The sequence below is a fragment of the Spermophilus citellus genome (genome assembly GCF_964194105.1).
Source record: "Spermophilus citellus genome assembly, chromosome: 6".
Taxonomy (NCBI): Eukaryota; Metazoa; Chordata; class Mammalia; order Rodentia; family Sciuridae; genus Spermophilus; species Spermophilus citellus.
Genome location: NC_138187.1, coordinates 95299942 through 95876657, shown reverse-complemented (window position 1 = coordinate 95876657; position 576716 = coordinate 95299942). Strand labels below are relative to the sequence as shown.

The 576716-nt window shown below is 40.3% G+C and overlaps 1 protein-coding gene across 1 annotated transcript; it reads left to right on the top strand.

The window, feature by feature from the left end:
• The first annotated feature begins 139851 nt into the window (after positions 1–139851).
• CHRM3 (cholinergic receptor muscarinic 3) lies at positions 139852–555540 on the top strand. Its single transcript, XM_081299117.1, has 5 exons — positions 139852–140416; positions 266727–266834; positions 336559–336621; positions 363325–363421; positions 551554–555540. The coding sequence occupies exon 5, from the start codon at positions 551573–551575 to the stop codon at positions 553343–553345; it is 1773 nt and encodes a 590-aa protein (XP_081155243.1). The 5' UTR covers positions 139852–140416; positions 266727–266834; positions 336559–336621; positions 363325–363421; positions 551554–551572; the 3' UTR covers positions 553346–555540.
• Positions 555541–576716: the final 21176 nt, after the last annotated feature.

Sequence of the window (576716 nt, the reverse complement as noted above, 5' to 3'; positions counted from 1 at the left end):
GCACATGGGGCTTGGTGGGTCCAGATGTGTGTCTCAAGGGACAGAAAGCAAAAGAGTGACTCCTGTGAGATAGGAAGATCAGGATGCAGAGCAGAGTTCTGACTTAGACACCATAAACTTGATACTCACATTAAGTATAAAGGTTGTCCAGGCAACTGGATAATAATCTTCAGGTCAAGTCTAAGTCAGGGCTAAAGATATCAGCTCAGAAGTTTCGGTTTACTGAAACTATAAACAAGGCAACTAATTTATATTGACTCTAACAGATGATGGTTAATTTATTAGTGTGCCTCCTGACCTGCAGAGCACAAAGACCAACTTCATTAATAACCTGAGATTTTTATGAGAGTCGATATGTTTGTTTCAACCACAACATTTCAATCATGTCTTGCAAGTATATCAAATGCCGCAAGGTGACCAGTTTAAGCAGTGCAACAAAGGATCGTGTCAAACTCTCTAAGTACATATTATTGAACAACAAATTAATGATATTCCTCTCCAAGATTAAGTATTTCTGGGTGTTTTCTGCCCAAAGCATTTTCCTTCTGGGCAGGAATGGGGTGGCTGGAGACTTGCTTACACAGAGATAGAAAATAAGCAAAGAATCACTCAATGGCCACTCCTTGCCCCCTCAGGGAGACCCTCTGCTCTTCCTTTCTTTTTAGCCAAAGCTAAAGAAATGGTGCAAAACAGACTAAATTTAAACCACATCATCTCAAGTTGGCTAAGAGTATCTTTCTGCCCCACTGCCTCAAAATGATACGGGAAGCTGCCCCTGCCACAAGCCAATCTGCTACTAGCATCTGGTGGTAAAATTGCCACAAACCTAAAGATGGGCATATACCTCCCAGAATCATAGCTCCACACATTTTGAATATTCAGTATGTTCTTTCCTGAATTTCTGATTATCTGCCTGCATTAATTTCTTTAGGAACTTCAGGGATGTTGGGAAGTAGAATTACAGGGAACAGAAGCCTGGTTCTTTATCAGACTCAATTTAGCCACGTTGGACTAACCTTTCTCCCAACAAGAGGGACCCAGAGACTGAGGACCTTGGCTGAGCCAGGCTTTGTGCTGGACATCAAGTCTCCAGTCCTCTGCTTAGTTACCTTTATGGCAAGACACATCACCTTGTTGCCAGAAGGACCTCTCTCCTCCTTTCATAAGCCAGTTTACTGACACTCAACACAATGAATGTTCACTGATGTTAAGATTTTAAAGTAGCTTTTCACTCTATAAATTGACCACATAAACATTTTTAACATATAATTTTTCTGTGGGCCAGGACCAATGACAGGACCACAAAGAAGAAAATGAATTTGGGTAGTTATTTAAGCCCAATCTAGAAGTTGAGTGACTGATGTCAAAGAATCTGAATCAGGCCTCAGTAGGAGTTTCTTGGCTACATACCTATACATGCCTTATCCATGTTATTTTTACAAACATGATGATCCTCAAATTATACATGGTGTTGAAATCCACATGCAAATTCAGAAATGATAGTTTAAGATAGGAAAATGACCCAGATGCCCACTAGAACCTTCACCAGAGTCCAACCTTGTCCGTTTAGTGTGTCCAACACATTCTGGAATCCTGATTTCTGCTAGTCCAAGATTGATGCAGATCATGAAAATCAAATCTATACACAGTCCACAAAGCACCCTATTCATCCAGATTTTTCTTAAGAAAAAATAAATAGAATAGAACAGAATAATAAATATTGTTCTTAGAACCAGAACCAAATATAAAGGTCAAAAGACATGTGTATACTAATACTTCCTAGTATTTACAAATGCTCTTAAATATAACACATCATCTATTCCCTTCAGCAGACTTTTGAGCACGGTATAATTTTATCACTTTTAAAGACAAGATTAAAACACATTATAAATGACAAGAAAGACAGACTTAAATCCAGATCTTGTGATAGTGCTCTGGTTCACCATCCTTCAAATATAAATTTTGAATTGCTTCAGTTAATGTGAACGGATGGACCACCTCTACTGTTTCGTCCAGTTGAATAACATGTACATAACATAGTTTTTTTTGCAAGTAAAGAAAAAGAGGCAAATAATGCTCTTTTTGATGCAAACTGTAGTCTTATAATTTAAAAATCCAACTGATTATCATGACAAATGAAGAATTTATAATAAAAGTGCCTTCATTCACACACATAAGCTAATTTGGGGCCAAGGTTTGTTATATGAAGCTAATATTTTGATAATTCCCCAAGGATAAAAGACTGAATATAAGGGAAACTTGCACCCAGCAAATGTGTACATCAGATTGAAACTGAAGTTGAAACAGATCCACATGTAACTGCAAATACAGAATCTTCACCGCACAGTGCTGGGTCTAGTGGGTCCTCCGACATATTAAAGACTGACTTGGTTGGATCAGCTGAAGAACTTTTTTAAAACTATTAACTATAAAAATAGAAACACAGAACCAGCTTTTCAATGAGTCCCACTTGGTCACCGTGCTCCTTCAGCTTTAGTAAGGTCTGAAAACTTCTTACTGATCACCCTTTTCCCCTTTTTACTCATCACTCTGCTGATTTCATCAGTGATTAAACACATGAAGACAACAGGACCTTGACCATGGTTATTCCACCCTGCAGGGATCAAGTGAGTCTAGCTTCCGGAGACAGGTTTTAAAATTCTGGACGGGAAGGTCTCACCTATGAACTAGGAGTACAGAGAGCAGTATAAATAGCCATGGAGAAACAAAGGCCATATTAGTTGCTATATTTGGAAAATCTATTTTAAGTTCTAATTTCTGCACATTTGAGTATGTTAATATGAAAGATAATAGTGCTAGTGAAATGCAGAAGGAGAGGACACTATATTCTTTGATACAGAAAAACAGACATCAGACTCCAGCCAGGAATGATAAGTGAGCAGAATTTGACCACTTATGATAAACACACTTGGGACAGAATTTAGAGACTACTCCTTTAAACCTCTGACATTATCACTGGCTATGTGATAAAACTTCTTAGGAAATCTTGGAATCACACATTTTCTCATCTCATAGTCCCCTTTATGTCTCTAGTAGATAATCCAGTATCTGAAATGATACTTAAAAATACCATCTCGATGTTACTGAGTTTTATAACATACGAATAATATCCATCACAAGCCAAGCTGTCAGATATAAGAAGGAGCGTATGGTCCAACTGTAAAATGTCCCCAACGAGCACATTGCTGTTCTTGTAAAATTCTCCCAAGAAGGATGAGATATCCATATGCCTGTAATCCACTGGTTGAAAATACTGCTGTGTGCTGTGTGCTTTGTCACTACAGGGCTGTTCTGCCATAGAGACTTATGAACACTGGCTCATGTCCAGTTTGTATGAGAGATTAACTTTATCAAAGTCTCTGAAGATAAAGGCTCAGGCTGGTTCATGTGACTGCGGTCGCGATACTGTAGCCAATACAAAGAAGCTCAAAAAAGGAAAAAAGACAACCTCATTCCTGGCAAGAGATGTGTGCATAAATACTGCAAGCTTTGGTAACAATACAAAAAAACTGGCAGAGTTACTTGAGTGTGGTCACCAAAATCAATTCCATTTCTCCTGGAGCTGGCACTGGGAATGCCGATTAAAGGGTGGGGGTTGGCGGGGATGAGGGGAACACTGCCGGGTCTCAGAGGGAAACGATTTCCCCTCAGTGGGTGATGAAGCACTGCTGGAACGTAAAATATCCTTCACTATAAGCTGATGATTTACAGTGAAGCAGGGTCTCTGTCTTCCCACGATTCCTTTCTCTGGCTTTCCCCTGGAGCTTCTTCTAAAACAGGAGTTTGGCCACTGGGTATGAAGACCATTGAGCAGGTGACAAGGCCACATTTGGCAGAGGCTGTGAAGGTACTGGCAGTCGTAAGTTTAGCCACACAAATCTTCAAACTCAAGTCGGCCTTGAGTTAAGTTATAAGTCAGCCTTGAATTTGAAGGTTTGTGTGGCTAAACCTAAACCTGTACTGTCCTGTTCTGTAGGAAAGGCCTCTCAGTCCCCAGAGGTAGAATTTGGGGGGGGGGGGCATGGAGGTGCCAGGGATTGAACTCGGGAGCACTTGACCACTGAGCCACATCCCCAGCCCTGTTTTGTATTTTATTTAGAGATAGGGTCTCACTGAGTTGCTTAGCGCCTTGCTCAATTGCTGAGATTGGCTTTGAATGAATTTTAAGAAGCTACAGAGGCAGAGGGGTAGCTGATCTTTTGGAGGGGAGGGAAGGAAGGAAAGGAGTCCTTGGTGTTTTTAGATAAATAAATGGTTAAGACTCATCTTTTTTTTTTCTCTTTGCAGTGATTCCTAATTCGTATATTTAAAAATATAGACTGTTTAGACTCAGAAATTTCTAGGGGAAAAAAGCTCACTTTTGAGTATATATTAAAATATGTAAGGCAAAATTTTCATTGTTTCCTGGATCCTCTACTTTAATGATTAAGAATGAGGTCCTCCTTTATTCCTTTTTATGTTTTTTTTCCTTGCTCATTTATTGTCACATTGCTGTGTGGCAGAGCTCATCTATTATAGCTGTTATTATGACCTTTTTGTCTTAAATTCAGAAGAGGACCCTAAAAATGTATTTTCTTATAACAGTCTACTGTAGTAATTCACATTAGGATGCCAAAAGATTTTACCTTTTCATTTAACCCTCAAATTTCTTCCCTTTATCAAGTATCATCACAATGCAAAAGCACACTGAGTTATAAACTGACAGCCCCACTTGACAGAGACAGGCCAACGCACATGGCACCAGCTTAGCTACCGAAGAAAGGCTGAGCCTGGTGACCTACCCTAAGCACTGGGCCCTGGCCTGCTTCTTACACTTCTGAGGTTTTCCTATAACTTATCTGGTGTTTTACTTTTGCAAATTAAATCAACAAAGATGGATGCATCAATAAATACCTCTGAACCTGGTAAGTTCAGAAGTAAGTAAGTCTGACTTGTGCCACAAAGCTCATAATATTGTTTCAGAATGCAGTCCTTGCACAGGTATCCTTTAAGGTTAAGATCAAGTAGCTCTGTGAAAGAAGTTTTTATTCTCATGAAAATTGTTCACCTGAAAATTCACAGGAAAACCCCTTCAGAGGAAGTGGAGAAACTAACCTCCTTCCTTGCTTTGACTCATATTGTGGTGGCATCTGAAAAGTGAGGCCCTAGTAAGTGCTGGCAAACCTCTGTTCACTAAGTGATTTTATGAACTAGCTTGGTTACCCATAGAGTGAAGAGGTCATTAATATTATTTTACAAAAAGGAAAAGGATGTCCCAAAATTCTCAATAACTTACTGGAATTTGCACAATAGATTCTGGATCTAAGTCCCTTGGATGCATGTTTGGAGCGATATTAACCTGGTCGCATGGCTGGCTTGCTTGATGTCTTAGTGACATAGAGAGCTCCATGATTATCTGCTAAAGTGTTTATCAATTTTATGAGCCTGAGAGTAGTCTTCTTCTGTTGTAGCTGTTTAGATGCTGGTCTTCATACTCTTGAGGATTTTGAGCTTATTTGAGGTGTGTGTCTTGTCACATGTACGTAATTTTAGGGCATACATGGTGCTTTACACATCATGGGTATTTAACAGTGAGTATAAAAGTGCTTTTCAGGAACTCATTATCTTCTGTAAAACAGCATAAAGCTTTATATTTTAATGCCTTCTTTATATTACAGTCAACTCTTCAAGCAAAGGCTCTATCCACAACACCCAGGAGTCTGTCTAGCATCTTCATTAGCTCATCCTTGCTCTTCCTATCAGATTAAGACTTCTTTTTAAAAAACAAACAAAAATCTCCATTGAAATTTTATTTATTTATGTTTATGTGATGCTGAGGATTTAACCCAGTGCCATGCACATGTTAGGACAGCATTCTACTGCTGAGCCACAACCCCCAGTCCCAGACTTCTAAACCTTATCTCCTGGCTATACTCGTTTGTAGACTTTTAATAATTTTTTTAAAATTGTATTCATGTATTCTTTTATTCGTTTTGCAATGATGATGTACAATCTCATTTATGTCCTATTGGCAAATCAATTCCACCTTTAGGAAGATGGTCTTCCTTTCATCTTTTCCATCTATTCCTTCAATTCTTCAAAACCCAATTGTAGGTTTTCTAGCCCCATTTCATTTATTAGTGGGGCTTCTCTTCAAAAACCATCTTACAGCTTCTGAAATTGACAACCCAGAAAAGCACTCATCTATATTTTTGTTTGCGTTTCCCATGCAAGTTTGCTCAATTCTTAGTATGTCTAGCTCTTGTCTGAATAAGATTCTAAAATTTCTGGAAGAGAGGTTCTATAACTTACACGTGTCCTTAAAAATGGTATGAACTCTAAGCATGGATTAAACAGCTCTCAGTAAGCATGAAGCAAATATTAACAAGATACAGAAGTAGAAAATACTAGAGTGGCTAATTGCCGCTTTTGGATAAATAAGTGTCCCTTGACTAGGGCTTCAGGGTTACATCTCCTGCTCACAGTGCCTGAGTGAGCCATTCATTCTGAGCATGTTCCATTAACACATTACACCATTGGCAGATGTTCACTTACACCGAGTTGACAACAGATTTATTCATGTCAAGGTTTATTTGTGTAACCATCTTGTCCAACCATATGCATAAACATTTGATCTGTGGGAGTTATTAGTTCATTTACATTATTCTCAGGATGGTAAAAAGCCAGGAGAGAAAATGAACTTTTATGAAAGTACCCCAGATGTTCAGCACCAGAAGTTCAGAACTTAAAATTCAAATGGAACGCTGTATCTTGTTAGATCTGTTAGGCTTTGCTTTCAGGGACTATTAAGCGCCTGTGTTTTTCTTTGTGTCTTCCCTGTGCACCATATTTCTTTCCCCCAAATGGAAATACTTCAGACTTTTGCAGCACATCACTGTCACTAGTCATTATCTGAGAATATGTAATGACCACAATCCTTTCACAAAGCGTGAAACAGATCATAAACTTCTGTTGACTATTATTCACTTAGATGAGCCAGTGGACAAGAGTGGAGGATTTAGAACAAGTGGTGTTGTGAGCAGGCACATTCCTCTACCAGGATGCAGAGAAGTGAGCTTTCTCACTGCTGGGGTTGGAATATGGTTCATTAGCACCAAACCTCATGCTGAGGCCAGATTCCTAAAAGTGATGGTGTTGGGAAGTGGAGCCCACTGGGAGGTACTTGGGTCCTGGAGGCAAAGCCCTCTGGAATAGATGCAGGCCATCTCTCAGGAGTGAGTGAATCTCTAGTTATTCTGAAAGCAAACTATCATGAAGCAAGGTGACTCTGATGATTTCTCTCCCTCACATGCCTACTTGTCCTTCTACTTTCTGCTATAAATTGAAGTACTAGGTGGCCCTCACCAGATGTGGCTGCCTGATCTTGGACTTTCCAACTTTCAGAACCGTGGACCAACATAAACCTCCTTCATAAATTCCTCAGTCTTAAGGGTTCTGTTATAGCAACAGTAAGTGAACTAAGATACCTACTATTAGAGATTTTTTTAATTATAAAATATTTTTACTGTAGTCAAAATTTTTTCCTTGATTTTGTTAATAAAACTATGTTATGCTATAACTAGAAACAGCTGGGCATAACCGAGCAGATTATGGGTCTTGACATAAAGACAGAACCTTCCTCATGTCACTTTATATATTTAGAAAGAAGCTGAAGGAAGAGAGAGTCCACCAGACCAGGTAATAAATTTTGAAGAAGGAGATGGAGGAGGAGGAAAAAGAGGAGGAGGAAGAAGAATGCTTGTTGAAAAGGGAATTACCTTGAAACCAGTGCAATTACTAGTAAAAAGAAAGCCTTCCAAGCCAGCTTAATCCTGTAGATATAGTGCATTGCTAGGCCTCTGAAGGAGGGGGAGCTGAAGAACAGGGAGAACACGGTGGACCGTCCAGCCCCTGTCTCTGCTCGCCTAGTGAAGGTTGCTAAGAAGGCACAGAAGGAGCAGAGTACAGAATAATACAGTGGGAGGGCCATGCTTTCTTTGCCTTATGTTGCCTTCATCATTTGATCACTTCTTTACCCCCAATTGCTGTTTGCTTCCACATACTGTTCACCCCACCAGTGGACCCAGCTATCTTCTCCACACGCAGGCCAGCCACACACGATACTTCCCCGTCTGATGGTGGGGAAGCACCCCAGCGCCTGTGCAGCTGCTTCTGGTACTGAGGTCTCCCTCCAGGTGTTGAGGTCTCCCTCCAGGTGCTGAGTGCTGCTGCCTCTGCTTGGCCTCTTCAAACTCCTCTGCATGCTCTCATGGAACTTTAGCCCAAACCTTTAGAAACTGATGACCGAACTTGATTATTACATGAGTCGCAGATACTCATTTTGAAACCCATAGCATTGGCTGAACCTTAAGGAAAGCACCCCACCTGAGGTCAGTGGGGGAGCCTCATGCTCGAAGCTGCTAGCAGCCGACAGACCAAGAGGGGAAAGCCGCAAAGCCAGGGTGGACTGCACACAAGTTCTCACTGAGTTAGCAGATGGCTGCTGGTTTAAAGCACGGTGTGCTGCTTTGGAGATGCTGATGTTAAGCCACCTTTTATGTGTACTTGACACTTAGACAACACATTCGAAATTGGTGCTTTACACCTAGGTCCAAAGGACTTTCAACTGCAGTAAGAATGGAGAGTCATCTTTCTTTTTAATGGTCTTTTCATTTTAATGGTAAAGATTTATTCAGGAAAGATAACAGATCTGGCTTAGCATAATTTGTCAGGAGGGCTGCTGTTACAAGCCCATCATGTCCTCCCACCCCTAAAGTTTACAGGTTAAAACTCTAACCCCCAGTTCCTCAAAGGGTACCTATGTTTGGAGATAGGATCTTTAAATCAATAATTAAATACAAATGAGGTCATCTGGGTGGGTCCTAGTCCAATCTGATTGATGTTCATGTAAGAAGAGGAGATTAGGACACAGACACACACAGAGGGACAACCACAGGGAGAAGATGCATCTCCAAGCCAATCAGAGAGGCCTCTGGAGAAAACAACCCTGCAAACACCATCCTCTCAGACTTCCATTCTCCAGAACTGTGAGAAAATCAACGTCTGCTTTCTGAAGCCGCTGCTCCATGGTATGTTGGTATTGCAGCGCAAGCTGCACCACCACTCCAGGTACTACCACCTCAGGTCCTGCCATCTGTAGGCCACAGGTGCCCTCTGTTCAGATGACGCAGCTGCCTTCCTGGGTCAGGCCAGTTCCCTTAGGTGCTGAATTGGTGCCTGTGAATCATCTGTGCCACCAGCCAAAAAAGAAGGAGCCAGGGTTGCTGTGCAAGGTTACTGGTCTGAGGGAGCTGAGCCACCTCCACCTAGGACTGCAGCCAGGTTTCTGCCTGGGGCAGATATGGCCTACTGGAACTCTGCATGGATTTGGGCCTTGTTAATAGGTTAGTGCCTTTGCCTCTCTATTGATGACAGGGAAACAATGAAAAGGAGGATATCATTACTGCCTAGTAGCCCAGTCACAGGGATCTGAATGGCTCCTGACCCCACTGATTAGACCAAACTTTCAGCCCATCAGGGAGCTACTGATCCAGGCTGAGATGTTAAACTTGGCAGAGGAAATGTGTTTGCAAACTCCAATCAACTCTGAAAGTAGAAATCCACTGCAACAACTCTTTATAGGAAGAACTCCTCCGATTACTTGAGTATGTACCAGGGAACCCCATCAACCTAGCCAAGGGGACCTTCCTGGGCAGTCTACCACAGGGTCACAGGAAATAACACTGCTAAGCAGATTCCAAGTAGCCAAGGACCCCTTATCTATCAGGGAAGGAACATTTAGGATCCAGAAAGCAAGGTATGGATTTTCTGAACTATTTGGTACCACAGACTTCCTAGTTCACTTCTAGGATATTTGGAAAGTAAACAAATAATACATGAAAATCACAGAAAGACCAGAGAAGGAGCCAGAGAGTTGACTTGGTTTTAAGTCATTTGCAATTGTATTAATCAAGCCAGGAATACAGAACTGCAAAACACTATGCTTGGCTAATCACAGGATTTGACTCTAGTGGAGAGAACAATAGCAATTCCTGGCATAAGCAGCTCATGGAAGTCCTCAACATGGCATAAGCATTTCGCATGATGAAGGGAAGTGGTCACTGCTAAGTAGGGACAGAGGCAATACTAGAGGCACAGCCACCAAAGCTAACAGAAAAGCAAGTCCAATAGCACCTTCAAGGTAAGTTACTGAGTGTGGTTTGGATCGGTGCCCCCTAGTGGAATCTCTGGGGTAGGACAGCGACCCCATAGTTGCTGCCCTTCTCTGGGTCCAGTAAGGAGCGCTATGGTGCCGCACCCCATAGCAGCAGAATAATCAGCCAGTCCTCATGAGCTGGACAAGAATGGAGAGCTGTCCTCCATAAAATTAAGGGTGTAGCTCAGCCTTCTGCCATGTCATGGGCAGACCAGAGAATCTAGGATGTAGTTAAAGTTTAATGCCAATTGTAATTCTGAAAGACATGATACCAAATGCCATAATCCAAAATGTTGACATTCTGAAAGCCCAGATCCTTAGTAATGCAGTTCCCATTTAGCAAGAAGACTATAGAGAGGCAAGGAAGCTAGGTTCTGGGGAAGGGTTACTGCCCTTTCATGCAGTATGCCGCCCAACTGGATCCTGCTAGGCAGAGGATTGAGCAGGTTTGTGGGTTCATATATCAAGTGTGTCTCTGAAGTGCTTCCACAGAAGATGAGTTTGTGGAACCATCCATTCAGCCAGGGGACTAGAGAGAGCAACACAGAAGGTGAACTGGTCTCCCTGAGAGCTGAGATTGTTTCTCTGTGCCACCATAGACATGAGAACAGCAGACTCCAAGCCTTTGGACTCCAGGATGTACATTAGTTGCTCCCAGGTCCTCAGGCTTTCAGCTTCATACCAAGAATTACACCATCAGTTCTGAAGCCTTCAGACGTGGACTGAGCCATGTGCCCAAGCACCTGGAATCCCCACCTTAGAGTGGACACAAAAGGGAACTTCTCAGCCACAATATTCATGTAAGCAAATTCCCTTAATAAATTTCATCTCATCCATGTATATACTATTATCCTTGTTATGGTTTGGATGTGAGGTGTCCCCTCACGTGTGAGACAACTCAAGAAGGTCAGAGGAGATATGATTGGGTTATAGGAGTCTTAACCTAATTAGTGAATTAATCCCTTATGGGATTAATTGAGTGGTAACTGGAAGTGGGGTGTGGTTGGAATAAGTGGTTAATTTGGAGTGTGGCTATGGAGAACATATTTTGTATGTGGAAAGTAGAGTCTCTCTCTGCTTCTTGATCACCATGATGTGAGCTGCTTCTCTCTGCCACGCACTTCGCCATGATGTTCAGCCTCACCTCAAGCCCTGAGAAATGGAGCCAGCCTTCTATGGACTAAGACCCCTGAAACTCTGAACCTTCAAATAAACTCTTCCTCCTCTATAATTGTGCTGGTTAGGACCTTTAGTCACACCAGTGAAAAAAAATGACTAAAAGAATCTTCTTGGTTCTGTCTTTCCAGAGAGCCCTAATATAGGTTTGATACTGAGGAAGTCAAACAGTGTTCCTTCTTAGAGTATTCCTTAAAAAAATACTAGAAGAGATCCATAAAATTGTTCTCTTGCCAAAAGCTGTGATAAATATACATGACGACTTTATGGTGAAAGATAAAATTTTAAAACCTAATTAATATTGATGCTGCCAAAACAGAGATTCAATTAGTTAAAAATAGCTAAACAGTAATAAGACTTTCAAATGTACAGCATATATTTATGAAAATTATAGAACACAACACAACTACACAATTACTTTTTTTCTTTTTTCCTTCTTTCTTTTTTATTTATTTCTTACATACATGACAATAGTGAGAGCATTACATTCATAATTGTCCATTCACAGCACAATTTTTTGTAACTCTGTATATAAAGTATGTTCACACCAAATTATGCCATTATACATGAGCTCTCTCTCTCTCTCTCTCTCTCTTTTTTTTTTTTTGCATACATCTCAACAATACACAACTACTTTCTACAGATAAATGCGATGAAGAATTCAAAGATCATAGGAGTAAATGTGCAGGGAAAAAATGCAAGGACTTTCCCATGCCAATTTATTCAATCTCGTGCTACTTCTGCCCTTCATACATAGCTCAAAATGTGACTCATCAGAGAACAATGACGCTCATCAGAAAATAAGAAGAAAAGCTCAGAGACCTTCTGAACTGAAGACACTAGGTGACAAGAAGGTCCATGTAGCATCACCAAACACATTAAGTGGTGAATTAGTATTGGTTAGGGATTTGACTATCAAAGAAGATAGAGTTCTTGTATTTACCACAGGATCTCACATAGAAAAACTAAAACATGTTTCACTTTGGCTAGTAGATGACACTTTCAAAACTGCCTCCACATCTTTGTATCAAGTATATATAATTCATACCTGTGTTGGACCTGAACATTCTAGAACTTACTTGCTTGTTTATAGAACAGTGCCTGCAGAAAGCAAAGTGCTTCATAAACTATTATGGGAGGATTTGGTAGACTTTGAAGAATAAAATCAATTTCAACTGATCATCCAAAACATAATGACAGATTTGTAATTAGGTGTGGTTGAGGGTTTAAAAGTTAATTTTGAGGTGTTATGAAGGAACATTGCTTGTCCATTCATCCCAGCACATTTAGCCAAAAATTCACATGAATGAATTGGCTACAAGCTATGATCTGATAAAAGCTTTCATTTAGTGTAATTTTGTCTGCACTGGCATTCTTTGTGGGTGATGAAATTTCAGAAACTTTTAATGAATTGGAGCCATATTTTCCTGAAAAAGCCAGCAAAGTTAGTGACTGCTTTGAAAATAATTATGTGCACAATAGGATACAATCAATGAATGCAACAATGTGTCTGTTCCATCACCAGTGTGGCTTCTACCAAATCTGTGGCCCACATGAGGGCACACAGAACAAATTTTCATGTACCCAAATAGCATAACATAAAAGCATGGCACAGACAGGGTATTCCACTACAAAGTGCATTTTCACTGTTGATTGTGTGTGCAAGCATCAAGCATTGTATAAAACAATGATGCTTTCTCACAGGAGAGAATCCTTGTTGAACAACCACAGTGGTGAAAGATCTTGATTGCCCATGATCTGCATTCTTTGGGCCACTGCATGCATGATGGTAGGTGACATGTGGGTTTTGATTAATTCTGTCAAAAGACTTAGGTGCCAGCCCAGTACTTCAGATAGCTGCCCTTGTAGGACTGAGTGCACACAATTACCAAACATGGAGATATCCATTGACACATTTACGAATAATCTGTTTACTCATAACTGTTATACCAGTGCAACTGTCATTAGTATCCCTGCGTGTTTATGCTTGCAAAAATATGTATGCTATTATTGCCTATTTAATTGCAAATAAAATTGTAATGTGGCCCATGAAGTGATCTTCTGGGGTTTTATGTTTCTCAAATGAATCCCCCTTTGCAATGTAAAAAATGTCTTTCTAAAATTTTTAAATATTTTTCTAGAATTATATTTTTTTCAAGATTTAGATTTTTTTGGATGTTAGGCTTTGGATACTTTTATTTTTTGAAACTTCAATATTCAGGATTATAGCATTAAAAATTGTATCTTTCAGGATTATGGCCCAAATCCATAAAAATATGGCTATCATCCTGTTAAAGTTGGCCTTGATTGAGTTCATGAAACAAAGCCTTGTTTTCTGAAAGTGTCTTAGTCTCTATTTGTTTTCAATATTTTTCTTATTTTTTCCCAACTAAACAAAATCCATTTTTTTACTAACCTTTACTTAAAAATGTATTCCAGTACATTTTATTTGTGAACAAGAAAACAATTTGGGGAATGTTTTGGAAACAAATATAAGAAATAAAGTCAAATTAGAATGCTACTAATAATCATTGAAATGCTACTAATAAACTGAAATTGACTCATATTCACTAATCCATATTAAAGACAATCCATATGCATTTGTTATATTAACGTCAGACAATTTCCATTTCACAGACTAAATAAGAATTGGGAAAATAAGTGAATCAATTTTATTTGATCTGAAACAAAAGACATAATCATTTATCCACAAGATAACTTCTCTCAGTCACTTTAAACTCAGAAACTGCAAATGCAAAAGGATTTTATTTGGATCCTGGGGATTTGCAATTTGGAGTCACAGGCTTTTCGTCACTTTTCCAAGGAGGGAAGGAAAAATGGGAGCATACGAGTTGAGGAGGAACAGGAGCTACATGACTGAGAGAAGAAAAAGAATAAAAGGTACAGAGCAAATGGAAAAGTCCCTAGACACAAATTCAGTGACTCTAGATGTGCACCTCGAGTCTCTGCAATGGGTCATGCCAGGGCCTGTAGTCAAAGCTCCATTCCAGGCCCAGCAGGACTACTGAATATGTCCTACCTTCAATGGCCTGTGGACAGCATTTTTGAGAATATTTCAATATTGTATCCATCAAAGAGTTTATCATACATCAAAATGTATTTTCACACTTCCCTTTTGGACTAAGCTATTTCGACCAGAAGCATCAATGATCAATCTTTAGATCATGGGTTGATTTTTATAGGTCTGAGAATCTCATACCCAGGAAGCCTACCTCAAGGAGGTGAGAAGAAGGTGAATAAGGGAGAGCTTAGGGCCACATCTGAGTAACAAGGAGATAGGGGGCCGGGCAAAGGGATGCTTTAGAGTTTTTACTGGAAGGTGCCCAGTAAGCACGACTTATTGCTTTCACCATTTAATCAGGAAAAATTGCTAAACATTGAGTTCCCATGTATCAGGTCCCTACGGAAGATACCTACAACAGAAAGAACAGTAAGCAACAGCAATGGCATTACTGATAAGAGCATGACTCAAGCTAACTTTTAATACATCTCTTATCCTACATGAGTCGCTTGAGGTATTAACTCGTTTTTTTTCTATGACTGACCAGGTGAGTGATGATGGCTGATTTGTCAGGGATGGGGACATGATATTCTGTCTGAAGGCTGGCAAGAGTGCTCCCAGGGCTTGGGATGTGGCTCAAGCGGTAGCACGCTCGCCTGGCATGCGTGCGGCCTGGGTTCGATCCTCAGCACCACATACCAACAAAGATGTTGTGTCTGCCGAAAACTAAAAAATAAACATTAAAAATTCTTTCTCTCTCTCTCTCTCCTCTCTCACTCTCTCTTAAAAAAAAAAAAAAAAAAAAGAGTGCTCCCAGGAGGTGGTGCTGATATCAAGTGCCCTGTGGTCTTGTAAGTCCACTTGTCCCCCATAACATGAAAGAGCACATCAGTATCTGCCAAGCTTGGTCATGCCGCCTTCCAGGAGGGCCTTTTGGGTAGAACTAATGCACTTACCTGACCTAATGCACTTACGTCTTCCAGCCCTGAAGAAGCATGGGACACTGAAAGTAAAAGCCACAATAATCCACCCCACAGCTGGGGAGTCGCTACTCCTAAGAGGTAGGCAAAAGCATCCTGGGTTTCTGCCCTTCCTAAAGATGACCTGGCACAAGGCTCGCAGGAAGGAGTTTTTAAAATGATTTCACATAAACAACCTTTAGACGAGGTTCTTTAGAATCAGTTTTACTGATCATACACTTGACCTCAACAAGGATTAAAGATCAGAATCAAGATTGCCCAGCTGATAAATAGTAGAGATAAATTTGAACAACAGATTTTTTTAAAAAAAGTCAATGTCATCAAAATCTATGCTATTAACTTGCTTCTAGGCCTGGAATTTCTAGCCATAATTATTACGGCAATCAAAATTAAATAAAGTTTGTCATTCTTTACTAAGAGAATATGAATGAGAAAGATCTGTGCCTGGTCTCAGCAGCCATGAAAATAAACTTTTGCAATTTCCTTAAAAGCTTTTGGTATTCTGAAGAGACTGATCAGCATTAACAGAGGTCTTACCCTGTAGGTGACATTCAGTTGTCCTCTCTGTATATTGAGAAATCTGAATTCCAGCTTCTTTCCTTCTTAAATGAGGTTCATCTTTGTCCATACATTATTGACTTTAGCTCACACTGTTGTCCCCCTCCACCACCCCAGAGCAGACTACTGTGATCTGTTGTTAAGTGGAAGAGGAGACTAAAAGAATTCTTAGTGGTGCAGGCAAATATAATGTTCTATTGGTCATCCCTCTGAAATGCTACCAAGAGGTCTAGCAAGACATCCACACAAGAAACATGGTTTTGACAGTTCTGACACTGACAACTGCAAACGGATCCACTTAGTCTATTCCTAAAGGCCAACCTTACACAAGTTGAAGTATATGAATTCTCTAAATCATAACCAGATCTGTAAAAGCAGCAAATGAAACCAAACTTTCACAAGTGAATTTTTTTTTAACTTTGAAGCAAACAGCACAAGCAACTATTCTCTTAGTGGAAAATTTAGTGAAAATAGAAGCCTAGACTGTGAAGAGAAAATGTAATGAAGATGAGCCAGGAAATTCTCATTAAATATAGAAAAAATCCTTTCAAAAATTCTTTTCAAAAGTTCTTTATCCTCAATTACTTATTTTCTAATAAGTGAAGAATTATTTAATTTATTCTAAGTTGGTTTATATTTTATGATGCATTAAAAATGCTTTTTAAAAAATATTTTGAATATCAAGATCTGATTTTTAACAAGAAAGTGATTTAATGAGAGACATTGGCCCACCAACTCATTTTATATTGTGTGGGGGTAACTTCATTCTGGAAATTATCTTGTGTTCAAGATTGTGGATGAATTTGGAGAAGTGATTGGGGAAAGTAACTATCTTTAGCCTAAAAGCAGAACTTTAAATATTCAGTGTTTTCTTATGAAAAAAAAAAACTTCTTTTCAGCATCAGAATACAAATCTCAGGCAAAAGAATAATTAAACAATACTGGAGATAAATTACAATAATCCCAAATAATATGCTCCTTTAGCAAACTTTTTTATTTTTTACTCACAGTTGGGTAGGGAGAGGGGAGCATGGGAGAAATTGACAAACTCTAGATAGGGCAGAGGGGTGGGAAGGGAAGGGAGGGGCAGGGGGTTAGCAATGATGGAGGAATGTGATGAACATCATTATCCAAAGTACATGTATGAAGACATGAATTGGTGTGAACATACTTTATATACAGAGACATGAAAAATTGTTCTATATGTGTAATAAAAATTACACATTCCGATGTCATACATTTAAAAAATAAAACCAATAAAAACAATAGCAAACTGTCTTAAGAAAGTAAGTTACAAACAAACATTAAGATGTTGGGTGGCAGGTCACAAACTGACCCCTTGGGGGAGCTCATTTCATTCCTTGTTCAGAAGAAATGCCATCTGTTGATCCAAGGAAACTGAAGTTCTGAAAGATAAAGGGTGCAATCAGTGTACCTGTGGGTGGAGCTTTGGGGTGAAGATCAGATCAGAACCCAGTTCACCCTCCCTGGGCCTTTTGACCCTTCCCTTTCCTACCATAGTCATAATAAAGTAGCACAGAGATGACTTCTGCCTGTGGGTGTTTTCAAACTTGAAAGATAAATCAATGAGCACATAGCAAAAGCCCAATGAGTTCAGTCAGGCTGCAAGATATAGGTTCGAAATACCCAAAACTACTGCATTTCTAGTCACTAGCAATCAAGTCAGAAATTAAAATTTTGAAAAGTATCATTGAAGATACCCAGACTTAAATCTATCAAAAGAGGTATAAAATCTATACTGTAGAAACTACCCAACAGTGCTGATGTGAATTAAAGTCCTAAATAAAAGGAAAGATGTATTTGTGGTCAAAATATTCAATAATTTTAATGATAGTTCTACCTCCAAAAAGCCAATCAAGTAAAGGACTTAACAAAACCCTAGCAGGCTTTATTGAAGAAACTGATAAATTCACTCTAATATTCCTGTGGACTTACTGTACCAAAAAAATCTACATTAATCAAGGCAATGGGGCATTTGTATCAAAACAGAAAAGAAGATCAATAAGTAATAGAGTCCAGAAATGAACCCTCACATATATATCAAATGACTTCTTTTTTTTTTTCAAGATTCAATGATAATTGCAGTAGAGTTAGGATAATCTTTTTTCAGAAATGCTTTTGGCAAACTTGGATCCATGCATTCATCCCCCTAAATTTTAAGAACTTTCACTTATACCTTGCACATAGACAAAAACTAACTTAAAATAGAACCTAGAGTAAAACTTCTAAAAGAAAACAGATAAATCTATAAAATCTTGAATTAGGCAAAAATTCTTAGATATGACACCAAAAACACAATCCATAAAAGATAAAATTTGTAAGCTGGACTAAAGAAAATTTTGCATGTTTGTTCTTTCAATGACACTGTTGAGACAATGAGAAGCAATGTCACAAATTATGAGGAAATTTCTGGAACTTATGTATCTGATCAAAAACTTGTATTTAGAAGACTTAGAAGTCTCAAAGTTCAAAAGGAGAAAAACAATTCTTTTAAAAATATTTGAATGGATACTTTACCCAACAATAATAGCAATGGCAAGTAAGCATATGAAACCTTCTTTATCATTAGAAAAATTAAAGTTAGAACCTCCATGAGATATCACTGCACAGCTATTTGAATGGCTACATTTAAGAATACTGGCCACACCTGTGTTCAGGAGGATGTGTGGGCTAGAAATCTCACAGTGAGGATGAGACTAAAAAAAGTGCAACCATTCTCAAAAACAGTTTGCAAGTTTTTTAAAAGATAAAACATAGCCATTATATGGTATAATTATTCCTAGGCAAACAACTGAAAGTCTATGCCCACTTACAAGTATGTTCATAAGTGTTCAAGTACATTTTTAAATAATAACCCCAAATTGGAAACAACGCAAGTTATCTGCCAATGAGTAAATGGGTAGCAAATTGTAGCCTGAATATAAAAGGAATAGAAAAGTGAGCTAACATTGACACCGTGGCACAGCAGATGAATTTCAAAACAATATGCTGAAAGGAGGATACACTAAAAAATAATATACCATGATCCCATGTGTGTAACAGTGCAAAAAAGTGTAGCAGAAAGCACATCAGCGATTGCCTGAGGTTGGGGCAGTGAGGAAGGATTACACAGCGACAAGGGGAAACTTATGGGTGATAATTATGTTCATTTTATTGATGATTATGATAGTATTAGTGGTGCATTAATGCCGCAGTCTGGCTGGGCACAATTCAGGAGCCACTTGTCAAAAGAAACTAACTTTATTTTTAGAACTACAAATGCCAAACAAAACAGCTCCTCAGGAAAAAACCCTCAGAGCCCAACTGCCACCACCGGTTTCCCCCAAGCCTCTCACCCCCACACCAGCCTCTCCACCTCCCACAATCCTCCTGCTCTTGAGGGTGATTGGCTGGGTTGCGTGGGCGGAGCCAAAGAAGTCCCCTAATGAGCAGTTCCGTGGAGGAGCCAATCAGCTAGATGTTGCTGGGGCCGCTGTGAGCCAATCATCAGCTGGCAGTCTGAAGGGCAGGGAAACAGCCAAATGAACATCACCGCAGAGGAGCCAATCAGCTAGATGTTGCTGGGGCCGCTGTGAGCCAATCATCAGCCAGCAGCTGGAAGTTTGCTGGCAGCTGGAAGTTTGCTGGAGCCCCTTTGGCTGTGGCTCTCAACACATTCATGTGTCAACACTTGCCGAATTGACCATTTTAAATATGTGCAGCTAGCTATGGATGATTGGGTAGGTGTTTAGAATAGGTGACCTACAATCTCAGAATTTGAAGATGTGATACTTGAATTTTCTCTACATCATCAAGGTCTGAGGTAGATTAAGTCAGACTTGGGGGCCCTACTACCTTCCAAGACAACTCCTAACATCTTTGTGAGATGCTATAATTTAAAATTAAAGGTTGATTAGAAGAAGCACCAGTATTTCTCTGTGGCATTCACCCCATGGATTCTGCATTGCAAGACATTTTATAAAACGTGTGAAATATTTTAAACTTAATTCTTTCAAATATCTTGGGGGAAAATCATGGTGTCATGAATTCTTAACATTTGATAAATAGCTTCAGGCATTCACTTCTTAAGTATTGATTGATCACCAATATGCTCTGCTCATGGCACAGAGGATGGAGAGGTAAAAGGAGAATATGACATCTCTGACTTCATGGAAGGGAAGAGAAATGTTATGCAATTTATAACAAAAATGGATGGCGTTTATTATGGTATATGGAACAAGGCACAATCCATGAGAAAATATTGGCATGGTTATGATCTAGTCTAGGGCTCAGGGGAGGGCTCCAAGTAGATGGTAGGTTTAAACCGAAACTTGAGAGATGGGAAAATGGTTTTTATGCAAATAAGAGTTTTCCATATGCCCCAGCCAGACTAGCCACTGTCCAGTGTGCTTATATAAATGAGCCAACAATGGCCCGGGGCTGTTATTTCTTCCCTGCAGGCTGCAGTTAGCTGAGAATCCTACCAGCACCAAACTCATTTTTCAAACCCAATTGTTTCAAAATATTCCCAAATAAACAGACTTTTAGCCACTTACAGCCTGCCTATTTTGCCTGTTCCCTGAAACTATACCAACATCTTGAGATGTGGACAAGATCAACCCTGGAGCCATAAAAGACCCCAAAGTGCATCCACCCTTCTGAGATGTCTGACCAGAGACTTGGGTCATGCTGCCAGGAGGCATCACCAGACACCCAACCCCCTTCACCTATCCCCCATCACCCAAGCCCCGGGACATCCTTGCCCAGTTTCTCTTCTGAGTGGTGGTGTCCCCAGTCCCACTGTATCTCATACATGGTCTCATGCTGTGAGGAGCTTTTCCTGTTCTCCAATCTGTCAAAGCATCATCCACATAAATTCACTGTGTGTTACTGTCATCTCCTGGTCACCCATAATCAGTCCCCAATCCCTTTAGCTGACAGTCTCAAAGTGCAGAAAGGTGAGAGAAAAGTGAAGAACTTGTAAGAACTAAAATGAATTTTATATATATATATATATATATATATATATATATATATATATATATATATATGAAACAGCTTTTAGATTTCATTTTAACATATGTCGTTATTTTCTCCATTAGTTTAAAGGTGAGATTTCTTTCACTGTTGACTGTGTACGCTTCCAGGTAAACAGGATTGATACTTTCCATTCTTCAGGTACCTTGGTGACTGATTGACACAAACTGATCACCAGCATCTGATTCCAGACCCGGTTCTAGACAGCCATTGGATTTGCTGTTATCTAAAACCCAGTTTAGTCACTCGAGTTAAGTCACATTTTACCATTCAATACTTGTATGATTTTTATTAAAGAGAAGTATGGAAATTCACATTCTCTTTCAGTCTCTGTCTGAGTGCGTGTGCACACACACACACACACACACACACACACACACACACACCTGTAAATATGCCTAGAAGCACTTAGCTCAAACTTTATGCAGTCATGCAGTACATATGAGGTTTTGGTCAACAATGGACCTTAGAACCGTGGCCCTTAAGATTATATCGGCTACCAACACTGTAACTATCTTGGCTTGTGTAAGTCCTCAGTGGCGTTTGCACAAGTAGACAATTGCCTAAAATGATGTATTGCTTAGATCTCATCCCATCATTAAGTGATTCGTGATTGTATCTATACGAATATATTCATATATTTATGTATTATTGACGTGGTCCATTTATCACATTTTTATTGTAAAATTGGCTAGGTCAATTCCAACTGTAACACTTTATGATTTAATAATTGGAATTTATTACTCTTTTCTACATGTTTAAAAATTCAATAGCCTGTATATAAAAACAATACTCACATACATACATATATATAAACATTATTCAAAAATTTTAAAAAACTTAAAAAATGTTTTCTTTTGTGTTAGCTCCTTAAAAAGACAAAGTTCTTATGAAGGTACAATGTAGAAAGTTAATGAATATCAAAACAAATCTCATAACTTACTTTAAGCAACACATTTAGCAGTTCAAAACAAAGTATCATGAATAGGACTTCTCTTCAAAGCCTCTCATAAACGTGTGGTGGGTACAAACATAGACACTCTCCCACTGCAAGTTCTTCCCATTTATAAATAAATACCATCACCATTTCACTTCTTAGTGAAGTGTTGAAGTTCAATGCATTCGTTTCTAAAATAATCACCTGAAATTAGTAATCATTGACTATATTATCTGAAGATTTGATTAATTCATTTATGAAATCATCATGTGGTTCATTAAATCAGAATTGTGACAGAATTAAATAAAGCAGCTCTGTGTGAAAAGGTTTAAACACCAAAAACATTTCCTCAGTTGCCTTTCATCAGGATTGTCTGTCAGACCAATGTAGGAAGGTGGAGTCGGTGGCACTTTGATATGTAAAAGAGTGTTCCCTTTGAACAGCAGACCACCCACCAGAATACCACCCATCAGAACACGGAAGTGCTCATTAAATGACTGGGGAGGGAAAAAACAGTGGCAACAGAGTAACAGTTATGAGAAAATGAAAGGTATTATAAAAATGAAGAACAACAATAGGAGATATTATTGAGGGCTCATCATGCACCCAGCATGTATATTTTATGAGCATTAACTAATTTAATTTTCATTACATGTAAAGAAAGAAATAGCCATTATTATCACTATCTTCAGATGAGGACAAAAAGGGATCACAAGTGTGATCCAATTTTAATTTAAAATATTTTATTTTTTGAATAATGTTTATATGTGCATGTAAATATAAATAATGTTACAATAAGGTAAGTTTCATTGTATAACATATAATAAGTTATAATAAATTACATAAGTTATAATAAGTTATATAAGCTATGTTATTATATAATGTTACTTTGACTCAAACTCGCTTCTCAACACTGTAGCCCATTCTACTCTTAGTCAGTGAATGTTTGGAGTGGCTACCATGTCATAACAAGGAAGCCTTCAAAATGGGGAAATTAATGGGGCAAAAATCTCTGTAAGTGGAACCTTAAATATTGCAAAAAATCCTAAGCTACACATGGAAGGTTTTAATAAAAGTAAGTTTTATGTTTTCAGGAAAGATTAATAAGATTTTCACTTCCAAAAATATTCTTTAAAAGATAACAGAAAAATAAATCTTTAGGAAATCAGATGCTAAGAGACTTTGTTGGTTCCCAAACCATCAAAAATATATGTTAAAATTCTTCAGATCAATAAAATGATGCAAGAGTATCCTTAAAAAAAAAAAAAAACACTTAAAAGGTCAGGAGATAGGAGATTGATTTTAAAATTTAGTTTTATTTCTATAAAAAAGCAACAGATATTCAGAAAATAAAATTTTTAAATTAAAAAAATTTTAAAAAGGATCATATAGTACCAATAGTGTAAAACACTTAGATTAAATTTACTGAAAGATTATGTAAGAGCTCTGTAGGGAAATATAAATAACAATGTTGCGAGATTAAAGATGACTTAAATAAAGGAAGAGATATGCCACATTCTTGGCATGTCGTAAATATTGTAAAATTGCTAGTTCTCAAATTAAACTATCATTTTGTTGCTATCTAGATTGAAACCCCTGAAGGGTGTTTTGTTTTGTTTTAGAAACTGACAAGGTGCTTCTAAAATGTATATAAAACTGAAAAGATCTGGCATAGCCAAATAATTCAGAAGAAGAAAAACAAATTTTGAGGGATTTTGCTGTTGGTTTCAAGATAACATACACTTATTTCTTAATTGCAACATTGCAATAAAGATTAATTCTGAAAGCATGGTATTCAGAAAAAGGCACATAGATCAAACGAACAGAAGAAAGTCATGGGAGTAAAGCAATTTGATGAGGAAAAAAAGTCTTTGCAATAAATGGTGTTGGGACAAGTAAGACAATGAATCTTGACCCCACTTCCCACGATCCAAAACATTAATTTCAAGTGGATCATAGACTTCAACATACAAATGATACTAGAAAGCTACTAAAAGCAGAGGTAGGAAAATGCATTTCAACCTGAGTGAGACAAACACTTCTTGGAATTGAAATGGAAAGTACTAAATATTAAGAGAAAGAATAAATTGAAAAAAGTCATCAAAATACACCAATTAAGAAAAGAAAGAAAAAGCCACAGGTTGGAAAGAAATACTCATAACACATCTATCTAACAAAAACATATCCAAGTTATTTAAAGAACTCCTACAACTAAATAGAATAAATAATCCAGTGAAAATTGTCAGATGACATGACTGAACAATTTCCAAAAGACATGTGGACGGCTACTCGGTACATGAAACCATGCTCAATGTCATCAGACATCAGGGAAACTCAGATCCCTGCCACTTAACGCCAACTAGAATGAAAACTAAGAAAAAGCCAGATAATATCAACTGTCAGCACAGGAACCCTGGGAAGCACTCACATATGTCTGGAGCAAATGCAGAGTCGTACAAGGGCTTTGGAAAACTTGTGGACAATTCCAAACACAGTTAGTTAATCTAGTATATTCAACATATGTTAGATTCCACTACTTCTTCTAGTTAAAACACAAAAAAAATTAAAGCATGTGACTGCAAGCCAAAAACAGGTCTAAAAATGTTCACAGCAGGAATATCTGTCAACCAAAGAATGCATAAGCAAGTAAGTAGAATTTTCTACTTAACAATAAAAAGAATAAACTATTTTTATATACAAAGTGTGAATAAATCTTGAAAACATTCTATGTAATAAAATAATGCAGATACAAAACACACTGCATGATTAAACTATCCTGATAGAAACCAAAGTTTGATTTTCCCCAGAGGAGTTTGAGGATTGATTATAAAGAGGCAGGAACATGATTTCTGGGGTGAAGGAATCTTCCTGTTTCTTGATTGTAGTTTGAGTTATCTGGTATTTATATTTACTAATAGTCATCAAATTGTGCTCTTAAAATATGTGCATTATACTACAAATAAGTTATGCTTTAATTTTAAAACACCAAAAAGAATTTAGATGAAGAAAGAATGAAATACATCCAGATCCCAAAAAGCAAGAGTACCTCCTTAGGAAATCAGTCAAATCTTGTTCTTTATTATATCTATTCCCAATCTTCACATTTAAAACCAATTTGGGAAAAATAAACAGCAGTTAACAGATAATGGAAAACCACTATTTTTCAAATGACAAGAATACAAAGGTATTCTTATATTTTGCCTTCCAGCAGCAGCTTCTGTACTACATATTTGAGATGCATAAGCTTTCTCTGCAGGTCTAGGGCCCATTAGAGCTCTGGAGTAGTAGAATTTTTTTTTTTTTTTGAAGAATGTAGTGTCAACATTTTTCCAATCTCTGATGCTAGTTTTCACTAATAGAATGTGTTTCATCCCTTATCTCTCATCTGATCCTAAGAACTGTCTTTAAGAATGATCAAATAGCATATCTAAAAAAAAGTCATCAGAAGAGATTCCATTAGAGGAGCAATAATTCCTTCCCAAGAACGCATTTAAACTCATTTTCCTGTACTGGAATTTGCATTCTCTCTTAAACTTTTAATCATTTTCAGCACATCTGAGTAGACTCTTCCTCCATGTTGAAGTTCTTGAACCAAGTCTTCCTGCCAGGGCTGCTTTCTCCCATTCATGGGAGGTGTTTTCCCTTGAGGAAGGCCTTCCACACACTCTGTCAAGTCACAATCCAATTGCTGTCATTTTCTATTCTTCTCCCTTTCTCTGGCACCTGAAATTTCCTCTGCTCATGTTCATTTTTTGGCTATAGTTTACCCTGTAATTTTAGATGTCTTAAAGTAGGAGTTTCAGCTAAGTTCACAGATTTGCATCCACCACAACTTTCCCTTATACCATTTTTAAAGTGATTATTCTATGTGGAAATGATTTAGAACAGAATAACAATTAATTTGGGGGAGATAATTATTATTCCTCAATGTGAACGAATGGTTAAATAATTTCTCAAAGTTCCACCTTTGCATGCTGCTTACATTCAAAGCAATGAGCTTCTTGTTTTCTGAGTCCTCTAGCACTTAATACAGAAGTAAAGGTGTATGTTCCCAGGTTTTAGCCAAATTTCCTAATGGCCAATTTAATTACATTGTATCTGTCCTTTTTATTTCCTGGACTTGAAATAATGTTCTGCCTTGCTGGCAGCATGACAGGTGACCAGATTGACTGCTGGAGCAGCGACCCATTATTAAATTAACTCCCCTCAGCAACTGACTTCTTAAAACCTTTCTGAGAGAATGCAAGTTGTGAAAGTTAATATGTATTCCAATTTAAAAGCAGTAATATAAAGACATTTTTAAAAAATCGTGACTGTGGCCAGTGATTTAATGGGATTGTTAGAGAGGGTGTTGTCTTCGTGTTCTGGGAGCTGATAGGCATCAAAGGCATCATCTTTGAATGTCCTTTCATCTTCTCTCTATTCTGTTATTTCAAAGAACCACATGGTTCATTCACCTGTCTCTTCACCATCTTTTTTCCAGCAGGGACTATCCTTTAGGAATAATATGAGCTCCCTCTTCAAGAGATGGGAATTATAGAGTGTGTATTCTATTTTTTGGTAACCTGGAGAAAGAACTCAGATGGTTTTAGGTACACATAGTGACAAAATTTTTTGTTGTTTAAGATGACTTTTTTCTTTTATTTTTTAATTAATTTATTTATTTTAATTATCCTTGCTATATTAGCCACAGCAGGAAATTACAAATGAGGGGTAGTTGCAGATCTATGAAAAAGTGATATAGCTAGACCATTCACTTGTAACTACAGTTTTAACAGTATAATTGCAAATACACACTACTAATAATGATTTTATGAAGTTAACATAGTAAAGATAAAATTGTTATAGATGAGCACCATTCCTGGTTGATAGTAACTGAATAAAAATTAAGAGTTGCATTAGCAAAAATGGTGGGTAAATAATGAAAACAATTCCTGAATTTATAGGACCCAGATGATGATACTATTGAAGTTCTATTGCTCAGAATAGGGGCCCAATAAATGTTTGTTGATTAACTTTACGCTCCTATGAGGTGCAATATTGGCTATCTCTGTATCTGCATTTACCAATAAAATGCTGCAACTACAACAAAATCTTAACCAAGCACTATGCACAGAGAAAAATAGAATTCCTAAACTTATGACTTCAGTGGCTACATCGCAAGTTGGTCTCACTACTGGTCCCATTCTATTATTGTCTGAGTAACTTGCCACATTGCCCTTGTGACCAATGTCCTTCCAGTATTCTATGGTTCCTTTAAACTTGCAAATCAACAGAGAGACTAGTTGTCAGCATTATTTCTTTAATGCTCATTATTTCTTCTCCAACTCTGAAACCAAAATATTTATAATAATTTCTATGCACTCCCTACCATCATCACTTAGGCAAACACTAAATATGACTTAATATCTGCTACCATGTTACAAATCTTCAAAGATACACTTTTTCAACTGAATAAAAATTTAAGATATCTGACTTGGCTTATCAGTGATTCACAGCAGGTCCAAACAAGAATTGGAAACAGGTGCAACATATGTTTCCCTTGTTTCCAAGAACTGATTCTAAAGCATAAAGGTGAGAGCAACAGGCACCAAACACATCCATTTCCAATTTTCTGAGTCAACATTTTCAAGAACCATCAACTACTTTACACACAAACCCACCTACCCAAGTGATGTAAGAAAATAACAGAATTGTGACAGGTAATTGAACTTTCCATGCTGTTCATGGAGAGTTTTCAGTAGGTATAAAGGACAGAAATCCCAGCTGAGTCATTCTTGGATATGGGGTATGTCTAAAATGGAATTTCCTTGACCAGCCTGGGTTTGGATAATCTGAGGACTTCCTGATATAAAAACATCTGCATTTTTTCAAGAATTGCTGTAGCCTCAGCAAGGTGGGAGATAATTTTTAAAAAGTGCATTTATCAAAGAGATACTACTTGGATATATAGCTTGGGGGGTTCAGAGAAGGAGGTAACTAAACACAGCAAGAGTGCAAAGTATATGCAGAATCTCCCTTTAACCAACATGTTATTGAGAAAGCTTGTACTCAACAAGAAATGGAGTTCAATGTGAGATAGTGGAGGAGCAGTGATTACAATAAATAAATTCATTTCTTGTTTATGTTTCAAAATCCTCCAAATAAAATGAGTGTAAAATTTAAAGTGTATTCTTACACTAAAAAGTGTTGGTGTTAGGATTTGGAAGTCTTAATGGTTTATGTAATGTACTTCATGTTTGCAGTTAGTTGTCATCAAGAAAACAGGAAGAATAACATCATTTTATTTCTTTAAGTAGATATTTTTGCAAACAAATATAGTTCCGTCTGTTGTAAATGTGTCATTTAATTTACCGGATACTCTCCTCTATTTCATCAACCAAAGACATATTTCATAATTCGTTCTTTCTCCATTTCCTTTCCAAAATACTTGATAGGACTATAACACAATAAAGCAAAAAAAAACTTCTCAGGTGATTTATGGGAAAGAATTTCAGTAGTTTACTTTCATTTCTTATTGTATTTTTCACCTTGGATTGAAGTGATTATTTTAATGAAATTTTTTTTAGTATGAATCATAGGAAAGACTTAGCTAGAAGGACCTTATATTCCATTGTAATATATCCAAAATCTAGTTTAAAAAAACAGAGTTGGACACTTACTTAGGCACTGAATGAACACTTATTCACAATGTACTTATGGTATACTTGACCCTATGTGACCTTCAAAGAATGAAAAAAATGCCACACCCTTATGATGCATAACACATTACCAAAAATTAGCAGCTCAAAACAACACAAATCTATTATTTCACATTTTCACGCAGGTGTGAGTTGGCTGATTCCTCTGTTCAGGGTCTCACCTGACTGGAAGCAAGGGGGGGTTGGGGCTCCTTCTCATCTGGGATCACCAGTCTCTTCCACACTGACAGTTCCCTAGAATTCAGTTCCAGAGTTGAAGGACTGAATTTCCTGTTTTCTTGCTGGCCTTTGGTAGGGGTCATTCTCAGCTCCCAGACACCAACCTTGGAGTTGGCCATGAGGTCTCCACCTGTTACAATATCATAGCCTTTTTTTTTTTTTTTTTTTTTTTGAGGCCAGTAGGATAATTTTTTTCATCTGGAAGTTCTCCCTCCAGTCTGCTAAGTTAGTTTGACATCACTTACCTTCAGGAGGAAGTGACAGCCCCACCATGCTCTAAGGTCTGTCTGTGTGTCAGGGCAAGGAAATTAGAGTGGGTATCCCAGGAGCAGGAATCTTAGTGTCGGCCTCTTGGGTCTCTGACTCTTATGCCTGCTTCCAAAATCCTTTCTAGCAAGAAGAGACTTTCCCAAACAGCTATGATATAAATCCAATTTTTCCTTTGGTATATTCTTAAATTTTCAAATGCAACATCTGAATATTAGGATTAAATCTTTGAACTATATTAGTATGTGTTGTAAGACAATATATAATTCTGTTTAAAGTTGAGGCTCACATATATAGTCTATTTCTTCAACCAAAAATTAAAAATCACCTGCACATTTTTACACAGTTGAGGATATGAGTGTGTGAATTTTGGTGAATTCCTTTTCTCCTTTGACTCTATGAACACCTTCCATATATGTTACTGCATTCATTACTGTACTTTTAATTCTGCATAGGAATGCTTTAGGTGGGTTTGTCATGTTTATTTTTCTGATGTTAAACTGAAATTTCCCCCCATATTTTATCATTATCCATAGTACAGTGAATGATTTTTGTATACATATGCAATGTACATATATATGTATAATGTGTATTACATATGTGTATATGATACAGCTTTATCTTATAATTTAAATATTTGCTTAGATAAATTATCATCACAAATTGAAGGGCATGAGTAGTTTATGACTCTACACATTGCTGAATAAAGAGCTTCACCAAAGAATCGTACCAACTAAAGTAACATTTTTTTTATGCACAATTGAGAGAAAAGATGAATTTTTGCTGTTAAGTTTGAAAAATATATTCTATGCTGAAACTTAAGTTTTTAAAAACTACTAAATGCTTATGAACTACACCGCATGGGAACTCTGAAAGAGACCTAGGATGAAGCTGTGTTTGTGTTTTAGTTCCACATTTGAAGAACCCGAGTCTTCAAAAGATTTCATGTCACAGATCTAATACTTGTCAGACAGAGTGAAAACACAGCTCTAGCATTCATTCTCCCTATTTTGCATTGCTCCTCATATATAGGTGGCCTGGGAAAATTTCAACAGGGGAGCTTGTTAAAAATACAAAAGTCAGAGCCCCACTCTAGGGCATCTCCCTTTATTCTGTGGAAGCACATATTTGATCTAGATGCAAATATTTGGAGGACCACTGCCCTCAGTAATCTGCTAATAAATTTATTATGCATATTGAGAAATACCAAAGAAACAGGTCAAGGAGAAAAAGAAATCTACACTAATCCTGCCCTCAGCTTAATCACATGATTAATTATAATCTTTTATTTTAATTATTATTTAATTTTTATTTTAATTATAATTTAATTAATTATAATCTTTTATTTTCTTACTCTTAGAGCTTGAGACAGACATAATTTATATATTGGATGTTCTTGTTTTTAAAGATAAGAAGATTTCTAGTTTTATTATAAAAGTAACACTTTAATTATACAAAATTTCAACACCACACAAAGAGATAAAATGGAAAAAAAAAAAAAAAACTTCTTTTCCTACCCATCCAGGGACACTCCATAGAGGTAACATTTATTGAATGGCCACTTTTCTTCTAGGAATTCTATTCCAGAAATTAATCAAAGATCTATGGGTGGTTTTTTAAACATAAATGTTAATATAATCAATGAACTATTTTCAACTTGCCATCCCAACTTAATATACAAATCTCATTCCAGTATCTATACCTAAACCTATGTTTTCCAAAGGCCATATAAAGATTCATTGTATATTTACACCAAAATTTTTAAATCAGAACATATTCAAATTTTCCCCTTTTAAACATATACTCACATTTTTCCTTTTTTTTTCTTTTCCTACTACAAACAGTGCTTTAGTGCAAATCTCCTTGGATATTAACTGCTTTGTCTTTTTACTAATGTACATATATGATCATTCTTTTAAAGATGAAGACCTGAAGGTGAAAATGCTAATTCATTCAAAGTTGCTATTCACAAAAAGGAAATGCTCCCATTTCTAACATAGCACATGAGCTTATGAGCAGATGTGAGCGCTATTTCCGGTCACCTCTTCCAACAGAGCATGACCAACCTATTCAGTATTTCCCATCATGGTAGAGGAGGTGTGAGGTGTAGGAATGAACATGTTTGCAAGCCTGCTCAGGACTGCTCATGAAGCTTGACTTACTCCTCCCAATGAATCTTTCTCTCCATTTTCCAGACCAGGAAAAGACATGGAGGCACAGAGAGATGAAGTACTGCCCCAAACCACAAGACCAGGCAGCTTCTGAGTTCAGATTTGCACAGAGGTTGTCTATCTGACTCCAGTTCTTACTTTTAAAAACAACTCCATAATTAATTTGAGTTTCTTACATTTCAGAATATTATTCAATATTTTATAAATTTATAAATGCTCAATAAATGTGAATTTATTTATCACATTTCAAATTTACTTCTCTCTTTGAAATTCCTGTTTCTGTTCTTAGCCAGCTTTCTCTTGCTGTTTGTTACTGAGGATATTAGAAAATGTTTCATCATATGATATTTCTTTTCAATTTTTTATAAGCTAATTTTCTACAGCATAGTCATTTTATTCTTATTTATTAGCATTTTTTCTCTGGGCATTTAGTGATGGTTTCATATTATGAAAATACTCATTTATATTTTACCTTAGTATTTTTTTTAATTCTAATTTGGTTATTTCATAGACATTAAGACAGCTTTGTGTATTAATTTCTGTTATAATTTTTGCAAACAATTATCTTAAAATATGCTATAAGAATGTTATTATGGCTACGTATTGGGGCTATTACAATCCAAAAGAGAATGTGATACAAATTATTATTATTCCAATTCTAAATTCAATATAAATTTGGTCTAATTTAATAATATAAATTATATTATTAAGAAGAAATATTGAAATAAAAGACCCAAAAATCATCATAGTATTTTAGAATGACAAAATTATGCATTATTCTTATTTTTTCTTCTTTACAAACTACCTCTAATATTTTAAAATTTCTTAGACTTTTAAGTTAATTTAGAATTTCTACATACATACACAAAAAGCATTTTTCCTTAGCTTGTATGAAATATCATAAAAATATCTGTACTTATTTTCTCCTACATGAGTGTGAAGTTGCTGGATGCTTCATAAAGTGTCTAAAAACATGAGGATATTGTCATGTCATTTGCTCCTTTTTGCTGTATTCCATGAAATCAAAAGTTTGATTATAATATTTTTTAAAAATAACATGTCATTTCCTGATAAAGAAAACATAACTAGTTGGGAAATTGCCACATAAGGTCACATAAGTGTTGGGTGGCAGAAGAACACTCCACCAGGGCTGGATTCCAAGGGGGGACCCAGGCATGTGGCCCTGGGAACATGACATGCTGTATAAGAAAAATACCTGGAATATAGAAAGCAAATCCCTAGGTTTTAAACTAATACCATGTCACCAGCCCTTGGTGGAGGCTGGTCAGGGGTGACTTCACACACCCTGCAGGCAAGCCTCCATCAAAGGCTTTTGTGGAGCAGGAGACACATTGGTTCTCAAAAGCAGCAGCTCTCCTGAAAGTGAGGGCAAGGTGTCTGTTGCTCTGAAAGAACATTCTAAAAGAATGCAAGGATCTTCAAATATAGGGAGGACCCTGTCATTTAAAATCCTTTACACATATGGGGTGCCTGGATACAGTTTTGAAGAAGTACATACATGATGAATGCCTTTGCTTATATTCTTAGCCCCCTTTATGTTATAACTCAATTTCTATATGTTAATTTTATATTATGTTATAACTTAACTTTATATGTTCAAATGACTCTCTGCATCTATAAATCTCTCTCTCTCTCTCTATCTGTGTGTATGTATGCATGCGTGCGTGTGTGTGTGTGTGTGTGTGTGTCTTGAATATTAGGATACTTTCTCTTTATTTTTTTATTTGTTCTAATTAGTTATATATAGGATATTTTCTCTTATGTCACCTTATTTTATTTCTTTTTTGTTTCTTTGAGTCATTGGGTCTTAGTATCAAATAGGTTACCTAGATCTGTGCTGATGTGACAGCACAGGTCAGAAAATTTAGTGATCATAAATAAAGTGAATGTTGGTAAAAATCACTTCTATTTCACTTTTTTCACACCCTCCCATCATCTCAACAGGCAGTTAGAGATAGAAGTTCTTTCACAATAAGTATAAATTTCCTCTATCCCGGGAAAGAACAATGAAACTTTGGATTTACCTGCTTTATAAGAAAAATGCTGGGAATATAGAAAGCAAATCCCTAGGCTTTAAACTAATACTATGTCACCAGGATGACAAATGTGCTTGGAGAGCAGAACAGCAACAGTTTATTTGTCCAAGGCAGTGAGAAATGCTGCAGATTACAAATCCCCATGTATGTCTTCCTTCATTAAAATTTAGCTATTTTATGTTTTAAGTCCTTTTGGTGCTGTCTGACACATTTAAGTCAACTTGACATCAGCTCAGAATTAGTTACCAGGCCCACTAACCTGAACTGGATGCAGTTCAGTGGAAAGCAAGCAACCTTCTGAGATCCAGGGAGATCCTGTGGTCTTCTGCTACCCCACCAACAGGGGAGGATTGTCTCTCAATAGCAGAATATACCTTTCCAAAGGCTGCCATGTTGGAAGTGTGCAAGTCTACAAGCTAGCTGAGTAAATTCAGTTTTACATTCTGAAACCATATAAGGACAACCCAAATTCAGTGAAAATGATGACATATGGGGTAATGGGAGGGATCAGGAATAAGCATGAGTGAAATATCCAACAGTTTCCATAGAGTCTCAGCTGAACTAATTAACAGTAGTCTCACAGGCTAGTTAAATAAATGGAGGTACTCTCTGATTATTCACCAGTCTGAAACTTTGCGGTGATGGAGGAACACATTCCAAAATGTTCAGCTACACACTTTGGCTTAAACATGTCCTTATCTACCATAATTATCTCCACTGTTTGCCATCAATATTATTGCTTAATTTCTTTGGAGTTTGGACGTTGCCAGTTCTTAAGAATTCTTTGCTGAAGAAACACAGTGATAATGCATCCCAGGATGCAAACTTATATGAAAATAACAGGCCATTAGGGTAGAACTACAAGTTTTTAAAAATGGTTACCAGCTCCATAGTAAACTGAACCTACTACATAATTGACCTTGATGAGTATCTACCATCTGTCACTAAAACAGTTAACCACTGTGATTTGCTAAATAACACATCTCCCCCCATGGATTGTAAGGTGTTCATTTTAGCCAATTGAGATCTGGCAAAGTTTTGGAAATCTTGATTGATGTATATATTGTGATACTTAGTGCTATACTCTTGGTGTCCTCAAAGAATAGAACTTTGGTGTAGAATTTAGAATAACCCTGAGTCTGCAAAGTGTCCCTGAAAACATCTGGAGTCATGGAGCTCCTTCAGAGAAGCAGCAATGTTAGCAGCTTTGATGGAAGTCTATGTGTGCTAGCATGTTAGAATACTAGACCAGAGGCTTCTCAACTGTTCTTATACTCTAGGGATAGGAGAAAGCTGTGAGAGAAGGCTGCATTTTAACTTCTGTCTGTTCTAAAGCATTTTTTTTTTCAGTAACAGAACCAATCAAAGCTCTCAATGTAATCTTATGTGGCACATTCCCATGGAGAAATTAAGAACTAGTAAAAGGAAAGAGAGGTGAGAAGCATCCTAGCAAGACATCCAGTAACAGGTCTGTACATGGTGTCACAGAAAACTGCAGTCTCTTAGTAGAAATCTTGCTGGCGTCAAAGCCATTAGGATTACTGAATTCAATTTGTGGAAGACTTAAAGAGTATTTGTCCTTGTTAATTTGAAAAAAAAAATTAAGGAGCCTTTTATAGAGATTCTACTGTTCTTATGTTCTTAAACATTTTAAGCCTTTACCCATACGAATTCCTTTAACTTCTTTGCAAAAAAACTTACTGAGACCAGAAATTTAACATTAGGCTTGAATTGTATTTATGGGAACATCTATGAGAGAAAATGAAGGGTTGGGGAGCACGTGAGTAGAATATTTCAGAGTACAGCTTCTGGGACTCCTATCAATTATGTTCCTGTAATTGGAGATCTTGGAGGCACATTCCAGAATGGCCATAAATATATGCCTTCATGCCATTATTCCTCTTTTACAAATTTGAAAAGTGGGCATGAAGTGATTTAGCCACATGCCTGGTCTCAGAGCTGGCAAACAGAGGACCTGTGGGATACTCAGGCAGTTTTACTTCAGCATATGTGATCTTAACCCCCTTTTCTAGGCCCCATCGTAACAATGGAGTAAAGTATGGAAAGCAAGGGATACATCTCACAAAGATTGTCCAAAATATCCTGGTTATGGACTAAACTACAATCCCCCATCCATCTCACATGTTAAAGCCCAAACTCCTAATGTGACTGCGTTTGGAAATAGGAGCTTTTAGGAAGTAACTGAGGTTGACTTAGGTCATGAGGATGGAGCCCTAATTAGTAGGATTGGTGTCCTTGTAGGAAGAGAATGATGCCAGAATGCTCGCTCTCAGATGCATTGAGGAAAGGCCATCGGAGGACACAGCAAGAAGGCAGTCATCTCAAAGCCAAAAAGGAGGGCCTCGTCAGAGATCCACACTGCGCCCACCTGGACCCAGCCCTCCAGCCCTCAGAACTATGAGAAAACAAACATCTGTTATTTAAGCCGCCCCGCTCTGGAGCACTTTGTTATGGCAGCGCATGCGGATTGATACAGGCCAATCACAAAAATAAAAACAACAAAATTGAGAGCCTGGAATAGAAAGGGGCTGATTACAAGTAATTTATCTGATCATCTTTGTTTTCAAAACAGAAGACAAGCTCACTTTTGAGTACCACCTGACTGCAGCAGAGGAAGTCTGCAGAAGGCAGAGTGCTCATTAGAGGCAGCCCTCGTGTCCTCGTTTGAACTCCGTGTTCTTCCTTCCAGGATGACACACACAACAATTCACCACGTGTTCTAGGCTTGCAAAAAGGCCCCTGAAAAGTCTGAAATTGGCCAAACCCTGCTCTTGGGCTAACTGGGACCCAATTTCAGCAATACTCCTAGTTGCACACTGATGATCTGTCTTCTGTGTTTCCATATTCCCCCTATCAACAGAAGACAAAAGAGAGCCTCAGCAAATATGCCACCCAGTGCATAATATAGACGTGAATTATTGTCTGGATAGCAGATGTCTTCTCTGTAGTGAGATTCGTCAGTGCGCTTTGTAGGTCCGCCCACTCTGACAGAATGACTCTCAGGAAGCAAAGGTGGAGGAACAGAGGGTGTTAGTCTTCTTTCCAGTACTGTAATAAAGATTCCACATAATCACCCAATAAATAGGAAAGGCTTGTTTAGGCTCACAGTTTGGCAGGTGACAGTCCTTGATGCATTGAGCCCGTCCCCTGGGTGAGGTGGTACACCTTGGTGAGGGAGCTCAGCAGAGCAAACCTGCTCACCTAATGGCTGGGGAGAGAAAGAGAGTGAGGAGGGGGCTGCATCAGTCCCACATTCCTCCTGGGGGACATACCGGGTGGACTAAAGACCTCCCACAAAGCCTCCACCTCCTCTCATGTCCACAGGGGAACAAGCTTTACACATGGCCTCTGGGACCCTGGAGTCTCAAGCTATAGGGAGAGAGAAGCCCTCTGACTCTAGGCCAGTCCTCAGAGGTTGTGGCCAATAGTGCATGACTACACTCAGGGCCCAGAAGACTGGCTCAGAGGCCATGGGCATCAGTCTTTGAAGAAAGACGGATGGAGCTGCATGATGTTGGGATCATTCAGCAGGAAAGGATGTCACAGGATGCTACAGAGCTCCCACTCAGAAGCCAACTACGCACATCAGTGTTTCTCAAAGTGACTGGACCATCATTTTCAGTATCTGTCAGTCTGCTGATTAAAAATGATTGCAACTTAGATATGTCACATATCAGAATCTGGGAAGAGGAGGGAAGGTACCCATTTTAAAAACCAAACATTCCTTCCACCCATGCCCTCATTCTCTGTTATAAACAATAAAGCATGAGAATAATCGGTTCACAAAAGTGCAAAGGGGATGGAAAGGGGTACAATTGGTGAATGACTCCAAGAAGCTGGGTCCCCAGGATCCCCCATAATGGTACTAGGTAGTTTGTTCAGGTTTGGACAAAAGGCAACCAGAGGTCACCCACCTGGAGAACAGGGCTTGAAAGAATCAGTTGGTTAGCTGGCTCTTGTTCACACAAGTGAGTTTCAAGCAAGATCTCATATTCTCAGGAAGATTGAGTGAAAACCAGAAAACAAAGGCTGAGGCAAGACTGAATCAATTTGAAAGAAATTAGAAACTTGCTGGGCATTTTGCTGTGCAAACATCAAGCCTGACCACTGGTTACTATGTTTCAGACCATAAGACTAACTTCATGTACCTTTTGTTGCTAATGTAAAACTCTGTGGTTACCCCCTATCTTTATGAGAACTCTTTAAATGAATAGTTAGGGAGGAACTAGAAGGTTTTCTTGAAATTCATTGTAATCAAATTAACTTCTTCACTATAATTAAATTTAGAAATCAGTAACTAAAGAATATCTGAAAATAAAATCACATATATTATTTTATAACATATTGCTAATTAACAATTTTGCTAAATAGGGCATCTTATAAATAGAAGTGAAATACTGCAGACTATTTGTGAGAAAGTTCTAAAGAAATACATAGACTGATACATAGCTCTAAATGTCTTCACTAGATAATAAAATATATTGAAATATATGTAACTCACATCAAAAACCCAGGGAAGAAAAGAAAGACACATAGCAATACTTTTAGTAATAAAGTTCAAGGAAACAATGACTATAAGATCAAAATATATATATTAGAGAACCAAAATGAATACAATAACATTTTGAAAACTCAAGCCTTTGAAAAGATGGATAAGATGAGCAAATCTCTAGCCATAGGAAATGAGAAAAAAACTGCAAAATGTATTTAAGAGGAGGAGGATGATCATAAACTCAGTGGAGATTAATACAGTTATAAAGCAAAATATTGCTAGTCAATAACCTGAACTAAACATATTTCTGTAAAATGTACTGAACATCAAAGTTGTGCAAGTGCAAATGGAAACTTCGAAGGGACAAATAGCATTGAAATGTTGAGTAATAAAAATAATTTTAAAAATTATCTTCCATTCTGCCCTGGAAGGTACCTGACTCAGATCACGTCTACCATAATTTCTGTCCATTTTCTTTGTGCATAAGCTTGATGTCCAAGTCCTAATTAGTGGACTACAAGAAAGAAACTTCAAGTCTCTTTCTACTTTCAACTAGAGTTTTACAAATATTAAATAAGTCAGGTGATCTCCAGGTGTCATCCACGTCATCGAAATTCTGGCCACAGAATATGGAGCACCAAATATGGAGCACCAATGTTTCCCTGATACCCTCTGCTCTTAGTTAGTCTTTCCAAACCCACTCTCTTGAGCCAGATGACAGTTTAATTAACCTTCCTCTAAGGCCACCCTGTGTCCCTCTTTCTACATCAGTCACTGGAAATTTCAATCATTCCTTTTGATAGAGAAGCAAATGGATCATTTTATCACATGCGCTGAAACAAAATATTTTAAGTGCACATTTATTTCTGAATATACATATTTATTATCTTTTCCTCTACATAGGATTTAAGACATAGGTTAGACTTAGATGTCAATTACAATAGCAACATCCTCTCTCACAGAATAATCTAGTGTGTGTACATAAACAATCTAGTGTTCAAGCAATGGCAGCTCTTACAATTAACTTCTGCACAAGGAATTAAAGGTCATGATCACACCTGATCATCTTTTCTTTGTGATCTACAAACCAGAGTCCCAAGATGGACAGAGAAGCCTTCACTTTATATTCCCTCAAATTATTTCCCTGCCCATGCCTTCACGGGACCTTATTTAGGGCAGTTTTTTTTTCCCCTGTAAGTGTCTTGGTCTTAAAATATTAAAACAAAGATACTATTGATTTCTTCCCCAGAAGGCTCATCCAATTTGGTACTTGATATCATGAAATCGTCCATGTATACATACAAAATAAGCCATTCTAATCTCCATAAAATATATTTCTGTATATTCTTTTCAAATATTTTAAGCTGATGTAGCTGGAGAGGTCAATTTATGTTGGATTACATTCCATGTAGCCAGTGCCTCATATTTGGGAAGCATTTCTTTCAAATCCCAACTGAGTACTACCTAAATGGCAAGGAAATACAGCAATAAAATTCAGGAGCTGGAGATGAACCAAGGTGGAAGCACACCTAGAGCCATGTCCCATGCTAGAGAATTGCCATTCAGACACCATTAGCTGGAGGAATAGAGACAACCAAGAAGCAGAAACTGGGCCTCACTTACGCAGGGGGACTCGTGCCTTTTCAAAGTCCCTGTTCCTCTTCCATAGCCTCCAAGGTTTGAGGGACTGGAGTCTGAGAGATAAGAGGGCTTGCTGAGAGCATGCCAAGCCCCTCCGCTGCAAACACTTCCCACTAGTTTCAGTAATAAAAAATGACAGAAGAGTTATACAGTCAGTACTGATGGCAGCAAGGTGGTTGGGATCCAGCGAAGAAAGGGATTTCACATAGTAGACTTGAAAGCAATGATTAAGACTAAAATTAAAAGTTTAATGTTTATATCCCCAAAGTAATTCAGATGTCACCATAAGCCAGTTGATGCTATAATCACTATTACTATTCTAATAAATTCTGTGTTCTGATATGGGTAATGCTTGCATGCAGGATCCAGAAATGTTTACCAACTGTAAAATAAAATTCCACGAAAGAAGCAGAAGTTGGAGTAGATGGAAATATGTCAATATTCTTCAAGAAGTTACATTTGGATAGTAGAAATTTTATGTGATTTTTTTCTCTTTTTCTCCACTGACCATATATTTGAAGAAGTGGTTTTATTGATTTATAAGTTAAAATAAAAATTAGGTAAGCCACACAAATGATTTTATATTATTTAATCCTGTCCCTTGCCTGGTTTCATGTAACTGTCATAAACCTTTAATCCTCATGTTTTACTCAATTTCCATAACTTTACTCTATTTTCTACTTCTGGTATCCTATTCTGATTTCAACCTTAGAGTTTTTCTTGGAGATTATATAGAACCTATTCTTACAAAAGTAAACATTGCAAACTCCTCAAATTCATCCCACACACATCAAAATAAAAATAATTTAAGACCCAAATTTGAGCTTTCAGTCATGACCATGCTCCCTCTCAAAAATCTGTCAATAGCACGAATTTGATTGACAGTTCTCTTCAAACATTATCAAGCTCTTTCTCTATATACCTACCATGCCGACAAAACACAAACCCTCTTTCTGGGAATACCCTTAGCCTTCTCTTCCTTCTAACAAAATCTCTTCATTTAAAAATATTTTTTTAATTGAAAACGATTTCACATACCTACAGGATACAATGTGAATTTTTGATACATGTTTACATTATGGAATGATTAAATCCAATCATACTTATCAATTGTTTTGTGTTGAGAACATTGAAAACTTAATCTTGAAGATACCTTTAAATATCCAGAGCATTCTATAGTGATAAGATGTTTTTGCTGGTGTTCTGTATTGTCCCTCCTGCCTAGCTGAAGCCATGTGCCCTCTGATCAAACCTCCCCAGAAGAATGGTCACCAGGGGACACTTGTGTGTTCTCCTGAGGACTGAGCTCATCCAGGAAGCCTATTCAAGTCTCCAACGATTGTTTAAGTGCTCATTCTTTGTGCTCCCATTTCCTCATTAAAATTTCATAGAATTATAATTTTCTGTTTATTTCTTCTTCCACTTGATGATGACCAATTTGAGAGCAGAAACCATGTCTTACTCCTCTCTATCTCTCTACTGTTTAGACCACTGCCTGGTGTATAATGACTTTGGTTTTTAAGATGAATGAGTTAAATGATTAAATATCTAAATACCATTTGGAAGGTACATTCATTCCAACTGCTATACATTTAGTTGAGTGCTCTCTCGTAAAGCTCGTGTATTGATTTGTTATCCACCAAAGATCTCATAATAAATTTGGTTATAAATGCACTGTTAAACAAAGAGAAAAACACACATGACAGCAAAGTCCCCTCTATGCCAGGTGGGGACACTGGAGATGATTCAAATCTGTGATGGTCCCTTAGGTTACCTACGATGGGGACACTCATCACTCACAGGTTCCTTCTAAACCCTGGACACCTGATGTATTGATCTGAACCAAGGGAAGATAAATGATCTTCTCCCACCCTCTCTCACCATTGCTGCCTCTTTGCTTCTGCTCTGGCTAGTTTTACTCCTCCCAGGCTGAAGACCATCCTGCCCTTCTAGTGGGTGTGACTTAATCACAAAAGAAATGCTATCCCAGGGGCTTTTCTTATCATCCTCTGGGCTGCACCTCCTGTGCCTGGCCCTGATGCTGCCCTCTGTGTCTGACTTCTCTTCTTTCCTCTTCCTTACCAAAACAGATGGGCCTACTTACTAATATGTGTGAATCCACAGTTCTTCCCAAGCAGTCACTGTCGACCAGGCCTTATTGCATGGTTTCCGATGGCAATTTTTCCTAAACCATTCATTTTCCCATGTAATTCTTTCTTGATCCTTGGTGTGCATCATCTATTTCCAAATACAGTATAATGTAAGTGAGGGCAGAGATTGTAGCCCACGAATGTCCCCCCACCATAGTGTATTCATTCAACAAGTGTCTTTCTATTTTTAAGAAAACATGTTTTGTGTATCCATCATAGGATAGATTTCTGGGTACAGAGATAATCATTTAGTGGGGAGGAAACTTGTAAACAAATGTACAATGTTTTAGTGTGGGTTCCCCCAAATACCAAATGATGAGACAAGAGCTTATTTGGGGAAGTGATTTCAAGGCAGAAAAGCGGGGACTGTGAAGCAGGAAACAGCAGAGGCCAATTCCTGGACATGTTCCTGAAATGGTTACTGTGGGGTCATTTCCAATGGGAACCCTCTGAAAAGCTATGGCCAGAGGGTCTAGAATCGTTTACATCAGCCACTGAGTCAGGGTGCACGAGTCCTTCAATTCCCTGTCCTCAGTGAGACCTGGCTCCCTCACACCTCCCTCTCTGTCTTATTTCAGGACAGCTGAGTAGGTCCCTGCAGAGAGCTGCCAGTGAGGAAGTAAGAAATGATGGACACATCTGAGGTGCAGCTATAGTAAGTCAGGTCACATTTGCCTCTTGGTGGCCACACAAAGCAGAGTAGTGGGAGAGAGAAAGAGACCCTGGGTATGACAGGTGGGGAGCTCCAGCTCTCACAGCAGCGTCCCTGGTTTTCAGGGGATGGGCAAATGAGCTGCTCAGCCTCCTCAGAAGGAGGAGAGGCAGGAGCAGCACTGGAGACAAGTGATATTGAGTTGCACAAAATACTGGCTTCAACCTCAATGAATTACTACAGCACAGAATGAAAAGCTCTGGCAAAGTCAATGAATAAAAAGGAGAGATTTTCCTATTTCCCTTCTTCAGCATCTCACTTACAGGAATAATTTCATTCCGACTCTGCTTAATGAGTTTTATGACCCTGGACAAGTGAATAACTTGGCGGGGCTCCAATTCCTTCATTTATAAAATGAGATGATCACTGAGCTCCTCTCCAGCTCCCGCATTACAGTCCACGAATCTACATGCGCACAACGTGCCCGGGACCCTCCTGCATCTCCAGAAATATGCAGCTCTTCTTTACCACACATGGCTGTCCTGTGAGATCCTATCCTAGAATTTTTTCCAGTGGTGAAGAAACCCACTAAGCTTTATTTTCATTTATTGAGTTCTAAATGCCGAGTATAATGACATATAAATGGCTTTGGATTTCTGGATTATAGAAAAAAATATATACAAAGAATACCCTGAAAATCATTTACAAGGATTACATGAAAATCTCGGCATGTGTGCCTTGGGAAATATTGACCTATAGCTGCATAATAGGAAATTTCCAGAGCTTCCCGTCAGGATTACAGACACCCTGAGCTCCTTTCACAGCCTCCAAGCTTTGAAATACCAGCTCTGCTTGACCCCCTCCTACTCGCTCCATCCTTCCCAGTTCTGCAGCTCTGGCTTTTCCCAGCTCCTTGGGTTTGCTTAGGGCAGTGTCTTCACATCCATGCTCCTCCTGCATGGAAAGACTCACCTGCTCCTCCATGTGGTCCCTTCTCTGCACTCACACCTCAGAGCAAACCTCACATCCTTGTAGAAAGAGCCCCAAACCCCCAGGTTACATTTGCTGCATCCACTCTCTGTTTCTTTCTACTGTTTGCATCCCAGAACTATCACCACTACAATTTTCTTCAGTTTATGTAGTGTGTGTTTAGGTACATATTTACATATTGTCTGTCCCTAGTAGAAGGTTAAATTGATTCTTCCTTGAATCTCCAGTTCCGAAGAGAATAATTGCACCATAATAAATGCAGGATAAATATTTGTTGGCCAAATAAGTGATTACTGAATGGCACCTGGTCAACATTCAGAAAGAGAGAACAAACACTGACTCTAAACTGGAATTCTTAAACAGTTTCTCATGCGAGATTATTTAACCTGAATAATAATATCTGTCAACTTTACAAGTTGTTGCTTTATGTTTGATTCCATGCCTAACTGACTGAGACCTTTTCTTTCAAGGATATTCTAGAAGAGCACATTCATTCTTTCATGTTTTATGTTTGGAGCTGGAAGCCAGCTTCATCCATCATGCACTGTTAACATTTGTCCAAACACCTTCACTTCCCTGTGCCTCGCTTTCCTCACCTGTAAAACATGGGCAGCACTCTAAGGCACATAGGAAGTAGGCACACAGTGACTGCTGAGCCAGTCCGAGGTGGTCTGTTCACTGGGGATTCTTTGTTCTCTCCTAAGAACTCAGGGTATTCCTAACTATCCTCAGAGGTGGCAAACGCCAGCTCTTCTCCGAAGTCTTCACTTGTGTCCCCATTTCCTTCTCCTTTCCCAATCACATCACCTGTGACATGAGTATTTCTCCTGTTGTCTGCTTACCAAACACCCCAGCACCTGCTTTTATGTTTGGTTGGTTTGGTAACACACAGTACAGAATCATGACTTTTACTTAGACTTACTTTTGCCTAATTTATAAATAAACTTATTTTTTTTTCAAAATAAATAGAATTAATTTACACCGTTATATTTGAAATAGCAACTTAAAATATTTGAATAAAACAATCCACTTTTAAAATCATCAGTGGACTCCATGAATACAAAGGAAAATATCATGTCTATTTTTTCATGTCAATTGTCTTTTGATTTTATAATTCTTCTAAAACTCTCATTCTTATTTGACTATCATTTATTTATTAGAATTCAAAAAGATTTTTGAAAGAAAAGTGATTAAAGTTAATGAAAAAGCCTGTATACCCAATCTTAAATAAGTGTACATATGCCATATCTTAGAAGACTTATAACTTTGGAGGTACAGTAAATTCAATATCTTCCAGGATATTTCTTGGTAAATTTGAAAGAGTTTATATAAAAAATAAAGCATGGAGCCAAATATTATATATAAGTCATAATTCAAATAGATTTTCTATTTGGAGTCAGTAATTTCTTACTAAGAATTTTTATGCTTCATTTTCTAATAATGGAAATATGTACATTTTGCAGAAACTCCCAATACATTTAGAAGCTGAACAGAAGTAACATCTGTATTTCCTGTAAGTCATCTTTTCTGTTTCCTATAGTAACAGATCTAACTTTAGCCTTGTCCCAAGCCCCTGGGGTATACAACTCCAAGATAAATATATATATATTAGTTTCTATTTTCCTATTTTCAATATCAACTCCTCCCAGGGCTTGGCTTAGTGGAGTAAGGAGTGTAAGGTATATTTGATTAAATATATTTCCCCCGAGTCCCACTCCTCTCACTTAGTAGCCAGGGCCACCAGGACTGACTGACCATGTACACATACAGGCCCTCAGTAGGTTGATTGACATCTTCTGATTTTTTCTCTCTAAATGTAAAAATTGGAACAAATCATATTGCATGTAATTATGACTAGGTCAAAATGAATCCTAATGTTATGTGTAGCTGATATGAATCAATTGTTTTTTTAAAAAGCCCCCAGACCTCAACTGGCTCTTCATAGCTGCTCAACAAGGGGCCTCTCCTTTCCCTTTTGTTATTCCCTAACATCTCCAACCTGTTTTTTTTTTTTTTATTTTTATCCTGTTCATGTCCAGTTGTACTTCTACCTATCCCCCCACACACACAAAGAAAGCTATATCAAATTTTTAAGTCAATGATAAAAAGAAAATCTTGCACAGACCAAAAAAAAAAAAAAAAAACAAAGAAACCATTGTGTGTGTGTGCTGCGTGTGTGTAACACACACACACACACACACACACACACACACACACAAAGATATCAACAATAGCAGATTTCTTAGTGGAAACCAGGAAAACAGAAAAAAGGAAGCAAAATCTTAAAAGTCTCCCCAGAGAACCCCGACTGATAAAGACAGGAAAGGAGACTCAAAAGCTTGTGAGGTTCTTTCACTATAGGGACGTTGTAGTATCACAATGGAAGAAGGTAGCAAGTTGAATTCGTGCACTATGAACACTAAAGCAAGCATGAATATAATAACAAAGAGCTGGAGTTCCAAAGCCAACAGAGTACATAAATAGAATCATAAAAAATACTCTATGAATCCAAGGATGAAAATAAAAAAGCAAAAACTGAATAAAAAAACCCTTCAGACAAGATAGGAAACAAGTATAGGAGAGTATAATTAAGCTCTGCCATATCAATATTCATGTGAAATATAAATGGTATACACACTCCAATTAAAAGACAGCATGATTGGGTAAAGAAGCGAGACCCAACTTTATGCTGCCAACAGAAAGCTGTTGTTGTTTTTTAAATATAAAATGTCTCATAAAGGGGTAAAAGTAAAAGATGGAAAACAGATACAGCCTGTTAACATGAACCCTGTGCTATGACCGAGAATGGTTATAGTAATATCTGGTAAAATGCATATCTGAGGGAAAAAATACAATGAAGACAAAGAAAGTCATTCTGAATTGTTAAAGGGATCAATACACCAAAAGGACATTAAAAAAACTCAATGTTTATACACCTAATAATAGAGTTTCAGAGTTCATGAAGCAAACATTGATAGGTCTGGAAGGAGAAATAGAAAAATGCAGAATTATAGTTGGAGGCTTCCACAACTCTTTCTCAATAATTACAGAACAAATCAACACAGACATAGAAACACTGACCTCCTTATCAACCAGCCTGATGCCTTCACTAGCAACGCAGAACACGGACCTTTTGCAATACGTTCAGAGAATACAGAGAGGGCTCCATAAAAACAGCGTCTAAGGGAAAGGAACATCTTTCATATGAAGGTTCAGTAGAAAAACCTCCTCCAGTGAACTGAAGCACTGCTTCTTGGCCACTTACTGCTTAATATTTTCAAATATTTACCTTAGCTCTTAACAGTCTTTATCAATGCTGATGTGATCACACCGTATTCCCTGCCATCTATGCCACTGCCCCCAGTAGGAATCGTCACCCACACCCTTTGTGCTTCTCTGACGCTTTTTTTATTACCATGGTATAAAACTTGGGCTGGTGGAGTCTTCTAGACTGAACTATCCCAGAGAAGACCCTGCCCCATCTCCTTCCTACATCAAAGCCAGTGGTGACCTCTCAGTCCTCATCTTTCTTGCACTCCTAGCAGCGATGACTGACATAGTGATTCTCCTTCTCCCTTGAGACACTTTCTGTTCGCCTGGCTGTGGGGACAAGATACTCCTGCACTCCTACCACAGCATTGACCCCTGCTTCTCACTTTTCAAGTAGAGATACAAGACTCCAGGAGTGACAAGCTTCTATGTATGACAGCCCTATTTCTCAGCTCAATTCTTTGAGCATCTTTAATTCTATTTTTTTTCATCCCTTTCACCATCTCTTCCAGCTTTGTACATGTGGCATGTGTGTGTGTGTGTGTGTGTGTGTGCGCACGCACGTGCGTGTGTGTATGCTGACAACTCCACATCTCTATCTGCAGCACAGACCTCCCCTGAACCACACCTGCCACTTGCATGTCTAAGGGCCTGGTCTGGTCTAAAAGCCCCGAGTCTTTCTCCCAACCTTCTTCTGACACAGATATTCACATTCCAGTAAAGGTGACGCCATCCCTCCAGTGGCTCAACTGAAACCCCTGGAGTAATTTCTGACTGTGATCCTTTGTCTCTATCACGCAGTCCATCAGCAGACCCGGTCCAAACCCGCACAGTTCACACCTCTGCCATTCCTAGGACCCTGGCCTGATCTCCATCGCTTTCTCACCCCCACTAGTCCATGATCTGCCTTCTCAAGATGGGGCTACAGTGCCCCCGGTGTTCAAAACCTGCCCCTAGCTTCACATCTCACTCAGGCAAGTGCACCCCCAAGGCCAACAGGGTCTTCCATGATTCACTGACCCTGTGCAAACCCCCTGCCGGTACTCATCCTTCCTTGCTCACTCTGATCTGCCACGATGTCCTCACTACTGCTCAAACATTTCCCACCAAATCCTTTCTACTTACGATGCCCTCCTCCTGAAATGTTCCTCTCCCAGTTATCCACACGGCTCGCTCTCTGACTCCTGCCAGGTCTTGATTCTTGGTATCTTCCCAGGTAGCGCTCCTGGTACTCTCAGAAAGAGAGTCTTCCCTGGTCATTTAATGTCCCTTCTGACTTTATTTTTTCCCATAAAACTTACCACCTCATAGCCTATCACATATTTGAATCATTCAATTAATTTGTTGAGCCTCTCTATTCCCTAGAATGTAAATTCCAGATGGTGGGGATTTCTGTGTTTTTCTCACCAAACAGTGCACAGAAACAGACAAGGTCCTCAAAAATGTTTGTAGGAATCACAAAATTGGAAACAAGTGAATGAGAGCCTATTTCCCAGTATCTCACCCCATTCCTCAATAGATAACTAACACAGCAAATGTTTATCCACATGAAAAGAAGTTCAGGAGATTAGGGTTAAGTCACAATGAGAAAAGGGACAGTTAAGATGAAAGGAGAAGGACAAAAGCAATATACAATTATTCTCTTTTCTGGTCTTCACGTCTGATTTAGGAAAAGGAGAATTGCTCTGGACAGCTCCATGCTATTCTTTATTTTAGCACAAGGGTCGAATTTTCGTTTTCATTTTTCAAGCTCCCTGACACCTACTTTCTTGGTTTGTAAATAACAATGATCCACCCATTATTTGGCTTCTGTCAGCCACCCTGACCTTTGTTCCAATCTTATTTTGCTGTTGACCTAGCTACCAGGCTGAGAAGACATTCACATTTAAATCTCTGTTAAACAAGTCAAAAAAGAATATGCCAGTTTCTTTCAGAAGAGATTGTATTTTGTTCTTTGGAATAAAACTGAAAAGTGCTTAGATGATATTGGAGACATAACTATTGTTTCTTTTTAGTTTTATATAATTCTACTTCAGCTGAATTATGTCAGAAACATTTTCAAATTTTTTTCTCATTTCACAAAAGTCAGGATTTTTAATAGAATAAAATTTTCAGGATTTTAATAACATAAAACTGATGGGAGTTCAGCTGTGCTCATTCTCTAGGGTTTGCAGACTATCATGTTATTAACACAAGGGTTCCTCCTCTTTTTAGAGGCATATTGTATGCAGACCTCTTGCTTCATCTATAACTAGACAGACACTGGAACTTCTGTATTTAGCATCTCTTCACTTGGCAGGAGTTTGAGGACACTGTCTAAGCATTAACGAAAGTTATTAGTCAGTTGACAGTCATTTCTTCAACAGAGTTTGTGCCCTTAAGGTGCTAATGATCCAAAGCACATCTGGAGGAACCGATGAGGAGTGTTAAACTGTTAAACTGAGGAGTGATACTGTGACCCACATACAAGGGGTCCCGAAACTGCTCCCCTTTCCACCTCCATTGAGACATGTAGTTTCTTTCTGCTGAGGCTGGAGTCAGAGACCACACTGATCAAGTTAAGAAACAGTGAAAAGGCAAACAGCTATTTGAGTGTATTTTCTGATAACCTAAGGAATCAAACAACAATTTATGCTCACTGAACGCCAGAAGAGTAAGTCAACCACCCTTGGCACCCACCATGCAATCATGCTGAGGCTGCAAAGCCAACCTTCCAAATTCAAACAAGGTTTAACAGAGCTGAAGACAGCTTTGAGTCTGAGTTTAATAAGTTCCCTAAAGGGGACAGATAGAGACAGTCGGTAGTGAGCAATAAGCAGGTTGCAGGGAGGATCCTGCTGTTGCAGAGGTCCTGCTGGCTGTCTTCTCTGAGAGTCTAACTCCTGACATTGTCAAGCTGAGGTCTTCAGCTTAGAAGGCTCAAGCTTCGGAGATTCTGCAGGTCATGAAGCTGTCTGCTTTCTACTGTTTTGAGTTTTCGACCATCAACTTGAGAAGAGCAGGTAGGTGACTGATGTGGCCACCCCAGAAAGGAGAACCTCTGGCGCTATTTACAAAGAGACTTCCAATCTTGCAGTCACTGTGAATTCTCTGTGTCTGAATGGCAGGGTGTGTCTGGGTTGCCCTGGGGTGTTCCCTGCCATGCTCCAGTCTCTCCTGAACCAAGCTCCCTTACTGGCACTTCTAGGTAGTTTCAGTCCATGGAAAATCTTGATGGAGGAGCGGCGGAGCTCCCATGTCCAGTGTCACTCCCACCCCTCTGCCAGCCTTCCTGACCTCCACCACACACTGGCTGGGAACTCCCTTCAAGCGCTACTCCCAGGAACCAACTCTGTGTCTCTGCTCTAGCCAGTCTGCCCCAACTTCTATGCTCTGATGCTACCTTTTCTTGTTCCTCCATTTCTTGACCATCTGGGTCAGCCTACTTGGCTTCTTTGGACTTCCCAGGTCTTTTGTCACGAGTGTAACCCATTTCTTGTATGAATTTCTTTAACTTGAAAAAAGATGATATCATTTCTGTTTTGTTATGGGTCCTGATGGACTCACAGTGAGGTTGTCCGTAAGTTGTATCTCTTCAACCTCCTTTTGATTGTTTTTGTTAGGCTACAGAGTACTAAATAGACCCTACTGGTTTTCTCAATCTGGGGAGCTAGAATCTTTGCTTTCTATAGGTTTTCTTTGCTTGTTTTGGTTTGTTTTGTTTTGTTTTCTCTTTAACTCCCTCAGATTTTTTAAAATATCTTCTTAGGTATTTTCTAAGATATTTGAGAGTAATTGAAAGGGAGTGTTAGCCTGAGGCTCCATTTACCTGGACAAAGAACAAAGTCTTGGAAACATTAATCAGACTTACCCACTTTCCATAAGGACCATTCTTCATTTTAATCAATCATACGAGGACTTCTATCCTAAAATAACCATTTCCATGTTTAACATAATTTCTTTCTTTCCTATCTTATAAAGTAAGAAATCCATGTAGGTGAACTTTGTCAGTTTCCTTCTCCTCCTCTACAAGGGGCTCCTGCCCAGCCCTAGCTCAGGCACTCCACCCCTCCCTGCCCAGGCTGATGGCTCTGGTCATGGAATTCCTCTGTTCCCAGCCTCCATGCACCCCTCTCCCTCTTCTTTTTTTTAATTCTTCCCTTCAGCATAAGAAAAGTCCACTCTTTCCATCTTTATGTAAATTGCTTACCTTCTGTTATGGATCCCCTTTGTTCTCTTTCCTTTCATATCCACACTTTATAAAAGATTATTTAAAGTTGTACTTTCTAATCTGTTGCCTCTTGTTTATTGTAATCTAGTTTATGGTTCCTCTTTCCACTAAATTTCATCTTTCTTGGTTTTTTAGTTAGCTGCTCATTAACGTCTTTGTAAATGTTTTTCTGCCTGAACAATATTGAATGAATATACCTTAGATGATTCCACTATTTCCTTTCTTTAATCTGTATGACAGCATCCTTTCTTGATTCTCAGACTCCTTTCTAACTTCTTCATATCTTCTCTGTTTGCCCTCTGAGTATCATAGGTGCTGGTTTCTTCCTGTATCATTGTCAAATATTTGTTCACCTACTTTCCCAGGCAAAATGATGCACTTGAAATTGCCATCTTTAGAGTTATACCATCGGGTCAATCCTGCATTGTCCAGTGGATATATCAAGAAAACTGCATACCAATAAATAAAATATCAACATTTTTAGAAATGCTCTAAAGAATGTTTCTCTAGTCAGGAAATGTGGAGCAGCAATGACAAAGAGGGTGTTATAAAGGGAGAAATGACTGCCATGCACCATTTCTAAAACTGTGTTAATGTCACTTTTTTTTTTAATGAGGCAGGCATTCACATCTTTTGCCAGTATTGTTGGACAGATGCCAGGCTGACAAATTGCAGATGATGGCACTGTCTCAGGAGGCTCATGTATAAATTTTCACTAAGGAACATTCATATAGGAGGACTGTCTAGTAACCTGTGTGGGCAGGAGTAACAGTCTGCTGTGTTGGAACTCAGATAAGCCAGTTTAAGTTAAAAGGAAAAGACAGGCCTGGGGCAAGGTAGTGCTATGAAAAGCCCCAAGCTGGGCTCACTGAGCCTCAGAACTTGAGGGCAACATGCCTGTAGTGGGGTAGTAAACACCCCACGAGGAGACACCAAATAGGATTATTGTTCCAGGCCACTGGTTGAGATGAAAAGAAGAAAATATTTTTAAAGTTTTGTAAAATAATAATGGAAATTCTTTAAAATATGCACATCTTCTTCCCACCAATTTCATTAAGAGGAAGGGATAAACCATTAAAAAATTTAGAATATTCATTTGCCTTATAAACAATTTTGTTACCATTCACAAATAATAAGGCTATAACTAATCCAATTTTCAAAAAGAAACTCCTATTTTCAAAAGATAATTGAATTTGTGCTATTATATCCACAGAACTAGCGTTTGTTTTTTTAAAGGTGCAATTAGTGATAGGAAAATGAGGAAACAGTTGAATTTTAGCCAAGATACTTAAGAAAAGTTTAGTCACAAAATATCCAGTGCCATCCAGCTTCCAGCTTTAGAGAAGAGAATATCTTGCTTTTATTTCTTTAAGAGTTTTACAGTCATACAAAGGAGTTGCGTTCATCCTGACAAAACCATACATTTATGGAAGTTGATTTCAGTTCATGTTCCCCCCTTTTCCTCCTGCCCTTCTTCCCCTCTCTCATTCTCCTTCCTTTACTCTTCTAGACTTCCTTTACCTCATCTTTTTATTTATATTTGATTGGTTCATCTTACTTATACATAAAGGTGAAATTCCCTGTTGTGTATTTATATATTCACATAATTAGAATAAATGTACTCTGTGTTTGTATAAATAAGTCAAATTATATTCTACTGTCAGTATAATAAAAATGAATAACTAATTAATTGAATTTTTCAAAAAGTGTTCGTTCTGCATTTCCTCCCTGTTCCCACCCCTCCCCTCTGCCTCTTGTTCACTGACGCTGTTCATCTTCCCTATATCTTTATGTTATCCTATTCTTCTCTCCTCCCTTCCTTTATTTTACTCTAGCTTCTGCAGATGAGAGAAGTTTGACCTTTAAGTTTCTGAGTCTGCTTACTTTACTTAGCATGATGTTCTCCATTTCTATCCATTTACCAGAAAATACCATAATTTAATTCCCTTTTATTGTCTTTAAATACCACAAGTTCTTAATCTATTTATCTGTTGAGGGGTACCTGGGCTGATTCCATAATTTAGCTATTGTGAATTGTGCTGTTATACCCATTGAGGCGACTGTGTTGCTGTAGTATGCTGATTTTAGATCTTTGAGAAAAATACCTGGGGTATTTCTAAACAAGATTTCTGGTCTAATTCTAAAAGGTTCCAGCTCTAGTTTTTGGAGGAATCTCCAGACTGCTTTCCAGAGGGTTTTACTAGTCTGCAAAGATACAGTGTACGATTTCTTCACAGTCTTACCAGCATTTATTGTTGTTTGTGCTCTTGATCATTGCCATTGTTACCAGAGTGAGAAGAAATCTTAGTGTAGTTTAGGTTTGCATTTCCCTGATTGTTAGAGATGTTGAAAACTTTTTTCATATGTTCATTGGCCATTTGTGTTTCCTCTTTTGAGAAGTTGTTGCTTAGTTCTTTTGCCTATTTATCAATTGGGCTATTTGTTTTTATAGTGCTAAGTATTTTGAATTCTTTATATATTCTGGATATTAATCCCCTATCAGAGTAGCTGGCAACTGGCCAAGATTTTTCTCCCATTCTGCAGACTTTCTCTATGTGTTCTTAATCACTTCCTTTGCTCTGCAGAAACTTCTCAATTTGATGGTATTCCACTTATTTGGATTCTTATTAAGGAAGTCACTGCCAGCACCAATGTAATGGAGTGTTGACCCTGTGTTTTCTTCTAGCAGTTGCAAGATTTCTGGCCTAATTCCTATAACTTTTTAAGTCATGAAAAGTTACTCTGGAAGGATATCATGGGTAAAATTCAAGCAGAGATACAAATTTTTTGAACATTATTTTTTCAAAGCTGGAGCAAACTTATCAAAACATTTTATTTTGTTTACACTGATGAGGAAATGCTCCACTTTCAAATGGCATAATCTCTCCACTCCAGACAGACACAAAGTTAGGATAGACCTGAAAATAATAAATTACCCACTTGAATTATGATATTAAAAAAGGAGAATATGGTATTTTGTAATGCAAATCTTCACACAGTAAAGCATATCACAGATATCTCAAGACCGTATCTACATGAAATTAGTTTACTTCTCATGGCATACACATAAGATTTTTAAATGTGTATTACTGATAATGGGATTTAAAAATTACATACATGGACAAATACAAGTCTCACAATATTTTACCTGCACCTATTAAAAGTTTAAATTACACCCTGATGTCTAAAGGCATAATATTCTCTTGCCCAAGCAGGACATAAGAACAGTACACTAAAATACGGGCATTTCAATTTAAAAGTCCTGTGTGAAAGATGATTTGCTGTCCTCTCCAAATCTGATGGTACTGCTGTCAAGTGCGGTGTTTCTCCCTGGTCCCTTTGGGAGCACCTCTCCACGCAGAAGGTGTCCTTGCTCGCAGCTTTGCTCCTCAGTGTCACAGCTCTTGTTAAAGTGTACCACCTTCTCTGCCACTTAGCAAGCTACTCCGCCTCACAAGCACAGAACTCGCGTCCCAGGCCTCTCCTCAACTTAAGATGGACATCTCTGAGTCTGTAGGACTTTCCAGCTAACCCTTCCCATGTCACATCCCAACATGAACAAAGGCACAGAGGACACTGTGAAAAGCCCTGCTTGTCAGGAGACCTGTGACAAGGGAAGCAGAGGAGGCATGGAGGACTGTGGGGATTGGAGTCAGCCTGCCCCATAGGCTGTTAGTTCAGGAAAGAGCATGCTCACAAGCAGTGCCCAAGGATGGACTGCCTCGCCATTGCAGAGAACTGGCGCTGGCTGGTGGCACTTACAAGAAGACTTTGAGGGGCTTCTGGGAAATTGCTCTCAAAAGGAGGAACATCAGTGTAGGATGCCCTCTGCTTCCTTATTGCTCCTGTCTGAAACTCAGTGCAGCGCTGGGGGTGACTCAGAGGTGACAGGCACAAGGACAAACACCATAGTTGGAGGATGCTGAATGAACACCAAACCCAAAAAAGGTCATGGGGCTATGGCAGCAGTGCTAGCTGGCCTCCCACTGGAGGACTGGCCATGTGAGACAGACAGACAGACAGATCACTCTTCCTGCAAGTGATAGTTCAGTGAGTTTTTTAGTACTGGGGGCTGGACTAATATTCACAGTGATGACAGTCTGTCCTAGCCAGTTTCATAATGCCACCACACTTCTGAAGCCAAGAGAGCCTGACTTTTTTTTTTCAATTTAAAATAAGATGAATTTAATCACTATTTTACTTCTACTTTATGAATAAAATTGTAAGCTGCATAGTCATAAGGGGTAAAGCCATAAGCAGTCAGAAAAAAGAATCAGATAAAATTGGAAAATATATTTTTATTGGATGTTGTTTAGTGCTTTAAATCTTAGTGGTTAGTAAATGTACATACACATTTTTCAAAATAAATTAACTCTAAAATATTTAAAGATGTGACATCTGAGCCATCCAAAATAAATACAATTTAAATAAGCACTGGAAATAAAGTAATATGGTAACTTAAAACATGAGGAAGCTAGTAATTATATAGACATGACTTGAATGTGAAATTTGTGGAGGAAAATTATTGAAGATTAGTACATGGTTTTATAAAAGCAAACTGGTCATCTAGTATCCAGTACTCTCAAACCTGTATCTATTCTCATCACAATAAATAGGTAGGTAGATGATAAGTAGATGTTAGGTAGGTAGGTAGGTAAGTAGAAAGAGAGAAAGATAGATACACAGAAAGAAAGAAGGAAACAGAAAGATATAAAGGCAAAAATACAATAGTTTCACCCTGGTGCAAACTCTTAATCCAGCTTGGTGATTCTCAGTGAAGTTTCTCTAGCATCATTTCCCAGTGTTATCTCTTACCTCCCAGCCTTCTCCAAAATCTATAATCACAGGAGCAATGGAGAGTAGCAAAAATAGGCTACAGACATGAGAATCATCCTCAGTTACTGCAGTCTACCAGGAAAGCAGAAATGGATTGGTAGATTGTGCTTGCACTGTGCACACTGAGGACAGTGACTATGGAAGTGGGGAAAAAAACCCAGAAAATTTAGTGTTTGTGCATGAAATAAGGTCATCTACCCTCCAGTCCATACAAAGTGCTAACAAATTGCCTCACTGTGATAAACATGCATTTGCAAGTTAGTAAGGTGTCTAATACTAGAGAAGCATTCCAGTTTATATGCAGCTATGTGATGCTTAGAACCACCTGGGATTCTCCACTAGCTCTGAAAAATGCTGACATAGGTCTAGCCACAGGATTCCATGTATGTCTGATTGTCTCTGTTTATACATTCATGACGTTCGTTATGTACTTTAACTAGAGAGCAGAAAACCAAATAAAACACAGGCATATATAAAAGAAAGTAAGTTAAAAGCTTACAAATTCAATAAAGACAAGTACTTATTGTTGTTTTTTTCTCTGCCTCCCCCTAACCATTTGTGAAATTAGGTATGGGACAAATAACTGTAAATTATTAATTTAAAAATGCAAACTACAGATGGGTATGGTGGCACACAACTATAATCCCAAGTTCAAGGCCTGCCTGGGCAACATAGTGACACCCCCTCAAAATAAAAAATGAAAAAAACTGGGTATGTGGCTCAGTAGTCAAATAACCCTAAGTTAAATTCCTAGTATTAGAAGAGGAGGAGGAGGAGGAGGAGAAGGAGGAGGAGGAGGATGAAGAATAGGAGGAGGAAGAGGAGGAGGAGGAGGAAGAGGAGGAGGAGGAGGAGGAGGAGGAGGAGGAAGAGGAGGAGGAGGAAAATATTGATGTATTCTTCATTTGCTTCACAAATGTTATGAACTATCATTTGACATTAAAAATTAAAACTGCAAATTTGAGGGAATGCATTATAAATCTCTCTCACCATGCACAAAACTCAAAGTGGATCAAGGACCTAGGAATTAAAGCAGAGACCCTGCACTTAACAGAAGAAAAAGTAAGCCCAAATCTCCATTATGTTGGATTAGGCCCCAACTTCCTTAATAAGAATTAAAATCAAGAATCAATAAATGGAAAGGATTCAAATTAAAAAGCTTCTCAACAAAAGAAACAATCAGTGAGGTGAATACAAAGCCTACAATTTGGGAACAAATTTTTACCACACCCACATCAGAGTGCTAATCTCTAGGATGTATAAAGAACTAAAAAATCTTAACACCAAAAACCAAAAAAATAAATAAATAATTAAACAAATAACCCAATCAATAAATGGGCCAAGGATCTGAACAGACCCTTCTTAGAAGATGATATACAGTTAATCAACAAATATATGAAAAAGATGCTCATCATCTCTAGCAATCTGAGAAATGCAAATCAAACGTACTCTAATATATCATCTCACTCAAGTCAGAATGACAGCTATTATGAAGACAAATAACAATAAGTGTTGGAGAAGATGTGGGAGAAAAGGTACGCTCATACATTGCTGGTGGGACTGCAAAATGTTGCAGCCAGTATGGAAAGCAGTATGAAGATTCCTTGGAAAACTGAGAATAGACCCACCATTTGACCCAGCAATCCTTCTCCTTGGTCTATACCCAAAGGACTTAAAAACAGTACACTACAGAGACACAACCACATCAATGTTTATAGCAACACAATTCACAATAGCTTAACTGTGGAACCAACCTAGATGCCCTTCAGTAGATGAACTGATAAAGAAAATGTGAGATACACACACACACACACACAAACACACACACACACACACACACATACACACACAAACACAGTGGAATATTACTCAGAATTAAAAGAGAATAAAATCATTGCATTTGCAGATAAATGGATGGAGTTGGAGAACACAATGCTAAGTGAATAAGCCAATCCCAGAAAACCAAATGCTAAATGTTTTCTCTGATATAAGGATGCTGATTCATAATAGGGATGGTAGGGGAGCATGGGAGAAATGGAGGAGCTTTATATAGGGCAAAGGGGAGGGAGGTGAAGGGGGGACATGGGGGTAGGAAAGATGGTGGAATGAGATGGACATCATTACCGTAAGTAAATGTATGAAGACACAAATGGTATGGCTCTACTTTGTGTGCAATCAGAGGCATGAAAAATTGTGCTCTATATGTGTAATGTAAATTGAATCACATTTTGCTGTCATATAAAACAAATTAGAATAAATAAAAATTTTAAAAAATTTGAAGGAAGAAATGTACACTAACTAATTGGCTTTCAATTACAAAGACATCAGGTTCATCTCATCACCTGATGACGGTTTTATAGGAAAGACTCAGAAAGGAAGAAACTTGACCAAGAACTGATAAAGTTAGGAACACAGTTCAGATTCAAAGAAAATTGTTTGAATCATTAACTATGATGGGCTAACATTGAATTTCTACCTCAAATAGCAAAGTTATAATAAATTAATATCCCCAAGTGATGAAATTGGAAATACATATGTAGAAGACCTTACATAGTCCCTCAAACAGCATATCAATTTTATATTTTCTTTGCCATGAATCAAAGAGAAAAAAAATATTTTAGGATTAATGTTTTTATCAGAAAAATTATAATGATTTCTATTGAAATTGGGATACATTTATTTGGATCCTGGACAAGATATTTACTAAATTTATATAGTTGCTAAGAAACAGATGAAATGCAACCCTCCTCAGTGATTCCAAACAATGAATAAATGCCACCAGTCTCTAAATGGAAAGTGTTTTAATAGTGGGTCCTCATCTTTTGGTTCTTGAACTGCATTATTATTGGAAACATTAACTTTTAAGCTATGAGATTATCCTCCTCCCCCCATCATTTTTACTCCATACAACGTTTTATTTTTCTTAGTCTCTTATACATTTTGAAAACTCATGAATTTACACAGAAAAAAAATGAATATGAAGACTTTTGCTCATAGAAATTTTAGCTTAATCCTGGAAAGATTTTAAGACCAAATAGTGAAATATCATTTAATCATCTTCTTTGTGATAACCACCTACTTATCTTTTATACAAATTATTTTCTTTGTAGCATTCAAAAATATTTTAAAATATTATATTAGATTTTAAAAAATAGTCTTTTCTATATTCATGCTGTAGATTTTTTTCTTATTTCTATTATATGTATAATCTTAGGGTTTCTATTATAAGTACAATCTCTTATATGTATAATTTTACGAAGATTCAGGTAAATTGTTTAACTTTAGAACAGTCCCAATACTTTAGTTAGAACAAGGCTTCTTTGAATCAATAGTTTCTTTGCCAAAGTCTTTATCCGCTGGGGAGGTATATTCATGCTGCTTCCGTGAAAAGTCATAAATCTCACAAAGGCATGACTTAATTTAGAAAAATTTATTTTGAAAAACCACCACTTAAGGAAATGTGTCCACAACTCTTGCACAGGCCAAGCAGTCTCTGTAGCTCCTGACACATCAGCAGTGCCACATACCTTTACCAGCTATCGGCCCTGCAGACCTTAGTTAAACAGATGAACAATTCGGGTATTTACAGTAGGGAACAAAGAGCTCAGCATTAGAGGAGGTCAGCTGCTTTTACCTTGTGTGTTCGGCTTTTAAAGAATGCTTATTCCAGATAAGACTTCATCTCAGAGGAAATGCACCTAGGCTTTATGTTTCTTAAGTTTTATTTTTAAAGAAAACTCTTCATATTCCCTCACGTGTTAATCTTTCACTTCATGCTAGGTTAGACTATTTAGTTTGTGCATTATATATTTTTTTATCTAGGGTAAAACATATGTTTGCCAAACACATTTTTTTGCATTTTATTTTTAATTGTTGATGGACACAATACCTTTATTTATTTATTTTTATGAGGTGCTGAAGATTGAATCCAGCGCCTCATACCTGCTAGGCAAGCACTTTACCACTGAACTACAACCCCAGCCCCACATTTTTATTTTCATAATAAAACTCAGAAAGAACTTAAAGGTTTGATGGCTTTAAAAAGTCAAATTAACATTTAGTTTTACTAAACATGTTTTTTCTCCCTGCATTTGTGACAGATGCCTTAACTTTGTATTTAGTCAGGTTTTCATTGCTGTGACAAAGTACTTGAGAAAAATAGCTTGAAGGAGGAAAGATCTATTTTGGCTCCTGGTTTCAAAGGTTTCAGTCTAGGTATCTGAGTCCATTGCTATGGACCTGTAGTGAGGTAGAGCATCATAGCAGAGGAGAGTGGTAGAGCAGTGTTGCTTAACTCATGGTGGCTGGGAAGCAAAGAGGGTTGTTGGAAGGAGCCAAGGACAAGCTATAGTCCCCAAGGGTATTCCCTTGAAGACCTACTCCCTTTAACTAAGTCCCATCTCCTATAGTTTTCATCATGTACCAATAAAGCCATCAGCTGTAAACCCATCGTTGGATAAATTCATAATGAGTCAGAGACTTCATGATCCCTTCCCAAAGTTCCACCTCTGCACACCACTGCAGTAGGGACCAAGCCTTGAACACATGAGCCCTTGGGCACATTCCAGATCATAACCATAGCACTTAGCAACTTAGAAGTTATTTTCTTCCCAAGCCCTGAAGAGCCTAAGTTGACTGTCACTCTCACTGTCTTGACTTAGCTTGTGCAGATTTTGATCATGGTGGTGTGTTGGAGGTGGCTACTTCCAGACACAAAGAGGAAGAGTTTTTCACAGCGTGGAGCTCATTCTACAATGAATCATGCGCTTTCAACAAGTACTTTATCTCTTGTTTGCCCCTGGGGAAACTTTAGGAAATAACTGTTTCATTTAAATAGATACATATTGACTGTTTCTGCTTTAGTCCGCTGAATTGCTAGCTCAAAGATCAGGAGTAACTTCCTAACCCAGTTCCTCTGGTCTACAGCTTTTAGGTCTGTGCCCTTCTCACTTTTTTGCATCATCTGCCCCTGTTGATTACCCTGTCACTGACATACCACAGCTGCTCTATAGAATTCCTTCTCTGTCCTATCAATCATTCTTGCTCCTTCTTACATCCTGGCAACACAGCCCCTTGGGGTTCTTTCTACCACCTCCAATCTTAAACTTCATCTCTGAGCTCATGCTTTCCCAGCAGCTCCAACTGCCTCCTATGTATGCTGACTTTGGCCTGAGCAAGCCCAGCCTCATGCTCCCAGTCCTGGTAGCCCACCCCTTACTTGAGCTTTTGGTTGTTTCATTTAACCAGAGGAAACACCTTTCAATGTCATTCCATGCCTCAGCCAGAACCAACCTTTGGTCATTTCCTAAACACACTTCATTCATTCCTTTGACCTTTTTGTCCATTTTGTTCTCTCTGGCTGGAACACTTGATGATTTCTTTTAAAAACAAAAATTCTACAAATATTTTACAAAAAAAAATGTTTCTAACCAATGCTCTATAATTTTGTAGAGTTTCATTTTTCACTCTTTCAGGCCCTCATAGATCTTTGTTTTTATTACAGATGCACTTTCTGATTGAGAGCCTATGTTTTCTGTGGTGGGAAACTTCATATCCTCCCTATGTTTTCTGTAAGGAGCTCGGCAGGTTATTATCCAAAGACTCCATAGCTGCCATTTCACACAGAGCCAGGAGCACCCGGTGGTTGGAGCAGATGGGTGCCTTCTTGCTTTGGAAAACTGAGTTCTACACCAAACTGTTTCAAAGGAAGAAATCTAATGGCAACCTCAAGGGGCAAATTTGTTTCTAAAAGTCTCCAATAATTCCCAAGAAAAGATAATCTGACTTTTAACCTGAAAACCTTTTGTTTGCCTGTTTGCTTTTAAAAGTTTAATTAAATTATTGTACAACTGTGTGATGTATGTATAAATAACTGATTTTTTAAAACTCAAACCTAAGAACATCTAAAAGTATGCTACCCTTACAGAATAATTAGTTTCAACCAGCATAGATCTGTCTAAGGCAATGTAATACTTTCCCCAAATACCTGAACAAATTGTTTATTTTTTGTGTATTATAGAAATATAGAGAGCAACAATTTCCCTTCTATCTTTCTAAGGGTGTGTTTCATTCAAATTGTTATGAAATATCAGGGTACTGAGGGTAATATTTACATCACCTGACTATGTCACATATAAAATACACACTTTTTTTTTACTTTCAGAATTTCTTCTGTCAGTTTATTTTATATACATCATTATAACTTCATTACTAATATAGAAGAGAAATTAAGCACTTGAAGTATTGGAGAGTAGGAAAAAATAAATTACATCATATCACATGAATATAATACCAAGTTCATAATCTAGAGAATATTTGAAATTCTTATTTTTAAAAACACATTTTAATATAATACTATTATTTTAAACCAGTAAGCAGAAAGACAAAAAAATGATAAATAGAGATAAAGAAGTTCTTTTTATTTCAATATTCTTAATAGATACTCAAAATAATAAAGAATAATAAGTGGTAAGTGCATTGTTAAACGTGAATTCAACATGTTTGAGTACTTGTGACTTGAAAGAAGGAGCAAGAAATGTAAACTATAGGAAGATAATGCAGAAAATAAATAAAAGAGATTGATGACAGCATAATACCACAGAAAATTATCTTCTATAAAATTTAGAATTAGCCATTTACCGTATTTAATAGGAAAAAAACAAGGGAGAGAAATGAATTACAGTAGATGGGGTAGAGAGAGAAGATGGGAGGGGAGGGGAGAGGACGGGGGATAGTAGAGGATAGGAAAGGCAACAGAATACAACAGACACTAGTATGGCAGTATGTAAAAACATGGATGTGTAACCGATATGATTCTGCAATCTGTATACGGGGTAAAAATGGGGGTTCATAACCCACTTGAATCAAATGTATGAAATGTGATATGTCAAGAGCTATGAAGGGTCCCAGAGAGTTTGTCTGTACTTTTAGTCACCATCAGTTCTCATCTCCTCTTCCTTCAAAAATATTTGTTTGACACTGTGAAGGTATTTGGATAATGATTTATGTTCGGTGATCAGATTTATTCCCACAGAGAGTGATTTTTTCCTAAAATACACACCTTTGCAATGATGTTTCTCATCATTTTTGTTTTAAAGAACAAGTTTCAGGAAAAATGTAACATCTGAAAAATTACATTAGTGGTACCGATGTAAAAGAAAGGCACTCAATGGTTATTTTTATTACTATAAAATTATTTCATATAATGTACTTGGTTACTCACTAGGTCCTAATAGCACATTACATAATATGATGTTAATCAGAGTTCTGGTTTGTGACTCATTGTTTTATTTTGATATTTCAGGTGTCCTGTTTTTTCTATAAACTAATATTTTCCAAAAATTACTCATGATTTATTTTCATGTTTTTAAGGTTTTTTTTTCTTTTTTCTTTAAAACAGGGGCCTACTTGAAATTTTATGGGAGAATTTAGAGAAACTGGTGAATTTTTTAAAATCTCTGCTCTCTCCTGATTTGGGGGTCGGGGAGAGAAAAGAAAAACACACCCTGAACAAGAAAATAAATCCCCTCATCTTGAGAAAAGGCAAAATAAAGAATAAGTTACTTATTTTTACTGTCACTCAGGATGAGGGCACCTGCCTTGAAAGAGAAAGCTAGAAGCCACCCCCAGCTCTAGGGGGCGCTCAAGAGTTTCCATTGTCCTTCACACCCTCTCTCAGTGCACAGGATACTGACTGCTGAGTTAGACCAAGAACAAAGCACCATTTGAGCTAGGGACACATCCTGTGAGTGATTACTCCCTCATGGATGTCTTTTGGGGGATGATCCTTTTACTATTACCACTTTGAGGATCTCCCTCTTTGGGGTCTACCTCTTTCATAATTCTTCCTTCCTTTGAGTTGGTTCTTTCAGATTGCTATGCAGGACCTCTTTCTTGTAGTCACAATGTAGGACACATATTTATAGAACACTAAATGGAGGCTGGTGTGAGGGCTAGGGAAAGAAATGTGAGACAGGAAGCAAAGTCTGTCTTTAGGGTCATGCGTAATCTCTTCCATGCCATGAAGTAGATTTTACAAAAACTGCAGGGAAGAGCCCCCCAGATAGGGATGTAAGAATAATTTTAACTGAAGTTTTCTCCTCTGTCAAACTCATTCAAAAACTAAAGAAGAAATCAGTTGAGTAGTGTGGACACTCGGGATCCTAGCCTACCTTTAGGGACCACCAAGGAGAAAGATGAACACTGAAGATCCAGGTCTTGTGTATGGAAGGCAAGAATAAAGAAAGGAAAATGGAATGGAAGATCTGGATCCTAAAGGACAATTGTGCCTTATTAACTATATCATGCTCACTGAAGAGATAGCAGACGTGGATGAGACCCTTATTCATGCCACTCTTAGGCAGCACCACTCTCTCCAGGGTCCATGAATTTTGTTTATAAGGACAAAAGTCCCATCCAAAACCAGATAATTGTCCAAAATCCTGTACTTACTGGGGTACAGTCCTGCCACATTCTGGGGTTTCACAGCCTTGACCTTGGCAGCCAGCACAGCAGTATCTCAGCGTCCCTCTTGGAGCAGAGCTGAGCTCAGTAGCACCCACTCCAGAGTGTCATTTCGTCATAGGCCAGGTGCAGGAAGGTCCTGAGTGGCTTGGGTTGGGAAAGGGAGTGTTTGGAGCAAGGGCCTGTAGGAAGTCCCAGAAGGTTTCAGCCCTTCCCTTAATATTTTTGAAGTCCAGCTCCCATCAGCTTCCACAAGAAATACACGATCTAAAAAGTAACCAGTAAACTCAAGTGCTACAGATTACAAGCAGCCTCAAGACAAGTCCCAAGCCCTTCCCACTTAAGCAGGTTACGATTGTTAAGTCTTCCTGTTGTGGAAATTCTAGAGTCACTACTGTTAACAGGATTGAAATAAATGTCTATCCTAGGAGTGAGATGCTACACGAATCTTGGCCCCATGTCCAGGAATTCTTACCATAAGAAAAGTTGCCCAAAACCAAGTCTAAAGAAGCATGATGCACTCCCATACTCTAAATAGAGCACCCTCCCAGGGCGGAGGCAGAGGTATTAAGAGCTCATGTACAGATGAAAGAGAAAACCTCCTAGAACTCAGCATCACCTCCACTTAGTGACTTACAGTGAGGCTGAGACTTGGAGAGAAGGGAAAGGGTACCAGGACTTAGAGAGGGAACATGGTCTCAGCCTGCAAGCTAGGGAGGAAAGGAAAGGTGCTCTGCTGCTCCCTGAGGCCTCCAAGAGAACCTCCCAAGGCTGACAGGTGCCCTCAGGAGAGAGTCCTGGCACCTCAGCCAACAGACTTGCTATTGTGATGCTGGAGGGAGAGAGTAGACAGGGCAAGGTGCAAGGGCAAGGTCCTGGTAATTGGGTGGGTAAAGATGTATTCATGCCTCTGAAGTCAAGGCTGATGGTAGAAACAGTCCTGATCCATCTTGCATTCCCTGAGAGCTAAGAGGTGTGGATGGGGAAAGAATGCAGGACAGAAGTAAAGGTAGGGCTTGACCCCACAGCAAGACATGTGTACTATCATGGGTGGGGGGGGTGGAGTGGCAGGAAGAGCAGGTGCTGAAGCGCTCCAGGGGTGAGCAGGCATTGTATGTTTCCATAAACGACTGATAGCCAGTTCAGTATGAGCTAGACTGGAGCAGTTTGCAGTCATCAAGGTGGGAACTTCTGACAGTGGCCATTTCAATGGTGATGCTGACCTCTTCCTTCTTGTCCTAGATCAAATGTATTGGATAAGTATGTCTGGAAGAGGGAAGGTAGAGAGGTGAAATACAGAGCATGACCCCACACATCTACTCCAAGTGGATGCTGTCCTCCGGGGTGAGGATTCTAGAAGCAAGTTTGTCACACTCCATGTAGTGCTGTCCCTAAATCCAGTGAAAAGAGGGTGGTTTCCAGAACATTGCACAAAAGCAGTTAATGAATATCAAATAAACATCACCATGAAATCACTACAGCGATGGAGTCCATTTAAAGCAAAGGTGAGGTTTAAAAAGCCTGCATTGGACTTTTTTGAGCTCAGTTTATAAATATATTCTTTGAAATTCTCATGTACAGAGAACTCAAGGACCAGGAAAGTAAAGGAGAAATTGAAATAATTGCTAGACTTGCTTATCCTTTCCTTTATTTCACCCTGCTTTCATTATTTGTCTCAATTTGTCACGAATTACATAGATTAAGTCTTAATGGTGTTACTATGTATATGACGAGTGTTCTGATCTGATTACTTTTTGTTATATAGTTATTATTTGTATAAAATTCTATAAAAAATTCAATATCTACATTAGGTTTCTTTTCTTAGGCATGTTTCCAGAGTCATAATTCAGTATTTTATTCACTGTGAAAAGTCAATAAATATTTTCTGAGTATTTCAAAATAGGAAGCATTCCTGGTGGTGCACATGGATTCCAACATGCTTAAGGCCTAGCAGACACTTTTTGGCTAGGAGATCTCCACTCTGTCAAGGAATGAGAAGAGACTCCAAAGCCATTGTGGGTTTCTGTTTCTGATGCTGCATTGCTACGAATGCTTCACTGGGTTTAACTAAGAGGTCCTACACTTCTCCAGCTTGAGCAGTGTCATGCATGAATTTCTAGTTAATTGTCATAGCTTTTTCTCCTACTGGTAAAGTGGATACAATTTAGACTCCAGTCAAACACCTGGAGATCAGCTTCCCCTTGGGCTGGTATGGCTCTCCCCTTGGCCGTCTGCCAGGACCTATTCTGCTCACCTGTCTCCATGAGGCTTTCAGAGCAGGAAAGTCCAGAGACCACTGCAAGGGTGGTCATCAATGGAGACTCAGTATCAGGGAGCAGCTATTGAGGAACTACCTATGCTGGTGTGGACTTGAGTGTACTGGGAGCCTAGCGAACACGAATTGGAAATGCTCAAAGCGGAACAGGCATTCTCTGTGGGTATGTTAAAATGCTTGCTTGGATGGCTTTTGTTTCTACCTCCAAATAAATGTTTGCTCATTTTGTGAATTTATTTTCAGAAGAAAAAAAAAGAGTTTTTATGGATAATTCTGCCTTTGGACAGTTGGTAATTCACACTGCAAAGAAAAACAAATCATCTTCCTCTGATCATTTTAAATATTGCAAGGTCTCATCTTATTTTACAAATAAGTTTCATTATTTTTAGTCATGCTTTTGCAGAGGAAAAAGCAGGCTAAAATCTATAACTACAATTATAGTGTCCCCTCCAAAACTCAGGTTGAAATATATCATATGGTAACAGTGTCAAGAGCTGGGATCTTTAAAAGATGCTTGGGTCATCAGAGCACCACCCTTGTGAATAAATTAAGTCTGTTATCACAGGAGTAGGTTAGTTATTAAGCTCCTGATGAAAGGAAGGATTGGCCAGATTTTTCCATCTGTGTCTTGGGCATGCATCCTCTCCATGTGGCGTCTTCCACTAATTGTGACACTATAGGAAGACCCTTGGCTGATACCAGCACCATGTTCTTGGACTTTGAAGCCTCCAAAACTATGAGAATAAACCTCTGCCCAGTCTCAGGGAGCCCATCTAGCAGCAGAAAAGAGACTAAGACTGTAGCCATCATTGTGCTTTGCTTGACAGAAGAAATCATCTGACTTCCGTTCCTGTTGCTGTGTGTTTGCTTGATGGCCATTCAATAAATTATTCCCAAATTAACCTTGACTGCTTAAATTTTCTTTTGACTTTTCAGGTTAAAACTGGCAAACGTTTGTTTAAAAATAACAAAACTCATTTAAGTGAGTTTTTTGCTCATTAGCCAACATAGACATCTTATTTGTTTTCCTAAATCTCTCTCCCTGTAGAAAACTCACTCTTTGACAAGATTAAAGAACCACAGACATTGTAATGGAATAGCAAATTCTCTTCTTTAAATTAGTCCCTTAGAGATAAATGAAAAATCTTAGCCATAAAATGTAGTGGAGAGTTTTGATTGTGAATCATGTTTGAAGTTCCAACCCTATTTTCTAAGACCACTACTATTATCCTCATAAGAAAAAATGTATTCTCTTCACACTTAAATTTATGCATTTGAACTTTCCCCATAAAATGTCATTTGTTTAATGCTGAGAATAATGATAGTGCGGAATTAGTTTCACTTCAAATAGCTGTCCCGCAAGGCTCTGACCCAATAACTAGGTTACTGAAAACCATGGGTCTGGGCTATTAACAATTAACTAAAGCAAGTGGCCTTTGAGACATGTGATAAGAATGACCTCGTTAATAATAGAGTTCACAGATGAACAGTGAAGTCTAAGTAGCCGTGGGCCTCAAAAATGTCTACATAAGTGCTAATACACATGTGCACACAAAAATTACAGTATTCACCAACTTTATTCTAATATTTACAGGAAATTGTCTTATTCTCTGGCAGAATCAGTCATAAGGAAGTTTGTTTTGCATGCTTGGATTCCATAAAATAATATTGTCCAGTGTACTTCCTTATAGAGACTAAAATAAGCCTTTGTGATTTCAGAAACACTGACATAAATTTCAAATCACATCTGAAACATATGGTCTTGAAAAGATTTTACAACCTAAAAATCAATTTTTTAAATTCTACAATAAATATTCAATTAAGCATTTCAAACCTCCTCAATATCTCTTTTTACTACTATTGAAATACAATGGAAAATCATAAATATTGCAGCAGTTTTTCAATATGCAAACTGAATTTCCCACTCTGTCGCTTCTTATCCTCTCCTCTCCCTCCTCCCCTCTTTTTCTCTTTCATTTTCTTACTGGTCTTACTTAAGCAATAATTCAGACTTTGTTCAATTAGACATCTGAACATATAGTCATATGTTTTGCAGCAGAAAATATAAATGGGAGAAAATCATTTTCAGCTTGAGAAATGAAAAGATGATTATGTCTTCTTGCACCAGAGACAAGTAGGCATGCTGGGACCTAATTCAAGAAGCCGCATCAAAGCCCTGGGAGCTGTATACACCACACTTATTAAGGATTTATGGGGTTCAAGAGAACATGCAAAGACAACTGCTGGTACCCCAGTGACTCCTTAGCACTTTATAGCAAGCAGCTTTCTGTATTAAAAGATTTTTAACCTACTTAATGTAGTTTGAGTGTTTTGTTTACCTCTGAGTGGGACACTGAGTGAAGAGAATCCTAAAATTACTTCCAGTGGAACTACTTTTAGATTGAGCTACTATTAATATCTTGAGGAACACCAGCACCCCACACACATAGTTTGGAGAAGGATGGACTATAAATCTACTTTGAGAGTAATCAGTATTTATGTAGGAATGAAATCCTTCAGACTTCAAGGGAGTGCTCTTGTGAAAAAAGAGACAAAGAGGATCGTGCAAACCAGTGCTACATGTGGCAAGACAGAGGGTCATATTTAGATTACAGGGAATGTCACAGATGCAGAGAATCTTTAAACTAAAAGCAAGACTAGAGATCATATAGATCAACTCACTCCACAGCTGGAGCAATTAGGAATCAGACGACTTATTTACAGTGACAGCTTATTTCCTGGTAGCTCGTCAAAATCAAGAGGGAAAACTGTGAATCTAAGAAACCTGCCTTGAACAAAAGCAGTGATTTCTGGTCACAAGACATTAAAGAACATTAAAAATAATTTCTTAATATAGATGATGAAGGAATTCATGGGGGCCCCTTTCCTTCCTTCATGTGACTTTTCTTAATGAGGAAGGAACTTTCTGGATTGACAAGTAGACTAAATCCTTATTGGGAGCCACCACACAATGTGCTCAGTGCCATGAACAGGAGAGAAAGGAAAAGGAAAAATCTCTGGGGTTTATAGTCCTATGGGCCCTTTTGTTGTTTCACTTGGGAATGTTTTATATGGAGGAGGACAGAGTCATTCATTTTTATTTTCCGTGACTGCTTAGAGATCCTGGCCACCTTATACAGAAGAGATGGTTTTCTTCTCTCTCTAGAAGCAGGTCTGTGTTTTGACATAAAATAACTTGAAATGGTAAAATCAATCCCACCTGTAGCAGCATTTCACTTTCATTTTATATTTAAAAATAACAACTGAAACGGCAACATAATTAGCATGCACCCCCCAAAACAACTACAACCAGGGTGTAGGGAGCTGCTGAAAATCTCGCTTCTCATGCTCAGTTATCAGTGTTTGCTCACATAAAAGAGGCCACTGCACCTCTAACTGCTTCACGACTGCACCTTTGGTCTGTTCTCATTTTCTATCTAATTAAATGTAAATATTATTTCAAATCACAAGGCAATGGGACGAGGTGTCACTCTCCCCCTCTCTATGTCTTTATTTCCTTGAGCAGATGCCATAATAGCTTTTATAAAACAGGCAGAATCATAATATTTCCCTCCTGGTCTTATCAAGAGGCTTGAGTGAGATAAAATGTGAACTTTTTTTTTTTTTGGGGGGGGGGGGGCAAACAGTGAAACTACTTAAACATTGTGGATTAGTATTATGCTACCATGGATGATGGTAGTGTTACCATTATTTAGGAGACATTTCTCTAAACATTATGACAGATATTGAGAAGAATTCCAATTTTTTAAAGCAAGAGTGTAATAATTCTTACTATATAATAATTCTTCAAAAATATTTATTGAATCAAGTATAAAACCAACATGATACCAAAGGAATATAGTGGAATATGAGTACAGAATGAAGGGTGGTGAGAGTCTGTTAACACGAGAAGCAAGTATTAATTTAGTTTTAAAGAAACTGAGAAAGAGAATCATAATATGGTAGAGAATACACTATAAGAAAGATAATACTGGCAGTCACGATGAGCATAGAATTAGAAATGTAATATGAGAAAAGAATTCAGAAGTGTCAAGATCTGGTTGGGTGTTGGAGAGCATAAAGCCAGAAATTTTTCCGCATGCAAATGAAAAATGGAGTAAAGCAATGAAAGAACTGAAAACAGTTTCCCAACCCCTTCCTGGCTGCCGTGAGCTGAGCAGCTTCCTCCACCATTCTATGAGATTCTGCCTCACCCAAAGACCCAACACAATGTGGGCAGCCCACCATGGACTGAAACCTCTGAAACTGTCAGCCAAAATAAACCTTTTCTCCTCCACATCATTTTTATCAGGGACTTGTCACAGGGACCACAAGCTAACTAATACTCCCATGGCCTGAGACCCACATGAACCTGACCCTGGCCCTGACTCTGATCACTCATCCCTGGGATCCCTGACCTCCAGCCACATTGGGCTTCCCAACATTCCTGCAGGACACCAGGCAGCTAGTTCCTACCTCAAGAGTTTCGCTCTGGCTTTTCCTTCTGCCTAGCACTCCTTCCCTGAACCACCAAATGCTTCCATCACATCTCTGCTCAAGTGACACCCCTTTCACAAGGTCTTCTGATGGAACTAGTGCCCTTTAGTATTTTCTGGCCTTTTCCAGCTTCACTGTGCTTCAAGCCATAAGACCAGAAGACCTTCAGCCATGAGATCTCGTCCTGCATGGAATGTGCGTGTTTGCTCATAGCACATTTCCCCTGCATTAGACCAGCTCCATGGGGTTGTCATCTGTTACCCTCACTGCCAGCTTCCCACCCCCAGTGCCTGGGAAATAAGGAGCTGTCTATGGATATTTGCATTTAACATTTATTAGTTCTCAGAACCCAACCTTTATTCAAGATAGCATTTGATATTTGCAATTTTTATATATTACTATCAGTTGAAGAAGAAAAAAAATCTAATTGAACTCTGCAACATTTCAGCAATACTTCCAAGGTGTCCATTTAGCTGCTTTTATAGGGCTCTGTATTTTACAAGTGGCTCATCACCTGTGCCCTTCAATACAGTCTTTTAAGAGAACCCAGTCTCTTCACCACTGCAGGTGAGTGTGTAGAAGATGCATTATCATCCCTAGGTTTCTTTGCACTCAACTGAGTGTGATCACAGAAAATCAGTGGTTGAGTTTTAATGATCATCTATGGAGTTCATGCAACTTCATGTCTATCTACAGTCATTCAAGCCACTTTCCTTACCGGCTTTCTGTTCTTGAACGTACAAACTATATTCACTTTATATAAATATAATGAAATCTGCTATTAAAAGTCCCAGAAATGAATGTTTGTGTTAGGATTTCTCAGGCTACCCAAAGGTTAGTTTCCTGTCAGCAAAGTAAAAAAAAAAAAAAAAAAAAATATATATATATATATATATATATATATATATATATATATATATATATATTTGAATTAATTGCCCAGACAAGTCAAGCAAAAGCCTGGCCTTGACTTGAATTGCCTAAAGAAGTGCGAGTTACTGAGCTTTCTCTATTGACCTTGGAGCAAGTGAATTATCCAGGTAATAGAGACAAAGCTCACTGGTGAATGAAATGGTGCAGATAAAGGTATGTTTGCTCTATTCCACACTGTCACCAAGACCACCAGGTCTTCAGTGAATCAATGGCACATAACTAAATCCAGCTCTGTCCATGGGCGGTGGAACAGGCACAGGGAAAAGCCATGAAGGCCTGTTAGGGAGCTTGAACTGTGTGCTTCATCAGATGCTCCTCTAGCAAGCAGGCCCACCTGACTGCAAGGGATGAGGGGGGATAAGGAGGGTGCTCTGCAGATGAGACATTCTTGGTCAGGAGAGAGGCTGAGGGACAAGATGGCCTCCAAACCCAAAGAGTCAGTACACAATGGATTTAGCTGCTGATTAAGTGATACAACCAAAGTATTTAGGGGGAACTTAAGGTCCAAACTGATATGTCTGATGCCTAACACATTGAGTAATTTAAACCATTTGGGCTAGGGATGTGGCTCGGTGGTAGCGCACTTGCTAGCATGCACGAGTCCCTGGGTTCATCCCTAACACAGAAAAAATACATAAAATAAAATATACTGTTAGTAATATTATATTCAAAAAACTAAAAACACTAAGAAATACACTCCACTAATGTTTTTTAAAAATATATATGTATGTGTGTGTGTGTGTGTGTGTGTGTGTGTGTATAAAAGTATGTTTCTCTCTAATATTAGATATGGGGAGGGAACTGAAAAGGTGGTCTTTTAAATATAAATAATCAGAGCCATGCTAAATCAAAATCAATAGTGAGAGCTGATGTTGTATCTCAGCAGTAGAATGGTTCCCTCACAAGTGTGAGGCACTGGGTTCAATCCTCAGCACCACATTAAAAATAAATAAATAAAGATATTGTGTCCATGTGCAACTTAAAAGAAAACATTTTTAAAAAATCAACAGTGAATACATTTCTAGAACTGGGGACATTCATGAAATACTGACTCTTCAAATCAAGCTGTCAGAATAATTCCAGACAAAAAGCTGTCCTGTGAGATATTTGGAATTTACATTATGAAGATTATCATCAGATTATAGCTTAAGATTTATTCATTTATCGTATTAATTCAACAAACTCTTACTACATGTGAACAATCTGAGAGTGACTGTGCTCTCCTGTGATCCTCTCATGACCTTCTTTACTCTGTGGAGCAAGCCTACAGCATTGCTGCCTCTCCCCATAGGCTACCCTACTTGTCATTCACAGAGCCTTAGTTTTTGTCTTAAAATTTTTTAAAAAAATCACAACAACAAGAGGCCTAGCCATAAGATTTTATTTCACTCTTTGCTAATATCTGTTTTCTATGCAATTAGCATATTGATGTATAAGGTTAAAGTTTCCATCCTACTAAAAGTTCTGACTCTCTTTATCATAACTAAATCAGTAGTACCCTTTGTGTCCTGTCAGTAGTAGTAATTATTATTCATAATCTTACCCAAATCTCTTCCTAACTTTTTTTTGGGGGGTGGGGATACTGGGGATTGTTCTAGGGGCACTTTATCATTCAGCCACATCCCCAACTTTTTATTTTATTTTATTTTTTATTTTGAGACAGGGACTCACTATATTTCTTAAGGCCTCACTAATTTGCTGAGGCTGACCTCAAATTTGTGATCCTCCTGCCTCAGCCTCTCAAGTCACTGGGATTAGAGGTGTGTGCCACCACACCCTGCTTTTCCTAACATTTAATAAGTAAAGTGAATCTAACCATACTGGCAATGGATCTGCTTTTGTGAAAGAAACTCTGAAATATGTAGTGAGGGGAGTTGTTAGGAATTATCTAAGTTTTTAAGGGATACTGTAAATTGTAGTATGAATGGAAATATGCCAAATTATTAATTATTCTAAATAATGTTGAATTGATCAGTCTGAATTATCAGTGTTCCTTAAGTTCTATTCTAGAGCACATATATTCATGCTTGAAGACTTGATTTGATAATTGAATGTCCCAGCTAACACCCACCAAGTCAGATATTGATACCTGGTGTGCAAATTTCCCAAGGTCATGCAAACAGCTGCTAAAGTCAAGCCACAGACCTTATCAAACTCAGGAAGGCATGTCCTGACTTTGAATTATGTAAGAGGAGGCAGAGGGTATAGAGTGGAAATGCCAAGTCAGGTAAGGAACCCGCAGTGGAAACCACCTGCCCTATACCAACATCACATATTTGTTCAGATATCTGCCTTGATCATTTTCCTCCTTTTTTTTTTCATTTTAGAGATGCAAAACCTTCAGGCTGATTGATCCCAGAGAAGGAGTCAAACGACTGTATGAACTGCTTTGTGGCTCAGTTATCAGAGCACACAAGCAATTGCATTCAATCAGATGCCATTGAACAGGCTGGTTTTACTGGCTCCCTTAAAATCCACCCCTCTCCCTCTCTCAGCAGTTGACACCATAAATCCTCACATTGCTGGTACACTGAAGGCTGTATAAACATTTTATTTTGAGGCCATTCCAGTTTATTAGGAAGGCACCCGATTTGCATTTAGTCCAATTTGGCTTCATCTAGAAACACATTTGTTCTGAGACTTTTTTTTAACTGCTGTGCATGTAGAAGGGGAAGTTGGATGACATTTTATTTATTTTAAGTTGTCTTTTTGTTTTTCCAAGAGTGACAAAAGAAAGACCGTTTTTGAGAATAATCTTTTTTTAGATACTTACTTCTACAAGCAAAGCCTTTTTCATATTTCTGAATAATCCCCTTTGTAAGATAGATTATTTTACTTTGAAATACAGCTGCTATAGACACTTATTGACTACTGCCATAGCAATTATCTACTCTATAGGATATCCCAGTGATCTATATTATCTTCTAAATAGCCCAGTGCTTCTCAAAAGCCCATTGATAATTTAATGAGCTCTTGCAATCATTAATGAAAATAATTCTTCCCTTTGTTAATTTTTCTATTGAAAACGATGTGTGACAATCTGACAAAAGTAAATTGGATGCTGAATTGTGTATGTGGAATTGGCAGACCTCTGGGTGCTGTGTAAATTGTAAGGAGTCACCGAGAAAGGCAGTTGATAAGTCAGGAGGTCACTTCTGTATTCCAGGAAAAGCATTGATTGCATCTTGGTCTACAGTGTAAAGGAAGGGTGGGAAGTCATGGTATTGAGAGTGTACTCTCAATTGGAGCTGAAAGGTGTGACCATGAGAAGGTTCTAGGGTACGGGGAAAAGGCTAGGATAAAAGAGAATGCCTCACTTTCATGTCACCAGGTGAATGGTGACATCATTCCCCAACACAGGAAAACCGGGAACTCTTAGGAGGAATATGAATTGTGGAAAAAACAAGGGTTTAATTTTGGAGACCTTAAGTTTCAAATACCGGTGGACATTTTGGTAAACACAGACAGGGGACATTGAGAGTCTAAAGGGAATTAGAATCTGGAGTTCAGAGAGAGGTGAGGGCTGAGATGGGCTGTGACAAAGAGATCAGGAGTATGGAGTCACCTTTTCAAAGCTCCTACCATCCTGTTTATCCTGTTTGTGCCAGCTGAGGTCAGCCAATCACAGGAAAGGTCATATATGATGAATATGTTTCCCCTCCCAGTACTGGATTTCCCACCTGGAAACAATGGGTGACTGCAGCGTCCTCTGCCACACTGCTGACCTTTGTCTAACCATGTTCTGCTGCAACTTTGTGAAAATAACTGGCTCAATTCTGTTTCACTTCCAGTCTGGATGAATTTTGTGCCCTTACTGAAGATCGATGCTGTGACAATTAGGTTAGAGAGTTCTGTCGCTTGCCAAGAATATCTGACCCCCAGGACTCCCAAGAACTAGTCTCTGGTGATGAGCAGGCTCATGAATCACAAAGTGAAGTGCAGGGAGGCACAACAGATGCAGAAACATCTGCATGGCACTTCATGCAGCCTGCTGCTCCCACCCTCCTCAATAGGCCTGAAACAGATGTCCATGGGCATGGGCTTCAGGAGCAGCCAGACACCACAAGTTCCCTGGCATTGATCAATAGCAAAACGAATGCTAAAACAATAATTGCCTGGAAGAAATCTCTAAGATCTTATGACAGTTCAGTACTTAGTCCAGGCAAGTAAAACCCATACTGGATCCAAAGTAATAGAGATCCAAAGTAGGAGTCTCCACTCCTCGGGCAATCCCCAGACACAAAGAAGACCAGGTCCACTGGAGGTGACCTGTTGAGGAATGTTGGTCTCGGGGCTAGCAATAAAGCACTGAGCAGGATCACAGAGTGTCTCAATAAGCAAAACACTTGTCTAGTCACTTGGTATTCAACAATCAATTGCTCAATCCAACAAGTAGCTATTGAACACCTATTATGTATTCGGCACTGTCCAAGGCACTGAAGATGAATCAGTCAACATAAAAGATGAAAAATCCTTGCATTTGCAGACCCTCCTGCCTAGTGAGAGGAGACAAGCAATAAGCAGAGCAGATAAGTAAATTATATGTGAGAAGATGAAGTGCTGTAGAGGAAAGAGAGCAGGTGAGATTGATAAAGCTCATGGAGCACCCAGGGCCAGAAGAGGAGCTGTGCTTGGAAATGGAGAGTGAGTGCAGCCTTGCTGAGCAGAGGTGTGTCATCAGGCCTGCAGCAAGTAGCACAAGGCCTGCTCTGCACTGAGTAACAGGGCTCTGCTGGGGCTTTGGTTGCCCCATTATTTTCAGTTCATATTTATCCAGGTGAATTATGCATCAAGTAGTAAACTTTGTCATTTTGTTCATAAGAGGTGGCATTAAATGAGAGCATTCAGAGGTCACATGCCCGGGCCCATGGCCGTCATGTAGAGTTTGGACTATTCAGAGTGACCCTAGGGTGTAGACCCTTGAATGTATAAGCTGAACTCCATTTGGAAATCCTCAGATGAGTGGGAGAGGTGAGCACGTGACATTCATGGGCTGCTCAGATAACTGAGTACTAAGTATAGAAGAGCACTATTGCATTCAGAGAGAGAGACAGAGGGAAGAAATGAGCAAAGTGACAACCTAAACGCCTTTGGATCTGAGAGACAGAATAGTCCTGTCTCTCTGAGAATTATTCCAGTTCTCAGGAAGGGTCCCTTGGTCCACTTGAGTGACAGTCTTACTAGTTATAGCTGAGTAAATAGGCATATTAATCTCACCTGAACTGAGCTTCTCAGGATCTTTCTCCAGAAATTTTGATCTGGAACATCTCTGCAGGTAGCTCTAAGTAAGGACTTAGTTTAGAATCTGAGCTGTGGGACAAGCATGAGCTTATAGAAGGAGCCACAGTCCACAAATAGAAAGCATAAGGCTGATATGCAGGGAGAAAGAAGTCCACATGTCTTCAAGAAGGAGGAGCCCATGGGAGCCTTCATCCCCCATAGCATTTCCACTCAGTTCCAGCCCCTCCTAGAGCAGCACCATCCACCCTATGGAAGTCTGGGATGTTTCTGTGCAGGTAGCAGCAGCAAATAGAGATAGGACACGTGTACCAAGGGATTCCATGACAGGGATGGGATGGCTTGGAAAGCTACAGAGGAAAGGAGGCTAAGAATGACCCAAAGGAAATTGAATTACCTAACTAGTGAAGGAAAAGTCATTCGTCACATTCTATATTACTCAGACTTCCATATGCATGGATCAAAGTTGTCAGCTATGGAATTTTAGCATAAGAAAAATTTAATCATAACCTCCTAAAGTTGATATCTAGGATTCTTTTAATGTTCTTATGTTAGTCAACTTTCCATCATGGTTTATTTCTGAGATAATTTACTTACAAAGATAAAAGGTTTATCTCAGCTCACAGTTTTAGAAGTTCCAGGCCTTGATGGGCAGACCTCTTGATTTGCCTCCAGGGGAGGTGCGGGCTGTTGATGGTGGGGAGTGCAAGGCAGAGAAAACTGGTGTCCTCAAGACCTGAGAGCAAAAATGGAAGACAAAGGGTCAGGGACACAATACCCTTCAAAGACACACACTGAATGACCTAAGGACATCACACAAGGCCCCTTCTCCCAAATGTTCCAACATCTCCCAGCACCAGAGCCAAATCTTTAAGAATGGGACTTTGCTGGGCTGGGGTTGTAGCTCAGCGGTAGAGCACTTGCCTAGCACATGGGAGATGCTGTGTTTGAGCTTCAGCACCACATAATTAATTAATTAATTAATTAATTAATTAAATTAATGTATTGTGTCCATCTACGACTAAAGATTTATTTTTTCTAAAGGAATGGGTCTTTGGGAGTCCTAAAAAAGTCAGAAAGAAACTTATATACTTCCAAGTTACATTGGTGGGACAGTCACATGGCAAACATTCCTGTTCCAAAAGGGTGGAATGGAAAAATAGCAAAGATTGGCCTGTGACAAGACTAAAACCCAACAGGGCAAACCTGAGATCCTAATCTCCATGCCCAGCATCAGGGTATCTGTGGCAGGATATGGGCTCCTAAGAGTTTGAGCACCCCCTCCCCTATTGGTGTATGGTTTGGGGTCACAAGGCCTCTCTTGGGCAGGCTCTGCCTGCTGCCTGCGCCCTCCTTGGCAGTTGTTGTGTGTCACCAGTAATTTTTGTCACCAGCAATTTGACATTCCTGGTGTTTCCACTGCAGCTGCAGCATCACTCTCCCAGGTTCACACATTGTCCTCTCCAGCGCTATTTGCGGGGACTCTGACCCTGCCACCTTCTGCCTGCCCTTTAAGGCCTTTCTCTGAAATCTCTTTGGAAGGTCCCATGGCCCCATAACTCTGGCATTCTGCATTGATGCAAAACAGCTCTGCGTAGACAATGCCACGGTCTGAACCAGTGCAGGCTGCTTGAAGCAGTTACAGCAGACTCTGGGCACCTTCCTGGCTGAACACAGGGAAATGAATCCCAAGGCAGAGCTGGGTGCACAGCGCACCTCTGGGCTTGTTTCTGAAAGGATTCTCCCATGCAACGTCCTTGAAACAAACTTGCATTTCTACACCTCTGAGCCTCTGATGCTGCAAAGTGATGTAGATATCTAATATCAAAACATGGTTGAGGTAAAAATAAAAGGTTTTCAAGTGCATTTTTAATAAGCAAAGGCCAAAAACAAGATTTGCTACCTTTTAAGCTGTATTTACAAATCAACACCAAGGCCAAGCCCCGGTGGTACAGTATCAGAGAGGAGATGAGATCCACAGGAGTGCTCTATGTAAGTGAGCACTAACCTGAAAGCATGGTGAGGATGTGTTTTCCTAAGCTTCAGTTCCATGTCTTCTGATTCTGTAGATCAGGATGAAGCTAAAAGTTTCATTTTTAACAAACATTCCAAGTGCTCTGATGCAGGGGGTTCCCAGAGCCATGTCTTGGGAATTGTACTTTGGGGTAATTTTCTTTATTGGGCAGCACAAAGCAGCAGAATAATCTCTGGCCTGGGTGTCAAGAGTCACAGCATTTCTGAAGACGTTTATTTACATGTTAAATGTTAAAGCCATTCTGGACCACTCAGTTTTGGCTAGGTTAACATGACCTAATAAATTATAATATTTATAGATCACTGTTCGCTTTGTTACCCAGTCATAAGAATGAAGCTTGCCGATTCCGTGGGAAAGTGCTCTGAATATTAACGTGCTGCTTAGCTGCAAGTGTTACCAGGTAGGAACTGGGTAGCGAAATTAAATGTTTGCAGGAAGGAAAAAGAAAAACCTCCCTGTTTTGATGTGAGTCTGGTTTCCTATCTCAAGCCCCCATTCCTTCTCAGTGGCCAGGGGTTAACAACATCATGACATTTCCAGGTATTCTTTTCACTTTTAGTTTAAGTTTAGCTTCCTTTGGGTAAATATGTGGTCGAGTGCTAGTATTATTGTTTCCATCACTGTGCACAGCGCCTCCCTTCCTCCCCTTCTTTAGGTCCTCACCTCCTGCTCTCCCTTGTCCTTCTACGGGCACCTCACGTCCTGCCCACTTTGGCTACAGGTAGAGAAGAGGATACGAGCATTCCTGATTGTCCTCTTTTGAGGAGAGATGCCAGGCTACTCTGAGTTTTATTACAATGCTGGATACACATCATTATACAGCTGTCAAAATTCATCGAATGTGCACCACCAAGGGTGAATCCAGTCATAACAAGTGTTGATGTAGGCTCATTAACCATGACAAACTTGGGAGCCAGTGCATGTGTGGAGACAGGGGCATGTGGGGAATTTCCAACCTTTACTGTTTTGTTTGTATGTTTGTTTTAGAGGAGAATTTTTTTTTTTTTTTGGCTGTGAACTTAAAACATTCTTTTTAAAAAGAGTTGGTTTTTAAAATTTATTACTAAAAAAATAAAACTATTCAGAATTTAAGTGGACTGTCCAAAAGACAGGAATTGGTTAATATTAGATGCACTTATTAATGCTTACATTCCGACTTCCCCAATGCCACACAATTGTGAAGGATAAAAACCTTGAAGCCACCAAATAGCTCACTCTAAACCTCAAGCAACTGAGGACGAATCCTGAAAACACATTTAAGAATCGGTCTCTTGGTTGGGGATGTGGCTCAAGTGGTAGCATGCTCGCCTGGCATACGTGAGGGACTGGATTCCAACCTCAGCACCACATAAAAATATATTGTGTCCACCTTAAAAAAAAGTTGGTCTCACCTTCAAATCTGCATATGATCTAGTTATTTTTGTTAAGTATTTATTGTGCAATTTGTGTTGTTTGTGTTTGTGTTTCTTTTCATACACAAGCAGTACACAAAAAAAGAGCAGTTTGTAAAGGTATATGGCATAATGAGTGATCACTAATGGGAGTCAAAACAATTCACTGGACCAAAACACCAAGGTTTACTGCAGTACATTCAAATAATTTTTTGCTATATTTCTCCTAAGAGATTTATTACTTCAAGATGGATTTTGTGTTCTGAGCACTAAAATATATGATAAAACAAATGAAAATCATGATTTTCCCAGTGACTTTCAATGCCCATGTTGATGATTCATACGGTTTTGGTATTGCAAAATGACATAATCCATTTTATTGATGAGACTTGACCTCTTTCTTTTATTTAGACCCAAATCAGCACAGCCTCACACTAGACCATGGTGTTACAGACGCTTCTGTCCTCTAACTTCTTGTCCTTCCCTTGGAACAACCTCTATTTATATTGTATTGTCTTACATTCTTGCAATACACCCAAAACTGGATCCTTCTAGTTCCAAATCACTGCTAGAGACTCCAGTTATTTAACCCTTACTAGAGTCAGTGCTTTCTGCTCATAGTAAACACTGCCAGCTGTTTTAGAATATGCAGTCAGCTATTTAAAAAATTATAGCACAATTCTGTACTTGTGGCCCTAATCTGTGTAATTCCTTTTAGGATTGTGCTGCCACTGGTTTACTGACTTCACCTGGTCCTTCCTACAGCACTGCTCTTATTTTACAAGTCACGGAATAATGAGATGACTGTCAGATGCCAATCATCTTACCTCCTCAACTATACGGTCAGTGCCAGGTCAAGAGGGTATATTCATAGACCCCATGAATGAGTATATGTCGGATGTGGCCAACATTCTATTTATCACCTAGTCTCAAAAAGGAGGAGTATGACAACACATTTTGTATCCTGGCATATATCTAAGCTCAGATTTGAATGTGATGGTTCTTTAAAAACTTTTATATTTTCTTCTCTCCAGTGCATTTCTGTCCTAGCAAATAGTCTTAATTCCCTCTGGAGAAAATAAGAAATATTTATCAAATATATGTGCAGTAGTTTTTCTACATCTTTTCCTGGTGAAACTTTCCCTGCTCACCTCATCTTCTTTCAATCATTGGCCTGCACACTTGCTTGCGAACTGACTTAGATCTGGAAACTCAGTAAAGCACAGCAATATTCTGTCAGATAGTTGGTGAGACTTTAGACTTTGTTGGTCACCATGGCCATGAATCAGTGCTGAGACCTACCCAGAAAGACAGGGCCAAGTGGACCCTGGGTGGCTCACACTGAACTCTGACAAATCAGCAATTCTCTAGCCATGTGAATTCTTTACTTTGGGGACTCCCCTCTCCAATTTTTTTTTTTCTCCATGACATTTATTTCTAGATCATTCATGGTAGAAGACACAGATGAAGCCTGTGTCTCTCCTGTGCATGGGTGCAGACTCCTTTCACTTGCAGGCTCTGAAGTGCTGAGTCATCTCCTGTCTGCTCTCTCCTCTGTCCTGTCCTCCACCTTCAACACACCGTGTCATTCTTTTCCAGTTTATCATTCTTGGGTGTCCACTCTCCTTATGTGCTGTAACCTTCTACGCCTGTGTGACTTCTTCTGCCTGTGACATGTCTATCGGATCATGTGTTCCTGGAACCTCTTCTTATCAGGCACTATAACTTGTTCCAGGGAAAATGAACATAAGAGAAACTCCCAGGCCTGCCCTCAACTCTGTGTGAATCATTAAGATTTTTTGTTTTCATTTCAAACAGGCTTAACAGATGTACAGTGAGCTTATTGCATTTAACCAACTATCTCTACAAATAACCCTTGGGCTTCATAATCATGTGGTAGATTCCTGTGTTTTATTGCTGCCCTGGTGCTCTGGCTTGACAGTGCACAGGATGGCCAAGATCTCAGCCTACTCAGACTGCCTCACTTCTTTCTTGCTAACCTAACCATTTTATTTGAATAATGGCCAGAAATAACTTGAATTTTGTATAAAAATGTCTATAGTCCACTTCTGAGTAACTGAGAAAGAAGAGACAGTTCTCTGGGGATGAGGGATGCAAAGACTTGAATAAATGGCAATGTCGTGAGGAAATGTGCTCTCTTCTTTCCAGCTTTTGTTTTTGTCCTATGAAGATATGGTTACTGGACTCTACAGGAGAAGCCAGAGAAAGGCACAGAAGCTAACCCAGCACTAAGGTAGGGCTGAATAGCTGAAAAAGCTAATTGCCTACCTGCACTTATTGTAAGGGGAAGCAGTGAAAAGTCTTAAGACATGGTTAGCCATTCTATTGTTTTTGTCCCAATGAATTTCTAACTAATGTATTCTCATTAGCCTCTTTAATTTTCTTCTCCATACATCAGCTTTGTGTATGTGTGTTAGTCAGCTTTTCATTGAACTGTGACCAAATTACCTAACAAGAATGACTTAGTGGAGAAAAGATTTATTTTGGGCCATAGTTTCGGGGGTCTTAGCAAATGGTAGGCCAACTCCATTGCAGAAACATCATGGTGGAAGGGTGTAGGAAGCAGAGAGAGAGAGGGAGGGAGGAAGGGTCCAGGGACAAATGTAGTCCCCAAGGCTACACCCCCAGTGACCTACTTCTAGCCATGCCCCTTCTGCCTATAGTTTTCACCACCTCCCAGTAAGTCCATTCAAATTATTAATCCACCAAATGGATCAATCCACTCATGAGGTCAGAGCCCTTCTGGTCCAATTACTGCCTAAAAACCACACTTCTCAACCTTACTGCCTTGGGAACTATGCATTCAACTCATGATCTTGTTCAGAGGACATTCAAAGTCTAAATTATAACAGTAAGTGAGTTTGACTTTTATTATACTCAAAACCCAGAAACCAATAAATAAATGTTTTATATACACGTTTACATTTATATTTTTTGTTTAGCCCTTGTATCATGTAGCTGCACCTCTCCTGGCATCCCTCCCTCTGGTCTGGATGTAAATCACCCACACTTGGCCAAAGCGAACTTGTGCACTGAAGCCCTTCCTTCCTACCTGTGGGAGCAACATTCTCACAGCTCTCCATGTTTGGCCTATGCAGATTCTCTCACCGAGTTCCTTTTTCTCAGTCTGCAAATCTAAGATTATTTTCTTTTGAAAATAAATTAATTAATAAATATTACTGACCATCTTTCACATCTCTTTAAAAGTACTTTATTTCTTGTTCTCTCAGAATCTCAATCTGGTGTCTCTTCCCGCCACTAACTGACCTTTAACTTTCTAATTCATTTTCTATCACTGAATTCGATGGCTTCTACTTGTCATCCTTCTCCCTGAGCTCTGGCAGGTGAGCACCACCGTCTCCACAGATGGTTTCCTCCCTAAGCTTCCGTGAATGTAAGTATCCAGGTCCCACCAGGTCCCACCTCTCCTCTCTGGATCCTTCTCACACTTTTCACCCACTCCCTTTTTTCTCTGAACATCCACACTCAAGCCTCCTGCCCTCTCCTGTGAACGGCTTTTCCTCTGAGTTCATTCATTTTCTCTGCTAGGATGCCCTTTGATGAAAATGGGGAGTTGGGAGAGACTCCTGAACCCAGTTTCCAGACTGGCTTTTAGATTCCCAGGAACTCCATTCTTTTATGCAACCATGGTGAGCAGCTATTTCTAAGGTGACAGTTAGCCCTAACTATTAACACTGAAGTTGGCAGCTGTGATCTTTCCTACTGGGGGCTTTCGCTTACGTGTTTCACTGCTTTTTCGAATCAATATGAAAAAATCAAGTCCTCCTTTTTAATCATCCAATGCTTCTCCCTCCAGTGAATCCATCATTTTCTTTTTCCACTTCAGGGTCTCTTTCCAGGACCACATTGACTCTCCCGTCTTAATTCATGGTTCTTGCCTCCTCCAAAAAGTTGTTTAACTTCATACGGTTTTTCAGACATTGGAGTTAACTGTTATTTTCTCACTTGCAACACCTTTTAATCTGGCTTCAGCATACTTATCTAGGGCATTCTCTACAACTCCCATTCAAATCTCAGCACTTCTATAGCCACACCTTAAATAATCTGTTCCTGGTCTCATGTTTGCCCTTCATCTTTTACTGTGCCCATCTTGTTCTGTGTGAAATTCTTTCCAAGTTCCCCTAATATCTAAGTGCTGCCTATTTAAAAGCACCTCCTCCACAAAGCCTTCTCAAACTGATGTTTGATGGTTTTATGCTTTCCTGAATGCTCAAAATATCAGAGCACTATAGTTGATAAGAGGTTAAAGGTCACATTTCAGAATTCTTCCACATTTTCTCCCATATGACTTTCTAATCACTTCATATGGGTTAGTAAATATTTAGTGTTGAGTGTGTGAGAGCCCAGACCTGAGCCCAGAGTGGGTTTGGAGAGCCCAAGCTTAGCTTGTGCTGAGGATAGTAAAGAACCTCAGCAAACATTCACTGACTCAAATTATCACTGGCTCTGTGACCTCAGAAGAAGCAGGGAAGATAGATCATTCAACTTGGATATTTGAACTTCTTTTTTCTTATACACCAAGCTTAAACCTGGCATCACAATGAAAAGAGCAATAGAGAGTTCCTCAAATATTGGGAGATGGAAAATTCAACATTTTACAGATCAACTCTATGTCAGCCTGAATTATGATATTGTAGTGCTTTGGTTTCATCAGACATCTCACACTAGACCATTGACTCTATACAGTGAACACACAATGGGGAATAAAATAAAATTCCAGACCTTGAAATGCTTAAGTACACAAATAAGATAATTTTATTTTGGAGGAAAGAAATCCTGATAAACCTGGAGTTAAAACATTTGGAAAAATTCTAATCATATGATTAAAAACCACACGTGTATGTTTACATGTACAAGCCCATAAGCACATGTAAATCAAGACCTGACATATTACATTTGTTTAGGGGTTCTTTTTGTCATCCATGAACATTTATTTCTTGATCTACCTAGCTCAGAATTTCTTACAACAAGACTGGGAGCCTACCTTTCAGATATCTCACCCATGAATATGCTGGGTTTTAAAATGAAAGACAAAACACCTTTTGTATTTACCAGTAATGAGAACAAAACCCAAGTGAAAAGTTAGTGTTGGATTGTTTAGCACCTATTGACCTCTGGGAGGTGAAAAAGAGGAATACTATGAAACAGACCCACTCACTGCTTCTGCTTGAAGCTGGGTTCTGCAAAAGTTCCGAAGTGGCACAGCCCAGAAGTGGCACAGCCTAAGGTACCTCAGCAGTTCGCCCTCAATTTCTTCTTCTTTCAAAGTTCTTGTCTTTGGAATTTGAAGAATGAAATCCACAGGCCAGGACCAGTAAGTGTAAGAATAGAATCTGTTGAAGTACAAGAACACAAGATTTCCACCTCAACACAACGCTTGGTCATAGGTTTTCTTCCTCAGAACTGGTGGCACTAGGGGTATATATAGCACATGAGTTACTGTGATTGGTCCAAAGTTATGCTAATTAGGGTTTGAAAAATCTACCAGTGCTATTGGTCCAAGGTTTTGAAACACACTGACACTACTGGTCAATTGTTCTTGGAAGGGAGTGGTATACACCAGGGATTGAACTCTTGGGCACTTGACCACTGAGCCACATCCCCAGCCCTATTTTGTATTTTATTTAGAAACAGGGTCTCACTGAATAGTTTAACACCTCATTTTGCTGAGGTTGTCTTTGAACTCATGATAAAAAAAAAAAAAAACAAGGGGAGGAGCTTCTAAATGCACCCAGGGTCTGAGCTGAGCACTGACTCAAGAGTAAAGATGCTAACAGGAGCTTACTAAATGTTTGTGTTCAGGTATATACATTGCAGAAGAGTTTCTAATATAATTACTGTCACCTCTGCACCAAGCTTCGCGTTTTATGCCCAAAGGTGTTTAGTGTAGTTTTCTGAAAAAATGAGAAACCCCTTTTTTAGAACTTCAGGAAAGTATAAGGTCTTAATGCTACTGAGACACTGTGCAGGTACAATAGAGTAGGAAAGGTAAGCAATTTTGATAATATATTTGTAGAGCCTATTATGGCTTTTGAAATAGTTTAACAAAATTCCCACAAAAATGGTGTATGTGCAATTAGCAAGAGAAAGACAAAAGTGTTCTGAGATTCTTAGCAATTATAATGTAGCATAGAAATAAAAGTGATTATCAGAAGATTGAATTGAAATACCAATTCTATCACAAATCAGATCTAAGAACGTGAGGATAGCACTCCACCTTTATGAGAATAAAGTCTTCTTTATTCTCATTAATAAAGTCTTCTCATTTTTTAAAACTGTAGAATAAGCCAGGTTCACGGCACAGGCCTGTAATCCCAGCTGCTCAGGAGGCTGAGGCAGGAAGATCATGAGTCAAATCCAGCCTCTGCTAGGAGCCACAAGCAAATAATATGATGCATGGCACTTTCGGTTGTAAGGTGACGCCAGCTAGCCATTGAGATGATATGATTATGTTAAGATTTACATTCATATGGAAATTGGACTCCTGCTGTTCACCTTGGCCTGCTACCGGGACTCATGTTACGGGACTCCTGGAGAGTTCCCATTGGTTGGGGAAGGATAGTAGGAGGGAATTCCGGGGGAGGTCCGCCCCCCGTTCGCGTGGGTGGACCGGTTTTGGCTTGGCGTAGGGAGTATTGGCGGCTTTTTCAAAAATAAAGTTTTGTTCCTGCTTGAGTGGCTCGTGATTCTGTGCCCAGCCAGACTGAGGCAAGCCTTAGCAAAAGTGAGGTGTTAAGCAACTCAGTGAGACCCTATCTCTAAATAAAATACAAAATAGGGCTGGGGATGGGATGTGGCTCAATGGCCAAGTGCCCCTGAGTTCAATCCCCGGTACACACCACCACCACCACCACCCCCCCAAAAAAATCTGTAGAATACCTTCACTGCAGGGTAATTTTGAAAAGAGAGAGAGAGATGGATGGGGAAGACAGGGAAAGACAACATATTTTTTCAAATCTTGGCAGAATTAAAAATGTTATTGCTTTTCACATAGTATTTTTAGAAACAAATTACTTTGCAAGCTATAATGATACAGTTTTCTTCATTTAGTAAAATATCACACTCTAGTAGGCATTTTTGCCAAATATTTGAAATACAACTTGTTTAAAATTGAAGATGTGAAATCAGTGTCTAGCTGAGTGGACCATAATTACTTATAAACAGAGATTAAAACACTCTGGACTCATTTACCCAGTGCTCTATAATTATTGATACTGTCCACCTTTGAGCTGAGCAGAGGTCCTTGATCATATCCCATCTGTGAAGTTTATGCAAAATGTGGAGAAATGGCCAAGACACAGAACAACACTGCTGGGAGCAACACTTTAGTCTGAAGCCTAGATTTAAGACTTGAGAGTAGGTGAACCATACTCACCAATCTCTATGAAGTAAAAAAAAAAAAAAAAAAAAAAACAGAATTCTACTGTCAAATTTAGGAACAGAACACAGGATGTGTAATCCTGGCATTCCGCAACCTGAAGCCCACATTCTGCAGATGCTGGCTCAGAACTCCGCATCCCAGACGCACTTGCAGGGCATAGTGAGATCCCACTGCCTGCGCGGGGGAGGAGGCACGCAGCGTTTAAGCACACTCCATGGGGCTGGATAGACACTGGTGTGACGTGGTCCAAAGCCATGGAGACTGTCGCCAGGACTAGTTGATATTAGAAGTATATGCTGTGGAAACACAGCCATCAGGACTCTGAGGATCCTCTGTTGCTGTGATTCATCTCAAAATAGAAACGATGGACTTAATTTTTTTTCTGAATAAATATTGTCATAAAATAATTTCCTCAACTGGGCAAACAAGTTGTGCTTGATGAAAGTGGTAAAATCATAGAGAAAGAAAAAAAGGAAGGAAGGAAATTTAAATTACTAAAATTAGAAACTTTAATCTATTCTCATCCTATATATTATCTAAAGATATTTTTACTCCAATCTCCCAGTTTCAAATAGTGGAGATAGAAAAAGTTATATAAGCCTTATGAATTTGAAGGTTGAGTTTGACCATAATGCATTCATACTAAGAAAAAGATTAGTAATGCCCTAAGACAGTACTAATAAGAAAGAGGTTTTTTTAATTTCATTGAACAACTATATAATAGGGCATCCTGAGTGTTTTAAGACATTATATTTTTCAATCTTCACATATACCTTTTAAAAAACACTTTTAATTTCCAATAATACAGTGAAGAAATGAACTCAAAAGGTCATGTAGTTTGTTTAATGCAATATAACTGGAAAGGAGAGAGCCAAAATTTGAAACCTGGTCCTGTTTTTGTTTGTTTGTTTGTTTGTTTGTCGCTGAACAACAAATACTATCAGACTTAAGGAGAGGTGGGTTGGTTCAGCCAGAGCTGAACCCTTACAAACTGGGGATACATGTAGAAGACATCTAGAAGGGGTGATCCTGGGCAAGCACAGGAAGCCCTCTGTGAGTTCACTTGTATGTCTTGTGGTAACTCAGCACACAGTTGGAGGACCTCAGGATTAGCAGTCAGAGATCAGCCCAAGAGCCTTAGTCCTGACCATGGAAATAGACCAAATTCAAAAAGGCACACCGACAAGTTCCAGTGGCAAGAGATGCAGTGATGAAATACTTTGCAGACCTTGTTGGTTGAGTCAACAAAAAGAATAGAAAATAGAATCTGCCCTGGCACTTCCCTCTGCTGTGCATTTATTGTTCTGGTTTTGTCCTCAGAAATGTACGGCTCTGGAAGAGTCACTTCATGGCACTTGCCTTGGGAATATTTACCTAAACGGTGAAGAGTTTCGACTAACAGTTCTCTAAGACTACTTCCAGATGTGCATTTAAATGAGGTCTTTTTTAGATGATGTCTAAACAATTTCAGAACAATGATTGGTAATTAATTCTTAAATAAATGGGCCCCTGTGTCCCATATTCATTATAACCTAATCAGAAACATAGGATGCAGAAGCAAGTTTCAAAGCACTGGAATCATTTTACTTTTCAATGAGCAAAATAAATGAGTGAAAGAGAAAGGTAAATTATAGGATACGTTAAATTTCATATTTGATATGGGCACATGAGCAATTAAAACAGCACTCATTTCAGAATAGGCATTTTTCTTTTTGCAGATTCAGTGGGTTTTCTGGGAAAATCTGCTCCTATCAGCAGTGAATGCTAAAAAAAAAAGAAAGAAAAAGAAAAAAAAATTGTATGATTGACAACACAGGAAAAAAGCTAATGAATTATTCACCAAAACACATCTATTATAAAATAATTTACAATTTTAAAAAATCATCAGAGGCATAGGCTTCTTCCCAAAGTGTAAATCCATCTCTGTAGCTAAGTAAAACTCAAAGGAAAAACTGAAATAAAATGAAAAAGAATTATGATAATTCTGTGACTTTTACCCTCTGAGAACAGAGTTCACACCTCCAGGACTCAGGATTTTTTTCCGAAGTGAATGCTGTAGGTGTTTCTTTTTTTTTTTTCTTTTTTTTTATTGATTATTTAAAGCATTACATAGCTCATGATATATCATCTTTCATACATTTGACTCAAATTGTGTTTTGAACTCCCATTTTCACCCCAAATACAGATTGCAGAATCACATCTGTTACATATTCACATTTTTACATAATGCCATATTAGTGACTGTTGTATTCTGCTACCTTTCCTATCCCCTACTATCCCCCCTCCCCTCCCCTCCCCTCCCATCTTCCCTCTCTACCTCCCCTGCTGTTGTTCAATTCTCTCTCTTTTTTTCCCTCCCCCTTGCCCCTCATAACCTCTTATAATTTTCTTAAGTGGACTCAAAGAGAGATGTCTGTGCTCTTTGAGGGTGGTTTCAAGAGATTTTTAGAGAAAGGTAATAGGTAAAATATTCAATGAAAAGAAAAAACTTTGGTTATATAATAATCATATCAAAAAATAACAATAAAATGTAGCAATTGAAATGCAAGACTGGAGTCAGTGGGAAGATAGAGCACTGTCTTTTCTGATTGTGCTGAAGCAGTGGGGAGTCACTCCGGCACTAAACTTGGCCAGCAAAGCCTCCTTTAGCGACTTCTCAGATCCATTAGGTACTTGGATATGTTTACCACTAGTTCAGAGGAGCGCTGGAGAGCAGGGCACATTTGCACAGACTCAAATCCATTTCTGATGCTTGAATGCCCACCCAAACGTCATTTCCTACAAATGACACACTCAATTCTGACTGGGGTTCACATTCCTACAATCATCATCAATAACAGTCATGTAAATCCTCGAAGGCTAAGGAAACCTACTAGCTACACCTCACATGTAGAGCAAGTATACAGGTTCAGGTGTTGGAGCGAAAACCCCAAGAGTCAGGTAAAATGTATTCAGATCTCTGCATAAGTATTGGTGTTTCAGTTGATGTGTGTTTCAATGAGAACTTTGGCTTGGCCTTTTCTGTCTTACAAACTTGCATAATATCTCTTTAATTACATAAGGGAAGGAAGTTAAAGGAGAAACCTCCTTTGCCCATACTTAACCTACAGCTTGATGAATTCATTAGCCTTTGATGTGGAGGTACAGAGCAGAGCAGGAGACATAATTGAACCTATACTCGTCTTCCATCTGAATGGCAAGGAGTAAAACCCATCCATGCCTCCTTCGCAGGTTTTAGTTTATAGACATTGGCTTCCCTCTGAACTTTGTGTAACTCTTCCTGCAGCCTTCAACCTTTCTGGGATCCTACAAGGAAAGACCATTTTTCGATTCTTGTTTCAGCCTTTCTGACACCTGGAAACCCACACGGGTTCTATTAGCAATCCTGTCCTCTACTTCCATGTTCCTTCCTGGAGAAATAAGAATGTTAGCTCAAAGTTGTTGATAAGACATGGTTTCTCGTTGGCCAATTACAAGTGGGTCTCGACTCACAAGGGAAAAGGTCTTCATGGTAGCAGTATACTGTGTGACAGAGTGCCTTCCACATCATATGCTTCAGTGTGGATACATTAGGTACTTGGTGCTCATCAAAGAGTTAGAGACTCAGGAGGACAGGAGTGTCCCACAACTGCATGGTGCATCTGGGAGGTAACCCAGGCACTCAGACTCGAGTTCTAGAATAGTGCTGCATAGGCTACAGCTACTGCTTCAGCCAGTTGTCAGTGTTCCAAGCCCAAAGTGCTCCTCACCTTCCTGCCCTCCTAGCTAATTCTCCAGTTGGCCTTCTAATGCTGAGAGAAAATAAACATGAGACCAATAAGTACATTTACTCTTCATTATTTTTGAGAATTATTTTATTTTCTTCTTTTGGGAAGAAGCATTCATGAGTGTTTTATAACATTATGAGGAATGTAAGTTTTTTTTATTTTTATACATATCTCAAAACCAGAAAATTAATTTAAAAATAATTCCAAAATATATCATCGTTAGAACTTTCCGAAACACTTAACTGGGTGAGCTTTCTTTCTGTGGATTTTCTAATATTGTCAACAGGATAGTTACTTTGTAACTTGGAAATGATACAATTTAAACTACTTTTACACCTGTTTGTATTTTTAGTAGAATGCTTGACATCAGGTTTTTCATCTAGGTTCACTTCAGATTAAATATGGAGAATTCATTTCCATCATCATGAAGGCGAGGGTTCACTTTAGACTTCTCCTTCCCTGGTTTGTGTTTTTGGCCTAAGCTCTTTCAAATCTAAAGAGAGAAAAAAAAATTATACAAGAGGCCAATGTAAGCTCCGTTTTTCATGTTGCTTCCAGCTGCTTTATTGAAACTGGGCAAAGAAAAAACAAGTAGACAAAGTAAAAATAGCTACAAAACACAATCCTGGAGAAATAAAATTATTTACACAAGGCCTACAGTGAAGAAAAAAGCAGCCCTACCCAGAAATCATTTCGGTGAAAATAGGAATCACCATCACAGTCAGAACTGATGGGGACTCTGCTCTGTGGACTCTGCTCCTTAATGTTTTTAGAAGTTGTTTTTGTTGGGGCAAAGTGGGATGGGGATGGGAAACAAAAGCATTCCAAGGTTAAATTTCAGGGGCCCCAGAAGCAAGCACAGCCCCATTCGAGTACTTCTGAGTAGGTGAGATAAGTCGTATTTTAGGCTATGCAGCCTTTGCATGCCCACAGTGAGTCTGTCCAGCTCTTCTTCCTAAGAGCTTCATGTGCAGATCATGAGAAAGTCCCATTGGCCCCTGCCCCAAATACTCACTCCCAAATATGTCACAAAAACTCATAGGAAATTAAATAAACTTCCCAAAGACATTTACAAAATGTGGATTTACTATTCCTTTGCAAAATGAGCTAACATCTGTTGTTGTCCTGAATGTAAGCAGATATTAAAGGACACCTAAATGGTTAAATCATTATTGGAGGATGTCTAAATGGGTAATGACCTTTTACTAATCTACTCATGTTCTTATAATCTATAATTTCATAAATATTTATTGTGGTGTGCTTATAGGGGGGCACAACTAAAAAAAACTCTGTCATTTAAGAACTAGAGAAAACACTGAAGGTGTGGGCATTATTTAAATAACTAAAGGAAGCAATAAAGACGTGGGTGCCCTCTCCACCCTTAGTACTTTCATGATGCTCATGAAATATGTTCATGTGATCCTTCCATATCTTAAACTGAACAAAAAATAAAGTAAGAAGGAAATATAACTGATGCAGCCTACAGAAAGAACTCACCCTTACAAAGGAGTCTAACTTTATCTGAAATGATACACAGGCAGATACTATGGTTTGGGTAATGTCCCACAAAGTGTCATGCATTGAAGTGTGGTTCCAGGGGTGGCATCAATGGCAAGAGATGTGATTTTTCAGCAGGTGGGCCTGGTAAGTGTCCTTAGGTTATGGGGAAGTGACCTTGAAGGGAATTGTGAGGCCCTGGACCCTTCCCATCTTGGTCTTTGTTTCTTGGCTTGTGACATAAATGGTTTTGATCTACCACATGCCCTTGCACTGATAAGCCACCCTTTCCAGAGGCCAAAAGCAATGGGCCAACTGGTCTTTAACTGGAATCTCTAAACCCATGAGCCAAAGTAAACTTTTTTTAGTTAATTATCTCAGGTATTTGGTTATAGTAACAGGAAGCTGACTAATACAGCAGGTCTCTACCTGCAAGAATATTATTTAATTTTGTCATTTGATTTTACTAGAGTCAGAAATGTGAGCCAGACTGCAGAAAATGGCAGAATAGAGGAGACTGCTCTCCTGGATGCTCTGTGGTATAAAACCAAGAAAGCCGACAGGCAGCTTCTCAGCAAGTGAGGAACTAGAAACCTTCAGGGACACTATAAGTACACAGGGTAGAAACTCTACTGCCTCAGGTGCATACTGTTAGATGGTAGACACACAAACAACATGAAAAAGCAAGGGACTCATCTCATAGGCAAAGACATCCACAGACTGAAGACAAAAGGATGGCAAAAACACATATCTTTCACAAGAACCTCATAAACAAGCAGAGGTTTCTATCCTCCTACCAGATAAAGTGGACTTCAAGCAAAAGTGAATCAGAAGGGACAAAGAAGGACACTACATACTGCTTGAGGGAATTATACATCAACAAGACATAACAACATCTATGTATGTCAAACAAACCCTTCTCAATTTTGAGAAACAAATAGACCATAACACAATAATACGGGGTGGCTTTAACACACCTCTCTCATCACTGCATAGGTCCTCCAAACAAAAACTAAACAAAGAACCCATCAAACTAAAAAATATAATTAATAATTTAGACTTAACATATATATATATAATATTTCATCCATCAATGACTGAATACACTTTCTTTTCAGCAGCACATGGATTCTTCTCTAAAATAGACCATATTTTGGGCCACAGAGCAACTCTAAGCAAATATAAAAAAAATAAAGATTATACCTTGCATCCTATCGGATCATAATGGAATGAAATTAGAAATTAATGATAAAATAAAAAACAGAAGCTACTCCAACACCTGGCGTCTAAATAATATGCTATTGAAGGACAAATGAAGAGCAGAAGAAATCAGGGATGAATTTTTTAAAAAATCCTTATATGTAAATGAGAATAGTGATACAACCTATCAAAATATATGGGACAAATGAAGGCAGTGCTTAGAGGAAAGCTCATTTCATTAAGCTCATTCATTAAAAGAATAGAAAGTCCACAAATAAATCAACTAGCATTACAGCTCAAAACCTTAGAAAAAGAAGAAAAAAATCGACACCCAGAGCAATAAAAGACAGGTAATAACTAAAATCAGAGATGAAATCAATGAAATTGAAACAAAAGAAACAATCCAAAAAAATCAACAAAACAAAAAGTTTAAAAACCTTTAGCCAAGCTAACAAGAGAAAGAAAAAGAAAACTCAAATTACTAAAATTCACAATGATAAAGGAAATATCACAATAAACACTACTGAAATACAGACAATAATCAGAACCTATTTTGAAAATTTATATTCTAATTAAATAGAAAATCATGAAGACATCAACAAATTTCTAGAGACATATTACCTACCCCATCTGAATCAGGTGGACATACACAATTTAATCAGATCAATTTCAAGCAATGAAATTGAAGACACCATCAAAAGCCTACCAAGAAAGAAAAGCCCAGGACCAGACAGATTCTCAGGTGAGTTCTACCAGAAAGTCAAAGAAGAATTAATGCTAATACACTTCAAATTATTTCATGAAATAGAAAAGGAGGGGACCCTTTCAAATTCATTCTATGAAGCTGGTATCACCTGATACCAAAACCAGACAAAGATACATCAAGGAAAGAAAATTTCAGACCAATACCTGTGACGAACATAGATGCAAAAGTTCTTAGTAAAATACTGGCAAACCACATACAAAAACATATTTAAAAGATCATTCACCTTGATCAAGTGGGGTCATCCCAGGGATGCAAGGTTGGCTCAACATATGGAAATCAATAAACATAATTCATCACATCGACAGACTTAAATAAAAGAACCACATGATTATCTCAATAGATTCAGAAAAAGCATTTGACAAAATACGGCATCCATTCATGAAAAATTATCAAACATACCTCAACATTGTACAAGCCATATATGTTAAACCCAAGGCCAACAGCATTCTTTTTTTTTTTTTTTAAGAGAGAGAGAGAGAGAGAATTTTTAATATTTATTTTTAGTTATCGGCGGACACAACATCTTTGTGTGTATGTGGTGCTGAGGATCGAACCCGGGCCGCACGCATGCCAGGTGAGCGCGCTACCGCTTGAGCCACATCCCCAGCCCGCCAACAGCATTCTTAATGGAGAAAAATTGAAAGCATTCCCTCTAAAAGCTGAAACAAGATAGGAATGCTCTTTTCACCAGTTCTATTCAACACAGTATAGTGTGAGTTATCACACGAGAGAAAGAATTAAAGGGATACAAATAGGAAAAGAAAAACTCAAACAATCGATATTTGCTGATGACACAATTCTCTATTTAGAAGACCCAAAAACTCCACCAAGAAACTTCTAGAACTCATAAATAAATTCAGCAAAGTAGCAGGATATAAAATTAACACCTATTAATCAATTGCATTCCTTTATATCTGTGATGAATCAACTGAAAGAGAAATTAGGAAAATTATCCCATGCACAATAGCCTTGAAGATAATAAAATATTTAGGAATCAATCTAACAAAATAGGTAAAAGACCTCCAGAATGAAAAATACAGAACACTAAAGAAAGAAGTTGAAGAAGATCTTAGAAGATGGAATGATCTACCATGTTCTTGGACAGACAGAATTAATATTGTAGAAATGGCCATACTACCAAAGTGATATATAGATTAAATGCAATTCCCATTAAGGTTCCAATGATGTTCTTCATAGAACTAGAAAAAGCAGTCATGAAATTCATTTGGAAAAATAAGAGGCCCAGAATGGCCAAAGCAATCCTTAGAACAGTGAAGCAGGAGGCATCACAATACCAGACCTTAAACTACACTACAGAGTCACAGTGACAAAAAAGCATCATATTGGCACCAAAACAGACATGTGGACCAATGGTACAAAATAGAAGACACAGAGACAAACCCACATAAATATGATCATCTCATGCTAGACATGTTGAAGAGGCTTCTTCAACAAATGGTGCTAGAAAAACTGAAAATCCACATCAATGTTCATAGCAGCTCAATCCACAATAGCTAGGCTATGGAACCAACCTAGATACCCTTTAACAGATGAATGGATAAAGAAAATGTGGTACATAAACACAAAGGAATAGTACTCAGTCATAAAGAAGAATGAAATTATGCCATTTTCGGATAAATGGTTGGAACTGGAAACTATCATGCTAAGTGAAATAAGCCAATCCCCAAAATCTAAAGGCCAGATGTTCTCACTGATATGCAGATGCTGACTTACAATTGGCAGGGGTGAGGGGAAGGAGGAGTGAAGGTTCACTGGATTGGACCAGGGATTTGGAAAATTAGTGAATGATTCAGACCTAAGTTTCCTATATTCGTGTATGAATACACAACCAGTGAAACTTCACATCATGTACAACCACAAGAATGGTAAGTTATACTCCATGGATGTATGACATGTCAAATACAGTCTACTCTCATGTACAACCAAATCACAACAATAGCAACAACAACAAAAGAAGTGTGAACCAGTATTTTCTTCAGAATTAAATGTTCTTCTGGTTAATTAAATATCCTGTTGGTCAAGTGTATGTCTGCAACAAAGCACAATTTAGTATACACAGCTTTGATTTTTGCTATCGCAATTAAATAACCATAAAATTGTACGTGGTCATTAAATGTGCCTAGATAGTGACTCGCTGTGGCTGTATAAATAACCCTTGATTGTGCACACGGTGTAAGTACATTTGCCATTTTAGTAGCAACAAATGGTGCAAAATAAGTGTGAAAAAATAAAAAAACCAAGTGATTCACCTTTTTCTCTGGACACACTACAGTGTCTACAATGCACACAGATAGACGTTCAAATCTTTTTGATTTCTGACACTAGTGAAGATTAGGATCACTAGGAAAGGCTAAGGTTCACACACAGCTGCAGACAATGACAACCACCTTCTGATCAGGAGATGAGGACACAAAGAGGCATAGTTTTCTTACGATCTGAAGGGCATTGATCACTCATGTCCCCACAGCCATTCACGTTCCTGTGGTCCTATGCTTTGGTACTCAGCACAGGTGTTCTCTGGAGTCCCCGGCCTCCTCTGTCCCTTGTGCTCCCCTGAACTCTGTGATACTAGCTGGGCTCTTTGTGTCGTGGTGCTTTATGTTTAATGTGGCAACAGAGAGCAGCAGAATATCCACTGGCTGCATATGTAGGAACCCTCCACTGTCCCAGCCCAGAGGGAACCAAGGAGAGAATCACACCAACGCCAGAGCCCAGAGAAGCGAGAGCCGCTGGCACCATTTTGGGGACAATCTGCCCTAAATGACACAGACTACATTGTCATAGGCTGGGGAGAGAAAACTTAAATAGCCAGAGAAGCACTCTCTGGAGCTGGTTCTTAGAAACAAGTTCTAAGAGTCAGAAGGAAACCAGATGAAATGGAGAGGATGGAGGGACACTGGGCTCATTTCCTAGTATGCTCTCCTCTTGTTAGGAACCTGGCCTAGAAGAAAGAAGAGAGAGGGAGCAGTGTCAGACGAGGCAGCCACAAGAGAGGGAGGTTTGCAGCTTGTTTCATCGGTTTCACTTGTGTTTTAGGTGAAAGTGATGCCAGCAGCTTTGTTGTCTGAGAAGAGTCAGTGGAGAGGAAGATACCGAGGTTCTGAGAGACCAAGCACAGCTATTCCCTGGGGGAAGATTGGTAAATGGAGACAAAGCTGGCTCCTGGCTCCTTCTCCAGCTGGTGATTGAGGCGTGAAGAATGGGACAGTTTATACCTCTGTGTTAATGATTAGACGGGCAATAATGTGGGAAGGTGTTCATTTGCACAGCGATACAGCCGGCAGGCACTCAAGTTGACTTCCTTGGAAGGCTCTCTTGCCCCATGTCTCCCGGTAGCTGCAGAGCACTCAGAAGCTCTGGGAAAATTCGCCACCTGCCGTAATCAGATTATCAAGAACAGTGACGCTATGGGGACCTGGCCCTCAAAGCAGGATTCCTAAATGATTTTCAATTTACTGTCTTCCTGATTGAGAGAAAAGAGAACATTTTCTATAACGTTTAATTTTTGAGAACTTAAAGGTCCTATGTCTCAAGAAAAGGGAAACAGAATCATGTAGTATTTTTGCAGTTGGCGTAGAGTAATCTAAAACATCACGTGAAGCATTGTTAGAAACAAAAAGGGCTTAAGGTTTTATGCAATATAAATTACTTCCTGGACTTTTCCAGAAGGACATGCAGTCTATCCCCTCAGAGGCTACACTCAACATCAATAAAATAGTACAGGACCACCATCATGCCACATTCAAAGATAATGCCAATAAGATCCCCTTCCTGTCCTTTGATGACTCCGAATGTTCAAAACGAGGTGTTGGTCTCTCTCCTGAGAGTGTTCACTTGACCATTTCCCACAATTCCCACTAGTTAGAGAGAGGAATAGTTTTGGTGGGGGATCCCAGGATTTAAATCCTAGCCAAAGGATTTTGCAAAATCAACAAAATATTATAAGCATTTGTTTTGCTTTGAAATGAGAGTAAGAATAAAGAAATGTTCTCATCACTAGGACTTCAGGAATCCCTTCCCTATACTTCAGTTTTCAAAATCAAAGATGCCAAGGGAAGACCTCACATCCAGTGGCAGAAAAAGAAAACCCCATAAAAGTAAAGCAGCAGGAAGTAGCAGGTCAAAGTTATAAAAACCCAACCACCTGGAGGAAAGTATTTTCCCACAAATATTTAAGGTGATCTGAGATGCCTTTTGTGTTTTATAGAAAAAAGACCAAGTGAGAGTTAGACAGGAATGCTTTTCAGACTTATACAGACAGGCACAATGATTATCTGGGGTCCACGTTCATTTCTGATCCCTTTATCCTCTTTCCCAAAGTCTCTTGATTTTTCAGAACACCTTGAGTGATTATAATGAACACTTTTCTAGGGTAGAATTTTAAGAAATCCCGAAACAGAGACAGAGACTGAGTCTTGAGCATATATATTAGCATGCATCATATTCTTTCCGGGTCTGCAGCCTGCACAATTCCAGGTCCTGGTGGCTCACACAGAGCATCTGCCTGTCTCCCCACAGCTAGGTTTGCAGTGTCCAGTATTGACACTCACGCATAATGCTACCAATTAGGTAGTACCAGTCAATCATGTTTTGCAATGCTCTTGGCTTTTGGCCTGATCTTTAGCCATTTTTTTTCCTCCTGTATCTAAATGCCCTTGCAAAGGGGAGGGGAGAGGATTAGAGGGAAATAGAGAGGGAAGGAGAGGGGAATAGGGTAGGGGAGAGGAGCGAAGAAAGGTTTCTGGCACTCCTACCACCTGCACATAGGTAAGGAAAAAGGAAGATTGTTGGAAGAGGGTTGGCTTCAGCCACACGGGAGCACTTCCCACAGCCCACCACTAGGGGCACCAAAGGAAGGATGAATCTTAATAGACCATATGGTCACCATTCTAGAGTGGCCCAGAACTCTTTCTGGGAAGCAGAAGGACTCCCTGGGGAAAAAGTGGGGGCAAGAGGAATTAAGATAGAAATGTTTTAACTTTGACCATTCAGGGATGAAGTAAACAGCCAAACATCACATAAGGCCCAGATCTGGGTTTTTTAATTACTATCTCCTATAAAAGGAACCAGGGCTGTCTGGAGATGTGGGGAGAAGTAGCTGCATGACCCTGGAGCACCGGGTGCTGAAAGAAAGGTTTTTAAAAAAAATGATTGCTTCGAATTTTTAAGCAGGTTGAAATAATCTTAACATGCAACAGAAGAACAAGATATTATGGAAGTCTAAGCCAACTCCACAAAACTAAAAACAAATCCTCAAAACCAAAAGAAATCTTAAACATGTTACAATACTTTAGAATAGCTGAAAAAATAATAATACATATAATATCATTTAAATGAACATATCTGCATACCTTTTAATATTACAGCTTTCTGGATATGCTAATCCTTCTTCATTTGTGTGTGTGTGTGTGTGTGTGTGTGTGTGCATGTGTGTGTTAATGGTAAAAGCCACATGTCTGAGCCAGGTGTGGTGGCATGCATCTGTGGTCCCAGCTATTCAAGAATCTGAGTCAAGAGTGTTGGTTGAGTACAGAAGTTTGAGGTCATCCTGGGCAACACAGTGACACCTCATCTTTAAGAAGAGTGATATTTTCAATGAGCATGGTAATGACAGGCTACTTAATAAATTCCACAGAGAAACTAGTCTTTTATTTGGTAAAAAGATCTCCACCTCACATGAGATTTTATGCAATCCCTAATAGATTAAGGTTCTAAATATGGGACAATATATTTATAATCTTGGAATGGATAAATGTGAATGAAAAGTTTGCAAATAAATGCAAAATTAAAGTAGTTCAGCAGGAAAAAATGAAAAAAAGAAAAATTCAATGATGAGAGAACAACACATATTTTGCAATGAACAATGAATTTCTGGATGGTTGATATCTCTAACATGCATACAGTTCCTTCTTAGGCGGCATTCATGTATTCAACAAATATTTACTGAGATGTAAGAACCAACAAAGATTGTAGTGATACATCCAGGAAGACTGTAGACATGACCCTTATCCTCATGAAACTTAGACTTTAGTGAATTTAAAAAAAAAAAAAACATGATTTACGAAGAAAAAAGTCAACCAATAAATAAAATAATCACAGGCTAAGAATTATGAATGGATGGAAGTGAATGAGGAGAAAACTGCACAGGAGGACGTATTAGGTAGGTTCTCTTAATGAATGACACTGGGTTAAGGACAGAATAAAATGAACCAACCACCTGAAAAGTGACCAAGGCACCTGAAACAGCATGTGCAAAGTCCCTGAGGCAGTCAAGCTGTGTTTTCTTTTAGAAACTCAAAGAATTCCAAAATGACCACAATGGATTAGAAAAATCAATTGAATAATTAAACTCCAAAGTATGAAGAAAGGCTTATCTTGTCTCCAGACCCTTTTTCTCCCTCTCTTCTGCCTCCTGAATTCTCTCTCTTTCTCTCTCTCTGCTTACCAGCTGTCATGAGCTGAGCAGCTCTCCTCTACCACATCCTTCTGCCATGATATTCTGCCTCATCTCAGGCCCAGAGTAATGGAGTCAGCCAATCATGAACTGAAACCACGAGCCAATATAAATCTCTCCTTCTTTAAATTGTTTGTGTCAGACATTTGGTCCCAGTGAGGAAAAGCTGACTAACACAGTGGAGAAATATTTATCACTCTGGATTTTGGTCAAACAAATGCCACAGCAAATAATGGGATATTAGCCAATTATTTGGAGTTGATGCGGTAGGGGATTATTTCTCTTTGTCTTGATATTCTTAAGTCTTTCCACCTAGGTCTAGAAGTATGTATTCAATAAATATATAATAACATTCAGATAAATTTAATTTGGGGGTACCTGAAAAAGTCTTCTGGAAGAAAAACACTATAGTTTACATTTTCTTCTCTGACAAAGTATTGAAATTTGAATGTCTTTTTTTTTTGCTACTTCTATGTAAAAATCCTGAAGTCAGCTTTATTTGGTTCTAACTTCATCCATTCTTTTCCTACAATTAAGAAATTTTGTACTTGCTGCTAAAACTCTACATGGACATTTGGTCTATAGCAAAGTAGAAAAAAAATTACATTTTCTGCATTAAAAATGCTTTTAAAATATATCTGCTAAGGCAGGTTAAAATGTTTCTTGGACAGGAAATGGCATAAAAAGGGCTTCTCCCCCTTTAAGTTAATGCAATATTACATTTTAATAAATATAAAATGAAATAATTGCAAATTTGATATATTTAATGTGAATTCTTGGTTGAAGGGGGTAAATTTATGGCCACCAATTGTTTTTTTAAACACAGACATTACTTTTTTCCCTACTCAGACCATTCAGGTATGTAATATTGACTAGCCCACATTCTAACACCTTTTATTTCTCTGTGAAATGGAAAAAAGAAAACAGTTTTCGTGCTGCAACAAATGTTGCAGATGCTGTTTGCATGCCTTTGGTTGGCTTGCTCAGGCCTTGGAATCTGTCCACATAAACCTGTATTCCCCAGCTAATTCTCTTTTCCTGGTGGTAGATTTATTTACTTTTTAACAAGAGTGTGTGCTGTTTCTGTCATTACATCATCCACAAGGATGCAGATGATTAAAGCAACAATACAGAAGAGGCCCGGATGAAGGCCTTCACTGTCTTTGTACAGTGAGGACTGAGCCGACAGGCTGGAGCAGTCTCTTCCTGTGCATTTATCAGCTCTTTGGGGAGTGGAAAATTCTCTCCTTTATTTGTGGTCGGATGACAGTTTCAGGGTTAGTGAGGATGTGGTCAAGCAATGGTAATCTCCAACCCACACACAAAACACAGCACTAAAATCTTTATTATTAAGTGCATATGATTTAGCAGGGTCATTTAGAAAGATGATTCATCCTCAGTAGGTGTAAACCAGTTCACTAAACCTAAAGATTTGAGGGAAGAGAAAGATGGAAAGATTTCTTGATTCCACTTCAGGCTAATAGCCAGGTGATTCAGAGTCCTTAAGAGCCCTGATTCAGGCCTCATTTCTCACTGTTGATAGGTTTCTGGAGTTTCATGCCAAACAATTAATTCATCTTTCCACTCCTCAAGCTATGTAAATCTCCAAAATGAGCCTCTAACAGGGATCTAGGGATTGCTACTTCTTAGTATGTGCTTCCAAGTTCTAGAATTTTTCTTCATTCTTTTTTGAACTTGACTCTGTATCTGTGTATGCCTCCTGCCAAGTCATCATATATTTTCACCAAATTGTGCAGAGGGTGCTGGTTTCCTTCAGTGCCTCTCCATCCCCTTGCAGACAGGCCATGCCCATCTTTTTATTCTGTCATGGACCTGGCATCTCAGAGAATTCCATGGTAGAATCTCTCTTCAGGTAGCTCTTGTCCTCTACCAACATTTTGCCCTTACCTATTTAAACTCTGCTTTAGCAAGCTGCCAGTTAGAAAAGCTCTGAAAATCTCATCCTCTGAATTGTTCGTAGCTCATAGCTGTTTGCTTTATTTCCCTCGGGAGAACTTGTATTGTAAAAGGACCTGGGTCCTTGGCTTTAACCAGTCAACCATAGTTAAGGGCAGCAGAATATCCTGGAATGAATGTTTAGAAATGTTGCATTCCAGGATATAGTGCCATAAAATTATGCTTTCCAAAACTTTCCAAGACCAAAAGTGGGAAATTCAAACTATTTGAAGAAATCAAACACCTGAGACATCACCATGCTGTGCTGCCATTAGGGTGAAGGCAAAGGGCTCCTTGTGCCTTTCAAATATTTTCACCTTGCCTCCTGGTGATATTTTTTCACAAAGTATGTAATGAATGAGAGCTTATAATTTGGCTTCAGGTTAAACATCAAGGAAAAGAGTTATATAATAAACAGCATCTATGTCTTGCAACCTTGGTCATCGCAGGATCTAAGTGTTGCAACCTATGCTGCAAAACAGCTGCACCTCTGATTAACAGGGAATTGCATCTCTTCACCAGCAAGGTGATACTCTCTTGTTTCACTGGTTGTCCACATAATCCAGCATCCAGGAGCTTCACAATATTTTTTGTTAGTTTATTACAAAATTTTTTATTATTATTTGTTTAATGTCGAAAGTAATGTGTTTGATACAGCAAACTTAGAAAATGCAATGGAAGAAGTTACCCTCTTTCTACTGTTAACATCTTTATGACTATCCCTTCATTCACTTATTCTCTCATCCATTCATTCAGAAAATATGCCAGGGACTGTTCTAAGCTCCACGAACAAATTACGTAAAACTCCTATTCTCAAGATAGCATTGTAGGGCTGGGGCTGTGGCTCAGTGATAGAGCGCTTGCCTACCACATGTAAGGCACTGGGTTCAATCCTCAGCACCACATTACAATAAATTAATTAAAGGTATTGTGTCCATCTACAACTAAAGAAAAATGGAAAAAAATGATAGCATTGCAGTGGTGCAGGAAAGCCTATAAAAATAAAACAAATAAATTCTATAAAAATATCAAACATGACTAATGGGACTAAGATGTCCTGGGGAACAAGTGCTACTTCTGATTGGTGGTAAGAGAAGACCTTTCCAAGAAGGCAATGGATGGGCTGATTATCTGATGATAAAAAGAAACCTATTCTGTGACACCCTGGAGAACCCAAATCCAGACAGAGTGACAGGCTGTGCAAATAGCTGTGGTGGGAATAAGCTTGGTGTATCTGAGGAACAGCAAGCAGGTCAGCTGACTGGAGCATGACCACACATGTGAAAACTATGGCTACATGGGAGAAATAAGCAGGGCTAGGCCATGTAGAACTGCACTCTGCAGTACGGAGCTACTAGCCACATGTAGCCACGGAGCACAAAAAAGGAGATGTGTTGTAGATGTAAAGACAAGTACAGACTGAATTTTGAAGATAAGATTTTATTTTTTTTAAAAAAAAGGAATCATCTTTTTGATAATTTTTATATCCTTTGTATACTGAAATGATATTTTTTCAACATTAGATCAGGTTAAAAGTATTTTTTTTTTTTTGCTACTAACTCACTTGTTTTACTTTATCTAAAGTAGTTACTAGAACATTTTAAATTGACTATGTGACCCACATGGTTTTATGGATGGCATCAATAAAGAGTCTTGTACGTCATGATTGAAAGTCCAATTTTATTTTAAATAGAATGAGAAATATTTAAAAGATCCTAAAGATGGTTATAATGTGTTTACTTTAATGATATTATATTGTTTCTGTGTAGAGAAAGGTCAAGAATAAGAAGCCCCAGGCATAAGATCAGTGATGGTAGCTCAATCAGGGTAGGGTCAAGATAAGGAAGGTATAGTTTCGGAACTTATTTTGAAATTGAACCATAAAAGTAGGTGAGGGGATGATGTCCAAGTAGCACCATGAGCACTGGATGTCCCTGGTGCCATTGGAGGGGAAGGGGAAGGCTAAGGAGCAGCGGCTAGAGAGCAGGAGCAGCACAAGCTCTGTCCTGGACATGCCTCGAGGTGTCCATTAGACATCCCAGTCCACTCTTCAGTATGGAAGTCACACAGATCAGGAAGAGTGGAGCAGAATAGGGGGAAAGACCCCGTGGGCTGCAAGAAACTAAGCACATGGCAATCACCCCAAGTGAGTCACTCATTTCGAAGAACACAGAGTGTTTCCCCATGTCGAACCACAGGAAGCTGTGGACGGAGAAGCACTTCCTCTGGAGGCAGGGAGACAGTCAATAAGCCCCATGAGGGCAGTCGGCCTTGGTAACTGTGCAAGTCCCACTAAGGTATACGGAAGAATTGAAGTTAGAAAAAGGGAAAATGCGAATCCAGCAAATCTTTTTAGAAGACTTATTGTGAAGAAGAAATAGCAAATAAATTCTTGATTTTACTTCTTGAGCTTTAGCAGTCTAACTGTTAAGGAAGTCAGATCCTAGGCTGACGTGGTGAAGATTTGGGCCTATGTTTTCTTCTATTAGGCACAGGGTCTCCGTTCTAGTGCCTAAATCTGTGATCCACTTTCAGTTGATTTTTGTGCAGGGTGAGAGATAGTGGGTTTTTTTTTGACAGTTTAATGTTTTTTTATTAAGCCAAAGAATAAACAGTAGGTCAATGACAAAGTTGTGAATCTGCTTCATGTGAGGCCATCCTTATATGTAACTCTTATTTGATTGAAATAAAATCTAAAGCAAACATAAAATTAAAAATCATATTTACATCAGGAAGTGATAAAATCTTTTGGAAAGAAGAAATACACATAGGTTTAATACACATAGGTTTACACATGAACACACAATCACATAGTTTACATGACTCAAAAACACTATATTATCAACCAATTATGGAAATAATATTCCGTATGCTATTCAGCCATTGGTATCCATGTTTGAAAATTGTTAAAAAATTTATTTTGAAAGTTACTTTAGGCTTCTCTTCAGTGAATAAAACACAAAAGTACTGCTCTTTGCAGAGGAAAACATTCTGTATTCAAAACAATTATACCTGGTTGATCAAGTTTTCAATTTTTTTTTAATATTTACTTTTTAAGTGGACACAATATCTTTATTTTAATTTAATGTGGTGCTGAGGATTGAACCCAGTGCCTCATACATGCCAGGCTAGCACACTAACACTTGAGCCACATCCCCAACCCTCAAGTTTTCAAATATTAATATTGATTTAAAATCAAGGCAAAAGACCAAAAAACAACTCAATATATTTAAATATTTGCATCACATTTATGCCTAAGAATATCTGACACATAAGAGTCACAAGTATGTACTTAAGGAGAGAATTCTCTGTTAATAAGAATATTGAATGAAAGAAATCTTTGAATAACACAAGGTTTCCTTCAATAGTTGAATACAGTGGAACACACCTGTTATCCCAGAAACTCAGGAGACTGAGGCAGGTGGATCACAAGTTCAAGGACAGCCTCAGCAACTTAGCGAGGCCCTGTCTCAAAATAATAAAATAAAATATAAACAAAAGGTTCTGGGAATCTAATTTACTGGTGAGGTGCCCCTGGGTTAAATCCCCAATACCAACGAAAAACATGTTATCTCAAAAATGTACTTTTTCTTACCTATCAGATTAGCAAAGATTAAAAAGATTAACAAAACTTGGTATGAGCAAGGGTTTTGAAAATAAGATTCTCATGGTCATTGAAGGGGATAGTTTTTACAGATAACAGCTTAGCCATAGTTATCAATATTTAAAACATATATAATGTTTGACCTGGCAGTTATACCTCTAAGAAGATAAATGAATAAGTATACTATCATCAACATACAATTATTCACAAGAAAGAAAAACAAGTAACAATGTAAATGGTTATCAAAGGAGTAGATAGATAAAGTATGATGCCTCTAAATGACGGAAAACTAGGCAGCGAGGGCTGGGGTTGTAGCTCAGTGGTAGAGCACTGGCCTGGCACCTGTGAAGAACAGGGTTTGATTCTCAGCACTGCATATATAAATAAAGATCTACTGACAAATAAAAAAAATAATTAAAAAAAATAAAACTAGGCAGCCAGTTAATTGATCACCCATGATTATGCACATCAGTTTCAACTCACAAATAGAGATATATAAAACATATCAAAAATGAAAACATAGCTTCATATACAGAGAAACTGCTATTTATTTAAAGTCTTCTATATACTTTCATATCCATCAATAAGTTTCCAAACGTGAGTTAATTGTGGCCATTTCTTTTTTTTATTTTTATTGTTAATTGTTCAAAACATTACATAGTTCTTGATATATCATATTTCACACTTTGATTCAAGTGGGTTATGAACTCCCATTTTTACCCCATATACAGATTGCAGAATCACATCAGTTACACTTCCACTGATTTACATATTGACATACTCATGTCTGTTGTATTCTGCTGCCTTTCCTATCCTCTACTATCCTCCCTCCCCTCCACTCCCCTCCCTTCTTCTCTCTCTACCCCCTCTACTGTAATTCATTTCTCCCCCTTGTATTATTTTTCCCTTACCCCTCACGTCCTCTTGTATGTAATTTTGTATAACCCTGAGGGTCTCCTTCCATTTCCATGCAATTTCCCTTCTCTCTCCCTTTCCCTCCCACCTCTCATCCCTGTTTAATGTTAATCTTCTTCTCATGCTCTTCCTCCCCACTCTGGTCTTAGTTATTCTCCTTATATCAAAGAAGACATTTGGCATTTGTTTTTTAGGGATTGGCTAGCTTCACTTAGGATAATCTGCTCTAATGCCATCCATTTTCCTCCAAATTCTATGATTTTGTCATTTTTTAATGCAGAGTAAAACTCCATTGTGTATAAATGCCACATTTTTTTTATCCATTCGTCTATTGAAGGGCATCTAGGTTGGTTCCACAGTCTTGCGATTGTGAATTGTGCTGCTATGAACATCGATGTAGCAGTGTCCCTGTAGCATGCTCTTTTTAGGTCTTTAGGGAATAGACCGAGAAGGGAAATAGCTGGGTCAAATGGTGGTTCCATTCCCAGCTTTCCAAGAAATCTCCATACTGCTTTCCAAATTGGCTGCACCAATTTGCAGTCCCACCAACAATGAACAAGTGTACACTTTTCCCCACATCCTCGCCAGCACTTGTTGTTGTTTGACTTCATAGTGGCTGCCAATCTTACTGGAGTGAGATGGTATCTTAGGGTGGTTTTCATTTACATTTCTCTGACTGCTAGCAATGGTGAGCATTTTTTCATGTACTTGTTGATTGATTGTATGTCCTCCTCTGAGAAGTGTCTGTTCAGGTCCTTGGCCCATTTGTTGATTGGGTTATTTGTTATCTTATTGTCTAATTTTTTGAGTTCTTTGTATACTCTGGATATTAGGGCTCTATCTGAAGTGTGAGGAGTAAAGATTTGTTCCCAGGATGTAGGCTCCCTATTTACCTCTCTTACTGTTTCTTTTGCTGAGAAAAACTGTTTAGTTTGAGTAAGTCCCATTTGTTGATTCTAGTTATTAACTCTTGTGCTATGGGTGTCCTATTGAGGAATTTGGAGCCCGACCCCACAGTATGTAGATCGTAGCCAACTTTTTCTTCTATCAAACGCTGTGTCTTTGATTTGATATCAAGCTCCTTGATCCATTTTGAGTTAACTTTTGTGCATGCCAAGAGAAAGGGATTCAGTTTCATTTTGTTGCATATGGATTTCCAGTTTTCCCAGCACCATTTGTTGAAGATGCTATCCTTCCTCCATTGCATGCTTTTAGCCCCTTTATCAAATATAAGATAGTTGTAGTTTTGTGGATTGGTTTCTGGTCCTCTATTCTGTACCATTGGTCCACCCGCCTGCTTTGGTACCAGTACCATGCTGTTTTTGTTACTATTGCTCTGTAGTATAGTTTGAAGTCTGATATCGCTATACCACCTAATTCACACTTCCTGCTTAGCATTGTTTTTGCTATTCTGGGTCTTTTATTTTTCCATATGAATTTCATGATTGCTTTCTCTATTTCTACAAGAAATGCCGTTGGGATTTTGATTGGCATTGCATTAAACCTATAGAGAACTTTTGGTAATATTGCCATTTTGATGATGTTAGTTCTGCCTATCCATGAACAGGGTATATTTTTCCATCTTCTAAGATCTTCTTCTATTTCTCTCTTTAGGGATCTGTAGTTTTCATTGTATAAGTCTTTCACCTCTTTTGTTAGGTTGATTCCCAAGTATTTTATTTTTTTTGAGGATATTGTGAATGGAGTGGTTGTCCTCATTTCCATTTCAGAGGATTTGTTGCTGATATACAGGAATGCCTTTGATTTATGCATGTTGATTTTATATCCTGCAACTTTGCTGAATTCATTTATTAGCTCTAATAGTTTCTTTGTAGACCCTTTTAGGTCTGCTAGGTATAGAATCATGTCATCTGCAAATAGTGATAATTTAAGTTCTTCTTTTCCTATTTTTATGCCTTTAATTTCTTTCGTCTGTCTAATTGCTCTGGCCAGTGTTTCGAGAACTATGTTGAACAGAAGTGGTGAGAGAGGGCATCCCTGTCTTGTTCCAGATTTTAGAAGGAATGCTTTCAATTTTACTCCATTCAGAATGATGCTAGCCTGAGGCTTAGCATAGATAGCTTTTACAATATTGAGGTAAGTTCCTATTATCCCTAGTTCTTCTAGAGTTTTGAACATAAAGCGATGCTGTACTTTGTCGAATGCTTTTTCCACATTTATCGAGATGATCATATGGTTCTTATTTTTAAGTCTATTGATGTGGTGAATAACATTTATTGATTTCCGTATATTGAACCAGCCTTGCATCCCAGGGATGAATCCTACTTGATCATGGTGCACAATTTTTTTGATATGTTTTTGAATCCAATTTGCCAGAATTTTATTGAGGATTTTTGCGTCTATGTTCATTAGAGATATTGGTCTGTAGTTTTCTTTCTTTGAAGTGTCTTTGTCTGGTTTAGGAATCAGGGTGATGTTGGCCTCCTAGAATGAATTTGGAAGTTCTCCCTCTTTTTCTATTTCCTGAAATAGCTTGAAAAGTATTGGTATTATTTCCTCTTTAAAGGTTTTGTAAAACTCTGCGGTATACCCATCCGGTCCTGTGCTTTTCTTAGTTGGTAGTCTTTTGATGGTTTCTTCTATTTCCTCAGTTGATATTGGTCTGTTTAGGTTGTCTATATCCTCTTGACTCAATCTGGCAGATCATATGACTTAAGAAATTTATCGATGCCTTCACTATCTGCTATTTTATTGGAGTATAAGGATTCAAAATAATTATCCTCTGTATTTCTGAAGTGTCTGTTGTGATATTGCCTTTTTCATCCCGTATGCTAGTAATTTGAGTTCTCTCTCTTCTTCTCTTCATTAGCATGGCTAAGGGTCTGTCGATTTTATTTATTTTTTCAAAGAACCAACTTTTAGTTTTGTCAATTTTTTCAATTGTTAGGACGCCAAATGTGCAAAATCATAAGAGATCCACACCTAGACACATTATAATGAAGATGCTCAACATACAGAATAAGGAGAGAATTATAAAAGCTTCAAGAGAAAGGAAGCAGATTACATTTATGGGTAAACCAATCAGGATAACAGCTGATCTTTCAACACAGACTCTGAAAGCTAGAAGATCCTGGAATAACATATTTCAAACACTGAAAGAAAATGGGTTCCAACCAAGAATCGTGTATCCAGCGAAATAAAGCTTCAGGATGGAAGATGAAATTAAAACCTTCCACGATAAACAAAAGTTAAAAGAATTTGCAGCTAGAAAACCATCTCTTCAAAACATCCTTGGCAAAACATTACAGGAAGAGGAAATGGAAAATAACAATGAAAACCAACAGTGGGAGGTAGGACAGTAAAGGGAGGGGGAAATAATCAAAGAGGAAAACAAACCATGTTTAGTAACATAAATAAACAAATATGGCTGGAAGAACAAACCATATTTCAATAATAACCCTAAATGTTAATGGCTTAAACTCACCAATTAAGAGACACAGGCTAGTAGAATGGATCACAAAACAAGACCCAACAATATGCTGCCTACAGGAGACGCATTTGATAGGAAAAGACATACATAGACTGAAGGTGAAAGGTTGGGAAAAATCATATCACTCATATGGACTTCGGAAACAAGCAGGAGTGTCCATACTCATATCAAATAAAGTAGATTTCAAGCCAAAGTTAATCAAAAGGGATAAAGAGGGGCACTATATACTGCTCAAGGGAACCATACACCAATAAGACATAACAATCATAAATATATATGCCACAAACAATGGTGCAGCTATGTTCATCAAGCAAACTCTTCTCAAGTTTAAGAGTCTAATAGACCACCATACAATAATCATGGGAGACTTCAACACACCTCTCTCACCACTGGACAGATCTTCCAAACAAAAGTTGAATAAGGAAACTATAGAACTCAGTAACACAATTAATAACCTAGACTTAATTGACATATATAGAATATACCACCCAACATCAAGCAGTTACACTTTTTTCTCAGCAGCACATGGATCCTTCTCAAAAATAGATCATATATTATATCACAGGGCAACTCTTAGACAATATAAAGGAGTAGAGATAATACCATGCATCTTATCTGATCATAATGGAATGAAACTGAAAATCAATGATAAAAGAAGGAAGGAAAAATCATGCATCACTTGGAGAATGAACAATAGGTTACTGAATGATCAATGGGTTATAGAAGACATCAAGGAGGAAATTAAAAAATTCTTAGAGATAAATGAAAACACAGACACAACATATCGGAATCTATGGGACACATTGAAAGCAGTTCTAAGAGGAAAATTCATTTCTTGGAGTTCATTCCTTAAAAAAAGAAAAAAACCAACAAATAAATGATCTCATACTTCATCTCAAAATCTTAGAAAAAGAGGAGCAAAACAACAGCAAAAGAAGTAGAAGGCAAGAAATAATTAAAATCAGAGCTGAAATTAATGGTGGCCATTTCTTTGTGCAGGAATTGAGGGCTTACTATTGTTTTTTTGTTTGTTTGTTTGTTTTTGTTTTTTTATTGGTTGTTCACAACATTACAAAGCTCTTGACATATCATATTTCATACATTAGATTCAAGTGGGTTATGAACCCCCAATTTTACCCCAAATGCAGACTGCAGAATCACGTCAGTTACACATCCACAATTTTACATAATGCCCTATTAGTAACTGTTGTATTCTGATACCTTTCCTATCCTCTACTATCCCCCCTCCCCTTCCCTCACATCTTCACTTTCTACCGCATCTACTGTAATTCATTTCTCTCCTTGTTTATTTTCCCATTCCCCTCACAACCTCTTATATGTAATTTTGTATAGCAATGAGGGTCTCCCTTCATTTCCATCAATTTCCTTTTTCTCTCCCTTTCCCTCCCATCTCATGTCTCTGTTTAATGTTAATCTTTTCTTCCTGCTCTTCCTCCCTGCTCTGTTCATAGTTGCTCTCATTATATCAAAGAAGACATTTGGTATTTGTTTTTTAGGAATTGGCTAGCTTCACTAAGCATAATCTGCTCTAGTGCCATCCATTTCCCTGCAAATTCCATGATTTTGTCATTTTTTAGTGCTGCGTAATACTCCATGGTGTATAAATGCCACATTTTTTTATCCATTCATCTATTGAAGGGCATCTGGGTTGGTTCCACAGTCTAGCTATTGTGAATTGTGCTGCTATGAACATCGATGTGGCAGTATCCCTGTAGTACGCTCTTTTAAGGTCTTCAGGGAATAGTCTGAGAAGGGCAATAGCTGGGTCAAATGGTGGTTCCATTCCCAGCTTTCCCAGGAATCTCCATACTGCTTTCCAAATTGGCTGCACCAATTTGCTGTCCCACCAGCAATGTACAAGTGTACCCTTTTCTCCATATCCTCACCGGCACTTGTTGTTGTTTGACTTCATAGTGGCTGCTAATCTTACTGGAGTGAGATGGTATCTTAGGGTGGTTTTGATTTGCATTTCTCTGACTGCTAGAGATGGTGGCATTTTTTCATGTACTTGTTGATTGATTGTATATCCTCCTCTGAGAAGTGTCTGTTCAGGTCCTTGGCCCATTTGTTGATTGGGTTATTTGTTATCTTATTGTCTAATTTTTTGAGTTCTTTGTATACTCTGGATATTAGGGCTTTATCTGAAGTGTGAGGAGTAAAAATTTGTTCCCATGATGTAGGCTCCCTATTTACCTCTCTTATTGTTTCTCTTGCTGAGAAAAAACTTTTTAGTTTAAGTAAGTCCCATTTGTTGATTCTAGTTATTAACTCTTGTGCTATGGGTCTCCTGATTCACTTTTCTTGCTTTAGCTATTCTGGTCTCTTATTTTTCCAGATAAATTTCATGATTGCTTTTTCTAGTTCTATGAAGAATGCCATTGGGATTTTAATAGGAATGGCATTAGATCTGTATAACACTTTTGGTAGTATGGCCATTTTGACAATATTAATTCTGCCTATGCAGGAGCATAGGAGATCTTCCCATCTTCTGAGGTTTTCTTCAACTTCTTTCTTTAGTATGCTGTAGTTTTCATTGTAGAGGTCTTTTACCTCTTTTGTTAGATTGATTCCCAGTTTTTGTTTTTGAGGCTATTGTAAATGGAGTAGTTTTCCTAATTTCTCTTTTAATGGATTCTTTGCTGATGTATAGGAATGTGTTTGATTTATGGGTGTTGATTTTATACCCAAAGGACTTAAAAGCAGCATACCATAGAGACACAGCCACATCAATGTTTGTAGCAGCTCAATTCATAATAGCTACACTATGGAACCAACCTAGGTGTCCCTCAATAGACAAATGGATAAAGAAAATGTTGTAAATATACTCATTGGAATATTACTCAGCTTTAAAGAATAGTAAAATTATGGCATTTAAAGTAAATGATTGGAGTTGGAGAATATCATGCTAAATGAAATAAGCCAATCCCACATAACCAAAGGCTGAATGTTTTTTCTAATATGCAGATGCTAACTCACAATAAGTCAGAGGGCACTAGGGAAGAATAGTGTTACCTTAGATTAGGTAGAGGGAAGTGAAGGGGGGGATGTGGGGATAGGAAAGATACAAGAATGAAATGGACATTATTACTGTATGCATATATGTGACTGCATGACCAATATAATTTTTGCAACATGTACACTCAGAAAAATGAGAAATTATATCCCATCTATGCATGATATATCAAAGTGCATAAATGCATTCTATCATCATGTATAAATAAGGAAAACCAATTTTAAAAATTAAAGAAAAAGAAACAGTAAGTAAAAGGAGTAGGAGCTAGGAAGAAAATGAAAGGTGTAATTCTTTTAGCATTCACATTTATCAGAGTTTCTCTCTGTGTTAAAGAGGATTATCCAATAATGTGGAGAAAACTGATGCAGGAGACAGCTATTCATAGACCTGGGTTCTAGAGGACACTAATGGGAACAGGCAGGACTGACCTTTGACAAAACTCAGAGGATTCTCATCTGAAAATAGGATAGAGTAGAGAAATACAAGATGATGTGGGTCTTGGTTTTCTCTCTTCTCTCTGTGTGTGTGTGTGTGTGTGTGTGTGTGTGTTTACAAACCTCGTATTCTACTGAGTTACAACATTTGGAGACACAGGTTTACTTAGTAGAACCATTGTGTTCTAATTTCAGAGAACTCTTTATGACCTTTTGAGCAGATTTCTTGTATAAGACCTGTCATTTCACCAAGGGGCCATTGATGCTTTAGCTATTTAAAACCCCATGCAAGATGACTTGGCTAATATTTTTTTAATCCGAAATCCAGAACAGTCACGTATTCTCTTCAATCTGGAGTCTCACATCCTCTATCTTGGTGAATTTTCTGTATTATTTCTCTTGCCTCTTCTCCTTTCCTGTCACTCTGGAATTTCTATCATTTTGACATCACCTGAATTGTCCCTGAAATGATTACACCTTTCTTTTTTCTTATCCATTTGTCTGTCTGTAGGTTCTTTCCCTCAGTTTTCCTTAACTTTAGCACTATGAACTTTTTGCTTTTATTTAAAGTTTTAGAGCTATGGCATTTTCAACTTATCAGAGATCTCTCTTTGATTTCTACCCTTCTTCATAATTTTTGCTCTTATTGTGTGCATCCAATATCCACTCTAAGCCTCTGAGTCTATTAATCATGATTTATTTGAGGTCTCCTTTCAATATTCCCTCTGAACCTTCTTGGTTCCCTGTCTATAGTCATTGGCTTCTCTTTCATGTTAGAGGCTTTTTTAAACATTCTGAGATGCTTAGCTATCCATTCCTACTTACACTTTTCTCTCAAGCTCTCAGTGAGAGGCAGATCATTCCTTCTGGTAGACTTTACTCTGAGATGACTATGTGTCCTTGGAAGACCTCTAATGGGCCAGACCCAAGTGCATCGGTCCTGTTCTTGAACCAGTGTATTGGACTGACTGCTGGAGGGGCGGGGTCAGACCTGAGTCTCCAATTGTTCTTATCTGGGCTTCTGGATTGCCCCATGCTGAAAGCCAATCTGGAAGCACATTCCTTCCTTCAGACCTGAGGCTAGCTCCAGGTCTGTCCAGTTTCTAAGGGACACATGAACTCCCTTCTCACTGAAGAGAGCAAGAAACTTATTCCAAAGAACCAAGTGTGCTTCTATAGGAGTACCTTTGTTGTACATGTGATCTTTCTCTACCTTGTCAAGCCACTTATTATTTTGCATCTTCATGCTTGGTGTTGAGAATTAGAGATGCCTCCTAATTTCCTAACAGATGAAATGGATGCCTTGCTTCCTGGAAGAGCAGGAATATTGCCACACTGCCATCCTACACCAAAAACTGTTACAATGCAATTTTAACAATGAAGTCCATTTTAACCATCCCGATTCTTGAAAATATGGCCTTTGAGAAACTCCAAATTGTTAACTTTTCATAAGTGTTCTACATTACCATATCCATGCTGGATATTAACTTTTATTCTAAGTATGAATCAATGTCATAGGTAATAAATAGTATCTTGTTTGAATTTGCACATTAAAGATCTAGAAGTGCTCGTGTCTCCTTGAAACAAAAGCTTCAGAATCAAGATTATAACCAGAGTGATAAACAGCTAAGTCTGCCTTCCAAGTAAAATAGGGGAGACTTTGTAAAGAAACTGATATTTCACCTATATCTTCCAAATACTCCTCTAGTTTCCAAAGAGGCATTTATAGGAATAATTATATACCCTGAGAGAATGGAAGCGAAAGAGAGACCCGCACATTCAGAGACTAGGGAAATATTTGGGAGAACCAAAAGAGATAATGCATAAGAAAGGATTAAGGGACAAGTAAAAAGTATGCATAAATTCAAAGAAGCATTATTTTTATTGATATTGATTCCATCTTCTTCCTGGAGTTTTGCATCTTCTCAATGAATAATATATATGCTTAATGGTTTAGTTTACAAGGAACCCACAAATCTGCTTCAAATGAGCACTAGAAACCACTCAATTCCAATTTCATAAGAATTATTACTTGATAAAAACTCAAAAAACTGCCCTCTGACTTTTTCATAGTTGAGAATTAGGCTCCAGCCAATAGTGGCAATCCATTGTGCAAAGTCCCCTGAGGCCAGCTGGTCTTGGCTCAGAGGTGTGGAGAAATGTCCTACTCACAACAAGAGCCCAATGCCGTGAGTCCCTCTGTGCTGCTGTTTTGGGACATTGTTCTTAGCCACAGGAGGTCTGGGAATGGCAAGCTACCTCCACCTACACAGGTAAGAGACTAAAGCTCCAGCAGCAACCCTCTGCTGAGGAGAGACAGAAGTCTAGGTAATTGCCCCAGCCATCCTGCCCTCTAAGAGCACGGTGGTAAGGAATGTTCTCCACAGCTCCGCAGAGGTCCAGGTGGGCTGAACCTCTCTTGCTCACAGAGGTGTTTGCAGCATCAAACACACACCTGGCTCCTCTTCCTTCTTTTTCTCATTTTCCTCTTTTTCTGTGTCACGTCTGCTTCTTGGAATTTCCTCTGGAATAAACTGCTTATTTTCTTTTCCTCAGGTTCTGGCTTTGGGAGAATCAGAGAGGACATATGTTGAAACTGTGCCTCTACTATTCACGTCATTTACGAGAACCTGGCTATCTCCATGACTTTATCTTAAAGAATAAAAATTATTTTAAATTATGGCCACTATTTTTCTTGTTGACATTGATTATATTTTCGAAGAAAGACTGATCAGTTCTAATGCCATCCATTTTCCTGCAAATTCTGATTTTGTCAGTTTTTAGTGCTGCGTAATACTCCATTGTGTATAGATGCCACATTTTTTTTATCCATTCATCTATTGAAGGGCATCTAGGTTGGTTCCACAATCTAGCTATTGTGAATTGTGCCGCTATGATCATTGATGTTGCAGTATCCCTATAGTACGCTCTTTTAAGATCCTCAGGGAATAGTCTGAGAAGGGCGATAGCTGGGTCAAATGGTGGATCCATTCCCAGCTTTCCCAGGAATCTCCATACTGCTTTCCAAATTGGCCTCACCAATTTGCAGTCCCACCAGCAGTGTATAAGTGTACCCTTTTCCCCACATCCTCGCCAACACTTATTGTTGTTTGACTTCATAATGGCTGCCACTCTTACTGGAGTGAGATGGTATCTTATGCTAAGCGAAGCTAGCCAATCCTTAAAAAACAAATGCCAAATGTCTTCTTCGATATAAAGAGAGCAACTAAGAACAGAACAGGGAGGAAGAGCATGATGAAAAGATTAACATTAAACAGAGACGAGTGGGGGGAGAGAAAGGGAGAGAGAAGGGAAAGCATATGGAAATGGTAGGAGACCCTCAATGTAATACAAAATTACATATAAGAGGTTGTGAGGGGAAGGGGGGTGGACAAGGGAGAGAATTGAACAACAGCAGATGAGGTAGAGAGGGAAGATGGGAGGGGAGGGGAGGGGGAATAGTAGGGGATAGGAAAGGCAGCAGAATACAACAATCACTAATATGGCATTATGTAAAAATTGTGAATGTGTAACTGATGTGATTCTGCAATTTGTATTTGGGGTAAAAATGGGAGTTCATAACTCACCTGAATCAAATGGATGAAAGATGATATGTCATGAGCTTTGTAATGTTTTGAACAACCAATGAAAAAAAAAAACTTACCAAACACCCCCCCCCCAAAAAAAAAGAAAGACTGATCAGTGATATATATAGGAAAAAACACTAAAATAAGAGCCACAGTCCAGGCAGGGTGGCATACACCTGTAAACCCAGTGGCTGGGGAGTCCGGGACAGGAGAATCGTAAGTTCAAAGCCAACCTCAGTAACTTAGTAAGGCACTAAACAACTCAGTGTGACCCTGTCTTTAAATAAAATACAAAACAGGACTTGGGATGCGGCTCAGTGGCCAGTGCCCCTGAGGGCAATCCCCAGTACCAAAAAAGAAAAAAAAAAAACAGAAAATCCATTTATTTAGTCCTATATTCTGTGCTACTTGGCAGTGAAACCACAGAAAAGTCATTTTATCTTTGTAAACATTCACTTTCCTAAATTATTAAAATAAAAGCATTGGATATCAAAGGTTTTCTTGAGGCATTGATTTTACAATTTCACGAAATCATAAAGAGGCATTTTTGACAAAACTGTCCAATGGCCCTGTTTCCAGGTGTTCAATTGGACATGGTTTGGAGTGTCACCTTTACCTGTCTCTGAACTTGATTTTCCACATCTGGAGTAACTTCCCACCTGCTGAATCCAAATCTGTCCCTGGCTTAAATAGTTCCTAAGGCTTATGGAGTTCATGATTTTAAATATATATTCTATTTAATTTATGTGAATAGCATATTCTTTCTGCTTCTAAAGAACCTAACAAACCTGCTAACAGGAAATTTACTAAGAAAAACAAGCCCACAAATCCCATGCTAGCCCCACATTTTTACCCCTTTCCTATACAAGACCTTCAAGTAATTCATGGATGAATTGGTCACCCAAGATGTGACCTTCTCATACCATCCCTCAACTTTGCATTGTCCCCTGATGGTGATGAAGTTTCAAGAGGAAAGCAAGGGCAGACCCAGAAGCGGGGGCAGGGTAGAACTCTGAGGTTGGAATGACTTCTCTGCACTTTCCAAATGCCCCCATAGTGGGTGGCCAATTTACCAAGTCTGGGGACAGTGTCGACAGAGGCATATAAGAGAAAAAGTAAAATAGTTCCTTTGTCCTAATTGTAGAAATTGCTAAAAGGAAATTCCTGCTCCCTTCAGGTGACTAAACAAGCTCTATTAGAGGCCCTTGTGTGGAAGGAGTTAGTTATGCAACTTTGCTGCAATAAAATGACCCTTTCTCCCTTTTTCTTATAATTTACCTTTCACATAGTGTTAACTAGGTTAACAATCTGACAACTCCAAACTTCCTGTGAGAGTCCTAGAAGGACACTTTCACAACCTTTTATATTCATAAAGTTCAAATGCATCAGTCAAACTCTCCTAAGAGCGAGGAGCCTTAGCTCGTGTTTGCAGGTTGGGGAACTGTGTGTCACATGGCTCAAAGTATCCAACCCCAAGCAGAAAATTTATCCAGTGCCTTCTTTTTCAACTTAAAAACTCAAATGAATTTACTTTGTACTCAGTAATAAAATTCAATTGATAATAATTTCTGCCTAGTATATGAAATTATGTACTAATTACCCCACCATTGTTTAAGGAAGAATAATATAATTTTACATTTTAGTCTTATGCTTTTCATCTATTTGAAGAATACAATAGAAATGTCTGTCTTTCTTCTTGTGACACCTATTTCTGTACAATATAGTCAACCTTCGAGGTAGACTTCCCCCTTAGTTATGAGCATATTTTTTATGTATCTGAATTCCTATATCATGTAGATATGAATTTCAAATGAGAAATCCATTATCTTTGCCACAGAAATATAAGAATCAAAATTGTCATGTGAAAAGAGGAGAAAAGAGGATTATACGGACTTTCAGACTTCATGTGGTCAGTGGTCAGCATTGTAGCTGGACTGACTCAGGAGGGGTTTTGCTGTTAGCGTCTGATCTGCCACAATATGCCAGGTTAGATTCAAAGCCAGCACAGTGCAGGGACTCAACCATCCTGCTTCTATTCTCCTTTACTTCCTCTTACTTCACAAACTCATCCTTCAACATTCTTTTCTTTTTTCTTTGCCAAACCCTTCACTGCCCGCTTCAGAGCACATATTTGCAGTGTTTCTGCCCCATATTTTCCTCCGTGGAAGACACCATTACTTCCTCTGTGGCCGACACCATTATTTTATAGAATTAAGGAAGAACAGAGGTCTTCTTCCTCCTTCCCCATTAGCTACTCTCCGACTTTGGTGTTTAAGAATCCTTACCTTTCTTTGCTCAATTCTTACTCTGCTATCCACAAATTCCATGAGACTGATGGCAAAACTGCCAGGAGCTTTGAATATCACAGAAAAGAACTTGGTGAAGGTGTTTGCTGGGATTTCTCAAGGCATGAAGACACTTTGAGGTATGTTTATAGGTCCATTATTAAGTGACTGGAGTGTAGGGTGTCTGGCTAGAAGCTCTGTTTCTCATTGGCACAAAAGATGTGGGTTAATGGAGCAATTAAACATACTTTCGTATCCCAGGGCTGTAATAATGTTGGGAAAAGTTAACTACTAAAAAGGAGAGAGAGCCGTGCCTACCGCGAAAGAAGAGAAGATTAATTTCTGAAAAATGAGTAGGAAATAAATGACAGGATGGCAAACTGCTGCCACTTCGCAGGGCATCCAAACTGACACTTTAAATCTTCTCTGCAAAATCTTGTTTTATTGAGGTGTAGGAAATATAAAGAAGAGAAATTGTCCTCCCTAGGAGCAGATAATAGGGTAGTATTAGATGGCCTGGGGAAAGCATTTGACAGAAATGTGGGAGTTATCTAATTATGGAATGTCAATGTGAGATGACTATCTTGAAGATGTAAAAGGCTTTAGAAATTTGCACGATGAAGTTCTGCACCAGAAGTTACCTGAGGCAGCCAGGGCATGATGAGCAGAGGTGAGGATACTCAGGTGCTCCATCCCAGCTTCAGGTGAGTCTGCTCAACTGCTGAAGCTTGCACCCTGTGCTCACCTTGCTCTCCTGCAGTAGTGGAAGATGATTATGCCAGCTCACTTCAACAAGCCCCACTGCATCCCAAGTTTCTCCAGTTCCTCTGGTGGCTGGGGCCTGCCTGAGCTGCCTCTGTGGTGGAGAAGCACTCAGCTAGCTCCTAATGGCAGGCCATGCCACAGATTTTTTCTTTCTGGGCTCTTCTAATGAATTCCAAGGATTTCCAAGGGTGAGTAAGTGAAAAGCAGGGCTCATTCAAGTGTGAATAAAAACAGAACTCCTAAAGGTGAAGGTGAAGAGAAAACTCAACAGGGGTTGTCACTGGAGCGTGCTAGTCTATGGGTTTATCTAGCTCTTGGGTCAACATTATTGGTCCAAATTCATGGTAATCAGGGTTTGGAAAAGTACTGATGCTATTGCCTTGAGTCTAAACTTACATTCTTGTCTACCCCACTTCCCTTTTCTCCCCGCTGGTGGAGAAGCAGGAGATTGAAGTTGGCGGATCATGCAGGCTTGGGGCTGGGGGAAGCTATTACACTGTGTGGCGAGGTCACTATAGAGTGATGGGTTGGTAAACCCTGGCTCAATCTGCCTCAGGCCCGTGCTTTAGCCAGTCGGATCCACCACTCCACAGCCACTTAGCAAGGATTATGGGCCACTGTGTGGCTCAGCAGTAGGGGAGCGAAATCACCACCATCAATTCCTGCTGAGGGCCATTGCCAAGTAGAAATGACGCATCGAAATTTCCTTGCTAGTGTACCCCATGTTAAATGGATTTCGCTGTTGACATTGCATGTAAGGTGACCTTGCTCAAGGAAGGCGGATCCGGGTTTAGAGCTGATCAGGTTTGAGGAAGTATCCCGGTCCTTGGGTTTAGGGCGTTCCTGGTTTAAGACAATAGGGGTTTTAGGGAAGTTGGAGGTTGAAGATTATTGCTGCCGGGATTAGGGTGTTCCTGCTGCTTGTTCCCTTGAGTTCTCCTGAGATTCAAAGGAGACTGGAAAAAAGCCTCTTGGAGTAGGTGGAGTAGGTGAATTGGGTGGAGGAGAACTGGGATTGCCCCAGAGCGTGTGTGGAGGCCCGTGTGAGTTCGGGAATAAAGAATTGCTGTTTGAATCTACAAAGCTGTGAGTGGCTCGTGATTCTGTGCCCAGCCAAGACATTGGCAAATTCCCTTGCCCACATGCATTTCCCTCTCCAAGATATTAGCCACCAGGATTCCTTTCTTCCATTCCAGAATATTCTGGATACAGGCTAGATGAGAGAAATTCTGATACATGCATAACTCTATAAATACTATAAATTCTTTAGTGATAAACACACACACACACACACACACACACACACATATATATATATATCAATATGTGTGTCTATACTATTTATATATGATAAGAAATAGACTTAAAATGAGCCAAAGAATTGAATTGACATTTCACCAAAGATAATCTGGTAACAAATAATACATTGAAAATATGTCCAACATCAATAATTATTATGTACATGCAAATGCAAACACCACCCATATCACTCTACACCTGTCAGGATGCCTACAAGCTGAAGGGACTGACCATGCAGAGTGCTGGTGGGGACATGGACAGATGGCCGTTCTTACCCACTGCTGCTGAGAACATAGATTAGTAAAGTTTGGCAGTTTATTAAAATGTAAAGCATTCAATTTCTGTATGAACAAATCAATCTACCCCTGAGTATTTAGACTAAAGTAACACAAATATGTTCCTGTAAGCTCTGTTCATGAATGTTCTTAGAATCTTTATGTAAAATATCCCAAAACCAAATGCCCATTAGCAGGTAAATGGGTAGACAAACTCTGATATTCAGTATTTTTAAGAAAGAGAATTAACCACAGATAAATGCTACAGTATGGATAAATCCCAAGATATCATTTATTTTTTTATTTAGACAAACTGCTATTCAGAATTTTTATAACTTAACTATCGATAAATGCCATAGTATTAATAAATCCCCAAATATCATGCCAAATGAAAGAAGCCAAGAGAAAAAGAAGGCTGCATAATTACATTCATATAGATTTCTAAAAAAAAATACAGACTATAGTGGCAGAAAGCAGATTAATGGTTACAAGGGGAAGAAAATAAGAAGGATCAGGAAGAAGCGTGACAAAGACTGGGATGGAGGTTGTGAGATGGATGATCCCACTGTCTTGATCACAGGCCTAGTATTGTGGACACACACACACACACACACACACACACACACACACACACCTATGTCAGAACTTCTTAAACTGTGCACTGTAAATATGTACTCTTGGTTTTTTGTCAATTATGCCTCAATTAATCTCTTAAAATGTTTGTGCACTGGCTTTGCTGCTTAACTCTTGACCAGTTATAATTTGGTTTCTAATCCTGTCATTTAGAGAAACAGCTTCAATAAGATCTTCATTAATATTTGAATTGCCAAATGCAAAAATAAAACAGCTTTCATCATTATTTTTACCGGAGCTCTCGGGTGTGTTTGATCCTTGGGATAGCTCCTGTTTCCGGAATGTCTTCACGGAGCTGTTTCTGTGACAGTTCCATCCCCCAGTTCTAATCACTACACTCCCAGAACTCCTTTCTTTCCTCCATGTGGACTCCCCTCCTTCCCATTTCTGAGCCATGCATTTTCCCCAGAACTCCATGGGCACATCACCATGATTTAAAAAACATCCCTGAACATTCTCCTTGCTGCTCACAAACTGGATTGTGTCCTACACCCTGGGAACCCCAGCCTGCATGGCAATCAGGAGAACCATTGGCACCTCGGAATTCTACTACCAAATACTCAATGCATGTCTCCATTCACATCTTCCAAAGAAAATTCATTGAGTTTACTTGAACACTACAAATTAAAAACTGAACTCACCATCTTCATTCTTTTTTATCAACATAAATATAAGTATTTACTAACCAGAGGGATGACCCTATTAAACCAACACTTTGAAACAGTTGTCTATAAAACATGTGTGATGAAGATAATGCAAGGAAGTCATTTTGAAAAAGGAAGAAGCAGCCCAGAGACTTGCTCCTTGAAGGGAGTATGTTTATTTTCATAGCTAGTTTCTGTCCTAAGCAATGACACAGATCTGCATTGGGGGGATGTGGTTCATGATGTGATCTCCCACTAACGTCCAGTCTCCCAGCTTGCTACTGGGTTTTCCTTCCAAGCCCTCCAGATGCTGAACAAATGCACCATCTGTGGAGTCACAGACAGCCAGAGCTTTCCTGCCATCAGCTGTGGTTTCTTCAACCTTCTCTCCTGGAGTACAAGAAGCCTGGTGTTCTCAAATGCTCTCACCTCTATGGTGAGGTTTTTCCCATCACACACAATGGCACAAGGTGGTCTGCCCCCTGCACCCCACTTGTCCACAGTCCCACTCCCATGCCCTTCACGAGCTTTTCCAAGCCTGTGCTGCCCACATGGCTCTGCCCTCCTCCCAGCTGCTGACCACTGGGTAGTGCACAGCGGGCAGAGTAGGATTAGGCTGGGGGACATGCTGTCCATCTTTACTCTTAAGCCACCACCCAGAGCCAGCAGCCACACTTTAAAATCTCATCATCCCTTGTCACCCAGCTGTCATCCTTCAGTTGTCACCTTGCATCAGTTCCTCATCATTTCTTGTTTTTTTTTTTTGTTTGTTTGTTTGTTTTTTTACTGAAGCAATCTTCTAAGTAAGGTACCCCTCAGCTGGTCATCTGCTCCCCCAGCCACTTCACACAATGGCTGCCCATTTTACCTTCCACTGCAGGGTGGCACTCTGTCAATGACACAGTGAAATGCAAAAGTCTTACAATGGCTACCAGGGCACAATATCTTCAGAAGCACGGCATGAGATCTCCTTCCACACTGACTATCTGTGATGGAAGGAAAACCAGGAAAATCATTGGTGCTAGGATCAGTTTTTGGTTCTCCCCGGGCACACCATCCCACCGTGAGTATCCCACTGTCTCTCCTTCTGTGATGCTCTCTCTTCTCCTGTTTTTCTGAATACTTTTATATGTCAATTCAGACTCAGATTAAGAGTCAACCACTCCTTCAAGACTTGCTTTATGACTCACCACCTCAACCAGACCACACTTACAACTGAGTCCAAAAGCCATTTACAGTAGGTCCCCCTATATCACTGCTTGACCTATAACACACTCCTAATCATTGATACTAGGATCAATTTTTACCAAAACATATATTCTATTTTTTCCTGATATCCAATGTGTCTCGGGTACTGTGAAAATAACTTTGTATTCAATGATCCCTCAAAACATCTTTCTGAACTAAGTGTTCTCACTTTTAGGAGATAATTTAAGAATTTGAGACTTAAAGAGGTTATTTAAATAACTGGTTGTTAATTGGGAGACACGGGATTTGAAGTCATCTGTGTAACTGCAGAGCCTGAGCTCTTAATCACTACTCGGTGGTGAGTCTTATGCTCTCCCCACTCCCGCCCTCCCCCAGGAGAAATTCTGTGCTCATCCTAGTGTGTCTAGGAATTGGGCCTGGCTCCACTGACATTCAGCAGGTACTCCTCTAGCGAATGAATGAATTCTGACATCTACTTCAATTTCTTTGCACTCTTACATTTACTGACCATTAAAGTAAAATTGAAAACCCAAATAACTTTTTTAGTAGGAACAGTTCTAAAAATGTATCTGCTCCAATTTGGTCAAGTTTTGTATCATGGAATCAATTTGTCTGGTGAATTTTATTCTCTAGGGACTTCATTCATTCCCCAACTTTATAACTGGGGACACTATGGCATCCAGTAATAGGAAGAAACCCCAAATAAAACACATTCTGATCACTGGGATGAAACAGATGGTATAATGAGTTTATGGCAGAGAGGATTACAAGGGGAAGACTGGATTGGTTATAGAAGTTTAGAATGGATACATAAAAGGTAGGGGCTGAAAAATGAACATTTGGTTGAAATGTGGGTAAAAACTCAATGCCTAAATCTTCTTAGGGACAACATTAAAGTATATGAAACTTGAAGTTAAAGACAAAAGTTAAGTTAATGTGAACAAATGATGTGGGGTGACTTATAATGCCAATATGCACATGAACCCTGACACTGTGTGCCTTAACTAAGCCCAGAGAGTTGAGAGATAAGGGATTGGTTTCATGTGGTTGTGTACTTTGTTTTATCTTTGGTTTGAAGGAAGTAAGATTTTGGCATGTATTGAAAGCAAAATATCTGTACCTATAGAGTCTAACTGAAAGGTCCATCTATTAACAAGCAGCTTGGGTTGCTTTGTATAATGCACACATTGGGTTAAAACTCAGCTAATAATGTTTTAAAAGTCAGGTTGCACACTTTTTGACTTTTTTTGGCCATTTGTATTTCTTCTTTTGAGAAACATCTGTTTAGTTCACTTGTCCATTTATTAGGTGTGTGTGTGTGTGTGTGTGTGTGTGTGTGTTAAGCTTTTTAAGTTCTTTATATATTCTGGATATTAAACCTGTGTCAGAGGAACAGGTGACAAAAGATCTTCTCCCATTCAGTAGCCTTTTCCCTTTGCTGTGTAGATGTTTTTAGTTTGATTCCAGTCCACTTATTGATTCTTGGTTTTATTTCTTGAGCTTTAAGAGTTGTGTTAAAGACATCGGTGCCTGTGCTGATAATGTGAGAGTGTTGGGCCTATGTTTTCTTCTAGCAGTTGCAAAGTTTCTGATCTAATTCCTAGGTCTTTGATCCACTTTGAGCTGCCTTTTGTGCAGGATAAAAGACAGGGATCTAGTTTCATTCTTTTACATATGGATAACCAGTTTCCCAATGTCCTTTTTTTAACAGGCTGCCTTTTCTCCAATGTATGTTTCTAGCGCCTTTGTTGAATGTCAGATGACTGTAACTCTGTGGATTTGTCTTTCTGTCTTCTATTCTATTCCATTTGTCTTTGCCTGTTGGCATGTCAATATCACGCATTTTTGTTGCTATAGCTCTGTAGTATAAACTGAGATCCGATATTGTGATGCCTCCAGCAACACCTTTCTGGCTCAGGATGGCTTTGGTTATTCTGTATCTCTTATACTTCCAAATAAGTTTTAGAACTGTTTTTTCCCTAGATTTTTGAATAAGGTTTTTGATATTTTGATGAGGATTGCATTGAATCTGTATACATTTTTTGGTAGTATGGTCATTTTGATACTATTAATTCTGCTCATCCAAGAACATTGGAGGTCTTTCCATCTTCTGAGGTCTTCTTCAATTTCTTTCTCCAGTGTTCTATAGTTTTTATTATAGAGGTCCTTTACCTCCTCACTTAGATTTATTCCCAAGTGTTTTATTTTATTAGGTCATTGCAAATGGGATAGTTTCAATGATTTCTTTCCTAGCAGATTCATTATTGCACTATAGGAAAGCTATTGATATTTGTATGTTGATCTTATATCCTGCTACTTTGATGAATTTTTTTATTAGCTCTAGAAGTCTTCTAGTGAAGTGTTTGGATCTTCTAAATATAAAATCATGTCATCAGCAAACAGATAATTTTACCTGAAAAAAAATTTCAACATCCCTAGCAATTGGCTAAATGCAAATCAAAATTATCCTGAAATTTCATCTTATTCCAGTAAGAATGGCAGTCTTTAAGAATACAAACAATAATACATGCTGACAGAGATGTTTGAGAAAAGGTATATTTATACATAGTTGGTGGAACTGCAAACTAGTACAACCAGTTGGGAAAGCAGAGTGAAGATTCCTCCAAAGACCAATAATGGAACCAGATGACCTATCTATCCCACTCCTTGGTACTTATCTAAAACATCTAAAATCAGAATAATAGAATGATACAGGTGCATCAATGTTCATAGCAATACAATTCACAATAGCCAAGATAAGGAAGTAGCCCAGAGGCTTGTCAGCAGGTGAACAGATAAAGAAAATACACGGAAACTACAGAAATGGAGTTTTATTCAGACATAAAAAAAAGTAAAAAATTATGACATTTTCTGGCAAATGGAAGGAACTGGAGAACATTATGGTAAGCAATATAAGCCAGACTCCAAATGTCATGTTTTCTTTCATATGTGGATGTCAAAGTAAAATAAGTGGAAAAAGGCACAGAAGAGAGATCAGTGGTGTAGAGGAAGGGGGTTGAGAAGGAGGGAAATGGGACAGGAAAAAAGAAGAACTGAAGAATAAGATTAACCAAATTATGCTATGTACATATATGAATATACCACAATGAATCCCACCTTTATGTACATCTAGAAAGTAGCAATTTAAAAAAACAGTAAATAAATAAGAGACCAATAGAATAAAGGAAGTTGAAAAGAGGGAGGGAGGGGGAGGGGAGATGAAAAAAGAAACAGTAGGAACTGAAATGGAGAAAATTATATTCCATGCATGTGTGATTACGTCAAAATGAACCCCACAATTATGTATAACTATAATGCACTAATAAAGACATTTAAAAAGTAAGATACAATCAGCAGGAGAATATAAAGACTAATAAAAAAAGAGACACAAATGTTGCTAGTGTCAGTGAAAACTCCACATCTCTGAAAGTCTTAAAAAAGTTTTGCTCTTTCTCCATTAATTTTCATTCTAATTTATTCCTTACGACTACTTCTATTGCTTCCACATTTCATTAAAAGGTTTTGACAAAGTTTGTAAATGAGTAAAATTTATTTTGCACCTTTAGGGCACTTCTACTTTAATAAGAGGAAAACAACCATTGGAATTTGCTATTCTCAGAGACTCCTCGGCTAAATTTAATCTTAGACCTGACTTGGGTAAGACAATAAAATGTGTGTGTACAGTGATGTGAGACAGGTTAATCTACCTCATACACAGTTTGGTGGGGCAGGGATGCAGATGAAATAGAATCACAAAGGAGGGCGTAAAATTATTTGTTTCCAAGAATATGTTGTAATTAGAAGTATGGAATGCTTCAAAGTGCATTAATTAATTAGCATTAATTCTAATAGCAAAGAGAAATTGGAGAAGAGATGGTTAGTGTTTTTACCTGACATCCATTTTCCCTGTCTTTCTTATTTACAGACTCTGCTTATATAATAAGCAAGAGACCATCCTTCACAGCTTCCACTGCAAAAGGAACTGTGAGTGAAATGTAAGGGGCAGTTCCTGATTGTATCTTTTGACCTTTTAGTGAACATCCCAGTTTATAGAAAAGCCCCTTTACTTTCTCTCTCCTCCCTCCCTTCCTTCTTTCCTTCCTTCCTTCCTTCTTTCCTTCTTTTTGTTTTTTTTTTTTTTTGTGTGTGTGTTTTGTTTTGGACACAGAACTTATTACAAGAATCCAGCAGCCACCACAGACTAAGAGGAAAACCATAAATTTATGATGGTGAAGCAGAAAGCTGGATGAAATGTGTTTTTCTGTTCACAGGGGTTACAATACTTCTAAAATATTTTTATGGGATAGATAGATATAGATATAGATATATATTCCATATATATAATGTATATATACATCACAAAAGCTTTTATGTGTATTATTTTATCCTGAAAACACACATACAGCAAGAGGACAGAGAGGACAGGAAACAAAGGAAAGAATCAGGTAAAACATCACCATTGTCAGTGACAGGTATTGTTACAACCATGTTTTCAGCCTTTCCTAAGCAATTGTAACGATTTTGAGTGGTTTTGGATCTGTTGAATTCATGGCCTTGAAATATAACCTTCCATTATCAACTTTTATAACAGAATCAAATCAACTTCTCAGGGGAGAATGGCTAAAAACTATAGATTGTTTGAAAACTAAAGGTGTGAACTTCTGCAAGTGCAACTTTATATTAAGGGACCACACACAAGGAAGGGAAAGGGACATTGGGGTGAGCTTGGCCCGATGTACTACTTTTCCTTGGAGACCTTTGTCTCCAGAGCCTTAATGGCTGAAGAGCTGTGCAGAAGAGGTCACAGGGCAGTCTGTTTTGTGGGGAAGCAATTGAAGTTCAGGACTCGTCAAGTCAGAGGTCCCTCAGAACCACATGGGGGGGGGGCTGGGGATGTTGCTCAAGAGGTAGCGCGCTTGCCTGGCATGTATGTGGCCCGGGTTCGATCCTCAGCACCACATACAAACCAAGATGTTGTGTCCGCTGAGAACTAAACAATAAATATTTTTAAAAAAATCTCTCTCTCTCCCTCTCTCTCTCTCTCTCTCTCTCTCTCTCTCTCTTAAAAAAAAACCACCTCGGGCATCCATCTAGAGTCCTGTAAGACAAAATCCTGGAAGTAGTGGCGTCTAGAAATAGTGCAACTCTCTGTAATGGAAGAAATCAAGTTTCAAGTACACTCAAGCTGGACTACAGTTATTTATGTCTGGGTGAACTCGCTGCCATTTTGATAAACTAAAGAATACTTTAGTTAATAATTGGATATACAATATTTATGGATTGCAAGACCCATTATTATAAAGATGTCCATTATCCTCCAATATTGATGTAGAGATTGAATGTTATTCTAATTAAAATCTCAAGGGAATTTTAGTGTAAAGTGACAACTGATTGTCACTTTTATATGGAAATATATTTTGGGGAAATGTAAGGAATTAAGAATAGTCAAAGCTTAATTATTGTGAATTGCAATGCTATAAACATTGATGCTTGTATAATTATGTCAATATGGATTGTACTGTCATTTATAACAAAAATAAGCCCCTCTTTCCCAAAAAAGACCATCTTAACAAAGAACAGAGTCAATGTACTAGAGAGATGGCAATACAAAAAGCAGGGAGATCCGTGGCATAGTAGGGCACATGGTCATCTGGCAGCATTAGAATTTTAATTAAGTTTTTTGGGGTTTTGTTTTCAAAAGGAAGAGTACAGGGTATATAGGAAACCCACCCTAGATTGTAGCCTCCCTGAGAAAGTGACTTTAACCTGAGAGCTCAAGGGTGTTAGTTAGGTGTGTGGGAGAAGGAAGAGTATCCCAGGGGAGGAGAGAGTTGGTGAGAGTTTGCAGACTTGCAAAGTGCAATGGTGGACAGTGGAATTTGGGATGGGGGTTGAAATAGGATAAATATGGATACATAAGAAGGGCTGAAACTCAGAAGGCCCTGGAGGTCACATAGGGAGTGTGCTTAAAAGAGTCCTGCCCTGGCAAAGAGAATAAAGACAAGATGTCAATTACAAAAGACTTTAAGGTATTCTATCTGCATTTGGGAGGATCAAGTCTTGAAGTGGAGAGAGTAGTTGGGAGAGAGAAACCACTTGTTCAGAGAAATGTCCTAGCATTAGAGAACAATGGTGAGATACACAAAATGACCTCCTGAGGAGGCACTTTACTGGAAAAACAAAATCTATGGTGTCACACACAGTGCTAACAAATGGTCGTGAGTGGTTATGAAGTGTTGAGGGAGAGGACTATAGATTGATAGATCTAGAAATTCTGGAGAAGAAGGAAAGAGGGAGAGAAGAAGGGAAAACATGGAAACAAGGGAAGTAAGCAGGGAAATGGGCAAGAGGGATGAATGAAAAGAGATAACTCAAAACCCCACAGTGTCTTTAGGCACCAAGAAGGGAAGGAGAAGGAAAGAAAACTTCAGGATTCAAAACCATATGAAACTCTATAGGTATAGCCTGAAACAGTAATAGAAGTTTGTAAGCCAAAATGTTTTCTAGCAAAGCCTACAGGACATTTTAGCACAATGCACATAGTTAATAGCTCTGGATGTATTAGCCAATGTATTTGATGAAATGTAATTAAGCCTTATCAATAGGCTTTAATAATTCAACAGATGACTAAGAATCACATAAATGTGCATATGCATGCATTTTTAATTCATTATGGGATATTTTACAAGTATATCCAATTTCTAAATTATGTATTTCTTACTTAGGCAAATGGCATAACCGATTTTTGTTCCTGGTCACATGTGTTCTCAAGCATGGAAACTCAAATCTGGCAGAACAATAGGGAAATCCTCAAATTAAAAATCACACTATAGATGAGCCACAGTAAATAAGACACATGCTTTTAAAAATTAAATATATATATTATAAAACAATTATAAGGGACAGTTGATTGGATTCATAGTAGAGACAATAGGTTTTTTATATGTTTTATTTTATTATTATTTAAGAACAGCTCTTCCCATCCCTGGGTCACTTATATTCCTAAGCAGAAATCTCCACCTTTTGATTTTGAGGGTGACAGAAAACTAAGTATCAATCCAACTTCCAAGGTCTCTTCACTTCTGCCACATTGAACAAGTCATCTGTGCTTATTTTAGCCTATTTTATCCACTAAAAATGAGTTAATGACATCAGAGATAAATATAATACAAATAAAAGTGTTCAAGGTACTAAAACATTATATATAAATTGTGTCTATGTGAACACTTACATAAATATAAATATAAGTGGTTTCTAGAAATCATATTGCCTCTACTGGCAAATTAGTCATTTTTCTGCTCTATTTTTCCCCAGTCTTAGTATTTTACATAATTTTTCTCAGATTTAACCCACATCCATTTACAATTTTGAGAAAGTTTTAGAGGACGAATTCTTTGGTAACTGGAGGTTTTTTGAAGGTTGAGGGAGAAGAATCAAAGGAATCAGTATAGCTGTGTGATGGACTGGAGAGAGGGTGGTCTGCAAGGTGACATAGGACATTTGGAAACAGATATGGAAAGATAGTCTTTTCTGGGTAGTGATGAATCTGAATCCAAGTAGTTGGGGAGGCCTCAGCCATTGTTGGGTTTGCAGAACTCAGAGCATGGGAAGACAGCTGAAGTCTGAGTGAACCCCAGAGCACCAAGAGTTGGGGAGACACGAGAAGAGATCCAGCTACTCTCTGCCCAACCAACACATAACAGATGGGCAGGCAAAAGTACACTCAAGAGACAAGGGTAACCTGCTTGATTACTCTCACTTTTACCACCAATTGCACCCCTTTTTCTCCCACTGTACTTTATTAGCTCATGCACAACTCTATTGACTGGTCTCTCTGATATCTCCTGACCATCTTGGGGCAAGGGCAACTGTCTCCATTCCCACACTCTGATGGAGGAGCTGTCATTAGCTATCCTTATCAAAGTAATTTAAGACCAACAGGCAGGAATTGATTAACTGGGAAAAGAAAAAACTTCCCCTTCAGAGGCTCTTGCTTGTATCAAGACCCTCCTAAGGGCTTGTACTTAATTTAGAATTCATAAATGCATTATATTTTCCTCCAAAGAAAATTCATCCAATTGTTTAAGCTACAAACTTCACAAAACCAAAGTCCACCCATATAGATGTATAGACAGGATAAATTCGCAACATCTTTGAGTTGGAAATCATCTTATAAGTTGTATGTGTCTTCCAGTATCGCAAGACTTCCTTTGGCAATGTTCTTTAACAATTGTGATTTGAGCCAGGTGCAGTGGCACATGCTTGTAATCCCAGCAGCTCTGGAGGCTGAGGCAGGAGAATCATGAGTTCAAAGCCAGCCTCAGCAAAAGTGAAGCACTAAGTAACTCTAAATTTTATTTATCTCTAAATGAAATGCAAATAGGGCTGGGGATATGGCTCAGCAGCCAAGTGCCCCTGAGTTCAATCCCCAGTAAACATCCCCTCCCCAAAAAAACCTGTCATCTGAAAATGGGAATTGCCAGTTACATTTGGATTTTGCTGTATCGCTTTTCCAGTTTTACCATTCATAAAAGGGTAATAATATGAATTTCCTGATAAGATACTAGTTAAAATAAACAGAAAGTGTATAGCCTCTTGCTGGGCAGAAACGTGGACTCACAATTGAATGTTATTATTATTGTTCTATATTGAAATGTCTCCAGAGATAAAAATCTCAACTCTTCTTTAGATCAGATGGACACTTCATAAGCATTAGACTAAGTCTTCCTCATCAGCAGCTGATGCCTATGTGCCCATAACTTCCTATAGCATTACATAATATGTTTACTCTTTCTTTCAAAGTTCCAGAGTCATTCATGATCTCCAACTATCCCAAGAAGAGCTACACACTCTAAGTACATACTGATGTCTCAGTCTCCCTAGAGCACTGTTCAGTACCCAGCATTTAGCAAAGTCAAATCCATGCTTTAAAATGAGTAGTTAAGGCTGGTTGTAGTGGTACACTCCTGTAATCCCAGCAACTCCAGAGGCTGAGGCAGAAGGATTCCAAATTCAAGGCCAGCCTCAGCAATTTAGCAAGATCCTGTCAGAAAATAAAAAGGGATGGGGAATGAGTTCAGTGGTAAAGCACACCTGAGCTTTATCCCCAATATCAGAAAAACAAATCAATTAAAATAAACATAAATAAAAAAGTGGATAAATAAAAAAGCACACACAAAAATATATGAATCTCAATTATTCTATGTTTGGTTCTCATCTTTTAAAATATGTTGAATTGACTCAATCACTAGAATCAAGACAGTCCTGCTGAGGCAGAGTGCTAAGAAATAATTATCCTAAATTTCCTACTTGTTTTCCCTTAAGCAGAAAAACGTTGCATATGTTTTTGTTTTTTTTTACCAATGAACCCCAAGTTCTTGTTACATGAGCTTTAAACAAGTCAGACATCTTCATCCTTGAGAGTGGGAGTTAGATGGTGCTTGAGTTTGTATTCTCCATTTGTCTGAGATAGTGCTTTATGTCTAGCAGATACTCTATGTATCGTTTTTAAAATGTGAAGTATAATATAACAGTAATTTGTATACATTTTAAGTGGTCCATCTGATGAAATTTAGGGATCCACAGTCAGTTTAAGCATGTTGCTTAACAACAGAAGGCGTTGTTAGGTGGTTTTTCCATTGTGTAAACACAATAGAATGTACTCATGCAAACTAAGAAGACAGCAGTATCACCAGGCAATAAAATCTTGGGGGAACCACAGTTTTACATGTGGCTGTCATCAAAACATCCTTATGTGGCACATGACTGTATGTTTCCTTGATGACTGCCATTCAGATTACTCACATATCATCACTCATATATCTTGGATTTTGACTAGAAATGCATTATAACTATAGGACAGTTTGAGGAAAATCAGTATCTTGATATGTTTAGTATGCCTGGTAGAACTTTTCCATTCATATGTTCTCAATCTTTCTATATTTTTATATTTAAACTGTGTTCCCTCTGAAGGAATAGTAAGATCTTGTTCTTACATTATGAAAACATTTGTCTTTTAAATGGGCACTTATATTTGATGTAATTAATAATACAGCTGGGTCTTAAATTTAGCATCTCATGATTGTTTTCTATGTGGCTCATTTGTTCACGAATCTCTGCCTTCTTATCTTTTTTTCTCAAACATAGTTTATAGTTCAATTGTATTTTCTCTAATACTTTTTTGTTATATCTTTGATATCATTTTTTTCATTGATTCCACTAGAAAGAAATCATCCTAAATAGAGTGTATCTTAGACTATTACCAAAGGTCAGGATCTTATACTTACCTTTCCCACCATTTGGATATTGTCATTATATATTTGACCTCAACATATGGTATAAGTGCCACAAGATATTCCCATCCTTTATGTCTTAAATAGTTACTCTTTGACGTATTCTCCCTTAGGTAACTTTTCTGCAGCTGTCCTCTCCTGTTTACACTTCTGTGGTTCAATCCCAGATCATCTTCCTTTGCATGGAAAACAGCCTTCAGTGGCTCTTATAGTTCATGGTCCCCTGTCAATGAATTCTCTCCATTTTCGATTGTTTGTTTCCTCCTTCACTTTTAGACTGTTTTCAATGGGAATAGAATTCAAGTTTAAGAACTTTTGTTTGCTTGTGTGTGCATGCTTCTGTACTCTGTGTCTTCCTATTATCCTCTACCTTCTCTGATTTCTCCGCTGAAGTCAGGGCTCATTCACATTGCTCCCCCAAGTTCATGACTCCACTACTTCTGGCCATTTTTACATTTTTCTCTTTATCTTTGGTTTTCAGCAAGTTGCCTCTTGTGAACTTAGTCATGCACTGCGGAGGGTTCATTGAGCTTCTTGAATTTCTTGGCTGATATTTTTCATCTGATAGGAAACACTCCTGACCGTTACTTCTTCTAATACTACATCTGATCCTGTCTTGCTCCTCTTTCAGCTCTTTTAGTATATTTTATGTTGTGTTTCATTTGAGACTACCACTGTTATCTTCTGCTGTACCAATGTGTCTTTTCAACTCATCTAATTATATCTTGATTTAGCAGCCAATAAAATTTGATTCTCTGTCTCCGCCAGTGCTAGGGATTGAACCCCAAATCTGGTATATGCTAGGTAAGTGTTCTACCACTAAGCTACACCCTAGTTTCTTTTTTTTTTAAGAGAGAGAGAGAGAGAGAGAGAGAGAGAGAGAGAGAGAGAGAGAGAGAATTTTTTAATATTTATTTTTCAGTTTTCGGTGGACACAACATCCTTATTTTATTTTTTTTTAATGTGGTGCTGAGGATCTAACCCAGTGCCCCATGCATGCCAGGTGAGCAGGCTACCGCTTGAGCCACATCCCCAGCCCCCCAGTTTCTTTTTTATATTCCTATATTATGCTGAGATGTTCCATCTTTTCTGTCAGTTTTGGCCACTTTCAGGGTAGTTTTGATAACTTTTTTATCACATTTATGTAAATATCCTTGTCTATTAATTCTGAAATTAAGATCATTTTTGACTAGTTTTTCTTGGTTATTGCTTTGTCATCGGTTACTCGTCTCTTTTCTTCCATGTCTGGTAAGTTTGGACTGCTGTATTTGTATAGACTCTAGCTTATGTTCCCTTTCTCCCATGAACTTTGAATTGTGTGCTAGCAGGTGGTTAAATCATGGGTAGATCACATTAAGCAAGCAAAGCCCTGGATTCAGCTTTGTTAGAACACATCCATTTTGGATTCTTTCTCTTAGGGCATCATCCTCACACCAAGGGAGTGTGTGCAGGGAGGTCTCAACTGAATGTCCAAGGTGTTCATCAAGTTCTTTCCACTCTGGCTAGACTCAAACTCCAGAATTGTGTGACCTCTACTCTAATTTCAGCCTCTCAACCACTGGGTTCTGTTGAGCTTCCAGAGCTCAACACAGGTACAGGCAACCTCGTTCAACCGAGGAACACAAGGAACTGCCACACCAATTTCTGGGGCTTCCTCTCTGTGTTCTTCTCTCTGTCACTGTGTCTGTCTTGAAATCTCAGTTACCTTTAGAGCTCCAAGCTCTTGAGCTATGTGTCCTCTGTCTAGTGAGACTGCAGATCTCTGATTGGGGTCAACCTCCCAGTATTTCTGTTGGAAAAGAAAATGTCCTGTAGGAGGAAAGATCCATGGAACTGGCCCAGTCTAAGTGCCTCCTATTACCAAAAACTGCAGCCTTATGTTGATTGCCCTTTATTAAAAAATGTACTCTTATGGTTTTTGTCAAGGTTTTATAGAGATTTTACAGTAGAAGAGTAAGGGCTATATTAGCTATCTGTCTTATCTATGATCAGAATGCCATTTAATAATTGAATAAATCCTATTATTATCCCGTATATTTCTTTAAACAAACCCAAAATGTATTCCAGCTCTGGTTTATCTTCATTGTTTTAGCTCAGCATCCAAAGGTAAATTTCTGATTTCTGATATCTTACAAAGTAGCACTGCCTTAGGTACTTAGGTCCATTCTTAAATCAGTAAGTATATTTATATTTTCATCTGAAAAATAATTTGATAAAGCTGCTGAAAAATAGGACACCAAACTTAGAACCAACATACTGTCTAGTATTCTGCATGCAGTTCACCTGAACCTGGATATGGGAATTATTTTAAGTAGCCACATACTTTTTCACTAGTTTCCCTGCCCCCACCCCAGGAAATTAGGACCTCAATTCTCTCTAAGCACTATTTATTCCCTGGTCTCCTAAAAATCGTTCTACCTAGAGGAGAATATAAAATCAGAAAGTATTTTTTAGACTTCCATTTCTCTAATCTCTTTTTTTTTAAGAGAGAGAGAGAGAGAGAGAGAGAGAGAATTTTAATATTTATTTTTTAGTTTTCAGCGGACACAACATCTTTGTTTGTATGTGGTGCTGAGGATCCAACCTGGGCCCGCATGCCACGCAAGCACGCTACCGCTTGAGCCACATCCCAGCCCTCTCTAATCTCTTAACATTATTTAAAAAAAAAAAAAAAAAAAAGAGTGCTCTATCTTTTCCTATTTACCTTCTTACTCTAAATAGAATTAGGATCATCTTGTTGCCTTTAGCGTTACTAAAAGTTTCATTTCATGAGTTGCTCTTCCTTCCTTCCTCTTTCTAGAGTAGACAGTTATGCTTGTCCTTTCTTATGGGATTCTCCTATTATCTTTCCTTAAGTGCTTTTAAGGAAAACTAGAGTGCTGTGGAGCAATCTCATTGGCATCTTTGAAACTTTGTTATCTCTAGATTTTTTTTCCTTATTTAACTAGCTGGTAGTATATGGTAAGTCTCAGTCTCTCTGTCTCTCTTTCTCTCTGTCTCTGTCTCTCTCTAATTCTCTCTCTCTCTCTTTCTCTCTCTCTCTCTCTCTCTCTCTCTCTCTCTCTCTCTCTCACACACACACACACACACACACACACACACACACACACTCCTCTTGAGTTGAGAGCTTTAAATGCCTGGCTAGCAAGATTACTTTTTTCCCCCCTAGTTAGAAAAAAAAAAAGTGAATTGTGTGTCTGTGTGTGCGCACACACACGTGCACGCCTGTGTTTTTCATGGGTTCTCCTCTAATTTTTCCTAAAGTGTAAACTTCTACAGGAGGAAAAGCCAAGATGTCCTCTATTAACATTCCTCCGCATAAACACTCTCACTAAACGTCAAAAAGTAGATGCATCAGACCGTCCCCAGAGACGGGTTTCCAGCGGAGTTGTATATTTTAACCGAGCTGAGGTTCATTCATCGATAAATTGAGCCCAAGGAATCGACTTCCTTCCAAGCCTTCCAAGCAGTCCAAGGAAACCAATTTAAAAAGGAACAGGAAACTAACTGACCAACAGCATCTGTCCTTGAAGCACTGGCGGCACAATCTGGGAACGTGTGAGGCACCCTGGAGGCGTGAGGCTCTCCTCGATTAAGGCTCACTGACCTCGAGCCCACCCTAAAGGACCCCGGGATCCCCCAGCCGGCTTTCCTCGCCCCCTGCCAGGCGGAAAACCCCAGCCAAGCCGGCACGCGGGAGGCGGGCGAGGAGGCGCCAGCAGGGCAACTGGGCATGCTCAGAAGCTGGGCAGGTTTGGGTCTCAACCAGGCAGCTTGTGCATTACACCAGCGCTAGCAGCGCGAGGAGGAGGAGGAGGAGGAGGAACGCGAGCAGGAGGAGGAGGAGGAGGAACGCTAGGAGGAAGGGGAGGAGGAGAGGGCCAGCAGTAGCCGCGACCGCCACCACCAGGCAAGGAAGAGTTCGTGGGGAGGGACAGACCCTCCTCCCACTAGGAGCGTCTTCTGTCTGCTTTTGGAAAAGGGCAATACAAAATAAAGGAGATAGAAAGGAGAAGGGGAAAAAAGTGAGAGGGCAGACGGGGGAAAGGGCGTGAACAGAAAGGGCCAGAGCGTGCAAGAGAACTCAAGGCGCGGGGGCGGCTCTCCCCAGTCCCGGGCGCTGCCTTTGGGGCAGGTACTGCTGCTGCTGCCCAGTGGCGGCATGTGATGAGCGGCCGCAGCTGCCCGCGGGCGGAGTGCTCTCGGACCCGGGAGCGCACACCGCGGGGCAAGTCGGTGCCATCCCGGATCCCCGTGCTCTTCGTTGGTCCGCCAAGGCAGCAGCAGCGCTTCTGGGAAGACCGGTCATGAATCGAAGGGCGGCTCCGGCCAGGGACACGAGAGACTAAGGACAGCAGCTCCCTGAACGTCCACCGGCAGAAGACCAAGAGATCGTGGACCAGACGACCCAGTGCTCTGGGCAGGCGCGGAGGACCGGCGTGGGACGGCCACCTGGAGCGCAGCTGCCAGGTAAGGGCTGCGCTCGCCACCCGGCGCTTAGCAAAGAGGGTGTTGGTAGCCGATGACCTGGTTTCTTGCTTTATCTCGTTGCTAAAGGAGGAAAAAGTTTTTCGCGCTAGTAAGAAATGTTTTTTTGCTGGAGGAGTTTAAAGAAGGAACTGAGGAGGGGACGAAAGGGGTTGTTCTGTCGATTTGGGGACTCGGGGTGGGGCTTGAACCTTGAGATCGCGGTCTGCTGCGGAGTTGGAGCTCCGGGGACTGAGGGTGGGAAATGCCGAGACGCCCACCCAAGTGCCTGTAATGGGACGGGAATAAGGCGAGCAGTGGCCAGAAGAGAGCTGGGGTCGCCCCACCCAGCTTTCTTTCGCTTCGATTTTCTCTCCCTTGGATGCCAAATCCGAGGCACCAAGCGTCTGGGCTGGGGTAGCTGCTAGGCTGTGTGTGTGTGTGTGTGTGTGTGTGTGTGTGTGTGTGTGTGTGTGTGTACGAGCGCGCTCACGCTTGTGTGCCGAGTGCCTGGTGGGGCCCTCGTTTGATTGCCTTTGGTTTTTAGGAGAGCACCCGCGCCAACCTTGTAGCGAAGCCCCTTGCTGGAATTACGTTTCAGGGAGCAAAGAGGCAAATGTTGCACTTAGAGTAACGCGAGCGAAGGTACGTAGCCAGGGTGCGCTTCTTTTACCGACCCAGGCAGTCTATACTCGCGCAGAGGCTGGGGCTGAATTGCACCGGATCTCCTTTCTGGAACCCTCCCCGGGCACACAGCCTCCTTACAGCAGGGCTAATTTCTGCTTGTTTTTAAAGGGCGGAGGCGGTGAGGGGGACAACTGACTATAGCAGTAGATTTCGCTTGTCTACTTGGCTGAGTGCATGTTAGAATTGTGATCCTGATATGCGTGCTCTTGCGTGTGTGCGACTCTTCTTGCACGCAGGTTGGAAGTGAAGAGAAAGCAGAGGTTTGGGTATTGCATCCATATGGTCAGATTTCGAGCGTGCAAACCTTCATTTGCGTACAAGTCTTACAGGAACCTATTCGAAATCTGTGAGGATAGGTGCCCCCTACCCCATGCCGCGGATCCTGTTTGCAGGGTGAACACAGCTCTCCTTGAGAAAGAAATGTATTCATCAGAGCAATTGTGTTGTTAAGGACACTGGCTATTTCACTGTATGCTTTGCACAGATCTTTCCTTTTTCTTTTGGCTTCTGAGTTCCAACCAGACAAATAATCTATGCCCCGCCCCGTTTTAGCCTTTCTTCTGGGTTACTATTTGAAAAAAAAAAAGTTTAATAATTATGTAGTCCAAATAATTATATGAGATCATTATATTGCATGAACCATTCATCACTATTTCCTGTGTTTGAAACATTGCCTGTGTATTTGTTTAAGAGAAAGATCATGCATGAGAATGTACATTTCAGAAGGGGAAATGAGGAATCTAGAACAGATACATACATGTGGACAGGACTGTGGTGGCCACATATTAAAAAAAAAAAAGAATTCTTTCGGTTTCAAATACCGTGGATAGACGAGTATTGGGTGCACCCCCTTGTTATGAAGCTGGTATTGCCAGGAGCACATGGACGTGGAACATGCCTCCCCCTTGAACGTGTTCCAGTACATGTGGTTCCCATCCTATGCTTCCAATACTAAATAGCCTTTCCTTAGATTTTTCTTTACATGTTTGTCTCAATTAACTGAATATATAATTAGTGATTGCTGAGCTACAGGGCATACTATTTTTGAAGGGGTTTCCATATGGAAATATAACTTTAAGTTAAATTACTAATTGAAAAATAATTATGTTGTAGGTCTGATTTAGACGGTTTCTGTAGGCTGGGAACCTGTGAGATTGAACATAACTTGAAAATGGTGATGATGAAATTCTGTTGTTTCTTTTCAGTAATGCTGGATAATAATTCAAATGGGCTTGATAGTTGGAAGGGAATCTGAGATGTAAAGTAGACTTAAAAAACCTCTGGCATGGAAAATTTCAATGAGGCAAAATTGTAGTATGGGAAAAGGGACATGTGGAATTGGTCAAGATTTAGAGAAAGAACAAGTGCTATACTAAGAAGGGTTTTGTATTAAGCCCATATTAAAATTTATTTAGAGAACTTTGCTTTAAAGTATAGAGAAATCTATAAATATTCATTACCCTCTTTTTCTTCTTGGGGAGGGATAATACTAAAATATTGCTTTATTTCTTAAGATTATTTAAGGCTGCATAAACACTGTTTAGAGTGTGACCTTCCTATTTATTTCATAGAAAAAACAATGGTTATTTTCTTACAGAAAACTTTTTTTATTATTTCAAGCTAGAGTGAGCAAAAATGGAATTTCTTTTAATCATATTTTAGCTTTTAATTGCAGGTAACCTGTTGACAGTGAGCCTACGGGGAAAAAATGTGAAATTGGCAGAACTCGAATTTCTTGGATCCATTCTAATAAATCGAATAGGAAGAAAGTTAAAGGATATGATTAAAAGTAAATTGCATTCTGCATTTGTAAATTACAATGTAATTAATTTTTTCACATTTTTACCTAAAATATCTTGTCATTTCTTGATCCAACATGGTGTTCTTTCCAAATAATGTCGTTGACATTGGTGGATTTACTTGCTCATTCCTAAATGGCCTGGACATCTTCAGTGTAACTATTAAGAGGCCGTGTCTTGTTTGCAGTGCAGGAAGTTTATGTGGAAAGCAGCTGTGGAGTAGTGGCACTTCAGATAAGCTATGAATGAATTGTGAATCATAGGAAGAGGGGACTCCGCTGGGTATGCGGAGTGTGTAGAGCTGCATCTATCCCTCACTTATGTAGCCTGATTTTATATCATCATATATTATGACTAATAGCATTATCCTCCAAGCGTGGTTTTTAAAGGATGGGTGAGTAATTGGAAATGTTTTCTTTTGTATAGTGCTCTGTGAATTTAAATTATACTTTCCTTACAGAAGATATTTAATAAGGTATATATGGCTCCAATAAAAAATAATCAAATTCCTCTCCCAGGTTTATTTTAAATATAAATCAGCATAGTTAAGTAGCCTGATACTTAATTGTTGACTTGAAACAAGGTGTGCAATGTTTTCCTAGATATGGTATCTGTGACATGATCCACGGAACTTGTCATCTTTAAAGTTCTTTTGGTCTGGTGAAAAGAACTTTTTTTGGTCCTAATTCTTAGCTTTATGGAACTTTGCGATAGAATTTCAACCTCAGAGGAAAGTTTTGATTTTATAAGGAGATCATCTAAGGAATTTGACACAAGACAAAGCTTGTCAAGTGGGAAGTTAGTTTCTGGTGTACTCTACTTTGTCTTTCATTGCTCAGATCAAATGCAAAGTTGATTCCTTATCACAAATCTGTTGTCAGTGTGCAACTACCTCCACCAGGCCCCCTAGAGAGGCTGGGAGGTGCAAAGGTGTCCCCTTCCTCGGGGAACTCCACCCTGGAGGGCTCTGTTCGACTGTTACATTCATCTTTAAACCAAAAATAAACATAGTTTGGTTGCAGTGAATCTGTTGGAAATGTTGAACCATGACATGCCTTATATAAAGATTGCCTCCAGCATTTCTTTCTGCAGTGTGAACGTGAAGATGGTGGTGGTTGCCTTTTCCACACCTTGTGGTGGTTTTGAGAATCAAATGCATATGCAAGTGCGTTTTGAACAGACTCAGAAACTCAGTGGTTGACTAGGACTCAGACCCTCTCAGTACTGCTCAGTGGGAGCACGGAGCCCCAACATGGAGGTGCCCTCTGGCTCGGGGCTTGGAAGCTGGATGTTCCTTTCTGTCCAAAAGTCTTGGCAGCGTGTCGATTCTTTAGCTGCTGGCAGGCTGTCCCTTGGGCTGGAGATTTGTGTTCTTCCACCTGTTGGAACTTCCTGCCCCTACCCTCCAGAAGCCTGAGCTCTGTCTGGCTTGCACCTTCCTCTCCCTCCTCTGCTGGGGCTTCAGCTGCAGCCTGGGCCTGGGCCTGTTGATGATGACAGGAGGCCACACAGGGAATATTCTGGGCCACTGCCATCTCCTCACCAATTGCACTTGCTCCTCTGAAGCCAACATGAATATGAACACTAAGAAAACCAGTGGTGGAAAAAAAGGAGTTAGACAAACAGAAGGTGGCAGATGCAGTGTGGGCTCTGAACCTTGCCTTCCCACCTCACTCTGCATGGGATCGGAGGCCCAGCCAGCCTGAGTTGGGTTTGCCTGCCTAACCCTAGTGAGTTCTAATAATTTCCTGGTCTTCTTTTCATATTTGCCACTTCATAGGACTAGGCTTATCTTATGTTTTCAATTCACATTTTCAGTCCTGGACTTAATGTTTTGCCTAGAAAAACTTTAGCAGTGACCTTGACAGTCAGCCTTGCTCTTGCCAAGAACTCTCCAGGAGCAAAACTCCATTCTCTTATTCTCAGTGTCTGCTTCAACCCAGTGTGGACAAACCTCGGGACCTAAGGCACTGCCACACTGTGTATCGTTTCAGCCTGGAGATGTGTCCTGCCAAGTTCCACTTGACAAATAAAATCTCCTTGTCTGTCCTTGTTGGCAGGATCAAATCTCCGTCCTCCACACCCCTCCTGGCCACTGTAACATGAGTTGCTGACTATCCACTAGTGAATTAATCCCTCCTTCGTTAGGTCATTTGTTTTAGCCCAGCCCTAGTCTATTTCCTGTGCCCGCTGTTCCCTTGAAGTCTGGCACACAGCTGAGCCATGACATATTTTACCTTCAGTCACCAATATGCCACAGGAAGTGGCGCTAGCATAGGCATCCTGGCCCATCTGGATGTCCTCCAACTTCTGCTGTTTTGGTAAAATTCAGGTGAGTTGAACACAAGTTAAACACATTCATCGTGTTTCAGGGAGGGTCTCCAGAAGGAGCGGCTCCTAAGACTTTACATCTGGGACCCTGCATTTCTGCTGGTGAGATGTCCTAACGCTCTTCTGCTGAGCCTCATTTATCACATGAAGCTTCGGCCCTGGAACCCATTCACTTGTCACTTGTCACTTGTCACTCTGCAGTATATCCCTCCCACTGAAATTACTCATGGAATCCAGACTAGAGAGAAAACTGGTTACTGCTTACATGGGTCATTTGAAGTTCCATTGAGCCAGCACTGACTGCTAGGAGAACCTCGTCCAGTGGTAACTCACAGATTCAGAATTCATGTAAATTTCAAATGTCATTACGTTCTTTGATTCATGTCAATGGTAGTGTTGATTTCCACATGTGCCCTAAAGCAGGCCATACATGGGGTCTTCTGTGAAGAGAGCCAGTGGGAAATTGGCATGGCTGTGGTGCTTCCTTGCATGGAACCCTAGCTCTTCTCACCCTATCCCCAAGTCCACCCATCTTGCAAGGACCCACCACCCTTTTCCAGCCTTCCCTAGTGCAGCCACCTTTTTGCTTTCTATGAAATGAGTCAGTTTCAATCGCTTGATTCATTCGACCCATAGAAACGGATGAGCCACCTGAGTTGGCATCTAGGAGCCAACTTCATCTCCTCTGAAGGCTGATGGTGCCTCCTCTCTTTAAAATTAAATGTGACACTCAAGGTAATATTTATGTTGATTTTCTCCAAAGTTAACTTTTATGGGACAATATGGTATGTTTTTTGGGGTATCAGGGATTGAACTCAGGGGCTCTCAACCACTGCGCTACATCATAACTACATCATTGGTACACTTGAATGAATACTTCTTAGAGTAGAATATATAAGTCCATCCATCTGACCCCTCTGCACTCATCATGTAGACGCCCTGCCTGGATATCTTTGTCACAAGGCTTTCTTGCCACCGCTTCTGTGTGCCAGACACTGTGGATGCTGTTTGGATGCATAGGAAAAGGAAGTCCAGGGCTCTGCCTTCCAAGAGCGTACGATCAGTGTGAGATGAGAACAGCTCAACACATCTCAGGGTTGAAAGGGGATGATAAATACCCTATAATACTCTAGGGCTTAAAACAACAGGAATTTAGCCAGGCATGATGGTGCATGCCTGTAATCCTAGCAGTTTGGGAGGCTGAGGCTGAGGCAGGAGGATCTTGGGTTCAAAGCCGGCCTCAGAAAAAGTGAGGCGCTAAACAACTGGATGAGACCCTGTATCTAAATAAAAACAAAATAGGGCTGGGGATGTAGCTCAATGGTCAAGAGCCCCTGCGTTCAATCCCTGGTATCCTCCCCACCCAAAAAAAAAAAAAAAAAAAAACCCAGGAATTCATTCTAATTCTAGAGCCAGAGGTCTGAGATCCAGGTGGTGCCAGTGGATCTCATCCTTCCAAGACTCTTGCAGGGGAGGGAGGAGGAGGAAAAACCCCTCTGCATTGCTTCTATCAGCTTTTGGTGGCCCTCTGCATTTCCTTATTTTTGAGGCAGGGTCTTGTCTGTTGCCCAGGCAGACCTTGGACTTGGGATCCTCCTTCTTCAGCCTCCTGAGTAGATGTCAGCATTCCTTCTTTGTGACCACCTTCCTCTTCTTTCTGCCTGTGTGGTCACACTGCCTCCTCGTTGTAAGACGTGTGTGTGTGTGTGTGTGTGTGTGTGTGTGTGTGTGTGTGTACTCTAAGTCCCACCCAGAAAATCCAGGACATAATTTTTTTCCCAAAGAACTCACTTTGATCATATCCATTTCCACCTAAGGCAGCCATGAACTCTCGGCTTTGGGAGGTGGGCATATCCTTTGTGACACCTCCATTCAGACACTTGCAGATGTCATTGATGAACAACTTATACTGTGCAAGTTTATTAGTGTCCTTCAAAATGCATGGTCTGTATGTTTTGAGGAGTTAATACTTTTCGCCCGGCAGCTCATTCCATTTTTGGAGAGCAGTGAAGAGCAGATCTTCGCTGTACTGAGCCAAAAATCTAATTCTTACTCTCTCTACTCCTTTGCCTTTCTTATGATTCTGGGAATCAGGATGAGAAAACTTCTCAACTTTAGTCCACAAGAAAACCTTTACATTTGGATAGTGTAAAGTTGACTCAGCTGGGTTGTATGTGTGCTTCCAGATTTTCACATTCATTCTTCACATTTTTGGTTACATTCAGAGAAGAACATTGCTGTCTCCTTAATCCCACTGTTCTCCGCTGCTAAGCCCTTGACTTCTGGCTTCCAGAGGGGGCTCCCAGCAACTACTCTTGAAAGTCACTTGTCACTTGAGTCCTAGAACCAGTAGCCCTTCTTTGGCTGCTCCTCTAATCTCCCAGGGAACATCTCTGCACTCCCTTCATTTCCAGAACATTCTACCTCCAGGCTCTCCACTCTCCTTGTTTCTCCTCCCCAGCTTCCCATTACCATCTCCTGTCAGGTGTGGTGCTGGCCAGTGCTTCCTTCTTGGTTGACCTCCATGCCCTTTCCCTGCCTTGCCTTTTATAATGTTATCCATTTTCATGGTTTCAAACTCTCTTGCGGTGTGACTCACACACATTTCCTCTTCTTTAGGTTCCACTTGGCTTCAGGAGGAACACTGCTTTCTGCTCACTGGAGAGAGTAGCTTCCCTTGCTCTTTCCTCATCCTGCTCCTCTCCTGGGGTTCCCATTTCTATGAATAGCAGGACCTTCCTACATTTTCTGAGTAAATTTGATTTACTTCCTTCCTTGGCCTCCCACATTTCTCCAGACACCAGATTCTAATACTTAACCAAATAATATCTCGACCTCTTGGTTATTTTTCTTTCATGCTATCAATGCCTTAATGCATCGCTTCTCCGACATCAGTGTGCATTCAAATACATAAGAACCCTAGTAAGATGCAGACTCTGATTCATGAGGTCTGGGTGGAGCCTGAGAATCAGCATTTCTAAAAAGCTTCCAGGGCATGCAGATGCTTCCTGTGTGCTTAGAGCACATTATGAAGGAAGGTCTCAAGTTAGACCTTTATATCTTCCTCTGCCTCTTGCAGCTTCCCAGGTGATCTCTCTGAGTATACTCTTGCCTGGCTCTCATTGAAGTCAAAATCTGACTATTTTGTCCTATTCTCAAATGCCTTCTTTGATATCCCCTTCCAGTATCTATTGAATAACAACTAAATGGCTTGCATCAGCTTCAACCTGTTCCCTGGCTTGATTTACATTTTAAGTTCACGATGAATCTCAAGGTCGCCCTTCACGTAATTCTCCGTACTTGCCGAACTTGCCGTACCTTCTGCCCTGTTGTTGTGCTGCTGGGGATGCCCTTTCCGCCACACCTTCAGGGAGCCACAGTTTAGCAGTTTTCCAAGGACTGCTCGAAATGACATTTCTCCCTAAGGATTCATCTTCCAGGATTTTATCAGAATCTCAGCCTTATCAGTGATTGCATCCATTCTTGTTTTGTGTGTGTGTACATGAATAAATTATTTCAGCTCTGAAGCTGGGAAGTTCTTGAGGGAAGATGCCATATTGCATTTGTCATTGGTTGCTCTCAAGTTAAAGCATAGTCTTTCCCTGAAATGACCCATCTGCACATTGATATATAAAATATGTAAATGTAGCATTTTTGCTGCTTATCACATTATAAAAGTTAATGTATCTTCTAAAAAAATCCAAACATTATGTAAGTGTATAGTATCAAAAGTAAAAAGTCCATCACTCGAGGCCCCAACCAGGGTTAGCAATCTGATGTGTAGTCCTCAGCTACTTTCCTGAACTTCCAGATGGATCTGGAGTGTTGCCAAAAGCCTGTGTTTTAAAGGCTTGATCCCCAGCATGGTGCTCTTGGGAGTGGTGGAAACATTAGGAGGTGGGGCCTAGTGGGAGGTCTTTAGGTCATTGGGGTAGTGACTTCAAAAGGGATTGTAGGAACAAAGTCTCTTCCTTTCTTTCTTTGCTCTCTGGTCATGAGATGATGATTTTCCTCTACCTTGTGCTTCTACCATGATGTTCTGCCTCATTCCAGGCCCGAAGCAACAGATGAACATCAATCATGGGCTGAACCATACAAAACTGTGAGCCAAAACATACCTTTTCTCTTTGTAAGTTGATTTATCTCAGGTGTTTGTCATAGTGACAGAAAGCTGACTAACACATATGTACATTCTAACATTTACTATCTACAAACCTGGGATAATAATAGACTTCTGAATCTTGACTTGAAATATAAATCTACCTCCCTATTTTTAAATCTACGACTCATTCCAAAACACTGACTGATTTAACTGCATAAAAATCAATTCACTTAAAATGGTCTAGCAGTATAGAAATATGTTTGCTTTGAATTTCTTATCAGTTAAGCATATCTTTATTCAGCAGTTTCTCTGCTCCTAGCATTGTATGAGACATTGTCAATTTGTAACAGTAAGACACAGATACTGGCTAGAAGATCCAAGTTAGTCTTATGCTTTCAGGGTAATGCTGGGTGATGGATTGATGGAGAAGTAGTGATCATGTATCTTTGGTGCCAGATTAAACCTATCATGTTTAATGACATGCATTTTCAGATTGCTGGATTTTATGGTGAAATGTAAGCTTTCACATTCCTTCGATCTGTAAAGAACAAATGACACATTTTGGATTCTGGATATGTATGTATTCATCTGTTTATCGAAGACATGTATATGTATATTACTTTTTGTTTCATTAATGAGCATAAACAGAATAAAAAATGGAATTATTTAACAATTTAATTATTTGGCCAAATACACTCAACAAAACTACAATTTAGGGAGGAGTATGAAAAATAAGATTAAAACACCATGTGAGCTTTGGGTTAGACTGCTGCATGAGTTCTGGTGTAAAGCACAGGTGGGAAGGAAATCTTCATACAACTCAAAAATCAGTATTTCTTCAATCACCTGAGAAGGAAAACTCTTAATAATGATAAATGGGTTTTGTTGCTTTTTAAAAAACAACATCGAAACTGGGCATAGAAACCTGCACCTGTCATTTCAGCTACTTGGGATGCTGAGACAGGAGGATCTCTTGAGCCCAGGATTTCAAGATCAGCCCAGACAACAAGGTGTGAACCCATATAAAAAAACAGTTTTTTGATAAAATTATGGGGGATCATATTCTGGTTAGAATTGAGGCGGGAGTATGCTTGAGGAACCGAGAGTTTTCAGCAAAATGGGTTGTGTCTGGCAGAGAAGAACCTGAATATGAGGCAATAAGAAGCCACAACTTTGAAATGGCATGAAACTGCTGCAGTCTGCATTTGTGAACACATAAAGAATATTTCTGCATCTTCTTTCCAACTCCTGAAAACTTTGTTCACGGGTTTATTTACTGTATCTTCCTTGTAATATCATGTGTTACATATTATATATTATTTAATACCAGCAAAAAGTGAACCTCTTCTGGAATAATAGAAGCAATTATCTGGTAATTTAATTAAACCATCTTTGTATTTTTGCACTGGGTGCTGGGAAACTCGAACCTAAAAATAATAGTCACAGTAGCCAGTTTTTCTGTATACTATTTCCCCTTTTTTCTCTAGTCTTTTTAATTTTTTTTAACTTTTCAATAAGCATTCTTGGATTCTCTTTAGAAGATAGGAGACTAGAATTTAGAAATATATAGCCTAAAATGATGCCTATAGATATATGCCTAGATATGGAGGTAAGAAAAAAGGGTAAAGGAATACTTTTAAAACAGTCAAAAAAAAAAAAAAAAAAGACAAAGCAATGTGTTGGCACCAAGACCTGAAAACACAGTAACTACTGTGGGCAAAGGAAGTAATTTCTAGGTCAAGAAGGATATCCTGAGAAAAGAACAGGTGTTGGGGATGACAGCCCTGATGATGATGTATATGAATTCTTTATTTTCAGACAATATCTAATTGAATCCACAACTGTCTTTTTAAATGTGCAGTTGACAGTTAAAATTCTATGTGCTCGTGGTGTGCAATGTGTTGCTTTGATATATGTGTGCATTATGAACCCGTTAAGTCAAGCTAATTAACATATTCATCACTTCATTTCCATGACATTCTGTTGTGAGAATACTTACTTAAGATTCTTACTTTCAGCAATTTTCTGGTGTACAGTACATTATTATTAACCCCAATTGTCATGCTATGCAACAGGTCTCCATTGCGTTCATTCTGTCTAATGGAAATTTTGTACTTTTGGCCAAGATCTCCTCCCCTGCAGCCCCTGGCTCCCCCCAGTGCACTCTGTCTGTCTCCCTTTTTAGATTCCACATATAAATAAAATCACATGGTGTTTGTCTTTCTGTTCCTGGCATATTTCAGTTTATGGAATGTTTTCCAGGTCCATCCATGTAGTTGCAGATGTAGGGTTTTCGTTTTTAGGGCAGAATGGTATTCCATTGTTTATATGTACCATGTTTTCTTTATCCATTCATCCATCTGTGGAGGTTTAGTTTATTTCTATATCTTGACTATTATGAATGATGCTGTGAGGAACACAGGAGTGCAGAGGTCTCTTTGACATACTGATTTAATTTTCTTTTGACACATACCCAATAGTGGGATTGCTGTTAGTTCCATCTTTAATTCTTGAGAAACTTCCATCTTGTTTTCCATGATGACTGTACTAATTTACACTACCACCAATAGGGTACAAAGGTTCTTTTTTCCCCCATATCATTACCAGCACCAGTTTATGACTGGATAGTGATGAGGGAGTATCTCATCACTGACAGGGATGAGTGGATATCTCCTTATGGTTTTAATTTGCATTTCCCTGGCAATTAGTAACATGGAGCATTTTTTATATACCTGTCAGCCATTTGTATGTCTTGTAAGGTCCTTTGTAAATTTTTAGATTGTGTTATTTTTTTTTTCTTGCTCTTGAGCTGATTGTACTCCTTACAATAATGTTTTGGACATTAACTCAAACCAGGTACATGATTTTCAGATATTTTCTCTGGATGCATAGCTTATCCCTGTTGATTGTTTCTTAGGCTGTGAAGAAGACTTTTTGGTTTGATGCTATCCCACCTGTCTGTCTTTGCTTTTGTGGCTTTGGGGGTCATATCCAAAAAGAAAAATTGCCTGAAATAATGTCACAAGGCCCTTCTTCTACTAATTTAATATTTCAGGTCTAGTGTGTAAACTATTATCCATTTTGAGTTGATTTCTGTGTTTGGTATGAGTTAAGTTCTGATTTCATTCTTTTGCATGTGAATATCCAGTTTTCCTAGCACCATTTATTGAAGAGGCTGGTCCTCTCTCCCTTGTGTGTTCTTGGCACCTTTGTGGAAAACCAATTGGCCATAAATGTGTGGGTTTATTTCTGGGCTCTCTATTCAGTTCTGTTGGTCTTCGTGTTTGTTTTTATGCCAGAAACATGCTGTCCACAATGCTCTTTGTGTAGAGACTGTTTTACACTTTTAAATCTATATATGCAGAAAAATCTAATAAAACATGACTAAGATTAAGGAAAATTTCCCTAGCTGAAACAACTAATAACGTCAGAGAAGATCAATAAAACCAGGTCTCACTCTCTTGCTTTTCACATCTTCAGTGTGATACACATACATGTGTTCCTCACCAGGAGCAAGGAATGAGACCCCCCCCCCCAAAAAAAAAAAAAAAAACAAAAAAAAAAAACGAGGACAGACCACTCAGACACCAAGGCTTGAAGAGGAGATCAAGAAGTCAGTTCTGGAAATTCAAAAAGCCCACAGTCACAGGGACTGTCCTGCCCCTGCTTGAGCCAAGATGAGATTCTGATTAGCCTGAGATGGCCACAAAGTCAGGTCAGGCTAAGTCAAGAAACTGGAGCCCGAGTCAGAAGCCTGCACCAGGCCAGGCAGTCCATGGCTGCTGTCCAGCTTCAACTCGAGCAGAACCTGTGCCCAGCCTTGCCCCTCTGCCCTCGGCTCTGCCTCCCGCTTGTGTTTTCCACACTCTCCTCTCTGCAGGACCTTGCCTCTGCGTGCGTGTGGCAGGCTGGACTGACTCCTCTTCTGGTCCTTTCCTTGGCCCTAAGACTCCTCAAGTTACCGTTCTTGCCTCTGTCTTCTGAGGCCTGAGTTCTCTGGCTCTCAGCCCTCTGGCTGCTCCTCCTCGCTCTCCTTCCTCAGACCCTTTTCCTTTATCCTAAAGACCCTGCAGAACATTACCAGACTTGAACTTCAAAGGGACTTTTGAGGTCTTCTAGTTTGGGCCTCTTATTTGATATTTGAGCAAAATGAGACTCTGAGATGTTGAATGCTGCACTCAAGGCCCGAAAATTACTAAGCCTCGATCTCTTGGCTGCACGTCTAGGTTTCTGCATCGGTTCCTGCTAAGTCACTTCCAGAGGACCAGCTGCTTGGTTTTTTTCTCCCCGCATTGCTTCTCTTGATTACCTCAGGTGACTTTAGGGCATCAGGGATCAGCAGGCCCAGATTTCTCATCTCATACTATTGCTCAAGTGTTACACATGAGCCGCTTATGGCCCTTCGACATTTCTACAAAGAGTACTCAGCAGACAACTTAGTGTGCTGTTTGTATGTTGGAGTCCTCAACTTCCTCCAAACCAGTCCTGTGTCCCTTTTGCATCACAATCTTCCTAGGAACTCATATGTGACTTTTTTTTTTTTTTTTTTTTGGTGGTGCTGAGGATTAGGGGATTGAACCCAGGGCCTTGTGCATGTTAGGCAAGCACTCTTCCAACTGAGCTATATCCCCAACATATTTGACTCCTCACACTTGCCATGGAGTACCTAAATCCTATGAGATTTTCCTGCCACTTATTAATTCCTTCCTACTGTTCCCTCTACTCCCTTCTGTTGCCCAGGTCTTTGCCATCTCCCTGTTGCCTAGTGGCTCCAGGGGCCTTTCACTTGTCTCCCTGTTTCCAATCTCTTGTGGATTTTACCTATTCTATAGTGAGACCAAAGTCATCTACGATTTCCCCTTTACATAACCGTCAGTGCCAGCTCCTGTGCCCCCTCTGCCGGGGCCCTGAAGTCAGATCAGTGGGCTTGATTTTCTTTGGATGTGCCTCCTTGTCTCATGGCTTCTGCAGAGGCCTGCACTCTTCCTGAAGTTCACAGTCCCCTCTTGGCCATAGTGGCACTGCATGTATTAGGAGTCCTGAATTCCCAAGAATACACATCTTCTCGCTGCCCGTACTCCTTATGCTCATCTCTGTTGTCAAGCTTCCATGTGTGTTATGCTACCATGAATTCCTTGGCTACCAATCTTTCCCTTTATATTTCAAGCTTCTTATCAGGAACCACCCATTGTTCTCTACTCTGTCTTGTAGAAATTCACTGGATTGGATGACACCTTAGATCCCTGGGAGGGTAGAGCTTTTATGTTTTAGTATATCACAAGGACTCAGTACAGTGTGTGGCACACAGCAGACTCAGACCAAGTATCTTGTTCCTGAGTGAGGCCCTGTTACCCTTCCCCCTGGGAGAAAAAGATATCTGAGGGTTAGAAGTGTCCCAAAAATCTTGATATTGAAAATAGTTTATTATTAGCAAACAGGAATCAGTCTTCGACAACTATTATGCAGAACATGACAGAATTCCCCCAGTAGAAGCTGATTCTCACCTGACTGAAGTGTTACCTGCACAGATATCATGGCTCCCCTGGGGACTCTCACATTTTGAGACTCATCCCCCAAGAAATGACCCCTATCACCTGCTAATTCTAATAGCCTGCATTTCCAGGTCATCATTTCTGGTTGATCATCAGCTGTCACATTCAGCTCTCCTAAATGTTCTTAGTAACCCCGGAAAAGTTTCAATCAGAGGGATTTGGGGTGATGTTTCTAAAACCGTGGCCTAGGATCATATGCGCCAGCAGCTTCTAGGATAGCTGCTAAAAATGCAGACTTGGGGATTGAAACCAGACCAGCTGAATCAGAATGGGGGCAGGGCCTGTCAATCTGTGTTCTAAATAAATATCTTGCATGGCACTTGTGTTTGCTAAATTTTAAGGCCTACAAGTTGAAGAGAGAAAAAGAGATTTTTAAATTTTCTTTTTATGAGTAGATTAATAGCCTGGATTGGCAAAGGGTACAGTATCTTATCATAGGCTGCTGTCTCTGGTAAAATCAGTCATATTCAGTTTAGGATGCTTCTGAGGCTTTGCAAAGGCAAGGGTACTTTTTCCCACAAGAATTTAAACAGAATTGGGTAACAGCTGATTGCAGGTGTAGAATAAGGACAGAACTGCTTGTATCCAATGTACCCTACTGTATCTACATATATATTTTTAACTGAGGTTATCAATGTTTACAAAGTGTTATAAAACAGAAACTGTATCTCAAATAGAAGAAGTTCTTAACATTTTTGTTTGTTTCTTGGCACTCTCATTAAACAGACCATATTTTTGCATGTCCATGATGCTCTACTTAGGGGTTATATTTATGAGCAAGTACACAACATATATTATTGATACAAATAGGTAGGGGTCAAAAAACATTGAAAAATAGTCTATTACTGCCACTTGTGTGCATAATCATTCGATTATCATGAACATTCTGAAATGTGGTTATAGATTGGTTTTTCCTGTCCTTTACAGGTCTTTATATAGGTCTTCTAAAAATGCATGAATTTTAATAGTCATATGTAATACAATTACTACTTTTCCACAAATTTTAAGTCATATACTAACTTTTTGAAAAATGAAATTAGCAATCCTTCTGTTCCTTAGATGTTTAGAAATTCCTGTCGTAGCATAGACTCCCGGAGCCAGGAGAGCCACAGTCTGGGTAACCTCCAACTTTTCTCCTGGCCATTAATTTGTTTGTTAAATTTATCCTGTTCCTGAGTTAGGCGGTGTTCTAAGTGCTAAAGATGAAGGGAAAAGTAAGCCGGACAAGGTGCTGTCTTCATGAAATTTATACCCTTAGAAAAAATCCATAGAACCTCCACTAGTATTCAAAAGGGGGTCTCTAGATAAGCCTGCTCCACTCAGCATCAAGGCCAGAGGAGAGATGGGCATATTAGGACAATGTGACCAATTAGATGTGTGACCTTTTTGAGTAGGGCTTAAATTAAAATTTTCTCAAAAAAATACTTACGGCTTTCTAAAAAAATTAGGCTGCCAACAATGATTTGTGCCACTAGATGGCAGACATCTGTATTTATGTGTCCAATGAGCAGGTGGTTCTGAAAGGTTCAAAATGAGCCACTTGATATGAAAAAAAGTTAGTACCACATGAGTGACAGATAGTTGTGGCTGTTCTTTTCCATGGATTTCATGTTTCAAATACCACCCTATTGTTACTCCCTGGTGTTTGTTTTTCAGTTTAGCATTCTGCTCTGCTCCTTTCGCATGGAGGAAAATATGAAGCTCCTTTTGAAAACCACATTTGTTTCTGAAACCACAAGAGACTCCCAATGTATTTTCACCAATGTTTTGTTTATCTGAAGAAGTTAAAGTAGTCTTTGCAAGCGGAAATATATATATATATATTTATTTATTTATTTATTTATTTATTCATACCCTGGTGGCTCTGGGGACTGGGCTACCTTTTCAGATGCATGGGAAACAGATATTCCATTTTCCTGTGATAAGAGAATAAACAAAGAAACTAGTTACTCTGAACTTGGCCCCTTCACTTAATCTACCATTAGCTTCGGGAATCCAAAGAAAATGAAGTATGAACCAAAACTCTATCAGACAAGGCACATGTATTGACCAGGATGGCATTCCCCACTGCAGAACTGAGAGCTGGCCCCAATCCCACTCAGGAGGACTCCCCGCGCCTCCCCCTTCCTATCCTCTCCTCAACACAGAAACCAAACTCACCCTGTCTTTTGTAATACTGAGGGCACCACATCATATGTTTTCCAAGTCCAACCCAGGGCAAGCTGTGAAGAAGTAGTGTCCCTGACTTAGATTTCTCGAACACCCATGCTAATTAAAGGCTGCCACTGGTTTCCTAGGCAGCTTGAACAAGGTTGTTATAAGGCAACTGGGTTCAGGAGGGGCTATAAAAATTTGTGGCAAAGTCTTGACCTTAGATATGTGTTTATAATCTACAAATATGTTAACTTGTAAAATAGAATCAGCTGAGCCAAGTTGTTCTTCAGATTCAGGGGGTGGAGAAGCCAAATCTTTTTGGCGGGATACCAGAAATTTCTTCCTTTAAGAGATTTCATTTGAGATGTTTTAAAGGACCAGCAAGATTTAAATAGATGGAGGGAGATACAGAGTGGATGATTCAGGCAGCCCTTCCTTATAAGTGAAAACTCCTTGCTGGTTTTTGTCTGTGCCAAGAACACACTACCTCAGAGCATCTGCACTTGCTATCATATTTATTTGGAACACTCTTTCCTCCCAAACTTACACATCTTGCTTTTTAACTTAAATCTTTAGAGCTTTCCTCAAATATCACCTGATCAGGCCACATTTTATAATCACTTTGTCTATATTCTTCATAGTCTCCTCACATAATGCCTATCCCCCCCCCCCATTTATTTTGTTAATAGCCACTGCATATGAGCTGCATGAGTCTGGGGCTTCATCTTTCTGTATTTAATTGCTAACTCTCCAGTTCTAGAACACTGGCCAGCCTAGAATAGGCCCTCGACTATGCTCACTGAACCAATGAAGGAAGAAGGAAGGAATACTCAGAGTCACTTTAGTTTTCCTTGTTGCAGAAAAGGAAACTGACAAATCCACCTCCATGGGAGCCTAATGCATGACGTAGTGCTCTCGTGCAGAGAGCATCTCAGGGCCTTTCTTTTTTTGTGAGAGGGTGAAATCCAATACAAAATTATCACTAATGTCCTTATATAGAATGAATTCTAGGATCGTAGATGTGAAGAGTAATGAAATAGATTAGCACAATCAATCAAATGTACTTTAGTATGCCTGGTACTTTTTCCAATAATGCTAATTTTCCATTAGAAGTAAATACAAGAGAACCAAACTCATACTTTCTAAGGGAACCGAGGTAGCTTCCCAGCTGGCAGGAATCTGGTCTTTCAAACTATATTCATTGCTACTCAATTTTTAAGAATTCTGTTTCCTTACTTGCTTATTTACATAATTATGAGTGTATGCATTAAAAAGGAAGTAAAGGAAGAAGACGAAGCAGGGTTTTCTGATTTGGAATACTACGTCACGCATTAGTAAATCTACAGGCGAGCACCCACAGCGGGTGGCTCTAGAGCGGGTTGGTCCAGGATGCGCGCCCCCCTCCCCCCCCTCCCCCTCCGCTCTACAGATGTGCCACCAGATGCAGAATCGCCTCAGTGAGTGTAATGGCTAATCTTGATCCTCAGCCTGACTGGACTGGGAGACACCAAGAACACTGGCAAAGCACGCTGGGGGGTGCGGCTGGGAGGGTCTTTCCAGAGATGAGTGGCAAGTAGGTCCGAGCTTGCAGAAGCCCCGCCCTGAAGGTGGGAGGGGCTGTCTGCTGTCCAATGGGCTGGGGCCGCGAGGACTAGAGAGAGAGCCTGGGCGAGCAGAGCGCTGCGCTCTACTTTCTTAGGGGTCTTTGGTTTGGGTTTTGTTAATTAACTCATTTGTTGCTGCTGCCATTGCCCTGGAGGGCAGACTCCATTCTTCAGCCTCTTTTTTTTTCCCCCTTTGGCACTGGAGATTGACCAGAGGTGCTCTACCACTGACCACACACCCCAGCCCTTCTTATTTTCTGTTCTGAGGCAGGGCCTTGAGGGGACTGTCCTGCCTCTGCCTCCCTAGTGGCAGAGACCCAGCGAGCCCTGCCTTGCGCTCAGCCTCTTCCTCAGCCTCTGCATGCAGACTCTTCCCAGCGACTCAGACCTTCACCTGGACCAGGCCGGGCCGCCTCACTGGCCGCTTTTCCTCTGAGGCCCTCCTTCCTGGTCTGAGCAACTGATGGTTTTGCGGCTCTCCAACCTGCAGACGGCCGTGGTTGGGACCAGCCAGCCCTGATCCCGTAAGCCAATCCGTAAATCCCCTCAGCATTCTCCTTCATCTGTGCATCTTGGTTGTGTCCTCGGGAGAACACTAATGGAGTTGGCATATAGGATTTCTGGTAATTCAGTTATTCGGAGATGCTTTATAGTAACTAAATATTATACTCTTATCAGATTTTTCACATTAAAATTTTGAGCTTTGAGGTAGTTCTAAACATACTTGGAAATAATGCATTTTATTTGTGCATTCGTCAGATACTTACAGAGGAGCCGCCCATGCCAGGATACCCCCTCCCCCCTAGAGAGAAAGCTGGGGAAGAAGCAGGACCTTGCCCTCAGAGAGCCTGACGGTTAGTGGGATTGACAGAACCAACTAATTTTTTCTTGCTGTTGAGAAATAGCTTTTAAAAAATCGTAATGTAATAAGTCATCTGGTTTGAAGGATATTGACGTGGCCATCTCCAGTATTACAGGCCTTTTGCAGTTGGCTGGGTAGAAGATAGCCACTGGAGCCATTGTTTCTTTGGAGATTAGGGGCCACCGAATTCCAAACACACAATTTCCAACACTCTGTGAACCGTTTTCATGAAACACACTCTGAACTTTTTCCCACAAGGCATGAGATCTCGCTCTGTTAGGCACAAATTTTTCCCATCTCACATGAGTATGGGAAAACATTTGTCTGGGTTCTGAATCAAAATAGAAAACTGTACTTCTATAGGTGTGGCTCCAAAGTCAGTGTGTAGAAAGTAGGCAGATATTCTACTGGGGTCATATAGAAGTTCAAGGTCAAATAGATAGAATAATCATGAGCTGCATTTCCTAATATTTGGGGTTGGTCTGGAGGAATTTGCTGAACAGAGGAAATTTTTTGCTGAAACAAAATGTGATCTAGACACTAGAGCAGTTTGATTTGTGGATATCTAGTGCTCTTTCCTATCAGTTCAAAGAACCTTTTGGTGCTGAGTATTGAAATGTCTGACTTTAATTTTAAAATTGGTTTTCAGGGACAAAATGCTCTATGCTTCTAGGGTCGTGAGGTCCTTCTCCATTTTTATCCATTTACGTTGCATCTTTCTACAACCATAGTTTTCCTTTTGCATTTTCCTTGAGTCCAGTGTTTCTCAACTGAAATTTTCTCAGTATTGCCCACAAGGAAGGATTTTTTTACTTTGTTCTCCTAATGACCTCTGCATTTCATAAAATTTTAACAATGTATATACTGGACCCACTTGGTCAGAAGCCATTGCATTTTCTAAGATGCTTTTTTCCCTCTTCAAAGCCACTTTCAGCCTCCACAGGTGATGCTATCCACATAAGAAGAGCGCTGCCATCTTGTCTACTGTGGTAGAAGATGATCTGCTTGCTGGGGTGTGCTGGCCACCTTGGGGAGAGCAGCATTCCCTGGACCCTCACCCCTCACACAGTACCCAGTCCCCACAGGCTTTCCTTCCCTGGAAATTTCTCTACCTTCCCTAAGAAGCAGTGTCCTTTCTCCACCTCCTTCCTCCCTCACTGTCCTCTGTGGAGATCCTGATCCTCCTGGACCTGACTGCTGAGTTGACTCACCTGCTGTTCCCAAAAGATTCCCACTTAAGCATTTACCAGGTTGCCCTCTAACACTTGATTCTGGAACAGTCAGAAAGACTGGAATATTTTTCTGAGGCAAACATAAGAAGTTCCAAGCACAATCATATTCATCTCGAGTTCCCTCCCACTTTTATCAGCCTCACTGCTGTGGGCGTCCTTCAACTTGCTCAGACTGGGAAACCTGCCTGTTTCTGCACTAAGGTATGGTCCAGATAAAACACTGCCCAGAAATGTCCACTCTGCTTTGTTTTTAAGTATGATTTTTTTACACAGTTTTTTATATTCCTTTATCTCCAGTGAGTCTTTAAGCTGGTATAATACCTGAGTGTTGGCTCATACAATGGTTAGGCTTCGAGAAGCAAGGAGGGGAAAGGAAATCAACCATATCACCTCAGCCATGGGTTAGGCACAGTGCTGGGTGGCCTTCGTTTCAGAGCCTCAGGAAAGAGTGTCGAGGCTGGCTCTGTGGCAGGCTTGCCCTTGGCCCACTGTGTGGGACGGCCTGGACTCGAGGGTGCTACATGTTTACTTCCATCATATTCTGTTTTACTTAACAGGTAACTTATCTAAACAGCAAACACAAGTCACTTAGACACAGTTTCTAACTGGTAGACCTCCATGAAAGAAAAAAACAGTGAAAATAAATTGTTATTTGACCTTATTATTATTATTATTTAGTGTTCATTATTTATTTATTTATCTTTTTCACATAAAAAGAACTGTTGGTTTGTTTACTATTGTCTTGTATTACCTTTGCTGAAAAAAAAAACATATTGACATCAGAATAACATCAACTCTTGGGTAAATTCTTGTTGAAGAAGAAGTCAGGCTTCCTGGTGAATGAATGAATGTGAGTTTTTTGTTGGGCCCTTGTCATTGGTGACGCTCCCGGGGTTGTGGTCAGTGGTCTGGATGCACCCTTTGGAGCAGCGTCTCCACAGCCAGCCTTCCAAAGGTGCTGGGTGGGGGCCACTGGCATCCTCTTCGCTGGACACTCTTTCATCTACTCCTTTGCTTTCTTTCTGCTCACAGTTACTTTAGTATTAAACACATACTTTTGATGAGACTTAAATGCTCATCTCTGACATTAGTGAAAAGAGTAATTCTACACTGAATCACACAAGTGGCCTGCATCTTGGAAAAGCCTCTAATCCCTTCCTCAGTCTGCTTTCAGCAAACCCCAGTCATCTTGACTATCCACTCGGGTTGTACATTCCTAGGGCAAGTGTTCACAGCAGCTGGATGTGATTTGGAGCAAACCATCCTGCAACCTTTCCAATCCGTCTGTGCCAGGTGACATTAAATAAACATGAACCTCTCCCTTATTTTGTCCCAAAGCAGATAGTAGGAAATCTGGAAGAGAACTAAATTTTTTAGCTCAGATAACATACATTTTTGAAAAGCAGGTCTAGCACAGATAGTATGCCTAATTTCACATGTTGCCTTAAATTAAGTCCATTTGATATTAAGGATTAATTCAGCTTACAGAGTAGAAATTGAATATGTGTTTTATACAAAGCATGTTGATTAGTTTTTTGGAATCTTTTTGCCCTCAAAGAACATATGGCTTGTAGTAAAAATATTACTGATTGGTAGTAAAAACACAGTTTGACCCTTTATTCCAGAAAAATTCTTTGGTAAAAATATTAGTACTAATATATGCAAAACTTATTGTGCTTTCTGTGTGTCCAAACACCCCTACTTCCCATGTTATATCTCATTTAATCCTTAAAACAATACCACAGGTTGCATTTAGTAGATGAGTGTAAAGGATGAGCATAATAAAGATAAGTGATATAATGTATCAAGCCAGATTTCAAACTCGCAAGAATCTGACTGATCTGGGTTCTCAGACTCTGGGCCAACAAACAGATCTATAGGCTGTTACATAGGAAAGCAATTCAAGTGTTTATACATAATGTTTTTTTTTTTTTTGAAGTCCTATTTCTTAGGTCACAATAATAACTTGTTACATTAAGAAAAATTAAGGTCAGAAATAAAAAATACAAATAGTTAAAAAATAAAAAGAATGGGAAGAAATATAAAGTTATAAACACCTAAGAGACCCACATTTTGTCAGGGTCAAATTGCTATATCTACATGTATAATTTTTTATCTGTGTTGTTATGGCCAACCCAAGATATCATCGCTGTAGCAATGGAAATTGGCGCATACTTGACAATGTCATCAGTGGTCACAGGCAGGGTTTTGCTCAATGACGACTGAGTTGTATGGGCTGATTTTTTTTTTCATTAAGTGTGATTAGATTTCCCCCTTGGACTTAAATTCAAACAAACAGAAGACAAAAGTGATATCAATACAGTAATGGAACATGAGCAAATGTAGAAGATAGCTTTCCCCTTGGTAAAACAGAGAGGGATTTCTCTGTAAAGGAGATCCATGTTCCTGGAGCTCCTCACAGCATTTCCCTTGCTTTCTGTGGACAGATTGTAGTAATGTGAACCGGACTGAAATTCACTGCATCTTCTTCCCAAGAAATCTATAACCTGTCTGCACTAGTGACTAACAGTCGGGTGGGGAGATCTTTTTCTTCCTTTTGTTGCCAGTGATATTTTCCCTTTTCTCCAGAAATTGGCTTAGGAATTGCTCATTTGTAAGTTAAGAGGAAAGGGTTTAAAGACGTTTACGATCTATCAAGGTATATGCTCAGATTTTACTCATTCCATGATGGGAGGCAAGCCGACCTTCTGGAAGGGTTTACACTTGACCCTCCTCCTTTCCAAATTGAATGGTACAAAAGCCTGGCTTTCATCAGCTCACAAGCTACCTCAGCTCTCTGGAAAGACAAGAGGACAAACAGAATGGAGAATGAGCGTCTGGTCACTTTGTCGTTGATGAAGTTAAAGCAGGAGAAGGAGTAGGGAGGTGCCTGCAGAGTCTCTTGGCAGCCATGGGTCAAGAGTGTTGACCTAAGTTCTGAGAACTGGGATCCATTGGGGTAGCACCCCTGGTATCAAAGGCTACCCAACAACAGACTAGCAAAGGATATTGCAACCAGCTGTTGGGGAAGGAAGATGCATGTGAGCTGTTCATCAATCTTCTAAGACGTGAAGAAAACAGTTTCATCTGTGACTGTGTGTTGTTCACACATGCTGTTGTCAAAAGGAGAAAATATGTGAATGGAGAAAGAGTTTATGAAATGAATTCATAGAATACATGTGTGTAAAGCACATGCTACCGTGTATTTAATGGTCTGTGCTTCTGGGTGAACTTGGAGCCTGATCCACTGGTTCCTTCAGCAGTTTTCCTGTGGTCCCCTCCGAGTTGCCATGTCTCACAGGCAGGCAGGACCCCTCTGTGTCAGCAGATCACCATGTGCAGGGCTGATTTGACAGGAGTGAAGACCAAAAGTGTGTTAGAAAGCCAAACCCAAGACACACACACACAAATTCTGTTTTTAAGCCAATATGTGATATTGAGAAATTAAGATGAATTTCTTTCAATATTGTTTTTTAAAAAATAATTTTACACCCACATATGTGTACATCATTAGAATGGGATTTCATATTATAAATAATTGTTGAGTGTTTAAGTTTATCTAATTTGGATATTCCTAATTTAAATTTTTAGACATCAACCAGGAATTGATCTATTAATTCTAAGTTCCATAGTTTTCGCTCTTAACAAAACAGAATTTGAAAAATAGAGCAAATTTCAGATGCTAGACAAATGAACACAATGAAGATAAAAACAGCAGAGGCCACAAATTTTGCTAGAACTATTTGACAGTGGATAACCAATTCTTACAGCTTTTCCTTTTTGATGGAGTTTTAATTTGCCATCATCAAAAATTCACTTCTGAGTTAAAAACTGTACAAGATTGGATGCCATTGCATCGTGATTTGAAATAAAGCTAAGTGACAGATTTGCTACACTATAATGTCTGCTCCATTAGCTAAATGTTTCCTAAAGGTTTGCTAAAATGTCACTACATTTAGGGGCTGTGGTATCAGGATAGCAGGCCACTAATAGGCAAACGCCCTCCTGGGAGAGGACTCTGTCCAGGCAGGGAATATATGCCCTTTTGAAAGCCATACATTGCCAAATCTGAGTCTGTTCCTTTATTTATTTTCAGGTGACAATTGTGCCTCTCTATGGGATACAGTGTGATGTTTTGTACATTTTATACTGCATCATGATCGACTCAGGATATTTAGTGAAATGTTCATTTCAAACATGTTTCATTTCTCTGTGATGAAACCACTCAAAACCCTCTCTTCTGGAAAGTTTGAATTGTACCATACAGTATTAGGCACACCGGTCACCCTTCAGTGTATGAGAACACCAGGCCTTGTTCCACCTATCTGGCTGGGGCTTCATATCCACTGGCCAACTGCTCTCCATCCCTTTTTCTCCCCTCCCTTCCTGGTCCTGGACTGTGGTAACACTATTCTTGAGCCTGTTTTAAAATCCAAGAAAGAATGCAGACTCTCTGTGGCTAGAGCTTTTGTGTTTTTAAGAGAAGCTTAAGATTTGACTTTTTAGCATGACTTTGACAGGTATTTAAATATCACTTTATAGATAGGTATGTGCATGATATATTAATTTAAAAAATATTGAATGGGAAACAAGATTCCCAAGTTTTAGACCTTGCTGGTGGACAACCACTTTTCAGTCTCTACATTAAGGAACCAACATCTGTGTGCAGAACCCAGAATATTGTGCATATTTTTTATGTCTTCCTTGAACTACACTTTTTAGAAGCAATTTGTGATTTTTGAGTGAACCAGTTTTTCTTATTTTCATGAGAAATATGTGATCTTTCTTTAGGGTTCTCTTCTTAATTCCTTTTAAACTTTGAAATTTTTCAGTTCAAAAAACACATTTGCTTCTTGGAAAAATGAGGGAACTGACCTTTTTCCATGGATGGTTCTTCACCCTCGGCGTTTCTCAGGGGAAGTTTCTATTGCTGTTGTTGTTGCAGTGGACTAAGTGTCAATCCTGAGAAGGAACATACTGCCAGCGATTGTCAGTCATTTGGGTGGTTGATTTCCTCGCTGCTACTTTGACATTAAGCCTCATTCATTCACAGGACAGGGACTCATTGGAAGGAAGAGAAAATCCAGTATGTACTAAGCACAGGTGTCCACTATCACAGTCCCGAGGGAGACGTCGGGTATTAGAAGCACAGATACCGTATGGAGAGGGACATGCTGAGGTTCCCTGATAGGCACACTTGGGGGCCCTGAGAGGGCAGGGCCCACTTTGTCTGAAACACAGGGCTGGAGTAGGAGGGAAGGAAGGGAAAGGGAAGAAGGAGAGCCACACTGCAGTCAGAGGGTCCTGTGTTGCTTAGCTCTGGGTGACATGTGGCTCTGTGAACACGGAGACACCTCTTCCTACTGTCCATTGTCCACCATCTGCCTCAATGGAGGTGTTGATTTGAGTTGATCTGACTTTGTCAGCTGTACAGCTCTCAAGAGGATTCTTGTGAGTCAGTACCAAGAGTGCCCACCCAGCCTTTCATGTAGACCAATGTTTTCCAAAGAGTGAAAGTGGACGCATTATGCTTCCCATAGCTGTGATCATTTGGAAACACGACTTGTCCTAACATTTGGATTTTGTTTTCAGTTAGTGAAGTAAGTGCTGTGCGATCTGAAGTTTGCCTTCAGAAAATCACAGGGGAAAAAAAAAATATATATATATATATATTATATATATTATATATAATATATATATATTATATATATATATAATATATATATATATATATATATATAGAGAGAGAGAGAGAGAGAGAGTGAGAGAGTGTGTGTTCATCTTCCTATCATTTTGAAATATAGTTATAAAAAGAGGGATACAAATATACATGATTAAAACTTGCAGACTCAGGGATGCTCTGGTCTGGTTTGTTCATATATTCCAGCATTCAAAAAAAAAAAAATGTTAACAGTATCCCCATTACCCATCACAGTATGAAAGGGGAGCAGTTTCTTATACACACAAAGATCGAAATTCAAATGCCTTCAACTATTTCCCTCCGCAGGGCATCACTCATCATGGTCTTACTTTATAACAGCTTATCCAGGGAACCATCAAACTGAACAAGCACATCTTGTGTGGTGCCTCCATAAAGCAATTTTATTTATATCTTTTTCCCATTGCCCCTGTATATCATCTCAATGAGACAGTGTTTCCTTGCTGTGTGTGCAAATTCATCAGTCCAGGGACTTTCTGGTCCTCCTGTCACACATCCGGACAGGACACAATTCAGTACTTAAAGTTCGAATGTGGCCTGAGGCCTGGTCTTCCCTGACTCAGGCTCACTGGGGAGCAGGACTATCATCAGAGGAGCAGGCAGCTCCTCCCTTTGAAGACCCACCTCTCTTCCCAAGTCCATCTGGTGTAGCACCCTATCTGTCACTTCAGAGCACCCTGATTACCTGCCTCTGCCTTCACACTTACATGCTTTATTGTCTCCAACGGTTTTCTGTCCTTAGAGGATAAGGCCTTAAAGCTCTTGCATCTTTGCTTTCTCCACGCCTTACCAGTGGAGAATGCGGGAGGCACCAGGAAGTGTGCGCTGAACAGGGAGACTCCTCACTGGAGCCTTCGGACATCCGTGGAGCCCCCAGGAGACTTAAATGCCTGACTTCACCAGGGAGGTTCTGAATTCATAAAAGTGGAAAGTTCTACAGGGGATCCTGTGCAGGCCTGACAGTCACTGAGCCACATATTTGTTAAGTTTTTGTAAATCTCATAGTATTAGCACACTTAAGGAAAATTTCAGTTTTGCCTAAAAATGAAATTATGAAAACTGGAGGTTTTCCCAGTTTTTCCACATTCTGAGTAAGATTATTAAGAACATCCTCTGTCTTCAAACTCTGATGGGTACTATTGACTTCAGTAGAAGTCTTTTGAGACATCTATGCCATTTTTTCACACTTATTCTTACTAGTTTTATGCTGATAGTCAAAACTTTAATTGTATCTTTTACTTGAATAGATCCTTATTTTTAAGAAAAGAAAAGATTATGGTACTTTTATAAACATACCATAATATTAAAACGGTGAAATGCTGGGGACCATGATGTAAGATGTTCACCCTTAAATCTGAGGTGTAGGCCCAGGGGTTGTTTCATAACTTTAATCACTTTCATGTTATTCTGCTTTATTTAAGAATTTTTGTTTTTAACAGAGAAAAAGATAAAACAAGGATATAAGGAGTACTTAAAGCTTCTGAAATAGATGCTGTTCTAGGTAGGTAGGTAGGATTTTTTTTAAAAGGAAATTAATAATAGATTCCAGTTTATCAATTTTTAAAGACTGAAACAATCTTTAATTATTCAACAAACATTTGTTGTGTATTGGCAAGAATTGTTTATCAGATAGTCATAAAAAAAAGACAAGTCTATTTGGTATATTCAAGAATCCTTTTTGACTTCAGTACTTTTTATTTCCAAACTTGGTAAGTGGTTATCTTGGGATAATCAGGTAGTCACCTCACATGCTATTCTGTTTTCTGAGTCTTGGGTATGAAATGCCCCAATGTTTTGAATTCTTTATTTAGGGATTTTTTTTATTAGTGCATTATAGTTATGCATAGTTTTGAAGTTCATTTTGATGTAATCATACAAGCATGGAACATATTGACCTTTTTGTTAGAGTAAAATGACTTGGCGTAAGTTTGCATTTGGTTTTATGAGCTTAACCCAGAGGATGGCTTCAAAGATCAGAGGTCTGGCCTCGTGTTGTTTGAGGTTGTCTAAGTTTCATGAAACTTATTTTTTATTAGCAAAAATTATCGTTTTTGCTAATAAATGTTTATCATTTATTTCAACTAAATATTAAATTCTCCTTTAAACTATTTTATAAGCTATATCCATTTTTAAAAGCTATGTACTATTTTAATATGTGTTCTGTATGTGTGACTTGCTATTTATAAATTCAGTTTCCCTGCTCTCTAAAGATGCTAGCTGATCTTTCATGATTTGACCTCCATAACATGGTTTAGAAAATATTTAGAGTTCTTAACCTATTATTCAGAAATTGCAGCAGCTCGTGGTGTGGAACTTTCCCTTGGAATGTGTCATCTCTGTTCATGATCCCTCTGTGTCTCTGTTTTGGACTAGCTCTTCAGTCTCCGGTCTTCATTGCCAGACCATCCTATGGATGTCAGGTTTTTCAGTGGGCTAAAAAGTTTATTTAAGTCTTTTTTTTAACTTGTTGAGAATGCAGGTTATAATTTATGTTTCACAGTGGAATGTGCAAAATTCAATAGTTGAAAGGCACTCAGATGCAATTCTTCTCTTTAGATGCTGTCACCTTTAAGTTATAACACAGATAAGATTACACAAAAAATGAGGTATAGGGGATGCCTTAGCTGAGAAATAAAAATGCAAGAAACAACCTACCTGTTGTGGCAATAAAGGGGAAAGTTAATCTCTGCTTACATCTTATGAAATGCTATTTTTGGTGCATTATAATTATACATAATAGTAATAGTCATTATGCCATATTTGTCCATGCACATAACATAATTTAGCCAATCTCATTATGTAATACTCTTCTTTACTGCAAGAATACTTACTAATCTCACCAATAATACCATGAGGAATCTTGGAAATGACTATATGTGTGGTTCTCTACAGTATTTTTTTTTCCTATTGAAGACTTCAGTTAACATTTCCAAGTTTTATTTTGTGTAGTAACACAATGTTTAGAACCTTAAATCCTGAGGAAGTGGTTTACCCAAGTCATGTATTTAGGGAGTTTCTGGGGCATCAATGAATAGTCTTTCATTTTCTTTTTCCTATTTTTCTTTGGTTTTTCAGAATAAGTGTTGGAAATCTGTGGACAGAATTTTGCTGTCAGGCCTCACAATTTTATTTTAGTCATGCAATTACGAAGGTGAAGTCTTTATAAAGATCACAACTTGTTTCTTAAGCTCTTTGATAGAATAAAACCCACCTGGCAAATGAAAGTAGTGGTCATATAGAACAAGTCACTGTAGCAAAGAACACATAGAACGTATGACGTGGTATAAAGTTTCTCAGTTACCGAAAGACAAGATGCAGGAGAGGGTGGGCTTCAAAGATCAGAGGTGTGAACTAGTGTTGTGTGAGGTTGTCTAAGTTTCGTAAAATTTATTTGATCCTTGGTTTCTTCTCTGCAATTTAGAAATAGCAATGTCGAGATAATAGTGCTATACCTATAACAAAATGAAGTGAAGCATGTTTAATATTTTATGAAAAGCTTTTATTTAAAGCAAGAATAAGCAATAATCTTAAGAATACAACTGTGTGGAAGCTTCAGGATGGCGAGATTTGAGCTTATATGCTAGAGGCACCTGCATCGCCCTGTACCTAGGAAATTCGCAGGAAACAAATTAAAATTTCAAAAAAAGTCACATTTTCTCATTTTTCTGGCCTTTTTGGGTTTTTTTTAGGGCAGGCATTGAAAAATACGTACAGCAGGTGTGCAATGTTGATCCTCGTGTTTTAACTTTTAAAAGGAAATCATACGTAATTAAGAAGTTAAAATTTTCATGATGAGGATAACTTATTTATGGAGTACCTCGACGGGAATAGAAACTCCACCACGTGTCCTCAAAGGCCACCTGGATGCCATTGATCCAGGGTGTCTATTAACCACTTTGCCTGTGTCTGGTACAGCACTGTGGAGTGGGATGGAGGACAGGAATGGAGAGAACACCCCATGTTGGTTTGTGGCTTCTGAATAAGTGAGACAATTTAAATAATGACACACATGACATACTTGAATGGAATTTCATTACAAAAGCATGTCATTAAAATTTAGAGTAAGAAACACTATGAGGTAAGTAAGGTTAAAGTAGGAATGTATGGAAAACCCTCATCAGAGTGACCAGTACTGGGTAGAAGCCCAACAAGGAAGAAGGTTTTAAAATATCTATTAGAATGACTTTTGCTTAAAAATAGGGAAATATTAAAGAAGAAAGACTCAAAAACATTGGTCAAGTATTCCTTCCATTGTGAAGCTGTCAAGGAAGCAGAGACACTAATTGATCTCTCCAGGGTGCAGCTGTGGATTTCGGGCATTCCTGCATCTGTACCCCTCCCCCAGGTAGCAGCACATGGCCTCTTCTGCACTCTTCATTGAGCCACTGAGGCCTTAAGCTGCCAGGAAGTCCTCATCCATCAGACAGGATCTGGAACTTGGTTTCATTCATGACTATTTATTAAATTAAATTGGCTTCCAATCTGTGCATGGAAAGAAATGTTAGATTTGTGTTGGGGCAGGGCAGAAGGTGGGGAGACGAGGTCCCTTTAGGAAGTAGTGCCATCTCTAAAAATGCAGAGATTGAAGTGAACATAGCCTGTGGTGCATTCATTCAACAACCACGTATGAAGCCATGAATAAATGGAGATGACCCTCTCCCTCTGGGGCTTAGAGATCTGCATTAACCAGCCCATCCTGAGAGCAGGCACACAGTTATCGCTGAAATAGGTCTACAGTAGAGAGACTGCTGGTTCCCTGGGGCAGTCTCACCTCCTCTCAGAAATGTGAAATTCATAGAGGTAGCATCTGAACTTAGGGAAGAACATTCCCACCAGAAGAAGCAGTGTGTGAGACCCCCCTGGGTGGTCTAAAAGGCCCTGGGGCCAGAGGGGAGGGCAGCCAGTGAGGACCTCCTTGGGCTTTGGAAGCCACACTCATGAGTTTTGACCTTCTTATCCCAGCAGCTGGGACTGTGGAGATCCCTGCCCAGGAGCGAGTGGTGCAGGGTGGTGCAGTTGCCAGATGTTCTTGCTGCTGTTTGGAAATGCTCACTCTGGCCGCAGCAGGGGCAAAGCATTGGAGAGGGCAGGTGGAGTCTTGTGAAGGGCTGAGGGGTGTGGCAGCCCCCCAGCTGAGAGAGGTGGAATGTTGGGCACCTGTGTTACTGGTGGAGGCAGAATCAATGGACATGGGAACATGAAGAAGAAATGGTAACTCCATTGTGAGTGATTTAGGAACATTAAGAGTTAAGGTTGAGTGATAACTTTGGGACCAGGAGGCACAGAACTGTTGATCCTGACAGATCAACTCAGTAAAACTTCTCTTTCATATGTCCACCCTTACCTGTGTTTTCTTTTTCATTCATCTTCTCAGTCATGTATTCATTCCTTCACTCAACTATCTTTTTACTCAAATGAGTCACAACCTAATTGGTGCTAGACATGACAGGGACTCTGTACCTGGGATCACTCTGAAGATTGGGCCATGCTGATGGAGAGGCAGTAATGCATTTCCCTGCATCTAAAGCAGGGAAAACCAAGAAGACTCAATGACAGGCTTAGGGGGTGGGGGGTGGTAATTGGCAATCTTCTAGATGGTGCAGGTGGGTGGATGGTTGTTCTTTAAATACAGACTGAGAAATGGGTGGAAGGGAAGTGGGGGTGAGGCAAGAAGAGGTGAATGAAGGAGGGGGGCCCAATTTGGGGCATGCTAATTTTAAGTTATTTTAGGAAATATAGAAGGCAGTTGGAAATGCATGTTTGAACATTGGAAAGAGATCTGTAGATAGTGATTTAAAGTCATTATCATGTGGTGGTAGTTAAAACTCAGTGAGAATAAGATGGAACATTAGTCAGGACCCCCGCAGGAAGCAGATGTCACCCCTAAATGGAATAAGGAAGGAAAATTTGATGGCCAGACGATTCATTGTGAGCAGGATTAAGAAAACCAACTGTGATGAGAAAACACACTGGATGAGCAACAGTAGAGGCATCGCCAGTCCTGGGCCTGGACATGGGGCTTCCACTTGGAGAGGAAGAAGCTGGAACTTCAAGGTGTGGCTGAAGGAGAGAGTGTCCGTGGCACCTATAGCTGCAGGAGAGAAGCTTAGCCCCTGCCAGCACTTGACCTGGTGGGCAAGAAGCCTGGGGAATACCTGCCTTGACTACCTCTCTTCCCGCCCTCTGACTCCTGGCGTCCACCGGCCATGCACACCTTGAAGCTAGAAGGCACTGAAATCCCTGGACACCCCTGGAGGGCATCTTCCTGTGGCACAGGGCAGGGCACAGAAAGGTAAGCGGTGGGGTGGTGGCCTTGAAATGGCAGGTGGTAAACAACCATGATCTGAACGAACCAAGGCAAGAAAGATCTTTGAGAAACACCAACACTCATGGGACAGGTAGAGGAGGAACCTGTGGAATGGAATCCAGAAAAACTAGATCACACCAGGAAGGAGTGGTACTGCTGAAAGGAAAGAAAATGATCTAAGAAAAAGGAAATAATCAACATTTTTATGTGCAGGATAAATAATATAATAAGGAGGGTCTGGGAAATGGCTTAGTGGTGGAGCTGATGCCTAGGCATGTACAAGTCCCTGGGTTTGATCCCCATCACTGCAAAAAGTGAAATGACAATAACAGCAAAAATCTAAAAGGTGTCTGACAAATTAGACATTTTAGGTGCTTGGTGACTAACTAGCCTTGTCTCATTTTGAGATTTGCACATACAAGGTAAAAGCTATAGGAACAGGTTTGTGAAACTCATTGTTCTTGCTTCTCACATGAAGAGGGGGTGGGAAGTGTGCCATCCTGAACAATGCATCCTCCTCACTTGCTGTGTCTCCTCTTCACTCCCCAAGCATGTACTCTGACGTCATCCAGGGGAGGAAGGTGGTGGCCATCATTCAGGGGGTATCCCCCGCTTTTCTGTTGCCTCTTGGGGTCTGACCATTGCAGACACAAGAGCACAAGTCCAGTATTTTCCATTTCAAAAGTCAAGGTGGATTATTTTACTAAAGGATTAGCAGCCACAGTGTTGGTATGGAGTAGGTCTTTCAGACACACATCCTGGCCTGGCTGTGAATTGACGAGGAGACAGAACCACTTCATAGCAGATACTTTAAAGGAAGATATTGTCTTTGTATTTACTAGGAAACGTCAGGAGAACAGCACTTTGGAGTATGAGTAAAGTGTACACAGGGCAGGAACAGTGCATAGCTCACATTCCATAAGTGTCTGTTGAATTAAAACGAAATAGAACATGGATGCCCCAGAATTTAGTCATAAGGACACTTGAGAGCAAAATGCTTTCATCTTACACTGACATCTTACCAAAGGGCTAGTAAAAGTAACAGTCCCTAATTGTTTCAGTTTGTTTTTTCCATGATAAAATGGAACTTTGTTAATCAAACTACCACAAAAAATTTAACATGCCAACAGAATAATTTTTATCACTTTGACGAATTTCTTTCTTTCTTTTTCTTTATACCTGTGAGCACTCTTTCTGCAGGGTGTATATATAGCTGTGTGTAGTGTTTCCTTGTTGGCTTTATATGAAGAACATTCGGTTACTTTACAATCAATGTTTTACTGGTCACCTGTCCAGAAGACAGGCAACAGCCCTAGCAGTTGCTCTTACCCAATAAGTATGCTTTTCGTGTTTTCCAATTTTAGAATACACATATGGAGTCTCCTAGAATTTTCACATGGAATTTTAAGTTATTTCCCTTAGAATTTTTGAATTTCCTGAAATCACATTTCTGGGGTTTAAGAGCACAAGCATTGTGATGGAACTGGATGCCAATCATGGTGCATTTGACATGACTGATTTCCAAACTTACCTTGCGATAAACGTAATTCTAATGTCTTCAGCTTTCTGCAAGTTTAGCAAATCTTTTACCTAAGCAGACCTCATTCTTTTTAATGTAAACACTACTTTTTGGAAAAATGAAATAATCAGCTAATTTGTATTTTGTATATGACTCCCAAATGAAGTTAGTTTTTTAAAATTTGTTCTTTCTACATATACATACCAGTAGAGTGTATTTTGACATATTATACATACACAGAATATGTATAACTTGTTCCAGTTAGAATCCCATTACTGTGGTTGTATATAATGTGGAGTTACACTGGTCGTATATTCATATACAAGGATAGGAAAAATGTATCAGATTCTTTCTACTGTCTTTTCTATTCCCATCTTCCCTTCCTTTCCTTCATTCTCTTTTGTCTAGTACAATGACCTTCTAATCTTTCCCTCCCTTGTTGTGGTCAGCATCCACATATCAGAGAGAGCATTAGCCTTTGATTTTTTGGGACTGGCTTTATTTAACTTAGTATGATAGTCTCCAGTTCCATCCATTTAATGGAAAATGCCATAATTTCATTCTTATTTATAGCTGATTAATATTCCATGTGTGTGTGTGTGCGTGTGTGTGCATCTCACATTTTCTTTATCCATTCATCTATTGAAGGGCACCTAGGTTGGTTCCATAGCTTGGATATTGTGAATTGAGCTGCTATTAACATTGAAGTGTTTGCATCACTATAGTGTGCTGATTTAAAGTCCTTTGGGTATAAACCAAGTGATGAGATAACTTCGTCAAATGGTGGTTCCATTCCAAGTTTTCTGAGGAATCTCCATACAACTTTCTAGAGTGGCCACACCAGTTTTCAGTAGCACCAGCAATGTTTGAGTGTACCTTTCCCCCCACATCCTTGCTAACATTTATGGTTACTTGTATTCTTGATAATTGTTATTCTAACTGAGGGGGGAAGGTTTTTATTTTTAAGCCCACCCAACACAAACAGTGGTAGTTATGGATAAAAGAGAAATTAACAATGCGATTTAAAACCCATTATCCCTGAGTACAAAGTTTAAAATGGCAAATACTTAGTGAACTGAATCTGATCTCATAAGTAAGGTCATAATGCACAATTATTCAGTCATCGTCCGTGGTATATTTCACTCTAATTGTTGATTTACTGTAGAACTTCACATGGGTCAGAAAACCTGGCTGTGATCTAGCAGTCATACCCAGTGTAACCTAGGCTGGGAATCAGGGAAGTGAGGGTCCTGACCAGGGCATATTGAAGGTGCTTCCCTCTTGCCCAGCATGTTCACTGCAGAAGTCATGTGTGAGGCATAAGTTTTCTGTGCTTTGCTCATTTACAGTGGTGTCGGTGTATTGATTTTTCATATCTGGTATGTTTATTTCGTGAATCTGATGCATTTTTCTTCTCTGTACACTCTTTTTCTCTCTTCTTTCTGTCGTTTCTGCCCATCCTCACTGCTGGGAACTTTCTCTCCTCCTATGTCTCAGTGTAATTCACTTAAGTTTTCCCAAAATTTCTATATGTGGGTTCTGCTATCTCTTTACTTTTTAAACTTGTTGAACATTGGATTAAAATTAAATGATGTAAATGCTCAAACTGTATAAACCTATCTAAGTAAATAAACACCCAGATGCTTCTTTAAATATTTTGCACTGTATAAAAATAGTTAAAATTGCTAACATTACAAAGTTTTTGAAATTTTCACATTTAATTCCAGAGTAAGTAAATAGATGCTACAAAGGCATATGATTGTATAAGCTCTCGCAAGCTACTTATGCATCTATCCAAGAGAAGTTCAAGGTGAATAGGTTGATTTTCACGTGACCACTACTTTGTCACTCATTGGCCAAAGTGACAATAGGCATACCGTGTTCAGCTGAATTTTTGGAAAACATTGATTAAATGTTAAACTTGGTAGACACAATGCAAAGGAGTAGTTTTCATGCCTGAAATCATAAGTTCCCCCCAATGTGTATGTGTGGTCCATATACATATATATGTATGTATATTTCACCTGTGTATGTATACACATATAGACCCTTATGTATGTGTACATATGTATATGTATGGCTATATGTGTGTGTGTGTATGTGTATATATATATATGTATATGTGTGTGTGTATGTAAGTATGTATAGCTACCTGATTTGAGTATAGTTTTTTTTCATCTTTTTCTTTTTTCTTCTTTTTCCTTTTTTTTCATTTTGCATTGGAATGTTGCCTAGTACTTTTTTTATAATAGGTAAATTTGTTGGAAGATATGAGTTTTCACAGCAGAACAGAATAATAGCTGGGGAGATCTTAGTTACTTTTAATATTAAATGAATAATATAAAAATATTTCAACATACTGAAGTTATATTGAAAATCATACCATCTATTTATTACTTTTAACCACAAATTGAGTTCCTTTCAAACAAGTTTCTGCCTCTGATCTGCACAAAATTCTACTGTGGAGCCAGACCTCTCACCATGGATGAGAGAACATGACCTTCCTAACCCTTACATATCGAAAAGTCTAATGAAATTCATTCAGTTATTGAATTACTTGTTCCTGAAATATCTGTAGGCACCTGTTATGCCTGTAAAATGCTCTGGTGTACTTATAATTGAAGTTAATTTGCATTATAAATCTATGCAACATAGTTTATTTCCCCCTAAAATAAATACATAAAGTTCATAAAAGTCACCTTAGAGTTGTTTGTTCTGCCAATTCTCCTCAAATGATCAAGTCTGCTTGATTGATTTTCATTCTCCAGAAAAAAGTTTAATGCCCATCAAATAGCAATTAAGATGCTTGTAGCTCTCAGCAGGTCCATCACATAACACAGTTAGCCAGGTTTTGTACAGCTCTGTGACACTATGTCCTCTTTCCCAACAAAGAAGTAATTCTTTCCCTTCGAACAATTATGTGTGGACTTGGATTGGAGCAAAGCAAACCCACCATTCAAGGTCAATGACTTGTGAAGAGAAAGACTAACTGCAGTGTAAGTTTCACTTTTTCTTCATTCCCCCCTTACAGTGAGAGAGTTCCAGACTTCACTGTGTGGGCTGTGACTCACCCCTAATTCATTCAGAGCTTGTTAAGCATTGATACAAAGAAGGAAAGAACATCATCTAGTACCCTTTGGAAAAATTAAGCTGACCAAGATACCTTTGCCCATTTTAGGGATTTTCAAATGTTAATTAACTAGTGACATGTCTGGGCTCTAATCCTTAACTAATTTCACTTTCCTCTTTTTGGATCCAGGTGTGTCCCTCCCCCCCTCCCCCCCACACACACACTCAGACCCCTAAGGCTTGTGGAATCTGCCTCTTAGGGTAAATCTGGGGGAGTGCTGGAAACCGTAGCTGTGGCTGGTTATAAAACCCAGCAAGCCCCTGGAGGTTAGAGTGCAGAGCCCTCCCCAGGTGCCCATCACTCCACATGCCACCATCTCCATCCTGGAAGGATGTGGAGAGCAGAGTGGTCAGGAAGGGTACCATGTCACTCTAACATGCTATGTTGATGGTGACTGTCAAGGAGACGCTGGAGGGGAGAAGAGGTAAAAGGCTCAGATGCAAAATCCCCTCTGAAGTAGCAATGACCTGCTCAGTCATGCTTTAGCCATTTTCTTATCTCCTAATAAAGACCTGGAGCATCTTGTGATTTGTTGATAACTTCTGTGGGACACCTAGTCAGCCATCCTGTGCTCTTGCTGATCTGACATGATAGATCTGAAACTCATTCATATTTGCATTTGTATTGAAATATATCGATCTCTGCCTTTAGCCATCCAGCTTCATGTATGACTGATCTTTCCTAATTAGATGCTAGTGAGCTGTTCCTGTGTGTCATATGACGAGTGAATGGGGATGCTCTGTGTGTGGCTGTACGCACAGTGGCTTTGGTGAAGGTGAGCTACTTTGAGCTTACAGTGGCCCTGAGACCTGTCATTTATAAGTTGCATGCCAGCACATCTCTTTCATTAATATTGAAAAATAAGTTTTGCTATTCATTTTATAAAAATGTGGTGCAAAACAAACCCAGGAGGATAAAGGAATTTATGTAAATCAGTTATGGTATCATTTAATAATATAAAGATATGATTGAGTTTTCTTGGAGACTTTAAAACTGAAAGAGAAATAAATTCAGCCTAATGCATTTTATATCTAAAGATCATAAGATGCCAATATTGCTTTCACAGGCACTTTTATTTTTTAGTATCCGTGCTTTCTAGGGTGAGTTCTTGGTCCTTTCATTAATCCAACAGTCTTTTATTGAGCTCTGTTCTCTTCTATATTCATATATTCTCTCTTTCTCTCTCTCTCTCGCTCTCAGATTCCCAGGAATGACACATTCATTTCAATTCAGTAAATATTTATTGAGAACATGCTACATGCTAGATACTAAGGATGTACAGCACATCCATGGGTGAAAGACAAAAATCCCTGCCTTTGTGAATTTATATTTATAATATTTTTATTTAAAAATATTTACTTTATGTTGAAAGAGAAAGAGAGAGGAGAAGACACAAAGAGAAAAAGAAGGGCTGGGGATATAGCTCAGTTGGTAGAGTGCTTGCCTTGCATGCACAGGGCTCTGGGTTCAATCCCCAATACCAAAAAAAAAAAAAAAAAAAAAGAGAGAGAGAGAGAGAGAGAGAGAGAAAGCAAGAAAGAGAGAAAAAGGGAAGGAATTGAGATTAAATTGTGAGATCCAAATTTTTTTGAAAAGAAACAATATTGGGAATTCTGGCTGGGAATTTGAGATTTCCAAATCATGGAGTCACAGAAAGGGAAGTAGACATCCTTGGGTCTCTGCCTAGCGAGGTCTTTTCTTCTCTGACTTCCTGTTGCTTTCTGACTTCATTACAGGACTCCAGGGCCTGTGGATGTCAGTACTCTCCCCCTTCCCTTCCTGTTCATAAATGTTCAGTAAAACTTGACATAAAGAATGTTAAATGCAGTTACATAATTTTCCTGTAATTATAAAGCATCCAAAAAACTAGTTAGTAATAGTAATGCCCAGTGCTTGAAAGAGTGTGATAAAATGTTTTTCCCGATGCTGCAGGGAGGATGGTCACTTGATGTGATCTCCAGGAAACACTGAATAAAGATGTGAACAAATGCCTGGGTTTGCAGCTTCTCCTTGAAATTAATAGCTGATAACTGATAGACGAGGCATTCAGGGATTTCCTGTCTTTTCCTGGTAAGCTCCTGTACGTTTAAAATTGTTCTCAGTTGTTTTCTGTGCTTCGCAGAGTATCTCTTGGGCAGCAAATTCCCAAATTGATTCTTATCAATTTAAATTATAAAATTATAGATTTTGAATTATAGATTTTATTTCAGACTCATATCTTAACCTTTGAATTTCTTGAAAATCATTTTGTGACATTTTGTTTTCTTTATAACACATCCATAGTCTGATATTTTGTACTATCAGGACCATAAATAAACACTGTTAGGGGATCACATTTCTCTTTGAAGAAACAAAGGTGTGGCATTTGGGAAATATAGTTTTGGAAGAGACTGTACATAATGGTCATATTAAAACTGAACTTGTCCGTGAATGTGTGAACATGTAAGCTCATGGCCATGGAAAAGGGAAAGGGAGAGAAAATTTGACTCTTAAGCTTCATACTTTAAAAGGCAATAAGATTTGTTTTGGAGATTTTTGTTTTTTCCTGATGTCATCCAGAACTTTGTAAACACATTAATTTTAAAGATACCTCTTTGACTTGTCAATTGTTTGACCTGATGAGTCCAAGAGACACCAGCAACTTGGAATTTTATGGTTCCAGTAAACAGTTAGTTCAAAGTATTAGGGAACAGAACAGCAGGGCAGAAACTTGCTTTTCCTACAGGAGACAGAGCCACAGAGTCATATGTCCTGTGTTGCTCTCACTAGACCATTACCAACACGCCCCAGCATGGAGTGTACAGTCTGTAAAAGACAGTTTGTTGTTGTTTCTTTTTTTCTTTGTTTGATGCTGAGGATTGAACTCCAGGGTGCTCTATCACTGAGTTTATCCCCTGCCCATTTTTATCCTCCTGCCTCAGCCTCCCAAGTCCCTGGCATTACAGGTGGGTGCCATAGACCTTCCAGTTTTATTTGTTCTTTGGTATCTACTGCTCCACTTGTTCATGGATCTCATCAACCTTCCAGAAATTGCCAGAGGATAGCCACATGCCCTTATTTTGATTGGAGGTAGGAAGGTTTTTATGAATTTCCTTCATATTCATTAATTGTGCTCAGATGATTTCTCTGTATAGTGTTCTTGTTTTGAATTATACCTAGAAATTTCTAAGTCCTTATTATGTTCCCACTGCCTTTCAATGCTTAATATTCCAAACCCTCAAAGTAATTAATAGCTACTTTTTCTAGGGTAGACATTCCTTTTGATAGCACTTTGAGCTTATATCTTTGTGCCTTGTTCTTCTCCCCAGCAAATGAAATTTCCCCAAATAAAAGCCTGATGAGTGTTTCTGTTATTCTATCTTTATCAGAACTCTTTTCATACCCTTTAAAAAAAAACTTTATCATTAACGTTGCTTTCAAGGAAGTGATCTCTCATGGAATTTCCAATTGTAGGCCAACCCATGAATGGCTCACTGGGCACGTTGTTTCTGACCATTGCTCATTTTGGAACTCTAAATGAATGACCGCATCCTGTTTGTAATCTAGCAGGTAATGAAAAATTTAAAAATTCTTCCCAGTTAAATATTTCTGAATGTGATGGTTGTGTTTCTTCCAGAGCTTGGTGTCCCCCACAGTCTCTGCTCCCCTGGTGTGGGGGTCGGGATTTGTGGTTGCATAGAGCTTTCTCATAGGGCCTTGGCCCACCACTGAAGTGAGGGGAGAAAGCTGCAGAATGGAAGTGAGGGGCCAAAGCAGTCAGCAAGACAACCCAGGGAATCCAAGTCTGAGTTCTGGAACCAGAGGCTGTGGATGGGATCTGATAGATGGTACTAATCCAGAAATTTAAGATAAAAAACAGAGCAATTTTGAATTATACCTAGAAATTTCTAAGGCCTTATTATATTCCCAGTGCCTTTCCTAATGGGTAACTTTGATCTTTACTGGTATTAGAGCTACAGGGAGTAAAGGGATCACATCACAAAGATCATATACCCCTTAAAGCTCATTAATGACTTCCTGTTCACTGACTTTCTCTTTCAGCCATAATCACATTAAATTTTTAAAATGTCATAAACATGCTAATGTTCTCACCTAAGTGATCTTTAATTGTGTTATATTATAAGTGCTTTTACATTTATTTCCCCCTATGATGTTTTCTTAATGGTTAAGATTTACTCTCTGAAATCCTAAGATCCTAATATCCTGGGAGGTAGCCTTATACTTTATCTAAAATAGTGATAGTTCCTTGACACACAGAGGCATATTCAAGTAAAGCTAGTTCCGTGTGTGATTTCACACACATATGCAACTAAAAAAGGAGTTACACTTTAGCAACTAACTCATAAAGAATAAAATTCTGCTTCAAATCGGCAAAGCTATATAGGGCATGGGCATTATCCACTTGACATCTCTCTGCTTTGTCATGGTGGGTAGACAATGGTGAAGTTCCTATATTTGACTTTGATCGTGGCAGCAAATATAACCTTGTGATACAACATCACAGTGAATGCCAAGGTTACTACAAACTTGATAGGTCCATCACATCAGCATTTATGCATTTATGAGATCTGGAAATCTTTCAGAGACTACACATCTTTAAAAGATCAATCTGTTAAAAGATATCATGTTTACTCATATGAAGACAGGAATCCACTGTAAAGAACACCAAGGTTTTCTTATCAGTGTGCAACCTAAGAAAAATAGAATTATTTCTCAGTGTGCTATTTCTCCATATTGGTGTGCTTCTGAAACTCACTTCAGAATTCCACATATTATGTCAGTAAAAGGTTTCTCAAATGTGGATCACACATCAAAGAATAGAAAACCAAATTAAGACATCTTAGGGACTCCTGAACAAAGCATCTTTCATGAGGAACTGAGGTGCACTCCCAGCTATAATGTCCTTCATAGTCACACCACAGGCAGCCTCTCCTCAAGAGCCATCTAAGCTGGGCCTGGCTTTGTGGCTGATTTCTGTAATAGTGGTAGCAGTGTCTCCAACATCCAGACTGTAAATATCTGCAGGCTCAGCTGAGGCATGGCAAAAAAAAAGCACCCTGTGCTTTGGGTTGGCCTGAGACTGCACTGTTCCTCTAGATCATGGTCACAAAAAAGTGCAGTTTTGAAACATGGTCCTGAGGTGTGCATTAGACTGACTCCTGGATTACCCAACAAGGTCAGGTCCATACGGTAGGTAGCTCTCTCCTCACACCTGCATCCGAATAGCTCTGCTGACAATCCTGATAACAACACACTTCATCACTCATGGGAAACTGGAGTTGAAGAAAGAAAAGTAATGTGAGAATTTGTGGTACTTCTGAAGACAGTAGTAATGGCAGTGGCGGGGCGGGGGGGTGCAGGTTGCAGTCATTGCTTTGGACAACTGGAGCATAGTCCTGGACCTTGGATGCTGGGGACTGCTTTGGCAATGAAGGCCAGAATTGAAATAGGGTCAAAGAAGAAGAAAGCATGGCTTACTAACAAATTACTAGTTAGTTTTTGCATAATAATGGGGAATGCAACCAATCAATAGACTACCAAAAATTGATCTTAAAAAAGATATAGATTAATAAAGCTCCTTTGAATTCAGGTCTCACTGGCTTATTAGGATCTATGATAGTTATTGCCTGTTATTATTGACTGCGACCTTGCACCTCAGTGGTCTGGACTGGCCATGTCTAGGACTCAGGGTTGGGCCGTTGGTACCAGGAAGTTTCAGCAGTCAACTTGACTTTCATCAGGGCATAGAATCAGGTTGGTGGATTTTAGGAAATAGTGTGTAAATATCAGGAAGCTTAACAACTTCTCTGTGGGGACAGGAATTTAGAGGCATTGCCTGATATGTTTAGACATAAGAAAATGTGTAGAAGGTTGTTGTTGGAAATGAATCACACAGAAAAGAGAAATAGGAACAAAAGACCAGAAGAAGCAAGAAGGAAACCAACCGAGCTATCAGTCTTGGACAACATGTGTATTCCCTGTACTAGAATTAAGGACAGGGCTGATTTTATATTCAGGTGTTAAAATGCTCCAATTTGGAAGTCAGAGGAGTACAAAGCACATTTATTATTAAAATGATGTTTACTCTGATCTCTTTAGTGAAGGTATTCTTGTCTCATAGTACTTACTCAGGATTTATTGAATGAATTATTTTTTATCAGGAAGCAAATCTCAATTGTATGTAGCTCTTCAGCGAACTAACAAATGCGTCTTTTATAATAGAACAAAAATAGTTTACAACTCTCAACTCTACCTACTTAATTTGTTTTTTAAATTCTTATCTGGAAACCTGTGATATCAGCTGAAATATATTACAATTAAACTCATTGAGGTGAGGGGCTTTACTCTTACTCTTTGTTAGGAGACAAGGTTTTGACTGGTGTTTTGCTTTGACCATGATTTTATGGCTGGGCACCCTTAATGTTGACACTTATATTCATAAACCAGCAGATTGTGGGCAGAAGTGGAAAAGTAAGCAAAAGTCTGATTCCCTGATAGAGATTATCAACTGCTGGAAGGGTCTGAATGGGTGACATTCTCATTCTAAGTATGCATCATCAATAGCTGATATATAGATCTGAAATGAGAAAAATGATGAAGAAACGTTTGCAATTGGATAATTATTAGAGCTGTTGGTTCATACCAGTTAAGTAAAAATAAGACAAAACAAAACATCAAACCCTAACACAGTCACTATGTAAAGAAACTAATTTTAGCTAGTTTTCATGCTTTTCTGTGCCATTCCAAGAGTGGTTTTAGAAAATTATAACTTTCATCAATGTGTCTACCAAGATGTGTTTTTTTTTTTTTTGGAGGGGGGGAGGGAGTGCAGGGGTGGGGACCAAGGATTGAACTCAAGGGCACCCAGCCTCTGAGCCACATTCCCTAGCCCTATTTTGTATTTTATTTAGAGACAAGGTCTCAATGAGTTGCTTAGCACCTGGCTTTTAAGTGACGTTGGCTGTGAATTCATGATCCTCCTGCCTTAGGCTCCCAAGCCACTGGGGTTACAGGCGTACACTACCACACCCAGCTTCTACCAAGATGTTTTAAAATCTCTTGTCCCTAAAAAAAATTCAGAGAGCAAGATGACATTCACATTGTTTCATTTCTCATTCAGAGCTTCCAGGATTTCTCTACATTTGAGCAGAAATAAATCTATAAATGAAGAGTGTAGGAGTTAGCAGGTTTATCCTCAGCACATCTGTCTGTGAACCAATAGACTAGGTTTGTTCAAATATGGGGAAGAGATGGACCTAAAGAGGGGCCTTCAAAACCAACTACCTGAACATTTTCACAAAGTATCTAGACTATGTAAATGTTTTTTTTTTTTTCTGATCCTTGATAAAATAAAGAAGTGAAGATTCTTTTAAAACAGCCCCTGGGGAGACTGGCAAAGATTTCTAGATTGTTAATCCTTTTACTTATTTTTTATAGTTGTAGTTATACTGTTAAACAAAATAAAATTATTTGTCCAATCCTGCCTTGACTGGTTTATTCATAAAGCTCTTTGTATGTCTAAGAATCCAGACTTCTCAAAAAGCTGAGCTGTTGCTTCACTTTGAAGCATAGGAAGGTTCCAAACATCTTTGATAGTAAATTAATGTAAAGAGAAATTGAGATAAATTAAAATAAAACTCAAATACATCATTTATCTTTTTGGCACTCAGTACTATTTTGTACCCAGAATTAGAAGCAGCTCATGTGTTAATTTTAAAATGGATATAATCTGCATGTTTTCTCAAATGCTTCAGTTTCAATATATCAAGGTTAATATCATCCTCTAAGATCATTGTTTGGCTTTTAAAAGACTCTGGAAATATGTGTTGGCTTTCAATTGCATGTATAGGTAAAGACAGCCTTTTTTTCTGTTTGTACTGAAGAATTTCCTAGGTTGAGAGATCTGGACCATCTCTGTAAACAAATGTGTCTGAACTGGAGCTAGTTTCACGTTTTACCTTGTCGGTGGTAATTTAAGGCATAAGTTAGGAATTTGGATTGCAGTCTTTGAGTCTGCTCTGAGGGAGCATCTTCTCACTATTTTGTTCTGATAGGTAAGGGGGAAAGAGAAAAATAGAAGCAGAGAGTCTTTAAATTAGACTAAACTAATTAGCCAAGTTTCATTTTTGAGTTTAAATGGCTTGAGAAGTGGCAGCTATTTAACATTCTCACAGAGTCAACAGACATGGAAGGAGAGACCAAATGCTCATTAATATTTAGGGTCTGTGTCTCATTAATATTTAGATCTTTCTGGAGAGTTCTCTGTACTGAGTCTCTCTCCTCAGTGGTGGACACGTGGTCCTTAGACTGTGACATGGGAGGAATATTGGCTTCAGTTGAGCCAAGTCAGAGGTTTTAACAAATGTATTTACAATTAAAGATGAAATACCAACCATAGTAGGTCCCCCTGTCATGAACGTTTTTTATGTGGTTGTGCGAGATCTTACTGCTTGAAGCTTTTATACATTTAACTTACGATGAGATAACAAAGCTTATTTTATTCTATTTCATAGTGAGTTGCTAAAGTCTGAGGTAATCTCAATAAAATATTGGAAGTGATTTCACAATATTTTTTTCATGAGTGCTTACAGTGTTTGGTGTTTATAAGGATGAAAGCCATGTACTGGATGCTCTTGTCGGGAGGAATCATCTAATGACTGCGTAATTTATCATATTATCTCCTGATATGGTATTAAAACTGAGTATTTCTTCTTCGAGTCTTCCACAGCTTGCTAAGGAAGGTTTCCCTTTGTAGTATTATGAATATGCAACGGGCATTGATTTCTATAAACAAATAATTATGAGAACAAATCTGGGAAGCACTGCCAATAGCCTGCAGTCATAGAAGCCCAGCTGGGACGGCCACTGTGGTCACCTGCGGGGTGTGCACAGGAGAAGCTGCTGGGGTAGGACTCGTGCAGCCACATAAGGTGACTGTGGCGAGGAAAGATGTGTATAATAAATCCAGGGTATTTTGTCAGAAAGTGCTTATTTTAATGCAGAAACTGAAGAAACACTTAGGAAATGAAAATGTTAAGGAAAATACTTTTCTTTATTTTAGCATTAGTCGGTATTCTATTTTAACTCCTCAGAGGCCAGATAGACCCAAAATTTTTGAGTGAGACCTCAGTCATCAGGGACCCTTTCAGAATTCAACACCCCATCACAGAGATCTTCTTTCTCCAAATTATATGACTTTGGCTCTGTAGTGAAAGAGGTGTTTCATATTGAACAGTTTTCGGGGTCCTTCTACATTTATCTAATGTTACCCACAAAAATAGCTTATGAAGTATTTGCTTTTAACAACTGCAGTCTTGACCTTTGAATGCTAAGAACCAAGCACCAGGCCAAGCCTGTCAGATGTCGCCTCTGGTTCCTTCCAGAACTGCACAGCTGAGACCCCGGAAGCCTGCTGTACTAAGCTGTAAAGGCCCCAGGATGGTGTGGGTCTTTCCTGAGGATCACACAACTGTTCCAGAGAAAGTATGAAAAGAAAGCCTGCTATATTTTACCTCTCTCATTCATTCATATATATATATATATATATATATATATATATATATATATATATATATATATATATAATTTGTGTTGGCTTTCAATTGCATGCATAGGTAAAGATATATATATATATATATATATATATTTGCTTTCCTTTAAAAAAATGAAGAACATGAGATCTAAAACAGCTCAGTGACACACACCATATTCTGCTAGATACAATGGGTCACACAAAGATAAACAAGACATTAGCAGAGACAGACATTTCATACACAACTGTAATAAAAGAATGTTTTGAATAAATCGAAGAGTATATAAAATACTGGGGATTTACAAAAGAGGAAGCAATTAATTTGTGCTAGAGGGAATGGGAAAGACCATTTGGAGCCCTGCTGGAGGAGCTGGGATCTGAAGATTGGGTAGGATTTTGTCAAAGAAAAAAAAAATCAAGTCAGATGAACAGAAAGAAATAGAGGGATATATGATTGAAAAGGGAATTGGGGAGAAAAATGGCTGGATAATATAATCAGAATTATAACTCTATATAAAGAATATAAAACATGTACGATAAGGAAAAAACAAAAAGACTATGAGTTTTAGTACAGAACAGAAGTAGATGGGTTGGATTTGATGATTATTTGCTTATATGGAAGATAGCAAAAGAAATAACAAAAGTGGCATTGAGATCTCTGGCTGCAGTGACAGGGTAGATAGAAGGATTAACAGGTGTGTGGTGATCGATGATGACACCCTTCTGTGCAATAGACCCACGGATTTGCTAAGAGGAGATCATTGACTTTGGAGGGATTATCTTAATGAATGATAATCCACCATAATGTTGGGTATGTGAAAGATGAGAAAATTAAGCCATGCGCATTTGAAATAATTTTTCCAGGGATGTGTCTAGCTCTAAAGAGGAGAAATAATAAATATATGGGCAGTGCCAGCTGATCTGATAATAATTATGCTGGTAATGATGCCTGAGAGTTCCTCTTGCCAAGTGTCAAGCTTTATCCTAAATGCTATCCTACTTGCCTTTCATAGCACCACTATGAGGTAGATTATATTATTTTTCCTTCTTCCCAATGAAAGGAAAAACACACTGGGCCGTGATAAGCATAAGGCAGGCATGTTTCAGGACTCAGGGCTGCAGTAGGTGGTTGGATTCACGAGAGCAGCTGAGGTGGGTAGGGATCCCTGGTGTTTCACTGCAGTCTGTAGACAACTCTGCTTTACAGCTGCTGGGGGACAGTACTAACATCATCTAATATGTGGGGTGGAGGGCTGGGGGTACAGCTCAGTTGATAGGGTGCTTGTCTCGAATGCATAGGCCCTGAGTTCAATCCCCAGCACACACAAAGATTTGGGGTGAGGTGGAAGTTTGACTCTATCCTCTAATGCCCATTAGAGGAAAAGAAGATTTTAAAAGGTGGATTTCTGACTCTTTCCAAGAATTTTCTATAAATGTAGCTAACGATAGAAGCTTTAATATACCAATGAGTCAATATTTCTAAAATTAACTAAAATAATGCTTAGTAAGAAGTCAAATAATGTTATCCATTATTTTTACCATCTATCTATTCTTTCATATGCCAGTAAATATGGAGTGCTATTTAGCAGGCACTGGGAAATTCAGAGATAAAAGCCAGAGAGTCTGCCATTAAGGATACAGTCCAGTGGGAGAAGAGGACCCATGTCCTGGGTAGTGCTACTACGCAGGACATGGGTCCATTTTTAAGAGGAAAAGACTGGGTGAATTACCAACCATCTGAAATGATGTGCACTAAGAAGTCTTCCTGAAGTCAGAAGAAATGACAAAGACAAATCAAATCAAATTAAATCTACAACTTCTAAAGTGAATAAGAAATCAAACTGGACACTGAAGAAGCTGGGAGTATAATTTGTAGTGAAGTAAATGGAACCACAAGCATCTCATAGGTTAATGGTTAGTACATGACCAATCATGTACTAAGTAATGATGAAAATGTCCAAAGAAAAACAAAAGCACTACAACTTAAACCATCATAAAGTAACTTTTCATTTGGTAAATAAGGCACAGATTTTCAAGATCCTCAGTGATCATCAATGTGCAGTGACATGACCTAGTGTAGGCACTAAACAACAGCATAAATGCAATCCTTTGGAAAAACAACTTGGCGATGTGTGAGACTACCTTGGAGGGACCATTCTAACTGAAATAATATTAAGTATGATGAAAGCCTCGTGCATTTTTCATTTCAGTACTATTTTGAGTAGGGGAAATTGCAGCAATCAAAATATCCATTTAGAAATGGGGAGCAGTTAGGTAAACAGTAGTTCTAAGGCAACATTTAGAAGGATGTTTACTTAGTAGCTGGGAAATTGCTCACATAATAGTGAAGAGATACAGCAGGATGTTAAAAATTATGTATGTAAAACTAGCTAAAAATATAGATGTGCAGAGAGAGAGGATTTTTTGTTATTGTTATTGGTCATCTTTGGATAGCAAGTCTTGAAGTGACTTTTTTCCTTTGAGTTTTTTCCATTTTTTACAAATTTTATTTAATTGGGATCTAATCCATAAGCATGTATGCATGCAATCAATTTCATCACAAACTTAAGTTTGATTAGCATTTCAAAATATTCACTAAATTATTTCAGTTTGATTTTTTTTCAGAATAATTTGTAAGTTAGATAGGAATAGCACTGTGTTTTTCTTTTAGACATAAAGGAACAGGGGCTTATAATGGCCTGATATTAAGATTTTTTCTTGAAAAAGTCTAAAGAATCTTTATAGACACAGAAAGAAAAGATTAAGTGCCAGTAGCTTTTCCCAGTTATTTTTCTATGTACAATGTCTCAATTTCTTCCCTGAGAATTTGGGGGCAGGGGGAAAACAGAAAAAAAATGGCAGAAGGAAAAGTTCTAGAATAAAATATAATTGCATGCATTCTTAATTTTTTCTCAGAAGTATTTGGATCATAGGTTAAAAAGATTGCATATCCCAAATATTTTTTTTTTTTTTACAGAAGCTTTTGATCCAGACAGGAAAGGCAAGCCTTACAATTGGAGTGCATTTATTGGGAAGGCAGCGTTGGAGTCGGCAGTTTGAATTCGTGTGTTCTTGGCATCCACATCCCTTTTAATGTTTTCTTGGTTTTGGCTGGGTTTGGTATGTCATCATTCAATGCTAGATCCATCCCAGCCACATTGCTAACCTCACTCAGCGCTTTGTCCTTGACAAAATGCACACTTCGGGTAGGCAGATGTGGATTCCAGGCTGGGTTCTACAATGTCACTGGCACATGGTCGGGAGGATTATTCAAACCCTCTAAACCTCATGGTTCTCAATTCTAAACTGAAAACACTACTTTATAAGGTGATTTTGAGGAATTAAATACGATGACAAGGGAGAGGATTTATCAGAGTGCCTTATACGGAGTGAATGTTTAAGAAAAGGTTCTTCTAAAGCCACTGTCTAGATGTCATCTATACCAATCCTGGTTCTGAAAGGTGGCTGTAATGTTCCTATATAATTTACTTTCTAGATTGGAGACTTTAAGAAGTTTAGTCACTGATGAAGTTAATTCTCTTTAAAGAATCACATAGAGAGTAATATGGTTTTAAATTAATTTATTACATGGGAGTCTACAATACGTTTCATTAAAGAATTTCTTAAATGTAATGATTTTCTCAAATTTAATGAATTATTATGCCAAGGCATTGAGCAATGACATAACATTTGTTGTGAAATTTGGATAAATATGATGGTTTTGTAAAGGAGGAACATTTCTCGAGTTTGTAACAGACATTGAATCTAATCTTACCTCACAGGAGGAAAGGTTACCTAAGTTGTCCAAAATTTGATGTAAATAGTTCATTATGGACACTGAAAATAATGAATCAGACTTCTCCCTTCACCACTAACTATTATTACTAGATAATTTTTAAAGGAGAAAAATGTATTGGTAATGATCATTACTACAAAGTACCCAAGTAATTTTATTACAAGCAAATAACCACCCCACCCCACCCCCAAATCTGGTTTTAAATCAGCTAAATCAAGAAAGCATTCACTAGATGAGCTAAATGTAAAAAGTTTAGGTCAGAACTCTGGTAGGTCAATACTGGGAATAGAGGATCTTTCTTATTTTGAAACACTGTGGTCTAAGAGTCTTTAGTCCTACAAAATACAAAGTTAAGGAATATCGGATTCTTTTCAACTAGGGGACGAATACCTAGCTTTCTATTTGATTTTAACACCATGGCTCTGTTTATTATAACCGTTTGTTACCATAAAAGTATAAACTGAAAGGTAGCAATGATGGGTGAGTGTAATATATTACATTAAATAAACTTGTCCTACGTGCAGTACATGGAAAGCTGTGTTTACATTACAGTAAGCTGTTTTCTGCTGCATTTACAATTCTGCTGTGCAAATAAATTAAGAGAACTTATGACAGCTCAACTTAGTTTACCTGGTCAAACCTCAAAGACATTATTACTTTAATTTTAGCACACTGAACTCTATTTAGGTATTTAGTAATGCTTTAATCAACCAAGTCTTTGTATGAGGAAAGTGTGTTTTATCTGAACATTTAGAAAAAGAACAAAAGAAAATTACGAGAAAAAAAATGAGAACAATATGACCCAACGAAGATTAAGCTTGCAAAGGAAGTAAAGGTCATTTTACAAACTGGAAGAGGACATTAAAAATGGAAGGATGTGTACTATAATAAATTATTTTTCATACTTCATCTTACAGATTGATCTAGGCAGTGACATTTGGTTTGGACCAAAAGTAAGTGTGGTGGAGATGTGGAATTTGCAGATTGTTCCAAATTCTTTTCTGTATTCAGCAGAATGTATGCTTGTAAGATATTTTGATAATGACATTATTTATTAAATCAGACTTAATTTTCTCAGCTTTCTATTAATTAAAAATTGTCAGTTTCTGATGTGTGTGTGTGTGTGTGTGTGTGTGTGTGTGTGTATAAAATTGCAACAGAAAGAACCAAGATAGCAAAGTAGAGAGGAAAGAGAGAGAGATGGGTTTAGAATAAGAAGACCTAAATTTGGGTCCCTGATTAGCCATGTTAAGTAGGTGGCTACCTCAGCAATCAGAATTTTTTTTATTAGTTGCATATAACAATTCAATGATCTTGACATATCATACATTTGAATCAAATGGGGTATAATTTCTCATTTTTCCAAGTGTACAGGTTGCATAATCACATTGGTCATATAGACACGTATATAGATACATCAATACTAGTGTCTATTTTATTCTGCTGCCCTTCCTATCCCCTTCCCTTCCCCTCCCCTCCCATCACTTTTCTCTACCCAACCTAATGTGACACATTTCTTATTTTTTTCCCCTCACATCATCATACATGTATTTTGTATAATGATGAGGGTCTCCTTCCATCTTCCGTGCAATTCCCCTTCTCCCTCCCATTCCCTCCCGCCTCTCTTCCCTATTTAGTGGTAATCTTCTTCTCATGCTCTTCCTCCCTACCCCATTTTGAGTCACCTCCCTTATATTAGAGAAGACATTCAGCATTTGTTTTTTAGGGATTGGCTAACTTCACTTAGCATAATCTGCTCTAATGCCATCCATTTCCCTGCAAATGCCATGATCTTGTTATTTTTTAGTGCTGCGTAATAGCAATCAGAATTTGGGGGTTTAGTCCAGGCTGGTCTCCTACGGTAAATAAAGATATGCTGGGCTGGTCAGCAACATGGAAACTTTCAAGCTGTACCCTTTGAGCCCATTCAAACCAATATTCTGCAGCCAAATGAGTCTCTCCTATCTTGAGTGTCTCATGCCTCTCTGCTTTGGCACCTGCCATTCCAAGATTACCTTTACTCCTTCCTCCCAGAGCTTATTATCCTGTGGCCATCGCAAACACTCCCTCTATTCTAAAAATTATCTGCAGAACATTTTTAGTTATTTCTCTTTTAAGAACAGTTATCTACTGATGGGAAAAATACCATAGGTACAGTGTAAAAAATACACACATACAAAGGTGAAAATAAATATCAATGTAACTTCATGATAATTATTATTAGTATTTTAGTATATTTCCTTCTAATTTTAATTTTTGCAAACCCAAATAACCCCTCCAAAAATACAAGCAATAACTACAAGAAGAAAACCAATTTAGAAAGTGTCTTGTATGCATTTATATTGTCTTGTCCACTCAATCATATGAACGTTCCCATATCATTAAATATTCTTAGAAAACATGGTTTTCAGATTTCATGGTAGCCCGTCACTAATACGGAGTATGAACAACATACTCGTTCCTCTCTTCTTGGTCATAACTGCTGCTTGAAATATTTTGCTTTTATAGGCAAAGCATTAAGACATCCTTATGAATAATTCTTGAGCACATCTAATACTAATTCAGTAGGACAGATTCCTAGAAGAATTCCTGGGTATGTGCACTTTTAATACATCTGAAATATACTGCCTACTGGTCCCTTGGGCAGATGGCGTCATTTTGTACCTTTGCCAGCTCAGTGCAGAAATGCCTGGTTCCAAGGGTAGCTTTCCCTGCAAGGGAAGGACGCTTCATGCTGTGTTTTCATGATTTATTTAATTGTCTTTCTCCCTCCACTAGACTGCAAACTCCTAGGTGGCAGGAGCTGTATCTTAATCTTTTGATTCCTAGGGCCTAGTATAAGTCCATGAAAAATAAGTACATAAAATTTGTAGAATGAATTCTGGTTTCTAATTTGTTTCTATTTCCTTATTTTTAATAAGTTGACTCTTTATTGGTGATGATTTTAAAATATGCAATTCTATCATTTTTTGCTGCTTCATTAACAATCCCCATGATTCCAATATGTTATTTTAGGATTGGCTTTGATTTGACCTAGGTCAAATTTCATCCTCTGCAACTATGTTAGCTATATAGAGAATAAATATGGTTATAAAAAGTGAGTTTTTATTAATCCTACTTTTATTTATGAGTATTTCAGAAAAAATTTAGAAAAAATTGATGAAGCTAAATATAAAGAAAACTTTATTTAAAAAGATATATATTTCTTGGAATTGCATGAGGATCCCATGCTGTCTAGTGTATGTACATGTCCCAGGTAACTTGGACTTGTCTCAAAAATGCCCACAAGGATTGTATATTCAGTTTTCATCATGTTTAACTATAGATGTTGATAACTGATTATGAGCTATATGTCTCTTTAGATTTTTGAATCATTCTTCTCAAATCAGCATTGAGGTACTATTTATGAAATAGAATATTTATGGATCTGATTCTAAAAAATTACAGTGATGAACAAATAGACAAAATCAGTGTCCAAGAAGCAATATCAATTTTAAATTTGAGCATTGCATATTATAGTCCCAATAAATGCTCAGTGAATTGAAGCAGCACAGCATAGGAGTCTGAATTTTAAGTAAAATGAAACAGCCTATTGTTCTCTAGTTCAGCAGAATTAAATTCATAAATGATGTCAGACAAATACCAAGATTATTGCCAGTAAAGAGTATTTAGGCAAGAAGGGATGGATCAGGTCAAGAATGCAGAGAGCTGGTACCTTGGGGAGGAGAGAGCCAGGCCCAGGAGCCGACACCCAGGTTCAGAACCCTGCTGTCATATGGTAGCACCACTGTGGCCCTGTGCCTCAGAGTCCTTGCTGGCGTAGTAGAGAAATAACAGTGATGACTTCACAGTTTTGTGCAGATTAAACAGTAAACATATCAAACCCTCAAAACAATCAGGAACATCCTTGTTCAAAACTCAAATTTTTCTACTGAGTAGGGATGTCAGACTTCAGTATTACCTTAATAAGCTTAACCTGGTTAGCAGAAAAAAAAATTCATCCAAGGATAAGAAAAAAATAAAGAAAGAAAATACCCCATTTTCCAGCAGAGTGTTATTGAATGCAAAATACATACATGTATGTATACATCAAATATTTCTCATTCACCTTAATGTGTTGCCTTTTCAAATTGAATACTCTTATTATTGTTTTTCACAAAGGTTACTATTTAATTTTGGTTAAAATGAAATATACTTAGAAATAAAAGAAAATGTTCAATTTAGACTGTGCTGTTTCTACATTTGTTCTCAACTTATGCAACATTGTTGATTAAATATACTGTCCAAAAATATTTTATGCATCCTTTAAAAAATGATTTTGACACATTGCTCATAAGAAAACATTATAAACAGATGCTCAATTGCTATATTTCATATCCTCTTTCTACCCTCAATTAGACCACATAAAGGAAAGAAAATCTATGTTAAAATAATTGTGAATACATATGTTTAAATTATTTTTAACTTTGGTTCAGATTCCCAGTAATGAAGCAGAAATTGCTTGTCACAATTACATGAAGCTAAACATAATTTGTTTCTTTTAAAAGTTTATATTGTTTATCATTAAACAATTAACAATTACTCTTATTACCCAGCCTTGAATAGTTTTGGTGATAAGTAGCTGAGAAAAGTCCCAGGAGTTGAGACTGCAGTGAGAAAAAGACCTCAGGAATTTTAGAAATTAATGACTTCATTAAGCCCAGATTTGAAAGGTGGTTTCCTATTTTAAAAAATCTCTCCCTGAAGAACCATGAAGCTACTAAATATGTTCCTAAATTTCCAATATCATTTTCACTGTAACCGGTAGATTTCCCCAAGACGTGAGTGGAGCACAATAACGTAGCATCGATCAGAGTCTATCGCTTGATGTCTGCAAACAGAGAATGAATGGAGGTGTCAAATCCATTACCCAAAGGGAGTATAAATTGGAGCAGAATGCTAGATTAATAGATGACAATTATATTTAAAATGGAAGTCATTCCTATTCCAGAAAGCAGTGAAAGTTAAAAAGATGATACATATTCTTTGCATATTAATACTTGCTTCTAATTAAATTCTGGAGATAAGAGACAAGGCAGACAGAGAATCCACCCAGAAGCCCTTAGAACCTCAAGCTTAGTCTCCTGTCACAAAGATAACTTAACCTATGCAATATGTTTCAGCTTTATTTCTGAGAAATAAGAAAGGGAAACTTATCCTAGTCACCTTTTACTTCTAATTATAGCTAATTCAGATTGATAAATGAAAATAATTTTGTTGCTATCCCATGTGTTATGGTAGCAAAAGCTAAACTTAAATGCTTATTTTCAGACATAGATCTAACTTTTTAAATATAATTTCTTCTAAATATATACCAGCATCCATGATAATATCCATGCTCTTATTTTAAATGACATGGTTACATTCTCATGCAGTTGTGCACAAAACTGTGCACGCACATTTATTGCATGTTGTAAACAAGATGTACCTACTTCTATTTCCACACAATGAACATGAATCTATTCCAAAATGAATGAATTAAGAACAGAAAGATGCACGTAGATATAAATTATACATCCTCCCAGATAAGACATTAATTATGCATTCTATTAGACAATCTTCTGCAGAGATTATCCAAGTGTTATTCCCATGAGCAATCTGACTGGCAGTTGAGAAGCACACCCAGGGTGGATTCAGAAGTGCTAGAGACGGGGAGTGGGGATGCCTTTACAGGATAAAGGGGAGAGGGTGGGAGCAGGCAGGAGGGTCTTGAGCCCAGGATGCAGATCTCACCTGTGTGGAGGGAGAGGGGAAGGGTGATAAGGACAGAGAGCCTCAAGTGGGAGCACAACTCAGGAAGGTCTTAGCCAGGTTCATGGACAGTGTGTATTGAAACAGTAGGAAAAATAATCCCATAGATTGCTTCCTCTCACTGGATTCTTAGCTCTCAACATGGTTTTGGTCACCAATGTGTTCATAGAGTCTCACCACCATTCAGCTCTAGACACACACCATCAAACCTCACAGGTTCAGAGCCCAACTAGCCCCACTTCAGAAGCTAATCATCGGTTCAAACCTCTGGAACTTCTGATAGTTATAAGTCAGGTGTTCACACAACCCCCTTTTTGAAATTGCTTGTTTGCTAGAATGGCTCCAAGAACTTAGAGAAAAGCTTTGCTATGTTTACCCATTTGTCTTAAGAGGATACCCGTGAACACTCAGATGGGAGAGGGCCCCTGGGACAGTTATGTGGGAAAGGAGGTGGTATCCGTGTCCAATCTAGGCAAGCTTCCTGTCAGGTTCCGGAAGGTTTCCTGACTCCTGTCCTTTGGGGATGTTACATGAACTGTGTTACTGGGCATGATTGTTACATCAGTGGCCTTTGATGATTAAGGTTGCTCAAGCCCCTTCTCCTAACTGCAGGTTGGGGGATGAGGCTGGCTCCCTTGGGAGGAAATTCAGCTATCTTGTTAGTGCTCAGACTCTGCATTTTGGACATGCCAAGGGTTTTAAGAGCTGTGTGTCATAAGAGTGGGGCAGAGACCAAATATTTGTTCCTTATTGTGTCACAAGCCGTCTCCAAGCCAAAGAGTTGTACCGGAATAAACTGATTAGGGAACCCTGCCATGCCTGGTCACTGGCTGGGAATAGCTGGGTGGAGCCACCAGAGACAGAGTAGCCAGACCTGAGCACCATAGGGGACAGTGGAAGGCCCAGCACCAAAACAAAAACAAAACACAGTAGCTAGAGGAGGGCCACTGTCCTTCCAGCAGGTTCTAGACACAAGAGCTCTGAGCAGAGCCCACTGTGGTGCCTTACAGACCAATCTGTAATAAGTAAAAATGCCCCTTTCCCATGTGAGAGCACTCGAAGCTCATCCCCTCCAAGTCTGTACCTCTCTGCTCCACTTTGGTGTCTGGGTCTCGTGGCCCTCTTTCTAATGGCTAGCAGTCAATCAACCTATAGCTGTCACTCTCCAAAAATCCCCATCCAGAGGCATCTTTGACTTTCCTGTCATTCTCAGGACAATCCAGCGAAGTCATTGGGATCCAGACTCTGCTCCCGGCTTTGGTTCCTCTTCATGATCCCAGGAAGGTCCCTGGACTCTTTCACCTCAAGTTCTCAACTGTCAACTGTGAATAATGAGAGAATCCGAAAATACGTACCTCTCAACATGATGGCTGCCATTGGTGAAGCTCCTGAAAATATTAGCAATTTGTGCTGCGATGATCACTTTTGAGCAGCTGTATTTCCTGTGTATTTTATGCTCTCACCCAGAAATAGTTACATTTGAGCTGGCAACTTTGTTTGGAGCCCTGTGTGTCCTTCAACTTAACAAGAAGAATAGGAAAAACTGGTGTCATAGATCTATGAAGTACCAGATTGGGCCCTTGTCCAGTGCTGTAGATTTTTAACTTAAAAATTTTTTTGAGGGCTGGGGATATGGCTCAAGCGGTAGCATGCTCGCCTGGCATGCATGCGGCCCGGGTTCGATCCTCAGCACCACATACAAACAAAGATGTTGTGTCTGCTGAAAACTAAAAAATAAAATATTAAAAATTCTCTCTCTCTCTCTCTCTCTCTCTCTCTCTCTCTCTTCTCTCTTTCTCTCTCTCTCTCTCTCTCTCTTAAAAAAAATTTTTTTTCAGACAGTGTCTTAATAAGTTGCCTAGGCTGACCTAGATCTTGTGATTCCTGCCTCAGCCTCATGAATAGGTGGGTGTGTGCCAACATATCTAACTAAGCTTTCATTGTTCTGAAGTACCAATATAAACATTGAAACTACAAAGAGGAAGAAAGGAAGTCAAATACCTGTCTTGACAGAGCTCAAGACACTATGCCCCAAGCCAAGCACAGTAGCCCACACCTGTAATCCCACAGACTCAGGAGGCTAACGCAGGAGGTTCGAAAGTTCAAAGCCAGCCTCAGCAATTTAGTGAGGCCCTAAGCCATTCAGTGAGATCCTGGCTGTGGATATGTCTCTGTGGTTAAGCACCCCTGGGTTCAATCCCTAGTACCGAGGAGGTGGGGAGAAAAAGACACCTTGTGTGTGTCAGAGGTACTCTATTTACTAATCAAGAAGTGACAGTGTTTGTTCATGACTGTTGTTTCCCTGTAAAAAATGCTCACCATAACATTATCAGCTGCTTGACAGTGCTGTTGATGGGTCTGAGCAAAAGTAGAGAAATCTGAGAAGGAGATTTTCAACTAAATTTAAAGACAGTTGGCACAGGGCTTATGTGGGGATGCAAACCAGTGTCACGCTTGCCCCTCTCCATGACACCAGCTGTTGGTGAGAGCATCAGTTTGTGGGCCTCAGTTAAATGTCAGTTGCCTTTGTGTTGTCCAGGAAGGTACATGTCTCGGCAGTGGTGGAAGATGTGGAGGCCAAAAGTAAACCTTATTCTCACCAAGTTTACACTGCAGTTAAGGGAAGAAGGAAAGAAATAGAATATACAGTGGTCCCTTGGTATCCATGTGGATTGGTTCCAGGAACCCTGGGAATACCAAACCTCACAGATGCCCAAGTCCCTCTATAAAAGAGCATGCTATTTACATATAACCCACCACATCTTCCCACACACTTTAAATCATCTCTAGATTACTTATGGTAATTTCAATGCAATTTTATTTTCAAATATTTTCAAATCGTGGTTGGTCGAATGCATAGATGCAGAACCCAGGGATACAGAGGGCCAGTTGCATAATAAAATAAACTGTAAAAGAGCAGCTATATAGTATGTTATGTGGTGGTACATAATATGGAAAAAAATTAAACTAAGAATGAGAAATAGTTTGAAGATGACAGAATTTGCAAAAGTTGAGTATTTGTTGATTTTAAAAATATTTAAACAGAATCATATTGGGGAGAAGTGGCTTGTTCTCCATGCTTGTGATCTGTATTTTCTTCTGTTTCTGTATGTTTGATACAGATTCTGTAAGAGGAACCCTTAGAGATTGTGCTCATCTTTACACACAAAATAACTCTCTTGATAGGATGAGGTCTTCGGTGGCTTTTCTGGTTGATTTTCAATGTCATTTCACCCAGCATTTGCAAATGCATGCCCTTTCCCCACAGAGTCACCTTCTTCTCCTTTGTCCACCTGTTCTCCACCATGGCCAGGGCGCCTGCGTAGCCCACTTCCCCCTGCGTCCTGAAGGGAAGTTCTCTGCCTTAATTTTCTTTACCTCCTCCCTTACTAAAGCTCTTCCCCTTCAGAATTTGCAATTCTTTCCCATTTTCTTTTTCTTCTTCTTCTCTTTCCTCCACCAATTGAACTTAGGGCCTTGCACATACTAAGCACTTGCTCTACACTGAGCTGAGACCCTCATTTTCAAAAGTAAATAAGTGTCAAGAAAACAATGTCCCTCCAGTAAAACCTGTCCTCTCGTGCCTCCCTCTTAAGGTAATATCACTCTTATTCTAGCTGAGTAAAAATATTGATTTTTGAAAATATGTTTAACATTCATGAAGGTTGAGTAACAGAAACTCATTTAACGGATAAATAATCATGAATATTTTTTTACTCTCTCTCTCGGAAACATAACATGTTAGTACTAAGTTCATTTAAGTTGAGAGTTGTGATTTGGGGATGTTTACTAAAATTGAAAACTAAGATTGTTTTGTTTTATTTTCCACAAGCCATTTTTATCTCAGCAGAAGTGTTACCTTTTTGCTACATAAATAGGTAAATAGAAAACGTATGCAAGGTTACACAAGTTATACATGAATCAGTTTTTGTTACTCAGAGTTGATTTGTTTCAGAAGCTGTGATTATGAACCTTTGCATTCATCAAAAGAAAAACTTTTCTGTACCTATGTTCTTATGACAGACCACATAGACTTTCTTTTGTTTTGTTTTTATTATAATATAATGCATCCCAGAAATATATACCAACAGTCTGCATCTCATTTTTTATGTTCACAGTTTCACAGCTGCTTGCAGGGTCTGTGTAAAAGTAATTTGACTAGAAGTTTAGTTTTCTGGCAGATTAGGAGATCAGAATTAATGGTTGGTATTAAACTACTCAGAAATGGCCTGAAAGAGGGAGCTTTAGAATATAGAAGAGAAAGTCAGATTAAATTCTTGTATAGTGTTTGGAACAACCAGTGCTTTTCGAGATTTTGGTTTCACATCTCAAGTTTACTTAACAACTGGTTCTGCAGCGTTTTTGACACTTGGGTTTAGAACAAGGCTTTAAAATTCCATAGCATAGAATAAACTTGCTCTGTTCAGACATTTTAGGGAATCAATTTTGTACATTTGTTGTTACATTTCTCTTAATTGAGTCTGACAAAATTGATTTTCTGATGACAAATTAGCTGATGTACAATAGGAGAAAATTTGAGTCCTAATTCCTTTTAAAAGGCAGTTTTCCTTATGTAGCCAAAGTAAATGTCTCACCGGGTATGGTGGCTCATGCCTGCAGAGGCTCAGGCAGGGTGATTGCTTGAGCATAGGATTTTGAGACCCTCCTGGGCAACACAGTGAGATCCTCATCTCAAGAAAAGAAATTAATAAATGATTAAATAAATGATTACACTTTGATATTACATCTGCCTATAATTAATTGGACAACATAATTACAGAATAAGGAATATTTATATCCTCCTTTTTAATAGTTTTGAAGATGAGATGAAATACCACTAAACACCTACCATATCTAAATAGTGACTAAATTAATAAATTATGCCTGATTTTATTAGTGTAGCAATTATTTTTTTTTAATTTTTTTATTGGTTGTTCAAAACATTACATAGTTCTTGATATATCATATTTCACACTTTGATTCAAGTGGGTTATGAACTCCCATTTTTACCCCGTATACAGATTGCAGAGTCACATCAGTTACACTTCCACTGATTTACATATTGCCATACTAGTGTCTGTTGTATTCTGCTGCCTTTCCTATCCTCTACTATCCCCCCTCCCCTCCCCTCCCCTCCACTCTTCTCTCTCTACCCCCTCTACTGTAATGCATTTCTCCCCCTTGTATTATTTTTCCCTTTCCCCTCAATTCCTCTTGTATATAATTTTGTATAACCCTGAAGGTCTCCTTCCATTTCCAAGCAATTTCCCTTCTCTCTCCCTGTCCCTCCCACCTCTCACCCCTGTTTAATATTAGTCATCTTCTCATGCTCTTCTTCCCTACTCTGTTCTTAGTTACTCTCCTTGTATCAAAGAGGACATTTGGCATTTGCTTTTTAGGGATTGGCTAGCTTCACTTAGCATAATCTGCTCTAATGCCATCCATTTCCCTCCAAATTCTATAATTTTGTCATTTTTTAATGCAGAGTAATACTCCATTGTGTATAAATGCCACATTTTTTTTATCCATTCATCTATTGAAGGGCATCTAGGTTGGTTCCACAGTCTTGCTATTGTGAATTGTACTGCTATGAACATCGATGTAGCAGTGTCCCTGTAGCATGCTGTTTTTAGGTCTTTAGGGAATAGACCCAGAAGGGGAATAGCTGGATCAAATGGTGGTTCCATTCCCAGCTTTCCAAGAAATCTCCATACTGCTTTCCAAATTGGTTAGTGTAGCAATTATATAAGGTGTTATTTTCAAACCAATGTCCAGTTTCTTTTTCTACATATAATCCAATATTTGTTTCTTTTTCTGGGGAGGTCTGAAGGACCCACTAAAGGGCTTTTGTGGAAGTGTTGCATGACACCCACCTGAGCACCCCCTGAAGGTTCTTCGGTCCCTTTCCCATGTGAACTGTCTGCTGGCTCCATGCTGCAGCCACATCCTCCTGGTGGAGATTTTAGAGTCTAGGCCTCTCCAGTTCTAGCCTCTCAATGCTGCTTTCATTTTTCCCCCTTGCTAATGACATTTACTTTTGCTAAATATTCAAGTAAGACATTTGGAAAAGAAATTTTGAAAATATAAAACTATGTAAAGAAAAGAGAGAGAGCTCACAGCCCATCCTTAGGCAGTAATTAGTAACCACTGACATTTAGGTTTGTTTCTTCTCTTGCACAAATGCATTATGGCTGTGCTAGGTCCAGTGGGGGAGAGCAGCTCTCCAGCATACTGCATCCTACTTATTAGGCCCTCTGCATTACCCCTGCCCCAGCCCCTGGCAACCCCCATTCTACTGTCAACCCAGCAACTTGGCTGTCCGAGCTCCTGTGTGAGTGTCATCAAGCAGCCTTCACTTTCTTAGGTATGACTCCCACGATGACTTTTCTTAGCCATGACTTCTCTGCCCTAAATCAGAATCTAAAAATCAATGCATCTTCTTTTCCCACTTCTTAGCCTGTGGTCTCTCTTATCTGACTTTTCTTCTTCCAGTGGTGGAGTTTACCTCTCATTAACTGTGAACAGTTCCATGTCCATTTCCAATGTTAAAAATCCATGGGAATATTTCTCCTGTTTTCACCCCAAAGCCATATCCTGCTTTACTGCAATGGAGTCTAGGCAGATGTGCAATTTCTGGATGTGGTGGGCTAAAGACTCCCACATACTACTTGATCTTCTTTCAAACAAGAGGTGATGTCTGTGTCCCCTGTCCCTACAGACAGGAAGGCTCCGGGATGCTCTGACCAACAGATTCTGGCAGCAGGGACACTGGGCCAGTTTCCAGTTCTGGACATGAAGAGATAGATGACTTCTGTTTGCTTTCTCTCCAAGCTCTCATTTTTGATGCTTGGAGCCACCTGGTAACAAGCCTGAGCACCCTGAGATAACCCTGTTTCCTTTCATTAAAGAAAGGACTTAACTGGTTCCTGACTCTTGACTTCTGTTTTCATATGAGACTTTGTCTAAAGTAGTGATCTCCAAGGTAAATTGTAAAAGACAGTCAACTTGGAAGCAAATATTATAATTTGAAATGCTATCTATTTTGTTATAAAATTTTAAATTGCTTTCAGGTGTATCGTTGTATTTTAGCAATGCATCTTATATAATATTGCTTGACATTATGTATAAATAATTTTAATGATAGAGTCACAATGTTAAAAATCCAGGGACTTAACTCATCCTGTATTTGTGTGTCTACATACATACCCGTGCTTCGTAAAAGGGTTGTATTAAGGTCTAGTGCAGCATTGGAAGTGCTTGAAATGTGGCAAATGCACATTTAAAGGGATGAGCCACTCTTTCCTTGTAGAATTTCAAATCTGTGTCTCTGAATTGATTTATTCTCCTAAAATCTAATTCATTTTCTTTAGATGCTTACAAAAGTCTCTGTACAAATGTTTTGTAATAATATCAAATATAAAATAGAGATTTGATGTTTTCTAAATTTTATTTATTCATCCTGTGAGCAAATCAGTATTCAATGCCCATGCTAGGCCAGTCCAGACTGATAGTGCAAAGATGTCTAAGGTCCTTGTCTTGCTCTTTGCTCTTTTTTTAGGTAAGTGAGGTAACAAAGAGAACTCTCCAGGTTATGGGATAGAAAGAAAGGCAAAAATCTGGAAATGACAATTTTAAGCTGATGAGCTTTGCTCATTCTGGCTAAAGCCTGGGATATGTGTAGAGAAAAATTCAAACTGAAGCTGTAGGGTGCACGGGGGTCTTAGGTGACCCAGAGTTCAGCTGTACACCACAGGCAAGGTGGGCTTGACACAGCCAGGCCAGCCTGGGGGAGGAGGAGGGCACAGTTCTGAGGGCTGGTGGTTCATCCCTTCTTCTGAGCAGTGATCTCACTTTGGCCTGCAGTGACATCATGCCTCTGCTGGGCAGGTGACTTAGGTGAAGGTAAAGAAAGCCTCAGCCCACTGGGCAATGCCAAACCTTGAAATTCAAGTGCTAAAATATACTTCTGAAAAGATCTTAATTTTCAACTAATTATTATCTGCATTAAAATGTTTAAGTTTCAAATTATACTTCTATTGAACCTATTTAAGTTCATACAAATCCCATAACACAGAGAGGGGATGGTACTACCTAGAGTGTAGCCCACGAGGAAGCAGGACTAAGAGGTTTGAATCTGTCTCCTATTACCAGTCGCCTGCTCCAGTGTAGAACCCAGAGAAAGTCCAGATCTCTGGACTTCTGTCCTGCTGCCCTTTCTTGGTCACTTCCAAAGGAATTTTAATCCTGGATAAAAAGGAATTGTTTTAGTCAGCTTTTTGTTGCTGTGATCAAAAGACCCAACAAGAACTATTTAAAGGAGGAGAAGTTTGTTTTGGTTCATGGTTTCAGGGGTCCAGTTCATGGACTCCACAATTCTAGACCCAAGTCCAGGCAGAGCATCATGGCAGAAAGGTATGGCTGTGGAAGGAAGCTCAGAGCATGCAGCTAGGAAGCAGAGAGCTCCTCTCACCATGGACAAAATATAAACCCCAAAGACATACCCTCAGTAACCTCCTTCCTCCAGCCACACCCTTCTGCCCACAGTTACTACCCAGTTCATGCCTATCAGTGGATGAATCCACTGAGTTACAACTCTCATCATCTAATCATTTCACTTCTGAATATTCTCCCATTGTTTCACATGAGTTTTGGGAGTTACTTCATATCTAACCCATAACAGGAATGCATTTTTAAAATAATAAGAAAGTATTTTCTCATTGCCCTGTTAAACAGGTGATTAAATACCCTGAAGTTTTCTCTGGTTTCTTTGGATCTTTTCTTCAACATGGGACACTTAGCAATTAAGAAATTGACGCTGTCACTTTAAGAACTTTTCCTCTGGGAACTTCAAAGGCAGACACACACCTTGAGAACCAGGCTTGTCTTTTTATTTTTTTCCTTTTTTAAAATTATATTTGTTTTAAACTCTGTGGTGAACAGCTCCAGTCATAAATGAATGAGTACAGGCTGTTCTGTTTAAATGCCTTTGCTTCTTTAGTAACAGATACACAGACATTTAAAAAATGGGGTACATTATTGCTGCGGTGTTGGACACATTCTGTAAGCTTTACTTATTGTCTTTATTTTAAAGTACACAGCCATAGTGCCAATACAGAATCTCACATACATTTTTGATGAGATAATTTGAATCTTGGGTTAAAGGGAGTCGTGATTAATGCCACACTCTTCTCTGGCGTTGGGGTTTGGATCACTTTTATTTTCTGTATTTCCCAGAATGTCATCCTTAAAATAAAACTCATCATTTTCTCCAAGAATTTTCCCTACCCCCTCCCAACTTTATTCCAAGAGGAAAAGATAACAAAATGTGATCATTTGTCTCTTCAGAGTCTGCGGGTGTTAAAGAGTTCTGAGTGGTGAAACAGATGGAATTGAGCTCAAAGCACATGCCCCTGTATAGTGCTGTCTTTAAAAAGCTCTAAACAGCCTCAGTGATGGAGGAGGCTCTGATATTCTTGGGAAAAGAATAAAGAAATCTTTGCTTCTCTCTCCTCTAACTCACTGCTCTTGTCCTGGGGTAAAAAAGAAAAAAATTAAATTCAGCTGGGCTCAGTACTGACAGATGCTCAGTAGATTCACAGGGCTACTTCTGAGAAGAGTAGCCATCATTCCTAGTTTTATTGATAAGGGAAGTAAACTATATCAATTATAAGATTATTAAAATGGCTTCTCAGAAATTTCTGACTATTTAGTTAAAAAAATATATAGTGAAATCTTTATCTGCTTTCATTCCTTGGAGTGTATTTCCACCATTACTATGTTAAATCTGTATTTTTCTATAAATAATGACTCAGTAGACACATATTTTAAAGTATAATTTTCTTCCTTTGGAAAATTATATTTGCTGAAGTTAATGTTTGGCATTATGCTTCTGGCAAAATGAGGGTGCAGTTTGCCAAACCTATATGAATGAAATTTGCTATTTTAGGAAGAACTTTTGTGGGCTCCTAGAAACTGCAGTTAAGGTTTAAATGCTTTGGAGGGTGCATTCAAGTTTTTGGAACATTACCATTTTACTTTTTCACGTTTGACATCTTGAAATTAAAAACAGTGAAAATTGGACGTCATTCCATGGTTTTCTCTTTGAATTTAGTGTCCTAGGCTGCTTTAAGTAGTTAAGTTGTAATGGCTTTTTATATTCTTATGGACCAAGCCCCTTGCAAGGCATTGGCTTGACCCTGTCACTTTGAGAATCCTAGCTCTGGTGTCTTCAAACACAGACAGCAACCTGCAGAACTCAAGTGTCTATTCTGAATCTATGGATCCACTCCCTTAGCTACACTAAGAGAGGTATAACTAAGAGCCGACTCTGCAGGAGGCCAGCAAATCCATTATTAGATGCCTGTGAGAAGATAACACTGACATACTAGCAGTGTGTTCCTACAGAAAGAGAAATTGTGCTGGAGACATAACAACCAAAATTCATAAGGGGATACCAGAGCACATTAATTGATGGAAAGGCAAGTGGCAAAGAGGAATGTAATTTATTTTAGGAGTCAGTTCATGTCTCTATGGTGAGAAAATCTGAACTATTTATTCAATATGGATGTGAGTCTGTGTTCCTAAAACCAATCTGTTTTGTAGGGTAGAGGATCGAAGGAGGCAGTGTATGTTGAAGCACCTTACACTGTCCCGACTGTTCCTGCCTGAGAATGATCACACGTGTGTATCTGCCCTCCCTCCTCCACACCTTGGGCAGGCAGTTCTGGGCCTGTTTACCCTTTGTCTTCCTCTGCCCATCATATCTCAAGCTCCTTAGGCCTCATTCAGCCACCTTGGTGCCCTCAGCATGGTGAATACTCTTAACAAGTGCAATCCTGAAGGTAGGAGCACTCTTCCCATAATCAGGACTACTGTGTGAACATCTTCAACCGGGACATGAACTGACTTTTGGGTACAAACCTCATACTTTGCAGCTTTCTCTCATGGCCTCTTTCTTCCCAGAAGCACCACTGTTTCCTTGGCTATATTCAACCCTGTCCTTACCATGGTTCCTGAACTGGCTGGAGTCTTGGGTGAAGACTCTTGCTTGTGTGGCCCCTGCACCCTATCTGCATTCACCCTGAAGCATGCATGTGGAGTATATATTTTTGCTAGTTTGATTTGTATACTTTTATGTCACTGTATCACCAGCATGTGGAACAATGACTCGTGTCCAGCGCAAAATAATCATAGAATGATATGAAAATGTGATAAGAAGCAAATCATTTAAAAAATAAAGACAAGTTAAGAATTAACATGATCATTGGCAAAGAAATTAAACAACATAATGTAATGAAATGAAACAATGACATCTATCACTTTGATAGGTGGATTTTGTTGCAGAGAGTGGGATATTACATGCAAAGAACCTAATTAACAATACTAATAAAAGATATCTGTCTGGAAAATTATCTAAAATCCCATTTTGATATAATAGTAAACAATTTTTTGAAAACCATAAGCTGACACAATTTTATAATATCAGAGCTTATGTACATCAACAAAATAAATAAATAAATGCCAGTCTAGATAAGCTTGTAGCACACACACTGTGCTATTTTAGGCCATGGGCAGAGCCACTAATGCTGTCTACTCAGAAGAATGAGGTTACGCTACATTTTTATGTCTGTATTTGTTTGGGGGCACCAATGTCCCAGACAGATATATACAATTAAGAGGAAGTTCTGTGAAGAACAACAAAACAATTAAGAAAATGAGATGATTTAATTCCTAAGTAAAATTAAGTTGACAAAATCGTGTGTAGTCTGGCTAAGGGGTAATCACGTAAGAACGAGCCATCCATGTTGTGCCTGTGAAGGGCAAGTACAAGTAGAATGCAACCTGAAGAAAATAAGAGGTGTGTTAGTAAAACAAGTTTTTAAAATTAGTAGTTACATCTGCATTATAGATTGTGTTCATAGAAAGTATCCCTGGTATGGTGTGTTGAAAATTTTACCTCTGTGGTCTTCCTCCTCAGAATCCATAACTCTAGTCTAATCATGAGAAAAACATTAGGCAAATTCCAGTCTTGGGTGGTGGGGTCCTGGGGACCTATCACTCACTTAGCTAGTCATGCTGAAGCCTTCAAGGTTATCCCAGACAAGCCACAAGGAGCCACTACTACAAGGTGGTATCCTGGAGGAGATGCTGCACAGAAAGTGACATCATTGAAGAGTTAGAGAAGTCTGAATAACAAAGAGTCCCCATTAATTCATGGATTACAATAACAAAGAGTCCCCATTAATTCATGGATTACAGCAATGTAAAATGCCATACTAAAGTGAACCTGATACTAGGGAAAGTGAGTGGAGGTGTATGATAACTCTTTTTTTAATTTTTTTATTCTACTTTGTTACATATAACAGCAGAATGCATTACAATTCATATTACACATATAGCACACATTTTTTCATATATGATAACTTTTCTTTATCTTCTCAATTTTTCTGTAAATCTAAGATTTCAAAAATACTTATAACCTTTTAGTATGTACAATTTTTATTTTGTAATGTAGCAGTTAAAAAATAAAAAGGCACAAGACACACAAAAATAATAAAAACTTCTAAAAATACTTCTAAAAAGTAATGTTTATAATATTAGTATCTAGTTGTCAGTATTTAGTTTATTCCTGGGTTTATTTAGTGGTGAAAGGTCATTAGCTTCAATGTTGAAGGTTATAAATAATGCCCTGAAGGAGTATGAAATTCTGTGGCTCAGTTCCTGGGGAAATCATCCTTTTGACCTTTCCTAGTTGTTACCCATTTTTTTCCTTGTGCACACCTTCCAGTGAATGGCACATCATGGAAGTAGAGAGAAAGCAATAGAAGTTATTCCTTTGGGATCTGAAAGGACAGTAGCTGTTGAGGAGTTTTTATTTTATTTACCTTTTACTTGATCTAATCAACCCTCAGTGGAAATCAGTTGGCTCCAGTTACCATTGTGCTATGGCATGGGCCTGCAGGGCAAGTGGGCAGAATCTGGAGTGTCTCCCACGCTCCAGTGCCTTCTGAGCAATGAAATGAATGTCTTGATGCTTTTCAAATCTGTTTTCACATTGTAGAAATCCATGCAAGAAATCCCTTAAATAAGATCTTCCTTCTTGAAATGTGTCAATGAAGCCGTAAATACTGATACACACGTAGAGATGAATAAAAATTGCCACATGTAGGTTTCTGTAATGTTGGGAAACAGGATAAACTTACATTTTAAAATTATGTGGATGGAATTCTCAAACAACGTGTTTGGTGGTTCTCACGTCTTTTGGGGAGAAGTATTCTAAACTGAAATCAAATGGTCCTGTCATTATCTGACAAAATATTGAAGGTACAGTGCAGAATGATCCAGAAGTCTGGAAACACATGGGAAAGAAAAGGGAAATATAAGTCTAGTGGGAGTCCAGTGGGAGTTAAACCAGAGAGTGTCCAGGGGTGCCTCCTCACACTGTGATTAGAGTAGCAGACTAGTAATGCAGGTGGGTGCTCTGAGATCAGCTCTCAGCTGATCTCCATTCTATCATTATCATTATTATGATTATTATTTTAATTACTGTAATATAATTACATATAAGCAGCAGGATTCGTTGTGGTATATTTGAACATGGGCATAGCATAATTTGTTAGATTTCTGGATTAGGGGAGGAAGGAGGATAGGGAAAGGAAAGCTTCTGGGCAAGAAGATTGACCAAATCATGTTGTATGCATGTATGATTATGGCATAATAAATCTCACTATTGTGTACTAGTAAAAGGCAACAATAAAAATAAACAAATATTTTAATAGACAGTGAAGGAATCTATTACCTACAACCATATATGGAATTGGACTTATTTTAAAGATTAAAAAGTATTTATCAATGTGAAGCTTTAGTAGAGATTAAATATTTTATAATGATAGGAAACGAAGAATAAGCTTTTTAAAATATTTATTTTCTGTTATATTTGGACACAATACCTGTATTATTTATTTTTATGTGGTGCTGAGGATCGAACCCAGGGCCTCGAACATGCTAGGCAAGCACTCCACCGTTGAGCCACAACCCCAACCCAAGAATAAGCTTTAAAATGTAGTTTTATCATTTTTTAGTGATTCAACTACAAAATATATTTTGGAAATAATTATGTCTGAATAACTAAGAAGAACAATAAAATGTATGAGCAAGTCTAAAAAAATAAATAAAAACCCACTCAACCACTTATTAGCTTTATGAATCTAGCAAGTGCTTTAATCTCTTTGTTCCTCAGTTTCCACCTCTACAATTGTGGTAAGGGCTGGCAATCTTCCTGGAAGTCCTACTGATTCAAAAGCAAAGGAAAAGAGAGCCCTCAGGCAAGTGCCTAGGAAGCTCAGTTCAGACTAAGGTTGAGGAAACCCTAAGAGTTTTGCAATGGGAACAATCTAGCTATGCTGCAACCCTTGGGGCTTTTATCCACCCTAGACCTGATAGACAAATAATGCAAATAAACTTAAAATCCAGAAAGTGAAGAATAGCCCATTCTCAGAGAAACAGTAAGAGAAAGGAGCATTCACGCTGAGGGAGGAAGAAAAAACCAACTAAGTTTTAGTAAACTCTAACCTCTGCATGAGAGAGCATGTGCTGGTCTAGAATCCCGAGGATCCCCAGCTCATTATATGCCCACTCATTCCCTTGCTGGTTCCTAGGCACCTTCGCTCTGTGTGCAAAACCTTGTGGAGTCCAGGGCTGAGGGCATGACTGGAGGGATGAGAGATGCCAAGAAAACTGAGAAAAACCTCTTTATAGAATTTAGACTTTCACTGAGAGTGAGGCTGTGGATGCCAAGGCCAGGAGAGGACCATGCAAAAGGGTTGACAGGAACCCTTCAAAAGCAGAGTGGACTTTGTCAATCACACACAGTGATTGCTTCAGCATTTGAGAGGAGCAGGGGTGTTGAAAGTCATCCCCCAGGCTCTGCAGCCTCCACTGTGTATACATGGATGCTGAGGGTAGCTGGGGCAGAAGTAGGGCTAGGAGAAAGCAAATTCCCTAGTGATATCAGGAGCTGACAGCAAGATTGCAAAGATGCAAAGATCGATTGGCCACAGCATGGAGAACAGGTGACTGTATTACAAAGAAATACCTGGAGTCCTGCTGGGGCTGACTTCCCAAGTCTTGATGGAAGGAAAGTCCTGACCCATCCCCCATGGTTAACTGAATCATCAAATTCAGATAAGATTACTTCATACCTCCCCCCAACATTTCTTGAAGGATATGTGGCTATTTTCAGTTTCAACTCATTTTTGCACAATGTTCAGCTTAAAATAGACAATAACAAAAAGTAGAAGAAGCAAGGAAAGGTGAGAGACTCAAAAGAAGAGAAAGTAAATAGACAGAAATCTAGAAATGGCACAGATGTCAGCATTATTTGATGAAGAGTTTAAAATACCAATAATAAATATGCTGAAAGATATAGTTGAAAAGGTAGACAACTGTGAATCAGCACATTGGAATTTCAGCAGAGCAGCAAAAACTATTTTTAAAAACGTAAAATGAAATGCTCTACTTAGAAAATATGATATAAGATAGGACGAATTCTTCCAATTATTTTAATAGTAGAATAGATGCAGCATCTAGGAACAAAATCTTAAAGACAACCAGAAAAGAAAAGAACTAATAAATTTGATGATAAGTAAGTAAAAATTTCCTAAAATGAAAGATAAATGAGAAACAAAGTGAAGAAAATAGAACATTTGAAGGCTGTGGGACAATATCAGGCATCTGATAACTGGTGCAACTAGAATCCCTAAAGGAGGCCAGAGATAAAATGAAGCAGAAGAAATATTTGATCAAATAAAGACCTAATTTTTCACCAAATTAAACAAAAACAAAAATCTACAAATCCAAAAAGCTTAATAAACTCCAACAAGCTAAATATGAAGAAAATTACACTTATGTACATCATGTTCAAATGTCTGTATGCAAGTACAGGAACAAAATCTTAAAGACAACTAGAAAAGGAAAGACACATGATCTGAACTTCACATTAGACACAGCAGCGCCGAAAGACAATGGAACTACATTTTCAAAGTGCTGAATGTAAACATCAACCTAGAGTTCTACATATAGGAAGAGATATTCCTTTTTTTTTTTCTTGTAATTTCCAAGTTACTTTTATTTTTTTATTGGTACATGTTAATTAAACATAATAAATGGTAGATTTCTTTGTGGCATATTCATACATCCATAAAAACATGGTGTGCTCAATTTCACTTGCTCAGTTTCACTCCCTCATCTTCCTCTCATCTCCTTCCTCTACCTTAATGATCTTCCTTCTACTTTCATGGAATCCCTTTCCCCCTGTTTTTTTTCTCTCTAGCTTCCACAAGTGACAGAAAACATCTAATACTTTTCTGAGTCTGACTTGTTTTGCTCAACATGAAGAACTCTAGTTCCCTCCATTTTCCTGTAAATAACATAATTTTATTGTTCTTTGTGGATAAGTCATTGTGTGTATATATCACCTTTTCTCTCTCTCTCTCTCTCTCTCTCTCTGTTTTTAGTAGAAAGCTCTTTGATTCATTGTGCAAAAATGGAGCAGAATTTTTTCACTTCTGTGGTTGTACGTGAAGTAGTATAAAACACTTTCAGGCAAGCAAAAGACAAAATTAGTTTTGAGAACCAACTGGTACTAAATGAAGTACTGAAGGAAATGATTTAGGCTAAAGGGAAATGATGGAATCTTAGCTCTATAGAATTGAGGAACAAAAAGGAAACATATCTAGGTAAAAGGAAAGGACTGTTTCGGTTTAGGAACATATATTTATGTAATTTTTTTATCTTTAAACTTACTGTTCAAAGTGTCTGACATAATACTTGCTACTATCATAGAAAAATAAGAGATATAATTTATTGAGCACCATCTGTGTTTCAGGTACTGTACTTTACCCATTATAACTTCAGTAATACTACAATAGTCCTTATCTTACAGAATAAGAAATCTCATGAGTGAGTGAAGTAACTAAATTGCAAATCAAGAATTTCAGCCCTTGTTCTCATATATCACAAAATTCATGAAGAAGGTGTTAATATTTCTCATATGATCAGAAGATTTAATAAATTATGCTTGCCATTCAGAAGAGTAATGTATACCTCCTAAGTAGAAATGGGTAGATCTAAGTGTGGTGACTTGGAACAGTATCCATGATGTATAATTTTGAGTGGAAAAAGTCAGATTGAGTATATTGAGAATCGTGTGCCTAGCTGTATATGTGTGTAGTATGATGATTTTATGCACATATGTGTGCCCATGCACATACACACACAATATTTCTCAGCAATACATAATAACTGATATTAGGTCTTGAATTTAGAGAGAAATACTTTAGAACTATGCAATCAAGACTTCTTCACTTCCTGTTGATACTGCTTACATTTTTAACACATAGTGACTCTTTTTTTTTTCTTTTTTCTGTTTTAAAAAGCCTAGTTCTTAAATGAGACCTTTGCTCATTCATTGCACCAAGATGGAGAACTCACAGCAGAAGCTGGTTGGGAAGGGGCCATATGTATGTTTTTCTTTCCTTGTATCTGACACCATTGCCTGAGCATGTAGGTACTAAGTTAGTTGAGCTTTCGATGACAAGGATGTTGATGATGCTGAAGAATGAAATTTCATTGAAATATTGGTACGGGAGACGAACAGGTGAGCAGTATGCAGTGTGGGAAGTAATATTTGAACAGATACTGGATGGGTATTCACTGGGGGGCTGAGAAACAGACGTACTACATACAATAAGCAGCAAGAGCGGTAGCCACTTAGACAAGGAAGGAGAAGAGTATACACAGATTCTCTGTGTGGGGAAGGATGGGCTGGCAAGGCACATTGGTGCCATATTGGGGACTGGAGGGGACTGATGGGTTCTGAACAAGAAGCACCTCAATTGTCAGATGAAGTCCAGTCTGGCCCAGAGCTCTTCCCTTGGAGCAAGTGCTTATGTATGTCTCCTTTCCATTGTCAAAACCCTGTTTTCTCTTCTTTCCTACTCTGCCAGCCAGCCTCAGCAAGGTCCTTGATGAGTTTTCTCCTCTCCCTTCTCACACTTCTGTCCCTGCCTGGGAAAGGCAGTAACAGCCCAGTGACACCCACACGCTTTGCTGAGCCCCTCTCTTACTCATAGAAGAAGCATTTTCTCACCCTACTGTTGAATAGATCATCTCTCTTTCTTGCATGATTTCTTTTTAAAACTGCTGTCCACGCAGACATGCAAGTGATGGGAAATACTGTGGGCCTGTGGGGGAGAAAAGTGCCCGTGGGATTAGAAGCCAAAAAAATGAACATTTTTCAGTTTCTCCTCCACAGAGTGCAGAGCTGCACTTGGCAGTCATGTCCTTGACAGCCACAAAAACCAAGATAACCTCATTATTCAGACCACCCTTCTCCTCCCCACCTGCCCCCAACTGCAGCCCTCCTGGGTACCACATCTTTCAGGGAGGCCTCTCTGCCGCCCCTCCTGGGTCGTTCCTGTGTAACTGTGAACTGTACCATTCTCCTATCATACAGAGTTGCAGTGGCCCTGTCTGTCTGCTTTTGATTTCCTTCAGCTTTGTGTCACATGGCTTCGTATCACATGGCACCTAACTCAGCGGCTAGAAATCAGTAGACACTCTAACATGGATCCAATGGTGGAATGAGTAACATGGTATAAAAATGTGGGGAGGTATTTTATTTTTGATTCCATGAAACTGAATTCCTCAGAACGGTTTTCATATTTAACAGTTTTGTATTCCTGGGATTCTAAAGGTTGGCTTACCCTCTGCCCCCAAGGAAAGGAAATCACTGGGCCGTCTGTGCGGACTTTGTAATTGTGTAAATGGCACTGTTTGAACAAATGCCTCTTTTGGGGGTCACTCTTTTTTTGGGTTCATTGCCCCGTGAAAGTCAATTTCAAGAGGAAATTGGGAGTGTTTTGAGGACAGTAGTGCTAATGTAGCATAATTAACAGATTTGTTGAAGTATTTGAAAAGAATTACTTCGAAGTAAGTCCGTGCTACTTTGTTTTCTATGTTCTCTGCATTTTAATGACCCTCATCTTCATCATATGGGACGGTTTTAAAGATTTACTAGCTACAATGATGCTCAGGAATGTTGTTCCTGTAGAAGGACCCAGGAGCCAGGAGCCGCTGAGCTCCCTTAGTAATTCTGAATTCTCTTCTGCTGCTTCTATACCATTAACCAGCCCTGCCCTGCTTGGTTTTTGGAGTGGGTTCTCCGTGTCCCACGAATGGGCATGGAAGAAACTGTTCACAGGTGGAAGTCCAGGGCAGAGAGAGGCCAGGGAGCTCAGGTGGCCATCCCTTAGAGGAGCAGGTTGGCAGGCACTGCAGAGAGTGGATCCCCTTCTCCTGCAAAGCTTCTTCAGCTGTGAAATCATTTTGACAAGATGCTTTGTCATATGCTTGACATCTTTTTTCTTTTTTTAATGAGGAAGTGACTGGAAGATAATTTAATCTGAAATGCTGCCACCTACGTAGCTAGAGATTAATTGGATACTGTCTGAAAAATTATTTGAGTACCTCCGAGACAGAGTCCAAGTAGGCAGAAGGTGGTATTAATAAAGCAGAGGCAAATCATAACCCACCCGTGTCTACTTAACTTACCAGGTTGTGGTAAACCATTATGGTTGCTTTTTGATATTCCTAAATTGGCACACATGATGATTTGCTGTAACAAACATGGCTTGTACACAACCGGGGTATTGTTCTATCACAGTTACTAATTCAACTACCTTTATCTTGGATGCTTGTTTTATACAGGAAGGAAAACTATAATTTAACCATAATGGACTTTTAAAAAAATATATAATGCTATTAAAAATATATATGTGTTGTCTTCTCAGTGATGAAACATCCTCTGGAGAACTCTGAGAGGTCGTTGTTTTTAAATGTTTGTAGAAGGTAGCTCCAACCTGTAGATCATGGCTTTTAGAATGGAGAAAGCCAGGAGTGGTGATGGGGTGGGTGAACACTGCACAGGGTCTGGCTTCCTGCCCTGCTGGAGGGGCTGGAGGGAATCTCGTATCTTCAGGCTGCTATCTTCAAAGCAAGCAGAGGTGAAATCAAAAGGGACCTGATACTAAAGGTGTCTGTGAAATGAAACCTCCTCATGTAAGAGGACCTGTTACACATCAGCCCTACTGCAGACATTGCCAAGAGCCGTACCTCCACCTGTTCAGCTTTGCTGAGTGGGGCACACAGTGCATACCTGTGTTTGTGGTGATCTTGAAGTCAAGCTGATTTCTGCTGAGCAGTTCTCCCGTTTGCCATGAACTTCACCTTTATCAGCAGGCTCGATGTTGTATTAATCTCCTGGATGATGTCATTATTGATTTTGATCTGTCACATTTATCTGCTCTATCAAGCTATGAAAACTTGACTTTCTGAGCTCCTTTTGCTATCTTAGAGTTCTGGGGCACCCACAGTTGCCTGCTTCTTTGCTGTGTCTTACATCCATGGGGTTAGGATGTAAAAACTTAGCTGCCAAGGGAGTCACATGGTAGCTTTGCTATGACAGAGGCAAGGCTTTTCTTTGTAATCTCAGAGCATAAGTCATCTTTTTTCTTTGTGTGTGTGTGTGTGTGTGTGTGTGTGTGTGTGTGTGAAGGATGCAGTAGTCTGCCTTTTAGCTTCTCTCTTTTATTAAGAGTTGTGGAAATACAAAAACATTTATCTACCAAGGAAAATCAATCCCTGCAAATCACTCTCTTCTTCAGGGTTGGGATGGCATCGGGGGCGGTGGGGACTATGGCACACTGGAGACTGTGGCACACTGGGGACCTGACCTATGCTGAGAGGCAGCCTCTACTCAGCTCCCACTTGTCCTCCTCTGTGTGAACAGGTGCAGTCATGTCTCCTGGTGATTTCAAGAGAAAGTAGGGATCAGGATTGGAATCTCCCGACTTTAGAAGCTTGCCCCTGAATTCTTGTAGTGTCAGCTGAAGTTTCCCTGTTTAGCTTTCTGGCCTTGGATTCTCTCCAGCCCTGTGTTGGCTGCTGTGTGATGGACACTTTCACTGAGTCAGTTTTGCTCTTGGGACCAGCACTTCACCAGCGCTTGACTGACAGCCTCCCAACATGCTGTTACTCTTGTGCCTAATGTTTTCTTTCAGGTCGTGTCCAACAGTACTCCTTGTAACGTTAGTTTCCAGTTTTTCCATATTGTTAGGCAGGGCCTATTTTTTTTTTCTTTGTGATCTTCTCAAAACTTTTACTTCTACCCAGGGCTACCATCACTGACTTGCTTCTGAAGTAATGGAATAGCATTGCTCTATGTGTTCACTAAAGGAGAGACATTGGTGTGCTTGGTATATGCTGGACACCTGTGAAGTGCCTGGGACACACAGCTGAATAATCCACTCTCCCAAACTTGTTACCCTTCAGCTGTCTCTTTTTGCAAATACTCCTACTTGAAATTACGTCTCTTGTTCTCATTTTCTGTATCGATCATGACCCACCATGTCCTAACACCTCTTAATCTCTCCTGTACCCTGGTGCTCCATGCGTTTCTGTCTGGCCGTGTCTCCATTGATTGTCAAGCCCATGGTAGGTGAGCAGAATTCTCCCTGAGCTCCCAATGGCACCTCCACAGACCCCTTGTCCTCTGTTAGTCCCTTTAACTTCCAACCATCATCCCTTTCCCCTATACAGGAGAATCATAGAGAATATCTTGTTATTTTCTGCCCATGAGAACTTGAACATGACATGATTTAAAAGTGGGATTGGCAAAAATTTCCATGAAGGATAAATCAGTAAATGCTTTAGGTTTTGCCAGCCATATGATCTCTGCTGCAGCTGCTCACCCCTGCAGTTGTTGCCTGAAAGAGCGTGACCACATCCCCTAAATGACTCCCAGAACAGGTGGCTCCTGGTGGTCATTGCCCACCTGCCTTAGAACACCCTCCTGCCCTCTGCTTCTCAGCTTTCTGATCTCTGCTCTCATCACCTCCACCACAGAATAATTCTTGTTTCTGATTACTGTGGCTCTCTCCTCTACTGCTGCCTATTGTAGCCCCGGATGGCTTGCCTGCTGGATGAGGTGACAGAACCAGATGTCATTCTTCTTCCCATCCCTGCATACAGTAATGTTGACTGAATGAAAGTGTGAAGAACCATTTGTTCTCTGTCACAGAAACTTCTGGGCTTTGACATTTATTGCACTCCCCATTGCTAATGGAACTTACTGAGATAAGCAATAAAAGTTGACAGTCAACAGACTAAATTCTTGTTATATTTATGCTTCTCAAATAGAGAAGTTGATAGGGAAAAGTAGAATGTTACAGAATCAGTCGACTCAAAGTAGATATGAGGAAAAGGCCCTTGGTTACGAAGACAAAATATGAAAGAAAAGAACAAAGCTGTTTTCCATGACTTTTGTCCATGAGAGGTTGGGTAAAGAACATTGAAAATCCCAATCGAGTGCTGGGTTTGTGGCTCAGTGGTAAAGCGCTTGCCTAGCATGTGTGAGGCCCTGGGTTTGATTCTCAGCACCACATACAAATAAATAAAATAAAGGTTCATTAAAACTAAAAAAAATTTAAAAAAATCCCCAATTGAAATATTATTTGCTTTACAAATTAAGTATATAATTATTTCAGATGATACTATTTTTGGTAAGCCTAAAAATTTCATAAAAGCAAGTGAAGAACAGAAGGGAATATAGTACCGGGTCTACTTTAAAAATCATTGTACAGCAGTCTCCCCTTACCTGTGAGGTATATGTTCTAAGACACCCCCACCTCCACCCAGTAGATGCCTGAAGCTGAGGATAATATAATATTATATATAATGTTTTTCTCTGTTCCTGTACACCCATGGTAAAATTTTACTTACAAATTAAGCACAGGAAGAGATTAACAATAACTAATGGGTCAATGGATCTGAGTGTAGATCTTAGCAACCTCAGAAAATGATTGTTTTCCCTTCCCTTGTTATATCAGGAACTTTCACATTTTCACTGGAAGGAAGCACTTTACAGCTTCTTCTTGGCATATGCTAATTGCCAGTACCACTTCTTTTTGCACTTTGGGACCATTATTAAACAAAATACAGGTCACTGGAAAGAAGCCCTGATACTCTGGGACAGTGGATCTGATGACCTAGATGGTGGCTAAGTGACTAGTGGGCGAGTGCCCTTACACAGTGTGGATACACTGGACAAAGGGAGGATTCACATATTGGGTGGGATGGAGCAGGAAGGTCTCAGGTCATCATATTGCTCAGAATGGTGCACAATTTAAAAATGATGAATTATTTATCTCTAGAATTTGCCATTTTACATTTTCAGTCCGTGGTTGACCATGGGCCATTGAAACTGTGGGCAGTAAAGCTGTGAGTTAGTGGGACTGCTTTCCAGGACTTAGTAGTTTTTAAATACACAACAAATAAGCACTTAGATTTTGGAATAAAATACACTCCCATAACACAGGAACAGAAACTTTTTTTTTTCTTTTTTCTTTTCTCTCACTCAATAATCTACACAGATTTTTGTGACCCCTGATCACACCCCAGGAGGTATGTGGAGACATCTCTGTGTGGCCAGCCAGTCAGCTCTGCAGCAGACATCAGCCGGTGTCCTCTAGTTCAGTTCATTTCCCCTGGAAATAGAATCAGATCCTACAGGTTGAAGGTTTAACCTCACAAGGCTGCTCCCTCCCCACCCACAATTCAGATGTCATTCACAAGACCCTGACTGCCTTACATCTGACTGGCTCTAAATTGAGTTCCCATAGTCCCCTTCTCTGTTTCATCTAATTTGCCAGAGAGACTCAGAGAGCTTAGGAAAAGACATTTACCAGTTTACTATGAGGGATATTACAAAGGCTAGAGATGAAGAGGCACATGGGGAGGAATGGGGAAGGGGCATGGAGCTTCTGTGCCCTTACCAGATGTTCCATCCTTTAGGAACCTCCTCGTGCACTCTGACCTACAAGCTCTCTGAATCCTAGATTTTTACAAAACTTTCATTACTTAGGCATGACTGATTACAGCATGGGTGATCAACTTAACCTTCACAGACTCTTGGCAGGAGAGTGAATTGGTGCACACTCGTCAGCAGGCAGGCAATTTGACTAATTGTTTACCAACATGCAACATGTACAATATACACATGGTGGTACATAAAATTTGCATCTCTTTTACCCCTTTTAGAAGTCAAAATCCCCTCCTAGAAATATTTCCAAGGTATGTATTAGCAAAAGTACAGAAGATATTATTTGAATGACAGTGGGCATGGTACATCTCTATGGTGAACTATTAAGCAGTTTTAGAAGAACTGGTTTTGTAGATGTTATTATAGCATAATCTTCAAAACATAAAGATGAAGAAAGTAAGGAATAGATTATCTGTAAGTTTCAATTTCCTTTGTATAAGTTGTATTACACTTAATACATACAAAAATTACAGAAGAATTTGTGAGAAGCTATTTCTACAGTTATTTCTAGGTAAAAGGTTAGGAGAACATTTGGGAACTTTTTATATCTAAATGTATACCTAGTTATATGTTCTCAAATATAGTCCTATGCTGTTTTATAATAATAATAATAATAATAATAAAAACTTGTTCCAAATAAGGACTGTCAAGCTTTTCCGAGATCTTTTGCGGATAGAGAACAGCAAGATAAAAATTTTGAGTCCTTCTCTTTCAGTAAGAAAAAAAATTCAGTAGATTTAGTAGCTACCTAGCTTCTTATTCTGGGAATCACTCATACAGCTGTAATGAATGCAATCTAGACCTTTATATATTTCCAACAAAGTCTGAACACCTAAAGCTTGGAAGGCACATTAGGTGGAAGAAAAAGGCTTTTCCTACCTTCAGAGAGCCAACCAGTCATGTCTCAGTTAATGATGCTTCTAGTTTTTGCCATGTGTCTGGGCTCAGAGGGTAGCTTGGAAACTCGGAGCCATTATTGCTAACAACAGCATGAAATTAGGCCATTTCCTACCTCATTTCCCTTTCAAGTTAGTGTTTTTTTTTAATATTTGTTTTTTAGTTGTAGTTGGACACAATGCCTTTATTTTGTTTTTATGTGGTGCTGAGGATCGAACCCAGGGCCTCGTGCATGCTAGGCGAGCACTCTACCACTGAGCCACAACGCCAGCTCTCTCAAGTTAGTTTTGATGCACATGTTTTAATGTACAAATCCAGAACTTACTTGAAAAGTTTGGTTGTAGCTTCATTTCTGGACTAGAAAATGGAGGTTTTTCATGAGGAGAAAGTGAGCAAAGAATCTCTTCTAGTGTCTCTCTCTGTGGCAAAGAGCAGTACTAAGGAGAACAGATGTCAAGGATAAGCCACCTGGGTTCAATCCCAGCCTTCCTTTACTCTGGGATTTTCTGCAAGCCCTTCAACCTCCTTGTGTAAAATGTGAAATGAGTGTATCTCCTAGGGTGGTTGTGGGGATTAAATGTGAGAACACACATCAAGTGCTTAGTGGTGATGCCTAGTAAATGCTCAATAAATGTTCACTAAAACTGGTATCCCTTTGACTGCTTCATCAATTCCTATTGATTTTGATTTCAAAAAAGGCACTCTGGTTGTTGTTAGAATGCCTTCAGGCTGAATCAAACTGGTGAGCCTGTCACAGTGGTTTCTATGCCAAATGCTGCAGAAGAGTGCTCTTTGGTTGAAAAATACAGTTTTATTCCAGTGTTTCTAAATGTATTGATGAAGTAAAAAGAGCAAACAAAACCAGGCCTCAGTGGGAGAGACGTGGGGACCCCTCTCCTCCTGGGGTGGTCTTTTTGCTTCTCGGTTTCCTCCACTAAAAGTGCAGGCTGCTCAGAGGCAAGGGTGTCAAGCACAGAACCCTGTGGTTGATAAATACTTCTTGAGTTGAACACATTCTATTGCTGTTGCTTTTTATTTTTTATTTATTTTTTTTAAAGAGAGAGTGAGAGAGGAGAGAGAGAGAGAGAGAGAGAGAGAGAGAGAGAGAGAGAGAGAGAGAGAGAGAGAGAATTTTTAATATTTATTTTTTTAGTTCTCGACGGACACAACATCTTTGTTGGTATGTGGTGCTGAGGATCGAACCTGGGCCACACGCATGCCAGGCGAGTGCGCTACCGCTTGAGCCACATCCCCAGCCCTGCTGTTGCTTTTTAAAACCCTCTTTGCCTCCTAAAGTTTTCTAGATTGTTTTGAAAGCCAGGTAGGAGAGAGCTCAGAACTGGTGGCGTGAATCAAGAACATCAGGTACTAGTGAGCACACACTTTCCTGATCATGTGCCAGGTGCTCATCCACCTGTGGAATGGGTTTAATTTATTTAATCTTCATGGTGGCTGTTTTAGTTAACTTTTTTTACTCCCATGACTAAAACACCTGACCAGCACAATTGTAGATAAGAAAAAGTTTATTTGTGGGCTCACAGTTTCAGAGATCTCAATCCATAGATAGATGGCTCCATTCCTCATGGCTCAAGATGAGGCTGAACATTATGGCTGAACAGTGTGGCAAAGGGAAGCAGCTCACATGATCAGGAAGCAGAGACGGGGGAGGGAACTCCACTTGCCAAATACAAAATATAGACCCCAAAGGCATGCCCAATGCCCATCTCTCCCAGCTACACCCTACAGGCCTTCAATTCCCACTCAGTTAATTCCATCAGGAGACTAATTCACTGATTGGGTTAAGACTGTCCTAATCCAATCATTTCTTCTCTAAACCTTTTACATTGTCTTATACAGGAGCTTTTGGGAGATGCCTCACATCCAAACCATAATATTCCACCCATGGTCTCCAAAAGCACATGACTATCTCACAATGCAAAATACATTTTCTCCATTTCCAAGAGTCCCCATTAATCTCAGCAGTTCCAAGATTGCCTAAAAGATCAGGTCCAAAGTCTTCTCTGAGGCTTAGGAAATCTTGCATTGTGAGATCTTGTCAAAATCAAAAGTAATTTATAAGTATCCAATATTAAAGGTACTGAGTAAATATTTCCATTTAGAAAGATAGGAGCATAGAAATAAGGCATGGGACCAAAGCATGACTGAAGTCCATCTGGGCAAGCAAGTCCTGTAGTTTTGTGTCCAGTATCTGAAGCACATGGCATTATGATGTCCTCTCCAAAAGGCTTAGGTAGCTCTAAACCTATGGCCTTGTAGATCACAGCCTAAGTGGTCTCTCTGTTGGCTTGCCTCTGCTTGATTCCTGCAGCCTTCCCCATCATTTCTTAATCTTGGGGGTTTCCACTGCAGCTTCATCTTCCTCCTCACATCTCCATGCATTGTCCTCTCAGGGATACCTGTGGGGACTCCAACCCTGCTGCACTTTGCCTGGTCTCCTTCCTTTGAAATCTTGGTGGAAGCCTCCATAACCCCTTAATTCCAGCATCCTGCATTCCTGCAGAGCCAGCACCACATGGTTGATGCCAAGGTCTGCCACCATCTTGAGCATTAACCAAGCCTCCAGGGACCCTTGCTGCAGCAGCCTCTGAGCATCTGGGTGGCTGAGAATGTTGAGCAAACTTCCTAGGCCCCCTTGTGCAAGAAGATGCCCAACTGGTCTCTTCTCGAGAGAATTTTACTTTCACTTCCTTGAGTCTGAGATGGATATGATCTCTCCAATTCCTAGATGCCTTCAAGCCATCTTTCTTATTGTCTCTGGGCAAAGTCTTCAGGATTTCTTAATGAAAAAGACATGGCAGTGATGTCTTTGACAACTGCAAATTCCTTAGCCCCAGTTTTACTCTCACCTTTCAGGGTCAAATTTTTCAAATCTTTCTGCTCTGCTTTCTCCTCCTGATTATCACAATAAATTTGGATAAAAGCCCCCAGCAATATCCATGCCACTGCCTGAATTCTGTGCTGCCTAGAAATTCCTTCTGCAAGATAAAGTAGTTCATCACTTTAAAAATTAGCCTCACAGAAAGTCTCAGGACATGAGCAAAACATAAACGAATAGCCTCTAGGCCAATTACCAATAGTGTCCTTTCCTCTAAACCCTCTTGAGCTCTGTCTTCACTGTCCACAGTCCTATTGGCATTCTGGTCTTCTGAGCTCCCGTCAGAATCGACCATGAAGCTTTGCTTACAACAATCTAAAGCATTTCCAGCTTGCACTGCTAAGCATTTCAAAATTCCTCCTACCAATTCCATAAAGCTCTAAAAGCTTCTGCACCACATGGTCAGGTTAGTCACAGCAATAATCCCACTTCTGGGTATCAATTTCTGTTTTAGTCAGCTTTTTTGCTACTCTGACTAAAAGACCCAACCAACACAATTGTAGGGGAGAAAAGGTTTATTTGGGGGCTAATGGTTACAGAGGTCTCAATCCATAGACAGCTGGCTCCATTCCTTGGGGCCCAAGGTGAGGCTGAACATCATGGCTTAAGGATGTGGCAGAGGGAAGCAGCTCACATGATGATCAGAAGGCAGAGAGGGACTGCAGTCACCAGATACAAAATGTATACCCTGAAGCCATGCCCCCAATGCCCACTTCCTCCAGCCACACCCCACCAGTCTTCAGTTATCCCTCAGTTAATCCTGTAAGGAGATTAATTCACTGATTGAGTTAATACTCTCATAACCCAATTATTTCTCCTCAAAATCTTTTGCGTTTTCTTACACTTGAGCTTTTGAGGGACACCTCACATCCAAACCATAACAGTGGTCTACTAGGGTAAATCCTATAACTGGATGCATTTGGGCGGTGAGGACACATGAAGATACCAAGAATTTGGATGACTTGTGGAAGCACACATACTTATTGAGTGGCAGCCTGAACCCTACTGGCCTATGTTCTGACCCCCAGTTATACTGTCTTTCACATGGAATAGTCACAGATAAACCTCCCTGAGTGATCAGATCCTCTTTACCCACGTATTCCCCGTCCTATGACCCCTTTTTCCCATGGAAGGTGGATTTGGAAAGATAATAAATTCAACTTCTGGTAAGATATCATTATGAAAGCTGAGCTCCATGGATCAGAGAGAGTCTACCTGGGAAGAAAGCTCCCATGAAAAGACTGTCTGAAAGTAGGATTTACTGATTCATCCTAAGCACAGCCTTCCTTCCACAGGACTGGATAAGACAGGAATCAGAATTTGCTTTGTCAAAGAAAGATGTTTCTCCCCATGTGTGATATCCCGGGATAAATTTTCACACATACTCCTGGCCTTATTGTACCCACTGACTCTTGTCTTTCCCAGGAAGGAGGACTTTGCTGATAAGACATGTAGGCAGAAGAACCTGGCACACTCTGCTTAGTGACACTCTATTTTCTCTGTCAGTAGAGAGCAGGGCCTTTGTGGCCATCAGCCATGCTCTGAACTTAGGCCTCAGCCAGGCCCTCTAGAGGCCCTGCCTGGTTCAGGAGTATCTACAGCAGGTATGACATCAACCTCAGTCCACCCATTTGTCAGGCCAACTTTCAGCAGTACTGAGAATATAACAGGAGGCACATGCTGATTCTTTGTGCCTCATTCCTTAGTTTTCCAAAATTTGTCTGAGAAGACAGGGGTACCTATTGAGTCTCCTAGAAACTGTAATAGTATCTGGTGTGTGTGGGGTAAAGATGTGTTGCCAAGATGTAAGGTATCTATTCACCTCACTAATCTCTAGGGTATATAAAGAACTCAGAAAGCTAAGCACCCCCAAAAAATAACCCAATCAACAAATGAGTCCAGGACATGAACAGATACTTCTCAGAAGAGGATATACAATCAATCAACAAATATATGAAGAAATGTTCATCATCACTAGCAATTAGAGAAATGCAAATCAAAACTACTGTAAGATTTTATCTCACTCCAGTCAGAATGGCAGCTATTGTGAAGAGAAACAACAATAAGTGTAGTGAGGATGTGAGGAAAAAGGCATACTCATACACTGCTGGTGGGACTGCAAAATGGTGCAGGCAATATGGAAAGCAAAATGGAGATTTCTTGGAAAATTGGGAATAGAATCACCATTTGACCCAGCTATCCCTCTCCTTGGTCTATACCCAAAGGACTTAAAAACAGCATACTATAGGGACACAGCCACATCAATGTTTATAGCAACACAATTCACAATAGCTAAACTGTGGAGCCAACCTAGATGCCCTTTAGTAGATGAGGATGTATGGATGAAAAAAATGTGGCATATATACACAATGGAATATTACTCAGCAATAAAAGAGAATAAAAACATAGCATTTGCAGGTAAATGGATGGAGTTAGAGAAGATAATGCTAAGTGAAGTCAGCTAATCCCAAAAAAAACAAATGCTGAATGTTTTCTTTGATATAAGGGAGCCAGAGAATGGGAGGAATAGACAAACTATAGATACGGCAGAGAGATTGGAGAGGAAAGAAAAGGGCATGGGGTTAGAAATGATGGTGGATGTGATGATCATTATTATCCAAAGTACAAGTATGAAGACACGAATTGGTGTGATATACTATGTTTACAACCAGAGATATGAAAAATTGTGCTGTATATGTGTAATAAGAATTATAATGCATTCCACTGTCATATATAAATTTTAAATTTTTAATTAATTAATTAATTAAATAAACTTTAATAGTATACTATTTAAGAAATAATAGTACCAATAACTCAATCTTGCAAGCCTCTCAGATTACAGGTGAAGAAATTGAGATTCAAAAATATTAAAAACTTTGCTCAGTTCAACAGTAGCCAAAGGAAAGGTAGAGCTTACATTAGCACTTTTCCAGTAAGAGAAGGGTTTGCAAGAAAAATTCATATAGAAACAAAAGACTCCAGGGACTCTAATAAGTAAATATTAGAAATATACAGTTGGCAGAATATGCATTGGTTGTCTGTTATATCTTTCATGTACATGCATAGAAGCTAACCAATACCATTTCTCAGTCAGGTCTACAGGATCTGTCTGGAAGATCAGTAGACCATCTGTACAACTCTGTGTTTCTCTGCTAATCTAGACACAGCAGGCCAGCTGTCATTTGGCAAGTTGCCACCTTTTATCGAAACCCTATCAGATGGAGTTTTAAATTTTTTTCTGTGGGAAGTTGCTCTTATCACATATTATAAGACAGACATTCATAGTTAAAGTTTCTTGCAAACTTTCTTGACAAATAACTTTAAAACATTACTGGATTGACTGCCAAGCACACAGTAGGGACTTCATATATGGAAGATATGCACAGATGTTCACATAAATGACACCTAAACAATTTACCCAACATGTTATTGTCAAGATTCCTACTCCATCTCATTCTCCCTCAACAAAACCTTTATCTTAGATTAAAAAAAAAAAATGATATCTTCACTCTAGCAACACCAGGTTTCTGTTACTATTCTTGTTTTGAAGCAAACAAATATAATGCCTAGCTGGCAGGTTGTTGTAGAGACTGAAGAAGGTAATAGCTATATAATAAGTGGTCTAGTGTTGTGTGTGCATGTATTTATATAGTCTATATCTAATACATCCAATATATATGCTATATATAGGACTATATATTAAAAAACAATTTGTAGGTTCAGTGATTTCCCTGCAATGAGAACTCTTGTCTTATTTCCAGATTATACCAGGAATTAGTCTTAATCAGTTCTTCATAGTAATATTTCAAATTCTTCAATGTGGGTGACATGTTTTAAACATAACTTTGCTCAAATTTTATTTATACACTATAATTATACAGTCTGAAGAGGGGTTTTTTTTTAACCATTTTAACCTTTTGCATTTATAGCCCTGTTTTGATGAATCACTGATGTTCTCTGCTGGAGAGGGCTGCTACTCAATCCCTTCCCGCGCCTCACCACTGCCTCTGAAAATCTCATTCCTAACCATTCCTCTTATCTGTACATGCATACACAGATACCAAATGAGACGGCTTATGCCCGTAGTGAGGACAATTTAGAGTTAAGTGCACACCAAAATAACCAGGCATATCTAGAAAATGCAGTTGCCTTGAAGTCCCTAAGTATGTTCTCTTGAAAACAGTAACCAGAATCATGTTTTGGGGAGGAAATTTAGAGGGAAATTTAATTGCAAGGAGTGTTCAAGGGGGTGACATTTGTGGAAGACGGTTGGTGTGACATTTCAACACTCTTGATTGTGAAGTAACTCTTCACTTTATTCAGTGCTCTCCAGAGATTGTAAAATGATTGATAAATATATATTAACTGATTTTAGAACAAATAAATCAAAAAATACCTTATTTGGCAATTTCCCATAAAGAGTAACGCTGGCAGGAGGTGACGGGGCAGCCCAACCTGAGAGCCCCATGTCACTGCTCTACAAGGCTGAGGATGAGATTCTGCTCCTGCCTTTTGTTTATTCGCTGCTGGGCTTGCACATGCATGGTTTCCCGGCACTTTACCTGGAAGAGGCAAAAGAAGATCACAGCATCTATTCTGAGGTCTTCCTTTCCTTATTTAGAAGTGGCTGTCTTGAAAGGGTAATGAAAGTTCGAGGAATTTATAGATACTCATTTCTTGTGCCTTTTTTCCTGCCGGCAAGGAAGACAGGAAAGAGGTAAATGGAAGTATAAAGCCAGCATAGAGTAAAGGTGATGAGACCTGGCAAGGAAGGAAGCCATTGCCAACACTTCACGGCCATCAGGAGGAGAAAATGGTGAACCCTTAAAGCAGCTAGGATAGTACAGGCAGCAGCCATTCCAAGCTGGTTTGGCTGAGGGGCCCAGAAAGATCACCCTAGGGGAAAGTTCTACCTTGTCCAAAGGACACATGCCATGGCCACCTGGGCAGCACAGAAGTGACAGTGATGCTCTAGTCAGGCAGCAGATACTATTAACCCAGCAAACCCTCAGTAAGAGTTATTATTATTTCATAGTGACTGAAGTTGATGGCTGCAAGGCTGGTACGAGTAGACTCCCACACACCAACTGAATATCAGACCTAAGACTATACATGCGACCAGGCGCAGGTCCCGTCTTGGGAACTAGCAATTGGATATGGACTTCGAGCACTATTTATTGTGAGACTTGTAAATCTGCTTTTTCCAACCTTTTATTAATTGAATGCAAGTTCATATCAAGGTTTGGTTGAACAACAACCAAAAAAAAAGTCTTTGCAAGTACCATTTTTTTAAATGTGAATAATAAAAATTTAATTTGCAAAGATGTCAGTGATTTAGAGATTCTAAAATACCTAGCATATTTAATATGATTGCTAGTAACATACATTCTTTGCTTTTATAGGTTTTTTTATTTTTAAGATGACTTAGTAATTATAGAAACAAATTGCAAGAAATAGTTTATTCTATAAGAAAAAGTTTGATTTAAATGAAATTCAGTCTCTAAACTAACAAATCCTACAGCCTTTTCGTGTGTAATCTGGATGTCTAAAGAGCATAGAAGACCATGACTCTGGTTTATCAGTAAATAAAATAGCTAAACAAACCATAAGTAAAGATATTCTAGGGGCTTATGAGAAAAATGTTCCTTGGGATGACTGGTGAATTATTGATTGATGCTGTAAAGGACTTTATCTTAATATCACGAGCTGGCAGGTAGGTGCCTGGCAAAGCCTCATGGGTTTTTGTGTGTTAACTAATTTCTAAGAGTTTCATATGAAAGCTCCCTTTCCCTTTTTCCCTTCTAGGGAGCAGCTAGTTAATGAAACCTTAATGGATGTGTGCAGGGTGTGGGCTCTTACCCAATGCTCCCCTTCTACCTGCTCTTGGTCCCCACTGTCTTGTGCTGCATCTGCTCTATTTGTCCTGCTTCCCTGTCTGAAGCCCTGCTCCCTAGTAAGCACAGAGATACTCGTACTTGGAAACTTCTGATTTTAGAACTTCCAGAGCTGAGCAACAGGGAGGACTCGCTGTTTGAACGGAGCATCTGTCACCCCGTAAGGCAGAGGGCATGGGAGGACAACAAGGAATAAAGCACAGGCTCTCCAACTTGCTGTGTTCCCTCAGATGATCTCATGACTTAGGAAGGAGCTGGTTTCAGGCTTTAGGAATTCAGTTGGTGGTATCTTGAGGAGGTGTAGATAAGGGACTTCTGTCATTCATACCAAGAATCCATTTCTAGCAGGGAATCAGGATTGGCCTTTCACAGAAGATAGTATCTGAAATTGGATTTAAAAAATAGATATTTGGGGCACAGCAAGGAGATATTCATGAACTGATTCATGCAATAAACACATATCCAGTCTGTAACAGCAGGCACAGAGAAGAATGTTGAGATGTGCAAGGATACATGTAGTTTTAATGGCTTGGGGGATTGGAATTAAATTTGATAGGTCTTGACAGGTCTCTATGAAGGACTGTATTTTAGAAGACAGATGTGACAAAGCCTCGCATTCCACGTGCTCTCACTGCACTTTGCCGCCATGGCACCATCAGGAGGTAGAGCCTGGGTCTCCTTCCCTTGAGCCTAGGAGACCTTTGTGACTGCTGTGACTAGTGGGTAAAGTGGAGGTAATTTCCAAAGCCAAATCAAGGAAATGTCACTTGGTTATGTTGAAATTCACCTTCTAGGAAGCCAGCTACCAAGCTGCCTTGAAGCCCTAAAGTACCCTGAGCAGAAGCCCCGAAGGAGAGGGACCTAGAACTGCATCCCTCAGCCCTGACTCAGCTACCAACTGGAAGCAAACAGCAAGCTACTAATCCTGAGCGAGCCACCCTGAAAGTGGTTCCTGTGGCCCTTGGTCAAGCCACCCCAGCCCTGCCTGCACAGAGAGGCACTATCCCCCTAATCCCCACCCCACTGCACATCTATGAGCCAACTGAGGGATTACCACCCATTTTGGTTTGTTTTGTACCTGAGATTGAGCCCAGGGGCACTTAACCACTGAGCCACATCCCCAGCCCTTTTTGGTTTTTGAAACAGGATCTCAATAAGTTTCTTAGGGCCTCACTACTGTGACCACCAGCATCAACAAAGGATCTTGAATGGGGGCAACAGATATAAAGGAAAACACAGAGACATTTTCAGGTAAAGCTGGGGCCAGGTAGGGACACCGAACCCTGATGGAGGAACAGTGACTCAGAGCTACCTCTGCAAGTTTATTATATGGGGTCTCATAATCAGGCAGTTAAAACTATAGGGGCATTGTAAATTGTTCAAGCCTTGTGAGTTATAAAAAGGATTCTTTGTGCACTAAAAGTTACAGAGGTAGAAACATTCTTGCAGCTATCCTCCTGTTGCAATGCTAGGAATGACCCACATTTATTGTGCTGCACCCACGAAGCCCATTGTCCTGGAACTTCTGATAACTTTCAGCATCAGAGCAGAGTGTCAAGGCTGTTAACATCCTTGGCTTCTGGAAAGGAATGTTTCCCAGGCCTGGCTTTTGCCAACACCACAAGATCAGCCAATGACCACTCTAATAATCACATTATAGTGCAATTAAAATAACTAAATCAAACCAGGCATAGTGGCACATGCCTGTAATCTCAGCAGCTTGGGAGGCTAAGGCAGGATGATCTTGAGTTCAAAGCCAGCCTCAGCAACTCAGTGAGACCCTGTTTCTAAATAAAATACAAAAAAAAGGGTGGGGATGTGGCTCAGTGGGTATGTGTCCCTGGGTTCAATCCCTGGTACAAAATAAATAAGTAAATTGACTATCCCAAATTAAAGCTGTATATATACATGAATATACCACAGTGAATTTTTCCTTTATGTTTATCAATAAAACACCAATTCAAAAAGCAATAAAGAGAAGGAAGATGAGTAGAGGAAGGGAGACTGGAAAAAGGAAGTACAAGGGGCTGAAATAGTGCATACTGTATTCCATGAATGAATGATTATGTCAAAATGAACCCCAATAGTACATATCATTATCATGCATTCATAAAAACATTGTCAAAATACATAAATCATTTCAGTTTCACTACTAATAGTTATCAGCATATAGAGTAACCATTTATAGTCTATACTCTGTATTTATATATGATTTCTACAACATAATTATTTCCTGTTATGTCACATTAATTATGAACTTTAATACTTTATACTCTAATAGAATTGATGATAAATTAAATAATATTTGAATACGACATAAAACATTCACTATTCATCACCCCACTATTTTTGAAAACTTTTGATGTCTCTTGGCCTCGGGTCCTTCAGCTTTAGAACTGGGATCATGGTAGCACCTCCCTCTGAGTGGTGGGTGAAAGGAGGGATGTCACATTGAAGGGCACATGAGACCTAGCGAGTCCCCAGTGACTGTTGTGCCCGCCGGCACTGATGTGGCTCTCAATGATGACGAAGAGGGCAGTGACAACAAAGAGAGCACCTTTTATGGGCTGTGTGCTCGCTGTATTATATTTTCAATGACATATTTATGGTCCTGTTTATGTTAATAGGTTAAAACTCATGGGATTCAGGGAATCAAACTCATTTATTTTTGCTTGTCCTGCACAGCTCTGTTTGGTGGATGGTTGAAAACAGGCATGAGTGTGAAAAAGATAAATCCTATTTTGGACTTGCAGGGCTTGGAATGTGAGGGGGACATCTATAACTTGTAAAGAAGTTCCTGAAAACGTGAGCTCTGTGCCTGTGAGAGTGACTTGAATGATAACTGGAAACACAACTAGAGAAAATCTCTGTGATATTCCACTGTGAGGAGCTCAAGGCAGAATGCAGCCATTATTTCAATCAAAATACTGTGGCCCCTGAGGCAGAAAGTATGAGTTCACCTGGGAAAGACAGAGGAAGAATTCATAGAGAAGACGGCACCCTGAGTGTCTCCTCTAAGTCCTACAGTCATTGTAAATGACTATTAGTGATGGTCACATTTGTTTTTCAAAGATTTAGAGCAGCTCTCCAAAGTCAGTATTTAGAGAAAAAAAAAAAAGAGAGAGACAAAGCTATTCTTTTTCCATTAGAGAGTAGTTATTAGTTGAAATGGAAAGGTAATTATGAAGTTGGTAATTCTGCACAATGAAATAGGACCCAAATTGAATTCCTCAATATTTTCTGGAATTTGGGTGAATTACTATGAAAGTCAGAAGTTCTCATTCAAACGTGAACAATGTTTATGCACCAAATATAAACATAAAGGAATTCCTTGAGGTTTTTCTTTTAAACTATATTATTAACGCTATTTTGGCCATATGTGATTTTTGCTTAAGTTGTTTGCAATTTAACCTTCATAGTTGTCTTTCTTTTTCTAAGGCGTAGGGTAAAACTGACAACAGCATTGGTCTCGTTCTCTTCAACTGACAGAAATCTGGCTTCTATTCTTATTGCTCTTTTCCAAGCATGATCACCAATAATAGTTTCAATGTGCACCTTCTTATGCAATCAGCCCTGGAGCTTATCAGGAAAGTGCTTTTTGGCCTGTTGATTGTTCATCATGTAATCATTGATTAACTGAACCATGAATCAAATAGCAAAAGAGGCTCTGTTTCACTCCCAACTGACTAGTTGTGTTGTGACATAGTGTGATGACACTCAAATCTCCTTCAATTCTTTTTTCTATTCAACTACTTATATTTTAGGTATGTAGTTTAACTGCATATCATGAAATAGATAATGGCTTGGAAAACATGAAATAAGAATCAACTTCCTAGGAATTGTAGAGGGATGACTAGAAGCAGCAGAAATTTATATCAAAAGAAGCTATTCAAAATAAATACACTGAACACAAGGGACGAGTGTAGACCTCCAGCTCATGCTGTAGAAACGGTCTCCACCCCACTCACGCTACTGACCATTGGAACCAGTCTTTGCAGTGATAAGGAATTTGTCACTTTGGCTCCAGTTAATCTTGGGGTTCAAGCTAGCATTTTGCTTTCTTTATTTAATAAAACTGTAGTTAAAATGTTCAGGGGAACAGTGAATATATTTGATTAAAATTATCTGTGAAATGTTCTTTTTATTACCTTTCTTCTGGAGATACCTACAGCAAGAAAATTTTTACTTTTGAGTTATTATAGATCTTATTTTGGTCTTAAAATTATTTTAATAAGTTCCACCAATGGTAATATCCAAGAAAATGCGGTTTTCATTTATACACAAGGGAAATTAATCTAGAATTTTCATTCATCAGAACCCATGCCCGTGACTCTGGAGAAATCTGTGTATATAATGCTCACAAGTGTTTCTCCCAAGGTGCTGGAGTTGATTTCCATGTGATCATTTTGTAGCCAAGAAACTCACACGTTTCTAGGATCATGAGAAACCACAGCTATTAACACAGAAATGTTGATGCTGTAGGTGGCAGATAGGACAGTTTTAAGAACAGCATGCTGTTCTGAGTTTTATTTATCTGTACTATTATAATTAAGAATAGTATGAAGGGGGCTGGGTATATGGCTCAAGTAGTAGTGCGCTTGCCTGGCATGAGTGAGGCACTGGGTTCGATCCTCAGCACCACATAAAAATAAAATAAAGATATTGTGTATACCTAAAGCTAAAAAATAAATATTTTTTAAAAAAAGAATAGTATGAAGTATTTTTTATATGTTCTGGACTAAATTCAGTACATAAAGCTATTTCTATGTGCCTTTCTGAGCATTCATTTGCTTAGGAATTATATGTGCTGGATTTTCCTTGCTTAGTCAACAACTTAAAAGTTTTTAGGAGTAAAAGCTGTTTACCTTCACGTAGCCATTCTGAGATGCCACAGAAAAAGCTGTAGTTTCCCTTGAGATTGCCTCTCTCAAACCTTTCCTATTTCTGGATTATTAGTTTAAGCTGAACAAGATAACCCCATTTCCCCTACCAAATCTTGGTTTAGAAGAGAGCATGTGCAGAATCTCAGGCCTGTGAGATAGCAGTCGAGTCAGCCAGGGGCTCCAGCACCGTTTTCTTGTTTACTAGGATGAGAGGAAGACACTGTTCTTTTTTCTATTGGATATGGAAACATGACTTCACAGAGAAGCTAACGGCCCAACTGAGAGAGAGGTGATCCTGGGTCCTGATGGCAGCCTTGAGGTGGGATGTTCCATGGCCCATGCTGATCACGAGGACATTCCATGATGCAAGATAATAAATGCTGGCTAGTCCGAGTCTGTTTCCCAGCCTGCCCCCCTTACCTGCATTCGAAACCCTCCTAACATCTGTAGAATAGATCATGAAATATTATGGGTGTGATAGAACAGTCAACAAAACAAAATGAGACTACAGTAACAAATATAGAAAAGTATTAAAGAGAGAAGCACCTCGCATAAGAAGTGGAATGAAATGCCCAACTGCTGGTGAGGAGTACAAGATGCCAAGATCTGAAAATGTTTCACCAATGGATAGCTACATGGTCTGTGGCCCCCTCTAAAGCAAGGGACTGGGGAGAAATGTTAATCAACTGGTTTGCCTGTGATTTTAGTTAAACATCTATGAAGACTAACTAGAACCTTCCATTGCTACCAATAATATCTCTAAAAAATTGATTACACATAGACTCACGTCAATCATTGTGGCCATGTGACTCTTGGTTACCATTTCCAGCTCTTGTAGTTGTCATCTTATAATTGTTTAAAATCAAGGCATTCAAAAGGCTAGATTTATCATTTACTGTTGCAATTTCATTACTATGTCACTGAAAGCAAATGTTCATTTTCCTCTGGTGAGATTAAGTGTTTCAAAGGATTGACAAATGAAAGTGTCAAATCTGATTTCTATGGTAATTTTTCTCCTTAAAAAATAAATTTTCAAAAAGATTGGATATGTCTATTCCATTTTTGTCATTACTTTGTGAAATGATTCCAACTATGAGATATTTAAAAAGTAAATCAGGCTCAATTAGTTTGGGAGTGGGATAAAATTGTATTAGGAGAGAAGTTTGGAGACTTTTGCCTGACATATAACAAATTAAATCTTTATTTTGATTAAGTTTAATTCCAAAAGTACAGACTGATACTTACTTTCAGATTTTCTTCTTGATTGAAATGAAACATGTTTCATGGGATATTAAAAGGAAAAGTGCAAAAGTTAAAATCCTAAGCATTGCCAAATGAATAGATCCAGAAAGAAAAATGAGCTTTGTGTAAAGTAATTGAAGCTATAATGAAAGAGCACTGTGGATTTTATTTCGAGTATATATTACAATCACTTGTTTAAGAGAGGAATACTATAGGAATATGAATAGGTTTGGACAAGTATGTGAGTGGGAGGAGTACATCTGAAAGAGGAGAGAGGAGGTCTCATTCCAGAAGAGTGTTGAGACTAGGGCTTGGGCATCTGGATGGAAAGAACTCAATAGAAGAGGTGAAGGGTTGATTCCATGGGATGCAGAGAGAGGAATGAAGAGAGACTCAGGAGTTGAGCAAAAGGGTGTTTCAGATGGGCATGGTTTGGTGGAGACCCCTGTTGACTCTGGGACAGCTGTAATCAGTAGAAGAATCGGGTAGCCAGGTCCAATTCTCTGGTTGTTGGTGGAATTTAGGACTTGCAATCAGGATCCTGGCCAGAGAGATGTTGGCCCCATCTGAGCGCTGGTGAGAGCTCATGTATTTAAATTCCATGAAGACTGTTGCCTGAAGGAATATGTAGCGTATGAGAGGTTGTCTGCAAAGTACCTGGAAGTGAAGGCCCGGAAAGCAGAAGAGGCCTGGGCCTCAGAACTCTTGCTCTGAACTCTCTTCCTGGACTCCTAGGTTGACTCCACCACTGCCTGGCAAGAAGGTCAAGATGTTGACTATAGGAGCATTTGGCCTGATTATGGTCTCCAGAAGCTTCTAGTTAGTTTCCTTTCTCCACCTCCCCCACTCCTTCTATAGTGGACTTTCTTGTCCCAATACCATCTTTTCTTGAAGTCTTAGCCCTCTGAGACACTTAGCTTCAATTCCAAATCCATATTTTGTATACATCTAAGTCTTGTCCTCTTTCCTTGAAAAACTATGAGAATCAACCTTATTGTATGAGCAGACAGGCAGATGTCCCCAGAGTAAGTGTGAGGCTTGGGTCAGCTTAACAGTTGGCTGCCAAGCCAAGCTTGCATTCAGGAGATGTGCTTTCAAACCCAGGACCCACTTCTCCAGTATTGTCAGGTCTTCATGACAGGAGGAATTGACATTCAGAGTCATATTTTGACAACAAAATTCCAGATTTTGTTAGTAATTCTAATACTATTATATTTTCCAATGATATATTTTTAGACGTTTTTTATGGATGCTGTAGTAGAAGATAGCAATGATGACACACTATTCAACTTTTGTCATTTCAACCTGATCTGTATTTTTTCCCTTGACTAAATTAGCTTGAATCTATTGATATTTTGTTTTTGTTTACCAAAATAACACCATTTATTTATTTATTCACTTATTCATTCATGCTATCATTTAACCTACTTTCTACAAAATTCCTAAACTTCCTAACAATTAGAAATTTTTCTATGAAATATATATATATATATACATATATATATATATATATATATTTCTCAAATTTTTCAATAAATTATTTTTTCAAGTCATTCTCCTATTATTTGAGGTAGTAATCAAGTAATCCAATCAGCCCATTGGTCATTTAACAAATACTGATAATAATGGGCAGACTTTATTCTAGGCATTGAGATTTAATTGTGAATAAACTTCCTGGGTTTTTGTTTTTGCTTTTGTTTTTTTAGATCTTTTACATTTCTCTGGAGCAAGCAGGATATTTACTTTATTCAACTAGACTTTATTTTCTGAATGAAAATAATGATATTGTTAGAAAATTGGCATTAAAGTACAGCTCACTTATGAGAAAACTTTTCTTTCTTTCTTTTTCTTTTTTTTAATAGTCTTTATTTTCTAAAGCAGTTTTAGGTTCACAGGCAAAATGAGTGACAAGTACATAGAGTCCCCATATGGTGCCTGCCTCCATACACCCACAGTTTCTCCCACCACCAACACCATGTATCGCAGGGCTGCATTCCTTTTAATTGACTGAACCCACAGTGACACACCATTGCTACCCAGAATCCATAGTTTACTTTAGGGTTTGCTGTTGGTGTTGTCCTTTTCATGGATTTTGACAGATATCATGATATGTCTCCATCATCACAGTATCATATGGAGTAGTTTTATTGCCCTAAAAATCAACTGTGCTCTTCCTATTCAACTCTCCCTTTCTCTTCTTTGACTCCCAGCAACTAGTCACCTTCTTACTGTCTCCTTAGTTTTTCCTCAATGTCTTATAGCTAGAATCAGACAATGTAGAGCCTTCCCAGATGAGTTTTTTTTTTTCACCTGCTAATGTGCATTTGAGTTTCCTACATATTTTTTCATGGCCTGATAGCTGATTTAAATTTAGAACTGAACAAGATTCCATTGTCTGGAAGGTCCTGCATTTTATTTATCCATTCACCTACTGAAGAACATCTTGTTGTTTCCAACTTTTGGCAGATATGAAATAAAACTGCTATAAGCATCTGTGTGCTGGTTGCATGTGGACATAAATTTTCAATTAATTTGAGTAAATGCCAAGGAGTACAATGGCTGGATCATATGTCTAGACTATGTTTAGTTTTGCAAGAACTATCTTCCAAAGTAGCTGAGCAGTTTACATTTCCATCAGCAATTCTGTGTCCTCACTAGCATTTGATGGGGTCTTTGGGATTTGGGTCATTCTAATAGGTGTGTCATATTGGTGTTTTAATTTGCATTCCTAAAGTGACATGATTTTGAGTCTATTTTCATGTGCTTACATACAATTTGTATATCTTCCTCAGAGGAGAATCTGGTGATATGTTTGAACCATGTTTAGCTAGATTATTTGTTTTCTTATTGTTGAATTTTAAAAGTTTTTTATATATATTTTAGGTAACAGTCCTATAAGAGATATGTGTTCTGCAAATATTTTTCTCTAACCTGTGGGTTGGCTTCTCTTTTACTTATTAATATCTTTCACAAAGCAGAAGTATTTAATTTTCCAATTTATCAATTATGTGTCTCATGGATCATGCCTCTTTTGTTATATATAAATATCAATCAACATACCCAGGATCATCTAGCTTTTCTCCTACATATTTCAAGAGTTAAATAATTTTGCATTTTATAGTTTAACATCCATTGAGTTTGTTTGTATGAAGGGTATAAGTTCTGCATCTAGGTTTTTTTTTACATGTGTATTTGTATACAATTTGTAGAAAAAAAATGTTTTCTCCATTACATTGCCTTTACTTCTTTATCAAAGACCAGTTCACTGTGTATGTCTCTTTTTAGACTCCTTATTCTGTCCTTTTCACCTACCTATCTATTATTTCAAAAATACCAACACTGTGTTGATTACTGTACCTTTATAGTAAATTTTGAAGTCAGGTAGTATTAGTTTTCCAATTTTGTTCTTCAATATTGATAGGCTTTTGAGGTCTTTTCCTTCTCCTTATAGATGAATCAAATGTGTTAATACCATACAATAATTTCCTGGGATTTTGATTGGGATTGCATTGAATCTCTAGTTCAAGTTGGGAGAAACTAATGTCTTGAAAAACTAAGTCTTCTCATCCTTGAACAAGAACTGTCTCTCCATTTATTTAGTTCTTCAATTTCTATCAATGGAATTTTGTAGTCTTCCTCATGCAAATCTTTTTTTTTTTTTTTTTTGGTGGAGGGAGTACTGGAAATTGAACTCATGGGCATGTGACCACTGAGCCACATTCCTAGCCCTATTTTGTATTTTATTTAGAGACAGGGTCTCACTAAGTTGCTTAGCATCTTGCAGTTGCTGAAGCTGGCTTTGAATTTGTGGTCCTCCTGTCTCAGCCTCCCAAGCTACTGGGATTACAGGCGTACTGTGCCCAGCTCCTCACGCAGATCTTACACATATCTTATTACTTTTATACCCAAGTTCCTTCATTTTTTATGGTAATAACGAAAATGGTATTGTGTTTTAAATTTCAGATCCCATTTGCTCATTACTAGCACATAGGCAATTCATTGAGTTTTGTCTTTACCTTATATCCACAGCCTTGCTAAAGATTCAAGAGATTTTGTATCAGTTATGTTGGACTGTCTATATAGAGAATCACACCATCTATGGACAGAGTTTACAGAGTTTTATTTCTTCTACTCAATGTGTATATCTTTTATTTCCTTTTCTTTTCTTACCATATTAGCTAGGACTTCCAATACAATGTTGGAAAAGATTGGTGATAGAGATTATTGCTTTGTCCCTGATCTTAGGGGCAAAACTTCTTATTTTTCATGGTCTCATGATTTTTTCCCAAAATTTACTTGGTTTGAATATTTTCAAGGTATTGAATTCAAGTGTGTTTTAAATGCATCAATTAACTGAAATCCTTCCATTCTGACCACAGGCTGGTGAGCTTAATCTGGAAGAAATCTTACAGGCAGAGAGATACTTCACTATTTGGAATCATATCATAGCAGAAATAAAATTTCAAAACTTGAAGGTATAGTTTAGTCTATCACATAGACCATGACTTCATAGTAAATGAAAGTATACTGTTCTTACTATACCCATATGTCCACCCACAAAACTGAAGATCAAATTGATCCATTGATGAGTTCAGAACTCAAAAGAATTTTACTTCATCAGCATAGTTATTTGTCACATGTGTATTTATAGGAATAGCAGAAATATTAATAAGCATAATGCTAAATAATATAAATATTCAAAGGTCATATTTTCTTATTTTAATACTTAAAATATGCCCTGTTTGCTTAGTGTGATGTGTGTGTATATGTTTCCCTAGAAACTAAATATTCAAATCTTAAATTTTTAAAAATTCTTAATAAAATAATAAATAAAATTTGTCTTAAAATCTAGGAAGAATCTTAAATAAGTTAATTATCTTAATTAAGAATTAAGTTAATTTTAAAAATTATATTAATCTAGCAGAAAATATGTCATGTTTTTGTAACTTCAATTGGGCATCAAGGATAATTTGCAGGTGCTCACAGGTTTTTCAAAACTCTGGGATAAGGATTGTGTTAGGGGAATACTTTATCTTAGCTTAAAGAACTTCACAATATTTGTACTTCAAGAAGAGGGATGTCTGTTGAAACTTGTTTTTCTACCATAAACAAAGTGGGAATTATTTCTCCGGACTTAACTTATTTATTTTTCCAAAAGCAGTCTGCCTGGCCTCACATGCATTCCAGACAAACAATTATGGTGAGAAATAAGAAGTGACAGTGGCTTTAACTCTTTGCATTGTATTTTCAGGCAGGCAGAATTTGCATCTTAAATGCAAAAAAAAAAAATGTGATAGAATTGAATTGTGCTGAACTCGGTCATCATTTTGCCAAGATGGTACACAATGATTATGATTTATTCCCTTCATGGTAAATAAAAGTATACTAATATTAATTGCCTGTTAAATACCTAAAATTAACTGTATTTTATGTTTATTAAGTTAAAAAAATCAGTGAACATACCTGAATTTCGTGGTAGCATGAGCCATGAAATTATGATGGCAAACTTTTGACCTGGCTTTTGAAGGGAGTGGAAGGACCTCTTACCCCTGGCCATCTTCCTTTTCATGGCTATGAAGATCTAGATAACTTGATGCTTTTTCTGTTTTTGTTCCAGATTGCCAGAGAGCTCAGAGATTGTTTTTGTGTTTATTTGCACCAACCATTTGTAGATGAGTTCTTCTAGAGTAGTATTTCTTTCTCATGATCAACTAAGATTGGAGAGAACACACATTCAAACAGAAGAGCATTTCAGAATAGAGAACAGTAGGTTTGCAGTTGTTAAATATGGGAAAAACAGCTGCAGATGTTTTAAAAAAAAAGATTTGCAGGTAGTTTCTGCAACTTTGAAAATATCCCAAAAGCCCTGATCTTGAACTTATTTGTAGAACAGACATTAATATTTCACAGGGCTGCTTTGAAGATTTCAAAACTGTTGCCCATAAAGGTACCCTGCACTTAAGATATCCTTAATATTACTGACGTCTCGTCTGACTTTGGTATTACTTGAGCTCTTATTCATGTAGCAGATATTTCGGAAGTCTATATTAAAGCATCTTGTTAAGCTCAGATGGTAGAATATCCAGAACCTCTGGATGCTTCAGTTCCTTATACCTGGGAAATGAGAACAACCTGTGTCCACCTCACAGAACTGAAGCACTATCTATCTTGGCACAAAGTGAGTACTTAAAAAGTGTTAGGTGTTACATTATTAAATCACTGACTGCAGTATTTTAATAGATCCTTGATGGTTTAGAGCTGGTTATTTTCCTCAATTCCTACATGTGATCATCTAGGTAAAGAGAAGTTAAATAACATGCTCATGTTTGCAGTTGATAAGTAACGAAGTAAGAGCGTTTCCTCACTTCAAACCTTAACTTTCTCTTTCACTCCCATCTATTATCATTGTTGCAGTTTCTGTTTAGACCATAAGTGAACTAACAATGAATTTATCATCAGCATAATGTTCCTCACAAAGATGATCTAGAACCTATTGAAGCCAGTGGATTGTATCAGGTGTTCCACTACCAGCTGATGTGAAGGGCAACAGTCAAGGTTGTCTTTCAGACTTTAGCAGAGGGGTCAGAGTTAAGGAAATTTTAACATCTGAAATCCTTCTCCTGCCCAGGAATAAGCATTTTTGAAGGACCCCTTTTAGGAAGCACTATTTTGATTGTCTTTATCTTATATATTCTTCTTTAAAAGTAAGTATGGCAAACTGGGCATAAATAATCATTGCATTTGATGAGATAAATGTGCTTAAAAGCTTAACAATGTTCTAAATTAATTGCTTTCCAAAGGACATGAGGAGAAATAAAAGGTAGTCAAATGCTGTAGGCTGTCTATAATTAGCAAAGGTAATTAGTCCATTAAATATTGTAAACTTAATATTCAGGGGAATAGTAAATACACAGGAATATTTTGCCCATTCATTAAAGAGAATCCGGTGAACGTGGGTTTAAACCAGGTGCAAGCCTCAGTAACTCACCGCTGCCTCACCCCACGTCCTGCTCAGCTGCAAGTGGGACTGGGTGCTCAATGCAAGTGGAGACTGGCCTTATGGCTTCAGGGATCCCGGGCTTTAAGGTCTCCTCTAAGAGTGTGTCCCATACAATGATCTTACTGGGAGCAGGAAGGCAAATGGAGCCAAGGGTGCAGACTTGTCAGCCCTCGCTCACTTTTGTTATATGTTTGAAATTTTTCCAACTCAAGGGTTTTTTTTTTTTTTTTGCTTTTTTGGTTTTTTTTGGAAAAAAGCAGAAGTCATTTGTTTTGTTTGTAATATCCTCTAAGAAATTGGTCTATAATAAGAGTCAAGATAACAGCAGGATGAGGGGCAAAGTGGGAAACGAGAGCTCAGAGAGGGTTTGTGTGCAGTGACTCCAGGGATCTCCTTGTCCTGAAGGCCAGGAGAGCCCTTGGGCTGCAGAGGTTCGTAATGTATCCTCTCACAGGTCAAATGCAAACACCTGCCGCACCCCATTCCTTCTCCTGAGTGTAGCCCAGTCCTTTGACAGAAAGGCTTCTGGGACCATGGAGCAATGGACTAATGGCTTTTACCTCATAGAGATTTGCCTTTTTGTTTAGGTTGACAGTTTTGCTTAAAATTTCTCAAATCATCTTTTGACAGGATCAAAGATGAATAATATTTTATTTCTACTCCCCAAGCCCCTATTTACAAGGTAAAACTTCTTTGTTTTTTTGTTTTATTTTTTCAGTTTTACTTCTGTGGCTTTTCGGATAACAGCTATCTCATAATTAATAGCAAAATTGGGATATTTTCATCTCTCTGTACACAGGATTAGATGCTGAAAATGACACCCAGGTATATCCAGTCAGCATAAAGGTATAATCTAGGGACAATGTGAATATAATTTCTTCAGTGTAAATAATTTAAAAATGTATCATAGTGTGCACAATTTCCTAAATAAAAAATCAATATAGATTTTTCTCTGTATAAAACTAAACTAAAATTCTAAATGTAAGCTAAAATTCCAAGATTACATATTGGAGCTGAAATAAAGCATTCTTTAGGAGATAGTGCTACTAAATATAGCCTCTTCTGTGTGTTTTAAGACAGTAAAATTAATCTAAAAAATCATTTGTAACTCTTTATTTGATATTAAAATATAATTTTCTATGTATGACATTTCCATTGTTAGTGATTTATATGTTAAACAGCTCATGTGTTGGGTTAAGGTAGATATAAATATTCTTTTATCATCAAAACAAGACCTATCTTGAAATGACTCTAAACAATTATTAGCAGAGAGGTTTCAAACAGAGAGAACATTCACTGTTAATCAGATTCACTTGATTGAATTATTCTCTAGGATTCCTTTCGTTTGAACTTGCATTTCTGTTTTCATGTGCTTAAAAACTCATTCTTTTACTTTCCTTATCTCTGAGGGTTCATAAAGTATTGTCTCACATGTCAAATACAAAACATTTAACTCTAAATGTGCTCAGTTGTTGCTAAGGAAAATCTGTTCTGTTTAATCCCCATAATGCATTGATCTATTTTTGTACCCAAGAAATGAATACAAAAGTTGAAATTGAAATCATGAATATTTGGAAATGAAAACTTTCTGTGGTCATTAAGTATCCCAGTATTTAATAGTAATAGCAGGTGAGTCATACTCTAAGTCACAACCTTACTGTTCTCCCAGCCCTGGCAGCAGGAGGCTCCCTTGGACAGATCCAGTATTATCAATCCTATGTTGGTGAGGCTTTGGTGCATTTGCAGAGACTTTTGTTGACTTTCAAAAGGCAACTTCAAGCCACTGCATTTTGTACATACATGACATGCTGTTAATACAAACTTATAAAGGGTTTCAAATGCATTCTGATAAAAAAAAATCTGCCTTTTTGGAGTTACATAATTATAAAGCACTGAAAAAACAGACATTTGACCCAATGTGAACTTGAAGGGATGAGGATTGGCAGTAGACTGCAAAAATAGACACATGCAGGAAATCCTTTCGAGTGTACCTTATTATTCAGTTTTGTACCAAAATGTATTGGATTCGATGGTCCTCCCACATTTCTGTAGCAGCATCCTGAAGTCTGTTATCTCAGCTGCAGACTGAAGATCCTCTTTGTAGCCATCAGCATGTAGTTCAGCTCTGCAGTGTGGACAGCTGGTAATTGCCAGGCTGCACTGTCCTACCTGCTCTTTCTCTGGCTGTCAGGCCTTCAGAGTTCAGGCCATGGTTAAACCAGAGCCATGGGGTCTTGTGGAGATAGGTCATCTCTGCCAGGACAAGCAGACAATGAGTCTTCTTCAGCCTGATGTGAGGTAGCTTCTTTCCAGATTTATGTACTGAAAATTTCTGCTTCACAACATTCTCTGAAACCCTCAAGTGTTGACACAGTAATAACAGTTTCCCATACATTGAATGAATAAAAAATACGCATTTTGTTATTTGCTAGGTATGTGATGTGATTTCTGATGTTTCGATACTATAGCACAAGAATTCTGCTAAATCATAGAAAGGTTTCTTCAATGTATTTTTTTCATCGAAAGTTGTGAAATTTCATTGTGCAGTTACTGGACAGAAGTGAGACATACTGGAGGGACAGATCCTGCTTTTTGGGGCCACAGTGCTCTTATTACAATGTGACATCTATCCAAAATTGACTCTATCAAAAAAAAATAATTGACATCTATCAAAAATTTTCATTCGCAAACTGGACAGACTATTATGATTACCTCATCCTATGGGGTGTGACTTCCATGTCCCAAAGGCTTTGTGATGTTTATCTTGCTTTCTTGGATTGCTTGTACTTGGGATAGCAGGTGCCATGGTGACACAGAACCTGAAGATCCTCTAAGATCATGTGGAGCGAGGGTGAGGCTGCCAGCCAGGTGGTGAGCCTCCTGGACAGATGATGCCCCAGCCCCAGGCACACCCATGGCAGATCCCTCCGGATCTCGCCAACATATGACTGCAGCTGCCTGAGAGACTCCGAACTAGATGGACCTGGCCAAATCCCTCCTAGATTCCTGTCCAAATGAGACCGTGAGGGATTTGGATTGGATGTTTATGTTGGTAACATGTTCTGCTCTTACACATGGAGGGAAATGAACTTTGGAGTCTGCTGAAAGTCGAATGGTAGAGACGTCCAGATATGCATTAGACTTTGAATCCACTTCCTCCTTCTAGGATATGTGTTCTTAAGGATGGGGGCTGAGCATGCTTTAAGAACAAGGAGCTCTGAATGGTTGCAAACATTCTCCTGGAAAAGCTCACATGTTGTTTATATAAGTTCTTCAAGAAAGCCATATAACTGAAAATGTAGTTGTCCACCAAAATCTGGGCCCTTCAGATGTAGCAAGATCCTTTCTTGGATGCAGAGTTAGTACCCTGTGGGTGTCTGTTATGAACCCCGTGACCAGGAAGGCTTGCTGAAGCAGCTGCATGGCTCAAGCCCATCCTTATCAGGCCAGACATCGCTATTAAGTGGAGTGGAGAATCAGTCCAGCCCAGTAGGTGGTGTGGGCTCTTCACACCTGTCTGGTGCCAAAGGGCACCAGTGAAAATAGCAGAAAATGAAAGAATCAAGTATGTAATCTAATTGTTTTGTAGGTGATATATATTGTATGTTCATGTGTATAGAAGGTGTGTGCATGTAATATGTAGGCATACATGTAGGGTCATTTATTGACCACTTACAAAACACAAAATACAGTCATTTTTAGTGTGTCTGGTCACAGATTGCCATGCTGCCTCATCAGATTACTTCAAAACTCTCAAAAACAATTATGTACATATTTTATAAATTAAGGAACTGAACACTAAGGCAGTAATCTGCACTAGGCCAAGCCACAACTAGTAAGTGTCTGAGCACTGGTTTGAAACAAATCTGTCTTTAAAATTTTCCCTCCGTGTCTTGAAAATATGAATCACACTGCATCAAACAGTAATTATGATCATCAGTCTCTTTAATAAGTAAGGACCTCTGTAGTATAATCGTGCCTGGTACATGATAGACATCTAAGGGATATCTTTTCAGGGAGTGATAATGTCTCAAAACACACACACTGGAAAGTTTTGTGGCAAACTCACTCTAGAAACTAGGATTTACCCTTTAGAAAGTAGCTTAGACACAGCACATTGCTCCCTGATAAAGACATGATCAATGGGACCCTGAAGTATTTTGAGAAGCACCAGATAATGTATGTCATTTAGTTGCCCTGTGTATGCTGGAAGTTTACAAATTACTAGAAAATAAAGCAACTATCTGTATATGAACTTGCCATTAATTAAATATATGATCAAAAACATTTCATTCTCTAGTGATTCCAAATAGGACTGAGTATGGTGAAAAGTTTATTCAATATTATAATTTCTATAATGTCTATACAGTGCTATCCAAACATTGTCCAAAACCATCCACAGGATCCTCCATGCATTCTGGGTGAGAAATGAGAATGTCCTGCTATTCTCCTTTGCAAATTGTCTTAGTGACTTAGCACAGTTTCAGTTCTGTGTGGGGGCACCCCCATAGTTTGTCTTCACAATATGTTGAAAGGTCACTTGTACAAAAATTAAGAGCTACAAATTATGCTTCTGTTTGAAGCATCCCACTGTCTCTAGAAAGTCAGATCAGCTGGTCCCAAAAGTTGTGTCTGGTTCTGATCCAGTTATTTCTCTTTATTGCCCACATTTCTGAAGCTTTCACTCGGGGCCTTAGGAGACCTGACAGTTAGATGGTTGGATGTCCATGGAGTAAATGCAGAGCTTTATGGCAGGGCACACACCTTCCCATCCCCTAGAGAGCTTTACTCCACCTCCTCACCGTCCCAGCTCAGCCTCACCCCATTAGAATAGCTTTTTCTGATTCTCCATCCAAAGTCATCCCAGGCCTCATCCCCATAATGGGTTTCCTTCTCAGCAGCTTGTTTCAGTCTCGTGACCTGCTGGTGTACATGGTTACTGGCAGCAGCAATGGGGGCATGCATCTTGTTCACTGAGAAGAGTCCTAGCTCCTAGTACACTTCTTGGCACCCAATAAATAATTGGTGAATTTGTGAATATTTAAATTTAAAATGAACCTATTGCTCTACTAATTGCTTATCTTACAATATTCCCAAACGTACCTAGCACATTTATTGTATGTTAACCTGTTTTGTCTCTGTAAGAAAAGTGTAGCACAGTAAGAACTCTTGAGGTTTAGCATTGTGACCCTGGAAGTAGCCTTATAACCATTTTAGTCCTGCTCTACCATTGGATGGTTGAGGTTACTGAGGTCTTAAAGACAAATAAACTGGCCAGGATAACAGCATAATAACCCACATAGATAACCCACATCTATATAAGGTGACTGATTCACAGACCACTAGCTAGCCTGCTAGTAATGCAATAGGAAATTGATTTCCTAGCAGTGATGTTTGCAAATAGAAAATACCATTTAAAAATTGGAGGTAAGCCAATGAATGCAAATAACCAGAGTGACAGATGTGATTTAAGATAAAAATAAAATCTGAATCCATTGTCCCCAATGTGTGAGAATGTTCTGTTTTTTTAAAAAAAAAAATTTCCATTTTATGCCTCTCTTATTGTTATAGTATAATTCTGAAATTGTGATGTTAAGTCTTTTTTTCATGATCAGGGCATGAGTAGAAACAAAGTGCATAACGGATGTATCCAAGGACAATTAGTAAGCAACTATGTCTGGTAGCAGATATATTTCACAGAGGCTAAAAGTATAGCTAAATACAGAGGAAAGATAAATGAAATTAATGGGATAAAACAGTGTGATGTCATTAGATAAAAACAATTTTGTTTAGATATTGGTGAGATTAGTACAGAGGTCACATTCAGAAGAGGAGAGGTCAGGGAAGGACCTTGAGTAGGAATAAATAGATGAATGGAATATTCATGATGGAAAAACCCACGGTATGTCCAATTGATCTCCTTAGAAAGCAGGATCTACTTTCTAATAGACAAGAATCGGTGAGTTGTGGTTTTTTTGTAAAATGTGGCAATAGCCACATTTCTCTAATTTTAAGTCTTAAGCCCATAAAAAAAATCGACCTTCTTCCCGCCTTTGTGATAGGTTTGAAAATCCAAGAAGCCCACTTCTGTTGATTTAGTAACCCCAACTCTGTTCATTCTAGGTTCCTTGGCCGTTAAGGGACACACACACACACACACACACATATATATATATATCTACACCAGTTTCTTATATTATTTGTTTTTTTTTTTTTTTTTAGAAACAGGCCTTCTGTGGTTTTGAAATAAGCACAGATTTTACTGACAGCTTATATTTTTATCTCCTCAAGAAGACAGATCCCCCTCATTGTTCTTTCCAGCAATCTGGAATTTGATTTAAGGAATCTACCATCCACTTTGCGGTACTTGAGCTGTCACTTGGCAAAATTGCTCTGTATCTTTCTGGAGTGGTATCTTTTTGAAAATATATGGACAGAGCATTCAATTATGTGTGGACAAGCCCATTCTTAAGTTGGTTAACTACATATTCAGCTAAAAGCAGATAGAGGTGATTTAAGAAAATTGTTACTGCAGAGCTTTTCCTGTTGTACATAATCAGTGGATTCTTTAGACTGAATTTATAACCCGAGCATTAGAACCAGATTCCTTTACATTTTAAAATTGCAGTCAGGGTGCAGCATGTCTCACCTTAAAAATGAAAATAAATGCAATTAACTGAGTAAGCAAATATGAAAAGTTCGAAGAAAGAAAGAGAAAAGCTCCAAGTGAAGCAGTTCATCCCTATAGCCAGGTTTAGGTCAGGAGACCTGATCAAAAAAGATTGCTTGTAGTCATTATGTTTTGATTGCTCTTAAATCTAGAATTTTAAAGTGGGTAATTATCCCCTATTTTAATACTAGGATACATTTTTAAATTTTTAAAATGCATTAGATTTTTGTCAGGTGAAAAACAAAGCAAGTTCAAGCATTCTGATCTGTTAACACATCATTTACAGTGTATTACCCATATATATTAATGTGCATTTTGCTTCATTATTTATTATTTATTATTGTTTCCTTGGCACATGGTATCATGTTGCTTTCTCCTAGTCTGACTGTTAGGTACTGCATAGTTTAGTATTTTGGCTTTCTTTTTCTCTTTCCCTCTTTAGAAATCTTTTGTTTACTTTAAATTATTTATCATATGAGTACTATGTAAAGATTGAAAGAAAAGTGACCACAACACTCAGAGCAACCAAGAGATCTTTATTACAGCAGTGCAACAGAGGATAAAGGAGAGAAAGAGAAGAGAGAGAGAGAGAGAGAGAGAGAGAGAGAGAGAGAGAGCACGAGAGAGAGAGATAGCAAGAGAGAGAGCAAGAGAGAGAGGGGCCCGGCAGAGGGAGTTTTTATAGCCCAAATCTAATGAGGTCTCTGGGTCTGCAAGCTGCCTTATTGGCACAAGGGGGGTTACGTGTTCGGCTTTGAGCAGGGGGTTGGGCGTTTGGGCTTGAAGCAAATAGTTGATAAAGAACCAGACAGAGGGTTTGCGTGGCCAGGTCATCCTGCAGCTAACTTTGTTTGGCATGCCCTGCAGACAGCTTACTCAGCCTGTCCTGCACCTAACACAGATTAAACTATTAATTCATATACCAGTTCATCTGAAGTTGAATAAAACAAATTATAACATATTCCCAGATTGCTCTTTACATCAAATAAATGAAAAAGTTGGTGATATATGTGCATGGAATAGCCCACATTCTGCTGCACCCACTATCTCAGGACAGTTCAGATTTTTATTTTAATCCCGTTAAGGAGATAAAACTTCAAAGTTTTTAATTGCTTTCAGGGGGATGCATTTACCCTGGGACGGTTTTCTGGCTTACCATTATTTGGAACAACTGCAAGTCAGAAAAAGAGGAGAATATATTCTGCAGAAATCTGCCTATCCCAGTAGTGCTCCATCTCCTCTGCTTGCTGCCACCACTTGGGGAACTTTCAGAAACCCTAACACCATGGACCCCCATTTTAACTGATTGAGTTCTTGGGGGTGGAACTCAGCCATCAGAATGTCTACAAGCTTCTCAGATGATTCCGTCAGACAGCCAGGTTTGGGAGGCACTGGCTCAAGTGAGTGCAGCATCTCATCTGGGTTTGATGGATATAGGAATGGGAGAAGGGGACTTAGCTATAATATATGGGGCAATAAGGATTAAATTGGGTTGCCAGATTCTGCTGCAATGGGTATGCTTTGACCTTGGGTCCTCTCTCATTGCCTGTAGCCTTGTCCATCTCAGCCTTTCCATGTAGAAATAGCCAAGAAAGTTCTTCTGACCTAAATCACCCTGTAAATAGCTTCAGCTTAATCAGCACCCCTATCTTACATGGGTGCTTTGTTCCAATACTGTAGAGCTAAATCTTGCTTCCTGAACCTCAACCCTGGCTGAGCTCCTCCTGTACAGTGATATTTTTATGTTAATGAACAGTTCAGCAACTCCACTTGCTCCGTGTTTTTACCAGCTAGAGGAACACACCTGCCCACTGGTTTGACCTCTGTGAGCACCAGTGCTCACCTGGGCAGCACTGCTTGCTAGCAAGGTTGATGTCCCACAGCTGTAGGCCATAGAACTTTCCGGAGCACACTGTAGCTCTCATTCTTTACTGCTGTTGGCCCTAAGTGAGCATAGTTCATGTTACTGCTCTCCTGGATAAAACTTCTTCCAGGAGCGGGAAAAGGAGTCTTTTTCCATTTACTAGACTTTTTTTCTTCTTTACAGTTTCTTTTCCGCCAATTGCAAACCAAGTCAGCCTCACCCACATTGATAACCATATCAACAATGATGAGAATAATTGACTTTCTCTGGATCCTTTTTATATCTGCACACCATAACAAGCCTTTTATCAATCCATTTCAAAGCTAACAACCTAAAAACTAGTAACTATGTTTATTTTTATTTTTCAGATGCTACCTTTTGACAAGGTAGCATAGTTAATAAATAACAGAGCAAGAGCATTGAAATCTAGTAGTGTTTAATTTCCAGAGTCTTGGCTACTTAACAAGTATTGCAAAATTGAATTTCTTTAAAAATTTTTTAAAAGCAAGGTCCTTAAAAAAAATCTAGCCCCTGGTCTTGGTGTGTAGGTCTGTGATAGAGCATTTGCATAGAATGTGTGAGGTCCTGAATTCCATCCCAGCACCATGAAAAAAAAAATGTAGTCCCAAAGTCCATTTACATCCTTCTTTGTTTCCACTCACCACATTTTTACCTTCCTTCCCTTTCCCCAGCACCCCAGACAGACTGACTTCACAATGTCTTGCCATGTGCCATTGCTTAGGTCTGAGACCTCTGCTCTCGCTTTTTGGGTGAACTCCCACTCACAAGTTTCAAGCCTAAAGCTCAGTGTCATGCAATTCTGTGTGAGACTTGAGCTGGTGAATTCACATAGGTTAATTGCTCTTTGTGTTCTTCCAGCCCTGGGTAAACATCTCCATCACTTACTAGCTGATAACTTTTGATGTTTTAATTAAGCTCTCTGAGCCTCAGTTTCCTCATCTATAAAAAGAAAGATAATCATCCATAAAAAAGGAAGATAAATCTCCTAGCTTGGAGGTTTATGAGGATTAACGGAGATAATGAACCTAAGATACTTAATCACATGTTATAGAGTAAGCCCTTAAAACATTAACTATGCATTGTTATTATCATCTCGTTGTACTACAATTTCTTAATAATATTTTTTCTCCCACCACCTGGCTACTTCCCACAAGCGTGAGCACAGTGACATGTATTTTGTATTTCTACATTTTGCAAAGTGCTCAGCCCAGAATGGAAACTTATGAGCTCATGCAAGTTACCCAACTCCTCGGTCTTCGAATTGCAAACCGTCCTAGAGCTAAAGGGAGGATTAAGAGAAAATGTAAAATTGGCTACCATGGAAAGTCTTTAGTAAGTGTCAGCAACTGTTGCTATTTAATAAGTTTGCGCGTGTGGACGGCTGCATGGAGGAGGGAGCGAAATTCTTCCACCTCGCTATTTACGTTTTCTTCCACGGAGAAGATGGAGAGTCACAGCTGTCCACGCCTGCTGGCGCCTGGCCCTCTTTGTGTGATGGGATATGACAGGCTTGAGATTTCATCTTATTGGCACTTGGCAGGATTGGTTCCTGCTGCTGCACAGGGAGTGGGATCGGGTGAGAGACCTGGCAAGTCTTGCTGACATGTGTCTTTGACGAGAGGATAAGCCCTTTCCCTGGATTGTTTCTTTTCACCCTGGACTTTGTCTGACCATCTGTTTGAAGGTGCAGGGCATGACAGTGACAGAGTAAATAAGATGCCCTCCTGTAAATCCAGCTACAATAGTTGCCAAAGCATGACTGACAATGTACCCAGTAATCTTAGTTACAAATAGAATCGCAGATCCTGCAATGACTGGGGTTAGACACAGAAATAGAAGAGTATTAATTTATTTTGGGGTGGAGACAAAATCAAATTTTTTTCTGGAACACCCTCACATCCCTACTTGGATATTTCTTTTCTCCTTCAGGTTTAAAGGGGCAGTTAAGGCTCACTGAATCCTCTTGGCCACCTCTCATTCACTTCTTAGCCTGCCAATGTGTTTTTCTAAGTCCTGATTTGGGGTTCAGCAAAGGTCATCTTTCAAGAAAGAAACTAAGATTTTAAAAGTGATTAGTGGAGAAATACATGTAAATCTTGCTTTGTTTGCAGTGAGATACATCAGATTGTAGCATGTCTTAGACTTAGTGGGTACCAGATGCTTCCATGTAGTGGTCTGAGAAGGGACATGTGAAATTCTAGTGTCACATGTTTTTTTTTTTTCATTTTGAAACTTAGATTACTAATGCATTGTAAAATGTCTTGTTAATTGCCTGCTACTAGGTTAGTTGTGTGCTTTTCTCTCTCTATCCACTCATCATTTATCCTTACATCTAAGACTGGTCTGTCTTCAGCTGCTAGTTGTAATCCTTTTTATTATTAAAAATGCTTTCAATTAACAACCAAACTCTTTCTTGGACAGACTCCCCTGTCCCCAGACTCTCATGTCTCTTGTTCTTTGGGGGAAGAAATTTCTCCAAGCATAGGTCAAATTAATTAAGTGCACTATTGAATCAGCTACTATTTTCCCAGCCTCTCCAATTCAGCTTTTGATCCCAACTGATGAATTGAAACAAATATGACATATTTTTAGATATATTGTTTGATCCCTTAAAACGTATGTTGATATTAAAAAGTCAGCAGCTCAAAGCTCTGGGCCTGTAAAATTAATTAACGATTTAAAATGTGTATTAAGAAAGATGGCACTTCTAAGGATAACATCCACACTAAGGAAAAAGAAGCACTGAATAGGAGCTATCAGTTTGGCAGCCCAGATGTTGGTTCACAGAATTCAGTGGACTTCCATGGAACTGCAATAATGATGTCCAGAGAAGCAAAGGGAGGTATGCTTGAAGAATTAAAATATGTGAGTAATTCTTGTCCATGTGGAGAATATCCAAAAGAGAGATAAGAAATGACATAGAAGACCAAATAGAAACCCACTAGAGGAGCTCAAAGGTGCCTTGTGGTGGCAGAAGAAAGAATCAGCGGATTTGGGGACTGATGAGTAGGAATTTTCCATGAAAGAAGGAAGCAGTGGGAAAGATTGGATGGAACATTGGGATTTGTAGTGTGGCATCAGATACCCGAATGCATGGGAACTCCAAAGAAGGTGGGAAAGGCAGAAAAAAATACTTGCAGAAATAATGGTCAATGAACGTTTCCAAAGTTCTACAAAAAATATGAATCTATACATCCAAAAACACAATGAATAGCAAATCAAATAAGCACAAAGAAATCAATGCCTGAGCGCACTGTGATCCAACTGTTCAAAGATTAAAGACAGAAAATTGTGAAAGCATATTAATAGGATTATTAGATTATTGGGAAATTGATAAGCTGATCCAGAACTTAATATGGGAATTCACAGGACCCAGAATAATCAAGTTTGAAAAAGAACAAAGAGGACTTACATTTCTTAAGTTTAGATTTTAGTATAAACTCTAAAGTCTGGGGGTGGGGAGAAATCAGTACTAGAGACCTTGCCCAGCATGTGTGAGGCCCTAGTCCTGGATTTCAACCCCAGGGCCAAAAGAAAAAACAAGGGAAAAGGGGCACTCCATTGATCAAGAGAGTATGATACATGGATCAGTGGACCAGAATTGAGAGTCAGAGAGAAATTCTTACAATGGTGACCAGTGATTCTACTTACCATAGTATATATATATACATCCAGTCAAAGAAGCCAGACACAAAAGGCTTTAATCTGCATGGTGTCATTTCTATGGCATATGGAAACACTTCAGGTATAGACATCCAATCCATGGCTGTAAGGTCACTGATGGCATTGACACAAAAGAGCATGGATCACTTACTAGGGTGATGGAAAGATTCTGTATCCTGACAATGGGAATGTTTATACTACTATGTTTACTTCATTTATAAAAACTCATCAAACTTTGCACTGCAAAGGTTTTTCTTTACTTAAGTTACTTCTAAATAAACTCAACTTTAAAATTAAAAGAGCATTCTGAACTTGATTGTTAGTTAATATTACCAGTGCAGCAGAGAGCTGAGCCAAGCTTGTGTGTATGAGCCTAACCTTTGCTGCTTGCTCACTAACTTTTTTTGCTTTTATTCATTTTCTCCTTAACACCGGTCAAGAGCATATGTACCATGTCATAGCTATTACTGTTTTATCAGTTATTGAAAATGATATGTTTAGAGTAGTTATGTGACTGCCACATAATTTTGTATTAATTATCTATTTCCTATCCTAAATAAAAATGCTGGAAATATCAACCAAAAGTTGAGGGACTTTAAAAAATTTTTTCTTTTATATTTTTGCCTTTTGAAAAATAAACATTTACCTTCCTTTGCCCATCCCATTAGAGAAAGCTTACTCCTGAAAGAAGGCAATCTATTTTCTCCCTGGACTAGGTGACTTCTTGTCACTTACAAAAGCCAAGAACAGACCACGTTTCCCTGCAGTCATCTAGTTCCAGCAGAGACCAGTGCACTGTGAGACATGTTCCTTAATCAACCCAGATTGCCCTGCACACCATCTCGTTATCTGTGGTGTATGTGTGTGATACTGGGGATTGAGCCTGTGACGCTCTCCTACTGAGCTACATCCCCAGTCCTTAGTTTGTTTGTTTATTTATTTATTTATTTCCTTTGGGGTGGGGGGCACAGTACTGGTGAATGAACCCAGGGGCACTCTGCCACTGAGCTACATACATACCCCTTTTTATTTTGAGATAGGGCCTAGCTAAATTGCCCAGACTAGCCTTGAACTTGCCAATCTCCTTCCTTAGTCTCCCAATTGGCTGGGCTCACAGTTGTGCACCACCTCACCTGGTACTTATTGTCTTTAATAACCATTCTCACTAAAGTGTATATAGACTAAGACGCATGTCATTTCTTCTTTATTTGGAATTATTGGTCTCAGATTATTCACTTCATCAAAGTATGTCAAGCTTTATTTCACTTCATAACTGTTTGAACTCTTGAAGGAATAGTACCTCTGACCAGGCCTGTGAACTTCATGTTGCCTATGACCACACTTATACCAAGCTCACTGTGTGAGGCTTGGCAATGATAATGAAAGAATTGGTAGGACTCCCGGAATAATTTGTTTCACATTATTGTATTTAGCCATCCAAGCATTTTAGGAAGAAAACAAGGGGGGGGGGACTACATATTTGACAAAGATGATTAATTTAGATCAGAAAAATTACATGTGAAAAGTGTTGGAAGATCCTGAGAACACCTGAATCAAAAGCTTTTAAGCACAGTTTAAGGACTACGAATGGTGTTATTTAGGTACAGATGATCTGATCATGCAGGACTCCTAAAATGTTAGAAAGTACATTTCTGTAAATCTACTTATAATAAAAGTATTATGAATTAAGTGTTTGGAGAAATCACAACTTAATTACCCTAAAGAAAAATCACGTATAAAATGTACGTGTTCATGTGACAGCTCCATTCTACTTGATAAGTTTTTAATATTGAGAAAAATAGCAAAATATAATTAAAACTAGGAAGTCAAGTATGAAAGTAATTAAGAATATGAGGGGGAAAGGAATTAAGAAAGAAAGACCCTCTGGTGAAGTTCAGTATAATCGTTGCCATAAATCTATACATAATCGCTTTATTAAAGAAAATGAGAATAAAAAGGATTGAACAGATTAGCTAAAGTATTATTTATATCTTTTAATTGCTTTTTATTTTTTATGTATTAGTTGCAAGAATAAAAAAGTTTTTCCTTCTTTGAGAAATGACCTCTTAGTGGAAACCTTAAAGTAAATAATTCTGTATCACCCTTTAACTTTCTGGGGTACTCTGACGGAATCAATTTAGTTTCAAACACTCCCATTTTTGTTTAAGAAACAAAAGGTCAAATTACTTCAAATCTTCTTTTTAGGGAAAAAAAAAAGCATTCTATTCCTTCTACTCCTCATTTTCTGTATGGATGTGATAACAAAACATGCAAACAGGTCCCCCATGACTAGGTCGACCTTCCAGAGATTCTAAAACGCTGCTGTGTTCCTGAGGTTCTCTGGCTGCTGGCTACTGCCAGGGACTCTGAGGCTGACTGAGCAGCTTTACTAGCTGCGGGGAGGTCCCCCCTCTGCTTTTCTCACCATTGTCACACTTAGAGGAGTGTGAGAATGAAAATGTCACCAATTAGAATATGTGTACTGATTCTCACACCTCTACATCTTTAACACAGGTTCACATGCGTATTACCTGATTTTATCCAGCTAGGCTGCTGAAGCTGAGGTGTTGATTCCACAGACTAGACTGGGAACTAGATGGCTGGAGAGGTTGATGTCCTCTACCAACACGCTGATGCCAGGATTAGCAGCCACATCTCACTTCCAGATGTCTGCCTGGAAGGTTCAACCCTATTTCTGATTTCAGGGACATTCCCTGACATAGGAAAAAAAAAATAAGTCATAGAGAGGACAGTGAATGAAACTTGGCCAAATCCAAACCAAGTTTGAATTATCCTTGTCTATAAAATGCGAGTACACATATTTTTAAGGTTAGGTAGAGGATTACATATGCAGTTCATATTTGGAACATTTAGCCTTTAAGGATGATCCACCTTTATTTTCTACCTTGTGTATTCTAGGCTCTTTCTGTTTCCTTTTTTCCTCTTTTGGGTCCTGTGCTTCCCCAGACCTAATGGAGTATGGTCTCTACCTCATGAAAATGCTCTTGTAATCTTGGCAGCAAATCCTTCAGGTTTACATGTTGCCCTGGGTTTGGGTTAGGCCTAACAAACCTGTCCTGGGAAGAGATTATTTTTCCTCCTGGTCTCCACATTTGCTTCTATGTGGGAATCTCTCTCACCAAATTTCTGACCCAGAGCTGCTGTTGACACCTCTGAAGCTTCTCTCCTAGAACAAGACATCGACCTCATGGAGGTCCACAGTGGGCAGAGCCACAGCTAACACCTGAGCAAAGGTGAGAGCTAATCAAGAGGCCACTGCCCTGGCCCTTTGGAGACAGGTTGGTGCAGCTCGACCTCAGACCTGACCTTGAATACAGCCTGGCCTGGAATTTGAGATGAGGCTGAGGCAGCTTTGATATCATAAGCAAGAGTCGATGCACAGCTTGCCTGGCTTTACGATAAACTTGCCAAGAGTGTGGAAGAGCTTTGCTGCTTGGACCCCACCATTGCCCTACTAGGTTTGAGCCTAGATATCTGTCTGTTGCATTACAGTCAAGGAGGAGGGATAACGCTGGATTTATATGGTCATCTTCATGGTTGGATCAATTACCAGTGCCCAAAACAGACAATGACTAGAGAGGCATGTGGCTGAAGCACCCTCCACTCCACAGTGCAGTTGGAAGTTCTAGCTGGAGGCCATGATTACTAACAGTCCCTTGGCTGAAGCCATGCTCCTCCCACAGCAGACAGTTGCTGTTGAGATGAACAGCACAACCACAGTCCACCCTGAGTGCTCATGGCAGCTGTGCTCCAGGAAGACCAAGGCTTCACAGCTTTGCCCATTGCCATTGCATTGACCATACACTTGACAGCTACTACACATCCTGGCAAGCTGTTCAGAAGAGGTTGCAAGGGAACTGTTTCATTTCAACCTAAATATATATTTTGCCATCATTGATGTATTTCCATAAAAAGCTTCAGCATTCCCAGAGTGGGTTTTATTAATTCTTAAAATGATAATCCAGTTCATTTTTTTCCCTCAGTCCTCAAGTTAGTTTTAAAGTTTGCCTTCTGTGAACTGTCTCTGGTGTCCCCAGAATATTCCAGATGTCTGAGGCATTCCTAAATTGGTAATTCTTTTGGACATTTGTTATAGAAATACCCTACTGACCTCTTCTCCAACCTGGACATCTCCTTATCTGGTGACCATAGTCCTTCCTTTTCCTTATTTTTATTTAACTTTTTCTTTTTTCTTTTTCTTTTCCTTTTCTCTTTCTTTCTTCCTCCCTCCCTCCCTCCCTCCCTCCTTCCTTCCTTCCTTCCTTTCTTTCTTTCTTTCTTTCTTTCTTTCTTTCTTTCTTTCTTTTTTTCTTTCATAGTTGTAGACGGACAGCATGCCTTTATTTTAAATGTTTATTTTTGTGCAATGCTGAGGATTGAACCCAGTGCCTCACATACGCTAGTCAAGCACTCTGCCTCTGAGCCTTAGCCCAGCCCCAGTCCTTTCTTTTCATCATCTACATTGTCACTATAATGGTCCCTCTTGGCATTCAGATTCAGAAATTAATTCTATTTATTCACCAAGCACTTATTTTATTATCTTTAATAAAGAATGTTCAGATGCATATTTCTGATAGGGAATTTTATTCCAATGGGCAATTTAATTTAGCTCTTGAATCCCACCCTTTCAACCCCCCTTCCTTGGATGCTCAGGGTCTGTGGTGCCAAACTGAGAGCTGCATTTGCAGAACTCAACTCCTGGGAGTTGTCCCATTGTTAGTAAAGGTCGGATGGGTTCCCACCTTCACCCATTCACTGGCTATTTGGGTTGAATTCTAGCCTATGTGAATCTCAGCTACTGTGAAATCCATATAATAATAACAATGTTGGAAGATTGTGAAGAAAAAAAAAAAAGATGCCTGCAAAGCACTCCCCGTCCAGGTGCTAGGCATGTGAGTGGGCACATATAAAGAATGGGAGGAAGAGGAGGAGGAGGGGAAAAGGCTAAAGAAGTGAGCAGAAGTATGTGGTGGCTGAACTAGGGAGCTTTGCCACAGAGTCTCTGGGAAGCCTGTCCAGTTACACCCCCCTTTCCTTCACATGGCTCTCGACATCCCTGTAATTACAAAGTGTGGCAAGAGTCTCTGAAAGCAGTTCTTCTCCTTTCTCCCAGGAAGATGCGATAGAAACTGCTTTCCATTTTCTCTGTGTTAGGCCTTTGCCCTGACTTCTGACCTCCTCTGTGCATTAGCTAAACTCTGCCTTGGCCCTCCATGAAAGGGTTTGACCACTTCTGTACCACGGTGACAGCTCTGATTCATGAGAAAGCCCTTTATCCCCTGCCTGCCACATGGATATTTCTACCCAATTAGATATTGTTGGCTCTAGATGTTAAATTTAAATGGGCTTAGAAGCTGCTCTATTTTGTGAATTGTATTTTTTTAAAAAACCTGCTGATTTTTGTCTAATTAATTGAACTGTCCTTACTAAATAGAAAAGAATCGCTGAAACACCAAGGCAAAAGTAAAATAAACATAGAAGTGAATCTTCAATACAACTGGTCTTTAAAGTTTAATAGCCAATAAATATGAACCTGAAGCGACAGTTGTCTCATTACAGATGTAAACACAGGCACATAAACCTAACTGCCAGCGCTTACATGCTCAGAATACGCCTCCTGCCTTCTTCGTGCCGCAGCCCTTCCCTTCAAGGCTGTATTTCTCTTTGATTTAGTATTCTCCACCTTAATGCTGTAGCTCTCCAGTAAAGGTACTAGAATAGTTGTTGCTAATTAAAAATAACTTTAAAGTCTTAACACAGAGGGAAAAAGTATATACTTTTCCAATACCCTTTCAATTAATGAAACCAGCAGGTCCCACCTGTCACCATGAGCCCCAGGCTGCCCCACCTGGTGTGCTGAAGCCAAGGGCTTATCCAACAGGAGGCTCTGGGCATGGATGGAGGGAAGAGCCCAAGGACCTGCTTCCCATTCATGGTGATGGGCTCCATAGCTATGTCCAGGTCATTTTTGATACTTTGTGACAAAATGCTTTGGATGACGCAGAATTCTTTGAATTTGTTGTGCCTTTGCTCAGTGATGAGAATAAGAGGACAGCATTTGCTTCTTGAATTAGTGACACTGGTCTGAAGTTAAGATGGCCCTGAGCTGGATACCTTGGCAGGTCTACCCTCCAGGCATCTCAACACAGCAGTCTCTCCTGTCAACTGTTCTTATTCTTTTCCAGTAAGAACTTTTGTTACTGTTATTATTGGGTTCTACTAAAGTCTGTCTCTCTAATCATCTATTTCTTTTTCTCTTCCTCGTGTCTGTATAAAGTATGTGTATATATTCATTAATATATGAAATAAATTTATTTTTAACACACAGTGGCAATTTTATCTTGACAAAATGTGCTGTGGTTTGGATGTTAAGCATCCCCTAAGGTCCTTGTACTTGAGCCTTGGTCCTCAGCCTGGAGCCATTGGGAGGTGGTGGAAACCTAGGTCTTCAGGTCATGGGGGCATGCCCTTGAGGGGAATCCCGCACTTTCTTTCCCTCTTTGCTTCCTGGCCAGGAGGTGAGCAGTTTGCTACACCACAGCATCCCACCATGATGTGCCACAGGCCCCAAAGTAAAAGGACTGCTCACCATGAAGAGAAGCTTCTTACAACTGAGCCAAGAGACAGTCCTCTCTGATTAGCAGGGAAATTCCTCAACAAAAAAACAGTAACATAATTTAACCTTTGCTTAGAGAAGTTACCACCATCACGGGTTGTTCGCTTTTATAATTGGGAAGCAATGACTCCACTTCAAAGAAAATGTCAGTAATTCTTTTTTCTTTTCAATTCTGCTTCTAAATGTTTCCATCATGAGTATTAACATATATAGACAGTTCCTATGAAAAACAATTATCTTCTTCAGAGAAGAAATGAGGAGTTTCCATACATGAGGGTCTGGGATGCTATCACCAAACCTAGAAATGTATACACATTATCTTTTAAACCTAAATTTGAACTCAAGTCTATTTGTACTGTCTTAGAGAAATTGAGTAACTTTAACTAAGTTAGCTACAATTACACAGTCTTCTTACTTTCAACACACAGCCCTCTAATTCTTACCTATGGACCATATATAATGTATATAACATTTTATACCCTGCATTCTTATGAACATTTCCTTATGGCAGCATTAACTTCTATATTCACTGAGGCAATAAAGCTTTGTATAAGTATTACCTGATTCCCTTCTGTTGGGTTGTATTATTAATAAGAGCAAAAGTAACCATTTATTAACTCTTTATGCAATAAGTGGTATGTTAAAACCATCTTTTACTAATGGTGAGAACAAGCTTAGTTTGGTCTGTGGAAAGACCTAAACTTCATCTTCATATCCTTAGGTTTCTGTTATTGGTATGACTTTAGTCAAAAAATATAATTACGTTTTTGCCTTCAGTATCCTCTTCTGAAACAATAAAGGCATGACAGCTGACTCAGCAGCTCTGCCTACCTGAGTCTGGCACATGGTTCATAGTCAAGAAAGGAGGGAAGATCGTTATCGGGAACTATTCATAAAACTGATTTGCCCACATCTTTAAAGGAAGAGATTGATGTTATTTTTTGCATATCCAGATGGCTCTCCAGATAATTAAATGGTCAGTGTCACCAGCAAAGTGCTAAGTGTTCATTCTTTATACACTAAATCTGCAACTCCACTGTCTTCCATTACTTGTTTTGTTTTATTATTTGCAATGTTTTGTTGGCTTTTTTTCAGTATCAGAACCTGTCTTGCACCTAGCAGGTAGGTCTGGAGGCACAGTTACACCCCAGGTGTGGCTGGCATGAGGGAGATGCCATCTGTTCAACAAGACTCAGGAGACACTGGATCCCCACTGCCAGGCCAGTCAGTAGGCAGAAATATATCTGGGCGTTGTTTTGTGTGTCTGTCTTCCTCTGAGACTGTAATAGTCATCTTGATGTGATGTTACATCAGTCAGAATGACCAAGACATATAGTCCCGGGAAAGACAGACTATAAATAGATAATGACATGATGTGAATTTTAATAATTTATGCACAAAATTTGTGGCAGTATATTTCAGCCCAGCAGACCAAAGATGGCTCTAATTTGATTTTAAGTTACATTTTTTTGTTTTTTTTTTTGTTTTTTATTTTGCAAATGAATCCCAGTTTACCACTTAGAGAAGGGCCCAGAATTCAAAGGTGTGGTGCCCCTGGAGACAGCAGGAGGATCAGAGTGAAGGGCACAGCATACAGAGCCCTCATGTCTCCCAGTCTTTTTCCTAGAGCTGCAATAATCCTGGTGCTCAGTTAGTGTGAGCAAAGGAGGGAGAGGAAGTAAGCTGGGCAGGTCTAAGAAGATAATCTGCTGGTGAATATCCAGCGACATGCAGCTCGCTAGACATTCCATGCACATTTGTTCCTACAACTCTCATAACAACCGTATTTTAGAGGTAATGGAAGTGGGGCTTGGGCAGCAAGGCCAGGTGTTCTAGGTCATGCAGCAAGACAACGTTGGAATTTGTGTTCAGAGCCAAGTTTCCAGCTCAGCCCCATCTTCTCTTCACTCTAAGATGCAATTAAATGGGAAACCACTTAGGTGTCTTCTCATTTATTGGGGCTTAACTTCTCTGAAGATAAAACTTCAGAATTTTGCTGTCTGTTCTCTCATGTTCTGTGGAGAGGACAAAGCAGAGGTTCTTACAATTCTTTGAACTTTCAACTTTCCTTGATGCTGTTCAGTGGTAGAGGCCTCCTCTCCACGAAGGCTGTGCTCCCCTCATGTGGCCTGGCGGACCCTGCTTAATCTTCCTGCCGCAGGCTTGTTTCACTCTGCTTCTTTGCCCACCTGTGCATCCTTGCTGTGTCTTCTCGTGGTCCTTCAGTGGGATGGGTGGAGTCTCTTTTTACCTGCTTAGATGTTTTCATTTGCTCTCTGCATCGTCTCTCTCAGACCTCCCCTGCGACAGCTGGTTAAGGTAATTGCCATCTGGAGGTGTGTCATGCAGGGAGGCAGTCAAGGCCCTGGAGAGCACCTTCAGGGAGACACTTGGTCCTGAACACTTAGCACTTTGCTGGTGACACTTGGTCCTGACCCGCTGGAGAATGGCACTCTCCTGGTGGCCAGCTTTCCCCATGCATCCTCCCTGGTCCAGCCAGTGTGCCAGAGAGGAAGTGTGGCTAACTTGACCTCCTCTCAGGTGCCTCCTCTAGGACAAAGCCCCACTGTCTCCAGAGAGATGCCCTTCCCTGTGGGACGCAGTGTCACTGGTGAATTATCCCTAAGGTTCTCAGCCCTCTTCTGGGAAGGAGATTTCGACTCCCGTCTTGAGTCTGCCTTGAGCAACCCCCTTCCTCTAACAAAATATTCTCTACATCAGTACCTCACAATTCTCTAGACCAGAAATCAGCAGTTCCCTTAAAGGATTAAGGGGTGTACAGTCAGCCCACATCATGGGCTCAACCCATGGTAGATCAAAAATATTTGGAAAAAATTTGCATCTACCCTAAACAAGTGCAGACTTTTTCTTGTCATCATTCTCTAGACAATACAGTATAAGAACTATTTACATAGCACTGACATTGTATTATGTATTATAAGTAATCCAGAGATGATGTCAAGTACATAGGAGAATGTGTGTGGATTATATGCAATACTGTGTCATTTTTAATAGATGACGTAAGCGTCCAAGGATTCTGGCATCCAAAGTGTTCTGAGCCGATCCCCCCAGAATACGAAGGCATGACTATATATGTATGTTTAGGCTTTTTGGGTCATACTGTCTCTGTCATAACTACTCAACTGTGTTACTGAAGCATGAAAGAAGCCAGAGACAGTATGTAAACGGATGGCTATGGCTGCCTTCCCATAAAACTTTATTTATAGACTCTGTAATTTGAAATTCAATTAATTTGCACAATCTTTTAAATTTGTTTCAAAATGTAGAGATGTAGATCCATTCTTAATTCACAGGCCACACGGAAACAGTGGGGCTGTCATCTGCTCCGCCCTGGCCACCATGCCACAGTCCTGCTTTCCCCAGAGGATAAAGTGGTCTCTCCATCAGGGTCCCCATGCTGGCTGTGTCTCTGCAGCATCTCCACTCCAAGGCAGCCACTCCTGGTTCCTAGTTGTCTAGTCCATGGTGCCTGCAGTTTCTGCCTGTGGCTTTGATAGTTTCAGTATTGCTATAGTTCTTCCCCGTGGTGCTGGGATTCAGGAAGGTGTGTAGGTCCTGTTAGAAGTGGGAAGTAGATTTTTTTTTCCTTTCTGAAAAATCATTTCACCTTTTTTCTATTTTGGAGGAAACTTTCTAAGTAAACTAACTGGCATGTAATTTTCTGAATGATTTCAGATTATTCATTCTGCCTTTTCTCCTTGCGGTTGTGTTGCAAACCAGAAGATAACATTGGCAAGTAAATTATAGGATTGACAAAACTGTGAATTTAGACCAAAAAAAAAAAATGGATGCTAATTCTGACTTTTGTGGCTGCTGTTAATTTATTCATGAACTCAGCAAAATTTTTGTTTCAATTCCTGTATCCTAAAGTGAGGTTTCACTTTATATCTATTTGACATACAAAGATCAATAGGGTATCATCCTGTATTTTAGAGAAGTGCAGGGGAGAAGAGAACCCATGAGACACATCTTTGTGTGATGCTCGTGCTGTCTCTCACATTTTAGGACACATGGCACACAAATCCCCACAGGAGACACATGCTGTGCACACTCAGAATGGTACAGTAAAGTAGCATGCTCCAGAGAGTGCTGAGACCTGGGCCAATTGCTGTATTATTAGATCCTTCGAATTTGTAAAATGAGAGGACTACCTAATTGCAGGTTTGTTGTGAAGATTAAATGAAATTTCATAGGCAGGCATAGGCTCAGCACTTTGGCCTCCTAAAAACTCTGTATCTAAGAACAAACTTTTTGTTTGTTTGTTTGTTTGATTTGTTTCTTATTGATAAATGTGTGGCTTTTCAGAAACATTATAGCAATTCACAAGTAAATTTACTTTTTGATCATATGTAACATTTATTAAACAGTACATTATTAAACAGTACATTCTCATGGTTTATACTTCATATTGTGTGCAAAACAGAGGTACGTAATGAATGTCTTTCCACTAGATTGCTTGTCAAACATCTATTACTATTATGCTACAAATGCAAAAGATACTCTGGTGCAAATGATATGAAATAATATTTATTGACTGACCCTTTTCATTTTTTTTTTGTGTGCCCATTTAGATATGCAGAGTAATGGCACATACTTCCGTTACAAGTTGCTCAGTGGCCTATGGACTGAATGAATGTATCCATCCCCATCATGATGTACAACATCAAGGCTCTTCACAAGTAGGTTTTTAAAATTTTTTTTTATTCAATTTCATTTATATGGAGCTAGTTTGACAATAAAATGTTTGCATACAATTGAAACAAAAACCTTGGTGACAGGTGATATGTATTCATTTTGTCATATTGTGACATAGTGCTTACATATAAGCAGGCCCTACAGTCAGACTTCCTGAGGCTGCAACCCATTTCTGTCATTTTCCAGCTTTACAAAGCTGGCAAGTCATTTAATTTCTCTGTGCCTTGGTCTTCTTATCTGTAAATAGGACTAGTAATGAGACATCTTATCACATAATGTGAATTACATAAATTAATTATGTCTAGTGTGTAGGAGCACTCTGCTACTCTTACTAAGTTACCAGTTAGTTCCCTGGGAGGATGAGATCAACATGAGGAGCAGATTTTAGAATCAGAAAGCCCAGGGTTCAAAACCATTTACGAGTTGTGAAAGCCTAAAGTGGTTATTAAACCTTTTTTTTTCTAATTTTTTTTTATTGGTTGTTCACAACATTACATAGCTCTTGACATATCATATTTAAAATTGTGGATGTGTTATTAAACCTTTTGAGGGCTTAGTTTCTAAGAAATGAAATGAAGCAAATAACCATAGTATTCTCTGTGCTGCATTTTGCTAGGCTGGTTTATCACAGCCGTGGCAAGGAATGGCAGCCATCACCTTCGCAGGAACTTGTGAAGACATTATCACAAATTATCATGTAGTGTGATGTTCGAGTAATGTATGGCAGGACTCCTCTGAATTTGAAACTGTTCTTGCCATATGTTGCATTTAGGGGACTTTTAGAAATGTGCCCAATTATAAGATCTCTTTTGTTAGATCCAGAATTTAAAAAAAAAAAAAAAGATGAACAAATAATTTCAATCAAATTACAAAATGCAAAAAAGACTCGGATTTGGCAACCTAATTAAAGAAAATAAAAATGCCCAAAACTCATGGGTTTTTTTAGGTCTGTCGGGGAGTATCAGAGCAATGTTTAATTTGTTATGAAGGTTGGGCTGTTACCAAATTATAAATGACTTTCCTTTTGAGGAGAGAAAGGGGACAAATAAGAAAGCAGGTGGAGGCCTAGAGTCTGCATCACAAAGGGCAGAGAATAAGGGCTTGAACTTTCACTTCCATAATCACATGTTCAAGATGGGATTCGGTATTTGTCTTATTACAAACCAGCTTAAGGTATTGTCCTCTGGGCTTGTATTGGACAAAGTTCAGTAGTTATAATGGGTGGCATTTTCCAAATGAGTCATAATTTGTTCCCAAGGTGGGAAGCACTGATAACCCAGGCAGTGGCAAGCCAAGAGCGTGGGCACATGCTTTGTGACCATCTTTCCAGCTAAAGGATTGCCTGGCTGACATGTCTCACTCAGACCAAAAAGCCAAGTCCTGCTCCCTCACATGTTAATTATAAACCCTTGGAAACAATGGCAGTGTTTGTTTTTTTCATCTCTGGATTCATCTGCCTAGGCAGCCAGGGAGTCTTTCACATGGAAATTCAACCAACTTGTTTCTCATGCAGATCATAAATGTTATCTAGGGCTGCTGTGCTTGCTCCCCTTTAGTCCTCTTGTTTATTTTTGCAGTAACTTTAGCCATAAGTAGAGTTCTCCCAGGATGAGGGCATTGCAGGTTGTGGAGGAGGCTTGGGGTGCTATCCATGTAGGAGCCCTGGTACCCTGGGAATGGTGCAGGCCTGCTGCTACTTTGCTGCCCCTGCAAAGGGGCTGTGGGGAGATGCCTGTGGTAATTCTTCTGTCCTGCTTCCCTGGGCCCTGCCTCCTCTATACTGCTAACCCCTAGACACTGCCAAAAGGCATATTAGAATTGAAATGCATTGCAAAGAAAAAGAAGGGTCGTGGGGCTGGACTGCCATTCCTACTGAATGCACAATTCCTCATGGATTCTTACTAATTTCAAGTTTTATTGGCCATCATATATTATTCATATTTACCTTAAAAATTATTTGTGACTTTAATAGTCTCCTTCTAAGAGAGACCAATTAAGTCAGATATCAATCTAATGCTTCTTAAAACAGTATCTCTAAAAACCAAGGAATGAGGTGTTTCACTCAGTATCGTAACCTTTAAGGTAGAGATGCGAGGTTTTCAGACTTGAAGTCTTATGTATCTTGGAGACAGAAAATAGAAGGAGTTGTCATCAGTGGGAGTTTGTGATCTGGCACACACTTTAACATAGCGTAATCATGGTGCAGGGAGAGACATAAGCTTAGGTATATGCTGTCCTGCCAATCAAGTGAAAGATGAGTCCCTGAAGGCCAGAGTCTGCTGAAGAGGCACTGGCAGTGGAATTGAGGCTCTGTGAATACCCCAGAAAGGTGGACTTCCCTGGTGTCTCCTCGGCCTCTGTGCTGACCAAGTCCCACCCAAAAATGCTCCGGCCTTACGTGACCCCCTGAGCCTCCTCATGATGGCACATGCTGTCTATCATCAAGCTCCCAATCTTCCTTCTAGTCACAGATTCACCTGCTCTGTCATCTATAGAACTTGAATCTTCCTTTTAAAACTGACTATTCCCCCTCCCTTTTTTCTGCACCTCTATACTGTGTACATGCCTCTCTGACAGATTATGCTCAAATCTTTTGCAAGGATTGGCTAATGAATCCACCAACCTAGTTACACCGTCAGCTTATGGAAGGCAATCCCTGTTTTACTCCTGCATACTTTTCCAGTGTCCATCATTCGACAAGTAGTTACTGGCTAACTTCATAATTCAATGATTAATAATAACCTGTGTCCTTGGATTAAACAAGGAACCATTGTGTTTGCCATGGTACAAAGATGTCTATTAAATATCTTTCAGTATGGATATTATCTTAAATTGTTATTAATCTGTAAAGAGCATAACAATTAAAATGAAAAGTGGTAACTTTAAACCTATCATGAGGTTCATGTCAGTTAAAACACTGAGGGCAAAAGATAACAAGTCTTGAAAATGCATAACTGACTCTACTTAGTAGTTTATCATTAAGCATATTGTTTTTAGAAATAGCATTTCAGTGGTGATAAGAAATTACCTGACCTCATATTAGCTGAGGGTAGAATGACTTCCTCCATGAGTTAGTGAGAGAAAAAAAAAGACAAAAGAAAGAAAATAGAGGTTAAGGATTTATTATAATAACTATTGTAGTTATTGTAATTGCTTTTGTCCAACACTCCAGCCCTGAGTTTGTCAGAAACTATTTTAAAGTACCACATATGAAAGCATCTATTTATGTGTGTATATATAGAGATATACTAAATATAATGCTTATGTACTCTTTACATAAACATTTAAAATATATATTTCATATGTCTAAGGAAGACTCCTACTATGAATCTAATTTGGTAAAGGTGGAAAATGTGTGTGTTATGTGTAATTCTTGTAGGCTTGAGCTATTTGTTTAAAAATACAGTGAGAAATAATAGAACCCCCCAAAAAGTACTCTGTGTCAAATGAGTACTGAACATCACTCAGAAGAGGGCTTAAAATTAGTTGATCTAAATGTGTTTTTTCTTGGATTTTTGCACACAGCTTTAACAAGGAAGACCATAAGTTTGCTAAAACAGTGTTTTAAGGCTGTTTGATTCGTGTGCACAGTCATCTTTAGGAGTCCAGCATAGGCTGATCAGGAAGAGTTACAAGTCCCACAAATTACCCAAGCAAGGATAGGCAAGGGAAAGGCAGAAGCTAACCAAGACATTGAAGAGGGGAGAATGGACTGATAGTGCACTCCGGTTTTCAACGCATAAGCTATTTTGGATTGACATACCTCAAGCAAACAGGACTAATCTTTTAATAAATTGTGTATCCAGTAGTGTAAGCAGAAATATAATGGGTCCACAGGCAGGGTCACCTTATTAAAGCTTTGATTTGTCCAAGAAGGGAAAGCAGTATAGCAAGAAATAAGTGTGTATTTTTTTTATTATCACTAAAGGCAATAATACTTCACAAAATGGCAGGTCATTTATTAATAATTTTTTAAGTCTCTATCTTATGAGTTGGAAGATTACAATGTCTTGGTGACCAGTTTCTGACATTCTTTTCAGGAAACAGACTTACACTTGCCTGTTGAGATTTATATATATATATATATATATATATATATATATATATATATATATATATTTACAAACAAGAGGTCCAGAGTGTGTATCTGGGCGTGGAGAGACAACATTAAATGTGTGTATATATGAACAGTAATAAATTGGTTTTAGACAAAGAAAATCATTCAAATAGCAAGAATTCTTGCATTCAATTTTTCTTAAAGTCTAATTTTAGATAAGAAAGTCTAACATTTTTACTGTTAAATATCACTAAAACATCATCTTTTGATCATTTCTAAAAATGAACTTTGTGATAAAATAATCAGTGTCTTGGTTTTAAAACGGTTCCTGTGTTTCTGATATTCCTTTCTTTACTCATCCTAAAATCCTTTCTTTACTCATTCCTTACTTCACTCCTAAAAATAGGCACTGTAAAATGTAAAGGAGAATTCCTCCAGCCTTATATTCCATTTGTTGATCAGCAGATTGCATTAAAGAATACCATTAATGCCCTGAGGACTGGATGGGGAAACTGACAGCATCGCACCCAAGGAAGATGAGCAGACGGGGGACTGTTGTTTAGTCGAGCTTGGAATCCTGTCTGTGCTGAAGTATGGAGTGGCACAGAAGTGTTAGCTTTTAGTACCTAATCACGTGGCTGTTGTCTGTGGAAGAAAAGTCACTGGTTCATGAACACTCCTCAATTAAGAATATAATATGGAATGTGCACTTATAGCTAGGACAAGGGGCAGCTCAAAAATTGGAAAAGCGAGTGTCAACCAGGCAATGTGCTGGGCCAGTTTTCCCACTGGAAAGAAAATCCATCATTTTGAGTGATATTTGAATACAAAGTAATGATATCTTTCTGTGTTATGCTGAACAAGTCAGTAGGTGTCTAAATTTGTTGAGTAGATTGAAGTGCTAGGTAAAATGGACTGTTTCTCTTGGGGGAAAGGAAACTGTGTGTGCCCTTTTTTAAATACTTTCTTTTAAAAAATGTGTTTTTCTGCCCATGAAGCAAAGATTCATGTTTGAAAAGTCAGCTGCCCTTTTAGGTTCTCTGAATGCATGATTTGGGTGGTTTTCCTAAATCAAGATTATTCAGGATTATTCAGCATTCATGACTAAATCAGCATCAACACACAAATGAGCCACAAAAAAATTTGGATACTTTCTTGAAAATTCATGTTTAAGTTAGCTTTCATAAAAAATACAGATTTTAAAAATAATGTGGTCTGATGATAATGTCTAATGGTTTTTCAACAATGGGGCAACACAGTGTTGGGGTGAAGAAACACAAATAGTGTCTCAATGTGAATTTTGCTCTTTTCCCCTACTTTACATAGGCAGCAACAATAAAAAGGTTTCTACCAAAGTAAAAATCATTAACAAAGAATTTTGGGGTTTCTACCCTAAGCACTAACAACTAGACCATTATACAACAAAGAATAATAGTCTAAAAAAATGATTAAATCTCCCCTTGAGATTAATATTCCTAATCCCAAGACTCTAAAGTGCACTGTCAGAAGCCTCCTTAGCCAGCAGATACAGCCCAGCTTCCAAATTAAGAGGCACATAAAATCAGTCACATAAGAATCTATGACAAGAGTTGGGCATGGTGGCACATGCTTGTAATCCCAGCAGCGTGGGAGACTGAGGCAGAAGGATTGTTAGTTCAAAGCCAGCCTCAGCAATTCAGTGAGGTCCTAAGCAACTCAGAGAGACCCTGTCTCAAAATAAAATATAAAAAGTGTTGGGGATGTGGTTCAGTGGTTAAGTGCCCCTGAGTTCAATTCACAGTACCAAAAGGAAAAAGAAAAGAAGAATCTGTGGCAAGAAAACACATTATATGTAAAGAGTTTGGAATTGTTAATATTTTTCTGGTTTTTTCTTTTGTGTGTGTTTTGTTTTGTTTTGTTTTGTTTTTACATTTCCCTGGGACATTAACACAGAGCAGAGAACACAATAGAAGCAAATAATGTTAATTGAATGATGCCGCTGAACACTAATTTCTCCAGGAGATCTGTTACCAACTTAGAATATATTAATAAAGGAATTTTTATTTTAACAGTAATTGCACCGCAGACTTTAATCTCATTGTTTTACTGATTTGAGAGACTAGGAGCCCCTTGAGGGGCTGTTCTGAGTTGGGTGGAGTCCTACTTAAGTGGGAGAGAGTGTCATCTTCCTTTGCTCTGATTCTTTCTTGCGTTAAAAATCTGATAAAGGCATCTGATGATCTCTCTCCTGTCACTTATATTTCTGTGTCCCAACTGACTGCTAGGGAAAACTAACCCTTATCTCTGCATTCCCTGTCAGTTTCCTTCAGACTTCCTTCAGAACTCACCCTCCTCTTTGCTTTGCCACATTGCTACTTGGCCCTGTGGCTTTAACCCTTGGCTACTGCAGTGAGCTGCTCGATGCTCTAACTCTAGTGTTACTCCCTCCTGCTACATCCTTGCCCTTGAACTTCCTTTCCAATGCAAGTCTGAATATTTCACCTCTGCATAAATGTCTCCCATAGCCATGTTCCTTGAATGTTGAGATTAAAATATGACCTATTTTCAATGGGAATAAGAGACCCTACAATGACTGATCTCAAGAAGTTCTCCAAATGCATATCCAGTCAGCCCATCTCATGCACCTAACTTGGGGCCTTGGTCAGCATCCCACACAGTTAAACATTTCAGCTCCTTTATGTTTGAAGGCTATTGAACTAGCTCATGTCCTCTGCCAAGAGGTCGTCCCCTATTCTTCCACCTGGAAAAATCTGCAACATGCCAGCAAAAAGTTTTGCCTCATGAGGGAATTCTGAGCCCCCAAGTCCGCTCCTTTGTGGTATTTACTAAGTATCTAATAAATAAAATTGATCATGCACTGTCTAGATATTCATCCTCCTGTTCATAGTTAGTGAGGTTCTCTTGCATACTTACTGCCCATTCTCTGTAAAGAAACTTTCACAGTGTGTGGTTCCTGGAGAATGCTCATTAAGTATGGATTTGTGTCCAGAAACATCAAGGGCAACTACTGGTCATCCTCCATCAACATGGCCTTGCTAGTCTCCATACTCCTACATCTGCACTGGTGTAAACTACCACCAGCCTGTAATGACACCAAATGACTTGCACAGTCTCCCATCATTTTTTCTTAACTCCCTTTCCCCAAGTCTGTGGGCTTTCTAACCTGTGGAGAGGTCCTGTTCACAAAGCAGTCTTGTCCCCATTACTCAGTCTATAGAAAGCTATTAATAACTAATTGGTGCTCTGGGCCTGTATACAATTTAGATGCACCAGTTTTTGTATCTAATTAGAGTATTTCTACATTCTGTTTCTTAAAGGTGTCTTCTAATGTGCCTTGTATACTTAAACAATTATGTTAAAATTAAAATTTAATCAATGTAAAACATAATTTCCATAATTGTTTTATTACAGAATCAAAAACGTTTAATTGTGTGCCAGTAATGGACAGTTAAAACACTACATCAGATTTACACCTCAAATTCTGAGGGGCTGGTTTTATTTTAACCAGCACAGATATTTTGTTATAGACCTAATGTTACATTCTTAACAGTGACAACTTGACAGAGCTCAATAGTGTGTGGTAAATTGCTGGGATTGTGATCCAGGAGGCAGGGAATGTTCTTGACCACTCCATTCCATTACCCACTCACTGCTGGCGATTTGAGACAAACCTTCCCACAAGGCCACTCTCATATTTTTCCTCTAATTCTATTTCACTCATTTTTAATGATGTTCTTTTATTTTGGAATCTTACATTTCTGCCCGACTCTGGTAACAAATCTTCCTGTCAGTATTCTCTCAAACATTTGCAAATCTACCCAATATAGGGCACCACCATGATCTTGCTACCCTCTGTTTAACATCCTTAATTCACTTCCTGATGCCTACAAAATGAATCCCGGACCCCTTTGGTGATATGCAGATCCTGTCTATCTTAGGCTCATCTTCAGTCTTCATCAACCCCAACCTCCCTGTGCACACCTGTGTTCAAGCCACACTGCTAACTTTGTTGTCCAGTTACAAAGTGCCCTTTCATCCTTGTGAATTTGGCCATTGCCTCCTGTATGAAACATGACCTTCTATTATGATGATAATTATTAATACATATTGATTGTTGATTTTACAAGTTGATAGGTTTTAATGTGACAATGCCATACATACATATACTGACATTTGATCATGTCCACCGTCCCTTGTCCCCTCTCTTGCCCTCTTCTCTCTTCCCCTTCTCCTTCCCTAATAAGGCCCTCTTCTACTTATACTTCCAGGTCATCTACATTTTTTGAAGTTTGTACATATGAGAAAAAAAAACATATGATACTTGTCTTTCTGTGTCTGGCTTGCTTCCTTTAACATCGTGTCCTCCGGTTCCAGCCACATTCCTACAAATAACATGATTTCCATATATACATTTTCTACCATATATAAAATTTCAAGTTCAGTTTTAGTTCAATTCTATTTCAAGATTCAATCTTGAATTTTTAAAGTCAAATGTATATGCATGGTATATACAAGGTTTTCTCCACATCCTCACTAGTATTTTTTTAAATAGCAATTCTGACTGGGGTGAGATAAAATCTGAATGTAGTTTGATTTTCATTTCCCTGATGGCTAAATATATTGAGCATTTTTTCAATCATTTATTGACCTTTTATACTTTCTCCTTTGAGAAATATCTACTCAGATAATTAATCCATTTCTGATAGGACTTATTGTTTTGTTAAGTTTTATAAGTCCTTTATGTATTCTGCATATTAATCCTCAGTTGGATGAATAGTTGGCAAAGATCTCCTGTTCTGACAGTTGTTTGTTCATTCTGTTGACTTTCACTCTGCTGTGCAGAACCTTTTAAATGTGGTGTACTTCCATTTATCAATTCTCTATTGTTTTCCAAGCTCCTATGCAGAAAGTCATTGCCTGTGCCAATATCCTGAACAGTTTCTCCTGTGTTTTCTTCCAGCAGCTTCAAAGTGTTTGGTCTTATATTGATGTCTTTGTCTATTTTAAGATTATTTTGTTCAGGGTGAGAGATAGAGGTCTATTGTTTTGATCTTCTACATGTGGATACCCAGTTTTAACAGCACCATGTGTTGAAGAGGCTCTTTTTTCTCCAGTATATGTTTTTGGCATCTTTGTGAAGAATCAGTTGGCTATAGATTCGCAAGTTTATTTCTGGGTCCTCTGTTCTATTCCATTGGTCTATGTGTCTGTTTTTATGCCAATACCATGGCTTTTTTTATATACTATGGCTCTGTAGTACATTTGAAATCAGGTATTAAGATGCCTCCAGCATTGCTCTTTTTGCTCAGAATTGCTTTGGCTGTTTGGGGTCTTTTGTGGGTCCATATGAATTTTATGATAAGTTTTCTAGTTTGTGAAGAATGTCATTGGTATTTTGATGGAATTGCACTAAACCTATAGATCACTTTTGGTAGTATGGCCTCATGTATCTTCTAGTGAGAGTGGAGTATTATAGTCACTCTCTATTATTGTATTGGGGCCTATGTCTAATCTTATACATGGTAATATTTATTTTGTAAGATTGGGTATTCTGATGTTCAGGGCATGTATATTTATTATTATTATATTTTCTTGATAAATTGTTCCCTTTATCAACATATAGCAACTTTATTTATCTCTTCTAACTGATTTTGGCTAAAAGTCTGGTTTTGTTTGTTTGTTGAACCCCAGACATGCGTATAGCTAATCCTGCTTGCTTTTGGATTCCATTTGTTAGGAATATCTTTTTTCATTCTTTCACTGTTAGTCTATATATGTCTTTGCCAATGAGGTGAGTTTTTTGTAGACTGCCTATTATCGAGTCTTATTTTTGAAAACAATCAGCCAATTCACATCTTTTACTTGGGGAATTAAGACCATTTACAGTTAAGTTTATTACGGGAAGGTAGGTGCTTGTTCCTGTCATTTTGTTGTTTTACTTCTGGATGTTTTGATTACCCTATTTTTGTTTTGTCTTTTTTTTATTTATATTCGAGATTTGATGGTTTCCATGTTGAGAATGTTTTATTCTTTCTGAATTCTCATTTGTTTATCTACTCTTCTAGTGATATGTATCTTTTCACGTACTTTTGTGATGTTTATATTTTACCTTCTTCTGGGTATATAGGATTCCCTTATATATTCTTTGTAATGCTGGTTTAGTGGTAATAAGTTCTCTTAGTTTATATTTGTCATGGGAAATCTTTATTTCATCTTTAATTCTCAAGAATCACTTCGCTGGGAATAGTAATATAGATTAGCTGTTATTTTCTTTTTAGGACTTAAAACACACCATCCTGTGTTCCTGTGGCCTCTAGAGATTTTGCTAAAAAATCTGCTGTGATTCTGATGGGTTTGCCTTTAAATGTACTTGGAACTTCTCTTTTGAAGTTTTTAATATCCTTTATTTGTTCTGTACTTTTGGCAGCTTAACTATACTATGTCAAGGAAACCTTCTTTTCTGATCATGTCTATTTGGAGTTCTAAATGCCTCCTGTATTTGGATATCCATGGCTTTCCAAGATTTTGGAAATAATTCTTCAATTATTTTACTGAATAGTTTTTCCATACCTTCAGCCTATAACTGTTCTCCCTCATCTCTTCTACATATGAGTATTTTTTGTCTTTTAAAGGGGTCCCAGATATCTTGTATGTTTCATATTTTAGAATCATATTTTTATTGCTGTCAAGCCCTAAAATGCTCCAGTCTATTTAAGAAGCTTTCAACTGAGTTTTTACTCTGACTTATTTCAACCATTTGTGTTTGGTATGTTTTCAAAATTTCTCTCTTTATAAAATTGTTCATTTGAATCCTGCATTGTCTTTCTTTTTTTAAATTAGTTGCTCAAAACATTACAATGATCTTGACATATCATACATTTGATTCAAATGGGGTACATAATCTCAATCTTATTTTTCCACATGTACAGATTGCAGGATCACATTGGTTATACAGCCATGTTTATACATAGGGCCATACTAGTGTCTGTTGTATTGTGCTGCCCTTCCTACCCCCCTCCCTTCCCCTCCCCTCTTTCTACCCAATCTACTGTGACACATTTCTCTCTCTCTCTTTTTTCTTCCCCCTCACACCATCTTATAAGTAATTTTGCATAACAATGAGGGTCTCCTACCATCTGCATTGTCTTTCTTAGTTAGCTATTTGTTTTTATTCTCTTGGAATTCACTGAGTTTTTATAACTCATTTTTTTTGAATTCTTATTCAGAATTTTATCTGTTTCAATATCTTTGAAATCATTTACCAGAGGATTGTGAACTTAGAAGGTCCCCTGTTGCCTTGTTTTTCATATTTATTGTTTCTATGTTGAGATTTGTACATCTGTTCAAATAAATATCTCTTTTCACTTTTATGCAAGGGGCTTCTTAGTAAGCAGCCTTCTCTTGATTTTGTGTTCTGGGATATTGAGTTGTAGTTTAGTGTTGATTTTCATTACAACTGGGCTTCATGGTGGAGTTTCCTTATGGTTTCTTTGGCTGTGATTAGAGGATTTTGAAACAATGCATAGAGTCAGAGCTTGAGAGACCTAATTTCCCTGTAAGTCTCTGGTAGTTCAGGCAGGGGTGATGCAGACAGCCAGATGTGTGGGTGGCACCCTCTGTGGTTCTTCCTCCAGCTTGTCAGCAGTGTGTATTCTGATAGGTATGGAAGCAGCCTATGCCGAGTTCCCTCATAGATGCAGAATTCACCACCATTGTGTTATTTCTCTGCTGTTGCTGTGGGGATGAATGTCCTGGAGTGGAATTTCAGCTCCTGCTCAGCAGTGCCTGCCTGTTTGGGGCTGGGTCAATGACCCAGGACTTTTTTTTCTCCCTCTTCTTAAAGTTTAAGTATCTTCCAAAGTTCAATCAGGAAGGTAATAGCTGGAGTAATGTGCAGTTTCTCTGAGCTGGGCTGGAACTGTAGCTCAGCCTCAGAGAACATCCTCAACGTGGTCCAAGTGCTGGGCTTGAGCCCCAGCGTCACATAGAAAGCAGAAAAGGAACAGCAATGGCAATAGAAACCAGATAAGAAATTAAGGAAAAATCAAAAAATAACAACCACAATGGCAACAATAGAAAAGAGTAAAAATGACATAAAGTAAACTAAGAAGCTAAACATCAACAAAAATAAAACCAATAAAAAATAAAACTTAAAAAGGAAGCAAAAGAGTAAGAACTAAAAAAAAAAAAAAAAGAAAGCAGAATAAAAATTTGACAGAAAAGAAAAAGGTAAATCAGGAGAAAGCTTTTTAAAACTGAGAAAAAAATGTCTTATTGAGAAGAAAACAAAGAGAAAAAATAATACATATGTATATATGTATGAATGAAAAGCATCAATAACAAAAAAAAAGAATTAATAAGAAATGAAAATTCCCCTCTGCAATGTGCTGTGTTGTGTTGGGCAAGAGTGAGTGATGGCAACCTGTGCCACAGGAGGGACCACCAGAGGGACACCCAGGGGGAAGTCCCCTCTTCTGGTTTAAGTAATCAAAATGATTTTTGCCCCTAAGAATAAGTAGACTATCACAGAAATAGCTCACTCAAATCAGGAAGATGAGGTCGGTTCCTGGGGTGTGTTGCATTGCTAAGGTCTCTCCGATAGTTAAATTAATAAACATTCATCTGAATGTCACTAAAAGGATCCATATTTGGGAACCTGAGTACAGGTAAGAAAGGCTGAAACTAAAGCCAACTGAAGGAGTCTAGGATTGATTTTCTACCACTTCCCCAAACACATCAATGACCTTTTCATTGTTGCTATTTTTAAATCCAAAGCATTTAATGATAAATTTCAGTAATCATGAAGAATTCCAAATGAATTTAGAGACTCTTGATTTTTTTTTTCTGGTACTTTAACAGTGATCTATTTCAAGGAAAGGAGGGAAAGTTTCGATGAAAAAAAAACTGTATTTTTAACTTTAATTAAAGGGATGTGGAAATAATGAACTGGGGGTTCTTTTCGTTTGTGGCAACTCTGTACAGAACTAAGTAGACATCTGACAGAGGCTATTTGTAGGAAGCTAATTTAGAGTGGAAACAAATAATTGTGAAAAATGAGGAAATCCTGCTGAAAAAAAAGTGCGGTAGGATCGCATCAGATCGGAGTGTTGGAGTAATTTACTATTCCTGGCAGCCCGGCAGCTGGTTCAGCTAAAGCATGCCTCTTTTTCATGAGCACTGCAATAAGGACAGGAAATGATTCAAAAAGCACAAAGACTTTCCTGCACCAAATTTCTGAAAAATTTAATAGCAAAAATGATTTTTAGAAGCTCAATTCTTAGCCATTTCAGAGAATCTTTAATGAGGTAACTCGTATATTTCTAACTTTAGTTACTTAGAAGTAATCCTAGAATGAGGAACTTCAAATAGGAAAAGAGGAAACAAAATCCAGACTGTGTCATTCACAAAAGTATACAATATTGAAATCAATGCTTGGAATTCATTTTATAGAATAATGAAGATTTTAGCTAAACATGGAGAATGTAATCCAGAAATACAATGTAAAGTAGGACATGCATACCTCTCATAGTACCTCTCAAGCAATTGATTGTTCTGAGTAAGGAAATGGCAGGGTTGGGTATTATTTTGGGTTGGAACTTCTACAGGATGCAAGAATTGGAGTGGGACGCAAAAAAATCATATTGTATCACACCATTTAAAATAATATTTAGAGGAAACTTGGAAAGAAAATCTAATTCAGCTAATGACTTGTAGCCTGCCAGTCTCTACCTCTGTCTTCATATCCTCTCCTCCCCTGTGTGGGTCAGATGTCCCTGATAAGAGGATGCTTGTGACAGCCTAAGGTCCCACCTGAGTAACTCAGAATAACCTCCCCATATTAGGAGCCTTAATTTCTTCCCATCTGCAAAGAACCCTCATCCAAGTAAGTTACTCCAAAGAATAGGACCCTGGAATGGTCCTGATAATTAGGACCATGATCTCTCCCTACAGCTTGCCATAATAGTGTCCTATTGTCAAGTAGCTTTATATCTAATGGATTTTGTGAACTATACCATAATATAGGTGTTAATTAGAGTTAAATAAAACTGATTAAAGCTATCATAGCTGCAGTAGTGTAAGATCAAAGGTGTTTGGGTTTTTAAAAAATAGAGTTTTACACAAATTACTCTTTTATTCAAATACTTCATCTAATCTCAGTTTACTGAGGTCAGATGAAGTTCAGTTGTTTCATGCTAATTAAACATTGTGGAAATTTAATTTTAAAATATTTCAATAAAAACTGATTTATTTTACTAGAAATTCATAAGGTTTCTGGACACATTTACTTGAATGTTCCTTGTGAGTACAATGGAATACACTATTGGATGTTAAAGGTCCACAGTAGGGTGAATAAATCTCATTTTTGTCTTGTTTTTTGGGTTATAATTTTCTTTAAATTCAGGTAATTTGTTAACATGGGAAGGAAGTTTAGAAGATAAAATAACTCTGATCTGGTCTTGTTTTGTAGCATATCCAACTGAGAAAATGATATATGTTAAAACATCACATAGCCAAAACATTGCTTTCATTCCAAGCATCTTTAATTTTGATTCAGCAAGAACAGACGGAGCTATAGATGCTAATGTGAATCCGGAGGTTATGTCATTGTATCTGTTATTATGTTAGTAAGTTTAAGTGAATTACCAATATCCAGCAAGACATTACTCACTTTGGAAGGCACTGCACTAGCAATTTATCATAGTAATAAGAGGTAGCATACCAGCTCCTTAAGTAGCACCAATTTTTCCTGCTAATGGAAAGGATACTATAATTATTCATACACTTGTATTATTCATAGACTTGTATTAGAGTAGTTCATGTTTACTTGGATGTCTAATTTCAGTTCCTTCTGATTCAAGATTGTTTGTACATGTGTATTTCCTTTCAATCAATCTTTGGACCCAGGTTACTTTTTTTTTTTTTAATCCAAAATGGCTGTCAAATGCTCTTACGGACATTAATCACCTAAAAGACCTACAGAGTTCTCCTGGGAACAAAAGCTTGCAGGGAATTTTGAAGAGAATTCCTTGATCCAACTTTGATGGATACATGTTTGCAATTCAGTATTTAGTTTCCAGCCCTTGGACACTATGAGACTCTTATAGCTCTATGGAACTATGAGTCCAGGGGCAGAGAAATGCCCACCATGGTGCTCATACCACGTGGCTTTCTCCTGGTTACAAAAATGATTCCTTTCACTGATTACAAACATACCTGGAACCAGTATATTCTCAGTGACAAATTCAAAAATTCCCCTCAGAAAAGTATCAAAGTAGTGCAGTCTTAAATTAAATAGACCCAGGGCTTGATCTGGAATTACTAGAAGAGCTTATTCTAAGAATATCATCCTTGTATTCGGACGATTCAGTAGTCTTGGATGTCATTAATTATCCCCAAAATATAAAATCAATCCTTTGCTAAAATTTCATGATTAACCTTTTTTTCAACAATAAACAAAGTATAACAATCCTATCAAAAAACACTTAAGAATTACCATTAGGGGCAATTTAATGTATGACTTTGTTAAAACTGGTAAGGTGTCATTAGGCACTTGATTTCTCATTTTGAAACCCAGTTTGATGAAATCCTGTATAATACAGTTAAATGTTTCTTTTTCAATAAATCTTATTCATGATTTCTCAAGAGGACAGATGTATCATTTATCAACACAACATTATAGCAGATAACAGATACAGATGACATACATTTCCTTTACTCCGACTCCAGCCTGCAGATTTTAGGTAAGAACTATTAGAATTAATTTCAAAGCAGTATTTTAACAGTTCCTCAAGTATTGTTTGTGCTTTTGGCCGAATGGCTGGGCTGGAGCCATATTCCACCCCATGGATCAAGGTTCCTTGCCTGCATGAAAGTGCGTATGTGGTTTCCACCATGTCATGGAACATGAAGTGCGTGTCAGTGGACAGGAGGGCTGGGGACTGGTTGCTTTGGGCTCCAGAATGCTGTCCTCTGACCATGCTGGTACTGTGGCATTGAAGGGTAAACCCTGGATTTCTGGTAAGGTAGAGGCTGCCCCATTTTGCACGGCCAGAGCCTGGTGGTTTCCCCTGGCTGCAGCTACCTCATTGCCTCCTACTGGTGGGGTCTCTGTACGCCCCCTTGAGGTTTGTTCATGGTGCACCTAGGTCTCTAGTTGAGCTCCCTGTTGGCCATTCCATCCATCTTCTGAGATGACCAGTTCTGTCTGATCTCCAGGCAGCCCTTCTGCCAAGTCTGTCTCCACCTCCATTAACTGAGGGAGGCCTAGAAAATGGAGCTGCAAGGTTTGCCTTACCCGACCATACTTTCCTGTGCTGTACCCCAGACTGTTGTGGGCAGCCGATTTCCGGAGCCTTAAGTGAGGAAGTGGGACAAAAGACCAGCATTGCCTTGGTTATATTCTCTCTTCTCAACCTATCCTTCCCAACTGTGGACAGTCGTACAGAGGAAAGCATCTGAACACAAACTTCTCACCCTTGCCCACCTTTTCTCTCCTCTTGCCCTGGCATCCTCCTTTTTTCCATCAGCCCTTCCCCATGGCCCACAAAAGGGCAGCCTTTCCTCCATCATCTGCATCTTCATATGTGAGCCTGGTAATTAATCCCCAAGGAAGCATCTAGCAAGGGCTCTACTCAAGGGAGAACTGTGGGCTCTGAGCGCCCTGCACTGTTAGCTCTTGATGAAGTAAATAATAGCCACTGAAATGGAGTGAGTTCTTTCTATAAATCAATATATAGTTCAGTGTCTCTTACCATAAAGATAATTGGAATTTAATACTATTTTCTTGGATAGAAAGAGAAAGGTTGTGGTGGAACATGATTAAAGGAGAAAAAGTAAAGTACATTGGTTTAATATTTATAATCATGTTGTATTCTATGTTTAGATGCAACTTTATTATTGTCACATAGCTAATATTATACTTACATGAATACTTTTGTAAGTTGTTTAACTTCTGCTCTGAGATGTAGGTAGAAAGCAAATACATCAAGGAATTGTTGTTTTTTTTTTTAAATGGTCAATAATGGGCTCTATCTGAAGTGTGAGGAGTAAAGATTTGTTCCCAGGATGTAGGCTCCCTATTTACCTCTCTTATTGTTTCTTTTGCTGAGAAAAAACTTTTTAGTTTGAGTAAGTCCCATTTGTTGATTCTAGTTATTAACTCTTGTGCTATGGGTGTCCTATTGAGGAATTTGGAGCCCACCCCCACAGTATGTAGATCATAGCCAACTTTTTCTTCTATCAGACGCCGTGTCTCTGATTTGATATCAAGCTCCTTGATCCATTTTGAGTTAACTTTTGTGCATGGCGAGAGAAAGGGATTCAGTTTCATTTTGATGCAAATGGATTTCCAGTTTTCCCAGCACCATTTGTTGAAGATGCTATTCTTCCTCCATTGCATGCTTTTAGCCCCTTTATCAAATATAAGATAGTTGTAGTTTTGTGGATTGGTTTCTGTGTCCTCTATTCTGTACCATTGGTCCACCCGCCTGTTTTGGTACCAGTACCATGCTGTTTTTGTTACTATTGCTCTGTAGTATAGTTTGAAGTCTGGTATTGCTATACCGCCTGATTCACACTTCCTGCTTAGCATTGTTTCTGCTATTCTGGGTCTTTTATTTTTCCATATGAATTTCATGATTGCTTTATCTATTTCTACAAGAAATGCCGTTGGGATTTTGATTGGCATTGCATTGAACTTATAGAGAACTTTTGGTAATATCGCCATTTTGATGATGTTAGTTCTGCCTATCCATGAACAGGGTATATTTTTCCATCTTCTAAGATTTTCTTCTATATCTCTCTTTAGGGTTCTGTAGTTTTCATTGTATAAGTCTTTCACCTCTTTTGTTAGGTTGATTCCCAAGAATATACAAAGAACTCAAAAAATTAGATAATAAGATAACAAATAACCCAATCAACAAATGGGCCAAGGACCTGAACAGACACTTCTCAGAGGAGGACATACAATCAATCAATAAGTACATGAAAAAATGCTCACCATCTCTAGCAGTCAGAGAAATGCAAAACAAAACCACCCTAAGATACCATCTCACTCCAGTAAGATTGGCAGCCATTACGAAGCCAAACAACAACAAGTGCTGGCGAGGATGTGGGGAAAAGGGTACACTTGTTCATCGTTGGTGGGACTGCAAATTGGTGCAGCCAATTTGGAAAGCAGTATGGAGATTTCTTGGAAATCTGGGAATGGAACCACCATTTGACCCAGCTATTCCCCTTCTCGGTCTATTCCCTAAAGACCTAATAAGAGCATGCTACAGGGACACTGCTACATCGATGTTCATAGCAGCACAATTCACAATAGCAAGATTGTGGAACCAACCTAGATGCCCTTCAATAGATGAATGGATAAAAAAAATGTGGCATTTATACACAATGGAATATTACTCTGCATTAAAAAATGACAAAAATCATAGAATTTGGAGGGAAATGGATGGCATTAGAGCAGATTATGCTAAGTGAAGCTAGCCAATCCCTAAAAAAACAAATGCCAAATGTCATCTTTGATATAAGAGGAGTAACTAAGGACAGAGTAGGGACGAAGAGCATGAGAAGAAGATTAACATTAAACAGGGATGAGAGGTGCGAGGGAAAGGGAGAGAGAAGGGAAATTGCATGGAAATCGAAGGTGATCCTCAGGGTTATACAAAATTACATACAAGAGGAAGTGAGGGGTAAGGGAAGAATAATACAAGTGGAAGAAAAGATTTACAGTAGAGGGGGTAGAGAGAGTAGAGGGGAGGGGAGGGGAGGGGAGGGGAGGGGAGGGGGGATAGTAGAGGATAGGAAAGGCAGCCGAATACAACAGACACTAGAATGGCAATGTGTAAATCAATGGAAGTGTAAATGATGTGATTCAGCAATCTGTATACGGGGTAAAAATGGGAGTTCATAACCCACTTGAATCAAACTGTGAAATATGATATATCAAGAACTATGTAATGTTTTGAATGACCAACAATAAAAAAAGAAAAAAAAATGGTCAACAATGTTTAGTAGGTGCAATGGCAGATAAAGTCTTTAAAATAATTGAAGATACAAGTATCCTAATATTTTTTTGACACTGAGTGACTCAATTTGAAAATTAGCTCCTGTTATCTCATCATATAATAACAACTCCACTGGCTATTATGGAAAGCTGTCAAAAGAGCCTTTGTAATTATTGTCAATGAAGAAAAGTCCAAATACTATTACAACACACATTATTAGGAAATGCACATATGTTTTGGCAATAGATTAGTTGCCTCAGTCTGCAAAATGGGTGCCTTGGCAGGGTGACCCTGCCTGTTGGGGTTTAAGAAGTCTGCTCTTGTTCCCATCATGAGCTGTGCACATGGTAAATAATAAGAGAATAACTGAGAGATGGAAGAACAGAGCATCACCTCCATTACTAACGAAGCTGTAGCAGAAGATGATGGGTTTTGCCAGTTTTATAGCAAGTTTCCTACTACTGAGCCTCAGCATTGAGTGACAAAGCTGGGCTGGGTCAGGTGTCTCCAGCAGGGTGGAATTGGCCACATGAACTTTCAGAATGTGGGCACACAGAGTGATGGCATCTATGCGCCTGACCATGGGCCTGGGAGATTTGAATGATAATATGGTGTCTGGAGATGTATGATTTCCCCACTGCGTGTTATCTTATAGTCTAACTGAATTCTGGAGACTCTTCTCATGTTTATTACTCATTCCCTTCTAAGAAAATCCAAAGAGATATTTGTATTTTAGGTTAAAAAAAAAAAAAACAACGAAGACAGACCAGGAGTCTAAAATCCTTCTAAATTGAAAAGGTTAGGAGCCCCTGCCCTTCCTGGGGAGGGAGACAACATGGTAGGTGTGGGCAGTCTTTTCATTTTAATATTTGAGTTTGTTACTGAGGACATGTAGCATAGTGATCTGTGAATGGCAGGGGATTGGGGTGCACTCACATCTGTTCTAAGGCTTGCAGGTTAGTTGTGCTTGCTTGCCACTGGGCTCGCATTCATTTTTCAAATAACTGACAGTCGAGGGTGCTTTTCAAATAAAACTGATGCAATGATACAGGATGTTCCCTTAGATTATAGAGCTTGCTAGAAAATGTGAGGCAGTCTTAATGTCAGATAAGCTGCAGGCAGAAGTAACCGAGGCAGAGGTCACCTTAGTGAGTGGTGCACGTTTCTTGGACAGTCAGATCCACTAGCTTTGACCTGGAGTAAAGATGCTTCCATTCCCCTCTGATCTGGAACATGGCTGGCAAGCAAAAGGAACAAGACCTGAGCTCAGACTCTGCCTTCTGGCAACTGGGGTGAACAGGAAATTCTGGGGAGTGAGAAGAAGAGAAGATGCTGGTTGAAACACCTGGGCTTTCATGAAAGTCTGTGGGGAGAACTCAAGAGCACTGTGCCCAGCCTCCTACCCTGCAAAGCCCAGATGGTGAATGCTTACTGGAAGAGGGAGGCCAGGGGGACTTTCTCAGGATAAACTGAAGCTACCCAGAAAAATAACCTGAAAGTAGTAACAACGGAGTCCCACCAGGTAAAAACGTGACCAGGCCTGAGTTTTCCTCGCCCACAAAGTGACCAACCCCCAACTCTGCACCAGACCTTCCCATGAGTCACTGGAGTCTTGCATGGAAGAACAGATGGCCAAGGAGCACATGCCATGCAAGGAAAACCTCAACACTGGATTCCAGAAAGTTAGTGCAGGGGAAGGCTGAGCAAGGGAGCAGGGCAGAAACATTCATCAGAAATCAAAGGTGGAAGTCTCCAGGCTAAAAAGGCCCATCAACTATTCAACACTCAAAACTGATGAAAGATCTGCCCCAAGGCACATGGTTATTGCAGAGCACCCCAGAGCCCAGGAGCCTAGGTCTCTGCGCTCTCTTCCCAGAGTGACATCCCTGAGGCCACTATAGCACAGTGCTTTGTCCAACTCTGCTTTGGACTTGAGTTTCTCTCTCAGCGAGTTCTGTCTTCTGCCCTCCCCGACTCTCCCCTGCCTTGTCAGCATTAGCCCATCAGAGACAAATGCAAGCAGCAGAGCTCCCGTTGCTTTTCCCTTGGAAGGAATCTTTGCACTCATTCATCAGTGCAGGTAGATAAGTGGGCACTTGCTTCTGTCTTCCACTGAAGTTCAAGTCCCTATTCTGGTCCTTGTGCTGGAGTAGGATTGGCTTCTATTTCCTGGCTGGGTAATGACATTTGTCTAAATAACCTGACAAGCATCGTATTGGAAAGCTACTGTGCTCCTCATTTTAACTTGGACTTGACCTAAAGCTGTGTTTTTAGCCATTTTACCACTCAAATCTTATGTAGATAGCAAGCTAGGACTTCCACATATGCAGGGACTCCAGAAACAGGTGTTTGGAGGGAGAATCCTTTGTCAGCATTGACTGTGAGCCCCAGAGGGTTTTCACAGTGACTGCTGAGGAATTCCTAAGGTGCCTTGCTGTGATGGAGAAGAGATTCCAACGTGAAGGACTTCACAGCTGAGTCCTCTTCTTCTGACACCTATGTGGCTAACAGTACTAATTTTCTGCCTAACACGGAAGAGTTTTGATCGTCATTTCTAGGCTGTGTGTCAGTAGATTTTTGTTCAAAATGTGACATTGATGAAGGTCATGTTGAAGGAGATCCCCCAGTTCCATATAAATTTGCATCGTGTTTTCTAGCCAGTGTCCCTCATCATAAGCCAGCAGCTGCAGTGCCTTTTGTGTTATAAAATTCTGAACTTCTTTATAGGTAGCCCTTACTTTTCCATGATTGTTTATATCCCTCCTAGAATGTAGCATTTATTTCTAAATCTCTCTTCTCTAAAACATTCTCACCTTCTGCTTCACTGGTTGGACATCCTGCTGTTTCCCCCAAGCTTCCTGGCATTCTGAGATTCCAACCTTATCCTGGTCCTCCTGCAGGCAACCTTGGCTCGAGGGGCCCCACATGGTCTCTTCCACTCCAACTCTGCTTCCCATTGTCTTTCTGACATTCTTTTTCCTACTCTCAAGCAGTGCCCTTTCCCCATAGCTTGGCCATGGCCTTCCCTTCCCACCTCTCATTGCTGCTTCCACCTCTCCAGTGCTAGAATAATTAGACTTCGAGAAGTTTTACCGAGGGCCTTCCTTGTGATGGTGATTGAAAAGATGAGGATGCGAGAAACATGCTACTGCAATATGGTCAAGGAAAGAGTCTGGTGGAAAAGTTCCTGGCTGGGCTGGGGCGTGGCTCAGCGGCAGATCACTTGCCTGGTGTGCACAGGGCCATGGCTCCATCCCCAGCTCCAAAAAAGGAAAAAGAAAAAGAAAAGTCACTATGATTAATTTAATGTGACTACAGCCCAGGGCCAAAGCTTTGACCCTGGTTCCTTGGCATGTCCTGGGAAATTCTTTTTCCGGAACCATATTCTCCCCAAGCCAGTTGCTAAGGTCCTTGAATGATTTTCACTAAACGGGGAAGTTATCTGGTTAAGAACAAAGTTTCCTTACATATGCATGGCCTGTGTTACAAACAAATAATACCTAATACATAGTCTCATATAACAATGCAATAGGGGTCCCCATAGACAACTTTCTTCTTTCTGTTAGCTTTGCCTGCCTGTAGGTATTCGGCCCCAACCTCCATTAGCTGCTCCCAGGTCCCAAGGCAAATTTCTTCACTCTGTAGTCATCCTGTTCTCTTACACAATGTCATCAAGTTTCACTCGGAGCATCTCTGAGAATATTACATATGTATTAATCTTGCCCCTTCTACTTTTAAATTCACGATTTCTGAACCTATAGATTGCAAGTAACTCTTCTCCCCTTAAATTTATCTTCCGCACTAGGTCCCCATCATGGCTTAGAAAGCTACTTCGTCAGTTAGTCAGTGGTAGAAGTGGAATCTGATCTCTTGTTTTTGGTCTAGTGCTCTTCACCGTGTACAAAGGATGACCTTCATGTCATCTAAAAGCAATCCACACTAACCTACCCTGGCAATCGAGGGTTAGTCTTTTGCTTAGAATATGGAACTTTAAGATTTTAGATTTAAAGTTAGATTACTTACATCTTCACATAAAAAATATTCTCAGGAGAAAATAAATTGTCACACAGTTCTGAATGGTCCAGATTTTTTGAAGTCTAAGCTGAAAGTGAAATATTATAAACTTCCTTTGTTTGTGACTGCTTCTCTGGAATCGTAAAGGTCTGGGATCTGAAGGCCTCTAATGGACATCTAGGTTTTGTTCCACCTTTGTCTTCTGTGTTGCTTTTTAATTTTTTCCTTCTTTCTTCCCTCTCTCCCTTCCCCCCAGAGTCTGTTAACCAGTAATGTTGTGTGTATCCTTTTAATTTTTTAAAATGAGGTACGCTTCACTATTTGTTCAAATTCATTTTTAAAAAATGGTGGACAAGAAGCTGTTCAGGGAGAAAAAGAAACGTGATGAATGTAGTTCTTACATCTGGGATCAAGATGGAGTAGGTGGGTAAGACCCACTGGGTTCATCTCCCCCAGGGTCCCAAGACCACTCATCAGGCCCTGCTTTGCCTCACCATTGCAGAATGATTTATGGTAACATTGTTGTGATCATTAGCAGGGTATAGTTTAATTTCAACATGAGGAATGCTTCAGTGTACAAACTAGTCAATGCTTTTGCATTGGTGTCTATTCTGTTATAAAATTCCTCATAAAATTAGTCAGATTTGATTATAGCATCTTAAAGAGTTTGCCAAGTATTTTTTTTTGTCTGACCTAATGTGTTGATTGCCATTTCAAGTACACTCGGGTTAGGGGTCCTCTTAATGGAGGAAAGTCCTCTTGATAACATCCTCACTTCCCTTGTTACTACCATCCTCTGAAGAGCCCGTCACAGGCTTCCTGGTCCCTCACAAGAGTTATTAATCACACTTAGTGCAAAACCCAGTTCATGAAGGAAGTGACAGTTTTGTTAATATGAAGACATTTGTGTCCTTGAGGGCTGATATGTCATTCTTCCCGGGGAATGTGCATTTCTGTAGCAGTCCATACTGTAAATGAGGGAGGGAACACTAATGGTTTGATTCTGAATGTCCACAACGGACCACAGAAGCATGATTTTTAGATAAGGTATAGGCTTATGAGAGCTCCTGAATTGCATCTCACACATGATTGTCTCTGTGGAAGGTCAGCTAGGCCTTTGGCAGATTCCAGTGATTTAGAGTCCCATCTCAGTATGCAATTGTATTAAATTAATACACGAATCTGTATCTTGTGGCTTTGCAATTTCTTTTCCAGGAAATGTTTGAGTACATCTTAATTTTGTATATTATACTTACCAGGGTTATTAAATCAGGTCTTACAGAGAAATACTACATGTATTCCAGTGAGACACTTTATCCTGAAAAATGATATGTCCTTTTCCAGAATTGAAAGTGGCAGAATGATTCCTGGAGTTCTGTTTTTGACAAGGTTAGCACCGTGACTAAGAAGTTTCTGGATTCCTCCAGCACATGGGCAGATGACTCACCTGGAGTCAGGACACGGGCCTCCACTCAGGAGCAGCTCTGGATTCCTCCCTGTGTTCACATAACTGATCCCATCTTGGTGATTTCCACACTTACTTCTATCCACTCATTCTTCTAGATAGAAAAGGGGGGAAATGTATTAAAAGTTGAGAGTTTTCATTCTCTTTTTAATCGAATAGCATAACTTCATGGTCAAAAAACTGGACATGTGGAATTTCTCATTCCTAAAAGAATTTTGTTTTTCTGCCAATAATTGTTGTGTACTTCAACTTATTTTTTTTGGCTTATACTTTTTAAACAGCTCTCTGTCCTTTATAGAGTTAACATTTGGTCCTCCTTGTGTGTTAGGTACCACTCTAAGCACTTTATATCTACATATTGACCTGTTATAAATTAATCTTCACACAGGTACATTTTTATAGTGTTGCACAGATGAGGGAGCCAAGGACTAGAGAAGGTGCTTTGCCCAGGGTCCTGAAGGTCAAAATTGTCTCAGTGGCAGTTACAGTCTGGCTCCGACGTCCTTACCCACCATGCCCGTCTGCCTTCTTATTCAACTGTCTTCCTTCGGTGCCATCTAACTGAAGAGCACCTCATACGCACACTTAGTCATATCAGGCTCCTACTCCTTCCTTGGTCCCTAAGAAGTTGTGAAAATAAAAATGACATTACTTTTTCCACCATATTTTCCCAAGATTTCTTGAACCAGTCTGTGCCATGTGGAAAACACACACACACACACACACACACACACACACACACACACACACAACACACCCCATAAACTGAAACTGAAATTGGCCAAATATATTCAACTGAGTATTATCAATTTCCACATTTTCTTCTCTTTTAATCAAATGATGAGTATGCTGTTATCTAACAAGGAAGAAAACTAAAATTCCTCCCTGCTGTTCACACTTTTCAACTATTTATAAAATCTTCTATTTTGGCAAAGAGTTTTAGCAACTGTTTATGCCTTGCTGGAAAGTCAATGTTATTCTCACTCAACAAAAGGAAAAAATAAGCTGTTACATGACTGATTGGTGGTCATCTAGGATTTATCAAAGCTAAAAGTACAATTTAGTGATGCTCATTTGCCCTCCAGACCTCATCTCAGAATATTCTTTGGGGTTCACTCCCATTTGCTATTTGGATGTGATTTTAGATGTTCAACTTTGCCATAGATAGATAAATAGATAATAGACAGGTAGATAGATAATAGAAAGACAGGTAGATATCCATGGGTTGCTCAGACATTACAATGCCTTAGTGATTTTGACATGTGCAGGTTTTCACAGAATGCTCCTTCTAAATGGTGCTAGGTAAGCCCATCTCTGTGAACCACCAGAAGACAAGTATCATTTACCTCCCAGGCATTTGACTACCCAGATGAATACTTTGTGTGTGTCTTACTAGGAACGCTCAGCAGTGACCCAAGGAAATGGCTCTTTACACAAACAAACCCAAGGCTACTCTAAACTTGCATTTTGTCACTTTTTAAAAGACTCTTTGCAAGACCGTCCTTGATGTTCATTTTAACTTAGGAATTCTGGATAGAAAGGCAATTGTGAGCGTCTGATCCCACTGCTGACCCTATGCGTGCACAGGTATGGCTCTGCTCCTTGGACAGGGCTGATGACATGAAGGAGGAGAGGGAAGAGGTGTGTGTTGGACTTAGTACAGAAAACTCATCTTCTCGACATGTTTACACGTCCTCATGAAGGAGGTATGCTATCCCTTTACAGATGGGGAAATGGAAACTTAGATCTTGTGTAAAGCCATAGGTATTGAGTGGGAAAGTTAGGATTCAAATACAGCCTGGCTGACAACCATTGCTCTTTCTTCTTAAAGAAGTGACTGCTGAGACGTGTGTGTGCGCGCGCGCGTGCGTGTGTGTGTGTGTGTGTGTGTGTGTGTGTGTAAAAACTCACAGGGTTTCCACTGGCGAACCTTTATTATTTAGGGCCCGTAAAGCCAAACTCATTGTGCTGATCATCCTTTGGGTGGGTACTGGTGTGATTAAGGCCCTATCTTTAACCAGATAGAGTTTACCGTGGCTATGTTTGTGTGTTTTATAGGTGACCAGCACCATGCTAATGGTCTTCATTACATTCTTGTTTAATGCCACAGTCATCCTAAAAATAGGTAATGTCCTTATCTTAGAGATGATGGAATTAAAACTTAAAAGATGAAGTTACAATATCATTTTGCATGTGGAGAAAGCCAAGGTTTGAATTGAGGCTGCCTACCTCCAGAAAAGTAGGTGTGTCTACCTTCTTTGCTATTCTAAAGAGAAATTAAAAGGATTTTCATACTTTTAACAGAGCAGAATAGAACCAATTCTACAAAAGATATGTGATACTTTTCTTCTTTAGGCTTTTTGTCTCTGCCATATAATGCTGTGATAATAATATTAACAAAATAGGCAAATATCCAATATTTGCAGGATTTTTTTCAACCTAAGCACTTCACAAATATGTGCCATTTAGCTAGCTATAACTTTAATTCCCTGCATGAGAGCACAATGAAGCTAACATATGGAGCTAAGTAAAACTTGATGTACTGTAAACCTAGAATCCTAGTGAGTAGTATGAATCTTTCCAACCTGCCAACCTTTATGAAGTTTTTTTTTTTTTTTTTGGTTGAGAACTTCAAATTCAAGAGGACTTTCTGCCTTTTAGACTTAGAGAAGCAGCAGGCTTACTTGTCTGGTAAAAATATTTATTTTTAGCTTATATTACTCTCTTATAAAAAAGAATTATTGAGCTGGGAACAGTGGCACACACTTATAGTCCCAGCTTTTAGGGAATCTGACTCTGGAGGGTCACTTGAGTTCAAAATCAACCTGAGCAATATAGAGAGACCCATCTCAAATTGTATAGAATAAGTCTGCCTATGAGTACTTGCCTTTTGAGTACTATCTTATCACTGTTAAGTACTATTTTATTGCTCAAATAGTTTTCTTCCTGTAGAAAAATTACTCAGGTGGCAAACCTACAAGACATGGGCTCCCTTACAGTGCAGGCACGCAGTGGCTTCAGTCAGGTGCCCTGGTATCTCCTGGACCCCAGAACACCATAGCCACCATCTCATTGTATGTCCCTCCACCGTGCTACAGACAGGAACCCCCCACCTCCCCCACTGATAGGTTTTCTCCCCAGCTCTTAAGTTTGTCTCTCCAACACCATCCTAATCCAAGGTCCCACTTTCTCTCATCTGAATTACTGAAACAGCACCCTAGCTGGACCCTCCACGTTATCACCCTGTCTAGATCCATTTCTCACTCAAGGACTCCAGTGAACTTCTAAAATCACATGGAGTCAAGCTGTCGGTTTCCTCAGATATCTTTAGTTCTTCCCAGTCACTTCCATTTGGATAATGAGACACTTGCTGATATAGTCTCTGATGAGGCCTCCAGGGTCGCAGGGGGCCACACCCCTCTTCCTTCCGCTGCCCTCCTGCCAGCCTGTGCTGCTCTCAGGGTTATCCATCAGGTGCTGGCTCATACTGGTGCTTCATGCTCCTACACACCTTCCCACTGCCCATGTAGGGAGGTTCTCACTCTGGACCATGGGAAGTTCCTTCTGAGATAACTCTTCCTACTTTAGAGAAACTGATATATTAGTATCTCTCTTCCTTGAAAATGTGAAATTGTGTTTCAGGGAGGTCACATGTAGGAATTAACTACAGGGAGCCTGGATGTTAGTGCTGTGTGCATTTCCCATTAAATATACGTATGGATTCACCAGTTGTGGTGGCGCACACCTATAATCCCAGCCACTGGGAGGCTGAGGCAGGAGGATGGCAAGTTGAAAACCAGCCTCGGCAAAAAGCAAGGCACTAAGCAACTCAATGAGAGCCTGTCTCTAAATAAAATACAGAATTGGGTTGGGAATGTGGCTCAGTGGTTGAGTGCCCCTGAGTTTGATCCCTGGTATGTGGGTGTGTGGGTGTGTGGGTGTGTGTGTGTATGAAGTTTTATGGTTGAGAACTTCAAATTCAAAACACACACACACACACACACACACACTCATATGGATTCATGCATAACAGAATTATAAAAGACTCATTAAGTATAAAAAACATAAAAACCTTCCTCAACCTATAATGGTTTAGTTTACAATTTTTTTCTTCTTTACAATGGATGCAAAAACAATACGAATTCTAAAGAAACCATGCTTTGACTTTAGAACAGTGATCTTTTCTGGGCTAGCAACATGTGGTACCTTGTATGCCCATGATCTGGGTAGTGGCTGCTTCCAGGAAGCCATGAAATCACAAGGAGGAAACAACCCACATGCTCTGGTGTGCTGAATAGCTAAGCTAGGGTGCTTGGTAGGTCAGGTATGTGAAGCACATTTTCAGTGTAGGATGTTTTCAACTTATAATGTGAGTTGAGAACATATGTGTATCATTACTCTAAAAAACATTTGTATTTATTAAGTGCTTACTGAGTGCTAGACACAAGAAGAAAATGCTACAAGTATTGGTGGATGTCTCTTCTGTGCCTGACACTGAGCAAGACAGAGAAGCACAGAGCATGCCTTCAAAGTTTGGGACAATTAATGTGGATAAATAAGAGTGATTCAAAGAGCTATGGTAATGTAGGTCAGTTTGGTATAGAGATACTGGGTCTGAGATATTTTTTTCCTTACGGAGTAGTTCCTTAGTTAAGAACTGTGTTGAAAGAAATTTGACTGACTCTCTGACTTCCTTTTTCCCCCTTTCCTCCACCCCACACCAGCTTTTCTGAGCAGAAAGTAAGATTTATTTAATTTCCTTCATTTGGCATCATGACAGCATGAAGCCATCAGTATAATCACCATAAGAGGACTTTGTTTTATTTTTTATCACCCAGCACATTTTTATTGTCAGGATAGTTACTAATCATTCATTTTTTATTTACTCTAGCTGGGGAAGTTTTGCAAAAATCTTGTGACTATTTAGAAAAAAATGCTTTAAATTATGGGTTCTCTCCTATTCTGCTGGCCAGTGAACACTCCACAGATTTCAACTCTGTGATTCCCTTAGAAGAAACCCTGAGTGAAAGAAAAGCTCTCCCTTGCCCCTGTCAGCTGGGCCCCTGGCCCCAGGGCCCCTTACCTGCCCCAGACCATGCTGTACCTCAGAGTGGCAGAGCAAGGCTACATTCTTTTCAGGTTTAATTGGAATATCATTCTGAGATCAAAACAAAGCACATGATTGTGTCTATTTCAAACTCAGGGTCTCGAGATATTTTAAAACTAAGCATCATTTTATAGTTGGTTAAACTGAACTCAAATATTTTAGCTGTATATTTAAGGGCATATATAATCAAAGAAGAGAATTAGGATAAAAGTAAATATTAAATAGACTCCAGCAAAACTGTGACCTAGCAATGCTGTCCTCCTCCGGAGCTGCTGAGAATGCTGTGTTGGGGGTGGCATCAGAGAGTCGGGGATTAGAGGGAGTCTCATCAGTGTCCAGATGTAGCCCCCAACAAAGTACCAAGTACAGTGACTTCTTCTCCCCTGGCCTCAGGTGTGTTTCTCACAGTCCCTCAAAAAAGCCAGTTTGCAAAGCATCCCTTGGTTATGTGAGCACCGTGTTGGCCAGCACCACGTAAATTGTCATTCCTGATTCTCACTTCAAGTTCATGTTCACTGGGATATCAGTGTCAATCATCCTAAAGTCAAATCAGTTTTAGGAGATTCTGAACTTGGTTCTGGTTAATGTGATTCTGATATGCCTGTGATTGACAACTGATAGAGGCAGTAGCGCTCCTTGCAGGCAGCGGCTGAAACCTGAAGAGCTCTGTCCATGACTGTGAGAGACATGAAAGCAGATACCAGTTTATACGCACTCTCAGCCACCTATTCACAGGGGAATACAATCGAGCAACTTTTGATGCCTAAAGGATAGTAATCTGGAAATGCCATCAGAGTAACAGGTGGTCGGCGTGCCTTCCTCCTGTGATTAGGAGTGCTCTTGTGAGGTGGCCTCCAGAAAATGCTGGTGCCTTCCCCGGAGTGGCAGCTGCTCAGGAGAGAAGTGTGTCTCACGCTGGTGTGAGCTGAGAGATGTTTTAAGCTAAAATTAGCAGGCACAAATTTTGAGCGGTTGTACCTAAGATTAAAGGAAATGACTGGGATTATTAAAGGAAGTGAGGATGTGAGGTACTTTTGGGACAGAAGCCCTTTTAGCCTTTGGCAGATTAGTAGTGTTTAGGAGAAACACCTGCCCTTTGATCATTTTGTTATAAAAGGCAACAGTCACCTCTCTCCTGAGCAGTATCAAGAGTAAATACTTAACTGAGTGAACCCAAGGGAGCCTTATCTAGTAGTCAGTTTGAGTGGGTATAGATACTTGATGGATATACTACTGTTTGCCTTCTCACATGGCAGGTTATAAAATCCAATAGACATTTGTATTTCCTGAAGTCATTGCATGTTAAACAGAGAGATGAAATATGAATATTAAATGGCCAATTAACTTGGTTCATAAAATGTGGTCACCATCTTATATCATCAAATCTTTCAAAGCTCCCAATAAAAGAACGAGATGTTAATTTGCACTTATTATTTCCCAAGTGCTTTGCTTCAATAAAAATTAAATTTATTTTTCTCTGAAATGTCGATATTATCCTTCCCATTTTAGAGATGAGAAAACCCCACCCCCATTGCAAAGCCCTCTTGCCCGGTGGAATCAAAAGATAAGCAATGATGCCATCCTTGACCTGTGGGACTGACAACCCATCTGCTGTCGGCTCCAACATGCTGCCCTTCTGAGGAATGCCTGTTCAGTCTTGCTTCCCTAAGGAAGCACACAGCTGTGGAACCTCTGATACCTGTGAGCTAGCATGCTAAAGATATTCAGATTCTTTATAACATCTCAGAGGCCAGGTTAAGTCAGAACAGACTGAAAGTTCTATAGATATTTTTTTTTGTTTCTGTCTTAATGTGGATTTTAGCTCTGGAATTGCACCAGCGCCTATTAATATATAACTGAGACCTAGGCAACTGCAAAGGTCTTTGTGTGAAAGTCGTAGAGGTGAGCTTGGACGACAGCCTTTTTTTTGCAGCATGGAAGTTTCTTAAAGCAAACGTCAAAGCTTTGAACACTCGTGAATCAAAACAGAGACAAAAATAAAATTTTAGATACTTCTTGGAACCCAGATGAGAGGTTAATAGCAGAAAATAATCTTCTTCCCATTCCTCAACATCTCAAGATTATTCTTACATTGACCAATAATTTACTTGCAAAGAATTCAACTTCTTCTTTTAGAAATACTTCACTTCTCTTTATTTTATATTTTGGGATATTCTAAAGCAGATATGTTGCATGCCTCCTTCTTATTTCTGTAGGAAAATGATAATTTTGACACTCAGGAAAAAAAAGTGCTATAAGGCTCTTTAAACGTTTTGAGTAAGTTATAATTATTTCTGCACTTTATGTGATGTTTCCTGAGCTATAGCCAGAACTAGGGTTGATAACTGGGAGATTGGAGTGCCAGTTTATTGCTGCTGCTTCTTTCTGGAGTCTATCTGGAAGGAAGCAAGGAAAAAAAAAAGAAAGAAAGAAAGACTGAAGTTTTAGCTTTATTTCTTTTGGGTCTTGGCATCTCCCAAGACACAGGTGTTTCTTTGTTTTGGGTTTTTTTTTTGTTGTAGTTGTTATTTTGTTTTTTTGGTAAAGCTGGATTTGAAAACATGACTGGCTGAGAAATCCTGGGCTCCCAACTATCTTTTCAAGAATGTCTCATGGAGAAGCTGGTTGCACACCCTATCTCTGAGCCTGGGGAAGGTTGGCCTTGGCACCACTTCACACACTGGGTCACAGACAGACCAGAAGCAACATGAGGTCATCCTCCTAGCCACCCTCTAAAAGTGATCCTCATCCAAATCCCCACGTGCAGAGGAGAGGTAGGTAGGTCCTGAGGACTTCCTGCAGATCTATGATGCTTGCAATAGATAGACAGTGGCATGCTGCCCATAAGCCATTGGAGGAGAGAGTCCAGTACTCCATGGAATAAAACATGAGAGCCCCAGGGAAGCCCACCTCCTGCCATTCAGCTCACTGCAGCCCCTGTCCTTTGGATGAAGAATATGGTGAAAAAGAGGGATATAAGGTAGGAAGAGCCTCTCCCTGTCTTTCCCACTTCCTTCCCCACCAATACACAACACAGGACTTCCCTTCTCATGCAGAAATATTTTACAAGCCAAGTCCAGACCAGGAGGAAGCAGAGCTGCCTGTGCAGCCCAAGGGGACCTGTCAAGCTGACTGTGCACTTTAAGACCTTACAGTTGGCAAAACTGTTTAAATTACCAGCAGACATTTAATAGTCTTTATTTTATTTTTCAGTGTCTCTGCCTGTCTCTCTGTCCTGTTCTTCTTCCTTTCTCAATTTCTTTTAACCCCTAAACAGCAACAAAGTCATTTTTGCTGGCTTAATAGAGAAATGATAGCCACCATTATAAAAGAGTGTTCTGGCCAAGAAAAACGTTTGCTCAGCCTTGCATATGGAAAAAAAAAAAAACTTTCTCACTTGCTAAGCAACAACAACAAAAAAGCTTCATATTAGCTTAAATATTTTATTTAACCAATCGAGTTTTCTCTCACATGCCCATTACATTTTTATTAGACAGGCAAAGAAGCTTACGTATTCTAATGTTATTTTCTTTTAAAGTTAAGCACAACAGTTTCTGTACTGGAGTTTTTAAACAGCCAGTCAAACCAATAGGTGAGTTAGATATCTCTGCTCTCTAAATTCAAAGCATGAAGCATATTTTTTAATTCCATGCAAATGCTGCAGGAAAACCTTTGAATACATTATGCCATTTTCTAATTTTAAACAAACTTGATTTAAGTGTGCATGCAGATTGTTTCAGTTGCTAGCTGGAACACCATCCCCTGCAGCTTCCAGGGAGTGGAGAAGTCTGGGGACAGGACTTAGGAAGCTGTCGCTTTGTATTGATCAATAGACTTCACAGACCTCCAATACAAGATGTCGTGTGTGGGGTTTGGGGAAGCTCAACAATAATTGTTGATGACAGGAATGTTGATACCTGGATGTATTCAAGCCCCAACTAGAAACTTTCAGGTGTACTTTTTATTAAACTTTTGGAGTAAGTTTTTGATACACATCATCTGACTCCTGTAGACCAGAGATGCTTTTGAAAATCAAAAGCAAAGGAAAGATCAGGGAGGCACTTGGGAAAGTGTTTTCAATTAATTAACTTGTGCTTGGGATCCCGCTCTGCAACAGTGGGGCCAAAACACCATAAGACTGGGTGCACAGGCTTAGAAAATGCTGCTAATTCCAGATACAGCTTGGTTAGGGGGAAGCATTACCAGTTCAAAAAAAAAAAAAGCAAAAAGACCCAGCACCAGCCTTCAATATGTAGAGCCATAGAAAGATATACACATCTGCAAATAATATATCTCAAGTGCCCAGACCTCTTTGTGGAAAAGGAAGGTAGTTTGTGAATCCATCTTACATCTGCAAGTGTTACAAGAAAGGAAAACTGTTACCTTGGTGAGTTAGTGAAGCATCATTATGAGAAATGAAGAAGTATTAATTCTCATGAATAGTCAATGTACTGATTACAAAGAGGAACCAGATTTAATATCTGCTAAATCACTCAACTGAGTGAAAATAGCCTCCTACCTGTGTAGACATCTTTCTGCCATCAATGATTTAAGGTGCTAATTGCAAGCACTGTTCAGGAGAATAATTACATATTAGTGTACAGGAATCACATAAAACTATATGTTTCTGGCTTTCCATCTGCAATACAGTGTAAGTCACCAATAAATGCATGGCTTTAGAAACAAAACCATTTATATTCAAATGCCAAAAAATGCTGTAGTGATAAATATAAAGTAAAAGAAGCACTTTTGTTTTTTATAGGAAAAAAGCTCACATTTTAAGCATCAGTAATTTAAAACATTGATTATTTCAGTTTTCCCACTGAGGCATAGTACAATATCTGAATGTACATGGTCTTTGACCAGAAATCACAGACATAATGAACACATGTGGCACAAGGTCACTTTCTTAGATCTTCTGGTCTGTGTTACCCCCAGGGGGTCAAGATGGCCCCTGTCTCCTGTAGGCTTCTTTCTACCTCACCTGGTAAACAGGAGGTACTGAATGTTTGTTGATGACATGATTGAATCCTTTCCTCTCACACTTGCTCTTGAATCATTCAGTGTTTTATTATCAACCATTAAAAATTTTGTTAAATACACATTATATATTTGAGGACATAAAAGCCAGTAAGATATGATTCCTGTCCCCAAAGATTTTATGGTCTATCCAAAGGAGAAGGCACGTAGCAAGCAGAGGGCACAGTACATCTTACAGGGTAAAGCAGAGAACACTAGAACCCGAATAAAGCACGGCCAGTCCTTCCTAAGGTAGAAATCAAAGTTCCCCACAAGAATTATTTTAACCATTTTTAATAAATTGAAACTTTAAAAAAGCATTTATATTTTTTTTGAGAGAGAGAAAGAATTTTAATATTTATTTTTTAGTTTTCAGCAGACACAACATCTTTGTTTGTATGTGGTGCTGAGGATCAAACCCAGGCCACACGCATGCCAGGCGAGCGCGCTACTGCTTGAGCCACATCCCCAGCCCGCATTTATAATTTTAAAAAAGTAAAAATTGTAAGTTTCCCCCTACCTCTTCTAGATTCTCTAATTCTCCCCTTAAGAAATGCTTTGTATTTTACCCAAATTCTTCATGATGCATTTTAAACTTGAAGTTCCTTAGTTTCTCCAGGGAAGATAGAAAGCAACTGATTGGTATCCCTTATTTAGCAGTCTGAATTTTTGGCAGGCTAAATTTCTGGATCAAAACCAAAAAGATTAAATATAACAGGAATAAACATAAAGTCCTATATTTAAATTTAAAATGTTATCATACAGATAAAAGACAAGAGAAGCCCTGATTTACATGGAAAATAAAAAGATCTGAGAATTTTAGTTGTCTACAAATTCAAATATAAGCTCCTTGTAGGATGAGACTGCTAAAAAACCTGACTCAATCTCTTGATCTCAGCTCGCATTAATGGAAACGGTCTCCACATCACAGTAAATACCATGCTCACTAAATGGGCACTGTGTCAGAACACATGCGCCCATAATAGGTTTGGTTTGTGTCATGTGGGAATTTAAGGAACAGCCTGAAATCTTATGAAGAAGACTCTTCAATATAAGACTAGTCTAGAACAGGCCTCCAAATTGATAGTCATTAGTTTAAACCAACGATTGAGCATCTTTCCCATCTTTTCACCAACTCTTTGTTGGCAATGATTCCTATTCTCTAATGTTGCATTGATCTTCTTTCCTTAGGAGGAGCCCCTCTTCCCATAATGCACACCTCCATGACTGACTTCCTGGATGAGCATCCACCCAGATGGAGACTTCTGATTTTCTTTAACACCTCCTTGTCCTTTGCTTCATCTCTTCTGGGCTTTCTTGGCACCCAAGTCTAGGCTTCTGTACCTCATTGTTTTGTTTATGGTTATCCTGGATTTCTGTGTCCTTTCTTTGTTCTTCAGCTTATGTGAAAGAATTGGATCACACTATTGTAACATGCTAAACAATGACTGAAACTGATGACTTAGGAAGCATTATTATTTCTTTTCGTTTTAAAGCCACAATGATAGTGAAGTTCTCCATGCAGGCAGTCTTTGGGGAGGGGGATAAAAAAATGAAACAAGATTACTCTGAATTCATATTCTGGACTGGAATTTTCATAACCACTTCAGTGAATGTGTGGGCTGTCAGCTGAGTGTTTGAAGTAGTTGAGTCCCTAACAGGCATGTTAAGGGTCCTTGTGCCTGAAAGTGTAGTAGAGTAATGGTTTGAAGTCTTATCAAAGTAGCTACAATCGGCTACAAATTTTATGTCCTGAGAAATGACAGCATTTTGCCTATTTTTCATAAGGAAGGTGAATGCCACTTCCATTTCCTCGGGAGAGAATACAGACAGTAACACACAGAGAGTCACCTTAGCTTAGGACCAAAATAAAGAGTTTCAAAGATCTTGGTTGACAGGGCTTTGCATTCTTGGTCACCTTAAGCCCCGATCCCTACTCCAAAGCTTTGAGCCGGCAGAACAAATGGCCCCCTGGTTCCAGAGCACCAACCTTTTATTTTCTGTGACGAAGTAGCTGGCATTCTATAAGTGGCGCTTATTCACTTGAATTAGGTCTTCTCCCCATGTCTGAATTAAAAATAGATGGAGTCCCTAATACATGACATCAGTACATTTGCTTGGTGTCCTAGACGTTATGGTGGCATGACTCTGTTTAAACTTGAATTCTACTCTCAGGGATCTTCATTGCAATGAAGGTATTTCTGCTTTCTCCCTCCAAAATATAACTAGTCTAGACACTTTTTAGCCTTCCATTTCTTCGGTCATGAAACAATCTGCCATGATCTTCCTTGAAACCAGAATTTCTTTCCTCGCCTAAAGTTGTCACTTTTCCCTCCTGAGACACCATCAGGTTTTGTATTGTTGTTGTTGTTTTGCTTTTGTATTGATCTTCAGGCTAATGCTGGAGGTCCTGAGTTTCCCTTATAGTTGCCACAATCTGTTTGGGTGTTGAACGGAAGAAATAATTGAATTTACTTGATTTGTTTCTTACTTTTAGACCATTCCTTTAAAAAGAAAAAAAAAAAGCTCAAATATCTTATTTCATTTGGCTGAGATCAATTCTATGATCTGTTTAGTAGGTTATTATAATTTAATCTTGAGTCTGCACCACAAGGAAAACTTCATTAACTATATTAAAAACTATTATAACTGCATTAATTTGAACAGCTACCCCAAACCTTTTTCTTATCCATGTTCAAAATGGAATGGATGGGTTTTGTTTGACTTTCTTTTCTTTATGCCATCTAAACCCATGTAGTTGTGGACCAACTCATGAGAAGATGGGCATTCCAGCTTGTCACCCATTTGTAGCCTCCTCCTAGAAAAGGTGGCATTTCCTGACGGGTCTCAGCATTTCTCCAGAAGCACAGCTTGCAGAAGTTTGAGTTAGAGGATGAGCTATGGTGAATGTCACAACTAGGAGGAGTCCCATGGCATGGCACTCCTCAGCTCCAGGATAGGGTCAGGTCTCAGTGAGCCACGGGGTTCACCAGAACATCCATGAGTGCCAGACTTCCCACGGGTCTGAGGAGGGAGGCAGTCCTTAATGAACCTGACCTACTGCCACAGCTGGTTATACACTTGTTCAAAATCAATCCTTAGCATCTATCACCCTTACCCAAAATCAATAGCCATTAAGTTGTAAATAAATCTTCAAAATTGTAATTAAGCCTGACGTTCAAATGCACTGATAAGCAAGTTTGTCATTTACTCCTGTATACAGCCACGTCAATTGAGCTCTTGGATGTTTTCCATATTATTAACATCTTTTTTTTCCTGCTTTTAATTTGTGTTAATGGTTATCATCAGGCAAGAAGTACATCAGAGAGTCTTGTAAAAGGTGTAAGTAGACAACCTTTTTTTTTCCCTTCTAATGTGTAAATTGTTTTGCTAGAATTCATTATTTCTCTATTCTGTGTTATGGAACATTTTAACACTATTAGTTTTCACATTTGGAAATCAAAAGCAAAGTACTTTAAAATGACTCCTTTGATTTACCAGCAGAGGAACAAAACTCCATCTCTGGTCCGATTTGACAAGCACAGCTATCCTATTTGGGAGTTTGTTGATTTTGGTGAGGGAGCTAAAAGTGGCAGCACGGAAGCCTTTCCCCAAATGGTAGGAATTTTTATATGTGGTATATATCTTGAGATATGTTGGCAAGACATACATTTTGCAAGATGTTTGTGTTTACGAGAAGCACTGTTTGTATCCGTGCGAGAATATCCTTATTGTGAATATAATGTGCTATTACTGTACCCATATGCAGGTCCCAGTCTGAAACCTGTGAATTTACTGTTGTGAAATCAGTGTGTCATCAGTGGAAAAGGTTCATTTAAGTTCAAAGACTGCTGTGAGACTTGTCTGTGCTTCTTCAAACTGTTGAGATATTTTATGCCAATTTCAGATGCATTGGGGGTTATTTCACAGTTTCATCAAATTTTCAGTATTTTGTTATTGACGGCTAGAATTCCAGTGGTGTGCAGAAAACTGGTGGAACACGTGGTTAAAAGAAAGTCTCTTAAATAAGGAGGTAATAATAATGTTATTATTATTATTAATATCATAATTTGATACCAGGGATTGAACCCAGGGGCACTTTACCACTGAGCCACATCCTTTTTGATATTTTATTTAGAGACGGGGTCTTGCTGAGTTACTTAGGGCCTTGCTAAGTTATTGAGGCTGGCTTTTTTTTTTTTTTTTTTAACTTAGAATTTTCCTGCCTCAGCCTCCTGAGCCCCTGGGATTATAGGTATGCGCCACTGTGCCCAGCCAGGAAATAATATTATTTTGCATTACTGGGGAAAGAAAAACCAGGTCTTTAAAATATTTTCCATGGCTTATTGATACATTCAACTAGATCCCTACTTTTTAAATAACTTACCTATGCTTTCTTTTTATAAAGCACAAATTCAAGTTTTTGGAAGCCATATATTTCCAAGATGTTTGCTTATTTTCTTTCTTACAATGGAGCATGTTCTAACTTCTCTTTCATTACCTAATTCTCCAAGTCAATAAGTAATCTCAAGGCTATAATCAGCATTTATTCTTTCGGCTAGAAGAAATTAGAATTTTCTTCAAACAAATAAGTCCTATTTATTTCAACCATTCACTCTAAAATTGTAAAAATACCTCAAGTTTTTTGAAAATTGGATTGTATACCAGGGGTAACACATTCTGATTTAAACGTCAATGCCAAAATTTAGTTCTATTCTAGCTTTTTTTCTTTTTTTCCTTAATTTTACCAATAGTTTCTAAATAATACAGTTATATCAACTTTTTTACCTTCCTGTTGTAAAGACAGAACTTATGTATATGATGTCTTTATTCTAAGAATCAGTATTTGTTCATGCTTCTTATTTTTATTAAATAAAAAATACACCTTAAAGTGTACTTCATCTGGATGCATCTATAAAATTTAAAGTTTAAACAATCTGATTCTAATGTTTCTTTCCTTCCTCCATGTTCAGTAAAGCATGTGATATCTCATAGAAATAAATCAATGTAGAGATGACCCCTCCAAGCCTGTGATCCTATTTTTCTTTAAATCTAGTAACTTTCCATTTCTGACTCTTAACATGAAAAGCATTTGCAGCTCCTGGGATGTTTCAGCTGTTGACACTTTAGAAACCTCCAGCTCTGTGTAGGTGTTTTGAAGTAAATTTGAAACATGGAGGTGGAAGAAAAGCCATATGTCCCTAAAAGTCTTATTTAATTTTTAAAGTGAGAGTTGCAAGTACAAAAGGAAAGACAATAAGCGGTCCCGTACAGTGACAGTCACTAAGAACCAAGCAGAGCCTCTTTTTAAAAAGTTCTTAGCAAAGACAGCAGACTGTTGCTTTATTGGTTGAAAAATACAGCCCATTTTTAAAATAGCTACATCATTACATTGCTTCTTTGGGATGAGGCAAAATGTGTTATCAAATATGAATGCATCACCTGATACATTTACCTTTTATTTAAGAAGTTAACTGGTTTTCAGTGAGTATGTGGACTTGGACTCCAACCAGGACACTTCAAGAAGGTGCTCTCTTGCAGGAGCACGTGCCACAGTGTTCCAGGGCATGTGGCCGTCCTGAGAAAGCAGATGTAGCCTCTGGGACTCTGATCAGTTTTAAATATTAATATCTAATGGGTAGGGGAGCATAAAATTGATTTTTCTTGGAATAGCTGCACATACATAGAAATACCATATGTGCTTGTAAGTACAGCATGAGAGACCAGCATTTCTCAAGAACGTTCAGGGCACAGAAAGCCAAAGAAGCTTCTTCGAGTTTCTCTGTGTTTCTGTGGAAGGGGGAGGGCGGAAATCAGAGAACAAGAATCTTTTCACAAAGAAGATAAGTTTTGTGATTTTTCCAAACAGCTCATAGTTAAATTAAAAGAATCAGAACAAAAAGTGAAATAAACACAACCAAGTAAATGAAACAGACAAAAAGATTTTATAGGTAAAAACTCTTAAGTTCACTTCTACTTACGTGTTAGGAACATTCCTTCTTTTATACAATCCTACCATTTTATCATCAGCATCATCAAAATATGTTTTCAATCGAGGTGGGCACTGGAAATAGGAGAAGGCTTAGGACATGTTCTCTGCCCTCTGCTGATTTGATTTTTTGTGTTATAGAAAAAGCCTTGTGCCTTATTTGTGTTTTTAATGGTTCTATCAAAAGGCACTCTGTTCCTGAATGCTAGCATGGTATTTAAAGCCAACCACCAGTAGCCAACCCGGAGCAGATGCAGAGAGACCTGGTCCAAGGCCTGAAGCAAACCCACAGGAAAAATCGTGTTCTCTGAAGTTTCTCATTCAGTAGACTCCTCAGACAAAATAACTGCAGTTGGCTTTCTCATCAAGAGTTGTTTCCAATTATATCTTTTGATTTTATCTTTCTTCTTTTATTACAATCAGGCCATATGATTACGATATTAACTGTGTTTATTCTCCCAACTTGCCCTTTACCGCCATTCAAGCATGTGATGCCAAATACTAAAATATTTAAAATATTAATTTTTTTAAGTTTTAAAATATTAAGATGCTTTATTTTTTTGTTGGTTTTCTTACCTCTATTTTTGTTCTTCTATGTAGATTTTTTTCAATCACCAGTATTTCTCAGCTTTGGTAAAAACCCAAATTTGTGGATGGAATTTTGCTACTGTGGGTCTTTAAGCCCAATAAGGAGAGAAAAAAGGATTTGTAAGAGCCTTCTTCCACCAAAAATCTTGGTGTCTTGGAAAACTAGGGTCCCGTGTGTAATTCAGTGGTGATGGCTGGGGAGAGAACTGTATATCAAAGGATGTTCTAGTGAGGGTCGATCAACCTATTCTTAGATGTAAAATTAAAATAAACAGACCCAGCACACACATAACCCAGCAGAGCCAGGTGCCCGGGTGCTTGCCTGTGTGAACAGCTGACCAGTGACTGATGCAGTGGGTGGGGAGCCTTCCAGGTTTGGCTCTGTGTGAGGCCTCAGGAGCTGGAAAGGCCTTCCTTGTCCTTGAAATCATTGTTGCTGTTACTACATTCTTATCATGTTTAGATCTCCGGGCCAGCCCCTCAGAGGGGCTTCAAGTTGGGCCTGTGTTGATTCAGAGAAAACTGGAAGTTTGTTTTCCCTTGGCTCCCTTGATATTAAATGTGCCCTGAGATGAATTCATATCCATTAAGGTTTATATTCTATAAAATTGGTGTCATAAAAAGGCCTCTGGACCAGGGCTCAGCACACTCTGATTCAAAGGCTGAGCTTGTGAGTTTGTCTTGATATAACACAGACCATAAATGCCTTTGTCATTGTGTTTTCATTGAAGTGATGGTAATCTGAGTTTGCTTTACCTTAGCCCGAAAATTCAAAGGTTGAATTGCTTGATTAAAGGTTCCCGTGAAGAGTAAGACCAAATGTGTTCCCAGCTGCAGTTCCAGACAGCTAAGAGCTGGGCCCTGACTTGTTTGTTTGGCGAAGTGGCAACAAAGGTTTTGAGTTTTTTTAAACTTTATTTTTGTATGTCCAAACAGCTCTGAAATAACTTTCCTTAAGCAGGGGTATAGCTCAGTGGTGAAGTGCTTATCTAGCACATGTGAGGACCTGGGTCCATGCCCAGTTATGCAAAAAAAAAAAAAAAAAAAAAAAAAAAAAAAACAAAAAAACCACTTTTCTATTCTCCCTTGCACACTAAAGTGCTCCCTGTCTTCCTCCACCTCTTCTCCCTCAAGATCTCTCTCTTTCTCTCTCTTTCCTCCTTTTCTCTGCCCCCCTCCCACCCTCCCTCCGTCCGTTTTCCAAACTGACAGTGTTTTCTGCAGATTTGAGAAGGTGCACTGTGAGGTCAGTATGACGAGGCAGGACCCGTGTCCTTTCCCAGCCCCACACTGCAAGAGGCTCACTTGGAGGTCACCAGCAAGATCCGTCTGGGCTTCCCACCCAGACACCTGCAAGTCTGCATGCCCTCACTCAGGTTGGGCCCCTCTCTCAGGTGCTCCCAGCTGCTCCCTCCTTCTGTGACTCTGCCCAGATCTCAGTTCTCCCTGGTGTTAGAGACCTGTCCCTTGGCTGTGGGGGCCACTGCTTGTTTTGAGGTTAATAGTGACCCTCTCATCACCATGTCCGTAGGACGCTTCTCTTAGTTGAATTGTCTTCTGCAGGGACCTCTCTCCTCTAGTTTCTGCTGCTCCTCATCCACTGTCAGTGTCTTTCACAGACTCCTAGGGGCTTTTCTTCCTTGCTTGAATCCATAAATATTAATATTCCACGGGGTTACCTCTTAACTCTGTGCTCTTCTTTTCTGATATCTAAGAGATTCCCATTTTTCCTATGACTTTGACTTCTGTCCTTCTGCTAATGACACCCCAAAGTCCATCTGTTAGGCACAGCTTTCATGAAGGGACTACAAGACTCCCACCAGAGAACTTAAGAGTACATGCCCTCTCGCTGCAGCCCACTCAGACACAAGGTGCACACCTGAGAACCACCTTTTCCCCCACTGTAAACTGTGTTTCCTTTTCTGATAAAAAGCCATGCCCCTCCCACCATGCTAGAAGTCTCAAAGTCACCTTTGAATATTCCTCTCTGCCCTCCTTCACAGTCAGCTCATAACTGAGCCATGTGTAAACTCTCCTAGCGCCTGGCCCTCCTGTGCAGTGCCCCCTCTGTTCCCTGTGTTCAGGTCCCATCATTCCATCCCATCCTGTGACTTTGCTGCCCTTCTCCACCCTGCCTCCCCTGCCGTGCCGGCTCTTCCTCCTGAGTGAGGTCTGGGAGGCCCTGGGGAAGCAAAAGCAGGACAGAGGAAGAGTCTCCATCTTCATCCACCTTGGTTGGCCAGGAGGCCCTTCTTCCCATTCCCACTTCCTTCCCATCCTGCCCCTTCCTGCTGCTGCTCTTGTTGCTGCTCTTCCCTGGCTGCCTCACCCCACCTGCCGTTCTTCAGCTCTTGGAACCCTTCTGTAGGTGGCCCCTCCTTAGCGTCCCCAGTTAAGCTGTGTGTGCGCAGCCGCTCCTGCAGGACTTGCAGGGAGGAGCTGGCCTCCCAGCTGGCCGCCCTCTAGCTCTGCACTCCCTGTCCCTCCTGAAAGCTCTCATGCAGATTGAACTTTTTAATGTAAATCTGACGCCACCCACCTACTGAAGACTGCTCTCTGAGAAGGAGGGAGTGTGTGGCGTCCATTTGCCTTCTCATCTGCTGCCTCTCCAGGCTCCTCTTCCCTGTCCTCCTGCCTCCCCTTCCAAGAGGAACTGGTTAAGGCTAAGTGAAATAAATGCCAATCAGAGGGGAGAAGGCGCCAGCCCTGCCATACCCACGTGACCCTCTTGTGCCCCTCTCCTGTGCAGACCAGCCTGTGCCACTATCAGGATTTGTTCAAACTATGTTGCATAGGACAATATCCTAGAAAAAGGAATGGAAATAAGAAAGGCAAATTTTTTGTTCCCCGAGATGGGTGGTTTGCTCCTTAAAAGATGATCATAACCCACTTGAATCAAATTGTGAAATATGATATATTAAGAACTTTGTAATGTTTTGAACGACCAACAATAAATTAAAAAAATAAAAAAATAAAATAAAAAAATAAAAGATGTTAAGTTGGAAATCACGTATGTTATATTTTTCAGGTGGATGTAAAGGGTGAAAGGATGGGTTGCCCATGAAAGCTTAAGAAAGAAGTGTTTTCTCACATGTGCACCAAGCTTTGAATATCAAAGGGACACTTTCTCCCTTCCTCCCTCCTCTCCCTTCCCCTTCCTCTTTCTCCTTTTATGTAACCTTTCATTCATTCCTTATTTCTCTCTGTCCTCTATGTTTCATTCAACATCCATCTCTGAGCATAGCTCCCAACATAGTGAGTTTTCCCAGTTTTGCACACTGAAGTCGACTTGAGTTCTGTGGAGTGGGGAATCATTTCAAAGCCCATGGCCAGGAGGCAGGGGTCGTCTTTCTCGTCTGAGATTTACCCGGAAGGATGAATGGGAAGGAGGATGTCCATTAGAAGGTGGATCCTCCTCTCAGGTGCTTGTCACCCTGAGGGAGGGCTGCTGTGCTGGAGTGTCCTCTCTTCCTCCTCTCTCTGGTCTTGCGTCTCCCCAATCCATCACTGAAGTCTGTGCTGTTTGGTGATGGGCAGAAGGTTTTAGAGAGGCTGGGACGTGAGTGATGGGGAGTGAGTAATGGCCGTAATGTTAGGATGTTTCCTGATCCATAAAATGAGCAAATAATTTTTTTGACCTAAACGATCTCCTGTGATGGAAGTGGTTTTTAAACTTTGTTTTCTTAAAGGAAATGTCAATATGCATGAAAATCTGGCTGAGCTTGTTGAGTAATAAAGTGGAGAAGAAACAGGAATGAGGTTAGAGCCAGATAAAGGGAACACTTTGTAGAGAAAAGTCTACACCCATCACAGTTATGGAGTCTGCAGACTGCTTAGCAAAATAAAGATAGGCTCTTGCATACCAGCTTTGTGACACTAGACAAATTACTTAAACTCTCTGAACCTTAGCCTGATTGTTTTTTAAATGGGGGAAATACCCTACCATACATGCTTGCTGTGATAACTCATTAAGAGCCTGTAGAACATCTAATAAAGTGCTAAGCATGCTGCTCATTGACTGAATAGACGGTGGCTTCTGCTTTGCCCCCAGGTTATTATCTAGACCTGTTGTGCTCTCTGTTCTTTTCTGTTTTTATACTTTGATGAAATTCTGTCACTATCCTGGTGGTACAACTGTGTCCCACCATGCTCGTCTGGATTTAAGCTTTCCCACGCTGCCCCCTCCTTTCTCCATGAGGCTCTTCTTACTTTCTGCCTGCCCATAATGTCAGTAAATGACTCCTGTTTTTGTGAAGCCAAGAGAAGAGGCAGTTCTTCAGCTATCTTAAGGTTGAATTACTTTTGATTGGCCTGTTTTGTTATATCTTTAGTAAGAGGAACCACTCTGACTTGAAGGTTCTCATTTTATACATAGATTAATTCTAGTAACAAACCTGGACAATTTCAGGTATCGTTAGAGACAGAGTATCCTTTCAAGATCATGAATGTGGGTATGAAAAGCAAGTTGTAACCAAGTGTTCAGATGTTTGATTCACATGGGATATTCCTCAGTAATACACATAGGAGGCAGAAAATACATGCAGAGCCACCCTGAAAAGTCCATCCTGAACTCAGCAAAAATAAATGCAATGAAAATGTCAATAAATAGTAACATTTCAAACCACGGACAGGTAGTCAGAGCCTAATACATATTTGTTGAATTCAGTTCAGTGTGTGAGCTATTATTTATGAAGCCTGTTGGAAGCAGCTCCCAGGTAGGATGAGAAACACTGTGTTAAACATCAATGGGAAAACTTGTGTTTGAGAAGTATTCACAGTAATAGCATAAGGAACCTTCGTCCGACCCTGGATAGTAAGAAATGTTGCACAGGTTTTTCTTTTTCAAATTTACATTTATAGTGTAATTAAAATTTCTGAAAAATTCAATCATGTGAAAAAACATAAAATTTACCACCTTAACCTTTTCTAAGTGTACAGTTCAGCATTAACTACATTCACATTACTGTACAGTTTGTCTCAGAACTTTTTCATCTTGCAAAACTAACAATCTGTGCCCATTAAACTCATTCCCGGCCTCCTCCCAGCCTGTGTCAACTCCCCTTCTACCTTCTGTTTTTGAGCATCTGATTCATCCGCTCAAACAGTGGTATCCAACATTATTTGTCCTGCTGTGGCTGGCTTGGTTTCCCTTAACGTAGCATCCTAGGGGTGCGTCCATGCTGTGCTATGTATCAGTCCTTTATCACAATAGGAATCATATTTTTTTTAAGTAGGATGCTTCTTATTTTTTATCTCAAGTTTTTTGCAAGAAATCCTTACACCTAAAAGCCAGAATACAGATATGTCAGCGTTTTGGAATATACAGATAAAGCAAGAAGGGATAATAAAGCAATTATCTCAGGGATATCTGGAGTTTTTCTAAGCAGGTGCTGTCGCTAATACCACCAGTGATAGGCAAGGTCACGTGTCCTCTTGGGCTTTCTGTTACCTTGGCAACATGGGCAAAGGCTCATGATTGGCTTGGTCAGCCCCTGTTTTTCTCATCTGGGGATGCTGTGCCGTCTTTCTTAGCCCTTGGAAGGAGGTTTGCTCCGGAACCAAGAAAGTACACACAGTCAAGGCCAGCAAACTGAGTTTTACTTTTATAACCAAGGGCTTCTAGGTTGTTACTTTTGTTGTTTTGTTTTGCATTATTTTCACATCCAGATTTAGAAACTGATATTCTGCTCATATATATATATATATATATATATATATATATATATATACCAAATACTCCAAGAGAACTAGCCTTATAGTGTTGAGGGGTTCACAGGTGACTTCAAAGGGATTGGTAAACTGAGTTGTGAGTGCGTGCTTTTGAAAATTTTTTTACACACACATATACATATTATGGTTCATAGACATGATGCTCTTCACAATAAAAATAATTATTCACATTAAGTTCTGTATGGGGTGAAGATTAGATCTATGAATAATTTTTTGTAGTTTTATCATTTGCCACTGGAAGTAGTAAGTTATACTCCAAATTCTATTTCAATTTCTTTGGTGGTCTCTTAAAGTTTCAGCCATACAATAAAAGATGAATGTGTACAAGAACTACAAAATACCCACTCATACGTTAGTAACAAGGTAGATGATTTGTAGGGAATAAATCCAAAAATCAAAACATATTTAAAAAATATCTTTCTTTGTAAATTCTTTTCCTTCATTGTCAATTTTGAGAGGTGATTGATGAAACATATTCACTTCTGTGTTTTTGTGTTCTGTGAGTGAAAAAGGGCAATTATTTATATTGTAAGAAGTTTTATTTATTAAGTTGAAATTTAATTAAACTTTAAATGGTTTAGAAAACAGCTCATCTGCGAAAATTGAAGTCATTTTTTTTTTTTTGGTTTTTGTTTTTGTGTTGTTTTCTTCACTGACAAGAGCAATCTTAAAGAAATATTGTTTTCTAAGTACCTCGTAAGCGTACTGCCCTTATATGTATTCACTCCACTCATCTGATTTCATCTCCCCCATCTAATCCCTCCTGAGCTAGATGAACTATTGAACAGTTTCTTCTCTCTTGGCTTAGGACAGAAATTGCCGAGAAATGGAAGAATCTCTCTAGTCTCTGGCAACATGACTGACGGTGCCTCACTTCTCTGAGGTTTATGGCCAGAGCCACATGAATCTCTGCCAGCTCTCTTTGCCCCGCATCAGGGGGCAGCAGCCCTCCAACAAAGTGACAGGCCATGAATCTCTGGAACTTGGCATCATTTTCTGTGGCTTAGAAATAATCCTAGAAAAATAGGTCTCAACCTAGAGGTGACCTGCTCTATTCCACTCCCAGGACTCCCAGAAACATTCATTGTTTGCCTAACGGGGGTCAGAGGGTTCTCTTCTGAAGCATGGGACAAGTGAAGAAAGAGGAATGGCAGCTGACCTTTTAAAATTTCTCTACGTCTTGGAGAATGTTGCAGTATTTCTTGACTGTTTAATTTTAGAGTAAGTTTCCTCCGATGTACTTAATTAATCAGTGATTATTTGGGTTCATTTCCTTGAGATTCTCTTTGTCTCCAATCAACATGCCCCATTTAATGACTACGACTTTATTAGAAAAAATTGAATCATTATTTTTATGAAGTTAGGATGAATTTTATAATTTCATGAAGTCATTGAAAGGTTGAATTACACTGGGTCTTTTGGGGTTGTTCTTTTGGTTTTTGTTTGTTTGGTGTTTTGCCAGAAAGAGCCACATGAAACTCAGTCAGCTAACACTTTAAATATCTATATGTGCTGTGTGGCCCAGAGAGGATGAGTGAATTATTGTCAAGTTCAAAGTTCTTTTGGCAAGAAGACTTTTGCATATCTTAAGATCCAGGTGGATTGGAAATCCAATCAAGCACTCAGTCTGTGGGAGCCTCAGATTTCTTTGCATGGAAGGAAACAATAGATCATGCCCATAGCCTAATATAAGGTTATGGGCTACAAGTTTTCTCCCATATCCATGGACTGGATGCATTCTTATAATGCTATGTGGGGTTTAGTGTTCATCCTCCAGTCAATAATCAAAACCCCTTGAGAGCCCTGATCACAGGAACAGGTCCAAGGGACTGCCAATTAGACCGAAGAGGTAGTTAACTCACCAAGAAAGCAAACCTCTCTCTTAGCCCTGAGAAAATGTAGCATTAACTGTATATGTGTTCAAAGAAGCAAATCTGAAATACTTATATTTTTGTTTTAAGGAGAATCTATACATATTTGGTAGTTTGTAGATTCAATTTGAAGAGAATTTGTCCTATTAGAGTTGGCCTTATAATACCAATTTTAAATGTATTGTTCGGTTTGTTTATTAAAAGTTGGAATTTTGAGCAAAAATTTCACTAAGTTTACGTTCATTAGAATAGTCACAATAAATTAAGGCTATAGCATCTACAAGGTTAATTGGTTAGGTGTATGAGAACTACTGAGTGGCTAGTAAAGTCATCCCTTTCAGGCACTGACAACACTTACAAAGGACTACACATATCAAGCGATCTTTAAACACCCTTCAGGGTCACACTAGGATCAGTTTCCAAAGTGTGCACCAGGGACTCTGAGGTCTTTTCAAAGCTTCACATGTTTTCACAATATTGTTGAGATACTCCCAGCCCTGTTTACCCCCTCTTAGCCTGCACAGTGGCCCTTGTCAAAGCCCTCACAAGGCGCCATATTGCAGCAGACAGAACACAGAATCCCATAGGAAACTCAAGTGTCTCCTATGAAGCCTTACAGGGGAAAGAGTTGAAAAAAATGAATATCGTGCCACTCTATCACTATATTTTTGTTTATTTTGGAAAAAAATCTATTATTTGCATGTAATTATGTTAATTTTGTTATGGGTTTATTATTTTTAATTTAAGTGAATTTAAAACTATTTTTCTTAAATTTCTAATTTTACTTTCTAACACAGTAACTACCAGTAAGTTTAATCTGAATTTAAAAAAAAATAGGGGAATCTCAATAATAAGAGTGTAAAGGGATCCTAATTCCTAAAACCTTGAGATCTTTTACTCAAAGTTGATTGCTAAAAATACCAGATTCATAAGATACATGGGCAAAGTATAGTCTAAATGAAATGTATGTGTGCTTTGCAACTCAGAGAGCTGGAAATTAACTTTTGAGTCCAAAGTGAACTTTTAATGGTCTCCTGTTCCCCCAAAGGCCCATAAGTCCATCAAAAAAGCATCCCACTACATGCACCAGGTGGCTCCCTAGACCTGTGCCCGGCTACAACAGCCAGCTCCCTGCAAGGAGCTGCTCAGCTTCTCCTTCTGGGTCACAGGGTTTTGCTTCTCTCTTGCTGCTAGGCTTTTACTTAGGTGAAAATGTTTGGGTTTTCTAGGCTAAAACAACAAAAAGGGTTTCCATTTAGAAGAGTACCCGTACAAGTTCATCCTGGGCAAACCCAGCAGGCCAACCCCCTTGTCTTCTTGGCACATTGCTTAATCACTCTGGGCTTCAATCTCATCTGTATGAGGAAGCTTCACAGTAAGTGCATGCGTGAGAGTGTGGTGAGAAATGATACTGAAGGTGCTAAGAGTAATGCCTCATTCTTGGTAACTGAGCCAAAGAGTTTTGTTGTTCTTTAATGTTATAAAAAGGTATTGTCAAATTCCTTAGAATTTTTTCTTAGTTTGGAGGGTACCTGTAGTCCTTGCTTTTCTGTCCTTGGACAATTAAAAATATATACAAGGCTGAAATTAATGAATAAATCATTGAGTCATTTTCTTCAATAATATAGAATATTGGCAAATAAAAAAAAATATGTCCCAGTACAACCTTTTTCTTTCTTGTAGGAAATTGATATATCTTTTTACATTTAAATTGTTTATCTTTCTGGAATGTCATCAGTATGGAACCAAAACAAAAAAAAAAATCCTAATTTAAATCAACTCATCCATGACATGTATTCATGTATTGCAAATTAATTTGGGGATTTATTACTTCACCTGAAAAAATACCCCAAGCCTAGCATGTCCCAGATTAATTTGAAGTGTTTCTGCAACACGATTCAGCTGTGAAACTTGAACACTATGATAATCGTAGCCTGTTTTTATTTATTTATTTTTTATTATTGCTTTCCTTTGTGCTATTTGAGGAAGTGCACGGCAGGAAGAGGAGGACCGCTGGCCCAACCTTTTCTTTTGAGAAAACCAAGGAAATGCCACTGAAAGGGAACTGAGGAGATAATATGATATTTAAGAAGCCACTTGCTTTGTAGCAGATATTCATTATTCCTCATGATGATACTGGGGGAAACATCACTATTTTCATTTTTATAGAAGAAGTAACTAACGCTAAGAGAAATGAATTATCTTTCCTCAAATTGTCAAGCCATGCAGGTCCAGGCTGGCATTCTGTTTCTGGTAGAGCTGAAACACTTTTGCAGAAAAAGACAGCCAGGAAACCTATAAAGGGATCGTGACTTTGGCTGCCCCATGGAATCAGAGTGCATAGGCAGAGGGACAAGAGCAAGGGACTCCAGCAAGGGAGTCCTGGAGCAAGGGTGGGTGCAGAAGAAAAGATAAGGGGGATTTTGTCTTGTTTCAAGAGAGTAGTCCTGCCTCATCTGAGGTTTGCTTTTGGTGGTTTCAGTTAACACAGCTCAACCACAGTCCAAAAATCTTAAATGGAAAATTCCAGAAATGCACAGTTCACAAATTTTAAATTGCACGCTATGCTCATGCCATCTATCCCATCCTGCCTGAGATGGGAGCCACTCCTCTGTGCGTTATCCATGCCTCATGTGCTTCTACCAGTAGGCGTGGCAGCCTCGGCTGACTGATGGTCTTGGTGCTAGATACCACATGTTGCTTGTGTTCAGGTGACCCTGATGTGGCAGTGCTGTGCTCAGTCATGATGCTCACCTCGTCTCAGCACAAGACACTGTATCATCCTCTCGTCATTACGGGAAGGGTGAGTCCAATACAAGTCATTTTGAGAGAGAAACTACATTCTACAGGGTATTATTACAATTGCTATATTTTAGTAGTATTGCTAGTACCTTTCTGTATCTCATTTATAAATTACATTTTATAACAGGGTTATACATGTAGGAGAAAAACATGGTACATATAAGGTTTGGTACCCTCTATGGCTTCAAAGGGGTCATGAGCATATTCCCCTGAGCAAAAGCGGACTTCTGTGTAACACTTGCCTTTTAATCTTTACCTTAATCTTAAAACATTTTGTATTATAATCCATGTTCTGCTTTCTGTTCCATAATTGTGACATAAGTATACATTATTTTGTTTGGGTTTAGAATTAAGAAAAATGTTCACAGGGCAACTACACATTTCTTTCTAGGAGCTTAGTATTTTAAAAGGAAAGTGTCTTTTCATGGGAAGAAATGCCCAAGCATTTATTAATAAGGAAAGCTGTGTTCACACTTTATGAGCTTCTAAGTACCCTTATTTTTAAAAGTTCTGCCCTGTAACATAATAAATATAATAAATTATACTCACGGCCAACGTTAAGTATTTATTTTTGTTAAAGTAAAATTTTAAAGCTTAAGTCTAATTTTATTCTTAATCATTTTGCCATAAATGAATCAGATTCCTCTCTCATTGGCTGAGACTTCTTAACAGGGAGCTGTGGGACCCAATGCTGTGCCACCTGAGTCTTGTGTGCCTGCCACATGGGGTCCCCTTTTTGTTCTCAAAGGTATTTTGCTTTTGAAAATGTTCCCTATATGCTTGCTGTCTAAATGGACTTTTGTGGGTTTTAATAAATGAGAGCTTCTGAAAAAATCTGTTCTGACAAAATCTGGTGTGCAAGTGTCTTTTCACCTAGATATTTCCATCTATTTGTATTTTTCTGTATGCCCTAAAATAAGTGACATTTTAATGCTTTTACATGTGAGGAAATGTTATAGTCAAACTTGCCAAAACCACCAAACAACATACATCAGAGTTCTGTGTTGCAGAACATTTTGTATCTTCGGCCCCACCTTGCAAGACGGGAGGGTGACAATGGTACCACAGGCCCACAGCACACACACAGGAACTCTAGAAGGTCAGCGCTTGTGAGCGCCATTGCTTAATTCCAGGGAAACTGACAGTTTTCAGCAGGACAAAGGTTTTAAAAATAAAACCATTAGACATAATGTTGGCTCCAAGAAGAATGTTAACTTCACAGAATAAGTATATTATTTATAGCTATTCAATTTGAAATCCCTTTTCTTACAACACCCCCCCCCCGCTTTTTTTATCTTCTGTTTGCCTAAATTGCAGGATTCTGAAAAATAATATCCACTGAAACATGCAGTTGATTTATTGCTTTTCTGCTTTATTGGGGTATAATTGATAGACTATAAACTATATATTAAATCATAGAATTTAAAGTTTTGACATATGTGCACACGTGAAGTCATCAACAAAAGCAAGATAATGGGCATTTCCTCATTCTGTAATGTACAGCAATGTTTTCATAATCCTTTGTAATCCATCAACCTCTCACCATTGTCCCCAATACCAGGCAGCCACTGGTATGCTGTCAGAATAGGTGGGTTTCCATTTACTAAGACTTTATATGAATGAAATTGCATAGTGTGTTCAGGTGACCCTGATGTGGCAGTGCTGTGCTCAGTCATGATGCTCACCTCATCTCAGTACAAGACACTGTATCATTGCTTAATTCATTAATATCATTGCTTAATTGCATAGTTTGCAATCCATATGCTTCTTTCATTTATCATAATTAGTTTGAGCCTTGTTCATATATCTCTGGGTAGCCTTAGTTATTGATTTTAATGCTCGGGACTATTCCATTTGGTTCATATACCATTCTGTTTCTCTATTGCCATGATAGACCTTTGGCTTGTTCCCAGTGCTGGACCACTGACGTCAAGTCACTGTGAACATCCATGCCTGTGGCTTTGTGTAGAAAAGTGCTGTCATTTCTCTTAAGTAAATACCAAAGGGGTGGAGTGTCTGGGTCAGATGGAAGGTGTGTGTTTAACTTTTTAGTAAATTGCCCAACTGTTTCTCAGCATGGTTATAGCAGGTTGTAGTGCTCGCAGCAGAGAAGGGTTCCAGTTGCTATGCATCCTTGTTAACACTGCTGTGGACAGCAGTTTCCACCCTTGTCATCTAGTGTATGTATGACAGGTAGCAGTCCTTACTCCAATTTCCAATTCTCTAATGACTCAGGATCCAAGCATCTTTTCATGTGCTTCCCAAGAACTGCCTCTATTCTTCAGTGGAGAGTCAGCTGAAATCTTTTGTCTACATTTGCTATTGGGATGTGTGTCTTATTTAGCATAAGAGTTCTTCACACATAGAAACAGGTTTTATGTATGCATGAAAAATAGTATAAACTAAACTTCCATATAATCTAGTATGAGTTGAATCATCTTTTTATCCATAAATTCATCAAACTAAATTTTTCTGTGTCTTAAAATTGATCTTGGAATTATCTAAAATATGAATCAATTCTAATATTGTTGCTTGGGCTGTGGGAACTCTGATGCCATCATTTATGCTTCTTATTTTTAATACACGTGTCTTGTGTGAATTTGATTTAATTTCTTTCCAATGACATATCACAGCCCCATTTTTTATGTCGTGGTTATTGAGTTCTCTAATTCTGCTCTTAGTCTGCCCCTACCTTTATAGAGTATTGCAGCTTAATGCAGATACAATAATTGCTAAAAGTAAATAGGACTTTTATTTACCAGGCACTGTTCAAAGCCCTTTACACAGATGAAGCAATCTGGTTCTCACGACAGCTTGTGTGTATTGCGATCCTATTTAAAAATGAAAAGAGCCAATCCAGGGAATGAAGACACTTACCCACCATCATGCAGAAGTGGCAGAGTCAGGTTCACTTCAGGACTGTCTGGCCCCAGTACCCACCTCTGTGCCTCTGTAAAAGGCCCACACATTTTCTTTATAGAAAAAAAAAATGCTCTAAACACTCATCTCTTCAGCAGCAAATTGCAAAGCATTTCTTACTTTTCCCTATCCATGAACCTATACACATATAAAGAAATGAATTTGAGTCCTAACTTTATTTGCCTTTCTTAGCCATGGAGTTCTTTTCTTTATTGTACTCAGGAAATGTGATATACTCTGTGATGCCAATTTTTAAAAAATGATTTTCCAAAGTATAATTTTATATAAACAATTAATCCATTGTTTATACAAAACAGTAACTATACCCAAGGTTTGCAAAGGACAAGTTGTTTGCATCTAAGAGAAAATTTAATCTGGTTCATTTCTCTCCAAAGAATGGAATTATTGAATGATGTTAGCTGAACTGTGGACAGTGTTCTACAAGGTGACAAATTCAGACAATTCCACTGAAAATCTATTGTCAATGGATTATAACTAAGAAGTCTGTGATTGATGTTGACAAAAGTGAAGAGAAATGTTAATAGATTTTAATAATTCTAAGTGCAGTAAGATTCTAATGTGTGTTGATGCTTTGGTCACATGGACTTATTAGTAAAATGCCATAGCCACAGGGTGGCAGGACTGGGAACCGCTGTGGCTCTTCAAGGCTCTCTTTGTCACAGGCTCTGCATTCAGGTGGCCTGTTTCTCTCTCTGCTCAAAGATACCCAAGGATATAGACATTGCTGTATTTTGATCTCAGTATTTCAGCACATCCAAGAGACAATCACAAGTTGATTGCACTAAGCTTTTTAGAAGGAAGATTCATAGGAGACATGTGCCAGAATTTTTAATCTTAACCAGTATGTCACAAGACACAACATCCCACGTAACTGAGCAACTTTTGCTTCATTTTCATTCAGTCATTTTATTAATTGATGTGTAGCTATAGTGTGCATTTTGACTTATTGAACTGTCACTTCTATAAACTGAGGCTGAGTTTTGCAAAGTCCTCTTTATGATTTCAGACTTTTCCTTCAGTGGGAAAATATCTTTTTGCCCCATTCTGTAAATTGCATGCCCTCCTCTTCAGACAGATAAGGAAAAAGCAATCAAACCCGCAGATAAACAGAAAGCAGCCAATTTCTCCCTGCCAGCCTGCCTCACTCTGCACTGAGCACTGTTGGCTTGGGCAGGGCACAGCTGCAGCTCTTCCAGAAGCACTGACTTTTTAGTTGTTTCTCCCCCAAGCTCTCTTTTCCTATCGCCCATAGGCATGCACCCAAAAGACTGAAGACCCACTGTCCTGAGTTCTTATAGGCGCTTACCCCCAACCGTGCATTTCCCTTAAAGTAAGGTGGGCCTAACTCTCCAGGCAGCCCTGTCAAAGAGAGTCTTGGCCAAGCCTGCAGTTAGACAGTCCGGCTTAAACTCTGCCACTGCCACTCACTGGGCAGTGTGGGGAAGCTACCTATCGTTCCTGAAACTCAGCGCTCCCTTCTCTGCTCCAGGGAGGGTAATACTTGAGAACTGACTCCCCTCATCATACAGTTATTGTGATAATTTCTGGAAGTGATTCATGAATCACTGCATGGCAGAAGTAAGCCCTACAAATACCTGCTATTTTTCTTTGTTGGATGGAAACTAAAGGTTAGAAGGATGCTGCCCGATATATTACCAAATCTGCAGGTGCGATTTGGGAAGTCTTATCCCTTTCCTCATGGCTCTCCCAGCAATCTGAAGAGGAGCTAAGCAGGAGAGCAAGGACATGACGTGACAGGTCAGGAAGCTCTGGGTTTTGCTAAGCCAAGTTCAAGTGAAGGCCAAACATTTGCTCATCCTTAAGGCTGTTTTTCCTTATTAGATATGAACAACTGTTGTCTCAGAGTAGAACAAGCAAGTTCAGAGCAATGAATGAAGATATTGTTACATTTTATGTATATTTAAATATAAGGTTTGTAGTTATATAAAAATGATAATAGCCGCACACAGTAGCACATGCCTGTAATCCCAGCAGCTCGGGAGGCTGAGGTAGGAGGATTGTAAGTCCAAAGCCAGCCTCGGCAACTCAGTGAGGCCATAAGCAACTCAGCGAGACCCTGTCTCAAAATTAAACATAATAAAGGGCTGGTGATATGGCTCAGTGGTTAGGCATCCCTGGGTTTAATACCCAGTACCAAAAAAATAGTGATAATAGTTATATAAAAATTATGTTTAAACACAATGTTAAGCAGAATTCATGTTCAGCCCACATACACATAGAAAAAAAGAAGTGTAAAGGGGTATAGGCTTCATCTAGAGTGATGTGAGGGGCAGGCCCGTGGGTGCAAGAGGTGAAGTGGAGGAGCCCAGGGCAAGCTATAAGGAGAAACAAAGGCCTCCTTGGCCTCAAGTGTGGGTGTGTGTGTCTTGACCCCTGTGTGTGTAAGTTTTTTACTCTATTGCTCTGTCTCCTTTTGTCTCCCGTTTCTTCTCTCACCATCTCGGAGTCTTTCTCTCACACACATGTGCACACACTCACCCCACAGAAATGGAAGTGCTGACAGTGAGAATCAAGACAGGTGCAGAATCCCATATGCAGAAACAAGAGGAGAACGGAGACATTCTGGCGTCCCTGGGCCTCACCTGTGCATTTCTTAATGGTCAAGTTCTGTGGCTCAGATTGCCTAAACTAATCAAAAATTAATCTAACAGCATAGATTAATGAGGAAATGCTAAAGTTAGGACAGACGCTGCATATGTAAAATACATTACCATCACATTGATCTCTAAGAACCAAGAAAATCCAAACATCAGTTGGGTGGTGGTAATTAGGTTGTACAATTCAAAGATGCAAAAGGACGGTAGTACATATGGTAGGAAATTTTAAATGAAAAATGGCCTGAGGACTCATCATGCTGTGTGTGTGGCATGGGATGTTGGTTGTCGAGTCATAGTGGGAGGGTATGGAAATAATTGTTAGAATTTTAGTACTTACATACGAAATGGGTTCCTCCTGGGCCCATGGAAATTAAGTCCTAGACTGACATTTCTGTGTCCTTTCTGTCCTTATACCTCAGATCCCTAGTGACTCAGCTGCTTCATTTTCACTTATAAAGTACCTACCTTTTAGCTCATCCAACAAGATGTGAATTCTCTCAGTGTTACTGATATCTCATGTGGCTAAAGGGCACCCATGTGCTTTAATTCACACACGGGGGAAAGAATAAATGAGGTTTAGGAATACTTACATTTAAAGCGTTTTTTAATATCAACAAACTGGCAAAAATTTGGGAAATGTCTTAAAGTAATGAATATCTCAGTGGCTTAACGAAATTTTAAAAATCAAAATGGAAAACAAAAGCACTGTATTCAAATAAAAATATCCTTCTATTGGCATGAAAAGTGTTTACTTCTTTCTAGCCTCCAGTAGAACGGAAAAAAAAGTGAATATATTTTTTCAACAATTATCGTTTGATGTATTTCTTAAGTAACACTTGTTCTGTTTTTTGTTTGTTTGCTTTTTAGTAACATGGAGTTTCTCTTAGAGTCTGATGTTTACTTTCTTCCACCTCATCCTTGATTTTGGAGGGTGGTCTCAAAAAAAGTGTTGTGATTAGAATAAAACCATTTTTGCATCACTTTCTACACCTGCTTCCCAAGTGAGCGTAAATATCCCAAGCTTACACTTTGAGTGGTGTGTCTTTCTGGCATCTCTGCTGGGAAGACCTACTCCTCACTTCTTGGATGTGAGCTCTCAGAACTGCTGTCTAGGTACCATCTCAATTGTCAGAAAAGGAGCTCACAGCAGGGGTACGTACCCTGAAAAGAAAGGACACAGGTGACCAGCTTTGAAAGAGCATGCCATTGCTACTGCACTTTGGGCACATCCCCATTAAATAATTTACATATGCCAAACATTTGGTACAGACTTTATGTATGCTATTTTATTTCTCAGTTTCACAAAAACCATTTGAAATAGGCTGTTTTGCAGAAACAGACTCAAGATGTTCGCAGACCCTCCTAATGGAAAACATGGTCACCTTCATGTTCTCAGATATAAATCAGGACAAAGCTGCCACTGGACCAGTTCTGGGGCTTCTTCCACGTGGAAGGGGTGATATTCCTTTTCCTCATGAGCACTGGGACTGTAGGAACCTTCCAGAGTTCTTCTGTTTTAGAAAGACAAGGTGGGGAGCCTTATATTCTAGAATGCATTAGTTGCTCCACCAAAAACACAGGCAATGTACAACTACTATAGGTATTTTCAGGATTTTAGTCTAAGTGTTCCCCAGTTAACCAAAAAGAGACTGAATATCTTAAGTTAAAAAAAAGAAAGAAAGAACAGCGTCACACAAGTAATATAAATATCTATCTCCATGACCACAGTATCTAACCCCAATGGAACTGATGGCACCAATTCACTGCCCAGCCTGGACCCAGAATGAAGGTGGTCCTTTAACAGGAAAGCACCGGGTACATGGCCCTCAGCTCCAGTCAGCCACGTCCTTTCTTACTTGCCAGTTTTATAGCAAGATATTGCTTTCTGTACCAACTTCTGAAAATGATACCTGACACACAGGACAGAGCCTGTTCTCTGTGTCTGAGCCCCCTCTCCAATAATCAGCCTGGTCTCTCACTTGGCGTCCTTCACTCCTGCATGTCTGTGTTTAAAAACGGAGAGGGGGAGGTATTTTGAAACCAATGAATGCTCATTGTCCATACAACTTTATATCTACACTGTTTTCATCTATTTAATATAGAGGACATTTGACTATGCAGCTTTTCTTTATAAAAAATACAATTTTTAACTGAGGGATTCTCTTGAAGTGACCTCATTCTGAACATAGGCTCCATAGATCCAGAGTGTCCTTAGCACCTGGCAGGATGTTATTCAGAGGTATACATTAACCATTTACTAATCAAAGGTATTGCTTAAGCCAACAGAAAAAAAGCTATACTGACTCAAGACACTTGAGCATTTTCTGAAAGATATTTAACAAGAAAAACTCCAGGGAATCTGATTAAATATGTTGTTTACACCACCAGCAGTATTGTATTTCCTGAGAACAGCTGTACAATAGGAATTGCCAAAATTATAATTCATCACATCAAAAGTGACCTTTCCAAATATTTAAAAGGTAGAAATTTTAGCTAAATACAGTTTCAGGAGCTCATTAGGTTTTCAAGAGTGTATGCAAGAAGACTGTTAAGGTTGCATTTCAAAATGTGGTATTCAAAAATGTATTTCTAAATAATGTCATCAGATTTAAACAACAACAACAACAAAATTCCAAATCGATGATTTTTTTGTTGTTCAGCATGCAGCATTCCCTTTTTAGAAAGGTAAATTTATTTTTCATGACATCTAGAGTATATGAATTTGGAGAAAATACTTACCAAGGCACGAGAGCAAATTCATTTTAAGCTAGGTTGGACTCTGACGAATAGAATTTTTGTCGTTGTTTTCCTGTACTGAAGTAGAGAAGAATCAAACCTGAGCTGTTTGTACAAGGCAGCATTTACCTAGATTCCCTAAGCAAACTTCAACTGGACAAACAAGATTGCGGCAAGCAAGTGTTAGACAGAATACATCTGCCTTTAGATGTCCACAAAGTTCATCTCGGTTTTAATGATCCCATTATGATGATTATGGAGTAACACAGGATTTAACCCAGTACTTCACAAATTTATTTGAGCACCAAATCCCTTTTTTAAAATGTTGTGCATATTCTAAGACATTGAAAAGAATCTAGGAGACGTTGTAAACACGTATGAGTGAGTGTCTTGGGATTGCTTGATTTCCCAACTCTAAACCCTGTCGTCTTGATCATTTATCAGTTAGAATCCAAAGAGTCCCATAGCTCTCTACAGTGCAACCAAGAGCTAATTTTTGTAAGGATAATAAAATGTTAGAAAAATTTTGAACCTATAGTATGGCTTCAAAGCACCTGCAGTTTTTTCCTAAGCATGGTTACCGGCAGTACCCCTGTAATGCTCAAGAGTTCACACACACACACACACACCCCATATCAGTAGTCATCTGTGGAGATCACTGCTCTAAGGTTCCTCTGAGTTTCCTTTTATGTCTGGAGTGACATGACAATCCCTTTTATGTGCTCACATTATTAGGGTTTCATGGCACTATCCTAAGTATTCCACTTATCTTGAATCTTATAGAAGCATTTTTAAATCTTTTCTGCCTTCGGTGAGGTTTAAGAAGTTAGGCTTAGCTGCCACAAACTCAGAGAAGTGTCTGTGATTAACACCTCACCAGACATGACTGTTCCTTCCTCTGGTGTTCACTCCTGGTCCATCTGGGCGGTGATATGCACTTGGAGGCAAGTCTGGGACAAAGTCATTACCTCCCATCCTGAAAAAGAGGGAGAGACAGGAAAGCACAGTGGGAATCAGTTCTGTTCACAAGGAAAGTTGTGAGCCCATGGAGAAAACCCGACCTCAGGGTGGGTGTGGTCAAAGAGGAAGTTGGGAGAGGCCTGCAGAGCCTGCCTGATTTGGAGAGGCACTCAGGCTGGGGATATGTCTCAAGTCACATTTTTATTAGGATGTAACATATGCCCATTTAAATAAAAAAAAAAACTTGGGAAACAAAAATGTTGTGTAAAAGTAAAGCACATTCCCATCTCTTCAAAGACAGCCATGTGAACATTGCGATGGGGTGCTTGCATTCTCTCTTCTACAAGGTCTAGTCATTTTATCTTTCCTTAGAAGTGAATTGATGATCTCTGACTTCAGGCTGCAGATGAAAAAAACCCAGGCACTGAGTCTTGAGGGTCCTGGGTGGAGACTTCCTGTCAGTAGTGGACCCAAGAACAAAAAGGAGACATTCTCCAAACAAGCAAGACCTAGATATGGAGCAGGATAAACCTCCATCCGTTTTTCTTTCTCATTATTGTTTCTGGAATAAATCTGCCTATAGAGTTTTAAAGGGAGCCAAGGCCATTAACTCTTCTGATCAGCTCCAACTGAGAAAGCCTGCCCAGTGACCAGGGGGTGCTGCTGGACCTACAGACCCACTCCTGGGTCTCCCAGGTGTTTCTTCATTTCCTGATGGGAGCACCCAAAAGAATAGCCTTCAAACAAATCTAAACTCCGGGTACATTTTGTCCCTTTCACAATCCGTTCCTTGATCCCCTGTAAACACTGTTACTTGGTTAGGCTCCATAACACTGGGGTGTCCAAAAATAAGATTTTCATTCTTGGCTTTCACATTCACATTATGGCTTAATGAGAGAGCAAGAGAGAGGGGTGCTGAGAGAGGCCAGCTGAGATTGAAGGACTGTAATTAAAAGCCACCTAAGCTGGGACAGCAGAAAGGTCACCTGAAGCAAGGGTGATTAACATTTCCAGGCACCTGAACTGACATATCTCTGGCTGAAGAGCAACATCTTCAAGACACACTATCATTTATAAAATGAAGGAGCTTCAAGGCTGAACCTTTGCCTTTATTACAGATTTTTTTTATAACTTTTAAAGATTACAGGAAACCATTTGGTAGGTAGATATTTTTTTTAAATTATGGTTTCATGGGGGAAATAAAAGCATCAACTTTGAGATCAAAATGTGTTTCCATGCGAGAGCAGCTTACTAAATAGAGCATTTAGTCATTTTCTCTCACTGACATGCGAAGCCTTTTAAAATTCTTTCTCTGAATAATAGTTAACTGTTGTTTTTCACCAAACAGACTTTCCAAGGATTAATCTCTCTCTTGTGCCACAGCATCAAAACCCAGGCAAAGATTGTTCCTAGTCTGCCCTGGGTACAAGACCACATTTGAAGCCCAAAAGATAGTGAAGGGGCAGCTCTGAGAATACAGTGTTTATTCTCAAAAATCAGACACACTGATAAATACTTGGATGGATGGGTGATAGATATAATATCCAATTGTGGTGACTAAAGGAGGAAAAATTTCTATAAACTTTAAAAAAAATTTTTAGTTGTCAATGGACCTTTAGTTTATTTGTATGTGGTGCTCAGACTCAAACCCAGTGCTTCACACATGCTAGGCAAACGCTGTACCACTGAGCTACAACCCCACCCCTCTATAACCTTTTTGATAAGTCATTTTCAGTGTAGTTAAAATTTTACATGTGAATATGATCCTAACCTTATAGTTTTAGGAATATATAAGCTAAAATATGAGTGCACATATATGCATGGGTTATTATTACTATAATGTCCATAATAGTGGAGGGAAAAGTAAAGAAAGAAATAGGCTTAGGCTTGATCCTATAAATTCTCCAAGGATTGAATAAGTCGTGGCACACACCCAGATGAGGCCAACTTACTATCTCTTTTGCAAAGCTTGAGTGAGAGCCATACTGGTTGATGAGAACATGTGCTACCTTGTTAAGAGGAAAGGGCAGGTGGTAGCAATATAAGTGAAATGGCCTCAGAAATGGAAATTGGCACATTAGAATGATCAAATAGGGAAGGACAGACCTCAGTTAACGCTGAAGGGGACTGAAAGTGAGAGGGAGTGGGTGGAATCGAAGACCATTCGTATTTTCCTCTTCATATAAGTAAGTGTTGGTTGGTTCTTTCAATGAACCTATATTACCTTTGTTACTATAAAGATAAAAATAAAATTGTTTTAATGTAATTTTTTTACCTTAATAATGTTTTTCTTTTTTTTTTTTTTCTTCTCTCCTTCAAATTCTGTTTCTGAGTGGTTGGGTTGCTTGGAATTCAGCATGACAAAGGCAAGATCACCTGCCTCCTGTCCCACCTTAGTGCTCTTGCCCTTCTCTTGCCATAGGCTTCTTTTTTTAATATTTATTTTTTTAGTTTTAGGTGGACACAACATCTTTATTTTTATGTGGTGCTGAGAATCGAACCCAGTGCCTCACACATGCTAGGCGAGCACGCTACCATTTGAGCCCCAACCCTAGCCCCAACCATAGGCTTCTTAACACTTTAAATAAACTAGACTTCTTCTAGGCTTATGCACAAATGTGGGTTTCAAGTCACAAATAGATCTGTGTTCAATGGGGCTTTAAAAAGTGGAAAATAATATTTATGGTTTGAAAGGAAACGTGAAATTGTGTGAGCCTGTGGTTTCTCCTCTTTCTCACCTCATTTGTGTCAGTGACACAGTTTCACTTTCTTTCCACCATGCTGCCTCCCAAGTTTTAGAAATACTGTGATACATTTGATGCAATAAATGAATCCTTCACTTGGCCGGATGGAGTCCTCAGATTATGTCCTTTGGTAGGAAGTGTCTTCAAATTAATTATGTTAGAAAAGGAACAAGGGTTTCAGGATATTTGGTTTTGTCCTTATACAGAAAAACATTAGAAACAGGGAACAGATATACATTTCTGTTTTGTCATCATACATATTTTACTGAAAGTTGAGATTTGATTTTAAATTCACTACTTACACACAAAAGACAGAATTCAGAATTGGTAGGACTTGAGTCAGATGATTAAACACTTTCCAGGTTCAACTCTCTCTAACTTTATGATTAAAAGCCAAAACTATGGGTAAAACTAACCTTCACTAGGTGTTTATACTGTTGGAACTGAATATCAAATTGGGAAGAAAATAAAGATAGGACACGGCAAGCTGAACCCGTGTTTATTCTAGGCCGTTTCTCCTTCCTCGGTTTACACCGCATCTTTTTGTAAAAGCAATACATTGAAGTGATATTCACTTCCCTACTGTGGCCAGCAGGCACAACCTCTAGAGTTTGATTTTATAAGATCATGTGTTATCATCACATTGTCATAATGTCCTTATATTTAAAATATTACATTATATGTATATATATATATATATCTTCCAAAAAATGACATTTGAAACCATATCTTTAACAAAAACAAAAACAACAACAACAAAGCAAAAAAAAAAACAAAAAAAAAAAACCTTCTTTTTGTTGTTAAAAGAATTTGGTACCAAAGAACTGGTTAAATCTCAGATATGTAAAAAAAAAAAAAAATCAGAGTTTCTATTGTTTTATTGATAATAGTAGAAATACTAGTTAGTTGTTAGATACCTTTTCTCCTGATTCAAAATTGTAGAGGTCTGGGGGTGTGGCTCAGTGGCAGAGCCCTTCCCTAGCATGTGGGAAACCCTGGATTCCATCCTCAATACTACCAAAAAAAAAAAAAAAAATTGCAGAAGAACACAAATACCACATTACCCACAGAAAGAGCCAATTGACAAGCACAACCTTTGCTGGTAACGCTCCTCTTTATAACTTTTCCGTGTCTGCAGAGTGCATGTGGAATTGCAGTTTGGGTAATATTCTTCACACCATTTTGTGCATTTAGTTGAATGTTTTGTTAACTTCCAGCTTTTATCTCATCCGCACGTGGTTAGACCCCCCAGAACCGGGCCTGACTGACAGGCTTCCCTTTCCATGAACAAGGCTGAAGTTCCCTCTCCCATCTCTGCTCTCTGCCAAGACTGAGATGGAGAGCACTACTTTTCACTTAATTGTCTGTCAACACTGCCTTAGTGTTTCCAGATTCCTGGGACTCGGATGTAATGGGAGTTCACAGGAATCTCAGGATCCACTCTGGCAGGTCTCAGCCTGGGGGAGTTAAGGTTAGGGAAGGAGCTGAAAACCATCAACCTGCACCCACAGCCCCATCTCTGTAACAGAGATTCCCCCACCCCCAGCTGGTGGCTTCTGAGAATTGTGTCATCTAAGCAACTTATAGGTGGACCTTGGAGGGGTGACATGTACAGTAGTTGATCTGCCTCAAATCCTAGTTGGCCCTCCTCATTCTTACTTAAAATGCACACCCCAGCCCACCCCCTCCTCAGAAAGCAGGGGACCCTGATGTTCCTCTTCACCTTTACCAATCTACTCACCTGAGGCATTAAAGCTTTCTGTGTTCCCAGCCACGGCTGAGGACTTCAGCCTATATGAACCACCCCATCTGCCACCACCCTGACAATGACCTGCATCTGCCTGGAAGGCGCACACAGCTGTGATCCCCATCAGCCGGAATGGCCCACCAGACATCTTTCTGGGTTTACCATGTCTCCTTAGACACTATGATCAGGCCACTCCTTGACAGAAAGTCCCCAGCTGGATGGCTTTCTTTGACCCCAAAGTGCAACTCCTGTTTCCTTTCTCCCCCGTGAAGCCTGTCTACACAGGGCACACAGTGGCTCTGGGCAAAAGCCCACTCATCATACAAATGGTTGAAATAGCTTTTCAAAAAATATAAAGATTGCTGGACCAATTGAACCACTACCTATTCAAGCAGGGGTTGTGTTAATTTTGTGATTTGGATGATAGACGGAATGAACACAGGACAGTGGCAAATGAAGAATGATGAAGTGACACCAAATTTTATCTCAGTCATCCCTGTGGAGCTGTGTCTTCATCTGTAACATGCAGAGAGGAATAAGACACCCCCCTTGCAGGGGCATGACCATCCCATGATAAAGGGGTGTAATGGGCTGCGAATTATACCTGGAACACAGGGAGCATTCACTGAATGTTTGTCACAGCACTGTGGTATGGGATTGGAAATGAAAAAGGACCTGAGGTTGAATACCAGCTATACCAATTACTTACTGGACAACTTTGGGACATTGTTCGACCTTTGTATTTCATTTACAAATGGGCAGCAGTAATGAGCCTGGCACTGAAAAAGCAACAGCCGTTCTCCCAACCTCTCTCACCTAATGCTACTTTTCCCAGGTACAGAGAATTGGATGATTTTTTTTAAAGAACCATTTCATGCTGTAGTTTGACCTGTCTCCCACCTCTGTGTGGGATGGGTAATAATGGTTCAAGGGCCTCTGATGGGCTCAAATGCCAATACCGCATAGTATCCCAATGAGCACAGGTACCAGCGAGTGTGTTTTGAAATAAGAACTGAATGCTAATGAGACTTAGTCTAATCTATATATTTTTAAAACTATATTTATCCTATTCTCATAAAATAGGTTGTCAGGATTAATTTTGCCAAAGCCCTTGTTATTTTGGTCTTCAGAGAGGTAGTTTAACTAAAGGTGTACAGTGAAATTAAAAAGGGATAGTCTAGATTATCCCTGAGAGTCTGGGGTCTACTTTTGGCTGAATGCTTAGAAGTTAAATCAGTTAATTAAGCTTAGTTATTTCAAGACTCTGAGTAGGTTCAATGCTATCTAAATCAGATGACTGTAAATTCATTTGTCATCCACTGAGATTGCAAAACATGGGCTCATGTTTTGTGTCTTTCTGGAGATAAGAGGAATATGTATGCTTAAAACGAAAAGAAAGTTGGCAAAAGTGAGTTCGGGGAAGTTTCGAGAAAACAGAACTTTGCAGATTATCATCCTGTGAGTCCTCCATAAATAAGTATGACCTGACTTCTAAAGTGGACTACTGCTTTCTGTTAACAGAATACTCTGCCTCCTATACATTCTAAATCAGAGTAACATTTTGTTGGCCTGTTGCCAGAAGTCTTCCATAATTACTACCCTGTCTCTAGCTTTGTTTCCCTCTTTATTTGGCTAGCTATGTAATTATTATGGCAGTCTCTGGAATCAGGAATTATATTTTGAGTATTAAACTTTTTTTTTAAAGAGAGAGTGAGAGAGGGGGAGAGAGAGAGGGAGAGAGAGAGAGAGAGAGAGAGAGAGAGAGAGAGAGAGAGAGAGAGAGAGAATTTTTAATATTTATTTTTTAGTTCTCGGCGGACACAACATCTTTGTTGGTATGTGGTGCTGAGGATCGAACCCGGGCCGCACGCATGCCAGGCGAGCGCGCTACTGCTTGAGCCACATCCCCAGCCCAGTATTAAACCTTTTGAACTGTGTTCATGGGGGTTTGGAGGACCCTGTCATCTGCACTTGGATATTTGAAGCTCCTTCCTAAATGAATGTCTCATGCAATTAATTTGCTATAGAATGAATTTGAAGTTCGAATGAAAGCCAGTTCCTTGGTTGTTTTCAGATTGAGTGAATCATTGAGCCTGATATGAGAGAAACTTCAGGGCGTTCAACCTCATTTGTGGCTTCCCAGTTCATTTAGTGAACAAGATATTTTCATGATCAGACACTTTCATGATTGATTACTGTAATGTTTATTTTATTTTAACATTAATGGTGCTACTTCATTTTGCATTATTGAGAGATACGTATTTAATTATCTCAAGTGATCTGAGTCCAACATGTAGGCATATTGGGGATCCTAATTGTAAATTAGGCAAATGTGATTTCTACATTTCTACGTTTTAGCAATAAAATCATGCAGTAAACACTGCTTGAGTAACTACTGTGTGCTGTGACCAGACTGATACGTGCCTACCTACAAGTGACTGACTCATTAGATTCTATGAGGACACCAACAGTGAAAGGTGAACCCACACCCATCAGCACACCCTGAGTGGGAGAATGTCTATTACAGAGAGACGAGGGAGAGAAAGGACTCCCTCTTCCCGAGAAGTGTTGTTGACAAGTTCTCTTGTAGGGAGTGTTGATGTCTGGGTGGAGTTTGCTCTGGAAGTTCCAGGTGTGTCAATATTATTCCTGAGGACATGCTGGGATCTTTTTATATTTTATTTGTTTTAATTAGCTATACATGACAATAGAATGCACTTATATACTTTGATATATCATACATGGATGGGATATAATTTCTCATTTTTCTGATTATACATATTGTAGAATCACATTGGTCATATAGTCACATACATACATACAGTAATAATGTCTGTTTCATTCTACTCTCTTATCTCCACATCCCCTGCCTTCCCCTCCTTTCACTTCCTTCTACCTAATCTAAGGTAACGCTATTCTTTTATTTTTATTTATTTATTTTTTTGCATTACAATTCTTAATACACATATATACCACAATTTTTGTTATCTCTGTCTGTATATAAAGTATGTCGACACCCAATTCAAATCTTCATACATGTACTTTGTATAATGAAGTCCATCATATTCCACCATCCTGGTGGGAGGGAAAGGGAGGGGGCAGGGGATTAGCAAGGATGTTGGGATCTTAAAAGAGACAAATAATTGATAAATAGAGTCAGAATTGGGCTCAGGTTTTATACCAGTGGTCACTTATTCACCAGCCTCAGTTTCTCTCCGTGTAGAGCAACTGAATCTCATGGCACACTCTGCTGCAGCCTTTCCTTCTGAGCTATACTCCTTGGGTAGGGGTTCCCAAGAGAGAAGGAGTCTGAGAGGCCGCACTTGGATCAGGGGCCCTCCTTCACTGAGAGCAGGAGAGGCTCCCTCCCTAATTCCCACACTGCAAGCAATAGCAGAGGAAGAGGCCCCACAGAAAGGAAGCAGGGATGTCCAGACGCAAAGGGCTTGTGCTCTGCAGGATCCCGCTTCTTAAAACAATGAGGGACCAATGACTTTTCTTCTCTTTTTTCCTACCATTTGCATATTGAAACTTTAAAAAAAGATATGCAAAATACATATTTATTTTTGAATTATTAATTGCAGCATCCAATGGCTATAAAACTCTCCCAACACTTGCTGCCTATCACAGGCTCATGTTGTCACAGACCCTCTGTCCTCAGCAATGTCCTTTATGGCCACCCGCTTCCTTTGCTCCCTCCTGTGGAGCTCAGCACCACCTTTTCTTTCTTCCACTAACCTTATAAAAATAGATGCTCTCCTAAGTTTCTGGCCTGGGGGTCAGGCTCTGTACACCTCAAAAGGGTGAGTGCCATGTCTGGAAATGGAGTTGGGAGCTTTACTCTTACTTGGACGCCCACAAGACCACTGCAGGTGTACATTTTGAAGTTTCTGGAAGAAGCTAGTGTACTCACACTTCTAAGGGATTATGCATTTGACTTCCCTTTGAAAGTAGTCAAGTAGACTGTGATACTTAAAACAAGAAAGGCACCTGTCACTGACATGTAACATGAAGGGAAGAGCGATGGCTTTGCCTTCTCTTCTTCTTACTGTGTCCATTTCTTGCAGCCTGAGCTTAGAGAGTTATCAAGGGCAGAGCTGCAGAATGAAGAACTCAGCAGATACCTTTCTTTGGCAGTGATAGATACCTTAACTTCACTGAAGTCTTCATCAGTTACACAAGGAAGTTAAGCACCATGATCTATGCAGTCATTTCCAATTCAAAAATTCTTTAACTTTTTTGTGTAACCAATTGACTTTTCCTTTCCCAGGGTTTTGATTATTTGTTAACCTCATTCTCTTGTTCTGTTCTAGCACCTGTGTTCCAATTAGTGGCCAAATAAGTGACATTTGGAACCTCAGCTAAAGTACAGTAAGGTAAGATCCTTTCCCTAGTTGAGTCCTTTGCTTGAGAAAAGGAATTGATAGTTTGATCTATTAGAGCAGATTAACAAGAAAGAAAAATTGGTAAGTTGGTGTTCTTCAACACAATTTACCACTTCTACTGTGTATTTCTTAATATACAGTCATGCTCAATTTCTTGCATATTAATAAAACTGTTCATTCAAAATTGAAATAAATTGACTATTTCAAATGCCCTTTTGTATATTAACAGGAGCTATGTGGAGTGTTTTCAAATAATACAAATTGTTTGAATTATTAGCATATGGATTGGACATTATAACTTGTCTAAATCTTATACTCTTAAGAATTACCCCTTAATTTACATTGCTTCTGTTCAGACTGCTATCCACAATCTGATTGTGAAGATAAAGAACCAGCATTGTGAGTCAATGCAATCCTTCTTAAATGCTTATCATTGATAATACTCTCTCTATTCCGCAAATGCTATGGCTATGACACCCAAATCCAATTCTCCCCTTGATCCTTGGCAACAAAACCCTGCTGCTGTAAAGGTTAGCACAGGGTTCGGTTTAAAAACCCTTGTCTCCTCAGACTCCTTTACAGTGGCCATGAGACCCAGTTCCAGCCAATGAGCTAAGTGATGGGCTTGATGGGCCCTTGCAGTAGTTTGTCTTCCTGGGTTAAAACAGGGGAACTGAGAGAGGAGAATTGCTTGGAATCATTTCCTTTGTTCCTATCCCATTGTCCTATCTGGAAACACAGCCCCCCTTTTGCAATCCAAGGAACAAAAGCCACTATCAGCAATGCTGGAGCAGGGAGATAAAATGAGCTCTGCCAAGCCTACCATCAGATTTCCTGTGGATGTGACAGGTACACGCCCTGGCTGGGTCTTGATGCACACAGCAGTATTATCAGATCCAGTGTTTCTATCCACATTTTATGCACAAAGGATAATTGATCTGAGATGTGAAAAACTTTTTCTTGTAGTGGTGTAGGTGAGGTCTGAACTTGAACCTGTCAGCTGCTTTTCCCTGCATGCTGCTGCCCCAGGTTGGGCCTAACTGAGGGTGGCCATCAGCCTGGGCTGTTGCTGACTGCATTTCACAGCCAGTCCATGGGCATCATCAGCTTACTAAACCTTTGAATACCTTCCAATAACATGGGTCTTCCATTCCACTATCCATCTGCAAAATTAAGTGAACTGAGGTTATTTCCATAAAGAAAGAAAAGCCTCTGGCTAGGCAGAATCCAGTGCATTTGGATTGCCTATAAATGCAGGTGAAGGAAATATTAATTCCTAGTATCCTCCTTTGCATTTTGTTCTTTTGAAATGAAACTTTAGAAACTAATGGTTACCAAAACTCAGATTTTAATCTACAATTCTAACTAAGTAACCTCCTTCTAATGATCTCCAATATTTCAGTCATCCTTACTTTGTTCTGGGGAAAAAAATAATGCAGGTAAAAGATAAGTTATATAATGAAATTTCTTTCCAAAGAGTCATGCCAGGCATTGAGGTAGGCACTGAGCTAAACTGGGGGAGGAGAGAGATGCTGAATGATGGAAAAAAACCTTGGGCTGGAAAATAAGAGACTGAAAATGCAGGTGATAGCTCAGCTCTTCTGTGGCATTAAAAAATATATATCACCTTTCTGGACCTTTGCTCTTTATTTGTAAATTGAGGGTGTAAGATAGTCTGATTTGCTGTTAGCACAAAATAATAGCTTATCTCCTTGACTCTCCTTTGAAAATGTAGGAAGTACTCTGACATCTGTTAAACCCATAATTTTTCCTTTTAATCATTGAACCTAGGAGTTATCAGCTCTTTCCTTTTCCCTCACTTTCTTCCTAATACATCCTGAATCCTGTGTCTCTTTGTCTCCTTTGTCCTGCCCATACTTCACATCTTCCTCCTGTCTTGCCTGGACAATGACATAGTGGTCACCTGGCTTCCATTCTGGCCACACTAAGAGGTAGTCCTCTTGGGGAACTCTATCAGATCTTGTTCCCTGTTTGAGACCTGCTGAAAAACTTCAGTTCCTTCACATGCATCTGGAATAAACCCAAATGCTTTACCATCACTTAACAAATCTGATAGGATCTGGTTTCTCTTTGTACCTGCTCCCCCTTACTAAATTGCAAATTCCAGCATCCCTGCCTCTCCCTCCTCCTCCCCTTGAATGCTTCTCTTTGATCTTTCCCCTTGGATTCTGGCATGCTATTCTCTCTCTCTCTCTCTCTCTCTCTCTCTCTCTCTCTCTCTCTCTCCCTTCCTCCCTCCCTCCCTCCCTCCCTCTCTCCCTCTCTCTGTCTCTCCTCTTTCTCCTTGGACCCTGGTTTGCTGTGCTCTGTCCTTGGCACTTGCCACCATGGGCTCTTCCATGTAGTTCTCTCTCCCTAGACCTCCCCCAACTGCTCTCTCTGAGCCCTGTCCCAGGGACCCAGTGTAATTCCCTTTAAAAAGTGAACGTTTTATTTTTAAGGCATATTAAAATAGTCTCTTGTCAACAAAATACCTGCACATGTAGTGTAAAGGATTCAGGCAAAACATGACCTGATCTAAGCTCCACAAGGGTAGGACCTTAGAGGTTTTTAACACTGCCCAAACCACGCTGCAAGAGTCTTGTTAAATATTTATGGAATGAATGATTTGAAAGTCAGAAAATGCCATAAGTTAAATAGTCCAAAGAAATTAAGCCCTGCTCCTAGATGCCCCTGACAAGTGTGTGATTTAAATGGGAAAGGGAAAAAAATAAAGAAAAAAACAGTTGAAAGGACAGAAGGACAGGCAGTGGTACAGATAACAAATAGATAGCAGTAAATCCTTGGGAGGGGCACTTCCGGGATCTCTGTTCTACTCTAGCCATTTCTGCTGGATGCTCATGGGTGACAGTATCTATGTATCTTACAGACATTTATTAGCTAAGTATGGCACATTGCAATCAGGAATTTTGTTAAACAAAAGCCTAAAATCTGAAATAATGAATTATTGGACCTCTAAGAGCAAAATTTTGTCTCTTCTGCGTGCATGCTCAGATTCCCTTGATGCAGGGATTTCGTGCATGTTAAGCCGATGTTCCAGATGCAGTGAGTGTGGAAATGTCTGTGGAGCTGAGTGCAGCTCATGTGCAGGGCCTCTCCCTCCAAGCTCTGCACAGTCTACTTCAGCTTCAAGTCGATCTTCCCAGTGCTGGTACAGGGTGGCACATGGTGCACACATATTCAAAAGGCTGATGGGAAAATGCAAACCAGAAACATGTCTTATCTGTCAATTAAGTGATGTAGCCTCATGGTTAGATTATAGCAATTTGGGGGCTTTTTTGTTTTCTGCCAATTGAGATTTGACAGCTGTTTATAAAATATTTACATTCTGATTTCAGTCACATTGACAGCACGTTTGGGTCTTCGGAAGATGATAATTACACGTTAGGAAAAATGTTAAAAAATTTGAAGCTGATTTATTGAGGAGAAAAATCTGTTCTTAAAATTGAACAAAGGAAGGGCATCCACTCTTTTAAAGGATACACTCAAAATAAAAGTCAGAAATAGTAGATATGTATGATCCAGAAACATTCCCCTTACAACATGTGAAGGAGCAGCTTTCCATACCCACCTGTCCCAGGCATCCTACTGTCCCTGGTCAGCTCTGTTCAGTTAGATCTGTGCTTCTTGCTTTTTTTCACTTTCCTATGCAAATAAAAGTGGCAGTATTTGTATGATACATGGGTAAATTGAATAGCATTTTAGTATATGTAGATGGAGTTTATGAAAAAAAATTACAATATATATTCTTGGTTTTAAACATAAAATAAAAAAAAAATGAGAAGAACACAAAGTATTGAACTTATATAGAATTTAAAAATGCAATACTTCCAGTTGCTTCAAGGACAAGCATAAATTAACATAAACTTCTTTTTAATCAGACATTGTGTGAGAAAGGGTGACCTGTAACTCTTGGTCAGTGGTTTTATCCAAGTCTTGATAGTCACCAACTGTGACTACTTGCTCAACTATGTAAGAACAAATATATAATAGAGAATGCAAATATATTTTTAATATTTTTATTAGTACATTATAGTTATACACAATAGTGGGGCTTCCTTTGACATATTCGCACATGTGTGGAGTATAATTTGCTCTGTTTCAATCCCCAATACCTTCGCTTTGCCTCCCCTCCTTCTCCACGGCTGCCCTTCCTCCACTCTGCTGGTTAAAGATCTCTTTTAGAGTCATTCAGAAGCTTCCTGTAATTGATCCTATGTTTACAGAATCTAACAGCTATTACTTTCTTTCATTGACAAATGCACTGTGGAGACTTCTGGGATTATGTGAATGACTTTAGAATCTAATCTAACATTTTAGCTAAAGTATTATTTTTTTTAAATTTAGGAGAATGCATATTCTTTTATAGTCATCCTTCAGCACATAGCCTGGACCTCATTAAAAGGTTGTATCGGCTGCAAGTGGACTGAAGTGGTCTTGGCCCTGACATCTATGTGAACAGGAGCAAAAGTATGATTGGAAGAGGCCATGTGTCCACCCCTACCCAACCACCCTGCTCACCCTGCTTTGTCCCAGCATCCTCACCCTTGGAGTGTATATTCCAACAGTCAACCCAAAAATCCTAATACCCTCTCTCCCTAGCATTATGCCTGTGCCCTGGCCACCAGGTGTATAAAGGGGACTATGTCTTGTGAAAAGACCACTCTATTCCCTAGCTGTGAGTGGAAGCTGAGTTTTTGAGCAGGGAATTCCAGGGACTTGGGTATCTGAAGTCTGGTTGAGAAGTCCAGCTCCTTGTAGAAGAAGCTAAGCTCCCTGGAGAGAGTCATGGCCAGAGGAAGGCCAAGGTGGGCCCTCTGACTCGGTGATGTTCAGCCATGAATGTGTCTGCAGTCACCTATTGAATCATAGATGTTGACTGGGAAGAGCCGAGACTGGCTTGAGCTTTCATGTTTCACCAGATGAAGCTGAAACTGATGCTGATGGTGAATAAGAGATCTGAAATGAAGAAGCTGAGGCAAGGCCCCTGAGGCCTAGGTCTCAGGACACTTTTGGACAGAAGTATCTGCTTCCAGGGACAGCAGAGTAGTGCCCAGGCTCTGGGCAGCGGACCTCACCAGGCTCCCCAACCTGGACTTCCACTTCTCACTCTGGATTCTGCACCCTATCCCTTAGCAACGTGTGTCTCTAGTTCTCAAGCTCCCAATTATTCTTCCTGAAAGGCAGCAGATCACCATGGCTGACACTGAGCTTGATGTCTGTGTGGCAGAGCCCACATTGGCTGCGCCCAGAGCATCGTGGAGAAATAGCAGGTGCCAGGTGTCCCCATAGTGGTTATAGCCTGTCTAGCTCTGAGGCACAGCGGCAGATTCAACTGAGCTGTGCCTGCCTCTGAGGACTGGTCCTCTGTCCCTGTTTGGCCAGCTAGGATCTGAGGGCATTGGTGTTGCTGTTGTACACTGGGGATTGGCCGCATGAGAGGTGGGAAGCACTGCCATCAGGTTCCCAAGAGCACGTTAAGTGGAAGTGGTCAATGCAGTAGTGCTCGTGTGATATTATGTTATAGAGAACAGGTTAAAAAGCAAAAGGAAACTTTTCAGAGGTGATCCAAATGAAAACAATGCATTTTAAATAAACTATGTGTAACCTTTCAGAGGACATTTTAGCTAAAAGGAAAGGGGGATTATCAACCAGGAATAAAACAGAAAACAAAATCGTAGAAAATACTTTCAAATAAAAAGAATATTTAGAAATGAATAACTAAGTCATGCTATCCACAAGAAAAATAGAGTGCAAAAAACAAGATAATTTGGTTAAATTATATCACAAAATATGTTTACCATAAAAGTAGCATCATCATATGTGAACATCTTAAATAAAATTAATCTTATGAAATGGCTGTAAAAATTGTAACAAAAGAGCAGCCATAGAAAATCAGGAGTAATCAGGTGAAATAATCTATATGATAATTACATTCATTAAAATCTAGATTTGGCTACACTGAGATTCCATCTCACTCTGGTCAGAATGGCAGTTATCAAGAATTATAAGTAATAATAAATGTTGGTGAGGATGTTGGGGGAAATGTTCACTCATACATTGATGCTGGGACTGCAAATTGATGCAACCACTTTGGAATGCTGTATAGCGATTCCTTAGGAAACTTGGAATGGAATGACTATTTCATTCAGTTATCCTACTGTTAGGCATATAACCAAAGTACTTAACATCGGCAAACCATAGTGTTGTGGCCACATCAATGTTCATAGCAGCTCAATTCACAATAGCTAAGCTACGAAACCAACCTAGATGCCCTTCAATAGATTAATGGATAAAAAAATGTGATATGTATACACAATGGAATATTACTCCACCATAAAGAAGAATTAAATTATGGTATTTGCTGGTAAATAGATAGAACTGGAGACCATCACGCTAAATGAAATAAGCTAATCCCCTCAAAAACAAAAGCCACATGTATTCTCTGATATGCAGATGCTGACTCACAATAGGCAGGGGTTGGAGGGAGTGGATGTTTAATGGATTGGACAGGGGAGAATCAGGGGATGGGAATGGGAAAGACAGTAGAATGAATAGGACATAATTTTCCTATATTCATATATGAGTACACATCCAGTGTAACTCCACATTATATAAAACCACAAGAATGGGAAGTTATACTCCATGTATGTATGATATGTCAAAATACATTCTAAGGCTAAGGTTGTAGCTCAGTGGTAGTGCACTTGCCTAGTGTGTGTGAGGCACTGAGTTCAATGCTCAGCATCACATAAAAATAAATAATATAAAATGAAGGTATTGTGTCAACCCAACTAAAAATTATATATATATAAACCATACACATTCTACTGTCATGTATAACTAAAAAGAACAAATAAATAAAAGAATATATATAGCTTGGAATTTATGAGTGGTACTTTTTAACTAAAAGAGAATTTTGACACATTTCTACAACATAGAGAAATTAAATTACCCTCCAAGAAAAAATGAGAAAGCTCTTAGGCTTACCATGAGAACCATTTGGAAATGGAGTTGAAAATTAAAGACACAACCTTTGCACCAAACAGCATTCAGCACACATGCAAGTATAAGAAGAAATTATTTCAAAGCACATGGAAGGATGCCTTAAAAGAGAGCTTATAATGTGATAAAAGGAAAAGTCTGCACATGTGTTATATTTACATCCCAGAGTATCAGAGGAAAAACGAAAATTCAATTTACACGGTTTCTTATTATTCTGAGACTGCAAACCCTATCCAATTTTAACAGGTCCTTTCAGCAAAATAGTTATTTGATTCCTGCTGTCTGTTCCTGAGATAGAAATTTCAGATGACCTGTACTAATGCTTTAATACACAGCTTCTATCTTTGAAGAGCTGAAAAATCCAGTATTGATAAGCTATATAGCTATTTTTTAAATGTTGTCGGTTTTTCAATATGACACCAGGTATCAGTGAGGTAATCAAGTTGTCATGGTCTATATCTTTAGCATGTTGGAATTTTTGATGCTTTTCACAGTGATAGACACAGATAAGCTTTTGGAAAATGTTTTGTGAGAAGGATGTGTTAATTGGCATACCAATGTAGAAGAAAAGGTCACTTTATTATATGTCTTCAGGGGTCATAGACATCCCGTCTATGAGAAATGGTTGACATGAGACTTGAGAAGAGCATGATTTGTATAGGCAGAAAGAAGCCAGAGGAATCTGCCAGGGCTCCCAGCCATATTTGAGGATGTAAGCCATGGCTTCCCACTATGCTGTGTGCTCATGGGGGAAGGAGATGTCAGGATGGGGAAGGCAAGGAGGCCACAGGAAAAGGACTTTGTATTCCTAGAGGAGCTTGGATTTTTATCTTGAAAGTAACAGAATGACACTGAAAGAGTTTGGCACAGGGAAATAGCACAAGGAAAATTAACCTGGCAACAATATGTGGAAATAGATTGAATGTGGGTGTTTTAGTCAGTTTTCTGTCGCTGTGACAAATTCCTGGGAGAAACAACTTAAGGAGGAAAGATTTATTCTGGTTCATGGTTTCAGAGGTTTCAGTCCACGGTCACTTGGCCCTGTTCTTTAGGGGCAGAACATCATATTGTGGAGCACGTGGTGGTGCAGAGCTTCTCATCTCATGGTCGGCAGGAAGAGAAGAGAGAGGGAGTGAGGAGGGAAAAAGATATAGTCCCCAAAGTCACACCTCCAAGGATCCACTCCCTTCACTTAGGAACCACTCCTACAGTGTCCACCACCTCCTCATAGTCCATTCCTCTGTAATCCACTGATGAGGTCAGAGCCCTCTTGACCTAATCATTTCCCAAGATCCCCATCTCTGAACATTGTTGCTTTGGGGACCAAGCCTTCAACACTTGAGCCTTGGGGGACATTCCAGATCCAAGCCATAGCAGTGGGGAACTATGAAGGTAGGTTACTTCTCTGGACAAACAGGAGGTCAAGGTCTGAACAGGGAGAGCCACCAGCAGGAGTAAGGAAAGAGCCAATTCACGAGACACAAGCAAGACATGGTGAGAGTCTGGACCTTACTCCTCCCTACACCAGTTTGCATTGGCCCTTTCTTGTGTTTTCACACTTTAGTGCTTTTGATTATTTGTCTTTTATGTGTGAATGTAAAGTGGATTCGGATCCTAAAGAAAAAAACAAACACCACCTCCTCTCGGGTTCTCTGTTGCATCTTACCCACCTTGGCTTCCTTCCATCATCCATGACGCCCTTGCCCAGTTCCATTTCCTCATCCTCCACTCTCCACCACTGCAGTTTGGCCTCTGTTCTCACCACTTCACTCTGCCCAACCGCAAAATGTGTTGTGGTATGCACACTTTGCACACCTCTAGGAGGGTGTATGCACAGTGCCATACCTCATAGTCTCTTTTACACACACACACACACACACATTTTTGTGTTTTGATTGTGAGTAGTGCAATGTTTATTATAAAAACATTGGCAGTCATGGATGTTGTGCTCTGAATGTCTGTGTTCCCAACAAATTAAAATGTATATGACAAAAATCCTAATTTCCAATGTGATGATATTTGAAGGTGGGTCTTTGGAAGGTATTAGGGATGAGGACAGAGAACCATGAGCGGGTTAGCACCCAATAAGCTAACTCAATAAGCAAGCTCAATCTTTAAAGGAAATGCATCTTAAAAGGGAGTGGCCATGGTAGGGATGGATGAAGCAGGTTCTGGAATCTGGTTAGGGCTTTTGAAACTAGGAGATATTGAAGCATGTGTGCGAAATGAAGGAAATAGCCCACAAGAGAAGGGCACACTGAAAATGGATGAAAGAAAGGGATGCTGCAGAAGCAAAATCCCTGAGTGTGCAAGAAGGAACAATGAGTGGATGAGCAGCCCCGGCAGGTGCAGGGCCGGAAGCAGAGTCATGGCATAAAGAAAGGTCAGAAGAGGAGGCTGCGCTCAGATCATTATTACTTTTCTTTGCCCAACTGTTATGGAATGGGCAGTAGACACTGTGCTCCACTGGATTCAAGTAAGGTAATAAGATCCTGAGGGTTTACACCGATAGCTCTGAAGAAAGGAAGCCAAGTGCACGGTGGCTGGCTCAGGGCCATCCTCCTCAGACAGACCTCTGTGTCCTGGCCCTGCTGTCTTCTCCAGCTGGGGCATCCTCATCAGGTGAGATCAGGTGAGCAGGCAGCATCGTGGATACAGGCCAGGCCCTGAACTTGGCTCCCAGGCTAGCACCCAGCTCTGACAGCGGCCAATGCCCGCGTTTTGTCTGGCAGTGAGCCCTTCCTGCGTGGGCACTTCTTCTGTCAGGTGAAGACCATAACATTTCCTTCTCATGGGTGGGCAAACAGTGAATGAGAATGTCCAATTTGTAGTTTTGAGCCTCCTGTACCTATGTTGTGCTCGGGGCGGGAGCAGCTAATGTTATTTTATCTCTCTCATCTTTTCTGTCTGCCAAGCCAAGACAGGAATACACCTTGTCACTCAGGATTGTTGTAAGAATAAAAAAGAAATTGCATAAAAAGTTCCTAGCATATGGAACTAAATATAAAGGGGAAGAAAGTGGTTATGAGTGTGTCGGGGCTGACTCTACTCTGCAGCAATAGAAATGGGCAACTTCCCAAAGAAGGTTGAAACAGAGAAAGTGATTTCTGATAGGAAGACAAAGTCTGCATTTAACTGGTGAGAGAATGGAAGCCAGATAAAGCCAGATGATGTGGCCAAGAACCAGTTTTCATTTGAAGTTAATAAATTTATTGAAAAGGGATTCATTTTCAATTCACTAAAGGTGAGGGTAGATTTTTGTGGGCTTATGACCACATTGTACAACAAACGTCTGCAGAGGCCAACTGGACGTAATGAGATTTTATATTGGGAAGTGACATTAATTACCACATCATCTCACAGCCTTGGAACTAGTGCACAAAACAAAACTAAGTACACTAGATCAAATTAATAAAATAAAATACAATCATTGATAGTATCATACATATAACATAAAAATGAGTGTATTTATATATTTAAAAAAATCAGGTGCTTCAGATTCTAAACAGAGCATAAGGAGCAAAGGGGAAATCCTGGCCCAGGACCTGGCTCATAGTAGGTACCCCATAGTAAAGGAAGAATATGTGAATGAATGAGTCCAGTTCTGCAACTCATGTACCTAATATGGAAGACCTCCATTTAGGAAAAACTAGTCAATGTGTCCTATTAGTTTATCAGCAAATTTAATATAAATTAATGCTTCATAATGACCAGCTAGGTTAATTCAGGAATTTCATGTGAACTGATGTGTCAAATTAAAAAATCAGAGGCAGGACACTGTGAAAGGCAAGTGATGTTAAGACTAGACAGAGCTGTGTTCCAGACAGAAGGCAGGCTGTGGTGTACTACAGTATTAACTGAAATAACATTATATATGCTTCAGAATGAAAATGTTCTTCTCCAAGAACAAGGAGGGTGTGGCTTAAAGCCAGAGGCATGGGAATGGTGCCAGAGTATTCAGAGAAGGCCAAAGAGTAGACATGGCCAAGACACTCAGGGGTCCTCTCCCCTTCCTTCTTAGTCCCTAGCCTTGGAGCCCCCATGAGTGGGTGAGTAACTCCAGAATTCTCAGAGACAAGTATAAGAAGCTGATGCTCAAAGTGTGGCTCAAGGACCAGCAGCAACCAGCAGCCCCTGGAAACTTACTGGAAATGCAGAAAATGAGACCCCAGCCCAGCCTTACTGAGTCAGAATCTGCAGATAACAAGTTCTCGGGTGACTCATGAGTACATGAAATTTTGAGAAGCCCTGGCATCAATGTTAGAAATGTGGGCTGTGAAGCACATGGTCTCTATTCAAATGCCCTTTCTACCTCAAGCAAGCTGATTTTCTCATCTCCTTTGCCCATCTGTACTCCATTGTTAAGTACCCCATAAATAATATTAGGAGAGATAGATGAGGTAGTTTCATGCAAGGTGTTTATATGAGGACTGCCTTTCAGTAAGCACTCAATCAATGTTGGCCTTTTTTATTACTTTTTCTCTGCTGAGTGGGACAAAAGGAAATATTGAGGAAAAAGAGTTCTTGGAACTTTTCTTTATTTTCTCAACCCTATGTTGATTCTGAAAGGGAGAAAAATCAGCTTCAAGCATGGACTTGAAAATGGATCTGATGATCTTTCTGAGTTTTCTTTTGCAATAAATGTTCCTTCTATTAACATCACGATGGACAAGTCCCTTAACCCCTCTGAGCCTCATTTTCCTCAGTATCTCTCACAATAGCTCTCCCACTTGTGAAAAATCAAGTGAAATGGTTCATAAAATGGCATTCTGTTCATTGTAAAGAGCTATTTCATAGAAGTTAGCCAGACAGATTTCTCAATTTAAAAGAATCAGCTGCAGATGAGAGGCTAAATAAATACAGGACTCTGAATTACATCATTTATAACACATGGTGTGAATGACTGATAGGACCATCTCCCTCTTCAATAGTGTTAAAAAAAAACAGAGCTGGTAAAGGGGTAAAAACAGATCTTATTCAGAAACTGTTGAAATAGTGGAATGAGAGCTCTGTGTTGTTCTGGGCTCAGTTTCTAAAACAACATGGACAAGAGGGGATTCACAGCCAAAGAGCAGGGTGCCATCAGTGGAAGAAAACTTACTCAGAGGCTTGTATCAGAAGGATGGAGATATTCTGGTTAAACAGATCTTCCAGGATTCCTTCTGAAGACAGACTGGGTGGGGTAGACACCACCTGGGAGGTGAGAAGAAATTGATCAGACACAGAAGGTGATCAGGTATCAAGGTGGGGGCTTTAGCTGACTTAGCAGGATTTCATTAAAACTGGGTGACACAAAGATAGGCATAGAAGTACAAAGGTCAAGGCCCCATGGGGAAGAAAGTTCAGAGAAGCTTAACTAGAGGAAGCTTTGTCTCTAGAAAGAAGGAAGAGGAACTCTTGTAGAAGGGAAAAAGGGGAAGTTGGTCCCCTCTTCATAGACAGAGACCTCTGCAAATGGATCCCAGAGAATCTGTTCTTGAAAAACAGTCTAGACTTCCAAGGGCTGCTTGAGCGTTTTGGTTTTTACTTTAACCAACAGCGTTGAAAATGAAGCAATATACTTAAAGAACAAGATAAAATAAATAAGAACAGAGTAAAGTTCCTAAGAAGAAAGAAATGATGTTTGGCTTTTGTGAAATGAGATTTTCAGGTGTGGCCTTGGGGATGGACAAAATTTGGATAGGGAATTTCAGTCTTGTCAGAGGAAATAGTGTGAGAAAAAGCAGAGCCAGGAAAGCTTGCTGCATGTGAAAGAAGGATAAAGAAGTTTCTTTGGAACTCCAGATTGCCTAGGGCTGGAGGGGGAATGAGGAAACGGAAGTCAAAGTTGGGTTTGAAGGACCTGGTCTGTTCAATTTCCCATGAGGGGTAATCATGTACTTTTTAAAATTGGGGACCAACACAATTAATCAGATCTTCGATTTTAGGACATTTATCTAACATCCATGTGGGATTTGGATTAAGGCAGGAATAACTAGGGAGATTAAATCAAAGGAATTACTTCATAGCCCAGAGAAGATCACATGCTGGTTTGGGGATGTAGTGGTTCTTCTTAAGCATGGCTTTGCTTTCTGTGGTTTGAATTGCCTGGCATCAGTGACAGTTGGAAAATATTATATGGAAAATTTCAGAAGTTTTTAATTGCATGCTGTCTTGAAGAGCCTGGTTAAATCTCAAGCCATCTTGCTCAATTCCACCCTGCATGTGAGCACTCCTTTTCCCAGCCTATCCCCTGTGTGCAATGCTGGCCCCATTCATACTCACATAGCCATCTTGGGTATCAGGTCAATGGGTGGAGCATGGCAGTGCATGTGTTCAGGTGACCCTGACTTTACTTAATCATGGGCCCAAAGAGCAAGACTAGTGAATGCCAATGAGGTGGAAGGGCACAAAATGCTGAAAAAAGCGTGATATAGGTGTTATAGCACAGTTTCTCTCCAAAGAATGGTGAATGAATGAAGCAGATATGCTAATTACATAAAGGACAAAGGAAGCCCACAAAACACCATCCTTGGTTTCTGGAATCCACTAGAAGTGTTGGAAGATAGGTGGGCGGAGTAAGGGACTACCACACTGGAATGGAAGGGAAGGGATCATTTGGAACAAATGTCTTTCTGACAGGTTCACATTGACTCTTTGATGTCAGCAAGAAGCCTCAATCTTAGAGGAAGATGAAAACCATTCACCTCATATTGGGCCATGTTCTTGCCAATTTATATCTTTAGATATATCTTTTTATTCAAGTTGGTGTGAGTAGAAGTGAAAATGCACTAGTCACTTGTTCTATTTTTATAACCCTGTGCAGGGAAAAAGAAAAAAGAAGACTTCTATTCATGTGTCATACTCTGAGACTTATGGTCGTTTGCTAATTATAAGTTCTATTGTCTTGGTCTCAAAAGGAACTCAAGAGCTGAACCAAGTATAGTAAGGTCTCCCAGACCCCAATCATTACACAGCTGCAAAATTTGTAGCCAAAATGTCAGCTTGCCTTAGTATTTTTTTGTAGGCCAAAAGGCCGAGCAAAGAAAGTTGAACTGTTATAAAATTTTGCAAGATCTAACAATAGAGCTCAAGACTGCATGAGAAGCTCCATCTCTTCCTGAACCTCCCAGACTACTGCAGTGAGTTTTTTCCCATCTGTTGAACAGAAGATAATCTTACTTTCATCTACTCCTGCCTTTCTCATAAAGTCCTTCAAGCTCCATGGCTTCCAGATGTTTTCTTAGAGCCAAAAATAAAAGCTACTTTGGCTGTTTTGTGCACAGTTGAGTTGGCTAGCTTTCCATCACAGATGAGTTGCCTTCATCCCCATTTTCTCTCGGACCTTAGGGTCTACCTGCCTCTACCTCTTTAAAGTGATGTCCTTGACCTTACAATCAGCCATAATATTAGTGCAATCTGGGAATGGTCCTCCTTGTGGGCAATGTGGACACTCCCTACTCTTTCTAAATGCTTCCCAAGTGATATGAAGTAAGCAACTGAAAGTGTCAAAATTGCCATTTTTTTTGTAAAAATAAATACAAAGAAAATGCAAAGCAAAAGAACTGATGCAAAAATTTTGGTGTTGGGGATTATGAATAGATTTTTGAATATTTTTTCATATCCTTAGTGAACAACCCCACTTATAGAAGTTTATAAAGCTATTATTAAAAATATTTTTTCTAACCAGAGAGGCCTTACTTTGTTACTTTGGAGTATTCTTTCTGAAAGATGTATTTCTTAACATGTCAGTGGGTTGTATACACCAAAGAAGCAGTGATTCTCAAAATTTGGATCTCAAAATACTTTAGGAGACGGAATTATGAATGTTTGGTTTTGCAAACGAGGGTCATTGCCAAAAGCAACTAATCTTTGCTATCAACATTTCTAAGAAAAAGAAATGTGATGCAACATGATCCTGGTACAAAGGACCTAGTCTTAGGGTTAAAAAGGACCCCCACCCACAACAAAGGCCTCATGGTGCATTTGCATCAACACTTAGGTATGGTGCATTCCTGTGTGTATATGTCATCTCAAATATAATAAAGGCCTACATAATGACAGTACATTTCACAGAATTATGTTGAGACATGCATTTGACAGTAGAACAAGAAGAGAAGCTGGCATACTGAAAAATGCCCTCCTGCTCTCCCATCACTGTCAGTGTGAAATTATCCAGTTTTACATGAGCATGTTGAGGAAAATGGTTAGAGTACTGTTGATGCTAGTACACTCCATTTGGAATGTTCCTGAGAAGTTGCAAGATAGCAAGGAAAATAAGCTATCCTGCTAGATTGTTTTGGCCGCAGCACCTGCATTAAGAAGCTGGGCCAGCAAGTTAGGCCCAGCAGTCTTGACCCCAGACAACTCACTCAGAAGTCAGCAGCTTGTCTGATCTGTCCTAAGGTTTGGTATAAGAACAGTACTTGCAGCCAGTATCTTCCTTAATTGCGTTTTTATGCCCTGTCATTTTTTTTTTCTCCAGAAGAAATGTATTTTAGGCACTAAATCTCATGATAAAACCTCTTTAATGTGACTCTGATTCTGTGATTTGAAATATGGACAAGCGGGTCATTGAATCGAAGAAAATGTTCACACTGGTAGGTTGCCTTTTAAAATAAAACGAAGTCACATTAGTAATATCGTCTGTCTACAGTGTCGTAGGTACTGTGTGGGCGTCATTGGTCCTGAATGTGATTAGTATATCCACTTCATTCCTTCGCCGTTCTTTGAAGAGGAGTCATTCTACACTGTTAGCATGGCTATGACATCACCAGGCAATAGGGATCCTTAGCTCCATGACCATCTTACTGGGAGCACAGTCCTATACTGGTCCAGAACACAGAAAATTGACTGAGTGTATGTTCTCAGTGTTCCCGAGGATGGGACAGGACTAGTGCAATCCCAGCACACATGGAGGACTTTATTCACTGCTTATATAACTGAAGTCTTGCTTTTATGCCACTTAAAGAGGAAGTTCAGATATCTGTCATTTGCAAAGGTCATTGGTGATCTCTGAAAGACAGCTCCTTTGCTCCTATCTGCTTTAATCATAGAGATCTCTGTCCTCTGAACACTCCTTCTATTTTTCTGCCTTTCAGCCTAGCACTAGGCTATCTCCTCAGCCTCCTACATCCTTCCCCCCATCCCCTGCATTTACATTTCAAGGCTCTGGACTTGACTCTTCTGAGAAGCTTCCCTAGATCAGACAAGCTTATGAAAAAGGCAATCCTTCAGGGCTTTAAAAAATATTTACTGAGGTCTTACTGTATTCCAGATAAGATGCAGGGTGGTTAAGAGTAATAATAATAATAGATTCCTATTTCTTGTAAACTTGCTGTATGTCAGGTACTCTACTCAGCTCTATGTGTACAGGATTCCATTTGCTTTTTGCAAATACTCAGTGAGCTAGAGAGCAAAAAGATGGGTAGCTGCCAAGGGCTAGTGGGGAGGGAGCAATGGATGAGGGGAACACAGGATATTCTTAGGACCAGGAAACTACTATGTATGACACTGCAGTGATGGCTGTGTGGCATCCATTTGTCAACGTCCACACGGTGCACCAGTGTCAACCCCTAAACTATAGGTTTTAGTTAATAACAATGCATAGCCTTGGCTCAGTATTTATAACAAGGATACCACATTAATGGTAGGTGCTATTAATAAGGGAAACAACAAATTATTAAGTGTGGATGGAGGCTGGTGAAGACAGAGTACATGGAAATTCTCTGTGGTTTCTGCTCAACTTTTACTACAAGCCCAAAACGCCTGTAAAAAATGTTGCTTTTGGGACTGCAAATTGGTGCAGCCACTTTGGAAAGCAGTATGGAGGTTCCTCAGAAAACTTGGAATGGAACCACCATTTGACCCAGCTATCCCACTCCTCAGTTTATTACCCAGAGGACTTAAAATCAGCATACTACAGGGACACAGCCACATCAATGTTTATAGCAGCTCAATTCACAATAGCTAAATTATGGAACCAAGCTAGATGCCCTTCAACAGATGATTGGATAAAGAAAATGTGGTACATATACACAATGGAATATTACTCAGCCTTAATGAAGGCAGAAATTATGGCATTTGCAGGTAAATGGATGGAACTAGAGAATATCATGCTAAGTGAAATAACCCAATTCCCAAAAAACAAAGGCCGAATGTTCTCTCTGATAAGCAGATGCTGATCCATAGTGGGGGTTGAGGGGAGGGAAGGGAAGAATGAAGTAACTTTGGATTGTGCAGAGGGGAGTGAGCGGAAGGATGGGGCTACGGGGATGGGAAAGATGATGGAATGAGACAGACATTATTACTCTATATAGGTGTATGATTACACTACTGGTGTGACTCTGCACTATGCACAGCCCTCTGGCATATTAATGTGTCATGATTTAATGTGTCATTAATGTATCGTGACAATGTGTCAAAATGTATTCTACTGTCATGTATAACTAATTAGAACAAACTTAAAAAATTAGGAAAAAATAATAACAAAGTCTATTAATTACAAGAGAACAGAATCGATCCTAAGCATCACTTAGATACATTGTGTGAATATTATTCCAGGAAATACCCATTTCAGTTTTAGATAGCCATGTAGGGATGTATATACATTCACACACACACACACACACACACACACACACACACACACGAGTGCACTAGATTTCAGTGTAAATACATGTGTGAACACGTATACAACATTTTAAAATATACGTACACATATATTTTTCTGGGGAGAAGTAAGTTTGAGAGCCACAATACCTATTTGCCTACTGATTAAAAAGCTGTCTAGAATTCTAGCAATGGTTGTAAACGTACCCAGTACAAGTAGAAACCGTCTTCCATCCCCCTTTAGTGGGTAAAACAGGGGACTGGCGCCGTGTGCTTATTTTCTAAAAAGTGTGTGTAGGATAGTTGTAGTACACTTCATGAAGGCCCTCCACAATGGAAAACAGTCAAATTAGCCACGAAGATGTAGATGACAGAATGCTTTTGGTCAGGACACTGTTTAGGGTTCCCAATTGGGTGTGGTAGTACTCTATTCCAGTTTAGATAACATTGGGAGTACCTTAATTGTTCTTTCTAGTGTAGCACAACTGAATTATGGCCTCAAAACAATATCAGGTCCCGTATGTAGGAAATTCTCGAAGAAACCCATGAATGTGGGAACCATGTTTACTTGGTTCCTACTATTGTCCCCAGCCTTGCCCAAGATAGGAACTCAATCAACACAAGTCTAGCTTTTGATTCACTCAAGTTCATAGTTGTTTGTTCTGTGTCATTTATAAAGGCAGGAGTGATCTGGAGATTTTGTTTTTGTGGTTGGTCAGTTTGTTCTTTTTTTTCCTTATTTTTACATCTCTCACATGCATTCATGTGCTGAGGAAACAGAGGTCTTAACTGGCTGGCCAGTCTGTACTGGTGCCAGGGCCCCTCTAGACTCAGGCTTGGAGGTGCATATCGGCCTCCTGTCTACTCTCCTGCTTCCCATATTCTGCCCCCCTGTTTTTCCTCAACCCCCACCTCCTACCCTTCTTTGCAGGTCACCATGGCAGATTTGACTCTATTTCGGCCACTTAAGAGTTTGTCTCTGCTTCTATAACTAAAACATTAACCCACTGATATCTGTCAACAGTTTGCTAAGCCCCTGAATCCTCAGAATTCTCCTTCAGCACACTCAGTTCTTCCCCTTGCTGCATGTCCCTGAAAGAGTGAAAGATAGATACTGCTGCGGCAAACACAGAAGGGGACCTCACCAAGTACCAGTGCCATAAATTCGGCAGAAAGAATCAAAGAATGAATCAATGAAGGAAAAGCAAAGCTACGCAATAGAAATTAATTTCCAGTGTGTTGCCCAATTATATTCAGATATATTTGTATTTTGAAGGCAGAATAAAACTAAACCCTTGCATACTGGATTTTTAAGTGAAATAATAAGCTGGAATTGAGCAATGCCAGAGTACTCTTAAATTTTGTACAAAATGAATCTAAATGTATTTATTTTGCACCTTGTTAATTATAGCACCCAACTGTCAATAGACTTAAAAATACAGACTCCTGGGCATGGCCTTAGGCCTTCTCAAGGGCAGTCTCTACAGATGGTGCTCAGAAGTCTATCCCTGTTTAAAAAAAAAAAAAATCTCTGGGAAATTTTGATGATTTTTCTTGGTTAGGGAACCAGTTGGACAAAATCTTAGTTGATGAAACCATCTCCTTTGTTCCTTTGGAAGAAGGGCCTGTTTGGTTTGGAAAGTTTATTTCTCCCATCTCCTCCTGAATGCCAGGCCCCTTTCCTTCCTCAGGGTCCCTTGTTGGAGAGGCTCTCAGATACCCATCTGGGGAGTGCAGCCACCTGTCCAACCCCCTCAGTTCACTCTGTGTGAGACTCCTGCCTCTCTCCCTCCTCTCCTACCTGGGCCTTTTTTCACCCTCCCAAAAGGTTCCTCTTCTCAAACTCTAGCATGGTGGGTCATGAGTAAAAAAATTGCCTTGAAGGTGAGGCCTATTGTAAGTGGGGGGTGCTCAGCCCTCTTGCTGTGGACATTTCACAATGACCTTGCCAAGAGTCCCCTCTCCCTTTCTGCCCTGAATTCTGTACTTGACTTTCAAACCACTCTTGGATGTCCTGTCACCTGCAGTTCTGGGCAGCCCGGAACTTGCCGGCTGCACACCCGGCCCCTGCCATAGATCTGTCCCCACCTGCTCCTTCTGTATCTGGAGAAGAAATGGCCCTTCTGCTGAGATGTCCACTTTTCTACCTGAACTCTCTCTCTCTCTCTCTCTCTCTCTCTCTCTCTCTCTCTCTCTCTCTCTCTCTCTCTCTTTCTCGTTTTTTTAAATATACTTCCTGATTTCTCACCCTGGCATTTCAAACATTAAATATTGAAATTTTTTCTTAAACATGAAAAACTGTTTCTTGACTTCATCTCCTCTTCTTTTACTCATCGGGAAAAAAAAAAATCGAGATTGCAAGGTGCGCCCGGCACTGAGGCCTGGAGGCCCTTGCTAATTTCCCTCTCTGCTCAGCTTCCCAGCGTGTCTGTTGCAACTCCACCCACCCTCGCCCCTGTCTTCTTGCTTCTACCTGTTAATGGCCCTGAAACATCAGCCTTGGCATTTATCAGTGAACCCTTCCTTTTACCCTAAGCCACTCTTCCTGGCTTTTCTACTCGAAAACCTCTTAGAATTTGAGTTGATTGTTCTTTCGTGGCATTGCCATTTGTGACATCTCAGAAGTCTGCATCTCCCCCTTCCTCCTGCTCTTTCCTGGGTTTGCCTCTGGATTTTTCTTTTGCTCGCCTGCATTCTAGCATGGTTATCCCTGACACCGAGTGTCCCACCTCTTCTGTAGATGCTCACATTTGTTTCTACTCTGCATCTCCTCTCTTGTCACTCTCTTAGCTGTTATGCAGGTAGGCCATCTTTATATTTTGATCTTTAAATAACCTCTCCAAGGCTCAATTTCTGTGTGTCACTAACTGCTCATCTCTCTGAGTGAGCGAGCCACCCCCACACCAGCCCAGCATCTCTAACACAAATCCACTTACTATCTTCCCCCAAATTCACAGGCATATGCCCCATGCACAGACACGTTTCTTTCCCTTTTAATCTCCAAGGAATTACTGTACTCCTAGTCCTATGGCCTTATAAAGTACATGAGTCATCTCCCGTTGTTCTGCATCCAGTCATTTGAGGAGTCTGGGGAATTGTTCTCTTCATGATGCTCTTTGGCACCTGTCCCTTACCTCCCACCCCTACCTGGTCTCTTGCTGTGTGCTATCTCCTGAGTGCCCTTGACCCCCCTTCTTCTTTCCTGATTCCCAGTATAATAGCTTCCCATGATCTCTCTACCTCAACACTCTGGGTTGTGGACTGAGTGTCACTCACCTGTTTGACAGGTCTTCAACTGGATCTGAGGTGTAAAACATTAGAACTTCAGGAGGAAATGGAAGCACAAAGTGGAGATGTAATTTCTTTCCAGTGGTGTCTCTCTGCGTGCACCACCTCCTGTACAGTCTTAGCAGTCCAGCTGCCTGGATCTGCTCTGCTCTGGCTTCCATACGTTTCTCTGATATTCCAAAGTCTGCATCCTCTTGTCTCCAAAACCCTTCTGCCAAAACCATGCTCGGCTCTGCTAGATCCAGCACCAATGATCTTCCTTTCCTGTCCTCTGCTCTCTATTCCCAGGACTGATGAGAGCAAAACTCTCTGTCTCTGTGTCTTGTCCCTTTGGAACTCTACTACAGGCCCTTTGTGTCTTCTGCAACCTCATGCTATCTGCAGTCAGTGCTTTGTGTGGCATTACTTTGAAATCTGGGGGTTTGTGTAGAAATTCAATTTCATTAAGTTTTATTACTGCTTAGAAATGCTCTTTCTTCATTACAGGTCAAATACACTTTCCATATCTGATTTGGCCTTTCTTCTTGAGCCTCTTGCCCTTTCCATCTTAGAGCATTATTCCCAGGTACATTTTCCTGAAAGTCATCTCTGAGGCTTCTACTCTGAGCTTCTCCAGAGCTCTGCCTTGACCTGGGATAAAGCACAAATTCCTGAAGACTGGCGTTCAAGGCTCTCCCAGGTCTGGCTTCAAGACTGCGTCCTCCAACTCAGTCCTGCTTTCCTCTCGCACACCGTCCTTATTCTTGGTGCTCAGGTCTTGTTCTCAGTATCTTTCTTCCTGGAAGCACTTCCCATATCACATTCCAGCTGACCTTCCACAAAGTATTTCCCTCCCCCTGTCTATCCTTGATGAGTCTGGGCCTTTCCCACAGCCCACAGCACTGGCTGCCAAGGTCACACTTTATGAATTAGCCAGTAGGTGCATAGATAGATATATACATCCATAACATATCCATATGTGCATGTATACAAAACTCTGTCATCACACTTATGATATGATTGCATTTTCCCCAAAAGATAACATGTACTTCTGAAAACAGGGATGATTCATACTTACACATCCCACAAAGATATTAATGAACGATGCCTTTATCCCAAGATGCTTTGCAGTGATTAAACATAGAACACCTTGGAAAACAAACAAATGTGACATGTCATTATTCCAACGCTCTTTCTGATCCTTATTCTACAGCCAGACCCTGTTCCCTGTACCTCTTTAAGGTTTTATTCTAAAGATGAGACATTTCACAAGAAGATACGAGTTGAAATTCAAAGGAATGTGTCTAAGAGAAACAGAATTCTGCAGTAGTAGAATTTTACATTGCTGGGACCCTCAACCATTCTGATGCTTCACTGTTAAAATGAACTCCCAGCCTCTCCAGAATGTGTTGGATTTTTGGAGAGCAGAATTCTAATTCACCTCATCAGCCTGCATTTGCAAAAGTTTATGTTCGTGTTGGTAATTAGGACAGGGTTTGGGGCCATCTTTGCTCATCAGAAAGACAGTTTGGGGTTTTATTCGGACAAAGAATGGACAGTTATACAGATAATAGGATCAGGGGGAAAATGCCATTCTTCATTTTAAACAGCAGTAGGAAACTGGAAAGGACATTAATTTCTCTAAAGGGCAGCCCTGCTGCATGTTGAACACAACCTTCTACATCTTTAATTAATTGCTATTCTAACTGTTTCATCCTGAGCTTCGATCTCACTCAAAACTTCATGTGGCCTCCTCAGCAAGGAGCCTGTTGAAGCTTGGTGTCTGGTCAGGAGCAGCCTCAGCTCTTCAGGACCTATACCCGACTCATGTGACTGTGAGCTTGGAGCCAACTTTCCCAGAAGGAAGGCAAGAATTCCAAGGCCTTTAAAGGGAAAAGTAGGGCAAAAAATAATTAGGCCCAATTACCTTTCCCTTTTAAATGTCCTGTGCTCTCCCTTCCTTTGTCTTCATGGTCTTGAATTGGTTTCTTTGTTCCGTATTTTGCGGACAACTTGTTGAGCGGGCTTGCTCTGTGTTTCTCCACATGTTATTTCATTTGTTCCAAAAGGGATTTATTACTGCAAGTCAGACCTTATCTTTTTAAAAAAAAATTATTTGCTGGATGCATTCCTAAGAGCATAAAAAATCATTTTTGTTTAATAGAAAGCACTAGATTAAGTATCCTCAAATTATTCAGATTGGGACCTACACACATGCACAGGTGTGCTCTGCTCCATCACTTTTAATGAAGCAGTTGTACCATTTTACAGCCCACCTGATGTGTGGACCTCACAGTTCACTCCCTGCCCACACCCATGCGTTTGTTTTGACTTTAGCCATTCCTATGCAGTTTCAGTTTTCATTTCCCTAATGCCTTTTGGGGAGAGGAGGGTTAAACATCTTTCTTGTGTTTTTTTCTGGACTCCTCACACTCGGGGCACCATTTCTGCATCACAGTGAGGCAGTCAGACATGGCCTGAGCTCTTCCTCTGCCTGCTGTGCAGACACTCCTTGGAAACACAAAGCCCAGACGCTGGCTTCCCATCTCTTCTTCAGCACAACCCTGCACAGCCTGCTGTCCAGGCCCTCAAACAGTGATTTCACATAGGTTTCTAGGATTTTTTTTAGGTTGGGATACAGATTACATTCTGTCCTGTTACACTGTCATGACTGTCACTGGAAATCAAGTCAGTTTTTTACTTATTTTTATTGGTGTGTCATAATTATACATGATAGTGGGGCTTGTTACAAGATGATTTGGTCCGTTTTGCTCCCCAGTACCTCCCCTCTCCCTTCCCTCTTCCCTCTTCCTGGTCCCTTTCCTTTCTTCTCCTCATCTCCATTAGATTTTCAAGAGATTCCCACCATGCCTCCCACTCCCTTGCTTTTCCTCTCTCATTTTCATGTATGAGAAAAACATACGACCTTGACTTTCTGAATTTGGCTTTTTTCACTTAACATAATCCCTTAAGTTTCATCTGTTTGCCACAAATAACATAATTTCATTTTTCCTTATGGCCAAATAAAACTACATGGTGTATCTATAATACATATTCTTTGTCCATTTACTCATTGACACACAGGTAGGCTGGTTCCACAGTTGGGCTATTGGGAATTGTGCCACTGTAAACACGAGTGTGCATGGATCACTGTTGTATGCACATTTTCATTTTTTAGGATAAATACTGATGAATGGTGTAGCTGAGTCATTTGGTAATTTCATGTTAGTTTTTGAGAAAAATTTTTCTAGGTTTTTGTTTGTTTGTTTGTTTGTTTAACCATCCTGGAAGGCTCAAGTCAGATTGTAAGGAAGGCAACTCTTCAGTTTATCACATCTGGGCTCCCTCTCTGTTGGTAACAGAAACCAAGAAAGAAAAGGGGAAAAAAATGCTCCTTACTGAATTTGGGGAATTCTGCTAAATAAGAATGTCAGTAAAGGACAGGGGACGAAGCAATCTGAATAGTGCCACTAAACTGCCCCACTTGGAATTTTATTTCAGAGAATGGAGGGGTTGCTAGTAAAAACAAACAAAAAAAATGGACCAAGACAGGAAGCCGTGTTAGCCTGTGCTGAACTTGGGAGCCCAGCCCAGTGTTAGTAGGCACACAGGAAGTCCGCACTCCCGCTCTCTGCCTTTGCCCCTTTAGTTGCACCTATGAACCCTCCCACTCCAGACTTCTCACATGAGTCATCCATTCCGCTTCTTTTCCTGCAAAGACTTCTAGACCCCACCTCCTCACTGCAGAATTGACATTCAGAAGGACCAATCCTCAACCTCTCTAGAGACCTGGTCTCTGGGTAGGAAGTGCAGAATTAGACTGCAAGTCACTGAGGTCAGATCTGTTGACCCCAGGAATGGACTCAAGTGATCACCAAATGGGAAGGACTTTTGAAACAAACATTTTCCAGAAACTACTCACATGAGAGTTCTGTGCCTAGTTCAATTTCTCTTTTAAATGCCTTATCAAAAGATTTCCCCCAGAAAGTGGTTTCTTGAAACATTTTGGTTTGTTTGTCGGCTTCTTTGGTTTCAGATAATACGTTAGCTTAGTCTTCTATCTATTGAATCCTGCCCAAGAACAATAAGCTTGCTTCCTGTGGTAACAAATATAGTTTGGGAAGCAACTGTAGGATAAGATAATTGCTGGAAGGTACGCCGCGGATGTGCTGCCATTTGGACTTGGTCTTAGGTTGGGGTCTGTTTTCTAGGCTTTATTGCTCATTGTCACCTGGAAATTGGTTTCCATCTCAAAGGGATTTGTAGCAGGAACTTCCTCTTTAAGCCATCACTCTTCTTTAAAGCCAAAATAAAACTTAATATGCTATAAGGCAACAGAAAGCCTCAACAGTAAAGTCGTTTCTCGATTGGAAAAGTATGGAAAATCTAAACTTCAATCTTCTTTCATGAGGCAGAGCAATTTAGGGGCCCCCTAAAGATTTTCTAGTCTCTCACCTTCATGATGAGAAATTGAATGGAGAAGGAATTATCTGGGCAGTTATGCGCCAGAAGTTCAAAAGGAAAGAACGGAGTGAGGGAGGAGGAAGGAGGAGAGTCTCGCTGGACCTTTCCAGCTTCAGCCGTTACACTTCTCCTCCTCTGGGGAAGCCTACGGGGGCCTTTAGGTTTTTTGTTTTTCCTACCCAAGCCTCTTCCTGTGTCATGGACAAGGCTTCTTCTTGTCTGCCGTACTCCTGTGGCCGGGCCACCCAGTCCCCATTTTCACATGTACAAATGAGCAACAGCCTCCTTTGCCATCTGAGCAGTGAAGACGTTCAGGACTCAGCTTCAAGACTCTCTGCTCTGTGACATCAGTGCCTTCCCCTCTGTACCTTGGAAAGGCCATTGCTTAGTGCTCCACCCCTGACCTGGCATCACTTATGTCCTGCCTGACTAGACGAGGTCTTTTTGAGGACAGACCAAGCCCTTTCATTCTAAGCTCAGTGGCCGTTGAATGAATGATAACTCAAATATTTGTTGCCTTGAAATAAGCTAAATTAGTAAGGCAAGTAGTTCTTAAGTTATTTGCTATAAAACTTAGGAGAGAAACTCATCTCACACTTAGCTTTTTCTTAGTCTGTTTTGTGCTGCTATAACAAAAATGCTGCAGATGGAACAAACTGGGCAGAACTGCTAACAGTTCTGGAGGCTGGGAAGTCCAATACTGGCCTGCAGCACCTGCTGAGGCCTTCTGCTATTTCATCACATGGCAGAAGACTCTGGTGTGGTCACATGGAGGAAGGCTTAAGGATGAGGGGGCAAGTGGGAGGAGGGGCACAAACTCGCCCTTTTATTACAGCATTGTGAAAAGCCCTTATGACATCATTGCCTGATCACCCGGTAGAGGACCCACTTCCCAATACAATTACAATAGCAATGACATTTTAGCATGAGTTTTAGAAGAGAGATATTCAAATCTTAACTTCTTTGTATATGTGATGTGAATATATGAACATTGTGTGGACTAGTTAATGTGGAAAGCTTATGAAATACTTGCAGTTATTGCAAGTTTGAAACTGAGCCCATGTGGCCCTGTGTGAAGACCACAGAGATGCATCTGTGTCAACAGACAGGATTCATGAGCTTGTTGTTTCCCTGTTAATGGCTGCAGAGCTCTCAGGCAGCAGGACAATGACGTGCATCAAGACTTTCTTGATGAGGTACATTTGGGAAATGCTGGGATGCAGCCTCACCTAGGAAATCTATCATTTTAACTAAAATTCCATCTCCAGCTTCATGATCTGAGTATCCTCCTTGCCCTATTATCTGGTTCAGACCTATTTACTCCTTCCTTGTTTGTTTGATTTTCAGCTTTTATGGTGGCATGGCACCTGGTTTCTCTCTCCAAGGAAAGTCCAGCCAACAGCCCTTGACACACTGGATTGTTTGATGATCCCACCTGAAGTAGGTATGTAAGCCTTCTGCGCCCTCTGGCCCACTCGCCCATTCTGTGAGTATGCAGGTTCTGAGTGCAGAGTGTGCATCTGTTCCTATTGACTACCAAGGGTGGAATCTCTTCTGCAGAGGCCATGTGTCAGAGATGAACCCTGTCTTTCCTACCTAGAAGTTCATGTGTTGACATAGTGATTCCCGAAGACCCCTTCCTGTTCTTGGATATATGGGAACTCAAACTGAAGAACATCAGTTTCAAGAAAGGACAATTCTATACTTGTGTGGTGGGCTGGGGATGTGGCTCAGTTGGTAGAGTGCTTGCCTTGCATGCACAAGGCCCTGGGCTCAATCCCCAGCATCAAAAAAAAAAAAAAAAAAAAAAAAACACCTATGCTTATTTACTTGTATGGTTCTGAAAACCATAACATTTATCTGCACTATGGAGATCAAATATTTGAAGTGGGACTGTCACCCTGGTATGTTTGTAAGCACAGAATCTGTAGCTTAAAATCCTGACAGATAGATACCAGCTTCTCTCTGTTCAACAAACAAAAACCTAGTTCAAGTTAGAGAAAACTTAGTAATACCTCGGAATCTAAATGACTATACACTTGAATTAATGAATGATTCCTTGATCTCTAAGACTTTGTGATAATTTCTCCCTTGGTATATCATGACATAAAGATGACATAAAACAAAAGAATACAATATTTGACAATGTTATTGTTCAGTGAATCCTCTTGAAAGATTCTGAAATTGATTCTCAAATATGTATGTGTATGTAGGTGTATTAGGTACACACACACACACACACACACACACACATACACATCTATAAACCTTGTAGCTCCTGAGTCAATTGCATAATGTGGGGTTTATGGAGATACTTTATTACAAAAGTCATTGCTTGCTTGTATTCAACTTGCTAAAATATTATCAGAAATACAGCATTGTTGAATGCTAATATAAATTTAGAAAAATGCCAAATCTCTATAAGCTGTATTTTCAAAAGTAAAACTCTATAATGACTTCCCTGCTCATCCTAATTTTGGAAAAAAATAAACAAACAACAAGAAAAAATACCAGTCTGCTAAAAATTGAGTTTGGGAAGTAACGCAGCCTTGAGAATTAAGACCACCACCACTTAACAATGACCTTGGGAAAATTTTTGTACAATCTTAGAAAGATTATTATTATTAAATTCTGAAAAAAAAAACCAAAATGAAAAGAAGGGAGAAGAGGGGAGAAGGAAAGAAGGAAAAAAATGAAAGGAGGGAGGGAAGAGGGGTGGAAGGATAGGAAATAAACCAACCCCAAATTGCAATGCCCCAAATGTGCCTGATCAACTTTTTTCTTAGTGAGGTATCAAGTAATTAATGGCCATGTTTCAAAGGAATTTCAAAGAGTTTTACATTCCATCCAAAATAGAGTTTTACCACCATGACTTAAGGTAGAAGTTTCAACTAGTTGCCTACTTGTTAGATATATCTTAATTTGTTTATTTTGTACTTATTTTGAGCTACACATAATTGATATATGTGATATTAAAAAAAAAAAAAACATAACACGAGGACACTCACAGGAGATCTGAATTCCCATCCATCTCTTCCTCTGTCAGTCACTGCACAACTGAACTGCTGCTCCAGCCAGGAATCTATTGGTCCTACAGACGCTTTCCTCTCCTTCCTCTCCCCACGTCCAGCCCATCTGATTCTCCACAGCCCACCCTGATCCTGAGGGCTCATCTTTCACCTTGAAAAGATACTTGTGCTTGGAATTCCCACCAGAATATTAAATCAACGCCTCCGATACCGAGGCTGGGGCTGCAGAATTTTGAACATTTCCTCAGACGATTGTGACATGCAGCCCGTCTCCCGTGTCTTCACGGCTCTCTGTGTTGGCGGTCATCACCCTTGTCCAAGCTACATTCACCACTTCCTTCTTGTACCGTTTTCCACGAGAGTCCCTGGTTCTCTTTCCCATTTCCACCTCGTCCCTGCTCAATCCATCCTAGGCCCAGCAGCCAGAATAATCATATTTATAGGAAAGTATCAGTTAATTCCTGACTAATAATAGTAATAATAATAATGGATGAGGATCACTTATACATTGAACAAAGGACCGGAGTTCAGGCTTTGCCCAAGGCCAGAGTCCTGGGGTTTTTAAGTTTTAGGAGGAAATAGAGGAAAGGGTCTAAAAGCAGCAAGTGAAGAGACCAAGGCTGATTACTCCGCTTTCTTCTCTGGCCTGTTGCCCAATCTGACTGTTGGATAAATTGCCACCCAAGCTGTGTCCCCATCTCACTTGACCATAAGGAGCAAAGAGATATTATAATTTGGTGGTGACACTATTGCGAGACTAACTTCATGTCGCAGCCTCCAAAGTTCACTAAATGTCCTTCCTTTGTACTTGAATGATTCACTTAGCAAAATAAGTTGATCTTGGTGAATTTTCAGGCAGAGTCACAGAACCAGAGGTGTCTTCTGCTGTCAGACATGTGGATGACTATCCTTTTCACCAAGGGATAACGTACCTCCTAACATCCACCTGAACTACAGCAGGAACAGACTTTTCTCTAGGGACTACCTAAAGTATTATTTCAGCCACTGCACTTAGTCTTCACCCCCTAGCATGGTATCTAGTGCATTTACCATCAGAAGGGAGGTGACAGGGGTGTCAAAAGAAAGTTTTCTTCAGAAAAGTCACCCTGGGAGGCATAGTGACGTTATTGCCATCAGGGTTTAGAAAGGAATCAAGAAATTCAAACCCTACCAAAGCTGCATGGAAATCTGGGTCCACGTCAGCACTGCTGGAGCAGGACAGTGACAACTTTGACTTCATACTGGTGACAACTTTTGCCTTCACTTTAAAACCATCACTGTTGAGAGAAAAGGGAAATTGCATGGAAATGAAGGGAGACACTCATTGCTAAACAAAATTACATATAAGAGGTTGTGAGGGGAATGGGAAAATAAACAAAGAGAGAAATGAATTACAGTAGATGGGGTAGAGAGAGAAGATGGGAGGGGAGGGGAGGGGGGATAGTAGGGGATAGGAAAGGTAGCAGAATACAACAGTCACTAATATGGCATTATGTAAAATTGTGGATGTGTAACTGACGTGATTCTGCAATCTGCATTTGGGGTAAAATTGGGAGTTCATAACCCATGTCAATCTAATGTATGAAATATAATATGTCAAGAAAAAAAAATATTTGGTAAGCAAAAAAAAAAAAAAAAAACCATCACTGTTTTATGGTTTTCACTATTAAAAAAAAAAAAGTTCAAGGCCCTGTGTTGAAACAATAGTGAAATTGTTCACGTGATGTTCAGATAATTGAGACCAACCAAGGCAGGTAGTCAGCCAGCTGGTATTGAGTTAAGGCTGAGGCCCAGCTGCTTCTTTACCCTGAGCTGTTTTCATTAGTGAAGAGGAAGTGCATTTGGGGACCTAAATTGCCCAAAGGATAGGCCTGTGTGGAGCTATCTTGAGTTTAAGAAAACAGTTGTCCTTTTAAGTTTTCTCTTAAATATTTATTTTGGGATAGAAATGGAGACTAAAATACAGAGACACACAAACATACTGAACATCCCTGGAGACATATTATGGAGCACTGCTTATTCATGCAATGTCTTTCTCTTCCCTTTGGGGACCAAGACGGACTGGCCTGTGTACAGCTCCCTTCCATGGTGAACAGAGCTGTAATGAGGTCACAGATTCTTTTCATGCCATTTTGGAAATTTCTCTGAAAGGACTCAGTCGGCAATGGATGCCCCTTACAATCTAGTGTTACATATTAGCACAGGCAAAGCTTTTCAAATAATGTAAAGCCATTTTTTTCCCAAATGCCTTGTATCCCTGAGTGTCTAGGTTCCAAATAAAGGAAGATTAAAATCTCTGTGAAATCTATCATAGAGCCACCACATGGAACTGTCAGCAGGAGGGGAATTAATGGTGTCTGAAATGAACCTTGGGCTGAATGTACTTTACCTTGCATATTCTACCATTTTTTTTCATTTGCCATTAATTCCCTTTAATCAGGGAGGTTGGCTGAAACTGAAGCACCATTGGTTAGGATTTATTAAAATAATCTAATGTAAAATGGAAGTGTATTCTGTTTTTATTACAGTGCAGGTACAATATGGACACTGGATAATGTTGAGTTGATGGTGAAGATTTGTATTACTTTATGTTGACACACCAAATGACTCAAAAATGTGCATTTGTCAGTAGATACTTACTATCATATCAACCTTTTTTATTCCTATCATTTTGGGGGCACTTTATAGTAACTCTTAAGAGTGATTATTTTAGAAGAAAGAAATGAACTCTTCCAGCCTCCTCCATGCTTGGACCATGTTAGACTTATATAAATACTTGTGAAGTGAGTAAATGGATAATTCAGATGCATTTTTATTTTAAACACAAGCAAATGAAATTACACCACAGCTAGGAACAGACTTAACCAATGAAATAGACACATAAAGCAATGAGCAATAAAAATGGAGATTCGTCAGGTTATAGACACATCCGGGAGGCTCTGCTAAGCAAAGAGCTGGGCATCACTTTTAAAGGACTTGCGCAGAGCCAAAGGCCACAAAAACTAATATTTTTGTTAGCAGCTTATCTTGATTTTACTAAGGAATGGTTACCGGCTTCTCATTTCTCCTACCCCAATATTTTTTTCTTTAAGGCCTTTTTTTTCTTGTTTCTGCCATTTTGAGGATATATTCTAATCTAAAGAATCCTGATTGAGGCCTCTTATCTCTAACAATTTTGCTAGATCCATGTGAACAAACACTAAGAGAAAAAGTTCTGTAGCATCCTTGTAAACTAGTCTGATACAAAAGCAGGAACACTTGTAAACTATCACATAGCTTCTGCTCTTATCCAGTCAAGTAATAGATATCTGTATCTACATATCCCATTAACTTAAAAACATTGCTTTGTTTTTCTTTTCCCAAAACTATTTTACCGAGCTGGTTTTCAAGGAAGATGTAATGACTCAATTCTTTAACTTTCTTCAAACCATCATTAATACAATATTTATAGTCTAAAGCTAAGGTTATTCACGTGGAGTAAACACACCGTGCATGCTTCGTGCTCGAGTCCATCTTCCTCTGAGACAGGTGATATCGTGCATCCGTGCATTTGTGGTCTAAAGTGCCTTCATACAGTGGGTCAGCAGTTCCGTGGTGACGGCGTGAGCTTTACCTCTAGCAGTCCTGGTTCACACCCTAGATTAAAACGTGCTCTTTGCCTGTCCTTGTTTCTTGACTCATCCTCTGCATGCCCTCTCTGCCCATGAGGACAACAGAGCCCACTTAGGGGCTACTGAGAGGACCCAGTGAAATGAAGCACACAGAATGCTTGCTCCATGACTAGGCAAGGGAAGAGTCCAAGAGTGGTGATTTGAATAGGCATTAAAAGTTTGCTTTTAATACAAACATTTTAAGTTTTTGAAAATAATATTTGCCACTAACATTTTGAAGAGACTATATGTCTTTGAATTAGTTTTTATTCTAAAGTCTACTTATATTCTCCTTTCCTATATCCAGTCTAAAATCCTAAAGTTACTTTTAACCTTTTCCTTAGCTTTTTCTTTTTTTTTCCTTCATTTATAAACCACTGGACTGTGTTTTCTCAATATTTTAAAATTTTTAATCCTTTTTCTTAAGATACTCTTATTGCAATAATATTAGAATTTTTATAGTCCCAGAGACTTGTGTTTTCTCTTTCTTACTTTATATATAGCATATAACTATATTGAGGTAAAAAAGTATTAATGGAGGTGCTTTTGTGAAATACTTTAGGGGGCTAAAAATGATATTTAAAGAGCAGAACAACTCTTCGCAATGCAGGCATTTCTAAAGTCCTTAATTCATTTTGTATTCTTAGGATGGTGAACCTGGCACTGCAATATCACCTATTCTCTTGATTTTGATATTAGAATGAAAGAACATGCCACTTTGGTTGTAGTAATATGATAAATTCACCATTGATTAAATAAATTCAAGACAGCCAATCAAGGATTCAAAGACTAGAATCTGAAGATACTTATGAGAAGATACTACAGTATTTGTTAAAAATATATACATGTATATAAAATTCTCCAGTTCTTTCCCTGGGAGTGTTTATAACCATTAAAGTGAAAATGTAACTTATTCGAATGTTACCAATTATTTTGTTGAAAATATAAAATGAGATTTTTCTGTTTTTTTTTCAATCAAGAATTTTATACTGAAATGTCACAAATTTAAGTTGCAGGAGGAATGCAGAGTAATAAAATATTAATGTGTTGACTTTGCTTTGAGCACTTCCTTTGTGCACAGAAAGATTTACATTAGAGTTCAGGCTATGTAAACATCTACATAAAAGAGTAAAAAACAGGAATAAAAATGTAAATGTCTCTAATTAGGATTTTTTAATAAGAGTAAAAAGAATCGTAAAATAGCAGTGCTTATGAATTAGATGTTTGATGATGCTTCACATTAGAAGACATAAAAATGTGCCCTAAATATAGCAAGCCTATCTGAAGGAGGAATTTCCTTTATTTCATCAGTGTTACACTGTGTCTTCAAAGAATTCTCTTCCTCTTTCAGAGAGGCCCTGACTCTGAGATGTTTATTGACTTCTGCCTATCCTGTGCCAAGCAGCCTTTTAGACCCTTTTAGGCACTAAAGTTGGAGCCTTTATAGGGTTTGTACTCTAGTGAGGGCACAGAGAGTAAAGAGAGGCACATATAAATATGCAGAGTCTCCTAGGCAAGGGTATCTGGAGTTGCCCAATTAGGAAAGATTTTGGAATATTCTATCTTACCATAGGTCACTTCAAAGCCTGGGAAATCATGAGCTTGCCCAGGAAGCACATGTAAAGTGATAAGGGACCAGACCCTGGGGACTGCCCATGCTTCTGAGCTCAGAAGGTCCTAGAACATGCTCACAGGGTCACCTCACTCTCAGAGAGAGACGTGGAGTTCTGGGATAGAGTCCTCATTTTCTTCAAAGCCAGTAGGTTTTCCCTGCCATACCACCCAGAATCCAATGGTTCATATTCCTATTTGTTTCCACGGTCTAATAAGAAAACAAGTTTGGAGGGACATAATTCCTGCAATTCCTGAATTGATCCCAGTCAGGCAAAATAATTACCACAAAAGGCTATATGAACATAAATTGAGCATGTTTCATGAAGGAGTACTTTCTAAGAAAGAAATCACTTAAACATAGGAGTATATGTCTTAAAAATTAGCCCTTTATGGAAATTCCTAAAAAATGATTTTCTGTGTGCTTTGGGGAAAGAGCTGTATACAGATGTTTTGTAAAGAGCTGTATACTGATGTTTGTGCTGGTGCTCCTGAAAGTTCAAAATATTTGTGTGACATGCAGTGGCTGAATATTTTTAAACATATATTTAAATCTAATTCATCTCTTTCTAACAAAATACTTCAGCATATACTTGCACTGTCCAGGGAGACAGGGATCCAGAGGGTTAAGGAGAAACTGCAGAGTGCCTGAGGTTGAAACATGATGATGTGGACCCCAGCTGAGGGCAGCAGAAAGCAGAAGCCCTTGGTCAGGCAGTGGTCTCTAGGCGGGGCCAAGAGAGCGGCAGTCTCGCACCCCTGGGTACAGCTCGTCAGGCTCCACCACAGGAGCTCCAGGGCTGGGGCTGGATGCTGCTGGAGGGATTTACTCTGAGGCTGGAGAAGCCAGAAGATGGTCCCATTCAGGGAGCAAGTCCTCCAGGGTCATAGAGAGGGAGCTGGGCAGCGTGGACCTGGAAGGGCTGGCTCGTGATTTCCCGGAAACGGCTGGCTTTCCTTTTAAACTTGTAGGATCCCATCAGACTTATAGGAAGAAAGCACTGGTAAGTGAATGAGGAACTCTCCAGGGTTTGGTTCTGAGAGTCATTTTTGAAAACATTATGGAAATGCCTCTGTGTTTGCTCAAAGAGTTTTACCTCACTCCGTGTGTTGTGAAGACATTCTCCTGTTTCTTAGAAAAAAAAGAAGAAAGAATATTTTAAAGGTCAGAGGCCACGAGCTCCTTATCATTGAGCCAAAAGGCATAGATAATAAAGCCAGGCATTCCATTTAATTTAAATAAAATGTCAGTTTGAGAAAGTAACTATTAAGCCATTATCTGAAGATAGATGAGAATGACATTAAGCTGTGTCCCTCATGAGTAGCTGGGGATCTCATCATACAGCAATCCATCCATTTCACATTTTAAATATTGTTCTAGAGAGAAAATAGCCAAGCATCATTTTAAATGAATTCTAAATGTTTTGTGTGGTGCTCCCCTTTTCCTCTCAATCATGATGACGTCTCCTCATTTGGATGTGTGTATGAACAGTGGACAAGGGCTTCTCTCCGCATTTGAAGTAGAACATCCACATTAGCTCAAGGCTTACAGCCTCCTCAGGCACACCATTTGAGGATGTCCCCTAATGACTAAGTGTCTGGAAAGATCAGTTGTGAAGCCAGAAAATCAAAGAATACTTATTTCAGTGTTTTGACAAGACTCCTGAGGCAAGAGGTCCCAGGGAACCCAATGATCTCAAAATGAATTAGTAAAGTCGAATGTCACCAGTGTCTCAGGTCAGTTCCTCTGGACGCCTCTCCTGAAATCTGCTCCAGGTTCTTTCTGTTGAATCTGAAAGGTCATTTCAGTTTGGGGCATTTTGAGCAAAACAGTCTTGCCTTCCAGATAAATAAATATTCAGAGGTTGGAATCAGTCCAGCCGTGAGATGAGTTTGGGCGTCTGTCTTTAGAAGCACTTGACCCTGTCAGTGATGATGATGTTGTTCATCTTCCTGAGAATTTTGCATACACATGGGCCAGGCTTTTCTCTGGGGCAGAGTGTGCATGGAGTCTAAAAGAACTAATGTCTGAGAATCAATACTTGGGAATTTAAAATCTAGCTAGAGAAGATTTCCATATAAAAAATAATCGAAGGTCTGTGGTTAGTTCCAATGCTGAAAAATGAACCCCGCTTGACTAAGAACTAGCAGCTGAGGTTAGGAAGGAACTGCTGGGTCTCCTGGTTTTGAATTTTTGTCAGCTACTGTCAAAAGAGTGCAGGGAGTGCCAGGTGATCCTTGTGCTGTGCTCAATGCTGATGAGACCCTAATGAGTATATTGGTTCCATAACTCTGAGAAAAGTGAGTCTTTGAAGATTTTGTGCAATAATCAAAAAGATGAGTAGCAGAACAAAAGGCAGGAAAATTCAAGAATGGGAGGCACTTTGCCAAGAGGAAACTCAGCAGTCTCAAAGCTGGTGAAAAGCTACTTGAGAGAAGAGCGTCATCCTTATACTCTTTCTGCAAGAGACAAAGCAAGCGATCACAGGCTGGGAGGTTGTTATGTTAGAGGAAGGAAAAAAGTTTCTTGAAGGTGGATCTTGGGAAATAACAGGAGTGAGAACTAGAGAGATGTGACATTTAATTTTACAAAGCATTGGGCCAAGAAGAAGATAGAATTTTCATCTGTTTGATTTGGCTCTGGTGCATCCTGACTTCAGATTGACTCTTGAATCTTTTCCAACAGGTTCCATGAATTTTATTCACACAATCCAGAATTACACATCTTAAGTGCATTCAGGGGTAAGAAGCCAGGTCATGTACAGTGTTTATATTTTCACACTGGGCAAGGCATTCTTGTGCATTACTTCCTTCACACTGCTTTGTAGAAAAGGCCTTTGGCCCCCTACAAAATCATGTCTATACAGTTCAAATTAGACTCTCTCCATCCCCTTCTTGTTCACAAGATACTAATAGTTTTGTCTTTTCCGAGAGTGATGGACAGAATTGTGAAATCCCCAAACTTCCTATGTTGACGCTGTATCCCTGATTTGCCTGATTTGGGTGAAGGATTCTGGGGAGATAATGAAGGTTGGATGGATTCATTAGGGTGGGGCCCTAATCCAATAGGATTGGTGGCCTTATAAGAGAAAGAGATCTCTTTGTGTCTGTCCCCAAAACGACTTGCCATAGTTGAGAAGGTGGCTTTCTGAAAGATAGTAGGAAAGCCCCTCCCAGGAACTGATTGGCCAGAACCTTGATCTTGAACTTCCCAATCTCCAAAGCTGTGAGAAATAAATGTGTATTATTTAAGCCACCTAGGAGCCTTTTGTTATAACAGCCAAACAAACACAGAAGAGTTAGCTCCTCAACTATCATAATCTCATTAGTCTTGAATTGGTTTAATTGAGAAGTTGGAGAAGGCTTTTCTTAGAGTTATCTCCATTCGGGTCAAAGAGGAGGACTTTGGATAGCTAGGCAAGGTGAGGTGGTGAGGGAAGGCTCCGGCCAATCCTCACTCCAATGGGTTCCCGTTAGAGCCTCAAGTCCTGCTTGGAGGGCAGTGGAGAACGCCCTTCATTGGGACTTGGTCAGAGCTTTGGTGACATGAGATTCGTGATGAATTTATAGGTTTTCCTTCAGCCATTGCGCCTGATGGAGTTATTTTTCTAATGTGAATAAAAGGCATAAAAGACAGGTTACCTCTGAATGACAAAAAATCATGTTTCAGGAAGATGGTTTCACATAACAATAATTCATACATGAGATACTTGCATTGCAATGCAGTCAGCTTTATGTTGTTTGTATGGTGTGCGGGTATCAGACTGTTCAGTGTGTGTGGAGTTTAAGAAAATTAAGGACAAAAAAAAAATCAACACGCAGAAATTTAAAACCTACTTGGAGATGATTTTTTTCCGTATACCAAAAATAGTTGAAGGTTAGTGATCCAGTGCCTGCCTTCAGTGCCACAGGCTGTCAGCCATAAAAGCGCTGAGTTAGGGACAGCACTGTCTGGAAGATCACTCCAGGACGTGGACTTCCCCGCCATGTTTTCCCATTTAAAGCATTTTGTTCATGTTTTTGCATTCATGTGGATTGTAATAGCTGCTCAGTCAATGTCCTTTGTGAATGAATGAATGCCAAAAATGAAAGGCTGAAATGAGTAATCGCCGTCAATCAAAGAACTGACTCAAAGACTAGTGATTTGCTACAGAATTTATAATTGAATGTAGAAAACTCTTGATGATTCTAGTTAGATACAGTATCATCTGGAAAATTTGGGGATTCGTTGGGACTGGGATTTGTTGAGCTCTGAAAATTGCAGATGAGTCAGTTAAGGTTGAAAGATACTGTGTTTTGTACAACTCACGGTGATAGGGCATGAACTCAGGAAGTCTGGGTAGCCTGTTCTAGTTCATGCTCCCTCGTCCATGAGCTCCTTTTCTCTCTCAAACTTTTTTTGTTCATGACAAATGAGATTAATTTGAACCTAAAAACTATGATTGCAAAGAAGGCAATGTTTTCTTAAGATTGAAGTCACATAATGAATATAAGAACCTCCTCTGCCTTGCTTTCTCCCAGGGCCCAGAGAGGCTCCCAGGGTTAAAAAGAACTGGTACAAATGATTTGTCAGAGTTTAATGGGAAGCCCAACCATGGCAATCGTGGGATTATGTCTTTGTTTCCATACAAGGGCCTTGTGCAAATGAACCATACAAGTTCTAAATCTCTTAAATGAGGCTTGATGCTCCAGGAAATAAGAAAGTCTTTGGCATTATTAGTAACAAGTGTGTCACGGAGCATGAGTTTTTGCATGATGAGGAATTAGTACTCTGTTGCTGGTTGATGCTAGAACACAGAGATGATTTCTCTCCTTCTGATTCCTAAGTGTTTTACTTCATTTTTACCTTGAGATTCTGGGCTTAAAAATCAAAGGGATTGGGGCTGGGTTGTGGCTCAGTAGTAGAATGCTTGCCTAGCACATGTGAGGCCCTGGGTTCAAACCTCAGCACCACATAAAATAAATGAATAAATTAAAGCTATTTTTAAAAAATCAAAGGGATAAAAGTCCTCTGGTTTCTTGAACATTAGTGAGCATATAAAAGTGGAATAAAAGAAAGAATTCTGAGTCATTCTTTATACTTTAACATAAAACTGAGATCTAAAATTATCACACTAATCTTGAATTATATCTTTAATGTAAAAAGTCATTATCCCTTAATTACAGTAACAATATACATAACTACTTTTAATAAAGTTCTACACTTTTATTTTCATCAGTGTCATTTTTATTACCTTTTAAAAGCTATATATTTATTTTTCATTGACATCTATCCTGCAGACCAACTGCAGGATTGGAGGATAATAAATAGAAATGATGATTCAGATAAAATTAGAATTGATTACTAAAAAATGTTTCTATTTTATTTTTTGAAATTTAAATTTATTTTTGGAAATGGTATCTTAACATCTTATCTAGTATTTTGTACAGTATCTTACTAGATGATAAAGTACTAACAAATGAAGATAGTATTTTATGAATTGTTACTTGGGCAAACCTAGTGTATTGTTTAACATGTTGCCACATTGAGATTACTGTGCATTTATTTTGTTTCTCCTTCACAAGGAATCTGGGTGATGGTGGGTGCCAATGACTAAGTCACCCTCCTTAGTGCTGTGAGCTCAGCTACAGTCACTCTTTGGAAAGAATGCAGACCTATATTCACCTTAGGAGCTTTGGTGGTGAAAATTCAAACATGGACTGTGAGAATTTTAAAAACAAGTGTTATAGTTATTTGAACTTATTTTCTCTCAGAGTAGCCATATTCACAGAAAGGAAAAAGGAAAGGAAACATTTAAAATTTATTTTTAAGAGAGACTTTCCATTACCTTTGAAATAGTTCAGGTTTGTTATTTCATAGATTTTTGAACTAGACTTACAGAGTTATTTAACTTCACCTGCTCATGGACTAGGCTAGAGAATACCCACAATTCATATGCCCTAAGTATCTTGAATGGATTGCCTCTGTAGGCAGCATTATATTTGATAAGGATTGCCTCTAAATTAAACATTTTCTCTATCCTTTCCATGTATGCAATAACACATTCCCTCTTAAGAACCTTATTGACCTATGGCAAACACACATGCCATCTTAGTCAAGTGGTAGAAAAAACATAATTGGGCTTGAGGTCAGAAGCCATAATTTCTGTTCCTAATTTTGCTGTTTGCCCAATTCCTGGCCTTGGGTAGTACCCTTAACCTCCCCAAACTCCAGTTGCTGTATCATTAAAAGAGAATGCTGCCTGCCCTGTGGCTTGTAAGAAAATCATACATGAAAAATATCAAGTGCTGTCTTTTTTGGTAACTGAAAGTGCTATAAAAATGTAAGCTGTCCCTGGGGTGACAGCATATGTCTTGGTTGGAGAATGGACACTGGTGTTCTCCACCTGGGTTTCACCTGCCTGGTGGCTTAGGGTAAGATCTTTAATCTGAGTTTCAGTTGCCTCATCTTTAAAATGAGACCTATGAGAATGCTCTCGGTGCAGAGGCAAAGGGCAGAGAACACACATACAGCATTTCTAGCAGAGCCTGGCAGCCGTAGGCGCAAAACCCAATTAATATTTTCTTCTTTAAATACACATATTCAGCAGCATACTGGCCCATGTATGTGTTTGGCATTTGTACACACAATAATATGTGTCTTGAGAAGAAAATGGTCTTTTATGTTCATTTCAATGAAATTCAGTTTTTCTGTTCACTACTGAACAATACGTATTCGCTATAAAAACTCTGACTGTCCACAGAAGTCTCAAGAAGGGAACAAAACCCACAAGCAACCCAACTACCCAAATATCATCACTGTTGAGCACATTTTAGAAGGAAAACTACAGGAACACAAACAATTTCAGGGAAAATCAGAGCTGTTGACAAGGATGGAGCGTATAAGTTTGGGGTAAAGAGAAACTAGTCCCTAGGAACAGATACCAGTTGAGGAGGTGGTTTGGATTGGATGAGGGCAAGGGAAGTGACAGGAGGCCTTAAGGAGGACTCAGAATGCCTCTGCTAGTCTTGTGCCCCTGCTTGGGGTCAGTCACGTGATCTCACTGTTATTCCCTTAGTGTTTGGCCACTTGCTGGTGGGAATGTTTCCAAAGCCATTGTGCACCCAGGCCCAGAGATGTGGTGAGAGGCCAAGCAAGACACATGGAAGCCACGTTCCAGAGATGGCACTGAATTCCTTGATGTCTTCCCCTGTGGCAACAAAACCCCCCATCCTGGAGGATATTAAAAAGGGGACCAGAAAAAGAAGGTGACTAAATTTGACGTCCCTACTTTATGCAGACGGAACTAGAGAGTTATTCATACTTGGGGGCAATTTTCAAAATGACTCTGAAAAAGAAATGACAAACCAAGTTTGTCAGATTCATTTTCTAAAAACAGGCATTAAGAGGTAATTATTGTTTTGTAAAAGTGTTCACCATGACAGCCTTGTGAATGCTGTGATGTCTGCACTTGACATTACTACATAATTAAGGATAGATTATTTCAGATCTTCAGAAATCACTTTCCTATTTCCTCTTAAAGGTCATTATTCCTAAATCCTTCATCTAAAGGGAAATATCACCGTACTCGAATAGCATATAGGAAAATAGCTTAAAAGTGGATTTATTTAGATGCTGCTGTAATTTACTTTACAGTTGTGACCCCCTCAAAAGCAGGACCATGACCGCCTGATGTCCTTACTTTCTGGGGTTCTGTACAATGCTTCCTCGACAAGGAATGAAGTGAATTGATCGCCTTTCTTATCTTTTTGGAGGGGTAAAATGTATATTGCTCTAAGGCTATTAAATTTATCAGCTGTCCATAGGACTTAAGATGAACTTCTAGTCAAGTATTCACATATTTAGCAAAAGTTTATTTTTCTGAATAAAAAAAGGATATTAACTGGGACCCGTGCCATTGTTTGGGGAGGAATTCCACTGATTTGCCCATCTCCTCCCTAGCCATGGAGTCCAGGAACTCACTGCAGAAACACTGAACTTCAGTAAACAGTCAGGAAGGGTGACCTGGTCTGCCAGGATCCTCTTGCCCCTCAGAACCTTTTTGCTACAGAACTAGAATAGACTTCCCATAGGTTGTTCTTGATGAGTTGATTCGTAGGTGTATTCTCACAAACTATATTCTTTTAGAACAAGTTTTAATGTTATGTGTACATATTAATTAAGAGCTGGAAATAACAGGTTTTAAGAAGAAAACCATTCTTAGTATTATCACATCAAGTGAACCACACTTAACCTATTGGTATTTTTCTTTGAAGAAATTTTTTCTATGCCTAAGTCTTTCTCACCATAATTTTAATACAATTGCATATGTGATTACTGTATTTTTTAATTTAATGCATTAAAAGCAGGTTGTGCTTTATTACATACTTTCGTAAAACTCATTGTTGGGTGGTATCATAGGTTGAATTGTGTCCCTCCCAAATTCATATTTTGGAGAGAAGCTCCCAATATGATCATATTTGGAGATGGGACTTTTAGGAGATGATTGGGTTGGATGATGTCAGGAGAAAGGAACCCTAGTCCTATAGGATTAGTGAATTTATAAGAAGAGGCACAGAAAAGAGGTCCTGTGAGAAGGCAATAAGCAGGTGACTGTCCACACTCACAGTAAAGAGAGCCCTCATTAGGAACTTAATGAGCAAGCATATTGATCTTGCCTTCCTGCCCTCCAGAACCCTAAGAAAAGAATTTCCATTCCTTAAGCCATCCAGTGTGTGGTATTTTTTATAGCAGCCCCAGCAAACTAAAATAAGTTGCTATATCATGCATCATATACATGTATCATTTTATTACTTCTGATTATTTATACTAATTATTATAATGAGGATATGCATCATTATGCATAAAGTACTTTTCCATATTTCATGCTATTTCCTTGTGCAAATTTTCAGAAGTGGAATTATTTGATCAAACATAACAGCATTGCTTAAATGTTTGTAAGTTGGTTATACTAAATCATATATATATATAAAGTATATTTCTTCTATTTAATGGTATTGAACATGAAAATACGACCCAAACATGTAGTTCTAAAATATCAGAACTACATTTGAGAAGAGCCTTGGGAGGAAAAAGAGACAAATTTTGGTTAATTTTCTTTTATCTTTCCTTTTTCCCCTGCTCTAAGTTTTTTTCCTATTTAACAGAATTCTATTTTCCTTCACCCTGGAAGGAAAAAGAATCCTGGATCCCTGTGCCTTCAGACTGCTGGTGCGTACTTTCATGTAAGAGGGCTGATATATGGCAACCAGATCTCCATAGAGGAAATGCTAGTAACAGCCATCAGGCTCCTTCCTCATCAGCTGTGTCCCTTTCTATGGGATACCTCTCCTGTCCTCCACTTCTGCCATCTTGACATTACACAATGTTAGAATCTTAGATTTGGAAAGAATCTCTGAGCTACTGATGTAACTTCCCATCTAATGTAAGTTATTCCCAGCCAGGAAAGTATTCCCAGCCAGGGTTCATTTCATCTGGGCAGGAGCACTCTTAGTGACAGGCCACTCACCACCTTAATGGGCGGTCTAATTTACTGATCCCATCTGCCTGTTGGAAAACTGGAGATAGGGCAAGTCTGAAATTCTACAGCTTCTCCCATTATTACTGATACTTCCCTCTGGAGGAATCAAGAAGAGAAAATCTAATTCCACTTCCAATTGATAACCCTTCAGAAGCTAGAAAACAGCTATCCCACAAGCCTCTTCCTAACTGATGTTACCAGTTCCTCCCGGTCCCTTGGGTGATATGGCTTTGAGTTCCATGAACATCCTGTCACATCCAGAGTGTTGTCCATTGTGGGCATGTTCCTGTTAAAGCAGCAGTCCCATACCTCTAGCCTGCATCCTGGCTTTTGGTCTTTTGAGTATTTGGGAGGATAACAAAAAAAGATCTAAAGGCCTTTATATCTTTCATTTTCCACATCCTCCCTGTGTTCTTACTCTCAGATGTGTTTGCTCGTCTAAGTTACTGGCTGACTTTGGGATGCATTTCTGTTTGTGACCTCTGTCTCGAAGGGCAGCTCGCTCCGTTGAACACAATCCTGTGGATCTGAACTGCTTGGAGGAAGAGAGCAGCCAATGTCCTTCATTCCACCTGGTAGACTGGAACCAACTTGAGGCTTTTATCAGCTCTTCATACGCTTGACTTTTACTTATTCTTCAATTATCTCTTTGATCATAACTGCAGTTCCTAAGATGATGGCGGACTTCTCATGCTCTCTTCATGGGATGGAATGGGCTGCAGAAGGCTTCAGTCTCTATCCTGGTAGCTATCAGGTTCTCCTTTATTTATTCTCTCCAGTGAAAGCTGCCCCTCTTCCTGTTAGGTCTAGGGTTTCGCCAGTAATGATCTCTCTCACCCAGGTTGCTCTTTCCTCTAACTTCAAATCTCCTTGCATAACATTGCCTGATCATATTCCTAAAATATCACATTCATCAAAGTGTTCTCCCAATCTTTTCATGGACTCCAGTTGGAAATGCAGATTCCTCTCTGTAGAGAGCATAACTCTGTCACCCCACTCCTTCCTAACCAGAGCACTGCAGGCAGCTTGGACTCCCAAAGCCTTAACTACGTCTCAGCCTCACACCATTCCTTGCTCATGCTTTCTTCCACCGGGAATATTCTTCTCTTTATCAGCCATCCAAAAATTTATGTATTCTTCAAAGGCCAGATTTTATCCCTGTTTCTCTATGTAATTTATTGACTTTGGTACACATTAATCAACCGAAGTCAACTCCTTAATGTCAAGGTAATGAGCATCTTGTTATCGCTCCCTCATGGCAGCAGTTGTTTGTTTTCTCCTTTGGGGCTGGAGAGGAATTTTCTGGAGAAGGGGAAATGTCATTTAATGCTTTGGCACAAACTACTTTTCCTGAAATAGCACTAAACAGATGGTGAATGCTTGGTAAATATTGCTCTCTGGTTGGTACATTTACCTTTTAAAGGAAGATGGTGCTTAAGTCAGTCACTTATCTTAAAGATTTCAGGTTGAGGGTAACTTTTGAGGCAATTGGCATTCACCCTGCCCTTCCCAACAGTGCTTCTGTAGTACTTCTTGCTTGTCCCCAAAACATGGCTGCCTTAGATGGAGTTCTGCCTTCATAGCAAGGGAAAGCACTGTATGTAGTTCTTACGATTAAAACTCTGAGTGCAAATTCTCCCCTTGGCTGGATACTCTCTCCCTTCCTGCTGCTCTGAGCTGGCATTCACAGGTGTCACTCTCAACCTGCTTCTTGTGCTCTCACTTCTATTCTAGAAAAGTAAGCATTATCTTTTCCGTCTCAGAGTTCTTTTCTTTTCCTACTTTAATTTCATAGGCATAATACTTACAAAATCTTAGTAATACAATCTCTTGTAGAAAGTCCCTGTCTTAATATACAAATCAGTTTGCATTCATTGGATTCTTTTGTTTTGAGAAGTGTGAGAAACATTTACAAAACTAGTATGCCCTGTATCTTGCTACGTAACAAAAATGTTGAGATTCAAATTTAAACCATTTAGCTAGACTTTTCTTTGGAGACCTGAATTCAAAGAAAGTAGCATGTTGCAAGTAACTAACTACTTCCTGTGTACTGTTTGGGACTGCACTTCTTCCAAGAATACTTATTGTCTTTAATAGATAAAATATATGAATTGGTAGCATTTTTAAGTACATCCCAAACCCCATGGTGTCATCCCATTCTTCTATATCAAATATTGTTACAGTTAATTAAAAATTGTACCACCAGCCTGGAAATACATGGATTAGACCCATCTGTATGCTTGGCCACATGCTTCCTGCCTGTAAGGAACCTAACATGAGAACACCTTTGCTCTCTTCGCCTACAATTCTGCATCAGCTCCTGGCTCCTCAGGTAAGGGAGGTGGTCCCTACGTGTCCTGGAGATTGCCACCCCCATATACCAAACTCCCTGAGCTGAGGGGGTTCACTGTCACTCTTGCTAAGCTTGAGGACAAAAGCAGAACGTGAGTCATTTCTAGGTTCCAGTCACATATGGGAGGTGTCCTGGGAAGGAAAAAAACAATTAATGTACATTCATCTGGCTCTGTTGTTTTGAAATGTGTAGGGCATGACCACTGTACACACCTAGAGATCCCTGTAGACAAACAAGTGATAGTGGCTGCTACCTGGTCACTTGTCCTCTTCTTACTCCAAGACATGTGTCCTCTCATCCCAGTTAAAGCAAGCAGTTTGAGATTCAAACCAGTGTTTAGTTTGATGACAGCATCCCAAGTGTTAAATTTCACATTATCCAGTTTTGGGATAACCTGTTCTCCAAGCTCTAGGTTAAAAAGTACTTAATCAAATTATAATGTAAAGTTGGAGATACTGTTAAAATGATAATGTCATCCTGTGAGAATTCATTGGTGAATCCACTTGAAGGTTGAGATTGATTCTCTCCTATTCAAAATTGTTTGCATAGGCAAACTGCCGATATCCATAAAGCTTATCAAAGGCCACTTCATAGAGTTTTGAAGAAATAAAGGCAAGTGGGAAACAGATGCTACTCCTGAGGAATAGAATCTAGTGGTGAAAACAGACATTTGACCAATAATTCAACCAGAGAATAAGCAGAAAGTGCATTAATGGAAGGACAGTGGGAACACAGATTTATGTGGTAATTAATAAATGCAGGAACATATTTCTTTGCATTTGACATTTCTACTAGAAAACATATTTCATGTTTATGTATGTTATATAGAAATAATATAAATAAAAAATTATATCAACTATAAACCATAATATATGTGTATTAAACATGAAGACTATAATAAATACAATAAACAGGATTATAGAAATATAAACTATAATGTAAACAATAAGCTATTATTATACAACTATTATACAATTAAACAATAAGCTATTATTTTATTCTAAATAACTTAAAAGATAACTTATAAATTATTTATTATTTGCTGATTGCTAATATGCATTTACCCGTTAGGCTTTTTATGAAGGTCACAAAGAGGCTTTATCAGCTTTGTTCATTTTAAAAAAATGTTGGTGGGGAAAGATTTTTAAATGTCCCATTATGGCTGTTTAGGAAATATTCCATACTGACTGTGATTTCTGCATAAATAACTTTAGAAATAATTCTGTCCAAAAAAGCTGCACATACTAATCAAAAACAGGTACAAATGTTAAAGTGAGTCTTTATCATATGACAACTGAGAGGTGTGGGGTAAAAGAATTCAGACCTGGACCCAGAAATGCTGAATAAATGGGGAATTCTTTCTTCCATTTAACTGATGGATTGGGCAAAGAATTTTTTGCAGAATTGCGACTTGAATTTTTGTAGTGATGGCAAAAAAAAAAAAGGGGAAAATTTGATAAACCAGATCCAGAAAAAGATAGATTTTAAAACACCACTGAGAAGAAAATGCGCAAACAGAAGTGTATTTAGCTTCTTATCACAGAAGCAGTAACATGGGTCACAGCGACCTTCTCCCAAGGATGGGGCCCTCTTGTGGGATTCAAGTCATGAATGGAATGAATGCCGAGTCACTTCTTTGTGCCACATCAAGAGCAGAGCCAGGAGGAAGAGTTACCCTCGCCCCAAGACTTGCCTTATCTCTTAGAGGAAGATAACGTATGTATGTAAGGAACAACAATGCAAAGGAAGATATATTAATGTTTATAACATACAAATAAAGTACTAGAGGGAGCTCAGAAGAAATAAATGGACTCCAGCTGGGGATATGGCAGAAGAATTTATGTGGAAGTCGTCTTTGGACTAATCGTAAGTGATGATCAGAAATTCTATAGGTATTCATAAAAAGGAAAGGCACTCTAGATAAATTTGCAAAAGAAAAAAAATAAATATTTGGGGAAAAGCAAAGAGTCTTCTCTAACTGTAGTAGTTCTCATATGGCTCTTTTCTACTAATTTATATTGCCTTTGCTTCTCTCAAAAAACTTGAAAACTACTACTCTGCAGAATGTGTGTGAGTTCGCTGGGGCTGCTCTGACCTGGTAGCACAGAATGAGCAGCTTCAGCGACAGAAGGCTATTGTCTCACAGTTCTGCCAGCTGTGAACCCGAGGTCAAGGTGTTGGCAGGGTTGGCACCTTCTGAGGGCTGGGAGGGAGACCTCTCCACTCTCTCCCAGTTCTTGTGGCTGCCAGCAGGCCTTGGTGCTCTTTGGTCTGCAGGTGTGCTACTCCAACCCCTGCTTTCATCCTATGGCCTTCTCCCCAACCCATGTCCAGATCCCCTTTTCATAAGGACATTCACTGGTCATGTTAGATTAGGGCTCATCCCAGTGACCTAACATTAACTTGATGACCTCTGTAAAGACCCTTTCCTGTAAATATGAGGTCACATTCTGAATATGCCTGGTTAAGACTTCAACAGATCTTTATTTCCTAAGGAAGAGGGGGGAAATTGACCAATGAGAGTGTGTAAAAAAGAAAAAAAAACAAAAATTGGGGTTTTAAGATAGATACATTATATCAAGTATCCATGGCTCAAAATAAGGAATGTAGACATTATTCTAGGCAATGGAGCTCCATGGCCAATAAATAAGGGGTGATAAAATAACTTTGAGATTTAATATTTGCTTTTATGTGCAACTAGGGTACAAAGTTGTGACATAAATGAAAGAGGTAAGTGAGAAATAAGAGAAAAAATTAGAATTAACTATTTTAAGTCTAAGATGAAGAGCATAAATGTCCAAAGATGATGGTTATTACTTAGTTTAAATGACTTATTTTTCAATTATTTTGTAAATTATTAAACATTTTATATATTTCATGTTCATGAATAATTACATAAAAATCATAAGTAAATCAAAATAAATATAAACAATAATAAACGTACTATATATTACATGACTGTAAAAAATATAATAAATAGCAATTATAGTTCTAACTCTTTAAATATAAGCTACTACATTTATCACCCTAACTAACTTTAAAGTTGATTTATAAATTATTTATTATTTGTTAAAAGATGGGAGGAAAACTTTACCAACCGGAGGGATACTTTTAATCAAATCTCAAGAGATGAGAAAGCCTCTGGACATAGCAAGGACACTTGGCCACTGAGTGTGCAGCCCAGTCCCTGGGCCATACAGGGACGGTGTCAAACCCTGTCTTCTGGGGCTTTAGCAGGGGCAGGATTTGCTAGCCATGGAGCAGAACTTGGAGCAATTCCGGCACCTTCCTGAAACTCAGCATCTCAGGGCCCATGCATCTCATACCCAGCGAAGGCACATGGAGGCACACCCTCACATATGTGCCTGGCTCACCAGGAGGAATTTCCAGGAAAAAATGAAATGCAAAGTGGTATCATTCACTTCCATGAGCAAGGTGACTGCAGGATGTGGCAGTAGGATGACATACATCCTTTGGGGTCTGGCAGGCCGCCTGGCTCAGGCTCCACCCAGGATTTTTCCCATGCTATGGACAAACAAACTCATCTGACAAACTTTAATCAGCACACTGCATCCGTGGAGGTAAGCACAAGTGGCAGCTATTTGGAGCATTAGTGGAAATGAACCACATCAAGAGCACAATGTGTGAAGCATATCCATTTCATTATCATGAATTCTAACATTAATAACAGAAGATTTCAGATGTTTCTCTCCATTGGTTTAAGCATGTGATTATGTCCAGACTGACTTGCTTTTTATTCATTATCTGAATGATTAAAAAAAAAATCAGAATCTCTATGTTAAAAACCCACAGCTCCCCTTGTCCTGTGGTTGATTGACAAACTGGTAACTGTCATTGGGGTGAAGTTTCCTTCAGTTTCTGAGTTCTATAAACCTGGAGGTTCTGAATAATGAGACATTTGTTTTGGAATGAACAAAACCCATACTTTCAAGTGAATGCATCAGGGTCTGTCAGGAGGAAACTTAAGGAACAATTCTAAACTTTTATGCAAATGTGAGATATAGGGCAGCAAAGGCAAAGACCTGCAGCAGCACAACAGCTGTGGTTTTGAAATAGGGCATAAATAAACATCTTCCTTGTTTCCACTTCTATTGTGTTTTTTTGTACTCAATAATTCTAATAGACATTTTCTGGGCAGCAAAGTATGCCAGCAATTATTCTGTTGAGGATCTGGAAAAGAAAACAATAATTAAATACCTTCACTTATCCTACTTTATCCCTGACTCTGTAGCTAAACTTGAGCATGCATTGAAAATAAACATACCTTGAGATGCTTAATTTAGAAATGGACTGCATACCTTGGCCTTGAAGCAGACTTTTGGACTGATAGACATTAATTCACTTATGAATACACTTTAGGAGGATTTATGAGTACTTTTTGTTGGTGTTCAGTCATTTCATTTGAGTTTGACAGTGAGGGTTAGTGATTTGATTGAGTTGCCTTTTAGAGAGGCAACCTCACCCTCTCTGAGGGAAGAAATGTTCCACTCTTCATGCTAACTAACAACACAGCTGGTTTGGGGAGTGTCCCAGCCTCACTGGATCAAGGGAAATTCCAGAAACCCTGGGGCAGGCCCTGCCCCCAGTACCCAGGCTCAGGATGGATAGGCATGAAGAAAGCTGCCAACCACTTGCTAGACCACTAGGTTTTCTGTCTTCCCTTCTCTTCTTTGAGTCTATCTCTGAGGCAGTAAATGCATACTATGGAATATTTCATCAAAACCACTTGCTAGACCACTAGGTTTTCTGTCTTCCCTTCTCTTCTTTGAGTCTATCTCTGAGGCAGTAAATGCATACTATGGAATATTTCATCAAAAAAAATTTGTGATGCTCCTTAAAGGTGGGTAGTAACTAAATGTGTTGATCCTGCAACATGGGAGAGGGTGGGGCTGCAGGATGTTTGAGACTACATAATAGCACTTATTCTCTAGAGTAAACCTTTTCTCAGTGGTCTCCCCATCTTGCCAAATGCCAACAATGGGGCTCCAGTGATCCAGACCAAAAGCCTTGGGCCCTTGAATCTGCTCTTCTTCTAGCTCCCCATTCTGCTCAGCCATACTCTGGTCAGCTCTGTAGAGATGCTGGCAAAGACTCTCCATTTCCACTGCCCCAAGCTTGCCTGACTCCTGCCAGGACAGCTGCAGATTTCTAACTGCTCCCCTGCTTCCTCAAGGGAGCCTCAGCCTCTCTATAACCCAGCAGCTGAAGCAGTATTTGAAAATGCACTTTTCTGTTCAAATCCTCCAAAGCTTCTCTCTCTTTCCTTACCTGAGAGTATTTCTGCCTGTCCCACAAAAGCATCATCCCACCTCCAGGTTGGGTACTCTAAACTCCTCACCTTGCCGTGGTTTTCTCCACCTCGGCATTCACTTACCTTTACCCTAAAACTTTACAAGTTTTTTGGCGTGCCTGGTCACACAAAAATATAAGCCCCATCCAGAAAAAAAGACTTTTTGCAGGTTACTTACTATGCTATACCCAGTTCCTAGCACATAGTAAGCCTTCAGTAACTGCTGATTAAATTCTAAGTTTTTTTATCTGTTTTACATTTTTATTTGGAGTTTGGAATCTATAGGCTCCAGGGTGGCCCTGCTGACTCGTTGGGGGATAAAGCAAGTTCAAATTTATTCTCTTCTTGCCATCTGTCCTCAGTACTCAAAATAATCCCCCTTACAATCCCTTTTCATTTTTTAACTCAGGGAAATGCAGTTGCCCTGTGCTGAAATCTTAACCATCGAAGGTGCTACTTGCCCCACTGTGTGGGTTGTCCTGCAGTCCTGCAGGGGGGTGTGATCCAGTCCATGCCTCTCTCTGTCTCAGCGATGCTCTAGCATCTAGGCCCATCACTTAAGCCATTTGCAATTTTCCTGAACAATGGCTATTTTCTTTGGAACTTGATGAGCTTAAGTAATGGTTTATGAAAAATTGGGGGATTCCGGAGATGAGGATCAAACACAGCAAATCTTCCCCCAAGTCTTCTGTCCACTGCCACTTTCCCTCTGTCTCTGTCCACCTCTGTTTCACTTCTTAAGGCTGCAGATCCCTCCCCAGAGCTCCCTCAGGACAGCTCCCCCCAGGGTCAGCTTCCATGGGCTCTCAGCTTTCCTCCCTAGCCAGCTTACTCAGAAGAGCTCTCAACAAAGGACATTCCCTTTAAGAGAACTCTTGACAACACGAAAGAGAATGTTTTTTTTTTTTCATCTGAATTATACATGCATCTTTGTCATGAACATAAGATTAAGAATTTGTAGGTGTTTAAGAAATACTTTTGTTGACTGTCATTGTCTGTTATCTTGGTCCTTGATCAGTTTCAGGTAACTCTAGAAGCTTTCCATTTCTGTCCTCCTTGGTTGAAATTAGAATGACTTCATTGATCTGTGAGCTATTTTAATTCTCATTTTGCCCTTTACAGGATTCTCTTCCTATAAAAAGAGAAAAAAAAAGATCTGTGTGAAAATCATCTCTTACCATGAGAAAATATTTTTATAAAATAAGTTAAATAGTTTTTAAACTGGAAACATCAGGATTCACCTTTGAGTTTTATTAGGACATTATACCAGTAGAAATAAGTAGTTGGAATGAATGAAAACCAGGGGCCTTTGGAACTTGTGAAATTCTCGGCTACCAAAAATATCCTGCATTTTAAGAAGTGCCCCTTGGCAGAGCTTAGGGGAACACAGCACCATGCCACCTTACTCTAGTGGCAACCACAAAGACTACTTCCCATAAGAATCTGGGAACGGTGATGAATCTATTTTGAAAGACTGTATTTGTGAGCCTCAAAGCACTGGTAGATGAGAACCCCCATTGGGGAGTGGTTGAGTGGTCTGTGGTGGACAGAACCTACCCTGGATGGTGGAGATGCCCGTGATCCTGGGGTGCTGTGACCACATCTGCTCTCATGACTCCTCCAAGGTGGCACTTGGCCATAAAGTAAAAGGACATATCTTTGGCCTTTCATTCACTCTTAAACACAAGCATGATACAGTGACGTGCCAATCAGAGATGTGTTTGGCCTTCTAAAGCACCTTTAAGTCCTTGTCACTGGCCCAGAAGCCAGTGCCTAAAAAGGAAGTGCGGGAGCAGCACAAACACACCCGCTGAGCCCCGGGCACAGCCTGCTTCTGCAAAGATTGTGTAAACGTATTTCATGGGCATCTCTGAGTGGCAACAACAAGAGCATAAAATACTTTATGTGAGCTATCTCCATTCTAGGAGGTGCCTTACAAAATACACTGAGCCTTGTGCTGGGAGTCAGAGCCCTGAGTTTTCAGCCCCGGCTATGCTGGTCACTGTCTGCAGAGACACAGCCAAGTCACTGCTGGGCTTCCCGTGTTGGTTCTTCATCAGTATATGTGGGTGACACTATGTGCCCTGTAATTAAGCACCGTTGCTCTTCCTCCACATCACAACTGTGCCTGGCCCGCTGCTCTGTGAGTACTTCTTGAGAGATGAAGACAGGTTTGCTCTGGGGATAAAACAAAAGAATAAACAGATCTAGCTCCAATAAAATTTGGAATTATTAATGCAATTATAATCATATTATAAATACTGCATTACTGAAGGCTCATTACATAATCCACAGTTTGCACAAATACTAACACCACATTTTTAAAGACTTCCTCTGTAATGCATTTGGTTATTCTGTGACTCCAGGAACAGTTCCCTATGGACATGCATTTACCTATTTATTCTGTTACATCAACCAAAACTGGCTGACCATGTGTCCCAGTTTGCCAGAGACTTCTACAGTTTACTGTTTACTTATGTTTCCCTGGTATAATTTCTAGTATCATCCCCTTTCATTCCCCAATTTGGATGATAAATTTTATGTTGACCCTATTTAGGCATAAATATTGGTGCTCTACTATATTCTTTATGGAAGAGACACAGAAAAGCATAGAACCAGAGAAATGTATATTGCTTCTGAAGACTTTAAATCCTTTCTTTAAAGGATCTGTCTTCTGCCATGAAGATAACTCATGTGTCTATGCCTAATGAGCACTGCGGGAGATTTTGCGATGGGGAATTTGAGCTGGTCAGGAATGCTCAGCCACAGTTTCAGCAAGGAAGCGCCAGCTGAGCTGAGATCAGAAAGATAAGTGAGAGTTATGTCAGCGAGGAGGCTTAAAAACAGAGGCAGTAGGTGTCCATCAACCCGTGAATGGATAAAGAAAATGTGGTATATATACACAATGGAGTTTTATTCGGCCATAAAGACAAATGAAATTATTATGGCATTTGCAGGAAAATGGTTGGAACTAGAGACCATAATGTTAAGCTAAATAAGCCCAACACAGGAGGTCAAGGGTCTTATGTTTTCTCTCAGGCAGAAGCTAAAGAGGAAAAAGGAAGACAAAGGTGGGGGTGGATCTCCTAAAAATCAAAGGGGATCAATAGAGGAAAGGAACCAAGGGATAAGAGGCAGGGAAGAAGGGGGAAATGCTGGGGAGTGATATTGGCCAAATTATATAGTTATATTGTGTGCATGTATGAATATGCAACAACATCAGTATGTACAACTATAATGCACTAATAAAAAAAATAAGTAAATTAAAAAAAAAAAGAGGCAGAAGACAGCTTGGGCCGGGAGGGAGAAGGGCACAGGGCTAGGAGGGAACAGAGAGTCCAGAACTTGCACACACAGCACACCAGAAAGGAAATGAGGCTTCAGAGGTAGGTCAAGAGAAAGGAAGGGCATTGCAGTGTTTTAAGCCAAGAGTCACAGGATCAAAATTGTGCTGGTGCATATCGGCTCAGCTAAGTGGTAAAGAATAGACTAAGAGGGGTAGACCCAGAGAAGGCCAGGTGACAAGGGGGAGGCTGAATTTGATGAACTTGCATTTTGAGGTGCCTGGCCTCTTGCACCATCTAAATGGACAGGAGACGTGAGTGACAGGTGGCGTGTGCCAGCAACACAAGCCACTGGCTTGGAGTGAGGCTCAGTTTAAATCAGTGCACAACAAAGAGACGGGAGGGGAGGCTAAGGAAGGAGCCATGGTCGCCCTCGTGAAAAGGTGGGCAAGTGAGGAAAGATGGCCAGGAAGGTAAGGGGAAGTTAGGAAATGATGACAGCCTGGAGCTCCGGCAAGAAAGCATTGGAGGGAGGGAGTGGCCAACGTAACAACTACCACAGATTAGTTAGTAAAAACTGAAAAAGTAGCCTTTAGAGATATCACCTGGGAGGTTACTGATTACCTTGGCAATACTGACCTCCGTGAAGAAAGGGTGGGGGCTGGAGGCATGTTGAGATTGGTTAGGAGTGAGGACTGACTGTGCACGCACTACCTGTTCAAGTAGTTAGAACAGGAACAGGGAGAGAAAGGGCAGCAGAACTTAAGAGCAAGGAGGCCAGATGCAAGGCTGTTTGTCAGTGTTCTTACTCGGTGTGCCTTGAGCATGTTTGCATGCTGTGGTGGTCTGATAACCCAGGGCTCTGGGAAAATCAAAGCCCTGATCTGTAGCCTTTGCAGATGACCATGGTGTAAACACTCCCACTGTGGCTGAAGTCAAGCTACCGATGTGACCTCACTCAATGCAGATTTGAGAAAAGAAACCTAGAGTCAGCCACCAGGTCCAGGGCACTGCTGCCCAAAAGGCACTGGGGTAAGCACAGGTTGAAGGTTTGCATGAGAAATGGTACAGCCAATAGAACAGGTAAAGAGGGGTCTTGAACAAAGGTGGAGGAATTAGTGTTGGGTAAGGAAAAAAAGACTGTTCTCTCTAATAAGTTGAGTGGGAAGAGGTAGGTTGGAACAAATTCATGAGGAGAGGAGGTCCAAGGAATTCTGTCTTCATTTAATCAGAAGGCAGTTAATGTCAGAACACAAAGGAGATGGGTTGCTGGGCAGTGTTAAGGTCCTGGGATGTTGGAGACCAGGGGTTTGCAGCAGCACCCATCTATCTATAAAATCGCATGGATTTATCTAGAACCTAGCAGCACAGGCATAGGAGCACAGAAGTAAAATGATTGTAAAAGGGCATTGACAGCACCCAGGATCTTGGGCAGGATATAATCACAACTTTAAAAAGTCTCTGTGGAACGTGGAAGGCCTTGCTGGATCCCAGGTATTCACAGAGACATGAGGTATGCCTGGACAGGTGAATCTCGAAAGAGAACTTTTCTTGCAAAAGTGAAGAAATCCTATTTTAAAGTTGGCAAAGAGATCTAGCCTGAGGGTTCAGAGCTGGCAGGGATTAAGAAGAAACCCTGCATTTGAGAAGATACGAGTAGGTTCAGGGAAGAGACCAGGTGCCCCTGGGTGGAGAGGGGGATGTGCTTTCTCTGGAGTCAAGACTCACAAGACGATTTTGGCTTATTTGTATGTGAGGGTTTTGCTTTGTTTAGATTTGTTGGTTTGCTTTCATTTTAACCATTCACAAAAACATGTTTGAAGAGTACGTTTTTCTGATTACAGTTATGGTATGACACGTTAAGGAATAACAATTGAAATGTCCTGAGCGCCAGAAAAACATTTGGCATTCTTAATCACTTTTGCTTTGCTTGAAAAAAAAGTTACCGTGGGCATGTCTTCCCAAAGTGAAGTTCAGGTGTAAGGTCTGAGATAAATCGTGAGCATCTCAAATAGTATTTTTGGATTCATTTCTCACCCACAAAAGATTGGGATCCTGGATAAGGCTCCTATGCTAAACCTGTATCTTTGCATGGGAAGGACCTCAGGCAGTTACTGGCCTTGAGTACAACTAGTTGTGTTGACTTCTGTGTGCCAGGACTAGAAAAGTACAGAACAGGACCTCCAAATAACGAGTCATGGTGACATCACTGTCACGGAGGGGAGTTGGGGCCAGTTCTGTGGTAGAAGTTGAAACAAACATTTTGATAGACAACCCCATTACCATTGGAAAATCCTAATACAGGACGGAAGAAGTACCCCCATGGGCTCACACACACATTTTTATCATTGTTGTATTAGTCAACAAGGACTGATGTGATTGTTGGTGGTATCCATCAGTTAGGAATGGCAGTTCATTTCTTGGGTCTGAGCAGTAACCTACGTGGTAAGGTTCTTGGGTGCCAGGGGTCGGGGTTGGTGGGTATTGTATCATTTGCTTTGTCAACATACAGTTTATTCTTTTAAGCTGCCTGTCATTTCTGGATTAACCATTGTCCAGGAAACTCACCCACACCAAACAAAGGAACAGTTCCCTTCCTTGGGTTTTATCCTTCCTCCTTGAAAACTGACATTCCTCGAGGCCATGTCCCCAAGTGACTTGTCCTGCCCTAGCTAGATGGAAATAATCTGTGCCTAGCTCTAGAGTTTATCAAGCTACCTCTTCTCATGCCAGGTCAGTGTGCAGAGGGTAGGATAAGATACACCACAATAGGAAAGTTGAGTTTTCTGCTTTTCTACTTCATTGGAAACATAATTTTGACTGTGACAAGTAAATGGCATAGGTGCAGGGGAAAGAGTAGCAACCATCATGTTGTTTTGGCAGAATTCTCATGTTACAGTATCAAAAAAATGTCAAGTAAGATGACGGCAAGGGTTATAACATCCCTTGCAAATAACAGCAAAGCTCTAATCAACTGATATTCAGACAAGCACAGGACTGAAATGAAACCTACCAGCGCAAAATATCACAAGTGGTTCATTGAACACTGCACAGAAGGTAAATGAAGTGTGTATTTTCCAATCCCAACTGGAATTTTAAGTGAGTGGAATGGAATAAACTCAGTTTGGAATTTGAAATAAATTCAGCTTGGAATGTGTCTTGAGACCAAAGTTTACATAAGAGTTACACAAACCTCTCAGCATGAAGCATGAACAAGGTGGAATGTTCTGGCATCCCAGAGTCTGATGGGGACTCCTGCAGGACCAGGGCACAGATACTTCATCAAGGGCTATTTGTTTCTAATTGGGGAAGAAAATGCAGACGTTTATATAAGACGCTGGGTCTGGAGTGGGATCCACCTGGTACATGGAGTTGTGTACACTTTCTTAGACGTGGCATTTCTAGTTGAGTGTCACCAATAAAATATTTTCATCAAATTTCCATTCTTCTTTCTCTTGATGCCTGCTTCCATAGTTCTAAGGAGTGTCATAGATCATACTCACCACAACTGATTAGTGAAAATGAGAAGTGGTTAGAGAAAACACAGGGACAAAGTAAACTGGAAGGAATTCAGAAGAAACCACTTATAGCAATTGTTGCCAGAGTTCTCTTCTTAAATTATACGTTCTCATCAGCTAGTAAGTTTGCAGGGGAATCATAAAGAAGAGAAGCAATCTGTAATGAACGCTGCATCTGTTTTGAAGGTGAGTTTGAGGTCATATAAGAGACTTTTAATCTGCAAAGTTGAAAAACTCATGTATTTCTTAGAAACTAATAAATACTGGATTTACTTGTGGCTCCAGGGATCTGCAAGGTGCTAGACTTCATAAAAGGAGATAGTCTGTATGTTAACTCCGTAGAAGAGGGAGATAACATGGAACAGAGGAGAAACCAGAAGGGTGTGGGGCTGAGGAATGGGCAGTCCTAGCGAGGGCCTGAGGTACCAGTAGTGATGAAATGCTGAGCTGGGAAATGCAGGACATGTGGAATTGATGGTCAGGTTCAGTGGTGAGCTTGTTCCAAGTGCACAGTTGGGTTTTGGTGGAAGAGGATGGTGGTGGTAGTGGAATTAGTCCATTCTACTGTGTCACACTTTTCCACTTTAAACAGTAGTTTGTGATTATTTAGCCCACATTTGCATTCAGGTAAAACCAAGATAATTTAGCAAATATTTGCCTTCCTGGCAGTGACGGACCTGCCAGCATTACAGGTTTCAGGGGCAGTTCTATAATGTTTACCGTTTCCACTGCCTAGAGCTTTCTGTATATTTATCCCTGGATTAGACTCAAAGTAAGCTGATTTTATCAAGCCATGGGGTAATTCTAACCATTTCATCTGGCGATTTTAGTATTGCATTGTTGCAGCTGACCCGCATACATAAGGAATTACCGGGTCAACAGCTCAGTGGAAATGTCTTTTCACTGGGAACACACTTTCAGCATGTCTCCATTGAAGGTAAGTGAAAAAGAAGAATTGCATGATCTACTTAATTGCTAATTTTAGACAAATGTAGGTGGGATTTCAGGCATGGCTTGGGTGTATCTTCTAAAACGCAGTACAGCTGGGATATGGCTCAGCGGTAGAATGCTTGCTCCACAAGCATAGGGTCCTGGGTTTGTTCCCTAGCACTGGAAGAAAAAAAAAAAACTTAAAATGTAGTAGAACAGCGACTCAGTGTAGAAACAAGAGGTCTTTTGAACAACTGAACAATCAGATGAAGCAACCGTGTCCTTCAAACCACATCCTTCCTGTTGCCTGTGGGAAAGGGGTGGTATTTGTGTTGAGCTCTGAGCACATGCAGAATAGATCTGTGTGTATTTCCATAAATAAAAGAACATTGTATGTGTGTTTGGCACCTGGAATGGCAAGAGAAGTTGATTGCTTCTGAAAATTTTGTTCCAACTCAAGGGTCATTAGAATTTATAAGCACTGAACTATGAACCAGGCACTAAAAAATACATATGCAGGATACCCACGACAGCACTAAGTTTGAAGAATAGCACCAAGACTTGCAAATTGTGTTTCATCTCTCTTAATGTTCTATTTAATGTGGTTCCTGAGAAGGATTTAACACGTGTTCTCCCTGCAGACTAATGACTGTGTGGTCATAACACTTGGAGATATTGCCTGTTGCTTCCATGAGAATAATCCAGGAAGTATCATATATAAGCATATGTTTTGTCAAAACTAAAAACCTTGTCCTATTTTTTTCTGTTTATGTTGTTCACATCATGTTCATGCAGTCACTGGCAGTTCATGATTTTGTCATTTAATCAGGAACAAAGTAGAACCCTCTCTCTCAAAAAAAAAAAAGAAGTTTAAAGTATAAATAGTATTTAAAATTAAGTTTAGATTATTAAAACAAAATAGTAAAATTCTCACACCACTCAGCTCCAGACTTCCTATCTTGCAAATAGCTACTGAAGGAAGAAAGAACTAAGCACAAGTCTATTTTAAATGCCTCTGGTATTTTCAAACATTTAATCCCAAACTCTTATTAAGGGGCTTTCCCTATCTGTGTAAATCTGGGAAATTTATGTGTTTTTTTTTGTTGTTGTTGTTGTTGTTTTTTAAGTTTTCTGCTAAGTCGTTCTCCAGAATTTACACATAAATTCAGGAATAGGCATAAATTAAAAAGAAGACAATTAAGTAATTCATGCTGGAAACTATTTACATGGCTTTGCCTCTATACATGTGATCAAAGTGCTTCACCTTCTGAATAAGGAAAATAATCACAAGCGATAGCCATTGGTGCTTAAGTACACTTTTTTTCCTGCATGAGTAATACTTCCTTGAGCAACTATGGCAGGAAGTATTTTGTTGAGAAGCAAGATGCAATTTTAAATGTATTTTTGCTTAATTTGTACCCAACTGAAGTTGATTTGAGAACATATATTTATTTAAGCAACGATCTCCATAATTTATGGCATGAGCATTATGCATTGTGAAGTTTTAAGTAATCATGATTCTATTCAAGAGATTTAATCAAAGGTGGGTTTCACTGGAGGACTGGACATGTGTCAAAAGTCCAAACTGTAATTATGCTATCTCTCAGAAAACCCATGAGTTTTAGTTCTTAGACATGATACAGTGAAAGTGTTTCTGTAAGTAAAACCCTCTGTAGAGGGAATGATGACTAGAGAGGAGAAGATCAGCGGTAGTCTGGAAGGAATGTCCTTTTCCAGTCCACCATTCATTAGGAGTCACCTCTCTCCCCAGCTCAAATGGATCTGCTTAGATCTGAATCCCAGGTGTTTCAGAATCGTGTGAAATGGAACAAATTTAAATGATAGGCATGACATTCAACTTTAGGCATGGCATTTCTATTGAGGAATCATCAATGTTTTTAGGGCTTCTAAAACATAATAAAGAATATATGCCCTATAGATGACACAAGTGTATTTCATTAACAGGCAGTACAAAGTGTCAAGCTGAAAGTCAGAGTAGGAGTTTATATTTTAATGAGGTACAGAGAAACTGTGCTCATAAAAAAACTAAAAAGGACTGAAAGAAAAGTCTTATACATATTTTCAGTCCAAATGAAGACATTGCATTGAAATGGTTCTGGCACTGAAAATTTCTCGTGCAGTAACCAATATGTGTTCTCTTCCTACAGTATGGGAAGCTCAAAAAACAATGTTAAGCATGCAATCTGGTTGGGGATTATAGGCACCCATGTTTTATATGCTCTCACAAGACAACAGGAGAAAAGCACAAACAAGATAAGACACTATAACAGCATGGCATGAAAGAATAAATGTTGCAGAAGGTGAGGGAGGGGAGCCAGATCCAACGTGGGAGATTTCCATGACAATAAAGTATTTCTTTTAAATAGACTTTAAAAATGGGTAAAATTTGTTCCCTGTTGAGAAAGTAAGGAAAGATATTCCAGACCATAAATCCCTATAAGGAAATGAAAAATAACTAATTTACCAACTCATTTCAGCTTTTGGTTCAATGAACAAGCATTTAGATACAATGCAGCTTATTTGATCTTTTCCTGAATATGTCATTCAATTTCTTTAATGTGCCAGCCAAAGTCCGTGAAGCAATGTAACTACTTGATTTCGCCGGATGACTTATAAAGATGTAGTCACATGGAAAAAGCTAAAAGGATCGACTAAAACCAATTTTCTTCCACTTTAGTTAAATGTGACTGTTTCAGTCAAGTCAACTACACAGACAACAAAACAAAAAGACCCTGGCCACCATGCTTCTCTGTGCCTGCCGAGGACCACATGTGCCTGTCCACTGTTGGGCTAGATCTAGTTAGCTACAGAAGCAGCTGTAACTTCTGTCTTCTCCCCATAAGTACTATTCGTACCATCTTACAAAATCTTTCCTCTTGCAGTTTAATAGCTAAAGGACACAAATACCTGTGCCTAAAGCCATATATTCTAGCCTTGGCGTCATTGCCTACTGGATTTGTGACTTTGGTTGTTATTTAACATCCCTTAGTCTTAGTTTTCCTTCACTGAATCATCACTCATGAAGCTCACCAAACAACACAAATGCATTTTCCTTTTCCACCATGCAAGTATATCTGAATTAAGAATCTTTGTTGTGTTATACAAATAATTAATTCTGTTTGGAGCTAAGTTAATCATTCCAGGGTGGCATTAATAATGAACATTCACTTGGGCTTTTTTTCCCCCAAGTTAGCTGTATATCTATTGTAGGAACATTCATAAATGATTATACTTTATTGAATTGCATACTTCTTTCACTTGGTTTTCATAAATTTGAGCATGTTCCAAAATAGATTTGAGTGTGAAACAATCACAGACTATACAAAATTAAAAGAGAAATAAAGGTCATGCTAAGGTTGATTATTGTCAGCACTCTATTACTTTGTTTTGCTGATAAGCACACAGTTCCTTATGGGTGAACATAGTGTGTATAAATTGGCTCTTAGAGTCAGTAGCCACTCATGAATGTGCTCAACATTCTCTGCTTTCTCACAATGATTTCCTCTGTGTAAGGCAAGAAATCCTGACGTTGGAATGTCAATGAGCTCTTCTATTTATTTATCTATAGGCCAGGTGTCAGCACTCATTTACTTTCCAGGAATGCTAAATAACATGAAATAGTTCAGTTTAGTAAGCATGAAACAGTAAAGAATTTGTATAGATTCTCTACCATCAGAAAAATAAACAGAAAATAAATGCATTCTAAAATAAATTAAATTAATTTCTTTAATTTTTAAAAAACATTGCTGTCCATTTTTCTTTAGAATATCTGTTATGTTTTCCTTAATAGAGAAAATATGAACTGAATTTGATATTGACTTAATTTGTATTTACTGCTTTCAACTTTATCTTTCAAGTGAATAACAGTCAATAAAGCTCAGAAAATCCAACAACTTAGGCAAGTGTCTATAAAGCTAATAGGGAGGTTATGAAACTCTACAGCTACAACTTATAATAAGAAGTACTCTTGTGTCTTAAACAATCCCTGTGTGCCAGACACTTGCCTGCACTTCCAGGGCCCCTTCTCACCACTCCAAGATGTAAGGTGATTGCATATGGTCCCCACCCTGGAAGGAAAGTGTCTGAGACATTTCTGAAGTTAGATGGAAAGTCACCATGAGTCCTAGGGGTGAGCCTGGACCTATCGTGGCTTGGGGGCCTCCTCTTCTCACTGTTTAGCCTCCAGTGATTCTGAAACTTGAAGATGAGGCCACAGGGTCCGGGCCAGGAGCAGTTTGCATCCTGGCAGCCCCAGTTCCACTGAATGCCAGGTTGGGGAATCTGCCAAAAATGCAGGGGCTTTCACCACAAGAAGTCAGGAAACAAATTCCACTTTATGAATGGGTCTATCTTTGCCCTCAGCTGATATTCACTGAAGCCAAGCTGCACAGCCTCTCTTACTTTCATGTATGGTTAAAACCCCACAAATCTGTCCCCTTGTTTCTGTCCAAATCAATATTGACCCAAAGCCAGAAGCCTTGCCTTTTTTTGGCCATGTTGTAGAAGCTGAACCAAAGTCAACTTGTCAAGAATGTTGATTTGGGCAGGCATGAACACCTCCGGGTCCTTAAAGCCCTCCCATAAGCACAGAAGTGCCTCTTGAGCATTTAGTGAGACTAGGGAGATTCTTCCTATGCAATCATTTGTGGAGCAGATGCAACAGACAGGACCCAGGACCCAGTAGAACACCGGTGCCTCTAACACTGGAAAAGAGTTCTTTTCGGTGTTCTTCCAGTTGAGCTGTTTTTTTGTTTTTGTTTTTAATTTTTTTTATCAGTATGTACGGCAGCATTTAAGAGTCAATTGAGAACTAAGAAGGAATAGACATAAGTCCAGAGTTTGCCATCTAATTGTGTGTGTGTTGGAAAGTTACTCAACCCAACCAGGCTAGTTCTTATGTTTGTAAGATGCTTGTGTTGGTAGGATTCAATGAGAGCATACACGTCAAGTCTTAGCACAGTGCCCACTACCCAGAACACAAGTAATAAATTCTAATGTTAGAAGAGTTTGGGATCATGACCCACTGATCTGACCTTTTCTCCTTGCGGATATTTCAAACATGCCTCAGAGAGAGCTCCCTAATCTTTCCTCCCCTGATTCATGCTATTTCTGTGTGTCAGATTTCAACCTTTCACCAAATCATTGAAGCTAGAAATTCTAGCTACTTGCTCTTTTTCCCTCTCTTCCATATCTAATCATTACCAAGACCTAATGCTCATTCTTAATTGTACACTCTTTTCTGCATTCTTATACCAGTGCCTTATTTTAGGCCTTTACTGTCACTGGGTCTGGTGATTGCAAGAACTCATTTCATCTTCTTGCATTCAGTCTTGCCTCACGTTCCGCACCAGCACCAGCAGCATCGGGCTTGCTCCAACTCTCTTCCTGTCAGATGGAAGCATGTGGCTAACCATTCTAGAATGGACTCCTCTGTGATGGAGCTGCAGCTTCCTATTCCAACATAATTTCCTCCAACCACCTACTTTGCACTTAGGAAGGTATTAGTACATGCTTACTTTAAAATCATAAAAAAATTTAATTAAAAATTGTAGCTCCACCATTGTCTGAGGAGCAATGATGGTGTATTTCTCTTTGCTGTGGTAGTTAAAGCCAGGACCCTTCACCAAATGGTGATATCCTTTGTTATTATCATAGAGCTTGGGAAACTAAGAAAAACTTGATATCAGTAAGTAATAGACCAATCATTTCTGAAATATTGTGAGAGAAACATCCCAGGTAAGCAAATACATATATAAATTAAAAGTGAATAGATTCTTCTACTAAAAATAGATGCAGTGAAGATCTTTTAGAATAATCCCACCTTGTGCAGTATGGTCAAGTGTTTTTTTTTCTTTTCTTGTTACTATGTCAGTTGTTTATATGACTGCTCTTACTTATTATGTCAAATATTTCATTCAATTTGTATGTCAACTATTTCAAGACAATATTCCCTCACCTATTAGATTTTAAACTTCTTGACAGCAGAGGATTGTCTTATTAGTTTGCTTAAAACAGAGCAAAATACTTTGTCACTCTACTGTAAATGTTTGTTCATTGATCGATGGCCAGCTCAAAATTTTGAATTGTTTAAGAATAGCAATGATAATTTTGTTGCATGGCTGAATACTTTATAAAGACTCCTTGCCCTGAAGTCAGGTCCAGAATTTGCAAACTATTTGAAGCAGGTAAGTGGAGATTGGGGGTAAAAAGACCAGTGGTTTGAATTCAAGTGAGTAAATGCATATGCATAGCTTAATTATTAAGATGTGCACATTTTTCTGACTTTAAGATGTGCTAAACAATATTATAAAATATTACTAAAAATGTATAGTTTAAATGCCTTTACTTTCTCCCCATTTATATAGTCTAGCACAGGAGTCACAAGCCACATCCTTCAGGTAAAATTTGGCCCACTCCTTGCCTTTATAAGTAAAGTTTTATTGGAACAGCCATGTTCATCTCATTACATGTTGTCTGCTGCTGTTTTTGCTCTACAACTTCAGAGCCAAATAGTTGCAACATAGCCTTTGAAACTCACAGGACACTTTACCGAAAAGCATCTTAACACCTGTTCTAGCACTTCCTAGATCATGTGCTATTGTGAAAGTGTTCTTATTGTTGTTGTTCTGTCTAGGTAGAATTCTGATATACTGTGAGTTATCCTTTGTTTTCCCTGTGTATTGAAATAATATTTTTATTCATACTGAAATTTTGAATTGAAAGTGAGTCAATTCATAATATTCTATGAAGTTAATGTGTCATGTATTACTAAACCAGGCCCCGTTTATTGCCTTGCCATTTAGGGATTTTTTTTTTCTCCCTACATTCTTATATTTTAACTTACCTTTTAAAAAGTCTGATTGCCATGCAGGCATTGTAGTGTATGCCTGTACTCCCATCTGCTTGGGAGGCTGTAACAGGAGAATTTATTGAGCCCAGGAGTTCAAGGCCACCCTGGGCAACACAGGAAAAAATATGATGACCATTTGCCTTATGGTTGGGCTAAAAAAGCATTGAAGTCACTCATGTTTCCAGAGATCTGTCAACTGGTCGTTTGCACCAGGTTTGGGGGACCAGAACTGACTTAGCTCCTTCTGTAATTACTTCCCTGATTTTTTTAGAAGACACGCAGTGATCCTAGTGGACAAATACTTGGCTGAAATCAATGGACAGTAATTCCACTGAATATAAAATTCTGGGCAATCCCTGTTATAGTTTTCTTTCTGTGAAATTAAATGTCTTAGTGAATCAACTCCAAAAACTGGTCTGTGGATGAGACTGTATTTGTGAGGAGGCAAGAACAATTTATCACTGATCATTATAATTCCAGAATCTAGCAGTGCCTGCAGGGTAGCAGTGCTTTCTGGATACTTATTGCCCAGATTAGTAGTGACATGATAGAGACTCGTGGATGCCCTGGAAGTCCCTCTTAGCCACCGTTAGGAGAGGTAACTTCTGGACTTAGCAACCCTGGGTTGGAGTACTGGGCCACTACTCATTGTTTTGATAGCTTATCACAGATTGCTTGAACTCTAAGACATACCTTCTCATCTGTATCATAGGGACATTGGTAGTAGCTATCTCATAGAATTGATGGGTCAAATGATAAAGTCCAAATAAAGAACTAGCAATGTGCTTGGCACGTGGTCAGCACTCAGGAAGTTTTGATTATTCATGTGAATTTTTAATGATGAGCTATATCTTGTTTTGAAGATACTTCTCCCAGGAAGGTCTTTATCTTGTTTGGATATAATTATTCTGAGTAGCCTGACTCGACCCCAAAAGAATGAATATTAAAATGTTCTTTCATTATAAAATGTCAGTTTCATAGTTTCTCTGCCAATCGAACCCTGCACAGTGAGTCAGTCTCTCTCTCTCTCTCTCTCTCTCTCTCTCTCTCTCTCTCTCTCTCTCTCCCTCTGACCTTTTTTGGTATCACCAATTGTTTAAAGTCTCCATATAATTTTTAAAAGCTTTTGTGCTACTTTTCCTTGATGCTTATTATAGGTTTGGAATCATGTGCTATAAAAAGTATTTGCCTGTATGAGCTTCTATAATGAAGGTAATTTAATTGGGCAGTCTGCCTCCACAGATCAGCAAGGGTCAAAATAACTTTTTAAAGAGTACATGAGAGAAATATGACAGAGGGAGAGAGAAAAGTGACCTCCCTGTTCGCGTTCAGCACTGGATCATGCATACTTTATTAAGGCCAATGGCAAGTCTCACAGGTCCTGTAGTTGCGAACCTGCCCCTCTGACAGCAGTTCGTCATGTGCACTCCCGGAATCCATGGCTAATCACCTGGCATCTGTTTAGTTTTCACCTACATAATTTGACAACCCTGAGACAAGGGCACCTTAGGCACATTATACCAACTATACTCACTGTTATTTTTCTGGAATTCTTGTTGCCCTTGAAGTTTCCTTGTTGGATTTTTCCCAGACTGCACTTGTTGCCCTATAAGAGAACAAGCAAATAAATACCTTTCCTCAGGAGGGGATCCCCCAGCCACATTGATTCACATCAGTCTGTGTGCCTCTCACACAAGGGCAGGACTGCAGCGTTAACCACCTCCTGCCTACTGTGGTTAGAGTTTCCCACAGGGAGCAAAAGCCATGCTTCCCTCTGAACAAGCACACGTTTCACGTCACTCCCACTGATGGAAGCAGAATTTAACATCAGTGTTCAGGGTCACATTTCATTTGAATGAAATTAGTATGTAAGGGAATGAAGCTTTGCGGTTCTGGAAAGAACTGAGTTTCCTCTTTATATAAATTTAAGGCACACCTTATTCTAAGGAAGTCATATTAATCCAGTAATTAGAGGGAGAAAATGCTCTTACAGACAATACCATGTCCTCTATCAGTATTCATAGCCAGTCTGGTTGCATGAGTCTTTTAAGTCTTTGAATCTACATTTAATACATTTACAATGGTAGTTAAGTATCATATAGCTAAATTGCTCATCAAAATAATCAAAATGGAATTCAATAATTAGTCTCTTCAAAATGAAATAAAACGTTGTTGTATTCTCTTGTAGCTGAAGATTAGTACAGTTAATGCAACAACTTTACTACATTCCCAGATCAAAATGGAATTATTTTGGAATGATTTGGTTTTCACTCTTAACTTTGACTCAATGTTCTACTAAAATTTTTCATCAAGCATTCAGAGCCTCCACTGTGTGTGCATGCACACACATACACACACACACACACACACACACACACACACACACACACCACACAGCTTTTGAACCATCAAAAAGGCACTATCATTGTTGCATTAGATGAAACCAACATGGATTCATCCATTCCACCCTTCTTTCAAAAGGCTTTGAGTCTCCATTATGTCTCAGTCATTGTCCAGATGAGTAATTTTCCAAGAGAGAGTGTTGAACCTATGTGTTTTCAAAACCCTTTCAGGGAGTACATTGGGTAGATAACACCAGGCAGGATAGGTACTTACTGTGTTGATATTTGCACTGCTAGTGTATAAGTTATTGTACAACTGCTGGTTCCTTGGCTCAAATCGAGGCAGGATCACAAAACTTACAATTATTCTGTTTTTCATTACTGCTTGTTTACTCTTACCTGTTGTTTCAATTCAGAATGTTCATGAGAATTGTATTTCTTCTTCTGTGAAGTGTCTGCTCAGTTCATTAGCCTATTTATTAATTGGGTTATTTGGGTTGTTTTTTTTTTTTCTTTTTGGTACTAGGTTTTTTGAGTTCTTTATATATCCTGGAGATTAGTGCTCTATCTGAGGTGCGTGTGGTTGGTAAATTCTCTGTTCATGTTATTGCTTGTTTCCTTTACGGCAAAGAAACTTTTTTATTCCATCCCATTTATTGATTCTTGATCTTACTTCTTATGCTTTAGGGGTCTTGTTAAGGAAGTCAGTTCCTAAGCCAAGATGGTGAAGATTTGGGCCTACTTTTTATTCTATTAGGTGCAGGATCTCTGTTCTAGTGTATAAGTCCTTGTTCCACTTTAAGTTGACTAAACTGAATTATAAATCGCCTGTAAATCTTAATCCTAAGGACAGAACATTAATATTCTGTGAGCATAGTGTGAAGTGTGCATAAATTTTTATTTCATAGCGAAGCATCGTGTTTGTCTCAGAAAAAACACTGTGGGCTTGTCGCGGATACAAGCTGAGCTGACTACCTTTTCATGGAAATCCATTTGCACTTGAAAGAATGACTAACAAACTCTGGTTATTCAGACCCAAGTATTTTGCAGACATTTTCTCAAAAATGAATGAAGTGAGCTGTCACTACAAGAAAAACCGTTAACAGTACTTGTTGCCAACCACAAAATTTGGGCTTTTAAGCCAAAATTTAAATTTGGGGAAAATTGTATCACCACTGTGAGGTTGACAGCTTCATAATAGTTACATAGTTGTCTGATGAGACTGGTAGTTTTATTAATTAATGTGACTTTTTGTATTATATAATGAAATGTGTCAAACTCTGAATGCTTTGCATAACTCATGGATCAGTGTTTTAAAAAAATCTGTTGCTACAAAACCACGCACAAATAAAAGACTCACTCAAAATACCACAGATTTTTATATAAAATAGTATGTATGAAAACTTTGTAGAAATTACTTTAGATTCCACATTGCATCTTATATTTAAGAAACTACAACAATCAAGTTTGGGAAATTATCTGCTATCACCTGAAAGGGCTACTAAAATACTACTCTTCTTCCAATTCTCTCTCTCTCTCTCTCTCTCTCTCTCTCTCTCTCTCTCTCTCTCTCTCTTTGTGTGTGTGTGTGTGTGTGTGTGTGTTTGAAGCTGAATTTTTTTTTCATGTGCATCAACCAAAACAACATATCTCAAAACAGATTGAATTAAGAAGCAGGCAGGAGAATCTGTCTTCTATTAAACCAGGCATTAATGCAATTTGAAAAGATATTAAATAATACCAGTCATCAATGAATTTGTTTTAGAGAATATCATCACTTTTCAACAAAAATGTGCTATTTTTATTAATATGTAACTAATTTCTTACTTTTAAATTGTATTTTTAATTCTCACTTTTAACCTTTAATATGGTCAACACTGTCATATATCTGGTCACATAAACAAAAGTTCTTCTGTGTATTTGATCATTTTAACCATGTAAAGAGGAGTTGTGACCAAAAGTTTTGAAAGTTACTGTTTTAGATACGGAGAGTGCAGCACCAAAGCCAGTCCCCTCCTCCCTCTAATTCCAGTAGAGGAAGTAGAAAAAGAAATGTGACTTGTGTCATGGAGTCTAAGAAGGCCTCGAAAAGACAGAGGTGGGAGAGGGAAGGCTTCTTAAAGAAAAGATCACTATATGAAGTCTTAAGGCTGATCAGCATCTTGAGGTTAAAGCATACGTTAGGCCAACAATGAGAGAGGGGCGTTCTCCTGGAGGGAACAGTCCTGTCAGAGACACTGGTGATGGGGGACATGCCAGGATCCAGGAGCTGCAAGTCCAAGAGGTAACCTGGGGTAACCATGGATGCTGAGGCCAGTGCAGAGGCAGAACAGTGCCGCTTGCTCCTGGACCTGACAGTGGGAGGCACAGCCGAAAGATTCCCATCCTAGAAAGGCAACTCCGGCTGTGACATAGAGGCTGATGTGGGTGCTGGAAAGACTGGCAGATAGGAATACTTAGGACTCTATGCAGGGGTCCAGGAGAAGAAGGATGAAATCTGCCCTGAGGCAGTACCAGCAGGGAGGAAAGCAAGGGGGTGGCTGTTGGCATTGTCAATGAGAAGGAATCTATACGATCTGGTGGCCAACTGAATGCAGAGGACAAAGAAGAAGAAAAATATATGATGTTCAGTTTTTGGCTTAGGTGCTTGGAAAACAGGATTCTTCAAGTGAGAGGAGGTTTTGGAAAAGGAGGAAAAATTTGCAGAGGGAACTTGTTGACAAGTTTACTTTAAAATCCTGAGCTTTGTGCCCTATGCGTCAAGTGCACATAGCTACACAGCCTGTGGGCCGTTGAATGCACACATCTGTTAGTTAAGGAAAATGCAGAGGCTGCAGTAGAGATGGGGCACGATGGGTATATGGATGTCAGTGGAGAGCTCTCAGTGGGTGGAGGATGAGAACACAGCAAGGCCTTGCTGAGGGTTTTGATATCTAAGAAGTGAAGGAGAGAAAAGGGTCCCACGGTGGGGGCGTGGTATTAACATACTACCTTCTGTAAGGTTGGGATGAAGTAAGGCCCCAGGTGATGATCTGTTCTTAACTGAAGAATGCAGTGATTGTTCTGATCACAGTTTCATATGCCATTAGTATGGTGATAATCTGCCTGCAGTTTTGCATGTGAGCAAGAACACAGGCAGCAGGGAGGGAGCGGTCGGAGTGGAGTGAGTGTGAATGTATATGGAAACTGTGAACATTTTCTAGTACGAATCTTCCCTTTTTCAATATTTGGCAGCATTTGCATAATTTAAGAGATTTAAAATTTGGTTTAGATTCAAGTGCATCTTTTGCCAGCCATTTATGATCTATAAATAGCCATTAAGATTGTTACCTCGAAAACACTTAGAAATCTTCACTGCTGGTTGTGGTGGTTTGGCAGAGAAATGGCAGTCCAAAACAGAAAAATTAACCAGCCATTAGCCATATGTGCCTGTGAATTACATTTTAAAATATATATATTATATTATTTTATGAGGACTATGGATCTAAACTATAAAGAGTATGTGTAAATAATTAGGTCCAAACACAGTTATTAAGCGACCTCTAAATTTTAGTTCAAACCCAGAAGAATCTGGAAGATGCTCAGTGACAGCCTAGGGACACAGCTTGCTTGAGCAGAGGGCTTTGTTCTGTAGGTTTGCACTTGGTCTGTCTCCTACCCACGTATGAATGCAGTTCAAGGAATCGCATGAAGTCTTCAAAACATGTAACATTTAGATAATCACATGCAACGACTTTTATTTGTATGATTGGTCATTTAATCAGGTTGAGTAGATTCTTCTGTCCTCTGATCTCTCCTCCTATTTGAGTCACAAGCTTCTCTGTGACCTCTAATCCCAAAGGAATCACCCACTACTTCAACCAGCCTTAGTCCCATGGAGACATGGAGATGGGGTGAGGCTGCAGCAGCTGGACAGCTCCCTTGAGCATGCCCAAGAGGAAGAGGCTCCCAGGGCCAGAGGGAAGCAGAGTGGAAGGAAGAGCCCAGAGTTTCCCAGCTGCCTCAAAGACTTAAGCGCAAAAGGAGGGGATTGGAGTCAACAGCTCCCAGTAACAGGGGACAAGTGGCTGCTTGTAGAAATTTATCTGACATACAGAAAGCATCCAAGAAATATTTAATGATGGTCATTAGTAGTTAATAATTTTCAAATCAGAGTTATAAGTTAGAAACTATTAATAAATGTTTATTTTGCTACCAGCCACAGTGGAATACACGTAAAGATATTGTAATATTTATATGTATGTGTGTGTGTGTTGTGTGTGTGTGTGTGTGTGTATTTCCCCCCCCCTGGATTGAACCCAGGTCTGACACATCTAGGCCAGTGCTCTGCCACTGAGCTACATACCCCAGCCCTTGTATTCCTTTTTGAGAAAAAAAAAAAAGAGAGTTGAAATAAAATTGAAGAATGAGAATTAACTAGGAAATTTACTTGTTAAGCTTCTATTATTGATTAGACATTGTAAAATCCTTTATAAACTGCATTTCATTTAATTCAATTTGTTATAAAATATGTCCTCTCTTGTGCTTCTTAGTGTAGGATATGAAACTTGATTGGATCCAAATTTTATTTCAATGTAAGCATTTTTTTTTCAAATGACAGAAATTATTTTTCCCTGCAGACTTTCCACATTTTTAAACAGTGCAGAAGGTGCTAGTCAAATGTCAGTTACTTTTTTCTGTGATGTCACCATTACCTCCATGTCTGGCTCTCTAAAGCAAAACATTTATTCATAAAAAGCAACCAACCTAGTGGCAATAGGCACTCCCAGCATTCAGCCTTTGGTCTTTAATGATCCTTCTTGGAGAAATGACAGACTTCCCATCTGGGCAGGATGAGCATAGAATATTTTGTTGCCCCAGAAAACTAAGGAAACTGAGCTGCTAGATTTGTGTCAACGTGACTCAGCCCAACACAGATGGACTTCTACCAGTGCACAACAATGCAATCTGAAAATCAAAAAGAATGTTCACAGTTGATTAAAATACATTTAATGTGTTAAAGTTCCATAGATTTATAAAAATAATACAAGAAAATTAGTAACTTTTGTAGAATGCCAGAGGCACAACTCAACCTTCTGGAAACTGGTAAACATAGAGAAAGGGTCATGCACTTTTGACATCTCTCTTTGCAAACTGTATCTCAGGCTGTAACCAATAATTGATGAGGGAAATGTTGTCTTTTAGAAGCATTCCAGTCTCTGCTGAACAAGTGGTAGGCTTACAGTAGCCCAGCTTTTTAACCCGTAAATAGAAGAATGAATTCAGCAGTTACCATCAGTCGCTGTCAAAGCCATTAGTTAGCAGAACTGATGAAAACCTTACTCATGATAAATAAATAAGAATCTTCAACAAAATGAGAAAAGAAGAAACCTAATGACTAAAACGCTCAATGTGTGGGGTCTGTTTGGATCCTGATTTGAAAAGAACCACAAAATTATGTTTATGAAATAATCAAGAAATGCCATTAGTGATCATTGGAGAATTCCTATGACACTGGTGCAGTGGTTATACAGTCTTAAAAGTGTCTTTCAAACACAAACACTGCTGAATGTGCAAACAGACAGTGAGATACATGGGATTTGCTTTCAAGCAATGCAAGAGGGGGAGCAGTGAGCCAATTTAGGTAAAATATGATTGTCGTACATCAGTACTAGCACTCAGTGGTGGAATTCATTGTAATATATCTCAACATGTGGGCATGGTGGAAATTTTTCACTTTTTGAAATTTTTTAAAAATGTCTTCTTATTCTGTAGGGTGTACTCATTTGACATATAAGGCATTTGCATTTGTTCCCAAAAAGTGGTAATGTTTGAACAGGAAAAGAATTATATTTTTGATTTACCTATTTTTGTAGGGAAGAACATTGACTGCATATACATGCTCAGAGACAGAAACAGGAAACTTGGTTCAAATTCAATATAACATGAGTTTATCATCTTTAATGTCACTCTGCTGGAGATCAGTGTAACTGAAGTACAGCTCCAGGTGGCCTGCAGGGGTTCTTCTTCAAAAACAAAAGTCAAATCTTTCTTATCAGCACATTGTAGAGGACACCAACCTTGATGCACCAACAGGGTATTTGGAGCATGTTGCCCGTGTCCACTTCCTGAACTGCCAAATGATCATGCCCAGAACTCACCCTCCGCTGTCAGCTGCACCTGCAGGCATGTTAGAGAGCATAAAGGTTTTAAAATGAGAGGCACCTTTTTCCCTGCTTTTATCATTCTCTTAAAAATCATAAGCTGATCTTAAAATCATGGAATGGTTTTTAATGTTTTTGTTGAAGCAGATTATTGTCAAAGTTTTCTTCATTACTTTTGAATCAAATAAAAATGGTGAATACAAACAATAAATAATAAAGCAGTTGAAGCAATGTTTTGGCTCAGGTATAGGTTACTCTCACACTCCTTTTCCTGATTGCGCATGGTACTTTGTTTGATAGTTGGCTCTGGAGAACTGATTTTGGTTTAATTACTTCTTCTTTTGTCCTTGAGAATATGCCACCAGAGGAAACTGCTTCCCTCTTGGAAGAGTGCTGACAAATTAACATTATAATACAATTTACACTGGTGCACACATAACACAAAGGCAGTTATGCTTCAATAATTAGCAATCGAGAGCAACAGGAGGGGCTCCTTAGCCACATGGATGCATTTTCTGGTCATACCTTTATCAGTACAGAGTCCTTCTGCAGTCACTAGGGAAAATTAGTTAAGGACCGTTTGATTCCCAACTTCCCTCTTCCCCATGGGAGTTGAGCCTAGAAGGCAAAAGAACTCAATCAATCCCTGTTTGATTATACTCATCACTAAATGGTAGCAGCTAGTACAGACTGCACTTCCTGTGTGGCACCTTCAGTCCCAGGGATTTATACACATGAACTCCTCAAATCCTCATAGAGCTCGCATGCTCGCTACTGCAGGCAGAGGAGCTGGCAGAGGAGAGAGGAACAGCTGCCCACAGCCATGAGCTGGACTGAGGACCTGGCCTTGAACCCGCCTTCTACAGCCTCATTTTATAAAATTTTTCTTTTTAAGAGATACACAATAGTAGAGTGTATTTTGACACATTATACACACATAGAGAGTAACTTAGTCTAGTTAGGATCCCATTCTTGTGGTTGTCCATAATCTGAAGTTACACTGGTTGTGTATTCATATATGAACACAGGAACATTGTGTCCAATTTATTCTACCCTCTTTCCTATTCCTATCTCCTCTCCCTTCCCTTCATTCCCCTTTGTCAAATCCAATGACCTTCTCCTCTTCCCTCGTCCCCCACCCCCCACACCTAATTGTGTGTTAACATCCACATATCTGAAAGAACATTCAGCCTTTGTTTTTTTAGCTTTTTATCACTTAGCATGATAGTCTCCACTTCCATCCATTTACCAACAAATGCCTTAATTTCATTCTTCTTTAAGACTAATATTCCATTGTGTATATATACCACATTTTTTTATCCATTCATCTGTTGAAGGGCACCTATGTTGGTTCCATAGCTTAGCTAGTGTGAATTGAGCTGCTACAAACATTTATGTGGCTGCATCACGGTAGTATGGTGATTCTTAAGTCCTTTGGATATAAACCAAGGAATGGGATAGCTGGGTTAAACGGTGGTTCCAATCCAAGTTTTCTGAGGAATCTCTATACAGCCTTTTTAAGGATGAACATGTTACTACTATTAGCTAAGGACTAAGGTGGAGTTAAAGACTTACCATTGACCATGTAACAATAGGAGCAACAGTAACTTAAAACTTGATATATCATGATTAAATCTGTCTCCACTTTAATACTCACCTTGAACCAATTGACACAAGCATTGCAGGCTTAAGTCATTAGCATATTCTGCTGTGGGAATAAAGGATTTATTTTAGGATATATTATCAGATGTTGAAGCTAATGACTGTCAGATTAATACAGAGTGCTCCAGATTTTGCCTCATATCCTAAGTTATACCCTTAGTTCCCTCTCAGTTGTTGTTGCTGCTTTTGAAATTTTTTCAAGATTAATTACTTATCTTGCTAATGCCACCACATTAATAGATAATACCAATAAAATACACTATTCTGGAATTGCTGTTTTCTTAAATATAATAAGGTAGAATAAAGTAACTTATTTTAAAATGCCTATAAAAATGGCTACAAGTGGAAAAATCCACTTAAAATATTCCATTGGGGAATCGTGGAAATCCATTCTCTGCTCTTAATTTAGTTTTGCATTAAAGTTCAGTCTTGCTGAAAACGTGTGAATATACTCATATAACACATTTATATTTGTATAGAATTACTGCTACTGCTGAAGTATTTTTTAAATAGTTTATTGCTGTGGGTTCATTTCAGAAATTCTTTTTCCCCAAAAAACTAACTCTGGGCCGACTAAGTATATATTTGACTTAATATCTGTGTTTTCCTCGGACAGATTGCCTCTCCAGCATATTACACTAATGTCTACACAATTAGAATGAGTGTGCCTGGGACCACTTAAAATCATTTAACTGCCCAAGGCATATTAATTACCAGAATTTTCAGCCTACATTTTAATGAAAAGACAAAATAACGTTTACATTTAATCATTGCCCCTTGTCCCAATAGTCGTGAGTAAAATCACTTGGTAACAATCTGTTTTGACAAAACACATTTTCCACAGAAATTCCTAGCTAACTGCTAAATCCAAGACCAGGCATGGAGTGTGTGGTATTGTTGCTACAACTCATGTAAAGGGGAAACACACACAACTAACCATAGCTAGTGTTGAAATGTTCCCGATGCCTTTATGGAAGTCCCAGACACACCATAGCCCAAGACTCCAGCGCTGGCCGGCAGCTTCCCCCTCACTACATCCATTCTCTCCTTGCAGTGCTGTTTTACGGGCTCTTTTCAGCTTAGACCTGACCTTGTAGGTTGACCTAGGACACGGCAGTGCTTCCCACAATAGAATCGGCACTGTTCACTATGGGAGGCTGCTCTTACTTTATGTCCTTTTGATTTGCTTGAAGTGACAGTTTCCTGAGAAAATGCATCCCGAGATGTTCCGAGTAGAGACTATCGTGATGGTTGTGATCTTTGAGATCACACTTGGAGGCTAAAAGATGAGGGAAACTGATTCTTCAGAACACGGGAAAATAGCTGATATAGCAGAACATGTGGGTAACTAAAGAAAGGGAGAGGGAGGAAGGGAAGGAATAGGGGACCACCCAAGTCAGTCGGCAGCAAACTTGATTGACTCCTGCTTTTCCCTGGGAATACCAGTCTGGGCTCAGCGATGATGACAACCATAACAAAAAGAAAGGAAGAAAAAGAATAATTTCTTGTGGATGTGCCTCTTAGTTTACCTATTTGTTTTATAGCAGCAAAAAATAAGAGGACTACATTTTATCACAAACATGGGGTCTGACATCACAAGTTTTGCTCCACAGCAGTTTTGCAGCAAAGCATCCAGGTGACTAACCTTTCTTTTAATAGTTCCCTAGACCTACATTTTTGTGTTAATGAGTTTTTGGTCCCTTCTCCTAGCCCTGTCCCTATCCCTGACAGTGCTACGTCCTCCATTTCTCACTCTGTTGTCATCTATAGCTCAAGCAGGCACTTCTATTTGTACAGAATTTGGGAGAAGCCAGATGTTTCAGTGCTCAGGCATCCACAGCCCTAATGGAAAGTCCTGGCTTGCAGTCAGCACTGGAGCTTAGTGGTAGGGACAGTAAGTGATTGCAGCAAGCCAGATGGGGATGACCATCTGTGGCAGGCTAAGAGAGTCTCCAGGGATCAAGTCTGTGGCAGATTGGATACACACTAATCTCTGGGGGAGGCTGATCTTGGATGGATGGGTGTAGTCAGAGTGACCCTAGAAACCTGCTGAATAGATGGTTGGACCTGAGGATGAAATAGGAAAGGGACAAAGCTCAGTTGGGACAAGTTCACAGATTTCCCTGTTTTCCTAGTTCTTGTGCACTAGGAACAGAAACTGCAAATTAACCATTTTGGCACTCTTTCTGCTCTCTCAGACAGTTTGTAGTGTATATTCTGTGCCCTGAGAAAAGCAGTATGTAAATGACAGATATTATTCAAGGACATATATGTGACAAAAGAGGTACCAGATGTCCATCTATGCAAGGCCCAGGGAAGGACAGCTTTCACTGAAGGCTTGATTTGGGGGTTGAAGTCTAGGTCACTGCTCATGCACCATCCATGTGACGTCTTTTAGACATTGTCCTGGGGGATTCTCACTCCACCTCCCTTTATACCATCTCTACCTGTTTCCAGAGATTTCAATCTTTTGGTTAATTGTCACTACAGGAAGCACCTAAGAATAGACTTGCTTCTCTGAGCAGATTCTATCTTGGGACACGATGGGTGGAGAACAGCCAAGAACATTGTAGCAAATAGGTGCCCAGTTGGGCTTTTCAATATTGTGCATCTGACAGGGCACAGCAGCACCAACACGCATCGGCATTGGAAAAATGCACTGCCCGGTTTTGTTTGAAAGTTCCCTGTCATTTCAGAAGCACTTGAAAACGGGTATGCTCTGGGCTTTGCTGCTCCCCTTGCAAGGACTATTAATAGGAGTTCAAGACTTAGACTTGCATTGCCCTGTTTGTTGAAGAAGAGGGAAAAAAAAAAGCCCAAAGCCTTTCTCTTCCAAAGCATACCAATGAAAGCCAACCAGAACGATCTTCCCCACAACATGGCATGGCTGTTAATGCTGTGGTTAGGCAAGCTAAATCACATCACAGGCAAGATGCTCCCTTGGCGCACAGGTATCATAGGATTCATATTGAATGAAAGTGGTGGATGCTGAGACTCCTCACCCCATCTGGGAAATGGCCAGCCGAGTGGCGCTGCTGGGGCTTTGTATGATTTCAAAGAACTCGGCATCATGTGTATGCCCAGGGACCCTGGCAGTCACGTGATGGAGTGTTTTGTTTTGTTTAGTTTCTAGTTTTGAAGATTCTGCTGGAAAAATAGGGCATGTCCAGTCATCTCAGGGGAAATAGTGAAAATGATATCGAAAGACTTAGGGTCTGGGCTGGGGCTAGGGCTCAGTGTAGAGCCCTTGCCTAGCTTGTGTGAGGCCCTGGGTTTAATCCTCAATAATACATAAAAATAAATGAATAGAATAAAGACTTTGTGTCCATATACAACTAAAAATATTTTTTAAAGAAAGACTTAGGGTCTATTTACTATAGCAATCTACTGTTTCCTAAAAGTACTGATTTATTTTGATTATTCTTTCACTGTCCTGGCCAATGGGTGCTTCTCATGGGAGGCCAGTTCACTTTGCCCTTGGTCCTGGTGCTCCAGGTGTTCACATGAGGTGCTTGGCATGTGGGGGTGGGGAGGGGTGAGGGGGTGGGCAGGAGTGGGGGAGGGGGGCTCCCCTCTCTCTGGGCATTAATGGAATAAATGTGCTAACTTGGGAGTTAGAGGGCAGGGGAGAAGGGGTACATTCTGAAGAGATGGAGCATGATGGGACAGTGGAGTTGGGACAGTAGAGTACAGAAGAGAGAGCCTCTTGCTGGGCATTTGGGTGTCTCCTACAAGGTCACTTTCTGTCACACAACCTTCTACTTCCTGTCAGGCCCAGAATAATACAATGGAATAGGATGTTCTCTAGTCCAAGAATTTTAGAGGTTAATACTAAAGTTAAGAAAACTATTGTCTTTCAACACAACAACCGGAAATCACTTCAAAATAATTCTGTGAAATGCTTTGCCTAGGATTTGAGGGAAAATATTGCTGTTTTTCCTTCCTATTGTTTACTGATTTCCAAAGCTGGAAGTTTGGAATTTGACAAGATGTTCTAGCTTGCTCCAAAGTACCACTGGCTACCAAGGAAGTCAACATTGAGGATGTTTTTATAAACGTGCAAGGGAGGTGAGGGTGAAAGTTAAATTTAGTTAAATAAATCATTGTACTTTTAAACATATTCCCCTAATGTATTCTTTCCATTCTCTAATTTTCTTTTTTCCTGATGTGTTCCCATGGTTTTCTTCTCAGCTTTTTGTATATGTTCCGTGGGGTCTATCAGGGAGCATAATGTCTCCCTTTGACATTCAGGCTCATAGCTGAGTTCTCAATAGTGAAAGATAAATTAGCAAAAGAGAAATGTGCATATCTGTATGATGTAAGTTCAATGTGACATGGGAACCTTCAGAAGCTAAGACCCAAGACATGGGGAAACGTGTGCTCTGATGCTTAGGTTGGGTGTAGACAGGTGTGGATGAATGCCACTGGGAAAGAAGAATATGATAGAATGGGTACCAAACTCAGAAGAACCTAGAGGACCTGCTAGTCTTGATTCTCTTCGTCCTGTGTCTACAGACATTCCTTTCTGCCAGGTCTAGGGTGAGCCCCGTCTCCCATGAGGATCTTATGATTCCCTTCAGAGGGACATCAGAAGATCCTCTCTCTTGGTTTTCTGACCCTGCTTCAGAAGAGAAGGGTAGGGAGCCATAGAGTGACCTTCAGCCTTCTGCAGTTTTCTCAAGTGCTGAGGTGCCACATGTTGGGTAGCATGTCCTGAGTCCCATCAGCCACCGACATATGTTGGGAAAGCATTGGCTTTGAACAAAGAAGTGAAAGGAATCCCATCACTAAAGCCTATAGAATTTTGGTGCAATTCAATCAGTTCAAGCCTTTTGTGGTTTTGATTTTTTTACAGTCTACACCTGCGCTGCACACACATGCTCAACACTCAAGCACACAGGCCTTTTCTATATTTATATGAAATCATAATCAAAGTTAATCATATTTAGCTTCACAAGGATAGAGTTTATAAGTTCTGATGGACTCGAAGAATAAAGTAAAACTGTTAGAAAATGAATCTAACTTCCTTTGGCCCATCGACACTGAGTGCATCTGGCCGTCCAACACTGTCTATATGAGAGAGAGCCACCTCCATCCATCATGGAGGCTCTGGCTCCTGCACATCCCTCTCCCTTTCTCTCCCTCCGTCACCATGCTCTCCAGCCACTTTGGACTGGCCAAAGCCTTCTCACACTGTTCCAGGCAGAATGCTCACAATTCCTGCCTTATCACTGCAGTATGCAATTCATTTATTGCTCCTACAGGGGAAATTGTATGCCAATTAGTCACATTTATGCTAGAAGATTTTTTTTATTGAATGCTTAAATTATTTGAAGAACTATTGTCTTGGGTACCTACTGCTATGTAATAAACCACGCTAAAATTCAGTGGTTTGAAGTAAGGACAATCCATCTGCTCCCATTTCTGCAATTTGGGCTGGACTCAGCTGGGCGGGTCTTCTGCAGGTTGTGCCTGGGGTCACTCAGTCATCTGTAGATGCAGCTATGGCCAGGTGGCCCATGACTCTCTCCTTTGCATTCATGGCAGCTAATGGAGCCCATGGCAGGTGTTCTGTTCTCCTCCCCATGGGAGGACATAAGGAGAGTCCAGTTTCTCATGAGTCTTGCTAGTCTGGGCCCAAGAGGGCAGAAGCAGCAGGCCTCTGACATAAGTCACAAACATGATGCTCCATACCTCCTATTGGTCAAGCCGAGTCATAAGGCCAGCCCCACTCTGGGAGAGAGGAGGCACCTCCCGGATGGGCAGAGCAACACACAGGTGTCAGTGTGAGTCTGTCACAGCCATCCTGACTTTTGTCATGTTCGTTTAATTAGTAGTAGATATGCAAGTCAGAAAAGTAACAGTTTCATGTTGCAGGACTGAAAACTAGGGAAGCGAGAGCCTGGTGGCAGTTTTAAACCTCTGTTAAGATTTGTTCTAAAACCACAACCCTGTGAGAGTTGATAGAAGAAACCCAAGAGTGATTCTGCTGTTTTCTATTTTACTGCCGTCTTCCTCCAACTATATCAAATAAAGCTCTATCAGAAAGCTCTCAAGTTTTATAATTTATTGAAAGCTAAGTCATTTCAGGATATGGCCGTGTCCCACAATATTTTATGAAGCCATGACTTGACTAGTCAGAAGGAAGAAAAAAAAAAACTGTCTTGTACTTAAATGGAATTCCTAAAAATTGTTTGGGTAATGAAGATACTTTCATATTGCTGTTTGTTATGTTTATGATTTGACCCTAAAATTAAAGTGAGTTTTAGAAAAAAAAATAATTTTTGTATCAGTAACAGATGGCCAATGAATGTCATTGATTACTACTTCATATTGTATTTTAGCTATTCTGGTCATTGCTTTGTTATTGGTCTTCTCCATTGTCTACATTAATCCACTTTCTGGATACCAGTTACTTCTCACTCAAAAATTTTTGATTTGATTTACTATATGTTTAATTAGTTATACATGACAGTAGAATGCACTTTGATACTTCATACAGAGATGGAGTATAATTTATCATTCTTCTGGTTGTACATGATGTAGAATCTTACCAGATATATAATTATATATGTACATAGGGTAATAATGTATGATTCATTTTCCTGTCCTTTCTACTCCCATATCTGTCCTCTCCCTTTACTCCCCTCTACCTAATCCAAAGTAACCCTATTCTTCCCTAGCCACTGCCCCCCCCCCAAACCATTGTAAATTAGCATCTGCATATCAGAGAAAACATTTGGCATTTGGTTTTCTGGGACTGGCTTATTTTGCTTTGCAAAAGAGAGGGTGGAGGATGGGGTGAGGGTAGAGCAGCAGATCACAGACCCAGATCGCTGAGTCCTGTGTGGCAGGCTGAGTGGCAACCAGGTGGGAGCCCTTGGGGGTTTGTAAGCAGTCACATGATGTGACAAGATGCATCATTTGGAAAATAACTGGCAGTGCAGAGAAGGTTAAATTGGAAAGAAGGACTTAAATCACATATATACTGACTGTGCACAAGGCTGAAAGGGACAAGACATGCAGGTCAAGCGCCATGAAAAGGCCAAATGTATCTTTCCATGCAGAAGAAAATAATTCCAAAAGGACCAGTAGAGACCTGTGTCTCATGTTACTTTTCTTATAATTTTTGTTAGAGCATAATATGTAGAACTGACTTCTTCATTCTCAAGGCCTCTCTTATCTTGGCAACTTTCCTTTTAAAATTATCTACTGCTTTTCGCTGTGAGTGCATTGTAAACATTCACATCTTCTGACATGGCTGGGTGCTGAGATGTCACTGTCATTGCTCATTCCACTTGATTCTTAGAGGACATCGTCTAGATGCCTATTTAAATCCCATTTGCTATATGAAAAAGAAAGATGGCATCCATTCAGAGATCATATCAGAGATATGATAAATTATTGTATAGTGGTATATTAAGAATTGTAATGAAAAATTAATAAATAAATTAAATCATTTAAAAAAAAAGAAAAAAACATGTCTGGGTAGAAGGGTTCTATGAAAGTTTCTCATAGAAAGTTTTAAGTGCTCTTATGAAGATGTATCCATCTCACTCACAAATAGCAGCTCTTGTTCTTTCTAAGTGTTTTGTCCCTGGACTGGATCTTAGGATAAATATGAAGTGTTCAAAATAAAAATTTTTAAATAAGGAGACTCTTGTCTGCCTTCCCAGAGTTAAAAAACTTACTGAAGGTTTGTCATCTTTACTTTAAATATCTCAACCCATTAACAAGCTGTTTGGCTAAGTTTTGTGAATAATGGAAAAAAATTGAAAGAAAAAACAAAATTAGCTCTTATATCCTGAAAAAATATAAATTATTTGACTTTTCCCACATTTAAGTGGACTGATTTCTGGTATTATTTCCTTATTAATAGACTAATAAATATCATTCACTGTACTAATATTTACTGAGCACCTACTGTCTGCCAGGCATAGTCCTGGGAGCTGGTTAGGGGTCAGTAAACAAACAAAAATCCTCATGAGCAACTAATAAAAAGAAATCCCTGCCCTTTTGGAGTTTGTATTCAGTTTATGTTTGCAGTGTGTTCAACCAAAGATGTGTGTCAGAAGTTCTCTAAGAATAGTTTAGATGCAGAGAACGTCCCTTCAAGATCCTGAGAGGTTTTGTGTGTGTGTGTGTGTGTGTGTATGTGTGTGTGTGTGTGTGTGTGTTAAGTTTCTGGTTTAGGGGTAGAACTCAGTGGTAGAGCATTTGGCTAGTATGCATGAGGCCCGGGTTCAATCTCTAGTATTGCAAGAAAACAAAAGTTTCTGGGGGATCCTGATTCAGAAATGCAGCTGGTGCTCACATCATTCTCTCACTAAAACCACTCTTGCTCATCTTTCTTAACAAAATCCCTACTTCTGGCCAAGCCCTGGTGATAATTTGAGAAAAAATAGGGCACAGAATTCTTGCTCTGAGAATGTATGCTTTGCTCAGCATTTTACATGGGTATTATTAATAACATGGCTTCAATTTTTTATTTACACTAATGCTCTTTATCTCTTTAGAAACATTCATGTTCAAAGGGGAAAATAAGAGTAAAATGGAAACAGAAATGAGGAAAAGATTTTATAATTTGAACAGACACTGTAGTTCCCAGTGTTTTACAAAATTATACTGGATTACCAAAGCAAGTGCACAGACATTTACCCATCATCCACACTAATTGAAAACGTATTGGTATTAATTGCTTTTTGCCATCAGTCCTCATGTTGAGAGTCGGATTCTTCATTTTTTGGCATTATGTTGGTCTTCCAAACATCATTTATTCAAGAGGTCATGATTTTGGCCTTCCAAACGTCTCATTATGGGCCCCAAACATCATTTATTCAAGAGGTCATGATTTTGGCCTTCCAAACGTCTCATTATGGGCCCTTCTTTTTCTCATTCTCAGCCCTCTCAGTCCCCATCACATCATGGGCTCCATCATGGGCTCAGCCCTCATTCTAGAGAAGGGTAACTCTCAGTACCCGTCTGTGCTTGACTCTGTATGCAAATACAGTATGCTTCTGTTAATGAACTATCTGGACAGCTGAATAGCAAATTCTGTACAGAAGTCAATTTCTAGGTTAGAAAAATTGCAACTATGAAGTTATTAACTAGAATCAATTTGCATATATCTTGCTTCATTGTTACCTCAATGATAGGAAGGAGAGAATGGCCGGGGAATATGTGATTAGTCCAAAAAGGATGAATTTAATTCATATGATAAATATAATTAGCTTTTAAACAGCAACTTCATTTAAACACAGAATAATTTGAAGAAGACAAAGGAGGTTTATGCAAATTCCGAGGTGCCTTCTATTTTAAAAATTAGTCTTTGTCTAGATGTATGCAGGGCTGAGATAACTTGACCTTCATAATGAACATCACAGTTTTCTTGAAGGAAAATTATTTCTGTGCACCATCAGCACTGTGCTTGTGGCTCTGTGAAAGATTTTCACTCTGTGAAAACAGGTGTGGCCATGAGCATCCATCCATGTGCACAGAGAGGCCCAGTGACAAGGATTCTCATTCTGGCAGGTCAAGAGGACCTCAGGACTGAGCAATGTGGTTGCTGAACAGTGTGGGGACTCAGTTTCTCACTAGTTCAGAAGACCAAGTCCATATTTGGTTTTCTTCCTTAAAAAATGTTTGCTTCCTCTTTTAATAAAATTTAGACACCATTTCTTAAAGAAAGAGGAATCACTCTCCACAGTCAGACTTTACCTTTTGACCCTTGACAGCATTGAGGTGGGGAACTACCATGAAATCTTCTGTTCTTCAGAGCTCTGTGCTAGGCTGTCGTGCTCCAGAGAGGCCTGAAGGAAGGGAATAGAAGTGTTGCCATCATCATTTTTAACACTGAAGTGTTTTGCAAGAAGTTTCAAGGGTGGCTTTGCTTATGGTGTGAGCATTTGAGCCTCAAGGGGCTAGAAACCCAATCTTATCAGTTCAATCACTAACTTACTGTATGTGGCTAGAGAAGAGTTTCTGCTGTCAACAAATTGAAACTTATGGAAGACATTCTGACCTCAACTTATACTTATCCATTGTGGGTACTGAACAAGTTACTAGGCCAAATAAATAGAAGATACTTGAGTTGGAAGGAGCTGTGTGAATGCTTCAGAGTAATCCCATGCTTTTGGGTCTCAGTTAAGCATTCAGAATAACCGGTGGCTACCGTTGAAGAACTAGTCACTATCATTCATGGGCTGAATTTTTGTTAACGGGCATAATCCTTGTCCTTTTACAGCAGGTCTTACGGTAAATACCACCTATTCTGGGACACATCCTCTTCCCACACTCTTGAGAGCACCCCTTTCCTACTGTTCTGATCTTTGGGAACACTCTGTTTGCACTTGTAACTAAGCATTGAAGTTCACAATCCAGTTGATGACCTGGCTGGAGAGGAATCAGCCAAGGTGTGCAGGGTGAGGGATGGGAAATTACAGACCAAGAGATGAGAAAGCACTTGGAAGGAAGTACCCAGAAGGCCAGATTGGTGAAAGGGGGAAAAAATAATCCAAGAACTACAATGAGGGCACAGGAAGTTCTCCATGACATACAACATTGTGGTCCCGTGTGTTTTTCCAATTTATTTAGTTGTTTCTTTGACAACTTGTGTGTTGCTTCCATTATTAGTCAATCTTAAAATTCTGTTTCCATGCAAGGACTTCCCAACCAAGTAATTTATATTGCTGCCATCCAAAAACATACTTCCCAATGACCTCCTGACAGATCCTTTCATATCCTTGACAAGGTACAAAGGGACTCCTTTGGGAATTGCTACTCTCATCAAAATGTATGAAATATCTTGATTGTTCCTTGAAGGGGTATTCATCACGTACTACTCAGTGTCTCTTCTCATGTGCATTCTTTGCATTGTTCTGAGGGAAAACAAGGGTCAGGTTTCTGGGCTAGATGTGCCGACCACTCGTGATTTTCTACAGTTTAATATTTGCAATGTAACTCTTCAATTTGCCTGTCTCAAACTGGTTTGTAGAGTGGAGTAAGAGCAAATGGATGCTCATCATCTAAATAAAATTGATAGTTTTGGGATTGTTTTCATGAAGACGTTTGTACTCATAACATCATTCTGTTTAGATACTGAGCCTCTGGGTTACTGCTAACAGTAGCTCAGTGTAACACCAGAGAAACAAAGAATTACCAATTCAGAACAAAGATCCTACATAGTCAGACAGGCTGCTGTGCTCATCTCAGACCCAAGTTAATCTATTTCCTCTTCTGTAAAACAGGAACAGTAGGACCCACCTTATAGGATTTTTGGTGAAAAAAATAATATGGTTCAGGTAAAGTGCTTAATTAACATTGATGGTGAAACAGATTAATCATTTAAAGAACAGAAGCTAAAATGGTATTAACATTGTTTTAAAGGGAATGACGCAAAAAGCATGTGGCCAGAGCCCATCAGGACTGTGTGTTAGATAGGAACTCTAAGCTGATTTACCAACACATCCCACGTATTCAGTGGCTCGAAGAAGACAGAAGTTTTTGTGTCGCTCATGTCATGACCCCATCAGAGGTGTTCTGGGTTACAGAGACTGGCTGCCTGTGGTCATTCATATTCAAGGTCCCTGAATAGCATCATCCCAACACATGGAAAAAGCAGAGGAGCAATGGGGAGCCCTGTGTGCAACTCGCGGCCAGTTACGGAGGCAGCACCCATCAGGCCACTCTGGGTGCATGAAGGAGAAAACAGTCCCAACCATTCCCAGCTGCAAGGGACAGTGGGAGAACAGTGTCTCTAGCCAGCCACTTGCCCAGCCCCTCCTCTCTGTTCCTGGGAAGAAGAGGACTTTTTCTTGAGCTGTTGATCTGTCAACAAAGACTGTCACAGCACTCTCAGGTCTTCAGGAAACCGCCTTCTTTCCGAGTGAGTGAGCCAAGCTTCTCTGTAGTTTATAGTTTTGTGGTTTTCCTTTTATTGAAGGGAGACATGGGAATAAGCATTTTACAAGATGGCTTCCAGTTCTCAGAATGACACAATTAGATGATACCGACAAAATGCCACGTTGGATAAATATTTGCCCAATTGAAAAATCACCTACAAAAATATAGGCTAAGTACCATGTGGACTTGTTTTTTTGTTTGTTTTGTTTTGTTTTCCATTTTCAAATATGAATAATGTTAAGTCAGGTTGTGACAAACAACTGCCAAATTGATCCATTCAGATGTTTTTAAAAGCAATGGTTTAATTATAAACCACTGGATTTCTGGAAAATCCAGAAATTCCTGAACATGGAAATATGTCTATTAAATGTGGCAATCATCATGTTTTTAGTATCTTTTGATTCATTTTTAGCGTTGTGGGATCACATCAGAAATCAAAAGAATTAAGGTCAGAGTTCTTGGTGAAGAGAATGTGAAGCTTTGAGAGATATACCATTTTTTATCCATATTCTTCCATAAGGAGGTGGATGGTGTTCTAGTTTCAGTCTTGGCCAGTGCAATTCTTTGTATGAAAGAACTACTTTGCCATATTGCCTGAGCTAGAGGACAAGACCTCAAAGACGTGACCTGTCATGCACAGACTATCATCACGAGTGTGCTTGTGAGTCAGCTCTCCAGCCCTGGGACAAAAGATAAAATCAACTTTTGAGGAGGAAAGATTTGCTTTGGCTCACAGTTCTGGAGATCTCAGGCCATGACTGCTTGGCCCTGTTGCCTTTGGGTCCTGGGCGGGGGGAACAGCACATGATAAGGGGATGTGCATGGCAGAGAAAGCTTCTCACCTCATAGTCGTAGGTCCCAATATTCCTTTCTAGGGCACACCCCCCAATACCCTCACTTCCTCCCTCTCAGCCCCACCTCCCAAGAGCATCTCAGGCTAGTGACCCAGTCTTTAGTTTATGAGCCCTTGAAGAACACTCAAGCCCTAACCTACAACAGTGAGCTTTCTGAAACCAACCAGAGTAAGCTTGGGACTCCCTTCCACAGAGATGAGCACCAGGAGTGACTTCAGGTCAAACATGTTAAAACATCATTACAACTCTCTGGAGGCAGGAATTACATCTGTCTTGTTCACTAGGGTCCAGCCCCAGGATCTAGAGAGATGCCTTATAGTTATGGCTGTAGATATGGCAATAGGTAGAGATATACCCAGATAGTAAGTCCTCATATTTTGTTGAATGAATGGATGGATGAATGTGGGGTGAGGGTGGCCTTGGCTGAGTCTTGAGTTAGATAAACACGCTGTCGATTAGGAAGACGCCATCCAGAAAATGACCACGGTTACTCTAAAGACAGTGATGGACATTTCCCAAGAGAATTTTTTAAAGACCCTTTTGGATGGAGTAAGAAAAGTAGCTCAATACAAGTAGGTAATTTCCTGTGTTAACCTTCTGAACTGCATCTTGAGTGACAGACTCCACTCCTGCGTGATAGCAGGTGTCTGGAATGGTAGCTATCAACTCTACTGTGCTCATTCATTGGCTTGTTTTCTCAATATTATGCCTAATACTGTGCTTAGGCACTGTGATTTTGGTGACATAAAAGAGGGATGAGGATGCCACTCTACTGGAGCTTCTGGCTTAGAGGCAAATACAGACCCGTCACCAGGCTTTAGATATGTGCAGACTATGCAACAACTCAAAGAAGATATCTTTCTGTCGTGGTGATGGGTCAGAGGGCCTGCCTCTGCAGCCCACAGTTGTAAAATGAGTTCCACCTGAGCCAATAACTTAGTGCCTAAACCTCGTCAACCATCTAATGAAATTTCTATCAGCGGTAGCATATTTTGGCCTGTATTTTGGGGGATGCAGCTCAGCTCCTTCTAAAGCCACACTTCACCTAGAGGCATTTAAAAAGACACAAGGGCATGTTCAATTCTCCCAGTGACTGGGGACAGGATTTCTAGATGTCCTTCAGTACCTGGGACAGCTAGGTAAGGCCGAGGATTGCTGCATTGGGAAGCTGGGGAAAGACCAAGACAGTCCCAGCTTTGGTGTTCTGAAGGTGCTCATTTAGACACCTGAGCATACGCCAAGGCCCAGTCACACAGTGGAGCATAGGACCCCTCCAGCATGAGGGAGGACCAGGGTTGGGTTCAAGAGGAGCTGTGGTCCTTGGGGTAACCTTTCCAAGGGAGAATGAGGAATAAAGTAGTTCAGATCTACACATTATGGGCTGGTCTTCCTGCAGCTGAAAGAGGCAGAAGATAGGATGCGGGATGTTTTTTTCATATCTTGTCTGATCACAGAAAAAAATGGACCAGCCTAATTCTCATGCAAAGATCATTAATGAATTTTAAAGGTACAGATCCAAGGCTGTCACATCCCGTCTTAAAAGGATTAGACATTGGATTAAGGGACTTTTCTGTTCCATCAAAGCTTACATGAGCTTTCCTATTTTATTGAGGTAGAATTCTTTTTAATGCGAATGAGATTTATCCTTTCTTTGTTCTCTTAGCACAGAATCCGATCCATGGCCCTATCAATTCTTCTATCACCCCAGTCAAATTTTCCAGAGGATGCTGTCCTGGTTTTTTTAAATAAAATCTTCCCAGGGAGGTTGTGATGAACATTTTGAAAGGTTTTAGTTACCTTCCGTGTCTGTCAGGCAGCCCCCGACTGAATTTTGTAAACCATTGTGTTTTATTTCATTCACACCATAAAGCCTCATGTTTCAGGAAGTGACTGTCTGTGAGCCTCACTTACCTAGGCCACAGTAGTCCCAAGCAAAAAATGTTTCTGAGTTTTATGCCAAAAATGGAAAACTTTAAGACTCTCCTCAAAGTTGATTTGTTCTTGATTTACATTCAATTCCAAGATGCTCAGCTGTCTGGTTCTGTAGCTCACCACAGAGAAGGGACAACAAGAGACTCTCTGTTGCTGGTTGACCACAGAGGCATGAGATTGCTTAGAGGCCAGTAAAGAAAAGGAACAGAAAAAAAAGGTACCAATACCATGACAGTCTGGGGCAAGAGGTCGTATTCAGAGGAGCCAGCAGGGTGGGTAGTTCCTGAAGCATTGTTGGTTCCCAACTAGAAGCAGCTGGTCACAATCCTTCATCTCACTGTAGGGAACCGGAAAAGTTGGTACCATGTTAGACAAGGTCCCTCTAAAATTGGAAGGTTTTAAAGCTGTGTTAATTAGAAGACTCACAGTGATCGGGGATGAAAAAATTTTACTTAATTTAGACTATCTTATTACCTGATGGAACTCAACAGATCAGGCAGTTATTCTTGAAATTCACTTCAGAAATCCACTTTGGAAAGTTGGAACCATTCAAAGAAGAAAACAACAAATTCTGTAGTTTCCCAGCCCCTACCCACAGGTAATCCATGTCTTTCCCAGGGATGGACTTTGATCCTGTGTGTAGTTCGCTTGATTTCCTCAAGTGCATTTGAATCCGATGGCTCAGACTCACAGGAACGTGCTAAATTGGGCCGTTCCTGTTGAAGACTGAGATTTCCCAACACCTTGCCAGTTCTCCTATCGGTCTGTGCTAGACTGAGGAGTTAGACAGAAGCCAAATGCCACCGCAGTGGAAGTCATCCCTTATATATGATGAATGCTCACATGGCAGATTGTTATCCTTCATTAATAATCCTTAGTTTTAGGTAATTGCATTTGTATTTATGGAGTGGGCTTTTACCTCTCAGTTTATTTCAGGAAGGGACCAGTCAATGTTGATGGCAGATGGTACAAATGTTTGCACATCCTGAACCACTGTTGTTCTAACAGCCAGTGTCTACTGAGGAAGAGAAATAGGGAAGCTGACATGATGTTGGACAATGGAGGATGCTCCAAGAGAAGGAGCTAGATTCCATCAGAGAAAGAACTGGTATGAAGAAAGGCTGACCTGTTTTTTTTCCTGAAGTTTTACGTTACAGAAGAACTGAGCTGTGGTGAAATTTGGATACCCTGAGTTGGACACCTAGGCAAACTCTTCTCCTGACTCAATGTCGCCCCTTCTTATCTAGTTCATTCCTGAACTTCTTTCATGATGTTTTTGCACAAAAATTTTACCTAATGTTCTGCATAAAAACCTTAACAAAGAGAGAAAATTTTAGACTGTGTTTTATTTGATGTATGAGGGAATTATGAGAGGTAGGTTATCATTTGGGTTTTTAAGCACTAGACAAGTGACTTGTAATCATTGAAGTTTTATAATTATGCATAGTCTATTTAATGCAATCCAAAGAGACCACATGTCTCGCTAGAACCTCATATTTGTCATTTGACAAGAAAAGTACCATTTTTCTCTTACCCAAGAAAATCGATGCTGTGAATGTTATTTGTAAAGGACTTTGAGAATTTCCAGGCAAAATTGCTAAGGGTTTCTGGTCTCATTGCAGATCTTTTATCTTCCTTATCCATGAAATAGTTTCAAATTGATATTTGAACACTTCATTTAGTTATTAATTCAAGAAGATAGATAGGGAAAGGTGAACTGTTTGTATTTCTTAGGCCGTCTTCTTCATGAACGTACATTATACCTCCATTCACTATATACAATTGATTTTAGGATAACTCTAGGAAAGATGTATTTACTAAGAATGTTTGAAAGCTAGACATGAAATTATTTTTAATGTGCTCGTCAGTGGTGATATCCCATAGAAATTCAGTGTGAGCAACCTATTTTAATCCATACTTCCCCTCCTATAATGCTCAATAAACATTTGGAAATGAAGGTTGAATGTTAGCGTGTTGTTTGCTGACCTTGCCACACAGACGAAAGGAGCAGCCCCTAACACGGTGGCAGTGACCTGAGCACTTAATCCTAGTGGTATGAAGATGCTTCAATGCAGCTAACTTTTCCCCAGTAGCTCTAGGTCAGACGCAGTCACTCAACTACAAAAACCTTATGTGCAGTTAAGAAATCCATGTTACTTTGTAGGATTCAGATATTGCCCCTATTGCCAAAGCACTGGTAGCTCCTGGCAGCTGGTGGTGTAGATACTGTTGGCAGTGGCTGGTGACGCCCAGTATCCTCCTCCTTCCCACTGAGCCCAGAGGCCTCAGACTGGCTGCTGGACTCCTTGGCCACTGTACTTCAGAATAATGTGTACTAGAGGAATGCTGGATCTTGCCTGTCACTAATATCAATTTCGCCTCTGACTACATCACAGAAATATCAAATATGAACCTCAAAAGTTAGTAAACCCTCTATGTTTTTTTCTTATGGAGTCAAATATCCAGATTCAATTTACATCTGTCATTGAGGGTGGGAATAGGGAAAAGTTTACTTTGACCTAATAAAATAATTTCAAAAGATGATAGTTCTGGAAACTTTAAATAAATGTCTCAAAACATTGATTAGGAAAGAGCCTTTTCTCTTGAGTATTTTTTAATATTTGTATGCTAAGAGGCAGGCAGAAGATCTTTTTGTCTCTGTGTTCCTTGTACATCCTGTTCTGGGCTGTGTATAGCCACCTCGGCAAGCGCAGGAGTTGAGGGAGTCAGTGTGGGTGGTTGGTCATAGGTCCCCTCCCCGCCCCTACAGAAGAAGTGGCATAGAATGATCATAATGCTGCCGTAGGAGAAGCCGCACATTTACATGGAAATCATTGGCAATTGCTTATTGGAATATGAAGATATAAATACATATATGTAAATAGTTCCAAATTTATCCAACATTTTAGGATTTGTCTTTATGCTTCATAATTTTTGAGTTAACTGAGATTGTTAAATGTCTTGATGTTCATGGTTTTTGAAAACGGGCTTGTCTATTAAAAGCACTTTTTCAAAGGAGCAAGTAATTTTTATCTTAAGAGTTCTATGATTTTCTTTTTCACCTTCTGGAAAACCCTTTCTTTTACAGAGAAAAGCTTGTGGGCTTTGGTGGCTGATTGCAGGTCTTGACGAATGTCAGAAGCATTACAAGTTTATTCCATAGATGCTCACATACGAGAGCTTGAAACTTCCAGGAATGCAGCTGAGGTGTGTGACTCCTCGCCCGTCTGCACCTGGCTGCATAGCACCATCTGGCCAGGAGCACAAGCGCTGTCTTTCCTCAGTCAGGGAACCCGCAGCACAGACGGTCCCATAATGGGGACTCCACAAGTAAATTAGTAGGTTTGTCCAGGATTTGGAATCCAGAATTCAGACTTACTAAATGGCAGTACTCAAGTCCTGAAGGTGGGTGAGGAGGTCAGAGGGCGAGCAGTTGCCTCCTGCCTGCTTAACTTGAGGGGCGTACCCAGCAGGTCTGCAAGTTTAGCCGAGGAGAAACTCACACTTTAAAATACATGTGCTGAACACCTCAATAAAAAAAGCAAGTCACTTTGTAGCAGGCTCTCTAATGCATTCTCTCTGACTATACCTAGGATTTTATTTTATGTTATCAAAGTAGAAGGGAGGATGACCATGGGTGACCAAGCTACTTTTAAAGAAAGACAAGAAAAAGCTACAGCAATAGAAATAATGGGCTTTGGTTGCCTGATAACCACAAAGCAAAGGCACTGGGGCATGAAACTGCAGTACCTGCTACCTTCCTATTGTCCAAGATGAAACCGCACTTGCCTCCGCTGTCTGCATTTGTTCTTAAGCATATGTATAAAAATAGTTTGCAAAAATTGTCATAACTTTAAAATTTTTTTGAAATAAGCTGTAAAATTAAGAGATTTCAAAACTCAAAAAGCAGGTGTGATCACAACCCATGGTCACATTCCTACACAGCCAGGGACTGACGGAGTGAATGGATATGGCCTCTGCTCTTTGTACTAAAATAAAATGCCAAGGTCTAAGTTAATGCCAGAGTCAGCATATCACCGTTTAAAGCACCGAGAGGTGCTTAGTTGAATCATTTATTACCAACTCCTGAGATGCGTTCTTTAACGTCTCTTGATATATTTATATGAAATACTTTAATTTAAAATAATTGTATAATTATACCTGTAGCCAAACTTTGCCTCATCGATGGGTTTTCCATTCTTTATTCAGAAATGAGGCTTCTAAGACACTGTGTCATATCATCCCGTTTTTAAATTGTCACTAAAATCTCTACTTTGTCTAAAAAAAAAAAATCATTTCTTATTATAGCATGACAGTCGAGCCTCATTGATCTGCCACTAGCCTAGCCCCCGGGTCCAGCCCTGCCCTCCCCTCCCTGCCCTCCCCTGTAAGCCTCACTTCCTGATTGGTCTCCAGGCCTTACACACCTCTTACCTGACCTCGGCCTCTTCTCTTATTTTGCCTTTATCTTAGCAAGATGTTTTCTCTGACTCTGAATTCAAGGTTTATGGCTGTTTTTTTCTTAACATAAAGGTGTTCATCTACTTCACATGTGATTTGCAGCATCTACCCAAGAAGCCAGCTGGTGTTCTTACCTTTATACGTAATTTATGTTTTATCTCAGGCTGCTGGTTGAAGAACTTTGCTTCCATCACTGGTTTAAGCCATTTGACATTTGTCGGTGTCGTTTTCTTTATGCTCCTGGGGCCCTTGGCTCTCATTCTCATCAGACTTGGAGTGGTGTCTGCTTCCCTCTCGCCTCCCACTCCTCTCTCCTCCTTCGAAATTTCAGTCCCTGGTTAGTCTGCGTCTGGTGCTCTGCTGCTCTCGGTGCCCTTGCTCAGCCCCAGTCCTTCCCCTTCTGGGAACATGCAGATAGTCAATAGCTTTGTTTCCACTCTCATCTTTCCGTCTGGCTTAGAGCATGCTATTAATCTCATAATATGTTTTTCATTTGGGACATTGCATATTTCACTTCTGTGTGTGAGTTGATTGTTTTTTTATGTTTCTTATGATTATTTTTTACCATGTTCGTGCTTCCTTTTTCTTTCTTGAACATGGAGTTTGTGTGAGAGAGAAAGAGGTCTTCTAACATCCTCACTTACTAATGATATTGTCTGTGTCTTGATTGGGTCCCTTTGTATTAGTTGATTTTCTTCTCACTATAGATTATGTGTTTCTGCTTGTTTACATGTCTAAGAATTTTTTTATTTGATGCCAGGTATTTTGAATACTGGATACATTTTTAGGGGTGGCTGAATTTTCTGTATCCCTCTGGGCTTTATCTTTGTCCTGGGATGCATTCAAGCTGGAAGGAGTTTGTTTTTTTCCAGTCCTGTTTTTAAGCTCTGTAAGCAGGACAAAGGCCCTTCGTGTAAGGGACAGGGAGACCCAACATACCTTCCATCTCCTTTAATGCCAGTGCCCCATCACACACCCAGTGAAAGTCTGTGGGCCTGGTTCTCCAGAACTGACTGGGACTTCATCTGCAGATGTGTCGTTTGTCACTTCCTCTGACATGATAGCACATCAATATTCTATGTTGTATCCTTCCTCGGTGTTTATAAGATGCCCTTACTGAATGGTAAGCATCTGGAGAATGATGTCCATGCCATGCACTTCCTAAATTCTCCATGTACGGAGGAAAGCCTGTGGTGGAGAGAGTCCTCACCACAGGTCGGCTGAACGAGGGAAGAAAGTGTCTCAAAAGGCGTCATAACATGCCCACATTAATTAAGTTGATAATGGAAGCCTGTGTTTAACATCGCAGGTAAATCAAATGCATTTGCATTTTCTCTGCTTCCCCCCTTCAGTCTCTCTGCATGACTTAACCAGCGACAAGAAGGAGGGAATAATAAACACGTTCATTAAATTTGTAGATGATACCAAAATCCAAAGGGAATCATAATCTCAAAATACAAGATTAGAGCTAATTATATCCTCTGCAAGTGGATGAGTGATCGGAAATGTAAGTAAAATTAAATGAAACCACAAGGTATTAAATTTTAGAAGAGAACTCAGCCACATGTCATGATAGAATTCCCTGGATCCAAGCACCGTCGTAGGAGCCACCATGAATCACAAGTTGAAAACAAGTCAAAAATGAAATTTCTTGTTCTGACAAGATGCTTTCTAGGAGTGCAAAAAAACAAAATAATTATCCTCTTGTAGTCGTGATGGTAAAACCCTGATACAATGCTGTGACATTTTTGAGGTCCATTTTAATTGTAAAAGCTTTAGAAAATACAGAGTTTTAAGAAGAAAGCTGTTAAAATGCTGCAAATGGAGTCCACCAGGAAACCTCATTTCTTTCTTTCCCTTTGGCTTTGTTATTTTTCTGCAAGAACAAAGGACAAATACAGAAAATTACCATGTCGTAACAAAGAAAACACGCAGACAACAGGGACCAACCAGGGCCTTAAGCTGATACAAAAGCCACAGTCCAGAGTGGAAATGCGGCCTACAGCTAAGATGCAGTGGGTTCCCAGTGCGGCTGTCCCCACTGCTTGTGGGGCATTTCAAAGAACACCTGCATGCAAATAGCTCCTCTGACTCTTCAGGGTGCCAGGAATTTATAAATCCATTGAAACCTCACTTGTTCTGTGAAATACTCTTTCCATTTCCCAGATGATCCAACTGATCGGTCCTGGAAAGGTGACCTCTCTTCCAAGGCAGGTAGCTAATGAGAATTATGACCTAGATGAATATTGAGGCTGTGAAGAGTAAACAGGATCCCTGGGCACGGATACATGGACCAGTGCTTTTTAAGCAGCATGGGCTGTGAAGTGGGAGGCAGCAGAGGTTACCGTCTGTGGTCTGCACCACCGCCCCCCCAAATCCTACTTCTGTGAACTGCCTTGGAGGTAGGCAAGATGGTGAAGAGGAATAGGGGCTTCGGGAACCCAAAGGAGTTCTAGATGGCTGCTTGCTGGGAACAGTATGATCATGTAAAGGAATCTAGTCACACAGTTGACTGCCCATCACCAGTGCAAACTGACATGATGCTGGAAGGGCTTTTTGCATACTGCAACTCAGAATATTCCAGAAAACAAAATCATAGGCCCATCTGGAGTCACAGATTTGCAGCACTCTGGAAAGGAAAGGGACGCCAGAGATCATTACTGTGTCTCTCATTTTAGAGCTGAGGAGCCTGTCCCCTTCATGGAGTGTCCTAGGCAGATTGTTCCAGAAGTTGCTCTCCCAGTGGTGCTGCTGTCCGTCACCCCATCCTTAGGTGATGTGGACCTTGCACTGTAGAAGCCACCAGACCTCTCTGCCAACCTCTTCCTACTGAAGGAGCCGGGGAGTGGGCTTCTGCTGCTCCCCACTGCCCACTGGGATGCCAGGGCCCGTGGCCATCACCCCCTCCATGCCTCGCCTGCTGCTGAGCCTTGTCACTATGGCAGCAGGGGCTGCCCAGGGTCAGGTCCGGTTAATGCCTCATTATTTCCTAGTTACGGCATTTGTAAAGCTAATTGTTTATAGCAACGGACAAGGAACCTATGCAGACTTTATCTTGATGTCTGTGACATTTGACAGAAATCAACTAAACACACATTTTTAGGAAAGAAGATATCAGTTGTTGAGGTTTGGGATGTTGGTGTCAGATTGGCAATTGCTAATCAGATCCTGCTTCTACACACACACACACACACACACACACACACACTCAACAGCTTTGCGGGGAAAGAGCTCAACTTCTTACTTTCATCTCTTTTATTGGATGTAAGAACAGGTGGCCATGTGAGAGAGGCCCTCGAGCCGTCCATGTATTCTGCACGCCTCTTATGGTCAAACGGGGGTGGGGATCCAACCGACAATAAAGTAAGTTCAATAAAATGAGTATTTTCTTAACAAAAATACATGCTAGAAATGGGAGACACAAGTAAAAGAAATGGTATAAAAAAACAACTGAGAGCTTGAGGGCTTCTCATCAAACATGGGAATATCCTAAGTGGACTGGATGTCATCTGGAGAGGTTAACGGGAGTGGAAACCAGAGAAGAGACCATCCACGTTGCACAGTGCTCTGTGCTTCCAGGCTGGCTGGACCACGAAACAACAGTCAGCCAGGGTCCTTTAAACTTAACAAGTAAATATAGACTACCACAATTGCAAATGAGAAGTTTAAATAGTACCTCCAGCTTCAGGGTATGGTTTTTGTCTTACTGTAAGTTTTTGTTTGTTGTTTTGTTTTATTTTTGTTCTTGAACCAAGGATTGAACTCAGGGGCTCTTAACCATGAACCACATCCCCAGCCCTGGTTTTGTTTTGTTTTTTTTTTTTTTGTATTTTATTTAGAGGCAGGGTCTCACTGAGTTGCTTAGCACCTTGCTAAATCATTGAGGCTCACTTTGAACTCACAATCCTCCTGCCTCAGCTTCCTGAGCTTCTGGGGTTATAGACATGAGCCACCACACTTGGGTCTTCTAATGGTTTTTCAGTTTTGTTTTAACTTGACATTTATTAAACCTATTTGGGGCACCTCATGAAGTACCAGCCCTTCTCTCCCAGTATGCTCTTTCTTTATGTTACTGGGCACAGAGCATCCACCCATGTTCCCAGAGTCAGGTAGTTCTCACCCTCCTAGTGAGATGGAATTGGAGTCAGCCAAGGCAGGAGTCATTGTGAGTGTGTGTGTGTGTGTGTGTGTGTGTGTGTGTGTGTGGGGGGGGAGAGAGAGAGAGAGAGAGAGAGAGAGAGAGAGAGAGAGAGAGAGAGAGAACCTAAATAGATTGAAAAGTATCATTTCTAAGAACTTTATTTATTTAGCATCCTAAGGAAAAAATGACATATGTTGTGGACTTTTAAAGCAAGCACCTGTGGGTGCCAAATACAAATGGTGTTCACAGGATATATATGAAATAACAGTCAAAGTAGAAATTGGGAAAAGAATATTTGCTTGCTAATCATGTTTCCTTTTCCCATTAACTTTCACCTCATCTCCAACTGACTTTCATGTATTTTTCTTTCAGTAAATCTTGGTTACATGCAATGTGAAAGTCAGACTGGTATGACTTTTTTTAAAGTGGATATTGTTTACACATACCTAAGACAAATCAAATTGCTAATTAAATATGAATGTGTTGACTTAATGGCATAGAAGGTGTGGTCCTTGGAAATCTATGCATTCAGGCAGCAGACCAAATGCCAATTTGGTGTCCTCTATTTCTGCTCCAGAAAAAAGAAGAAGCAATTTGAAGAAAAATTGCTCAGTCTTGTATAAAACACCTTCCTGTTGCCCTAAAAGTATAGGTTCCTTGCAGTAAACATGGCTCCTTGGAAGAGGAAGTCAGAGAATTGGGGGAGATTAAATTTTCCTTACAGTTGCCATACATATTAATTATACTAACCTTCAAGAACCAGTACCATTAACAAATCAGTACTGGGATCAGTTAAAATTAGTACATATGATCATGTGATAATTATATATAATAAGTAAAGTAAATGTAGGATATGAATGATAATCACAATACAAATGACCATGATGTAGTTGGTATTTATTATATGCCAGGGGATTTAGGCACAGTATTATCTTATTTAATCTTCGTAACGAACATGTGAGCTATTTTCTTGCAGAAGGTCACAAAATTGGTAGTTCAGATTGAAGTGGATTTATAGATCTACCTGATTCCAGTGCTAAAGACCTTCCCACTACCACACAGTGGTGTGTTTCACACACTGTCATTGTTGTACATGTCACCTGAGTATCTCATTAAAGGGCAGGCTCTGGTTCAATAGGGCCAGGGTGGGACTCAGGAGCTCCCGGGTGAGGCTGGTGTTTCAAGTCCCTGGACCACATTCTGTAGCAATGTTCTGAAGAACGCTAATTCCAGACTATGGCAATAGTATTTAAGGGGTGGGGGGTCTTACTCGATATCATAGGAAAGACTGTGCTACATAGGGCTGAATGGTCTCTTCCTTGCAGGTCTTCTCAGTGTCTTTAATATGTTAATATGCCTTGGGCCTTTCCAAAAGAAGAATAGAGTATGCCCCATTTTTCAAATCTATAGGGAAGTATAAAATTTCTCTGCTAAAGTATATGTCAGGATTCGTGATCACTTTGGAGCATAGAACTCTGTCAAGTTGGTGGCTTACAAGTAGAGCTTTGGGGAGGAAAAACATTGAAAATAAAGTCTTGACAGTAGTTGGAATAGGGTGGAATTCTCCATCTGTCACGGTGCCTATGATGCACCGGGCAGATACCGGAGCTGGGAAGAGGTGGAGTGAATAAAGGAAACAAGGAGGAGCAGCACAGGTCTTATCTCCAAAGAAAGCTCAACCTGGAAAAATAACACCAAAAAAACACACATGGCAGGCGGAATTAAATAACATTTAAAGGCAAGTCAGAAAACGCACCGTAAGAACAGAGCAAAGGAATGTTAGTTCTCAACATTTCTTAGTAATTTGGAATTTTTTCCTTCATGTGCTTCTTCCTTTATGGGAATCCTGAGATGCTGTGCTGGTGGCCCCTGTGGAGATGGAGAGGGCTGAGGACATTTTCCATATTTAACCTCTCCCCATATTACAAGTCTCTTCTTTGCCCTACTTCTCCATGCGGCCAGCCTGGAACATCAGTGGGTTCTTTCTTCAAAATATGTTCTCTCTGTTTTGAATTTCTTCTTTGGTTCAGTGGCTGTGTGGGGACATGGCGGGGACTGTGACCCACTTGCCTGTCCACGGCAGGGTGGACAGCAGGTCGGCCATGGGAAAGGCCTGAGGCACTTTGCATCCTGTGCCCACCTTCCTGTGGCCAGCCTCCCCAGGCTTTGATCTGCCCCGTCCTGCATCTCCCTCGGTCTGATCTCAACAATCCCAGCGAAGGCCTTGATGCCATTGTTAATGTGAGACCTAGCAGGTCAAACCTGGCCCCGGAGTTATTTAAGAACTTCAATATCAAAGTTGCTGGTTTTCATACACCAAGAGAGCCCCCAAGACGTTCTGTGATTTCAGATGTGAATTTTGGTAATGTGGTGACCGACCTATCCAGCATGTAGGACGGTTGCATAAGCCCTGGGATTCTGAAAGGGGCCGTGACATCCTGCGAGCCTTGTGGATGCTGCGGCCCTGCTCCTTACGGTCTCTCAGCAGACCCACCGCTGTCCCCCTTGGGGCCCCAAATCCTCCAGGTATAGCCCACCTACTCCTTTCAGGGCCTCAAGGCTACACTTGGGTGGTTTTTTTGCAATTCTGGCTGTTATAGGAGCACTTTACCTCTTAAAAATCTAAAAAACAAAAATAAAACTAAATGTGATGCTATTACATCTATTTTCAAATGCTTTAGATTTTAGCACATCCTGCCTTGATACTCACCAAAGCTCAATGTGAATGCATGTTAAACACCCCGCTGTGGAAAGTTCTACGGTACTGGGAGAGAACAGCTGACCTGTGGCATTTGGGGATTTATTTGCTTTCCTTTCCATGGGTTCTTGCTCCTGAATTCAATGGATGCAAGTTTGTGGTGGCCTGGGTCCAAGTGGGCTCTGAGGTGAGTGAGTGGGCCTGAGTGACAGCTGTAACTTTAAGGCCCTCTGCTCACCTTAGCTTAATGCATCATACCTGTGACAGGACTCATTTAATTCTTCAGAGGAAAGGCTCATTAATTTTAGTGAAATGTGAAAATTAACTTAACTTGTGGTGTAAGGATGTCCACAAGAATCACGTGCCTTCCCAGGAAGAGGTGACTCACGCGGGGACCCTGCGTCCACACGTCAGCCATCTTTCTCCCAAGGACTTGAGGGTCCTGCCTAAGGACACAGGCCACAGTTGTGGGGGATGAGGGAAAGGACCTATGCATGGTAGCTGCCAGGTGACCAGGGAAGGTCCACAGTGTCCCAGAAAGTGGAGGGACAACAGGCTGATGACAGGCTCTAGGGAACTATTAAAGTCAAAATAGTCAACATTGTAACATTGGTAAGGACTCCTTCCTTCACAACTGAAATACTCACATGAGCTGCCCTTCAACTTGTTATGCAAGTGACATTCAGGCTAAGTATCCTTTCTTCGTGTCCCCTGTCAGCTGGAGCTGTCCCCTGGGTGGGCACATGATCCAGCCATTCAGCCCCAGAGCATTCTAACCACTCACCTTGACCTGGACTTCAGCCACCATGTCACTCTCTACATTGCCTCCCAAATGTCTCCTGTTGTCAACTGTCCATTTAGTCACAATTCATGGATTGCTACACTACCGCCACAGGTCGTTCAAAAACTAACACAAGCTCAGATTCTATTACCTGGAATTCAAGTGTTTTAGTTCCAGAAAGGAATTTCCTATTTAAAGTGAAAAACAAGTAGTTTATCCTTCTGATTGCTAAGAAGTTTTACATCTCTCTTAGAACCAGGTCTCCACCAAACAGTCCTTAGTCCCTACCATGGTTGCTGCAGGCCAAGAATGCACCGGGACCTGGTGCCCGGAGCGCGGGGGTGGGAGGCAGGTTCTGAGGCACTTCTGGCTCTCCCCTGCACATGCAGCAGAAGGAATCCATTGTTCCTTAGAATTCCCACTTCCAGAATGAGAAGAGTCAGGGTTGAGGGTGAACCATTCCATCTACAAGTGTACCTGGCTTGCACTGTGACTCTTCAGAGACAGAATAAGTGACAAATGCTCAAGGACAAGCGGCTTTGTCACCTTTAGCACCACGCTGGAAAGACCCTCGGTGAAAACTCGTCTTGAATTCTGATAGTAAGGTGGAGGCTTTGTTTTGCCTTGCTTTTTTGTTTTATTTTTTTTTTCCTCTACCTCAAATACCTCTTCAATCTTCTTGACTCTTGCCAGTCTCACAACTAGGCTTTTCTCCTCGCTGCCCAAATTATGAGAATCACCAACTAATTGATTTGTGTGCCCTGAGACTATATAAGTCTCTGCATTCTTCTCTATCATGGCACCAAAACGAAAAAAGAAAGAGACAAAATAAGAAAAGAGAAAAAATCTCTTAATAATAGCAATCCACTTCCAGCAAACTCCTCCATAGAAACACTGGCTTACAAACACAAAGATGTATCAAGAAGTTCATTATTCTGGTCCCATATAGGGTGACCTAACATTCATTGCACAGAAATGATGACATTCAGCCTAGGGTCTCCATATTACAGGGCCTGCTTGCTCTGTAGAGGGCCAGTCATCAGGCAGGCTTTGCAGACCATGGGCTTCCCTCACAATCCCTCTTGTTCTTGTGTCAAGGAAGCAACCTTTGACCATACACAGACAAATGGGTGTGGGTGTGCTCCAGCAAAACTGCTTTCCCCCAAAACAGGAGTGTGTCAGACTTGGCCCACAGGCTCCTGGTTGCCAGGCTGTGTTCTAGATGGCTCTGCAGATGTGGCAAGCAATGTGGTAAAGCCCTGGTGGGGAGGCAGGGAAAGGTGTGCACAATAGATTCTCAGGTCAAACAGGACACTCTACAAACATCCTGGGTTACTCTTTCTTCCTTTTGTGGTTCTGTCTTTGCTAAAAAGATGAGTATGCAGACAGACAAAAGAAGATAGAGACAGATGGGCTAGGATATAGCTCAGTTGGTAGAGTGCTTGCCTTGCATGCACAAGGCCCTGGGTTCTAATCCCCAACACCACCCCCCCAAAAAAGTAAAGTATGAAAAAGGGCTGAGGATGTGGCTCAGTGGTTAAGCACCCTTGGATTCAATCCCCAGTACCAAAAATAAATAAATAAAAAATAAGATAGAGTCAGAGACAGACAAAAAAATAAAATAAAAGAGAGAAAAAAATTGATGGTACAGTGTGCAAGAAAAAGAAACTTCCAAAAGAATACACAACAAATATTATTAGGAACTACTTCTGAGATAGATATAAAGGCAAAGAAACCCTCCCTTTATGTGTTCTGTATCATTTAAATTTTTACATGGTTGTGCATTGTATTTATATTGTAGAGAGGTGTCAATGAGCAAACCCCCCTTATCTGATTCTATGTCCTTCTGTGTAAAGACCTGCTAGTGTTCTGCATCAGCTGCAGGCTAAATTCTTAGGGGTTTCTTGGAGCATCTAAGGAAATTGGTCAACTGCTCTCGTCCCATCTGCTGGTGTCCTGCCACTCTGAAATTCTCCCTCTCCCATGGCAGCCCAGGCCTTTCTAAGATCCCTTTCTTCACAAATACCCTTGTTTCCATAAAAAATTGATGTTATAAAAACAGCAATAAGGATTTTTAAGCAATGTTACTTAAAAAATAACAATCAGTATAGAGATGTCTAATTCCTTGATTCCTTTTATATTGCTGGTTTGGGGATTTATTATCCTTTAACACATCTGTGAGCTATCAAATAATAAATAATTCAAAGATTTTTTATGGTTTGGAAAAAAAATACCCTTGTTCCTCTGAAAGGCTTTTGCGCTCCTTCTCATCTGGACAAACCCTCACTCCCGTCCCACTGCCCCAGCCAGACACCCCATCCTGTCTCATGTCTTCCCAATCTCTAAAGGCAGAAGTTGCTCCCGCATCCTATTTTAACTTATGCAGACGACAGTCCCCGGTTTGCTGTGGTTGCACTTATGATTTTTGCACTTGGCCGTGGTGCAAAAGTAATGCACATTCAGTAGAAGCCTCACTCTGAATTTTGAATGTCGAATTTTGCTCTTTTCCTGAGCTAGAAATCCGCTGTACTCTTTTGAAATACTGGGCAGTGGCAGAGACCCAAAAGTCCCACTCAACAGGGAAAAGGACCAATCATCTACAGCGTACTGTGTTGCTATGGTATTAAATGCATTTTTAAATGCATACGTGAATTAAATGCATTTTTTAATTAATGTTATTTTAACTTACCTTGGATTTATCAGAACATGAATCCATCATTATGTTGAAAAGCATTCTACAAACATATTTCCATTTTCCAATGCACGATTAGTTGGTTTCTTCAGGCAAGGACACGTCCTGGTCCTTTCTGAGCTCAGCACTTGGCTCAGAGCTTCACATGGTATATTCAATCTATGCAGATGAAGACTTCTAGTTAAGGGAAATATTTTGAGATTCTTGGTGGTATGATAAAAAGATTTTACACTGAAATTTTAAATGTTCAGGGATGTCTGCAATATAGACCCATCTGGCTATATGATTTTTTTAAAAAAATGATTTTTTTTAACATCCCAATCTAGAAAAGGCTTATTGATTAGGGATCTGTAAGAGCATCTGCTTCTCTGCTGAACATCTGGATGTAGGTGTTTTCAGCATCATTTAAGTAATCAAGGCAAACAAAAACTTTTTACATTGTCAAATAGTACATTCTATTCTAAAATGTTGATTTAAGCTTTTATCATAATAAATGCTTTTAGCTGCAAGTAAGAGAATATCCTATTAATAATAGCCTCAGTAAGTGTTTGCTTATCTCAGTAGAAGGGGTCTTTTAGAAGACAGTGGCTGTCTTGAAATTCTGTTCAACACTGGCATCAGGAGCACACCTCTTACTCCTTAGCACAGCCCTTGAATTTTGTCCTCGTGCTTGCTGGCACCTGCTGCACTGCCAGGAATCACAGCCACATCCCAAGCAGGAATGGAAGTAAAAAAGCAAAAGACCTTCTCTTCTCTATCTTTTCATTCAGAAAGGAAGTCCTCACTTCACTAGCAGTGTTACGTTCCAGGGCCACCTGCATGTGTTCACTCAGCTATCAATCACCAGTCAAGGGACATGGAATGAAGACCAGTAGTTAAAATAAGCAGTGGGCCATCCCTAGTCTTGGGGTAATGAGCATAACCTCCCCTAACCTCTGCCTGGTACCTCGGTATATAAGGACTTTGTTAAAATGGAAGGAGGAGGAGGAGACCCTGTGATAAGCAAGGCGGTCTGCTCCAGCTTGCTAGACCATTGTCAGAGTGGTGAGTGATCAGACCTAGAGATGTTGGATGAATCTAGCATTGAGATCAGATCCAGAGTCCGGATGAAATTTGAGGTTAGACAAGAAGATACCGGTTCTACTGTGTTCTACTCTTTACCAACTGTGGGAAACTGAGATAATGACTTAACTCCTCTGGGAAGTTTGCCTCCCTGTTCCATGGGGTTGTTGAGAGAACTAAATCACTCATGCGCACGCCACACGGTCAGCCTGCTCATACTTCCGAGACCCTTCCTTATTGTTCTGGGTGCAGGATTCAACTTGGTTGATGCTTCTGTGTCCTCGAGTCCACTGGTATCACTGCTTTTTGTACGGGGTGGCTGAGTCAATTAGATATAAACCAGGCTCTTGTGACGTCTTTATTTTTTTTTCATTTGTTTGTTCATTTATTTTTTTTATTGGTTGTTCAAAACATTACATAGTTCTTGATATATCATATTTCACACTTTGATTCAAGTGGGTTATGAACTCCCATTTTTACCCCGTATACAGATTGCAGAATCACATCAGTTACACTTCCACTGATTTACATATTGACATACTCATGTCTGTTGTATTCTACTGCCTTTCCTATCCTCTACTATCCCCCCCTCCCCTCCCCTCCCCTCCCCTCTTCTCTCTCTACCCCCTCTACTGTAATGCATTTCTCCCCCTTGTATTATTTTCCCCTTTCCCCTCACTTCCTCTTGTATGTAATTTTGTATAACCCTGAGGGTCTCCTTCCATTTCCAAGAAATTTCCCTTCTCTCTCCCTTTCCCTCCCACCTTTCATCCCTGTTTAATGTTAGTCATCTTCTCATGCTCTTCTTCCCTACTCTGTTCTTAGTTACTCTCCTTATATCAAAGAAGACATTTGGCATTTGTTTTTTAGGGATTAACTAGCTTCACTTAGCATAATCTGCTCTAATGCCATCCATTTCCCTCCAAATTCTATAATTTTGTCATTTTGTAATGCAGAGTAATACTCCATTGTGTATAAATGCCACATTTTTTTTATCCATTCGTCTATTGAAGGGCATCTAGGTTGCTTCCACAGTCTTGCTATTGTGAATTGTGCTGCTATGAACATCCATGTAGCAGTGTCCCTGTAGCATGCTCTTTTTAGGTCTTTAGGGAATAGACCCAGAAGGGGAATAGCTGGGTCAAATGGTGGTTCCATTCCCAGCTTTCCAAGAAATCTCCATACTGCTTTCCAAATTGGCTGCACCAATTTGCAGTCCCACCAACAATGTACAAGTGTACCCTTTTCCCCACATCCTTGCCAGCACTTGTTGTTGTTGGACTTCATAATGGCTGCCAATCTTACTGGAGTGAGATGGTATCTTAGGGTGGTTTTGATTTGCATTTCTCTGACTGCTAGAGATGGTGAGCATTTTTTCATGTACTTGTTGATTGATTGTATGACTTGTGACGTCTTTAAATGTCCCGAGTAGGAATACCTAGGCAATGTGTTCGTTCAGAGAGGGATGAGGTGCTCAGGACACCCAGCAGCTCCCATGCTGCTTTGTCATGAGAGCCAATTATAATGCCTTTCAATGTGCGGAAAAGAAAGATTTGTACAATCAGGATGTAGAAAAGGAAAATTTAATTTAGGAACCAGTGCGAAATGAAATTTCGTTTGAGGTCAAAGACTTTAGATGACATACTTTTCATCAAACAATTTTTTTTGTTTCATTTTGTTTATCAGCAATGACAGACGTTCCATTAAGTAAAGGGAAGAGCCTAGAGGACTGCATGGTACTTCCGAGTAGTAACCAATGGGTCTTTTCATCAGCTCTCTGCTAAGCCTGGGAGTGGGGCGGTGTCAGTTGTGAGAGGTCTAGGGGAAGCCCTCCATTCAGAAACAAGGCTTATGTGACCCCTACCTTGTCAGATATTTCTACTAATAAAATGATCAAGAAGTTTTCCCCTTCACAGAGGAAAAGGGAAGTCTGTGTCACCATCGGACATTTATCAACAGCCACTCTGAGATGCAGAGAAGGGAGAATTTAGAGAAGAGGAAAGACTTTCCTTAAATCTCCATATACTGTCCTTTGGGAGTCCTTCCTGATATGGGAGAAAATCAAGCTCAGTGGTAAATACAGAACCAGAAAAAAAAAGCAAAAAGACTACCACATGTTTTTTGTATCTATTCAGTCCTTTCGGAAATTCTATCGAATTAAACAAGTGCTATTCCGTATTCTCATATCTGATGGCGTTTTTAATCTGAACTAATGAAGTCTTAGTCAAAACAAAAGCTCATTGTACTTCTTAGGTAAATGTTTTAAAAATAAAATTCAGAAAACTTTTGAGAATTGCTGAAATATTAAACAATGATTTTTTTTTTCCTTTGGCGTCCACATGAATAATCTTAAATACTTTTGTACTTATTGCTGAAGCAGTAATTTGAAGTGTGAATGTTTACCCACTTCAGGAATATTTGCACTGCATCCTTGCACAATTATGTCTCATGCTCTGAAAAGTACTTATTTGGGAATCTCTGGGTTCTCTTTTTATATTTAATATATTTGGCTCTTAAAGAGGCACAGGATTGTCCTTGAAAATGTTCAAGCTTCTACTCAGATGGAGGGATTGTTCAGTTTTCAAAACGTTACCTTAACAATTCTACTGCAAAAAAAAAAAAAAAGTTTATGAACATGTATTATCTTTGTAACATGAATACAAACGTGTTCTGGAGTCTCCTTAGAAGTACAGTTCAGCATGAGCTAGTGCTGTCAGAACTTCCAAGTTCTCAGACAAGGGCAGGTGCTGTTTTCCCCAAGCAAGTGTGTACCTGTGGAATACCCATGAGGTTTGATCAGGATTCCACTCCAGGCTGCTTGGTGGAAGAAAACACAAGGCACCCTGAGAAGTAAATTGTGGAACAGAACCACGTTACAAGACAGACCAATGAGTGGCAGGTCGCACCCATGGTCACCCTGTCAAGGGCCGTGCAGAAGCAGGTTGCAACCTAGCACAGCATCTGAGAAGTGCTCATGGCTTAGGGCTGCTACCAGTTCTGATCCACAGGGTGAGCAGAGAAATTTCTAGAAAAGACTGATTTGAGTATGATCAAATATCACAGCATCTTGATTACCAGAGTTTAACTGTCGCAGGTATTTCCTGACCTGAAATCCTGTATTTTTCATAAGAGAGACTGGACATGTTTTGTGCATCCTTGCATCCATTCATGTTTGTTATCCCTCTGTGTTTCCTGGGTCCTGTCTTCTCTGTTGGAAGGGGCATCGAATACTGATTTGGGCTGTGGAGACATTTCTTCAGTTGCTTCTGTGGAAGCATAGTACAGGGGCTGAAAGCAAGGACTCTCTGGGCTGGATTCTCTATCAGTCACCAACCTTGTATTTCAGTTTTTTCATCCATAAAATGAGATAATAAGTGGTTGTGATAAGGAATACATGAGCTAATCATTGCAAAGTCCTTAAAACAATGCTTAATACCTAGTAAATATCTTCAGTAAATGTCTACAATATAGCATTAGTTATTAAGAGGGTACTGACATGACAGACTCTTCAGTACCTCCTCATTCTTTCAGTGTGACTGGCCAGAACTATGTGCCATACTTCATGTCTTCAGTATCCTCAGGCAGATAGGAAGACCTTCACAAAGTTGGTGGAAGGGAGGAAAGAGAGACAAAGGGAAGGGAAGGAAACACAGCACCCATCCCTGAGGAAGTATCTGCTAACTGAGGACCATGCCACGGGGCTGACCAGATAGTGGAAAATAACGTAGCATGTAACTCTCCATACCAACACGTTTTTGCCTGTCCGCTCTGTCCAGCACACTATGCTATGCTTCTCTGCAAAACATTGTATTCTAGAAAGGGCTGTGAAGCCTATGGTTGTAAACAGTAAGAAATGTAGAAGATGTCCCTAGGAATGAGCAGGAGCCCACTGAAAGAAAGTCAAGCCATACCAACCCCATCATCAATGATGGAACAGTCTAGAAGAGCAGAGCTTCCCGATAGGTTGGTGCTGCCTGGCTGAGAGGATATTTAATGACATTTCTCAAGGTGAAAACATACAAATGACTTAAGGGAACACCACATAATGTTTAATTAGCTGCTCAATAACTATACAAAAAGACAACTAGGGCTGGGGATATAGTTCACTTGGTAGAATGCCTGCCTCACATACACAAGGCCCTGAGATCAATCCCTGGCACCAAAAAAAAAAAAAAAAAAAAAAAAAAAAAGACAACTAACATTATTCCGAAAAATTTCTTCTAGAAACTGTGCTACTTGGGTGAGATAATAATAATTGACTGAATTGCCATGAAAACCTCGGGGAGAGAAAACATTAAATCCACCACAGTTAGGCAAACAAACATTAAGCCCCAAGTTTGGGTGAGACATAAAGTTTCCATTGAGGGAATCACCAAAGTATGAAAACAAAACTTCCCTGTTCTCTGAACATATTCTTGTCAGTCGACAAGGCTGACGGTATTCAGATGAAAATGAAGGGCAGAAAGAGCAAAGGCATGACCCTGCATGGAGACCCCACCGGATCCCAGGTTCTATACGAGACATTAGTCAAAACATTCAGATCACTCACGAAGTTGAAGAGTCTTATTTCTTGAGACCTCTGGCCGGTTTCTTCAAGAGAATCTACGAAGCAGGGCTATGGGTTTGACCTCTGACCATCTGTCTCAGTGTCACCAGGCTTGCTGGCGGCAAGTCAAACGAGGCCATATGCCTAAACTCAAAAATATAAGGGATTAATTTTAAAACTTAAAATTAAACTATCAGACTTAAAAGGATGCAATGGTCTTTTAGAATTCTTTATATTTTCAGCCTTTGCTAATGCCGAAGTAATGAATGAACCAAGTTTACTACATACTGCTGAGACTGTGGGACAGACTGTGAGGTCATTTGTCCTAAGTACACTTCTGAAATCTCCAAGGTGTCCTGGGCTCAGCCCTCTCCCCAAATCCTAGTTGTCGCAGCCTCTGGCTGGCAGCCCCAGGCCCATCCTACCTACGCCCTCTGGTGGCCTGGGTTTCCTTGGCTCCCTACCAGCTTTCCTCCTGACAGAGGAGCTGTTACACTGATGTTGACGCCCCCTCCCCACCTTGACCATCTCCACTGCCTTTCTCTGGCCCTTCTCCAGCAACAGTACAGGATTCTGGGAGGGAAGGGACAAGGAGTCGCATCCTTCGCTGTGAGGTGGGTAACTGAATCTATTGGTTCACATGCAGTGTTTTTCTGGTAGTGCTGGGGGATTTGGATTGGATTCAGAAACGACTTGGACATTACCCACACGCAATCCTGTAATTCCTCTCCTTAGAGCCACAATTACAGGGGATGCCAGGTCTTGTTCATTTTGGCCTTTTTTGTCCAACTTTCCCGTCTCTGATTGTAAACACTTGTGATGGCCATATAAAGTCCTGTCCTTAATAGACATCACTTAGTTTCAGGAAGGTGATGTCTCTGAACCTGGCTCCATTCCATCCTGATTCCTTCACAAATGGTAGTCTAGCAGTGTTTCCTAAGTAGGCAGCATTCCATCTTTATATTTACAGGGAGTCCTTACTAAGGAATATTCATGTATATAGGTTTTTATTCTTTGCTTCTCCAGTAGATTTTATTTTAGAGCAGTCTCAAGTTCATACCAAAATTGAGAGGAAGGTACAGAGATTTTCAATATACACAATATCCCACATGCACAACCTCCCCCATGATCCACATCCCCCTCCAGAGAGGTTCATTTGTTACAAATGATGCATCAGCACTGACACACCATTGTCACCCAGAGTTCCCAGAATGCACTTGTGTTCATTCTTGGTGTTGTACCTTCTATGAGTTTGGACAAATGTGTAATCACACGTACCATATTGTAACATCATACGGAGGATTTTTCACAGTGCCCTAAAAATCCTATGCTTTGCCTGTTCATCCCTCCCTCACTGATCTTTTTCTGTCTCTGTAGTTTTGCCTTTTCCAGAATGTCATAGGGTTGACAATATGTAGCCTCTTCAGTTTGGCTTCTTCAAACTCCTCCATGTCTTTTTAAGGCCTGATAGCTCCTTTTCTTTTAGCTGTGAATGATACTCCATTGTCTGGATGTGCCACAGTTTATTTACCCACTTACCTACTGAAGGACATCTTGGTAGCTTTCAAGTTTTGGCAATTATGAATAAAGCTGCTATAGATATCCATGTGTAGGTTTTTATGTGGACATAAGTTTGCAGTTCCTTTGAGTAAATATCAAGTAGTGTGATCGCCGGGTTGTATGGTAAGAATATGTTTAGTTTTGTAAGAAACTGCCAAACAGCTTTCCAAAGCGGCATTCACATCTTTGCATTCCTACCAGCAATAAATGAGAGTTCCTCTTGTTCCATATCCTCATCAGCATTTGTTATTCCCAAAGTTTTGAACTGTTGCCATTTTAATAGGTGCATGGTGATATCTTGTTGTTGTTTTAACTTTGCAATTCCCTAGTGATATATGGTGTTTAGCATGTCTTATCATATGCTTATTTTCCATCTGTGTCTCTCCTTTGGTAGAGATCTGTTCATGTCTTTTGCTCACTTTGTTGGTGTTACTATTTGTTACATTTTCAGAGTTCTTTGTATTGGCTTGTTTTTTCTCATTCTCTTGACAGTATCTTTCACTGAGAAGTGTTTATTTAAATATATTCCAGTTATCAATTCTTTCTTCTATGAATGGTTACTTTGTTGAAAATGTTGTATTTAAAAGTCATCACAAAACCCAAGATCATCTACATTTGCTCCATCATTGTCTTCTAGGAATATCACAATTTTACATTTTACCATTAAGTCTGTGATTCACTTTGTATTAATTTTTGTGAGGAATGTGAGATCTGAGGCTACATTCATTTTTTTTTATGTGAATGCCCTGTTTCACAAACCAGCACCGTTTCTGAAAAAGACTATCATTATTCCTTTTTATTACCTTTGTTTCATTGTCAAAGGTCAGTTAACTGTGTTTACATGCATCTATTCCTGGATTCTCTATTCTGTTGCATTGATCAATCTGCCTATCCTCTCACTGAGACAAATTGTCTTTATTTTTGTGACTTTTAATAAGTCTTGAGGTCAGATAGTGTCTGTACTTTGATTTTGTTCTTCTCCTTCAATATTATGTGGGCTTTTCTTGGACTTTTGCCTCTCCATATAAAATGTGGAATCAGTTTCTCCATATATACAAAATTACTTTCTGGAATTTTCACTTTGACTGCATTAAATCTATAGATCAAGTAAAGAACTTTCACCTTGACAATGTGGAATCTTCCTATCTATGAACATAGAATATCTCTCCATTTACTTAGTTCTTCTTTGGTAACTTTCATCAGAGATTTGTAGTTTTTTTAATATAGACCTTATACACATTTTGTTACATTCACACATAAGTACTTCACTTTGGGGAGATGTTAATATGAATGATACTGTGTTTTTAACTTCAAATTTCACTTCTCCATTGCTGATATAGAAAAACAACTGACTTTTGTTTATTATACTTATATCCTGAAACCATGATATAATGACTTATTATTAATTTTTAGTTTTTGTTGTTTGGTTTTGTTTTGCGGGGAGGGTATTTGTTCTTTTGGATTTTCTACATAGATGATTGTGTCATCTGTGAACAGAGACAGTGTATCTCTTCCTGTATCTTCTGTAGACCTTTTATTTCTTTTTCTGGTCTTATTATATTAGATAGGGCTTCCTGTACAACATTGAAAAGCAGGGGGAAGGGGGAATATCCTTGCCTTGTTTCTGATCTTAGCAAAATTCTAGTTTCTTATTATTAAGAATGATATTAATTGTAGGACTTTTTTGTAGATATTCTTTACCAAACTGAAGAAGCTCCCATCTCTTCCTAGTTCACTGAGAGTATTTTTTTTTATCATGAAGGGATGTTGGACTTTGTCCAGTGCTTCTTCTGCCCCTATTTATGCAAGCATGTCATTTTTCATCTGAGCTTATTGAGTTGATGCATGACATTAATTCATTTTCAAATGCTCAATCAGCCCTGCATACTTGGTATAAATCCCACTTGGTGTGCATTCTTTTTATACATTGTTAGATGTACACTTGGTTTGCTAATATTTTGTTAAGGATTTCTCTGTCTATGTTAATGAGAGATACAGATCTGCAGTTTTCTCTTTTTATAATGTTTTTGTTTGGTTTTGTTATTAGGGTAATGTTGGTCTCAGAATGAGTTGGTATTCCTTTTGCTTCTAGCTTTTTCTGAAAAATATTGGGGAGAATTTATGTTATTTTTTCATTAAATACTAGATGGAATTCACCAGTGAATCCATCTGGGACTGGTGCTGCTTTGAAAAACTATTAATTGTTGATTCCATTTTTTTCCACAGATAAAGTTTTGTTCAGTTCGTCTATTTCTTCCAGTGTGAATTTGGGCAGATTCCTAATTTTTACAAAATTGGTTCAATTCATCTAGGTTATCAAACATGTAGGCATAGAATGGCTCATAATATTCCTTTATTATCCTTTTGATGTCTATAGTTATATCTCCTCTATATTTCTGATGCTAATAATTTAAGATTTTCTTTTTTTTTCCAGTTAACCTGACTAGAATTCTACTGATTTTATTATCTTTTCTTAAAAATGAGATTTGGTTTTTGTTGATTTTCTCCATTGATTGCCTGTTTTGATATTGTGAATTTCTGCTCTATTTGTATTATTTCTTTCTTATGCTTATTTTGGATGTCTTTCTACTTTCCTCGGGTGGAAGCATAGATTGTTGATTTTACATCTTTCTTTTCTAACATATACAATTAATGATCCAGGTTTCCTTTAAGCATTGCTTTCATTGCTTGCCATTTTTTGTTGATAAGGTAATATTTTTATTTACTTCCAAATATTTTAAATTTTCTTTTAAGATTTCTCTTTGACCCATGTGTTATTTAAAAATGTGTTGCTAAATCTCCAAATATTGGGGGATTTTCCAGCTATACATCAGTTGCTGTTTTCTGCATGGCCAGAAGGTAACCATTGTATGATTTACATTTATCTAAGTTTATAAAGGTGTGTTTTATGGCCCATCATGTGCTCCATTTTGGTGATTGTTTTATATGAACTTGAGAAGAATGTGTATTCTGCTATGCTGTATGGGGTGGTCTACAAATGTCCATTACATCCAAATGACTTACGGTATTTCTTAGTTCAACTATGGCCTTGCTCATTCTCTGCCTGTTGAATCTGTTCTGATAGAGGGATGTCAGAGTCTCCAACTATAATACTGAATTTATCTGTTTCTTCTCGAACTTCTACAAGTTTAGCCTCATTTGTCTTGATGCTCTGTTACTGGTGCATTGTCAAGTCTTCTCAGAGAACTGACCCGTTCATTATTGGGCAATGCCATTCTTTATCTCTGATAACTTCTTTTGCTATGAAGCCTCCTCTGTCTTAAATGAATATGGGAACTCCTGGGCTGGGGATGTAGCTCAGTGGTTGAGTGTCCCTAGGTTCAATCCCCATACAAAGAAAAAAATTTTTTTAAAGTATGGGAAATCTTGCTCTCTCTTAGTGTTAGCATGATGTTCTCTATTTGTTGCCTTAGTTTTGTGTTTCTATTCTTGTCTTACACATGTTTTCTACCTTCTGTGGTTAAAACTGAATATTTAATGAACTAGTTGATTCTGTTTCTTCTCCTTTTTTAGCAAATCAGTTATACTTCTCTCTTTTTTCCTTTTCTTGTTTTTAGTAGTTGCTATAGAGTTTGCAATAAATTTACAACTAATACAAGTCCACTCTGAAATAACACAATGCCACCATACCATGTCACAGGTAGTATGAGTACCTTATGACACCAAAGTATTCCAAATTCCTCCCTCTTGTCCCCGTATCATTTTGTCCCCGTATCATTGCTGTCATTCATTCACTTATATAGTCCATATGCATCAATACATTATTGCTATTATTATTTTGAACAAAATGCTCTCTGTTTGATTATTTAAGAGGTAGACCAATAAAAGTTTTTCTTTTACCTTCATTTATTCTTTCTCTAAAGCTCTTAATTCTTTTCCTCATGGGTTTTTATTTATTTATATTTTTAGTGACTAAGTTAACTTATTAACAAGAAGACTAATGGAAACCACTTGGGTCTTTCTAAGTCTTTATCCTTCCTTGATAAATGTAGGGGAGAAGGAAATGTAATTACTAATGTCCCTTCCAGTTCTGTGTTTTCAGCTATTTCAGTTTCATCTTTTTCCTCTTTTATTGCTTGCAAGAGTTGCATGCGGAATTGTTAATTAAAACCCATCCACGCTGCATCCTACCGTTGTCTAGCATTTCCCTTGTCTGCTCAGTTCCCTCGCTCTCTCCAATCTGCCATCTGCCAGTTTGCTGACTTGGCAATATTTCCACTCCCCATGTGCCAGTTTCGCAGACTTGCAGCCAGGCTTACAGCTCCTTCTGCATGGTTTTGGGGTCTTGGCATAAATAGATCCAGGAAAGCCTTCCAACCTGTGCAGTGTGGCTGCTCCCCTGTAAAGCCAAGCAGCTCCAGGCCAGCACCATTTTGGCCCATGATTATAGTTGAACTCTCTGTGACTCAATTTAGAAGTATCTTATTTGTATAGATCAGTTGAAATTAATGGAGATGGGAAATATGAAAAAAAAAAAACCTAGTTATATGACTTCTTGAAGTTGAATTCTGAGTTATAGAGGCTACATTATTTAAAATGGATTTTAAAATTTAGCTGAGATAAGCACTTGAGAATTGAAAAGTAGAAAAATAAATCACTTAAACCCCTAGCTTTCCCTTTACCCTTGCCGAGGCCTCATAGATGGTTCTTTTTTTTTTTTTTTTTTTCCTGTTACAGCCTCACTGACTTCTCAACTCTTGAACTGTCTTTCTGTTTTCCCTACACATCTCTCTCCTTACAGTGTGGAATGTCTTTCTTCCCCACCTCTCTCCTTCATTCTTTTTTCATATCTATCTAGGTTTTCTATTATTATTAATTAAATTACTTTTAGATATTTTAGCTTATTTTTTGCCTGAGCATCTTCTCCTAATCCTATAGGTATTCTGAGAATGACAAGGGTGAATTCTTTCAGGAAAAAAAAAAAAATGGGGACTAAATCAAATGAAGGAAGCAGCTGCCATGAGAGGCTTGATTTTGTTTTCATCTTCATGGAAAGATGTAGTCAAAATCCTTAGGAGAGTTGGGTACAGTGGCACATATCTGTAATCCCAGCAGCTGAGGAGGCTGAGGCAGGAGGATTATGAATTCAAAGCCAGCCTCAGCAACTTAGTGAGGTCCTAAGCAACTCAGTGAGCCCCTGTCTCTGAATAAAATACAAAAATAAATAAAAAGGTCGAGGGAGCTGGGGATGTGGCTCAGTGGTTAAGTGCCCCTAGGTTTAATGCTCAGTGCCCCTCAAAAAAAATCCTTAGGAGACTTGGGACCCTTTCCTAAGGAGGAATGATGGAAATATTTTCGTGTGTGTGTCTGTGAGTGTGTCTTAGTAAGTTGAAATGCTTTCACAGTATTGACAGCCTGATATTTTAAGCACATGACCTCAGGTTACTTGCTTGAGTACAAAATATACATTGAAGGGTTAATCAGCTCCACTTATGATCCACGTTTTTCTATTAGCCTGTGGTTCTCCTGATATCCCTTTAATTTCAGGAGGATTGGGTGTTACTTTAATCAAGAGACAGTCTGGTTGAATTTTATTTTAAAAACAAATCATAATGTCATTTCTCTTCTTTAGTTGTGTATTATTCGACATGTTAATTGGTTTTAGTTGTAGATGGACACAATACCTTTATTTTATTTGTTTATCTTATGTGGAGCTGAGGATCAAACCCAGTGCCTCACACATGCGAGGCATGAGCTCTGCCACTGAGCAACAGCCCCAGCCACAATCTATATATTAATTTTTTTTTATCCTCTGTGGAAGGCTATGGTGAGACAAAGTCAAATCATAAAAATTCCCCTCCATTAAAATAAACACTATATGCCAAGCACCATTCTAAGCAGTTTACACATATTTCTTTGTTTAATCCTCACAATATTCCTAAGCGATAAATACTGTTCTGATTCCCATCCCGTAGATAAGGAAACTGGGACTCAGAGAGGGTAAGTGATTTTCAGGGCCACATAGCTAATAAGTAGTCAGAGAAGAATTTAGGTGGTCTGGCTTGCAAATCTCAGTGTTCATCCCTCTAAGCTAAGCTGCTACTGAGATGGTCAGAAATGAGCCTCGTCAAAGCAGCCCAAGGAAGGTGGACAGTGCCTCATAGCAGTTGTCAGAATGGAGGTGTTCCCAGGTGGCTGCGGGCCCTGAGGATGGGTACAGAGGGCAGAGAAACCTGCTAAAGGGCATCCCAGGCACTACGAAAGGAACAGGGCTTTTAAGGCAAAAAGAGAGCAGAACCAAGTGAGCAGAGTGGGGAGAGAGGTGTGGAGAGGATACCGGTCATGGGAAGCCTTGTAGCTAAACCAGAGAGCAGGACGTTACGGGGCGTCCCTGAAGGACACCCTGCACACAGATCAATGGTAAGATTCATACTGTAGAAAGACAGTTGGCATCTTTGTAGAAGTGGTTGGCAGAGGGGTCAGGCAGGAATGAGGAAGAGCAATTAGTGGGTAATTGCAATTACCTGTAAGAGTGTGAGAAAATTAAAACCTCAGGCCCTGCCTATAGTTCTGGCTTTCCCGCATAGGTGAATGATAGCAGCTCAGTGTGCAGGGAGACAAGGTTGTGAAGGAAGACAGACAGGGAGTTTGATTTTGGATTTCTGCATCAGAAATGCCACAGTCACCAAATCATGGCAGAAGAGCCAGGTCTGCAACTCAAAGGACATCGGAGTGTCCGGGAGGGCTGTGGATCTAGGCAGTTTAGGCAAAGCCACCCCAGGGTGGAACGAGAAACCCAGGCAGCTGAGGGTGGAGGATTGGCAGTGGGATAAAGCAGCAGCTGTGTGAGAGCAAGGAGGGAAGGAGCCCAGTGGGGATCCATCTTACCAGCCAAAACAATTCCCAGTGGCAGGAAAAAAAAAAAAAACAATGATCTAGATTCCTGCCAGAGGTAAAATAAGGAGTCCTGGTGGAAGTTCTGTGACCTTAGGATAGTGCAGTGGAGAGAGCAGAGAGGCCCAGACCTGGGGTGACCGTGCCCGCTATGGTGAGAAGAGGCAGGAGCAGCTGTGTTGAAGGCTCTGAGTGACAGTGAACAGGATCATCAGCCAGCCAGGTTCAGATCACAGCTCCGCAGCTCACGAGTCTTCTGATCTTCACACATCATACCCACAATTTTCTCACATCTAAAGTTCATAGCGTGTATCTCAATGCATATTTGTGGATTTAAGTGTGACACAATATGTAAGGAGATTTTACTTCATACACACACAAAAAAAATATATTGTTAAAGTGAACAGTTTTTTTCTCTGTAATTTAAATCCTCAAGTGTTTCTCTTTCCTTGAACACCATGTAGGGCAAATAGTTTAATATTGGGCCATTAGGCAACTCCAGCAGCTAGACTGGCTTTACATCTTGCCTTGTGCTGTGTTGTACATCTGGTCCACGGTTTGCAACTCTCCCCTGGGGCCTGCTTTGAAGTCCTTTTGAGGGAACTCATGCTTCAAATGACAACCCTGAAAGAGAGACTGTACCATGTATATGTGTTAAATCAACAATGGAGGATGAAATTTCATTCAATTTTTAAATTTTATGCTATTTTAATTCTTTGGAAAGATACAGATTGTTTACTGTTTATAATAATTCTAGCTGATATAACTGATTTTTAATAAACTCCAAAAGCAGTGGATTAAAACAATTTTAGCTTGTGTTTTGCTTATGTAGGAATCCACTTTGGATCCTCCTGGTCAGACATTTCTTCTCTGAGCAGTGAGGTGAAGTTCAACCCATACTCCATATTTATTCTAAATTATTCTCAAGGCCACCAAAGGATATCTCCATTGCAGCCATTTAGAAGAGGAAAAAACATGCAGAGTAGATGGGATATGGAGAGGGGGCTATGGGCCATGCTCAAGGTGGTAGGTCATCTATTTGTACACTCAGGAGGAAGAGAAAACTAACTTAGTGAAGTCTTTGCACAGTGTGTAAGTCAGGTGGAATAAGCGCATACTTTTACCTTTCCAACCACACTGGAACTAACCATGCAGAGTTAATTCCACTTTGCAAATTCCTTGTTAGTCTTCTGAGGACTGTGTAAAAATCAGTATCCTTTCTCTTGCCCAGAAATTGTGGAAACCTAAGCAGAGACAACCACAAAGCTTTTAGCAGACCTAAAAGTGGAAGATAAGTTCCTTGACCTTTTGTACATGAGTTAGGAATATGAGTTCCTGAGTCACATTAGCCTCCTAGGGCACAGACACAAAAAGCAAGGGCTGCCTTGGAATGCAGTATTATTGACATTGGAGTCAATGGCAGTGTAGTCTTGTCTAGTTGGTAATTATACATAATGAGTAAGTTTCTGTAAAGAACTGCTAAAAGGAAAATGTACGATAAAATTACATAAAGGGAAAAGATATTTTGCTTTGTATTTTTTTTTTACTAGTAAAATATCACACACACACACACACACACACAAAAAAAAAAACAGAAAAATATCTGCAGGAATCTTTCCCAAAGAAAAAGAACAGCACGTCCCACAGCTTGTCAAGATCAATAGCAATTTCTTGAAAGGGGGCGTATTGCGTGCTTTGGGGGATATGGTTAGAGGCTCTGCTGACCAGGGAGAATCGGGAGGGGTGAATAGACCCAGATGGCTCTCCATCTGCAGTGGCCTCAGAAATGCCAGAGGGCAATCCAGTGTTTCTAGCACATTTTCTTTTCTGGCGTGTGAGGCAATGGTGTTTGTTCCCTATCATCCCAAGGCTGGCTTCACCCTGGGAGATCACAAACCAGAGAGTCCACTACCTTCTCTAGCAGTTCAGACAACCTGGCCTAAAAGGCAAAAAGAGAGAGAGAGAGAGAGAGAGAGAGAGAGAGAGAGAGAGAGAGAGAGAGAGAGATTTCATCAGAACAGACACTAAGATGTAAGACGGGAGGAACAGACTCTCACCCAGTTGTGGAAAAAGTCAGGAAGGAAAGCTTGTGGTCAGCTGTGAAGATGCGACAGTGGTGGGGTACGTAGCCACCAGAGCCATAGTGAGTAGGTTGGCAGCCAACGGAGACCTTTAATAATGTCTGTGGTCTATAAATATGTGTATTCGGTCTGCAAACCCATGGCAAATACTAGTGAGGAGGAGAGGCACTGGCGTAGGAGGCTCCCTGACTGTGGTCCCAGCCATGGCTATCTTGTGGCAAGTCTCTCCTAGCACCATACCCACTGGAGCATCAAGACCAATGGAGAAAACATCCTGTGCTCTTTCTCCTTCCCTGTCTTTCACTGCAAGGGTCATGGAGAGGGTGCTAACAGGTCATGCTGAGCACCTACAACATGCCATTCACACAGGGGATCATGGTACTGGACACAGGGAATAGCAATGAACAGGACTCAGGACTCGAGTCCTAGCCCACTGAGAGCCTGTAGTTTGTTCATCAAAAAGCCCCTGAGATGCTGAAATAATGTCTACCCATCAGCTATGCCAAGCTCTGAGTGAGGACTTGGGGTCAACAGAGATGTCACTTCCTTGCTTTCCTGGAGGTCCAAGTCAAAACAAACCCTGAGCAACTTTCTGTATCAATGTGCAATTTAATGTTGACAAACTAATGAGCTCATTTTTAATTTTGTCTCCTACTTAACAACTATAGAATTAGTTCCAAATACATTGTTCTCTGCTCATTTATAGCAATTTGTTCAAATAAAACTGTGTTCACATAAAGCCGTGGGGCATCTGGACTTGAATGAAGTTTTAAAGTCCAAGGCTCCAGGAGGCTAACTTGTCCACTTGGGCTGCTGGCATCCAGTGAGTTTATCCAATTCTAGTGTTCACTTGTGTCTTTGAAGAATTTTACATTCCTGAATGACACATCTGTGGTCCGCATTTTACAAGAAGGACTTAGTCTTTGTTTGTGAATGGCCTCCTTATGGATACCGTGGAATACGCAGTGATTGTCTTTTATAATATAAGTATCAACAAAAGCCAAATCCTGAGTTGAATGGCTCTTCTTCACTGCTAGATGAAGACTTTGACCTGCCTAACAGTTACTTTTCAGAAACACTAAAAACATCCTTCAAACATTTGTTACATGCTTGGACTTTCCCAGGATGCACATGATATGCATTACTGAGTTTCGGTAAAACACTGCTTTCTCTTTTGCCTTTTCAAGTGAGTAGGCATTCTAATATGCGTTGTAATGTAACACTGCTTTCTTAATTTTTCAGGGATTATTTGAAGGTCAGAATGAGCAGACATGAACCTGCAGAGAGTGACACACACTCCCTCTTCACCTTACCCACTTCGAATTATTTAGGACAGAGGCATTTCCTTTACTGCACAGCAGGTATTTCTGAAAGGAGAGTTAATGATTACAGTAAAATACATGATGTACCAGCTATTGGCACATGCATGTCTGACTGCAGATAGTACCAAGCTCACAATGCAATAACAAGGTGCTGCTAGGTGCTCTAAGGATCGCAAGACAGCCACTGTGATGAGTAGGGAAACCATAGCAAGTAGAGCATGTACCCTAGAATTAATTCATGCATCTCTTCCACTTATCAGCTTGCTCTTTTATTTTCTCCTTGGGCTGACCTATAATTTATTTCATTGTATAACTTCAATTTAGATTTAGGCTTATTGCAGGACTATCCTGTATCTCAAATGAATGAGTCAATATCATGCAAGTTTTCAGATGTTAGAGCAAGAGGAGGGGTAACCAAGAATCTCTTCCCATGCATCTTGTATTTTGTTTTAATAGTATCAATTGGGCACTTGTTACCTAATCTTTCTGTGTTTTTATTTTCTCAAGTAAAATATGGGAGTTGACCTATAGGATTTCAGGTATTTGTTTCAGCTCTAACTCTGTGCTTTTAATTACCACCTTCTGAACAAGAAGCAGTAGTATTTCTGTTTATTAATTTGCAAGTCTTAGATTAAATGCCTTCAAATGTTAAGTGATTTGTTTTACACTTGTATATCTTCAGCCCCTCCTTTTTCTCTTCCATTACATAAATTTAAGATGCTTCTGGTCATATCAGTAAACTTAATAGTTCTTTTAAACAACATAATTGCCTACATGTTGGCCAAAACTCCTTGTATTCATCTATTTTATGTTGCAATAATAAAAACCCTGAGGCTAGGTAACTTAAAAATAAAAGAGGTTTATTTAGCTCAAAGACATATAGGGTAAACATCAAGGCCTGTTGTCCCAACCCCAACACACTATGTGAATAACATCATAGCCAGAGAACATTAGGAGGGAAGGATCAGAGAGAGAAAGAGACTGTGTGGTAGGACCTAATTTATCTTGCATTAAGCCCTGTCCTTACAGTCCCACTACCTTTTAACATCACTGGACTGAGGACCAAGAATCCAACATGTGAAAACTGGGAGACATGGTGAAACCATACCCAAACCACAGCAGCATTATTAAATTCATAATCACATCTCTGTAAGTCTCTGATATTAGATAATTTCAAAAATGCTTACATCAGGATCCATATATGAGAATAGATCACTAATCCATTAATTAACTCATACTTGTGAATTAACTAAAAACTACTTACAGTATTATTATATTACCCTTAAGAGAATAAAATTTCTTTTAATAGTTTTTTTATATATAAAGCCAGATTACTATATTTTCCATTACAGTCCCTCCTCCTCCCCTTCCCTTTTTTTAACTGAAGGTAAGAAAACGTAGCTTCTCTGGTGTTAAGTTACCCAATATCTTTAGATTGATTTATTCAGTGGTATTTTGAAAATGAATTGGCATAAAGGGTAGATGGGAATAATGAATCATTTTATTTATGACCTTTTTAAATGTTTTTTGTAGTTGTAGGTCGACAGAATGCCTTTATTCTGTTTGTTGATTTTTATGTGGTGCTAAGGATCAAATCCAGTGTCTCACACATGCTAGGCAAGCGCTCTGCCACTGAGTTATAGCCCCAGCCCTTTTATTAATGATCTTTAAAAGCACTTTTACTTAAAGTAGGTGGATTCAAAGGATCTTTTTAATTGCTGACCCTTAGAGTAATTTTTCTCAAGATTATCCAAGAAAATGTATGTGCATTAGTCCACTTTGCATCAGCAAGACAAAATACCTGAGATAAACAATTTGTGAGGAGGATAAATTGTTTGAAATTTTGGCCCCTGGTTTGAGAGATTTTAGTCTGTGCTACTGAACCCTGTTGCTCTAGGCCTCTACTGTCACAGTGTCATGGTGGGAGGACTACACATGGCAAAGGAGACATGTTTACCTCGGGGCAGCCAGGAAGCAAAAATATGGGAGACAGGAAGGGATGAGGGTCCCAGTAACCTTTCAAGGGCACACACCCAATGACCTAACTTCCTTCCACGGGGTGCCACCTCCTAAATGTCCCGCCAGCTCCCAATAGTACCATGCTGAGCACCAAGCTTAACACAAGGGCCTTGGGGGGACATTGAGATCCAAATGATAACACTGTACCTTTAGTGAATGTGGCTTTAAATTTTGTTGACCATTTGCATCGAAAATGACTTGTACAATTACTCACCATTTCAACCCATTATGCTGTGAGTTAGCACCGCTGCATCTCAAGGGAGGTTTCGTGATTAATCTTTGTGAAGCAGATTTCCTCCGTGGCATGGAGCTGGCTGTCATTCAGTCCTTGTGAGCCATGCAGAATCATGCTGACTGGAGATGGGTAGAAGCAACTCCCCATTTTAGAATGGAGAGGAAGGCCTTTCTGTTAATTTCTGCATTTGTTTCCATCTTCCCATGAAGCACTTTATAAACCTGTGAAGATAATGTCACTCTTGATGGATTTGCTGATAGCTCAAAACTGAAAAACATGGAAACAATTTATAGTTTTTGTTTAAAATTGGCCATCCTGTGTTCACACAAACACATATTTGGGGGTATCATGTCTTGAAATAACAGTTTTCTCAGTCACCTGCTGGTGGCGTATTGGATCTGACCAGTTAATTCTACTCTGTGCTGAGTGTGAGTAAACCTTGATCTCCACAAGCCTAAGGTGCAGGGAGTTTATGCTGATATTTTTACATGGGTTTTGTTAAATGGCTTGGACATTCTGGCATGGAGAATACATTTCTTGGAGTCTTTTGGCTAAGAATTTTTAAAATGCATCAAAGAAACGCCAAGTATTGACAATCCTGTTGGTATGATAGTCCATTCTAGAACATTGGTTGCTATTCCTGCCTTGAACAAATATGCAGTGGATAGGTACCTGGTGGAAGCCCATCTTCCTGGAAGCTCGTCCAGGGCTGACTTTATAGACAGGAGCTGGAATTTTGATGTCTTTCTAGGTCCTCTGCATTCCATCCTTCCCAGCAAATAGAATCATGGTGAAGTGAAATGGAGGGAAGTCACAAAGGAGTCAGGGAAGTGGGCAACAGGTGTGCATTACAGGGAAAGAAAATCACAACGCTTTTTAAGAGGTGAGGTGCAGGTCCTATCAAACAAACATGCACCACAAAATGACCAATTGGATGAGCCCGGCTTTGGCACTCCATCTGGTATTTCCGGGATAACAAATGGAAACTGGGAGTCAGGGCTGTAGACTCATCTCAGGCTCTGGCTGTGTACCAGGCTTGATGCCTGTGGCAGGAGCGCATGGCCCATCCTCCTCTCAGAGTCTTGTTCCTGGGGCTGTAGGGAGGCCTGCACCCAGCATCCACAGGTCACACCACCACTGTTTGTAAAAAAAAAAAAAATGAATGAATTAATCAACTACACGATTATTTCTTTTAACCTGACGCTACACTGATCATTCTCCCACCAAGAGTGAGGCCGGTTGTATCAATCGCTCCAAAATTGACTGATTTAAAAATATGAAAATGGCTAAGCCTATTTATAGGAGGGATTTTGATTACATAATCGCAATCCCTTTGTGTGGTAGAAGGCTGTTCCTGGCATGTAGAATGGTGGCAGTGTGTGGCATCTGCCTCTGCATTCCCCGGGGGCCCACTGCCTTGGTTGGAGCCTTTGACAGCTGTATTTTCAGTGCAGTGCTTATCTAAGAGTGAGGCAACCAGGCACATTTAACAAGCTCCCCCCGCCCCCCCGGGGGTCCCTCACCTAGCTGCCTAATACACACCTCAAACTAAAAATCTCCAGACCAAATTCCACATTGACACAGCCCCCAAATGACTCCGCCTTCTGTCTTTTGACACCTCCTCCTTTTTTCCAGTTGCTCCGGCCTAAACTTTTGAGCTCATTCTTGTCTCTGACTTTGACTTCTGCCGCTGCTGCCTCTCTCTCTAAAAAAACATATATCTGACTAATTCTTACCAATCTGCACCTGCCTCCCATCCAGCTCCCCGTCACCCCTCACCTGAACTATTTTAATCTCCTGGCTGCTCCCTTGACTTCCAGCTCTGTCTGCCCAGGCCACACAGCCTGCTTACAACAGGGCAGCCTGAGGGACTCTTAGGAAACTGTTCTCAGACACATGTGATCAAGGCTGATCAACCAGAGTGAAATTTACAGTCACTCCTGGGACCTGAGGTCATCTGTGACTTGTTCCCTGCAGCTTCTCCGTGGTCACCTCCTGCCACCATCCCCTCCCTCCATCCTTGCCCACCCTGCTTCATCACTGTGTCCCATGCACAGCAGGAAAGCTACTTCCTCAGAGCTGGGGTCCTCTTCCTGCATCTATCTTCAGGGTTGCTCTCGTGTCTTCTAAGTCTCTGCTCAAGGTCAGGCTATCTGAGAGGCTCTCCTTGACAATCTTAGTAAGTAGCCCTCCTCCACAATCCATCATTTCTTCCTTCCCCCTACTTTATTTTTCTTATCACTTGATAACACACAGAGAGATGGCGAGAACGTCCCCCTCCCCTTCCAGAATATCAACAGCTTGATGGAAATCCCTTTTGGTTCATTCCTCTTCTATTCCTAGCCCATAGAAAAGTACATGGCACACAGTAGGCATGATAAATATGTGTTAAATGAGTGGATAATGTGACATAGAAATGTCACTCTGTACATCATACTGCTCAGCACTACACCATCCTGGGGAGAAAAACATCCCTGTGAAATAAAGAAGAGCAAGGATTCCTTGGCCACTCTCAATGGGCATCTGAGGGTGGGAGGGGGCTGCTCCTGACTTAGAAGTTGTCCAAGGCTTCCTGGTAGAAATAAGATTGGCGCTCAGCATGGGGTGATGAGTTCTCATTAGAGCTACATGCAGGTAACTGGAAAGATCATCAATCAATGCAAATACCAAGCAGGCAGTGGGAGGTGTATTATTTGATCTGGGAGAAAACTCAAGGTTTTGTAAAGTGGATTTTGGAGGCATTTGCAGTGAAGTGTTTTTGGTGCTGCTGGAGTTGACAAGTATCTAAAAATGGGAATGTAACTAGTAGGAGGCAGGGACTGGACCTCGGTAAGCGGGTGGACTTCAGAGATGGGGTGAGGAGTCAAGCCATTAAAGGAAGCAGCAAAGAGGAGAGCCGATGGGTTGAAAAGCTGCAGAATAATGAGGTGTCGGTGGATGAGAGAACATTCAAAGACAAAGTTATTTCAAACACTGAAGTCAAGTCTAGTAGAAGACCTTCCTGAAGGCCTTAGATCTGGGGACTTGAGAGGTCATTGATAGACCTGAGTACCAGAAGTGGGGTCAGCCGTGGCGGTGGCCTTGACAATGAGCATGTGGGACAGCAGGGTAGGTGCACAGACAATATGCTCACAACATTGGCCAGGGAAAGGACCGAGGCATCATCAGAGCCGTCCAGGGGCAGAGCCAGAGTTGTGGGACCTTCACTTCTAATAGGCAGGACACTCTCCTGTCCTTGCTGGTGCTGAGCCCAGAGAACAGGCAGCCTCCTCGAGCCCTCTCCCAGCCACCCTCTCCCATCCCACTGGTCCTGTCCTCATCTCCATCATGCCTGAATCTGCAGATCATCCTCTGCGCGGTTGTCACTTTTGGTGACACAGCTCCACCCTTTGACAACAGGAGAGACAGTGAGATTGGGCTGCCACTGACCTTTTGTTTTCTCTGCCTTGACAGTCTTTCAAAACAGTGTGGGTGCGACTGGCTTCAGGGGGAAAGTCTCACTCTGCGCAGCAGCAAACTTTAACCTCTCCAGACAGCTCTATCTTGGAGAAAAAAGATGGGCTCTTTTCCCTGCAGCTCTCAATGAACCCATGCATTATACAGCCACAGAGCAAAAGAGATCAGGTGTCCTCACCTGCAGACTTAACTGTGCCCTTGAGGGCTGCAGGAAAACTGACTTCCACTGGTCTTGTTAAGATGGAGTTTTGCTTCTTCTTCATACCAGATCTCTCTCTTGTTTGTGTTTTGGTTTTTCCCAGCACTGGTGGTCTATGTTGGAAAGTAAGAATTATAGATAGGCAGTGGCGTTGGCAGGGGACGTAAGGGCAAGAGGATGGTGGCCAATACTTTACGCTTTTAAGATTAAGACCATGGGTCTCTTCTGTGCTCACTTCAATGTGAAGGTGGACAATCACAGTGTGGAGGGCTGAGCACATTTCTGATGGAGCTGATGGCAGGTTTCCATGGAGCCAGGTCACTGCTTCTCACCTTCTCCCAGTAGAAACCAGAAGAGAAGGGACAATAAATACCCTCTTCATATCTGTCTGCCTCACATTAGTTAGTATAGTGCCAGTCTCCCACAGACGCTCCATGCATGACCATTTCCCTTCTTGCTGTATCAAAGCAGGCTGGTCCCAGACAATTCTGAGAGATCAGCTCTTCAATGCTTCTCAACTTTAAACTGTATACAGACCACCCGGGGGGTGGTTCAGTCACCCCAGAGCAGTTCTGATCCTGTGGGTGTGCAGTGAGGTCTGTCTGTGTTCCTCACAAATTTCAAGAGCTTGCTTATCCACAAACCACCCTTGGAGTAGCTGGGGTTTGGTGGTGTGTACCTCCTACAGGATCTGCCTACCACTATGGCTTGCCTGCAGGGATCCAGAGCTACAGGATGATCACAATTTATCTTCTTCCAGTATTAAATAGGTTTGAAGATCACTTAACTATGAATATTTTTAATATCAAAACAAAATTATTATGGAGAACAATATAAATTTTGACTAAAAAAAGTAAGGAAAATGTAAACTGTAAAAAAGAAAATGCAAGAAATATAAGTACAGCGTAAGATATTTTTTTAATGGTTGAGTTCTCCCACCCCAGTGGCCTCAGGGGATGCCTTCTTTATCTTCTGTTGTTAGTGGTACTTTAGAGGAAAAATTTCAGAAGCACCTACCTAATCCTAGGGATCCAGAATTTGGATTCAGGTAGGTTCAAATAGTTAATTAGCCTTTAAATAATATTGATGACAACACCTAGCATTTATCGAGCACTTACTATGAGCCAGGCATGCATAGACTATTGTACTAGATATTCATGGAAGTTTTCTGGAATACATAGTACTGTTGTTCCCACTTTGGATTCAAGGAAGCTGGACATTTTGCCACGGAACACACACCTCTCTGGCATCTGCTGTCAACCATGGTGTTTTAGGGCATCCAAAGTGGGCTTAGGCAGTGCTGGAACCAGATCCTCTCACCCCTGTCCAGGACTCTGTTTATGATAGAGAAGATGAGATCGAACACATGGATGCAATTTGGCAGCACCTAATGTTTCCAGAGAGAGCCTTGGAGAATCATAGAAATGTGCCTCCTATAAACCTGGGTAGTTACTTCTCCTTGTTTCATTCATGATAGCAATAAGCAGATTAACTGTGCTTCTCTTCAGTAACTGAGTCATGGTTCTTGGCTCTTAGAAAGTCAATACTTCCTCACTAATGTATATTTTTCTGCAAACTGATCATAAGTTGTTGTTGTTATTGTTGTTGTTGTTGTTTTTAAGGTGTCTATGATGAGCCTTTATAAATTGTATTACTATGTAAATAGTTAATGATTTCCACTCCTTACAAAAAAGGAATTCTATGGTAGCACCAGGAGTGCTGGAATGAATGAATTCTCCTCTATGCATTTCATCTTAGCATCCTAGAAGTTATCCAGACAAATTTTTGTAGTATTTTTCCAGGCTTGCATTACTACTATGGGTACTTCCTCATTTGTGATGCCTTACATGCACCCAGGTCACCCGGGGTCCAAGGAAAGGCATGCCTACTGCCCACATGCATATTTTACATGGTGACCTATATCATAGCCACAGCCCTGGTGGCAGGCTAATTTCTCTTTTTCATTACGGCCCTCTCTATATAAAAGTAGACTTCTTTCCTGTTCCCTATAACAAATCCCTAACATTTCCAAAAATGAGGAATTCTGGATTGTTTCTGTTAAAGGTCAGGGTTTGAACAGAGCCAAGTCTTTGCAAGTATATACGCTGATATTGCTGATACTGTGGGTAGAGCACAGGGCAGGCAGAAGCCCTAAAGTTCTTTCTCCTTCTAGACAATAATAGCTATTCTTATACAAAGTGTATCATTCTGAGCCACACAGCATCACTTTGTACAGTATTTCAAACCCGTAGCTGAGAATATGTTAAAATGTAACACGGCTCATTAATCAAGAAACACAGCAGAAGCTGAAGTCACCTCTGGAAGGCAGTTCAAGAGCCCCTGCCCTTGTCAGTCCTATGCTGAAGATCCAACGGAAGCTTCTCGGTGCCCTCTGCCGTCCAGCACCAGCTGACACATGATACACATCCGTAGCATCTGCAAAGAAACGAGGCCAGTGTTCAGAGGACCCCTTCACTTGTCAATGATTAGTAAATGGCAGGAGTAGTCGTCCCAAGTCTTCATCTGTGATTTTATGGGGAGCAAAGGAGGAGCAGGTCTCTTCCAGCAAAGCCCATAATCCACTGTCGGCATGCTAGGCTGCACTGGATGTATTCTTTACATTATTTTAAGATACTGAGATGATAACGCATTGGATTCCTCACCCAGCAGCAAGACCCACTTTCAGACTCTCCTTGGTGGCAGGTAGGAGGCTCTTCTTTTCCTAATGAATATCTTCATTTGAGATTTGGGTACAACAACATTCCATTGTGCCAGTACATTTAACAGTTTTCTTATTACAACAAAAATCCGTAACAGGTAGCAGCACATTCAGGGACCAGGTTATTAGAGGACATTCTGCAGGTAAATATTTTCATATCACTTACTTGCTTAGCTAAGGTTGGGGAAATTGAAAAAAAATAAGTATAAAAACACAGAGCAAGCAGCTCCAACATCATACTCCCTTCAAAACCATGAACTGGCTTACCGAGTCCTATTTAAAAGATGTGCATGTCTCTGGAGGGCATATTATTGTTTAGGCAAGAGTTCCAGGGAACATCTTCCATGTTCTCAGATGGAGTGAATACAAGGAGCCTTGAATTTCATGAGAGGTCTAATCTCTCTTTCCATCCTCACTAATCATTCATGACCTGTTGATTTCAATGTCAAGTTTAATCAAAGATTAAATTCTTGAAGATCAATTCATTTTCTCTTCTTAGTTTTTTTGTTGGTTTTTTTGTTTTGTTTTGTTTTGTTTTTTAGTCTTCACTACTAAAATCAAGACTGGAAGGCAGAAGGGAGGTGATCAGGGCTAACAGTTCCCATGGCAAGCAGTCTGAGTATGTAGCACATTGCCAAGCGGAACAGGGCTTCAGGATTCAAAGCAGAAGAGAAGGACACCAACCGACACTTTGAAACTGCCTACTGGAGACCCCAGTAATGGCACTACACAGTGACATTTGCATGAATCTAAGTCTGCACAGGTGACCCCCATAGTCCAGCAGCAGATAGGTATATTGCCTTCCTAAAACTTGCAAGAATTGCCAAGCAAACCAATTTACCTTTTCAACTATGGCTTTCCGAGGATTTCCAGCCTCCAGGAGTAGGAATCAATATAGCAGAGTATCCCCCTCTCCGGGAACTTCTCTCTCTCTCTCTACTTATGACAGCTTTATTATTTACTGTGAAAAATCACGGAAGGTGTTTCTGAAAAATTGGCGGTCTTTAGAGAGATTTCCAAGGGCAATGGCATAGGAAACAGGAAACATATCATGAAGTAGAAGCTGAATAAAATTCAAAAAGTGAGAAATGAGATGTCATCACCTTGCTGGGAAGTTGACTTCTGTCCTCCGTTCAATTCATTTCTCCTCCAATGTCAGTCATTGTATTTTTTTCACTTCCAATGGCCGTAGTATGGAAGTTGCTCTTTATGTAGTAAAAAGCTGTGTGGCTTCTGTTTGCCATTCTTTCCTGGGAATTCCTCAAAGCTGGGGGCTGTAAAAGTGTGTTGTTCCCACCCTACATAGATGGAAGACCCACCTACCTCTTATTATGGCTGAGAGTCTTGTCTGCGTTTGGATCTGAGCTGCTTTTTGTTTTCACCAGAGTTTGCTTCACAATTGGGTTTTTCAGGGAAAACTAGCTGAGGGTGACTGATCCTGAAGAAATCTTCCCTGCATAGTACAGCCACCGTGTGGTGCGTGCAAGTTCATTCTCAAACCCTGCCACTTGACATGGGCTGAATGCAGTTCCTTCTCCCTAACTGGTGCCAACGAGGCAGCAGCAGATAGAGGTATCATTCTTCACCTCTTCTTCCCTTGCCTCTCACATTAATTCCTTTCTGTCTTGTCACTTGATACTCATACAGTCCCCATTCATCTCTCTCTTCTTGGGGATGGCTTGTATAATCTCCTCTCTGAAAATTCTTCTTTATCATGTCCTTGGGTTACTATCTCTACTAGGTGGTCTCCAAGTCTTCCCCAAAATGGTTATTAACTCATTTCCACCTCCTGTTCTCCCTCAATTCTGAAGTTGCCTTCTGCCTGATTCCTTGGCTCATGTCATTTCCCTTCTGGACCTAAAGTAGGTCACAGTGATGGAGCAGGTTACCCTGGGCCACACATTTACACCTGGCAACTCCTTTAAAACCTGTGATGCGCTTTCAGCAGATGGAGCCCAGGGCGTGGCCTGCAGTCATAGCTGGCACAGCCACTGGCCAGCTGTCTCCCTGACTCGGTGTACAGAACAAGGACATGGCTTTCTTCGTTACAAGCTACAACTCAGATCCCAAGCAAAATCTGACAATTCTTTATCCAGTTTGCTCAGGGCCACTCCCTCGTATTCACTGAGTGGATAAATTCCTCATACAACACATCCCTCAGTATGTGTCTGTTGAGTATTTATCCAAAGAAGCTCATAAACTTGGATTTACAGGTAAATACATGAAAGATTAGGAGGAGGAAGAGGAAAGGAGGGGATAACAGAGCAGCTAGGACAGAATAAAGCTTGGGAAGAAGGAACTCCCCCACAGTTTTTGGCTCTCCTGCTGCTGAATCCCCCCGAAGTCTGAAACTATGACAGGAGGGAGATGGAGTGGCAGCATTTTCTGAATAACAGAAGTATGAGTGGCATGTATCTCATCGCAGTATTGTAGTAACTAAATGACCTAGGGTACTTTAAAATGCTTCGTGAAGTGTAAAACACACCCCAAGGAAGATTATAATTAGCATCATCATTCTTTTCTTTTTATAAAGCAGCAAGTCTTTTTTAATACATATATATATACATATATTTTTGCATATATATATATATATATATATATATATATATATATATAAATACATACATACATACATACATATATTTTTTCTAGTTGTAGTTGGACATTTGTTTATTTATTTATTTTTATGTGGTGCTGAGGATCAAACCCAGAGCCCCACACATGGTAGACGAGCGCTCTACTGCTGAGCCACAACCCCAGCCCCAGCATCATCACTCTTATTATTATTAACTGTACTAACTTCAAAGCACTTGATTTCCCTTTTGGGTTAATTCTAAAGAGATTTGCTTCCACTCCATTTTTTCCTAGCATCTTCATAATTGCTATTTCACTACCACATTCTTTTTAAAAGCAGGGGAGTAGGGGTCTCACCAGGAACTGGATTTTATGCTTTAAAAGCTTTTGATTCCCAAGCTGTGGGGAAGCCAAGCTAAGCTGCTCAGACACCTTTGCCATGGCCCGCATAGAACCCCCACCCTGCTCATGCCTGCAAATCCAGAGAGAGGCTCTGGAGCTCCTGCCAGGCTCCCCTTCAATGGCAGCCTTCATTAAGCTTTGAGCATCCTGATCTCCCCTTGTCAGGACTGCCTTCCTGAAATCATGTTGGCCCCATTCACTTATAAAACCCCTTGTACTCCAGGTGTTAAGCGGACCTGTCTAGTGATGGGCTTCAGTTACACAGCACACTCACATCAGTGGCTGTGCAGCGGAGATTAGAAAGGCTGAGCTCAGCAGAGCAGACAGACCCACTTAGCAAGAGAATAGGATTGACTGTAGGAAATAAGCTGAGAGCAGCAAGTGAACCACATGCATCAGACCTGAGGAGTCATGGCCCTCTACATAGTGGCAAACCATGTGGCTGTGAGTGCCCAGAGGGACAAACCACACAGCAGGGCTTGAACTGAGAAAGGGGACATTACTGTGGTCACTTTTAGAAATGCACATGCAATCTCCTAAAAAACAGATGAATTTTAACTTTTTTATTTCCACTGTTTGCTCAGAATAGGCAGCTCAGCCAGGAAAGAAATACAAAGCATTTGGCAATATTAAATGCATTTCCATTATCTTCAAGACAGGAAAATAATAAACTGTTCACAGCAGACTCCAAAGAAACACACGTTCTGTTCTGAGAATAGCACTTGCCATGGCTCCATGGCCTGCTCCCTGTTTAGAGAATATTCCATGGGGTTGGTGGCTCCTCTTGAGTTCTGATGATGATGGTAATAAAAATCCTCATTTATATAACTTCTTATTTGAGATTAGCATTGGATGATTACACCCAAAAGCAGAGCATTAGGATTTGACAAAAATATTTTGCAAGTTTTAGTTGTTAACATAGTGAGAACTCATGAAATGGGAAACAAAACTCCTATTTGTGTAGATTACGTGATTTTCTAATCTTTAAGAATGCAGTTCCTTTTCATGTCTTTAGAGAAGGACAAGTAGCTCAAACAAGTTAATACATCACTGTAAATAATTCTTCTGGCCTTTTTATTAGAGGATTTTAGTTTAGGAGTTTATGGCAAGAATAATGTTTATAGATTGCCACAACCTAAAACAATCACCTTGTTTAAAAGTGACCCACTTTTAAACATCATCATTTTGGCAATTAACACCTCTGCACCACCCTCTTGCAGTGTGGGCATTACGCCCATAAATAGGGATGCTGCTGGGAATGTGGGGTGGGGCTGCTTCCACCAAAAGAGAAGGCTTGGAGAAGTGAATGGAAAAAACTTGCCTCTGTTTAGCATGAATGAGCTGGGATTTAAATAACATTCTCAGGCCAGATAAATAATTTTTCCTTGGCTTAGTAATCATGCACCGCATTCAAATATTTAAGTGAAATGTCCTCTGGCTTTCCTCACCTCATCTTTGATCTTTATGTGCTCTGTTGGATTTCATCTCATCAGCTTCATCGAATAAAAAATCTAATTTATACCTTTTAGTACATGTAGGGAAGCAACTTTGCCATAAGACATTAGGAGTGCATGCAGTCAATTATTTTGCTCTCCAAACACACACATGTTCCAAAATACTGAAATATACTAGAATAATAAAAGCAGTTGCTGCTTGGTGTCTGCTTCATAACTGATTAGGATTATCTCATTGTTCTTTTCTCCAAGCTGTTCTGCCATGAATATACATTATGTATATTAAAAATGAGGGTTTTTTTAAAGAAACATATTCAAGAATTCCTTTGAATTCTTTATCAGTGTTCATTCACCTTTGCCCATTTTGAAAAACAGGTGGTTTTAACCTATATCTGACTCATCCCAATGACCAGTTGCAACCTGGTACCTACAAAGGGTCCATTCTGTGTGAGAAAATTCTTCCAGCAAGCTCTCGTGCACGCCTGCCTCCATGTCAGGCTGTAGCTGAGGGCAGGTGAGCAGAAACGAGCTGGAGCTCTCTGATTTCTCCTCCCATGTGACCCTCAGGCGAGGTGATCAGCACAGCCCTTATATCATGCACCAAAATGTTAGGTTATTTTGTGGGCAGGATTAATCTGTAGCAGAGAAGGTGGGGATTCATGGCTGGCATTTAAACACAGGGAGACAAAGAGAATTTGCCCTAGAATGATGCTATGCCCCAGGGGACAGCATCATGCTGCCTTAATTACATGCCACATCTACTCTGTTCCCTCTTGCACAAGTCATTTTTGATAGTTATCATGGATCAGAGTTAAAGAAATAAAGGAGAGGGTCTCTTATTGGTCACCTCACAAATAAGTGCCTAGTGATAGTTTTTGCCATATCTGTAAGACTAGTTAGTTGCACGTGGCCAGACTGCCACCCCATTGGTTCCATATAACTAAAAATAGGTCATGGAGAAACACGGGGTGAACTGTGGATTGCATTCTTCCCCTTCGACAATACCTCAGATCTAGATAATGGCTTTCCTGACAATTGCCCATAATATGTGCATTTCCTAAAAACATACTGCTACTAAGAATTTAGTCAGCATTCGTTATAATACTCACTGCTCATGTGGAGGCCGTGGACAAGCACTTGTTAAAATATTTATTTATAATGTCGCCTTTTCCTATCAGTGACATCCTGTCAAGTTCCCAGGCAAGTATTCCAGGTTGTTCTTCTTTACACCAAGGGAAAAGAGGGCATCATCGATGAGTTGATGATCCCCTTACCCACCATGTGTGCTAAGGTCTGGGACTTAAAAGCTTCTTTTGTTTCTTCAAATGTCTTAAGAGTATCAACTTTCAGATCCCTAGGATTCCAGCTCTGAAGCCAGCATGAGTGGCCCCTGCCCCTTTCTCTCCTCCAGACCTACCCTGGGTCCCTTCTGCCCACTTATCACTGTCGCTGTTTTCCTGTTTGCTTCACCAAAGTTTCCTTTGCCCTTTCATTCCATTGGCTGGCCACCTGAGAAGGGAAGGAAGGCCCACACCCTGCACCAGGGATGTGCCATTGTGCAGAACAGGTGAGGTACAGGGAGGGTCTGCTGCATATTCACGGCTACTGCAGTTTTTCTCTTGGGTCTGGCCAGCTTCCTTGTGGGCCCTGGGATCTGTTGGGCTTGCAGGAGGCCCATGTGTGGCGTGTGGCTGCTGCTGTTCTTGTGTTGATCAGCCTGTGCCAAGCCACAGCTTAGGGCCCATGGCTGCCCCGTGTGCTGCAGCTGTCAGCATGGAATGACTGCTCTCCCAGGAATCCTTCCGCATTCCCTGGGGCCGTGGAGGGATGCCAGCTGGGAGGTTAAGCCTCCCCAAAAAGGGATGAGTGCTGCTTTGGATTCCCAGGCGATTAGAGGGATGCCGAAGCACAGAAGGGCTGCTTTGCATCCTGCAGAAGAAGCTCTGCTATTAGAAGGAGCCCACACCAGCCTGCAGCTTCCCTGAGGCTGAGGAGCACACACTGCTTGTCTTCTGGTGGATATGAAGAGCAGGTCTAGCCAGGGGGTCCGTCCTTCCCATAGTGAGATGAAAGAAAAGGCTCTTCCAGAGACACATACATCCCAAGATCTTCAAGGGGACCCAGGCTGGAGGACTAGGAAGGAGAGGATTTCCAATCCATATGCTCAGGATTCCAGAAGCTGCTCCCATTGCCACTTATTCCAAGTGTTATTTTCCTGGAGTTTACTGGATTTTGTTTCCCATTAGCTGACATGGAAGGCTGAGAGACAAATGTTCAACTTCAGAGTGATTACAATTATTATCAGTGTGCCCTTGTTCAAAGACACTTGATTATGTGTTAGAACTAGCAAATGGAGCTGGGCTACTGAGTTGTCATTGAACTCTGCCCACTGCTTATCAGCCCTTTGAGCCTTAGGGAAGTGCTTGTCCTCATCTGACCATTCATACGCTACCTTACGCCCTGATAACACTTCTGAAAGTGGCCATCTGTAAGTGTGAGGTTCACTGCCAACCACCTGTACCTGTGTGAGGTTCTAGTGTCCAAAGAAATCCTCAGATTCACCATAAGTTTTGCCTCTAAAAGCATAGAGCCCCTTCCTGTTGTGTGGATTTGTGACCAAGCTAAGTATACATATCTCTATGAAAAGACTTCCTTTTGCAGCATTTCTGAGTTTGAACTTGCTCGTGAGTTGGTAAAAACAGCCTGACTCGGTTTGGACAGGACTTGAGGTGTCACAGAGAACGCCCTAACTGTGGACTGGGAGCAAACCACCCCACCATGAGCTCTGCCGTTTATGTCCTAGGTAGTCTGTGATTAGGTTTATTTTAGCACTTCGGATGTAGCAGCTCAGTTGACCAAGACAGCATGCTGACATGCTGACCGCAAGCCCATTGTCTCCATTCAGCCCATCCAAGACCACTGTGAAAATTACCTCCTTGCCAGCCACTCTGATCTTGTCACTCCTGCACACAAAGCTCGCGCTCAACAGGAGCAGAGCCGGATTTCCTCCAAGCATGAGTGAGCGGGCTCTGTCCAGGGGAAGGGGCTCTGTCTCCTGAAGTGGAGTCTTGCTATAATTTAGTATCTCATTGCATGGAAGCAATCATATCTCAGAGAGGGAAGAAGATCTGGTCCTACCATTAGGATGAGTGGCCAGCAATGGGAAGGGCAGTCTAGTGGAGGTGACTGCTGAGCGAAGGGAGTCATATCCCTTGAGGCAAGCACAGAGCTGATGGTGACACTTGGGAAAGTCCCTGAACCTTAGCCATAGTTTTCTGAACCTCTTCTACTAAGGGAAGAATATCCCTATGACATCAATTTATTTTATGTTCTAATAATATGTACATAGTAGGGCTTCCTAGAAATTATCAAGAGTGTGCATTGTAAAACATTTAATGGGGAAAAGAGATAATACTTTGGTCCTTTTTGTAGAGGTTTTGTTGTGGGCTGAATGAGGCACCCAAGATCATGCACACAATGGTGCCGATGAGTAAAGATAAGAACAAGTGCCGGGGGGGATTGCTTGAAGGAGGTGAGGCATTTTCTGCATTGCTAAGTTTTAAATAGGAGTGCCACCTAGGATGGCATCGTTTTCTAAGATTCTATTTAGAATGATTTTGTATTCAGGTCTGGGAAAAACTGGCTGAGGTTGCAACTAATTGCATTTTTCTACGATTTTAAGAAAAAAAAATCTGTCTTCAACTACATGATTGCAGCATTAATCCATAATGTCAACTAAAATATTAATTATCTAGCCACCACAGGTCACGTGCCTGTCTTCTCTAGCACTGCACCAAGCACACTGCTCACTTCCCAAACCAACCACCCGAGACAGGAGGGCTTTTATCTTCCAGATGAAGCACAAGGATCACGAGGTTAAGTGCCAGAAGTCACATAGGTATGAAAGAGCAGAGCCATGGTCCATGGTCAAGTATATCTCCCTCCAGAAGAGTCTTCTGCAGAAAGTTGATCCCAGGAAACTTTCTGCAAAATAACAAACTTGGTAAAGAGTGCCTATTCCTTTCTCCTATTCAGAAAGCATACATCAGTATGTTAACAGTCCCCAAAAATAAAACTTATTCTTAAAAAAAAATTCATTTGGATTAACTCTCATGCCAAACACTTATTTGACCAAAACACTTGTTTTTACATGAACTAAGTTTGGCAAATATTCATCATTGTCAGCTGCCTCACCAAATAGCTATCTTCTACTCCCAAATCCTGTCCAAAGTGAACAAGGCATAGTAAGTCCCAGCAGAATGAAGGAACACAACTGTCCTTATTGCGGACAAAGTACTCCACTTTTATTTATACCCAACTTTCACAATAATCCTGGGAAAGTTGCTTTTAGGAAAAACTGATAAGGAAACAGTCCCAGAAGACGAATTTCTAATATTTTTGGCTAGTTGCAAACATACATGAGGGTGAAATCATTTTAGGTGTACCTGGACCTAGAAGTTGGATAGTGAATTGCTAAGTGAGAAGTTAAGAGTGGGTCTCCTCCCTCTCTCTCTCTCTCTCTCTCTCTCTCTCTCTCTCTCTCTCTCTCTCTCTCTCTCAGCTAAGACTAGCTTATGAGAGGGAAGTTTGGTTTTTAAGAAGGGCAGCATCTCCTAGCCAATGCAGCTTTCTCTGCTTACACTCTTGGCTGCTTTTACCCTTTGTCACTCGCAAGAATAAAGATCTGAGTCACATCAAAGCTGCCTGAAGCTGGAGATGACTGTGACGTGCATTTCAGAAACACCCAGATCTTCCTCTCCCTCCCGGCCCCTGCCCAAGGAGGGACACACCTGTTTTCCGTTTATCTGCAGTAACTGCCACACTCCTGGCTGGTACCTTTAGCTCTGCCAGGCCATTGAGCTTGTCTTGGATTCAGATGCACCCTCCCTCTGATGAAGTCAGGGACTGGCCACTGTGCTCCTGAGACAGACGGCCACCGGAGGCAGCACACAAAAGTCCAATGAATGGTATCTTGTGTTTCAGCCCAGCAGGTGGTTTCTGTGGTGACTTACAGTCATGCTCAGAGGTGGGAGCAGGATTTGAGGTTTCTTGATTTTCCTGTGTCTGTGACACTTGTTCTTCCTCTGTCTCTTGGCAAACTACCCGTTTATCTTTTTTATGCATTTAAGTACTTGGTCACATTCACAGAATGTAGAGACAAAGTCTGTTTGGACAATGAAAACCAACTGAAAGGGATTTATGAATAAAATTGAGAGTAGCTATGCCATTTTGTCTGTTTTCCTGGGTACTGTCACAGCAAATCAGAATGTACCCATTCTCGTGTTTTGCCCGCTAAAAGAAACATGTGACTTTGAAGTAGGCATTTAAACTTTCTGTGTGCCTTTCTCTCATTTTTAATCCAGTTTCTTTATTTGTAAAATGAAGAGGTTGGCCTAATACTTTCTGAGACCCCTTCTGCCTTTTCCCCTGATTCCATGTCCCATGTGTATATTTACATCTTCCTTTGGCATTACATGCATTTTTGAAGTCAGAGTAATTGAAACCAAAAATATGGCATAATCCTTCTGAAAGCTTACGTCTTACAAAAACCTAATTTTGAAAAATGAAAGGAGTGAGCTCGTAGTCCCAAGTATAAAGAAAATGCCAGCTCAGTCACCTGAGAGCATGTGTCCCGAGGCCTACAAGCAGTCACATCACATGGGAAACCGCTCCCATGGGCACATGGTTCCTGGTCTATCGGGCACCGTAGGTCTGGGTCTGGATCTCTTTAGTCACATTCTGAGTGGGGTCTTCTCCAAATGAGTACCCAAAGTCACAGCAGGATGGCACCATCCAGCCGCACTTTTATCTTAATGACACATTAAATGTTCTCTCTGGGTCATTGTGGTTCATCAGTATCAATAAATTTCAGTCTGGTTTGTCTTTTTAATTTAGTTGTTGGTTGGTTCATCCGTGATGAGTATTTTTGGTAAAATCTTCTCATTCAGGAGAGAAGGGGTGGGGAGAGGCTGCCTGTCAGTGTCCACCTACCTCTCCCTCCTCCTGGATCTGGCGCCCTGAGGCTGCATCCCAGGGCTCCGCTCTAGCTGGCCATGCAGCAGGCAGAGTGCAGAGCTCAGAGAAGCATCCAGAATACAGAGACTGCGGCTTCATGAGACCCACGTCTGCTGCTGCCCTTCCCACAAGGCTGTCCCAGGCCGAGGGGATGTTTTTGTCCTGCTTCAAAGTGCTGTCCAAGTCCCGCACAGGCGGTGGAAATCGGGTCCCTCTGCATGGTGTAGGCTGGCAATGAAAAGACCACATGACAGGGAAGTAACTTTTTTACAAAGCAGGGGTAGGATGGCTCTTCCACCTTTCAGCCGAGCATCCACGCTGGGAGGAAGAGCCCAAAGACCCACGTGGCCTTTCTTTATGGGGGATTAACAAAGGATTTTCGATAAAATGTTCTTCACCAAGTAAGGCAGGGGTGGTCTGTCCAATCCCCAGTGGGTGACACCCAGGTCCGGAGCCCTGAGAAAGCAGACTTCTTGGCTGAGGGAAAGTGGAGGCCATGGGCATGGTGTAATCCATCCAGTGGGAAGGGCCACAAGATCATGCAATGCCAGACCAACACCTTCCAGGCTCAGGCTGAGAAGAGGCTCTGTGGCTGGGGCGGCCCTGCCCTACAGCCATGGTCTCCCCTACTCAGCTTTGCCTCCTGCCCCAGCCGCACTCGGCCCTCCTGTTTTCTTTATTTGGATCCATGTCATCCTGTTTCCCTCTGGAGCTCTGTTAATAACATCTGTACCTTGGCTGGCTGACCCCATGGAGTCCATGAGTCAGTCCATGTCCAATAGCCTTGTTTAAAATGAGGCAACTGAGGAACAGGTGGCCCAGAAGGGACTCAACCCCAGATCTCCAGAAGCCAAGCTCAGAACGCTGCTCCCAGACCACCGGCCCTTCCCCTGATCCAGGGGGTCCCGAGTGAGAGGACTTCCTCAGGCAATCTCCCGGCAGTATGACCTAGTGGTCAGGACCCGGCCAGTGGAACTGCCAGGGTCAAAGCCTTCCAAAGCAGCCCACCCTGGAGGCCCCAGGCTGTCCTGGAGCCCAGCACACTCACACAACTGTTCCCAAGGTCCCCTGCCGCTACACAACACACACACACCATACCACACCACACACACCCATACTCACACCACATCACACACACCATACATATACCACAAACACTACACACCCACACACACATGCACACCACACACACTACACCACACACACATTATACATACACATATGCCACATGCATACACACACCACACTACACACCATACATACACCACAAACACCACACATGGCACACTACACCACATACCACACATACTACACCACACCACATACATACCATACATACACCACACACACCACGCACACATATATGCACACAACACACACACATACACCATACCACACCACACACCACACATACTATACCACACCACATACATACCACACATATACCACACACATATACGCACATCACACCACACACCAAACATACCACACCACATACACACATACACCACACCACACACATACCACACACACACCACACACACATACACCTCACTACACGAACCATACACACACATACACCACACACCATACATATACCCCACACACACATACCACATGTACACCACACAACACACACACCATGATCACACATACACATATGCAACACACCACACACACCACACCACACACATACCACACATACACCACACAACACACACATATCCTTCAACTCAGATCTTTAGAAAGAAATCTTCCTTTCCTGACCCGGAACTGTGATGCTCTCCTGTTGTGAACCCTACATCGCTGCCTGCTGGTTCCAGACACCCTCCCCATCATTATTTACTAGCCACCCAACTTCAGAGAAGTGACTTTTTTTTCTGAGCCTATTTCTGCATCTATCACACAGAGATAATAAACCTGCTATATTTCAAGGTTTGATGATGACAAGAACTAATAGTGTGCGTGGTATTTAGCACATTTTCTTAGTCTATTTGGGCTGCCACAACAAAATACCACAGACTGGGTGACTTCAGCCAGAGACATTTATTTCTAGCAGTCTTAGAGGCTGGAAGTCCAGGATCGCGGCGCCAGCAGATTTGGCCTCTTGTGAGGACCCTCTTCCTGGCACGTATTCAGCCACCTCCTTGCCTGGCTGTATCCTCACTTGGCCTTCCCTTGTATGTGATCCCTGGTGTCTCTTCCTCTTCTTGTAAGGATACTAATCCTACTGGATTAGGGACCTACCCTTGGGATCTTATTTAACCTTAATTGCCCTATATAATGTATCTCCAAATGCATGGTGGGGAGGTTAGAGTTTCAACCTCTGAATTTGAGGGGGACACTATCCGGTCCATAATGTACATCATAGGGGCCCAGAGGTGACATTTACTTTTGTCCTTCCTGTGCCCCCTCCGCTCCCTGGCTGCTCTTTGGTGGAACCACAGGCATGTGTCTGCCTTGTGTCATAGACCTTTATGCTTCCTCCAATACACCCATTGACTGAGGGCACCTCAGCCAACTCCACTCCTGTGGCCAGCCCCCACCGAGGGAGTCCTGTCTATTCCTGAGAGCACGTCCAGCCCTGAGAGTTCGGCTGCACTGAGCAGGGGGTTGGCTTTGCAGGTAGAGAAGACTGAAGAAGGCAGAATCAGAGAACAACAAGTGAATTGGCCTTCCAAAGTCACTTCCTACAGGGTTGAAACAGAGGGGACATCTTTATCATGTTGGCTCAGGTAAACTGGCCCTTCTCTCAGGTTGCTGTGAATCTCCTGGTTTTCTGAAAACTGACCCATTTGAAATTGTTTGATTCCACGGCACTTGGCATGAGTGACTCTCTTCTGGTTTGGTTTAGTCTTCTGGAAACAGAAGAAGAGCTCAGTCACAACAGTGCTTCCCACAAATCTAGTTTATTGTGTGTCCTTCATCACCTTAGTATTGTGTGTCCATCATCATGACCTTCAGCTACACCTGTCTAGCTGGAGCCCAAGCTTAGGATATGAAGATGTGCTACTCAGAGACTCTGCCTTGCCTTTCTACTCCCCTGTGCTCCCTCCAGCCAGTGTCACTCTCAAATCCACTGTCAGTCACAGAAGCGTATCTTAGGTTTCCTTCCAGGAGATCCCTGGTGAAGCAGATGATCATTCAACCATGCAGAAGAAGGGTGGATCAACATTTTCCACATTTCAATGTGCCTAATATTTCTAGAGATCAGGTATCACATTGGAGCCTGTCTTCATTCAAAGTGAGATAAATAGGAGTCCACAGTTCCTTCCCACTCAGTCCATATTGAACCCCAATTTTCTATTATTTCCTGTCAATATTAAGGAAAATAGTTGAATGCACAGAACTGCATATGGTTAAACAATCAGGCAGAAGTCGACTAGAAAGTTCAATAATGTATAAAAGCCCACATGAAAGATGGGTGGAAATATCAGGGAATGCCATAAGATGGCCATGTGAGGTATTTTATGTTGAAATGTTCATTGAAGCAGCTCAGGTCACACAAATGCCAGTTGAAAGAGCTTAGACACATGCAGCCCTGCTAAGCCAGAATGGAGTGTCACTGGTAGTGAGGCTGAAGGAACAGAGTAGGCTAAAGGTGGTGGGAGCTTTTTCCCCTCTGGTCTGCGTAGGGGAACAGGCTGGGTGATTGACCTGGAATTTCACTCTGCTCTCACCTGGCCAAGGCTCTCCTCCTCCTGGCCTGGCCCTGCTCGTGGCTCGACTCTTTGACCACCATTTCCAGATGTGGCCTGTCTTAGGAGTTCCTGCTGACAGCCAGCTGGCCTTGAGCTCACTGGGCAGTGAGGATGTGGATGAGGCCATGCCCTCCCTCTAGCACCTGGCAGGGCCTCCAGGGCATTCCCACAACTCCTTTCTGAATCCCTGAGCTCAAAAGAACCCTTGGCAGGAAAATGCCACTTTGGTCTCTAAGACAACAAAACAAGTGGCCAAAAATTGCACCTGCCGTCCTCCATTCCGGAGGAAACCCATTTTTTTAGACAATGTAATACTATCCAGAAAACACCCAATTAAAAACTGGATTTATGGGTTGTTCATCAGGGACTCCCACAGTGGGCTCATTGACTGAAACTTCTTCCATCTCCCTACTTACCTTTCTCTTGCGTTGACAATGGGGCAACCTGCAAGTCATAACCTATGATGACGTGCGCTAGTTAACTTCCACCTCACCATGTGTGTTAAGACCAACAGGAGAAGAGAGCAAAAAGGTCCAGACGTGCTGGCTCGATGGCTGGTGTAGCCATCCTAAGGCAGAAGGAAGCATGTGTGTTTCAATCGTTTTTAAAATTCAAATCCTCTGGTTACCTTCCTCCAGGACAAAGTGACCGACGCTTGTTGGTGCTGCATAGGTGATGCCCAACTCGTGATGGCTTTACTTACAAGCTTCTGACTTTAGGATGGTGCAAAAGTAATATGCATTCAGTAGAAAACGAACTTCAGGTTTTCAGTTTCGATCTCTTTCTGGAATAGCAAGGTGCATGCCACCACCACCCAATCCATGTCGATGCAAAGGAGTGAAGTTGGAAACTTCATCTGGAACAGAATTCTTAAATTCCAGAATCAGAATACAGCTTTCAAACTGAACTTTGAACATTAGGAAGCTGATACAGAAGCTTAGAAGAAGTATTTCTAGGCAGAAATCTAATCCACTAAGTTATAATATTGTTCAAAAATCATACAACTAGCCTGGTGTGGCGGTACATGCCTGTAATCCTGGTGACTCAAAAGGCTGAGGCAGGGGGATCACAAGTTCAAAGCCAGCCTTAACAACTTGACAAGGCCTTAACCAACTTAGTGAGACCCTGTCTCAAAATTTAAAAACTAAAAAGGGCTGAGGATGTGGCTCAGTGGTTGAGCACCCCTGGGTTTAGTCCCTCACAGCACTTACCCTTACCCTTTTGTAACCATCCAGTGGTATCCATAACTTGATTCTGATGCTGGGACTCCTAGAGGGTCCTGTTATTTGGATTCATGCTTCTAAAACCAGGATGCTGTGGGGGCTGGGGATGTGGCTCAAGCAGTAGCGCGCTTGCCTGGCATGCACGGGGCGCTGGGTTCGATCCTCAGTACCACATAAAAATAAAGATGTTGTGTCCATAGAAAACTAAAAAATAAATATTAAAAAATTCTCTCTCTCTCTCTCTCTCTCTCTCTCTCTCTCTCTCTCTCTCTGTCTCTTAAATAAATAAATAAATAAATAAATAAATAAATAAATAAATAAAACCAGGATGCTGAACTTGGGAAGAGTTAGCTAAGTGGAGTGCAGTAGATTCCAGGACCAGGCTTCTCTGCTGACTGGGTGGTGTGTTTGTTTAACCATAATCTCTTTGAGCACATCCAGACACAAATGTGCAGGGCCAATAATAATTGTCCAGCATGAAACGTGAGCATATTGGAAAATCTTTACAACTAGAGAAATGACACAGATTTAAAACTTTAGGCTGAGATGCAGTTATAAACCAAGAAAAGTAATTTTCTGGTTGCATTTAAATAACTCATCATCTCCCAGTCAGCACAGAGACTCCTATTATCTAACACACATCTACCTTAACATGCAAGGCGAAGAATGCATTTGTGAGTGGGAACTGAATGTATGTCATTGATGCTAACTGTTGCTGACAGAGGGGACGTGGACAGGGTAGCCACTAAGGGTGTTTTTGAGGAGCTGGGCAATTGCAAGGTGTGTACCATTCCTGAAGTCACATTGGTACCTGGAGTAGTAATGTTCCAGGGAAAACTGTAAAGGATATGTATGAAGGAACAAATCCAAACATTGTAGTTTCCTCACAGTGATAAGGTGGCAAACAACTAGACTAGAACATGAGTCTTTAAGAAAAGAAAAAAATGAATAAATCAGAATGAATGGTTCAGCAAGGTACTCAGGAATTTGAAGCTGAAATTTGACTAACCAATGGTAGAAAATTGTCACAGATTTGTGCCAAGGTGAGAGGCTTATCCTCAGACCTAAGCTAATCATCTCTAGTATTTGCATAGTGTGTTGTACATGTCCAAGCCCTGTGTCCCATACCATCTTATTTGATTGTCCAAACAACTCAATGTAGGAGGTGGATAAGGAAGAGAGGCTGGAAACTGAGCCTTGGAGTGGACAACGAGGACTGTTAAGACCGAGACAGCCTTGTGGGATCGCAGAGCTGGAAGAAATCTCTAGGCCTCTCGTGATCAAGCCATGCACCTCACACGGATGGTATCTGATACTCCCAAGAAGTTCAACAAGACTGAGCTGAAAAATTCCTCTATCCTTTGGTCCAGGGAGGCCACCAAGGTGACGACCAAAGCTGAGCCTGCTCTCACTTCTGCCAGTTCTGTTTATCCAGCATGGTGGCCATGACTAATCCTGTTCCCTTCCCTCTCAGCCTCAAGCCAGTATTGTAGAAAAAAATATAATAAAATCTCTAAAATACACCCAATTTGATAATTTACTAATAAGCTGGGGTTGTCTTCCAGAAACAGTTCAGAAAATAATCAGATACTTATTATTGTAAGGATCAAAGACATTATTTTTCCTGTTAGCAAGGTTTTTTGTGTGAGATTTTCATATAGGAGAGACAGAAAAAATGAACAACTCAAGAATGTAGAGGACCCTTTTGTGATTTTTTTTAAGTAAAATGACAAACTTGGGGGGAAAAAATAGTTTTCCTAAAGGAATTGAAAACTGGCAAGCAGATAGAATGTCAAATGATGCTAAAACAGTGACAAACACAGTCAAGGAAACTATAACTGTGTGACCGTGGGTGGAATTGGATCAGACGCTGACCTTTCACAAACACCTAAAGAAAACAGCTCCCAGATAATAACCGGCAAAAGTAGCCCGTGAGGTCCCCCGTGACTGCGGAGCATGTGCGTGACCATCTGCCACCAGACGCAGAATGCCAGGCTGCGGGTGGTGCCCTCAGCCCCGCTGGCAGTGATGCCGCCTTCACTCCGATCCCGCCTGCCTTTGGTTCACACTTCTTTGTTCTCTCCTCCAAAATATATCCATTTGTTTTACCTCCTGAATCGAGAATAGAAGAACTTAGTAATTTTATCACCAAAGACACCCGGCCGCTGATTAGACAGAGAACTATCAGCAAATGTAGTCGCCATCTTCCATTTAGGACCAAAGTGCGAACACAGAGGATTCAGTGCCTTCCAGGGAGGTGGCTCGGTGTGAAGTGTAAACTAAGCTTCCCTCCCTGGCTTGACACACAGCACCGTCAATTCCCACCACTCAATACTGGTGCAATGCCAGCAGAATTTCATCTACTGCAGGTAATCACAGAGTTAGGTGGAAACGATCAAAACCTCTGTTTGCTAATCAGTGGGAGATAATTAAGGAATCTATTGATTCTTTTCCCCTGAAGGGATAAAGACAGTCTAAGAAAACAATTAGCATATCCATTAATTAGGATCTTGCTTGTGTTTCTGCATCCTGAGAAGTATGAGTATTTTAATGGAAAAACATTGACTTCAAGTGAGCCCTCTAGAAAAAACATACTGACTAAGAACACATTCAGGCCAGAGAAGAAGAAAATAGCACTTTTTAAAACATCCAGCAGTTATAAAATGGTAAAGAAACTTAGCTAAGACATTTTGATGTTGACTGCGGCTGTAAACAGGGTCCTAACCAAAGTTCTCCAGGGTTCCGCCTGGTGGATTCATCCTCCTTGATGTAAGCATTCCAGGCCAGTACCTTCATTTCTCAAAACGCCCTTGTTCCTTCAAAGAAAGCCTGCAGCTTCAGCGTTCTCAGTGTTCGCCCATCTTCATGAGTTCTCAGGATCCTTTGAAGCTTTGCTTATTCATCCATGCCTGTTGCACATCTGACCAGCACCCACAAGAGTAAACTCTGGGAAGAGCCAGAGAGTCAAACAGGGTTGCTAAGAGAACCCCACCCGGCCTGCAGTCTTAGCACATACGGGCCAATGAAGGCCTCTGTTGTTCTGAGTCACACTCCTTCTTTCTTCATCGTTGGGATTGTGTTGCAAATACTTTAAATTCAGGCTTCAGTGTTTGCCATCAATCAAGGAGTACCATCCCCATTTGCTCTGGCCAGCTCCATCTCTCTAACCTAGAGAAGGTCCCATCTCACCCGCTTCTCACCTAGTTCATTGCTGAGCTTCTGTGATCACTGTGCATAGGACCAATGAGCCCTCCCTCCACTCCACAATCCCCTCCCCAGCAAAGCTCCCGTCTGACTTCAGTGCTTCCAGTGAGATGCTCAGCACAGGTGTACAACCATGAATTCTCATGACATGTACATGATCGTCATTGGGTTGGTTTGAGCCTTTAAAATTATTCATCCTGTGAACAGATATTTGTACACTCACGTTCACAGTAGTATTATTCACAATAGCCAAACAGTGGAAGAAACCCAAGTGTCCACTCGTGTATAAATGGGTAAAACAAACGTGGTGCTTATACACTGGAATATCCTTCAGCCTTAAAAAGAAAAATTCTGGCTCATGCTGCAGGTTGGCAAAGCTTGAGGACATTGAGTTAGGCACAGTGAGCCATGAAATCCTGTGCAAGTCCACACACACACAAGATCTCTAGAGTAGCCCAGTCCTAGAGACAGCAGAGTGGTGGCTGCCCCATACTGGAGGCAGAGAGGGACAGGGAGTGATTGTTTAATGAGGATAGAGTTTCCATTGTGCAAGATGAAGAGTCCTAAGCTGGGAGGTAGTGATGCTGCACAATGATGTGAATACGCTCAGTATCTTGGAACTGTGCACTTAAGTGCCGTTAACACGGGAAGTTTCATACCTGTGGATTTGCCCCTATTTAAGTCTTTTTTAAAATTACACTTACTGAATTGTCCCACCCTATTCAGTTATAAGGAATTTGAGGGAGCCTGCCTGTCAATGCCCATCTTCTTCCTCTGTGCACAGTACCAATGTGGTGAGTGCCCTCCTTCTCTCTTCACGCTCACATCTCACCTCTTACCACCCTGAAAGTACCAGTTTCTGGTTTCAGTACTTTGTGAATTAAACAAGGTCAAAGTAGCCCATATTTTAAGGAGAGACCAGGAACAAATAAATCAAAAATTACCTTAGTCAATAGGAATGGAAGAAATGAAAAGTAATCAATAAGACTAAATAAATATAGAAGTAGAGCACTTTATTAAATAGATTTTTGATAAAGGGTAGAAGCAAGCATGATCATGCATGAAAGAAGCTATGAGCAATATACAAAATCGGAAGGAAATAAGATGAAAGAAAGTACCTCAATCTATTGAGAGGAAGTGGGGGGAAATATCATTTCCACAACAGAAGGAAAGACACAAAACCAGGAAAAAAAATAATAATGTATTTCCCTCAAGGCCAACACAAAGCATAAGCTGCAGAGCTGGCCTGTGGTGGAACTCACACGTCTTATTGGCAATATATGTGAGGAGACAAAAAGCAACATATGGGGAAATACAAAAATATACTCCCCGAGAGGCTGCCTCTTCAGATGTCAAGAAAAACCTGGATGAAGTGCAACAAGATGGCATGCTGCAGAGTTACAAATCAAGGCCACCCACAGAGCCCAACAGTGAGGCTCAGGCAACTTATCACTGAAATAGTCTGTTTGCTTTATGGCTTCTGTGGAGGACGCTAGGGGATGAAGAGGGAGCCCTTAGATCACCCCGTGAGGACCACTGACTCCACCATCAAAACAGGAATGAAGGGTGGGGAGGGACCACTTCTCACCCGCTTAGGTATTCCTGGTTTGCATCTCCCTGGGCTGAGCAGGTCTCTTTAGCAGCCTGGCATCTGGTCCCCTCCTCTGTCCCATGCTTTGATCACCATGATGATAGAGATAAAGTCACTTTTTTGTGTCCTGGTTACTCAACTCATACACATTGTAGAAACACAGAAGTTGTTTTTATAATGGATGACTGAAGAGTAGACAGGTTGGCATTTGTTTCGTGGCCTCACTGCCAATGGGCTATGTTTTCTTGATTGGGATCATTTAACTCTACCTTTCTCAGTTTTCCCATCAGCAAATTGGTGGTGATAATAATTCCTACCTCAGAGACTTCTATGAGGAATAAATGACTTAAGATGGGGAACAGGTTTAGACCAGCTCCCAGAAACAGCATATCTCAGTAGACATCACCTCTTACTAGCATTTGGCTGATTGGATAAACCTAGACACTAGCCTGTATTTCACAACACACAGAGAATAAAATATTCTTGAAAACATAAAAAACAAAAATCAACATAATTGCCATCTAAAAGTAAAAACTCCACTGCTCATAAACTTAAGACAGTAAGTCATACTGAACTGCAAAGATGTTTGCAGTATCTGATGTAGATACTAGAATAATTAAAGGTGCTTTACATAAAAAAATCGTGAAATGCACCACACAATTCTTTACATTTTTTCCCACAAAAAATAAGAAATAATTTAACTTTCTCATGTTTCACATTCACAGTTTTAATCATAAACTATTCATTCCTCATTCAAAACATTTTTATTAGACATCATTTTGATGATGTTTTAGACCCAAGGGATAGAATGGTAAATTGAACACAATCCCTGTTCATATTCCTGTTAGGAAAGACAAACATACACTACACACACACACACACACACACACACACAGATATTCACTCACATAGATACAGACATAGACACACACATATACACACATATGTATCCCATATAGACATAAACATGTATATAAATGCATGTTTTGATACATAGATAACACGTGTGCACATAGATACATGTAATGCAAAGACACATACCTTGATAAACACATGTATACATACATATAAAGATTAAAACACTCATAGATACACACACACACACACACACAAAAAATATAACATGACAATAACTGCCTTGAGGATAAATGATTACAGAGGTGAGCCTGGTAGGGTGTCCCAGCGGTGTATACAGGGAGGGACAGCCTGGTGCACAACATTTAGGCCAAGTACTGCTTACGGTGATGGTGCTGTCTGGGAAGAGAGCAGCTGGAGGAGGTGAGAGAGGAGATGCAAGAGCTCACTCGGATTGTTCATGGAAGCACAGAGATTCCAGGGCCACAGTGCAGTGGGCACAGGGAGGGTGTGAGGGAAGCCCCAGAAGGTAGCTGGGTACTATGATGTGCACTTGGATTTTTCTGAGTAAAAGGGGAATCACCAGGGGGACTTCATGCTGAGGAGCAGTAGATCTGATTCATGTTTTAGAAGTGCCCTCTGGCTGCTGTGAACAGCAGGTGGCGGGAGGTCCATAATGGATGGAGACCACACCGGAAGTTGTTTGCAGGAAATAATCCCGGTTTGGACTGAGATTCTGGATGTATTGGAAGTAGAGCCAAAGCGATCCACTGATGGGTGGAATGTGTGGCAGGTGCTGAGTACCAGAGTAAATTCTATGAAAGAGTCTGTGATCTGCTGCAGAGGATGCACAGAACCTGCCTTCTTAAAATGCCCTTTATGTCAACTTGCTTTTGTTTTTGTTACTTTGTTTTAATTTCTTTTCATCTCTTTGTGGTTAAGGCAGAGTGAGATCAATGAAGCTGTGTGATGAGTAGATTGTGTAACTGTGTGTAGAAACAGCAGTTTGACAGCTAACTCCAACAGAGGAATCTTGGCCTCTCTGAGCCTCCATCCCCTCAGTTATAAAGCAAGAAGAATCCCCAGCTCTGCCAGCACAGGCTGCCCCTGCAGGAGATTCAGTATTGCCTTCAGTTTGGCATAAGGCCTTCTCAATAGTACAGCTCACTTTTTAACTGGCTGCAAGGTCTCAATGATTTCGGCATTTTAAAAGCCGATATTAGCTTAATTTCCACTGAGATCAAGAATTTGTTAAGAAATGTTAGCATTCAGAAACATCTGCTGTTCATTACTGTGTTTTACTTTGTATATTTAAAAATCATATATTTCAGATTAATCTCATTGTGCCAGTCTTCAGGGTCTCTTCTTGTACCAGCCTTGCTGACAACCATTTGACTCACATGGTCTGTGCTGGGGAGGGATAGGAAGAGTAGCACTACAGAGTGGCCATAGCACTCTGTGGAAACCGCCTGGCTTGGAAACCCAGCTCTGCCCCTTACTGTGTGACCATGGGCACATTATCACCTCTCTGTCCTCAGTTCCCATGTCTCTGAAATGGGGATGAAAGATACCTCCACTCCAGGGTTCCTGTGAGAATGAAATGATTCCCTATCTGATACACCCCTGGAACATGCCTGATGGCTGGAGATGCTGCATAGCAGTTCCTCATGATTATTATTCCCTGTCTCTCATCAAATACTGTACCCATCCATCTCTGCTTTTAAAGAACCCCGGAAAATGCGTGAGCGTTAAAAATCTGTCTCTTTCAAAGAATTCTATTTAACGGTAAAGTGAAACCCGTGTCATGGAACTATGATTTAAGAAGGACCATTTGAGAAATGTGCCTTTGTAAGCACCATGGATTTTCAAATCAGAAGACTCTCAGTTAATCAAGCCCTGCTCATTTGTTGGCTCTATGTATTTGGGGAAATTCTTTTGGAGCTTGTAGTCGTACATCTGTCGAATACAGATTAAAATATGTTCTTCTGGAGGTTGTTGTCGGGATTAAAAGAGATGGATGTACCCAGAGTGCTGGGAAACTATTGCCTTCCTCCCCGACCCCACCCCAGGCGGAATGTGTGTGACTGAAAGCAGCGTATGTGGAGCTTCACATGATGTCCCCAGATTCGGAAATGAGGTGTCTCTGCAGAACAGGCATGCATCAGGGTTGCTCAGGAGAAGCCAGGCCAGGCCGTGTGAGGTGACACCACCCGTGTGAGCTGCGCACACCCCAGACTCCCACATGAGACCTTGCAGAGGACCCACAGCCCCTCCTGCCTTGAACAACCAGATTCTTGCCTGGGGTTTCCTTAGTCCTAATTACAGAACGCTTAGTATCAATTGGCTGAGGAGGTGGTAAATGCCCCTATTCATTTTATAAGGACATTTTCAAAATTGTCTTTAAGTTTAGGATTTTTTTTTAACGTGGGCTTTATATTTTTAAGACTGCAGATAAAAAATGGCAATATCAGTCAACATTTCCTTACTTGGTGCTTTCTCACTTGTTGTGGAGGTAAAGCAGCATTGTTTAAACAAAAGAGCACTGGCCAGGGCTTCGGATGGGGCCAACTCTAACCCAGTCCTCCTCCCCAGGGGACCCTTGCAAGGCAGCCCACCTCTGCTTTTGCTCAATTCTGGATGGAATATATCAAATGAGCCTCTTTCTAAGATCTTTATTCTATGTACAGTCCTGCTGTCACCTAAGATCACGTGAGCTGTGGTCACTCTGTAGGGCCTGCAGGAAACAGGAGAGGGATGTCAGGCTAGGAATCTCTGCAATCCATGCCTTTCTCAAAACCTTCCCCACCAAGTACTACATCAGTACCCTCTTGATGGATTGAGAGAACTTACTTTCTGAATGCTGGAGAGAACCACTTTTCTTTGTACATGAATTTTAAAAATATATTTCTCTTCCCACCCTAAACTAGTAAGTGTTCTGGCCATTTTAACAGATGTAAACAAAAAGAAGAGAATTCAGCCTCCAGTTAGGTCTCTGGTCATAGAAAGAATATCAAAGAGAGGGTGGAAGTGGTGAGAGTCCTAAGGAGAGGGATCTTTTAGAATTTCAAATCTAGCCTGGCAAGTAGACATTCTCTGCAAATTAAGCAAGAAATTCAGCTGCAAAAGTGAAGCCTGGAGGTGCCTGACCCAGACCTAAAGCTGACACATGGGAGAATGTCCTTGGACAGCAACGTTCTAGAATTCATGAAGTGAATCTGGTGTTATTTAGACTAAAGGCCGTATTTTTGTATTTTGTTGGGAATTAAAACAGCCTTGTCAAGCCATTAGAAATAGATTTTCCTCCCAGAAACATCCTGGCATCTGCCTTCTCCCTGAATTCCCTGAAGGATCATGACACTCTGGCCTCAGCTCCCGTGTTCACTTGTTGCTCGTGACCTATAAGGAAATGCGGGAAACAACTAACGCTACCTGCTGCGGTTGGGGTGAGAATCTGTCACTGAGCATATGATGGCAAAACCACTTGAGAGGACAGGGAGCCGGTGTAGTGCCCGACTATGCCAGGACCCCCCAGGTTCTAGGAAGGTCGGTGCCTCTCCCTGGCTTAGCTGCAATCCCCTTGCCTCCTACCATATTCTCATTCTTATAATTGTATCAAACTGAGAAAAAAAGCTCCCACATTATATGGAAATTGGAGTCCTTCCCTGCCAGTGAACACATCTATCTAGCTTTCCATGACTGACCATTCAGCTCTGTTCTTGTGCAAAATGCCTTGTGTCCTCACTTCCTGCTGGGAGATGGAGGCCCCACCACTGTGTTCTTATGTGAACATGTGGAGGAGGCCCTGGGGGGCACCAGCTGTGCCAACCTCCTGAGCCACTAAAGCTTCCTCGGGGAAGTGTTAGTGGAACAGCACTGGTGTGTTTTGACTTGATTTGGGATCTGGAGGGAATGGGTTGGGACTGGAGCAGAAGCCCCACTCACATGTTCATTGCCTCAGGACTGAGCTTTGGCCTTGGAACCTGCTCATGTACCTCAACTCTTACTCCCAGGGGAAGGGGTCTCTCTCAGAAAGCTGTTGCCTGCTCTTGCAGAGCCCCTGGCTTTGTCCTAGGCATGGGACAAACTCAGATTCAGTTCCAGATGGGCACCTATCACCCAGATTTCAATGCCCATGAAATCAGGAGCAGCCCACCGGAAGGAAGCCCAGTGGCAGGAAGAATTTTGCAAGTTCTTGGCGGTGACTTAGAGCCTCTTCCTGGGGCATTCAACAGGACCTAGAAAAGCCACGGGTAATCTCAGACTCTGGGTATTCATGGGATTCAGCCCCTGGCCCAAACCTTGCTCTTGTCCAAACAGGAATCCTGGCACTGAGCAGCATGCTCTTAGATACCAACAGGGAGATGACTTTCCACAAGTGCTGTTCCTGACAGAAGGACCCATCAGTGCCCTGGTGGGTTAGGAGGCTCCTGCCTGTCCTCATTTTCAGCATGCAGGGGATTCATTACTGACTCCTTCTGGCAGCTCAGTGCCCTAGGGAAGTGTGCCACCAGAGCCACCTTTACACCATGGCCCTCTGTGTGCCCTGACACAGAGATCATGGGTCCACCCACCTGCTCCTGTGCTTCCTTCCTGCTCAGTTTAAAGTAAACAGTGAGCTGTTTTTCTTTTTGACTAAGAGCCAGTCTATACAACAGCAGCAGGAAGATTGCTTTCTATCTATATGCAAATAGGCTGAGCTCTCTCAAATCCCTTGGAAAAGACCCTTTTAACCAAATGACAAAATGACTTTTGTTTCTTCATGTATAAAATCAGCGGTTTGAGAATAAATAGCCTTGTCCCCTTCCGGCACTATAATTCCACATCACACACTCTGGGGAGGACAAGATTTGCACACGATTTCTCAACAATTAAAGAATAAACAAACTGGTACATGTTTAAGTGCCCAATAAATACTCGATTCCTATCCTGATACCCAAGTTTCTTCTCAACTTCATATCAGCTTATTCCTGGTCCACCTGGTCCACCTGTAAGCAACAAGAACACCTGCCCTTTAAGTAATCCTAAAGCATCTTGTGCTCACCTGCCAAGTTCGTATAGTCCTCACTATCCAATTGACTTTTATCCATCCAATTGACTTTTGATGTTCCCCACTCATCTTCAAAGTCCTATTCAAATGTCGCCTCCCTGTGGGCTGTCTCTGAGGGTCCAGGGCTCTCTTCTCAGACCTGTTGCACAACACTTGAAATGCAGTAGCACAGCTTCCGTGCACATGGCCATGCCACTAACCAGACTGAGAGCAGTTCAGGTTTCTCTTTCTGCCCCCAGAATCTAGCACCACACCTGACACCGACCAAGCTCTCAATGACACAGAGCAGAGCTTGAACACATTTCATTAGGGAAACATTCTTAAACTAAATGCATTTAGGCTTAAGTTCAATACACATACCAGGTTGTGTGTCTAAAGTTAATGCAACAAAAAAAGTAAATGAACACATGGGCAAGCTTCGATTCTGGGCTAATTAGTTTGTTTGGGTTACTTGAAGATGTCAGGAGCAAATTTGCTGAAGATTCAAGGAAGTGGCTGGAGGTCAAGAGAGAAGGAATGCTCTGCCTTCTACTGCCATTTTGATTGAAATGTGTTTCCCCCTTTAGCACTGTTTTGTCTCATAAGGATGAAATACAAATCACGCAGAGCCCTTGCAGGCCAGCAGGAGAATCAGCAAATCCTCCTGCTTTCTGAATCCTCCTCACCAGCTCATTCTTTTCTTTGAAGATAAACAGAGTTGGCTCTCCTCAACTTTCTTCTTTTTTCATTTTTTTTTCCTTTTCTTGTTTCTTCCTTCAAGGAACATATTGAAGCATGAATCTTTTCTCTCTTTCTCTAGTCCTTTGACAAGCAGCTGACGAGTGTCCACTATACTCTCTAAGCCAGGTGAAACACAGTGGGGGAAAGCAGAAGACTGTTCAGGCAGAGTTGGGGAGGTTATTCTCTTAGAAAAAGATGTTCTTAACATTATTTGACTAGTTCTTCTATGTGCAAAGGCACCCTAAGAGACAGAGATGAATAAAGCATAGTTCTGAATCTCCAAGCCTTTAGAGTTTCAAACAATGGTATTCCAATTGTAAGTCATGAAATCAACTAAATGCATTGGGAAGAGCATTTATATTTAGGTAAAAGAGTATGGAATGCATCAGCCTACCTCCCATGGAGTGAAGATATTAGCCCATGAAATTTATCCTCAGTTGAGCGTGTATTATGTGCACTGGATTACAATGTAGAATGTATTTCCTTCCATAGGGGCATACTCAAAAATGTAGAAGCCCACTGATTCTGAAGCATCAATGAACGTGAACCTAAACTACTACAGTTTAAGTTATAAGAAATTAAAAGAGAGCAGGCATGGAAAGCTGATGTGATGTCAACCTAGTGTGGTTCAAAGATCCACATGACCTAAACTGTATCCTATCTGCATCACATTTTTTTTTTGCATCACATTTTTTGAATTGCTGAAGATACATTTGAAAAAAGATGGACATTAACGCCATGTGTGTACAGTCGCAGACAGCACTGTGTGGATGGAGACAGTTGCAGACACCAGCCAATCACCTGGGGTGACCTCATGTTTCAAGTTAGGGGTATACTGGTGACCGGCTCCCCAACCAGCAAGTCTGCAAGTGAGGAATGGGAATACTTACTAAGAGGCTAGGTGTGCATGCTGCTTTAATCCCATCTCTCGAAGCTCTTTCAAAACCCAAGTCTTATCCTCAGTTCAAGAAAGGGTGTCACAGTGGAGGAAGTGTGTCTTTTTTCACTCTGTTGCACAACAAAGAATCTGAGCCTGGCTCAGTATTTACTGAATGAAGCCATGTTGAGTCCTCTCTCTCTCTCTCTCTCTCTCTCTCTCTCTCTCTCTCTCTCTTTCTCTCTCATAGGCAGAATATAAATATATTTTGATTGATAAAAATATAAGAAATCCCATGTTATTTGTAATCTGGTACTTTTTTTTTCTTTGCTGGAAGATGCATTACGAACCATTCTGTCCTTACCATCCTGCTCCGCTAGAAGCATGGGGTCCATATTCATTCCCACCTCTCCATATTTGTAAACACTTCAACCTCGTTTTTAGATGAGCACAGTCCCTGGGAGGATGCCCAGACACTGTCAGTGTGTAAGAATCAGTAAGCCATGGAAGCCTCCTTCAAGATGGGTGAGGGGGAGCCCATGCAGGGAACCTTCTGACCCCACAGTCAACATGATTCCCTGATGTAAGAAACAGGGTCATGGGATGAGCATCTGGGTCTCACCCTGGGATGCCAGTTAAGCCCTGCCTTGAGAACCTGCCATCTCTGACAACTCTGTGGCAGAGAGAGCACCCCTGGCTTTTCTTTCATTTCCATGCTTGTCCTTTGAAGAGTCTGTTTAGAGCCAATGAAATGATAATTTGACACATTCTCATTGATAGATCAGGAGATCCAGAGAAATAGCCAAGATCTAGAATTACAAAATTAAAGTGAGGTTGTAGAGGTCTCAAAACTCAGCCTTTCTCTCCAGATCTCTCCACCCTGATGAGTTTTGAGCTGGGCAGGATCCTGGAGTGAGGATCTGGAACATTCTCTGTTTTTCCCTCTCAGCCCTGATGTCCTTGATAAGCTGCCAACTCTGACATTTACCACCCATCAAGTCCATAAACGTAATGGCTGCACTATGTTGTATAAGTTTTAAATCTGGTGTCCCAGTAGTGAGAAGGGTGTGATGGCAGTGAACCTGAGTTCCAGCTAAACAGGTTAGTGTTTGAGACTTAACGACCCAGACTTACCGATTGCCACTTGAAGGTTTTCCTTCATAGTTCCCTGTGTTGCTGATTTTACTCATCTCAAACACCCAATATCCTAAAGAGAATTGGACTTGGGGTCTCTGTCTAATGTTCTGGTGCTGTCCCCTGAGCATGGTGTCTCTCACCCATCACTCATCACACAGTCACTGAGTCCAGGCTCTAGAAGGTGAAACCAGAGTTCTAGTGTCAGCAGTCTGTGGTGATTGGGAAGACTTGTTTTGTGCACAGGTAGCTACTCTGAATGGTAGAAATAATAACATGGCAAGGCTTTGTGGAATTTTAAAGAGAGAGACTGCTTCAGATTTCAGGACTCATAGAAAGATCATGGAGGAAGTGAAATTTGGACTGAGTCTTAAAGGTCAAGACATAAAAATAGGAGACAACATTCCCAGCAATGGATAAACAGCAAGGTAGCAATTTCAAGGAATGTTGACTGAGTTTATCATGACTCAAGAAGGGGGTCTATAAATGGCAGTATGGGACATAAGGTTAGGAGGTAGCTTTGAGCCAAGCACCCATCAGGCAATGGGGCTTTAATTTATTTGAGAGCATGGGAATGAATGGAAGGTGATGGGGTAGAAAGGAGTGATTTGATCAGAGGCAAAGGTTTATGGGTAAAAGATTCCAATGTTACTGCTCTCGTGCAGTTTTGGACAGCTCTACAATACACAGGTATCCTGCTGGCTACACTTGGCAAACACAGGGGAACATATTCCTTCTCTCACTGTTCCTCTCAACATTTGCAAAAACTCTTTAAAACTGGCATGCACTTTTTCTATGTAAATGATCTGTTTGTTCCACCACAAGCTTATGAGTTTATGCCACTGAACAGGCAATGAGACCATTCTCAAGGGGTTCCATTTGTCACCTGGCCATGCACTGAAAACTAGACTTGGCATCTTCTCCCTCAAGATCCAAGGAATTTCCTCCAATATGATAGGGTCCACAGCATCTAGTTTTTAATTTTACTGTCAACCATGAGCCTTAAAAAATACGGCAGGACTTTTATGTATAAAATAGCATAATAAAGAAGAGAGTGACTTACTGCAGAAATATAAAACTTTTCTGGTAAACTGACACTTCAGAAAAATAAAGGTAGATAGATATTCTTTTCTATTTTCAGAGAAGACTTAAGAAAATTCAAATTACATTGAGGAGGCAGTCAATGAACGTGTATCTCATTTAAAAAATTAAAGCTTGGGTGGGAACAGATTTTTTCAAGAGGACAAGTAAAAAGGGACCATTCATCCTCAAATATACAAGATGCAAAATGAGCTGCTTTCCATTCAATTGGCATTTTGGGGCATTTTTATGACCTTTACTCCTCCAAAGAGCCCCATAAGGTAGAAAAGGTAGATACTAATATTCCCCCTGTGGCAAACAACCATATCAAGACTAATTAATCTAAATCATGCTGAAACTAAAACTCAGGAAGGTCAGAGCCACTTTTTTTGCCTTTAGGCCTCCCTCACCACTAATGATGTTTAACAGGATTAAATAATGTGCTGTTATTGTAGAATAGATAATTCATCCAGTGCTTCTGCACATTGGTCAACCCCATCTTTTACATTTTACGGGGACAGATTTCTGTTTGGCTTTGGGGAAGCACCATCTGGGTCAGAATATGATACCTAGGAGCAACATTACCATTTAGCTCCCTGTTTAAATGCTTTAACAAGTTCAGGGTCAATGATGAGAAACTCCTAGGGTCTACTTACACATAGCCATCCTTTAAACGGGCCAGGGTGGAATGGCATCCAAAGAAGCTGAGTAGTACCCTACGTGCTCAGAAGCTTGATTTTTCACTCCATGGTGGGGCGAGGGGGGAAACAGTCCCTTTGCATTAAGCAACTAAGCTGGAGTAGAAATGAAGGGAGAGGGAAGGAGATAGACTTGGTAGATGTCCCTGCACACAAGAAGGAAAACCGTTCGCTGGTGCAACATGCAGTCCGGTCAAGGCCTCTATTTTTAAGTGATTGATGAAACTTTTATGATTTTTATTTATCTTTCATTTCAACAATAATGCATGAATACATTGTTACTCCAAAAGCTTCAGACAAGCAAGATGGAACTAAAGAGTCTCTCCACCAGCATCAGTCTCCCTCTCGGCCCCAGAAGTACTCACAATCACCATTTGGGGAATATCCATCCAGAAAGCTGTCTGTAAATTTCCCTACACATATGTCATGTGTGCATTCAGGGATATGTAGGTTTGCTTTGGTCATGGACATTTTTACATTCCATTAAAGATGTTAAGGATTCAATTACCTTAGGACACTGTGTAAATTAGAGAGATCACCCTCATTAACCTGATTTTTATTCACCATGACACATTTAAGAGCCAGTCACTGGCCTGCAGTCCTTATATGCTTCACACTGCATTGATTTCATATTCTTAATCATGCCCAGAGAAGCAATCTGGATTTGCAATTCCACTTTAACTCCTAATAAAATGGTATTTGGATGGAAGTGAGAGATAAGGTACAAAAAGAATAGTCTGATCCTATGAGAAAGGAAAAACCCTGTTCGTGTCCCAATGCAGTCTATTGGCCTGAAGGAGAGGCTCGGGCAGTGGTGGTGGGCACCCCTGATTTGTGCCAGGATATTAGATTTAAAATTGCTACTGACCAAAACTGGCCCTTATTTTAGGATAAGTGTAAAAGGTTTTAAAGATCTGATTTTTAAAGCCAAACCAAGCAAAATCTTTAGGACCTCAGAAATCTCATTTTCATACACACACACACACACACACACACACACACACACACACTTACACTTCCCATGACATAAATATTGTCAAAATGAGGGGAAAAGTGAGTCAACATGATGTTTTTCTCTTTAAAATGCCTGAGATTGGGCTGGGGATGTGGCTCAGGCGGTGGCGCGCTCGCCTGGCATGCGTGCGGCCCGGGTTCGATCCTCAGCACCACATACCAACAAGGATGTTGTGTCCGCCGAGAACTAAAAATAAATATTAAAAATTCTCTCTCTCTCTCTCTCTCTCTCTCTCTCTCTCTCTCTCTCTCTCTCTCTCTCCTCTCTCACTCTCTCTTTAAAAAAAAATAAATAAAATAAAATAAAATGCCTGAGATTGCTTCAGTTCCTCATCCAGCATTCAGAAAATTGACCACAGTCACTGTTTGTTCCACTTCTTTGTGATTAATATTCATTGCTGTCACCCTGGCATATGAACTGATTGTCCCTTGATTCATGGTCCATGTGTGGGCAGTAGCAGACACTGAGAGAGCATCATAATTTTAGGCCATTACAAAGGCCCAGATAGCTGAGCAGATTGCCCAGAGGCCACCCACCCACATGGTATTTCAAGACACCCTAGCAGTCTGCTGAGAAACGGACCTGCATTGTCTCTTGTGTAATGAGCAAAGATTGTGAGTGTGTCTTGGGTCTTTTTGCTGATCCTCAGGAGTCAAGAATGACTTTGAATATGATAGAGGGTTCATCTCCTTCCCTCTGAGTTTTGTCCTGGTATCAGCCTCTCTCGGAATAATCGCAGTGTTGTTTGTGTTGGATATTGGCATTTGGGGGGCGATTTGCTAGAACTTTCAAAATGAACCATGAACTAGTTTGCTCTAGAGATGAATTTAGAAGAAACGAGGGATTTGGTAGGGCATGTCTGAACCTGATGTTGCATTTTGGTAAAACATAATTTGTTCACGTCTGAGGATCTAGAGGGAATCAGTAGAGTTTCATCATGTACAGCAGCTCCAAGGAGAAAAACAGAGAGTAAAACTCTATTATTTGTTGACTTGCCATTTTTTCATTAGGCCCACAGGGCCTAAATTATTTTCCTGCCACAAAAAAAAAAAAAAAGAAGTTCTATGTGGTTAGAAAACTGAAAGGCCATAGAACTTAGCATCCTAAATCCATTGATGACTGAAGTAGAAATTGGGTTCCATGATTCAGGTGCCACAACCCTGCGGCTGACAGGACTTATCTCACTCCCCCAGGGAACTAAGTGACTGCACCAGCAGCTTCCCAACCTCGTGCTTGAATGGCTTCTCATTTTCCCTTTCAAAGGGATGATGGCTCCAAGTGATAGTCTCAAAAGCCCAGAAAGTTGTCTTCATCTCTAGGGGCTGGAAACTGGAGTAGAGTCTGGAAGTGACTTGAAGAGGAATCATGTAAAATAAAATGATAGCATAATGGAGTTTTTCCTCTGGAAAGAAACTTGGGATTCATTGATTCCAAGTGATTCTCAGCTGGGGGTGGGGGTGTCACCTATATCAAAATCTTGAGCCTGGAGAGTTTAAGTCTCCTCCAGGCTTCAGTTGGTACTGAAAGGGGCTGCTCCTTCCTTAGTAGTGAGGTTCAGAGATATTGCCAGGTTTATTTAATGTCATACAGCAAAGCTAAAATTTTAATCTACAGCACCTGTGGCTAAGTCCTGTGATTGCTGCATACCATGAAATTAGCCTATTTTACCTTTATAGCCCATATTCTTCTTCCCTGTCAGGGGTAGGTGGGAAAAGCTGAAAAGAACCAATATACATGTGAGGAGAGGAAAGAAACATGTAGGTATCTTCTTTTTTCCCCAAATTTTGATCATTTTGAAATATCAGGTATCCGAGTATCTTCATAAAATCTCCAAGTTAGATGGATCATTTAGACTCACTAACACACCTACACACACACACACACACACACACACACACACACTCAGAGTAGGCACATGTACAACACAATGGCTCTTAAAAATTGCAAAATGATTTCACCAAATCTCAAAAACTCAGGTTCTTGCCATCCAGAGTCCCATCTCCATCACCCCTCACCTGGACAGTGTCACTAGGCTCCCAGATGGCCCTCCCACCTTCACACCCTGCATTGCCCCGACAGTCCATCTCATCACAGGCTAGCGCTTTGTCACCACCACCTGGATGCTCTTGCCTGTAGACGTCAGTGGATCTGATCCCACCTCACACAGAATGAGGAAAGAACCCCCTGTGCTTCCTTGCCCCCAAGTTGCTTTTTAGGTCTTTCTCCTCCTTGCTTTCTGGGTAATATGAACTTGCTGCCCCTATCTCAGGACTATGCTTCGGTGCTTGGTGGCTTTGCTCATATTAATCTTCCTGCCCACAAAATGAGGATGGTGCACCTCACCTCAATTCACCAAACAAAACTTGCCACAAACATAGAATATGGTACATCCTCTAATCATTCATTAACTGTGCCTTTGCAAACCCAGGGGCCCAGGAAGGATTACATTACAATTGTTTGTGGAGATTTCTTTTAGTCTACTAAATCATTAATGCTGTTAGATTCTCGTTTCTCTTGGCATTGCACTTAAGACTTAATGATTTCTTGGACATAACAGATTATTGGGAGTTATGAACTACTGAGCAACGAACGGGCTTACAGAAGCAGAGGAGGAGATCCTTCAGAGAACTTGGTTACCAATAAAATAGAAAGTGTATCCCTCACTAAAAGTTAGACTAGCCCAGAACCCTTGCTCTGATGGAAAACAAAAGACCTTAAGACAGAAGTGGCAATTCCATGTTTCCAGCTAAAAAAATTCTTCAGTTGTCCACATAGATAGAAGTAGCCTGTCCTTCTCCCACTAAAAAGAGGAAAATTCAGGCAAAATGTTAAAATCAAGGACCTAAAGATGCTAGTTTTAGATTCTATCAGCAGATCCTGGACAGGTGGTTTATATGTAGAAGACAGTACTATATTGGCTACATGTTTTCCAGAACTTATTATAAGTGATCAATGTATACTGATACAAAACATATACGTAGATCTGACAAGTTTGGGGTAATTTTTAAATACATGTACATTGTGGAATAGCTAAATCAAGGTAATTGACATTTTCATTATGATATTACTTCACATACTAATCATTTTTCTATAATGAGAATATAAAATCTACTTATAGGCAATTTTCAAGTATATAAAGCATTATTATTAACTATAGTCATCATGTTGCACAATATATCTTTTGAACTCCTATCTAACTGAAATTGTGCATCCTTTGAAGGACAGCTCTATAACCCCCCATCCACTGTATGTGTCTGTATGTGTGTTTTAACTGAAGCTTAGGAAGGATAAAATGTGAGGTTCTATAGATGGATGTAAAAATCAAAGCTTGGGGATTCAATGTATTTAGATAACTCATAGGATGCCCTTTTTATTTTTATGGCAGATGTGATTCTTGACCACAGGAAAAGAAATACAAAATCTAGAATAAAAAAGAGAACCCCCTCCCCACATGGATCCAATCACACTTATTCTCTAAAATTACACTTTAGATAATGCTTAGTGGAATAAGCCCTAAGAAGTAGCACTAGGACCCATGGATGAGATGTTAGCTTAATTTCAGGAGGAATTCCCTGAGAATTAGAGCCATGTGATGATGAAATAGGTGATATGTACTGAGTGGTTATGATAGAGCAGACTGAGATTTTTTATTCATTTGATGTTGCCAATAAGCAGATTGTATTATTATCAAGTCCACTTTATGGATGCTCAGGTTTAGATATGAGGTGTGCCCTAAAAGCCCATGTGTGAGACAATGAAAGAATTTTCAGAGGTGAAAGGATTAGATTGTGAGAGCTATAACCTAATCAGTGGATTGATCCACTAATAGGATTAACTAAGCCATAAGTGTAGGCAGGTAGAGTGTGGCTGCAGGAAGTAGGTCACTAGAGATGCAACTTTGGGATTTCTATTTTGTCCCTAGTGAGCAGAGCTATTTCTGCTTCCTGCTTGCCATGTGCTGAGCTGCTTTCCTCCTCCACATCCTTCCGCCATGTTGTTCTGCCTCACCTTAGGCCCAGAGCTGTGGAGTTGGCTGGCCATGGACTGAATCTCTGAAATCATGAGCCCAAATAAACTTTTCCTTCTCTACATTATTCTTGTCAGGTCTTTTGGTCACTGCCCAAAAATACTGACTAAAACAATAGATAAGCATACTGAAATGAAGAGAAACTAATTAACTTACCCCAGGGTCACCTGCCGCCATAGGTGACTTGGTGAAAAAGTGGCAGAGCAGGTAGGCCCTGTCATGAATCTGATTCAAAAGCCAAGGCTATTTATGGAAACATTGGTGCCCACTTTGGTAATTGTGGGTGGAAGAGGGGAAGGGGAGAATAAGATAGCCAGAGAACTTTGTAGATGGAGGAACTCATCGTGGAGATAGGGCGTACAGAAGAGGTCTTAAAATGTTTTTCCACCCTCCAGATCCAGGCAAGACTTAATCTGCCTCTAAAGGCCTGGCCTCTTTAACAACAGCAGGGATCAGAGATGGGCTGAATGGCATGTTTACAGATAAGAGATTGTAATTGGCTCATAGCTCGTCTTCCTTACACTCCACGTAGCGACAGTGTACAGAAGCTGATATAAGTAACTTGTCAATAGAGGCATAGGTGGGGAAATTTTTTAATGTACCCTAGGAAAATTTTATCTGTTGGGGAAGAAAATGTCTCTTGATAGGCTTATCTCAGGCCAGTGATTTTAAAGTGAATCTCACAACTTTTTTTTTTTAAAAGCATGATTTAATAGATGTTTTCTGGGCCAGGGCTCCTCCTGTTAATACTATAAATCTGACCCTTGTTTCCTTATGAATTTCCTTTCTGACATAGCTGGTAGTGCCAAAGTCATTTTTAAAATAAATTCCAGAAAATGCTTTTTCTTGAAAGGTCTATAACAAAAATTATATTCTTGGGACTACTATAGTTACTAGCTATGTGAGACTCAAATATTTATCTAGACACAAAGGAAGAATTACTGTTCCTGGTAGATAGCTAGTGATTTTTTTTGTTGTTGTTGTTATAAACCTCTAAAATCCAACAGAATTTATCTAAATCCAAACTAATTGCCTCCATGTCACAGGGGGACAGGATTCTCAGTCTCAAGTACCAGTGGACAAGTCAACAAAAATACTGTAGAGCCCTCTAGCTCTGCCAAGATCAAAGAAAAACACTAGGAGACAGCCTTCCCCAAGCACCAAATGAGCAAAAGGCAGTGAGAGCTATGACAATTCAATATGACGGACGCTAATTTAGAGGAGCAGCAATATAGATCAGCATTCCCCAAAGTGAACTGCATGGAAGGAATAACCAAAGATATAAAGCAGATGTTAGTCCAATAATGAAAAGAAAAGCCTGTGGTCACATGAGTCTGGGAAACACTGAATTAATTGAGCCAAACATTTTCCTTTATCACAGGGCTCCTCTGAGTTTTTATTGTTGCTATGCTAATGTGAATAGCAAACTCCCAGGAAAGAGGGGTGGCATACAGCAATACTTAGGAGTCATGCATTCTGGCTAGAACATCCATTGGGAGGAGCACTATCTATAGAATATCTCGTGTATGGATTAGGATTAAGTTCAACTGCAGGAGGCAGAACACAAAGCTCTAGTTATAGTGACTTGTTTCTCTTACGCATCAAAAAGATTAGAAACAAGTTCAGACCCACGTGTGATCTCCTGGTGCTTAGGGGACCCAAGCTCCTTCTCATCACAGAATTTGACCTGTATTGTTAATTTATTTTACTTCAATTATTTCTTGAACTCATAGCCAAATATAAAATGGAAGTGACCAAATGTGTAGTTGAACCACATTGGGAGAATTAAGTAAAGGAAAAATAACTACCTAGATGCATAGCAGCAAGAAACTGATCTCATTGAAGCACAGGGGAGAAAAACCACCATTTAGCAGTCATATTAAAATGTCGTTTTGTTAAGACTTTTGTACATATACTTGCCTAATTATAAAAGATATACCCATCCACCCATGGCTAATAAGACATTGTTCAAACTCAGAATTTTCATACCATTCAATAATAAAATTATCTCTGACTCACCTAACAAGTAAATCACCACCTAAATACCTTTAAACAATAAAGGAGAAATGGTGAAGAATATCTTATGCCACTCAAAATGAATTCTGTAAATTTGCTAACCTCACAGTTTTCTCCTATTTGGCTCAATTATTGGTTCTGCTCAGTTCTAACCCATAGCAAATTACAATACGCTTTACTTTTCAATCATTTCCAAGCATCTTTTACTGCAGTTGATGCTATATGGTTTCAGTGATCCCAAAAAATTTATAGAAAACAGTTACATATCTGACTGCAAGGTGATGTGTTAGATGGTCTCCATACATGAAATCACTTTGTTCCCCCCTTCAAAAGGAAACTGAGGCACAGAGAATTAAGTAACTTGCCTATTGCCCACATCTAGGAAGTGGCAGGTGTATACTTTCCTTAGTTTCTGAATCCTTCTGCTGTATTTCTCCAACTTGGAAGGAAACCATTCATCTAGTCAAAAGCACTTAAACTGTCTGAATTTATTTCTGCATGAGTCTTAATATTCCATGTTCATGTGTAACAAAACACAGGATGTCACTGTTTCTAATCAAGAATACACAACGCACTGCTTGCATCATACGGCAACTGTGATCAGATGTGCCGTGGAGTTTCCTCCGCACGTACAGGAGTGCAGTTGCGCACATTCCTGGTCCTGTAAGATTAAAAATAATCTGATCGTCTCCGCATCATTTTACCAAACTGTGACTACAGTATAGTTAGCGTTTTCAAAATAAATTACTCCATTTTCACCTTGGAATCTTCAAGGCTTAGTTCTTACAGATAAACTTTAAACAATTTTAAGGAAAGGGATTGATGCTAGTTTCAGCTGATTATATGAAAAAAGTGATGATGGATAAGTGGTCTTTTAAAAAATCAACATCTGTTCCCTATGTATCTTCTAGTCATATTTGCTTAGTTGACAATCCAGGCAAAATCCGAGCTGTTTTTAGCAAAGCCGACACATCAATGGAGGAAGACGCTGAATACCATTCTGATTTTGCATATTTACTTCACTGAGCCAGTATTCTTTATTCCCGGGGATGATTCAAATATCACTGTAGCACAAAGAGCAGAGCAGCAGCCACATTCTTTCACCACAGACAGTTCCTGTTACAGGTACAGCACAGGCTCAGGATGGAAACCATAAACGAGACCTCGAATCCTGGCCGCACGTAGAGCTTGTGGATTGCATCTCTGGCTACTTGAAAAATTATCCTGAGACACAAGATGATAAAATCCAGATGGTCAATTAACTATAATCAAAAACAGATATTCATATTGATATTTATGATGCAGCAAAGGACCAAAGATAACTTATTAAAATGTTTTGACACTTTCCTCATATGCCAAGGTAGTAGATAAAAGCACAAGTTTGTGCCGCAGGTTGATCTTCACTTGATCAAAGAGGCTCCTTTCACTGACAGTGTGGCTTTGGGCCAGTTGAGCACCCTCTCCTTTCTTCATCTTTGAAGTAATGATACCCATCTCATAGTGTGTTTGCAAGAAACCGAAAGTTCATATAGAGGATGTTTTAAGTAAATCTCAAAAAAAATGTTAAAGTTCTTGCAAATGTCAGTAATAGGTGAAATTGGTTTCTTCAACTCATAAACACAGGTTTTCTTATTGAAATGTGTTCACTCTCTTTATATTCTTGGAGTCCCTTTTCAATGTAAATATGTTTAAATTCCTGGAAAATACCTAATAAATATATAGTCTTTTCAAAGATGTCATGCCTTTTGCTGGAGCCTGTTATAGGCCCTCACCTATAGAGAGTAGGTTCCAATTATGGGATATGCCAGCTTCTAGCTACATGTTTTCACTCTAAAGAAACAAAAAGTATCCATTCAATGTTATAACTTAAAGCAGCTCTACCATCCCAAATAATGTTACCAGCAGGAGAAAGATAACTTCTCTGTCTTCCAGACCAAGGATGTTCATGTCACCTGTACCATTATTCTATGTTATAAACCCTAAAATTTAGGCTTTATCTCCCAAAGGAGGTAAGTTCCAGGAAAAGTGAGCAATGGCATGGCTTAGGAAAAATGATACGGATGAGAAAAACTCACCATTACTACATTCTAGTGAAGTACATAAAATAAGGTGAATGGACTAAAAATTACATTTCATTTTGAAGACCTAACATTTTGGTAACCTAACAAATTTAATCATTGATCTCGGGAATTACAGACTTAAAGAAAGCAATCTGGTACTTTTTAGGTTCTTCGTTATGAAACAAGTAGCCATTTTAGTTGGAATTTCCAGGAAAGATCCTGGAAATCCCAAGAAAAAAAAAAATATCCATCTTTTCACTCAGGAAGAATCATATCGTTTTTAAATTATTTCAAATTTAAATGTGTGTGCATATCATTTTTCTGTAAGGATAACACCTGAGATGAGCCACTTACAAGGAGAAAAACTTCACCCTGGCGCACAGTTCTGGAGGTTCCTGGCCATGATGGGTGGCCCTATTGTTTGGGGCTGTGGCAGGAGCAAAACCATTCTTGTCATGGGTAGGAAGGGAAAGAGTGAGGAGCAGGCCTGGGTCCCACTATGAGGACAGGCTTCTAGCATCTGAAAGACCTCCTTACAGGATCCTGTCCCCCAGTAGTGCCACCCTGGGGACTGAGCCTTCCACAGCTGGCCCTGCAGGGATGTTCAAGATCCAAACCGCAGCAGTGTCTTTATCCTGTCTTCAGTGTGACCTGGCAGGAGCAGGCAAAACCCTAGAAAGAGAGGCTTAGATTTCTTACTGACCCCTGACTCACTGCGAAGTTATTCTGTATGATGCTAACAAATGCATTTAAGGACTGTAAGACTGCAGTTTGCCCATGTTTGATCAAAGCCTTCCTGAAACATTTGAAACACCCACAGACGTTCTCAAGTAGGAAATAAATAGCAACACTGACACTTTCTCAGGGACCCAGCAGGCTGTAATAGAGTTATGGAAGCCACAGGTGCTGCTCTCAGCAGTGAACTGGAACTTAACTTATAGAAGGTGGCGCTGCCTACTGACTCTGTGCTTCCTTTCTGTAAAGTGAGCACAGGAAAGGCACACTTCCCTTACCCTGCAGGATGACTGTAAGAATTAGTATCTAAAAGAAAACTTCCTCCCAGTGTCTTTCCTCTGTCGGGTGGACATCGTGTTCTCAGAGAGCCCAACAACAGCAGCAGGGTTCTAGAATAAAGGTCCACCCAGCACCCCACATCTGCCTTTTGACAACATCCAGGGAGGTTTGCAGGCAGGCGAAAGTCTGAGAAGTGCTGATTTAGAGACTTCTTCACACTCTTCCTTACTGTCCTTTAACTTACCAGCAGAAGCATGAGACCCCAGCTCACTTTCAACTCCTGCAAACTTTCAACTCCTCACTCCTATTCCTATTTACAGTGAATTTGTGGAGAGATATAAAGGAAAAAAATTAACCTAAGCTTATTGCATAAAAATGGAGTAGAGGGAAAAGCGCAGCCTTTCAATTTTGAAAGAGCAGGGAATTAGGCCATGCCCTTAAATGTCCTTCTAACCCTGGGCCTGTTGACCCCTCTGGAAACTTCCACAGTTCCTTCCACCGCGATGCCTTGGTGCACATGTGACTATCAGCTATTTTCTGCCAGGTCCTTGATTTTTTTTTTCTCCGAACTTCATACACAAGCAGCAGCACCTCCTCCCAAGAGGGCACCACTGTTCCTCTGTGACATAGACCAAGTCATAACCAGCGAGATTAGAACTCGGGTCCAGACTCAGCATTGAGACCCACATGGAAGCCCTCTGGAAGTGATCTGTGAAAACTGAGCTCACAGCCTGGACCCTGGCAGCCAACCCAAATCCTTGCGGTGGCCAAATTTTGTTAATATTCCTGATACCACAGAATGGCTGAGCAAATGCTTTTCGATTCCTGACATACGATATTGTCAAGAAAAACACTTAAAATGTAAAAAGTTAATACTTTTTCTAAGAAAACTCATCCATCACTGTGCACATTTTAATTTACGTGCTGGCAGGTACTATGTAGTAACTGGTACCTGTGTCTGTTTTCTCTTCATATCTCATTTAAAAAAAGAATATATTCAGCCAGAGGTTTTGAAGTTATTATTATTCTTGGGTTTTGTTTTTCTTGTGTTCAAATGAGTTTTTATTATACTATTGTGTATTTTTCTTTCTACTCCTTGAATTTTTCATCTTTGTAACCTTTTTCTTTCTCTTAGTGTAAGACTAAAAATCAATTTCTCAAAACTTCGGTCTCATCCTATGAGTATTTATAAATTTTTTATCATTATTTGTATATTTTTATTATGATTTCAAATATCTTTTTCATAACCAACTGAAGAGTAGGAAATTTAAAATTCATTTTATTGTACATTTCTGGTTTTATAAGAGCAAATTTAATGGCAGATTATGTTGTAAAACATATCTTTTTTAAATTCAAAGCTCTCCTAAATTTTATAAAGTAAATCCAACATGGGGTGATGGGTTTTCTTTTTTTCAAGACCAAAGTGTTTCAATAACTTGAAAAAGATGATTTGTGGCTAAGTGTAGGTAACAACTATTTTTGTTGTTGAGTGAAAATATTTTTCCTTTAAGTGCTTCTCTGAGTTCCAACATAAAACATTGCCTTTTCTATGGAATCTAACATTTTTTTTTTAATTCCATAGAAGGAAAACAATGACCTCTCATTTTTCCTCTTCTGTTTGTTAAAAACCTGGCCCGCACTGCTCTCTGTCTGGATTACAAACTCTTTATCTTCAGAAACATGTCTGATTTCACCTGCGTGTTCTTTTCCCCCTGCTCTACACAAAAGTTCATTAAAAATCAACATTTATTAAATTAGATTAAGTTGAAAGAAGTGGGGACAATGGAAAGAATTACATCTAGCCTCCAAACCATAAAAAAAAAATAATCTTAATTTTTGAACTCACCCAATTGACCTTTGTTTCTAACCTTTTCAGAGTCTAAAGCACTAAAACTAATCTTGAAAGAGTTTTTAAAAAGAATGGAGAGGCTATTATGATCTGATTTGCTTGAAGTTTTGCTATTCACCCACCTGGGTGAAGCTGTAATTGGCCTGCATTTCAGTCATTTTAAAGCCTCCACAGCTAATGAGGGTATGATTATGATATTTTATTGAAGGGATGAGTCATGATATGAAATCCAAAAAGTACCTGATTAAGGTAAATTCACTCTTCTTTAGAATCTTGAAACTTACATAAAAACATCAGCTGCCATAGTCAACATAAATGGAGACTGTCAGGATTATATCACAGAAAATGGCCACGCTTTTAGCTTGAAATTTTACTCTCACAGATTCAGTTGTAAGATGCATTCATCATGTAGTCATTCACTCCTCAGATGCTTATTAAGCTCCTACTATGTGCCAGGGACTGTTCTCAGCATGGATCATGCAGCAATGCAGTAAAGAAACATCCCTTTGGAACTTAGAAATTAGGAGGAAGAAATGACAGTGCACAGGACTACCCAACACCATGAGTGCATCAACCCCGAAAGTAACCTGAGAAAGAAGAAAACAAAGGAAGACTGAGCAATAATCACTTGCAAGGTGTGATTGACAAATTCTGCCCAGAAAGCAGTACAGAGGCCAGAGCAGAGCCTGCAGAGAACAACAGGAAAAAGAAGAAATGGAAAATGAGTTGCTTCTCATTCCCAGAGCGTTGTCAGATTTGGAGGTTCATAAGGACAGTCTCAATTATCGTAACAACAATAGATCTGAAGATGGATAAAGTGAAAAGCACCTACTGGATCCTGGAGAACAAAATGTGGGATTTTAAAATACGGCATAGGAGATCAACCAAAAAAGTTACTTTCCAAGGAATGATGTCTAAGGATAAAAGTCTGAAATAAATTGACCAATACAGGTAATGTGCATATGTGCATACAGATAAATGTCATATAGGTTTACATCAACAGAAGGAGAATAATGTATAATATCAATATAGACTACTATAAAGGCAATTTAGAACATTTGAATCACAAATAGCATCACTGAAGTAGATCACTTTCAAAATATTTCAAGAATATCTGGTACATCAAGAAATTTTTTTAAATGCAGTTAATATTAATGGCATTTTTAGAAGACTGGTAAATTTACACCATTGTATATGAACCAATGTACATATGGAGAATGGGAAAATGTAGGAAAGGATCTGAATTATTTATTTTTTAATTAGGATCAAGGAAAGATTCAAATCTTTATTACAAAATGTACTTCAAAATTTCTTAAGTTGAAAGTTATTACAGACCATAATGTGTAATGGTAGAAGTCATCTTACAAATTCATCAGATTTACAAGGGATCAGGTTTGCAAGAAGGACAGATATACATGGAGACCCTCCTACATATGGTAAATGTTCTGAAATACAGTTAAATAAAATTCACAAATGCAAAATCATTCTTGTGCCATTGCTTTTCAATTAATGTCAAAGATAAAGCCAAATAATGATAAGCTTACAAAGATGATTTGAAAATTAATCCCTCGCCCCCTGCTTTTTCTCTCATTTATCTAAGACTAGAAATATTCCTCAAAAGGGAAACATGAAAATCCAGTTTCTATTCATATATTTTAATAAATATAATGAATTTAATCTTCCCAGTTTAGTCTCTCTTCCCACGAGCTTTCAAATCCTCCCGAAGATGTAGAGGTTGAAACTTTACCAAGGTCAGCAATGCATTGATAACTGCTAGCAGTTTAAAGTAAATATATCACTCTATATTCTTTCTACATCTCACCAGTTATAAACTTCTGGAGTCTGTGCTAACCTTGGAATAGTCTCTTATGTTGGATCTTCTGTGGTTCGTCAATTGTTTCCAAGCAGATTGCATGCTCCTGTGAGGCCAAATCCATGTGCATTTTACTTCTCTTCCATCTCACCATAGCACTGGGCCAACTCAGCCCCAAATAGCCACTTGATTGATGATTTGAGGTGCGTGGGATGCCTGCACTGAGCTGTCAGTGGTTTAGGAGACTTAGGTGAATTGCTTTCTTATTACCCTCAAGATTACATTTTCTTCTACGTAGGAATCTCTTTGTTGATAACAGCTGGAAAATTCTTGGTCATAACCCACAGTACCAAATATAAAGAAACGAAAGGAATACTCATTGGGTTTGAAAACTTCTATCTGTAAAAATCATCTGGTCTCTACTTCAACAATCTCTGATGTCTCTATGGTGTGAGCACATGGAACTCATCTGCCACAGGAGTCATGTCCCCATGATAAGGGGATTTGGCAAGATACATTTAGACCACAGTTGCATTTAATTAAAGCCTGCATTTGTTCTTTGCCCTGTGAGCAAGTTTCTACTGGGCACATTATTTTTTATTTAAAAAAGTAATGAGACTAATACCACCTTTTCTGGGCTCTGTTTAACCTGCAGGTGATTGGTTTATAGAAGACATGACTCATAGGCCACCCAGGTTTAAAATTAGAAAGGCCAAATTATGAGGTTTTTTTAAAATGTCTATAACCTTGTCTTTCATGCCTAAAGCATAATATCCAGCATGAAACGTGGGCTCTCTGCCATTGTTATTTTGAAGGAAGAACTATACTTCCAAACGTCTTACCAGTCTCTTCATCCTAAAATCACTATGGCTATTAGGAATGTCCCAAATATTTTCCTCTGTGAAAATATGGAAAATTTACTGTAAGCACTTCCATGTCCCCTTCATTCTTTTAAAGCTTAATGCCGTATGACTCAAAGGAATTCAGAGAAGTGGAAGACATTTTAAAGTTAATTGCTCCATTTTACAAATTGCATTGCTCAGATTGAAAACTAAAAGCCACTTCCTAGTTTTTGTCACATATTTCTTTCACCATGTCTCAGATGTCACTTCATTCAATAGTCTGCAGTGATTTAACAGCCTTATTACGCAGCTGTTTCTGGTAATGCCCTTCACTCTTGACTCTGCAAATGGAGACATGGCTTAAGATCCAGATGCACTAAGTGATTCAGACAACCCTCAGCCTCTCCTACCTTGGAAGGTACTCCCTATTTGAACATAAATTATGAATGTCTCCAGAATAAATGCTTGCCTTCCAATAAGGGCTTTGTAATCGTCAAAAAATTCATGAGTTGTCATACATTCTTAGCATGCAGTTCTCAGAATTTGAGCAAAAGCCCTACAAAGGAGTTTTCTGGCTTAAAGTTGACCACTTTTTATTAAAAGCTTCATTGTGAAATCCATTCAGATACAACATTCTCAATTTTATATATATTTATACATATTTTTATTTATATGTATTTTCATTTAAGCATCAATGAATTACTATTCCCAAAACTACCCCTCTCAATTAAATAATAATTTTCTTCACTATTCATGCACAAGGAAGATTATGAGACATACAAATGCATATTAGTCTGAAACAGCAATATATCCTTTGATTTGTAGACAACACTAATGAGTATACCTTTTCTGGTCTCTCCATTCTTCTTCTCTCTCTCTCTCTCTCTCTCTCTCTCTCTCTCTCTCTCTCTCTCTCTCACACACACACACACACACACACACACACACACACACACGGCTTTATTGACAGATGACAATCTGTTTGACCAGTGGAACATCTCATTGTATTGACCATTTACAATATAACCCGAATTTGCCTCCAGCTTTGATTATAAATGTTTTTAAGACCCTGAAAGGTTGGAAGAATAGTCCATGAACATCAGAAGCCCATCTCTTGGAATCAGTAATTAGCACTGGGTTAAACTTGCCATGTCACGTATCTGTCCATCTATCATCTACTAATCCGTCATGTTCATCTGAAGCATTTCAGAGTTAACTACAAACATTTTTACGTTTCCCCCTAAAGACTTCAACAGTCTATCATTGTAACAAATTTTTTATCTTTATGTATGTTTTCTGGAAGTTTTCCTGGTAAGATTATTTCAGGATTATCCATTTTTCAGTTGATAGACATTTGAGTCGCTTCTACCTTTTGGCTATTGCAAAATAACGCTGCTATGAACATTTAGGTACAAGCTTTATGTAGACATGTTTTCTTTTCTCTCAGGAACATACCTAAGAATGAAATCCCTGTGTCGATGGTAATTCTGTGTGTAATGATTTGAAGAATTTCCAGACTTTTCCAAAGTGCCTGCACTACTTTACATCCCAATAGCAGCATCTAAGGGTCAGATTTCTTCAGTCCTCACCAACAATGTTTTTTTTTTATTGGTTGTTCAAAACATTACAAAGCTTATGATATATCATCTTTCATACATTTGACTCAATTGGGTTATGAACTCCCATTTTTCTATACATAATGGAGTATTACACAGCACTAAAAAATGACAAAATCAGAATTTGCAGGGATGGCATTAGAACAGATTATGCTAAGCGAAGCTAGCCAATCCTTAAAAAACAAATGCCAAATGTCTTATTTGATATAAAGAGAGCAACTAAGAACAGAACAGGGAGGAAGAGCATGAGGAAAAGATTAACACCAACAATGTTTTTATCTTCTTATTCTTTGTCTTATGGCCAATCATCATGAAATGGTGTTTCATTGTGCTTCTAATTTGCATTTCCTGAATAACAAGGGAGACTGAGCATCTTTTCATAGGCTTGTTGGACTTATGGTACTTTGTTAATATCAATCAAATGACCAAAAAATGAGCAATATTCGTGCAGTGCCTACCATGTGTCAATTGTTATTCTAATAAGTTCTCAGTTATGTAGATAGATCAGTAATCTTAGATTGTTTAATCTCAAAATACACATAGTATTGTTATAATGAAAAACACTTAGAACCATATTTTGCAAATCATAAATGTGAATTAGATGGGAAAATCAAAGAACAAGCATAGAAAAAAACACTGTCTCTCTCTTATTGTTCATACCATTGATTAATGGTGGCAATAAACAAAATCATCTTTATTTTTATTCCATTTACAACTGAATACCCACAGGATGTCCAAGTTGTTCCCCTGCTCCCTATGTCACACCTACGTGTTATCAGTGGATGGTGGCCTCATTGTTGCTTTTAATTCAACAATGAGGCTTTTACCCTAAGATAGACTGGAGCTGCCTCTAAGATCGTATGTGTGTCTAAACTTGAAGGAAGTTCTACTCTGTTTTTGCACCCATTTGATCATTCATTAATTCAACAACTATGTGTTATGCTTCTCATAAGCCAGATGCTGTTCTAGGAGCTTTGCAATAGTGATTTCCCATAAGGCAGGGGGCAATGTCAGGGCAGAAGACACTAGGAAGCAAATCATTGAGTAATCTCTGGTGCACCACGTGGTGGTAAGCACCTGGAAGGGAGAGGAGCATGTAGTGGTCAGAGACTGGAATGAGGGTTTTAGCAAGGTGACCTGTGAACCTGTTGGGAAGTGACATTGAGTTCCATTCCACTGCTCCCTGAAGGATTTCTCCTCTTCCCTCTCTCTTCCCTTGAGCATTTTCCAATCTAGGAGGCAGAAGAAGGGAAAAACAGTGGCAAGAAAAACAGCCACAGCAGGGCTTGAGTGTGTTTAAAGACCAGTATAGACTTGTCAGCCAAGCAGGATTCAGAGGTGAATCAAAGTCAGTCACCCCTCGAAACTGCTGTGGGGAACATCGATGCGTCTTTTTTCTTACTCCCGATCACAATGCTGAGTAATAGGGGTGACATGACTATTTTCTTTAATATTTGCATAGGACTTAAAGATTCTGCTGTCCCATATATCACCGCCCATTTATAATAGCCAGAAATGTAGGCCTTGCCACTTGTAGAGAGCTTCCAAAAAACTAATGCGACCTGAAAACAGGTCCAATTCAGAAATGTCCAATTCAGTTGATAAGTTCCCAAGTAAGCAGCTGATATCTGGGGTTTGAATAAAAGTAACTACACACGCCTTAGTTCCTAACCCATAGAACATATTCTGGCCCTGAACGGGTGTGTCATGGTGTGTCCATGACAATGTTTGCCAACTAGAGAGACACCCTTTTTATTCTGCACTCACGTCTTGTGGTACACATTAAAGAGGAGATGTTTGCTGGTAAGAGCTGAGACCCAGAGAGACTTGGGTTTGGGTTCTTGCTTCCAGCATCAAGTCAGACCTTGGGCAAGTTCATTCCTGTATCTACCATGGAGACCATAGGTCTACTTTGCAGGACTGTTATAAAAACTACACAGAATAGGTAATAAAGAAGTCGGGGAGGTAGCACCACTGTGTTTGAGGTTGCTATTGCAGACAGAATTTGGACAGAAGTCTGTGGGAGGTGACCTGTCCCCATGGGTACTGAAGCTCCTTCAGGGACACTCTAACCCTAGCCTGGAATGATGCAAAGGCAGATGTGTGCAGCCCAGAGAGTCTGGGCTCTCTCAGCTGTTTGAGAAGGAGCCCGTTCTCTAAACTGTGTGCAGCCACTATGGGAAGAAAGCTACCAAGGAGGTGGCAGGCGGGTGCTGGGAATCACTCAGGAGGCCTGAGCTGAGCCCAGAACTCCAATCAGAGGTCTCTGTTCTACTGTTAGCTGGTTCACAAGGTATGTGGCCTTAGGCAATTCACTAATCACATAAATGAGCCTGGCTCATTTCTAAAATGGGTTTATCATAATGTCTATAAAATTTCACTGTCAAGTACTAAAGTACTACCAAAACATCAAGGCTAATAAAATGCATGAATACCCACACTCCAGCATTTAGCAGCAAGCACAGTATGAAAGTATATAAGGCTTTAAAAAGTAAAAATTATTATAAATATGCTTCCCTTATCCACTATTAATTTCCAAATATCGGAATAGCAACAGGGCGGGGGTATTGAGAAGTGAGTGAAATTTTTGGTGCCAAATACAGCAGCATAGTTTTCCAGAGAAATATGAAGCCTTTCAATACCCTTTAAGTGAATGTCTACCAGTTGTGGTGATATCTACTGTTTTATCCTTATAATGTCCTTTAAGGATGATTCTATTATTCACATTCAGAGGGGAAGAAAATTAAAGACCAAAGAAATGTGACCTTCAATATCACATGAGCCACTTAGTAGGAGAACTGAAATTAAACATGAGGAAGTTGATTTTTTTCTAGCAGTAGTGTCTATTTCTAACAACATTCAGTGGTGTTCTTCGGAGTGTGTTATTCTATGGGCAAGTCCTCTGGGGTTCTGTGCTATACAAGAACAAACTATGGAGCTTATAAAGGAGAAGATGACTGTTAGTCTGGTAACCAAATAAACGTATAATGACCATGCAGAAAGCCTTGAAGGCAAGTGTTCGGGCACAGCAAGAGCCTCTACCGGTAGTTCTGGGTACTTGCTAACCCCATCGTAAGTTGAAAATATCATAGGTCAAGAATGCATTTAACACCCCCAGCCTACCAACCATGACCTCAGCAGTAGGTTCCCTTGTCATTTCCTGAACGGCTGGGAGCTTGGCTCACTGCTGATGCTCAGCAAGGTAGTGCTCCTACTTCTCTCCTGGGAGAAGATCCAAATTCAAAACTATCTGTACAGATTTTACTAAATATGTGTCACTTTTACATTCTCATAAATTTAGAAAAAAATTGGCAGAATCATGCTTCAGGGACAGTCTATAATGGGGGATTGACCTACCGGGCTTCAAGAAAGATTCTTCCAGGAAGTGGTGATGGATTTGAGATGGGGAGGATAACCGTATCAAGTGAGAAAGAAGAGAACATTCCCAGGAGAGAAAACAGTGGGAGCAGAGTATGTGAGAGAGGATCAAGGCATGGAGTACAGTGGTGGTGCAAGGGTCAGACTGGGGCTGGAGAGGGGCAAGGTTGGCTCACACAGGATCTCATAGGGCCTCGAAATTGTCCAAGTAATGGGAGGTGGGGTGGGGGGTAGGGAGGGACAGAGGAAGTTGACTGGCGTGTTCAAGTTCACACACATATATCTGCCTGCTTTTCAGGAGGGGTGGAAGGACATCTCTGAGGCCTTTGGAAAAGTCCCTGAAAAATCCAAATCAAAAGCTCGTCCAATCCATAGTTTCATTTTATTTTCTTGTTCCAGGTCTTCTTTGTTCTAATAATGTTAGTAATTGATTACGCTGATCAGATAATAAGAAAAAATGAGCATGTGTCATTCAGTAGAAAGAATGGTTTTGAGAGAGAGAAACAATTTTGCAGATGGGAAATGAAGTGCTGAATGGGCTTCTCTTTCAAAGGCTGACTATGGAGTCCAGACTATCCCCGAAAAAAATAAATAAATAAATAAAAATGGCTTTGGCAGTGAGCTGGCTTCTCCTCTGGTTTTTCAGCAGGGGATAAGATGATCCCCTCGGGGATCCAGCCTCTCAGTGTGCAAGGGTTTGTCTGGTTCAACTGCAGAATCAGGGAGGAGGCCACACACCCTTATGAAAGCTATGCCATTTTCTCCTGAATTTTTAAAATTGTATCTACTCCAAAAATACAAGAGGAAGTGTACAAAGTTTCTTCATAATTACACAGAAAAACACAGGCTCTGTGCTAACTTTTCACCTCAGGCAAGAAGTCTTGTCTGTTAAAAAGGAAGAGATGTCAGAGGATTGAAATGTCCACACAGACGAACTCCTTGAAAAAGTGGCATCCTTGGACTTCATTTACAGATTGCAGCCAAGAAAAACACTCCTAAGCACAGGTTTATTACCAAGGTCATCAGCACAGTCATGGACAGACCTGGGGAGTCACTGATGACAATGCCCAGGATGTGATGTTATTTTAATTTTTCTTCTTTGTCTAATCCCAGAAGGAGACACAACATGAAGGAAAGAAAGTCAAGATTGAAATTTTTAAATCAACATTTGGAGATAGAGATTTTTCAGGTAGTGTAGATTTGAACATGTAGCCAAACTATCAAATTTAATGTTGCGATAGATATTAACTTGATTTCTACTAAGTAGCCTATTATTTAGTAATAGGTTGTGAAAATAAGGGACTGAGAGCTCACCCTATAAAGCAGAAAGCAGGCCTCGTGTCACCTAAGATGCCACCTGTGTTCACAGAGCCTCCTTTCCCTGTGGTCTGTGCAAGTTGAAGCATATGTTCCACCATAGGAAACAATTACCACAGCTTTCCAATTTATTTTTGGCCTTGTCATTCTAAATGAAAAGCTTGTGATGAAATATTTAAATAGAAAGCTTCCCGTACCTTTGGATCATTAAGTTGAATGTTAGGTTACATAACCTATTCCTTTAAGGAAATGTTTTTTGGGGGCCTGGGGATACCAATAGTCTCCAGCCCAGCTGTGGGGTGGGCGGCTGGAGGTGGTGGAGGACAGAGCCAGAACTTGATCCCACGCCTGCTCAACTCCACACTCCACTCCTAGTGGCTGAACTACATCATTTCACATTACTTAGGTTCTTAAGTTGCAGGGAACAGACACCCTGGATACAAGCTCAGGCCTGATCGTTCTAAAGGAAGAATGGCGTTCATACCCTGGCTGGATAGCAAAATGGCGAGTCTTCCTCCTGGTAGTACCAGCAGCTTCAGGTATTCTCCATACCATGCTTCAGGGATTCTCCATACCTGCCCTGAGCGGGCAGGGGACTTCCTCTACTTCCTCTCTGCTCAGTCAGTGTGGAAAGTGCAGGCTCAGCATCCCCAAGAGGTTATACCAGGCTCTCTGTTGCTTTGCAGCATGACTGGTCTTACAAACCACCTTAGTCCAACCCATGGAAGTAGCTGCCAGGGAGCAGATAGGAAGAACCACCATGGCTGGCTCCTGAGAGCCAGACCACGGGATGCACCAGGCCCTAATGTTCCCCAGTGTGGAATTCTAACAGAGTTTTCAAGAGCAGGAAATCCTAGTGCAGTTAAAAATCATTCCAGGCACAGAAGGAGAAAGGGAGTGGGGGAGCAAAGGTTCCTAACGTCTTTAACTAAATAAACACTCAATATTATCAAACTCACCAAAGAAAGAAAGCATCAAGCTCTCTTATTCTTTGAAGTAATTGACCAGTCCTACAAATACAGTAGCAAAAACAATGCAGCAGCACATTATTAGGAAGCATGGCATTTAAAGATGGTTTGGGGTGCTAAGAGATTCTAGGAGAAAAATAATAGGATCTGTTCCAGGCACACTAAAAAACACTCCATAAAACTCCGCCCATTCTTGGTTTCTTAAAAAATGCTTTCAAAAAAAAAAGTAGAGTGTGATATCTTCCAAGCTAGCACTAAACCCAAAGGAAAGTAACCAGAAAAGCCTTCCTGTTACTTCAAGAATTGGGCAACAACACTCCCAATCCTCATTATTACCACAATTATTCTGAAGGTGCTGTGATCCAAAAAGAAACTAGAAAGAAATGAAAGCTTTTCAGGTGATATATAATAGTTTTGTGGTACTGGGGAGGAACCCAGGGCTTTGCACATGCCAGGCAAATGCTGTGTCACTGAGCTACAATCCCAACCCTTTTTATTTTGAAACAGGGTCCCAGTTGCCCAAGCTGGCCTCAAATTAGTCATCCTCCTGCCTCAGCCTCCCAAGTAAATGGATTTGCAGGCATGTGTCACCATGCCTGGCCTAAGATGTGATTTTTACCTATTGGGTTAGGGGAAGACTAACAAGCATGGTAATACATTATGCTGTCAGAAGGACAAGAACCCGGCACTGGCACACATGGCTGGTGGTAGTATAAATCCATGCATCTTCTCTGGCTGAAAATAGAAAAATGTCTATACAGTTTGAAAAACAGGTACCCTTCTGCCATTAAGTGACACATGTCACATATACAGAGTGGAGAATGCCATCAGCCTGTGTAATGGTACATACATGAAGCCACTTAATGGCCACCAACTGACTAACCTGGAATCCACCCTACAGTGGAGCATGCGGCAGACACCCAGTGTGGGAGGAACATGAACAGTGGTGCAAATTACGTACACAAAGCAAGATAGAGAACAAATTCTGCTTGCAGACAGCACACTCCACTGTGAAGAAAGAAGACAGTGGGATAGAGAAACATGAAGTGCATAAAGAACCCCCAGTGGGAATCATAGGACACTGAAAACACCAGTTATGGGGCAGAACGTGGGTGTCCAGGGGATAAGAATGACGGGAAAACATTTTCATTTGTAACTTTGAATTTTGAACCATAGGAATGTGTTACCTTTCAATAAATAAATAAATAAGATGTACATTCAGGAAGAAAGGAGACAGTAGAATGTTGGAATGTGATAGGAATTTAGAGTTAGTGGCTGATCCAATCCAAGGAATACAGCTCTGAGGTAGAGGGGAAGCAAGGGGCAGAGTGGCTCTGAGGAGGTGGGAACATTGGCACCGTAGGTGGAGCTGGGAAAGTGCAGAAGAAGGGTCGAGGGGAAATTATACTGGACCAGAAAGAAAGCAAAATCTAATGTAGAAAGCTGGGCTGGCATGCACAGAACATTGGTCTCCATAATTGAGCAGCTGCAAGTAGACCGACACTGAAAAACCATCCAAAGAGCCAAGCACGGTAGCACACACCTGTAATCCCAGCAGCTTGGGAGGTTGAGGCAGGAGGATCACGAGTTCAAAGCCAGCCTTAGCAACTTAGCAAGTCCCTAAGAAACTCAGGGAAACCCTGTCTCTAAATAAAATATAAAAAGGGCTGGGCATGTGCTCAGTGGTTAAGCACCCCTGGGTTTAATCCCTGGTACCAAAAAAAAAAAAAAAAAAAAAATCAGAAGAAAAGCTTTTCATTAGAGAAGTGTGATGATCAAAAAGTTTCTATTCAAAGCTTAACCTGTTACCAAAGGAAGGACAAATTTAAAGGAAGAGGCAGTGAATTTCAGCTCCTTGGGCACAAACTCAGGCTGGTTCTGCTGTCAGCCTCTGTGCCCAGAGCATGCCTGGGGCAGAGTAAGTAGGGGTCGGGCAGGACCAGGACTGGCCTCCAGCTGGATGCTTCCTCAGCACCTTCCGCAGAGGGGTTGATTTAATCCTGGCAACAACCCTGTGAGAGGCTCCTACTACTGTCCCCATTTTAACAGGTGGGGAAAATTGAGGCTGGGCATGATTTAAAAGCTTGCCCCAAAGTACAGCTAGTGCTAGGTGGAATCGGATACCCCAGGAACTTGGCCGTAGGATCCAAGTGCTTAAAGAAGGTTAAACTCTGTTTAAAACATCTCCACACCAGGTTGTGGAAGTGGAAATACACAGGAGAGCAAGAAATACAAGAGCACAGGAAGTTAGGCAATATTAGGGCCACATCCTTACATTGATGGTTAAATTAGGTAGTGAATATGGAAGTACTTTAAGGAGAAATGTTCCTGAATATTTCTTTATTCAATGAATATTGTTAATCATCATGTGCAAGGAAATTCACTTGACTGCCTATAGGATAAATCAAATAGCCCTCTGTTGTAAATATTATACTTTAAGCACCTTGGATTAGTAAACTCTGACTTGGGGTTTTGCATACATCCTGCCACTAGATGAGGACAATCACCTGTAAGATAGGTATTGCTGCCCACAGTTGTAGGTGAGTAGGAAGGGTGGACATCTTCTACCAATGCTGCCCCATCAGAGGTCATTCCGCCCATGTGTGGTGGAGCCACAGTCAACCCCCGTGTTTGGCTAGAAGCAGTGGCCTTGGCTGCAGCCGGGCTGCCCCTGCACCTGCCTCTAGGCCAACCTCAGAGCAGGAGTGTTCGCCCAGAGCCATCTTCCCTGACCCAGGGCTCAAACCCCAGAGCTCCAGAAAGATGCACAAAGCGTGGAGGGACATTGCCCAAGACCAGGCAGTTATAAGATCCATAAAGAGAATGCCAACCTGGGCGTGGTGGCACACACCTGTCGTCCCAGCAGCTCAGAAGCCTGAAGCAGAGGGATTGCAAGTTCAAAGCCAGGCTCAGCAATTTAGCAAGGTGCTAAGCAACTCAGTGAGACCCTGTCTCTAAATAAAATGAAAAAAAAAAATGTGCTGGGATGTAGCTCAGTGGTTGAGTGCCCCTGAGTTCAATTCCCAGTATCCTACTTCCCTGCCAAAAAAAAAGAAAGAAAGAGAGAGAGAGAGAGAGAGAGAGAGAGAGAGAGAGAGAGAGAGAGAGAGATGCGAAGCCTGTTCCCTGACACAGAACCTTGAGAGGATATGTTCCAGTGAAAATTGTGCCATATATAAAACCAAGATTCTCTGGGCATATGATACTGTTCTGCAGGCCCAGATCAGATTGTTCCATGTGGGAATAATTCCACTAGGCAAAGGGCATTTTCTAGGTGATGCTGAAAGTCACCTGCAGGTTGATGGAAGGGCCTCAGGTCACATCCGGAGAACCAGATCATCCGGTAGCTCTGCCTGCAGCCATGAGCCCTGCGGCCCAGAGACAGCGCACTGCCCCCTATTTTAAAAGGTAGCCTTTTAACTGGCCAGTGCCAAAAGCCATGGGTGCCAGTTTCTTCCGTGTCACTTCACATTTGTCTGGAGGAGCCTGTGTGTCTGTCTTGTCTAAAGCCCGGGTGGACAAGCCAAGGAGACCAAGGGAACAGGGGCAAGAGCCCACTGTCAGGGTGCGCACAGCACCTCTGTTCCAAACATACTGTGACCTTTCCTTCCTGTGTCGTGCACACACTGTGAGGGGAAAAAGTACAAAACTTGAACCTCTGAAGTAGTTCACAGGGAAGTTCTGCTGTGTGGGTGAGAAGCTGAACTGCTCAGCAACAGCCTCGGGTGCTTTCAGAGAACAGAAGGGAACTACTGTAGCATGGTGCTGTAAGTGGCCTCCCGTGACCTCAGATGATAATGCTGCCTGAGAGTACGCTCGCATGAGGCTCCGCTGGGCATGTTTGGTTTCAGCTCTCACTAAATACCATGCTCACTTATGCACACAGAGAGGCTGCATCACCACCCAGGGACCACGTGGCCCTCGTTGTTCTCATTCTCTGTGAGTGGCAGCTCCTGACCTTGAATGATAATTGCAGTAGATGTAGACATCTAAACAGAGCCCAGTTCACCATGAATTTTAAGCTGTTTCCCTTCCCCGAAGCTCCAAGCCCATCCTCCACCTGTCCTGGGAACACCGCACATCATCTCTCAGGCACCCCACAAACCCCACCTTGCTTTCACCTCCCCCCCTACCAGCTCCATCCAGGAAGGTTCTCTTGCCTGACACAGGCAGCCCAGTGGAAGCCCCCCAGTCCTACACTCAGATCTCAGCCTTGCGGGGTTGATGGCAGTGGGCCCTGCTGGGAGTACTGACCATGCAATTTCACATCTTTGAGTTGTAGTTTCAAGAACGATATGACATCCTGCCTCACTTGAAGTGTATACACCTGTGAAATCACTTTGTAAACCTTGAGGTTGACATCCCTGGAAGGAGAGCCCAGGGCAGGGACTCTGCCGAGTCTCTCAGGAACTGAGCAAGGGTGAGTCCTGCCTGGAGCTCAGCTTCTGCTGGACCCCAGGAAAGCTCTGGAGCCTGAACTGCAAGCACAGCTGGCCCCATCCTGAGACAAGGCCCCAAGGGACTGCTGTGAAGTACTGCCCCTGCAACATAGCAGGTGTGGGGAAGCCCCCTGGCTGGGAGGCCCTGCAGTGGGCTCCAACAGAGGGATGTCAACTGAAAACTGACTCAGTGCTGGGAGGGAGATGGAATAAAGAAATCAGATCCAGTGGGCCCTAAAACAAGGTCAGCAGGCGAGCCAAGGCCCTGAGCACACGCCAAGAATCCCTTCCCACTGAGAGTGTTAGCCTCTCCCTCTGGAAAAGAACCCACAGTCCCCAAACAGCCTTGTAAGCCTGGAACATAATTAGGCAATTGGGGGGACTGTGAATCCACTTAACCCGGAGGCCTGCCGTGGCTCGTGGAGATAAGCCTTTAAGTGGCCCCCGCCTGGGCTGCAGAATCAGCTTTGGGAGGCAAAGTCCCCCCAGCCTGGCTCACCCTGGAGTCACAGATCATGCCTTCACAAGGAGCACAGTTCAGGCCCCGGCCCTCCACCCCCAAGGCTCCCCTCCCTCCTGCCACCCTGAGCTCCTACTTTGTGCCCATTACAGTGTTTACTGGCTCCTGCTCCACATCATCTCTTCGCATTCACGTGTCTCCCTTTGCTTAAACTGCATACTCCTGCAGGGAGGGGCTGTGTCCAAATTTCTCATTATGCCCTGTTCTGTGTGGGTATTTAGAACACGTTGGTTGACGGGCCACTTGTTATTTGATTGTCAGAGTGACAGGTTTCCACATCAGGAGGGGAGCGGAGAGAGCCTGTGCCGGAAGCCAGCCCTTGGAGATGCTTTCAACTCTTCGATTTGGGGGTGGGGCCCATTGTCTTCTCTCTAGAGCAGGTCATCTTGCACTTGTACCTACTGTCCTGGGTCCTTTAAGTTCAGAGGCCATTCTGCAGTTCTGGTGAGTTTCCCGGGGAACTTAGAGCTCAATAAGATTAAGGTGCATTGTCTGAGGTGTCCTTGGGAAGGTTCCTACTGTGTAAATGGCACAGTCTCTGGGCACAAGGAGTTTATTATCTAAGGAGGAAAGAATAGGCATTTGTATGCAATCCTGACAAGGAAACAGGCCAAGAAGTCACATCTTCACCCGGTCACGTGGTCACCTGTTTATAGGTAGGGAAGGTAAGAGACCAGAAATAAGGCACCGAGCCGTTGGCCATTTCCCACGTGGGTTAAAGTGTTCAAATAAGTGGAAATGCCCTCCAGGTGGGGAGGACAGACGGAACCTTGTCTGCTTGCTTCCTGTGCTGCCTTTGGTGGGGTCATATGATAAGGATTAATATTGTTTGTGGAGTGTCAGCAAGGTGCCAGACACTCGACACCAGCACTTCCTGAGAGTGCTGGACAGACCAACAATTCAAACACAAAATGGATCAGCTGACAAGGCGCCCCAATCTGGGAGGTGAGCAGTTTCAGAGTTTGACAGGTTGGTTTTCTTGTTTGTGTGGTCTTCGGGTATTCGTCCCCAAAGTTTCCCCGAAGTTCTGGGAAGGAAGCGGAGCCTGCTGCTGGCCCCACGCTGGGCGCTCATTCATTCCTTCCTTCTGTGGTGCCGCTTCCAGAGTCGCTGTCGCCTCCTTAGCCACCTGCCTGGTTATTCAGATCCGATGGAGGCAGAGCTGCTCCTGGGAGACTCTGCTTTTCCTATGTTCTCACTGGTGCTTTCAGTAGGCGAGAGATCTGGGGGTGTTTATCTTCATTTTGACTCAAATGACATTCATTCGTTTTCGCCCAAGGCATACCTAAAGCTAGATTCACTTCAAGTAAGCAGGGATTAAAAAAAGAAAGTGATAAAGTACAGAGGGGATTTGTGCTTCCAGGGCTCACAGTTATGTGATTCCCTCAGATCTGAGGCACCAGGCCCAACCCTGCCCAGCCGTGTACCCACTGTGAGGTGCGTTCCCCGTGGATTCTGCTGGGTCCCGGCTGTGGAATCACTTCAAACTTTCTAGCAGGGATGGCCAAGAAATTGGAAAGTTGACATGGTACTATATTTATTTAAGCACACAACAGCAGATCTAAAGATCACAAGAGGATTGAGATGCACTACATACTAAACTATAGGTTTACTCTATTATGTTCTGTTTTATGTACGATTTGGAAATCACAGTACTGCAGCAAATTTGAATCATAACCCATGATGGTTGGCCTGCTTCTTCTCTCTGCTTTTCATTGGTCAGCTCATTTTCAATGTCCCTGCTGCCAGATTGTGTGTAGGTACATGATGTGGTTCCACAAGTTCCCCAACCTCTACAGGACTCTGGAGCAGCCATGCTCGCCATCTGAGACTTTCTGTAAGCTCCGTAGCCCAGGGTGGTTTCTCCTCCCTCAAAATGAAAAGCAGCATTTCCAAAGATTGAACAAGTATGAGGGGTACACCCAAAAGTTTAACTGGATCTAAGAATGAAACAGATTCTTGGGTCTCAAATATGCTCATATTTACACACAGCCTCTCTACTTCTTGTTTATTAATTAGGACAATTATGTTCATTGATTTTTGAAAATATAAACAAAAAAACAGTCAGGGGTGTTTTGATAAGCCTGATGAGGTGATGAATACGCCCACCAGTGACTCTGGGATCTGAAGGTGTGCATTCCAAGACTAAGCCAGCATCCCCCACCCACTCCAACCTAGAGCTGCTTGCTAACCACCAAGTCAAGGCCTGACTCAGGTGGTGAGAGGAGCAGGCACACAGTGTAGCTGGAACACAAATTTCCCCTGAACCAGAAGATCTAACCTTGGACATGTTGCCACCTTTTAATTTTAGATTAAAGGCCTAAAGGCCTCAGTATTCACTTCTGTAAAATGAGGTCATGAACTGGTTTGCCCCAAAGCTACCTTGCAGCCCAGACTTCCTGTGACAAATTAGGACACTAATTATACCCAACAGACATAGGGACATTGTGTAGACCAGGAAGAAGAGTAGTTATCATGAGGAGAGGGGTCACTGCTCATGGGTGCCACAGCCCGAACCCAGAATCAGCTCCACAGAAGAGCAACTAAGGTAAAATGAAAGATTTGCCCTGAGCAACTGAGAAGTGGCCAGACCGTCACAGACCCTCTCCCAGGCAGTGCTCTCAAGCCTCCCTCATTGGCCATCTACTTTCTCAAAGAAAAACAAAATAATGCTAAAAATGATTCTTATGAAAATGGCCACATATCAGCAGGAAATATAGAAATCAGAATATAACATTCTGACAGCCTGCATTCAGGCTAGTCTGTGGAGTATTTTTAGCATTATAAGTATGTTTTTTTTCAAGTAATGTACATGCTGCGGTAGATGTCACAAACAGACCTCAGAAAGCAGCAGGATCTGAGTCCTCCAGCACAGAGCCACCTGCACCAGACAGTGTTCTGGGCACGTTTCTCTTGTTCAGCTTGAAAGTTTTGCAAAACAACCCTCTGGTTTATTTTATTTTTTCTTTCTAAACTTCACGCATGATCCAGAACCAGGAGATTGTTGCCTTCCGAACACACTTGTGAAATGACTTCAATATAGGAATTACTGGGAGGAGATAGCTGTTGACACAATACCCAAATCGTTGTGCAAATCCTGACTGCACCTGCTGTACAACGGGATGTGTCTGTCTCAGTGCATCCTGGGTGCTGAAGTTTAGAGTACCAAGGAAGCCACAGGCCCACACAGGGCACGGCAATGGGAAAGGAAGCTTCCCTCGCTCATACTTCTTTGCACCCATCACTTGCAGTTGAGAGCCTTTAGCAGTTCTCTGTAATTTACAAATAACGGTCACAACTCTGAAACCAGGCACGCGGCCTGCCGCCTCTCTGTCCCACTTAGGAGCCCTCCCAGTGCCACGTTTGGCTGTTCCCTCTGCAGGTGCCAAGCACCTGCTATCTGCCTTCCTTCTCCAATCCAGGAGCTGGTTCTTCCAAGCCAGGTCTCTGCTGCTGTTCTGTCTCTGCTCCTGCTCATAACATAACCACTAGGCTCCTCGACCATCGTGCTTCTGTGTGTGCACTACGCTCTGCGTTTGTGAAGACTCTTGTTTATTCCATGCCTATCACGTGCCCAGGCCCAGGCTAGGACTTCTACATTTATTGTCTTAGTTTATCCTCACAGCAAGCCAAAGAGGTATGTTTTGTCCCCATTTGATCTGAGGAAGCAGACTCAGGAGAACAAGAGACTTCCAAAGTTTCCAACTCTGAAGCTCAGAACTGGTTTTGAACTCAGCCAAATTTGAACTTTAATCTGTGCTGGCTTCCTGAGCTTCCTTGAAACTTTAGTTTTGTTTTAGTTTTAGAACATAAATTTTTATGTCCATATATATATTCATTTAGAACACACGCACACACACAAGTTCATTGTCCCTAGTTCAACGTGAACCTAAAGGTGAGTCTAGTATATCTTTTTTTTTATATTTATATCTTTTTAGTTGTCAGTGGACCTTTATTTAATTAATTTGTTTATATGTAGGATGGAAGCTAGTGCTTCACACATGCTAGGCAGTGCTCTACCACTGAGTCACAACCCCAGCCCAAGTCTAGTATATCTTTTATCTGACTAGCAAAATGCTCAAAGGATTGTTGTTAATGATTTAATTGTTTTCATGTCTCCTGGATCAAAGTTTAATGTCACAAGCAGCAAGAATGGCTTTAATACTATAGACGCGATTACTGCCCTTCAGGACCCATGTGGTTCAGAACAGATGAGGTTACAGAGAGGGCTGGATGACACTCTGTGGCAAGGCCTGGCAGACTTTCTGTAAGGGGCAGAGAGGAAGCATCTTAGCCTTTGCTGTTATCGGATCTGGGTTGCAATTTGTCAGCCCCGTTGCAGCGAGCAGAAAACCACAGAAAATATGCAAACAGGGTTTGCTGTGACCCAGGAAAACTGATATGTGGACATTGAAGATTGACTTTTGCATGATTAATATGCAATTCTGCTGATTTTATTCTCAACCATTTAAAAATATAGACACCACGCTCAGTGCATAAGCCTTACAAAATAAGGTGACATGCTGGATTTGGTAGCTGAGGAAGCACAAGAGACTTCCAAACTTTCTAGCTCTGAAGCTTGGAATTGGTTTTGAACTCAGCCAGTTTGAACTTTAGTCAGTGCAGGTCACTCCTGGGATACAGAATCCTACAAAAATTGAGACCAAACTGAATCGGGTCTCTTACTGACAGTGATGGCTGCATCTTAGTATCAGTAGGCATTGTTGGTTTGTATCCATTTGCCTCAAATTGTTGGCCTTCCTATCTTGGTGTCTGATTTGGTACACTGAGGAAAATGAGTAGCAATTGATCAAAATAAGCTGAGAGTTGACATTTTTCCATAAAACACTTTTTAGGCTGTCTCCTATTGTTTCTTGCAAGACAATATCAAGTGAATTAAAGGAGAGCAACTTACAAGTAATTATTCCTTTTCACCCCCAAATCAGAGCACTTCTGCCACTCCAGTGCCTCCCAGCATTCCCTAAGTATGTGAAATGCCACAGGAGGAGTAAGCAGAAACCCCAGTACTTGACGACATCTTAATCCACGTGCCAAATTGCTCCACTTTTGTTTGCTATTCAAAGCCAAAGAGTGCCAGTCCACTTTCAGATCAGTAGTATTTGAATAAGCAATTTCTGCCTAAAAGGTCTTGCTGCAAAACTCAACAATTGGCTGTGCACAGAGGTAAGGAACCTCAGATCTCTTCATTAATTGCACCTCCAAACATCAAGACTGGTACATACTTACTGCTGATACAGCACTACTTACAGCTCAAGCAGGTGTCTGCAAAACCTAGCTGGAGGTAATGTAAGCAGAAGGGAGACTTGGAGATGTGATAGCAAAGTGGCTCAGGGACAGAAGTGCCAGGGCTGGTAGAGGGCCACGCTAATGAGGGCCCTAACTGGGACTGGCAAAGCTGTGGGGACCTGAGCAGAACTGGCCTGGCTGTGCTGAGGATATCTACAGACCAGCTCTCTGTACATCTCTACATAAATGAGGAGCAGATATGACATCCTTGGTTGATCTCTGCTCTGCACAGACTGACCTCCACCAAGCAATCTGCCTGCTACATTCAGTCCCAAATGCACATTTCTGGGAGAGAGAATGACATTGACTTGCTGGGGTTAGTTCACCTTAGTGTCAGTAAGGCAGGAGGAAGCAGCAAAAACTCAGAGAGCCAGAGAAATTTGTGTTGCGTTACTCCAATTTTAGGGCCTGCTATGCATTTCTTAATTTTTCAGTCATGCCCACACTCAGATGGCTCATGTGTTTGTTCGGCCCTGGGTTCACGGCCCTCACAGTTACAAGTTTGACTTGCTGGTTCACCAGAGTTTTCACAAAGCAGGTGCGTTTGCACAAGGTTGTCTACTGATTGAACAACTCTCAGGAAAAGACATAAATATCCTTTTTGTTTTGTTTTGTTTTGGGTACGGAGGATTGAACTCACGGTCACTGACCACTGAGCCACATCCCTATCCCTATTTTGTATTTTATTAGAGACAGGGTCTCATTGAGTTGCTTAGCATCTCCCTAAATTGCCCTGAGTCTGGCTTTGAATTTGAGATCCTCCTGCCTCAGCCTCACTTTGAGATGACAGGCATGCACCACCACCCATCACACCTGGCCCATAAATGTCATTTTGTTCTCACCTTTTATGGGTCATAGTTGGGAACTTCAACTGAGGAAGTGAGTGTAAATGCCTGGAAAATCAGGACATTGGGAAAGGCTTATGGAAAGCAAAGCCATTTCTGTTAAAATTGCTCTCTCTGTCTTCACGTGTGCGTTCTCGCCCTCTCTGGAAAACACACACCAAGAGTCTTCATATTTCCTTGCAATTTTAATCTATAAAAGGCACGCAGAGGTCATTGGGACTCTACTTACAGATTCTATCAGCATCATTCCTCCAGAATATTGGGGATGCTTTTGTTAAGGAGTGTTAGGCACTTTTTCTATTAATTCCTGCAGAGCATTAGGGATTTCAGGGGAGCCACAATCCTGTTTTTTAAAAAGAATAAAAATAATTGCTTCCAGCAGCATAGCAAATAAACCCTAACAGTAGCTCCGTTTGCTGTTTAGTGAGCATCTGGTATGTGCCAAATACACACTGCTGCCGACCTTCCAAACTGCTGCAGCAAGGCATTGCTCCATTCCACAGATAAAGAGACAAAGGCTAAGAAAGGGGAACTGAGTTTTCCCCTGGCAATTCTGTGACAGATTTCAAACTGGGGGTCAGTTGGCTGCTTCATTCTTCCCACAAGGGGAGAGATGCAGGTTATTTTGGCCTTTTTCAGAAAATATTATATGGTGACTACATTTTCAGTGTATTTAAATTGTTTTATCTAGGTGTATGTGTGTCAGTTGTTTGAGTTGGGACATATGTAAATCTCCCTGTCTTCCCTTTCCTTGACACCCCAGGACCTGGCCCTCCTCTGATCACAGGTTCTCAGGCAGGTGGGGATCAGACAGGCAGTTCTAATTCAGCTCAGTTTAATCACTGCTGTGTGAAGTGTGTTCCTGTCCCTACGGGGACACTGACTAGGCCTGGTCAGGAGGTCTGCTGCAGTGTCGTCCCTCCTGGGGTTGACAGGATGACTATGGAAGGAGGAGCAGGATTCCCAGGTCAGGAGATGGCAGATACAGGGGCACTGAGGAGGGAGTGAAGCCAGGCTCATCCACACAGGGACTCCACAAACTCAAATGTTCATCAGAGTCACTGGAGGGCTGGTTTGAACACTGACGACTAGGAGTCATCCCCAAAACTAATGTGGCAAGTCTCGGGCACAAGAATGTGCATTTGGAACAAGCTCCCAGTGGGGTGGGATCTGCTGGTCTGTCCTGTGAAGCAGCACCTGGAAGGACCAGCACAGCCAGGACCGTCTCTCTGGGTCACTAGAACTGAGCTGTGCTTTCCAGGTTGGATCAATTAGGTGTTTATAGCCTTCTCAGAAACCAACTGTGCATTGCTTATGTTTGCTAAGACATCCATAAATCTGTCAGGTTTATTCAGGAAGCCACGAATCACCCAATTGAAAACCAGGCTCCCTGCTGAGTTGGCTGGCCAGACGCCCCAAAGAGTGAGCAGCCACACCCCCGAAGTGGCAGGCAAGGTACAGGTGCGGGAACAAGGAGAGCGCCTTGGAGAAGTACTTGCTCATCCTAAACAAAGCCAGGCAGGTACACAGCCTCCAGCTCACATACGACTTCGTGTCTGGGCACACTGCTTCCAAGAAAGCCTCCCTTTCCCAGCCATAAGGTCAACTGGGTCTACTCAGGGTCATCCCTGTTTCTGAGGACCATGGGAACATAACAGACAAGAGCAAATGTTTGTTTGGTGCCATTAGTTTGTAAAAAGTCCAGTGAGTTTAGAGGAAAAGGGCTGCAGTCCTGGCTGTCAGCTGGGGAGGCTGAGGGCAAGGTTCTCGATACTGAAGACAGAGGACAGGTGTGGGAGGAAAGAAAGGAAGCCCGACCCAGAAAGAGGGGAGAAGGTGCTGATTGCTAAGGCTGCTACCACCTGGACTTCAGAGAGAACGTGGGAGAGGGGAAGAGATGAAAGAAGAAAAGAAAATGGCAGCCCACTGGGGCTCCATCCATAGACATACCTGGGTTTCAGCCAGGTAATCATTCCTGGGCTCACCTGTCCTCAAGTGAATTCCCACCAAAGCTTCCCATGTCCTGAATCAGTCAGAAAAACCCACATTTCCACATTTTATCTTAACTGTTGCAGGATTCTTTCCCAAGCCACTGATTAGAACTCACCTGCAGCCCTCTGCTTCCTGCACCCTTTAAATAACAGATTAAAGTAAATTGTTGGAGCTCAAATTTTGCCCGTGGAAGAAACCCTGGTCAGCCCAGCTCCTACCTGCAGAGTTCCAACCTTTTTAAGGTTCTTTCCCAAGAAAGAACTGAACCATTAGGAAAGTCCTAGTTTGGCATATACACCCGGGGCCTCAGAGACTCAAGCTCCATAAAGTTAAGGCTGAAAACAGCCCGTTACCTCCAGTGTCCTCGTTTCAGGCAGCAGAACACAGAGCCTTACAGAGAACAGCCACTCCCCTCACACCACATGCTGAGAGCAGCAAGTGGCTCAGGCCTGCACTTAATGGTTATTTGTTGCATTATTTCATCTGTTTTTTTCAATTACTGGTAATATCAGTAATGATAACATAGTCATTTGACACTTACTGGGTCCTTACTCTGTAGCACACAAGGTTCAGCAATTGTGGGCCCTCCAGATCTGTGGGTGTCACACCCCAGGAGTCAACCAACCATGGATCAAAAAAAATATTTTTAATTGTTTCTGTACTGAGCATCTAAAACCATTTTCCCTTGTCATTAGTTCTTAACAGTACACTGTAACAGCTCTTTATATAGGGTTTACTTTGTGTCCGGTATTATATGTAAGCGTTAGCATCTGACAGGGTGAGCTGAGGTTCCTTTTTTTAAATTTTTGGTCTTTTGGGGTACCAGGGATTGAACTCAGGGGCACTCGACCACTGAGCCACATCCCCAGCCCTATTTTGTATTTTATTAAAGAAAGGGTTTCATTGAGTTGCTTAGTACCTCACTAAATTGCTGAGGCTGGCTTTGAACACTCAATCCTCCTGCCTCTTATATAAGTGCACATTAAGTGTATTTTATGTAAAGGACTTGACCATCCACAGATTTTGGTGTCTGTGGGGGTCCTGGAACTGTCCCCCATGGATGCTGCGGGACACCATACTTGTCTGAATTCACTTGGTGCCTGCAGAATCCTGCAAGGCAGGTATCATTATGGTCTCCGTTTTTACCACTAAGGCACAGACAGGGCACACAGATACAGAGAGAGACAGACCTACTAAGGTCTTTGACATCACTGTTTGTGCAGATTTGGGTAAAGGTGGAATGGCTCACCTGCTGACTGGCAAGAAGGAAGTTTGCAGAAAACTCCAACCATGCTAAATCGTAACCTGAAATGGACATATCTTTAGAACATCATGTCTCTGCCATTGCAACATGGTGTGGCCTGGCATTTTGTCACAACCAAGAGCTACTAGAAAGCAGGCTCCCTGCAGTGCCCAGTACAGGGTGGACCAGCACCATAGCCTGAAGTAAGTTTCCAGTAAACCTGGGGAGAACTGCAAGTCACCCAGGTATGATTCATGCTCCTGAGGGCTCTGAGGCTCGGGGGCTACTATCTGTGGGCAGAGGATTCTCTCCAAGTTCATGTGGGGTAATCTTGCTCCAGATCCTTCCCTCTGCATGGGACATCCTTGGGCCTCAGAAGCGTTTCCTGCACATTTCCAGCGCCTCCAGTCTAGATCCTGTGGAAATATACAAACTGCAACATGTACTCACTAGGGTCATTGTTGCTGTCCCGTGATCCATGATTGCAAAACATGACACAATCTCATTTATCAAGACTCCTCTCTTTGCCATGGACTCCTCCATGCTTTTCCTTCTTTCTTCCTCAGATTAAATGTCATTTCATTAGAGTGGCCTCCACTCCATGTTATATAAAACGGGACCCCTCAATTAAGCCACCCTTCACCCACTCTGTATCTTGTCTGTTTCTTTTGCAGAGTCACATGTAGGTCCATCGATTGTTTGAAGTTTTCTCGTTCCCACCAGAATGCAGTCCTTGATTTGCCTTGGCCACCCCAGGAGCTGACCAAGCCTGGCATGCTGACCTTGTTTGCTCAGCAGGCCCCCCTTGCTCAGGATGTGCTGCGTGCACTTCCTACATGCGTTCCTAGTCTTTAGTCCTCCTCACACCCCCACCATCAGGCTCTCTCCGGACTCCACATTTCACAGATGAGGAAACCAAGGCACAGGGAGATTAAGTCACTTGCTAGGGTGTAAGACTAGCCCGTGTTTTTAAACCCCTGGATCTAGTTCTATGTTTGTGTTCAACTGTCGCTCTCAACGAATTACATCAACAATCAATTCTTAGTTGAACACACGAATCAGTTAAGGAAACAAATGTAATAAGTAAAGTAGCTAAAAAAAGAGATGCCCACCCTCTGTATCTGCCTTCCTGCAAATGTGTTTCTTCCCACCTATAGTCTCTTGGTCTTTTTTTTTGGGGGGGGGGAGTATTATTGAAAATGTATCTCTCTTCTTAAAATTGTTCTAATGCAGACTTAAAAAACATATTGTCCTATAGTTCTAAAGGAAGTAACACATTTATCATCTGACAAGACGAACTCCATCAACAAATATCCACAAATATCAGCCCTAGTTTGATGGAAGTTCTGTTCCCCAGGGAGCAGTGACTTCCTTCTCTTCCACATGATGCTAACTATAGTAGGTCAAATGGAGGCCCCCAAAAGATCTGCTCACAATGTAACCCCTGAACCTGGACCATTACCTTATTTGTAAAAAGAGTCTTTGCAGATGTAATCCAGTGAAGGAGCTTGAGATGAGATCATCCTGGATTAAACACATGGACTCTAAACCCTGTGACAAGCGTCCTTATCAGAGACACGCAGAGAAGAGAGAAGGGGTGTCTGTGTGGCCACAGAGGCAAATTGGATTGACATGCTCATAAGCCACTGGAAGCCAGAGAGGAAGGAATGGATTCCCTCCTATAGTGTTGGAGTGTGGTCCTGGCAGCACCTTGATTTTCCAGTTCTGGCTGCCAGACTGTGAGAGAATAAGTTCCTATTGTTTTAAGCCACCTGGGCTGTGGCGATTTGTGATAGTAGCTGCAGGAAAAGAATACACCTGACATTTGAAGGTGGCACTAACTGCTTCCTAGTCTTGGTAACAAAGCTCTTCTCCAGCCTGATGTTATTCATCTGTCTTGTGGAAATTGATGGTAAATTTCTTACTTCCTTTTAGTTACTCTAAATTTACTATGCTACCTATACATGTAGATTAAACCCAGCAATCATATGGTGCTTTCTAGTAGAGCTTAAATATCACTCTCCCTAAAATAAGATGGTTCGAAGTTTTAAAAATATCCCTCAAAACCTCAGGATGCTGAATTCATAGGAAAGATGTACAATGGAGTCTTGTGAAATGGTTAGTAGAAAACAAACACAGTTTTCTCAGTCCCCCAACAGATGTCTCAAGGATATAAGAAACAACCCAGGGCTGCTTCTCACTGTCAAAGACCTAACCACTTACCTGGAACTGGGGAGGCAACCAGGAGGAAAGCCTGAAGAAAATTTTCAGAGAGCATTGGAGAAATTGTAACAAGCAGGTACTTTTGGAGAAATAGGGAGGGAAATCGATATCCCTAAGTTACCTTCAAGCTATCCAGAATGTGGGTGTATCTTGCTCCTGCAAGTAAGTGAGAGGAGACACAGGAGAGTCATCTAGCACAGTGGTGCTCAAACTTTAGCAGGCATCAGAATCATCTGGAGGCTCATTCAAACATTGACTGCTGGACCCTGCCCTCAGAACTTCCAGTACAGGAGATCTGGAAAACCAAACATTTGTAAGTCTAAAGAGTTACCAGTTAATTGATGCCGGGGTTCCAGGGACCACACAGGGAGAAACCCTTATCTAGGAAACTCCTATGTGTCACATATACTATGATCTAATTACAAATTGATTTGGGGGAATTACCCTCATGCCCCGAGAGCAGTATCACTACATGTTTTTGTACAAAGGCCTTCCCAGTATTTTTAGCAGCTGATAAGTTTATTTGGTGACAACTTTGGTACCAAACAATGACTTTCTGTGATACATACTCAAGCAACATATTGTGTTTTAATCTGACAGAGGGCACACCTGTGCGGCTTCCCTTGTACGTTGACTAAGCCATTCTTCCTCCCGAAATGCGACACCTGCTTTGGTTTTCGATTAAAGGCCCCAGAGGGAATCTAGCTCCCTAACAGGCCACTCCAATAAAGTGGAAGGTGACCTTCCGCTAAATAAGTAACTGATCTGCCTGCAAAACTTTTCCGAGGTTGCTGTGCTAGTCTGTTCTGTTGAATGGAAACTAACCTCTCTGATTCCTCCCTTGTTTGTCCTCCCTTTCATGTTAATGAAAATATTCTCAAAACTATTTCTAAATGGTCCTGTAGCTATTTCTAAGTGATCAACCAAGTTCTGCTAAAATATTTAGTACCACATAAGCTACTCCCCTAATTTCTTGTGTGTTATTTCAAGCCAGTGTAAATCACATGGTAGTGATATTTTTGAGAAAGCGAGGGAGATAGGAATGATTCCTGATGCATGTTGAGGCAGAATCTGAGCCTTGAATTTCGTTCTCTCTGATACCCAAACCCTGGTGTAATAGAGCACAGTATTAGGTCTCGGTTGTAGGCAGCCATGGTTGGCCAGCAGAGGAAGAATGCCCCATGGGAAGAGAGAAGTGCTAACGACCATGATATTACTTTCGGGTATGTGCACCAAGGGTTTCCAGCCCTGATGGATATGTATTCTAATCTAAAATATCACAGGGAAGAAAAAAATAGAAGTTTCCATGGAGACATCGTCTCAGGGCCAGCTCTTCTGTCTCATTATCATATCTTATTTAAATATTTCCTGGAATCAGTTTAAACTCAATCTTTCTGTGCATCTTCTATCTTTAGTGGCCACGGGTAGCATAACATCTGGTCAGAGGTTTTCTTTAAATAAATTGTATGATTGCAGGCGGGTCCATCAATTTCCATATGTCTGCTTGGGCTTACAATAGCTGTAAATCTAATATCATGTGAAAATTTCATTAGCATTCACTTCCAGATCTCTAATTAAGAATTTTAAGTTGTCTGAACCTGGCATGCCTTCAGGAATCTCAGTACACACCTGCCTGCAGCTGGATTCAGTGCCATTTGTCACAACGTATGCTCCCTGTGATCCAGCTGGGTCCCAGTGAGCACCGCTAGGCTCTATGTGAGCTGCCTTTGCCAGACAGGCAGAGTGCTACCGCCCAGTGTCCCTTTGACATAATTTTGTCAAAGTAACCTCTTCTTTATTATTCTGTATTATTCTCAGAAAAACTGAGGCCCCCTCCATGTGATGTTTACTTGTCCTGATTTGTCCCATTGTCCTCCCTATTCACCTGCTGGTGACAGTTCCTCACATAGATGTTCCCGAGTTCACAGATGGCCTTTGGCCTCGCCTCAGGCTCTGTGTGGATACCGCCTTTCCAGCAGAGGAAATCCACTCTTAGCTCCCCCTCTTCCTAACCTGATAACTTGCTGGCACACAGTGGGACTCCAACTTTGAAAGCAAAATCCACCTTCAGAAGCCTCATTCTTGGGCAGACGTCACACCCGGGCAGTCAGATGCCCAAAGTTGCCCTTCCCAGCGTTCCACTTGCATTGTTCACTGAGATAGTTTTGAGAAGAATTTCATTCCTCTAGTTCATGCACATGCGTAGCTTTAGTTTGGTAGTTAAACACAGGATTTTTTAAAATTTCAGTATCTCAACCCTAACTAAATCGTTTAGGTTTTTTGTTATTTTGTGCTACCGCTGAGCTCCATCCCCAGATCTTTGTATTTTGAGACAGTCTTGCTAAGTTGCTGAGGCTGGCCTTGATATTGTGGACCTCCTGCCTTAGCCTCCAAGTCTCTAGGATTACAGGCATGTGCCACCACACCTGGTTCATCCAGAGTGTGATTGGAGTGAGGAGAATGCTGTGAGGCTGATAAAGCTGAGACCTCAAGCCTTTTCCCAGAGGGAGGGGGAGCAATGCATTTTATATTGCATTCACCCTCTTAAAGGAGCAGACCTCAAAATGATATAAACCTCAGTCTCTGAAAAGTCTGTCCCTTCCCTGATGGGAATATTTTGAAATATAAATTTTATTAAAAACCTTTTCTTGAGCTGGGGTGGTAGCTCAGTGGTAGAGTGCATGCCTAGCATGTGTGAGGCACTGGGTTCGATTCTCAGCACGGCATATAAGTAAATAAAGGTCCATTGACAACTAAGAAATATTTAAAAACTAAAAAATAAAAACCTTTTCTTTCAGAGCCTGTTTTCATAGTTGAAAGGGCTTCTTGAGACGCAGGTGTGGATGGTCAAATGCATGCTGACACCTGCCCTCATAAGTCAGTAAGAGAAGCCCTGAGAACTAGACTGGCTAAGGCAGAGTCACCTGGCACTCCATTGGCTCTGATGCCATTGTCCCCGTCTCCACCAAGAAGCCCACTGACGTGTTAATCAGTTAAGTGCCACCCATAGCTTCCTACACCAGGGTGTGCTGACTTGCAGGGTCAAAGGAAGGAAGGCAGGGGGTCTCAGGGCGGCCTCTGCTGCCAGGTAAACCTGCCCAAAGACTCGGGTCACCTCTGTTTTCAGTTCTGCCCATGGCCCTGCAGGCTGGTTCACCAGGTTCCAGCCAGTCAGTCCTGGGCTACCACAGCTAGGCTGGATGGCTGTGCCTGTGTCCATGCCCCAACAGGGACGTTGCCAGTGTTAACGGCATCAAGCACCATGATGGTGGTAAGTGTGAGACAGGCAGTCTGGCCTCAGGGAGGCCTTTGGTCATCAATTCTCTTATGACCCATACTCTGGGTCAGCTCTCACAGAGTAAAGAGGAGTCAAACCTTTACTGACTCTGGAACCGGCAATGCATGCAGGCAATGGGATTCGAGAGGACCCCACTGTCCCTCTACCTGTTGGTTGAAGAAATAAAGAGCTGCTTTGGTGAAGGCCTTTTGAGTTCCACGCTCATAGTCCACATCCCAGCACTTGCCTGGCCAAGGTGCCTTGGGCAAGTGTCCACTTAGCCCTGTGAGCCTGTTTCTTCTACATAAAATGCTGAGGATTCTATCTGCCTTGCAGAGTTATTAATAAGGGCTTCATCTAATGACTATAGAAGTCACAAAGCAGACACTCGATATACAGTGGGCATTCCCTAGTATCACAGAGGTGATTATACCATGTGTCACGCATCCAAAATGCAGCGATTCAACAGTACGCATGGCACTGTGTGTGCAGCAGTGAGATCTCAAGTACAGTGTGATGCATTGACTCTTTTGCTAGCATCACAAAGACTACAAAATCATTTCAATCTGCGTGTTAGCCACTGCAAAAAGAATTCCTTTGGAGAAGATTGGCTACTCCATTGTGATAGATCAGCTCCACATAGTGTTCCATGTGAGCTATCGTCAAAAGATCTCGATAACAATGACCACATGCAGGGACTTGATCCCCCCTCAGCCACAAGCTTGAGCACGTAGCATGCTCTGCCCAGGTAAGGTAGGTGCACCCTGCAGTTCCAGGTGGTGGATCTGGCTCCAAACCATCCACTTCCTGCCGTACATTGCTGTACAACATGCACCATTTCTTGCCCTCAGGGAGCCTGGAGACAGTTGGGAGCAAGGGATCTTCCATGCCAAGATCCCTGTGCACAGCCCGGGAGGTGAGTCCGTGTCGCCCAGAGGAGGTACAACTTGATGGGGGTTCATGAAAAATAATTTCAGGCACCATCCAACATCCAACCTGCACTTATTTTTGTTTGTTTTTATTCATAGATCTCAGAACGATTTCTTCTTTTTCTGTCTGAATAAGACCACTTGTGTTGATTTCACACTCGCTGTGTTTAATTTTTCAATCATATTCCTCTCGTGTTTCAGAATAAGTATTCGCACTGTTTTGTTTGACGGGTCCAACTTTGTTCCTTTGCCTCTTTGTTTTTAATCCCATCAAGCCAGAATTAACAATGATACGAGCTTTAGTGTCCATTTGGTTTCAGGAAATTCAAAACAAGAGATCATTGTTTTCTAATATTTAATTAGACCGAGCGTGCCAAAAAACATATTTTATTATTTTATTTTGCTTCTCACAGTTTCTGGACGAATTGTTTCGTCCTTACAAGTAGTGTTTTCAATAAATAATCATCTTTTCTACTTGTTTATCAAATTTAAAGAATTTAGTTCACCTTTTATGTTTTAATTACACTGCAAATGCTCTTGGCATTGGTGTTATAAGAAAAGAACTGTTTAAGGTCCTGATCCATCTCGTGCTTCAATACGATCCTTGCACATCTGTTCGGTTATTTGATTCTCTGCACAGCTGTGTGGTCGCATAGCTGAGGACTAGTTCCTTGAAACACTGGTAACCTGAGGCCTTGGGCCTTAACTCCTCCATAAAGATGGTGGCAGAGCCAGAGGAAGAGACGAGTCTGAAAACAAGCTAAGTTATTGTCAGAAGAAGCTTAGAGATTGGTATTGGCCTCAGGGGTGCTGAGCTCTGCAACATTTCATTCAAAAGAGTCTTCAGCAAACACGGTATCCCCTGTCCTCTCCTGCTTGGGAAATTCTATTGGAGCCAAAGCCATGACAAGGTGCCAACTACAAGATCCTGGATAGTCCCTCTTTGTGTTTTAAAGCATATGTGACATAAAGATGTATTTGCACAGAATGGGAATGATGTCCATAATATATTGCTAAGTGGAACACACAAAAAGATAAGCTGGAGAACATAACGCCCAAAGGGTGTTAGAAGTAAATTTTGTGGTCTGTTGGCTTTCGTTCAAATCTCAACTCTGCACCATAGAAGCTGAGTGACCCTGGCCAAAGCACCAAGTCTCTCTGTGCCTCCATTTTCTCATCTGGCATTTTAATCACTGGCCTTGCAGTATTGTGATGAGAATTAAATGAACTAATTAAATGAACATACAAAGAACAGTGCCTGGCACATGGTAAGTGCTTAGAGGCACATATATAATTTGCAGAAGAACAGATTTTGGAGGAACATATCCATTCACATAACAAATATTTACTTATTCAGTGGTTACCTTGAAGGCATGGAAATAAGAGAGTCAAGGGCAAGAGGACTGAGTCTCTGCTGTATACACAGGGACATTGTCTGAAAGCTGTGCTTGTCCCTGAGAGATCTGCTTGCTAGGGCTGAGGCTGGGCAGAGGCTGGAGAGCAGGCTGCCTGGGCTGGCATCCTGCTTCTGCAGTGACAGCCGCCGTGTGACAAATGTGTAAGCACTCACTGTACCCGTTTCTTCACCCTTCAAGTGGACCCGACAGTCCCTCCTCCCGCAGTCCTTGCAAGGTTCACTGAGTGGGGACCTTCACATCATGTAGGAAAGTGCCGCTTTTTGAAGGACAGGGTCATCAGTCGCAGCAGTAAAGGAAGCAGTGGGGTCAAAACCAGCAATTCCCTGCGGTCATCTTGATGTTTGCCTTTAAGATCATGGAACAGAACTTCGAAAGCGTGTCCCTGAAAGGACAATAGAAATCCAAATAAAATCTTGGTGTCCTGTTTTCATTTCCCTGGTTTCCTGTGCTCCCACGACAACCCTCAACCTCAGCCTTGTGTGAAATTCTTTGCCACGTATCCCCCCAAGTTGTTCCCACCACAGTGAGGATTTGCCACCCTGTGGACCACCTCCTTCTCCCCCTCCTGCCTCTCTCTTCTTCAGAAGCATCCATTGCCATCTGAGGGGCCTTTGATTCTCACATGTTGAGACAAACCACACTTTTTCTTGCCTTGTTTGCTTCTCTAAGAAAATCAAGCCATATACATTGAATATCGACCCTCTAAACGTTTTATCTGCTGATGAGCTGCTCTATTTTAAACACAGGGATTCTAAAACAGATTTAGAAACTGAATTTTTTAAAAAGGGAAAGAAAGAGGAAAAAGCCTTCAATAGTGTCCTCGAAAGATTTGCAACCTCATAGTAAAATAAAAATACACAGATACAGGAAGGGATGTTTCAAAGAGGAGTGGCCCAGGTGGCTGCTGGTGCACTTGGGCGCCTCCTGACGGCCGCCTTGCTGACACGTCCCAGGGACTCAGCTGTGGACATGCGCAGGGAGCAGAGAGAAGACCAACACTTGCAAACCTCCTGAGGCTTTGCCAATTGCCTCATTGAATCTGCTCAACAGTTGTGTGGACTCTGGGGATCCCAGAGCTTTAATTATTGACCTAAAGTCCCATGATTCATAAGCAGTGAACCAGGACTCAACCCAGGCTGGCTATCACCTCCCTCAACCCCCCAGTGGCTATGGGTTTCTAAGTGTTAAATAAGAGTAAGTCAGGGGCAGCAGAGAGCATGTGCCAAATCATTTCCTATCAAGTGACGCTGGTTCCCTTGGGGGCCTCTAGCTGTATTGTGCTCATTCCCCCACTGCCTCTGGAGCCCTAGCCCTCAACTTCTCAACTTCCAGCCACTGCTCACCCAATGCAACCTTGACTCCTGGCCACTTTGCCTGATCTCCAAGTGTCTTCTTGAGCCCTTTTGTTGCCGGTGGTCCCAGCCAAAGTAAAGCTATGTTGCTGTCAGTTAAGATCAGAGTAGAGGCAATGGTTCTGGGTTCAAAGCTAGAAAGAGATTGTGCTTTGTTTCAGAGTAAAACATTGGGTAGGAGAAGACAGAATCTTCCTGAAGGGTCCTCCAGTGGCCTAGGAGGCACAAATGGAAATGCTTCAAACTCTAATAGGGACACGTGCAGGGCACACTGGGAGCACTGGGAAATGGACTTGGCATGGGCTCCTCCCTCTGTTTGGAATGCTCTGCTCTGTCCTGCCTGGTGGGTGGGGGCTTATTCCTACAGACTCACAAGACACCCCTGTGCTCCCTCCTCACCAGCTCATGCAAAGCTGATCATCGACACTACTACTCCCCCCATTATTTTATTTAGTTGATAGTGGTGCCAACAAATGGTCCCTCTAGAACAAGAACCGTGTCCCCAGTCTAAGGCCTGCAGTAAGTGCTCAAAGGTATTTCCTACTGAAATTAGGACTGAAGGATTGGGTGCATGCATAGCGGGAGGGTGCCCAGTGTGGTTTCCAGAGAAGTTAAGTGAGAGCTGATTCTTGCAGAGAATCGGAGTCGGCCCCATTAATTAGTATCAGGACATCTTCCAGATTTTCCTGGCAGGCAGAATGCTACAACATTTTTTGGACCTCTAGTGTCTGTCCTTATGCCAGGGTTTCTCAACCCCAGTATTATTGACATCTTGGGCCAAATAATTATTTGTGGGGCACTGTCCTCTGCATTAAAGGATATTTAGCAGCACCCCTAGCATCTACCCACCAGATGCCAGGAACACATTCTCTCCATGTTGTGACAAGAAAAATAATTCTGGACATTGCCAAACCTCCCCCCGGGACAGAGTCTCCCTGGGCTCAGAATCACTGCTTTAGACTCAAAAAAAAAAAAAAAATTAGCTCCCGTGAGCCATGGAAACAGACATTTCATAAAATCAACCAATCAGAGGAAATTACTAGACTCATTTTACCATTTTTAAGAAACTATAGTGAGCCAAGCAGGCCACACTGGGCCTTTCTACCAATCTCTCTAACCTCAGATACTGTAGGCCCATTTTACAGATGAGGAAGCAAGATCAGAGTGCTTAGGTGATTCATCCACAGGTGGATTCAGGTGTTTCATGTCCCTTCTGTGCTTTGCCAGGGCCTGCTAGGGTGCTTCTACTTTCTTTTCAAACTTAGGGTACCTGTGTGAATTGGGGTGTGTAAATAAGCTGTAGCATGAAAGGAAATCAGATGTGTGGAACATGTCCACTTGTAAAAATAAATACTCTGATAAATATGGACCTTGAAAAAAATCATAATGAGTCTAGATTAAATTAATCACAAAAGCATAAATATTAGGTCCAAAGGAGTTTCTTCACCAGGTGTCCTTTCGGTACATAAGCTGACATAGAAATATTTAGACCAAAGGATGGCTTTTGCTAGCTTTTTAAGCAAAATTATTTCCATGGTTCTGTTAGCTCGCTGGTGTGTTAGAAGCACTATTCCTCAGCCTCCGTAACAAAAGCAACACGTATGCGAAGTCAATGCTAATAAATATGTCTGCAGATGTTGAAAACATAATAAGCAAATCTTAGATCATGAAGGTTTGCCTAAATAGAATCCAGATGCACTTCTTCCTTCCTCTCTCAGAGAAGAGCAAGTTCAGGGACAGTGAGAGGGTCTCTCCGGGGGTCTTGCTAACGTTTGCAAAGAACCACACATGTTTGCATTGTGCTCCATGGCATTGATCTAGAAGTTCTAATAACAAAGGTTTTTCAGACTTGCTCATGCATATAATCAGGAGTCCAGTTAGGTTTTTGTTTTCAAGGTACATATATCAGGTTTGACTGCTACACATAAGCAGTACGAATGCAAGACCCCTCTCAAGCTTCCTGAGTTTTTGTTGTCGAATAAAAGCTCAGGAAAGGCCGCGCCCACAACCAGACAAATCAACTCTTTAAAAACAAGGTTTCTCCTTTTTAAATGGTGTTTTATTCCAGTTTTGGCATTCGGGGATGTTTTGGTCACAAGAAGAGCAATTGCACCATATTAGGTAACATCTTTGCTCCTTGCATCTTGAAATGAAAACCAAGAGCTAAGTTCACAAATCTGATTCCCTTTAAAGACACATTTGATTGCAAAGCCGCCTTGTCCTGTTTGATCTCCTCCATGGGCTGCATGACTGATCTAAGCTGAAGTTCCTGGTCCCTGGTCCCTGGTGGGGGAGCAGCCTCCTGCATTGGCTCCTTCTAGTAACGGAGGACGTTCTGTGGGTTGGCTTTGCCACCTAGTGGCCAGCAGACCACTCACAAACCATGATGGCTCTGGGACGCGTCCTCACTGTAGAGCGCCGTCATGATTCTGACAGAAAACAGACTCTCTTGTGAAAGAGAGACCCAAAACAAACCCCCAATATGATGCATGCAGCATTCCAAATAGAAAAGAAGCTCGAAGTAATTAGTCTTAAAAATAAGGCTTGGATGTAAACTGCAAAGATGTTCTTTCTCCTGGACATGTTTAAAAAGAAGAAAGGAAAGAAAGAGAGAGAGAGAGAGAGAGAGAGAGAGAGAGAGAGAGAGAGAGAGAGAGAGAGAGAGAGAGAGAGAAGAAAGAAAGAAAGAAAGAATGAATAATTGATGGAGTAGAATTAATTTAGACCTCCGGGGGGTGGGGGGAGGGAACAGTAGTTTGTGCTTTTTTATCATTTCAAGGGTTTAAAAATTGAGATCCTTGAATCCTTTTTCTAGGATAATTTGTTCCTGGGATGGCTTAGAGGAAGTAAAATGAGTTTATCTTTTTGGAATTCATTCCAAAGAAAGTGCCTCATATTTATATTGGCCCCTTCCATTTCTCTAAGGAATTTCACATTTATTTTCATGTTGCATTTTTTAATTTTAAAAAATATTCTGTATGTTTTATAGATTTATAACCCCAGAACACTTTTATTCCATAATTAGGAAGGGATAAATTTTCCATAATTATCTTTCAATTTCCCCTAACCTTTATATGCTCAAATTATTTTTTTCTTCACATTTTCTATTTCACCTTTGGTTTTGTTCTGATTTTTTGGTGGTGCCCAGTACCAAATTCAGGGCATTGTGTGTGCTAGACAAGAGCTCTACCTCCGAGCTACATCCCCAGCCCTACCCTTTCCTTTTAAATGTTAATAAAAGATGTCAAAATATCCAGTGCAGTGGCTTTCAAACACTGTTGACCTTGAGCTATATTATATGCCCATCATTATTTCATAGTAAAATATCTGTCATGTGAGGCAAAAGTTTCATGAAGCAACATTTATCATCATTCTGTTGTATGTACTCTGATATATACTGTTCAGTTCGATTTATTTTTTATCTTTTAATTCTCATATTGGCTCTTGCATTTTAAACTTAGTGGATCAATTCCATAGGTGCTCCAAAATATAATGAAGCAAAAATGGTCAAAGGATCTGGATACAAACACACGCTCAGAGATGAAGTCGAGAACCAACCCCGTGCTGTGTGCCTGAACATGTGACCCACCCGGGGGTGGACCAGAAACCACGTGTGCCCCCAAAGTCTCCCAGGTGCCCACAGGCAGGTTATGTTCTCACCTGAGCTCCGCTGCCTGGAACCCTGGGACAGCACTTCCCTGAGTTCCCCACCCCCCCAACAGCACTTGATGGGGCTGGAGCAGCTGAGCATCCCAGAAAAGAGTCCAGTCTGCTCTGCTCTGGCTCCCCCACCCCCACCCTGCCGCCACCCTCATATCCTGACACCCCAGCTTAGGGTCTCTCACGAAGTGCCAAGGCCAACAGGCTGACAGGGTCTCCACTCTCACCACTGCTTCTTCCTGAGCATTAGAAGGAAGAATCCCCCGGATCTTCTTCCCAGTGTGGTTCAGTTCAATGGGCGTCGACTATGAATGAACTCCGAAGACTCAAAATACTCAACAGAACACGGGCTTGAAGCTTAGAAATGATGTGCCTGCCTCAGAAAAAGCAACTTAAACTGAGGGATTTATCCCAGGCTTAGCACCATCTCAACTGGGATCTCACCTAGAACCCCTGAGTGTTAGGAAATTACATATAATATATAAAATCATAGATAGACCTGAAAAAAGCCATTAGGTGACTTTCATGTGTAGTAAGTATTAGGCATTCTTTTTTGAAGTCCTTGTGACCTGCCAATCATTTTCTACTGTGAGACCGTAATTGTTGAACCTCCAAACAGCGAGGATCCTTGTGGTGAGAGATCTTGGCCCAGAGGCCCGGGGACCAGTGAGAAAGCTACAGAAGATGGCCCAGGTATGGGCATCAGAACGAAGGTGGGGATAGGCAGGAGGGTCTCATTTCCTGGCTGCCTAGGAACACTCCCTTATTCAGTACAGTGGGGTCCAGCCTTGATGTGAATTGGTGGGGACACCAGGAAAGTCCCTTGCCAGAGCTATGAAGAGAGGACAAGGTATGCTCTGAAGAGGCGTGTGGCAGGCAGCAATGTCCCCCTGGATTCCACTTAGAACAGAGCAAATGTAGAATTAACCACAGGGAAATTCACAGGATGAAATGAACTAAAAGAAAATCATTGACCTTAGGCTTATTTCTGAAATTCTTATTTTATGTTCTTTAACCACACTGTCAACTGAACAGATCAGCAGCAAAGGGAAGGAAGGAAGGTCTCTGCCACAGGGAAGGGAGTCTGTGACCAGGAGGAGAGCTAGGGTGCATTGGGGGTGAGGGGACACATACACTCAGATCAGCAAGATCAAGGGTTCTGTCTTCACATAACTTAAAACTGCATTTGGAGGTCCCATGCCATGCAGCTTACAGCAGGGTTTCCTGTTCAGGGTCTCCCACACCTGAAATCCAGGGCTGGTCAACCTGACTTTCCCTTCTTGGGGCAGGACTACTGCTTGTTGGATCCTCTGCCATCCTGACTCTGAGCAGAATATAGCACTGTATTCAGTCTGGGTGGGGCAAGGGGAGGGTCTTTCTTTTGTCTCATGCTTAGGCCAGAGGACCATTCCTTGCTCCTCAATCCTGAGTGTTTGTGGTGCTTAAAGACCTTACCTTTGAGATATTTATCTCTACTAGAGTCTTTGAAGGTCACTTTAAAAGCAAAAAAAAAAAAATGATCCTGGACAAGCTTCTTTGTCCCTAAATTTCTGCAGAAACAACCCAGCTCTGCAGATGCAGGACGTTAGCGTGGGGACCAGGGAAGCAACATGGGCATGGATACTTCGGAGTGCTAGCCTGCCACTCCAGGATGTTTCCTGCCCTCTCCAGACCCCGCAGGCTGGGTGGTAGTGTTCTAATTTTGTAGATGAAGGAGTAGTCTGAACTGCACACTTCGCAGGCCAAGGCAGAACGGGAACCCATTCAGCCGAGCTCCGGGACCCCACTTTACCTCTCGGCTGAACTGCTTTCTACTGAAAAGCTACTGCTGGGGGTGAGAGCATCCCACTTATGAGCAGTGTGGGACGAATATGTCTGGGTCTATGGTCCTCCATAGACACTGCCTCCCCTCCTCGTTGGGTGATGCTCTTCCTGGTCCTTTTAGCTTCCCAGTCAGCATGTCCCTTTCCTCAGTGTCACAGCCCTCTGTCAGATCCCCTTCTCCCTTGGTGCCTTTTGCTGTCATGTACCTGGTTGTCAGCAGGAAGTCTGATAGCTGCCATCAGGAGTGCCGCGGCTATTAACTTATTAACTATCGTCCTTGGGGAACTGTATCACATGGGTACACAGGAGACTATGGGCCATTCCCCTTTAGTAGCTCTTTTATGGCTGTAAAATGTTTGCTGAGCTCATAATCTACATCCATTCTACCACCGACAGGTTCTAAAAATCTTTAAAAATGAGGAAAAGCACATCTCTGAGATTTTCAGATGGTCCTAGGTACTGAGTTAATGGAGGGTCATGAGAGTAATGATGGCCACTGGCCAGCTACGCCAAAGAGTACAAGACACAGTCATGTGTGATGATTTGTGGTTGAGACATTTCCTAATGGTTAGTCAAGAAGCCCTGGATTCCACTTAGAACAGAACAAATGTAGAATTAGCCACAGAGAAATTCACAGGATGAAATGAACTAAAAGAAAACCATTGACCTTAGGCTTATTTCTGAAATTCTTATTTATGTTCTTTCACCACACTGTCAACTGAACAGATCAGTCGCTGCTGAATTTGTACAAACATAATATGACTATCCACAGGGAGTGATTTAATATTGTCTAAATAACTGTGTACTTTTAAAAGTATTTTATTCACATCCCATCTTCCAGCTAGGGGGTAGTTCCCAGAGGGCAGAGGCTGGGACTTCCTGAATTCCACAGCTCGGAAGCTGAACCAGGTGCTGATGTTGATAAGAACAGAATATGTTAATCAGAGCCTATTAGTTGCAGGTAACAGAAACCTATCTCAGCAAGCCCAGCAACAAAGGAAGTGTGTTGGCTCACATAACCAGCAAGGTCAAAGATGTGGTGTTGATTTAGAAAGAGGTAAATCCAGTTTTCAAAGCACTCCACATCCTGCTGGCTGCTTCCCACATTCCCTCCTCCGGTTCTCCTTCCCTGCGGCCTTCCCCTGTGTTTACCTACTTCTCAGGTTTCCACATGCTTACAATTAGGCTGACCAGCATCTAGCAATCCCAAAGAGAAGAGAATTTTTCTCTTTTTCCAGCATCTTTACCTGTTCCCCAAACTGACCCTCCCTACTTGGATCTGCTTTAAGTCCATTAATGTGGCCAAGGACTTGGGACCAGGTCACTCATGGCAAGTAATATTCGAGATCAGCTGAAAGAATGATAAGTAACAGACATCTGGTGTGACATCAATTTACAGAAGAATAAAGGGTTTTTTTAAAGACAGATATGTAAAGCACTGGAACTTTTGGGCATTACCTGCATTGATAATAAAATCAGCTTATCATAAGATATGAAAACAAAGCAACAGAATGTGACCAGTTCCCATGGGACATGAAGGCAGAGACTTAGAAAGTGCTATGAGGGCTGAGAGTCCCAAAGATGCTGAAGGTCTGTGAGAGCCACTGGGCCGGGGTGGCCCAAGGAGGATAGTAAGAAGGGATGCAAGGTACCTAGCTACCATGTCTAGGAATCTTTGCAGTAACTGAGATATGGGGAAGATTAAAGGCATCTCAGAAAGTCTAGAATAAAAGAGCTTGTTGCCAAACCTTATAAGAAACTAATACACCATGTAGTCAATCCATGTTTTAAAGGGACAGTAGAATGTGAGTTGATTTACACTTACTTCTGTCTTGCTTTGGTTGGCTTTGCCTATTCCAGTGAGGTTTAAACGGATGGTATCCCTTACAGTTGCTATTTAAAGTCTCAGGCAGGTAAATGCCCAGGTGGATAAAATGCAAATAAACCAAGTTAATTTATCAAGTAGCATGATGAAAACACTATATTGAGAAATTATCATGTAAGCACCTAATATTTCCCCTTTCAAAAATAAAAGAAGTAAGTATGCTGTTTGTCATGGAATTATATTTAGAAATGGGGAAAATGCAAGGTTCAATAGATCGTAGAAGCTATTTGTACCACCTTGAACAAATCCATCTCCATTAGCCCTAGACTCTTCATACTTAAAATCAGAGAATGAACTGGATAAGGTTCTGCTTCTTTGAGACCCAGCATCCTATTAATACATCTTTTGTGTCTTTTAACGCATGCAAAGGACATATCAAAGGAAGGCAGAAACTTTCCTAACTGCATTTTTTTTCTCTCTCTCTCTTTCCCAGACTATGTCAGAGAGTCACAATGACCTTGCACAGTAACAGTACCACCTCGCCTTTGTTTCCAAACATCAGCACTTCCTGGATACACAGTCCTTCAGATGCAGGCCTGCCCCCAGGGACTGACACTCATTTCGGCAGCTACAACATTTCACGAGCAGCTGGGAATTTCTCCTCTCCCGATGATACCACCAGTGATCCATTGGGAGGTCACACCATCTGGCAGGTGGTCTTCATCGCATTCTTAACAGGTTTCCTGGCCCTGGTCACCATTATCGGCAACATCCTGGTGATAGTGGCATTTAAGGTCAACAAGCAGCTGAAGACAGTCAACAACTACTTCCTCCTCAGCCTGGCCTGCGCCGACCTGATCATCGGGGTCATCTCGATGAATCTGTTTACTACCTACATCATCATGAATCGGTGGGCATTGGGGAACTTGGCCTGTGACCTCTGGCTCTCCATTGACTATGTGGCCAGCAACGCCTCCGTCATGAATCTCCTCGTCATTAGCTTTGACAGGTACTTCTCCATCACAAGGCCGCTCACCTACCGAGCCAAACGAACCACCAAAAGAGCCGGGGTGATGATCGGCCTGGCCTGGGTCATTTCCTTTGTCCTGTGGGCACCTGCCATCTTGTTCTGGCAGTACTTCGTAGGGAAGAGAACCGTGCCTCCGGGGGAGTGTTTCATCCAGTTCCTCAGCGAGCCCACCATCACCTTCGGCACAGCGATCGCCGCCTTTTACATGCCTGTCACCATCATGACTATTTTGTACTGGAGGATCTATAAAGAAACCGAGAAACGTACCAAAGAGCTCGCTGGGCTGCAGGCCTCAGGGACAGAAGCAGAGGCGGAAAACTTTGTCCACCCCACAGGCAGTTCTCGAAGCTGCAGCAGCTACGAACTTCAGCAGCAGAGCTTGAAACGCTCGGCCAGGAGGAAGTATGGCGGCTGCCACTTCTGGTTCACCACCAAGAGCTGGAAGCCCAGCGCCGAGCAGATGGACCAAGACCACAGCAGCAGTGACAGCTGGAACAACAACGATGCTGCCGCCTCCTTGGAAAACTCGGCCTCCTCCGACGAGGAGGACATTGGCTCCGAGACCAGAGCCATCTACTCCATTGTGCTCAAGCTCCCGGGTCACAGCACCATCCTCAACTCCACCAAGCTACCCTCTTCGGACAACCTGCAGGTGCCTGAGGAGGAGCTGCGGGCGCTGGACGCAGAGAAGAGCGCCAATAAGCTGCAGGCCCAGAGGAGCGTGGACGATGGTGGCAGCTTTCAGAGAAGCTTCTCCAAGCTTCCCATCCAGTTAGAGTCTGCCGTGGACACAGCCAAGTCCTCTGACGCCAACTCCTCGGTGGGTAAGACCACGGCCACTCTACCTCTGTCCTTCAAGGAAGCCACTCTGGCCAAGAGGTTTGCTCTGAAGACCAGAAGTCAGATCACGAAGCGGAAGAGGATGTCCCTCATCAAGGAGAAGAAGGCAGCCCAGACCCTCAGCGCCATCCTGCTGGCCTTCATCATCACCTGGACCCCCTACAACATCATGGTCCTGGTGAACACCTTTTGTGACAGCTGCATACCCAAAACCTATTGGAATCTGGGCTACTGGCTGTGCTACATCAACAGCACCGTGAACCCGGTATGCTATGCCCTGTGCAACAAGACATTCAGAACCACCTTCAAGATGCTGCTGCTGTGCCAATGTGACAAAAGGAAGCGGCGCAAGCAACAGTACCAGCAAAGACAGTCGGTCATCTTCCACAAGCGCGTGCCCGAGCAGGCTCCGTAGAGGAGCTTTTATCCATAGCAGAGACATAAAAACGCACACGTCGACCCACGACCTTAGGTGGAGTCAGGCGAGGGTGGGGGCGACTCCTGGTGATGATAAAAAGAGTTTTTATCAGCCAGATGTGAAAGAAGCTGCCTGTTTACTCACCCACTGAGTCAACCAATTTTAATATAAAGCATCAAATACCAATTCAGCAAAAAAAAAAAAAGCATACTACTGAATATAAAGAAATTTATTCTGAAATAGACTTTACATGTATTTTTCTTAAAGAGGAAACAAATATTGCTTCACAGCAGTTATACCCTCAAATTGTTTCACCTGGGTCTTTTAATTCCCATTAGCTCTGGAATCACAGAGGAGCCTAGCTGGCCCAGTTATCCCCAAGGATCCCAAGTCGATCCAGCTCCCTCGTGGAATGCAGCAGGCTTGTGAATCTGTGGTTGTGAAATTGTTTCATACATTGCAAAGCTGAACCTTCTTGTCCCGGTAGAGCTTCCGTCCTCTCTTTGGTGTGTTGTTAAACTCTAGTTGTGGACTTGATTCTTGATTCTTGCAAAGTACTGTTCTGTGCAGTTCAAGTTTCTTACAAATAAAGTTGAATAAGTATATAAATATATGTATATATATATATTGTGTGTGTGAGTTCTGCATGCACACACATAGTGTATATAACATAATGGAAACACTGAACTGGCAAATTTGTTCTGCAATATATGCTTTCAGTACTTTGGTAACTGAAGTTCTCTAGGATCCTTATATACTATAAGAGTGAAACAACCCAGCTTAATTGTTTTTGACCCTGGGGCTATTTTCCACTAACCACCCTGAAGAATATTCCGCAGAGACCCCAGGCCTCCTGGCAGACCTGTGCACACCAGAGGACCTCGAGAGTCAGTTGGCACCAGGGCTGGGGCAGATTCTTGAGTGCACGCAGCCTCCTGTGCTGATATCTCCATCAAGAGAGCTAAGTGGGGGCCCCTCTGAGCTCAGAAAAAGAACCACATCCACAGGCTCGAATTTAGTCATTGAAATCTCAATATTTCCAAACAAAGTCTCTGCTCTCTAAGCTGCCTGAAATGCAACAGTAGTGTTACATTTGAATGTCATACACAGCAATATATCGGCAATAGGTGCATTGTGAGGGAGATGAAGGAGAACTCCATTTCTTGGTACCTGGCACCTTCTAAGAGAAAGCAGGGCTCCCCTGTCACTTAGCTCTGCTAGGGACTTTTGGTTTGCAGTCTGTAACCATCGCCCAGGAAAAGGTGGGGTCTAGGAAGTTACATGTCCTCCGAAGAAAGAATGACATTTGAAAAAGTTGCTTCAAATTGATTTCCTTACATTTTGAAAATCTAATTGTGCATTTTCCTTGGATCCCCCCCCCCAATGCTCAGCGTCCCGGGGGGAGGGGCGGGTGCCGCTGCTCTAGCTGTCCTGTCGCTGCTGTATCATTGGGGTTCCTTCTTTTCTTTTTGCCGGGGCTGTGGGAGGTGGGAGGGCTGCTGAGAACCCTTTCCTTTGTTCGGGGGCATCAGTGTCATGGACCCAAAGCTGGGCAGAAGCTGCTTTCGTATTCAGTATGAGGTGGTGTTTACAGACGACTTTGACAACAGTGAAAAGTGTCCTCAGTGGCGTGTGTGTATCTCAACTATTTAATGTTGTGTTCTGTTTATATGAAGAACTATTTATGCATATTTCACCAAGTGTTTATTTAATGTTGATAAATATGACTTCTGCAGCCATGGTGTCCTTTGAAAGTGATTTTTTTTAAGGTCCACTTGAGCAATGAATAAAGTCTATTGAGCTTTTATGTGGCTAAGAAGAAAAAAAAAATGTCATCCTGTTGGCATCCACAAGTTCCTAAATCTTTCTAGGTAATAAAACGTCAACTGTCACTTGAACAAACAAAAGTGTTTAAAACCACTTGTTAGTTACACCTGATGGGAACGGAACAAAGCAATTCCCCATCGTTGTGTGAAATTATATTACAAAGTAAAAAAAACAAATCAGCATAATTGTAAGAATTGATTCTTTTTTTTTCTTTCTTTTTTTTTTTTTTTGGCCCACATTCAACCAAAGAACAAGAGAAACTAGAGACTATTTTATAATGTGTATAGCAAACTACAGAATGTTATGTTATCCACCTGTGAAACGTCTAGTAAGCAATTGTGTCTATATTTTATTACTCAAGTTGGCCTGGCACTAATAAACATGTGAATGCTTATTCATGTCTCCAAGTACGTCAGTAATCCCCGTCCTTGTGAAAACTTCCATCCGACTCCTTCCCCAAAGGGATGCTCCTGGTGTTTAATAAGAAAATACCAAACAAAATTAAGTTTCAGAGGCAGAGGAACTCTGAGAATAGGCAGAACTTCAATAGTTAATTAGGATTTTCCTCAGATATGATCATCTCCTGATTCTTGTCTTTTATGATGCTAACAATGACAGAAAAGAAGCAAACCCAAGACTCCAGATCCCCCTTTTTAGTGCTGATTTTATTATAGAACTGTTTTTAAGCGTCTTATGGATGAAAGCTTCTCCTGACCACTATACACTTACTGTTTAGAAAGAGGTCCAACTTTGGGGTCATTTTCAGAGTAGGAAAACAAGCAAAAGACTTTTTTGGATATGAAGAGTTGAGAAGCTTAACTATTTTAAGTATTTTAACTGGTCATTTGTCATACAGTCCTTTCTCAAAGGGCTTGTGATTAGAAGAGGCCATTCTGCATTTATAGATGATCAAATATCTTTATCCCCAGCCTTGGAATTGAATCGTTTCAAACCTATGAATAAGGTTTACCGGGATTTTAGGATTACCATTTTCACTGAGACAGGAAAATGCTCAAACCTAAAATAAACACATGGAGACTCAAGCAGCCTCCCACCCTAACCCCCTATTCTTGTTCTCTCTCTGTCTCTCTCTCCTCCAGGCCTTGCCTGATGGACAGGAGCAGTGAGCTCTCTGCTCCCTGCCTCCTGCCCTCTTGCCTATCTTTGGCTCTGTGAACTTCGTGCTCCTTTTCCCTACTATCCCTCACCTCTTGAACCCAGCCTTGACTCTCTACATAGGTTGCATTTCTAGTCCCTCCTTAATGTATAATAGTTCCAACTCGAACAGAAAAAAAAAAAAAAAAAAAAAAAAAAAAAAAAAAACAAGAAAGCAGGAGCATGGGCATCACAGTGCTGAAGGTCCAGAAGGCCCTCAGGGTCCTCTGTCAAACTTCCTGTGCTGGAGGCAGCAGGTGGTTGCCCTACAGAGGGGAGTAAGTTCTGCAGCAGAGTTGGTCACCTCCGCAGGCCTCTGGGAGGGAAGAGGATGCCAAGGCTCTGGTCCACAGTGAAGCCTGATGCAGAGGAGGAGCCCGGGGTCATACAGGTTATCCTGGACTTAATCTGAGTAGAGTTGATTCAAAGATGCAGACATAGTACTGAGGAGTTGAATAGTCCAGGACTGGCGACTTCCAAGGAGGACTGGGGGTGAGGCAGAATAGTCACAAAAGCACTAAATTGAAGATGGCCAAGTTCTTGGTCTTGGTCTGGTCCATGCAGTTACTTATCCTCAGGCATGCTTGTCATTTTACCCAGGGTCCCTGGGTTCTCTGCCCACGCTCAACTTAAGCCACGCGGACAGCAAATAGGTCAAAACTAGGAAGAATGTGAGGTCAAGAACTGCTAGGATGAATGTAAAATGGAATAACTGATGAACATTTGAAATTTTCAGATTTTGTACATCCACAAAATTATTAACTTAGATATTTTGACACACAAAAATATCTAAAAGACTCTTGAAATTTGTTGGTAAACTTGGAATTCCATCATTTCAAATACCACTCTAATAAGCCACCATCACCTGAGTCCTGAGACCCTTACAAAGAGTTGCTGGGTAGCAGAAGCTCATTGGGTTTTGCGATGGCATTTCTTAATAGTACTGAAGCTTCAAAACAGGTATCCTAAAAAAGAAAAAGAAAAAATCTTTAAAGTTACCTTTTGTTTATCCTGTACTTCTGCCCCAAAGAAGCGTCTTCTCCAATGCAGTTTGCAATGAACTTTTCTAAACAGGATTAATCTCAGCCCATACTAGGTTCAGGGATAGCTTTATAGGGACTCAGGTCACACACTCTCTTCTTCTGTCCATGATTCTGAATATTCAGCTCTAGGAAAACTAATGCTGAATGAGGAAATAGCCCACACCTTGGAGCCAGCTTCCCAGGATGGTCACACATGGCTCTCTAGAACTGGAGAATTCCATTTGTTTTTTCTGGCTTTGAGAAGGGAGGCTCATGTTGGGATAAAAAGGTGGAAAGACTAAGTTCATAAAATGACTAGACTCAGCCAAGGTTTGCAGCAGCACAATTTTTTGTTGACAAGTTTCCCAATGAGCAAGTGTTAGCACTGCTAGTTAGACATGCATCAGAGTTCACAGCTCCGGCACTTGGGTAAGTGAAAGTAGACTTCTAAGAACTTTATTATGGCCTCAGTCCTACTGTTCTAATAGAACCTCAAAGACCCAGCTCAGAGTTCTCACGCTACCACTCTGGCCTAGGCTGGGACCACCCAGAATCACCCAGAGATCCAAAGAGGCTCACATCTCAGTTGCACAAAACTTTCTCAGTAGATTAATGCAAAAGGTGGCCATACTCTCAATCACAAAGAAGTATTAGTAAAACTTGCCTCACCCAAATTAGAATCCAGTAACCCCATCTAAAACTAAAGAGATTATCTCCAGAGTATAAAATTGTAGTGTTGTTCTTTCTTGAAGCCCGACATACTTGGCAGTTTTTCAATTCACATACCAAACCCCAAACTCTTTTTTCTCCTGAATTCTGTGAGTTCCTCAATAATGGAAAACGGATCTTACCCATCTCTGAACCCTATGTCCAGCACCGTTATCTGGTAAATAGCAGACATTCAGCAGGTATTGTTGAATGTTTAATAACCTCCGTATTAATTGATATACCAAATATTTATCAAACAAATATTTATGCACATCATTGTCCCATGCTGCTGGTATAGTCAGGATTCATCTAGCTGGGAAGGAAAAGTGGCTCATAAATATCATGGTTAATGAAATATCACTGAGCAGTAAGAAGAAATATTTTAAACACATTTAAGTAGTGAATAAATCATTTAGAGTCCAAAAGAAGAAGAGCAAGCTCTCTTTTATCCCTAGAACTCCAAAACTTTTTAGCAGATTGGTCAAACGAGAAGCTCCACTTGCTGCATGTCCTAGTAAGTGCAGGGTCAGCAGGGCGGAGAGTCTATAAAGATGTTTTCTGTTTGTACAAGTGAAGATTCATAGTTTAGCCTAAACATCCTTGTGGGTCTTTTTTTTTTTTTTTTTTTTTTTTGGCTTGGAAAGTTATTAGGAGAAGATCTTTTGTCCTGCTCTGCAAGCGATGAAACACCTCCTCACCAGGACCTGGCAGTTCAGCCTTCTGCAGGCAGCAGCTGAGACATCCATGGGGCTTCTGCTCAGGACTAGATGGAGGGCCCATGTGAGCAAGGTCCTTGTTTCTTTTGCAAGCACCAACTGTCACCAGGTGTGGCGCAGATGAAGGGATATTTTCAAGGTGGTGAATCCGCACATCAACTTGTGCCAGGAGGCTTTTGGGAACATTCTATGAACCATTCAGAGATGTGGTCACATGTCTAGTTTAGGAGGGTGGAGAGAAGCCACCATACAAAAGAGATGGGTATACACTTGCTCTGTCAGCAAAGGGTGTGTGTCCCTTTCACATTTAAAGCCGTGCCCACATCTTTGCCATAGGCACTAACTTTTACCTCTACTCCCCTGGGGCTAGCACTTCCTCAGTAGACCAGGGTCACAAGTCTTGGGATGAGTCTTTCTTCTGCAGACAAGGCAGCTGTCTGCACTATAACGTTACCTCTGCAGCTTTGTGGTGAATATCATCCTCAAGCTTCACAGTGAAATAAGTTAAAAAAAATTATTATGGAAGTATATGGTCCGCTGTCATTTTAAGCCAAGACCTATCAACATTTTATTGCACAAAAGGGTAGAGCATACTGAAGGGGTCATTCTAGACAGGTTGTGACAACCCTTGTCTTCCCTTTCTTTTCTACAGATCATGGAACTTTCTTCAGCACTGTCTTTGCGCATTCTGGCCCGGATCACTGCCTGATCCTGTACTCAGGCGGTGCCACAGCTTGTGCAAACTGCATCTTGACACACTCCTTATTTTGGACACATTCGATTTTTCTAAGATGGCACACTTGGCTACTTTAGGAGTCTGGCTATGTCACAGCCTGCCCCACAGACACTAGTCAGAGCCTCCATGGAGTGAAAACCTCCTGACTTCGTCTTGCAAGGAAAGAGCAAGAATAAGTGTCCCCCAATACACACACACACATCCCTTTCTCTCTCTGCAGCACAACTTTCTTTGCCTGTCCCTAAAGCCCCGAGCTCAGTTGACCATTTGGAACTGTGCTCACTAGAATGTCAGGCAACACCCCCAGCTTTGCCCTCTTGTCTGAATATAATCTAGATCAACCATCTAGATCAATGCAGGTGCCGGAAAAAGGAAGTGCAGTTCTCCCCACCCCTGGAATGGCAGGGGTTTTTACATGAAGCTGCTACTGAGATTCAAGAAAGAAGTCTTGTGCTGTCTTTACTCTTCCTTACATGGCTACATTGAATGTGAAATGTAGCCATGACAGTAGCTGGCAATGTGGAAGGATAAAGCACGAGAGTATGTTATTGTTCAAAAATCAGCTAAGAATGAGTTGTTTTTTTAACTGAAAGGTGCATTTGTGAGAGGTGATAGGTAGTTTTGGGGGAGGTAACTACTTCCTTTATCCAAATGGTTACGTGGGGGAGGAATTTTGTAAAATATGACCCATCAATTTAAATATTTCCCACAGTTATTTACCTTTTTGTCTGACTAAACTGGACCATTCCACCCTTGAAACAGAAATCTATATATATTTCTAATGACTATAGTTATATGTATTGTATACATTTCTAATGATAATAGTGTTTTAAAAACTATCCAACATATAGACCAATTAAAAATTAACAGTACTTAAGCAATGAGCATCCATGATTTTTATTAAAATTACATATCACAAAAATAGGATTTGGGTATATATATACTGCTTTTTTGAAATGACATCCTCTTGACCAGAGAGTACTTACAAAGTTCTGCAGGCAATGAGCTGGCCACCGGTGGAGGAGAAGTTTCTGGTCTGTTTACAGTCATTTCTGGGCATCTCTGCCTACTGCCCCTTCATCCTAACTCTGGCTTCAGTTTCTGGGAGATGCAGTGTGCCTAGTTCAGTGGAATCTGTCATTCTCCTTGAGAATTAACCACAGTATCCAAGATATGAAAAAGCAGGGGGATCTTCCACAATAACAGTCTGTCAAAGGTTGTTTTTAAATTTTTCTTTTTTTTTTTTTAGTTGTAGTTGGACACAATACCTTTATTCTGTTTATTTATTTATTTAATGTGATGCTGAGGATCCAACCCAGCACCTCTCATGTGCTAGGTGAGCCCTCCATTGCTGACCCCCAGCCTGAGCCCCTAAAGGTTGGTTTTTCTTTCATTAGTTGATAAGGATCATTGGAACAAGGACTTCAGATGGTGGAAATTCTCACCCTCTCCAGCATTGTTTTTTTTTTTTTTTATTGGTTGCTCAAAACATTACAAAGCTCTTGACATATCATCTTTCATTCATTTGATTCAAGTGGGTTATGAACTCCCATTTTTACCCCAAATACAGATTGGAGAATCACAAAGGTTACACATCCACATTTTTACATAATGTCATATTAGTGACTGTTGTATTCTGCTACCTTTCCTATCCCCTACTATTCCCCCTCCCCTCCCCTCCCATCTTCTCTCTCTACCCCATCTGCTGTAATTCAATTCTCTCCCTTGTTTTTTTTTTTCCAGCATTGTTTTTCTAAGGAGAATATTTTATCCCTACTTCATAAGAATAGAATTGCTAAATGTTGAAACAAAGTGGGAAGAAAATTGTCTACAGCGTGTAGCTAGGCAGCACCATTGTTGAGATCTCAATTCCTCCCTCCACCTCTCCAGCCGTCACTCTATTTTGACTGCCGATCATTTGTCAATTAGCTATTAACAAACATTTGAGAAATCAAAAATCTCTACAGGTCAAAAAAAAATCTCAAAATACCAGAGGCCTCCATAGGCAAGATATTGTCATTAGGATCTGGAGAATCTTGAGTTTCTCCTTTGCTGAATGTGTGAACTGAGTAGACCAAAGATGAGTGCGTGCACCTGAGCTCCAAGCCCTAGGAACACCCAAAACAGGACAGGCTAGTCCACAGGTAAGCTAAGGCTAGCAAAAGGATGCTTCCATTTGTTTCTTTCATCTTTTTATGGGTATCTTAGTCTTTCTCTATAATTCTTAAAAATGATGTCAACTTGTTTGGCTTCATTGAGTTTCTCTTCATTCTAGACAGCTCAATAGACTGTAATATTTAAATAAAAATTTATTATAAATGCTCCAGATTCATAAAATGACAAATCTCTTGTGATATCACCTTGTCTCTGATGCATGTATCTGTCATCCTTCCTAATTCACGTCACCAATAATCTTTTCCATAAACATGTGAGGTTTTGATTTTTAAAGGTCTTTTCCCTGTTGGATTTAGGAGAAACTATTTTTATTATTGATGTGGGCTGTCTGTGTATTTAGTTTGATCCCAGGGTGGTGATTTTGTCATGACTATTACTAAATTCACCTTCTCTTAACTAACTTATCCTGAAGCAAACCACTCTCCTTCAAGCAACTAATTCTCAGAGATGAAAAATGGGTGATTTGTCTTTCTGATACAGAAAGCCACTTAGAAAACAGGTGGAAAGTAGCAGTGTGATATATTCATAAACTCACCAAAGGGACAATTCTTTGAGAGTTAGTTGGATAGAGCCAATGTAATCTTGAGACTGCTCTAGTTCATTAAATCTTTGATACTTGGATCTGCACAGATGTCTAGATGCCCAACCCCCTCCTGGGACTTAGGACTGTGGTGCCTGTGGACCCTGGCTGCAGGGAACTGAGTCTCAGAAGCCACTGGCTGCATTATGCACCCAGGTGAGCTGGAGAGGGATCCTGGAAAGCAACGAACAGGAAAACTAGGAAAAGCTTGGGCCACAGCTCTCCTCTAAGGGTGGCCTCTCCGCAGTCAGCTTCAGAACAGCGTGAAATGGCTGGGCCGGAAGTCAATATTTTCCTAGATACCATTGTGTAAAATCGTTGCCACCCTAACTTACTGTGGAATCAGCATCATTATCGTCAGTGGGGGAAGCAGAAGTGGGAGTCACGGTGGGGCCCGGCCATGATAAGATATAAGGGATTCCTGACCTCTAGCTCACCACCACACACCCCTCCAGCACCAACGACCTCAAGTCAACCCTGACTCATCGCTCCCACAGAAACCCAGATGGAAAATGGGCCAAAATCTGAAACAAACAACATGCATCTAACACAAGCTTCCCCTCTCGGGGTGGGAACACCCAGCTAATGCACCTTCCCCTCTGCCCCACTGACACCCACCATGCTCCAGCTCTCTCTGGACCCACATGTCCCCTAACCCAGCAATCAGTGTCACCTATTTGAGATTAATTATATAAAGTGTATGTGTTTTCTAACCTGATTTAAGACCTGTTTATTAAGAGACAATGGGTTCTGTTTATTTCTTTGGGGATTTTTAAATAAGGTTATGATCTTAACTCCACCATGGGGCCAGAGCAATGGTTTCATTAATGAGGTTCTTGGCATAAAAGTTAGCTAGCAGAGATCGAAATAAAACACACAGACTCAGTTACCTTTTTCTACTGCTAGGTCCGAGACGGCTCCCCTCTCTGGTTCCTACCTCTAACCGCCTGGTAGGGCAGCAAGGATTACTCAGGGCTAGCAGGAGAGAGAGAGAGAGAGAGAGAGAGAGAGAGAGAGAGAGAGAGAGAGAGAGCGCGCGCACGCCTTTTATTGGGGAACAAGAAATTCAGAGGAGAATTCCATCCAATGAAGGTTGAGGGGGGGCCCGCACTCCAAGGTCAGGGTCAGTGATTGGGCCCCCGGGGTCAGTGGTCAGTCACACCCCCACACGGACGGGTTCTCTCATCAGGAGAGGGCCGGGAAAGTTCCGACACAGCCAGAGCACCTCAGACCCAAACAGGGAGTCGCCCAGTCACATGTGAGAATGGCTCCCCACACTTAACATGCTCCCAAGTTCAAGCAACATAGCTAGGACACAGTAAACCCTTGAGTGGAAGGGACCCTTAGGTATTCTCCAGTCAAATTTACATTCAGTTTATGAGGTCCCTTCTAGCATCCATGACACCGGGCCACCCAGATTCTGTATAAACAATTCCGATGAAATTCGTTCAACAAAGCAGACCACATGTGTTGAGACAGTTTTAATTACTCCATTGTACTTTATCCATTAGTTCTAGGCTTGTCACGGGCATTGGTTTTCAAACTGGGGTATGAATACCCCTGGAGCTGCATAAGGACTTTCCAGGAGCACGAGACCACGGGCAGCTCAAGGAATTCATTTCCAGACCCTCCATTGCCACATGTAACTGTGTCCCAAGTTGGGCAGCTCGAAAAGATGGTCCCCTCCACACCTGCATTTCACTCTGCGTGATATACCTTTTCCCCTGCCCGAATCTCTTTCCTGTGTCATCACATCTGGCCAAGACACAAAGGAATGGTTTTGAAATACTTGGTTTCTAAGAGAATATTCTGCGGCTAAAAAGCTGGTGGGGTAAGAAATACCAAAGAAAGCAGTGTGTAACTCCACCCAGAGAACAAGCCCCTCTATGGCTCTATGATCCATCATCCATTAATCTATTTATGAATTAGAATTAAGAGGTGAAATGGCTCTTGTAAAAACACATTCTTCAATTTGAAAAATTAGGTCAGGGTTTTCCAACATAAAGTAAATGTAATTTGGCTGATTAGTCTGGCAATGAGGTCTGTTCTCGCCAATCGGATTATAAGGTGTACATTTTCCATAAGGTGAATGATAAAATCTGTTCTACCAGATTTTGACAAAAATATATTTACTGAACAGAGATAGCATGGTATGCACAGGAAATTGAGCCCTTTAACCTCTTAAGTGTATGATAAAATTGCTTAGAGACCACATTAAAACGATGCAAGAGGGATATCGCTTTTTAAAATTCTTCCATGTAAACATGAGCAAAGAGAGAGAACTTCTGTAGTGAACGGAATACTAAGCTCCCTCATCCATATGACAGACCTCTGAGTACATGAAGACCATTCATTTCTCCCTTGCACAGTGGTCCTCCACTTTGACCCTCCCTGATGACCCAGCCGTTCCTGGGGATGCATGTTCCAGGGCATCTCAAGATGGGAAGGAATCAGTAACCCCAGAAAGGCTCAGCTCTGCCTTCCCCAAGTTGCGGCTCACACCACAGCCTGACCCCACTGAAACACTCAGGCTGGGCAGCTGGCTGGACACAAGGACTACAGCCACAGGCCCACCGTCTTCCAGGAAGCCAGCAAGTGGCTTGAATGGAGCTTGTTACCCAAACTCAGGCTGATCTTCAGCTGTCAGGAGTTGCTGTGGCTGCCTCAAGTCACAACCTACATGGATGTCAAAAGAAGGAGCCCAGGGAAAAAAGAGAGGCTGAAGGAAAATAGGTGTGTATTCAACTCTGTTGAAGGTGAGCATGCACCCACACACAAGGCCCTCACAGCAGGGTGGTCAGCGGGGTTTCACACGCCTGGAGCTTCCCACCTGCAGTGGGCTGCCATTCTGAGAGAAGGAAGGACCCTGCTCTCCACCATGTTCTCAGTCCCTTGCTGTCATCACCAGCATCATGCACGGTCCTGGCCAAACCCTGCACATAAATCTAGAAGTTTCTAGGAGTATAGTCTTCCAGGAAAGGGTTGATCCAAAGAGAGCAGTCAAAAGTCTTAGGCCCCCTGGGTTTGATCCTCAGCACCACATAAAAATAAATAAACAAAATAAAGGTGTTGTGTACAATTAAAAAATAAATATTAAAAAAAGAAAGTCTTAGCTTCTCATCTTCTAACTAGAATTTTTTAATAAATTAGAGAAAGAAGTCATAGCTTCCCAAAGCAATAGCCAGGCTCTTGAAAGAGCCCTCCAGAGATATCCTGCCTGTTGACACACACTCTGCAGGCCACTGTTGACTGCCAGAGCATCAGCTGAGCCTGGGTGTCCCTGGCCAGGATCACGGCTGTCATCGCAGCAACCCTAAGAGCCACGTTTCTTGAAATCTCCATCTTCTCCAACATGTAGCCAGCTGGTTTTGTTGTTGATGATGTTGTGTTGTTGATTTTTTTCCTGATTCCTGATTCTTGGACTGGGCTGCACTGGATGGTATAGCACCTGCCTAACCTTGGGTTCCATCCAGCACTGAAAGAATGAGGGGGAAAAATCATCTGCTCCTTCCTTCATTCTGTTCAAAAGTGAAAGTTTCTGTTTTCTGTCTGATAGAGACTTCTAGCTACAAAGCAGAGGTAACAGCAGAGAGGAAACATCCTCTTTCCCCAGACAGCTCTCCCTCCCAGGCCAGGTGCCCTGGCTCCAGGTACATTCCAGGCTCACACTGAGGACAGGGTCCCAGGACCCCCTGGGAAGAGCTGCTGTCTGAAAGCTCTTTAATCATATTCTCCCCCCCTTCAATCCTTATATTTACTTTTTTCACTTTATTTCACAGGCCAGAAGCTTGAATGCAATGTAATAATGAGAATCTTTACGCCATTGTTCCCCTCAAAAGGGAAACTCTCACTTGTTTCAGTGATCAGTAGCATGTTACTTCAGGTGGTCAGGTAAGACCTCTGTATCAACTTAAGGAAGTGTCCTTTCCATTCTTAGTTTGCTAAGAATGTCTTCTTTTAATGAAAAATGGATTTGAAAAAAAGGAATTTTTGCATTTATTAAGATAATCATAGGATTTTTGCATTTGGCTAATTTATGTCATGAATTATATTAACTGATTTTTTTCCTCTTTTATACCAATTTATTTCATTTAATTTATATACACATAAAATGTATATAAAATACATATATTCCATTTAAGGAATGATTACAAAGGAAGCAACTCAAACCAAATTAAGAAATAGTACCTTAGAAATTCACGTTTTTGCCTTGCAGATCAGATCTCCTTTCTTTACTCCCCGGATGTAGTCATATTTATCACTTTTGTGACAATTTCTTGCTTTTTAAAAAAAAAAAGTTGAACTCTCATATATGCATTCTTTGACACTATACATGTGCTTTACTTTTACAAAAATTTTATTTCATTTTTCATTTCTTAATTAACTTTTAATTGTGGAGAAATACATATAAACATAAAATTAGCTCTCAACCATTTCTGAGTGCACAGTTCAATAGGGCCAACTATACTGACACTGTTGCACAACAGATCTCCAGAATGTCTCTTGCAAAACTGAAACTCTACACCCATATTGATGCAATGACAGCAACACTGACTACCCCAAACCCTCACCAACTCCCCACCCCCTCCATTGAACATGACCCCCCCCAATTCACGCTCTACTTTCCGTCTTTATGCATCACTTATCCAGGTACCTCATATAAGTGGAGTCATAGAGCATTCATCATTTTGTGACTGGCTTCTTTCACTAAGCAGAATGTCAAGTTTTGTCCATGTTACTGGAATGTCCTTTCAAAAATATGGAATGCTCCACCGATTTGCATGTCATGGAGGGTCTTAAATCGTAGTCTTCTGCTGTGTAATATTTTAAACAGTGAAACAAAACGTAGACTGAAGTCCGTTGAGAATGAAGGGACAGTGTCCAGAGTCTCACTGTCCCCAGCACTCCTGCTCACAGTGGGAACAATACTTGGGGCTTGGCTGTACTGTCTTCTTATTTTTCAAGAGGGGTTTAAAAGATAGAAAGCACAGATAGAATGTTCTGGAGTTCAAAGTTCCATGCCAAGCAACAGGAGCAAGGGAAAAGGGCTCCTAATGGTACTCAGGCGGCACTGGGCAAGGAGGACGCAGCCGCCCAGTTCTCTGGTCACCACCAGCAGGAGAGGAACCTGGAGGAGGTACTCACAAGGAAGCTCCCATGACCACCAGCCCTAAGCCCACTGAGATCACTAACCGCCCTCGGCCAGCTGCCCGCAGGCTGTTCTGGGTTCTATCATTTACACTCTGCACAGGTGTAAACTAGCCCCCGGTCCCATCTCAGGAGAGGCACTCCTGTCCCTCTCACCACTGAGAACTCTACCTTACTTGCATTCGCAGCACATACACATGATTTAAGCATGGATTCTCCCTGACCCAGAATGAAACGCCATGGGAACTGGGTTTTGTTTCTTCTTCCTGTCCCTCCACACCGCACTGGATGTAGATAGCAGCCCCCACTTATTAATGGAGGACATGTTCCAAGACCCCAGGGGAGGCCCCAGAGCACAGTGAACCCGTAGATGTGGTGCTTTTGTCTACACACCCATGATAAGTTTAACTTATCATAGGTGTGTAGACCATCTCTTTCTGGTTATTGGTGTCCCCTCCAGGCACCTTCAGTGCACTCATTCTGTCTCTCTGGCTGCATGGATCCCTGGTCTTTGTCTCAAATCAGACGTGATCCTCTGGCTCTGAGGCTAGCCTGAGGACAAGGGCTGATTTCACTCATGTCTGCATGGTGGTAAAAGCATGGTAAGAGACAATAGCTACTTAACACCAATGATAATTACATAATAGCAATAATTATTAAATACAACAATTATAATAATATATTGCAATAAAAGTTGGGTAATGTTGTCTCTCTCTTAGAATGCTTGATTGTGTGGCACTCACCCTTCCTGTGGTGATGAACTGATGTGCCTCCTGCATGCTGAGACAAAGTGACCTGAATGAGGCAGGCATCATGACATTCCATTAGGCTACTATGTAAGGGCCACTTGATCACAAGCACTGCACTGCTGTGACAGTCGACCTGACAACCAAGATGCTTACTAGATGGCTAACGGGAGAGTAGCATATACAGTGTGGATAGGTTGGACAGAGGGATGATCCCTGTCCTGGGCAGGACAGAATGGGTCAGTCTAAAATTCTATCTTGCCATTCAAAAGAGCACACGTTTAAAGCTTATTAATTATTTATTTCTGGAATTTTCCATTTAATACTTTTGAACCATAGATCTCATTGGTCTAAAATCTAGGTGTTGTCAAGGCCACATCTGTCTGCAGGCTCCAGGAAGACATTAGTCTACCAAAAGTAGTATTGTGTCCTTCACTCTCCTTCCCCAACAAAAAGGGACAGGGATTAGACCTTCAAAGGACAAGCCTATAAAACTAATTTATAAAAACTTTCAGAAGGAGCAGAAACCAAGAATCCCAATCCCACAGGTAGAGTGAAGGGAGTGGGGTTTTGAGAGCTGAGACATCCCCAGCATTCTCTAGGGCATGCAGTTCAGAAAAAAAGAAAAGGGACATCAGTGACTGTGATTCACAAAAGCTGGGCACTAAGCACTGAGAGGTTTAGAAATACCCCCATTTAGTTTGCTTATATTTTATCTTTCATATATATACAGAAGAGGGAAATAGATTTTCAAGTCCACGCCTAAAGTCTCCAAGAGTTTGGTCAATAAACGTCCAATAATGACTTCAATGACTAAAATATACTGGCTTCTGTAAACCCAAAACTCTCCTAAACTCTTCTAAAATAAAGTTTGTTTTTCAAAGAAAATAATGGTCTTAAATAAACTTAAAATAATGTTCTTAGATAAAATAATGTTCTTACAATTGCTGAAGAGATAGATTTGATGAAATATGGTATTCATGTTTGATGTTGAGTCATTTTGCTACAATTGAGAGATAGTAAATTCTTCAAACAAGAAATAATAAGTTTTAAAGTTTTGTTTTAGGTTAAAGTTTTAAGGGGGAAAAAACTTCCAACCCTTTACTACTTCTACACTAAAATGAAACCAAACCACCTGAATCAAGGGAACACTATTCAAAGTTAATAAACTATTCTGAGACAGAATAACCAATGAAGACACTCTTGAGTGTGATGTCCTTCCATACCAAGAAACCACATCACATATTTGTTTCATATTTATAGGGTAGATCTGACAGAACTGTGGGCTGGATTTTGAGAATGTATCTAGATTACTGAAAGGAGATACATTGAGACATAATTCACTTGCCTCTGGATGGGATTCAATGGGTACTCACAGGTTTTTGCATTTGAAAAATAACATGAGCTACTTCTGTATGGCCCAAGGGGATGTGGGAGCCAAAGCCCCTGGGAATCAACCCCGCCCCAGCCTGTTTATAGACATGTGGGGCTTCACTCCAGACCCTGAGACATCCAGGTGCCACCCAGAGTGAGGAACCTGAGCCTGGAACTGCCTGCCTGCGCTGAATGAGTCAGATCAGGGAGAATCTGCTGGCACCCAGTGAGCAGGCAACAAGTCCCTAAAGACAAGATAGACTGTGAACCCACTTGGTCCCCAAATGGTGCTAGCCAGCCTTTGTCACTTTGAAAACAGCCATGATACACTCAATCCACCACATCCAAAGATAGCTGTTTAAAGCTGGCAACCTATGGGACAGACACAGGGCTCCTTTCATGCCCTTTGCTGGGACCCTGTGAGAGCCCTTCTGTCATTGTTCCATCTGCTGAGGCCACAGAGGAGATCCACACACCTCTGTCCTGCAGCTCTCTTGACATCTGCTCCTGCGATTCCTTCTCCCTGAAATTCCCGCCTCCTCACCTCATCATGGTTGGTGGAATTCTTTCCTTTAATACCTGACTTTGGTGGTCCTTCCTCCCTAACCAGTTGTTACCCTGCAGGTCTGGGATTTCCAAGGGGGTTCGGATTTCCTGAATTTCCTGTGCTTCAGAGAAGCCTCCTGCAGGGGTCTCACTGTTGTGAGACAGCTCACTCCACTCCAGTGTCTTTCTGGTTCTCGGTGTCCCCTCCAGGCACCTTCAGTTCACTCATTCTGTCTCTCTGGCGGCATTAATCCCTGGTCTTTGTCTCAACATCAGGAGTGACCCTCTGGCTCTGAGGCTAGCCTGAGGACAAGGGCTGATTTCACTCATCTCTGCATGGTGGTAAAAACAGAGAAAAGGACCCATTGAGCAAAGCATTTGTCTTTAAGGCAGGATTCCATTCGCAGCAGCCATCATCGCCCCGGCTAGGAGGTAGGTGGAACATCATGCTGGCGCCCTGCCTGCTCCTCTGGCTCGCTCAAGAACATAACATACACACACCGGAGCCCAGCTCCAGTCGCCAAGCAAGGACTTCGCCCTAGAAGGCGCCCACAAAACAGGGAATCTTAGCACGCGTGCCGTTTTCTCGTGCGGCCACCAGAGGGCACTGTGTGACTGCTGATGACAATGACATTGTCCCCCTTGGAGAGTTTCACAAGCTAGAACGTGTTTTATAATCTTGAAGAATTCTCAAAGCATGGTCAATAATCGATATCGAGGCTGTAAAGAGAAAAAAAAAAAGCTTTTATCTGGGTTCTTAAGAACTGAGGTACGGAAGACACAATTTGAGTAAAGCCGAAAGTGTGTTCCTGACAGGGAACAAAGGGCGGGGGATAACACACGCCTAGAGCCACCGGGGCAGGGGCAGGGGAGCCGCGAAGCCCCCGGTGCAGCTGACTGCAGTCTGGGTTCTAAGCTGCAGCTGGGTGCAGACAGATGGCTCGGTTCTGGAATGCTCGCTCCCTAACCGAAGTGAATCCACCTTAAGTAGAATTCTCCAAGATTTCATAAAGGAAACATATCCTTGCTGTTATTCCTCGATTTTATTTGGAAAAAAATAAAAAATCCCCCTACCAGAAACAATATAAGATTATTTACCAACTGGAACACACAGAGATGAAAAATTATAGACGAAGGAAGAAAGGGAGAAAAAGAGGGAGGGAAGAATTAATTAATCTGGACCCAAACATGATATAAAATGCAGACCTAACAAAGATAAAAACTAAATTTAAGAGCTAGAACTAAACTCAGAAAACAATATAGGAGCAAATCTTAAAGACTTTGGATTTGTCACCAGAATCTCCGGTGGCAAAAGAAGGAAAAAAAATGGATAAAGTGAACATTACCAGAATTCTTTCCATCAAAAAGAACTAAGGAGGCTGGGGATATAGCTCAGTTGGTAGAGTGCTTGCCCCCCATGGACAAAGCCCTGGGTTCAATCCCCAGCATCACAAAATAACAAAACAAAAAGAAGCTAATGGATATATTTTAAATGTCAATTAAAAAAAAAAAAGAAGAAGAAATACATAGAATCAAGAGTATGTAGAAAACTAAAAAGAGGAAAATAAAAGTCAAATAAGAAACCAGTTGCACCCAAACCTAGAGGTAGCGGGTTATTTCCTAGTTAAAAATACACAGTATTAAAATGATCTCCAAGATGAGGAAAACATAAATAGACCAGTCAGGATAGAAAAGCTTGCAATGCTGCTAAGAGATCTTCCACTGGAAAAGGCCCAGGGATATGTGGGCTCATAGCTGAGTATAAATCCACCTTTAGCAAATTCTGATTTTATTTAAAATGGTCAAGTCTTACAAAAATGAAAAAGGTGACTTTCTTCACTTTGTTATTTAAATCAGTTAATATAGTTACAGTTAATATATTTCATCCAATATATAATGTTAGTATTTGCAAAACAGACATTGTTTTATGTTCCATTACAAATATACTGCCACCACCAATTAAACTGTGACTTTCTCAATGAAAGAAAAACAAATGTTGACAAGTTCCATAAAAGAAACACTATAAATTCTTAATAAATTTTACTTTGGGTACAAATAATATATTCAAACTTAGCTATTGTGGCAAATTTTAACATGTGTGCTTTTCAATTTTCAATATTGTTTCAACTATTTTACACCCTAAGAAAAATCAACCACTAATACATTAACAGAACCAGGAGACAGGTGCACACTGAGCCTTTCGCTGGGCGCTGGTGGAACTCAGCGCCCACCCAGCTTTCCCCGGAGACCTCCCAATGTTTCATGGTAGCATTTCTCCTTTCTTTGGCAAAATAATTCTTTCTAAAATATTGCAGGAGGCAGCAAAGTTATGCAGAGTTCCTTCCCCAGCCCTCGGGGCCAACAGGAAGCGTTGCCCTCACCTCACCTTTCCTCACATGGCCCAGGTGTCCCGAAGTCGGGTGGTGTCTCCCCAAGTCGGTCCTTAGGATGACCACACAGCACTGATTCTCAGCGCGGTAGGAGCGCTGATGCCGGTGGGCAGGATGCAGAGTCCTGCGGGAGGGTCCGCAGGGTCGCACGAGTCCTGCCGGGCAGCCAGGCACAGCCCAGGAGGCTCCAGGCTCCCTGTTCTGTGGTGGTCGTGTGCCCCCTGCTGGCAGTCCCGGTGAATTTCTGAAATTGAGCGTCCTGATCATTCCTTGTATACGTTTGTCAACTCAGAGTGAAATAGCTAACAAGAAGTCAAGTAGATGGCCAATAGACAAGAATCCAATTATTTCTTATAAATTAGCAATAGGGGAATTGTTGGAATTTGAAATGAAAAAAAATTGCTGAATACTCTAAAAGTTGAAATCTGTTAAGTGTCAATCTAAAAAAATGTCTACAAATCCAAATAACCTTCAATGAGGCTGTGAGAAGTCAAAAGAAATGTAAATAAATATAGAGTTATTCCTTGTTCAGAAGCAGTATAATCACTCAGATGATAATTCTTTTTTTTAAGACGGGAATATATTTTTTTATTTTTTTATTGTTGGTTGCTCAAAACATTACATAGTTCTTGACATATCATAATTCACATTTTGATTCAAGTGGGTTATGAACTCCCATTTTTACCCCGTATACAGATTGCAGAATCACATCAGTTACACTTCCATATTCTTTCCAACCTCCTCTAGAGATTTAGCAGAATCCCACCTGAATTCCCAGCAAGGATACTAAGAGATGAGTTCTAACTGAACTGAGGTTCAGAAGACACACAGTAGACAGACCACATGAGGCTGAAGAAGAACAGTGTCCAAAAGTGTGCACACTTTCCATAAAGCTACACAGAAGAGTGTGGCATTGGCCAGGGAACGGGTGGATAGATCAATCAATCAATCTCTCAACAGAGAGCCAAACTGGAGCCATGTAAATGTATCCACTGAATGAGTCAAAGGACCACAGGCAACTCAGTGAAGAAAGAAATACATATTCCACAAATGGCAACAGAACAATTGGAATCCATATGGGGGAAAATGAACAGAGGCACAAGTTACTCCAAAATTACTCAAAATATTCCCTAGACAAATTTCAAATGCAAAATTATAAACATCACAGAAAAGCAAACACAGAAGAAAATCTACACAGCTTTGGGTCTGGTGATGAGCTTTTAGACATAATACCAAAAAAACAGTCCATGGGGGAAAAATGTGGACTTTATTAAAATGCAAAATGTCTATTCTGTGAAAAATCCTGTTAAGAATATTTTAAAAGCCACAGACTGGGAGGAAAATATTTGGAACCATGTTTGAAAAAGAACTTATATGCTAAATATACAAATAAACTCTAAAACTCAACAAGAAGACGAGCAATGCAATTAAAAACGGTCAGAGGCTGGAAGGTAGCTCAGTGATAGCTGCACGTGCTTAGCAAGGACCTGGGTATGAGTCCCAATACTGCGTGCACACGCATGCACACACACACACACACACACACACAGACACACAATGAGTAAAGATATGAATGGACACCTCAACATTGAAGATATTCAAACAGTAAATAAGTATATGAAATTATGAAGATTTACAAAGACGAACAAGCACACAAAATAATGCTAAACAGCATTGTCATGTTGTGAGGGGCTCGCAAACTAAAACAATGAGAAAGCACAGCACATCTATCAGAACAGCTAAAACATTTAAAATTTAGTACAATTGCACAGGAATTCTCCTTCCTGCTGGAAGGTGCATAATGGTACAGCCACCCTGGAAGATGGTTTGGCAGTTTTTTCCCCAAAGCTTAATTTAGTTCACTGTATGATCCAACAATGGTACTCTTAGGTATTTAGATAACTGCTTTGAGATCCTAGGAAGGCAATATAAACAAAAACCTTCAATTACAGACACAGTTCACAATCTGACCTTCATAATGGTCAAATACTTTAACAAGTCGCATGACCCTCAGTAAGTGAGTGAGTAATCAAACTGGGGTACACCATCCTATGAAGTACTACTCTGTAAGGGGGAAAAAAATGAGCCATGAAGCCACACAAAGACAAGGATGAATCTTGGGTGTGTGTTGATGAGTGAAAGAAGGCAATCTGGAGAGGCTGCACACAATCTGATCACAATTATATGACATGTTGAAAAGGGCACCCATGGAGGTGGTCACCAGACCTGTGAGCACAGTGGCTGAGCAGAGGAACCGGATGAGGGAAAGAGGTTGGGCCAGATGGAAGCACACTCCCCCTGGCTGCGACATTATGCCAGGTGTGTGTGCAGAAGCTGGCGAACGTGGCACTTCTCACTTAAGGAGAGAAAATCTTCCATCAGACATGGAGCTACACAGAGACCATTTCTAAAAGGGAGTGGGTGGGTAGGGGGTAAAACGTACATAAAATCTTACCATTTAACTTTTTATTTATTGTGGTAAAAGATACATAGCATAAAGCTTTCCTTTTTAAGTTTAGGTTTTTAAATTATGGTAAAAGGTAAATAACATGATATTTACCCTCCAAATTCTTCTAAGTGTGCAGTTCAGGAGCATTATGTATATTTACACTGCTACAATTTTACACAACATTTATAACATAACAGTTAAAATATTTACACTGTTATTTTACATTCTCAACAGCAGTACACAAGGGTTCCAATTTCTCCACATAATCATCAAGTTAGTTACTATTTAGGTACTAACATACTCATGAGTTAATTCCCTTTTAAAAAAAATAGCTGTATCACATCATCTGTATACGGGGTAAAAATGGGAGTTCATAACCCACTTGAATCAAACTGTGAAATATGATATATTAAGAACTATGTAATGTTTTGAACGACCAACAATAAAAAAAAAACTTGTGATATCAACTCTGCCCAGCAGTAGTTTTACAAATTTTTTCAAAGCAGATTTTCCCTCTGAACACAAAATATACAAAACCACAAAATATAAATAATGTAGAATATTTATTGACTTCCATGTAAATTAGTGTAAAGTCTGAACTATTAATAATGCATACCCAAAGTATACCCTATATTTTTAAAGAACTTCAGGTTAATTACTTGCATATACATCAAGGATTGCTTCATGTAGATGTATGTGGAATTTGTATGTGGAATTGCTTTAATATTTTTATTGCTTTAATAAAAGATAAAACAAAAAAAAATAGCCATTCTAGGAGCTGGGGTTGTGGCTCAATGGTAGAGCGCTCAGCTAGCACGTGAAAGGTGCTGGATTCAATCCTCATCACCACATTAAATAAATAAATAAATAAATAGATAAATAAATAAATAAAAGTATTTTGTCCAACTGTGTAAAACTAAAAAAAAAAAAATTAAAAAACATAGCCATTCTAATGTTATAAAGTGGTATATTGCTGTGGTTTTATTTTTATTTACTTTATGGCTAGTAATAGTAATCATATTTTCACGTGCTCGTTGATCTTAGATTTGACAACGATTTCTTGGGTATGGCATTAAAAGCATGTGAAAGAAACAAAAACATAAATAAATTGGACTTCATCAAACTATACTACAGAACAATAGTAACTATACTACAGAGCAATAGTAACAAAAACAGCATAGTATTGGCACCAAAACAGACTGGTAGACCAATGGTACAGAATAGAGGACACAGAGACTAACCCACAAAATTACAATTATCTTATATTAAACAAAGGCGCCAAAAACATGCATTGGAGAAAAGAGAGCCTCTCCAACAAATGGTGCTGGGAAACTGGAAATCCACATGCAACAAAATGAAATTAAGCCCCTTTCTCTCACCATGCACAGAACAACTCAAAACAGATCAAGGACTTAGGAATAAAACCAGAAACCCTGCATCTAATATAAGAAAAAGTAGGCCCTAATCTCCATCATGTGGGATTAGGCCCCAACTGCCTTAATAAGATTCCTTTGGCATAAGAAATAAAATCAAGAATCAATAAATGGGGGCTGGGGATGTGGCTCAAGCGGTAGTGTGCTTGCCTGGCATGCGCGCAGCGCTGGGTTGGATCCTCAGCACCACATACAAATAAAGATGTTATGTCCGCTGAAAACTAAAAAACAAATATTAAAAAATTCTCTCTCTCTCTCTCTCTCTCTCTCTCTCTCTCTCTCTCTCTTAAAAAACAGAATCAATAAATGAGATGGACTCAAACTAAAAAGTTTCTTCTAAGCAAAATAAATAATCTGTGGGCT

Coding starts and splice junctions, on each gene's coding strand:
- CHRM3 (XM_081299117.1), top strand. CDS start 551,573: ATGACCTTGCACAGTAACAGTACCACCTCGCCTTTGTTTCCAAACATC.